The 518,132-nt window shown below is 43.4% G+C and overlaps 3 protein-coding genes across 14 annotated transcripts; 2 read left to right on the forward strand and 1 right to left on the reverse strand.

Annotated features, from left to right (window-relative positions):
* Positions 1-28,781: 28,781 nt before the first annotated feature.
* Positions 28,782-37,633, forward strand: ISL2 (ISL LIM homeobox 2). The gene is made up of 6 exons (XM_006126240.4): positions 28,782-28,914; positions 29,642-29,831; positions 30,323-30,585; positions 33,658-33,941; positions 34,929-35,096; positions 36,885-37,633. The coding sequence occupies exons 1-6, from the start codon at positions 28,857-28,859 to the stop codon at positions 36,999-37,001; spliced, it is 1,080 nt and encodes a 359-aa protein (XP_006126302.1). The 5' UTR covers positions 28,782-28,856; the 3' UTR covers positions 37,002-37,633.
* Positions 37,634-44,295: 6,662 nt separating this feature from the next.
* SCAPER (S-phase cyclin A associated protein in the ER) lies at positions 44,296-450,628 on the reverse strand. Of its 11 annotated transcripts, none has more exons than XM_075897364.1 (32): positions 450,471-450,626; positions 439,846-439,921; positions 419,343-419,460; positions 411,504-411,574; positions 401,528-401,722; positions 381,479-381,579; positions 380,241-380,357; positions 377,091-377,251; positions 364,291-364,553; positions 360,036-360,266; positions 356,783-356,953; positions 346,304-346,379; positions 346,001-346,118; positions 345,494-345,605; positions 339,537-339,677; positions 328,173-328,328; positions 312,002-312,144; positions 310,733-310,814; positions 308,530-308,682; positions 301,399-301,506; positions 268,866-269,002; positions 262,340-262,405; positions 238,587-238,713; positions 194,752-194,867; positions 154,905-155,028; positions 131,636-131,865; positions 121,046-121,201; positions 92,129-92,366; positions 88,143-88,292; positions 49,878-50,069; positions 47,170-47,221; positions 44,296-44,740 (listed from the first exon to the last, which is right to left on the reverse strand). In XM_075897364.1, the coding sequence occupies exons 1-32, from the start codon at positions 450,524-450,526 to the stop codon at positions 44,637-44,639; spliced, it is 4,341 nt and encodes a 1,446-aa protein (XP_075753479.1). In that variant the 5' UTR covers positions 450,527-450,626; the 3' UTR covers positions 44,296-44,636. The 11 variants fall into 11 exon arrangements, with proteins under 11 accessions (XP_075753479.1, XP_075753478.1, XP_075753484.1 ...); XM_075897363.1 differs by having other exon boundaries at positions 360,018-360,266; XM_075897369.1 differs by lacking the exon at positions 401,528-401,722 and adding an exon at positions 420,051-420,135 and having other exon boundaries at positions 360,018-360,266; positions 450,471-450,488.
* Positions 450,629-461,424: 10,796 nt separating this feature from the next.
* On the forward strand, positions 461,425-484,340 carry RCN2 (reticulocalbin 2). 2 transcript variants are annotated; one of them, XM_006126243.4, is made up of 7 exons: positions 461,425-461,775; positions 462,085-462,190; positions 464,389-464,585; positions 472,628-472,729; positions 476,255-476,351; positions 478,353-478,495; positions 483,489-484,340. In XM_006126243.4, the coding sequence occupies exons 1-7, from the start codon at positions 461,641-461,643 to the stop codon at positions 483,639-483,641; spliced, it is 933 nt and encodes a 310-aa protein (XP_006126305.1). In that variant the 5' UTR covers positions 461,425-461,640; the 3' UTR covers positions 483,642-484,340. The 2 variants fall into 2 exon arrangements, with proteins under 2 accessions (XP_006126305.1, XP_006126304.1); XM_006126242.3 differs by having other exon boundaries at positions 461,430-461,775; positions 472,616-472,729.
* Positions 484,341-518,132: the final 33,792 nt, after the last annotated feature.

Consider the following 518,132-nt stretch of genomic DNA (forward strand, 5'->3'; position numbering starts at 1 on the left):
TCCCTGGGCTACGTGTGTGAGGGATAGTGGGAGGGAGAAGGGGGGGGGAAGCGCTCGGGCCACCCCTAGGGCCGCCTGAGTTTTGCTGCAAGGATGGGACACCCCCCCCAGTCACTCTCCTGGTTCCATCCAGGAGATATCCCACACCATGGGGATCTGAGAGCCCAGACCACCTCTGCCAGATGTGCTCCCAGGCACTGTGTGGGGCTGCATCTCGCTCCCTGTCAAACACCAGTGATTAGCCCAAAGCCTCACAGGCTCCACCAGCAGGGAGTTCCACAGGTTAACACAACATAAATGCCCTCCCACCCTCCACATGGCCAGGATACAGACCGGTGGTTGCAATACATGGAGGAGGACCCTACTCCAGGGGCAGTCCTCTTTGCAAACATACAACACGGGGAACAGTGGGGGAACCGAGTGGGCACAAGCCACACTACTGTGGTGTCACCTGGGCTCAGGGGTGGAGGGCATGAGGTGTGGGAACAATGGCTGGGCTGCCTGACTGACCCATCCTTTCTTCTCTTCCCTGCAGCGGGACCAAGCACAAGCCGGGGACCGTCCAGTCTGGCAGCAGCGGCACCCCCAGCTGCCCAACCAAGGAGGCAGAGGCTCCGCCACCGGGACCAGCTCCTTCGGCACCACATGCAGGCCGTCGAGCGCATCGAGGCAGCCATCACTCGACATGTGGAGGCAGACCTGCAGTGGTGCCAGGAGTCCTGGGCCGCCTTCCAGGCCCAGTGCACCAGGATGGCTGACTCCATCACCACCCTCACCGCCCACATAGCCCATGCCATCCCTTACCCCATGCCCCCGCCATCCCTCCCCTAGCACTGCGCAGGCCCCCTCCTGCAATGCCCCCTCCTGCCGCTCCTGCAATAGCCCCTCCTGCCCACCTCCCCGTGCAGCCTGCCCCACTGCTGCCTGCCCCCCATGTCCAGGTCCGCCCCCGCAGGAGCGGTCGCAGGGGCCACCCCTCCGAGGAGTAGCTCCTCCCCCTCCTGGTTGAAGGTCTCCTCCCCCTCCCAGTTGAAGATCTCCTCCCCCTCTTCCCCTTGTAAATAAAAACAAGTTTTTCAGTTGAAAACAAAACTGTGTTGGTTATTGTGTTACTCGAGGTAACTTTAATAAATGATTTGAGATGCCAATTAGCCAACTAAATTTAAGAGGATTACAAAATGTGGACACCAAATGCCGTATCTATCACCAGTCATTCCTTTAATTAGTCATTGGTTTGTGGTGCATAAATAAATACTGACAATTTTAGGTAAAATTTAAACCATAACTACATTAACATAGATAACAAACAAGCAAGAAAGGTTAAAAGACGCATACAAAAGAATATGTACATAGTATAGATGCAGGGACGATTGTAGTGTTGCTGGCAACCTCAATCCTTTGGTCCTTCCGGGCCTCGGGAGAGGAACAGCCAGGAGATCCCTCGAAGACGACTGGAATCGGGTACACTGACTCGAGCCTTCCACACGAACCACGAATCCTCTTCCTGTTCTTCGGGATAGTTCGGACAGGTGATGGTGGCCTAAACCCTAGCCTAAACTAAAAGAAAAACCCTAGCTACGTCCGACGCACCCGATGAACATGCACGATGATGGCCTATATGCTTGGAACCGACACTGCCTGACGAACATTCACGACGACTATAGCTAATTTAACTAAACCTAACCCTGGACCCAATTTAAATTGGTAGGTGCAAGCCTTCCGCTTGACCTGACCTGACAGACAAGACTACCAAGGGAGTCTTAGTAACCAAACAAACAAGTATAACCAAGGTTGGTTTCTTCTATGCAGTACATTTACAATTGGGGGGAGGTAAGGAGAGGGGAGGGGGTAGGGGAGGGGTTGGGAGGGAGTTGTATGGGGAGACCGAAGCGACCCTACTATGGGGCTTGTGCGAACATGCCCGTCAGGTCCTCTCGGATGCACACCCCATCCTGGTGTGCCTGGCGGATGGCAGCTGTGTGGGGCTGTTCAAAGGTCTGTGCCTCAGCTGCCATCCATGCAGGGAGGAAGGCCTCCCCACTCCACTCCACAATGTTGTGGAGAACGCAGCATGTGGCCCATACCTCCGTTGCATTCCGCTCACCCATCTCCAGACGGGTGAGCAAACAACGGAAGCGGGTCGACAACAGAAGCCTTTATCGACCACTCCAGTAAACCTCATTCCACGAGGCATAGCGAAGCAGTCAACAAAGGCTTCCGTTATCGACCATGGAGCATCCAGACTACCCCGCTGTGCCGCCAAACAGCTGATCGGCACAGTGCGGTGGCTATTTTGATGTAAATGAAGCGGCGATTATTTAAATCGCCGCTTCATTTTCCTATGTCTAGTAAACTCATCTACATGGCTCCGTCGACATTTTCTACACAGATGGGGAATATATGGTGCTTGGGTCTGTGACGCCTCCGCCCCGGGTTCGGGGAAAAAGGGGGGGGTCCCCCTTTCCCTGACCGGTTTGACGCCAAACAAACTAGGTTTCCTAATCAAAGATCTTTAATTCCACTGTCCTCGCTGCGCCGCGCCGATCCCGCACAATGCGACCGTGGCCCCAATGACCACTCTTTCGGGAAAGGGTGAGAGGGAGGGGGTCCGGGCCCGCCCTCACTCCGGACCCCGACCCAGGGCCCTAAAGCCAGGACGCTCGTCCTAGCTAGTAACGGGGGGGGGTTGCGAACCCTAAACTCCCCCGCTCTCGGGTTCCGCGGCCCAGCCCTGGGTCACTTCTCCCTCTTTCCCCAAGTCCCTCTTCCCTCTTTGCTGGCCCCCGGGGTTTACCTCACCCAGGGGCGCCAGTAGCCACTTCCCTGCGGCCCTCCGGGGTTCTCTCGCTCGCCCTGTTCGCCTTCCCCCCCTTGGACGGGCGGCCAGGCGTTTAAATCTGCCGCCCGACGCCGGGGGGTGACGTCCCCCACGACGTCTTTTGTGCGCGCCGCCTGGCCCCATCGCGGGGATGACGTCAGGCCCCGCGCCGGGCTGGGTGGACGCCGCTCCCCCGGACGGCGTCGGCCGGCCGTCCCGAACCGCGCCTCGCGGCGGTCGGGGTAAGCCCGCGCTGCGGTCGGCTCCGGGAGTGGCGGGGCGGCCCCGCCACACACCTTCCCCCTCAAGTCCGGGTCTCTCCTTACCGGCCCGCCCTCCAATGTTTCATCTATTCGTGACAGGCAGTCCGCATTTCCATTTGCGGCGCCTGCCCGGTGTGTCACCTGGAACTGGTACAGTTGCAGGCTCAGGTACCACCTTAATACTCGCAGGTTGGTCTCCTTCATCGTCTGCATCCACTGAAGTGGCGCGTGATCCGTCACCACGGTAAATTTCCCCCCTACAAGAAAGTACCGCAGTGAATCAATTGCCCATTTCAAAGCCAGGGCCTCCTTCTCTATTGTCGCATACCCCTTCTCCCGAGGGAATAACTTGCGGCTCAAATATAAGATAGGATGACCCTCGCCCCCCTCCTCCTGGGTCAAGACAGCCCCCAATCCGGCCTCTGACGCGTCCGTCTGTAGTACGAAAGGTTTATCAAAGTTTGGTTGTGCCAGCACTGGCGCGCGTACCAACCGCCCTTTTAGTTCCTGGAAGGCTGTCTCACACTCCGGTGTCCATCTTACCCGGTCGGGTTGTCCTTTTCGGGTGAGATCTGTAAGAGGGGCAGCTATCGACGCAAAATTAGATATGAATCGTCTATAATACCCTGCCAAGCCGAGAAATTGTCTTACCCGTCTTTTCGTGGTGGGCGTGGGGTATTCACGCACGGCCTGAACTTTGTCTATCAGGGGCCTGAGCTTCCCCTTCCCCACTGTGTACCCTAGGTACGAGACCTCGGATTTCCCAAACTGACATTTTTTGGGGTTGGCTGTTAGACCTGCCTGTCGTATGGTTGCCAATATCGCTGTCAGGTGTTCCAGGTGTTCCTCCCAGGAATTACTGAACACGATGATGTCGTCGATATAGGCGGCGGCATAGTTCTGGTGATCTTTCAAGACGCGATTCATCAGCCTCTGAAAAGTCGCGGCTGCCCCATGTAGTCCGAACGGCATCTTCGTAAACTGGTATAAGCCGAAGGGGGTGGCGAACGCCGTCTTTACCTGTGCTTCTGCTGCCAAGGGGATCTGCCAGTAGCCTTTCGTCAGGTCTAATGTTGACAGATATACAGCCCCTCCTAGGCGGTCCAGCAGTTCGTCTATTCGAGGCATGGGATAGGCGTCGAAGCGGGATATGGCGTTCACTTTTCTAAAATCTATACAAAACCTAATGGACCCGTCGGGTTTGGGCACCAGGACAATGGGGCTCCGCCACTCGCTATGGGATTCCTGTATCACTCCCCATTCTAGCATAACTTGGAGCTCCTCTTTTACCGTACCCCACAATTTCCGGGTTACCTGTGCGGTGCTTGTGGTTCCGCGCCTCTGGCCGAAGGTACAGTCCATCATTGTGCAGTCCCGTTTGTAATGGCCCTCCTGGCCGCATTGGTAACACACCACTTTGGGCACACCCTCCGGTGGTGGAACCCCTGGTCTGGTCTCGGTCGCCCGGTCGACTCTCGGCTCCGTTGGGGGTCGGCTCCAGCGTGGTGCCAGCCTCCTCTCCTGTAGGGGTCCTAAGGGGCCTCTTTGACCCTCCCCGCTCCGTAGGGGTGCGGCTAGTTTCGCCGGGGGTGGCTCACCTTTTCTGGGCTCCCGTGGCGGCCCGCCAGCCAGCTTTCCCTCTATCCCCTCCGCGGCTAAGAAGTGCTCCATCAGAGTCACGGCTTCATCTAGGGTCTCGGGGAGATGACGCCGTACCCATAGCTGCCCTTCCGTGGGGAGTATCCGAATGTATTGTTCTAAGATGACCATGTCGGCCACCTGTGTCCCCGTCTTATTTTCGGGTTCAAGCCACCGCATCCCAGCCTCCTTCACCCTTTGTGCCACCGCCCTTGGTCGCTCCTGTGGGTCATACCTGGCCTCCCGAAACCTCCATCGGTGGGTCTCTGGGGTCACGCCTAACTGGTCGAGGACTGCTTCTTTTACTTTATAGTAGCACAAGGTGTCTCGTGCCGACATCCCGCGGTAGGCCAGCTGGGCGGGTCCTGACTGGTAGGGCGCCAACAAGGTCGCCCAATGTTCCTGTGGCCACCTGGCCGCGGTAGCCACCCGCTCGAATGTGACCAAGAAGGCCTCCGGGTCATCGTCCGGTCCCAGTTTTGTCAATCGTATGGGCAGCCGTGCTCCGCTCTCTTCGTCCGCTCCTGGCGTTCCGGCCATGGTTCCCATGGTCGCGCCCCGTGACTCCCGGGCCGCCTGCTCCTGACGTTCTTGCAACTGGTTCAGCAGCTGTTGCAGGGCCTGCATCTGCTGTTGCTGTTGCACCTTTTGCGTCTTGGTCCACCACTCTATGATCCGGTTGGGTTCCATCTCGTCTACGAGTCAAACCCCCGTTAATACCGCTTACCGTCCCCCCTAGGCCCCTGTGTCGGGGCCCTTACCCACATTCTCCACCACGTGTGACGCCTCCGCCCCGGGTTCGGGGAAAAAGTGGGGGGGTCCCCCTTTCCCTGACCGGTTTGACGCCAAACAAACTAGGTTTCCTAATCAAAGATCTTTAATTCCACTGTCCTCGCTGCGCCGCGCCAATCCCGCACAATGCGACCGTGGCCCCAATGACCACTCTTTCGGGAAAGGGTGAGAGGGAGGGGGTCCGGGCCCGCCCTCACTCCGGACCCCGACCCAGGGCCCTAAAGCCAGGACGCTCGTCCTAGCCAGTAATGGGGGGGGGGTTGCGAACCCTAAACTCCCCCGCTCTCGGGTTCCGCGGCCCAGCCCTGGGTCACTTCTCCCTCTTTCCCCAAGTCCCTCTTCCCTCCTTGCTGGCCCCCGGGGTTTACCTCACCCAGGGGCGCCAGTAGCCACTTCCCCGCGGCCCTCCGGGGTTCTCTCGCTCGCCCTGTTCGCCTTCCCCCCCTTAGACGGGCGGCCAGGCGTTTAAATCTGCCGCCCGACGCCGGGGGGTGACGTCCCCCGCGACGTCTTTTGTGCGCGCCGCCTGGCCCCGTCGCGGGGTTGACGTCAGGCCCCACGCCGGGCTGGGTGGACGCCGCTCCCTTGGGCGGCATCTGCCGGCCGTCCCGAACCGCGCCTCGCGGCGGTCGGGGTAAGCCCGCGCTGCGGTCGGCTCCGGGAGTGGCGGGGCGGCCCCGCCACAGGGTCCCAAACTGAAAAGTCTCTTTGTAGGCAAGTTCTGGAAGCCCCTCTAAGTTCCTATTGCCAAAACCAAGAAACTCAACATTCATATCATAGCACAGCCCATAGTAAAACTCTCTTTCATCTCATATAGTCTTACAGAAGAAAGAATAGAAAAAAAAAACTTTAGTTCAGCTGTCCATAGGTGCTGGAACAGGGAAGAAGAGACCAGACATCCAGGCTTTTTCCATACTCTAGGTCCTGCCAATTGTCTAAGTCATTTGACATTTCAAAGACCAGTCAAGTAACACCAGGCCAGAATAGTATCCCTGTTACAGAGGACAGATGTATAGCTCCTTTAGCCAATGCCCCTTCCTCACGTTCAGCATTATAGTCAAAAGCCACAAAGCCCATTTCTGTTTTGGAGAATGGCTCATTTGCTTGTAATGATTTATAGATTTTTTAATTTTTAAGGAGCTGAATGTATTTTACTCAGGATTATATTTCATTTAACAATATGAAAATGATTAAAGGAGAGTTCAGCAAAATATGGTGTGCATCCTTGCTGTGTCCCTGCTATATAAAAAACACATATGATATACAGCAATTCCAAAGTAAACGAGTCAATCTTCTTGCCACAAACTGCAAAGCTCATGTAAAAAATGGCTTTGTGCAGAGGTGCCCTTCAAGAGATAAAATCCTCCTTTCCCGGCTGCATCATGCCAGCAGAATCTAACTGCCACCAAGACTGCAGGCAGAGTTTCAGCACCTTCTGTGACAACTGTGCACTCACCCACCCAATGGATGAAAGGATTGGCCAGTACATCCATATAGACACAAATCCAATAGACACGGTCACGTCCCTCTCCAGCCTGTATGCTCTGCACCTCTCAGTGCACTACAGATTGAACCTCTGTAGTCCTGCACTTTTGGGACCTGACCGGTGCTAAACCAGAGAATTTGCCAGACCATGGGAGGTCAGTATTGTCTAGCAGCATTACCAACACTTCCAGTGCTTGCTGAGCTCTCAGAAGACATTTAGGGGTAAATTAGAGATAAACAACACCACAGAACACTGAGAGCCATGACTGGTGGCTGTACACTGGGGCGGGCAAGATATGACACATGGGCCAGATCTGGCCTGCCAAGCCTTTTAATCTGCGACCCACCCCTGTATCAGGGATCAGCACCACTCAAAGTGGCTGGCTGTGGGGTGGAGGCTAATTGGAACTGTGAGATTTTGCTGAGGGCAGGGCCAGTGCAGCACAATTTCTCAGCTCCCATTGGCCAGAAACCAGCCAATAGGATTAGCATGTGAGGCCTTCCGCCTTCCCCGCAGTGCAGAGAGCCACATGGAACAGAGCAGTCTAGGGTTGCTGGTAGGCAGGGAAGCCTGCCTGAGCGGGCTGCTGGCTGTGAGCTGCTAAGGTAAGTGCTTTCCATTGAGAGCCTGCCTCTGGCACCCCATTCCCTCCCATATTCCAACTCTCTCCTACACCCCTCACCCAGCCAGAATCCTCTCCTGCACCCATATCCCAGACCCTATACCCCAATGCCCTGCCCCAGGTCACCACTCAAACCCTCTGCATCTTCCTACCCTATCCCTGGTCACAACTCCCTTCCAGACACTGCACCTGCTCCTACATCATTCCCCCAAGCCAGAATCCTCTCCTCTACCCATCCCCTTCCCAGACCCTACACCCCAATCCCCTGCCCCAGGTCACAACCCTCTCCTTCATCCAAATTCCCTTTTTGACCCTAAACCCTTCTCCTGCACCCCAGTCCCTGACCCTAAGCTTCCTTCTGCACCCAGCCTCCATCCCAGACCCCAAACCCTTTCCGCAGAAAAGTGACCCAACTGTACCAGGTGAGGCTGTGATGGGGTAACACAGTTACAAAACAGGTTCCAGGTCAAAGATGGTGGAGTACTGCATTTTAAGTGGTCAGCAGATATTATTGAAATATTATTTGCTCAGTAAAATATACTATGCACAGATAAACCCAATCAAAGCTGAAATGTCCGGGAGTTACTCTACATGGAGTTACTCTATCATAGGGTTGCCAGGTTTCCGGTATTGGCCCGAGGGAGGAGGAGAGGAGTGGAGACTGGAAGGATTTAAAGGTACAGCCACTCTTTCTTTTAATGCGGGTTTTGTTTTGGTTTTTTTGCTCAACAAGCTTGATTCCCCCACTCTCTTTTTTTTTTTTTTTCTCAACCAATTTTTTACCCGCCATGTTCCATATTTTTGTGAAAGTATCTGGCAACCCTGCTTTGCCAGGACTGCATGACAAGTGCTTACTAGCTTAATCTAAAACCTATATTTCTTGACTTCCACATACTGCACCAACAACATTGTATCTTCACTCATTTTTAAATAGCTATTTCAGTGTTTGTAAGATGGTACCTGATCTATTTTCCTGTAATAAAACTTTCTATTTAACCACAGAATAGCTTCTGTTAGGCTATGTCTACATTGCCAGCTTTTGCCAGAGGAAAGTATGCAAATGAAGCGCTGAAAGGAAATGTCCACACTGCTTGTTTTTGCGCAAAACCTCCTTGCGCAAAAATGGCTCAAATATATTATGCAAATGAAGAGTGACAAAATGCTAATCAGCACTTCATTTGCATACTCTGTGCTAGCAAAAGCCAGCAGCATAGACAAAACCTTACAGAGCAGGACTTCTATTACAGATCAGGATTCTAAGTGCACAGGGCCAGATTGTGATCTTGGCTGTATTAGTGTAAACCCAACTTCCATTAAATTATTCTAGATTTACATCCACATAACTGACATCTGAAACAGGCCCACTGCCCTAATAAACAACATTAATGCATGAATCTACCTGAGTATGTCTACACTACCACCCTAGTTTGAACTAGGGTGGTAGTGTAGACATACTCTCAGATAGTAAGGACAATACAAAACTCTGCACTTTGTTCTAAGGGCTATGATGCTTCCCAATTATAATATTATAATAGGGTCCACAGAAATAGCAGGTAGTGTTTTGCTTTGTAAAATTTCCTAGTGACAAAAGGATTGATTTAAAAATATATTAAACAAAATATTTAAGGCTAAATTCTCCCATAAAAATGTGCATTGTAGATCTATTGAAAAATGTCTCTGAAATCCTGGAAAGACTAACAGCAACCTCTCCACAAAAGACAAAAATCAATGAATCCAGCAATACTAAGAGCTTACAGATTTGTAACACTGCAGGCTTTAAGACTCTGAAATCATCACATACATTGTCTTCCTTATTAATATTCTTCATATTCTCTAGCCATTTCACAACAATGCATATTTCCCCCCCCCCCAATATATGAGGGGTTTGCAGCATGTTATTGATTTATTCTAGAAATGCATCACCACCGTGATCTCTTTCAGACAAGTGCAAAACACTTCAGCTTTTCCACAGCCTAGGAAGTTCATCCTTCCACATGCCTTTCATAGCAGATGCCAAGAAATACCGCAGATCCTGCTGCAGGATGTGGCCATGTGTATTCAGATATTTTATATTGATGGACAGTTAACTTATGATTGTCAAGACAAATGATATTTGGGACAGTCATTATGGTGACACAGAACATCTCATTTCCTGGCCCTGGTGCATGGGCTATTGTATAGAGTGACCCTGTGATGAGGGCTAGAAAAGGCAAGGCTGGTGTAAACTGTGCCCAGCCAATCTTAACTGATCAGATTGTCCCTAGGGGGCTCTTACAGATGGCATAAATTAGAGTAGCCTCAGGCCCTTAGCTTTAAAGCTACTATAACTTAAACTAGGGGCTGGCTTGACTCATCAGCCAACCCCAGTATCAAGGGAGGTAGAAAGATGACTTAGACTGAGAGCCATCTTTGCCTCTCCTTCATGATTTCCATGATGCTAAGGAGCCAGCCCTCTAGGTTTCACATTCTGGAAAGAATTCACCTCAGAAAAATTGAAAAATGTCATCACCAGGCCTGTTTCTCTTCTCACACTTCTAACATTGTGGCTCCATGAAAATTGGTGTTAATCAAAAATAAGTGCAATTAATGTCAGGGATGAGGCAGCTTCCTCCCATCTCTTCAGAGAGTTGTGTCTTGCTTAAAAGGCACAACTGCCAAATATTGTTAGTTGCTTTGAAAAACATGTTTTCTGCATCCTAAGTAATCTAATAAAAGGAGCACAAATAAATTAGGTATATGGTAAAGATCCTCTTTGTGTACCCTTTGACTAAAAATGTTTTTAATTAATATATCCTTTACTCGTCAAAGCGTGGCATACCCTTTGGTAATCCTACTTTAACCACCACCATTCCCAAAATTAACTTTCATGGTATAGAAGCAGAAGGCATATTTTGTGGAATCAAGCTTTTACAAAAAACAATAGGCTTATAGTATTTATTTTTGTTCCTATTAACTAGACTATCAGGAAATTAACATTAGATCAGTTTGGGCAACATGGTTATCAGTCCAGATAACAGCTCAGAGTAAGTCAAACTGTTTCTTTCTATGCATCTGTTTAACAGCCTAAAGTATATTTTGATCAGCAAAGTGATTCTGTCAAACTCTAGGTCAGATTTCAAAGTAAAAGTTCCGCAGATCCAAAAAAAAAGAGAGCGAGAGAGACAGGCTTGATTTTATATTCTGTTTTTAATGTTAATTTAAAACCTCAATAGCACCTCAGATATATGTAATCCTCATCAAGCCAGTTTCAATAAAGATTACATCTTGATGCACAAAGGAAGTCTTCATCACTTATGGCTAGTGTTTTAGGCGCTTATAAAACTGTAATCAGGTAGGGATTATATCAGCATGATCCACATGAGCTGAATCATGACAAAAAGCTTTATTTTGTTTCATCTCCCACGTTATGGGTTCTGATAATGAAAGGATAAAACATAAAATACACAAGGACCAATGGAACTATGAATTCGGAATTCATTAACAGTAGAGAAATTATACATTTAGCAAGAAAAATGAATGGTTAATTAGTAGAAGATGTCCTGTGTATAGTGCATTGTTATCCAGGATTATTTCATTAGGACCTGCTGACCCAATTTCTTCATTGTAAAGGGAATTATATTTTTTCACATTGTGCAGTTAGATGTATACTGAAGATGGCTCAAACTTATTTAAATATAGTAGCTTAGTGAAAACATAACAAAAAAAACCTCTACTCCAATAACTGTATGACCCATGGGGGAAATTAAACTAGACTGGATACAAAGAGTATGTGTTAGAATTATGTATTTTACATTAATCAAAATTCTCAGTTCTGAGATCTGGAAACCAGTGAATAGATTCCCATGACTAAGGGGTTTAGTTTATTTTTTTTTAATAGCAACACCACTTATTCGTATGGGATGGGTCATCCTCAGTTTACTGTTTCTGCAGTGATGAGGAGCATAGCTGACTCGGAGATAAATTAAAGAGCTTCATTCAGGAGCTCTACCAAGAGTTGAAAGGATTCACCTACTAATCTGTCAAAATCCAATAATGTTAAAACAATCAGAATCTGCTTACCACTCTACTGACGAATTTAACAATTGAATAGACAGTATCTGCTATATGACATTACAGGGGATGAATAAAAAACAGAGCAAGAAATGCACCATGAAAGAAGAGAAAACGAGAGGAATAATAAGTTAACCAGAGTCACTAGAGAAGCTGATTGAGGATAATTTTTTCTATCATTTTAAATTATATTATCCCATTGCACGGAACAGATAATTCTGTTGTTGAATCGTGTCGTCACCAATCCTGAAAATACTTATGCGTGAGAGTATTCATATGTTCAAAGTTAATCCCATTGTGGCTCTACTCTATGTGTAAGGGCAATCATGTGCATGTTTGCCATGTCAAGGTGCAAATATGCCCATTTCTATATATTTCAAGTCTTTCATTTTTTTCTAATCTAGTTAATATTGATCCTTCCTCATTGGCATAATTTCTGCAGTACATGAATATTGAAAGAGAAAATAAATTAGACCTCTCTCTGTATATAGAGCCTGATGGTCCTCACTTGCACCACTGACTTACCCCTGTTTCACACCAGTGTAAGAATAAGTCTAATCCTGTCTGATAATTATATTATTTGATAGTAAAATATAATTATGATGATATTTATTATACCCTTTATAGCATCTTTCATCTGAGTATATCAGAGCAATTTATAATCTTAATTTAATTACCCTTACTACAGCCCTTTGAGTTTGGGAAGTATTATTTCTATTTTACATCTTGGGGAAACTGAGGCACAAAATGGCCACTTGTCCTGCCCAATCACAGAGGGCTGGGACTAGAATCCAAATTTCCAGAACCTGCTCTGATTAGGAAGTGCCATTAATAGGTAAATTGAAGAATGGTTGCAGTGTGGCATAGTAATGAAGCTCTAAATAATTATATTATTCTAGATAATGAGATAATATGGAAAAGAGAACATGTGATTTTTTTTCATAACTTATGTAAAGCAATCACTAATAGTAATAAAGAGCATGTTCCCCTTGAAGTCAGCAGTAAAATGGTGCAATGGGAGCAGAATCAAGACCTATTGTATTCTTTAAGGAGTACATGTGTTCATAAACTAAATGATCTAGCAGCAGCATTGCTAGAATTCAAACCTTTTTGGAAGTGAAGGCTTAAGTTAATTTTAAAAAGCAGATGGAATCTTCCTTGAAAATATTTGTGGTTCAGACTGTTTGCAAAGCAGTTTACTTAGGAATATTCAGGCTACAATGGACTGATAGAAAGACAACCATCTCTTCATGTCTGTAGTGATAAATCAATATTGTCAGCCTAGAATTTGACTGTATGCTACCATCATTTTGTATGCAGAGCCCCCAGGGAATTTAAAAGGAGTTGTATGTAAAATTCAATGGCAAAATACATTGCCATATTTTAACATATATCTGCTTTTTGTGCTTGTTAGATGGCTAGAGAAGAATCTGCATACCACTCACTATTTCCTATTCACTAATCCTGAATCTTTCCTTATAAACCACAAACATCAAGTCTATGTACATGATTGCCTCTTGAGAATTAGCCATGTTTGCTTCCAGTCAGCTTTCTCAAAGTGCTTTCAAAATGCAGCCTAGAAAATAATATTCCTATATGAATGCAGGCATCACAGTAATTCCCCTATTTCTTCAAAAGTTTCTAGTGATAGTCAATCCCTTCATTTTTGGATGTCCAATTTGCAACATTATAAACAGGCCTGATTTTCAGAAAGCCAGGTTTCAACCCTTCGAAGCATCAGGCCCTTTATGGTGTCTCAGGTTGTTACCAGAGAATTAGAGAAGCCAAAATCATGAGTAATTTTTTAATATATCTTTACATTTTTTTCTGTCCTATAATTAATGAGGTAAGTATCATCACATGCCACAGGTAGGTCTAACTATAAAACATTCTACTGATTAGAAATCTAAGAAGCTAGTCATTGGACTCAAAAGAAGAAAAATAACTCCACTTTTAACGCAAGAAGTCTGTGTCAGAGAAAGAAACAGCTCTCCTGGTTTCCAGGATCTGTTGTTAAATCAGTAGACCAATCCTATGTACTATGATAGCAACCATTTTGTATGGGTTGAGGGTGGGATATATTGTCTGCAATATATTTTGCCTTGAAATACAAAATGTGCCACCACCACCCCCCAGTTTCTCCTTTGTATTCTCAAGATCCTATAGTATGTCCATCATGTTAAATCCTGCAGACAAAGGCATAACAAAATCCAATAGTTGGAATTTAATTTAATGTACAATGCAAATAAGGTGTACATTTTTAATTAGAACAGCTTACCAAAGGATGTGGAGAATTCTCCATCACTCATCAAGATTGGGTGTCTGTCTAAAAGGTATACTCTAGCTCATCACAAGTTACTGGGCTTGTACAAAAATTACTGGGTAGAATTCAATGTTATTTGTTGTATAGGAGGCCAGACTAGGTGATTCTAGAAGTCTTTTCCAGTGGTGGATTCTCCTCACCAGAAGAAAAATAGGGAAAACTCCCTTTTCGATCTTACCAACAGTAATTCACAGCTATTGTGCAATACTTGTTTGCACGGTTACACATTCTACCTCAGCAGCACTCCCAAACTCTGAGGGTCTTGTAGGCCAAAGCAGGAAACTGAATGTAGCATTTCCACAGCGCAGAGGAATACAGGACATTAGGACAATGGGTTAACCACTGTTTAATTTCTTCGTATTTGTTTGAGTTATAGACATCCTATTCAATTGTCGACAAGACTTTTAAAAAAATATTGAATTGTAAAGGTTCTTGAAAATAAAAAATGAATAAGTACATTCTAAGGGAGAGTAGTTTTCCCAAGAGCTGTAAATAATTTTTTGTTCACAATCCTACCCAATCAAAAAAGCTACTTCATCAACTGATGTGGCAAAATCTGGTGCAAGCTGCATTTCTGTTATATCAGATCCAATTAACCATTTGGAGCAGACTAAAACATAACTAGATCAATCCAAAATCTGATTAATATCCAATCCATAATCACATTAATCACAATCTGTTCATAATTAGCCATCAGCTAATCCCATTGGACAGGAGGTGACATTCAGTATCCAATTATCTCATTAATTATCTATTTTCAGTATTGGACATTTTCTTGTGCTTAGGGACAATGTTTTTAAAGGGAAAAATGACAAAAGAACTGTACTTTGGTAAATAGTTGCTGAAAAGGCTGTAAGCAGATCCAAACTTATGAGTTTTACTGTTGTTGGGGTTTTTAGTGGGGGGGGGGTCTTGTGTTTTGTTTTGGTTGTTTTTGCATTTGCATATTGTTATAGTCCAGACATGGATCCTTGAGAGTTGTCATGTTTTTAAATAAAGTATGACTATCTTCTTGGGAAGAGGAATAAATAAGACATTTGAGTTATGTGAAGTTTATGAAGAAAATCATTTAAAGGTTTTTAATAGTAACATGATAACAATAGCTTTTTGCAATCCTAATTCTTATTACAGATGGCTCCTATCCTTTTTGTAACTTGAGTGAAATTGTCTTCCATCTGTTTTAATTTTAAAACGGACTTAATCTATGACTGACTCTGAAAGAATCAGCATTTACTACCTTTGCAATCTGCTGCAAAAGTCGTTGTTTCCTGTTTATAATGGGACTGATCCATCAAATTTATGACAAACAGAAAATTATTCCAAAAAATGTCTGAAAACATTATTAGCAAACCTAATGCCATACCCTGACATAACTGTAAGTATTCGGAAGTCTCACTGACATCAAGAGGAGATTTTTCTAAAAAACTGATTGAGGATTTGAGTCATGCATAGAAAAGTGATTCAAGAAACAGTAATTGTGAATACATAGGTTACATTGACTATTGGCAATCACACATTTCAGTGACTGGAAGTTAACTTAATTCTTCTGTGAAGAAATATATGCCCCAAAAGTCATAATTAATTTATCTGTCAAATGCAAGTGAGATCTCCAAGGCTAGTTGATTTCTCGGTCTCTTAGCATTTTTAGTGGAGAAATATTTTTAGATTTTTGAGCATGATTTACTAGAACTATTTTAGTTTAGGATTCATTATAAATCCTTTTTGCTGTAATTTTTACTAAACTTTGCATGAGGTATGATTACATACTAAAACTTGCCATTCAGGACCAAATTCTTCTGTCAGTTACACCTATTTAAATGCACAGTAACTCTATTTGGGATTCAATAGCGCAACTTCAGATTTACACCAGCATTACCGAAGTAAGAATTTGGCTTCAGACAAGAAAGATGGTTATTTAAAAACAAAACCTGCTTTATCCTTGTTTGTTTATATTTAAATTGAGGGAAGCGATTGTTTGAAAGCATACAAAGAATTGGTGGCATTGCCCTCAAAATTGAAAAATGATGCAAGAAAAAACTACTGCCCAATATATTGAATTCTTATTAGTGTTTCTGACAGTCTCCCACTGATGGTAGTTTTATTATTATTACTCTACTACATGTGCAAATACTGACTTACACAAGAACTCCTGCTTTTCTAGACCTGCTGATGGGCCTTTTCTACATTCTGGAGTTTCATCAATCATACTTTTCTATGCTGGCTAGCAAACTAATTTGCTCTCTGGTTCTTTTCTTCAGATCAGTAGATAGGCTTACCCATTTCATAACACTTTTGGGTTGGACTCTCAAGGTGAAACTCTGTCACTAGTGAAGTCAACAGCAAAATTCCCAGTCCCTTTGAGTGGATCCTGGATTTAACCCACAATGCATGGGCTCTTCTGTAGCATCTGGTTAAGTCAAAATGTCTCATTCTTTGCTTTATATTTGAGAACTAGAGTCCAGCCCTTTTTGCTCTGGACCTTCAATGTTTATAATTGCTAAGTTATGCCCATTGGAAAATACAGACACAATTATACATGCACAATGAAGGGGGTCTACATTAGATGTTACCGCTCAAGGGAGATCTTGGAGTCACTGTCGATAGTTCTTCAGAAACATCTACTCAATGTGCATCAGCAGTCAAAAAAAGCAAACAATGATAGAACCATTAGGAAAGGGTTAGATATTAAAACAAAAAAAATATTTACTCCCACAACTTGAATACTTCATGCAGTTCTGGCCACCCCATCTCAAAGAAAATCTATTACAAAATTAAAAAAAAGATTCAGAGAAGGCAAGAAAGTTATTAAGGTAATGGAATAAACCTTCCATATAAGGAGGGTTTTTAAAAGACAAACAATTCATCTTAGAAAGCGGATGACTAAGGGAGATATGATAGAGATATAGAAACACATGAATGGTGTAGAGAACGTGAATACAGATGTGCTATTTTCTTCTGCACATAAACAAGAACCAGGGGTTGCTTAATGTAATTAATAGGCATCAGAAACAAACAAGAGGAAGTACTTCTTCACATGATGCATAGTCAACCAGTGGAACTAGTTTCCAGGGTATTTTGTGAAGGCCAAAAGTTTAACAGAGTTCAAAAAAAGAACTAAATACATTCATGGAGGATATAGGTCCATCAAGGGCTATTAAACAACATAGCCAGGGATTCAGCCACATGCACTCAGTGTCCCTAAGCCTCTGATGCCAGATGGTGGATCTGGGCAATGGGATGGATCATTTGATAATTGCCCTGGTCCATTCATTCCCTTTGAAACATCTGCCCACTGGGCACCATCAGAGACAGGATACCTGGCTAGATGGACAATTGTTGTGACATAATCTCGTCATTCTCATGTTATTTCCGTAACTTAATAGGAAAAATTCACATGGATGAGGCAAATAGGTCTTTTTGGGGCCAGGTCTATCTAATTTCAAGTACCAAGCTGAAAGACAGAAGTAAACACAACAGAACAAGGAAAAAATAAATAGATTGTAAAACATTAGTTCAGTTTTTGTAGCCCATGAAGTTATTTGTAATACATGTATTTCTACTGCATTTTAATCTAGACAGTTGTGTGTCTTTAAAAAGAAGAAAAACAGGTAAACCCAGAGTTAGAACTAAAACACTCTCTTTCATTCACCTCCTTGTGTATGAGTAATGCAAGGATCTCCCAACAGCAGGTGATTTTTACAAGGTGCAAATCCAAGGAACAATGGAGTAAGATAAAGACTTGAAGCTGTCAACCCAGAATTTTCTTGCTAGTATACACTTAGATTAACACATTCCAAATAGACTTAAATTATCTAAAGAACAACTGCTCTCATTTCACCAGTGTAAATCTGGAGTCAGATGAGGAAGGAGTGGGTCACATGGCAAATAGCCTGTCTTCTAGAGCCTTAAAAATTCTGTATTGAGCAATCTGTTTCTTAAAACCAGTGGGATTACTGTATCCTGCTGTTACATATGTCTGTACATTTTTTTAATCTGGTCTTTTAAAATAATTTAATAAAGCTCTCCCTGAGGTTCATTTGAGAAGGTACCACACCTCTTTTTTGACCATAAGAAAGCTAACAAATCAGAGAGGGGAAAAGATGAGGGATACTAAGCCTTGTAAAACAATTTATGTATTTGCCCAATTTTACACACTGTCATTCCCATTTACTTCAAGAACTCAGAGTGTGTAAAAATATAAAAATATTTAAGCGTTAAAGACATATCCTGTAATGTGACTTTTTGTTAAGATATCACATCTTTCTACAGCTGAAGAAGATGGTTCATCATTTGCATGTGAAACTTTGTGAAGATATTTTCTACTTTAATTTCACTTGAGGAAAGAGGCAAGAATTAACCTGAAATCTGTTTGCAGAAAAGGTACAGATTTTTTTTACCAAGCACAAGCTTTATCCGATCTTTTGAGCTGTTAGTGTTCAACTATAAGGGAGACATAATCTCCACCATGCTACAGTCTTTGGGAATGTAAAGGTATTATTTTAGCCACTGAAGTGCTCTCCTATTTTTCCATTAAGTCAAGAGAAAAAACCCATGGAGACTAAAGAAGAAAACAAATAATAAAACATTGAATAAAAGGGATACAAAGTTCAAATAAAGTGTGTTCTTTAGTTCATACCCAGATCTCCAGGCATTTCATGAGAATCAGACAATGTCCCTAGCTTTGCATCAGCAAATATATGAGAAATAAAAGAACATTTGTTGAAACAAAAAATATGTATGGCTTTTGTATGGAAAACTATAGTGAGAAAACACTCCCTAAATATTAAATGGTCAACCCACCATACAATGCTGAGACTACAAGGGCAGGCTGGAGGGGTGTTTGTGCACCACATAGTGTGAAACACAGATTAATTATTACTATTTATTATTTTTATTATATTGGCATCTAAGAATCATGAACCAACACCCCTTTATGCTAGGGACTGTACAAACAGAACAAAGAGAAAGTTCCTGTCCCAAAGATCTTACAGTTCAAATGAGTTCTTTGAGGACTCCTGGAGAATCAGTGGATTGGAGGGGGGTGGTAACAGAAGCAGGCAAGGCCAGACTGGGGAATGGACAAACCCAGAAGATCCACTGTAATATATCCTTCGCCCCTACAGTAATGCCAATTCAGCCACCAGGAAATTTCTCCCCTTCAGGCCCAAAGCACAGGTTTTCAGTACATGTACAGCCACTCAAAATGGGTGTCTGGGCCCCCTGGACTTGGTTAAAAAAGAATAAGCGTTCAGTGTTGGCCTAACGGTCCCCACTGAAGTAAATGGTAAAATTCCTCATCGACTTCATTGGAAACAGAGCAAAGCCGGGGCTAAGACTTCCCAAAATCCTACCTTAATGTTCCATTAGGAGAGCAATACCCCAGCCTTGCTCTCCACCAATGACACAGTCATACAAGAAAACCCCCTGGAAGGCAAAGCAAAGTAGGCAAACTTCATGCCCAACCATGTATGCTTGCCTAGGCCATGACTTTCATGACAAAGACATGACTTTCAGGGATTTTGCCTTAACAATTCTTTGTAACTAATTGATTACAAACCCATAGACTTATCAGTGCAGTGCAGTGCAGTACAGGGAAGAGACCTGGGAGGTTCAATGGTTTTAAACTGGTAGTTGATTATTTGATAGTTGAGAAGATAATTTCAGACTATTAAATAATCAATGGAATGCAATTCCTATGACTTTTTGCATCTAGGTGTACAGCAACATGATTTCAAAATAACACTAATTATTTTGAAATAACTTAGTCCATGTCTAAACAGCAGGCAGTTATTTCGAAATAATGTTGAAATACTGTCAAGCTGGAGGGCTTCTTACTCTGACTCCTGTAACCTTCAATGTACAAGGAGAAAGGGAAGTCAGAGGAGGAATGCTCTATTTAAAAATAAGTGCCGTGTAGATGCTCCCAATTTTGAAATAAGCTACACAATTGACGTAGCTCAATTTGCATAGATTATTTCGAGTTAAGCTCTGTTGTGTAAACACAGCATTAGTCACATACACTTGTGACTCTGAAAGGGGGCAAGAACATGATAACCCATCTACCTTATCCATGTGGATCCCAGAGCAGCATTAACCCTTTGTATTTCTGCTGGGAATTCCATAGGAATGCTGCAGGGAGTGGCAGCCTGATTCCCTAAATCCTACCTTGATGAGGATTTCACTGAAGCTCTTGAACAAGTGTGGAGGAAACAGAAGTCATTACTGTTTTGTCTCTGATCCCTTCCCTCAGACAGCAATGAAATCATGCTGTGGTAATGTCCACTTTTTCTTCCCTCCAAGCAGCAAATTAGTGACACAATCCTTCAGAGATATAGTAAATTGGATAGGAGTTCTCCCTTAACACTCTCTGGGATTTGGACCCATGTAATCAGAGGCAGAACTGGGCTGTAACCAGGTTTCTAAGTTGTCCCAGATAAACACTGTGATGTAAGTCCCAGACTTGAAGCCTTGAGGCTGGAAAAACTGGCAGGGAAGTCAAAGGCATTTTACCTGTCTGGACTGGAGGATCAGGTATATATGTCTATACTGTAAAACTTATCAGAGACATACAACTAAGTAGTTCAGTGAAATTTTCAGAGGGACCTTAAAGTAATTAGTTGGTCAGCACTAATTTTAAAAGTTCACACAAGACATTTTTACTCTATAGCCTGTGTACATTGCACTTTCTTTCCTTTCATAAGTCAAATGGCTTGGTTTTAACTCAGCCATACCAAATCTTACATAAGGCAGGGAAATACTGTAGAGATAGAAGTAATTTTCCAGTTACTTGCCTTAGTTATTCCAACAGAAATGAAAGAAACTGATGCAATTCTAAATATTGCCAGTGTTAAGTACTCAGCATAACAACTGGGAATGACTTCTTGATGGCAATTTCACTATTGTCATTTGAAGCACTAGAATATTAGCAGTCAACTTTTTTAAAAAATTGCATTTGTTACTTACTTTGTCTTTGAAATCTCTTAAGCACTTTTAGATAATGGAAAGCACAGGTTGTTAACAATAATAAAAGTCCTGCCATCAATCATCAAACAACAGATAATTACATTCTGCATGCTGATAAATGTTATAGAAACCATCCACTAAATCTTTATTGCAGCTGAAATATAACTCTCTCTTTGGAAAAAAGTCCTGTTTCTGCCGGAATTTATCATGAAGAATAAACTTTTTTTCCTTGTTATCAGTGCAATTAGGAATTTTCTGCAAGATGTCAGATGGGTCACCTTATATTGAAAAAGATCAGCCTTTTCGAGACATTCTCTAGTTGTACTAGTTGTAAATCTTTCTTTCACGTACAGACAGAGGAAACTTTTCCAGAAATAACCCTCATGGAACAAATATTTCGGAGCCAACTTCTGCCAACCTCTCAAGCTTTTTTCAATATTCATCAAGCTAAAGTTTTCTCGTAATTTTCTGCCACCTGTGGTCTACTCTAGAAAGAAGGCTTAACTTGGTCAGGACCCAGCATACTAGAATTAAAGTGAGAGCAGCTCATTTGGGGAGACTGATTTGTTAAGGTCTACCTCTTAATTGTTTGTTAATAGGAGCAGTTTTCCTAGGAGCACCAAACAGGGAATAGGACCTGCTGTACAGACCAATGAAACAAAGAGGCTATGTCTACACTATGAGTTTTCTCTACAAAAAATATGCTAATGAGGGACTCATTTGCATGAGTAGCGATCTCATTTGCATATTTTCTGCAGATCCGTTTTTGCGCTTGGGTTTTCGTGCAAAAACAAGCAGTGTGAAGGTTTCCTTTTTGTGCAAAAACCCCTTTTCCCGCAAGATCCTTATGCCCCAAAAAAGGAGGTTTACTGATCTTGCAGGAAAAGCGGTTTTTGCACCAAAAGGAAACATCCACACTGCTTGTTTTTGCGCAAAAACCCAAGCGCAAAAATGGATCTGCAGAAAATATGCAAATGAGATCACTACTCATGCAAATGAGTCCCTAATTAGCATGTTTTTTGCAGAGAAAACTCCTAGTATAATATAGCCAGAATGTCCCAGCCCACAGATAAACTGGAAAAGACTGGCATTTAGCTAGCACACTCATCATGAAAAGTGAAATGTATCCTTCCAAAGCCAAGTTAGTTTTACTTCCCCACCTGTGGCAGTTGCTGTCTGAGGCACTGGAGGATTTTTGAGCAAGAAGTCTTTTGCAGAAGAGTTCTTGTGCAAAAACTTCTTGTGCAAAAGAGCATCCACACTGCATGGAATGGCCATCAGAGCACTTGTGCTTTTTCAGATAGGCTCAATGGCTATGTCTAGACTGGCATGATTTTCCAGAAATGCTTTTAATGGAAAAGTTTTCCATTAAAAGCATTTGTGGAAAAGAGCATCTAGATTGGCATGGATGCTTTTCCGCAAAAGCACTTTTTGCAGAAAAGCGGCCGTGGCCAATCTAGATGCGCTTTTGTGCAAAACAAATCTCAGCTGTCTACACTGGCCCTTTTGCGCAAAAGTTTTGCACAAAAGGGACTTTTGCCTGAACGGGAGCAGCATAGTATTTCTGCAAAAAGCACTGATTTCTTACAGTAGGAAGTCAGTGCTTTTGCGGAAATTCAAGCCGCCAGTGTTGACAACTGGCAAGTATTTACCGGAAAAGCGACTGATTTTCCGGAAAAACTGGCCAGTCTAGACACAGCCCATGAGTGTTTGCGAGTAACTTGCTTCCCTTGCCTCTCTCCTTGCCGATTCAAATTGGGAATGTGTCTATTGTAAATTGTCCTTCCATCAACACACAGTGAACTGGCCTATGGAGCAGGGACCCAGACCTATGTAGTTCCCCGGAGACCCAGTAGCGGACCCAGCTGCAATGGAACTAGCCTACACACGGGTGTGCGCAAAATCTGGGTGGGTGAATCTAGGGTGTTGGAGTCACTCCCCCAAAACCCACTTCGGACCCCCAAACTGAGAATCAAGCAGGGGAAATCCTGCTACTCCCTCCAACAAAATAACTCCCAGCAAAGCCGCTTCCATGGCTTCTCCAAACCCGCAGCAGCCCAGGACCTACCCGCAGCACCTGCTCGCTATCAGGTCATGGGGCGATGGACAGCACTGAAATTAACCTTCCCCTTCTTGCTAGGCTGGGACTAGTGTGCTGCTGGATAAAAGCCCGGCTGGGGCCTCCCCGGCTAGCACAAGCCTTAGCCACCAGAATGTGCCAGAACATCAGGGAAAGATGCACGATTCATCCACCCTGCTTAGATCAGCCTCTGCGAGCCTACGAGAAACAGGCAGGGATGGCCCCACCCAGGCTAGGACCGCTGAGCTTTCCTTTCGTGGCGGTGCAATTATTAGCTAGCTGGGAGAGCAAACCAGGGCATGAAACATGAGCAGACCCCTCCCCTGAATCCACTCCCTTCGGTTCCCTCAGCGGCTCGGAGTCCTCGAGGGCTAGCAAGCCCCTTTTCGGAAAGCAGCTCCATCGATTTCAGTGCGTCTGTTTGCTGCACAGACTCGGGCCCGGCGGGGGGCGGGGATGGAGGCGGAGTAGAGCTTCGCTTGGATGCGTTAATGCTTTTGTGGAAGTCCCTAAGGGGTTCCACCCTGCACTGAATCCCTCTCCGGAGGTACTGAGTGCATCGCGAACGAGCAAGTCACTTTACAGCGCAGAGATGCTGCTTGTGACGTGGCAATTTCACTACAGGGCTGCCTGGGGACTTGGTGAAACTGGAGAATCAACTTTTTGAAAGTGAAAAATCGCGGTTCTGTCGTGTGAGTCAGCCCAGATACAGCGGGTGCCGGCAGCGCAGTGACATCTGCGTTCAGCTCCGTGTCCACAGCTCGAGCCCCTGGTGGGACCAATATATCAGGCAAAGTGGCACTTGGTAATTCACTCCTCCCCAGCCGATTTGTGGTTTTAGTAAAGATCCTTCTGTCACGCCCTCTGTAAAGCATTACTCAGTAACTTCTGCCGGCGATTTCCCTGTGGAATAAAGAGTATGTCCCAAAGAAACAACTACCTCATTCATGTAAACAGGAAAAGAGACAGGGCAACAGCCGTAGTCATAGCCTGTCCCCTGTGCCTGATTTTCGATACTCTACCCTTACAAGAGAGCTGGGGGTTGGTAACAATGTGTTACACAGTCCGGGCAGGCTCTTTGTCCGGATTTGATTTTGAGCTGCCCTTTGGCTGGAAACATTTGTACGTAGGACAAGACAAAAAGTTAAAACGAATCGTTCGCTCCTTGAAGCGATCAGCTGAAAGGGCCAGAGTTTGCTTCGGGGAGCAGCCCGCCTATCGCGCCGTGAACTGTGCAAAAAATCCATCGCTTGCTTTGTGTTTCCCCCTACCCCTTGGAGAAGGGAGCCCATCTCGGAAGGTGTGGGGTGTGCAGAGGGCAGACTGTTGATCTGCTGACTTTCGATTCCAGTTTTCAGGTCTCCCTTCCCCGCTTTAAGGGTCCCCATTACAGACAAAGGTCTGCATCCCAAACAGGCGAAAGGATTATCACCAGGTGCTGGTAAATTCGAACCCCGGGGTCTTCTTCCAGCCAGAAATGTCAGATGGGCTCGTACGTTCCTGCTTGCACCTCGGAGCTTGCCTCTGTGATGGTTTTACTCCCCTGAGAAAGAGGATGTGGCACCCAGTGCTTTCAGCCAGGAGCCCTGAATTCTGACTGTCAGATGAGTCAGGCTCAAGTCACTTACTCTCTTCAGCTGCAAAATAGGAGCTTTCCTGCCTTCCAGAGGCGATCGTTAGGTTACAGGGTGCTGGAAATGTGCAACGTACCTTTCCATATGAACCCCGTCTGCAAAACCAAGACGAGGCCACTGCAGCAAGTGGGACTAACCCCTGAGTAAGAATTATCCCAGGAGTAAGACATTGCAATACTGGATCGCTCCTTATTGTTTCTCATGAATTTTGTGATTGTTTTTTGGCGTCTTAAACGCCCATCATGCCTGTGCCATATTCACAGCTGAATGCATTGACCCGGAATTATTAGGCTTATTATTAACTCGCCGCTGTTGTGTGACTTGCGTGACACGACGTTGGACTCCTGCAGCTCAAGGGGAAACTCCACCCGTCTCCAACTCCGATGTGTTACTAAGATGTGATTGCTCCTTACACTGGACAGGCGATTTACCTGCTGGCTGCTCTTCAGACTCTAGCAGATCCCTCGGCTTTGCCACCCTCTAGAGTCACACGCACAAGCCGGAGCGGGGTTGTTGTAGGAAGATTAAAATCCAGCGCATGATGTTCTTACCTGTGGTTCTGTGGGCTGCCTCTTGAGCTAAGATCAGCACCAAGCCAGCGGCCAGCGTTGTTACCTGCTTGATTTCACTCTAAGCCTAAGGGGGAAACCACACACACACCGCCGCCCCACTCCACCCCTGGGCTGGTTAGACCCCAAACTACTGGCCTCTTTCACTGACGCCCGGTACTTTGGCCCAAGTGTGAGATGTTGTTTTACATCAGATCTCCCTCCGAGCTGGGTTGGGGGGTTGACCACTCCTGACCTTCAGCGCGGCAGATTGTGTAACGAGGAATGTGAGGGGGGGGCTCGCTTCGCTCAAAAACTGCTCCTCGGTGCCGCTCTTCAAAGGCAGGAACCGGGCGGCGTGATTTGAAAGGGGTCCGCCTGACATTTGAAGGGAGAGATTAATGGCTGGGCGCGGATCACACTGGGCATCCCGACGCCTCACCGACAGAACGAAACCGCGTCTGTGTTGGGGAGCGATCGCAGCTAGTAGGCAACCACGCGCCTATTTGCTTCTCTGGTCAGTCAGCCCCGGCCAGTGCTTCCCAGGTGTTTGTCAAGAGCTGGGACCTTGAGGGACCTTGTGCCTTCCCCAGCCTGCCTAAGTCTCTCTCCTTTGGGGCTGCCTGGCTGCGCTTCACTCCTTTGCTCTGTGGCGCCTTTAGGGTAGATCTACACCACAGAGACGATTGAAGCTGTTGCTGTGCATCTTCCAGGGTTTGAATTAGCTGTTCTAGTGAAGACACCCTCATTCGAACTGAGAAGGGCACACCCTGATGTGGGTAGCTCTGCTCTCACAGGTATGGCTACACAGTAACCTTATTTTGGAATAACTGGTGCTATTTTGAAATAACAAAATATGTGTATACACAGGAAGCCACTACTTCAAAATAAGCTGGACTTCTTACTCCAACGCCTCTAACCCTCCTTTTATGAGGAGTAAGGGAACGCCAAAGGAGAATGTTCTTCCTTTGACTTCCTCCTGTGCAGACAGCCCAAAAGGTGAATCAAGCTCTATTTCAACTTCAGTTGGGAATCTTAATTCAACCTTATCCTGTAGTGTAGACCTACCCTATGTGGCCGCATTTGGGTACCGATTAGCCCAAGGTTTGTGCAGCCTGGGGTGGCTGAGACATGCCCAGCCCTGATGGAGTTAGGTGGCTCTGATCTATCTTCTGCTCCTGGAAGTAAGGGAGCAGGTTCTGCTCCTGGAGACTCTGGCGCTGGAAGTAAGGGAACCGGGAACTCTGCAGCATCCCTGGCTTCACGTGGTTTGCCCCATACGTTTGGTTCAACACCCACCCGCGCTATACAAATTACTCCAGCGCAGCGGCCCTGCCTGGAGATCGCGCTTGGGTTTGCCAGTTGGCATGATCGCAGCGCCACGAGTCCAGACCCCCGCTGGGCAGGAACAAACAGTGTTTCCAGGTGCAGTAGCTTGATTGGGATGTGCCACAGAAAGTACCCAGAGGCTTTCATCGCAGTTTTGGCAAGCTCCTTTCCTTGTCCACCCCCCTGCCCAAGCTTCAGGTCGCTCTCGCGGTCCCGTACAGGAGGGGAAACGTGCCCACAAACCCGCCAGCTAACTAGCCACGACATTCCTTAAGGTTGCCCCGCTGGCAGCCCAGTCCGTTTGGGGATGATGGCGGTGTTCGGGAGGGAGCGAGTTAAAAGGGACATTAACAATGAAAAGTCCCTGCTAGCAGATCACTTAAAGCAATACTCCCTGGCTCTGTGAGCGCCAGCCCTGAATTATTAATAGTATTTCATGTAACATCAATGTGCCTTCTTGAAGATTAGAGGTTTATTAAGCCTGGCGACAAGTTTTAACCCATTATCCATTCTCCCAGTAGAGGTCCTTCTATCCGAGTGAAATGCAGAACCCCGCTTTGGAAACCAGACCGCAGGGATTGGGTAAAGGGAGTTTAAACGTGAAAAGAAAACAGAAATGCACTGAAACGTCTACTGACTGATAAGTCTTATGAACTCCAAGATCACGGTAACAGGTTTCTGTGGGATGGTTCCCTCTCTTCCCACAAACAAATGGATACTTCGACTTGCAAATTCATCAGACAAAAAAGATTTTTAAGAATCCCCTTTTTAATATTTGTTTACCTTTTTCGTGCGAAGATTTTTCCAAGTTGCAGGTTAAAAAAGAAGGCAGAAATAATGGGGCTGTGAACTGTGGTTGTTCAGCCCTGTGATTATTTAAGCAGCTTTATAAAGGGCAAAGTCCCCCCCCCCCCACCCGCTTTCCTCTGGAGAGAAGATTTTAAAAGATCAAAAGAAAGCCACACGTTTGCAGCTGGTCACAGAAAGGGTTGATACATTCTGGTGATAGTTTGCCATCATGAATTGCTCAAGAGACACCGTGACTGAAAGCTGTAATACAGACTATAAACATTTCTCCAAGAAAAAATAATTCAATAGGCTTTTCAGTGCAATAATCTGCCCATAAAAAATATGCGCTAAATAGTGGCGCATAGCACTGTCTCCATCGGTATTTCTACAACTAATACAATTAAATAACTACATGTTAAAAAGGGAATGAAAAATCAGTCTTTCATTCAGAAATGTGTTATAAAAAGGGGAAGAGTAACGGATCAGTTCGGGTTAGCAACACTTTTCGTTAGTTTCTTATGATAATAATTGATTTGAGAAATAAACTAAATTTGAAATATTTTGTTGTGCAGAATGGTACGAAATTAGGTACGAAAATGGTGTAATGGTACGAAATGGTGTAATGTACCAATCTATTTAAAATATTTCTTCAGCTCCTGCCAGTTTCAAGATTAAGATCCCAGCTAAATTATGCCTTTCTTTTCTCTCCAATAAATACATTAATAAGGTTCAGCTATAGATGTCACATGTAGACGTGGGCACTTTTCTTGCACCTCCACATAAGTTTGAAGCGTAAATAAAGCATCTTGGCAAATAGGGACTAACAAGATATAAAAAACACAGTCTGGTTTTTGTTTCAGGGGCACCAGACTAACACGGCTACATTTCTACCACTATTTAACAAGATATAGTGACGCGTCACTGAAATACGCCCCAAGTAATTCGTGAGCTAAGATTTAACATACTTGAGGGAGTTTGTCTGAGTTAAGCGCAAGGCGACAAATACTTCATCACAGGGGGGGAGATTTTAGTAATTACCACGGAAGGAGAAAGTGTCCTTCGGAAAGGAGCGCGGGCTGGGGGCCTGTCTGCCCTTCCGCTCTCTCAGACAGGCAGTAATCATCTCTGGCTCGGAGAGCGCTGAGCTAGGAGGGCATCTCGGACCAGGTAAGCCGGGAGGGAACAGCTACTTCTCGCCACGGGGAAACCTGAATCAGAAAGAATCTTCGTGCGGCGCGCGGCGTTCCGCGTTCCATTGTTCACTCCCGGCCAATACGTTCGCTCCCTCTCCCTCGCTTCCAATCGCCTCTGGGGGTTGCTCCGGCGGCCTGGTGAAGTCACTGCTCCACCCCCTCCCTTCAGCCTTGGGCTGATGCGTGCTGACGTCATGCTGCGTATGGGACAGGGCAGTCTCCACTTTCTAACTCCTCCAGGCTGGAGGAGTTAGTTAGCAAACAGCAAGCGTTAGGCAGGCATCCTGCTCCTTCTGCATCATAACACGTTGCACACATCTCTTTCTGCATGGTGGATATTATTTTTCATTATCCTTTTCTGGGTGCTATGGGGGATCATTCAAAGAGTAAGTTGATCTTTGGTCTGAATAGTAATTTTAAATATTTTACTTGAAACGTTAAACTGGTTCTACAAGTGGTTTATTTACAGAGATAGTTTTAGAGAACATTCTTAAAATCATGCCTTTTTAAAAGCCAGGATTATTTTTGCTCTTTCGCAATCCATTGCCTTTTCTTATTTTTTAAATTAAAGCTATTTTATCTTGCTGTGTCATGCTTTCAGGCTGCAGAATTCGTTGTTTCTTTTTTATGTTTAAAGAATAAATATTTTCTTGGGGTTTGCTCTTTGCATGTCTGTTATTTTAATAGCTACAAATTAGTAATTAATTATTACTATATAAAATAAGAAAAATTAAAAGAGGGAAAAAGCCTAATTTTTTAAAAAGGTATAACAAATACAGATGAAATAATCAGCTGACAGAGTTCATCTGGTTTTCCATTGTGTTTTAATAAGTACCCGTTCTATATTTTCCAATCTTTATCATTGTAGTTACACCTACCAATTGCTCCTGTAAAATCTTGCAGTTCAGGTGACTGTAAAATTAACTATATGGAGAATAGCTGCTGCAGTTTATCAATTTCACCTTTTCTTTCTTTTCATTGCCTGAACATTACTAGAGAATGTCTCCTAATTACGAATGCCTCTGTGATTGCAGTCCTTCGAGACAGTTCTGATTAGAAATGATATGCCTCCAGTATACGTTCTAAATTTCCTCTGCTCATTTCTACTGGTAGAAAAGCCCGGAATTGCCATGTGTGTGGGCTGTGGGAGTCAGATCCATGACCAGTACATCCTGAAGGTCTCCCCGGACCTCGAGTGGCATGCAGCATGTCTCAAATGCGCTGAATGCAGCCAGTACTTGGATGAAACCTGCACTTGTTTTGTGAGAGATGGCAAGACATACTGTAAAAGGGATTATATCAGGTGATTCAAAAGCTCTTTATCCATTAAAAAAATTTTTCTTCGACCCATTTCTTAAGAGTTAATTTCAAAGAGCTCCCCATCTGTGAAATCGTATCTCCTCCGGCTTGCTAAAGGAGGGAGTCAGTACTTCTGTGATAATGACAAATGCTATTCCTGTTTATTCGGCTTCGGAGACAGGAAGTTATTAACAATTGATACAACCAATCATATTAATAAATAATAATAATAATAATTAATAATAAATCACCGCCTGTCGGCAAGCAATAAACAGGATTGATCTGCACACTCCCTAATGCCTGTTTTAGAACAATGTGGACAAGGCAAAATTTCTTATTGAGCCCGATCCCTCTTCTCGAATTGGATCAGACTTGTTAGGAAGAGAGCAGAGGGGACCCTCTGGGTTTCTCAGCCGGAGTGGTTAGTTCCTGGGGAGGGTGAGCTGGCAACAGTGGGGTGAGGGTCTAGCTTCATGGCCCTTTCTCTTCCTGCAGGTTATTCGGCATAAAGTGTGCGAAGTGCAAGGTGGGATTCAGCAGCAGTGATTTGGTGATGCGAGCCCGGGAAAATGTGTATCACATCGAATGTTTCCGCTGCTCAGTCTGCAGCCGCCAGCTTCTGCCCGGGGATGAGTTCTCTCTACGGGACCACGAGCTGCTCTGCCGGGCCGACCACAGCCTGCTGCTGGATAGGAGCTCGACTGACAGTCCGAGGAGCCCCGGCCATTTACAGAGCACCAGAGGCCTGCATCTATCAGGTAAGGAGCAACAGACCTGCCGGGCGCTGGGGGTGTGAGACCATCGCCTCGTCCCCGGGCCAAGCTGTCCCGCACTGTACAAACCTATGTAGCTGTGGCTGCGAGGTGGCTGCATTGAAAGGTGCATGGACAATTTTCTGTCTAATTCGGTCTCTGTCTGTTAACGCTGCGGAGACGTTTGCATCTTTAGTTGTCCCTCTGAAATGGCGGTAGAAAATACATCAGTTATCTCCTTCCACGGCCTGCTGAGGCCTATGGGCTTTGGCCAGAGACTCCGCAGTGCTGAGGTGCTTGCTCCCTCCTGGAATCGCCCCCCCTTCTCCATTTAGGCCTCTTTCTTCTGCGGCTGGGGAGTGGGAAGGACTGGATGTTACAGGCCACTAGCCAAGGCAATGTGAGCTTGTGTGCACACTCAGGAGAGGGAGACTGGGCGAGATGCCGGAGTGGCTGGGGAGGGAATGGAAGGAGCTGCAGGCTGGGAGAGCGTTATACAGTCCTGGCGGCTGAATATTGCTACCTGTAGCTGCAGCCAATCCCAGCCAGCGCCCCTGGGATGGACTGGGCCGCGAGGAAGGAAGGCAGCAGGGAAGGGGAGAGGGACTGGGACAGCCCTGGCTGCCCAGGAGAGAAGGAGGGAAAAGCTCGAGGAAGGTGGCAGAGCCTGCCGGCCACCCAGCTTGTTCTAGACACCAGAGAGACGCCAAGGGACAAAAGAAGCGACCCCCCTCCCCCTTTGCGGGCCGGGTAGGAGCCAAAGAGCGTTGGGCGAGGCTGGTCTCCAGCTGCCTGCAGTGCTCCAGGAGGCCCGGCAGGGAATTTCAGCCCCACAGGACTGGAGGCTCCAGAGATGGCTTGTCTGGGGCGGGGGAGGGGCGGAGTCGCTCACACAGCGACCTTCATCCTTCAGCGAGCGCCCAGGGGCGAGCCCTGCTCATCCCAGCGCCGGATGCTGGCGCTCTGGGCTCTGCACAGGAGGATAGCAAGACAGATCTGCAGAGTCTGGCCCAGTTCCAGCGCCGGTCCCGTAAGGGGCGGGAGAGCAAATAGGTGCAGGATTTGCAATGGGCGAGGATCCATCCCGGGCGCCCGGAGCGGCCTCAGCCACAGGCCGGGAAGGCTGGAACTGCGGGACAACTCCAGCAGCGGGACCGGCGCCGCCAGCGTAGCCCGGCCTGCAGCGCGGGAGGTGGGAGAGCTGGAGCCGGGGCTAGTCCCCAGTTACCTGCGCGCTCGGCCGCGGCCTGGGAGTGGGGAGAGGCATATTGCGCACAGCCGGTGCCTGGGCCGCTAGGTCGGTCGGTGGAGCGTTTCCAGGAAGGGTGAGATGAGATTGGACTCATCTGAAAACAAAATCACGTGAATTTAAAAAGTATCGAGCTGCAAAAAATAAAACCCAAACCAAGCCCCCCCACCAGCGCCAGGCAGAAGCGAGATTGTCCCTCTGCTCGGGAAGAGCGAACGGCAGCAAGGAAGCGAGCCCGGCCTGCAGGGAGGGAGCAGGGGTCCCGCGAGGAAGGGGGAAGACCTGGCTTCGATTGTCTATTTTGAGGTGTCTTTGTGCTGGCTGGCTAGGGTCTGCGCCTGTCCAGATTATCCGGCGCTAACGCCGCGGGCTCTGTCCTGACCCGTTGGCTTGGCGCTGCTAATGATGTTTTCGAATAAATGTGAACAATCAGCGCTAACTAGAGATGGCGACAAGCGGCGTTTCCCCTTTGGGGGGTGACTTTGCCGCCCGCGTTACCGAGAACGAGGGAGTGTTTGCGCGGACTCCTGCCCGTCAGCTGCGTTAGGAGGGCCCCGTTTGCACGGCCCTGAGCGGCACCACCCGCCTCTGAGGAACGCTGTTGCGATCCCACAGCTGCCAGGGTAAAAAAGAAGCGCGGAGATTAGCGGGGAGGGCGACAGTCGCTGGCTTGTTAGCACCCCGGCCCTCATGATCCGTCTCTGCTGCGCCACGGGGCGCTGCTCCGGCACGGCCGCTCGCCCCGGGATCTGCAGGGCTGTTGGACCCAAGAGCTTTAATTCGATTCCCCGGGCTCCCGCTTTCGGCACTGGGCCGCTTTGGGTGGCCGGGAGAGCGGGGCCGCCCTGACCAGATCCCTGGGCTGCGCTTGACACAAGACCGAAAGGTGAAATGTCCCTGACCAGGGCAAATGCCCGTTTTGGAATAACTCGTATTGGGGGAGGGGAAGGGGTTTATTTGCCGAGGCTGTGACCCTCCCCCCGGCTTTTCCCCACACGTCTTGCTCTAACGAGTGGCTCGGAGCAGCCCCTTTCTTGCCCCGGTCCTTCCTAGCCGGGCCCACGCGCTCCCCTCCTCGCCCCAGTTTAGTGGCTCGTAGGGTGATTTTTCTCCTGCCTGATTCCGGTCATCCGAAGAAGTGGGCTGTGCCCACGAAAGCTCACGGTCCCATCTGCATGTTCTTAGTCTCGAAAGTGCTACCAGCCCACTGGTTGTTTTTAAGTGTATTCTGCCCAGACTAACTCGGTTACTCCCTGAAGCTTCTCACTTGTGTGTGTTCGTCCTGCCTGCAATCCGCGGCCCAGGGCCCGTCTCTGGGGGGCGGCAGGCAGCAGCTTCCCCTACCGCCGCTAGGTTGCGAAGTCCCCTCTCTGACCCCCGGCATTCCCTCACAGCTGCCTGCCTCGCCGCGTGTCTGACTCGCGGCCGCACACCCGGCTGGGCAAGCAGGAACCCTTCCCCAGCAGCGTAGCTCGGATCGCTCCCTGCCTGCCGGGGCTGGAAGGAGGCCGCTACCCGGCGTCCGGGTGCTTTGGGAATGGAGGAGGTGCAGGCCGCACGGGTGCAGAGGCGCTGGGCCTGGCCCTGGCAAGCTAATCTGCCAGGCCATTAGTGTAGGGGCTAAACTGCAGCCCCAGCGGGGTCTCTAGCAGGGATCCCGGACCCCGGCGTTAATCCCGTGGAGGCTGCACTGCGGGAGACGGAGGGAAAGAGGGGGCTGCCCGGATTCTCTGGCCAGACATCCCTCCCAAGGCTGCTGGGGCGCCCTGGGAAATGGCTCAGGCCCCAGCACTAACTGGAATTGGTTGTTTCCCCTCTCCCCGCTGCAGACTCCGTGCCCGGCCGCCAGCCCTCTCTCCGGCCCCATGTGCACAAACAGACGGAGAAGACCACCCGCGTCCGGACGGTGCTGAACGAGAAGCAGCTGCATACGCTGCGGACCTGTTACGCGGCCAACCCGCGGCCTGACGCATTGATGAAGGAGCAGCTGGTGGAGATGACCGGCCTGAGCCCCCGAGTGATCCGAGTCTGGTTCCAGAACAAGCGCTGCAAGGACAAGAAGAAATCCATCCTGATGAAGCAGCTGCAGCAGCAGCAGCACAGCGACAAGACAGTAAGCTCGGGGCATCTCTCCACCCGCCCGGCAGGGCCCATTTTGCCCAAGGGAACGTCTTTCCCTGCAATCCCCAGGACCCCGGCCACGGCTTAGGCCATGGCTGCCCCCACCCCCTCACGTGGGAACAGCAGGGGATGAAATCTCTGCGGGGCGCGTGGTGGCACAGCCATGCAGTGTTGGTACAAGACACCCTGGGCTCCACGCTCCTCTGTGGCAAATGGGCTCCCACAGGCCCGGCATCAGATTTGTGTGTGGAGTGAAAAAGTCCGACCCAAACCCCTTTGCGCTGCCTGCGTGTCGCGGCAGCACGTGCAGGCCCCAGGAGCGAGACTGGCTGCAGCAGTGACAGGGACCAGTCGTTAGCCGAGAGAAATGCCCCAGTCAAGACAAGAGCAGGCGGGCCCGGCGCTCTCGCCCCGTTACAAACGCTCTTCCAGCGCGGATCGTCCCGGGGCGCACGGAGAGCGCTTCGCTTGGAAGTGCCGCTGCGAGGGGGCCCGCGCGTGTCCCCGGGGAGCGATTTTCTCCTGGCAGCGTGTCGCTCTCGGGCCCTTGCTCAAAACGATAAATCGCTCGCGCGGCGCACGAAGCCCCGGGGCTTCTGGCCTGTTGGGAAGCCGGAGCATTGGCCTGGCCCTTGCCCGGGGCCCGGGGCCAGCTCAGTTCTGTGGCTGCGGTGGCCGGGGGCAGCAGGGGCGCCCGGAAAGGCGCTGAGAACGGTCCCTGGCGGAGACGTGACTCTCGGTGTCTGGCGGCGGCCTGCCAGCTCCGCGCGGCCGCGCTGACCGGATCTGCTGGCGCTGCAGGTTTCACGCGGTCAGACGAAGGGGTCCCCGCACCTGGAGGGGCCGGGGCGCTGGGCGGTCTCCATGGGGAGGCCATCGGGGCCCCGCGCCGACTCCTGCGGCCCACGCAACTTCCCAGACCGCGCCCGGGGCCGCAGGGACCGCCCGGCTTGAGCTTTGTTGCGTGTCTCCCCTCCAGAGTCTGCAGGGCCTGACCGGGACCCCCCTGGTAGCCGGGAGCCCCATCCGTCATGACAGCGCGGTGCAAGGCAGCGCAGTGGAGGTCCAGACCTACCAGCCGCCCTGGAAAGCGCTCAGTGAATTCGCATTGCAGAGCGACCTGGACCAACCCGCCTTCCAGCAGCTGGTAAGAGCCCCTCGGCTCGGCCCGGCCCGGCTGCGGGAGCGGGGCCCCTCTGTATTGTTCCCCAATCCCCGATGTCCCCGCGGAGCGTCACCCCGGCCCCGTTTAGAAGTTAGGAGCCCAGCTGCCTCCGGGGACCCCGTGAGCAGATTTCTTGGAGGAGGCGGGAAGGGCCCCTGACAGTTGCCCCGTGCCCGCAGGTGGAATGGCTCAGGCGCTCTAGGGCGCCCTTCCATTTCCCTGGGCACGTTTCGATTGGAAGTAGGGGAAAGGGCTGTGTCCAGGGGAGCTCAGCCAGTGCCGTCTGCATGCAGGCGCTGTAATGGCCCACTCCGGGCAGGAGCGAGGATCCACGGGCAGGGCAGTGTCAATGCAAGGAAGCCAGGCGAACAGTAATGATAGAAACTGGATTCGAGACAGGGACGTATTCTCGGGGCGTGCCCGTTTCAACAGGTCCCCGCGCTCTTTAGCGAGGGAACAAGTGTCCGTATTAGCGCGCACAATAAACCAGCCAGTTCCATCGCACTTGCAAAAAGGAAGGGAGCGAAATTCTGCGGGACAAATCAGCTGGTGTTGTATAAATGGCCACTGCGGTAAATAGCTGCGAGAGGACCGATCCGGATATTCTGACTCATTCCTAGTTAGACACTGAGATTCTCTCTAGACAAGCAAAACTGGCTGTGAGTTGCCTGGAAATCTGGGAGGATTTCAGGATCCGGGCGCTCTGGTTTTTAACACTACCCGGGCTGTGCTGACTTTTCGCCGTGCTGGGAGGGGAATCAGGCTTAGCGAAAGACGCGGCTGAGGCCCCCCGTTAATGTGCTTCTCCGATGTGACTGTGATGTTTTAGAAGATAATCAAAAATTAATCCTGTGTTATGTTTCGCTAATATAATGGAAAAGTGAGCTAGGAGTGCTGCGTGAATAATTAAACCATCATTTACTCGCATTGGAAGAGCGAATTGATGAAATATGCTGCACATACATCATCCTGTGATGTATGGAGCCAGCACTGCGCAACTTCCACTGGACCACTGCCTAGTCTGAAATTAACTTCGAAAAGTCTAGCCGATTTCTTAATGGGCTCTTCCCGTGGCAAAGGAATCCCCGGGGGCTGCATTAGGACTGTGCGACTGGCACCAGCGTTTGAGTTGGGGGATCTTTTTACCCCTAGTGCCCACCGAGATTCCTCAGAGGAGGGACAGTCTCTCTCCGACGCCTGGGTTCTCATTAGCTCCCTTTGTCTATTTAGTTAAATATCCTTGTACTTACCCTTAGTGCAAATAAGGATCGTTGTACTAACGATGAGATTTATTTTGCCAGCACAAGGCCTGCCTGGCAGAGGGATGTTATGGTTTGAATTTGGGCAAGAGAAGGAATTTGGGCTCTGCACGTTGTGTCACTCACCTTGTGCTAGCCCCAGGCTGTAGGTGTCTATGGAAATACCCTCTAACAAAGCTGGAAAGGATGGAAGGTTTCTTTAGCCAGGGGGCATCCCTGCTTGGATAAGTCAAGACTAGGGTTACAAAGAGCGTTTTTAAACACGTGCGCAAGCCCTCGAGGAGGCAGGGCATGCTGTATTTTAACTGGGGCAGGTGACTCCTAGCTAGTTTTCAAACCCTGCCTTTCATCAGGTACTAGAATATTTTTAGCAGCACCCATTTAAAACGGGTTATTTAACACGATTTTTAGAACAGCTTTTCCCTGTCTAGTCAAGGCAAGGATTGGGGGATCTGAATTCTGCCCACCTGGCTTTCATCCATCGTCCGCTCCCTTTCCTTTCCCCTCCCAGGTATCCTTTTCCGAATCTGGCTCCTTGGGTAACTCTTCCGGCAGCGATGTGACCTCGTTATCTTCCCAGTTACCTGACACCCCCAACAGCATGGTGCCCAGTCCTGTGGAGACGTGAGACAAGCACGCCCAGCGGATTTGGACTTTCGCATGCTCCTGCTCCCTGCATGAGACAAGCCCCAGCCGCAGGCTGGCCCAGAGCTCCAAACAAAACTTTAAAAATATTATTTAAAAACAAACAAAAATATGTCTTGACTGCCAAAAAGCACCAAGATTCTAGCTGCCTTCACCAAACCGGAGAGAGCCCCCCTTCTTTTCTGTGGATTTTGTTTCCCTCCCCCAGAGCAAAACTGGATTTACTAAAACTAGCCCCACATTCCGTACGGTGTCATAGTAGTTTCCTTGTGAGCGGGAAAAAGACTGGTTGGAAGCCAGTTAAATCATCTCAGCTCGATGTTGTCTTTTGAGTAGCCCTCTCCATCCCAGGTCCTGCCCTACTCTGCATTATCCATGACTTGAGAGCCTTGTCCTTTTTTGCGGGGGTGGGGGCCGAGGAATCCCCCCAAGCCGCATGGTTGCTGGAAACCATACATACAGAAACGAGACTTTTATTGAAAATGTTAATTTATGGACGGAGGATAGATTGCTTGAGCCGTTAAAGAACAAAAGTAAGTTATTGTTATTTATTGTCAGAGCAGCAGTTAATAGTGGGGTTAATATTTTGATTTTAATAAAAATGGCCTAATTGAAGAGCTCTACATGGTGTGTGTATTGCGACCCAGGTGAAGCATAAAGAGAAACCCAGCGTCAACAATCCGCCGAAGTAATTCTAAGGGACCATCCTTAAAAATAAAATTACTTCGAAATTACCATCCGGATTCAAAATGGTCAAACTACAGCGTTGGTTGTAGTCTGCCAGGGGCGGTCCGAGGCTTAGTTTACACGAATACACGGAGCAGCTAAAGAGCCATGTTGCTACAGAGCAGCCAGGAATCGTGAGATCATAAAACTAGCCACGTTTATCGAACCGCATTGTTTACAATGGTTTTCGTAGCAACGTGTATTTTAAAAAATACTTTTGTTGGAGATCGTGGTTGATATAAGGAGCAGAAACCTTCCCCCCAAAAGAATGGGAGCGTATAATTAATTTATTCGATATGCCTTCCTGCCTCCTAGCACCGCCTGTCTGATCACACAGGTTATTTTTAAATTAGAAAATAAAATTGCCAGTTTCAATTGAACCACCTTTTCCAAATCCCAGTCCAAGCTTTCCTTCTGCGCAGCGCCGGGGACATGTTTGTTTTCTCTGCAGTAACGTGCAGGATCTGATCTCCCTCCGAGCAGCAGCATTGAAAGGCTGGGCAGGGCTGCTTGTGCGGCTGCTTCTCTTTGCAGCTTCTTGTTGCAGCTCACACGCTATTGCCAGCTGATGGGCGTGTCCCCACAAAGCTATTAAGGGTGGCCCCAGAACTGGAGCCGTTTTGCGCTCACGTGCGATCCTGCGTTCGCGTTTGCAGGCAGCCTTAATCTGCGTCCTCCCCCACGAGGCAGTGCCCGAGTGTGTCCGGGTTTGACCGGCTTTGGCGGCGCCGGGCTCCTTATTCCCGGGGAACGTGACGGGCCGGGCTGCCGGTAGCAGTCACCTGGCCTCCAGGTTCGCCTGGGGAGGTGCGATCATTGGGCAGCGGTTCCCCTCCCCCCCCCACGCTTCCTTTCAGGGTCTCTCCCTGGTTCATGCTGGGAGCGAGGCCGACGTTAGAGCCCGGGCGTGTGAAGCGCAGTTAACCCAAGAACCAGCAGGACGGTCCCAGCGCCTGCGCCCCTCCCGCAGCCTGGTGTGAAGGCGCAGCCAGCCCAGCGCTTCCCATTCACACCGGGACAGCACGTGGGGCTGGTTATTCCAGTCGCCTCGCCCGCCCGGGCCGATCCCGCTCAGCCCCGTCTTGCAGCCCTGGCCCTGGCCCTGGCCCAGGCGCATTTTCACTGCTCCGTGGGGCAGCGGGCGGCGCGGGAGGAAAGCGGCCGCTGGCGGGGGCCGGGAGCCTCCCGCTTCTGCGGCGAACGGGAGCGAGGGGTTGCAGCTAAAGCCGCCAGGGCAGCCAGGTGTGCGCGCGTCAGCGCACAGCCCCGGCCCTAGCGCGCACCACCCAGTGCCCCTCCGCCGGCCTGGCCCAGCGCCGCTGCCGGGGCCGTAGCCAGCACACCTCGGTTCTGCTCTGCAGCCGCGTAACTAACCGCCAGCGCTGCAGGTTAGGTTTCAGCGGCCGGGCTCGCACCTCGCTGCCGTCTGGGGAACAGGCTCTGCGCCCGGAGCCGCCTACAGCCCCTTGTCTCCCTGCCAAGCGGTGTCAGTGAGCAACCGGGCCGCTCGCGAGTGCCCGGTGCGTCCCCAAAGCGCTCTGCTAGCGGGCTAAGCGGCTGCAGAAGCAGACCCCTTGCACTAGGGGCGGCCAGGGGAGAAGTCCGGGGGACCCCTCCCAGGGACTCGCCGGGAGCCAGTGAGTAAAATCCTCAGCAGGGGCCCCGGGCTCACGGGACGCCGCTCAGATCTGTCCCAGCAGCCGGGGAGCCCCGCGAGAGGCCGCTTTGTCCTGGCTGTCCCCGGAGTGGATTTGCGATGTGATCAATCTAGCTGCATTTATTAATTCTCCTGTCTAGACAGAGGCAAAGGCCGGGCGGCTCCTTATCTGGGTCTGGCATCACCTGCAAGCGATACACTGAAGGAGCAGCAGCCACCCTCCCTTAAGGCGCTGCTTGCCCCCCCGAGAACCAGTCTGGCGTGTCCTGCGTTTATTTTCTTTGCAGACCCCAAGGCGAGGGCTTCTCTGGGGCGGGGAGGGGCCCCGTTTGCTGCAATGGCCCCTGGATAGGCCGTGCCCAGGTCAGCTGGTGTGACATTTCAAACTCCGCCGCCGGCCGGCCCTGGCGTGTGTGTCAAAGAGAAACTCACTGGGGAGCGCAGGAAACAGGCTGCAGACCCCGCATGTCCACCGGCCCTGGGGCCAGGCTGCGAGCTCGGCTTCTCAGCCACAGATATTTAACCCTTTGGTGCCAGTTCTCTCCCCCGCCGGGAACCTGCCCCCTTGCCCAGGCAGGGCTAGCAGAGCCTGTCTCCAGCCCGCAGGGCGGTCACAGGGCTGGTCTTTGAGCGAGGGGCAAAGCTGGACTTTGCTAGAGGCGTGTCTGTGTGTGTCCCCCAAGGAGCCTCGCGGGCCAGCGGGGGCTGCAGGCCCGGGGATTCCAGGAGGCGGAGGAGGGGCGAGGAGGATGCAAAGGGCCAGGAATCTGGTTTTCTTCTAGTTCCCGAGGCACTTTGCCTCTAATAAGCGCCCTTCTCCCGGGTAGGAAATGGGGCTGCAAACTGGAGATAGGAGTCTAGATCGGCGCGTTAATAAGGACCAGGCTCGCCGCCCAGCTGCCTGTCAGACAGAGCGCTTGGGGATCCCGCCTCACTAACCCAGGCCGGCTCAGCTCTCAGGAGGGGGCTGAGCGAGCCAGGCCTTCCCGGGGCACAGGCCTCACCCCCCACAGGGCGCCCCGAAACTCCGCCCTGTGGCTGTTCCTAGGGCGGGGCAGGCGGTGCTGCCCTCACGCTGAGCGCTGGAAATCGTAGCGCAAGGCAGCCGGGCAGGCCTTACCAGAGGGGAACTGAGGCAGCCGCCTCAGGGGCCAGACTGGGGGGGGGGGGCACCACCAGGACCCAGAGGATTGAGACTTTTCAAAGTTTTGGCCCAAGCGAGGGGACCTGGGGGCGTCATTTGAGCTCCCCCCCTCAGGTGCCAAAATGGTGTGGGCTGGGCCTCAAGGCAGTGGCCTCTCCCCGCCTGCGGCAGCCCCATACGCTGGGTCATTCCCGGCCTTCCTGGGCTCTGCCCGGGAGGCTGCAGGGCCCCACCGAGCTAGCTGCGGGAGGGCAGCAGGGGTCACGTTATTCACCCGGGACCCCGGAGGTGGCTGCGGCGGGGCTCGCTCCGGGCGGCCCGGGGTGGCAGCGGCCGGCCCCAGCTCCCGCAGCTGCAGGTTTGACGGGGGCGGGAGGATCGCTGGGCGCTTGGCGAACATGCCCCCCCCAGTGCGATCCAGGCCGGGCCACCAAGCGGGACCACCCGCGCTGCTGCAGCGCCTGGCCCCGGGGGTCTCGGGCGAGCCCGGCACCGGCGCACGCGGGAGCTGCCGGCTGCGGCGTGGGCAGAGCCGGGCACGTGCAGCTGCGGAGCGGGAGAGACTCGGGCGGGCGCTTTGCCCGGCGCAGACCGACCCCAGCTGCGCGGCCACCTCGGGGGGGCTGGAAGGCGCCGCGGGCAGGCCCAGCTGGCAGCGGGGAACGTGAGACCGCAGAGCGCCCGGCCCAGCCCCGCTGCCTCCCAGGGCTGCTGCCCCGGAGCCTGAAGCGGCCTCCGCGCCGGTCTGGAGACGGGTCCCGGGCCCCTCGCTGCGTGTTGCTGTCGGGGCGGCGCTGCCCAGGGACCCGCGGCAGGAAATCCCGGCGGACTCCCCCGCCCTGCCAGGGAGCCAGCAATGGGGCTGCGCCCGTCCCGGGAGATCCTGCTGCCGCAGGGCTCCTCTGCCCGGCGCGGCTCAGGGCTGCCCGCGGAGGGAGTCGTGTAAACCCGGGGCGGATCCTCCGTGGGAGCCTGACCCCCTACCGCCCGGGAGCTGCTGGGTCGCCGCTGTTTGGGGCTTGCAAACCCCCAGCAGCTGCAATCTCCCTACCCGGGATGGGGCCCGCCACGAGAAAGCAGGAAGACGCGACCTGTGACTAGCCCCCTCCCCGTCCTTTGGCGCTAACGCAGCTCCCGCCACCCCGCGGCCTCCCCTTGCCACCCCCACAAACGCGGGCTTGAAGTTTTATGTGAAAAGGACAAATGTCTCCACCATCTGGGGTCATCCGAGTCCTGGCACATTTATTAGACGCCGGGAATACGGTGATTTATGGACCAGTTGAAAATCCAGGCTGTGAATCACGTGCGGGGAGCACAGCAAGGTCTGGAGGAAATAGACAAGCGGCCCCCCCCAGGCCCAGGAGTCTGCGAAGGGCATCCCAGGGGAGCGGACCAGCGGCCGCAGCAGGTTAATGATAAGGGAGAGGGCTGCTCTGTGACAAAAACTCCATCACAGCTGGCCTGGCCATGGTTGGAAAATCTCCAGAGAGGAGGGCAGGCTGCAAGGGCCTGTGGCTGAGTAGAAATGGAAGCGGGGAGGGTTGGCAGAGAAGCAGCGATTGTACATGAAACCTCACTAGGCAAGTCTGCTAGCCCCAAAGCTTTGGTTTGTTTTAATTTTTGTCTTGTCTACACGGGGAAAACCCAGGATCTGGTCCCAGATCTTTGCCTAACTCACCAAAATATAGGGACGCTGGACATCTGAACTTAAAAAGGAAGGTCCCTCACACCAACCATTGGGCATAGGGTCCATTCAGTTACCTGCTTGTCATTGGTGCCTCCCAGCAGAGCCCCATGCCTGGCACCACAAACTGACACCTTGTGAAAGATATGGCCCAAACACCTCCATCACCACATAAGGGCTTGTTTTCTTTAGCCTGCCTTGCCTGCTGCTGACAAGGGGCTGCTTTCTACTGAATAAAGTATTTAAGCACCGACTACCCCATATTTCTGCCCCAGAAAAAAAAGTTTGAATGAATCCTTGGTGATCAAAGCTGCTTCAGTGATTCTTCTGGGACCTCTCTGCAAACCCTCTAAATCTACTTAATGGCTGCTGTATCCCAAACGCGTAGTGTTTCCAAGAACCACAGACTATTCCAGCCAGCAAGATGGCTATTTTAAATAGATTTAAAGACCTTAACAAAGAAACAGAAGGCAACCTATCTTAACCCCCCCCCACTCATTTGGAGCAATAATAATGAGAAAGTCAGGAGATAAAGTGCCCTCTTGTTTCCTCTTTATTAACACCAACAGCAAATTTCATATTTGCTGTCTTCCATTTCCCTTTTTCTGGGAATGTTTAATTCCAAATTTCCTTTTGGTTATGAAAATAGGAAACCTTGAAATATAGTGACATTGTGAACTGAGTGCCTTTCCAGCTGCAACTGATACTCTCATCCAGCCCTGCCAGCCGTTTGTGAGCAGCAGGAGTTTGTTAAACAACCACTACTGTGCTCAGAAACACTTGAAAAGAGAGGGTCTCACCAAGAGAGTTCACATGTGCTCTGTTTAGCAGTTAGGGAAGGGAACTGGGTTATTTCCTCCCTATTACCTCTTTACAGAGGGGACGTCTTACTATTAATTTGTATGATTATAACTGTATGGAGGCCTAGTCATGAATCAGGACTCTATTGTACTGGGCGCTGTTCAGTCACAGAACCAAAAACTGTCCCTGCCTCTAAGGAACTTGCAAGGGTTGTTTGAGGCTCAATAATGCTTGTGAGGTGTTTTGATATATTTGTTTTAGTAAAGTGTTGCAATGTTATAAATGTGCACAGGGCTTTATCACAATGACAGTGTTCTGTAAATTATCTATGGCAACAATTTTGATTTTTCAGATTCTTCTCTACACTGTCTCCTTTCTAATCAGACTAGTACTTTCCTTGCCCCATCGTTCATGTGATCATGAAGGCTTGCCCCACAGAATCTCTCTTGTGACTGTAAAGTGTAAATTGTGATGTTAAACACATTGACTTGTCAGAGATTGGTGCCTTAAAAGGATCAAATAATTTTACATGCACAAACCTCAATATTGAGGAAAAATGGGGGAAAAAGGGGGCTTGAGTGGGAGCCTGCAAAATCTATAATTCAGATTCTTTCTAAGTATGGTGGGGAGCTCTGCAACAGTATTCTTCAAGATGTTCACCCCAGCATTTGCAGATGAGTTTGGAGGCCTAGGGGCTGATTTAATACCATATTTGTTGAACATTCTATCACACAAATTTGTTAATTGCTTACAACATGGTGGCATTTATTTTATACCTTTTAAATGCATCTCTCAAAAGTTTCATTTTGAATAAGTTTATAATATCCATATTTTTCTTCTTATCTCATGTTGGTGCATGCCTGGTACATTCACCAGGATAAAGAAGTGATCTGAATCTTCACAGACTTTCATATTTTTGAGAAATAATTTTAGCTTAGCTAAATATGCAAAAAAAATTTCAACAGAAACTCGGTATTTTAATATTGCTTGACATAGCTTTATGAAAACTCACCATTAACAGTACCAAGATGCATCACAATTTTAAACAATTATTATGAAAGTCTAATTCAAACTTTGAACATGTTTGTGGCTTAAAATGTTGTTACAAATGACTATTTTAAATCATGAGAAAAGTGTAAATGAACTGTAAACTGAGTCAAATCAGGACAAACTCGTTAATATTTTGATTCATTCAAAAGATGCCTCATAAGATTTCTATTTCTGAGATTGTGTTGTTGATAGTATTTTGAATAAGTCACACTACAAACAGAATAAGTTATTTTATTACAAGGTATATAGAAGGTATCACTTTCTATATTTATAACCTAATTTCAGCAGTTTTACAGTGCAAGAAGTACACGTCACATAGTAGAAGCTAACAAAACCATGAAGTAGTATGTAAATGAAATAAACAATTTTCAAAATTAAAAATCAGAACTTTAAAGTATCTACAGTACTTAAGATATAAATAGTGTAAATTATATATATCCACAATGCAAGTATTTGGAATATCTATACGTTTCCAAAATAGTTTCTTAAAGTATGTAGTTAGCACAAATTGCTTAACATTAACATGTTAAATGTTTTAAACACGGAAACAAAACACTTATTTTTTCTCTTTTTTCAAGAAGAACTGTCGTGCTTCTTCCCAGGCTTGGCAAGGGAATCTGTTAGACAGCTCAAGATAATCTTGGGAAGTGAAGAATTTTTCTGCCAAAGAGAAAGCATAAAATTGTCATGTTAGTCTCTCTTTAATATGATCATGAAACAAGAATAAAGAAAACATGGGCAATTCAATTTGATTCACCTCTTTAACCATCTATAAACAAAGGCCTTAAAACAAGGAAACATAATTCTACACATTTATGGATGCATAACTTTTTGGGAGAAGGGAGCAGTTTTACCTCAGTGAAGTTAATTGCAGAACATTTGTGTCTATCTTTTCCATCTAAGCTCTGCTCTAGATATTAACTGGGCTGTATGAACTTTTGTGCTCCCTGTGTTCTGGGACCTCTCTGCGACCAAGTCAGTCCCTTTCACAAGTCACAGCAGCTATGAGGCTACTCTAATTTGTGACTGGCTGCCAATTACTGTACTTTAAAGAAGCTCCAGGAAGGTGATGAGAGCTGTTCACAGAAAGCTCATAGCAAGATCAGGAACTTTGGGATCTATCTTGCAAAATTTTACGAACGTGTATTTCTTCCATAAGTACTTGCCAGTGAAGTCAATGGGATTACTCATGAAAATAAAGGTTTGTAAGATCAGACTAAGTACTGTAAATGATCATAATTCAGCTTCATGATACAGTGGAATTTGGTTTTTCCACTGAATCAAGTAGAATGAAAGTCCACTGTTTATGTAATGGGACATTATCTTTGATGTTAATCAGGATTTTTAAAATCATTTTAATATTGTTAATCATACCACAGACTGTTATAATCTGAATTAGGTTAGAAGTGAAGCCACTTTCACATTGTATTTCTGTCTTTCATTTAGTTTGGACAATGAAAATAAAATAGTTTGTTTCACTTGCAGGTTCTATGTTATAATATCTGTGTCACAAACACTGCAGCAAAGTGTTTGTTTCAAATCAAACCCAAAGTGTTTTAATTGATATTAAAAGTATAACAAAACTGCTATAATATTTGATTTTGTAAACATTTTTTTAAAAACTCAAAGACTTAATTTTGTACCTAGGCTATCTGTCAGCATCCTGCTAAATATACCAATATGTTAACAGGTTACAACTGTGGATCACTTCTTGGTGGCTAAAATAATAATAAAAAAATACTATAGCATTCAGTACAGTGAATCCTTTTAAATAGCATGACCAGCTCTTGAGTTACCAACACATCTGAATCTCAAGCCAGTCTACTACTAATGGCTGTTTCAGGTGAATATCTTTCAAAATTTTAGCTTGCAATGGTTACTCATATCTCACATTCAAAAGATATTTGCAATTACAGGAAAACAATTCTGTAACTTTTTACAAACTGATAGGCCATGTCTACACTAGGGAAGTATTTTGAAATTACTAAATTTGACTTAACTCCCAATTTAACAAATTCAAACTAGCACGTCCACACTACAGGGAAGCCTAGAAATTAGTCCAAGGCAGGCTCCGTTAATGTGGACGTGTTACCTTGGACTTAGAGCCCCAAGGAGCACTGTGGAGTAATTAGCTGAATTACTATGGGGAGTAATTATTTTGAAATAGTGGCACTGGAGCATCTACTCTACTATTATTTCAAAATAACTATTTTGGAATTAGCATTACTCCTGATGAAAAGCAGGAGCATAGATTTCAAATTCTGTGGCCAGACATTTCAAAATAACAGGCTTGGTGGTGTGGACGCTTCACTTATAAATTCGACCTTGGGGGGGTTACTTCGAAATAAAGTCCTAGTGTAGACCAAGGCATAGAGTGTTTATGCATATAATCAGAGGAGAATATTTTACTCCTAGTTTATGGCCTTTGTCTGGAGTGGCTATTGCGGTGCATTGCTATGTACATGTGGTTCTGGTGACTTAAAACCCCTGACAAGAGAGCTATTAAAATGAGTAAATTGATGCATATGTGTACATGTTTCCAGGATATACTGTATGAGTATCTACACTCTGAAATTCTGATGCTACAAGCAGCACAACTACAAGTTACAAGTCATGTCAGTAAGAGCACATCTACACAGCAGGGCTAAAGCCGAAATAAGCCACTCAACTTGAGCTACATCAGTTGTGTGGCATAACTTGAAATAGCTTATTTCGGCTTTTGGTGCTGTCTACACAGCAGGAAATCCGAGAAAAAGCACTCTTCCTCCAACTTCCCTTACTCCTCATAAAATGCAGGTTACAGGAGTCAGAGTCATTTAGCTCGACAGTATTTTGATATTATGTCGAAATAACAGCTTGTAGTACAGACACGGACTATGTTATTTCGGAATGATTCTGAAATAACACTCCTGTGTACGTTTACCCTAGGGGAAGCTAAAAGAGTCTCTCTAAATCTGTGATGTCACATTGTTGTTTACTGCAATTTTTTATTGTGAGGGCAGATACCATGAACTGAACCACACCAAAATGAAAAAGCTTCTACATTTGTTATATAATCACGAATTTGGTAAATTTTGCTGGAGACATACCCCTTTGTTGAGAAGACTGGTTATCTGTTTGGCCTGAACTCTGTGTGAAATCCTACAAAACAAAACAATTTAATTTTCAGAATTAAAAAAGAGATGAGATACAACTTTTAATAGAAGAAAATAAAATACTTCTAATGAAACCTGTGAATGAATAAACTTAGATCTGTTTGTTATAAATAACAAAATACGGTTAAAATTTAAATGTTATTATATGCAGTTAATTTTAATAGCGTTTTCCAGAAAAATTGCCTCTTTGTGCAAGCAGAATCCCTTCTTATGAAATTAGAACCACTTTTTATCATTATGATTTTTAGTTTTAACAGAACTCTAGCTATTGCTTTATTTCTTTAAACAAAAGTCTTGTCTGATTTATATTTTCCACTTTTTATAGTATATCCTTAAGGGTTTCTTGAACTGTCAATATCATCTTGCTAATTTTTATTATCTCTGCCGATGGCAAGAGTCTGATCCTGATCTCATGGAAATCAAGTGCAGTTTTGCCACAGATGTGATTAACTCTGGAACATACAACAACTGACTGTACAATCGTTTCAGGGGGTAGCCGAGTTAGTGTGTACAGGATAAACTTAAAAAACAACAAATGGTCTGGTAGCACTTTATAGACTAACACCACATGTAGATGATATCATGAGCGTTTGTACAATAGTTGTAGATCGTAATAAATGTAGGTGCCCAATCCTGCATATCATGTGTCCTTTTTGTAGTTTTGTATCTGTCAAACATAGCTGATATTTTTGGTTCATGCTGATGTATTATCTGATATAAGAGCAATGATTTATCAAATCATATTTATTCTGTTAAACAATACTTTGATCTATTTTAATATATTACATCAAAACAACAAAAATAACTAGGATGATGTAGAGTGTGGAAATAATTCTTTTTCTGGGGTGATGTTAAATGTAGAATTGTAAAGTCTGATTTTCCTCTTGAGTTAGACTTATACACATTTCTAAATCACAACTATGTTTTAATGACACACATTTGTATATGTTGCTTAATATTTAAATAATTAGAAAGATTTTTTTTTGCATTTCCTAGCAAATTCTTTAATGTGGTGAGCAGATCGTACTGTCCGTACTCAGATAAAATTTCCATTAAAGCACATAGGAGATTTACTTGAGTAAGGACTCCAGTGTCTATCCACTGATGGCAGAACAGACATATAAATACAAATGTAAATCTATTATTTGCTTTATTGACCTCTGAAAATTCATTGACTCTTATAGTCCTTATTATTATGTGCTTTAAACATTTCAGGCCAGATTCTTAGCAGGTGCAAACTGTCATAGCTTCACTGAACTGTGACAATTTGTACCAACAGAGGCTCTGCCATTAGATTTTTAATTTTGATGCAAAAACATTTTCTAAAAATCCATAAGAAATCCATGTGCTTGTAAGCATTTGACTTCAAATATTCCTATGAAGGAATATGCAAATCAGGACAAACAGCACCTGAATTAATGTTTAATAAAGTAAAAATAACCTTTCTAAATTTATATATACTATGACTTGCTGATCAGAGATCATCACCAAATGCTAGTTTCACTCTTACAGTGAGGAAAATAACTTCAATTATCCAGATAAGGATTAGATTAGTGTCTGGAATGATCCCCCCCCCCCCTTTCTGGTTGAGGAAACTGCTTGTGTTTCTTAAGTTATGTCAAAGGCACCTAACGATATCATACTAGCATATTTTAATAATTGTTAAAATAAATCAGAATAAAAATGAATTATTTTATATGCATACATAATTAGTTGGCTACAAGATTAATACATTTTTCAATACAAAATTCTAGCGTTCTTTGTAACAAATATGCAAAAATTTTGAATGATGAAAATACAAAGTTACACTAAAAAGTGTGATGTTATCTGAACACTTTTAAATAATTATATAGCTTTCATGTCCTCTCCCCAAAACATATCCAGTCCAGATTTGGAAAAACTGAAAAGCATTCAAGAAAAGAAACAACTTAATTTTCTCCTTTCATTTGTTCATACATGAGCAGGTACGAACAACACTGCTTTGTCAACAATTATAACTTTCACTTGACTGCTACAGAATTCCATTCATTCAGTCAACATCAAAATATGCCTTTTAAATTAAAAATCAGAATATTCAATCTGCATGTACTTCTTAATTTGAAAATAGCTAATACAAATTTTTCATATTTACATTAAAATCTCATGAATAAAGTCTGGAATGTTGATTTACAAAGAGAATACAATACTGCAAATCCTTGTCCATGAGAGTAGTTTCAATTAACACAATGGTTTATTTACATGTACAAAGATTGCAAGATCAGGACCATAATATGTATTCTGGTATTTTTATTCGTGTATGTGCGTGTGCTCGCACTCAAACATGATTGTTAAGTTCTCTCTGCAAATCTGTTGTACACGGCTACATATCTATCTGTAACTAAATGCATTGTAAAATACAACACATGTACAATTTCGCTTTCATGGAAAGAATCTCATCCCATGTGTGACAGTGACAACCTAACTACTTTGAAACCTTTTAGTACAATAAGAAGCCTTGACTACAGAAATAATCAGTGGTTTGAGAAATAATTGGAGGATATCTTAAAATGCTTAAATGTTTAACGTAAACTAATTTCATATGCATAGAATACCAAAGTACTGTAGTCAGATCCTGTGTAATTACACATCACTGGAATAGCTACCTGAATGAACGTGGCAAGTAACACACAACTCATCTCCTGCTCCAGAATGATCTTGTTCTGAAGGTTATTGTAACAAGCAGCTATTAGCGTAGGGAAGAGCACTTTGATTAGGCAAGGATCACTAAAATACTGGAAAGGCAATTGGCATAGTTTTTGCAGCACTGTGGGGTGACGGCCAGATTGTACAATTACCTGAAAATACAAGAGTAACATAACATTAGAACATTTGAGATATCTACTCTTCCTTTTATATTAATTGGCAGGAATTTGGAAATTATAGCAACTAAAGAACATGGTTGAGACAAAAGTATTTAATGAACGTTAAAAAAAAGCTCAGAGGATTTAATAAATATAATTTCTGTAATGCAACTATTATTTCCATAACAGACAAGAAAGAAAGGAATATTTCATTATAAACATCCTTTTCCTGTATAACTAAAAGAAACAATTAAGCAAATAAAAACTGAAGTTGAAGACTACTATGCTATGCATCATTTAATAGTGCTGTAAGGGAGACAAGGAAATACTGCAAAAAGACTATAATTTACAAACACACACTTTTAAAATAATAAGCATGATTTTAGAAATATTATAAAGTGATCCCCAGTAACCCTTATGATGCATGTTCATCCTTTTCTAGAATTCTCTCTAGCAATTATAAAAGACTATGTTTCATCATAGATATCTGCTATGCATTCATCCAGGCCCTGAAAAGAAAAGGTGATTGTAAGTTGCACAGCAATGAGTCTCAGCAAGTATAGACTCAGAAAGATCCTCCCATCTGTATTTCTTATCTCAGTTTCTATCAGTGCCATTGACTCTAAAAGGAGAATTGTTTAGATAAATGGAACTGTTGTCATGAAGCAGGCTAGGTTTACAACTGTGTACATCTTAAGAAATAAAGCAATGCCATTAATGGTATCTTGCAGGGGAACCCTCCTAATTTACTCACTAGTCCTACAAAGACTTGATGATAAACTAAAAAATGTCAAAATCAGATCTGTTCTGAGTAACCCTGATTAGACAATTATACTATGAAAGAGTTGCTTGACCCAAACTTGGCTTTTCAGTATAAGAGGAAGCTCCTATAAGGTTAGGAACACTGTAAAACTTAAGGTCATGACTGTAAATTGTACTTGAAAAAACACAATTTTACTGGTACACACCCAGACAGGACTGCATTCAAATTAAAACCAGAAGGACAGAAAGAAGCAGCGGAGACCATAGGAACATAAATTACAGGGATTTACAAGTTTTCAAAGCACTTTTAACAATATGTTAAGAACACACTCTCAGTTGATAATGCAGTTTGGTTTAAGAACAAGATCAACAAATTAATAGTTCACATTTTTCAGTTCAATAGCCAAGAAGACTGAAAACCCTTCAGAGGATACAGATAGGAATGCCTTAATTCTCTTAAATCCTGCAAGAATAACCCCCCTGCCAAATGAGACAATTTAATATGTAGACATTTTCTTTTGAGGAAAATATTATTTACATTGTGAATAAAGTACCAGAATGAATCTATATTTAATGATCAACTACAAATTCTATAACCAAATTATCACCATTTTTGAATCCAAAAAAGTTGAATCTATTTTCAATCCAACCTGATTAAATATTTTCTATGCAACTCTGCATTTTTCGCTTTAAACTCTACTGCTGTAAGAGTCATTAATTTAAAAATGCCACCATAGGCTGGAATAACTGCAAATGATGCAATTCTTACTCAAGGATGACAGAATGTTTTGGCTTCCTGTTAATGGCTACTGTACATGACATCTGGGCAAGAAAAGTGATTTCCAGAACACTTCCATTCTCAATGCCCAATATCAATTCTAACTAGTTATTCAACGAATGCATGGATAGTTAGCATCCCTGTCCAAACATAACTCCATACTACATTCATAGAATTAATATTTAAACATCTTTTTCTTTTCAGTTTTAGGGTTGGGTAGGCATCACAAATAAATCCAGTGAGCTAATATACTAGAGGCACTGATTATTTTAGGTCTGGTATTTATCACATATGGAATCAATTTAATGATTTCAGTTCACTGTATTCATCATGGCTGATAAAACTGATATAAGTGGGAGTATGCACTCTAAGAAAATAACAAGAGAATTACCTTCTTACTGAAAAACAAAACAAAAGTATAGCTATTTCATTCAGTGAATGGAGTAAAAAAATTCAGCATTTGACTTATAATAGTGAAAGTGAAGAAAAATAAGAAATGCTTCCTTTTACTCTCCTTTATGATGGTTAAGTAGTCTTAAAATTTACATTCATTTCTCTCTCTCTTAAAATAATCAGATCTTCATTTGCCTCTCTTTTCTGAGGTATTCTTGCAAGATTTGTACGATCTGAGAAATGATGTAATAAGATGATGTAACCTGAGCTAGAATTCCCACAGTTCAGTGAGGAAAAGTGCTTATTTTTTCATTGTCTATCTGAACTGGTAATTCTCCTGTAACTTGCTTTTCTTGCCACTCTTACTTTAGCTGTTGAGCATACATTTGTTTGTCACATTTTCTAAAATCCCCAATTCAGCAGGCCTTCAGCAAAGCACTCAAGCATAGGATTTAAGCACATACCTGAAGTTAAGCATCTGCTTAAATACTTTCCTGAACTGAGGCCTAAATGTCAAATCAGTAAAAACTAACATTGCTTTGATGCCCATTTTTTTGACCAACTTAAGCCAGTGTATTATCTACAGCACTGCTAGTTAAAAAATTGCAAAATATTTTTATTCGTTCTGTTTTTTGTTGAAATTAAAAAATCATAAAGCTCTACTGCTTAATTTACTGCTGAACTTGTCTCAGAGAATTGCCATGAGAGATGCACCTGCTTACCTCAGGCTGTATTTTGGCCAAATACATAATTAGGAAAATAATCTGGTAAAGAAATGGGAAATGTTTACATAAATAGGCTGAGCCACTCATACAATGCATGCCGCTACCAAGAAAGAGAAAACAAATATCTGGAAAATACAGCTATGAAGTAACTATTTAAAGGATTTTACATTGTACTTTGTCTACAAGTGAAAGAACAGCAAAAACTCATCATGTAAAGATCAGTGAATACTGGTGAGGAGTTGTCAGCTACATGTTAGAGCTAAAGGCCACAGTATTGGACTCATATAAGTAACATGAAGCACACATTTAAGTGTTATCCTGTGTATGAAGAGACTTATTTATGTCCTTAATTTTAAGAAGATAGCTCCTAATTTTAGCATTTAAGTATCTTCCATCTTGTAGAGATGAAGATAACATTTTCATTTAAGCTGAAGCTTAGAACTTGCTGAGAACACAACTTTAAAATTGCACAAAATATATTAGTTATAACAATACATATACATAAGAAGCAATATTCTTTACTGGTTTATGTAGGATGATTTAATTAATGTTTATATCAAATCTTTGGTATGATAGCAGGTGCACCAGTTATGACTGTTATATACATAAGTCTGAAAAATAATTTGTATTCTAACATCCCTTTTCACTTATTCTTAACTTTCTGAAACACTCTCCTAAAAGACTGACATTATTCATGCTTGGTCTCTGCTTGAATTTTCAACCTTCCCAATCACTTACACTAATTTTAGTATTTAATTTGCATATATTAATACAAGAGAAAACTGGGCCTACTTCTAGGCAGAAGGCTAATGTGATGACCTTTTCCTATGTCCTCTTCTCTTGAGCAGGCTGTGTAGGGTTACCATACTTTTTAAAACGGAAAACCTTTAAAAGGAAAGGGACAACTTTCTTGCTATTGTCATCAGAGGCTGGGGATGCAGGAGGTCTGGCAGTTAGGGGTGGGATACTTGCCACGGGTGTGTGGGGGAATTTGGTACCTCGGTGGATGTGTCTGATTTGATGTATGCTTTTCATTGGGAGAAGGGTCACATTGAGTCTGGCCTTTGGGAGATGCCTACTTGTGTCTGTCCTTCACTATCCTACCAATTGATCTTTTAGCTTCTGTCCTGTGCCAACAGAACCTGATATCTCCAGTGACTTAGGCTGTGTCTAGACTGGCAAGTTTTTCTGCAAAAGCAATTGCTTTTGCGGAAAAACTTGCCAGCTATCTACACTGGCTGCTTGAATTTCCACAAGAACACTGACGATCTCATGTAAGAAATCAGTGCTTCTTGCGGAAATACTGTGCTGCTCCCGTTCGGGCAAAAGTCCTTTTGTGCAAAAGGGCCAGTGTAGACAGCTCAGATTTGTTTTGCGCAAAAAAGCCCTGATCGCAAAAATGGCGATCGGGGCTTTTTTGCACAAAAGCGCATCTAGTTTGGCCACGGATGCTTTTCCGCAAAAAGTGCTTTTGTGGAAAAGTGTCTGTGCCAATCTAGATGCTCTTTTCTGCAAATGATTTAACGGAAAAACTTTTCCATTAAAAGCATTTGCGGAAAATCATGCCAGTCTAGACATAGCCTTAATGTCAGGCATCCCTCCCTCACTGTCTGGTGAAGTGAACAGTTCCTGGGCCCTGGCTACACTTTGCACATGCTGTACTCCAGCAAAGAGCCATCCTGATTCTGAACTGATGCTTGTGAAGCTGATCGTTTGGGAGAGCACAACCCTCATTTCTGATACCTCTAGATGGTAGCCTATGCCACCTACCCTTAATGCTAGTCTTGTTATTTTATTCTAATTACATGTTAAATATAACCCAAGAGGGTAAAGAAAAAATTAACATATCATAGAATCATAGAATACTAGGACTGGAAGGGACCTTGAGAAGTCATCGAGTCCAGTCCCCTGCCCTCATGGAAGGACCAAATACTGTTTAGACCATCCCTGATAAATGTCTATCTAACCTACTCTTAAATATCTCCAGAGATGGAGATTCCACAACCTCCCTGGGCAATTTATTCCAGTGTTTGATCACCCTGACAGTTAGGAACTTTTTCCTAATGTCCAAACTAAACCTCTCTTGCTGCAGTTTAAGCCCATTGCTTCTTGTTCTATCCCCAGGGGCCAAGATGAACAAGTTTTCTCCCTCCTCCTTATGACACCCTTTTAGATATCTGAAAACTGCTATCATGTCCCCCCTCAATCTTCTCTTTTCTAAACTAAACAAACCTAATTTCTACAGCCTTCCCTCATAGGTCATGTTCTCTAGACCTTTAATCATCCTCGTTGCTCTTCTCTGGACCCTCTCCAATTTCTCCACATCTTTCTTGAAATGCGGTGCCCAGAACTGAATACAATACTCCTATTGAGGCCTAACCAGCACACAGTAGAGCGGAAGAATGACTTCTCGTGTCTTGCTCACAACACACCTGTTAAAGCATCCGAGAGTCATGTTTGCTTTCTTTGCAACAGCATCACACTGCTGACTCATATTCAACGTGTGGCCCACTATAATCCCTAGATCCCTTTCCACTGTACTCCTTCCCAGGCAGTCGCTTCCCATTCTGTATGTATGAAACTGATTGTTCCTTCCTAAATCCAGGTCATTTTGAATTATGATCCTATCCTCAAGATTAGTCGCAATCCCTCCCAGCTTGGTATCATCTGCAAACTTAATAAGCGTACTTTCTATACCAATATCTAAATCGTTGATGAAGATATTGAACAGAGCCGGTTCCAAAACAGACCCCTGCAGAACCGACTTGTTATGCCTTTCCAGCAGGATTGTGAACCATTAATAACTACTCTCTGGCTACGTCTAGACTGGCCATAAATTCCGGAAAAGGGATGCAAATCAGGTAAGTCAGCATAGGGAAATCCGCGGGGGATTTAAATATCCCCCGCGGATTTAAATAAACATGTCCGCCGCTTTTTTCCGGCTTGGGGAAAAGCCGGAAAAAAAGCATCTAGACTGGCGCGATCCTCCGGAATAAAGCCCTTTTCCGGAGGATCTCTTATTCCTACTTGAAAGTATGGTTATCCAGCCTCTGAGTATGGTTATCCAGCCAGTTATGCACCCAATTTATAGTAGCCCCATCTAAGCTGTAGTTACCTAGTTTATTGATAAGAATATCATGTGAGACCGTATCAAAGACCTTACTAAAGTCTAGGTATACCACATCCACCACTTCTCCCTTATCCACAAGACTTGTTATCCTATTAAAGAAAGCTATCAGATTGGTTTGACATGATTTATTCTTTACAAATCCATGCTGGCTGTTCACTACCACCTTGCCACTTTCCAAGTGTTTACAGATGATTTCCTTAATTACTTGCTCCATTATCAACCCTGGCACAGAAGTTAAACTAACTGGTCTGTAGTTTCCTGGGTTGTTCTTATTTCCCTTTTTATAGATGGGCACTATATTTGCCCTTTTCCAGTCCTCTGGAATCTCTCCTGTCTCCCATGATTTTCCAAAGATGATAGCTAGAGGCTCAGATACCTCCTCCTCGAGTATTCTAGGATGCATTTCATCAGGCCCTGGTGACTTGTGCAGGCATCTAACTTTTCTAGGTGATTTTTAACTTGTTCTTTTTTTATTTTACCTTCTAAAATTACCCCCTTTCCACTAGCATTCACTATGTTAGGCATTCCTACAGACTTCTCGGTAAAGACTGAAACAAAGAAGTCATTGAGCATCTCTGCCATTTCCAAGTTTCCTGTTTCTCGCTCTTCACTGACCAGTGGGCCTACCCTCTCCTTGGTCTTCCTCTTGCTTCTAATGTATTTATAAAAAGTTTTCTTGTTTCCCTTTATTCCCATAGCTATTTTGAGCTCATTCTGTGCCTTTGCCTTTCTAATCTTGCCCCTGCATTCCTGTGCTGTTTGCCTATATTCATCCTTTGTAATTTGTCCTACTTTCCATTTTTTTATGACTCCTTTTTTATTTTTAGATCATGCAAGATCTCATGATTAAGCCAAGGCAGTCTTTTGCCATATTTTCTACCTTTCTGACACATCGGAATAGCTTGCTTTTCGGCCTTTAACAATGTCCCTTTGAAAAACTGCCAAATCCCCTCAGTTGTTTTTCCCCTCAGTCTCGATTCCCATGGGACCTTACCTATCAGCTCTCTGAGCTTACCAAAATCTGCCTTCCTGAAATCCACTGTCTCTATTTCACTGTTCTCCCTTTTACCCTTCCTTAGAATTGTGAACTCTGTGATTTCATGATCACTTTCACCCAAGCTGCCTTCCACTTTCAAATTCTCAACTAGTTCCTCCCTATTTGTTAGGATCAAATCTAGAACAGCTTCCCCCCAGGTAGCTTTTTCAACCTTCTGAAATAAAAAGTTGTCTCCAGTGCAGTCCAAGAACTTATTGGATAGTCTGTGCCCCGCAGTGTTATTTTCCCAACATATATCTGGAGAGTTGAAGTCCCCCATCACCACCAAAACTTGGGCTTTGGATGATTTTGTTAGTTGTTTAAAAAGAGCCTCATCCACTTCTTCCACCTGGGTAGGTGGCCTGAAGTAGAATCCTAGCATGACATCACCTTTGTTTTTAATCCCTTTCAGCCTAACCCAGAGACTCTCAATATTCCATCTCCTATGCCCACCTCCACCTCACTCCAAGTGTGTTCATTTTTAATGTAGAAGGCAACACCTCCTCCCTTTTTTCCCTGTCTATTCTTCCTGAGCAAGCTGTACCCTTCTATACAAACATTCCAATCATGTGCATTATCCCACCAAGTTTCTGTGATGCCAACAATGTCATAATTGTACTTATTTATTAGCACTTCCAGTTCTTCCTGCTTATTTCCCATACTTCTCGCATTTGTATATGGGCATCTAAGATCCTGATTTGACCTTGCCTCCCAGTTTTGCCCTGACCCTCCTTTCTCTTTGCCATTGTAGCTCACGCTCCCTCCTATTTCCGACCCATCTCCCATCTCCTAGGTCCCCATGTCCACCTCTTTCCTGTGGGCTTTGCTCAACTGTCCCCGTCAAACCTAGTTTAAAGCCCTCCTCACTAGGTTAGCCATTCTGTGTCCAAATAGGGTCTTCCCCCTCCTAGAAATGTAGATGCCATCCCTGCTAAGCAGTCCTTCCTGGAATAGCATCTCATGGTCGAGGAAGCCAAAACCCTCCTGGCGACACCATCTTTGCAGCCAGGCATTTATCTCCAGGATGCACCTGTCTCTGCCCGGGCCCCTACCTTCGACAGGAAGGATCAAAGAGAATACCACCTGTGCTCCAAACTCCTTCACCCATACTCCCAGAGCCCTGTAGTCACTCTTGATCCGCTCAGTGTCACACCTCACAGTATCATTAGTGCCCACATGGATGAGTAGCATGGGGTAGTAGTCAGAGGGCCGGATAATCCTCGACAATGCCTCTGTAACATCTCAGATATGGGCCCCCGGCAGACAGCATACCTCCTGATGACATTTCAGGGCAACATATGGACTCCTTTGTCCCCCTCAGAAGAGAGTCTCTGACCACCACTACCCTACGTTTCCTATTCACAGTGGTGGCAGCAGACCTCCCAGCATTTAGGGTACGGGACTTCTCCTCCTCCGTGTAGGGGGTGATTGCTTATTTCCTGTATAAAGAAGAGCATAACGGTTTTCCAGTACCACGGTGGGAGGGTTCGGAGCAGGGGTGGAATAGCGCCTACTGCCAGAAGTAACCAGCTGCCACTGTCCACCCTGAGTCGTCTCCTCCTCCACCAGTGGTGTGTCCACAGTCCTGTGTACCGGGACAGCTACCTCATCAGTCTCCTCATGAACACGGTCCAGAAATTCCTCATGGATGTGGGTGTTCCTCAACCTAGCCACCTCCTCCTGTAGCTCTCCCACATGCTTCCTGAGAGATTCCACCAGCAGGCACCTTTCGCATTGGATGCTCTCCCCAGCCTGGATATCAATAAGTGGGAATTGCAAGCCACAGTCCTTGCAATAGATCACCATGCCACAGTGCAAATTTGGTGTGACACCAAGCACTATTCTAGTTAAACAGGATGCATTTCCAAATATTGTGCTAAAAAAAAAAATACAAGGAGGTCTAACACCACAGAACCAGTTAATTCACAGCAGAACCCAGTGGCCACAAGGTACACCTGATCTTTCTAAAACAGTGTGCATCTGGAATTTTGTTTCCTTTCTCTTACTCCCAACCCAGCCATCCTCAATGAGGCAGCCCCTGACTGAGAAGGAGAAATACATTCTCCTTGGGGGGGGGGGGGGGGGGGGGGAGGAAGGGAGAGCCCAGGCTAGTAGATTTTGTTTGCTCCAGTGGATGATAGGGGGGGCTGGAGCACCAGCATGGTCTCCCCAATGCTGGGGGAAGCCAGGCAAACTGGGGGCTGCATCTGGCTCCCAGGCCTTAGGTTCCCCACCCCTGTTACACAGAGAAGCTCTAGGATGGGGCTCTCTATTTTGGTCAGTTCCCAATGATACAAGGTTTGGTTTAATCAGTCTCTAAGTTCTTTTTGATCACACAAAGTAACATTGCAACTATGCACATATCTATGCAATTGGAGCCAGAGAAACTTTTTTCAAAGCAGTATTATGAAATTTTCATAGCAAATGAGATTCAGCTCTTTTGAGTGATGTAGACTAAGTTACCTTTCAAATCAGAAGACAAATTTCTTGAAGCATTTCAATTTTATAACAAAAACTGTACAAAGGATCCTCTCATTGTAACAGCCATACACTTAAGTGGCATACATATTCCATGACTGACAAAAATATATTTCTTATTAAACAAACAAAAACTTCACAGTCAAAGCTGCAAATCTACAGAATGAATGCATGTAAATACTGGGAAAACAGATGATATTAGATAACTTTGATTTGAAGACGGTGATTTATACACTAGATAAATTTACAAAATCATGTGCAGGTTTTAATTATTAATGCACACTACTCAACTGACATCTTCAAATACTAGTAACTTACACAGTTATTTTGAGAGAATTTATGTTTTTAACCTAACAACAAGGATTTTTGTAGACAATCCAAAATTCTTATTTCCAAATGGTGATGGCATACATTTTATGTATGCTTAGAGTTGGGGGAGGAAAAATATATATAGAGAGAAACAGAATAATGACTAATTGAATTTAAAATTTTGCAAAAAACATTTAGGTAGATTTAGAGAAGCTCAACTTCAGTTCTGATCACAGATAGCTCACATACTAAGTACTGTATACACATTTATTACAAGTACCAAAATAACAACGCAGACTCAATCCTAATCTCTTTTGCTCCTTATATACTGTAGAAATTGAATCTAGAATTACTGAAGAGTTGAAGTGTAGATTTTTAAAGGAGTATTTAGCTTATTCCTTATCTGGCTTCCACGTCTTTATGCATTTCAGTTTTGGAAAGGTATCATTCATACCAATTATTCTTGCCCATATCCATGACAAAAACAATGGAATTATCTTTCAAACCTAATTAATAGTCTGATCAGACGAAGTGACAAATTTTAATGTATTTATAAAGTCAAAACAAAATTTGGAAGTAAGTAATGAACATATTGAAACAAGTCAAATACTTGTTAAAATACATCTTTTGCAAGTCATCCCCAATAGTACAGATCTCACTGTTGTTTATTATTTGCTGAGTAATATCTGTATTTTCAGAGCAATATAAACCACAAATAAATCAACTGTCACTGTCCTAAAGCATTTGAATACTAATTAAAAATATTCACTCATGATGAATTATTTCTGCAAAGGGTGTTCTTCTGTTAAAAAAAATAGGTCACTATGACCATATCTACACTAAGTGGAAGTTCGACACTGCTGCAGTTGATTTTCTGGGGTTTGAATTATTGGGTCTAGTGAAGACCTGCTAATGTGAACTGAGAGGACACCACCATTGGTGCTGGAAGTCTTGCTCCTCATGAGGAGCAAAGGAAATTGAGGGGAGCACTTCCCGCTGTGTGGATGGCCTGAAAACATGATTTAAGATACATTGACTATAGCTACATAATTAATATAGCTGAAATGACATATCTTAAGTCTACTTTCCCCTTTAGTGTAGACCAGGCCCAAGTGCCATGTTTAAAGGGATGTGGTACAAACCTATCAACATGTCTTCCTTTATAGTAAGAGGAAAAAAAAAGCTTTCAAGACTAATCAAAAGAACAAACTCCCAAAAGCATTTGATTTTATTCAAGTTGTGTCCCCATCTATCAAAGAACTCATAAGAACATAAAAATGGTCATACTGGGTAAGGCCGATGGTCCATCTAGCACAGTATTCTGTCTTCTGGCAATGGCCAGTTCCAGGTTTTTCAGAGGGAATGTACATGCCTGTGCACAGTCCCAGCTTCTGAAGGTTAGAGGAATAAGGTTGTATCCTTGGCTAATAGGCCTCAATGGATCTATGATCCCAAACTTACCTAATTCTTTTTTAACTCAGTTTTAGTTCTACAGACTGTGTTGTGCAAAGAACTACTTCCTTGGGTTTGTTTTACACCAGCTGCCTGCTAGTTTCATTGCATGACCCCTGGTTCTTGTGTTATGAGAAGGGGTAAATTATAGTTCCCCATTCAATTTCTTCACTCCATTCATCATCTCTTTTCCTTAAAAAGAAGAGTCCCAGTTTGTTTCCTCTCATGTGGAAGCTCTAATACCTCTATCATTTCTGTTCCCCTTCTCTACCTTTTCTAATTCTTGGCTATATTTTTTGTGATGAAATGACCAGAACTTCAAATAGTGTTAAAAGTGTGAATGTACCATGGATTTATATGGCAGGATTATGACATTTTCTGCCCATTTCCTCACGGATCCTAACATTCTATTAGCTATTTGGACTGTAGCTGCACAAGAAGCCGATGACTTCAGAGAACTATTCATGATCGACTCCAAGGTCTCTTAAGTGGCAACAGTTAATTTAGCATGGATTTCTGCATGGATATTGCAATTATGTTTGGATTTACCAACACTGAATTTCATCTGCCATTTTGTTGCCCAATCACCCACTTTTGTAAGATTTGTAACTCTTCAGTCAGTTTTGACTTAACTATGTTGACTCATTTAGTATTGTATATAAAACTTGGTCACACCACTGTTCATCCAGTTTTCCAGATGATTTATGAGTATGTTGAACAGTACTCCAGTAACCCCAGTTACTCCAACTTGCCCCCATCCAGAGGCCCCCCCCCCGCCCTTCGTGTCTCTCCCCCTCCCATGTGATGGAGGAGGGTGTGGTTTTGTCCTCCTGCTGTGCTGGCTGTAGGACTCTCTGGAACTGCAGCAGTGAAAGGAGCAGAATGTGGGGTTGGCAGGCAGCTCCATGCTGGCAACTTCTCCAGTGTGCTTGTACCTCCCTCAGACTCTCTGTGCAACCGTCTCTCCAGGGGCCTGTACTGCCCCTGCTGGAGGACAGAGCGGGGATGGTACCAATATAGCTGCACTGGAGGAGCTGCCAGGGTGGGATGCTGGCTCCTGGGAGTGGCAGCTGCAGCTGGCAGCTCCTCCAGTGCAGCTGTACTGCCCCTAACCCCGACCTTTAGTGGGACAATACAGAGTCTAGGAGATGCAGCTGTGTGGAAGGGCTGGGGCAGGATTGGGGGGGTACAGAAGTGTTGGGCCCACATTCTTCTCCATTTGCCACTGCAGTTTCCTGCTCCCACCAGGCATCTGAGAAGGGGCACATGACCCTTCTTGTTCTTCCTATGCATCACCTTGTTCTCATTTTAGTATATTACCCTTTTTGAAGTTAAATGCCACGTTTTCCCCCTTACAAAGAAGTTAAATTCAGTTTGATATTACTTTATGGTTCAGCTCTTGGACTAGCTCCACCAGGACTAAATTAAAAAAGACAGTTACCTGTTCTGTAACTAGTGTTCTTTGAGATATGTTGCTTATATTCATTCAACATAGGTATGTGTGTGCCTGCCATATGCACTGGTGCTGGAAGTTTTTCCCTGAGCAGTAGCTGTAGGGGCTGAGGTCCCCAACACCCCCTGGAGTGCACACGCATGCCACATTATATAGGGCACCCCCAACGCCTCCCTCTTCGGTTCCTTCTTGCCAGAATATCGACAGGGGACGAAGGTGGGATGTCGAATGGACATGAGCAACACATCCCAAAGAACCCCAGTTACAGAAAAGGTAACTGTCTTTTCTCCTTCCAGTGCTTGCTCATATCCATTCAACTAGGTGACTGTAAGCAGTGTCTGTGGAGGTGGGTAGGAGAATACAGACTGCAATACAGCCCTGTCAAATGTGGCATCCTCCCTGGCCTGCTGCATAATGGCATAATGAGATGTGAACATATCGACCAACGACCATGTCGCCACCCTACAGATGTCCTGGATTGGGACATGTGCAAGGTAAGCTCACGAGGAAGCCTGAGCCCTGGTGGAGTGGGCCCTAATCAACTCCGGTGGCTGAGCCCCTGCCAACTTGTAGCACATGAGGATGTGGGAAATAATCCATTTGGATGGACACTAGAAGGAAATGGGAGAACTTCTCCCGTGTTCTGCATAGGCCACAAACAGCTGCATAGAGCTGTGAAAGGCATGTGTCCTCTCCAGATAAAAGGCCAATGTGTGGAGGAGCCTTTCCTCATTGTTCACATGAGGGTTGGAGTAGGAGACCAGCAGAAAATGTCCTTGTCCACGTAAAAGGCAGAGACCATGTTGGGGAGAAAGGGCAGATGAAGCCACAGCTGGACCTTATCCTTGAAGAACCAGGTATATAGCAGTTCCGCCATCAGTGCTCGGAGCTCTGACACTCGTCTACCTGAGGTGATGGCAATCAGGAAAGTAACCTTGAAGGAGAGCAGCCACTATGGGCACCTGTGAGCCATGTCAAGACCAGTTTCAGGTCTCATTGCGGGAGAGGGTCTCTGACCTGAGGGTACAGTCATTCCAGGCCCCTCAGGAACTGAAAGGTGACACCATCGAAGAACACTGAACAACCTTGCATGGGAGGGTGAAACACAGAAATGGCTATCAGGTGGACTTTAATGGTGGCCAAAGCAAGGCCTTGCTGCTTCTGGTGTAGCAAGTTGTCTAGGATTTACTGAAGGGAAGCTTCAGCTGGAACCACTCACTGCTGCTGTGCCCATAACTGAGACACGGGTCCACCTGGCAGCATCGGTGGACCGTGTTTAGGGCTTTCGACTTTCAAGGAGAACCTTCTGGATATCACCTGAACATGCTAGCTCCTGGGGGCTCAACCATGATGAACCATGTTGTTAAGTGAAGCAAGCAGAGGTTTGGGTGGAGCAAGTGTCCCTGGTCTTGGGAGAGCAGGTCCAGCTGGGGAGTGCAGGACACCAGGTTCATCAGGGCCCAGAAACAATGCTGGTAAAGCCATTCTGGTGTGACAAGGATGACCATCGCCTTATCCTCTTGACCTTCTGCAGGACCTTGCTGATGAAGGCAAATGGAGGAAAGGCGTAGAGGAGACCTTCCGACCACTCGTACTGGAATGTGTCTGGAAGACAGCCACATTTGAGGCCAAACTGGAAGCAGAACTAGCTGCACTTTGCATTGTCTCTCATTGCGAAGAGGTCCACTAGGGGAGATTCCCAATCATGGAAGATGGAGGTAGCCACCTCGGGCTGGAGAGTACACTCTTGGCGAGAGATGAACTCTTGCTGAAACAATCTGTGATCGTGTTTTGAATCCCTGGGAGATGATGGGCTTCCACCATGATGGCGTGCAGGATGCAAAACTCCTAGAGCCCCATAGCCTCTCTGCATAGCTCTGGAGACCAGGCTTCTAATTATTTGTTTTTGTAGTACATGGTGCCAATGGTATCTGTGAGGACGCACACCACCCTGCCCTTGAGGTGAGGGAGAAACACCTTGCATGCGTTCCTGATCACCCTTAGTTCTTTTATGTCTCTCTGGAGGAGACCGCATGCCTTGGGTGTGAAGGGTCCCCATGTGGGCTCCCCAAATGCAGTACGAAGTGTCAGCTCCCAGCTCCCTCAAGCTTGGTTGTGGATGATATGGGAGGCCTGACATGATCTGATTTGGATTTGTCCATTAGGCCAGAGTGGACAGGACCTGGGGAGGCACTGTCACCACCCTTTCCAGGGCGTGTTTCACTGGTACATATGCTGAAGCCAACCACAGTTGGAGGGGCCTCATTTTGAGCATGGCCAGGGGCACAACACATGTGCAGACCACCATATGTCCCAGGATTTGCAGACACACCTGCGCTGAGGTCTTGAGGACAAGTGTTAGCTGATTAATCAGGGTTGAAAGAGATGCAAATCTTTCTTGAGGGAGCAATGCAATGGCCCTAGTGGAGTCCAGAACTGCTCCTATGAATTCTATCCTCTGGGTAGGTACCAAGAGGGACTTTTTCTTGTTTATGAACAGACTGAGGTGACAGCATGCGTCCAGAAGTAGACAAACGTCACACTGGACTTTTTGCCTCGATGGGCCTTTGACGAGCCAGTCATCCAGATAAGGGTACACTTGAACACCTTGATGCCTCAGGTATGCCACCATCACCAACATGCACTTGATAAAAACACTGGAGGCCGTGGATAGGCCAAAGGGCAGGAAAACAAATTGGAAGTGGTTCCTTCCAATTACAAATCTCAGGAAGCGCTTGTGGCCCTCGAAGATGGCTATATGTAAGTACACATCATGGAAGCTGAAGATGGCATACTAGTCCCCAGGATCCAGTACAGGAATAATAGTGGCTAGGGACACCATACAGAACTTGAGGTGGACCAGGTACTTGGTGACACAGACCTCCAACCTGGAGACTGGGCTTGGTGCCTTTTGAAGCTTCTCAAGCCTATCCGCTGGCTGGTCACTTTTCTTTCCCGTTACCTTTGCGAGGGTACTTGTCTCTTGCCTAGCCGGGACTGTGGGTGACGAATGGTGCCAAGCTGTTGACGTCGGTGGTATGCTGTGCACCAAGGCACTGGGACCCAGTGCCGAGTCTGACTGCTAATCTTGCGGGACTCCATTAAGAGCACTTTGAGACAGATACTATGCTCTTTAATAGTTTTGGGGTGGAAGGTCCTGCAAATGTGACCCTTGTCCAAAATGTGTCCTTCCCCCAAGGCAATGGAGGCAGTCAGCATGTGGATTGCTCACTGGCATGGGCCTGTGACATGCTGCGCAGGCTTTGAAGTAGGGGAGCGGGGGCATTCCTGTCCCCCAGGAGGAGTCTTTCAATGGGCTGAAGATGAACAGTTCACAGCTATTTCACGGTTTGTTAATGGAGAACTTCAATGCAAAGGAAGTGCTTGCCACAGCCAAAGCCAGAGCACATTGTTCCAAGCACCTGTCACTGACTGTAAGAAGGAACTGAGGAGGGAGGGGCGCTCCAGATAGTGGACATGAGCAACATTCATGCATTATAGCAATACCCTCATTTAATATCAATCAAGAAGTTCATCCATCTTAGTATTTGTACTTTTAGCATTTGTATACAGGTACTATAAAATTTCTCAATATTTAGTTCTCTGTCTTCATGTGATCTAGCTGAATGGGACTCTCTTTCATTTAACTGATTCTCCTCAGTTCCAAGCTGTAGTTTATCAACTTGTATCCACTCCTTTGTACTAAGATACATACTATCCCCCTTAATAAATCCTCATCTGCACTCGCTAGCTTTCCTGTAGGACTTAGTTTAGAAACTTCTCTACAACTTTTTAAATTTTACATGCCAGCAATCTGATTTTGTTTTTGTGTACCTGGAGCCCATCCTTTCTGCAGTCTTTTCCTAATACACCTAAATCCTTCCTTCCAACACCTTAGTCTTATCCATGCATTGATACCCTGCAATCCTGCCTAACTGGCACTGCACGTGGACCTGGAAACATTTCAGAGAATGCTACCAGAGGTCCTGGACATTAGTGTCCTACCTAATATCCTAAATGTGGGCTCCAGTACCTCTTTTCTACCTTTCACTATGTCATTGGTACATATGTGTACCATGACTACTGGCTCCTCCCCAGAACTGCACAGAAGAGTATCTAAAGGTCTACAACCTTCACACCTGGCAGACAATTCACTATGTCAGTCTCCTGGTCATTGCAAATCTATCTATATTGCTAATAATGAAACCCTTATTATTATTTACAAAATTCAGGCAGAATGTGTAAGAGACAGGGATATTTTCTTTAGAAAGTATCTTACTAATAATAAGATAATAATAATATCTTACTCATAATTGGGGTGTGCACTCTCTCACGGGTATCTTTAGTGAGAGAGGTCGGGTATCTCAATGTGAGATAAACAATACTTCCTATCTACTATGCCACATACACATAGTCCCATTCATCTTGGCATATCTCTCAAATGACAATTCATTATTCCAGGTCCCTAAAATATAGGGCTTTGGTATTTTAACACAACTGGCCTTTGGAGGTGCAACCGAACTAATGCCACTTCCATACTGTGTCATGTGGGCTGTGATAATGGGTCAACCTAAAACCTGAAAAGGTAATTTCTTATTTTTATTTCTATTTGATTTGGAAGGCTTGTTGACAAAATGGCTACATTTATATATCTTAAACACGCTGGAAGCATATGTTCAAAGTATTGCAAAATGTGTTTGTGTGCTTGGGCATTTCCCACAGCAAACCCCATAGTTGAGTTTCTGTTCCAGTTTTCATTCTAACTCCTCTTTCCGTGTAACCTTTTTAGTTGGTCATTACTTTCCCCAAGAAAATTCCTTTTGGACTGAATTCTTTTATGCTTATTTTACTCCAAAGACAATTTATTTACAAATGTTTGGCTGTCCCTTTTTCAACTGTTTATGTGGGAAGAAAATATCCCTGTCTCTTACACATTCTGACTGAATTTTGCAGTGGTGTAACTAAAGCATGGTTTGGAACGTCAAACTTGGCTCTTCCTTTTATAATCCTCATTGGGGAGAGAAAAACAATCAAAGTTCCTAATTTTGGAAACACGTGTGCTTGATTTACTCAAGTGAGCAGTCCTACTGAAGTGACTGGAACTACTCATGAGTTTAAATTTGACCACATGTTTGTATCCACTCGGGGGATCCAAGTTAGAAACAAATAGTTTAATATTTTTAATATTGATCTAACACCAATGAAGCTAGAAGGAATTCATTCCAGGCTGCCTGGTTCCTAGTACTCTGGCTCTACCCTCTGACTCATTTTGCCACCCAAAAATCAAATACAAAAGAAAGTCAGAACATTCAAAAACTAAGGTTTTCACACCAATGTTAATTTGGCTGTGTTGTATAATTTTTTATCCCTAGTTCTTTTGTTAAATGTCTATGTTAACAAATTATGTCATGGTTTATGCTGCTAAGTGTATAAAACAAACATTCAAGACATGATTCTATGTAGAATAATCCAGTTTACATTGCTTAAGAAATCATAGGTTAAATATTCTACTGCCATCAGCAGCACAGCCACACTGAAGCCAGCGAAACTGCAACTATCTTGTCTCTTTCCCCAACAGAAGATGGTCCAATAAGAGACAGCATCCTACCCATCTTCTCTCTAGAATAACAATATGTAGTCATTTGACCAAATGCCTGGAAGTTTAGTCATCTGAGCAGACAAAAAAAACTGACAGAATTACTGTAATGTAAGGAAATGAGGTGGAAGAGAACATAAAAGAATGGCCTACTGCAGAAGGCTAAGAAGTGGTTTGGAAAGTTTTTACATCTAGCTTTTAAACTTACTCAGAGGGTACAGCTTTCTTTAGCATGATGGGAGAAAAACGTTCTGATGTTACGACATATTCCATGCATAGTCTGTATAAAATGTACTATTTATTTGAGAGAGATGGAACTAACTCTCCAGAAATGTATCTTTCTCAACAAAATTTTACTCCCTGTTAAATGAAGCATCAAAACTTTTACTTGACTGTGTTCTTCTGCCACAATGTATTTCCTGTTCAGAAACAACTCTCTTAGGACAGTTCAGGCTAAAAAGCTAATGGGTCTAAAGAGGCAACCAACTCACCATTTTCAGAATCTTATGTGAGTGCTGTTCCAAACCTCAACACATGTCCATGATAAACATTGAACCTTTATTATTGCATTGTGAATACGGAGACTATTACTATTTCCTATTTATTTATCATTTATATAAATGTCAATTTTGAATCTATATAAAGGAGTTATTTTACCAAATGGTAACTTAAATACACTGCAGCTATTCTTTTTAGTTTCACAGTACTCCATCAAACGGTTAAATGCTTGGGTTTTATGTCAGGTTATTTACAACTTTGTAAAAGAAATAAGTCTTTATATGAGCAGTTCAGTTTCTCTTCAAAGTTAGATCTGCATTATTTCTTTGAGACTATATAAACAAATCCCATACTGTTAGCATTTAATCAGCAGAATATGTCACCACTCAGGCTCTTCTTCTGTATTAAGGTCAAGCTCCTTTTTTCCATTTTGCTAACTCCACCATTGGCAAGGCTATAACCTCTAAACAAAGTATGTGGTAAATTTTTCTCTAACATTTATCATGGATCAGAGCAGTATTTCTATATTGAAAACAATACTCAGTACCATTCTGAGTATTGTTAAAAATGACCATTTTGTTTATCTGAAAATGTTTGTTTTCTTTAAATAAAAATGTATGTTTCCAAAAAGAATGGTAGCTTGGAAACAACAATAATTTTGCTGTGACCACATCACCAGCATTTTCTATTTTGGCTTTGCTTTAGGGTTTGATGGTCTAGCACGCTTATATAACTGAAGAGAGAATGTGGCCAAACACAATTTGTATAATAATTCCAAATCTTTCTATTGTTTACTACAAAGATTAGTTGCAAACAAAGCACCATATTTAGATATATTTTAGCTAGGTTTCTTGATATTATCAGTTTTGGTAAAAGTGAATATAAATTCAATATATTCCTAATTTAAAATTTTAATATAAGAAAAAATGTGTTATCCTGAAAGATTTATTAGAAGTTATTTAAGTAGTTGCTTTAATAACAAAAAATTATAATAGATAAAGAACTAAAAGCAGATGAAATTCAGTTCTGCATAGAAGTAACAGATTTTTCAGAAGACTAGCTGCATTGCAGCATAAAAAGGTAGGAGTTTGTAATACTCTCAATGGAAAACATTCATAGATGCTTTGAAGCTCTGGTGGAAGAGTTAGTTTGTGCCTGGGGCCAATGTGGTCTATTTTAAAGTAGATGTACTCTTTAAGGTGTTGTATGTGTACCATGAGAAAAGTAGTGCAACCTTTTAATGTGAACTATTTTCTGGCCTGAACTTACCTTACTACTGTACAGTGTAATCATACTTTTTTTTTTGTGAGCTTCAAAACAGTTAAATGACATTTCTGCTTAACATAACAAATATTACACAAAAATTTGCTAATCTTTTTGTATGTAGTGATTTCATGATCTCTGAAGTGAAACAGGCTCCCTTTCTAATTTTTCTTTTGTTTATACATCTTGTGTGAAATTTTAGTGTGATCAGATTCTGTTATGGTTCATAATCATTATTCAACATTCATGGTGAGCTATCTTAGTAATTTCAAAGTTTAATTATTACTCTTTCAATAAATACATACTTCCTGTGTCTCATTCACAACATAATCTTTTATTCCACTATCTGTTCAAATTAGCTCTGTGGTGAAAGCTAAAAAGAGGTTTAAAAGTTTGAGCTGGTTCATTCAGAGTTTTGTACACTGATAATAGTAATAGATAAGTATGGTCCTTTGCACATTATTTTCATTTCAGGGAGCTGTGAACAACTAGATATCTAACCAGTTGTAATGTCCTGACTCAGGAAATTACATAAGCATATGCCTAACTTTAAGTGTGTGAGAAGTCTCAGCTACTCATGTGCTTAAAGTATTTTCCTGAACTGGGGCCTGATAATTGTTTTTAAACTATGTCCTTCTGTCTTTATTAATTTGATATTTTGGTAGTGTCGGAACACTACTGGATTGCAGAGTTTAGATTAAACAGTTGGAAATTGTGTATAACATGTCACTGATTCTTTCAAATGTATTGAATTGGTTTGTGTGAATGGGAAATTCTGTCATGGTAGTCATTACTGTTCAGCTGTAGTATTGCTGCAGGTAAGGAACTGGATCTCATTTAAAAAAAAAAACCAAAACAAATGTGGGTGCTTGGTCAGTTGAAAAACAACACAACATCAGCTATCACTAAATATCAATTATGTGCCTAATAGTGTGGTTATTTATGTCTATTCAATTTCTTACTACCTACTCTGTAGTGTCAAGTGTTTGTATACTGGCTTGGTGGACATTAGAGGGTCTTTGAAGCATGCCTTGACATGTTGCTGAATTTGAGATAGGTTACATGACCTCAGGTTTTATTTTCTGCGTTAAAGGGAAGGTCTTTTAAGACTGCAGGAGAACTGTATAGCCCCTTTCTATTCAATGAGCCTGATTCACCACATTCTTGTGTAGTCATCTGGGGAAGAGGGCAGCTGCCCCAGGGCCCAGTGATTTAAAAAGGACTCAGGACTCCCGGCTACCACTGCTGCTACTGTGGTAGTGGCCGCAGCCCCGGCCTTTTAAATCTCTGTTAGAGACCTAAGCAGTGCGCTCCAGATGATGCTGAAGCGCTGGCAGGGGAGGCTAGCCTCTGCTTGACCCCTTCTGCCTGAAGTCTCATCCTTCTGGGGGTGTGGAGCCAACCCTCCCATCTTGCCCAGGGCCCTGCAAGTCTGTTGATTGTCTTATTTACACCTATATAAAGCGAGTAATAGGAAAGGTCTGGAATGCTACCATTTCCAGTATCTGTAACGAGAATAAATCTTACTAATGTGTAGTCTTTCAGCATTGCTCCTAGGAAACACACAAGTAGGCCTCACATATGTTGATGATGATTAGGAGAAATCTGTACTTGAAAGAATCCCTTGGAAATAAGATCTTATAGGTAACATAAATATTTAAGATAAGTCTGGATCAAAGGGTGATGCAATATTTAAATTCTAATCAAAAGTTGCCATTCACAGTTTGATTCTTCTCATTTATAGCACTGTAATTTAATTGACTAAAATGGAGCTAGTCTTGACAAACTAGTCAGAGGAAAATCAGAATCTTGGTTTTCAGGAATTAAATCTGATTATCAGAGGAAGGTTCGTCCATCAGAATTGAAGAGATTCTCTAGACAGTGTTTCCCAATCAGTGGGCAATATCCCCAGAGAATCATGTCAGTGGCAAGGCACTGAAAATATTATCACAATCTAAAGAAAAAAGAAAACAACAACAACAACAAAAACCCCACGCCTTGTTCTCCTACTCCCTACAGACCATTGCCATCCGAGGGTAAGTATTTTCATTCAACCTTTCAAAACAAACACAAATATATTATATAGCATTATCATTGCTATAGCCGAGATACTTTTTACTGATATTTTTATAGTAAGTGTGATGTGATTGTGAAAACATTTGACTTCAAACAATAGGTGACCAACCAGTAAAGGTTCAAAAATAGTGCTCTGTTATATTTTGGAGATAGATGGCAGAAAGAAAGCTTTAAGTTGAAAATGAGAAAACACACTTTTTTGCCATGAAAGGTATACTATCATTTGCCAATAACTAAGTTTAGTTACAGACTAGCAAAACTTTTCATAGTACTCACCTAGGTTAGATTATTTTCAACTTATATTTTAAATTAGGTTTGGCAGGATTTGATTTTTATATTAATATTTATTTTAAGCCTTTCCCCCTATATTTACTAATTAAAATATTCATGGTTGAAAAAATATTGAGGGTCAATACAATAATTATTTAATGATGGCAGACACTGAGGGTATGTCTAGACTGCATCCCTCTGTTGGCAGAGGGATGCAGATTAGGCAGGTCAACATTGCAAATGAAGTGGGGATTTAAACATCCCATGCTTAATTTGCATAAAAATTGCTGCTGTTTTTGCCGACTCAGCACTTTGTCAGCAAAAAGCAGCAGTCTAGAGGGGGATCTGTCGAGAAAGAAAGCCTATTTCGACAGATCTCTTATGCCTCCTGCAAGGAGGTTTACAGGAATGACTTTTTCCATGAGGCTGTTACAGGAGAGTTCCCTCGCACACTAGGCAAAACAGATGATGGCTCTCAGCAAGTGATTTAAAGATTTGCAGACTTCAGACTTTGTTTTAAATTTTTGTATGAAATTTAATTCTAATGAAAATAAGAGACTGATAGTCTTGGTTAGACTCATACACAGTAAAGGCAGACATCATGCAATTTTATTCAAACATCTCTGCCAAAGAACCTCCACCTTGACTGGCCAAACCCATAATATTTCAGGATTGGGTCTTGGCTGAGAAGAACCTACTTGTTAAGCAGAATCATGCCTAATTCTGTGGCGTTCTTTTTAATATGGACAAGCAGTGCTTTTTTTGTGATGGTACTGGCCGGTATGCAGTACAGGCACCTCCAGTCAGAGCTTACCTGGAAAGAATGGAGTGTACTGGCACCTCTGCATGCAAATGTTCGACAGTTGGCTGGGCCGTGTGTCTTAAAGGGGCAGCATGTCTTAAAAGGGCAATGCCAGCCCCACCCCGCCCTTTTTTTTCTCAACAGCTTTTCCCCCGCAGTACTGGCACCTTATTTTATTTTATTTTATTTTTACAAAAAAAGCACAGTGAACAAGTGTCCACTAGAGATTAAGATGAGGAAACCAAGATAATTTTCTGGCCTAAGATTACAATTAATTCTCCAGAGGCTAGTGGATTAATTCAGGGCTTTAAACAATTCTCTTTTTCTCCTTAGAATTTTGCCCAACTTGAAGGTTGTTATGGGCTACATGTTTAAGGCTGGAAAAAGTAGTACTTTTCACCATGTCAGGGACTAAGCTTATTCTGCAGATGATTCAAAAACACAGAAATCAGAAATCATTAATTAAATGTAATTGCGGTTCATCATCATAACATTTTTGCTCAGGTATGTCAATGTTTCACAAAGCACAGGATCCACACTTTTGTGTTTTATCAATGCAGTTAACTTACAAAACTGTTAAAGATTTTGCCTTCTTTGAATTGCCTAGGATCACTGTTATTTATTGCATTTTGAAAATTTTCATTCTCTTTGCGCCTTATTTCCCCAATTGTATATTGAGTGGAAAATCATTCTTATTGAAGGCCTTTGCCCATTTAAACTTCTCTTGGGTTATGTAAAACTTGCTGAGACACTGTATAAACTAAAACTGTGTTTTAATCTGTTCCATTTTAAGTCAGTGAGTATTATTACAAGTGGATTTTTTCTGGATTACAAGTTGAAATACTCTTAATGGTACATTTAATCAAGACTACAACACACCATATAATATGTGAACATGTTAAAGTATTCAAGAATATCTCTAATGATTTTATGGTTCCAATAGAAAAAAAAATATTTTTTAGTATAAGATTTTAAAAAATGTGGCTATTAATAGTCAAATTGGTATTTAAAGTCCTATGTTAAAAGAACTATTAACATGAAATCTACTTAGTTTGGGGCTTCATTTATTTAGTGAAGTTTCTGCTAATTACAAAAAAGAGCACCTATCCCATGTGGTGGTGACCTTGCTAAACTCTAAAAATACAATTCATTCCTAACGGTTAACAATCAACTCACAGAGAGCATTACTAGGACCCTAATAGTGCCCCACAGCCAGAGAGCAAGAGGCTCCCTAGTAGTCTTAGGCTAAGTCTACACTGGCAATTTATAGCACCATAACTTTCTGGTTCAGGGGTATGAACACTTTCTCTTCCCTCCCCCACTTGCGCAACAAGTTACATTGCTGTAAAGTGCCAGTGTGAACCAGACTACGACACACTGCCACAACTATGCTTTAAACTTTTAAGTGTAGACAAAGCCTCAGATGGCCTGAACACCTCTACTTCTTGTTGTTATAATCTGTATCTAAAAGCAGCCTGGACTGGACTGTCTGTTGGTGTCACCCAGGTGATGGAAGCCAGGGCGAGGTCACTGTGCTGTAAGCAGGCTGCTGATGTCAGGCTCTGAGATGTTACATGGCACAGAAGCACTCAGGGTTACAGGAGAGGCAGTCTGAATGAACCCACAATGCCAACTATCCCAGCAGCAATAACAGAAAATAAATAATCAACTTCACAAACAAAACCACTGGTGGAGTCTCCAACCTCTCTTTCCTACCCCCATCTCCAAACCTCCCTGTCAATTTCTTTGGTTTTATAATTCCATTATCTTATTGTTAAAAGTTTTGCTCTTTCCTTTTGTTGAAAGACTGACACAGATGACAGTGGGCACTGAGGCTATGTCTACACTATCAAGTTATTTTGAAATAAGTTATTCTGAAATAATAATGCCCAAAATAACTATTTTGAAATAAACTTATTCCTCTTCACAAGCAGCAGACATAACAAGCCTATTATTTCAAAATAACAGGCTTAGTAGGGCGTATCTAGACTACGCGGAACAGTTGAAAGAAGATATGCAAATTCCACGGGAATTTGCATATCTTCTTTGGATCGCACTTTTGAAAGTGAAAGTAATTAAGACACGGCTTTTTCAGCCAACCGCCCCTTTTGTCGAAAAGCGGCTTTTCCTCTAAAAAGGAGGTTTACGCGGCTTTTCGACAAGGGTGGGGTTCACTGGAAAAAGCTGCGTCTTTCTTACTTTCACTTCCGAAATTTGCATATCTTCTTTCGACCATTCCCTGTAGTCTAGATGAGCCCATAGTGTGGATGCTCACCTTCTTATTTTGAAATAAGGGGAATTATTTTGAAATAACTTCCCAGTATAGACATGCCTTGACAGACTACAGTGGAGAAAGAGTGAAAATTATACCCAAAGTGCTATCAAATGTACAAAAAAACCCATCTACACGAATTAATGCATTATTTTCTTTAAATTCTATTGATGAAATAATCTTTGATGTTATCTGTAACAAAAGCAGGGAAATTATTTTCAGATGTAATTGTGATTTTTACATTGACAAAGCCTTTTTAAACTATTTCTACAATAATTTAAAATAAAATTGCAAATCAACTCCTGGCTCAACTTGTGTGCTCCTAGCGTAAGAAACCAGGAGAAGGGAAAAGAGACTCAGAAGACTCTGAGAAGTCCTCTGTGGAATTTCCATTGCATTCTCTTGGTTTGGGAAGGAGTCTGAGATTTCATGAACATGCCAAAGTTGTGGCCTCCAAACCTCAAGAGACTTGGATTCTGAAAGGGAGGCAAGCTCAACTCTTTGGATGGTGGGGCACTCATGAGTAAGGAGTTATGTTGCAGCTCTCTAGAGTGACAGCTGCCCTGGTTGCCTGATTCAAGGGAAACAGACAATACGGTGCTTCTATCGGTAGCAACTAGCTGATACTTCTCTTACCAGCAGGAACTTCAGCTGTGCTCCTCTGGTAAAATACGGCCTTAGAGTTATTGCTCCCTAGTTAGTTCCATTCCTCTTCTCTCATTTGTGAAGTGGGTTTCCATTGGCTTAGGAAAGGGAGAGAGTAAGGTATACTGGCTTTGCACTCCCTTCCATGGTATAATGAGGCGGATGGCCCACTGCCTTGTGGGGTTGCCCTGGGTCACACCTCTCTAGGAAAGAGGAGAATTAGCCATGGGGGGGGGGGGAGAGTGATGCCTTGCTGGGACAACAGGGGTGGTGATGCTGAGAGAAAAGCTGACATGCACACACACCTCCTCTGATGGGGAAAAGTGCTAGCAAGTGACTCATCAGCAAGTAGCACATCTCTGAGGCTGGGGAGCGCCGACAAGCAGTCCCTTAGCCAGGGGAGCACCAACAAAGCAGTGTGTAAAGCTGTCCCTTAGCCAGGGGAGCACCAACAAAGCAGTGTGTAAAGCTGTCCCTTAGCCAGGGGAGCACCAACAAAGCAGTGTGTAACGCTGTCCCTTAGCCAAGGGAGCGCCAACAAAGCAGTGTGTAACGCTGTCCCTTAGCCAAGGGAGCGCCAACAAAGCAGTGTGTAGCACGCTCCCTTAGGCAGGGGAGTGCCAACAAAGCAGTGTGTAACGCTGTCCCTTAGGCAGGGGAGTGCCAACAAAGCAACGTGTAGCACGCTCCCTTAGGCAGGGGAGTGCCAACAAAGCAGCGTGTAGCACTGTCCCTTAGGCAAGGGAGCGCCAACAAAGCAGTGTGTAACGCTGTCCCTTAGGCAGGGGAGCGCCAACAAAGCAGTGTGTAACGCTGTCCCTTAGGCAGGGGAGTGCCAACAAAGCAGCGTGTAGCACGCTCCCTTAGGCAGGGGAGTGCCAACAAAGCAGCGTGTAGCACTGTCCCTTAGGCAAGGGAGTGCCAACAAAGCAGCGTGTAACGCTGTCCCTTAGGCAGGGGAGCGCCAACAAAGCAGTGTGTAGCACTGTCCCTTAGCCAGAGGAGTGCTGACAAACATTGGTCTTGAAACCTACAGTGTGAAGGCTGCCATCTGAGGGGAGGACTGGCAGGGGTATGGGAATGTAGGTCTCTTGACTCCACTGTGTTCTAGTCGACTTCGGTGGGCATCCTCAACACAACACACTGACCCTCTGGTTAAGCCTTCAAACTGTTAAGCTACCATGATCTTCATCAGCCAATCCTGCCTCCCCAGGGTTACTTCCTACCTGGGCTCCTCAGGTCTGTCCAGGTATTTGGCCCATCAGCTCTGGGTCCTCAGGCTCATCTGGGTATTTAGCCAGAGTATTGGAGTAAGATTTGTCTGCTGTGGACAACACCGCAGAGGCCAGTGCTGATTCTCGAGCAATTGTGTTGATGGCATAGTGCTTAGCAAAAGTCATGTCTGAAGACCATGTCTCTGTACTGCGAATATCTTGGATTGAGACTCCTTTGAGAAAAGCTAGAGAAGTGGACGTTGCTCTAGTGGAATGAGCCATAATAGGCGTTGATATGCACTTGTTCCGTAAAGTATAGCAAGTGGTAATACATTTCACGATTATTTTAGATTAAAAAAAAATTAATGGAGATTGCCTATCTCCTAGAACTGGAAGGGACCTTGAAAGGTCATCGAGTCCAGTCCCCTGCCTTCACAGCAGGGCCAAGTACCATCCCTGACAAATTTTTGCCCCAAATCCCTAAATGGCCTCCACAAGGATTGAACTCACAACCCTGGGTTTAGCAGGCCAATGCTCAAACCACTGAGCTATGCCTCCCCCCTGTGAAGACAATGGTTGGCCATTGGATTTTCTGTCAGAGCACAGGAAAAGCCGCTGGGATTGTTGAAAAGGGGGAGTCCAATCCAGATAAAAAGCAAGCGCCCTGCGGATGTCTAAGGTATGTAGACAGACTTCGTGAGTCATTGCACATGGTTTGGGGTAAAAAATTGAGAGTATTATAGGTTCGTTGATATGAAATTCCGAATTCACCTTCAGCAGAAATTTTGAGTGCGAGTGTAGTATTACCCCTTGGTTGATGAACAGGGTGTATGGAGGATCGGCCGAAAGAGCTGCCAATTCTCCAACTCATCTGGCTGACGTTATGGCTAGAAGGAATATCACCTTCATGGTGAGAGTCTGAATGTCACATGTGGCTAGAGACTCAAAGGGTTGATATGCGAGAGTGTTCAAAACAAACTCAAGATCCCACAGAGTAGGTGGTTTCCTGTGCGGAGGGTGTAAGTTCATTAATCCCTTCAGGAAACGTTTAGTCATCGGGTAAGACATAATTGAAAAGTCTCAATTGATTGTCTGAATGCAGAAATTGCCGAAAGAGGGACTTTAATAGATGAAAGACCCAGTTTAGAGCAGTGCAGATGGAGGGCATTGTCCAGAATGAAGTGAATTGGAGTGGACATTGCATCGAACCCGTTGGCTACACACCAAGAATGGAACTGATGCCACTTATGAAGGTAAGTCTTTCATGTGGAGTCACACCTGCTATGAAGTAATATATGTTTCACCTCTTGTGAACGAAGTGCTTCTGTGCTACAGAACCAGCTAGGAGCCATGCTGCAAGGTGCATTCAGTCAATTTGCGGTTGTGGCATGAACATCCCTGGCTGCATGAGCAGACCCGGTCGTTTGGGTAACGGATATGGTGGTAGCCGAGACATTTGCAGTAGAAGAGGGAGCCAGGTCTGTCTGGGCCAGAAGGGGGCTATTAGTATCACTGTGGCTCTGTCGTTGATTATCTTCTCCAGCACTCTTGGGAGAAGTGGAACAGGAAGGAAAACGTACAGAAGATGGTGGTGAGTCCAGCTGATCAGGAATGCATCCCTCAGAGATTTGGGGCCCTGACTGGCTGGGGCCCTGAACAGTATCTGGGACATTTGGTATTGTGATGCGTGGAATTGTCTTTGTCAGGTAGGTATGTTGCTATGAGAGTGATCTTGTGATTGATACATCAATTCCATAGCTTCGTGGCTTCTGCACACAGGGACCTTGATCGGACCCCTCCTTTTCGGTTGATGTAGCCCACCGTGGTCGTGTTGTCGGAGAAGACCTGAACCATCTGACCGCAGATTCTGGGAAGGAATGTTTTGCATGCATTGAACACCGCCCTGAGTTCCAGAAGATTGATGTGCTGCAGGGCTTCCTGAGTACTCCATTGGCCTTGAACAAATTCGCCCTTGCAGTGGGCTCCCCATCCTAGGAGAGAGGCATCCAAAGTAACTTGGACAGTGGGATGCGGATGGTGGAAAGGAACCCCAGAGAGCATGTTGGTCGGAGAATTCCACCACACGCGGGATCGTTTCACTGTCAATGGCAATGTTACTAGCCTGTATATGTCGCAATTGCCCGGACGATATATGGACGGCAGCCAATACTGCAGACATCTGAGGCGTAGTCTGGTGTGTTGCACTACATATGTTGCCACCGCCATGTGTCCCAAGAGTTGGAGGCAAGTAAGTATTGACAATCTTGGGATGAGGGACAGTGTCTGTGTGAGAGTTTGAATTCTGTGAAATCTTTCTGTAGGAATCGTAGAATCTAATCGTGCCCCAATGAACATGAGGGATTTTTGTGGTATGAGCAAAGACTTCGGAACGTCCAATACAAGGCCCACATCCGTGAATAAGTCTCGTGTGACCTGAGTGGCCGACAGTGCACTTTCGAACAAATGAGCCTTGATCAGGCAATCATCCAGGTATGGGAAGATCATGATGTCTTGATGATGAAGGTACGCTGCCACCACCGCAAGTGTCTTTGAAAACACTCTGGGTGCGGAGGAGAGGCCAAACGGAAGGACTTTGTATTGAAAGTGCTGCGTGTCTACGACGAACCTCAGAAAACATCTGTGCTGGGTGTATCATCACGTGGAAATATGCATCTTGTAGATCGAGGGACATGAACCAATCACCCTTGTTCAGGGCTGGAAATATAGAAGTTAGAGTCACCATCCTGAATTTCTGCTTCCTGAGGTACCGACTGAAATTGCGAAGGTCCAGGATCGGTTTCCATCCTCCTGATTTCTTCTTGGTGAGAAAATAGCGGGAGTAGAATCCTTTGTCCCAAAATTCATCGGGTACTGCCTCCACCGCATCAATTTCTATGAGACAGAGAACCTCTTGCATTAGGAGATTCTCGTGAGATGGGTCCCTGAAAAGGGACGGGGTTTGGAGGGGTGGTGGGGGGACGGGAAAGAAAAGTGATGGAGTATCCTGATGTTACCCAACTGTCTGTGGTGATGGTAAACCATCTGGGTTGGTACGGTCTCAGTCAATGATGGAATAAACTTCTGTGTTTCCGGGTCATACGTTAAAGGACCCTCAGTCCCTTGATCATACCATCAAACTTGCTGTCTGTTGTTCTGGGAATTAGGGTTTCGTCCGGTTTGAAGTCTTTGCTTTTGTTGACGTGGTCTGGGGCGTTGCTGTTGTTGTTGTGGGTGGTCTTGTTGTCTGAATCTTGGTGCCCCATACGAGAAGAGTTCTCTGTCTGAAGTAGGGAGTGTATCGTTTGCGACGATATGGAGGTGTATACATTCCTAACATTTTCTGAGTAGTTCTAGAGTCCTTGCCCGAATGCAGAACCTGGTCTGTTTTCTCTGCGAATAGACTCTGCCTGTCAAAAGGCAGGTCTTCTACCTTAGATTGTAAATTTTTAAGTATGGAGGCCATTTGTAGCCACGAAGAGTGTTTCAACCACTGATGTCGCTGTGACTCATGCCGCTGAATCGGCAATATCCAGGGAAATTTGTAAGGCCGTTGTTGAGGCCGTATAGCCTTTCTGGATAACTGATTTTGAAGAGCTGCCATTTCTCATCAGGCAAGTTCTCTAAAACTGCTACCATCTTCGAGTAATTATCGAAGGTATGGCTAGAAAGATGAGCCATATAGTTTGCCATTCTCAGTATAAGTGTGGCTGAAGAATAAACTTACCGTCCAAAAAGAGCTAAGCATTTAGATTCTTTATCAGCCACAGCATTCCTATGTTGTGGTGTCTTAGATTTTTGCTGGGCTGCGTCCACAACTAACGAGTTCGGTTGAGGGTGCATGAAGAGAAATTCCATCCCCTTCAGTGGAATGAAATATTTCTTGCCCGCCCTCTTATGAGTGGGCTGAGCGGACGCCGGTGCCTGCCATATATCATCAGCAATATCTATGATTGCTTCATCAAAGGGTAATGCCATCTTCGATTTTTGGGATTTTTGAAGATTCTTCAACAGTGTATGTTGTTTCTGTTGGACCTCCGCTACATGCATGTCTTGTGATTCTGCCACTCTTTTAAAGAGGTGTTGAAACTGACGAGTGTCATCTACTGGAGAAGAATTTCCAGGGAACACCGCATCATTTGGAGAGGAAAAAGCAACAGAATGGTCCACTGGGGATTGTTCCTGCTGTTGCTGTTTTGGTGTCACTAGTTGTGCTGACTCTAAGTGTACTTGAGGGCGAGGCACATTTCCAGCCGGTGTCGAAGGTCGAGTGGAAGCAGCCGGTGGTGTAGAGACCCTGGAGCTGGTGTGGGAACAATACCTATAGCGTCGTGGTGATCGGGAAGAAGAACGCCCAGAAGAGTACCGTCGCTCATTAGGATAGTCGCTATGGTGACGGTGATGATCACGATAATGAGACAATGAATATGCAGGTGAGTATCATCGTCTGTACTCGTGACAATATCGAGGTGAAGATAAGCGCGTAGTGACCTAGGTGAACGAGATCTGTATCTGGTGTACGAAGGTGATCGAGAATGTCTGCAGTAGCGACGTGGTGATGGTGAGTATTGATGATAGTGTCTTCTCAAGATATTGGTAACGTGAGAGTCATGCCTATGTGACTCGGAGAAAGTGGAAGAAGGTGATCTGGGCTGTGAATAAGGAGCTAAGTGCTCAGGGCTTGGTGAAAAGTGAAGCCTTGTGCTGGTTGAATGGTCAGCTCCTGCGGGCAGCAATGATTGATGCGACCTCTGGAGGGAGCCTTGGTGCTGCAGTGCAGGTGAATGAGCTGGGAGCTGGTACAGAGCAGCCCTGAAACACTAGCGCTTCAGTGCTTGTCAATTTCAGCTGAAGCCGGTGCCGGCAAAGAGCCTGCTGATACTGAGCTTGGTGCCAGTGATAGTGCCGGAGAGAAGGGGCACTGAAGATGTACCGGGGCAGCCGGTGCTGCGCTCGGTGCCGTAGCAGCTGGCACCAAGGTGGCTGGTGCCGCAGTCACTGGTGCCGAGATGGCTGGTGCCATGCTATCTGGCACAGAGAGAGACAGAGCTGGCACGGGCTGTATAGGTGCCGCATTAGCCGGTGCAGCGCTGATCGGAATCGACAGTGGCAAGGTTGGTTCTGCTGGTGCCGACTGTGACATTGGGACCACCTGGGCTGAAGCACCTGCAGCTGCGGGTGTGTGTGGGTGCCTGGGGATCGGCGCCAATGTCGATTCCAATCTGGGAGGCACCTCCATTGCCCGATATGTCCCCCTACTAGAGGTGGGACTAGGCTCAGAAACACTGTGGCTCTTCCCATGCCACTCGCCCTGCTGCTGTAGCCCGGTCGGTCTGTGACCCCTGCTCTTTGGGGTTTTCACTGCTGCCGGGGTACTTTGCTCTGAGTGAATATCCTGCGGCTGAAGCACCTTGCTGTAAAGAAGCAACTTCAGCCACATCTCGCGGTCCCGTCTCGCTTGGCCAGATAATTTCTGACAATGGAGGCATTTGTGGAGTACATGCCCCTCGCCCAGGCACTTGACACAGAATGAGTGTTCATCAGATGCTGGCATAGCTTTATGGCACTGAGAACACTTTTTGAAGCCAGAGGAAGCCGGCATTGTGAACTGAGGGAAAAACTTTTTTTTTTTTTTTTTTTGAAACAGAGGACTATTAAACAAACACTATCTAACTAAACTAACTTAACTACTAACTATTGGCTGACTGACTAACTATTTACAGAAATCTTTCTTAAACAGCTGAAGAGAAGGGAGGTGCTCTGTCTGTGACCGCTGAATTGTAAGGAGGAACTGGCGGAAAGCTGGACTCAGTGCAAGCTAACAATCAGTGCGAGCAGCACGTGCCCCACGCATGTGCGGTCCGGCTGGACCAGGGCTGACAACCCTCTGATCTGCGGCGCCGGGACGAGCCTGACACCTCAAGTGGAGCACCCATGGAGACATCACCGAAGAAGAAATCTCCTATACTGAAAAGTTCACTGTGTTTTTTCATGTTCAAATTACAGTTGGTGTTGAAGAAAAGGTTCTGCCAGTTTTGCATTATATTTGACACATTGAAAAAGTTATTGCTGTGTCCTCACAGGCAGATGACAATATTCAATGGAAATGAATCCTTCAGTATTGTATTCCTATTTTCAGATGGATTATTGTAAATCCAATGATATACATTATATATCAATTCACAATAAAATTGAAATGACTTTTCCCTGGAAAATAAATGGGGAGTTTATACCCAATGATCCAATAACAGCATGCTTCAGATTGATAAATTAGAGGTATAAGGTTCTGTATCCTATCTCTGATATAGTCATACGTATACAAAACTAATTTAAATAAATTGTTTGTGTGAATACCTGAAAGCAATAAAACCAGATTTATGACAGAGGCACAACTAGATGGATGAACAGTGTAACTTCTTTTGGTCTACAGTCTTTAATTTGCAGAGATTTTTCAAATTAAGAATATTCCCTAGCTACAATGAATATGCAAAGATTTTTATTCCCCAAACAGTAATGTGATGGAAGCCAAATCATCTGTCATTTGTGTTAATTTAATTATCAGGCTACATTCAATTATCCAATATAAAATGCAAATGAAGTAGATGATTAGTTGACAGCACATACCAATTATGTTTATTATAATAATTAAATCAGACAAAGTAGAAAAGGGAATGAAAATTTAATAAAATATGAGGGGATTTTTAATTAAACAACAAGAGTTTAATTAGAAACTCTAATCCTATAGTAAATAGATGATTGGCTTAATCAAAGATAGGGACATTCATTTTATTTTTACTATTATTTTGAGTGCATCTTTAGTACCATGGGGCCTGTTTTCTTAAGTTAATAGACTAAATGGTGACAAAGAGAACCAGTTTCACTGACCATACTTTATGCAAAGCAGATGCCTAATAAAGCAATCTCACACTAGCACATGATTATAGAATTCCTTGTCTTGTAAAAATGCAAGCTGTCTAACCCTACAGTAAATAAAAGTTCACGTGCTGATACAAAACAGACAGTGAAGTTTACTCTTGACTAATGATACTAAAACATTTAACATATTACAGGATTGTTTGCTTTAAAATTTTTTAGTTTCATAACCCATTCATTTCATTTTGTGATAGTAGTGACCTAGAAAAAAGCTGGAGGTTAAAACAGGATATGAAAAACAAATATTACTAATAAAATAAATATGGGCAATGTCAGAAAGTTGTAGAAATTTTAAAATAAATTGAGCTAGTCTGGGCCAAACAAAAGAGAATCCCTTTATCTGATCACTGCTTGCAGTGATTATTTGGCTACATGGACCAAAGCTTATTTTGTGGTGAGTACATTAATGATAACTGTAATGAGACTGTGACCATGTCTTTGTATGTGTGTTCACAGTGGCTATCATGATGGGGCACTAATCCTAACAACAGCTTCTGGGTGCTACTGACAGACAAATATTAAATAATAGTACGAAGAGAAAATAATTTCGTATCTTTTTGAGTTGCCATTCAGCTACAGGTAAAGAATTTTATAGTCTGACAATGAGAGCCAAAATGGCCATTAGTTTCAGTGGCATAGTGAGGGTGTTATGCGCCCGAGGGCAAAGACAAAATTTGCACCCCCCCGGGGGTGCAAACTAGTCTGACCCATTCCAACCCACCTGAGCCTGCAGCTGGCGCTGCTGGGGTCTGGTTTTCAGGTTCATGGGGCTGTGGGCTTTGCTGGTCAGACAACAAAATACAGCCCCCTGTGGAAGGTGAGTTGAGGTCGGCGTCTGAATGCATCCCGCCTTGTCAAAGGGAAAGTGGTGCCCTCAGATTCCTGTTTCCCAGACACAAAGTGCGGGGTTAATGTAGCATATTTCAAGGGGCCAGAAAAACCTGTGGCGAGCCTGTGAGCCACGGGACAGGCCCGGGGCACTGCCCTGAAAGAGCGCCTGCAGGCTGGCGTGTGAAACCAGACGCACCCATCAGGCCTGCCTGGAAACGTGGAGGGAACAGAAACAATAATTCCAATTTCCTGGGAATGAGCTCTTGCTCCCCGCTCCGAGCTGGAGAATGATTTAAAGCACCCAGGATTTTATTGACCTAAATCACCTGGGAATTTATTTTAAAACAAGCCACTAAAAAACTGTGGAAACCCCCATTGGCTCGAGGGTGCAGCTCTTCAGCTTTAGTCGTGCCCGAATCTTGTTTACTCCGCTGCTCGGATTAACAGGATTGAAACCAGCCCCGCAAAGGAACTTTCTGCTGCTGAAGGAAAATGAGAAGAGAAGTCCTGGAGGAACAGGGGCCTTTCTGAGCGTGCCAAGGCCAGCCTGGCTGGTCAGCCTGGTGCACAGCAATAGAAAACACACACAACTGAAGGGGTAGCGAGAGCCCGTCTGTAGCCCCAAACCCACCAGCCTGCAGGGCAAGGTTCCACTCCCGACCGCGGAGCGTTCAGCTAAACTTTTGGCAGTTACGTTGGCGCTCCCCTAGTGTGGTGCCCGGGGGCAACTGTCCCCTCTGTCCCCCCTCACCATGCCACTGATTAGTTCTGCATATCTCTAACAGAAATAAATAGCTTGAAGAATTGCCATCAAAGGTCTACTATGCTATACTGTCTCTATTTTAGCAATGACATAAAATTGTTTTATGTAGCTGAAGAAGTTATTTATTACTCCTCAAACTTAATCCAGTTTAGAGATAGATTGATGGCTCATGACTATCTACAAGTACAGATGCTGAAGATTTAAACAGACTGCAATTTACCAGCTGGGAATCATGTCCTCAAGACAAACGCATTTATGCACATACTTTATCTCTTGGCTACCTACTCACCATAACCATCTGCTAGGATGGCATGGTGCCTGCTCACAAGCTGGCAGACCTTTGCCCTAGGGCACAAATTTAAACAGCAAAAGGCACGACAGAGCACTACAACTGACATCTCTGGAAAGAAGTTCCTCTTCTGTGCATGTCCCTTTTCCAGCGGATCACATCTGTTTATACTTGTGTGCCAAAAAAATAATTTCTGAAGTGGAGAGAAAAGGAAGTTGGAGTTCACTGGCACTTCTGTATACCAACCAGACCAGTTAGATGGCAGTGGGACTCTGGGAAGCTCAGCAATACCACTCATCTCTCAAAATGAGCGCATTACAAAAATACCTGCAGGCAGTCTATGTGAATGAGCAGTGTATCTGCAGGACTTCTTGAATTCTGCTTCAGTGAAGTCTAAAACCTTGATTCAACTTCCAAAAGTTACTTAACATTAGCTCTGCAAAACACAGCACCATCCTGGGAGTCAGTTTCTTGAAGGACCAGTGCCAGGCAACTTTTAGATACTGAATTAGGATTTGGCTTCACACAGTAGCCAGGGTACACCAGTGATAGAAATGTAGCCGTGTTAGTCTGGGGTAGTTGAAGCAAAATGCAGGACAATGTAGCACTTTAAAGACTAACAAGATGGTTTATTAGATGATGAGCTCATCATCTAATAAACCATCTTGTTAGTCTTTAAAGTGCTACATTGTCCTGCATTTTGCTTCAGGGTACACCAGTTTTTCTGAAGCCATGGCCAAAACCATCAAAATTATATTTTATACTGTCAGCCCTAAGATGTTACAATGTTCGAATTGCTGTTGACAGCCCTACCATTATGGTTCAAAAGGTTTCCCCCCTTAAACTTATACTGACAAGTTGAAACATTCACTTACATCTGCTCTTCAATTTATGAAGGGGATAAAACATTTAGTTCTGAATAAAATAGTTTAATAGAAAAGGATACAGGAGAAACAGACATAAAAGAGTAATACTGCAAATGACAATGTAAAATACATTATATAACCAAATAATATCAAAGGATAATTCGACATAATACAACTTATATACACATATACACAGTCAAGCCCAAATATTGAAAAATAAATAGCAAAGGCAAAGTTCTGCTCTGATTTACACCATGGTAAACTCAGTCTAAACCAAGAATCTTGGATGAGCTGTAAGAAAGGGAAAAGTTTAATCCCAAATATCCTCAAAGTTTTGCATCATGATTATTTGTAAGCAATTCTTTTTAGTGTGGGAGTTCAAGGAGTTCATTATAACTGTGGGCACAGTGTCCAGAAAGTTGAAGGGAATTTGCAATGTACAAACAGGAAAGTAAAATGAATAGAAGAATGAAGAAAAAGGGATAAATTCTATTGTCAAATATGTATGCACAGCAAGATTCCTGGTAAGGTGCATGGTAGCATGGCCCCACAGCTGCTTAATGAGCCCTGCTCAGGGCTGCCATGCAAGGAGTTGCCTGGCTAAGAGAGGGGCACTTCTGCTGCTGCTGTACCTGAGGTGCTCCTCCCCCAGCTAGTCAGCTCAGTGCGCGACAGCCCTGAGCCCCTCATTAAGTAGCTGTGCAGGCCATACTATTGCGCAGCTTGGAGGGAAGATTGATGCACAGCTTTTATTGGCTTCCATAACATTTGAATTTGGTAGAATTCAAATATAGCATTTGGCCTTCTCTCTGGACAAATATTTATCCAATAGGAAACAAGATTAAAGGAAAATATATAAACATAAAATATAACACTCTTGTTGACACGTAAAACATACTTGTCAACAGTCCTGTTCTGGTAGCGTCCAGGTGCAACCATATGGTTGGTCAGTGCTATCAGTATCTCAAGTATAAGAGAACCAAAACCATACCAAATCAATAGCAAAAAGAATGATGTCCCTCTTCACATTCCCCATTTAGTCTGAATTTGGTAACAACTATTATCAGATATTTTTGTCCTAATACAAAATGTAGGCTCTTATCTTATAGATGCTTCGGTATATACATACATTTACACATTTGAGTTTCAGTAGCACTGCTCATGTCATTAAATTGTTTCAGGATCAGGGTCTAAACATGTGCACTATAATCCCAGTCAAATTTCTGACTTCCTTACCTGATTATCTGGGTGATTTACAGTAAAATACCCAACACAAACAATGACTTCATGTAGCAGTCCTTCACAGGTATGCTGAGAACAGTACCACAACAAAGAGCTGATAATATGACGGAAGGCAAGGGAAAGTCCTTCAGCACCTATAACAGACTGACAGAAAACATGAAATCATAACCTAGCAATATACTACAGGGACTAACTGAAACAAATGAGAGCTGAAATTACAAACTGCATACTTTTCAATGTTTTCAGGAAGTATTCAAGTAAGATTTTGGTTATTCTTTTGGTAGCATAATGGTGTTGGTAAAATAAGCCAAATGAACTCCTTCCTTTTCCTCCTCCTTTTTTCAGCAACTTATCAGTACAATGCTAATTAATATGATAAATGCCCCGGTAAATAAAACTAAATTTTAGTTTTAAGTGGTCAAAGAAAAATATGGGCTCTTCTCAGTTGGCATTATGTTAGCATTAAGTAGCCAATTTATTTAAATATGCAGAACATGTTCCGGGAAAACTTAATACTAATAATAATTCTCGGCAATAAGCAAAGGAAAACAAATCATTCCCTATTTTTGCAAAAGAGCAGAATACATTTCTCATTAATATCTTGTGTGTTCTAAACGGAAAAGAAGGATAAATAATAACTAATAACTTTTCCAAACAAACATTTTCAAAAGTTAGAAACATCCAAAAGACGACAACCATCAGCTGCAATTCTTTTTTGGGATACTTTGTGAAACTAGGCAAATTGCTGTAATGTGGAGATTCAGGAGAATTAGATTTTATCTGTGCAGCCTACAGCCTCTATTTAATAAACATGTCAAACAGACAGAGCGACATAAGGTCAAAGGGGAAAGCTGAAGCATAAGGAATGAGCATGACAGTCTACTAACTCTAATGAAAGAACAGTGCAGGCCTGTGGGAAAATATCTTTCATCTGAAAGTCTTCTTTATTTCATATCTTCTAGTCCGTGTGGTAGAGTTAGGATTTAACGTAAAAAAAATTCAGCCCAGAAAAATGAAATTTTTGTTTTAGAAAACTAGCAATGGATAGTTTCCATCTCCTTAGCTAATACCCCCAATAAGTAATAATACTTTCAAGTTCCAAAATATAATATAGTAACTAATTGCTACTTTATATAATATATCAATATGTTTTTATTCAATTAGTCATGTCCATGCACGCTGTGACCTAATGATCTGTGTTTAACCTTCCCTGATAACAACAGGCCAAGGGGTACACAAGTTTGTGTATAAAAGTTAAACTAATTTTTCAAAGAAACTGTGCTTCCTCTTTAGCCTGAATTAATAGTATTCCGTGTATTGTTTCTCACTATCATCTTTCAATTGTTTAGACTGTCAAGTTAGATGTACACACCCATGAGTCTGTGCTGATATTAATTCATATCGTGCCAGAAGTGGACCTCTTTTTTTAATCAGAAAACTGTTCTGTGATCTTACTATTACAGGAGGAAACTGTTCCTGAGAGCTAATAATTGTCACCAGCACATAAACTCTTGCCTGCCTTTTATTCTGCTATAGTTTCTAAGGGTCAGAAAGGACAATAATATGTTTCAGGTGTATGCTGCCTTTTTAATATTAACTAAAGAGTTAACAATAATAGATGGAGACACGCAGTTACTAAGAATGGAACACCGATTCTGTTATTCAAAACAATCCAATTCAGCAAAGCTGGTAAGCAAATGCTTTACTGAACTGAAGCCCACCTCAGATTCACATAGTCATTAATTGCTATACTTAATACAAATCAGTTCTACAGAGCACAAATGAACACGGTTATATCAAATGGAGGGCTTGTGATACAATGCAAGTTTGGTCATAGATGCTCAGATACAATGGTAATGAGTAGACAAACATAGCACTGGGTGTCTTTTTAATTAAAGTTAAATATTCTGATACAGGTTGGACCTCTCCAGTCCAGCACCCTTGGGACCTGACTGGTGCCGAACCAGAGAACTTGCTGATCCATGGCAGGTCAATATTGTCTAGCAGCATTACCAACACTTCCACTTCTTACTGGGCTCTTAGATGTTTGAGGGTAAATTAGAGTAAAATAACAGCACAGAACACTGAGAGCTAGGACTGGTGGCTGTAAATAAACTTTATGGGATCATGGGAAACTTGGGCACACCCATGGTAAGTGGACATCTGGCTAACAAATCATGCTGGACCACTGATGTTTCCAGACCAGAGAATTCTGGAGTAGAGAGGTTCAACCTGTATGACTTTAGGGAGCAAATATTTTTTTAAGTAGAGTGAAATCTTAGGTGTAGCCCTAAAGATGGTACAGAGTTCTATGTATTACAGCTCTGGTAATTTGTATCAGCTGAGGATCTGCCTCTTGATGCATAACCATAATGTCTGCACCAACTGATAACATGTTTCCAGCAGCAAGAACCACAGAACATAATGTAGAAGACAACTTCTTGAAGAATCATTTTATAAAATACAGAAACATGGGTCAACAAATTGTGAAAAATTTACATATGAGATACCATCTACTTTTTGGAAATTTGCCCCCAAAGACTGGTCTTGACTCTGCAACTGGATCCATGTGGATGAAGGAGTCTTCCCTCAGGTTATGTCTACACTTGCACCCTAGTTCAAACTAGGGATGCAAATGTAGGCGACCAAAATTGCTAACGAAGCGGGGATTTAAATATCTCACGCTTCATTAGCACGATCTCACCAGCGCGTTACTCTGCTCAACAGCTGTTTGAAAAGTGAAAGTGCGGGCTGTGACGCATTAGTTCGAACCAAGCCCCTTGGTTTGAACTAATGTTACTCAAAAAAAAAATGAGGAGTAATGTTAGTTCGAACCAAGGGCTTTGGTTCGAACTAATGCGCCCGGCGCGCACTTTCACTTTCAAAACAGCTGTTGAGTGGAGTAATGCGCCGTCGAGATCATGCTAATGAAGCGCGAGATATTTAAATCCCCACTTCATTAGCAATTTAGGTCACCTGCATTTGCATCCCTAGTTCGAACTAGGGTGCAAGTGTAGACGTACCCACATAGACCTTTTTGTTGGAACAGGGCTATTAGTTGTACTAAAACAAAAAATTAAGAAGTGGGTGTTGAGTGTGAATTATCCTGCATTCTTTACTAAGGCAAAACTCCTGCTGATTTCAGTGCAGTGCAGAAATGAGTCCAGGATGTACAATATGATTGGACAAATTATTCATTTTATATTGAATAATATACTGCATGAAATTGTTGTTAGCAAAAAAAAGTTTAACAAAATAATGTTAATTTCATCTCTCTAATAAAAACAACTTTTACCCTTTTATTTTTGGAATACTTTAATAGTATTTTTTCTTAAAATGGCAAAGTTATTTATTTGCATCATGCACTAATTGCCAGTCAAATTTTTTTTTTCCAAGAGAGATTTGGTCCCCACCTGCAAAACTTTAATGCTTTCTTTTCGTGAGGAATTTTAAAAAATAGTATTATTCTGGTTGAATTGCCCCATCTTAAATTCAAGTAAATGGCAAGTCACACTTAAACACAGTGTCATATAAGGATGGGGCCATCAACTCAAAGCACCTAAGCAGCTCACATTAACAGTTCTTACACAAGTAAGCTGTTTGTGGACGTTGGCACGGAAGGTTTGAAAGCTTGTAACATAGGAGATTAGATTTGATATGTAAAATACTGGTCACTCTCAAAATCAGTAGAACAAAAATAGTAATGTTATATATTCAGTTTAGTTTGCAAGTTCTGAATGTCTGTCTTATAATAAAAACGGATTATATTTATTATTTCTCATATTTAGGCAATGGAAGTAACATTAACAAATGGCAACTCTATGAATGGAGAAATGAGACCAAAAAGTATTTATTTCATTTGTGACTCTTCCTCAAGTTAATTTTAAATACAATTATATGCATTTGGCTAAATTTATAAAATACATACAACAATGTATGTTCTAATTTTAAGCACAAGCTAAAAAGACAAAAATTGTTACCTGAAAAGCTGGCAGATCAAGAACTGCAAAGCTATTGAAGAAGCATAAACTCTGAATAGCAACCTGGATTGTGTTCTCTGTATAACTCTCTTTGGGACTTGCTGTATTTGGGTCTGAGATTGTGCCATGGAAAAGAATACAGTACAGCATATGCAAGACTCCAACTAGATCTGTAGTCTGAAGAACTGTAGTTAGTCCGGTGGGATCCTGACGTGTATTGTCAAATATAGTCCAAGACCTGTCAAAGAAAAATTAAATCAGGGGTCTCAAACTCAATTTACCTTAGGGTCAGTGCCAGTACTGAAATCCTCCTAGTGGGACAGTGGGAACTCCCCTCCTCTGGCAAGGCTGCAGGGGTGTGTATCTCCACACATATCCCCCATGTGTTCCCTGGCCCCACTTGCTGGCCCTCACTCTTGCCCGACCCCCTCGTGCGTCCTCTTGGCCCCACCTACTGCCCCCAGAGAATGTATTCCCTCTTCTTCCCTGGGAGCCCATTCTGCCACCACTAGACTAGAATGGCTTCTGGCTGATAGTTCTGTACCATTGTTGGCACATCCCTGTAGCCCAGGAGAGTTGTGTGCAAAGCTGTCCTATCCATAGCATGCTTTGGTGCAGCCACTTGAGGTCCTACGCTTTGGGGGGGGCCTCATGGCGACTGCCAGACCAGTTCTATGAACAGAATAGCTTGTGGGGCCCTGGGTGGGCTAAGGCTGGCAGCAGCAGTCAGGCTCCCCAGTACTCACTGCAGCAGTGGGAGCCTCAGGGAAGCGGAGCTACACAGCAGCTTGCTCCACTCTGCTGCTATCTCCCAAGCCAGCCTGGACTGCCCTGGGAGATGGTGGTGGGGCAGAGCAGAGGCTGTTGGGGGTGCCCAGATTGTGGAATAGTTATAAAGAAGACTCAGTTAGTGCAGGGGACCCAACCTATGCTGCCAAATTGTGCCACGCTCACCGGTAATCCCCGAGGGCACATCCCTGGGGGACAGGGCTTGTGGCAAGGGGTGCGATAGGGCTGCAGGAACTATGGGTATGTCTACACTAGCCCCCTTGTTCGATCTAGGGAGGCTAATGAGGGCGATCAAAATTGCAAATGAAGTGCGGGATTTAAATATCCCATGCCTCATTAGCATGGTCCCGGCTGGTTGCCATTTCAGAAATTGACTAGCCCAAAGTAACTGCCCGCATCAATACGTGGAAGTGAAACGGGATTCCAAATTAAAGCCCTAAATTGAATTAGCTGTTATTCCTCCTGGAATGAGGTTTACCAGCTAATTCGATTTAAGGGCTTTAATTCGGAATCCCGTTTCACTGCCGTGTGTAGACCCGGGCAGTTACTTCGGGCTAGTCAACTTATAAAACGGCGACCATCCGGGAACCTGCTAATGAGACGCAGGATATTTAAATCCCGCGCTTCATTTGCAATTTCAGTCGCCCTCATTAGCCTCCCTAGATCGAACTAGGGGGCTAGTATAGACATACCCTTACATGCCAGCAGCCATGCACAGGTCGGTCTGTGAAACTGCTTGGGTCGCAGCTGGCCTGTGGGCCATGAATTTGCAATCCCTGCATTAAACTGTCTAAAATGAAAACTATCAGAAAGGCTAACATTTAAAATATGTCAAATAGAAGAAAACATGAACAAATCTGATGTCTGTAATATATCATGAAACTGTAGTATTTCTGCAAAATGTTTAACAATGTACACTCATTTATATATGAAGGCTCTCTAGATAACTGTTCACCTATCTCTATAATCTTTCTCCAAAGATTCCGAGCTCTGATCCACTCCTAGGTTCATGCTAACCAGTTGATACCAGGCAGGAACTCCATAGCTTGAAAGTTATGATAACTTGGAGCACTCATAGTAACTCCTTGCACACATCTAATACATATATTTAGTCTATACCCCATATTCTATTAACATAATTTGTTGGTTTCTTGTAAAGGGAAATCATGCCTTACTAATCTGCCAGAGTTCTTTGAGGGAGTCAACAAGCATATGGACAAGGGGGATCCAGGGTATATAGTGTACTTAGATTTCCAGAAAGCCTTTGACAAGGTCCCTCACCAAAGGCTCTTAAGTAAAGTGAGTTGTCAGGGGATAAAAGAGAAGTTCCTTTCATGCACTGATAACTGGTTAAAGATAGGAAACAAAGGGTAGGAATAAATGGTCATTTTTTAGAGGTAAACAGTGGTGTTCCCACATGGGATCCGTATAGGGACCAATCCTATTCAACATATTCATAAATAATTTGGAGAAAAAAGTAAACTGAGGTGGCAAAATTTGCAGATGATATTAAACTGCTCAATATAGTTAAGACCAAAGCAGAATGTGAAGAGCTTCAAAAGGATCTCATAAAACTAGATGATCGGGCAACAAAATGGCAGATGAATTTTAATATCGCTAAATGCAAAGTAGTACATATTGGAAAACACAATCCCAGGTATACATACAAAATAATGGGGACTAAATTAGCTATTACCTCTCACGAAAGAGATCTTGGAGTCATTGTGGATAGTTCTCTGAAAACATCCACTCAATGTGCAGCAACAGTCAAAATAGCAAGCAGAATATTAGGTGCCAATGGTTCTTTGTCTGTGTAGATAATGGTGTCAGTACTCTTCCGCTCTTATTGCCATTGTATAAATCCATGGTACGCCCCCATCTTGAATACAGGGTGTCCCCGCTTTAAGTAGCCCAGGTATACGTCAGTTCCGCATTAATGTTACTGACGCTTGTAGGAGCTGATGAGTTCTAAGTCTTCCCATTCCCTGTTCTTAAGTCGTGCAAAATAATTGCACAAATGGAAGTCAGCTGTGGGGAAAAAATTCCCCGCTTTAAGTCATTTCGCTATACATGCACATTTTTGGAATGTATCTTGGATGTATAGCGGGTATGCTCTGTATTGCGTACAAATGTGGTCATCTCATCTCAAAAAAGATATCTGGGCATTGGAAAAAGTTCAGAAAACAACAAGAAAATGATTAGGGGTTTGGAACGGCTGCTATATGAAGAGAGATTAAAAAGACTGGGACTTTTCAGCTTAGAAAAGAGGAGACTAAGATGAGATATAATAGAGGTCTTTAAAATCATGTGTGGAGAAAGTGAATAAGGAAAAGCTATTTACTTGTTTCCATAACATAAGAACTAGAACAAATGAAATTAAGAGGTAGCTGGTAACAAAAGGAAGTATTTCTTCACGCAATGCATAGTCAACCTGTGGAATTCCTTGCTAGAGGGCATTGTAAAGACCAGGGGTGTGTCTAGACTACATGCCTCCTTCGACGGAGGCATGTAGATTAGCCAGATCGGAAGAAGGAAATGAAGCCGCGATTATTTTAATCGCGGCTTCATTTAAATTTAAATGGCTGCCCCGATCTGCCGATCAGCTGTTTGTCGGCAGATCGGGGCAGTCTGGACGCGATGCCCCGACAAAGAAGCCTTTCTTCATCGGCACAGGTAAACCTGGTTTCACGAGGCTTACCTGTGCCGATGAAGAAAGGCTTCTTTGTCGGGGCATCGCGTCCAGACTGCCCCGATCTGCCGACAAACAGCTGATCGGCAGATCGGGGCAGCCATTTAAATTTAAATGAAGCCGCAATTATTTTAATCGCGGCTTCATTTCCCTCTTCCGATCTGGCTAATCTACATGCCTCCGTCGAAGGAGGCATGTAGTCTAGACACACCCCAGGACTTTAACAGGGTTCAAAAAAGATATTAGATAAATTCATGGAAGATAGGTCCATCAATGCTTATTAGCCAGGGTGGGCAGGGATGGTGTCTCTAGCTTCTGTTCATCAGAGGCTGACAATGGGTGACAGGGAAGGGATCACCTGATGATCCCTTGTTCTGTTCATTCCCTCTGGGGCATCTGGCATTGGCCACTATCAGAAGGCAGGATACTGGGCTAGCTAGATATTTGGTCTGATTCAGTATGGCCGTTCTATTTTTTTAAAAGCTTCTTTATGACAATGGCCGGGAGAGGTGGAGGAGTGTCCTAGGGACCATCACCAATTTAATGGGCAAAGACATGGTGGCTTGAACAACTGGAAATATGGACATATTAAATAGCAACAAGATACCAGTATCAAATGACATTCACCCTAAAGTTAAGAAGAATGAATTTTAAGAATTAAATAGATGAGCTCAGAACAAAAATATACAACCTCTTATTAAAATCAGCTACTATATTAGAAGACTACAGGGTAGCAAAAGCTACAGAAAAAGAATAAATAGTACACCTTGTGTAATGGAAAACCATACTTCTTCAATCTATGAGAATCTCTTGTGAATGCAAAAAACCTCCCAAACAAACCAACCAAAAAACCCCATGTTTAAAAGAAAGCTAACAGATTTAATAAATCTAAACTTTTAAAAAGCCTTTGACATAGCCCCTCATAAGAGTCTATTGAGGAAACTAAATAGTCTTGTGGTGAAAGTTTTGCTATGACAAACAGATAGAAAACAGAATAGGAATAAATGGTCAATTTTCAACAAGTGGTTAACACTGGGTTTCCTTACTGAAATCAGAACTGGTATTGTTTCATATACTTCCTAATAATATGGAAAAGGGCGTGAAACAGTAAAGTGATAAAATCTGCATGTGATACAAAATTATTTAGAATAGTCATTGTTATACCAAATTTGGAATGCAGCTTCCTCTTATCATAACTCAAAGCAAGGTCACGGTTTGGATATGCCAGGACAATGGGATGTTCCCAGAATGAGATTGTTTCTAATTAAATGGAAAGGGAGCAGTATGGTAGAAGGGACAGTTATACTGTAGAATGACCACAGGGGGGCAAGGGGCCAGGCATGGGGACCAGGACAGCTATAACCCCACTAGGTCAGCAGTGTGCAGGGGCTGATGAAATTGGGGATTTGTGGGGGGTTTAAAGGGCTTGCATGTTGAAGGGATAGCACTGTGTCCCTAGATATTACTGGTTTAATCAGGTGGGGGGGAGAAAAGGTGGAGGAGTTGCACTGTATGTAAGAGAGCAGTATGATTACTCAGAGCTCCAGGAGAAAAGCTGAGTTGGCTGATGTGGTTGCAGAGCCATTGGCCATTATCTTTGAAAACTTGTGATGACTGGGGGAGGTCCTGAACCTTTGTAAAAAGGCAAATGTAGCGCCAATCTTTAAAAAAGGGTAAAAGAACAATTCAGGGAACTACAGTCTGGTCAGCCTCACCTCAGTCTCTGGAAATACCATGGAGGGAATCCATCAGGAATCCATTTTGGAGCACGTGGAAGAGAAGAAGTGATCAGGAAAAGTCAACATGGATTCACCAAGGGCAAGTCATGCCTGACCAACCTGATTGCCTTCTATGACAAGTTAACTGGTTCTGTGGATATTGGGAAGGCAGTGGACGTGATGTCCCTTGATTTTAGCAAAGCTTTTGATACCATCTCCCACAGCACTCTTGCCAGCAAGTTAGGGAAGTGTGGATGGCTCAATGTCTAGTTGGTGGTCGGTATCAAGCTGAGTGCCCCAGGGTTTGGTTCTGCGGTCGGTTTTGTTCAACATCTTTATTAATGACCTGGATGAGGTGATGCAAGGGGGAGAGACAGATATCTTGCACTACGGACGGAATAATCCCAAGCACTGTTACAGGCTGGGGACTGATTAGCTAAGCAGCAGTTTGTCAGAAAAAGACCTGGGGATTATAGTGGATGAGAAGCTGGATATGAGTAAACTGTGTGCCCTCGTAGCCAAGAAAGCTAACAACATATTAGGTTGCATTAGGAAAAGCATTGCCAGCAGATCTAGAGAAGTCATTATTCCCCTTTATTCGTCACTAGTGAGACCATATCTGGAGTACTGTGTCCAATTCTGGGGCTCCCCCATTAAGAAAGGAATATAGACATACTGGAGAAGGTCTGACAGATGGCAACAAAAATGATTAGGGGGCTGAAGTACATGACTTATGAGGAGAAGCTGAGGGATTTGGGCTTATTTAGTTTACAGAAGTGTGTGTGTGTGTGGGGGAGGGGTTGACAGCCTTTAACTACTTGAAGGGAGGTTCCAAAGAGAGTGGAGAGAGGCTGTTCTCAGTGATGACAGTTGACAGAACAAGGAGCAATGGTCTCAAGTTGCAGTGGGGGAGGTTTAGGTTGGATATTAGGAAAAACTACTTTACTAGGAGTGTGGGGAAGCACTGGAATGGGTTACCTAGGGAGGGGGTGGAATCTCCATCTCTTTTTTAAGTTTCGGCTTGACAAAGCCCTGGCTGGGGTTGGTTCAGCTTTGGGCTGGGGTTGGACTTAATGACCTCCTGAGGTGTCTTCCAACCCTAGGATTCTATAATTCTAAGGAGTTTGTTGTTACAGGGAACAGCACAAAACTGGAGATCCCAGCAACCGGGATCCCAGCAACCAGATGACTGAGAGACCTAGCTGAGATGACACACCTGGTTCTGGCCAGTCAGAGGACATTGGGCTGTGATGAGAGAACCCTGGTGAACTGCCCATCTGGTTCCAGCCGGGGGGAACAAAGGTTAGAGGAGAGGACAGGAGAGGCAGAGAAGAGAGGGCTCCAGGCAACCCAGCTACTAGAAATGGGCCTCATCCTCCCTGATTGGATCCACTTCGTCATCTCCAGCCTGATTCTGGCCTGCATATTTATACCTGCCTCTCGAAATTTCCACTACATGCATCTGACCAAATGGGTCTTTGCCCATGAAAGCTTATGCTCCAACACTTCAGTTAGTCTATAAGGTGCCACAGGACTCCTCACCACTGTTTACCTGGACAAAAGACAAAGAACAGAGGAGAGGAGGAGCTGCTAGAGGGGAATATTGGAGCCTGGAGAAAGGTTTTTTTCCTGGACTGGGCAGAGTCAACAGGGAGAGCCCATATGGCTACAGGAGAGATTCAGGCTGAGGGAGGTCAGGTCTACAGTCCTGAGAGTTCCTTTGCTGTGGTCAATGCTCAATAAACCTTCCTGTTTTATGCTGGCTGAGTGTCACTGTGGTCTGGAGAACAAGACTGCACTATTCCCTCTGGGAGTGGACACTCCAGGAGTCCAGAGTGAGTGGATTCCCTGAGGGGACCCACAGCAGAAACATGTGAGCTGAAGGCCAGAGAGATGGGGTCCTAGGACACAGAGGGGATAACCCCCAAGGGAGAATGGACTTGCCAAGAAGGGGCTGTCACACTAGAGGGGGTTCCTCCTGGGTATTGTATGGCTCAATGTCAGCATGACCTGGGAGTCCATGACACAGGAGTAGAAAAAGAGTCAGCTGTACTTTAGAGAGAGTTTGCGTGCCTGTCTGTCTGTCCCCCAGATGGGGACATGATCCCCTCTCCTGACTGTGCCCCCAGCAACTGCAGCAACCATGGACAGGCGCTCCTCACTTGGTCCCAAGCTGCTCCAGTGAGAGAGGGCTGAGGTTGTCTTCTCTTCCCGGGGCAACTTCAACCCCAGTCCCACCCCAGAGCAATGATTTAAATGAAGAAAAACGTTTATTTGAGTTAAGGACCTGAGCAACTCAGGGTAAATCTTACAGGATGGAATACTGGAAATGGAACTTTTGACTAGGAAATGGGTTTCAGTTGCTAAACATTTTTTAGTTTGACCTTTGTGTATACATTTGCATATTTTATGGGGCAATGCTAGGTTTGGGTGGACAGCAGAAGTCAGGTACAGTGATAGTGAGTGATGATAGATTATATGGCTGGGTATAACTAGTTGGATTCCTGGTGTAAATAACAAGGCAAGATAAGGTCAACAGACGTGCTGGCCTCATCCCTTACCCTTGTTCTTTCTGTGTGATCTTCTGATTCCATGTTTCCTTCTCAAGTCCTTTGCACCACTCTACAAATTTCATTCATTTCCCTTCACCCCTTCCATGGTTCCTAGTCCCTTGAATTTCTCCTTTATTCCCGGTGGCATGATCAGTTCAGTGTACCTTCTCTCTTAGGCACATAAATCACCTCCTTACTCCTTTCTAAAAGAACTCATTCAAGACTAAGCAGCATTATTCCATGACAACCAGTCCATTTCCTGCCAATCCATTTCTCTCCTTTTTCATCACCTTCTTTTCCATCCTGCCTGCCCCCTTCACATTTTCTCCATCTATGACCCAAGTCAGTACCTTTTGAACTTCCATTTATAAATATTTTAAAATAATTTCAGACATTGCTCTGTACACATACACAAACAGCTCTTCATGAATGCATCTCAGGCTATAGCTGTACATGAAGGAAAGGTGGGGGGAAAACAAGAAAAAAAATCCCTGTAGCCTGTCCTGAAGAAAATACGGACTTTTTTTTTTACACTAGGGTTGCAATTATGAGCTGTGCTTTCAGTAGATGCAGCACACAGAGGCACAGCCTGGTGAGAAAAAAAAGACAAAGATGAGCACTCTGATTATTGGTTGATCAGGGACCAACATGAACCACAAATATGGAAACCTCCCGCACGCAGCTAATACAGTTCTGCAACCCAAATCTCTGTAGTTCTCTCTATAGCAGGCGTGGGCAAATTCGGGCCGGTGGCCAGAGCTGGTCTACAGGGTTAGTCCCTGGTGGGCCCACAACTCCATGTTTACCTGCGCCTCCACAGGTATCAGAGGATCGCAGACAATGCAAGTGTCGGGAATTGGCATCCTGCTCCATGACACTTCCCGCTGCTTATACAGGCTGCGAATTGTTTTTTGCTGCCAAACAGAGCTGCAATCCTCCAATACCTGCGGAGGCGCAGGTAAACATAGTGGCAGCAGTCCACCAGGGACTAACTCCGTGGGCTGCCATTACTTTATTGCCCACCCCTGCTCTACAGAGATTCTCCCCCAGCAACATAAGAGATTGCAAGGGGCATTTACAACCTCTGTATATTGCCACAACAGCATAGTGGGACTGTGGGAGGCAGAATCCCTCTCCAGAACATACAACTCCTTTTCTAATTGTTTGTAGCATGGAATGAGATGCGGCATGTGAAATTTCAGGACTGTTTAGGGTGTAGGTAGTCTGAACATTTGGTTTAAATGGAAAGAAACGCTGAATTGTAATATGAGCACAGAACAGATTTTGCTGATCAACAAGAGCAGGTTGCTTTACACCAACAGGCTGATTGACTCTCTTAAGAGTCTATCCAGCAGATTCTGGCCTTATAGGAGGCTGACCCTGGAAAGTTCAGTATAATACAGAAGCTAAATCTTTGTGTCAGTGGCTAGCACTTGTACTTTGAAACCTGTGATAAAGATTTCATAAAGGAGTTAATGCAAATGAGCTAGCCACCTCCTGCACCCTGCTAGTTCCAATTCTTAGGACAGCCTCTTTCCAATGGGAGCAGTGAAGCCTGTAGTAGTAGTCACTTGAACCTAGCTTTGGAATGATTTCCCAGTGTGGCACTGGGTAGGGAGAGGGACTGGTTTTGCTTTCCAGGTAAACTTGGAGTCAGAGGACCATTTTCTTCATTGCTCTAGCTGACTTCTGAAACTGCCAAAGAGGAAGCCTTGCTTAGTGCTTAATCCTTAAATATTATTTCTTAGCTGACTGAAGTCAAGTCAGCCAGGGAAGGAAATGTTATTCATCCTGTGCAGTAATAGTCTCTATGAGTGCTCCATCCGAGGGGCACACATGTCTCTTGTACCCTTATCTGCTGATTTCTACCATCACTGCTTGATTGGCTTGTACACACACCTTGTGGCACACCTATCAGGGTGCATGAGCAAACCACCTTAAGCTCCTTTTCTACTAAGGATGTTAACTAGTGGTTAATTGACTAGTTCAGTAGTTGATGGAACTTCCATCAACTACTCAACTAGTCGATAGGCCCTTCCGCATTCTTCCTTTGAAACGTACAAGAGCCCCTGCTGGGAGGAACTATGCGTGCAGCCTGGGGCCAGTGGGAAGCCCACTGACTCCGGGCTGCACACAGGTGCCAGCTTTGAAATGTACAAGAGTCCCCAGCTGACCTCGGGATCCATGCTGAGCTGCCACTTTGAAATGCTATGCAGAGCTGGGGTCAGCTGGAGACTCTCCAGATGATCCTGGGCTCCAGCACAGCATTTCCACAGAACTTGGGATCAGCTGGGAATTCCCCAGTTGACCCCAGGCTCCACGCGCAACACCCGCAGAGATAATCCCAGGATCAACTGTGTGGCTCTGCACGTGTGGAGCCTGGGGTCAGCTGTGGACTCCCCAGCTGATCTGGGGCTCCAGTGCAGCATTTCCCTAGAACCTGGTATCAGCTGGTTTCACGGAAATGCTGTGCTGGAACCTGGGATCAGATGGGGACTTCCCAGCTGACTCTGGGCTCCATGTGTGTAGTGCCACACAGCTGAGCCCGGGCTCAGCTGTGCAGGCTGCTGCTTACAAGTACACCCTCTCTCCCTCTTTGCTGCCTCTATTGGATAGAAGCAACAAGGGGGTGGGGGGAATCAACTAGTTGACTGACTATTCGATAAGCATTTGCTTATTGGATGGTTGACTAGTTTTTAACATCCCTATTCTCTACTCAGTCATTTTCTAGGTAACAAATGAAGAAGAGGGCAAGGAGAGTGGATGATGGCGCATCGAGAGGGACACAAACCTCAAAGAAATAGTTATTGTACAGGATGAGTACTTCAAGCAGTATCTCTATGCATGCTCCATTGGAGGGGACTTCCAAGTAGTATTCCTAGAAGAAGGAGGGAGTTTCAGAGCAGTATACAAAGATGAAGACAGAAGAGCAGAGGCAAATGCTGCATCAGATTTAATGGCATGGATCAGGGAGTAATGTTTTGAAAATGTATAGACTGAAGACCAATAGTGGCTCTAAATATCTTAGATACTGGGACATTCTTCAGAAATCCAGCAGATGTCACTTGTGATCTGGCTGAATGAGTGCCGTAATTGATAGTTATATTTGGCCAGGACTGTCTGATAGTTTGTGATCTGAAACTGCAGGCTTGTTGAGGAGTAAGGCTTTTGTTCAAAGAGATCCAAGTGCCTTTTGATCCCTGTCATAGGCAGATAATTGTTGAAAAGTTATTCCTATGCTGTTAATTCAGAGCATTCATCACAAGGGAATTAGGTGAAGGTGGGAAAATGAAAAGCAGTCACTAAGGGACATGTAGTACTTCTTGTCCACCCTATTTCACATTGCTGCACTAGTGGCTGTTGTCTGGGAGACTGTCTTAGAAAGCTAACAAGATGGTTTATTAGATGATGAACTTTTGTGGGCCGGACCCACTTCCTCAGATCAAATAGCGGAAGAAAATAGTCACAACCATATATACCAAAGGATACAATTTAAAAAAATGAACACATATGAAAAGGACAAATCAAATTTCAGAACAGAAGGGGGATGCGGGGGGGGAAGGTGAATGTCTGTGGGCTAATGATATTAGAGGTGATAATTGGGGAAGCTATCTTTGTAATGGGTAAGATAACTAGATCCTTTGTTTAAACTCAGATGTAGAGTGTTGAATTTTAGCATGAATAACAGTTCAGAGGATTCCCTTTCAAGTGCAGATTTGAAAGGTCTTTGTAGTAGGAAGCAGGTAGTTAAGTCGTTGAGACTGTGTCCTTTCTGGTTGAAATGGCAAGAAACTGTTTTTTCTTTGTGATCCTGTCTGATATCTGTTTTGTGGGCATTGATCCTTTGGCGAAGTGTCTGAGACATTTGTCCAATGTACATAGCGGATGGACACTTTCGGCACATGATAGCATAAATTATATTTCTGATAATGGTATCAGCAGAGTGAATATGTGGACAAATCTGGCAACGGGGTTTGTTGCAAGGGAAAGTACCAGGGTTGGTATTAGTGTGGTATGTCCTGTGGTTGTTGGTAAGAATCATCTTGAGGTTAGGTGGTTGTCTATAAGAGACTATGGGTCTGTCTCCCAGAGCCTCTTGGAGTTTAGTATCCTGTTCCAGTATAGGCTGTAGTTTATTGATAATGTGTTGGACAGGTTTAATTTGGGGGCTATAGGTGATGACAAGTGGTGTTCTATTGTTGGTTTTCTTGGGTCTGTCTTGAAGTAGATGGTTTCTAGGTATTCGTCTGGCTCTTTCAATTTGCTTTTTTATTTCTCTGGGTGGGTAAAGACCTTTCAAATCTGCACTTGAAAGGGAATCCTCTGAACTGTCATTCATGCTAAAATTCGACACTCTACATCTGAGTTTAAACAAAGGATCTAGTTATCTTACCCATTACAAAGATAGCTTCCCCAATTATCACTCTAATATCATTAGCCCACAGACATTCACCTTCCCCCCCCCCCATCCCCCTTCTGTTCTGAAATGTGATTTGTCCTTTTCATATGTGTTCATTTTTTAAATTGTATCCTTTGGTATATATGGTTGTGACTATTTTCTTCCACTACTTGATCTGAGGAAGTGGGTCTGGCCCACGAAAGCTCATCATCTAATAAACCATTTTGTTAGTCTTCAAAGTGCTACATAGTCCTGTATTTTGCTTCAGCTACACCAGACTAACACGGCTACATTTCTATTAGAAAGCTAAGAAAGCCTCATTAATAGGCAGTGCCACTCTGGAGTGTGTTGCTGACTGCAAAATATTTAGAATGTTTGATCTCATCCAGAAGGAGCTGCAATGTCAGCCACCCTTCTAACAAGGTCTTGAAATTGTCTGAAACCACTGGTGATGGAAGGAGGGGGAGGCATAACTGTTAGCAATGATGCAATGGGAATCTCAAGGATGATTTCTTCATTTGCTCTAACCTCTAGCTCCTCAAACATCTCTTCCTGCTGTGAAGAGTAGAGGGAGGATGTAAAACCCCCTATAGGATCCCTAAAGGATGGTACTGCTGATAGGCAGCCTGAGGTTCCAACATGGTAACTGTGGGGGGTCCACGAGGGACAAACAAGGATGGTCCTTGACCAGCCTTGAAGTTCTCCCTGTGTGAGAGCAGATTCTCAAAGGCATATGTAGGACAGTCCCTATCAGAAATCAAGGATACTGACTGGGAGCCCTTTTCTTCCTCTGCATCCTTCCATGCTGGGGTGGGGTGGATGGGGGAAGATACCAATGAGGTGGAATCAGAGACCTATATCTCAACTGCTTGGTACTTGACAGCAATGCGGACTAGATATCCAAGAGAGAGTTCCCTTGAGTATGTGAACTTCTGCAGTACCAGAAAGGACCCTGGTATATACACTGTAACTGGTTGCCATGGCTGGAGCCAATGGTACCAGTATTGATGAGTCTTTGTTAGATGCTGATGCTTTCTCTTGTCTTTCCCAGGCTCAGCTGCTTACACTGGCACCAATAGTTGGGCGCAGGTGCAAGGCACCAACAGCTGAATGGGATCCTTTGGTGCTGATAATGGGGCCAAGATTGATTGTACCCTGTGTTTTCTCTTTCTACTAGCAGAGGGTACAGGCGTCCTACTGGAGTTGTGTTTCCTCTCCTTCGAGCTCTGGGTCTTCATACACCTGCTGGTACTGGCAGAAAAGTGTACATGGCCTCAATGGTACCCTCAGAAAGGGAGGATCTTGATGGAGATCTGGACTTTTTTGGAGCTGGCTACTTAGATATAGTCTGTGCTCCTCTTTTTGGTAGTCTTCCCAGAGTGCTCCAAAGGCTTTCCTTTCTTAGGAGAAGCATGTCCTGAGGTTGATGGGGTACTGGATCTGTTCAGGGACAGATGTGTGGAGGGGTCATCTCCTGATCAGTCTCAGAGGGTGTTTGCAGGGAATGTTCCATAGCCAACACTTTGGGATTCATTTCCTTGTTCTTCTTAACCCTGGACTTAAGGATTAAATAAAAGGAGCACTTTGGGAGATGTAGGTGGAGACAGGACAATCCTTGCCTACAGACAACCCCCTAACCTGAAACCAATTCTTTCCAGCAATCCCTCAGCACACCTCCATCATACTCATCCAGGAACCCACCCCTGCAATCAACTCCAGTGCCAACTCTGCCCACACATCTATACAAACATCATCATCATAGGACCTACCCACATAAATTACTACCGCAGAGGCTCACATCCACTAATGTGATCTATGCCATCACTTGCCAGCAGTGCCCCACTGCCATGTATATTGACCAAACTGGACAGTTACTGGGGAACATTTTAACTTGCCTGGGCACTCACTAATAGGTCTAAGAGTGACAATACTTTTACAAAACAATTTCAAAAACCAGTTGGAGAGAGAAACTGAAGAACTCAGTTTCATTTACATATTTGACACCTGTAATAAAAGTCTGAACAAAGACCTGAACTGGATGGAGCACGGCATTCCACATCCTAACGACATAAAAAGCTAAGCACGGGATACTTACAGACCACTCTATTAGCCTCATTTAGCACAGACACTCAAATTGACAATATGCTTTTCCTTCTCTTTTCCATCCCTTCTCTTTTTCTGCTATGTATTTGTACCCTGGACCCCGCACTCCATTCATCTGAGTGGGTTGTGTCCACGAAAGCTCATGATACAGTCTACATTTTTTGTTGTCTCTAAGGTACCGCAGGACTATTAATTGTTTTTATTTTTAGAAACGAAGTAGTATACGTCTCTTGTGGAGGAAATGTTGGGAACTAGAGCATAGGAGTAAATCTTCTACCTTGTAGAAACACAACATCTGCATAGCTCTTTGGGTGGCTGAGAGAAGTCATGCTTTAGGTCAGGGGTGGGGAACCTAAGGCCCTGGGGCTGGATTGGCCCCCAGCTTACCTGGATCCAGCCCCTGAGGTTTGGGGGGTTCCCCCCTGAGGGCCATGTTAATAAGCATTTGGTTGCTTCTCACTTGTATGCAGCCCCCAACTGATTTTCCTGTGGGTCAGCAGCCCCCAAACCAAAAAAGTTCCCCATCCCTGTTTTAGGTGCTGGGTGAAGGCACAGCCTGCAGATTCATTGCTTGGAAAATTTTCTGTTCTTTGGGAGTGGAGGGAAGGGGGAAGAAGAGGGAAATGCCAAGGCCATTAATGTTATTCCAGCAGCCAGGTTGGAGCAGTTGTTTCAAATACGGTCTATGTTTTGCTATAAGAAAGATGTCTTCAAAGATTAACTGTTGGTCAAAGACTCTAATTTCAGTTGGAATTCTCTGTTTTTGGAAATTGTGTGGTGCCTTTTCTATTCCGGAAGGGAAGGACTAACATTCATGTTACAAGCATAATGGGGTTTATTTGTGTTATGCAATTAATTTTTATGTACTAGATTATTTAGTTACTTAGATATATTATTAACACTTAAGTCACTTAAATACTTTTCTTTCCTTCAAAGTATAATATATTTGCTTTCACTAATTAGCATTTCTTAATTTTAATGATAAGATTTAGGATTTTCTATGGTATAAAAATAGAAGAATAAAGATTAAATCTATTCATCACAACGATATAACCTAAAATTGAATTCTGAGTATGCTACTTTCAGAGTAATTTCTGGAACTATTTGTAATGAAAAGATTGATCAATTTTACCTGAGGTTAATATTAACTTATTTTAATCTCCCATCCCATTAATAATTCTAAACAAATCAATATGATAAAGCTTATTTAGCTGGATACAATTCTTTTGCAATCAATCAGAAATATATGTTAAAAGAAGTCAGATGTAAAAAACTCAAGCATTTTTTCAGCATTTTGCAACTATGCCACTGGACATAACAGTGAAAAACCCCCTCTGTCTGCTGTATTTGGCTTTAGAAAACTAATGTGGAACTAAAGGAACTGTTGGAAATGTTTATGTTTTATTTTGCCTGTATTGCAGATAATTTGTACACGAACAGGCCACTGGCTCCTGTTGGTTTTAACTGCCAATTATAATCACTTTAACTCTAAATGTTTACAATAAAAATATAAAAGACCATATTCATACCAGTTGTGAGCTTAAAATAGAAAAAAAGGATATGTGAAGAAGGAAAATAAAATAAGAACTTCTGTATATGCTGCTTCGAGTGATTTTGTTCAACCTAGTAGAACAGTGAATCTCTTACATAGAAGAAGTTTTCAAAAATCTTTTGATTCTCTTTCAAACATTGAGAAGTCTAATGGAAAACTCAATGGTAACTGTCAAGCAACAGAATAAAATTTTAAAAACCATATGGGCAGAATGTACAATTTTGCCATAGTTATTTTAGGTTTGAAGTAAGTACATATAACAGAAAGCACTTGAAAATGAGGGTTCTGCAAACACACACAACCTCTTTGAGGAAAGGTTATTTGTGCAAGTCATTTGTATCTTTCCCTTCCTACTCACTAAAATTACAATATCCACAATTTTTGCACTAATGGTTCCAATCATCAGTATCACATTTTGACAATTTAAGGTTGCATATCCTACACTGCTAGTTAAAATTAAAGTTCTGAATAAAAGTGTTGTTGAACTTCAGAAATAAAAATGCAAATAACTTCATGTCAGTTCCCACACAAAGGGCCAGATTCAGATTTTTTTACTCACACTGAAGAGCCCTTATTCTACAAGCAGTCCTATATTTGTGGGAAAAGGTACTTTTATTATGCTTGTTTTTACTCTCTGGTTTTGCCCTGGTATCTTTTTGTTTGAATGGCCTGTTTGAAGGAGATTCACTCTTTTTATGGGTCTGGAAGAATGGCTACCATAATGTAATAATTAAGGGCCAATCTCTTAGCTATAATTAGGATGAAAAATCAGGTGAGTATTTGAATTTTAGCCACAGTTCCTAAAATGGGTGCTTTTCTTTTTTAATTTAAGAAAAGCCAGGGTGTCTGCACTACTGTTATGAAAATCTGGTGCCCATTAGAGTTCAAACTCTCCCTTAAGGGGATCAATGAATAACCACAGAATTTAGATTACTGGAAGAGACGCTTATAAAAACTAAGGTAAACAATTAATTATGTTCATACTGCATACTACTTATGCTAATCTCATGATAATCTCTTTACAGGTTAACAACTATTGCCTTTAAAACAGATTATCTGTCAAAACTAACAAAAGTTACCTATAGAACCATAACAGGAATTATTATTAGGGAACAGAATACTCATATAGCAATAAAACAGGTGGGACCTCCCTGGTCCAGCACCCTGGGGACTTGACCAGTTCTGGATGCGGGATTTTGCAGGACCAGGGGAGGTCATTTCTGGAACCCTGCCACGGGTCCTCTGGCCTGCCTGCTGGCCACCCAGCTGGCTCCCCACCTCCTGCTGTCCCCACTGGGCAACTGACACAGTTCATAGAATCATGGAACCATAGAGTTGGAAGAGACCTCAGAAGGTCATCAAGTCCAGCCCCCTGCGCTAGGCAGGACCAATCCCAACTAAATCAACCTGGCCAGGGCTTTGTCAAGCCGAGACTTAAAACACCTCTAGGGATAGACACTCCACTACTTCCCTAGGTAACCCATTCCAGTGCTTCACCACCCTCCTAGGGAAATAGTTTTTCCTAATATCCAACCTGGACCTCTCTCAGCACAACTTGAGACCATTGCTCCTTGTTCTGACATCTGTCACTACTGAGAACAGCCTCTCTCCATTCTCTTTGGAACCTCCCTTCGGGAAGTTGAAGGCTGCTATCAAATCCCCCCTCACTCTTTGCTTCTGCAGACTAAATAGACCCAACGCCCTGAGCCTTTCCTCATAAGTCATATGCTCCAGCCCCCTAATCATTTTGGTTGCCCTCTGCTGGACCCTCTCCAATGTGTCCACATCCTTTTTGTAGTGGGGGGCCCAGAACTGGACACAATATTCCAGATCTGGCCTCACCAGAGCTGAATAAAGAGGAACAATCACATCTCTGGATCTGCTGGCAATGCTCCTCCTAATGCACCCTAATATGCCATTAGCCTTCTTGGCTACAAGGGCACACTGTTCACTCATCTCCAGCTTCTCATCCACTGTAACCCCCAGGTCCTTTTCTGCATAACTACTACTTAGCTGGTTGGTCCCCAGCCTGTAACTATGCTTGGGATTCTTCTGTCCCAAGTGCAGGACTCTACACTTGTCCTTGTTGAACCTCATCAGATTTCTTGTGGCCTAATCCTCCAATTTGTCTAAGTCACTCTGGACCCTATCTCTGCCCTCAAGCGTATCTACCTCTCCCCCTAGCTTAGTGTCATCTTCAAACTTGCTGAGGGTGCAATCCATCCCCTCATCCAGGTTATTAATAAAGATGTTGAACAAAACTGGTTCTAGAACTGAATCTTGAGGCACTCCGCTAGAAACCGACCACCATCCTGATATCGAGCCGCTGATCACTACCCGCTGGGCCCGGCCTTCTAGCCATCTTTCTATCCATCCTACCATCCATTTATCCCATCCACATTCCCTTATCTTGCTGGCAAGAATATTGCGGGAGTACATATCAAAAGCCTTGCTAAAGTCAAGGTATATCACATCCACTGACTTTCCCATGTCCACAGAGCCAGTTAGCTCATCATAGAAGCTAATGAGATTGGTCAGAAACAACTTGACTTTTGTGAATCCATGCTGTCTATTTCTGATAACTTTCCTCTCTTCCAAGTGCCTCAAAATGGACTCCTTAAGTATCCCTTCCATGATTTTTTCCAGGAACTGAGGTAAGACTGACCAGCCTATAGTTCCCTGGATCATCATTCTTCCCTTTTTTGAAGATGGGCACTACATTCGTCTTTTTCCAATCATCCGGCATCTCTCCTAATCTCCATGACTTTTCAAAGATAATGGCCAAAGGCTCCTCAATTACATCTGCCAACTCCATCAGTACCCTCGGATGCATTAATTCCAGACTCGTGGATTTGTGTATGTTTAGCTTTTCTAAATAGTTCCTAACTTGTTCTTTACCCACCAAGGGCTGTCCATCTTCATCCCATCTTGTGTCACTTAGCGCATTAGTCCAGCAGCCGACCCTGTCCGTGAATACAGAGGCAAAGGAAGCATTGAGTACTTCAGCTTTCCCCACATCATCTGTCACTAGGTTACCTCCTTCATCCAGTAGGGGCTCCACACCCTCTCTGATCACCACCTTCTTGCTAACATGCCTGTACAAACCTTTCTTGTTACCCTTCACATCTTTTGCCAGTTATGGCTCCAGGACCCGCAGAGCAGCTGTGTGCACCATGCTGGGACCCACAGGGCAGCCACATGCGCCATGCTGGGGCTCCAGTAAACATAGGGCAGTCACATACCAGGGCTCCGGGACCTGCTGGGTAGCCGTGCAGCACGGTTCCCAGCCCCAGTGACCTATCACGGCAGCCTCATGCTGGATCTCCCAACCCTGCTGGGCAGCCTTGCTACCACACACTGGGTGGCCCTGCCATCAGCTTGCTCTGTGTGGCCCACTGCCCTACCAGCCCTGCAGTGATCCATGCCACTGGCCCCTTCCACCTGGACTTTCTGGTCCTGCAACTTCCATGCCGGACCATGGATGCTGCTGGACCAGAGAATCCCGGTTAAGAGAGTTTCAACCTGTATTGCTATTACTGCTCTGTAGCACAGACATTTATAAAAAAAAAAGTATATTTAAACATTTTAACTGATCTACAAAGGAGTAATGAGTCTTTGTGGGAGATATATTTTAATGTTTGTAGTTACAGTATTCAAATGAAGAAATAACTTTCAGAAAGATCTGTGAGGAGGTAATCTGTCTTTTCATGTTAGGATGTACAGGTCAACAACATTTTTTAAATTAAAACAATAAATAAGCACAAAAAACTTCTATACATGCTATAATTAACATAATAAAGGTAGGCCTCACTTTATTATATGGTATGTAAAATCATGATTGCTTTTAGTCTCTTTACTTCTAAGTAAGCTTTAGTTATTTGCATGTAGTTTACATTACTTGCTGAATCTGCTCTGTCTTGGCAAAGGAGAGCAGAACAATCAGTACTCTAGCAAACTGCTTATATCCAATTTGCCATCCAGCTGCCAAAACAGACATTATCTTAATTACTGTAATAAAACTGAAAAACCAGCATACTTCCCTTGCCTTTCTGTGATCTGACATTTGCTATTTTCTTGGACAAAATTCTACATTTTTACCGTATACCACTGTTATAGCTTGTAATTCACAGTCTAGAATCATTAGACACTGACAAGGATCTAAACACTTCTGTTTTAAGATAAGATTCAATAGCAACAACATAACTGCTGTATTGATGTCACATTCTATTTTCATATTACATTAGCAAGGGAGTTGTAAATAGTTCTCACATCCAGCAATGACAAATATACTCTGTAAACTGATGTTCCAAGAAGCCTGATTTGAGAGAATTAGATTGCAATATTCTCCTTATGCAGAATCAAGTTTTATCCTTGGGTCTGTTTTATTATTAGTCTATTTTACAGTCCTTAAAAGAAGATTTGGATATAACTAGCCTTTATGGTGTACTTGATCTGACAAATTTCCTTCCTCCCCTTTACATAAGTTCTTCATTCAGGGTTCACAGAGAATTATTATTAATCAGCTAGCCCAAGACTAATTAATTTTTAACACTGGTCTTGATCTGACAAGTCCTTATGCAGTGAACAACATAGTATGACAACTTGTCACATTTCAGTATGAATGTAAGCAGAGACAACATTGTCACAAGTGAGCTTACGCATTAGCTATAGTCTTCTACAGAGAGCTACAGTTAAACTCAGTCTTATTCAAAGATACTCAGGATAAAAAAGGGAACTGAAGAATGCACATGCATGAAGGGAAACTGACATAAATGTGATCCTTAGCATGTTGATGAAGAACTTGACTCCATGTTTTCCTTCTAAGGCCTCACTCCTGCAGCCAGTATGGAATAAGATGACTCAGCACAGCAATGTTTTTATTAATGGTAGATCAGGTTTCCTTGTGCTCCCTACTCTTTTCATCATTCTCTGTCTTGTATTTACATGCATAATGTGTCACATCTGTGCAATAAATAGAGAGGTCGTGGAATCTCTATCATTGGAGATTTTTAAGAGCAGGTTAGATAAACACCTGTCAGGGATGGTCCAAATGGTGCTTACTCCTGCCATGAGGGCAGGGGACTGGATTTGATGTACTCTCAAGGCCCCTTCCAGTCCTATGATTCTATGATACACCTTAAATACTGCATTCAGATGTGGTTGCCCAATTTCAAAAAAGATATGTTGGAATTGTAAAAGGTTCAGAAAAAAGCAACCAAGAGGACTAGTGGTATGGAATAGCTGCTATATGAAGAGATATTAATAAGATTGGGATTTTTCTGCTTGGAAAACAGATGACTAAAGTGGGTTATGACAGAGATCTATAAAATCATGACTCGTGTAAAGAAACGAAATAGGGAAGTGTTATTTCATAGAATCATAGAACTGGAAGAGACCTCAGAAGGTCATCAAGTCCAGCCCCCTGCTCTAGGCAGGACCAATCCCAACTAAATCAACCCAGCCAGGGCTTTGTCAAGCCCAGACAAACACCTCTAGGGATAGACACTCCACTACTTCCCTAGGTAACCCATTCCAGTGCTTCACCATCCTCCTACTGAAATAGTTTTTCCTAATATCGAACCTGGACCTCTCCCACCACAACTTGAGACCATTGCTCCGTGTTCTGCCATCTGTCACTACTGAGAATAGTCTTTCTCCATCCTCTTTGGAACCTACCTTCAAGGAAGTTGAAGGCTGCTATCAAATCCCCCCTCACTCTTTGCTTCTGCAGACTGAACAGACCCAACTCCCTCATAACACAAGAATTAGGTATCACCAAATGACATTTATAGGCAGCAGGTATAAAAACAAACAAGAGGAAGTATTTTTTCACACAACACACAGTCAATCGGTGGAACTCCTTTCCAGATGATGTTGTGAATGTCAAGACTGTAACAGGTATGAAAAACAGCTAGATAAATTCATGGGGGAGAGGTCCATCAGTTGCTATTAGCAAGACATGGTGTCCTTAGCTTCTGTTTGCCAGAAGCTGAGAATGCATGACAGAGGATGGATCACTTGAGGTTTATCTGTTGTTTCTTCCCTCTGGGGGAACCATGCAATGGTCACTGTCAGATGACAGGGCACTGGGCTAGAGGGACCTTTGGTCTGATCCAGTATGGCCATTCTTATGATCTATAATTACAGTAAATGTTGGGAAGCAGGAACACCATTAGTGTTAAAACCTTTAAGAGGGGTACACATTGCTTGGTCCACAAGAACAGATCTATATAAAAGTAAAGCTGTTACTGGGTAAAAAAGAAGACTATTTAATCATTTGATTTGTTTTAAGTTTTTAAAACTAACTTGGCTTCAATTCTGCTTAAGGGCAGCTGGAGCAGTGAGAAAAGGTTACCTACTACATAATAATTAGAATGGCCAAAATTTTCAAATTCTAATATCTTGCGATAGAGTTCTAAATCTTTCACCATGATAATCAATAATCAATAGCTGCTTTTCAACTTCCAAGAATAAGGTACATTGAGCATGAATTTTCTAAACAGAATGCATAGAGTATCTTAAGAGCACATATAGTTTCAATGTACAATGTCCAATTTACCAAGAAAACTAATCTGCTATATTTTATTTAGGGCTGTTCAAAATAGCAGGGGAAAAAACTACTGTATTAAAATCTGTAATGGAAATAGAAGTATAAAAAAGCAGAATCTGTCAAAGATTCAGCTTTAGACAGGGTGTTGGACTCGACCTCCTGAGTAGAGATTTTAAATATCGGTTAATTGAATAGTCGATTAACCTCATGAATTCTTAACAGGTAGTCGACAATTCTATAGTCCCTGGGGGCAGGGCTGGCAGCCCGTGTGTTCTGGCCTCACTCCAGAGGAGCGAGCCCTCTGCCACTCTGCTACTGCCTCTGTATCAGAGACAGCAGAGTAGGGTGCCAAGTGGGAGCTGATCCGCAAGGGGAGCCAGTTTAAAAACCAACTTCCCTCATGGACCGTCTGCCTGTTACCCCGCGCTGCTACCTCTGATAAAGAGGAAGGAGTGTGGGGTGGTGGTAGCCCCTGTCTAGGTGAGTCTGAGTTCCCAGACCCAGAGTGAGCTAGAATTGAGCCAGGCTGCCTGCCCACCCAGCTCCTAATACATTTTAAATGCAGAGCTGTAGCAGAGGTAGATCCCAGACTCAGTGTGAGCCAGGACTGAGCCGGGCTGCTGGCCAGCCTGTTAAAAAATGTACTGGTGGGGAAGAGGGGGAGGGAAATGCGTGTAGTCTATAGCATTAACCTATAGCTTTTGCTTATCGGTTAATTGACTACACTATTACATCCCTACTTCTGCGGTCTCTTCCAAACTTATAATGCTATGATTCTCAAAACTGACAGCCCAAATTTACATTCAGAGACCCTCCCTGACCAAAGACACTTGTAGATGATACATATAATTGAATCTGGAGTTTTCTTGGTAATTTAAGTAATTTAAAAGCAACTGAAAGTGACTTTGCTGGAAGTCTCTGGACCACTGAAAACCTTCCTGATGTACCATTCTGTAACTTGATCAGTGAACTAATAACAGCATTTGGCCCTAACAAAGTTACTCAGACCTTTCTCTTCTAACATGCATAATACTCTCCTAAGCACGTAAATAAAAGCTGATATTAATTATTTGAACATCAAGTGGGTTCATGTAATATCATCAAATACTATATTATATCATGTTTAGGTTTTTGTACTACAAAATAACGCCATACACAAGTACACATTTACATATTGTACAAACCAATCTGAAATTACCCAAATATTGATAATATATCAAATATTCAAATATTATGTGTATTATGTATTTTGTAACGTATATTAAAAGTATAATAAAATAGTTAAAATGTTTACAACCATGAATGCTATAGTTATAGCTATATAAGGCTACATAATAATGGCCATGATAAAACCCTGCTTGGATAGAATAAAACTTATTGAAAAATATCATATTAATCTGAACCTTTCCATGCATGTTCCCATTACAAATACTGTATATTATTATGCTGGTTTTAGTCCACACACTATATTATTGCTCAAAATTAGCATGTGATTTCAATAACATTTGTTCATATGATCATTTAACATCATATTAGGCACTGCTATTTGAAAGTGGTTTAGATCTCATATAAAGTTTAGGCATTTTTTGCATCTGTAGACAAGTGACCCATAATCTGATACAGGATCAAAGCTCCATGGTCCTAAAGACCACAACTGATCTCTGCTAGAGTCTCTTCCTGTGGCAGGGAAAGCCTCCTGCTGCAGGGAGGTAACAGGACACTAAACATCTAAATATAACAGGGAAGGTGAGGAAGCATGGCTTGGGCAAGTAGAGAGCTGTGCAGGATATGTACTCGGGTACATAGTCACCCCGTCCAGGCACTGTTCCCTATAAGGTGGGTACCTGTTTGCCCACTCAGGAGAGATTAAAATGCCACCCAGTTGAGTAGCAGTGTGCTCATAGCTAGTTTTTGTTTCTACTGGAGGTGCACATTTGCACATGCCTTGCTGCATTTAGAAGTTTATTTCACACATGGATGGAAAAGATTAGAGGGAACATTGCCTTTAGGCATGTCTGTATTCTACGTACCCTAGCCATGTCTCCTTGTTATTTATACCTGTGTTATGAGGGCAACTGGTTTAAGACCTTTATACATCGCTGAAAAAAGCATGTAGTGTGGTGTAGACAAACCTATAGTATGACATGAAGACAGCAGCAGTGTCTCAGGTAAGACGTTCCCAACCCATTCCCATTTATTTCTATGGTGTAAGAGATCACGCCAAAATACCAAATTATCAGAACAAAACCCTCACATTTTAGAGGATTATTCATGTTTTTAACAGGTGATCTTTTATACATATAAACTGTAAACCGTGATATCACATCCACTGCAAAATTTAAATGAAAAAAAAAATCAAACATTTATTAACATTTGAAAGATAAGATCAATTTCAAAGGTGAATCATTTAAAATCCCTCTCATTATAATGTATGTTTATATATTATGTTCAGAATGGATTCCTTCATTTCAATAACTAAATACTTCTATGGTGCTAAAATTAAGAATATTCAAATTTATGTTATTAAATTAGAGTATCCTTAATTGTATCTAGCTATATGATGTCTATCTTGGAAATACAATCTGTAATCTTTGTTTTTATGTCCCAAAGTTGAACTTCTACTGTATATGAATCATACATTTCATCTAACATCTCCTGTTCTGATTCATATTAAATTATTTGAGATTCTTCTCTATTTATTATTGCTGTTATGACAACATGCCTTCAACTGATAATGTCCAGGTGTCCCACTGACCCCTGGCACTAGTGTCAGGTACAGAGGGGATAAGATTTATTTTTATTTTCAAAAGAGAAGGAAAATCATTGAACTGACATCAAGCTCCTGATACAGAACTGGAAGCCGTCTGCCTGGGTGTGACTTCTATCACATTTAAGAAAGTGTTTCATGGGACAATTGTCCAAATAAGTCCAAGGTGTACAGGATGTGAGGCCCTCTGTCATTGCAAGGTTTGCATACATTCTGGTAAATGTGAGTTTTTCAAAATGTCCTTGTAATGTAGACATGTCACCACTTCTTCTGAATCTAAGCAGTGTAGGTTTTGGTATTCTCGGGTTACCGATAGAGAAACTAAGGCAGAAAGACTTCAAGAAGACTGAAGAGAAAGTCAGTGCCAGAGCTGAGAATAGAAAGCCAGAGTCTCTGGCTCACTTTAGTTTTTATTCATTCAGACTCTGCCATGTCCCTGCTGTAGGTAGAAGCCACATAGGCTATTTCCCCCCACATTATAGAAGTCTTATTAGCAAGTTAAAATAGTTCCAGGGAAGATTAAACTTGTACAATTGTCAGCTTCACAGCAGATCATAGCTGATTTCCATGAACTTGGCTGAATTAAGGGTCATATATTATCTTGGATGAACTGCTCTTTATTTCTTCAGTGTGTAAGGCATACACGGGCTATTCTACCACTTCAGCTATATATTTTTCCTTGATAAACACACAGTTTCCATCTGTTGTAGTGACTATTAACTATATGCATTGGAGGAAAAATAATTATTACAATCTTATATAGAAGCTTCTGTTTTTCATGTTACAGTGCTTTTATGTCACTCTTGAACCAATTATAAGAGCTTTTCACACTAATATCTCAACTGTCAAAATCTCTTTCAACACTCTAGTGTAATTAGGACTGGATGTATTTATTCATTTTTACAATAATAACTGGAGATTAATTTAGACATATTATCATACTTTAATATGTGCCTATCTGAAGTATGCCTCTTGTTCATACTCATTCACATTTATCAAGACACTACTTCAGTATTTGCAGCAGTACTTAGGCATTAAAAGTAGTAGAAACAGAACAAGTAGGTTACACTGTTGAAGTCTTGTCACCACTTCTCCGGAATCTAAGCAGTGTTTGTGAATTACTCATAGAGATAGCTTCTGTGACATTGGTTTTATTGCATTGTACCAAGTTTAAAAGGTCAACAAATATGGGGTCCATTTCTATCGTGATATGCTGAACAGATACTACTGTGAGGCTACTAAAGAAGTTAGGTATAACACAATATGGCAGAATCACACCCATGGTTTATTTCTTTAATGAGAGTGGACTGGGAGAAGAAAAAAACATTTTCTTTAAACTACCATTCCTACAGGCCTCTATGTAACATTTGATCAAAGAAGGAAGGCTAGCAGATGATTAGAGATTGGGCCAAAAGAAATCTGATGAGGTTCAACAAGGACAAAGTGTACAGTCCTGCACTTGGGATGGAAGAATCCCAAGCATTGTTACAAGATGGGGACCGAATGGCCAAGTAGCAGTTCTGCAGAAAAGGACCTGGGGATTACAGTGGATGAGAAGCTGGATATGAGTCAACAGTGTGCCCTTGTAGCCAAGAAGGCTAATGGCATATTGGGGTGCATTAGGAGGAACATTGCCAGCAGATCCAAAGATGTCATTATTCCCCTTTATTCGGCTCTGGTGAGGCCACATCTAGAATATTGTGTCCAGTTCTGGGCCCCCCACTATAGAAAGGATATGGACGCGTTGGAGAGGGTCCAGCGGAGGGCAACCAAAATGATTAGGGGGATGGAGCGCATGACCTATGAGGAGAGACTGAAGGATTTGGGTTTGCAGAAAAGAAGAGTGAGGTGGGATTTGATAGCAGCCTTCAACTTCCTGAAGGGAGGTTCCAAAGAAAGGCTGTTCATAGTAGTGACAGATGTCAGAACAAGGAGCAATGGTCTCAAGTTACAGTGGGAGAGGTTTAGATTGGACATTAGAAAAAACTATTTCACTAGGAGGGTTTTCTAGGGAGGGGGTGGAATCTCCATTCCTAGAGGTTTTTAAGTTTTGGCTTGACAAAGCCCTGGCTGGGTTGATTTAGTTGGATTGGTCCTGCCTTGGGCAGGGGGCTGGACTTGATGACCTCCTGAAGTCTCTTCTAGCTCTATGATTCAACAACAGTGGTTAAAAATCTGAAAACAGATTCTACACATTCCCTTCTATGCTCAAGTCAGTCCTAGGCATCTGAACATGCTCTGTACATTCTGACATAAGCAACAGCATTGTCATCAAATGAAAACAGTAAAATCAGAAATGTTGGGATAGTTGTAGAAGCAGTGCTTATCTGCTCTGATGTTCTAGACCTGATACAAGGTACATATTTTCTTGAAAGAGTTTCCCCCTATTTTGAGCTAGATATTTTCTAATTAATTTTTCAAAGGCTATGTCTATTTTAGAAATTCCAAATAGCTTGTCACTTATTTTTGTGGCTAGAATAATTTTTCTTATAAGAGAAAGAGGAGTCTTTAGTATCTATTTGACTTTTGGCAATAGTGTGTTGAAAGTGCAAAATGACAACTTGGTGAGAGACTAGAAGACAAATTTCATTAAGTCTGCATGGTCTTTGTGGACTTATATTTGCAGCTGTTGGTTCTGGGACTCGTACTTATCAGAAATCACAACCACTTAGAGATCTGTTCCACAGTTTGTGTTTTACTAACTGGTGGTTTTTTCATCACTAATGTTACTTTTCCCTTTCAAGAATTAAGTTTCTCCTGCATCAATGTTGTTTTCTTTTCCTCTTCTTCCTTATCTAGGTTTGCATTCTATGGTTAACTTTTCCCTGTGTTATTAACAAAATAATTGCATGACACCAGTTAACAGGAATGTTTTTCAAATATTCTGCAATGATAAAGAAAAACAAGCATTTGCTCTTTTCATCATTCCCTTATAAATATTTAAATGTAACCTAAAATTTAGATGTCCAGTTTTTGGAGGTGTTTCACCAATTTATCTATTTCTATTTTAAAAATAAAATTCTTTATTAAAATGCTTCTGTAGAAAGATGCTAGGTATAGTCCAGACCCTTACAAATCTCCTCCTGTCCAGCAGGATGAATTCCACAGAAAGTGTTCCTATTTAAAAAAAAAAATCACTCCTTCTTGCAGGTGGAATTTTAAAGTACAGAGAATAAATTAGACCATTCAAAATAAACTATTTAACAGTTGAGCTTAGCTGCTAATAAAACAATACTGAAATCCTCAGGTTACTGATTACTTAAAATGACTAGTGATAAAACATTTTCTATGATGAATGAAGGAGATAAAGTTTGTGATTCTGCTAAATCACTTACTAATAGGATGGTTGCCTGTGACTGAATACAGTTGCACAGTAAAAATACGGACACACTGAACTTTTGATACCAGCATCTTTACCAACCCTGGTTAAACTAAAAGCAGTTCTACTTTGTAACTTTACTTATAATACAGGAGGCCTCCGACTTGTGACTGCCCGAGTTCCGACCCCCCTCACTTACAACCATTTTTGTAAGTGTGGAAGGAACTGGAAACCCCCAACTTACATCCTTGGCCTGCATTTTCAACGGCACACGGTGCCTATCGTAAATGCGGGTTCGAGTTACAATGCCCCGACTTGCAATGCTTCTCCCGGAACCAATCACATTGCAAGTCGGGGGCCTCCTGCATTCAGTGCCACATAAGGAGCATATGCTTGTGGCCACCAAGTTTGCTGCTTTTCAGATGCTTAAAGTAAAGGTGAAAGAGCAAATCAGATATGATAATAGCAAGAGTACTTACCTTCCACTGACAGCAAAACAGAGTTGACACATTCCATGTAATACTGCTGTAGCATTTTGCAGAAAAGTAGCTATTTTTGAATTGTCATCAACAGGACCTTGGACCGAGAGGAAACAGCAGCATAACTTGTCTATCAATCCTATATTCACTACATAACTAGAAGTGGAGGGGGAAAAAAAAACACCACTGCATTAAGATCTGGCACCCGGCCAGTTGTAATTATTTGTTTTTTTGTTTTGGTATTATCATTATCAGCATCAACTTGTACAAAAAAAGCATCTTTTGCATTCACAAATATACAAAAATAAACAGTAAAATAAAAAATAAAGTTGTTCAAGTTGCAATAATCTTACATTTGGCTCTCTCTAGCTATCAGAAGTTTCTGTTATGAGAATGGTTTATCTTAGGGTAACTTCTATTATATTTGAAAAGTAAAATGAATTAATATGTTTATTTTACAATACTCTTAGCAAGTCAGTGAAATTTTGCCATAGTTAAATGATTTATAATAATCTCTATATTTCTGCAGTAGTATAACTTTTTTTTTTTTAAACTAGAAGAGGAAAACTTCCCAGAACGCAATAAAAAATGAGAGGATGTTATCCAGATACAGTCTTATTACAACATGAACCGTAATGACTATTACCTATTCTCTTTTTTAATAGGCAACAATTTAACTGACTAAAATTTAACAATTATGTAACAGATTTCTACTGTAAGACTTTTTTATTGTGCTAGCTAAAACTCTGGTCCAAGCCCTATCATCTCATGCCTTGATTACTGCATCCTCATCATTTCTGGCTGCAGCTGCTGCTGTTTTGCCTCTTTCAACTCTAAAACGTTGCTCCCCAGCTATTATCAATCCACTCTGAAACCTTCTCCTCAAAAGTGGCAGGACTAGAAATTAGATTTTCTGCTAATGTTCACAAAGCTGACAGGTAGCTGCTGGAAACAATATGAGAAATTATGAATAAAATTACATTGTGTACAAAATAGGATGTCTCATTGCAGTATTAAAAGACCATTCAAAATCTTATTAAAAGAAGACTGAAGATTATTAGTAACACTCTCGTGGACTTAAGTATTAGATGTCTTGTAGATTTCTGATCTAAACGCTTCACCTGCACCATAAAAGTCATAAACATGCTTTCCAATATTGATAGGCAAATTATAGGAAGATAGCTAGGGTGTAAGTTGGGTAAAATGGATGGATTTGTAAAGAACAAATCATGTCAAATCAATCTGAAAGATTTCTTTGATAGGATAACGAGTCTTATGGATAAGGGAGAAGCAGTGGACGTAGTAAACCTAGACTTCAGCAAGGCACTTGATACAGTCTCACATGATTTTCTTATCAATAAACTAGACAAATACAACTTAGATGGGGCTACCATAAGGTGGGTGCATAACTGGCTGGATAACCATTCTCAAAGAGCAGTTATTAATGGTTCACAATCCTGATGGAAGGGCATAATAAGTGGGGTTCCACAGCGGTCTGTTTTGGGACCTGTTCTGTTTAGTATCTCCATCAACAATTTAGATATTGGCATAGAGAGTATGCTTATTAAGTTTGCAGATGATGCGAACCTGGGAGGGGTTGCAACTGCTTTGGAGGATAGGGTCATAATTCAAAATGATCTGGACAAGCTGGAGAAATGGTCTGAGGTAAACAAAATGAACTTTAATAAGGACAAATGCAAAGTACTCCACTTTGGAAGGAACAATCTGTGTCACATATACAGAATGTAAAGTGACTGTCTAGGGAAAAGTACTGCGGAAAAGGATCTAGGGGGTCATAGTGGACCACAAGCTAAACATGAGTCAACAGTGTGATGCTGTTGCAAAAAAAGCAAACATGATTCTGGGATGCATTAATAGGAGTGTTGTGAGCAAGACAAGAGAAGTCATTCTTCCGCTCTACTCTGCGTTGATTAGGTCACAATGAAATATTGTGTCCAGTTCCAGGCACCCCATTTCAAGAAAGATGTGGAGAAATTGGAGAAGGTCCAGAGAAGAGCAACAAGAATGATTAAAGGTCTAGAGAACCTGACCTATGAAGGAAGACTGAAAGAACTGGGCTTGTTTAGTTTGCAAAGGAGAAGACTGAGAAGGGACATGATAGTGATTTTCAGGTATCTAAAAGAGTGTTCCAAGGAGGAGGGAGAAAAATTGTTCTCCTTGGTCTCTGAGGATAGGACAAGAAGCAATGGGCTTAACCTGTAGCAAGGGAGATTTAGGTTGGACATTAGGAAAAAACTTCCTGTCAGGGTGGTTAAACACGGGAATAAGTTGCCTAGGGAGGTTGTGGAATCCCCATCTCTGGAGATATTTAAGAGCAGGTTAGATAGACATCTATCTGGGATGGTCTAGATGATACTAGGTCCTACTACAATAAACTTCCAATAATCCGGCACCTTTAGGACCCAGGGGGTGCTGGGTTATCAGATATGCTGGACTATCAGAAGGGGGGTCTATGAGGGGCTTGGGGTGGAGTGGGGGGGGATGTGCCCTTCGGTGCTGCGGGACCAACCCGACAGTACCCCAGCTGCTCTGCCCCGGGCTTCCCCGAGTCAGCCGCTGGTCAGTTTCAGCAGCGGCTGACTTGGGGACGCCTGGGGCAGAGCAGCTGGGGTGCTGCCGGGTTGGTCCCGCAGCGCCGAGGGGCGGCACTATAGGACCAACCTGGCAGTACCTCAGCTGCTCTGCCCCAGGCGTACCCTAGTCAGCCGCTGCTGAAACTGACCAGCTGCTGACTTGGGAAAGCCGGGGGCAGAGCAGCTCCAATTGTCCGGCTGCCCGGAGCACTTCCGGGTTCCAGATGGTGCCGGACAACTGGAGTTTTACTGTTTGAGGGCAGGGGACTGGACTCAATGACCTCTTGAGGTCCCTTCCAGTTCTAGTGTTCTATGATTTTTTATCTCTGAGGAACAGGGAGGGGGAAAGAGGATGAACAGGAGATGAACTGAAGCTAACAATGACAGTTTATCAAAGGCACACATTTTCTGGTCAATCCTGTGGAACCTTCAAAAGAATACATCTTCAAAAGAATACATGATAAAGTAGCCTGGAGTTGAAAGATTTTCATTAATAATATTAATGTATCTGTTTGTGGCTAATTTAAAAGATCTGCCCTCTTCTTTTTCCTAATCATACTATTCCTCTGCCACCAGACCTTTCAGTCCCCTATTAGAACCAGATCTCTTCAAGCGCCCAGGTGAAGAGCCTAGTCTGATTCTCATGCCTCTTAGTTCTGAGGCAGGGTAGCTGGGCCTGGAGGAGCGCGAGGGGGGGAGGGAAAGAGAGAGAGAGAGAGAGAGAGCGTGTGTGCGTGCGCATGTGAGAGAGAGAGAGAGTCTGGCTTCCTGCTCCCAGAAGGAACAGCCCAAGTGCTGCCTGGATCAGAGCATGTGGCGAGCGGGCTCTGGAGTGTGCCATGCAGCACTCTCACAGTGATTCTAAAGGGCTTGAGGATCGGGCTGCTGCTAGAGGAGCCCATGCCCTTTAGAATCACCAGGTTCTGGGGCAATTGCCCTCTTTCCCTCCCTACTCCCCATCAGTGGACCTGCTTTGAAGGTATGCCCATGCTTGGCCCAGTCGGTTTCAGATGTCAGTACAAAATATCAATAAGCAGACCTCCCTCAGTGTTCCCTCTCATTTTGTTCCACCACATGTGGAATAAATTTTGTTATATGCACTGAGGCATATGCAGGTGTGTACCACAAGTCGTAACACAAGCTGCTGACTATAGGTGCTCTGCTAATCAGCTGGGTGGCATCTGAATGTCTCCTGGGTGTCCGGCCAAGCCCTCAATTTACAGGGAGCACTGTGCCCATCCTTTCATTTCTTTATGAGAAGAAAACAATCCTGAAGTTTCATGCTCTTTGAAAACCCAATTGGGGAGAGAGCAAAGTTCCCTATTTGGGAAGAGAGCGAATTTATTGGGAAGATATCAGTGACCTCTAAAACTTAATTGTTTTAGGGGTCACTGGTATCAATGACAACTGTTTATTTTGCCTTCCTCTACAGCTGTCTTCTTAGATTTATTTCAGCCAACATTATACCAGATTTAAAGAGTTTTAAAATGCACCAAAAAAAAAAAAAAAAAGTAATTACTTAGCTCTACTATGTTGCCTGTGCCAGACTTTCGTACCACCATAATAAGTATTCTATTCTTGGATTGGCATAAAACGATTCTTTATGATTTTTGTACATTTAGGACATAACTATACGTGCAAAACTGATTTATAAACCAGCATTTTGAAAAGAAAAGTTAATTCCCTACTTTAGTTAAGACATTAAATTAACAAATAGTAAAAAATCAGAATGACAGAAATGCCAGATGGCAAGATTGTGTATTGTGAAGTTGTTATTCTGTGATGGTTAATTGCTAAAAAAAAGGAAAGCCAAAGACTCAGGATAAGAAATAAATGGAGCAGTTAGATTAACCATTTGAATTCTACATATATCATGTATATTCATTGGCCACGTATATTCATTCTGGCATGCCTTCATTACTTGTGGGAAACTTTAATAGCATAGTCTAATAGTACATCTGTGTTTTAAAGAGGCAGCATTACCCAATGAATGACACACAAAACAGGAAGTTAGAAAAAACTTGGAAAAGTTCATGTACAACAGGATGACCATAAAGAAAATATGGGCAGCTGAGAGATTGTCTGGGTTCAAGCAAAAGAGACTAGAAACTTGCTACACATATCTTCTCAAATAACTAATCTGTAGAAAATAACAAAACTAGAGTTGTAAAGAGAAAAATAGTAATGAGATATTTCAAGTACCTAGGATACACTAAATGAAGAACTACATTCAACTCAAAATACCGGAGTGATTTAGCTTATAAAATCTCTGTATAGAAACAACAAAAGTAAATACCAGTATAGATCATGTATAATCAACCTGTGGAATTCACTGTCTCAGAAGGTTAAACACTATGGCTGGATTTTATAAAGGGCTGGATAATTACATAATTATTAACATTATTTGTAGTAATGAGGGTTAACGTAACGGCAAACAATTCTCAACATTTAGCTGAAAGAAGATCTGCAGAAATCAGAACGAATTTGCTCCCTTATGTTAAGCACTGCACAAGAGACTAAGTGCATTTTTTATTTCTATTGATTTCTCTGCATCATGAGGGCATAACAATTTATTGCAGTAGATAAGATTTCTGATTAAACAGACCAATGATCTGATTTGACATGACAAATTCTATGTTCCTAAAAAGTAAAAGGAAAAAAAAGCAAACATTTACTGATTTCATTCTGAGTAACAAAGGAAAAATCACTGATGGAAAGATGATGAAACATGCCTTTAATAGTGATACAAGACATTAGGACTGAATTGAAACTAAAAGGGATCATTTTATATAATCTATAACGTATGCATAGCCGTGTGCAGGTGGTGTGCCGGGTGTACCCAGGCACACCCTAATGCCTTAAAAAAAAGTGGCTTTGCATTTTAATTTAATAGCATGATACGCTCTTTTAAGTAAAGTTTAGTTGTAATTTAAAAAAATAAGTTTAGTTAAGTTTTAGTTTCTTTATTCAATAAATGTTTGCCTTTAAAAAAAAATCCCTGGGTGCACACTAATGAAATGTGCTGCGCACGCCTATGAATGTATGTGTGTGTGCATATGTATGTAACACACACATGGTATGTTAAAGAACACCATTAAGGTTCCAGAGTCAAGTTCTAAAAAGTTTTAAAATGCCAGAATCCCCTAGGTGTGGTTCTTATACTCTTTGCTTTCCATTCAGGCAGTTTCCTCCCACTCTCTGTCTGCCCATCAGAAGAGGGGGCTATGAGCATACAGGAGAGACAAGTCCCTCTACTTTCTGTTCTGGTGCTTAGCTCTGGCACAGCCTGCAGCAGCCCAGAATGGGAACTATGGGGAAAGTCCCGCTCAACCCCTTGTTGTGTTTAATGCAGAGAGACTCTTCAGAGAATTCAACTATGAAGTTCTAACTAGCAACTACTGATCGGGGCAAATTACTATTTTTCAAAGACACATCCTTGATACCAAGATCACCCTCTGCCAAATTTCAAGTCTCGGCATCAAAGCCAGGGGCTGCATGGGGGACTTACTGAAGGAAAGATTGCCAGAATATTTTAACATGGTGAAAAAAACATTTCCCTCATTCCACTTTCTCAGAAATGGCTGAACCTTTTAAGCTTGAATTTTACAAAACAATTCAGGATGTGACAGATAACCTGGTATGGAAAATTTCAGTCCAAGGTTCAAGAATGGCATAGTAATAAGTAACTGGAAACAGGGCATTATGATGGGATGTGTCAGACAACTTTCATAATAATAAATGGTGTTACCAACTGTGTATAAAATATGGTTTGTGTATGTGTATTTATATTAACCCCCTTCACACACATGCTCAAATATATGCACAAATATGTACACCTGTGTATTTTAGTACATGGAATTATGAGGGGAAAAAAGGAAATTATTGAAATTAAATATTAAAAACTGAGGGAAAGGAATAAAAAAATCAAAAGGAGAGCACAGAAAGATTAATTATTGTGGACCCATATGTTATATGTGCCATCTCACAATAAATATACCAGGAGTTAAAAAGGTCAGTGGAGATGAAAAAAGAAGTGCCCAGAGTAATTAAGGGTAAGAAAGAGCTATATTATGAAGTATTATATAAAGAATGAGGTATAGAGAAAGTGTGCAAAAATACACATTGAAGTACAGTGTACTAAAACTGAAAAAAAATCAAAGAAGAGAATGAAATCAAAAGTGCAAATGAAGAAGTTAAGATAAATCATAATTTTTTCAAGTGCATAAGGAACAAGTGGACAGTGATGAGGACAGACAGACTCTGTGAGATAAAAAAGTAATTTTTTTAATTGAAGAGGTAAGACTTAGTGAAAAATCAGCCATGAGGCTAATCCTTTACAGAAAAGGTTAAAAAGACAAATGCTCAGAACAGACAAATTCCCAAATCAGAGTCTCAGCAGAGAGAGACCATGAAATTAGAAAATCTGTAGAGAGCTAAAATCAAGGACCACACAGGCTGTATTCTAAGAGAAAAAGAGATAGGCTACCTATTAGCAAATTGATCTGAAGCCTCTATGGATACTGGACTGGGGGGAAGCTAATATAACACTTAGATCTGAGAAGAGATTTATGAAGATGTAGAAAACTACAGACCTGAGGGAGATATAAATTAAACCAATAACCAGGGATGACCTACCAATATATCAAGAGTGTTATCGTTTAAACAGAGGCTAATCAATAATTAGCATAGATTTTGAAAAAGATGGTAATACCTGCCATACCTCATAGAATTAAAAAAGTAAAATGAAATTAAATAACGTCCATAGCTTACTTCAGTGAGATCCTGCCTGTCCTTGACTTCCATTAAAATCAGTGAGAATTGAGAGCGTTTGCCATCTGGCCAGGAATGGGCCCTAAAAAGGAGTTTTATACAGTAGCATACCAAAGACTAATCTGATAAAGTCAGACAGTTCACTAAGGGAGTGGCATGAGTAAGCAAGAAATTCCTTATATGTCAAAGAGAAGAAATTGGGAACAATGATTACCCAAGATGGAAGGAGGTAAGTAGCCGAGTGTAACAAAAATTAATACTAGGATTAATTAGGACTCTTTATTTAATAACTTAAAAGAAAGAACATACAACATGATGAAATTTTCTAATAATACTAAGTAAGAATGTGTGACTCGATAGAGAGAAGAAGGGTAGCATAAGGAACTTTCAAGAGTAAATGTAGATAAATATGAAATGAGTAAGGTAGAACAAAAAGGAAGAACAATATATTGCAACTGTGACGGTTATATATTCTGTATTAAAAGATATATATATATATTGCTTTTGCCAAGTAAAAGAAAGGCAAATTACGCAATATTTTAAAAAACAAAAGAAACACTATCAATCTCTAAGTCTTTTTAACGTTTTATCTGTGTAAACGGTTATATCCAGGGACTGTCTTTATGTTGTGGTTTGAATACAGTGCAGCACATTGTTGGGATTCAACAAATGTTATATAAAAATAATGTAAGGCTCCCTATACAGAATTGCTAACTATGGACTGTCTGGAGGACTTTTATCATAGAAAATTTTGATCATCTTTATTTAAGAAAAAAGGACAGAACGAATGAGTAACCAGCCAAATAATACAAGGACTCCCACTGACAAAGGAAACATGCTTATGCAAAGGCAGAATTTGGGCAATGCTAATCCAATACAATTAAACAAACTAGGATCCTGATCCTGTCAGGTGCGCACGGGCGGGTGGGCGGGAAGAAAGACAATATCACTGAGAAACACAAATTTCTACATGGAATAAAAGGCAAATGCTAAAAGTGTATAATGTAAAATTATTAGCAAATACCTTAATAAGATTTTTGTTCTGATTGGTATTCCTCTTGTCCAGATTTTACCAGAGTACCTTACTAACTAATAGTCCCTATTCAAATATGCAAAGTGGCCATACATATATCTTTTATATTCTCCATAAAAACTTTATCTGACTTTCTATACATCAGCTGCCTTTATTCTTGTAATGTGTTGACTCTCAGAAATTCCTGTAGGCTTATTCCCTGGTGTGCTGATCATGCCATTGATGCTCGCCTTCCAGCTCTCTGGGGCTCACCATTACTTTGTCGTGCTAGGACAGATCCTCTGGTTTCTCCCAGCCAAACCACAGAATTGGGAGTTATCACCCACCTGCAGAGCGGCATAGACACTGAGCCAGTTTAGCTCCAGGAGGCTTCAGCTTTGAGGGCTCAGCACCCAGGAAACCAATCCCCAAAATGGGACCACTTCCCCCCAAAATCTGTCTTAATCTGTGTAAAAGTTTTATACAGATAATAAGACTAACATCTATGACCACTCAAAGACTATGTGGTATGGGCTCATAAGGTCTGCCCACTTTATCAATGAAAGAGAGATATGCACAGTAGTTGCTCCCCTCTCCCCAGCTAACAATTATTTACATGGGGCTTAATAATAAACAAGTGTTTTTATTAAGTATAAAAGTAGGATCTAAGTCGTTGTGTGTATTCAGCAGCATGTTGTATGGATGTGACACATGGGTGATAATGAAAGATTTGAAGAGAAGGATATTGGCATTCGAGGGGAGTCGTTATAGAAAGATCCTGAGAATAGGATGGATGCAGAAGGTCACCAACGAGGAATTATATAGAAGATACAGCCAAAAGAGAACCTACTGCAGAAGTTTATACAGTGGAAGGTACAGCTATTCGGGCATATCTGCAGAATGAACAATGAGCGAAAACTCAAGACCTTAGTATTCGGCATAATGGATGGTCCGAATAGGAGAAGCAGACCCCACAGAGAATGGGTACATGATATAGTAGATTGGTGTGGAGCTAGTCCACAAAAACTAAGCCACTCTGCATTGGACAGGGAAAGATGGAAGGAGACAGTGAGGGAGGCATCGGACACCAAGGGGAGTTGAGCCCATGGTTGTTGTTGATGATGACGACAACGTGAAAATGGTCAGATCAAAGTAAATTATGAAATTAAAATGAACAAAAAACACTTAGCTAATTCTAATTCACTAAAACTTTTTACATTCAAATTCTTACCCTAAACAACTGTTCTTATCTCAGGTAAAAGCTTCAAGTCAGAGTTGATCTTTATTCTGACTTGGGTGTACAGCTTTTTCAAAGTTCTGTGTATTCTCTTGGGGTTGGCCAGGCAGTTTCAAAAGCCAGCTGAAGACAAATGACTGATGGTTTCCCATTGCTTAAATAGACTTTCACTCAGGGAAGGAACCTTTTGTTTGGCAACCTTGCATCCGCATGGAAAAATATACCAGGTTCAATTTGGATTCCAGTACCAGGTAGCATGGTCATATGTCTTTTGAGGAACAACCACGGTCTGAGCTTACTGGACAAACAAGACTATTTACAGGTCATTGGTTTAAGTACCGATTCATTAAGAACCAGAGCATCAGTAATGTCTTTCATTAGCACTACAGCACTATAGAACTTTTAGAACTATAAAGAGATTCATACTTCATATTTCTAACTTCACATACAAGAATAACATATGCACAAAAATAGCATATACACAATTCATCAGATTGTAATTTTAAAATTAATATGTTACACGAATGGTTTTACATAAAGCATATTTGAGTTATGCATATTTATAAGCCAATCTTCATAAAGCATGGGGAGCAGTGACAATTCTGTGTACATTTTACTTTCTTTTCTGTCAATAAGGAGATATTTTGAGGTTGGAGAGAGAGTTGGAAAATTTCTCCACATCACAGGAGAAAGCTGGACAATCACAAGGCTAAATTGTTCACATAGATAAACGCACAAATCTCTGTAGACTTCAGTGTACATGCATGTTTGAGGGCAGAATCTGTCCCACAGTTTTCTCCAAGAACGCTTTTGCATGAATAACCTATGAATGGTCTTCTGACCCACACCACTGTAGCCTTTGAGTGGTCATAGATGTTAGTCTTATTGAGTTAGGCTTGTTACCATTGCTAGATCTTTTTAATTTCCTTTTACTAAAACACACAAACAAAGTTTAAAGGCATTTAATCAGTTTTTACCTGATCAGGTCCTGAACCCTGCAGTTAAAGGCCTCAACTTTTGAGGGTTTGTTTTTCACTTCTTGTATTATTTTAGGTGCAGTGGGCTGATTGTTTACATCTGGTAGACTGGAGATCAGACACTCAAAGACCACAGCAATGATTCTGAGAATTCCAGTTGCCAAACCTTCAAATACTTGCTTATTTGCACTTCTTCCTAATATTGCATTATATTCATCTGGAACACACACCTATATAAAGAGAAACAATACATACATTTCAATAAAAATATGTAAAATTAAACTAGAGACTATTGTTCTCCAAAGAAAATATTTTTAATTAATGCATGCACTGAAACAATCATAAAAACCTGATGGTATACACAAACATGCATTAGAACAGGAGTGGGCAATAAGCAGCCTCTAAGCCAGACACAGTTCATGAGGGTTAGCTGCTAGTGGGCTTCTGGATGTTTTATTTACCTGTGTGTCTGCAGCTATGACCATCCACAGCTCTCATTGGTCACGATTTGCTGTTCCCGGACACCAGGAGGTATAGGAAGTGAAGTGGGTTGGACTACCACTTCCCACAGCTTCCACTGATGGAGTAACTGCAAACCACGGCCAACAGAAGCTGCAAGTGACTGTAGCTGTGGATGCGCAGGTAAATAAAGTGTCTGACAGCCCACCAGGCACTAAGCCTGGTGAACTGCATCTGGCCCATGGGCTACTATCACCCACCCCTGCATTAGAACTATAAATAATAACTGAGGAAACAAATATTCCAGCATTACAGATGAACAATACTGCATCTTTTATTAGGCAGATGATTATAAGATTATATTTTTCCATCTTCCATTTCTGGTGAACTCCATTTAAAACCTCTCACAATTACAATGCATGTAAAATGTCTGTGCACAATGTGTTGTAATGGGTAAAAATGAAGAAATTCCTAAAAAGAATTCAGTGTATACGATCCTAAAGAGAAACCTTACAGAAAATGAGTACTTAACTATATAAAGGTATCATTATTAAGGTCTCATGATGATTCTCTTCCAGAAAGAAAAATATTTTCAATTTAACTAATAAATGATAAAGTAAATAAACTAATTGGACGGCTCACTGACTCCTTGTTTTATCATGTGAAAAACTCAAATCTAATCTTTGGGTCTGATCATTTGCTTCTCAGGCTGCTTGAAGCTTGGAATGGTATAGAGGCATTACTCTTTTGTGCAAAGTGCAACTTTTGCTTCTCTGATGATCCATCTGCCTGATATTGCAAACATGAATGATCCTGTAGCACCTTAGAGGGTAACGTATTTTGGTTAGTCTCTAAGGGTAAGTCTACACTACCGTGTTATTTTGAATTATCTTATTTCAAAATAGTTATTTCGAAATATCTTATTTAAAAAAATAGCGTTTTGCTATTTCAAAATAGTGCATCCACGCTGATAGGACACTGAATTGCATTTAAGGCCAACTGGAACCACTTCTGGCAAGGCATCAGGTCAGGAGTTAGCCTCAGGCAGCAGCCACACACATGGTATCTGAGACCTGTGCTTAAAGGGACCCCCCCCCCCCGGACAGCCAGTTCTAGGGCAGACCCTCTCTCTGCCCTCAAGGGTATCTACTTCTCCCCCTAGCTTAGTGTCATCCGCAAACTTTTGATAGACTTTGTCTTGATGCGAAAACTGAATGTCCCCTACATATCTATTTTTGTTAATTTCTTGTCCCAGAAGAATTAAGAACCTAAAGAAAAACAGAATTGTTGTTCTTTCAGATCCACTCCAATCAGGTATGTATGCACGTACATGCACAATAGTTGGAAGATTTTTTCCCTTAGCAGTTAGCTGTAGGATCAGCCTGGGCACCCTCTGGAGTGGCGCCCTCATGGCACCCAATATATAGCTCTGCTAACCTGACCCTCCTCATTTCTTTCTTGGTGGCTACTCTGAAGTGGGGTAGGTATTGGACATGAACAACATATCTTGAAGAGCAACAGTTTCGAGACGGCAAATAACCTTTTTTTCTTCGAGTGTTTATTCATGTGCATTCCAGTTAGATGACTCACAAATCCATGTTCAAGAAGTGGGGTCAAAGTTTTGCACTGATTGGAGCATTGTCTGTACAAATGCTGCAATGTGTAATTGCATAATGTGCAGCAAAATTGTGTACAGAGGACCAGATTGCAGCTCTACAGATATCTTGAGTAGGGATGTGAGCCAGGAATGCTGTGGAAGAGGCCTGAGCCCTGATGTAGTGCACAGTGAATGGAGTGAAGGCAATCCTGTGAGGCTGTAGCATTCCGGGATTCAGGATACCATCCACAATGAGTTGCATTGAGCCAATACGGATTGGCCCTTCATTCTATCAGCTACCACTACAAACAGGTGCAGTTACTTCCTGAATTGCTTTGTTCCATCAATATAAAAAGCCAGTGCCCTATGTGAGTCGAGGGAGTGGTGTCTCTGTCTTTAGGCACTAGAGTTTGGGTTGGGGTAAAAAAACTGAAAAGATGTGGCTCCTGTGGAAATATGACACCATCTTTGGGAGAAAAGCCAGATGTGGTTGGAGTTGTACCTTGCCCTTATAGAAAACTATATGGGGGGCTTTGATGTTAGGGCCCGAAGCTCAGACATCCTCCTGGTGGGATTATTGCTAACAGGAATGCTACCTTGTATGAGAGGTAGAGTAGGGAGCACGAGGGCAACAGTTCAAATAGTGTTCCCATTAGTCTGGAGAGGACTAGACTGAGGTCCTGGGGGAAACCAGTTGGGAAACCCGAGGGTAAAGTCTGTCAAAGCCCTTTAAAAATAAGCTAACCATGGAGTTTGCCAACACAGAATGACCATGTGTGCCCGGATAGAGAGCTGACATGGTAGCTAAGTGGACTCTTATGGAGGAAACAAACAGACCTTGCTGTTTGAGGTGGAGAAGGTAGTCCAAAATCAAGGGCACGGAAGCAAGGGTTGGGGATGAGCTGTTCTGCGCTGACCATAGTGAGAATTTCTTCCACTTGGCAATACATGTGGCTTTTGTAGAGGGTTTCCTCCTGCCAGGGAGGACTTGTCTAACCTGGTCTTACCACTAAAGCTCTGATGGGTTCAGCAGTGGATATTCCACACTGTGAGATGCAATAACTCCAGGTTCGGGATGCTAGAAGGGATTGTGGTCCTGAGTTAAAAGGTCCAGGAAGAGTATGGTAGAGAGATCAGGGTTTCTATGGACATGTCCAGAGATGGTATCAGTACTGACATGGCCAACGTGGTGCGATCAACTAGGGATGTTAGCAAGTAGTTGACTAATTCGACTGCCTGATAAGCATAAGCTACTCAACTACTTGCTTCCCCCCGCCTTGCTACCTCTGTATGAGAAGCAGCAAGGGGGGGAACAGGAGCCAGTGCTGATGGGGTAGTGGGGGGAGAGAACAGGGGAGGCTGCTCTGGCATTAGCCCCTGTCCACGGACAGCCCTTGCCGCCATGAACCGGGGCTGCTGCTGGAGCAGCTTCTGTTCATGGCAGCTAGGGCTGGCTCCAGCAAGAGGCTGCTTCCAGGAGCAGCTCCAGTCTGTGGTCAGTTCTGGCTGCCGCAAATATGGGCTGCTGGACTCAGTGTGAGTCCTGGTTTGGGACGCTGTGCCTCTACATTTTAAATGTAGTAAGAGCCCAGTGGCTCCAGGAACTACCCCTGCTGCGGCTCTGCAGAGTAGTCTCTTATCGACTAACTGTGTAGTTGTTACAAATTGTATGGGTTTTTTTCCCTCCTCTTCCCCCCCACACTCCGCCCCGCCCCTGCAAGGAGTGTGTGCTGTGGCTGGCAGGTGGAAGCTGTGAGCTTCCAATCAAGGTTTGAAATCTAGAAGCCTCTGCTCATTGGTTGAGCCTTAATCGGGGGTGTAAGTCTACACTACACTGTTAATTTGAGTTATCTTAATTCAAAATAGTTAATTCCGATTAAGCTAATTCGAATTAACGCGTATACACAAAATGCAGTTCGAATTAGTGGACACTGATTCGGATTTAAAGTTGGCTGGAACCAGGTAAGGGGTAGGGCATCAGGTCAAGAGTGTCTTTGTGTGGCTGTTGCCTGAGGCTTGTGCTTAAAGGGACACACACACACCCACACACCCCTACCTGGGCAGCCGATTCCCAGGTCTCCCTGCTTGCTTGTCTGCCTCGCTGAGGGACAGCAAAGCATTCCTGTCTCGGAGTACTCTGGTTGCCCTCACTTGGGACACCATAGCACTCTGCAACATGGAGCCAGAGCTGCCCCTGGGCACTCTGGTGCTTCTCGTGAACATGTTGCTGCAAGCCTGGCTACACTTTCTGCAGGCTGCCATCCGGGAGGTCCATCAGGGGCTGTCAGTATCCAGGAGGCCCTGCGGCAGAGCTTCCACCCTGAGGAGCACTGAGAGCCTGGTCTGCCCCACTGGAGGCTTGTGTCTCCGTCCTTCCACTTACCCCTCCCCCCAACCCCGCTTCCTGATGTTAAATAAAATACACATATTTTCATGAACACAAACTCTCTTTATTTAACAAAACTGGTGGTGGGGGGGATGAAACTCTAGTGAGACTGGGGAAAGGAGGCGGGAGAGGGGAGGAGAGGGGGAAACCTGGGAGGACGGAGCTGGAAGGGGAAGAAGGGGAAGGGGAAGGGGAAGCTCAGGGTTGGGGGTCTCGCCAGACCACCTTGATTTTCATGCGAATCTGCTCCTGGGTTCGCATGTGGCCTTTGGTGAACAGGTTGGCAGGTATCCTGCCATAGACGGCCGTGTTCCTCCCTCTAGTATGGAGATGATGGACATTGGGGGAATCCCCCCCCCCAAACCTGAGTAAGGTCCACCCTGATCTCCACCCTGGACCAGGAAGGTGCCCGCCTTCTCTGGGTGCTGGCAGGCTTCTGGGAGCTGGCAGACTGCTCCTGGGGAGTGGTGGAGGGCTGGCTGCTAGTGGACTGCTGGCTCATGTTTTGGGGCCACTGGGGTAGGGGCAGTGACTGCTGGCTCTGGGTTGGCACGCTTGGAGCTGGCACAGGCACTGTGACCATAGTCTATCCCTTTAAGGACTCTCGGGAGGGCGGGGGAGGAAGAGGAGTGTTCTTTCTTGAGGCTGGAGTGGCCAGCAGGGCACCCTGGGAAGCTGGAGGCCCCCTATTTCGAAATTAGTGTCTACACAGCACTTATTTCAAATTAGCTAATTTGAGTTTGGTGTTACTCCTTGTAGAATGAGGTTTACCAAATTTGAATTAAGCACCCCGCTATTTCGAATTTAATTCAAAATAGCGGTTTGCCTGTGTAGACACTATTAAAGTTAATTCGAAATAATAGCTGTTATTTCAAATTAACTTTGATGTGTAGACATATCCGGGGAGGGGCTATCAGGCAGTCCAGGGCTTTATATAGCAGTGAATCAGCGACCAGGGAGCTTGCAAACAGGGGCTGATAACAGGGCGTTTGGAGAGGGTGTTGGGAAGGGGGAAGAGATACACTCGCCATTATTTAAAATCTTTTTACTACACTCCTGGCCTTCAAAGAGGCATTTAATAACATCTGAGGAATCTCTCAGAAGGAAGGCAGGTATGGATGGTAATAGGTCTGCTGTTGTTACCGGCACAGCATGTGCCATGTTTGTCTTCCTCCTGGAAGAAAGAAGGGATTTCATCTGCACTAAGTGCAAGCTGGTCGCCATTTTGGAAGAAAATATTAGAGGACTTGAGGCCCAAGTATCGACCCTATGTTCCATCAGAGAGGATGAAAACTTCCTCGATAGAAGGTAGCATTTAATCCTGCAGGCACAGCAGGCTGAAGAGCCAATGAGGGCAGTACAGGACAAGGAAGAGAACTGGCAGCATGTAACCTCTAGAAGAAGAAGGCAACCAACTCAGGTATCCCCCATTCCTGTTGAGGTAAGTAACCTCTTTCAGGCTCTCTCTACAGGCACTACAGTGGAGAATGCTTTGGCCATTGGGACCTCTCAGGGAAGAAATCAGAAGGGAACACCATCTACCGGAAGGCATAGGATGAGTAGTCCTAGGGATGAGGGTTCCACGACCACCACCCCCAAAAGAAGACGATGGGTGGTGGTGGTGGTCAGGGACTCCCTCCTAAGAGGGACTGAGTCATTCATCTGCCGTTCAGACCTGGAATCTCGAGAAGTGTGCTGCTTACCAGGAGTTCACATCCAAGATGTGACTGAGAGTCTTCCAAAAGTGATTAAACCTTTGGATCGCTACCCCTTCCTGCTTCTCCATGTACGGCCAAGAATGACCTTGAGCTGGCCACTGCAAATTATGTAGTGCTAGAAAGAAGGATCAAGGAATTTGAAGCGCAAGTGGCATTCTTGTCCATCCTCCCTGTTAAAGGAAAAGGTCTGGATAGGGATCGTCGAATTGACGAAGTAATTGCGTGGTTGAGCAGGTGATGTCAGAGAGAGGGCTTTGGTTTCTTCGAGCATGGGACTCTGTTCTAGGCACAAGGATTTTTAGGAAGAGATGGGATCCACCTAACCAAGAGAGGAAAGAGCATTTTCGCTGGCTGGCTTGAAAGCCTAGTGAGGAGGGCTTTAAACTAGGTACGTTGGGGGATGGTGACCAAAGCCCTGAGGTAAGTGAGGAAGTCAGATACCAGAAAGAAAAACAAAGAGGAACGAGCAACAAGGGAGGACCCCTGATTTGGATGGAGAAGGTAGGGTGATCAACTAGTTATCTAAGGTGTTTGTACAGAAATGCGAGAAGCCTGAGAAACAAACAGGAAGAATTAGAAGCTCTGGCCCAGTCAAAGAACTATGATTTAATTGGAATAACAGAGACTTGGTAGGATGACTCACATGACAGGAGCACTGGAAGAACAGGCAGGGGAGAAAAGGAGGAGGAGATGCACTGTATGTAAGAGAGCAGTATGATTTCTTGAAGCTTCAGTATTTAGAGGGAGAAAAGACTGTTGAGAGTCTTTGGGTTAAGTTTAGCGGTGGAAGCAACAGGGGTGATGTTGTGGTTGGTGTCTGCTATAGACCGCCGGATCATGTGGATGAGGTAGATGAGGCTTTCTTCAGACAACTGAGAAAAGCTTCCAGATCACAGGCCCTGGTTCCCATGGCGGACTTTAATCACCCTGACATTTGTTGGGAGACTAATACAGCGGTACACAGACAGTCCAGAAAGTATTTGGAGAATGTTGGGGATATCTTCCTGGTACAAGTGCTGAAGAAACTGACCAGAGGTCATGCGCAGCTTGACCTGCTGCTCACAAATGGGGAGGAATTAGTAGGGGAAGTAGAAATGGGTAACAACCTGGGAAGCAGTGATCATGAAATGGTAGATTTCAGGATCCTGAAAAAAGGAAGAAAGGAGAGTAGCAAAATACACACCCTGGACTTCAGAAAAGCAGACTTTGAGCCCCTCAGAGAACTGATGGGCAGGATTCCCTGGTATGCTTACATGAAGGGGAAAGGAGTCCAGGAGAGTTGGCAGTATTTTAAAGAAGCCTTATTAAAGACACAGGAAGAAACCGTCCCGATGCACAGCAAGAAAAACACGTATGGTAGGTGACCAGATTGGCTTAGGAAGCTTACAAGAATTGGAAACTTGGACAGATTACTAGGGAGGAGTATAAATATATTGCTCAAGAATGCAGAGGAATTATCAGGAAGGTGAAAGTGCAACTGGAATTGCAGCTAGCAAGGGATGTGAGGGTAACAAGAAAGGTTTCTACAGGCATGTTAGCAATAAGAAGGTGATCAGAGAGGATGTGGGGCCCTTACTGATTGAGAGAGGTAACCTCGTGATGGGTGATGAGGGAAAAGCTGAAGTTCTCAATGCTTTCTTTGACTCTGTCTTCACGGACAAGGTGGGCTCCCAGACAAATGCACTAGGGAACACAGCATGGGAAGGAGGTGGACAGCCCTTGGTGGGGAAAGAACAAGTTAGAAAAGCTAAACATACACTAATCCATGGGTCCGGATATTTAATGCATCCGAGAGAGATTCCGGCTAACTGGAAAAAGGCAAATGTAGTGCCCATCTTTAAAAAAGGGAAGAAGGGCAATCCAGGGAACTACAGGCCTGTCAGGCTTACCTCAGTCCCTGGAAAAATCATGGAGGGGATCCTCAAAGAATCCATTTTGAAGCACTTGGAAGAGGGGAAAATGATCAGGAAGAGTCAACAAAGAGCAAGTCATGCCTGACCAATCTGATTAGCTTCTATGATGAGGTAACTGGATCTGTGGATAGGGGAAAGTCAGTGGATGTGATGTACCTTGACTTTAGGAAAGCTGTTGATACAGTCTCCCACAATATTCTTGCCAGTAAGTTAAGGGAACACGGATTGGATAAATGGACTGCAAGTTCGCTAGAAAGCTGGCTAGACTGTCGGGCCCAACGGATAGCCATCAACGGCTTGATGTCAGATTGGTGGTCGGTTTCTAGCCGAGTGCCTCAAGGATCTGTTCTAGGACCAGTTTTGTTCAACATCTTTATTAATGACCTGGATGAGGGGATGGATTGCACCCTCACCAAGTTCGCAAATGACACTAAGCTAGGGGGAGAGGTAGATATGCTGGAGGGCAGGGATAGAGTCCAGAGTGACCAGGTCAGATTAAAGGATTGGGCCACAAGAAATCTGATGGTGTTCTAAAAAGACAAGTGTAGAGCCCTGCACTTGGGACAGAAGAATCCTAAGCATTGTTACAGGATGGGGACCGAACGGCCAAGTAGCAGTTCTGCAGAAAAGGACCTGGGGATTACAGTGGATGAGAAGCTGGATATGAGTCAACAGTGCGCCCTTGTAGCCAAGAGGGATAATGGCATATTAGGGTGCATTAGGAGGAGCATTGCCAGCAGATCCCATGAAGTGACTATTCCCCTGTATTTGGCTCTGGTGAGGCTACATCTGGAGTAGTGTGTCCAGTTCTGGGCCTCCCACTGTACAAAGTATGTGGACGCATTGGAGAGGGTCCAGCGGAGGATGACCAAAATGGGAAGGGGTCTGAAGTGCATGACATATGAGGAGAGACTGAGGGATTTGGGTTTGTTTAGTCTGCCGAAGAGAAGAGTGAGGGGGGATTTGATAGCAGCCTTCAACTTCCTTGAAGGGAGGTTCCAAAGAGGCTATTCACAGTAGTGACAGATGGCAGAATAAGGAACAATGGTCTGAAGTTACAGTGGGAGAGGTCCAGGTTGGATATTAAGAAAATGTATTTCACTAGGAGGGTGGTGAAGTACTGGAATGGGTTACCTAGGGAGGTGGTGGAATCTCCATCCCTAGAGGTGTTTAAGTCTCGGCTTGACAAAGCCCTGGCTGGATTGATTTAGTTGGGATTTGTCCTGCCTAGAGCAAGGGGCTGGACTTAATGACCTCCTGAGATCTCTTCTAGCTCTATGATTCTGGAAGAGGAACATCTCCTCGGTGGGGCCTGAGCTGCGGTTCTAGAAGGAGCTGAACTGCTGGCGCTTCCTTTGTGTTGTGTGGTAAATAGGTCCATTTGGGGAAAGATCTACCTTTGGATAATCAAATTCGCAACATCTGGGTATAAGGACCACTTGTGGCCATGAAACAACCTGCTGAGGTGGTCTACCATCTCATTCTGCACCCTTGGGAGGGAAGAAACTTGCAGAAGAATATAATGTTTTCACAAAAATTCTACATCAAGAGGTTCTCTCAGAACAGGGGAGAAGAACATGCATTTCTCTTTTTACTGATAGAAAATATTGCTGTTGTTTTGTCCATCATAAATATACATGAGCAAGCACTCAAAGAAAATGAAAAGGTTATTGACTGGAATGGAACTCAGAAACTAGTATCAGGAAAAAAAATTGAAATCAGGAGGCGTTATCAGCTAACTCTTTGGAAAACGATATTAGACGATCTGAGCAACAAAAGTAAGCCAGATAATGGGAAAAGAAATCCTGACCTCTGCTTCATTGTAACAGTTTCTATTGTCACAGATTAGGAAATATGTTCTAACAGAATCTTGAGGGAAGCGTTCTTGAAAAGCTCAGTTTGTGTGAGAACGTGGTTGGGATGAGAGACAAATTCATATTGAAGGGCTCAGCCATTTTCCATAAACTCAAAGTCATTTTAACATGACATGCTGGAATATCGTAAAGGGAGGAAATGGGCTAATGGTTTTAGAAGAGGAGCTGATGGTGACTAGAATGAGAAGGACAATTAGTCCCACATGTTCTCTGGTTAAATCTCAAATTATGAATGACATAAAACCAAATAGCAGGGCCCAAATTTGTGCTCTTGGAATGCCCTTCATATTTTCTCACTGCTAAGGATAAGAGGGAAAACATCTTTAATGCAACTGATAGTGTGGTAGCTCCCCCCAGGGCTTATGAATCAGTTCAAGCAAACCAAGAATCTTGTATCCTCCATTTTAGCCAAGGTGTTGCCTTTGTCTTGGTGAAGGGCAAATTAAGTATTTCACCCTCTATGCCACCTGGATGAGGCCTGAATTCGTCAATGACGAATACCTTCTGTTGATTGTAACAGAAGCCAACACATATGATGACATGTTAGAAACATAATATGTGATGCTGCTTGGAAAGTAGTAGACTCTCCTGAATCACAGCTGTGAAAGCTTATTTTTGCTAGACTCTGAGTAAAACTCCATCTGGAAGTATTTTACTTTAAAGATGGTAGCAATACATGGACAGATTTATTACATGTAAAATATGAAGGCTATAATCACACACACACACACACACACACACACACACACACACACACACAGAGAGAGAGAGAGAGAGAGAGAGAGAGAGAGAGAGAGAGAGAGAGAGAGAGAGAGAGAGCGCGCGAGCTGGGAGCAACTTCTCTGAAGCCAATGAGCCCATAACAGTTTATACCTGCTGAAGATCTGCCCCATTATGAGCACTGAAGGTTCCAGGATTTGGCAACTGATAGAAAAAAGCCCCAAGAAATGAAGAGAATATGAATGATTTCTCAGCTTTACTCACAGAATCTTGTCATTTTGGATACATGCATCAAAAAATACTAGCTGGGCTCACTGCTTTTAATGGTGCTGACATCTGCACAGCAGCATAGTTTGTTCTGTAGAAACAATTTAATGACAAAGAACTTGATTTTTTTCACCCTATAATTAATGATCAATACTGTTTGAAGATTTTTTTTCAATTGTATAATGCTGTAGAATTAATATATACTAGTGGATTCCTAAAATACAGTTGCTCCCACAGTTTAGCCCTGTACAGGTGTCTGGAGGGGATTTGGTAACACTTGGTTACAAAGAAAAACATGCACATTTCTTTATTATTCATTAGCTCTGAGCCTTGTGTTGGTACTTAAAACTCACTGTAATAGTCTGGTTCCTGGTGATGAGCCAAGTCAGCCAGTGAGAAGCTTCAGCTACTAATTCAAGTTTGATTGACAAAAATACTATGTTGCTCCAGTAATCTACACTGACTAAAATAATTCATGCCTAATGATTTTGATTCTTTACTAAATAAATACATTCTCTGCTGAAATTGATGGATTGCATTTTAAAATGTGTATATCAATTTAAATATAGCAGCCTTACACTATGAATACCAGGGTTTAAAATTACTAACGTATTTTCCATTGCTTGTGCAATGCAACCTTTTTCTTTTTTTGTATTAGCAGCTTTCCATTTGCTATAATGAATAGCACTTAAGACAGATGGCGTCTTGTATTTTCTCACAGTGTTATACATCTATGTTGTTGTATTTTCTAAATGCATGGCACTTAGTTACACACATCAAAGATTTTATGTTGATAGATATGTATTTCAATGGTGTTTTCTATAATAATTAGTAATAATTCCAAGATTTGGTTGATTTTTATAATTTATATATGGAATATGTGCATACAAGCTAATGTGTTAAGGCTGCTTGTTGATAATTATATAGACTTTGTATGTGGATAATTTATATTTTAAATAGTAGAATTATGGAAGCGTTATTTTATGGGTTTCAGATTCTAATTTTTATGTTATTTATGTATAGAGATGCAAGTTCAGAGTTAATGATGTGAGTCATACACTGAATTTGTACATTTATTTTTTTAATTTTCAAATACAATAGTCTTTTGAGGCTTTTAAGTGTTTAAATGACAAATATATATTTGTCATAAGGATTTAAAAAGGATGGGTCTGGTAACTGGCATGAAGCATTTTCAAGCAACTGATGATAAAAGGAAAATAAACTATTGCCTCATCCAATGGCATAGTGCTGTTTCAACAATTGTTATTGGAAAACAGCATTATTGCACATATTACACCAAATCCTGAATTCTCTACTCATTTTCCAATTAGTCCTTATACAGGCAGTCCCCGACTTACGCGGATCCGACTTATGTCGGATCCGCACTTACGAACGGGGCTTTCTCGCCCCGGAAGTCGGGGCGAGAAAGCCCCGTTTGTAAGCTGCTCCGTCTCCAGCAGACCAGGGGCACCGGGCGGGTTCCCGCACTTCTGAGGCTTTGCCAGAGCAAAGCCTCAGAGGCGCGGGGAACCGCCGCTGCTGCCGCTTCAATCTGGGTGCCTGTGGTCTGCTGGGGACCGTCCCCAGCAGACCACAGGCTCCCGGACTGAAGCCGCAGCCGCGGGGGGGTCCCGCGCCTCTGAGGCTTTGCCAGAGCAAAGCCTCAGAGGCGCGGGGAACCGCCGCTGCTGCCGCTTCAATCTGGGTGCCTGTGGTCTGCTGGAGTGTGCTCCCCCCCCCCCAGCAGACCAGGCTTTTGTTTTGGACTCTGGGGCAGAGCAGCTGGGGCGCTGCCGATTGGTCCTGCAGCGCCCGCTCTGGGCACTACTGGACCAACCCGGCAGCACCCCAGCTGCTCTGCCCCAGGTCCTGATTCAGCCGCTGCTGGTCAGTTTCAGCAGCGGCTGAATCAGGACGCCTGGGGCAGAGCAGATGGGGTGCTGCTAGGTTGGTCCAGTAGCACCCAGGAGCGGCGCTACTGGAGCAACCCAGCAGCACCCCAGCTGCTCTGCCCCAGGCGTCCCCAAGTCAGCTTCTGCTGAAACTGACCAGCGCTGACTACAGGAAGCCCCAGGCAGAGTTGCTCTGCCCCGGGCTTCCTGGAATCAGCTGCTGATCAGTTTCAGCAGCAGCTGACTTGGGGATGCCTGGGGTTCTTAAGTTGATTCTGTATGTAAGTCAGAACTGGCGGTCAGTTTCAGCAGTGTCTGAATCTGGACGCCAGTTCCGACTTACATACAGATTCAACTTAAGAACAAACCTACAGTCCCTATCTTGTACGTAACCCGGGGACTGCCTGTACATTAGTCCTAGGGCCAGAGTCTCGGTACTGATGCAATCAACTTGCACTATTCTGGCTACTTCAAGTCAGCTTAACTGTTCGACTGAGAAGTTACCATGTGTGGGGAAATCCTTTGCTGGGATAGCTTCCTCAACTGTAGCCTTCATTTAAACTTAATCCAGCAAGGTGCTGAGTCCTCTGGCTCTGATCCAGTAAAACACTTCACATGTAATAAATGCAACAAAGTATGTGGTTCTCAGTGTCTCATAACACCATGATGATAGTTGTATTTCAGCACTTCTACAACAAACAAACCCACAACAAGTATTCTGACTTATTTGTATATGTCCAACAGGAGAAAGAAACAAGAGCTTCCATTAAGCATCAAAGTGCAACTTCTTGTGCCCAATCTTGCTCTCATAGAATTCAGCAACAAAACTTTCATCAACCTCAAGTGGTATGGGAACAGATGTTCTGTTTTGGTCTGGCTATGTTTCTTTCTCAGCATCACATACTAGTTTCAACATTTGGCATTTCAAATTAAGAATTCACTTCTATATAAAATCAATTATATGTTACTTTGAATGCAATATTTATAAAATGTAATATGCACTCAATAGCCATTAGCATGAGGTAACATAAGAAAGTACATGTAAAATGTTCACAGACACACCTCAAATATTAGCATTTCCTTTGAGTTGCTTCTGTTGCCTGTAAAATTATTTCTGACAAGTAAGTCTAGACTATATTATTTTTCAAAAAAACTGCCCTTTTTTCTAAAAAACTTCACCTGCATCTACACTGCAATCGCGTTCTTTCAAAATTAAATCGAAAGAACACAGGTTTTTCTCGACATTGATAAACCTCAAATTACAAGGAAGAATGCCTTTTTCGAAAGAGCTCTTTCAAAAAAAAGCACGTGTGGTTGCAGAACAGGGACATTTTTCGAAAGGCGAGGCAATCAAAAAAAAAAGCATAGGTGCCATGGTGGCCATTCTGTGAATAGCAATCAGGGCTTTCTTTCAAGAGAGTGTCCATGCAGTCTGGATGCTCTCTTTCAAAAAAGCAGATTGCTTTTTCGATCTGGTTTTGAGATGTGGATGCTCTCTTTCGAAAGAAGCTTTTTCGAAAGAAGGTTGTAATCTAGACGTACCGACAGAGATGATGTCTTAATGTTGATAGCTTTTCCTCCATTGAAAGCTTGTCTACAAACTGAGTTGTTCAGAAACAGATGAATAACTTCATGTATCTTCATAATTTAGGAATTAGAGGGACTTGTTCAGTCCTGTGAGGGCAGGGGACTGGACTCAATGACCTTTTAAGGTCCCTTCCAGTTCTATGATTAGCTTGCCCCTAACACTCCTCTCCCTCCTTAGCTTTAAAAGGGATCACAGAAACTCAGGCCTGGATTTATACAAGACTTACATCTTGATGGGTCTTATATCCAGATTTTGTCAAATTGGGGAACTGTGATTTTAGGCAGGGCAGGAAACAACATTCTCTGCTCCGCAATCTCTGTAGCACTGATGGAGCTAGAAAGTACTTCATAACTAATGAATGAGATGAAATTTTACATTATTTTAAATACTCCCTTGAAGACTATGTTTTATATATATCTCAATGCATTACATTTCCTATATAAAGGGAATGAAGTACTAAGTATGTGCACAGAGACAAAGATTTAAAATAAATGTCTGCTCAACAGACCACCCGGAACTGTTCCCAAATGAAGAATGTTCAGTGTTATATTTCAAACTTTAATTTCTTTGTGTTATAGTCCAGATTCATTCATAAGATTTCAGCTTGAAGTAAACTTTTTTAGAGCCTGAGGGGCAGATCCTCATCTGATGTAAAATATTATAGCTCCACAGACTCACAATTTACATAAGACAAGGGTCTGTCCCAGAAAACTTGCAGTTTTTAATCACTCTTACAAAAGTCAGGAGCCCATAGATCCCAAAACAGACCAACTCTAAGTATTCACAAGATTATCTAAATATGGTGATATTTTGTGAGTGGATTTACTTATACAAATGCTTTCTAAGCAACTTGCCCACAGGGTTTCTGTATGATGGGGTGTTGCACACCTTGTGATGTTATCTCTGCTCTCTAAGTCACTTGTCTTTGTATTTTCATTCAATCAGTGGTGTTGCTGTGCTTTCTGCAGACATAAAGCCACTGGGCTTGCCTGAACAGACACATTTTGGAAAATGTGCACTTTTAAATAGTATTTGCAGTAAATACTAATGGCTCCTCATATGAACTGAACAATTAAGCTATGAAAATTGAGCTAATGCTCACCCCTAAGGTGGGTGGTCTTTGCAGGTCAGGGCTCAGGTCAATAGCAGGGTGGGTGTGGAGAAAGCTTGCATTATTGTTAACTGTACCTGGCCAAGGAATAAACAGAGCTCTTTAGCTTCTGGCATTTCCAATCCTTCAACCTTTAGACAAAAACAAAACACACTCTCTCTCTAAAAGAGAACAAGGGCTACCAATTTAACCAGAATATTAGGGCAGTGCCATTTGAAACACAGCAGAACATGTTGTGCCAGCATTTCCACTATAAACCCACTTTTCATTTGGCACTAAACTTGCATTCTAGGCTGAAATGTGACTTACAAGGTCTCCTCTCAAAAGCAAAATGATTCACAAATGTTGCAATAAAATATAAAAACGAACTCAAAACATTCAAAACAGGATTGCAAAGACACGAGTGGTGTCAGATGCTTTTTACATGCCAACACTGAAGCATCATCATCAACAATGGGATCAGCGCCCGTTGGTGTCCGATGCCTCCCTCACTATTTCCTTCCATCTTTCCCTGTACCTTCCACTGTATAACCTTCTGCAGTAGGTTCTCTTTTGGCTGTATCTTCCTATATAATTCCTCGTTAGTAACCTCCTGCATCCATCCTATTCTCAGTATCTTTCTATAACGACTCCTCTCTAATGCCAATATCTGTCTCTTTGAATCTTTCGGTATCACCCATGTCTCACATCCATACAATATGCTGCTAAATACACACGTTTTCAAGACACTCAGCTTCGTTACTAAACTAATCGCTTTACTTTTCCAGATCTTATCCATCACCTTCAAACTCGCTCTTGCTTTTGCTATTCTAGTTGCTATTTCCTTCTTACAGTCTAGATCAGTGTTTCGAGTAGTACGAGTACCCTTAGGGGTACTTGAGAGAAGTCTGGGGGGTAGCCCCATCAACACAACTGAAATTTGGAGAAAACTGAATTTTTGTTTTAAGTTTTACAGCGCTTTATTATTTTTGTACTTTTTGCACCCAAAAATTTAATCACTTGCCCACTACGATTAACTTGTTTAAACAAATGTGTTGTAATGGTAGAAAAAAAATTTGTGTATCTGAAAACTAGATAGTGGGGTTACTTATAATTTTTTTAAAGGGGGTACTTATTTTTTTCTTTAAAAAAGGATACTTTATAGTAATACTGGTCTAGATCATACATCATGTTGCTCCCCAAATACTTTATCTTCTCGACATTCTCTAGTTCGATCCCATCTACACTGATCTTCCTTCCTATTTCCTTATAAAAAAATATCATTCTTTGTTTTATCGATATTCATAATCAGTCCATACTGCTTCCCTTCCTCATTTAGCACCTGTACCATTCTCGCTAACTTCTCTTCATATTCCTTGATGATAATATCATGAACGAACCTCAAGTTGGATGGAATGGATAAGGCTAAATGGATAAGGCAGAATGGATAAGGCGAAATGGTTAGAGGAGCAATATGAAGATACAGAGAGGTATTACGGTGAGCGTAAGATCAGGGAGGCGTATAAAATTATTAGGAATATTAATAGGAAATAGCAGCCGAAGCGGATGGTGATCAAATACAAGACTGATAAGGTGCTCATGAACAAGGAGAAGGTTGTGCAGCGATGTATGAGATAGTTTACCAATCTGTACAAAGCACAGTTGGACCCGAGTGCCTCAGAGAGACTGACTGAAGAATTGAAAGATATCACCACCGAGCATTAAGAGCAAGACCGATATTCTGAAGGAGAAAGTAGAAAGAGATAACATGATCTTGCTAACTAGTTGACCATTCATTATCAGTGGTAAATAGGTCAATGGAGGGATGATAGGAGTTACTATAGAGAACTTTCTGGGTGTCTGGCTGGTGAGTCTTGCCCACATGCTCAGGGTTCAGCTGATCGCCATATTTGAGGTCAGGAAGGAATTCTCCTCCAGGGTAGATTGGCAGAGTCCCTGGAGGTTTTTCGCCTTCCTCTGTAGCATGTGGTACAGATCACAGCTGGAGGATTCTCTGCATCTTGGGGTCTGCAAACTATTTGAAGGCTTCAATATCTGAGATATAGGTGAGAGGATTATTCTAGGAGGGGGTGGGCATTGTGCAGGGGGTCAGACTTGATCATAATGGTCCCTTCTGAAATTAAACTCTCTGAGTCTATGAGTAAAGAGCAGTGAAACAATTGAAGAACAAGAAGAGCCCTGGAAATGATAAGATCATGGGAGCGATGATCAAATATGGTGCAGAAAGTATGATTCAGGAAATACATTGACTCTAATATAGCGTGGAAAGAAGGGAAGGAACCTAAGGAATGGACAAGATCTGTGTAAGTGACAATACATAAGAAAGAAAGCATGTTGGAGTGCAAGAATTACAGAACGATTGCCTTAACGAGTCATCTAGGTGCTGAACCCTGAAGCATGCCTTCTATTATATTAGAAACTGCTTGATATCTTAATTAAGTGGGTTTCCCCTACTTCTGCTTCTCTTTGGTGATGATCCTCAACCTACAACTGAAGGGGTGAAGCCAGAAAGGAGGCAGTTTTTTTAAATCACCTCTTGAACTTGGATGATTCTTTGGAGATCAGAAGTTCTGCAGCTGCTTTAGTTACCCTGAGGTGCAGAAGCTCTGCACTTGCCCTAGAGCAGGGTGTGACAGGGCGAACAGGCCCCGCACTGCAGGGCTGGGAGTAGCACAGGCCCAGCTGGCTGAGAGGGCCCCGCCCTTCCGGCCCTGCTGGGCATGCTCCCAGCAGAGGCCAGGTATAAAGGCAGAGAGAGCCCAGCAGGCAGGAGGACAGCTGGGGGAGGGAGGAGACCAAACCAAGCCAGTGTTTTTGCAGCCGCTGGGACCAGAGACGCTGCCAGTGCTGGACCCTGACACCAAGGGAAGCGGACCCCGATTCCAGGAGACCGGAACGTACCCACAACCCCAGCAGGTACTGCCTCAGAGGACAATGGGCCCCCGGGGAACCGGGGCGTGGTAGGAAGCAGCCCAGGCCAGGGGATACAAAGTTTGGCTCGGCGTGTATCGGCCGGATTCCCCGCCGAGCCGGCAGGAGCCACAGACCCTGCCTAAAGGGCCCTGGGCTGGGACCCGGTGGAGAGGGAGGGCCCGGGTCCCCCTACCACGCAGAGCCCCCCCCCCCCTTGGATAACCAGGCCTGGGGCCGGGAGAGGCTCCTCAGAGGGACTAGGCCTTGGATACCGTATATCCCCTGATAGAGCGGCCTGGACTTTGTGCTGAGACATTGGATACCGTAGATCCCCTGATAGAGGGGCCTGGACTTTTGGGGATTTTGGGGTGCGGTATGGGCCCGGACTGAGACCCAGGTCAGTATAAGGGGGTCAGCAGCCCCCGTCAGGGGCGTACACCGACAACCTGGTGGAGAATGTGGGTAGTGAACACCCCTGAACTGAAGGGATAACTGAATGCCTAGTAAACCAAGACAGGGGCTTAACGATAGCGGGATGGAACCCACAAAATTGCTGGAAGTACTGACAGAGAGACACCGGGAGCATCTGCGACAGCTGAGCAAGATGCTGCAGAAATGGGCTGCCAAAGAAATGGAGCACCAGCAGCAGCTGCTACAACGGCTGAGCACCGGTAGAGGAAGCAGGGACGCCAGGTCCGGCGAGAACCCCACGACGGCCCGCAGAGGAGGAGGAGACGGCGTGGCTGGGAGGTAGCAATGATTTTTTACGGGACCAGCGGGAGGACCCAACACTCAGCCGTGCCTGGGAGCAGGTCCAGGAGACGCGGGACGAGGAACCGGGGACCGCACCGAGGCAGCAGGGCCCCAGGTTTGAGGTACACAACGACCGGCTCTACCGGGTGGTCCGGAAGCCGCAGACCGAGAAGGAACTGGCGCAGCTCCTAGTCCCCACCAAGTATAGAAAGGGGGTGTTGCAGCTGGTTCATACGAATCCTTGGGCCGGACATCTGGGTCGGGAGAAGACACTACAGCGAGTGGCCCAGAGGTTTTTCTGGCTGGGGATCCATCGGGAGGTGCGCGAGTTCTGTGAGTCCTGCCCCGAGTGTCAGCACACCAACCCGGAGGGGGTCCCTAAAGCCCCCCTGGTGTCCCTGCCGGTGGAAGGCACCCCCTTTGAACGCACTGGGTTGGACCTGGTGGGGCCCCTCGAGAAAGCTCGGGGTGCCAGTACATCTTGGTAATAGTGGATTATGCGACCCGGTACCCTGAGGCTGTGCCACTGAGAAATACAACGGCCGCTACTATAGCGACAGAACTTCTCGTGAAATGTGGAGCAACGGTAGTTCGGACTAGGAAGCCTAGTCCAAACTACCTAGTCCGTGCCACGTGTAGCCGCACGGCATGGAGTCCGCACTAGCGGACATTTAAAAATGGCGGTGCCCGGCTTTATGCAAATGAAGCCCGGGAAATTCAAATCCCGGGCTTCATTTGCAACTCCAGTTGCCTACATTACCACCCTAGTTCGAACTAGAGTGGTAGTGTAGACATACCCTAATGTACCACAGAACTCCTCACTGTTTTTACAGATACAGACTAACATGGCTACCCCTCTGAAACAAAAGTAGGATTGGCACGGTACTAAAATTAGGAAGTGAAATGTGTTTGGTATCAGAATGAATCTTGTCACTAGTATTTAATGTATTGTGTAATTAGCCATGGAGTCTTGTGTTTTGGCTTGTTCAGCAGAAAGAAAACAATGTTGTGGTTGGCCAACACTATACATGCAACTTTCACAATATATAATTAACATCTCATACCTAGAATCCTTTTGGAAAAATCTGGTGAAAAACCATGAGCTGGCAATTAAAGAGAGTAAAATGTAAAGGTTGCTTTCAGGTATTCTTTGTCTGTCAGAGATCTTTTGAGAGTCGCTTTTTAAGTGTTCATTAACAGTCCTATGGCTTGTTGACTCTAACAGTGTCATTTAAATTATTTAAGGCATGTACATAATTTTTCAATTAACAAACTGCTTGGCTCAAGAAAATACATACACACAATTTATAAGTAGAAATTCTAGACTAAATATCTCATGATGAGCAGATCACTATGAATTAAAAATGAGTTTTCAAATAAAATATTTAATGATATCTGTATTTAAATGAAACATTGCAAAATTAAAAGTTCCTTGGTTAAATAGGCCTGCTGTTTAACTATTTTGCAAATCAAATTAAGGCTACAAATTAAGCAGACTTAAATTTTAGATATTTTTAGATTTAAAAACATGTTAGATTTGAACACGTGCACAACTAAAGCCCTGATAACTATTCCCTGAATGTCATCAATAGTGAATTGAAGCTGGAACAGTTAATGACAAAATACTAGCTGACCATCTGAAGTCCTTTTAGTTTAGTTCTTAAACACAGCTGACTACCAGTCTGAAACTAGGAGCTGCACCTCATGACCACCAATGAGGCAACCACCTGGGATGCTGAATTGGCCACAACCCAGGATATCTGAAAGGAGCATTAAGCTGCTATGGTACCTTCCTCCACCAGAGCCCCAAACTCTTGGGCCATCCCTTAGGACATGGAGTCTTTAAACTTGAGGAAGGAGTCCCACAGCTTAAAATGATAATGCCTCAAAAGAGCCTGGTGGTTTGCCATCCAGAACTAGAGGCTGGCAGTGGAATAAATTTTCCTTTCAAAAAGGTCCAGCCTCTTGGCCTCCTTATTCTTGGAGGAGGAACTGACCAGCTCCTGCTTGTCCTTTTTGTTGGCCATCAATAATAATACCAAAAAGCCCTGAGTGTGGGTATAAAATATTCAACCCCCTTGGCATGGATAAAATACTTCTTTTCAGCCTTCTTGGAAGTGGACGGGAGGGATGGTGGGGTTTGCCAGATGGCTTTGGAAATGTTTAGGACTGGGAGTACACTTGTGGAGGTGAATGTGGAGAGCGCATTGAACAATGCCATTTCTTCCGTTTTGAGGCTCAAGTTGAGGGCCATCTGGCGGAGCAGCACCTGATGCTCCCTGAAGTCATCTGGTCAGCTAGCCCAGGAAGGCTCCACCACTGCCTCATCCAAAGAGAAGGAGAATGACTAAATGCACAACCTGCATGATCAGGTGGTGGGCACCTGTCCCTCCATCATTGCATCCACTGGCGCATCTTGTACTGAGCCCAATCTGATAGGGTGACTGAGGACTGATCAGACTGTGACATCAATATAACGGGTATGTGCAAGGCATTGCAATGAAGCCATTGTGCAGGCCACTGGCCCTGCTGTCAGATTGGCATTGCCACAGTGGATACTCCTTCCAGAGCCTAGTCACAATGGTGACTTTCTGTGCCGGAGAAGTCCTCTTCCTCTGGTGACCAGTGCTGGTGGCTAACTGTCACTGTGGGTAACCAGTGCCTGGAATGGTCTGACTTGTGCCAGGAATAGGGGTGTGGAGCCAAGCTGTGGAGTATCCCCAAGGTCTCAATGACTGTGACCATTAGAGGGAAGACAATCATGCTAACAGTAAGACAATCAGCACCTACCTCTAGACACGGTCTGGGGCAAGGGCAGAGACTAGGAATGTGATGCCAGTGACCTGTAACAGCGAACCAGTGAGCTGGTTTGATGTGGAGACCAAAGGTGCGGAGACAAAGGGTTCTGGTTGGCTTCAGACTGGTGGTGTTCACTTGTCTTCGGGGAGACCTTTTCCTTATAGGGAACCTTAGCTGGGCCCATTGCTGCACATGGCACTGACTGTGATGGGAGTCAGTGGTGGACCCATTAGGAGAGTGGATCTCCCTGGGGGCAAATAAGCCCCTTGATGGCACTGGTGTGGGTGGGCGGCCCAAGCAAGGTCCTTTGCTCAGTGGCCCTTGAGCTGGTTTGCTTGGTGGCAGATCCCTCCTTAGACACTGGAGAAGGGGGATTGATGTCAGGACTGGTGCAGGGGGTATACTACACATTGAAGTCAAAGTATTGGGTATTGCATCAGGCTGGGCTGGCTCAGAGTCTGGATGAAGAGTGGCCTCCATGGAGGAGGGCCTTCAAGCACTGGAATGAAAGTTCTTACAGATGTGATACATCTCCTTAACATGGGCTAACCCCGGCACTTCAGACAGCTACTATGTTGGTCACTAACAGTCATGGGACAGTTGCAGTCAGAGCCAGAGACCAGGACCTGAACTGACCAAGTAGGATACTTAACAGCTACTAACTAAGTAATCTACTACAAACAAAACTATTTTCAGCTGGAACACAAGGTTCCAGGAGTAGGAGAAAAAACACTAATTCCAATCACCACAGGCAGCAAAAAAGAACTAAGAAGGCATAGGGCTGACGGCACCTGATGTAACAATGCATGAGCACCACAGCTGGTCCCACGGATATTGCAAACTCAAGTATCTAATGACCGAGCACGTGAGCATGCACACAACTAGAATGGAATCAAAATGAACAAGCACTCAAAGAAGAACATATTTTGCATGTTCACAGAATCAGCCAGCAATTTTTTCATTGTATACACAATTATAGTAGATACATAGTATCCAAACACACATGAGAAAGTAATAGCCCATCACTTTAATTTGTATTGGTGTATTCTGAGTGCAGTGGTAAGCTTGATGTGGTGCCAACTGAAAATTTGCTAAGTACTCTTTTTTAACTTTCCTAGCTAACAAACATATATAACATTTTCTATGGCAATTCTATTTCAGAAATTCATCTGACTGAGAATCCCATATTTTTCAGGTATTTTAATATACCGAATATTTTAGTAAACTGGCACTGAAGCAAACATATTAATTTCTAAATCAAGATAAAAATATTACATACCATTAACTGATGCAACAACAGGTCCATTAAAAAAGTGATCTTATTGCTAAAGAGAACATAGGTGCAGTTTTCTGTACAATTACTGCAGGTCAGGTTGTAAACATTTATGGCATTGCAGAGTGACCTAAAATAAAAAATGAAATGTCAACATACTTTTCTTCTTAAATATACTAATCTATAAAATCAAATATAAATATTATGCTGTGAGGAAGATCATCAGGCATATATTTAATTAACTTTTTGTACTCATGTTTAGAAAATACAAATCAGCATGAGGTAGGTTAAATAAATATTGACATGAATACAGAAGTTCTGAGTGAACCTATAGACATTCCAAATTCCATAATGTGTTGCCCGTGCTCTAGAACCAGAACTTCGACTTAAAACTAAATTGCATGCCTTTGAAATGAAAGTGTTTAACATGTGGTATTAAATGTCTGTGCAAATACACACACCTTCACATCCTTAAACAAACAATAATACAGACCTTTGATACTTTTTAATCAGTGGTATATTAGAAATATAGTAAATATAGTAGAAATATAGTTAATGAAAGAAAAAAGGAACTTCTGTACAGTATCAATAAAATTCTTATTTTTGCACAATTTGAAAATCTAATGTTTTTTTCTGGCTGAATTTACATGTCTCATGCAAGTCACATTGATCAGTTTGGTAGCAGAATATTCAGAAAGAAAGATATGTAAGCATTTCTTCCTGGTCAATTTATAACATTGTACTGGGATCAGCTTTAGAGAGGGTCTGGTTTGCAGGCCCGGCAAACCAAGGTGAACTGTACTGAACATAAGAACAGTTAACAAATTAGCTCCAAGGGGTATTTCTTGTGGATCACCTTGGGTGTTTCATAGATACTAGGCTGGCCCTGAAAGGTGCATGACGCACACATTTTTCAGAACACTGGCCTGTTCAGGAAGTTGCAAGCAGGCACTTTCTTCCCAGGCCAGAAGATCACTGTAAGGAAAGTGGAAATACCCATTGTGATCCTTAGAGACCCTGCCTTCCCCTTAATACTGTGGCTATTGAAGCCATACATGGGGAGCCTTGACATCAGCAATTAGCATTTCAATAACAGGCTGAGCAGGTGCAGAATGAGCTGTGGTGTCCAACAGTAGTTCTGAAGCTACTGCAATAGTGAACTAGCCACACTCAACTGGCCAAATAGCCACACGGGGTTATTGGCTAACGTATTGGACACCATGGCAGTAGTGTGTGCTTTTGGCTGTTTGAAGGCCCGCTGCTGATGACTCTACAGGAAGCTGGACTTGGTCGATGACAACAGGTCATGGGCACAGCACTGGAGTGGTGGTTTGCTTCTTGTTCCTTGTGGTAGGCATTTCAAAGCGTGTTCACTCTGATCCTGCACTGCAGTATGTCCTGTTCATGGCCCTTTTCAGTCATGCATCCTGAGATGTTCCTGTAGATATTATAATTCATATGGCTGGAGCACAGCTGAGCCTGGACTGCCTCCTCTCCCCAAATGCTGATAAGGTTCAACATCTCAGCATTGCTCTAAGCAGGGGATCTTCTGGTGCACAGTGCAGGCATGGCCAGCTGGAGAGATATGCTGAGAACACATCACATGTTACTGATCAAACAGGAAGGGGACTTTCAAATTTCAGGAAGAACACAAAGGGCAGGGCTGAGGGTTGATCACCTGAGAGCAGGACAATTGAGTTCAAACAGATGACCAGAGAGCCAAGAACAGGCACTGTGGGAACAGTGCCAGAGGCTAGTCATGACATAGTGCCACACCACGGTGTCCATACTGGCACTTCAGCACTGTATCCAGAGTGCAGCAAGCTCCACAGTTCATAGACTTTAAGGTCAGAAGGAACCGTTTTGATCATCTAGTCTGATCCCCTGCACAATGCAGGCCACAGAATCTCACCCACCCCTCCTAGAATAATCCTCTCACCTATATATCAGATATTAAAGTCCTTGAAACAATGGTTCAAAGACCCCAAGATGCAGAGAATCTTCCCGCTAGTGTCCTGTGCCCCGTGCCACAGAGGAAGGCGAAAAACCTCTAGGCCTCTGCCAATCTACCCTGGAGGAAAATTCCTTCCCGACCCCAAATATGGCGATCAGCTGAACCCTGAGCATGTGGGCAAGACTCACGAGCCAGACACCCAGAAAAAAGTTCTCTATAGCAAATCCTATCTTCCCACCATTGGTCTATTTACCACTGATAGTGAAAGGTCAATTAATTGCCAAGATCATGTTACCTCATCAAACCATCCCCTTCATAAACCCATCTAGCTTTATCTTGAAGCCAGATAGGTCTTTTGCCCCCACTACTTCCCTTGGATGGCTGTTCCAGAACTTTACTCCTCTGATGGTTAGAAACCTTCGCCTAATTTCAAGTCTAAACTTCCTAATAGCCAGCTTATATCCATTTGTTCTTGTGTCCACATTGGTATTGAGTTTAAATAATTCCTCTCCCTCCCTGGCATTTATTCCTCTAATATATTTAAAGAGAGCAATCATATCTCCCCTCAACCTTCTTTTGGTTAAGGTAAACAAGCCAAGTTCCTTGAGTCTCCTTTCATAAGACAGGTTTTCCATTCCTCGGATCATCCTAGTAGCCCTTCTTTGTACCTGTTCCAGTTTGAATTCATCCTTCTTAAACATGGAAGACCAGAACTGCACACGGTATTCCAAATAACGGCACTAACACCTCCTTATCCAGTTCTCGCAGAGCATACTAACTGTGGAACTAGCACACACTAAGTGCCTTGCCAGTGTGGACACCACAAAAGTTACAGCAGTGGGGGCTCATTTCCTGCACAGTAATTTGCCAGTATGGACTTGACCTTAAAGAGAGAAAGGTGGGTGAAGCAATATCTTTTACCAGTCTCTGCTGAGGAGACAGACAAGCTTTTAAACATATACAGAAACCATGAATCACTGGCACCCCCATTATGGGGACTGTAAATGTGGAGCATAACTACTTTAGCAATGATGGGAGCTACTCATAGGTATCCAGGAGGAATGGACAGTAGGTTTGGAATAGCAAAAGGGAGAGAGCCAATTCTGGAAAAACTGCGAAAGCAAAAAGTAATAAACAAACTGGGTGTAACATATAGTAGGCCTGGTTCTTCCCCATGTTGTACCCTGTGAAGTTATTCGTGCCGATGTAAAATGAATGCTTTATGTTGAGTCAGAACTTTCACAGGAACTGGTCCAAGGCATGGAACTCATTGCCACAGGAAATCAGCCTAAGGATTTTCTCACTTTCAAAATAATTTTTTTTCCCCCACAATATTTTCTTTGATTTAGCTTATTTTCCAAATTGTCTTTGGTTATAGACAAGCACACAGACACAAAACACACATACAACACAACTGACTTCATTAACTGTAAATTCATTAAATAAATGTGTCTTTCTTTTACGTTTTTATTTTTTCTTGAAACTTGGTGTGCATGGAGTAGGAAAATACTGAATGGAGAGAAAGCCAAAGGTCAGAGTCTTAATAATGTGTTTTTGTGCAATCTCCTATTAAATAAGATCTATTTATTACAGACATTGAGGAAGCCTGACTAGATATTTATTTATATTGTACTAGCAGACTTACATGGCATTGCTCAGATCCTTCAGGGCAGGGTGGTGTGAGGGATGCAGAACTCAAGGCCTGAGGGAGGGTGACGGGGAGTGCAGGAGGCTGGTGGTATGGGAAAGTAAGGGTTGGGGGATGAGTAGGGGCTCAGGAGGAGGGTCCCAAACATGGGGCATTTTCTTCCCACAATCCCCATCCAGGCACCAGAGGGCTTTTTTCTTTCCCCTCTCCCTCCGTGCTGTGGCCAAGGGCTGGGAAGGGGGAAAGGGTTTGGGGCAGGGAGGCTACTTACTCAGTGTGTGGGCAGGGAAGATGGTGGAGCCCCAGTCCTGCTGGCTACTCCCTTAGTGGGACGTCTGCCCTCAGTGGCCATTCTGAAGGATAACTATCCCCTGTGGGCTTGCTGCCCCAATGGCAACTCTCATATCAAGTCCCTCCTAACTGCTGCAGCCCCTCCCTTCAGATGTTATGGAAAACAGTTCTTTTTCTGCGGTTTCTGGTTGTCCTGGCATAACCAAACCCTGACCCTGCTTTTAGATAGGATAAGAGGAAGTGGCCTACCAAGTTTGGTGGCGCTAGCCCTTACAGTTTAGGAGGAATTCTTGAAAATCTCTCTCTTCTCTTTCCCTCCATCACTCTTGCAGCTGATCATCTAGCTCCAGAGGCATCATATACATCAATTTGAAATTCTTTCCCACATTTCCCAAGTCACTAAGGGTATGTCTACACATCAAAATTATTTCGGGATACAGAGGTATCCCGAAATAGGTACCCCATGTCTTCACAAGCCACCCATTTTTTCAAAATATTTTTCGAAATAACGGGCATGCTAGTTTGGTATCCCGGTAACCCTCATTCCACGAGAGTTAAGGGATGTCTCGAAATAGCACTTTATTTCAAAATTTGGTGCTGTGTAGACAGTACCAAATTTTGAAATAGCCTATTTCAAAATAAACTCGAAATAAGCTATGCAATTTGTGTAGTGCAAATTGCGTATCTTATTTCGAGTTTACAGTGCAGTGTAGACTCAGAATGCTCAGAAAACATTGTATTTATAGTAATTAATCATTACTTTGTGGGGCTCAATTGCTTTTCCACCAGATGAAAATGGACATTAATGGACTTCAACAGGAGTGCCATATAGCCTTCCTTGGATGACAAAGAAAGTGACAGCATATGACGCACTAATGATGGAGGAATGTAAAAACTTTAAGATATTACTGACTCTGTGATAGGAATGTAGACCATGATACAACCTTTAAAAATGGAACAATTACATTTTTGGGAGAACTTATTTATATGATAGATGATATTACAATTCCCTTCTTTTAGGCATGGAAATCCATATGATTATAATGCCCATTCAGTAATATTCTGACTATGACCATATTAGGAAAAACAATTTTGTGTATTATTTATATTATACAGTTATAAATTAATATGTTCACTCTGACTGGAAGGCATTTTTTCTGGAAATGAAGTTCAAGCACTATAAAATGCAATATCAAAAATCAGCTTATTGAGCTGCAATGTCATGCACTTTTCAATCTACACTGATAATTCCTGTGGAAAATTCAACTAGCATGCTTCTTATATATGAAGTTTAAAACCAAGCTCTCTTTTCCTAACATAGCTTTTCAAAGAGGTTTATATCCTTCATTTTGGCAGAAGGGTGAAAAGATATTCCTACAGTAGTTCTGAAATATGCTCTAGATCAGTGTTTCTCAACAACCAGTCCATGAACTGGAACTGCTCCCTGATATAGTTTAGGAAGGCAATGAGAGCTGATCCCTGGTATTAAAAAGGTTGAGAAATACTGCCCTAGATGACTTAGGTTTTTTTTTTTCAGCAAAGATAAGTCAATGTGTATTAATGAGACTATTACAGTTAGAAACAAAGGAGATCTGGCAACGTTTATTTTCACTATATAAAGAAGAAGATTTAGTTCTCACCTTCATGAAAACTCTTTCACCAAATGCCGTAAGGGAAAGATCAATTAATTCAAATATGAAAATATATTTTCCAAACCCTTGAAATTTGAAGTTAAGAGATTAACTTTGCATCTTGATAATTTATCTCAAAATGTTAAGAATTATGTAGTTCTCTTAGGGTGTGTCTAGACTACAGGGTTTTTTCTAAAAAAGTAGCCCTTTTTCGAAAAATCTTCACCTGCATCTAGACTGCAGCCATGTTCTTTCAAAAGTAAATCGAAAGAACACGGCAGTTTTTTCGATCACAGTAAACCTCATTCTATGAGGAATAATGCCTTTTTTTGAAAGTACTCTTTTGAAAAAAGGCGCTATTAAATGTAAACTGCTTTTTCGAAAGAGAGCGTCTAGACTCTCTTTCGAAAAAGTGACTCGCTTTTTCAAAAAATCTGCTTGTAGTCTAAACGCTCTCCTTCGAAAGAGACTTTTTTGAAAGTATCTTTCGCAACAGCCTCTTTCGAAAAAAGGCGTGTAGTCTAGATGTAGCCTCACTGAAATAGAGCTCAGAAGAGATGGCATATTTCATAATTCCAAAGAGCTGTCACTTAATATATATTTTAGTTTGTCCATCTGTTCAAGAGGTCCTCCTCAATAGTAAAAGCTAGGACCACCAATTCTGTACACAGGTTCCTCTTGTCATAACTTAAAGCAAAGTAAAGATTTGGTTGTGCCAGGAAAATAGGATGTGCCTAGAGTGGGACTGCTTCTCATAAAACCATAAAGAAAAGAGACAATATCAGCAAGCAGATTAAAGGGTCTTGTTGAGGGTGTGCCCCCTGTATGGGACTGCACAAGCCCCAAATCTCCCACCCCCCCAGACACCCTTTAGGGAGGGGTCTGTGTGTGTACGTGTGTGGAGGGGGTGAAGCTCCCTTCCTGCTGGATTTGTATGGTGACATTGCTGGCTGTTCTCCTTCATCAGGTAGCCAGGGGAAAGTGCACAGTTTGCTACACTCCTCACTCCAGCTGGGGAGCACAGGGGGCTGTGCAGTTTGTTATTGCTCCTTGGGTACGTCTAGACTACATGCCTCTGTCGCCAGAGGCATGTAGATTAGGCTACCCGACATAGTAAAATGAAGCAGCGATTTAAATAATCGCTGCTTCATTTAAATTTACATGGCTGCCGCGCTGAGCCGACAAACAGCTGATGAGCTGTTTGTCGGCTCAACGCGATAGTCTGGACGCGCGGGTGTCGACATCAAAGGTATTTGTCGACCACCCAGGTAAACCTCATCCCAGAAGACCTTTGATGTCGACACCCGCACATCCAGACTATCGCGCTGAGCCGACAAACAGCTGATCAGCTGTTTGTCGGCTCAGCGCGGCAGCCATGTAAATTTAAATGAAGCAGCGATTATTTAAATTGCTGCTTCATTTTACTATGTCGGGTAGCCTAATCTACATGCCTCTGGCGACAGAGGCATGTAGTCTAGACGTACCCCTTGACAGGGACAGGAAGGGAAAGAACCCTGGTACGAAACTACCCATACTTATACACACTCCCCTGCCCTGAGCCCCTCAAAGACCCAAGCAATTCTAGGTAAATGTGCTAGTTCTAGATAGATCTAACATGACAAATCCTTTGTCTTAGATGCAGAATAAATTAACCTGAAGTAATGTACCCTGGCTCTGAATTTCCCAAAGGAATCATATCCAGAAAAGTAGCTGAAGTTCCAAAGTTTCAAGTAATACCTTTGAAAATGTGGCATAAGCAAATGCATATCAAATTAATTTTCACAGTAAGGAGGGCTTTTTTAATTGATAACATAAGTTTAACTATAGACTGTTATGTTCAGAATGTATTTAGACATGTGCTTAAAGATTCAGTTATAGAATGTTTTAATTCAAAATTGGAAGTGTCAGCACTGAAGCAGGCCCCAGGTGGTTTGCGTTGTTAAATGGCAGATTAAAGTCAGCACAACTAATTTCCTTACTTTAATCTTATTAAGGGAACAACAGCTGTCAACTGTCACCATTTCTGAATAAGTCCTCTGAGAGAAGCACAGAATGCTCTGTGTATCAAGCAAGAACTTCATCTAACTATAATTTAAATTCACCAATTTGCAAATTTATTTTTAATGTTTTTATATTGGAAGATTTTATTACTCACATTTTTTAGAAAAGTAAGCATCAATAACGCTTCCAAAACTGTGTCAGGGTAATATTTTCCTGACACATAAAGCAGTTGTTTATTAACTACTGATGTTGTTATAAACTTTGTATCACAACACAAATCAGCTTTAAAGCTAAGTTAGACAGCACTTATACTCAAACCACATAATAAGTCTACTCTCTAATGTAAGGCTTTACTCTAAATTACAGTAAATCCAATTATAAATACACTCTTTATGATACACAAATTTTGGCTCCAGAAAAGAGTTCTATCCTGAACTTAGACCAAAATACACATATATACATTATATTATTTATTTTACATGAACATAAATAAATGTGGACAATGTTTATTTGTAATATATGGCTTCATATACAGAAGAGTTTAGAATTTATGGTTCTGATTCTCCTCTAAATTACACAAGTATCTTCAGTGGAGTTGCTTCTAATTTGCCCTAATGTAAATGAGTAGAGAATTGTGGCCTTTATCTAAAATTTTAATAGTGCAACACAAAATTAATTCATATTTGTGCTCTAGGATATGTGGGTAAAAAGTCATAATCTTTGCTCTCATAAATTCAAGGTACGACAAAGGTAAGTTATTACAAGATTTAAATAACCAGATTTACGGTTGTGCTACCACAATAGCCAACTGTAAAGTTTTATCAAAAACTGCTCTTTGACTAGATCATGGACAGTTGCTCGAGAGGTCTTTCCACTGTCCTGATAGGGAAAGAAAGTGTGGTATCTGACAAAAAAAGAGCAGAATGGAGATGGCAAATGGGTTAGTAGTTCAAGCGTGGAAACACATGTACATGCGTGCACACACACACACATAATGGCCAAACAGTGAACAGGGAAGAAAAAGACAAACAAGGTATGGATATAGGATGAAATGTAAAATTAAAAATCAACCAGGAAAATGCTGAATCATGAAGCTACAGTGCAATCTGTAGATTTTCAAGACTGCGTTAAGAAACTTGAGCTTCACTCACATGGTTTATATGTCATCAGAAAACTTCAAAGGAATTACATCTTCATAAATCACAGTTACCTGTTTATCGTTAATGCGATCTTAATTCACTGACACACTTTAAAGACTAACTACAACTAAAGTAGAGTGGAAGCCAACAGCAGGAGTCCTCCTCTATTTTTCCACTAGCTAAAGTTTAAGTTTCAGATATTATATGACAAATCACGTGTACAATTTACTCCCACAGTAATGTAGATTCCTGTATAAAGTTCAGAGGCCCTGACTTAATTAACTGAAAGAAATTGTTGCCACACTAAAATATATTCAAAACAATCCAAAAGAGCTCCATCTACACAGTTCATAAACTGATTCTTTAGAGCAGTGGTTCTTAATCTGGGGTGCAAGACAAGCAAGATTTTTATGATATATCTTAGTTTAATACTGACCTACTTCAACAATTTTTAATAAGGGGTGCGAGAACATATTTTGAGAACCAAAGGGGTGCAGGCTGCAGTAAGGTTAAGACCCACTGCTTTAAGCAATGTTGCTTTGTGCTGAGTACAGGCAGTCCCCGGGTTACATGGATCCGACTTACATCGGATCCCTACTTACAAACGGGGTGAGGCAACCCCACACTAGCTGCGCCCCTCCCCCCCCAGCAGACCGCCGAGACCCGCCGCGGTCCTGCCGCTCGTGTCCTCCGCAGCGAGAAAAGCTGCTCCGCGTCTCCCTGGTCTGCAGGACTGAGGGAAGTGAGGTGTGGGAGAATAAAATTGAGCTCTGGAGAAATGTTTGGCTAGAGTTTCCCCTACAATATGTACCAGTTCCGACTTACATACAAATTCAACTTAAGAACAAACCTACAGTCCCTATCTTGTACGTAACCCGGGGACTGCCTGTACTGTCAAAAGTGAAACCCATCACTGTTAGAAAGAGAGAGAAACAGTCATGAAATCCAACAGATGCTGCAGTCCTGATCTTGCAAGGAGGTCATTCTCTTCAGAGAACCCTTATACCCTGACAGTGTTGAATAAATATTTCTCTAGAAGGTGCAACCTGGCAGAAAAAGCTTGTTTTGGACCTCAGCTAACAAGCAATGTGGACAATACTGTAAAACTGAATAATCAGAGCACTTCACATCTGGAAATATTTATTAAGTAGAACAAAAACTGTAAAATGGGAGAGCACTCTATGGAAGTATTTTCAGTCTAGGGTAGTGGTTAATTCTTTCATTGCAAAATATTTTATATTATACTATAAGTGCTAACAAGTATATCCACCTATCTATAGAGTATTTTTACATACCACAGCTACACTCAGGCTGGCTTCCTATGATATTTATAATGAATGAATGATGAAAGAAGCAATATGGCAAGACACAAGGAAAAAGAAAAATGTTTTCCCTTTTCAATCTAGTTTTTAATAGTAACAAATGTCCCTCCTATCAGCCTCTAAATAACTGGCCTTTTTTATAATACGATGCGCACTTAGAGAACTAACTATCTAAGTCTCACAACACTATTCTGTCATACATAAATACTGCTTCACCTATTTGGAAAAGTACAGAAAAGTTAAGTGATTTGCCCATAAACAGTAAGCAAGACCATGGTGGAGGAAGGAATCCTGTTCTCTGCCTGGGTTCTGTTACTCATACAGAGTTTTTGCTGTGTAACTCCAATTTGATTTTCACAGAAGACACATAGATACAATATTACAAAACTGGGAATTTTAACTCAAGAATGCTAAATTATGGCTTTTTCTGCATTGAGAAAATTAAACTATAGTACCAGTCAGTTATGAAAATTACAAAAAGGTTTCTCTAAGAAATAATACACTTGGACACTAATTCTTAATACCTTAACACCAATAATAAAACCTATTATATCAAATTCTTTCTCCTCCCCTTTTGAGTCTTTTGTTCTTAAAAAATGACCTCCACACTAAATGGATCATCTGTCTTTTACAAATGCCACATCTTTCTTGCAGCACTTGCTATCCTGCTGGTCTCACTAGCAATCTGGGCAGTACAAAACAACAGGCATACGTGTTAAATCTTTTTATAATAAAGCTTTATCTTGTAGACATGGGATTAAATTCTGAGCTGCACCATGCTGCCAGGATTTTGGGGAAAGAGAGATGTGGATAATAGCCCGTGTAATCTCCTCACCTACTTCTAAATAGCTTAAACTCATCATAAAATAGCAGACAGATTCCTAACTTAAGATGAGCACAAATGGTTAAATCATACAATGTCACAAAAACTATTTCAGGTAAGTAAAGTGGCATCCTTATGCAAGGCCTATTTGATGGGGTAAGTCAATCAGATAATTAATACATGATAATGTTTAGTTTAATTTACTTCAACATGTTTTTACCTCTTGTTTATGTTAGTGCTAAACATAGGAGGACAATACCATTTCATTTGTCATTTTAAAAAGTCAACAGTTATATCCAAGACACAACATAACTAAGAAAAGTAAATTGCAAACTTCTTTCAATAAAACATAGAATCATAGAATAATAGGACTGGAAGGGACCTCAAGAGGTCATCGAGTCCAGCCCCCCGCCCTCAAGGCAGGACCAAGCTCCGTCTACACCATCCCTGACAGATGTCTATCCAACCTGTTCTTAAATATCTCCAGAGAGGGAGATTCCACCACCTCCCTTGGCAATTTATTCCAATATTTGACCACCCTGACAGTTAGGAATTTTTTCCTAATGTCCAATCTAAACCTCCCCTGCTGCACTTTAAGCCCATTACTCCTTGTCCTGTCCTCAGAAACCAAGAGGAACAAATTTTCTGCTTCCTCCTTGTGACACCCTTTTAGATATTTGAAAACCGCTATCATGTCCCCCCTTAATCTTCTTTTTTCCAAACTAAACAAGCCCAGTTCATGAAGCCTGGCTTCATAGGTCATGTTCTCTAAACCTTTAATCATTCTTGTCGCTCTTCTCTGTACCCTTTCCAATTTCTCCACATCTTTCTTGAAATGTGGCGCCCAGAACTGGACACAGTACTCCAGCTGAGGCCTAACTAGCACAGAGTAGAGCGGCAGAATGACTTCACGAGTTTTGCTTACAACACACCTGTTGATACAACCTAGAATCATATTTGCTTTTTTTGCAACAGCACCACACTGTTGACTCATATTCAACTTGTGGTCCACTATGACCCCTAGATCCCTTTCCGCCATGCTCCTTCCTAGACAGTCGCTTCCCATCTTGTATGTATGGAACTGATTGTTCCTTCCTAAGTGGAGCACTTTGCATTTCTCTTTATTAAACCTCATCCTGTTTACCTCTGACCATTTCTCTAACTTGCTAAGGTCATTTTGAATTATGTCCCTATCCTCCAAAGAAGTCGCAACCCCACCCAGTTTGGTATCATCTGCAAACTTAATAAGCGTACTCTCTATCCCAATATCTACATCATTGATGAAGATATTGAACAGTACGGGTCCCAAAACAGACCCTTGAGGAACTCCACTTGTTATCCCTTTCCAGCAGGATTTAGAACCGTTAACAACAACTCTCTGACTACGGTTATCCAGCCAATTATGCACCCACCTTATCGTGGCCCTATCTAAGTTATATTTGCCTAGTTTATCAATAAGAATATCATGCGAGACCGTATCAAATGCCTTACTAAAGTCTAGGTATATGACATCCACCGCTTCTCCCTTATCCACAAGGCTCGTTATCTTATCAAAGAAAGCTATCAGATTAGTTTGGCATGACTTGTTCTTCACAAACCCATGCTGGCTATTCCCTATCACTTTATTACCTTCCAAGTGTTTGCATATGATTTCCTTAATTACCTGCTCCATTATCTTCCCTGGGACAGACGTTAAACTGACCAGTCTGTAGTTTCCTGGGTTGTTCTTATTCCCCTTTTTATAGATGGGCACAATATTTGCCCTTTTCCAGTCTTCTGGAATCTCCCCTGTCTGCCATGATTTTTCAAAGATCATAGCAAAAGGCTCAGATACCTCCTCTATCAGCTCCTTGAGTATCCTGGGATGCATTTCATCAGGACCTGGTGACTTGCTGACATCTAACTTTCCTAAGTGATTTTTAACTTGTTCTTTGTGTATCCTATCTTCTAAACTTACCCTCTCTCTGCTTGTATTTACTACGTTAGGCACACCTCCAGACTTCTCGGTGAAGACCGAAACAAAGAAGTCATTGAGCATCTCCGCCATTTCCAAGTTCCCTGTTACTGCTTCTCCCTCCTCACTAAGCAGTGGGCCTACCCTGTCCTTGGTCTTCCTCTTGCTTTTAATGTATTTATAAAAGGTCTTCTTGTTTCCCTTTATGCCTGTAGCTAGTTTGATCTCATTTTGTGCCTTTGCCTTTCTAATCTTGCCCCTGCATTCCCGTGTTGCTTGCCTATATTCATCCTTTGTTAGTTGTCCTAGTTTCCATTTTTTACATGACTCCTTTTTTATTTTGAGATCATGCAAGATCTCCTTGTTAAGCCAAGCTGGTCTTTTGCCATATTTTCTATCTTTCCTACACAGCGGAATTGTTTGCTTTTGGGCCCTTAACAACGTCCCTTTGAAATACTTCCAACTCTCCTCAGTTGTTTTTCCCTTCAGTCTTGCTTCCCATGGGACCTTACCTACAAGTTCTCTGAGCTTATCAAAATCTGCCTTCCTGAAATCCATTACCTCAATTGTGCTGGTCTCCCTTCTACCTTTCCTTAAGATCATGAACTCTATTATTTCGTGATCACTGTCCCCTATACTGTCTTCCACTTTCAAGTTCTCAACTAGTTCCTCCCTATTTGTTAAAACCAAATCCAGAACAGCTTCTCCTCTGGTAGCTTTTTCAACCTTCTGAAACAGAAAGTTGTCTCCAATGCAGTCCAGAAACTTATTGGATAGCCTGTGCCTCGCTGTGTTAGTTTCCCAACATATGTCTGGATAGTTGAAGTCCCCCATCACCACCAAATCTTGGGCTTTGGATAGTTTTGTTAATTGTTTATAAAAGGCCTCATCCACCTCTTCCACCTGGCTAGGTGGCCTGTAGTAGACTCCTAGCATGATATCACCCTCGTTTTTTACCCCTTTTAGCTTAACCCAGAGACTCTCTACACAGCTATCTCCTACGTTCATCTCCACTTCAGTCCAAGTGTGTACATTTTTAATATACAAGGCAACCCCTCCTCTCTTTTTTCCCTGTCTGTCCTTCCTGAGCAAGACGTACCCTTCCATACCAACATTCCAATCATGCGTCCCATCCCACCAGGTTTCTGTACTACCAATGATATCATAATTGTATTTATTGGTTAGCAATTCCAGGTCTTCCTGCTTATTACCCATACTTCTCGCATTTGTATATAGGCATCTAAGATACTGATTTGATCTTGCCTCCCTGTTGTGCCCTGACCCTCCTTTCTCCTTGCCATTATAGGCCGTAGTCCCCCCCCATTTCCAACCCATCTCCCAGTCCCGCACATTCAGCACTTACCTGTGGGCTTTGCTCACCTGCCCCCGTCGAACCTAGTTTAAAGCCCTCCTCACAAGGTTAGCCAGTCTGTGTCCAAACAAGGCCTTCCCGCTCCTGGAAAGGTGAACTCCATCTCCGCCAAGCAGTCCTTCCTGGAAGAGCACCCCGTGATCAAGGAAGCTGAATCCCTCCTGGTGACACCATCGTCGCAGCCAGGCATTCACCTCCAGGATGCACCTCTCTCTGCCCGGGCCCCTACCTTTGACAGGAAGGATAGAAGAGAATACCACCTGCGCTCCAAACTCCTTCACTCGTACTCCCAAGATGATAAAGATGATTTATGTTTTATTTTTCATTTAAAGAATCAGCTACCATCAATGACTTCCTTTGGTTTTCAAAGATATTCAGCTAGAAATCTTCTCATCTTGAAAAAAAATCCCCAGTATTACTTCGTGAATAAGCAGGGTGGGTGGAAGGCATATAGCAGTGAGCCTGCCCACAAGAGGAGAAACATGTCTGCAGTTGATCCAGGGCTGTGGTTCTAGAAGGAGCAGAAGTGCTGGCACTTCCTGTTGTACTTCATGATGAATAGGTCCATTTGGGGAAAGTCCAAGTGCTGGAAGACTGATTTCACAATTTCTGGCTGCAGAGACCAGTTGTGGCCCTGAAACGACCTGCTGAGGCAGTCTGCCAGTTCATTCTGCATGAATGAAGGCATGAAGCTTGTAGGAGAATTGAATATTCTACACAGAAGTCCCAGAGCAGGAGGGCTTCTCAGCACGGGGAAGAGGAATGTGCACTGCTGTTTGTTGATAGGGAGCGACTCTGATGAAGGGCACTCCGTGACTGATAGTGACTACCAATGACTCCGTTCACTACAAACCTAGGGTTGCCAGGTGTCCGGTTTTGAACTGGACAGTCCAGTATTTGAGCATTCTGTTCGGGAAACAAATTAAGAAAATATAAATGAGAAAATATAAATGTTCGGTATTTTCTAAATAAGATGTAATGTAGATTGTGATGTAATGTTAAGCATGTCCGGTATTTTTGTTGAAACCATCTGGCAACTCTACACAAACCTCATGTATTTCCTGTGTGGCTGGGCAACTGCTATATGAAAATAAGCATCCCTTAAATCAAGGGCAGCATACCAATCTGCCAGATCCAATGACAGGATAATAGAGGCCAGGGAAACCATGTTGAACTTGCACTTCTCTATGGATTTCTTGAGTTCTTGCAAGTCTAGGATCAGTCTGAGCCCTCTTTTGGCTTTTAGTATTAGAAACCCTTTGCTCCTGTGGAACCTCCTGATAGTAGAGATGAAAAGGTAAGTTGAGGTGGGTCTATTGGCTAGTATGGCATTGCATCCAGGACCAGGCTTTCAAAAGGTAGTTTTTGGTCTGGAGAGGGCTTTGGGTGGACTGAGTTTTGGCTGGAGGGCTGACAAGGTCTCTTTCTGCCACTTCACTTTCTCCTTCTAAAGCTGTCCTGGTGCTCAGTTGTGGGAAACACTGCTGAAGCTGAGGTAGGAAGTGCCAATATTAGGTAGAGAGGGTATAAAGGCCCAGGGACCTCAGGGTAGTCCTGGAGTCTATTAAGCTATTGAGCCTCTAACTTTTTTCTGAGAACAGTGAGTCCTGAATCATCTGTTGGACCTTGTAGGGGAGGCCTGAGACTTGCAACCAGAACCCCCTACCCATGGCAATTCCAGTGGTCATCACCCTAGTAGCAGCATCAGCTGAGTTCAAAGCTGCTTGCAGTGATGCACTGGAGATAAATCTACCTTCTTCTATGAAAGCCAAAAACTCAGTCCTGAAGTCCAAGGATAGGAGCTCAATAAACTTGGCCATTGCTGAGAAGGTGTTCTATGCATACCTATTAACAATGGCAGGCTGGTTTGCAATGTATAATTGGCAAACTACTGGTTGATTAGATCTTTCAAACGAAGAGATCTAGGTGTTTAGCCTCACTATTCTTAAAAGAGGGTCCTTGCAGTGTTCATCTCTCCCTCTGATTAGCAGCATCACTACTAGAGAGTCAGGATGTGGGTGAGACCATAGGTACTCATACCCCTTGGAGGGGACATTATTGCGCTTTGCCATGAGCTGCAATGAAGCTGGTGTCTGCTGCTAGTTGTCGTCATGTCTGTTACAGTTTTAATAAGTGGCAGCGCAATCCTAGATGGACCCGATGATGCCAGAATGTCATTGACCACCTCTTCTCTGGATACCCAATCCCTGGGCTACTCTGTGCAATAGCTTCTGCACAATCCAAGGGTACTCTAGGGCAGGGGCCACAGATGAGCTTGACAGGGCCTCATCAGATGAGGAAGAGGATGATGTTGGCAACATAGGTGGTTATTTTCTCCTATCATCTCCAGTGGGTCAGAGCCCGGTGGAAAGGCAACATATAGAAGGCTGGGGTATTTGTGACAGTAGACAGAGCTACTGAAGTAACCCCGGACAAAATCTGAGTATCCGGACACTGAGAAGGACTGATGACAACATCGGTGTCGGTGCAGGCTGGAATCCAACCACTGCTCTTTAATGCATGCTGACCTGAAGGTTGCTGACACCATGGATGCTTCCCCAGAGCATGAAACTTGACTCCTGCCCTGACCCTGGTAAAAGGCTAGGGGGTCCAAAAGTGCCATTGCAGAGTCCTGCCGTAGTCCTCAGTGCCATATCTTTTGAGATCAGCACTGGAGCACTCTGGATGGATGAAGACAAACTAGGTATCAGGTCTGCAGTGCCTGGATCTGACTGTGGTCTCAGAGCTTCCCCCAAGAGTAAATTTCAGAGCCTCTGCTCCCTTTTTCTTAAGGTTCTAGGTCGGAACTCCTGACAAATCTTGCAGTAGTCCTCTTGATGACTCTTGTGCAGGAACTTCCAACAGGAAGAATGAGGCATGTGCTTGGTGCAGACTGGCAAGCCTTGAAACCTGTGGAATGAAGCGTGCCCCAGGAATAGCTCTGACAAGATGGGGAAACCCCACTAACAAACTTGTCTTGAAAATAACAACACCAACCAAACAACTGTAACTATGAACTAAATGCTCAGCTATGTACAACAGCTTGAGAAAATGTTCATCTGCTCGAGAGGCAAGAGACAAGCAAGGGGAAGTCTTAGCTTCCATCACTGTCAGTAAGAAGGAACTGAGCAGGGGGAGAGCTGGCAGGGCCCTATATTGGGTGCCATGATGGCGCCATTCCAGGGGGTGACCAGACTGACCCTTCAGGTATCTGCTACAGAAAAAAAAATCTTCCAACTATTGTGCACGTATGCACGCACACACCTAACTGGAAGGCACGTGAACCAGCAGTTGAAGAAGAACTATAAAGTCACCAAACGCAGCAAGGAGTCCTGTGGCACCTTATAGACTAACCAAAGAGTTGGAGTTGGACTAACCAACTTTCTCGGTGTCTGGCTGATGAGTCTTGCCCACATGCTCAGGGTTTAGCTGATCGCCATATTTGGGGTCGGGAAGGAATTTTCCTCCAGGGTAGATTGGCAGAGGCCTTGGAGGTTTTTCGCCTTCCTCTGTAGCATGGGGGTACAGATCACAGCTAGAGGATTCTCTCATCTTGGGGTCTTCAAAGTATTTGAAGGCTTCAATATCTGATATATAGGTGAGAGGATTATTCTAGGAGGGGTGGGTGAGATTTTGTGGCCTGCACTGTGCAGGGGGGCGGACTAGATGATCATAATGGTCCCTTCTGACCTTAAAGTCTATGAGTCTATGAGTCAAAGTAAGGCTTTGCCATTCTCTAGAAAAAAGCTTGACAAGTTGAAAAGTTATGGATTTCATAGAAACAGAGCTGGAAGAGACTTCAGGAGGTCATCAAGTCCGGCCCCCTGTGCAAGGCAGGACCAATCCCAACTAAATCAACCCATCTAGGGCTTTGTCAAACCAAGACTTAAAAACCTCTACGGATGGAGATTCCACCACCTCCCTAAGTAACCCATTCCAGTGCTTCACCACCCTCATAGTGAAATAGTTTTTCCTAATGTCCAACCTAGACCTCTCCCACTGTAACTTCAGACCATTTCTCCTTGTGCTGCCATCCGTCACTACTGTGAACAGACTTTCGCCATCCTCTTTGGAACCTCCCTTCAGGAAGTTGAAGGCTACTATCAAATCCTCCCTCACTCTTCTCTGTTAGCAGAGCCTTCAAAAGGGAGTATGGTTTGAAAAACAGTGGCATTAGTCAACATCAACAAGCACAAAACATGCACACCAGATATTTATACTGTCTGAAAAATTTGAATGTGGAAGAAAAAAATTAATGAATAAATGTAAAGGCAAGAATAATGTATACAATCTAATTTTTGTAGAGTGTGTAACAGCCCATAGGTTATGTCTGGCTATGTGTTTTTGCACAGCTATCACCCCAAATGCAGAGTACAGCACTCATGAGTATGATGTGGATTTGTGACACTTCATGGTGGATTTGGGTCTATAAAGGAATACGTGATGTAGTGTTGTCTTGTGTAAAGGATAAATGTTGGTGCAATGTTGTTCATATTATGAAAAGGGAAATTATACGAATAACTCCTAGCTCATTACTCCACAACATCCAAAGAAGAGAAGCAGCTCTAAGAATAAACTAAGTAGTACACTGGACTATTAACATCTCCAATGATTGAACTGCACCTTTAATGGGTTGGGGGACATTGTCCACCTTGCCACAGAAGGGGTGTAGTAGTACTTTATGGGCAGAGGGTGAGAGAGACTCAGAATCTGCTGTAAAAGGGTAGTGAGTCAGTGTTGTGATGCTGATTCATCCCCAGAGACTAGAAGGCCTGGGGAATTGATAAGGGATGAGGCCAGTGAAAGAAGCCCCTTTTCTCTGGAACAGGAAGAGCAGCATCCCCAATTGCCCTCCCTTTTCATGGAGGAAGAAAAATACCAGGTTAAGTCAGGACCTGCCATGGGCATCATAATAGTCACTTTTTTCCTGAGGGTGAGTGGTGAGAAGGAATTTTTCCCTCACCACCAGACAGGCCTAATGGAATGGGGCCACCCTGCAGTAGTTTAGAGCGGCTTTGTTATGGTGAGCAGGAAAAGGAGTTAGATAGTGGTGTTGCTTGCAACTCATTGCATAAGTGTGGGGCCAATGTGCAAAGCAGACCAATAGGGAAGGGATAGAGTGAGCCGACAAATGGCTTGTTAAAGACTTGGAGGTTATGGTTTTAAAGAGTTAAAGGAGGAGAGGGAAAAGTGTTTCAGGGCTCCTATGACTGATACGTCAGGGAGCCAAACTGCCTTCCTTATAACCCACCTTAATTCTCGTTTGATGGGGTAAGTAGTAAGGTCTCAGCAATGAGTTGCTGAAGGACCAGTATGGAGAAAATGGGGGACTGACAGAAGCCCCCAGGTAGATGTTGAAATGATCATGGTATTACCTACACTGTACACTTTTATCTGTGGAGTAGTTGTGGTCTTATTAAATCCTATCCAGTGTTGCCTGTCTTTCTTGCAGTACACCTGGACATTTACAAAAACATTTAAATTCAGCTCAAGAAAAGGTAATAGATTTTGAAGGAATACTACATGTTTCTGAATTGCAAATCTGAAAATTACAGTCTGATCAGCAAAGTGAGATCTATACTTGTGAATAAGGTAATTATGTGGTAGAAATGTTGCTGTCCTAATAGCAACAAAAGTTCTACTAAATTTACATCTTAACCTTCAGAATATTGTTATTTTTCAGATACTTAGTTAAATGAATGCTTAGGAAGATGTCCTCTGTGTCCGCAGTCTCCAAAGGCGAAATTCACTCCTGGGTAGACTATTTGTACTCAGAAGCAATTTAACATATAACAAATAGAAAGAGCAGTTATTTACCTTGTAACTCTTGTTCTTCGAGATGTGTTGCACATGTCCATTCCATGTAGCTGTGTGCGTGCTGCGTGCACGTCGGAAATTTTTCCCTTAGCAGTATCCGTTGGGCCAGCAGGGGAGCCCCCTGGAGAGGCACCTGTATACTGGCCAATATATAACCCTGCTCGCCCTCTACCCCCTCAGTTCCTTCTTACTCGACTACTCCGAGAAAGGTGACATGGGTGGGATTTGGAATGGACATGAGCAACACATCTCAAAGAACAACAGTTATAAGGTATGCAACTGTTCTTTCTTCTTCAAGTGCTTGCTCATGTCCATTCCATGTTGGTGACTCCAAAGCAGAACCCCCGGGAGGCGGGAATGGACTTCTAACCTTCAACCAAGTGCAGGACAGCCCTACCCAGGGCAGCATCCTCCCTTGCCTGGTGCACCAAAGCACAATGATTGGCAAAGGTGTGGACTGAACACCATGTGGCAGCCCTGGATGTCCAGGATGGGTACTTGGGCCACAAAAGGCATTGACGAGGCCTGGGCTCTAGTAGAGTGGTCCGTGAGGGGAGGGGCTGAAATCCCAACTAGCCCGTAGCACTCCCTGATACATGCTGTGACCTAAGAGGAGATTCTCTGTGTGGAGACCGGCTGACCCTTCAGCTGCTCTGCGATGGCGACAAAGAGCTGGGGCAATTTACAAAATGGCTTTGTCCTTTCCAAATAAAAGGCTAAAGCCCTAACATCTAGAGTGTGTAATGCCTGTTCTTTACTTGAGGCATGTGGCTTGGGGTAGAAGATGGGCAAGAAGATGTCCTGAGACACATGGAAGTTTGACACCACCTTAGGCAGAAAGGCGGAGTAAGGGCATAACCTAAACTTGTCTTTAAAGAATACTGTATATGGAGGGTCCACTGTGAGGGCCCTCAGTTCTGACACCCGTCTAGCTGACGTGATAGCCACCAGCAGGGACACCTTGTAGGACAGGTAGAGCAACGAACATGTTGCCAATGGCTCAAACGGAGGCCACATGAGTTTGGCCAGGACCAGATTAAGATCCTACTGGGGGACTGGCTGCTGAACATGAGGGTAAAGCCTGTCCAGGCCCTTCAGGAACCTGTTCACCATCAGGTCGGCAAAGACCGTTTTCCTCCCAACCCTTGGGTGAAAGGCAGAAGTAGCCATGGAGCCTCCACACCATCAGGTGCAGGGACCACAGGTCGGGGTGGTGATGTCTGTCACAATCCTGCGTGATTAGGTCAGGGACCAATGGGAACGCTACCGGCTTGTCGCACGATAGGCTCAGGAGGGTGGAGAACCAGTGTTGCCTGGGCCATGCCGGTGCAATAAGGATCAGAGACGCCCTCAACTGCTGTACCCGGAGGTGCACTCGGTGAATCAGCGGGAACAGGGGAAACGCGTACAGCAGACCCCCCCGGGCCAGGAGGTTAGCAGCGCATCCCTCGGAAGCCCCTGCCCAGGCTCATGAGGGAGCAGAACCCTGGGCACTTCTTGTTCTGATGTGTTGCAAACAGGTCCAGGTGGGGAAACCCCTACCTGCAGAAGATATCCAGGGTCACATCCCCCGAGGGCCCATTCACGAGCATAGAACGACTTGCTCAGGTGGTCGGCCAATATGTTCAGGAAGCCCGGGAGATAGGAGGCAACTGGGTGAATATCTGCTCTGATGCAGAGATCCCACAGGTGAAGGGCTTCCCGACACAGGTGAGGAGAGTGGGCCCCACCCTGCCTGTTGATGAATGCAACTGCCAATGTGTTGTCATACAGGATGAAAACCGAATTCCCCCTGAGCCGAGGGAGGAAGGCCAGACACATGAGGTGAACTGCTTGCAGCTTCCTGACATTTATGTGCAGGGAGAGATTACCTCGTGTCCACATGTGTCTGCAGGTCCCTGAAGTAGGCACCCCAACCGGTGTTCGATGTGTCCGTCACAAGTCACAGGGTTGGTAATGGCCTGGAGAATGGTACTCCGGCTCAAACCCTCTCCTCCTGGGTCTACCAGTCCAGAGAATGAAGGACGTCGGAGGTGGGGTGGGGGCGGAGAGGGACTGTCACCATTCTGTCCAACGCATGAAAGGAGGGGTTGTGAGCTTGAGCCAACCACATTTGCAGTGGATGCATGCAGAGCCTGGTATGCTGTACCACATAAGTGCACACAGCCATTAGGCCCAAGAGACGCATGCAAGTCCTGGCTGTTGTGAGCAGGAACCTCTGCATGTCCTGAACCGTTGACTTGATCATCACGAAGCGTGATCTGGGGAGGGAGGCCTTGGCCGTTGTTGAGTCCAGGTTAGTGCCCATGCACTCTACGACTGTAGAGGGCACCAGGGTTGACTTGGGCATATCCAGAAGCAGGCCCACTTCCTGAAAGAGCTCTTGGGCCAGGGTGATGTCAGCAGAGCGCCCCTGTAGGAGCCAATCCTCTAAGTACGGGAACACTTGGACTCCCTGTTTTCTGAGTGCAGCAGCTACGACTACCATGCACTTTGTGAAACCCTGGGTGCCGTACACAGCCCAAACAGGAGGGCCGTAAACTGAAAGTGGTTCCTGTTCACCGTGAAGCGAAGGAACCATCAGTGAGGAGGCACGATGGAGATGTGAAAGTATGCGTCCTTCAAATTGAGGGCAGTGTACCAGTTTCTGGGGGCTAGCAATGGGATTATGGATGCCAGAGTCACCATCCTGACTTTTAATAATATTAATATATACCATCTCATAGAACTGGAAGGGACCTTGAGAGGTCATTGAGTCCAGTCCCCTATCCTCACAGCAGGACCAAGTACCATCACTTTCTACTTAACAATGAAGGCGTTGAGACCCCGCAAATCCAGGATAGGACGAAACCTACTCCCCAATAACACCACCTCCTGCACTTGTTAGCTATGTAGCCTCCATGGCATCAGGGGGAACCGGCTCTTCCTGCAAGAGGAGCTGGAATACCTCTTCCTGCAAGAGAAGCTAGTGAGAGGGCTCCCTGAAAAGGGATGGGGTAGAGGATGGGAGGGAGGGGGAGAGCAGAAGAGGATAGAATACCCCCTTCTCACCGTTTCCAGGACCCAGCAGTCCAACGTGATAGATTCCCAGGCCTGGTGGAAAGGAAATAATCGGTCCTGAAAGGGGAGGGATGAGGCTGGTACACTGACCTTGGGCATACCTTCAAAACCCTTGATGGGGTCCTGCAAGTTTACTAGGGGGCCCTTGACCCTGTTCCAGGCTTGGCTTGGGACGGCACCTGCCATTCCTCCCATTGCTGTTTCTGTTTCGGCATGGGAAGTTAGGCCTCGTGCCCTGCTAGGGGCGTCTAGGGAATTTCCTCCCTGAGAAGGAGCACTGCTGGGTGGCCAGGGTGTGGATTCCCAAGGACTTTAGAGTGGTTTGGGTGTCCTTGAGACCATGCAGACTCTGATCATTCTGCTTGGAAAACAAGAGCTGCGGCGCATAACCAGTCCGGTAGCCATGGCCCATCTGGCTGCATCTGCCACATCGAGGGCAGCCTGGAGAGCGGCCCTTGATATTGCCCTGCCTTCCCCTGAGAGGGCTCTGTACGTAGACTGGGAGTCTCTGGGGAGCAGTTCCGTAAATCTATCCAGGGAGGTCCAGGTGTTATTATGCACAGCAAGATAGCAGAACCTGGGAAATTTTAGGCCTCCCAATGCGTAGGCGTTCCTGTCTAACAGGTCCATGTGCTTAGCATCCCTGTTTTTGGGGGTGGTGCCCGGCTGGCCAGGCCTCTCCCTTTGGTTTATGGCCTGAATGCCCAGGGGCCTGGGGGCAGATGGGAGAAAAGGTATTCGTTCCCTTCTTGGGATACAAAGTACCACTGCTCAGCTCTCTTATACATCAGTGGAATCAACGCCGGAATCTGCCAAAGGGTCTTCGATATTTTGGCTACTGTTCTATTGATAGGAAGAGCCACTCTGGTGGGGGCATCCGACTGCAAGATGTCCACAGTCAGGTTGGAATCCTCCGACACCCTTTCGGCCTGGACCCCCAAACTCTGGACCAGGCACCTAAAGAGGTCTTGGTGTGCCCTTGAATCTATGGAGGGCATGGAAGGCCTAGTCATCTAGGGCCTCATCAGGGCAGGATGATGATGACCCTTTAGCCCCATCTCAACAGGACCCTCAGCCTGTGAGGGATATTGGGAGGCCACTGATGATGGCACTGCGGTTGGCTGTCCCTCCCAACTCTCAGGCTCCAAGGGCCTAGGGGACGTCTGGCCCAGGGGAAGTGACTGCTCTGACGTGGGGGAATGGGTCAGAGGGGTTGCCAAGGGGGGGTCCCCTGGACCGAGAGAAGACCGATTCCGGCCTAGAGGGGACCACACCTAGGGTTTGGTGATAGGCTCATGGGGTCCAGAAGGGCCAATGAGGGGCCCCTGGGGCCTGAGAAGGCCAGGCATGTTGCATCATCAGTACTGGGACCAGGTGCATCCATTGCTGCTGGTAGGCAGAGGCACTATGGTGCCGCGACTGGTGGGAGTAGGACTGGTGCTATGACCTAGATCTGGACCCAGATCCCCTCGAGGACCAGACCAACTCCACCTCTGAGTCAGTGGAGTACCACTGACCAGGGTGGAGCAGAGGCAGACGCCGTCAGGGACCTTGCTGCAGCTGGGGTGTGCCGAGCCACTGACTCCAGTTTTTCCTGGTGCCAACGGGGAGGAGTAGGAGGCATGGTTAGGCCCGTGCCCGGGACCTGAACAATTCAGGCAGACATGGTGGTCGGTGCCGTGCTCGGTGCCGGGTGAGACCCGTGACTCAGTGTTGGGTCCGGTGCTGCAGGGCAGGCTGGGCTAGACACCGCAGAAGGTGCCAGCTCAGTAGGTGGTGTTGCGGTGGCCTGGGAAGAGGCCACAGAGCGGTGCCTCTTCGGGTCCGGTGACAGGACGGCTAGTGCCCTGAGCTCTGATCGGTGTCAACTGAGGTCCTGATCCTGTCCAGAAGCCGGTATCAGTGAAGAGGTAGGGGACAATTCAATAAGGTCCGTGGCCACCTCAAACACCTATGGAGTCGAGGGCTTCGGGAAGTCACACACCAGACTAGGGTCCTGGTGTGGGCTGGCTCTTCTGCCCAACCTCGATGGCCCGGGCTCCGCACCTGATGGTGCCATGTGCCCCACTCAAGGGCACATGAAGGGCACATGGAATGGGGGCGACCTGCCCCTGCTGGGTCTCCTCTTTTTCTGAGGCACCAGGGACTGGGGACGGTGCTGAGGTCTGCGCAGTGCCAGGGAGGCGCATGTGTGGCTTGACGGCTCCCACGCCGAGGCCGGTGCACTTTGCGTCGCTGGTGCCGGGTTCAATGCTGGTGCTGGTCGAAGAGCTGCCTCCATTAAGATAATCTTCAGGTGCGACTCGCACTCATGCTTTGTTCGCAGTTTAAACGCCTTGAAGGTCTTGCAGACCTCTGACAAGTGAGCCTCTCCCAGGCACTTAAGGCAGGCAGAGTGTGGGTCACCACAAGGCATAGGCCGCTGGCACCATTTGCAGGGTTTGAAGCCCTAGGGGCCAGGCATGCCCTGCTGCATGCGCCGGCTGCGCAGGGCAAGGACCGCACGGGCCCTTAGCACTACCAAACAGTACTTAGCACTAAGAAAACAGCACTCAGCAACTAATCAGGAACAGATACGGTCAAACTGATAAAACAGGAACAAAGAACTTGAGAATGAGTTAACTGCTAAAGGGCGCTTGCCAGTTAAGAGCAAGAGCACGTTGCAATGACCATCACGGGCAGTAAGAAGGAACCGAGGGGGTGGAGGGCCAGCAGGGGTATATACTGGCCAGTATACCAGTGCCACTCCAGGGGGCTCCCCTGCTGGCCCAATGGGTACTGCTAAGGGAAAAATTTCAAGCAACACATGCCTGGTGCACGCTCACACCTACATGGAATGGACATGAACAGACACTTGAAGAAGAACTATGTTTTCAATAAGGTGTCATAAAATCCCTTTTTACTGTGGTACAATCCCTTTTAAATGCATTCACATACTTTTACGATATATGGGGTCCACTAACTTGAGTAATTTTACTATTTTGTACCACATGAGCTCTAAAAATTGGAAGTAGAAGAGAAAAAAGGAGGGCTGAAGTGAAGTTCACAAGTAAGCACATACGCCTCAGTAAGTAAGACATACAGTTGGATAAACAGACTTTAGGTGTAATTTTAAATACAGATGCAAACAAACGTAATGAGTTGCATAATGGACTATGCATTGTATAAGATTTTCTATTAAGAAAAATAATTAAAATATCTTTCTACAATAAATACATTAGATTTGAAAAGATTGATCTTGATCACTTAGTATTTAGACAGTGAATAGAAAAAAAACCATCACAACACTTTCCATTCTTAAAAATACTATAATTTCACGTGCCACACACACATTTAATCACAACCTCTACAAAATAAAATCTCAAAAAAAGGGATTTCCTGACTTTCTACCAAGTGAACTATATTGATTCTGATATTGGCAACAGCTGATCTGGAATAGATATACCAAGTGAATGAATTACAGTCAAACATGAAATGCTGCCAATACATGTTTATTTTATATACTAAAATCCTAACATTAGCTTCATTGAAGGTATTCATAAACATGCAAGTTACTGCTCACAGATCTTTAAACAGAGACAGAAAAATAGCTGGTTTGATATTATATCTGTTTGAATTTCCATTCTAACTTTTTTTCTGAAGGGTTTATAAATCTGCCATTATAAATCTGCCATTGCATTAGGCTTGAAATTTGGCCAGATAAGTTCACAGACTCAATTATGTAATTTGTGATATGTAAAATTTGTTTCATTAGTCCATTTCCTTCATTTACAATGTAGTTGACAATTTCTGAAAGTTTTTGATGATGAATCAAAAACTTTCCAACTAAGAAACGCAGACAATATTTGTGTGTGTAACCTTGTGGAGTAAGCCCACCAGGTACATTATTTGCTATGCCTATTGGCCACAACCTCTTGGTACGTTGAACTTGCTGAGATATTTAACTTTAAAAGCAGTGTCTTATCACGTGTAGTATAGTATACACATAGCAGGGACACAATGTAAAATCTGACTGGATTTTCCTATTATTAATTTCAGAATAGCACATCTGAAACTTATGTTAATTTTAACTGAAATTAATCTATGTAGAACTGAACACTTATGACAAATTTGTAAATGGGACTGTACAGTAATGCCTCAGAGAAAGAAATATAAAATCACAGCAAAAGGCTTACCCTGCATTTGTTGGAAGGAACGTCAATGTTAAATTTAGAATGTCTATGCTCTGCAATAATTTTTATGTTTTGGTCGTACTGGTTATACTTTACATATCCTGGAGCTGGTCAATGCTGCTGTTTGGAAAAAAAACCCCAACTTCTTTTGCATGATTTTGGAATGTTACCACTTCTTTCAATTTTCATGAACATAAAAAAGTCAAAATAACTGATTGTTTCCTAAAACATAGATGTATACACCTGTGATGAGTCAGAAAAGTTGAAAAAGTGATTTTGCATTTGTATGGAACTATTTTAAAACACATCTTCTGTGTTAAGTAATAACTGAAACTTACTAGACTGTGTTCAGCATTTTCAAATACCTTTCAAAGAGTCAGGATTTGTACTGCTAATAAATTAAATACAAATCAAAGATGTTTCACATCATCAAAAGAATCGAGTATGTCACAGTAAAAATATTTACTATTTCTTGCACAATAATAAGTTGCTAAACTATGATTTTCCTCCACATGCTGCCATTTTTTGCCCATACAGTGCTATTCAGAAAGTGAAAAAAATTTAACTACATTTTGGAGAATATTTCCCAGCTGTAATGCATTCCCAACATTCAGACCTCACTAGTTAAAAAGTATTTTAAATATAAACAAACATATTTGAATTCAATACAATATTTATTGGCACATGGCTGACCAACATTAATTAACCAGTCTCAACTCAAGAAAGTTCTGCACTACGCATTCAAAGGTAATTTGGTACTCCACCAAATCAAAACTACATTGTTGATGTGTAAGAAGAAGTTACTCATCTTTGTGCAGTAACAATTGTTCTTCAAGATGTGTCCATGTGGGTGCTCCACTCATGGTGACTTCGGAGCAGTATCCCAGCGAGAACCATGATTCGGAATTACAGTTTATTAACTGGGGGGGAATACTGCTGCTGCCACCGATGAGTCTGAAGCCCAATGATGCAAGATTGCATAGTGTCTCATGAAAGTTTCGTTGGAGGACCATGCGGCCGCTCGTCAGATGTCCCGAAAGAGCACATGTCTTAAAAAAGCTGTAGTTGTGGCTACTGCTCTTGTGGAACGGATTTTAGGTTGGGCCAAGAGTGGTTTGTTCCATATGGAACAATAAGTGGTAATGCATGTCACTATTAATTTCGCAATGTGTTGGGAATAAAGTGATTGTCTCTTGGAACGGGATGCATGTGAGACAATGAGACGGTCTGTTCTGCAGAAACCCCGCATTCTATCTGTATAAAAAGCTAGTACCCTGCGTACGTCCAGGGTATGTAAAGCTGCCTCACACAATGAAGTATGTGGTTTTGGGCAAAAACAGGGAAGCACAATGGGCTCATTGATATGAGAGTCTGAGCATACTTTAGGAAGGAATGCTGGGTGAGACCTTAATGTGACTGCATCTCTTGTAAATGGCGGTGATGATATGAGGGCTTCAAGCTCACTCGCTCACTCTACATGCTGAAGTTAAGGCCAGTAAAAAGAGAGACTTGATTGTAAGCCGGTGCAGAGAAGCTGCAGTTAGTGGTTCGAATGGGGAGCGCATCAACGTAACCAGCACCAGATCGAGATTTCATGAAGGTGGTGGAGGTCTTTGCTGTGGGTTAAGATTTGTAAGCCCCATCAAGAACTGTTTTGTCATGGGGTGGGAAAACAAGGAAATTCCATCTATCATGTGATGAAAAGCCGTGATTACTGCTAAATGTACTTGTAGGGAGGCTAAAGATAGGCCCTCTTGCTGCAGGTGTAGTATATATGCAAGTATTTTATGCAACGGTGAAAGGTGTGGATTGACATCATTTCTAACACACCAGGCCTCAAATCAAGTCCACTTCGCTGAGTATGTGGCTCGTGCAGAGCTTTTCCTGCTCGCCATTAGTAAATGCTTGACTGGGTGGGAGCAGAAGTTCTCCGATGTCATGAACCACTTGTCACCCAAGTTGTAGAACCTCGGGTCTCGGATACTGTAGGGAGCTGTTCTGTTGGGTCACCAAGTTAGGGGGAACAGGCAGACGGCAGGGGGTCTTTACCGACAATTGATGTATGGAATACCATGGTTGGCGAGCCCATGCTGGAGCTACAAGGATCACGCGAGCCGCATCCATGGTAATTTTCTCTATGATCCTGGGTACAAGGACCACTGGAGAGAAGGCATAGAGTAGAGATGTTCCCCAACGAAGGAGAAAGGCATCTCCCATGGAATGATGACCTATTCCTGCCCTGGAGCAATATTTTGGACATTTGGCATTGCTTTGTGCGGCAAACAGATCTATTGTTGGAAAGCCCCAATGTCGAAAGATCCAATAAAGAATGTCAGTTTGGCTCTCCCATTCGTGATCATGGGGAAACTATCTGCCTAGTGATTCTGCAATGATGTTGTTTACACCAGGTAAGTACATCGCTATGAGGAACTTCTTGTTGCGGATACACCAATTCCACAAGTGAATTGCTTCCATGAAAAGAGATTGAGAATGGGCCCTGTCTTGTCTGTTGATTTAATACATGGTTGCGACATTGTCCGTGAGCACTCTGGTTGTTGTGCCCCTTATGTGCAATTTGAAATGTTTGCAAGCTCAGAATACTGCCCGTATTTTCGAGTATATTGATGTGCAGCAACATTTCTGCTCTGGACTGTCAGGTTGTCCATGTGGGCGCCCCAGCCCATAAGGGAGGCGTCGGTGGTTATTTGCCTTGATAGCTGGGGGTGATGAAAGGGAACACCCTGTAAAAAGTTTTGTGGTTTGGTCCACCATTGCAGGGACACCTTGACATGTGGTGGCAATACTACCAACTTGTGGACACTGTGCTTCGCTGGAATGTAAACTGAAGCCAGCCAGTGTTGGAGACATCTGAAATGTAACCTTGTGTGCTGAACCACGAGAGTGGCAGCTGCCATGTGTCCCATCAACTGTAAGCAGGTGCGTACTGGCATCATTGAAGGATGTATAATGGTGTTTATTAAGTCCTGTATTGACTGGAAGCGTTCTGCTGGTAAGTATACGTGAGCTGCCTTTGCACCAAGTTGCGCCTTTATAAAAATTAATTTCTGAGTTGGTTCCAGTGATGATTTTTGTATGTTTAGAACAAGATCGAGAGAATTGAATGCTCGGGTTGTTATTTTTACTGCCTTGCTCGCCTCTGTATGAGTGCGACCTCTGAGGAGACAATCGTCCAGGTCGGGAAAAACTGTCACTCCTGCTTTGTGCCTGTGAGCTGCCACAACTGCCAGAGTTTTGGAAATACCCTTGAAGCACATGCCAGGCCAAATGGAAGCACTTTATACTGGAAGTGTTCATCTGCTACTGTAAAGTGAAGAAACTGTGTGCCACATCTATTGTGATGTGGAAATAAGCATCCTGTAAGTTGAGGACTGTGAACCAATCTCCCTCATTCAGAGTTGGTATAATTGTAGCTAGGGTGACCATTTTGAAGCATTGTTTCTGGAGTTATCGGTTTAGGTTTCGTAGGTCCAATATAGGTCTCCATCCTCTGTTCTTCTTTGGAGTAAGAAAATATCGAGAATAGAACCCTTTTCTCTGGAATTCCTTGGGCACTCTCTCTATTGCTATGATGGTGAGTAAACAATGGACCTCTTGTTTCAACCGATCCTCGTGAGATGGGTCCCTGAAAAGGGACGGGGTGGGTGAGTGGTTGAGGGAAGTGAAATGAAAGGAATGGTAAGACCAGAAGCTACAATTTCCAACACCCATTTGTCTGTGGTGATCATGGACCAATGATGGTAATAGGGTCTTAGACGATGTTGGAAAAGAAGTGAGGTGGAAGTTTTGTTTGCATCCTCAACTACACCTTCAAATTTACTGTTTCGTAGATGCCTGATTGGAGGTATAGTTCGGCTGCTGTCGCCTGTGTTGAGGACGCTAACGGAATCGTTGATGGTCTTGGGTACAAGGTTGCTGCCTATGGAAGGAGAAGTCATATCGTCTTTGTAAGTATAACAACATCTTCGTCTGAACGAGACTAGCATGTGAAGTGCAGTTCGGGAATCCTTCCCTGAGTGCAGGACCTCATCTGTTTTGTTAGAGAAAAGTTTGTGCTTGTCAAAGGCAAGTCCTCAACCTTGTTCTGAAGTTCCTTGGGGACTGCTGCAGATGACAACCATGAAGACCTTCTCGTTGCCACACCTGTTGCAGTGGCTCTTGCAGCAGTGTCCACCACATCCATGGTAATCTCCAATACAGCTGTACATGCGGCGTACCCCTCTTGCACTATGGATTTTAGTAGTGGTCTTTCTGAGTCAGGGAGATGTTGTAGAAGGTCTGCCAACTCTGAATAATTGCCTAAATTGTGGTTGGAAAGGTGAGCAGAATAATTGGCAATACACAGTAGTAACATCGCTGATTAATACACTTTCCTTCCAAAGATATCTAGCTTCTTATCTTTTTCTGGAATGGTATTTCTATACTGTGGTAACTTTGACCTATGTTGCACCACATCTACCACCAGAGAGTTAAGTTGCGGGTGGTTAAACAGAAAGTACAAACCCTTAAAAGGGACAAAATACTTTTTATCCGCTTTTTTACTCGTTGGAGGAACAGATCCTGGGGTCTGCCATATTTCCTCCATGATTGCCTCATCAATGGGAAGTGTGATTCTATTGTGGTGTTTTGGGCATAGATTTTTTTAAGAGGCGGTGTTGTTTCATGAGAATATCCTCTAACTGCACCTCCTGACTATCTGCAACACAAATGAACAGATCCTGAAACTGTTTCAGGTCATCTGATGAGGAGACATCAGCTGGGATTACTGCCTCATCTAGAGAAGATGATGAGTGATCTGTTGACGAAGGACCCTGCTGAGGATTCTCTGGTTCAGACAACTGATGCTCCTCGGGCTCAGAATGTTCAAGCTGAATTGTTGGGCTCTTCGGAGGAGGAGGTGACGATTGAGTGCGTTGAGGGACTGACAAGTGAGAATCGGTAGATGAACAGCAGCATGTGTGTCTCTTGTAACGTTAGGAGGTCCGGTCATGATGAATGGGGTCGTAGTATCCCCTGTGGTAATGACCATGGCACTGCTCTGAGCGTGTTGGTGATGAATGCCTGAAAGAGAACACACTGCTATGCCTTGTATAGTAATGCCGTCTTGGTGACCAGATGGGTGATCGTGAATAACGTAACGAGTGCCTTGGAGATAAGGACTGTGAGAGATAGAGCCTCCTCTCTCTGTACCTTGGCTCTCTGTAGCAGGAACAGTCATCAGAAGAGACTGGGCTGCCTGTCCTATTGTAATGATGATGATGTGCTGACAGGGAGGGGGGTAGCCCAGGTGAGAAAGTTGGAGCCGGAGAACTAAACCTGAGTGCATAACTGCGTGTTCATAGGCTTCCCCTGGGGCCGCTGTGATGTTAGCCTGCAGCGGTGCTGGGTCATGCAGTACTGAGGTTGCTTGCTCTGGTGCTTGCAAGCTCCCCTGCTGCTTCAAAGTTGCCAGTGCTGGCAGCGCCAGTGCTGCTGGCACCGCAGCTGTTCCTGCTGCCAGTGCTGCAGGCTTTGCTACTATTCCTGCTGCTGGTGCTGATGTCCCCGGTGCTGGCGGAGCGGCTGTCAATTTGTGCGACCCCACTGTAGCCAGTGCCGACTGAGCTCTTGGTGCTGGTGGCAGCGGCTTTTTTCCCTTCATGTCTGGCAGATGCCGGTACCCTGCTCTGGCTGTGCCTGAGCCCTGTTTTGAGCCCCATCCGGTACTGAGAGCCATTGGCAGAGACTGGGTTGTGAAGAGCTTAGATTTCTTAGAGGCAGAAGCCTCAGTATCAGTGATGGGACGCTTGTGCCCAGCAGAGGCAGACAGCTCAGCCGGCTGTAAAGCCTTGTCCATTGACAGAAGTTTTAAGTCTGTCCCGATCTTTGCAGGCTCTGGTTGTCAGCTTGCAGCAATGCTGACAGCGCTGCAGTACGTGTGCTTCTCCCAAGCACCGTATACATGACTGATGCCCATCTGACACTGGCATGGGCTCTCAGCAGACCGCACACTTCTTAAAGCCTGGGGACCCAGTCATTTCTCAGAGACAGCGTCTACCGCTAAGTAAAAAAAAAATTATTATTTTTTTAAGTTTTTAGAGAACAGTGAACCAAAAACATGAACAAGAAAACGCAGAAGAAACTTGATGAGAACTATATACAGATCTGAGGTAAGGAGAACTCTGAGGGAGAGGTTGGAGCCCGTTCATGACCGAGGGTATGTGATATACCTTGACTTTAGCAAGGCTTTTGATACGGTCTCCCACAATATTCTTGCCAGCAAGTTAAGGGATTGTGGATTGGATAAATGGACAGTAAGATGGATAGAAAGATGGCTAGAAGGCCGGGCCCAGTGAGTAGTGATCAATGGCTCGATGTCAGGATGGCAGTCGGTTTCTAGCAGAGTGCCCCAAGGTTCGGTTCTAGGACCGGTTTTGTTCAATGTCTTTATTAATGACCCGGATGAGGGGATGGATTGCACCTTCAGCAAGTTTGCGGATGACACTAAGCTAGGGGGAGAGGTAGATACACTTAAGGGCAGAGATAGGGTCCAGAGTGACTTAGACAAATTGGAGATTGGGCCACAAGAAATCTGATGAGGTTCAACAAGGACAAGTGCAGAGTCCTGCACTTGGGACAGAAGAATCCCAAGCGTTGTTACAGGCTGCGGACGAACTAGCTAAGTAGTAGCTCTGCAGAAAAGGACCTGGGGGTTACAGTGGATGAAAAGCTGGAGATGAGTCAACACTGTGCCCTTGTAGCCAAGAAGGCTAATGGCACATTAGGTTGCTTTAAGAGGAGCATTGCCAGCAGATCCAGAAATGTCATTATTCCCCTTTATTCGGCTCTGGTGAGGCCACATCTGGAGTAGTGTGTCCAGTTCTGGGCCCCCCACTACAAAAAGGATGAGGACGCATTAGAGAGTGTCCAGAGGAGGGCAACCAAAATGATTAGGGGGCTGGAGCGCATGACCTATGAGGAGAGGCTGAGGGAGTTGGATCTGTTTAGTCTGCAGAAGCAAAGAGTGAGGGGGGATTTGATAGCAGCCTTCAACTTCCTGAAGGGAGGTTCCAAAGACAATGGAGAAAGGCTGTTCTCAGTAGTGACAGATGGCAGAACAAGGAGCAATGGTCTCAAGTTGTGGTGGGAAAGGTCTAGGTTGGATATTAGGAAAAACTATTTCCCTAGGAGGGTAGTGAAGCACTGGAATGGGTTACCTAGGGAAGTAGTGGAGTCTCCATCCCTAGAGGTGTTTAAAGTCTCGGCTTGACAAAGCCCTGGCCGGGTTGATTTAGTTGAGTTTGGTCCTGCCTAGTGCAAGGGGCTGGACTTGATGACCTTCTGAGGTCTCTTCTAGCTCTATGGTTCTATGATTCTATGCCTTCCATGGAGAAGGGTCTTTTTAAAAATGTCCATCATTTCCTCAAAATTGTCTGAAAGCATTATTAGTGATATTCTCAAGAGACCCAGATTTGTTACATTAACACTTTTTCATTTAGAAAAGGTTTCTATTACTTTATTTTCTTCAGATTAAGATATACCACACCCTGATGTCTGACAGACATTATTCATTTCAATAATGTGTTTCTAAAATTTGTTTCCTTTTAGTTATGCTAATGTTATGCTTTTATATCTATGGATGCTTACTATTGATTATAATTTATAATAACTTGAAAAGAACTATACTGAGTATGGGAGTAAAATTATTGTTACAGAGGTCTCTGCGAATCTGCTAGATTTATAAAACAAATAGAAAGGTTAACATTTATCTCTATATTCTGTAGATATTTGATTTGGGAATGTAGTTTAGAGAAAGTTAAAAGCTTATGTATTAATATAAAGTGTTACATAAGCAAAAAGTACTTTAAAATAGTAACTTTAGTGCTCACGAAGACAAGGAACCACAGGAACCAGACACAGGGTGGTTACTAAGAAGAGGGAAAAAAAAGTTTTGATGGTATCGTCTAAGATTTTTTTTGTTATATGAACATTACAGCTGAAGTTAGTTTTCATTTATCAGCACAGCAAGTTCCTTTCAAAACGAATATATTTTCTTACTGTCTAGCAAACTTTAAACAAATTTTCCTCAGTAATGTAAACACAATTTTCCCAAACTACCCCAAGAAAACCTTGCCAAAATGAGGTTTAAAAAAAAAGTCATTCTGTACAGTTAGGGATAAATTATGGCTACACAGTGTGAGAAAGGAGACAGGATTCTCACCTAGGCACATTTAATCACAGCTCCTGTGTTCTAGGAACAATTTACTGCAAAAGGAATCATCCCTACATTGGATGCAATGAAGCAGGCGAGATCTGCAAGAAGTAGTATGCTACATGCAACAAAGGAGTGTAGGAAATGTTTTCTCCCTTCCTCCCGGGACAAGCAGGGAAAACTAAGAGGCATTTAACCTCTGAGTGCACTTTTTCTAGAGATGCAATTCTGCCATACCACACTTTACAACAGAGATGAGTTAGCTCTCAAAGTACACAGGAAATCTATGAAGTATTGCTGTTTGTAGTAAGCTAAATGTGGCCGGTGGTGCTCCAACTGGGTTTTCTGAACACACAACGAAAACAGTTAACGAAAGACGACCTTGGGACCAATTCTCACACTAAAGCCTCTTTACTCTCCTCTGGAAGTATAGGAGGGTCTTAAAGTAGATACAAATTACAGAGAAAAGATTAGATAAAGGAGGGAATCATGCTACCAATGAATTTCTTCTAAGTTGTAGCCCATTCTGCTCATACCATTTTAGGGGCTTGGATGTGTTAACCTCAGCCTTTTATTTCTCACACACTATATCCTGCACTGTCAGTGAAGTTTGATAGATTTTCAGTAGCAATTTCAGACAGCAATATCAAGGAGCATCAAAGACATCAAACATGCCAAAGCTCTTGGGGTTGGTAGAATTCAAGCAGAGGTATGAGGCAAAATTCTGGCTAAGCAGCTAACAAAACCCTCAGATGTAATACGAGTGTGTGACGGACCCAGCAGGGTCTGCACGACGAGCGGGGGAAGGACCTCCCGCCCCCGAGCAGGAAGCGGCCGCCGCACGCGGCAGAAAGCCGCCTGGCGCTGCGCTGCGCTGCCGGCCCCGCCGTGGCAGAAAGTGGGGGCGGGCGGGTGCACGCCGGAGGGAAGCGGGGGAAGCCCCGGGCCACAGAAAGATGCCCGATCAGGGTGCCGCGATTCGCGTCCCGGGGCGGAGCCTCGGGCGCGCCCCGGCCGGGGCCGGACCGGAGATCCCCGGAGGAGGCGGGGCTTACGCCCCAGACGTCACCCGCCCATGACTATAACCGGGGCGAGGAGACGCTCAGGAGGGGGGGAGCGAGAGGGCAGCCATCCTGGCTTCCCGGCACCCCAAGCACCCAGCCCCTCCGGGCAACAAAGAAGGACGACGCAGGCAGCTGGCGACTTGCCCTGGGATGGGCACGGCGTCTGCGACGGGGTGAGTGATTCGACCTTGCGCCGGCCAGGGGGGCCGGCGACGCGGGAGTGGAAGGAGCCCGAGGCGGGACCGTTCTGGCGCCCGTGGGCAGGCGAGTTTCGGGCGGCTGCCCCGCCTGCCGGGGGGGAATCGCTGTAAAGCACCCACCCCACTTAAGGCCTCGGGCTGGGACCCGGTGGTGAGGGCGGGCCGGGGTCCCCCACTCCGCACACCCCCTGCCTCGGAGTAGGTCCCCGAGGCTGTAATAGCCTGGCACACTACCCCTCCCCGAGAGAGAACGAGAGGGAGAGACTGAGACAAGAGGGACGGCTCAAGAGCCCCGGCCGGGGGTCGCCCGGGAAGACACCGGGCCGGGTCCGCCGAACCCCCTTGGCCCATACGGGGCGAGGGGTGATCGCACCCGGCCCCGCACCCTTATGGACCCCGAATACAGGGCCAACTAGACTCCCGGAGGCGGTGGGTTTGCGGAGCCCCATCCCCCACTCCGCCGGCCCCATCCCGGGGTGCGGGGGAGTGACGGAGTGCGGAGCTCGCACCCTCAAAACCCACCAGAGAGTGAAAGAACAAGCGCCATAGGACTGGAAAGTCAATATCATTGTATTGCCAAAAAAAAGGTAATCTCATTGAGTGCACAAACTGAAGATGTGTTTATATTTCAATTAATTCTGAGGCAAAGTATTGGCTACACTTATTTTGCATGGAATGAAGAGAGTAGCATATGGAATATTATGAGAACAACAGATGGGGTTCCCTTCAAACAGATCATTATGCAACTAGAATTCACACTGACAAATCACCAACTCCCCCCCACAACCACTGTTTGTAGGGGAAAAAACCCTTCTTAATCAACTTTATTGACTTTAAGAAACTGTTTGATAATGTCCACAGAGAGATTCTAAGGAATTCTGTTAGAAACGTATGCTCAGTAAAATCTGACACAGGCCTGTGTGAGTGGTTTGATATTGTGAGGAGTTAGACAAGAACATGTGCAATGACTAATCCTCTTTGCATTAGCAACAGACTGGGTGAGTAAGCAGGCAACAAAAGATTTCGTGAATGATGTAAAATGTGTTAGCAGAGATGAGTTACATGATCCTTATTTTGCCAGTGATATTGATTTCCGAAGTATGCCATGGAATGGAATGACTGCCTTTGTATCATAGGTAGAATAGAAAGCAGCAAAAATTGAAAGCATAAATTGAACAGGAAGAAAAGCTCATTTTTCTGGAGAGTATAATGTCATGGGGAAGATCAAGAAAAGCAAATAATTTTGGACGGATCTGGTCTGACAGAAGTCTCCATACCATATTAAAGGTCAGATTATACCATGGAATTGTACTGAATATGCTATTATATGGAGCAGAGACTTCACTGATTACAGTGGCTAATAAAAAAAGGATGAAGGCTGACCATCACAGATGGCTGTGGAAGATATTACTCATTTCATGGAAAGACAAAATAAGAAATGAGAGACTCAAAGAACTCAAAAGAGCAGGCGATGTTACAAAATATTGTCAAAGAAAGCAAACTCTGGTCATTGGGATATGTACATCACATGGAAGATAGGAGACATGCTTAACAAGCACTGAACTGGATATCTGAGTGAAGAAAGGGAAAGCAAGGAAAGCAGACAGTGACAGAAGATACCATATATCCTGGAACAGGGTGGGGCAAAATATGGCCAATGGGCTGCATCCGGCCCACCAAGCCATTGGATCCAGCCAATGGATACAGCGGGGAGCTTCAAGCAGACTCCTCTGCCAGGCTGTTTGTGTTTCACAGCTGTGAGCCAGAGCAAGGGGCGGGAGGGGGAGGGAGGAGAGGGGGCGGTTTCAGGCACTGCCCCAACGCCCAGCACAATCCCATTGGCAAATAGGAGCTGCCTGTTTGAAGAACAGGCATCACAGGAAGCACCCTTCCCACCTCCCCTCAGGCCCTTATTCACAGATGCACGCCAGGCTGGATTACCCAATAGGCAGACTAAGCATGTGCTTAGGGCACCAGCAAAGCAGGGGCACACACACACAAAAAAAGATTTGACAGTATAGTATTGTTTTTATTTTGAATTACATAAGGGGGGGGCGGGGCACCATAATCTTTTCAATGCTTAGTGCCTCTAAAGGTCTTAATCTGGCCCTGGATGCACATGGCTCCTGCAGCCTGTGCGGGGCGGGGCGGGGAAGGCAGGGAGCCTGCCTCAGAAATATGCTGGGCTGTTGGCTGGGAGTCACCCAGGTAATTCTCCTGTCTCTGACAACTGAGCCCTTCCCTCCCTCCCTCCAACCTTCTGCCCATGTAAGCCAAAACCTCTGCCTCCTCCTGAACCCATACCCCCTCCCCAGACTCTTCACCATCCCCTAGCTCAGGTCACAACCCAAACCCTTGTACATCCCTTGCTGCACCATAGTCCCCTGCCCCAGGTCACAACCCAAACCCCTGCACTCCAATCCCTTGCCCTAGGTCACAACCTAAATCCTTGTACCCCCTCTTGTACCCCAGTCCTGTGCCCAAATCACAACTGCCTCCTTCATCCAAATGCCCTCCCAGACCCCACATGCCCTCCCTGTACTCCATTCCTTTATCCCAAGCTCTCCCTCTCCTACATTAATATCATGGAAGAGTGCAGCCCTTGACCACTTTCCAAAATCTTGGAGTGGCCCCCCATCAAAAATTACTGCCCATCCCTGTGATGGAATCACCCTGGGAAGAAGCACCACAATTAGCAAATCACTGTAATCAGTGGAGGAACCAGACTGCCCACGTGTCAGTTTCATAGGAGGAATCTAAGGTGATCTCTAGGAACAACTGTTTCCTTTTGGATCACGTTATGATCACAACACATAAAAGAACTTTTAAAAAACAACAAAATAGGGACCTTGTTAGTCTTAACGAAGACAGGTCTCCGCTGTTCCAGAATGAGCATGCATTCCTTATTCTGGAAAGGCAGGGAGATCATCTCTCAAAGAAACAGAGTGAAACACAGATTTAAAATTGGTCCTAGAGTTTTAAAACTGGTCCTAGGGCCAAATACTGTCTTCCATCAGGAACTTTAATGGCAAGATAGATTACAGCCCTCGTTTTTTAACTTCTACACCACAAAGAAGGAGCAGCAAGCAAGTAGATAAATAATAAAGTCAACGGGATTAGTGGAAAAGAACGATCCACATCAAGGATAGCATAATCTAGCTATGATTCAAAATGGCAATGGTAGCTCCATACATACTTCGGAGGAATCCGTGAAACTGCACTCAGATTCGTGGAAGAAATCATTACTTGAAGAATGTGTTCAAGAGCTGAGAGTCCTCCTGCAACCCGGAATGCTATCTGATCTGCCACGTTCTGGAGAAATACAAATAAAGAATAATAATTATCTGGGAGATTTACTGAAATTTTAAAAACATTTAGTTTAGTATTTAAAATTTAGTATTTAAAAGCCGTATCTGCTGTGTAACTGCCTTGATGTACACTTAGTAGATACAGTTTAATCAGATTCTTCACCTTTTTAATTAGTGCATTGATTCTTTCACTATAGAAACACAGAGCAGAATACCCCTTTGAAAAAACAGGAGTTAGTCATTTTAATATGTTTTTTTCCCTGATATTTCACTTTATCATAATACCACAGCTATTATGAGCTTTTTAAATAGATATGGATTCAAAGCTCAAACCTATTCCCACTGAAGTTAATGGTGAAGCGCTAACTGACTTCGATGGAAGCAAGATCAGGCCAATAATGAAGATTATTTTAACACGAGCCTCATTTAGCTGATATCTGAGGTGCAACATTGAAGGACACAGTCTAAAAATGAGGGACAAGTATGTATTTTATAACATTTTTTATTTTTTTCCCTATTTGAGATTAATTTCTGTGAGCATAAATAGGAATTACCCAAATGTATTTAGCTGATCCTTGGCCCAAAAAAGTCAATAGCAAAACTTCCATTAATTTTAATGGTGCAGGACCAATCCCACACATAACAAACCTAACAATTGTGGGACCCTCAACCTCTGTTCCCAATTTCCTCCTTTCTTCTCCACTTGTTTGTTGATTTCACGTGTGTCATGTATACAATTAGACTGTAAAAACTTCAATGTAAGGATCATATTCCCTTATGATTTATCTGTAAAGCACTCTGTGGATGCTGCATGGCCAGAACAGCCCCTTATGAACTATGGTAATAACAAATATTTTAATAGGAGTTCATAGCTCATATTTTTTCTTATCAATATTAGAAATCATATATAAACACCACAGTACAAAACAAGATTTAAGAGCATATAATTTTCTTTCAAGCAAGTTGAGACCTCTCAGGCAAACATTCACACAAGGGTAAGGCTGTACCCCTGTGGTCACCAACCTGTTGATCACGATCGACTGGTCAATTGCGGTGGCATGACCAGTCGATCATAAAGTGTTCCCTCCCCCCCATCCCTCCCCACCTTCAAGAAGGAGCCCGTGTTGGAGCTACAACCTCCTGCAAAAACGGAGGTAGTGTTGGCTTCCTGCGGCAGGGGGGTAGGGAGGAATCCTGTGGCTGCGCACCAGATCTGGCATCTCAGGAAGCATGCACGCTGCTCCTCCCCTCCCCAAAACAGGTGCTGCTCAACTGGTGGAGCAGTGGGATTAAGGCAGGCTTACTCTTGCCCTGACCCTGCACCACTCCTGAAAGCAGCTGGCATGTACAGCGATGGCTCCATGGAACCACGTGCTGCCCCTCATCTACAGGCACTGAGCATACAGTTTCTACTGGCCGCGGTTGCCAATTACTGATCAATGTGAGCTGCTGAAGTGATGTCTGCAGGTAAGGACAGTTCAGTAAAAACCTCAAACTAACACACCTTGCAATCAGTTAAAGAAGTAGCAACAACCCCTCCCCCCCCCCACATGTGTGTTGGGTCAGAAGATGAGAGGGAAGGACAGTGTGTGTTTGTGAGAATGACAGACACACACACAGTGTGTGAGAGTGACAGAGATTTGCATTGCCAAGACCCCTCCATCCCCCTTTCTCTGTGTGGAGACAGGGTACAGGAGTGGGGGGAGGAGGGACACCCTGACATCAGCACCCCCCTCATCTCCCTCCCACACCCTGCACAGCAAGCAGGAAGCTCCCAAGGGGCAGCTCCAAGGCAGAGAGCAGGAGTAGCAGGACAGTGGGGGAAGGGGCAACGGAAGTGCCAGTGCTTGATAGCTTCCTGAGCAAACCAGTCAGGATTACTTGTTGGAGGCTCCAAGATTTACCAGTAGGTCCCGAACTACTGGTTGGTGACTACTGTTGTAAGTCATGTGTTCGAGTCCCCTAAACATTTTTGTTGCCCTCTGTTGGACTTTCTCCAATGCGTCTGCATCCTTTCTGTAAAGGAGGGCGCAGAATTTGATGCAATACTCCAGATATGGCCTCCTCAGTGCCGAATAAATGGAAAAAACACTTCCCTAGATCTGCTGGAAATGCTTCTGCTAATGCACCCTAATATGCTATTAACCCTCTTGGACAGGAGGATACACTGTTGACTCATATCCAGCTTCTCATTCACTGAAATTCCCAGGTCCTTTTCTGTAGAACTGCTAGTTAGCCAATTGGTGCCCAGCCTGTAACAATGCTTGGGATTCTTCCGCTCCAAGTGCAGGACTCTACACTTGTCAGATTTCTTTTGGCCCAATCTTCCAAATTATATACGTCACTCTGGACCTGCCCCTACTCTTAGGTATATTTATCTCTCTGCCGAGCATACAGCCATCCATGAACTTGCTGAGGGTGTAATCCATCCCCTCATCAACATCTTTATTAATGACCTGGAACAAAATCAGCTCCAGAACTGACCCCTGGTACCTTCTACTTGAAAGGTGATACTAATATATACAACTCCAGCGACTTCAATTGCATAACTGGAGTCACTGCACCTTAATTCAACCTCCAGAGCCTACTCCACAGATGTAGGTTAACAGGAGCAAACGCTCCCATCAACTTCCCTTATTCCTTGTGAATTAAGGAGGGTCTTTACTAGACCCACTAAATTGAATTCTGGAAGAGTGTCTGCCGCAGTGTCAATCTTTCTGGTAGTGACAATGTGGCCTAAGTCACATCTTCCAACAGGGTGAGAGTCTGGATCACTCAGGTAAATGGAAATTTCCTCAAATGATTTTAATGAGAGCAGAACTGAATCCTATGGGAAGGTTCAAAGCATGTCTAAGCTACCACTTTCTATTGTGATTGAAAGCGTATGCTCAATTTTGTAATGCATTGTTACCAGGAAACCTCATACACAAAACAATCAACATGTTTGTATAGTAAGAAGGCGGCCTGAAATAAATCCATAAATCACAAGCCTAGTGTAAAGCTTAAAAGTTAGATGAAAGTAGTCATCTTTGTTAATATAAAGTAAAGTTGAGCTGTGAGCAAAAGACAGGCTTCGGCTCAGAGATACTGACATGAATAGGGCTGATGGAGAAACACACATCTAAAAAGTACAAGGCACAAGCCAGGCACCCAACACGTTCCAAACGGTGATACCAGAACACGTCATTAGGAAACATCTTGGTACCAACACACTCCCCATAGATAATAGGAACATGACCCAGAGCCGGGAAAGGGTTCAAGATGACAGCATGATCATAGAATCTTAGGGTTGGAAGAGCCCTCAGGAGGTCATCGAGTCCAATCTCCTGCTGAAACCAAGGCCAAACCCAACTAAATCATACCAGCCAGGGCTTTATCAAGCTGAGACTTAAAAACCTCTACGGATGGAGATTCCACCACCTCTTCTGCCATCTGTCACCACTGAAAACAGCCTCTCTCCACCCTCTTTGGAATCCCCCTTCAAGTAGTTGAAGGCTGCTATCAAATCGCCCTTCACTCTTCTCTTCTGCAGACTGAAGCATAGCGATGTTTTAATCAAACCACCACGTACAAGGTAATGGTTGGCACCCAAATATATCAGAAGGTCGCACCCTGAAATGTCAGGAATGATGTGGAACTTGTTTATACCTGTGTATACCATACAGGGACTGTTCTTCTCTGGCCAAGGGGGCAGTGGAGAGTCCAGCCACTGACTGAACTGGTCCCCTGAAATGGGCATATATGTGTTAGTGGTCTGGTAGAGTCTGCTAGATAATAGGAGCATGTTTTGTTGACAATAAACCTGGCCTGGCACCTTTGTACCTTATCTGATTTTGTGGCCCTTGTGGGTTTTCTTGGAGACTGCTGGCCTAGCTACCTGTGTAAAGCAAGAACAGCAAACACAGGGAACACATGCACAGCTGATTGGGTATCAACATTTGACAGAGCAAAATATCTGTCAGGACACCACACTAGTGATTTCTGATAACAGTACGTACAATACATTTTGAGAAATGTGTATGAGAATTCCTAGATATATTTGGTATACAAGCATCAGACAATACAGATGGAAAAGCCACCAACCTGTCAGTGTGGGACTGCTCCCTACAGTTCATTTGTTAGTGTTGCATCTACTCTATAGTTTTAAATGAGCTAAGCAATGCAGCTTTCACCACTTCTCTTTTCAGTTCCATTACTTCAAACTATATTCAATTTTATTATACCAAGTCTTTTCCCTCTTTCATGATTACACTATTCCTAAAATTTCTTTTGGTTTTTGTTTAGCAAACATATTTCATTCCAAATCTTTCCTTTTCCTTGTAATTTTTCCATACCAAATTTTCTTGCTTTTTCCAAATTCCTCCTACTTTCTCAAAGTCTATATATCAGGTAATGAAATGCCCAGAAATGCAAACCTTGTTTTGGGTTAGGTCATGTTAAAGCCAGAAAGAAAAGGACTATTACTGATGTATGTGGAAACAGGATGTCTTCATACATGTACTCTAAAATAGCACTGACTTTTTTTGATCTCTGTATCACATTGCAAACATATGTCCAATTTAATGTTTTCTCTTGTCTAGTTCTAGGTGATTTTTAGTATTGTTCTTCTAGTTACATCTCTCCTACTGTGTATCTGTGTTTTAGATTCTTATGATCAAAATATCAACTTGCATATTTGAAGAACTTCCTTTTTAGTCTATGTTTCTAATTTATTTTGTGTCCCTTTATATTCTTTCTCTGACCTCCACTGCGTTTGTAAATCCTCCCAATTCAGTATTTCTGAAACAAAAAAAATTAATATCCTATCTATTTTATCACACAGATCATCAATAAAAATTCAAGAACATTTTTGGTGCTTGGATATAAAGGTGATAAAGCCTTAAATTTAATCTTGTTGCTTTGTTTATCTTTTATATTCATCAGGATATTTAACTAAAACTATTGTGGTGAATGGAGGGATGTTATACAAAACGCTCTGGCTAACTGCAGATTTTCTGAAGAACTGTTCAAGACAGATTGGAATGGAGAAGTAGGACTTGAAGGGCTGACTACATACATATGGGAATAAGAACAGGGGAAGATTAACCTAAATTATTATGGTAGCATATTTGGGGTAAATACACGAACAAATTATTTATTCACAGCTCCTACTGAAGTAAAGGGACTTTAAAACCTGGTACTCAGTAATCTGGAATCCATTGTTGATTTCACTGATTTCTGGAATGCTCTTGGACAAACTTATCTTAAAGGATGTTTTCTAGATAAACAGGGTTACAGTAGTTAAAGCAAATTTCTAAGAGTCTTTCAACTATTTGTTGACACAGATTGCTAATGACTGAATTAACTGCTAATACTTGGCACATGTGTGTGTCATCCTAATAATTATGGTCCTACCAAATTCAAGGTCCATTATGGCTAATTTCATGGCCATAGGATATGAAAATTGGTAAATTTCACATTTTCAGCTGTTTAAACCAGAAATTTCACAGTGCTATAACCATGGGGTCCTGACCCACAAATATATGGGGTGGGGGGTGGGAGTCCACAAACCTGTTATAGGGGGTCATTGGCTTGCCATCCTTACTTCTGTGCTGTCCTCAGAGCTGGACTCAAAAAGGTCTTCCTCCCACTGACTGGGCAGGGGAAGGACAGGATCTGTCTCTCCCCCTTCTATGGTGGTGAGAGGGAGAGACCAGACTAGACCCACCCACCCACCCACGTGCCTATCCCATTGCAGGACATTGTCTGTGATGGGGCAGCAGCAGCCTGAGGTTCCTGCAGCTGGAGACTTCTGGAGCTGGATCGTTTCTTCTATGTGCTGCTGAGAGGGCCCTATCAAAGTGGGCTTTCTACCTCTGACTGGGCAGGGGAAGGACAGATGGTATTGCTCCTAGAAACAAGGAGACATACATTTCTTAGGGAAGGGCTTATCTCAAGGCCCTTGACGTGTTTTTCAGGCTGTGAAACTGGTACAGCTCTACTAATGACCAAGTCATAGCAAACTACCGTTCTACCTGAGAATCCCAGATTCAGGGACAGCTCTGGGGCTCTTGGTCTTGGGTCAATAGAGGTTATAGAAACCAAAAAGGTGCAGTCCTAGTCCATACAAGAAAAGTAGTATCACTGGTGAATTCTCCACAAATAATGTTCCAAGAGTGTATGTTGTATGCAACTAGATCCCTAATAATGAAAACTGTACCTGAATGAGTGATGAGAAAATAAGTGTGCCCCCACAAGGGAGGGCACCCTCAGCTACATACCATATACCCTGGCCTATAGTCGAAAGACGAGTTGTGCAAAAAGAAGAATAAAGGTATTAAAAAAGAAAAATATCAATGTTGTTAATCTCAGAAATATGAAATTCAAAAGATGACATTAATTTTCATACATCTAATATTATATTATCTTTTGATATGTCTATGTACTGATCTAACAAAATCTTTTTCAAAGCATGAAGGAAATCTGTTCTCTTGAAATTTTTCCCCATAAATGAACTCCTCCACAATGTGGCCCAAATTCATATTGTGCCCTCCAGTGCCATGTTAGAGCCTTCGCATTTGCAGAATTTTGTAGAATTTTAAAATACTGTACACAATTTTTTGTTTTGGTGAGGGATTGTTAGTATTTTGGTGCAGAATGCCCTCAGGAGTAAGTAATTTACCCTGGGTACCTGTTAAAACCCTATTTGGAAAGGGTATAAGATCTAGTACCAAATACTCTTTGCACTGTTGAAGAACAGCCTGGAATCCTTAAAATGCTTAGCTTCCAAAGTAGTTCTGCTTAGATATTGAACTGGGACCCATTCTATAAACTTGACTAGAAAACCTGGCCTTCTGAAAGGAATTACATATTTGGACTGATAAAAGTTATTCCCCAAACTAATCCATATAAAAGGATTAGTTTAGAAAATGTTAATCAGTGTGTTCCAGCTGGGCTTTGGAACAGCAGGTGAAACTATTTTGCTCCTTCTCTATATAGATTTGCATAAATAAGTGTAGAACATAATTAAACATCTGATTTCCAGGTGCAAAAGGATTTGGAGGTTTAAGAAAATTTGCAGAAAATCAAGGGCAAATGAACAGGTATCAAGCATGCAAAAGTAGCTATCATTGTAATATATACATTTCATAACAAAAAAGGCTTTATCAAAACTTGTTTTCTTAAGCAACCTAAGATTTAAACTAACCTTTAGAAAGTGTTAACTAGAGACATAATTTAGTTAATAGCAGCTGCAGTAACCAAAACCAATGCTGCATAAAAAAGGTCTTTTTTGCCCATTCACAAGTATTTATCATTTTGAAATGCAGTAGTCCTGTTTTAGAGAAAGCCAGCACACTTGACTGAAGAGATATGAAAAATTAATTTCTAATCTTTAGACCATTGTAAAGTTGTCATATAGAAAATACAGCAACTCTCTTCAATGTAACATCTCAAGCGTTATGCATCTGTTCAGAGGTATCCATGTAGGGATGGATAAGTAAACAAAGATAATTTGTTATTTTCTATATAGATTAGTCTGCAATTCTATGAAAGGATTTAATTATGAAAAATAAAATATTTAAACTAAAATTTCTTCTTTTTATAATTAGAGTGAATTGGATTTAATTAAAGAACCAAAATTAGGACAGTTCCCTGAAAAAAGAATATGTGTGGTTCACTGATTTTCCTACCTGTTACAACGCCTTAGTGGCTTTGAATTCCCCTTATCTTCTCTACTATGACTTGAGTGACAACTGACTAATAGGATTACAGGCTCCATTCCAATAATACAGCTCAGCTACATGCCAGCAAAAAATGACAGCCTAAACCTGAATTACATGGCCTCGGAATCCATCCAATTATTAACTAAAGTAACTATTATTACCTAACCTAATCAAAGGAGAAGCAGCTGTTAATCTTTGGTGGCCTTTAGTGTAGTAGCGGTCAGACTGGATGAACTGTATTTGTACTTGACTCTTCTACAGACAATAATTATGTCCTTTGTGATCAAGAAGGAAGGTCTTCCTAGCCTTTTAGACAGAGGCAGCAGATGGGGAACAACTACTTGCATGTTCATTAACAAAATAGGGTGGATTTTATCAAGGTTTAACATCTGCGGTAACTCCAGAAGCACCATTTACAGAATGACCCAAGTAGGTTTGGCAAATCTTCAATTTGAAAGTTTGCAACCTAACTAATCTAAAGTAGTTTAAATGATTTTTTTATCTACATTTTTTTCATTTTTACAGTTATTTTACAATTATTCAGATTCTGTAGCAATTTAACATTTTTGAAATTCAGGAAATGATGTACTGCAGGAAGTGAAAACTTGGACACAACACTACCTACACTGAAGTAAATGGAACTTTTAACCAATAGTAGTTTTAGAATTCTGCATACAGTATTTGAGAGCATTAGTGAGACCGATACTAGAACAAAGCCATCCAGTTGTGGTCCCACACTTTAGAAAAGGATGTTAGCAAATAGGAAAGGGTTCAGAAAGGGGCTACAAGAAAGAATTGAGAGAATCGAGGTCTGAAAAACCTGCCTTGCATTGAGAGACTAAAGCAGCTCAATCTATTTATTTTATAAGACAGGGTTAACAGGTGACTTCATCACAGTCTATAAATACTTAAATGGAAAAAAAATTTCTAGCAGGATTAAAATTAAACTCTCTTGTACACTTTGCGTTCTGTTACTGAGAGAATGCACTCAATCTGTACAACTCATTTTTGTGCTTATTAAATTGAAGCAAGAGTGGTCAGACTATTAAAGAAGAGTTTGTAATTAATTAGTAAAATATAGTTAAGCTCTATTTTAAGAAATATTTTCTTCTCTCTCATAGTAGAAATTCTATCTTAAAGTGCCAATGGCTTACAATACAATTCAAAGTCTCATTACAAAGAAACAAAGAAACAAAGAAACAAACAAACAAACCCACCCACCCACCCACCAAGAACAGAAACAGACAGCTGGATCCTAAGCTGGCTCCTTGTATTTATTTAAAAAAAAAAAATCTCTGATTACTTGGTCTTGAACTTTAGTGAAATCTGTGCACTTAAGAGAAAAAAAATCCCTTTTGATCACTGCTGTAGTACTGAAAGTTCGTATAGTGACCATATAAATATAAAAGTTCATATGGTAGAAAGTTTCCCAAAACATTTCTCTCAATAACAATTGGCATTTTGAGCTTACCAAGTACTCTGTTTTGTGAAACCAGTTTAACAACAACAGTTTGCCTTAATACAGTCCTTTCCACTCAAGAATCTCAAGTTCTTTTCAGGCATTAATCAATTAAGCCTCACCTTTGTGAGCAGGAAAGTATTATCTTAATTTTGATTGAAGAACTAAACAGAGAGGTTAGCACAAAAATGCAAAGTAGGATACAATAAAGTTAATGAGAACCGTGGACACACAGCACCTTTGAAAAAAGATAAATTATTTAGGTGTCTAAGAATTTTGGTTCCTAATTTTTGGCAATGAAATAGTAACATTTTGGCCTCAGTGTTTTATCTAAGAAAGGATCTGGCAAAGCCAGGAATAAAGCTCAAATCTGCTGATTCACACGTCTTACTTTTAGCCAAAAGTCCATTATTCCATTCTTAAAGCTCAATGTATGTAACTGTAAACCTGTTTTGATCTGGCATTGAGAAAAATCTTAACCTATGCTATTACCAAAAAAAATCAATGCTAGTCCAAAGGAAGCATCTCTAGTTTTGTTGTTCTACTTGTAAACAGTTTAAAACATTTTGACAAAACTAAAATGCATTTATAATATTAAAATTAAGCCAAAATGATGATGGGCTATTTGTTTATATTATGTACCCTACCTCCTGTCAATACAGTAAGTGTCACAAGCATCCTGCTGGGATAGTATGCACAACTAAGAGGAAGAAAGATGGGAATAAATTCTTCATGCAAGCTGAAAATTTGGCTGTTTCTGAAGCCTTGAAACCGAGGTAGCTCATGTGGTTTCTTTTTTTCATACTAGGCATGGGATAATTTCAGTGCATCTGTGAAGCAGAGGATCATCAGGCTTGCCCTGCTCCCCTCGTCACCTGGACCTGCCTCATTGTCAGGTTCTGACATATGACAAGGTGCTGGCAACATGCAGTGAGCCTTGTTTCATAATGTAAAAGGAATTCATACTCACTGTATAGGACCTCCAGTTCTTATCTTTGTGCTGCAGAAGCTATAGCAATCAAAACTACAGGTTTTCATGTTCAAAGTGTTTCACAATATCACGTAAATAATCTCCATGACAGCCTTTCATATTGTAGAATTGAGGCAAAGTGCCACAGATTTCACAATAGAGTACCACAGCTACCAAAAGAGTCAATATCAGAGCCATGTTTAGAGTCCAGGAATTCTTGGCTGCCATTCAGTGCTTCAGACACTAGTTACACTCTTCAAAGTATATTTTCAATTTGATTTGGGTTAGTTGTATTAGATTTAGTGGGCCAAATTCACCCAGAATTGGTGTTGCCAGACAATGACAGAGAGCCTACCTTTGGTGAGCAGTCTAGTGTGTTGGATTATAGTGCTGTAAGAGGCCTGAAACTAGCCAATCTGCTAAAAGGCCAGGAGTCAACAAGCACACCCCAAAAAATGTGTGGCACTGGTATGGAACAAGTGCAGTTGGTGATATGCTGAACATATTCTCCTATCAAATGCCCAGTTGTTAAATCTGCCTTGCTTGATGGAAATTCCAGGAGAAGCCAAGCAGCAGTCACCCCATCACTATTCCACTGGTGAATTTGCCACAGGGTGCAACAAAACAGCTGGGAAGAATTTGATCTAGACTTAAGCCCTTTTCAGAGCATGCAATTAGATACTCTATTGTTTGTAACTAGGTGGGAAGCTTTTGTGTATGCTGGAATTAGATGACACAGGTGCTCCAATGCCTACAACATTCATTCACATGTAGCACACATAAATACAAGTAGGTAGCCCTACGTTTACAGGCAAGGTTGGCATTTTTCAATTTTGACAGATAGCATAAAGAGAGGGAAGCGGGCTCTGTGTGTGTGGTATTCAGCGGAATAACTTACTGGACTAGTTAATAGCTTGTGTACTGACACTTTCGTGCTTACAAACAAGTTTGTGTTTTTTGAAGGATAACCCAGGGTTGTCCTCAGACAGTGTATCAGTTTTGATTGATTAATCGGAAAAACCTGCAGAACTTGTGGAAAAGGGGAAGACTATAGCCAATTTCCCCCCGCTCCCCCCCCCTTTTTGGACACACAATAGGAGCAGAAGGTTAAAAGGGGAGAAGGAATAAGTTGCAGAACAAGCCTAGGAAGAAATTAAATTAATTAACAGCAGTGTGCTTGTACCATAGGCATAAGAACCAGTTGTTTTAGTAGAATTGTATCCTAATATTAGGGCTCATTTTCTCACAGCCAAACAATTCACAGAAATTCTATCACTCTTGTGCATGATAATTTTGCTAATCTTCAGCTGCTTCCTGCAATGGTTGTGTGTCATCAGAGGGCACCCTCAAAAAGCAAAACAATAAACTACCACTTTATTGTCTTATTAAAAATGCATAAATTCATTTTAAAATCAAGTTAGCATATTTTTCCATTGCCTACATGCTTGACCAAGCCCTAAGTTTAAGTTCTCAAGTTTCTGTGATTCTCAAGTATAATTAAAGATTTGGCTAATGCTAGCAAGAAAAGCAATATAGTTCATGCAGGAAAAAGAGACACCCAAAGGCCTAAACTGCTAAAAAGAAATTTTGTTCACCTTTAAAACACGTTCATTTGCAAGTTGTACAAGACAACAGATCTGTTTAACAATTTTGGATCACAATTTTAAATTATTTAAAAAGCCATTTCAGTTCACATTTAAATCTGATTAATGAATTCTTATGTGACTGCTATACGATTAAAAGTATAAAACTTTGCAACATTGCTCAAAGTTGAACCCAAGGGCCTGATATGTAGCATTAAGTCCTAAAATGTGGACCACAGATTCCCTCTTCCTCCAAGCTGCAGAGTACGGGAAAAGCCAGTCAAGTAATTGCTGGTTTTTATTGCTGATGAATTCAGGCAAGATATTACTGTATGCCTATCAAGGATGACACAAATATAAATAAATATAATTATTGAGGGCAATTACTTTGCTACAATTGGGGTAATATTAGGTTGTTGATATTTTTAAAATGAGGTCTTTGGAATCAGTGCCAACTTTTTATGCTGACTGATGACAGATATTTCAGATTAAGGGTTCCCTTTATTAAGATCACCAAACTCCAAATCAGTGGTAGGATAAATATTATTTGCCAAAATATCAGCTCAGACAATTCCAAATTATTGGAATTCTCAGTCTGTGATGCTTTCAGAGTTTTTTTTGGAAGAACAGAAAAGCCATGCATACATTATGGCAAGCACAAGTTTAAAAAGACAAAGATCACTGGCAACTTGTTGCTGCTACAGGGTCCAGTCTAGTGGTCCTAACATTTGTAAACTGGGCCTGCAGGATTGAGCCCACAGTTGCTATCCTCAACGCTCTTGACCAGCTACTTGGGGAGTCTAAAGAGGCTGTGTGATCTGTAGCAAAAAGCAGGAAGATCAAGGTTCAAATTACAGCTAAGCCATTCATTCACTATGTGACCTTGCACAAATTCTTGACCTGCATCCGAGTCAGTCAGCACAGCTGTAAAATTGGCCTATACGCATTACAAAAAAAAAAAAAAAAAAAAAAAAAAAAGCTGCCTGTTGCATCTGAGCTGAGCTCTAAAATGTACACAGATTTTAAAAATTCAGCAGCAATAATATGATTTACTTATCTAAAGTTTCCATCTCTTGGTGAAATCATAATGAAAACAGAATTTGAACAGAAGAGAGCTGCTGTTACAGTCACAAATAAATAGTTATTGGTACAGAGTGGGTAGGTAGATTCTCCAGACCTGCTGAAGCCAGCTGAGTTCAGGCACAGTTGAGAGTGGCAGGCTGCAAGAAACTGCTCTGTCTCCTGATCCTTAGACACTTGATCCCAAAATAAATTAAAGTTGCAGGGCAGCAGTTTTAATTTATGACATGTCTGTCGAGAGATGGTGTAGCACTGTTGTATCATGCTTTCCCCATGCTACCCATTTCTGATCCCTTGAATGGTATTACTTGCTCCCTCATTACCTAAGGGAAAAGGGCACAAAGGAGAACTCTTTTGTGCAAGGGGAATTTCCCCTTGTTAACTCTGACTTCTTTAAAGCCACTCTGTACCATTTATGCAGTGCAGAATAGCCATAGTGAACCAGAGAATCAAACCCAGGGTTCTTCTAGTAGATTTTTAATTTCTTTATTAATTTAAATTATTTAGCACCTTTTTTAAATCTTGATTTTGCAACTGAAATTTGTATTTTTCTATGCTTCCAGTATAGATAAGAGATGCCCTGCAGCACATTCATAACCTGCAGCTTCCAAAGCTGATATGAGTCATTATCCTAGAAATGGAGGGGTGTGATAGCAATCTGCAAGAAGACAGATGCTTTGGACTTCAGAAAAGCATCCTCTGGGCCCCAGAAAAAAACTGAATGCACTTGTTTAGAGATTTGTCTGATGATCCCAAGATGACAATATGGCGTCTTGAAGAGATCCCTATTTGAAGCATCACCCTCCAGACCAGTGTTTCTTAAACTGTGTTCCACAGCACACCGGTAGTTGCCAGATGGCTGAACCAAAAATACTGAACACCCACCGCCCCTGCTCCCCCCCCCTGAAAAAACACACCAGGGAAAAAATTCTGTTGAGGAAAAAAAAAAAAGGGGGGGGGGGGGGGAGGCCAAAGTTGTTGAGAAAAAAAAAAGTTAGCGTTAGAATAGGAATAGGAACAGGGGAGTGGGTTGAGCACTAAGACCCAAGAAAGGCATTGCTTCCCCTTGGTCTTTAGGCTTTTTTGCCGGCGGCCATTTTGTGTTCTTGTTCAAGCCAGAACTTAGCTTCCCTGCGGAATCAAGTAAGCATGGGGTCTGGGGGTGGGGGGAGGAAGGCCGGGGGCTGGGCCCGGGCCCTAGGGTTGTCAGGTGTCCTGTATTTTCACCTCCTGGCCGGAAAAAAAAATATCAGAAAATACGGGACATTTTAGGTGTCCGGTATTTCCCTGAATCTTTTTTTACCGGACAAGAGGCGAAAATACTGGACTGTCCGGGTCAATACCGGACACCTACACACCGGTGTGCCACAGAGAACAACAGAAATGGCCCTGTCCTTAAAGGAGCAGGCAACCTTTTTTTTTTTTTTGTCAATAACTTTTAAAACAATAAAAAAAATATTTTTTGGTGTTCCTCAGTCTTAAAAAGTTTAAGAAACACTGCTCCAGACAGTGACTACTGTTTATACCAACAAGCAGAGAAGATGAAGAGTTTGTCTTGACTGAGATGCTCAGAGAGTGGCAATCACTATTAATATGATCTTTGTGAACATATTGCAAGCAGAAGTGCCAAAAGCAAGGTCATGTAGTGGAAAAAACAAAGGAGCTTGTGAAGTGTTGAATGGATATGGAAGTACACATTCTTGAAATTCACCGAAAGGCATAATGCACTTAGTGAGCTCTCCTGGATCTGAATATTAAGAATTTCTCCCTAAATGTAACTTTCCTTGTTCAAGGGCAGAAAAGGAACAGATACAATTTAGGCTGAAGATCTTCAGTCCTCTATGATACAATGACATAATATGGGTAGGTTTCTGTACAATGGAGGCATGGGTGAATTATTCCCATGTTAAACAAGCTGTAGATCTTTTGCAGGATAGACAGTTCATTTAAAGCTGTGGATGGAGAAAAGAAAGTATGCTGTAAGCAGGAGGAGCAGGGAAATTCAATTGAATAACCCAAGATGGTAATTCCAAGGCATGTGTGTCCATGGAGAAAATGGTCCTCAAAATAAGACTAAACCACAACTTTTCTAAAAGGCATACTGATTGGGACTGGCATGCCTTCTTTTCCAAATTGGGAAATAGAAGGATGCTCACATCAGCTGCATCCTGGCTGGCCTTATCTAGTTTCCCTAGGTAAAGTTAAGTATTCAGTGAATAGTGCCCAGATTACACAGATCCGGAAATGGAGTCTGTGCCCTAGGAAAGAATCAAATATTGTCTCTCACTATAGTGGAGCAAAGGAGAGAGTAAAAAGAAATATATAGGGCCCTATCAATTTCACAGCCAGGAAAAATGTGTTTCAGACCATGAAATAAGCCCTTCTGTATAAAATCTGATCTCCATGCTGCTGGGAGAACCTCTGCCCAGGGGATCCTAGCTGCAAGTCCCAACTAAGTTGGGCCGGGAGAGGACTTGCTCTCAGGGGGAGATCAGACGCATGCTGGAAGCTCCAGTCTTGGAGGCTCTTGCAGCTTAAGGAGACTTATGGAGTTGGGTCTGATATTCCCCTGCAACTGGGAGTGCCCCCGCCAGGTGTTCTTAGCTGTGAGACCTCTTGCAGTGGGGAGGGACAGGACTTGTCGTTCCTTGTTGAATGACAGCTCTGGGGGGCAGAGAAAGGAGGAGATCAGACTCATTTTCTTCTGGGTACCTTTTGGGTTGAGACCCTCGTGGTTATGCCATGAAATTTCAGATATAAGCAGCTGAAAACATGTACTTGATCAATTAAACTCTCTGGTAGTGCAACTGATCAAAATGAACTGCGAATTTGGCAGGGGCCTAATTATATCATAACAGAAATCCTACACAAAAGACAGGAAGGACAGGAGACGTATGAGCAAATTACACAGGGTTGAGTGTAATTATATTTAGCCTTGACAAATACTGAGGTTTAGCATACACACAAGAGTGATTCTTCATAAGGAATTACACATTTCTTTGCATCTACATGAAAGAAATAAAAGTCATAACATTTGAGTGACTGATCCTTATCCTTGTCTATTACAGCAGCCAGAGTGGCAAGGTCCATGATATGAATAAATATTTTCTGTCACTGCAAATATAGTGCATTTTCCTCTTTTGGATTTTATATTATTTGTAACAGTTATGATTAATGCATATCTTCCAAATCGATCATCTTCCCGAGGGATTATGAAATGGGAGATGAAGTTCTCCTTTGGGTGGTCCTTCCTGGGGACAACTGCTTGAATTATGTTTGTGATTTGAGATGTAGAAGGTGGTTTGTACTTGCTCTATCAGATCTCTCAGTCAAACAGGCTATCCTTTTTTGAATCCCAAGGAACAGAAATGGAGCAAGAGCTTGTACAGAGTTCTCATTTGAAAGATGAGGCAGCACTGGATTTCTCATGTTTCCTATACCTTTTTACCTGGAATAATTTTTCTTGGCCTCCCTTTTGTGTAGAGGACAGAGAATTTGCACTGGAAGAACTCCAAACTCAATATGCAATGAAATATTTTGTAGTCACCAAAAACACGTTTAGGAGCCAAGTGTTGATAGAGGTTTCAATATCACTTCCATTGTGTACTCAAAAATCTGCTTGTGTACTTTTTAAGAACTAAACCTTGCATGCATGATTTTTAATGGTCAAAAATGCACTTTCTAGTGTCTGAGCATGAATATAGGGGACTAGTGCATTTGAAAACTTGATTATATATATCCAAAACTAAATTTTAGAAATTATACTGAGATGTTATTAGGAAAACATGACCATTGCATAAGTGCTCTTTAACTAATGGTTAACACAGACTACCTGTGTCTCAAGATTTTTATGATGTCTCTATTATGTTATTTGAAAACTTTATATAAGTCATCATAATATGCGTACTGGATTATTGACACTTGAATTTTTGACACATCAATGGCATTACTTGTGTCAGTGGGGTAAAATTTTTACAGTTCTGACAACCTCCCATGCTTTTGGCAATATTATCATCACAAAAATGAAATAGCTTTGAGAGAAGTTAAGCACCAAAACAGATTTTCATCTCATTTACTTAACAAGCAATCTACTTGTGAACCTCTCAAAACATGGCAGAACAAAATCTAAACATATACTTTAGATAATGTGCAATAATATCAGTTTGGAACCATGTGTCTCATAGCAACAATCTCTCCTGATAAACAGGGTGAAAGTGAAGTTGCTCTGTTTTTACACTTGTGTACCTGAGTGAACAATTTGATCTACTGTGGCATACTTCTCAGTTCCTTCCAGAAATAACAATGGGATTATTCCTCCTTTATAATACCATATCACAGTTAGCAAGCCACATTCTGCTCTCTGCCACCCTCATAATGGAGTTAATGGGAGAGATATCCAGACAACTAGCAGAAGCTTCCAGATCACAGGCCCTGGTTCTCACAGGGGGCTTCAATCACCCTGATATTTGTTGGGAGACCAATACAGAAGTACACAGATAATCCAAAAAAGTTTTTGGAGAATGTTGGGGACAACTTCCTAGTACAGGTACTGAAGGAACCAACCGGGGGCCATGCTCAGCTTGACCTGCTGCTCAGAAACAAGGAGGAATTTGTAGGGGAAGTAGGTGTGGGTGACAAACACGGCATCCAAGATCATGAGATGGTTGAGTTCAGGATCCAGACCAAAGGAAGAAAGGAGAGCAGCAAAACACACACCCTGGATTTCAAAAAAAGCAGACTGAATCCCTCAGAGAAGTGATGGGCCCAATCCCCTGGGACACTAACATGAGAAGGAAACGAATCGAGGCGAGCTGGCTGTATTTTAAAAAGCCGTATTGAAGGCACAGGAACAAACCATCCCGATGCGCAGCAAGAAAAGCAAATATGGTAAGTGACCACTTTGGCCTATCTGTGAAATCTCTGGTGAACTTAAACACAAAAAGGAAGCTTACAAGAAGTGGAAACTTGGACAGATGACAAGGGAAGAGTATACATTCATTGCTTGAGCATGCATGGGTGTAATCAGGAAGGCCAAAGCACAACTGGAATTGCTGTCATCAAGGGATACGAAAGGTAACAAGAAAGGTTTCTACAGGGATGTTAGCAATAAGAGGGTGGGCAGAGAGGTGTGTGACCCTTACTGAATGGGGGAGGTAACCTGCTGACAGATGATGTGGAAAAAGTTGAAGTACTCAATGCTTTTTTTTTTGCCTCTGTCTTCTTAGACAAGATCAGCTCACAGCCCTCAGTGGAAAAATAACATGTTAAGAACTATTTAGAAAAGCTGGACATACACAAATACCTGGGGCTGGATCTAATGCATCTGAGGGTACTGAGGAAGATGGCTGTTGTGATTACGGAGACATTGGCCTTTATCTTTGAAAACTTGTAGTGAGCACGGGATGTCCCGAGCTATTAGAAAAAGGCAAATGCAGTGCCAGTCTTTAAAAAAGGAAAGAAGGCGATTCTGGGAACTATAGACTGGTCAGCCTCATCTCAGTCTCTAGAAAAATCATTGAGGAACCCATTTTGAAGAATCTGGAAGAGAGGAAAGTGTTTGGGAATAGTGAACATGGATTCACAATGGCAAAGTCATGCCTAATCAATCTGATTGCCGTCTATAAGGAAGTAATTGGCTCTGGGGATATGGGGAAGGGAGAGGACATGATATACTTGCATTTTCATACAGCTTTTGATATGGTCTTCTGCAGTATTCTTGCCAGCAAGTTAAAAACGTATGGATTCGATAAATAAACTGCAAGGTGGATAGAAAGCTGGCAAAATTATTGGGCTCAACTGGTAGTGATTAATGCTCAATGTCTGTGTGACGAGTTAACCCCTTCCTTCCTCCTGAGCAGATGCACGACGCTGCAGGAGGCCGGCCCTGCCCTCCCCCCTCCCCCGGTTGCTGCTGCAATAGAAGGAGGGGGAGGAAAGAGAAGCCGGTGAGGAGGCGGCGAGAGATGCTGGAACCGCGGCTGGGGCAGCAGGAGCAGCAGGAGAGTAAGGAGCCAGCACGGAGGCGGCGAGGGACGCCGGGATTGCAGTCGGAGCAGTAGTGGAGACAGGAGCCGAGGCAGAGGCGGCCAAGGACACCAGGACTGCAATGGAAGTGGCAGAAGAGTCCAAAAGCGCCCAGTCTGCGCCGAGGGAGGAAGCGGACACCGGGGAGGAGCCAGCTAACGCCACCAAACCCTGGGCCAATGGGGCAGGTGATGTGGACCCTACGAGCGAAGCAGGTAGGGGTTGCAGGGGCTATGGAGCCAGACCGGGGACCGCGAGCGTGGACCCACAACGGGGGCTTCCACCCGAGCAGGAGCGCGACTCAAAGGTACTGAGACTGAGAGGGGCTGCCTGGGGGAAAGGAGCACAAAGGAAGAGCATGTAGACCCTGTAGGAAGAAGGCCCAGGACAGGGCGTGGGGGGGGGGACCGGCAAGCAACCCCCTCCCCGGCCCCCGAGAGGGGGTGGTGAATAAAACGCTGTACGACTCACCGCTAGGGCGAGGACCGGCAGGCCTTACCCTGAGGGTCCTGGGGCTAGAGCTTGGGAGCAAGGGAGGGCCCGAGTTCCCTGACATATCCAAGAGACTGCAAATCAAGACTACTTGAGTAGACCCAAAGGGGAGTTTAGACCCTGGACCGAGGGGGACACCTGCTTGGGACCCAGACTGTGATTTCTAACAGGGCCTTGTAATGGCCCAGAGAGAGGAGGGACCTGTGCCTCGGGACCGGCCCAGGCATATGGGCGACTCTCCCTTTCTATGTGCGGGCCCAGAGTAAACTAGGGGTGGGGGCTCCGTGAACCTAACGAGAGCGGTCCCGACCCCACCCCCTTTTAATAGGGGATGGGGGGGGGGGGGAGGGAGAGACTCGCACGTAACAGTCTGGTTGGCAGTCAGTATCAAGTGGAATGCCCCAGGGGTCGGTTTTGGGATGTGTTTTGTTTAACATCTTTAATGACCTGGATGAGGGGATGGATTGCACCCTCAGCAAGTTTGCGGCTGACACTAAGCTGGGGGAGAGATAAGATATGCTGCAATATAGGGATATAGTCCAGAGTGACCTGGACAAATGGAAGGATTGGAACAAAAGAACTCTGATGAGGTTCCGTGAGGCCACATCTGGAGTACAGGCAGTCCCCGACTTACGTCGGATCCGCACTTACGAACGGGGCTTTCAGACCACAGGCACCGCGACTGAAGTGGCAGCAGCTGCGGTTCCCCGCGCCTCTGAGGCTTTGCCAGAGCAAAGCCTCAGAGGCGCGGCACCCCGCTGCCGCTGCCGCTGCGGCCCTGCTCCCCGTGTCCCTGGTCTGCTGGGGGGGGGGGCGCGGCTAGTGTGCCCCCCACCCCCAGCAGACCAGGCTTTTGTTTTGGACCCTGGAGCAGAGCAGCTGGGGCGCTGCCGATTGGTCCTGCAGCGCCGCTCTGGGCACTACTGGACCAACCCGGCAGCACCCCAGCTGCTCTGCCCCAGGTCCTGATTCAGCCGCTGCTGGTCAGTTTCAGCAGTGGCTGAATCAGGACGCCTGGGGCAGAGCAGCTGGGGTGCTGCTGGGTTGGTCCAGTAGCGCCGAGGAGCGGTGCTACTGGAGCAACCCAGCAGCACCCCAGCTGCTCTGCCCCAGGCGTCCCCAGGTCAGCCGCTGCTGAAACTGACCAGCGCTGACTACAGGAAGCCCGAGGCAGAGTTGCTCTGCCCCAGGCTTCCTGGAATCAGCCTCTGATCAGTTTCAGCAGCAGCTGACTTGGGGAAGCTTGGGGTTCTTAAGTTGAATCTGTATGTAAGTCAGAACTGGCGGTCAGTTTCATCAGCGGCTGAATCTGGACGCCAGTTCCGACTTACATACAGATTCAACTTAAGAACAAACCTACAGTCCCTATCTTGTACGTAACCCGGGGACTGCCTGTATTGCATCCAATTCTGGGCCTCCCATTACAGAATGGATGTGGACACACTAGAGAGAGTCCTGCTGAAGGCAACAAAATTATTAGGGGGCTGGAGCACATAACTTATGAGGAGAGGCTGAGGGATTTGGGCTTATTTAGTCTACAGAAGAGAAGAGTGAAGAGAGAATTTCATAGCAGCCTTTAACTACTTGAAGGAGGGTTCCAAAGAGGATGGAGAGAGGCTGTTTTCAGTGGTGACAGATAATAGAATGAGGAGGAATGGTCTCAAGTTGCAGAGGGGGAGGTCTAGGTTGGATATTAGGAAAAACTATTTCCCTAGGAGGTGGTGAACTGCTGGAATGGGTTACCTAGGGATATGGTGGAATATGCATCTCTGGAGGTTTTTAAGTCTCAGCTTGACAAAGCCCTGGTTAGAATGATTATTTGGGATTGGTTCTGCTTTTAGCAGCAGGTTGGACTCAATGACCTCCTAAGGTCTCTTCTAATCATATAGTTCTATGATTCTGTGAGCACATATATAGTGCCCTTGATTTTTATTATCTTGTCTTGTAACTCTATGATTCTATAACAGAGCAGAAATTGGCCCATTAATGGTTACTATACATGAGAGATTAAATATGCAGCATTAATGGGTTTGATCCCAAGTGTACTTTTCAAAATGAAGATACTTTTCAACTCAGTAAACAACCATGCTGCGTCTAGACTGGCATGATTTTGCACAAATACTTTTAACGGAAACGTTTTTCCATTAAAAGTATTTGCGCAAGAGAGCGTCTATACTGGCATGTGCCTTTGTGCAAAAGATTTGTTTTTGCGCAAAAGCATCCGTGCCACTGTAGATGCTCTCTTGCGCAAGAAAGCTCTGATGGCCATTTTAGCCATCAGGCTTTCTTGCACAAGAAATTAATGTTGCTGTCTACACTGGCCCTCTTGTGGAAGAATATTTGCGCAAGAGGGCTTATCCCTGAGTGGGAGCATCAGAGCGTTTGCGCAAGAACCACTGATTTTGTACATTACAAAGTCAGTGTTCTTGCACAAATACTTGCGTCCAGTGTAGACAGGCGGCAAAATCATGCAAGTCTAGACGCAGCCCCAAATTTCACTGAACTCTGCACTCGTCAGCCACTGGAATATTTCTTTATTTAGTATACTTCCTTACTATACTCTGTTGAGAAAAATCATTTTATCATAGTATTTCAAGCCTGTGAGTGGCACTGCTTGACAACTAGTGAACATTTTTCTAATAAAGAGCAGTTTTAGAGTTTTTCAGCTAGACTTTCTAAGAATCATGCAACCCATAACAGAACAAGAAGTTCTGATTTATTTGTTCTTGGATTAAGGACAAACTGAAAGTCCAATGTTAATTCTATTTTTTCCTCCTTACATCCAGCACTTCATCTCATTGCACCATACAGGTAGCCAAATTAAATTTTCATGAAAATATAAGCTTTTAGCATGTATTCATTAGTCCTATTAATCAATATGTTTTATAAATTGAAGTATAAGCTGTGCCTTTTAAAAAACTGATACTTAGACCTCTGAGCCCCAAGGAGGAATGCCAATTCTTACTGTTTTGAATGAGGTTTAGGTTTTATGCAAGAACAGTACAGCACCAGAAATATTTTTTTAACTCAACCAGATATGCCAGAGAACTTAATTAACACTTTCCTATTCTAAACATTTATTTAAGTAAAATATTTATAAATAAAACATATTTAAATAAAAAATGATTTTAATATGTGGGAATTGTATAAGTTATGCAAATATTGTTAGTTTTCATTAAAAATAGGAAACTCATGAAATTTACAGCAGCTACCTGAAATGCATCATAAAAATTTCTGGTTAACATGAAGCTCAAGGTAGCATCTTCTGATATATTATATCAAATGAGCAAAAAATAAAAAATATCAAAAAAAATCCATCTAAACATGATGTATTAAACATTATGCTACCAGATGAATAGCCAATTCATGATAAACATGTCTGGCTTTATGACTATCCATCACATTTTTTTTTAGAGCTTACATGACTGACTCTGGACTATGCATGCATTCATCCCACTGACTTCAATCCAAACACTAAAATTTGTAAAATGTAGTGTAAAAAAGTGCATAAAGTTTAGTACATGGTTAGGCCTTGGCAGGATCAGGGCCTGGGACTTTTCAGCTTAGAAAAGAGAGAGCTAAGGGGAGGAATATGATAAGGTCTATAAAATCATGACTGCTATGGCGAAAGTGAATAAAGAAGAGTTTACTTCTTCCTATAACACAAGAAATAGGGGTCACCAACTGAAATTAATAGGCAGCAGGTTTAAAACAAACAAAAGGAAGTACTTCTTCACACACACGACAATCAATTTGTGGTATTCCTTGCCAGAAGATGTTGTGAAGTCAAAGACTATAACAGGGTTCAAAAAAGAGCTAGATCAATTAATGGAGGATAGGTGCATCATTGGCTATTAGCCAGGACGGGCAGGAATGGTGTCCCTAGACACTATCAGAAGCTGGGAATGGGTGATGGGGAATGGGTCACGTAATGAATGTACGTGTATATATATCCGGTGTATTAAAAAGAAAAAAACATACCAATGCAGATAGCTCAATAGAAAATGTGTATAATTTGAAGGACACTGGCTGTTGAGCACAAACCATAGCTCTGATGGTCCGAAACTTATGCAAAGGGAGTACTCATATGAAGTCAATAAAGCATAAAGTTATTTACATAAAATTAAGGAGAGCATTTTAATATACAATTTATACACATGAATTCCTGTTTTAAATGTATCCTCACGCTTAACTTTAAAAACAAAATACCTTCTCAGAATTAAAATAATGTATTTAAAATGATCATCATTATAATCCAAGTTAATGATGTATATGCATCTCCCCTTTGAATTTTTTTTTTTTTTACTTTTGATGCCAATTCTTTCACTTTTAAGGATTCAAAGTATTTGTGCAGTGTTCCTGCTAGTACTGTCCTCTAGTGGAGAAACGAAAGATTTAAAAATGAAGCAAAACAAAAATAAAAACAATCTTCCTGCCCCCAACACAAGCTACAGCAGAGAGTCAAAATTTCAAGGATAAAAAGCATGAGAATGATTCTGTATCACAAAAATACCCATTGGATTTTGCTTTTCTACTGAACTTTTGTAGCACTATAGCATTTTTTAAAAACCGTAGTCAGGTAGAGAAAGAGATACTGTGGCACAGTGTAATATAGGCAGTCCCCGAGTTACGCGGATCCAACTTATGTTGGATCCGCAGTTACGAATGGGGCTTTTCTCGCCCCGGAGGACGGGAGCGGCGGGACGCCAAGATGAGCTGCGGTTCCGCCGCCCACGTTCTCCGGGGGGAGAAAAGCTGCTCCCCGTCTCCCTGGTCTGCTGGTCAGACCAGGGAGACGGGGAGCAAAGCCGCGGAGGACGCCCGCAGCGGGACAGCCCAGGCGCGCAGCGGTAGTTGCTCTGCCCCGGGCTTCCTGGAATCAGCCACTGATCAGTTTCAGCAGCAGCTGACTTGGGGACGCCTGGGGTTCTTAAGTTGAATCTGTATGTAAGTCAGAACTGGCATCCAGATTCAGCCACTGTTGAAACTGATCAGTTTCAGCAGCGGCTGAATCTGGACGCCAGTTCCGACTTACATATTCAACTTAAGAACAAACCTACAGTCCCTATCTTGTACGTAACCCGGGGATTGCCTGTATAGCGTGGCTATTATTAGTATACATTTCCATGCTTTGTACTGTCTCTAATAACTTTTTGCTAAATCTATCTTGAAATCCTACTGGCTTAATTGTGCAGCTGCCAATGGTCTAATATTCAGTACGGTTGTGCTGTTCAAGGAGGTTAAGAAATAAAGGAGGCTTTTCAGGTCCAAGCATGGTATGGAATGAAGCATTCTTTGTGAGAGTTGGAAGTGGGATCAAGCAAAGGTCTGGGGCATAGTCTGAGACCTGGGCAAATTCGCTAGACCAACAGTTCCCAACCTTTTCCATATTAAGACCTTGCTGAAGATCCCTCTAATTTAACAACATAGGAATAGCAGAGCACCTGCTGTTTGTGATCTGCTGATGTAGTCATTTTTCTGAGGACTGCAACCCCCAGGTTACAAATCCACACACTAGACAAATCACATGTGGGGATGCAGCTAAGGCCTATCAATGCTGACACAGCTAATGTTGGTGGCATGGCAGCAAAGGTGCTCTGCTATTTAATTGGAGGAACAGTATTCAATTCTTTATCCCTTCAATAAATCCATCTGTTGCTCTCCTGCTCCTGCAAAGGCCATATAAAATAATTTCATAATCTGGAAAAGTGGCTTCTCTGCTCTTCTAAAAAGGTTGTGCATTAGCTTCAGTAGTTAATACCATTGCAGTTTTGGGGATGGCATACACAATATTCTCTTCGACAGTTTCAGAATCACATACACCAGGGAGCAGATCTCCTGTCTTGGCAGAGCTACGTTCAATGCAAGACAGGAGAAGGCAGATGGGGGGAGGAGGGAGGGAGAAGAAGGGAAAGAGGGCTTTCTGCCATGTCTAGTTCTCTGATTCTGGAACCAATAGGGGACCACTCTGGCCTTTGTTGACATTTAGGTGCATCTGGCACTCCAAGGTTCCAAGCCCCATTCTGGCAGGTGTGGATCTCTAAAGTGCATCTCTCTGGAATGGAAGGCTGGGGCTGGGAAAAAGGTGTCAGAGTTGGCATGGGAGTTCCTTGCTGTCTCAGCAGTCCTCTTGTGTGCCAGGAATCCCTGCACAGATGTTTATCCTAGCTTCACAGACTCTTGGTTGTAAAATGCAAATGTGACTAATTCACAATAATACCCTCTTTCTTTTATTCTCATAACAATTATAATATATCACACTTGTCTCTTCAAGCTCTTTAGAAATATTAATTTTAAGCACCACAAATGGTTTAAAGTCTAATATATACTAAAATGATTGATTCTATGTAATGTTAGTTTTATTCTATACCTTACTTTTGCCATAGATTAATTTAATGAACAAGTATCGCATCTGTTTTTAATTTTACACGATTGCTTTTGCTTCTTGCCATTGTTGTGGCCAGGTCCATGACAAGAGAAAGCAAATGTCCAGTGAAACATATAGGTAGGCAACCTGCTGTACCCACAAAAAACTGTTTTATTAATCATCACGGTAGCAACCAGTCACTGCAGAACAGGCCAGTCAGTTGGTTACATTTTAATGTAAATACAGGATTTGATGCTGCACTGTTGAGGCCAACCATTTCTGACAGTCTCTGTAATGTGATAAACATTGTCTCTTTACAGTCCCCCTGTATTTGAAAGTTACAACAAACATTTTACCAGAATGTAAAAAACTGACATCATGACTGGTGCACCAATGGGCTACAAATGTACAGGCAGTCCCCGGGTTACGTACAAGATAGGGACTGTAGGTTTGTTCTTAAGTTGAATCTGTATGTAAGTCGGAACTGGCGTCCAGATTCAGCCGCTGATGAAACTGACCAGCGACTGACTACAGGAAGCCCGAGGCAGAGTCGCTCTGCCCCGGGCTTCCTGGAATCAGCCGCTGATCAGTTTCAACAGCAGCTGAATCTGGACGCCTGGGACAGAGCATCTGGGGCGCTGCCGGGTAGGTCCCCGCAGCGCCGTACCTCAGCTCTGTGGGGACCAACCCGACAGCACCCCAGCTGCTCTACCCCGGGTGTCCCCAAGTCAGCCGAGGAGCGGTGCTGCGGGACCAACCGGGCAGCGCCCCAGCTGCTCTACTCCAGGCGTCGCAAGAAAAGCCTGGTCTGTTGGGGGGAGGGGGCGCACTAGCTGCGCCCCCGCCCCCCACCAGCAGACCAGGGAGACGCGGGCGGCGGGACCGCCGAGACGCGTCACGGTCCTCCCGCATCCTCCGCGTCTCCCTGGTCTGCTGGGGGGAGCATCTGGGCGGTCCCGCCGCCCGCGTCCTCCAAGGCTTTGCTCCGCATCTCCCTGGTCTGCTGGGGGGGCTCCCCCAGCAGACCAGGGAGACGCGGAGCAGCTTTTCTCACCCTGGAGGACACGGGCAGCGGGACCGCGGCGTGTCTGGGCGGTCCCACCGCCCACGTCCTCTGGGGCGAGAAAAGCCCCGTTCGTAACTACGGATCCGACATAAGTCGGATCCGCGTAAGTCGTGGACTGCCTGTATCTAGTAATCAAGAAAACAAAAATGTTGTTTGACACTAAATAAACCATTGCTCACAACTGGGGAGCATAAAGGTCATAAATGTGCATCAATCTAGAAAAGTAATAGTGTAAAAGTGAAAAGTATAGACATAATACCCAGATTCAAAGAGTTCTGAAAATAAAAAGATAAATATTGTTAGGGCAATATTTTTTCTTTTCTGAAATCTGCTTCTTATATGGTGACTACATTAAACAGTACAAAATTATTTTTTTCTTCAGCTTAGTAAGGTCATTGAAAAATAGTTAACTAATTTTTTGTTGCAGTATATACAGTTCTTATTAATGATGTACAAAGAAGAAATAAGTATGGACTAAGTGGTTATACCATTCTCAAGTTTTAATATCAAGTTCACTATGGAACTAAGGGTATACTTATTTATTAGTAGTATTTTGATATGTAGGGAGCTCTGGGTAGAGGTAGTACCTTTGTTTTTCTGATAGCTGCACTCAATTTTTGAGTGGACGGAAGCACTGGTCCTCATCCATCTCCTAAATCTCTCACGTCTGGCTCCTAGTGCCACACCCCGGTAAACCGCTTCAGCTGGCGGGCTAAACGACCTGAGGGGGTGATGTTTACACTGCATCACTGGGCGAATGAACTCCCACGACGGAGTCACCGGCCAGGGCGGAAGGCTCTCGTTAGGACCCAACGGCCAAGTGTTCGGGACCAAGGCACGCCACTTCGTTATTGTGGATTGCGGCTGTGGCCTACCAGCTATGGTTTGAAATAGCAGGGAAGGTGGATCTCTTTAGCCCTGGAAGGCCGTCTGCCTAGGAGAAGGGAACTCTGATGTAAAACCTACGGCCCAAGGACCTCGCTGTCACCGTCCCAGCTTGCTAGGCCATGGCAGCTGAACCCTGGGTTTAAAGGGTGGAGCCAGTTCTGCGCACACTGCACTCCACTTGAAAACTCCTTTGCGCAGGCAAGAAGGAAATACTCACGTCTACTCCCCCCGGTCTCACTAAGTCCTGTAGCGATGGGAAAGGGGCAAACTCGGCAGGTGTAAGATGACACTGGCAGCCTCAGTCTCAATCCTGCACGCAGGCAGCTCAGGCGCTAGTGGTCGTCTGATGATGACCTGGAGACGACATCATCACTCGGCAGCATCCTGCGTGACCAAGCAGCCTTTTTTAGGGACAGCACTGCTTGTTCCACACGGAGAGGGGCCTAGAAAAGGTGGCCTAAACAAAGCTCATCTCCTTCTCCCCCAGTTGGCTTACCGCGGTCAACGGGCATCTCCATCTCCGCGGTCGAAGTATATCAAAGAATCAACGGCGCATCCCACTCGCCTTAAAAGGTGGGAAAGGACTTAAACTCGCATGCTGGAACATCAGAACCATGTTAGACTCAGCCGACAGCACTCGACCTGAGCGACGATCCGCTTTAATTGCACACGAACTCACTAGGCTGGATATTGACATCGCCGCACTCAGCGAAATCCGCTTTTCAGAGGAAGGAAGTCTAAGAGAGCAGGGCGCAGGCTACACCCTCTACTGGTCAGCGACAGAGAGACGCCTTTCAGGTGTCGGCTTCATGATCAGGGACTCCATCGCTGTCAAGCTTGCAAGCCTGCCAACCGGCCACTCTGACCGCATCATCTCAATGCATCTACCACTTCGTGACCAGCAACACGCCACACTGTTTAATGTGTATGTTCCAACTCTCCAGGCAGACCCTGCTGACAAAGACAAGTTTTATTCCAACCTACGCAGCCTTCTGCAGGATGTTCCAGCTGATGACAAGATTGTCATCCTGGGTGACTTCAACGCCAGAGTGGGCAGAGACTTGGAAACCTGGAAAGGCGTACTTGGAAGGCCTGGTGTGGGCAGCTGCTACGAAAATGGACGCTTGTTACTTGAACTCTGTGCGGAACAGCAGCTTTCCATTATCAACACTATCTTCCATCAGAAAGACAGTCTGAAGACAACCTGGATGCACCCTCAGACCTGGATGCACCCTCGGTCAAAATACTGGCATCTCATAGACTACATCTTAGTGCGCCAGCGTGATCTAAAAGATGTCTTTCACACTAGGGTAATGCCCAGCGCTGAGTATCACCCAGACCTCCGCCTTGTCCGCTGCAAACTCAGCTTCCACTTTGAGCCCAAACCAAGGAAAGGTGGCGCCCAGAGGAAGAAGCTCAAAGTCTGCAGCCTTCAGTCTGCCGCGGTCAAGGCGGTTTTCCAGGAGAGCCTACGATCCAGGCTAGAGGAACCAAGCTCCTAGAAGACTCGCCTCCGGCTCCAGAAGTGCTGTGGGATCATATCAAAACCGTTGTTCTGCAAACATCTGAAGATATCCTCGGATTCTCCACGAAGAAGAACAGGGATTGGTTCGATGAGAACTTAGAAGTCCAAGAGCTGCTGTCAAAGAAGAGGTCAGCACACCAGGCCCACCTGGCCCAACCATCCTGCCTGCACAAAAAAGCAGCCTTCCGCCTGGAATGCAGCACTTTCCAGTGCAAGCTTCGAGAGATTCAGAACGAGTGGTGGACCAACCTCGCAGTAAGAACTCAGCTTTGTGCTGATACTGGCGACTACAGGGGATTCTACGAAGCTCTAAAAGCGGTATATGGCCCTTTGTACCAAATCCTGAGCCCCTTGCGGAGTGCAGACGGGAAAGAACTGCTCACCGAAAAGGACTCTATCCTGAACCGCTGGTCTGAGCACTTTTACACCCTCTTCAATGCTAGCCGCTCAGTCCAAGAACCAGCGATTGACCGCATCCCACAACAACCAGTGAAAACTGAACTGGATGTGGCACCAACATTACAAGAGACTGAGGAAGCCATTGAACAGCTGAAGAGTGGTAAAGCTGCAGAAGTTGATGGCATCCCTCCTGAGGTATGGAAGAACAGAGGCCCAGCACTGTACACCAAACTCCATGAATTCTTCATCTGCTGCTGGGAGCAGGGTAAACTCCCTCATGACCTCAAGGACGCAGTCATCATCACCCTGTACAAGAACAAAGGGGAGAAGTCAGACTGTTCCAATTATCGCGGCATAACACTTCTGTCCGTCGCCGGCAAAATCCTCGCAAGAGTACTGCTGAATAGACTGGTACCCGCGATAGCAGAAGATCACCTCCCAGAGACACAGTGTGGCTTCAGAGCCAACCGGGGAACCACAGACATGGTGTTTGTCCTGAGGCAGATTCAGGAGAAGTGCCGGGAGCAAAACAAAGCGTTGTACATCACCTTTGTGGACCTGACAAAAGCGTGACACCGTGAGCAGGCAGGGATTTTGGAAAATCCTGGAAAAACTAGGCTGCCCACCGAAGTTCCTCACCATGATCATCCAGCTTCATGAAGACCAGCTTGGACAAGTCAGACATAGCAGCGACCTCTCGCAGCCTTTCCCTATTGCAAATGGCGTGAAACAAAGCTATGTTCTTGCTCCCACGCTGTTCACCATTTTGTTCAGCATGATGCTCCAGCAGATCACAGAGGACCTTGACGACGCTGATGGCGTATACATCCGTTTTCGTCTCGACGGGAGCGTGTTCAACCTGAGGCGTTTGCAGGCCCATACAAAGACCATGGAGAAACTGATCAGGGAGCTGCTGTTTGCTGACGATGCCGCCATCCTTGCTCACACAGAGGCAGCTATGCAGCTAATTATGTCTTGTTTCACAAAAACTGCTCAGATCTTCGGTCTTGAAGTTAGCCTGAAGAAGACTGAAGTTCTTCATCAGCCAGCACCCCACGAGGAGCACCATCCACCAAGCATCTTCATTGAACAAACAGAACTGAAAGTTGTCCACCAGTTCAGCTACTTGGGGTGCGTGATCTCGTCTGACGCCAAGATCGACAAAGAAGTCGATAACAGGCTGGCCAAGGCAAACAGTGCATTCGGCAGACTATACAAACGTGTCTGGAACAACAGCAACCTCAAAAGAGACACAAAGGTCAGCGTTTACAAAACTGTTGTGCTGACCACTCTCTTGCATGGCGCTGAGTCCTGGGTCACGTACCATCGTCACCTGAGTCTCCTCGAGTGTTTCCATCAGCGCTGCCTCCGCACAATCCTCAATATTTATTGGAGTGACTTCGTCGCCAACACTGAAGTCCTCGAGTTAGCGGAGGTCACCAGCATCGAGGCCATGGTCCTCAAGATACAGCTTCGCTGGGCAGGGCACATCGCCAGGATGGAGAACCACCGCCTACCCAAGATCGTGCTGTATGGGGAACTGTCCTCTGGCTACCGTGACATAGGGGCACCACGAAAGCGGTACAAAGACTCCCTGAAGAAGTCCCTCACTGCTTGTTGTATCGATCACCGTCAGTGGGCAACACAAGCAGCTGATCGCAACTCTTGGCGGCACACAGTCCACCAGGCCACCTCCTTCTTCGAAGATACCTGCAGGGCCTGTATGGAGGACAAAAGGAGAAGGAAGAAGAACCGTGACCCCTCAGAACCTATCCCGGATCAGACCTATATTTGCACCCGTTGTGGAAGGACCTGCCTGTCCCGCATAGGCCTCGTCAGCCACCAGCGTGCCTGCAGAAGACGTGGATTTCCTTCCTAGATATTCGTTCGCGAAGCCAAGCCATGATTTTGATAATCCCTAGAAATGTCATCTGATGTCAAGGCCCTATATCGCTAGGTATTGTATAAAGACACACTAAGAAAATGTCTCCAAGGCAATTAAAAAAACATCAATGCATACAATATATGTGGCACATTAAATTATTTTCTCTGATACGTTAATCAATGTTTCACATGTATCAGAATGTAGCCCTACACTGCAATATTTATTACCCTTCAGACAATGGAATTTCTATATTCTTCATTTTCTGCTAAACTGTGATATGAAATAAACAATCAATTTCTAGACAAACATATTTTGAATTTGCATGTAAAGTAACCCCAGATTTGATTACTCTCACCACAGATACTTTAACTATTTTTTATTTCAACTGAAAATAGCACCATCCAGGTAAGAGTTTCAAAAGTACCATGATTTAAGTGTTAGATGCGTTCAACTAGAGTTCTGCGTACTCAGCCTTACTGGTCATAGGCGATTTCCCTCTCTCCAGCAGCTTCTGTCTCTTATTTGGCCTGGAAAACGTGATCGGTGCTGAGAGTTTACTGCCCCAGCCTTAGGACCCCGGAGAGTAGTGATGCTGGGGAGTCTTGAAGGTCAAGTCTTTCAGTGATGCTGTGTTGTCCTCACCAAGAACAAAACCAGTTTCGGAGGCAGGCCCCGCTGCACCAGTTGAGGGTGTAGAACTGAGGAGTAGTTTAAGTCTAAGTTCCTCTTCGTACAAGGCCAGAAACCCTTACAGATCATGCACTTGTCTGTTTGATAGGCTTCTCTTAAGACTCATGAGGGTCTCCAGTTGGCATATCCTTCTGATAAGAAGCACAAGGTTTGAAGCCCTGGGACCAAGGTATGCCCTAGTCCCCAGGCAATGGGGGAGGAGGGACTGCTCTCCACTAAGTAATAGAAAAAGAAAACCCAACCTAATACATATCTACCTAATGACAACTATTTACAAGAATTAAGATGAAAGCTAGGGAAAACACTTGCCTGAGGCAAGAGAAAGAAAGCTCCAATGATGGTCACTGGGTGTACGTCTATACTGCAGTGTTTTTCTGGGATACATCCCGGAAAAACTCTGCTGTGTCCAGGGAATGTTTGTGCTCTTCCGCTTTTTTTTTTTTTGTGGATATGCAAACGTGCTCTTTCGGAAGCCCTATCTTCCTCATTCCATGAGGAAGAAGGGATCTTCTGAAGGAGGGGGATTTTCTGAAATTTGGCCCAATGTAGACGGGCCAAATTTTGGAAAAGCCTCTTCCAAAAAAAAAAAAAAAAAAAAAAAGCTGTAGTGTAGACCTAGCCTGGTGGTAAGAAGGAACTAAGCAAAGAGAGGGTCAGCAATGGACCATATACAGCACCATAATTGCACCACTCCAAGGAGCTCTATGGCTGAGCAGATAGTTTTCCCCTAGCAGTACCTTTCTGATGACTGTGCATCCCTGCTTAGAATCAACATGAATAATCACCTGGAGAAGAACTTTTTGTACTAGTCCAAGGAAGAACAGCATTAAGAAGAAAGTACACTTACTGAGACTTGGCACAACAGACTTTCAGAGATACGCTGAACTTTACGCTACAAGCTGGTAGAAGTCCTATCAGTCTTTAGGTTTAGAAACAGTCTGGGCTGGATGTAATATTTCCATAGTTTGTAAATCAATAACTGTGTCTGTCTAGTAGCACTCTTGTCATTTCAATCTAGAGGAAGTTAATTACTATTTCATTTTGTCATTTTCTCTATTTAAGAAATGCCAAATCAACTTTGCAGTGATTTATGATAATTTAAAAATTGTGTGTGATGAATGTGCAACTGGGGATACTACTGCTGGGTAACTTGGAGAATATTTTTTTCTGAATTTCAGGGAGATGGTAGCTGGAGAAGGGGCTTACGTGCTTAGTCAAAGTCACAAAAGGTTTGCATGGCTCTTGGAGTGCTGCAAGCAGGAAGAGGCCAATATGAACATAAGAGGTGCCAAGTGTAATTGCAGTTATCAGTTACCAAATGAACTACAAAATTATTTTTTCCTCAAAGTGCATCACAATACAATTCTGTATATACAATGGTTGTATATAAGGCAGCTTAATTTAAGCATATGAACTCAGCCTGGATTTCTTACACACTCAAAATCCCTTCTGCCTTTGATGAGAGACATATAGGATCAGGCCCTTAATGGCTAACCAGATTAAAATAAAAAGCTGTGTGGTGAGTCACATATTTTGGTTGAAGCGGTCTCAAACCTCAATTATATCTCAGTAGACTTTGGAATTTATTCTTTGGCATAAGCAAAACAGGTGATTTCAGGGGGCCCACAACAGAAGGAGAGTTTAAGCTTGATATAGTTTCTAAGACCTTGTGAAGGTGTGTGAGGTCCCATATCAGTGTTCGCTGAGGGCTACACAAAGCCTCAAGACAGACTTCTTTGTTATTGCCTTTATTAAGACTATTACTGTGCTTTTTCTTTTACATTAATACACACACACAGATGCCTATATATAATTTCTTCCCAGAGTTTGTCAGTCAGGATGTGAATTTGTATACAAATAGTGAATTGATTTCTGAGAATACTATGGGCTATATGGCCTGAGTGTTACAATTTGTTTATGTAGTGACAGATAACTTTACTCTCTTATGTGTTTTTCACTGGGCTGAAATGTTGGGACTTCAGTGATTTTTAGAACTTTTGAGGTTTTGTTCAATTTTACTTACAGAAGAGCACTGAAAATATCTGGTATAATGAGGCAACTGTCCTTTATGGTTAGACAGGTTGACCCTCCTAAATCTGGGACTCTCTAGTCTGGCAACATCTGTGGTCCACCAGGAACAGAGAGCCCTGGTGCCCGGAAATGCGAGCCAGTTGGGAGTCTGTGGTGGGAGAGCCCCACCATAGGGACTGGCGAGTCCTGTCCTAGAGAGCCCCAGCTGGGCTTGGCATAGCAGGGCAGCCGTGGAGCCCTAACTTGGTATGGCAGAAGTGGGGCAGCCACGGTGCCCAATCCATGGGAAGCCCTTGGTTGGGCATGGCAGAGATAGGGCAGCTGCTGAACCCCTGCTGGGAGTTCCGACCAAGTGTGGAAGCCTCAGAGCCCCGTCACCAGGAAGCACCAGCCAGGTAAGACAGAAGCCGGACCGGGGTGACTGCGGAGCTCCATCCCCAGAGAACCCCAGTTAGCTGGTAACTGGGCTGGAGTGGAGCCAGCAGGAGGGAGGAGCAGTGTCCTGGGAGGCTAGTGGTAGGGGACCTCCCCTGATCCATCAAATTCCCTCATTTGGGGCTGGTCAGGTCCTGAGAGTGCTGACGAGGGAGGTCCAACCTGTATCCAGTAAGTAATTTGTAAGTCATAAGTTTATTCTTTAATACCCTAAGTTTTGGTTTAAGTTTTGTTATTCATAGGTGAAGAAGGCGTATGCCCATACACATACAACCTGCATTTTCAGTAGAGCACTGTGTTTCACGTAAATGTAATGTACCTTTCAGTTTGTTCAGAAGTTCTGCATCATAAAAGTTAACTTCATATTAACAGGCTACAAAAATTACACTGTTTTTGTGCAAGCAGATTCACTTTATACTGAACTGAGTGATGTATATCTATTTTTGCTTTAGATACTGTCTTTACCTACTAGTGTTTTATAAAAACTGGATAAGGTTGTACTGGATATGGTTTAAAATGTGTTGGAATTTAATGAAGAGGGAAAAAAATTAAATGGTATAAATATATTCAAAATACAGGACTATGTAGCACTTTAAAGACTAACAAGATGGTTTATTAGATGATGAGCTTTCGTGGGTGGGTCTGGCCCACGAAAGCTCATCATCTAATAAACCATCTTGTTAGTCTTTAAAGTGCTACATAGTCCTGTATTTTGTTTCAGCTACACCAGACTAACATGGCTACATCTCTATCACTATTCTAAATATATTCAGACATTCTCCAGAGTGTTACAAAAACAGGAAAGATGCTTGCATTTTACTTATTTACTATTATTTACAATAATAGCAGCTGAAAATGTTATTTGTGTTAAAAAGCCTTTATTTCAGTGGTGATACTATATAAGACTATTTTTACCCCCAGTGTTGCTTTTTAAAGTGAAGAAAAACCATTTAAGAAGCTACCTGTTCGAATACTAACGCTCAAATAGAGCGCGGATTCCCTTGAAGACATATTTCTTTCAATCAATATGAACTGCTAGCAGAAGAAACATTCACTGTGAAAATTGTTTATACTATGCCTTTAATGGGCTTTGTGAGAACTATTTTATTTTACTATTTTTTATGTCGCTCCTTGTAGGCATGTAAGACTTTTAGTAAGTAGCAAGGAGCTATTGTAGTGAACTCTGTCCTCCCTTAGGGAAATTTTTTATCCAACCCAGGCCATTAACAGAGGTAAATCAATGTAACCAGCTCTCACACACTGACAGCTTGTGTGGTTCCCACTCCCTCACTCCTCCCCCTACACTGTGGTATATTTTTACACTCCCAGGGGAAATTCAATTAACAGTGTCAGGCTCCACCTCTCAATGACTGACACCATCAAGATTCTTTTCACCACCCACTGACGTGCAAGATGTGTCTGCTGATTTCTTGACTTGCAAGTTAACAAGAGAATTACAGCCTACTTCCATAAATGACTATATATGATTCATGTCATAAACATACAGACAGTTACCAAATCAATCTTTCATGACCCTATTGATTAGGATGCTTAGAAAAAATGAGACTTCACTGGTGGCAGGATAATGCCTGGGAAAAAGAAAAAAACTGAGGCCTTGCCTATTAATTCCACCAAATTTATCTTCCCTTTCCCCTTTCTCCACTGTAGAGCCTGGTAGCAACAAAATGTTATAAAGAATTAATAATTAATGTTTACTTGTACCTCATGTATCTTTTAAAATGCATTTTCAGGAAACACCTAATGAGAGACTGTATGCAATAAAATAAATAATTATTATTATTGTTACTATTATTCTACTTTTTATTTAAGAGCAAACACAGGCCACCCAACGCTAAGCCCCTTACAAAGACACAGCAATACTGTTGTATCTTTTATACTTGCAAGACAATGATCATCTCCCACTCTTTGAAATAAGTAACAGTAAATGGATTTTTCTTATGATACAAATTTGAATCTGAGAACATGGCACAAATTGGTTTAAGGAAACCACTAAGTTTGTTAAACAGCTCAAAGTAAACAGTAAAATACTAGAAGGAAGGAGGTGATTTAGAAATGTTAGTGAAGATTGACTGTGATACACAATGTAGATAAACATAACCTTAATAAGAAGATATATTTTTGCTTGGTGTTGATTATACTGGGCAGCAGCTGGCCTGGAGTCTGCAAGCTGTACAACAAGGTAAGATATTTCGTTTTATTTTGTATGACTATAGATATGAAACAAAGAAAACGGTCTCACAAGTGATATTTTCTAAGAGTTGGGAGAGAATATACAGAATACTCTATTGCTGGAAAATCTCTTGAACAATATTATCCAGAGGGAGCAGTAAACTGTAATAAGGGCATAAGATTCTGCGGATGCTTATTACTTATTATGCTTATTACTTTTTTTATTTAATCAATATTAAAAAGGCGTCATGCCATCATTAACAGAACAATAAAAACAAAGGCTTCCCCCATACATAAAACTAGTCAAAAAAGAACCACATTGCATAACAAAATCTCCCCATCACTTAGATTCCTCCACAAAAATCCCTACATCACACATATTCAACCTTATCCAAAAGGCCTATTCAGAAAAGACAAGCTTTGCAATCTGCCCTGAAAGTCAATGCATTTGTGTTGTTTCAGAGCAGGTTAGGGAGTGAATTCTGAAGTCCAGAGGCACTTCATAGGCTGCCCTATGAAGACAGATTAAGAAGACTGGGACTTTTCAGCTTAAAAAAAGAGGAGACTAATGAGGGAATATGGTAGAGGTCTTAAAGTCATGACTGGTGTGGAAAAAGTGAATAAGTTATTTACTTCTTCCAATAATACAAGAACTAGGGGTCACACCAAATGAAATTAATAGGTAGCAGATTTAAAACAAACAAAAGGAAGTACTTCTTCATGCAACACACAGTCAACCTGCGGAACTCCTTGCCAGATGATGTTGTGAAGGCCAGAACTTTAACAGGGTTCACAAAAGAGCTAGATGGTTATTGATATATGAAGTACAATTAAACATTAATTATTAATTTGGTTTGTCAGAGGCTGGGAACTGGTGACAAAGGTGGGATTGCTTGAGGATTCCCTGTTCTGTTCATTCCCTCTAGGGGTACCTAGCACTGGCCACTGTTGGAAGATAGGATACTGGGCTGGGTGGATCGTTGCTCTGACCCAGTATGGCTATTTTTACACTGTCATAATATTTTTCCTCATGCACTAACCTAAATTGGCTGGCTTGGTATTGCCTACGAATGCAAGAAATAGCCATTTTTATTTTAAAGTATTTATCAATATGGGGGGCAATTATGGCCAATTGTGGTGAATGTGGCTTTTTGTATGTGAATAAAACATGACTACATCCATTAACTTTTCCACAAAGCCAATGAACAGCATTCTGAGAATTACTACTGACACGGAGACCAGTTTCAACCAGTGTCTTGACTGCTGAAAGGCTCTGTATGTCATCCGATCCAGTGAGGCAACAAGTATCTGCAATCTGGTATATTTGTATAATTTTAAAGGATTGCTTTAAAACCAAGATTCACAGGAGCTGGCGTATTGCCATAAGGCTCTACTACAGCAAAAACATACAGCTGGCAGTGTCATGATGACGCTGCTGTATGTGCACACTCTTGTTCCAGCAACAGCAGAGAGAAAGCTGCTGCCAGAAAACATCAGAATCAATAATTTAAGAACACCACACATTTACTGAAATTGAATTAGCTTTCAGAATTCACTTCTTGGCCATCTGAAGTTTCTATTGCTGGTAGGGTAGATGGGATCCCAAGTGTCCCAACAATTGTTTTATGTATTATGCAAGGTCCAAATCTCAACACCACTTATTTATTCTCATGGATTTTTAAATGCATCACTTCCCAGCTACTCTTAATTACTACAGCTATGCAGAATACTTGCACAGGTTGTCATGATCATGAGGGTTAGCCAGCAGCCTGGGAACTAAGGGGTTAACTATACCTAACCCAGGTAGTGTTAGCCAACATGAATACAGGTAGGAATTTCAAACTGGGACAAAGGAATTTGGGGGTTTTCCCACGTCTGTCTCTGGGGCAGTTTCTCTCCAGCTACTGAGGGAGACAGATAGAATGTCTCCCTCCAAGAAAAGAACTCACTATCTGCAAGTAGGGTAAAGTTTAGATAAATCTGTTAGGCTTTGTTGTTTTATGGTTTGGGAAATGGGAACTGGTCTGTGCATTTAAAAATGGGTTTTGCTCTCCTTTGTAACTAAGCTCCTGGCCCATGGTAGGTTTCCCCTCCATGAGTATATTACTTTGTTACTTTTCCATCTAGTCATTATGCTTGAAACAGGAATATTGTGGTGATAATAAAAGTTCTTTCTCTTTTCTTTTTATTAACCTGGTATTGGTTCATTTTTGTGTCCTGGTTTGTACTTTAGGGGGTGAGATTTCCCAAGTGATCTCCCAAGTGATTTCCCTGATTTTCTTATCATCACTTGGGTGGTGGCAGCGGAGTTTTTATCTCCAAAATCTAGGTTGTAAAGATTTTGTGGGGAAGTTTTATTCCAAAGCCTGGAAAGATAAGGTTTGGGGTACTTTTGTGGGCCCCCACTTCTGCATTTATCGTGCCAGAGTGGGGAAGGGGCCTTGACACCAGTATATTAAAAAAAGCAGCAACAATGAGAAATTGTAAGGGAGGGTTCAGCAAGTCTGACTGGAATGAATTCAGAAGCGTTTGGACGGAACACATAAGGTTACTCTACGTTCTTAGTTGTGTGCAACAAAAACATTCTCTTAAGATATAAGAGGGAGTCAAGGTGACTACTCTGTCCAAGGAATGATGACCCAGTTTTTACATTTGGGCTAACCATGCCTCCAGAAGCCTCAGGTGCAGTCTGGCAAACTGTATTATGTACTGAGCAGTATTGAGAGAAGTTCTGGCCATGCTCGTTGGGAACACTAACAGACATGAATTAAAAAACAGCGAAGGTCTTGCAGCACCTTAATGAATTAATGACATGAATTAGTTTGCTCATGTTTACTAATCGAGCGTGAGGCAGCGACGCCATTGCGGCTATTGATTTTAGGTAGGTCCATACAAACTCTATCCTTTGAGACAGAGTCAAGACGGACTTCTCTACAGTGAGCACCAGGCCCAGACATACAAACATTAGTTGCACAAGGTTCACATGCCTCTCCATGTGGTCTCTTGAAGAGCTATTGATCAACCAGTTGTCCAAGTAGGGGTGCACCTGAATGCCCCTGCAGTGAAGGAATGCGGCCACGATTACCATATACTTTGTGAATACTTTGGACACCACTGACAGGCCAAAGAGCAGGACTGCAGACTAGCAGTGAGCTGAGCCTAGCAAAAACCAGCAAAATCTCCTATGGGGCATAATTATGGACATGTGGAAAAAAGCATCCTTCAAATCAGTATACCAGTCACCCAGATCCAGAGAGGGGATAATAGTGGCCAGAGAGATCATCAGAACCCTGAGCTTTTTCAAGCAGTGTTTGAGGCTTTGGAGGTTGAGAATGGGACACAGCCCACCCATGGAGTTTAGGAAAAGGAAGTAGTGGGAATAAAACCGCATGCCCTAATACTCTTGTGGAACCTCTTCCACTGCTCCTGGATGGAGGAGCAATTGAATCTCCTGATAAAGGAGTTGCTCATGAGAGGGGACCCGGAAGAGGGCCAGAGAAAGGGAGTGGGAAGGAGGGGTAGAAAAGAAGTGGAACTAATACCCCAGTTGCACCATAGCTGTAAGGTGGTAATTTGAATCTAGAGTAAAAATGGGATAAACGGTGCCCAAACATAGGAACTGGATCCATCATTAAAATTAGAGCACTGTGCTTGAATGCAGCTTCAGAAGCTTTTCCTGGTATCCTGGGATTGCTTTAAGGAGGACTGCCCCTGGTTATTATGATTATTATTCACATTAAGGAGCCATCGGCAGTTTTTATGGTTTCCCCTTCTGCTAAAGTCCTGCCTCCTGCCACATGACTGTATGAGGCCCAGCACTGGAGACAGTGCTGACTCCTGCCTCATGGAGTTCAGCAGCCTGATGTTAATTCAATCAAGTCCCTGGCCACTTCATAAATTTGGGGGGTGGACAACATGTCCACATCCCCTGCCTGGCTTATCTTGGCAGGGGAGTCCACTAGAATGGGATTTGTCAGAGCTGGTTGCTACACCAAAGTCAATGGTACTGGCTGGTCTTTGGACTCCAACAGGTTTCCAGGTGCAAGATGCATCCCTTTAGATTTTGTCGCCTCTGGAGTGGGCACTTCTGATGCTTACGAGGTACCAGCAAGGGTGATCAGTTCTGGGCGGCTGGTGCCAATGTCTTTGGCACCAGTGAATGGTGGTGATATGCACTTTTCGATCAAGAGTTCTTCTTTGGAACCACAAAGTTCCTCAGTGAGAACAATGCACTGTGCGCCAAGGCTGTTTGCTTCAACCCAGAGGCTTATGGCATGAATGAGGATGCAAAGAGGGCCCCATGAGGAGTTCCTTGAGTATAAATTTCTGTCTCTCCAAATTCTTGATCAAAATCCCTTGGAGATCTTGCACTTGTCTGCAAGGTGGGCCACTCCCAGGTATTTAAGACAAGAGTCTTATCTCTTTAGGCATAAACTTCTGGCACTTGACACAAGGTTTAAAGCTGTGGAGCCAAGGCTTGCCCCGGCCCTGGGGAAGTGAAAGAGAACAAAGTACTCCCTGCTAAGAACTATTTACACGGTGCTAACTAATAATTATCAAAAACTGACAAACTACTTGTACTATTTACATTAGAAAGCTGGGGTATGCTTGCTTGAAACAAAAGAGAAGGTAAGCTCTGATGACCGTCACTGTTGGTAAGAAGGAACTGAGCAGGGAAGGGTTGGCAGTGGACTATATACTTCACCATATGTGTGCCACTCTAGGGGTCTCTGCAGCTTGTGGCTTATGGAAAAAACAAAATGTTCACCTCTGCAGATTTCATGAATGGTACTGAAGGGTTTTCTTAATATCTTTATGCTGGATGTGTGTAAATGGCTGTATTCTACAAAATATTCTGAACATTGTGAATTCCATGGCCTATTTCTATATTACATTTTCTTTGATCTCAAGCCCCTGCCCCAGATCACAACTCCCTCCTTCACACAAACTCCTCTCCTGCAGCCCAGTCCCATGCCCCAAGCTCCCTTCTGCACCCAACCTCCATCCCAGACCCCTCACCCCTCTCCATAGAAGTGTGGCCCTTGACTACTTACCAAAATCTTGGAGTGGCCCATCATTAAAAATTATTGCCCACCCCTGTCCTAGTGCCTACTCAAAAGCCCTCTGATAACAATGGAAAGACACTTATTGACTTCAGTGTATTTTGGATAAAGCCCTAAAAGAAAATATAGGCAAATTATTTAATTGAGGAATGTACTATTTCAACCAGTGAAAAATTTCACTTCAAGTACAAAGAAAAAAAACTAACTAAACAGAGCTCTTCAAACTTCAGTTCTTTATAACATTTCTAAGAAGAAATGGGATATCTCCTCCTCAGCTTGCAAATATCAGTAGCAATATAAACTATTCTTCAGTTTCATTTTGACAGCAATAATAAAATAATTATTTTTTCCTTTTTACTGAAAACGATGGCTCAGTACTGTTTACCCAAGCAGTCTGTTCTGAGCAGCCTGAGCTACTATACTTTGCAATGTAGGAAGCATAACGTCATTCTAACCTTCTAATATGATGGGAAAGGAAACACATATGACAGCCATTCTTATGGTGATGTAATAATTGGTATGAACTGCCTCTCAAGAATTGGCAAGAGGTCAGAAAGTGAGAGAGGCTTAAAAGATACTAGCTGCTCTAAACTGATTGTTGTGAGTTTGAGAATTTCCATTCTAAGAAAGTAAAAAACCAAGTCCTCCAGTGAATCTGAAAGCTTACTATCAGAGTAGCATGGCCATTTGGAATATATACAAGTTAAAGGAATAAAACACGTTACATTTACAAGGCTAGATTTTCTTATTTATTTGGAACCTTCTGTGCCAGTCTGGTAGCATAAATAAGCAGAGAGCTGCTGAATCTTCCTAGCTAAGGATTCTCTGATGTAAATGAGTTGCAAATTGGAGGCTCTTAGGGCTGCCCAGGGAAGCAGAAGCAATATGCACTGTGCTCTAGGACACATTGGGTGGGGGAGGCACCATGGTGTAGCTGGCTCTGATGGCTAGCTGCCCCCCTTTGTTCTGAGGCCCCACCCTTCCGGGACCACAAAGTACCTCCCCCAACCTTGCCCAAGGGCCTGGCATAGCTGTCGGTTCCCCTTGATATCAACTTATAAATTTTGGCTGATTCAAAGTTACTTGTTCAGGTTAATAAGACTTGCAGCTGGATCCATACTTACATCTGGCAGTATTCTAAAATATCAGGAAAGGCAACTGGAAAAAATCCATGTCAAATCCATCTGTTTAAACTTTATTTACTTGTGGTAACAGCATTCACATGTCTAAAGTTACTGATAAACCACAGAAAGCTTATGTAATCCTGTTGCTATCCAAAATGAAAAACAATATTCAACTTCATATAATAACCAAAGAAAATCACTGTACTTATGCATCATGTGTACAGTGATGGTCTTTAATATATCTGTTAAAAAAGGGTGGGTACTTTCACAAAATTAAGAATGGGGACAAATGCACTCCCTGCATTTTGAGGTTTTATTGGAAAAATATGTTTAAGCAGCAAAAAATATTAGTTTTTATTTAAAGTCATATTTTCTTTTGCTACATGTTATTTTATGTTTAAAAGGTATGGGTTTTTATGAAGAGCAAAAAAGAAAATTTCTCATATTAAAAAAACTAACTATGAACATAGAAAATACCATATGGACTAAGGTGTATCTGGTCTCTCTCTGAGCATGGGCAGTATCTAATGAAACTGGGGAAGAAGCTGGAATCTCCAGAATGGTCAATTATGTAACAGCAAGCTCACAAGGAAAGTTTCTTCATAACCCCTTTCTGTTAAATACGCAACGCCCTGATGTAGGAATGTTTATATCTGCTATATTCACATACATACAAGTCTAGTAGTTTCTTGATGCCCATTAAGTTGGGCATACTATGATTTAATTATGAATTAGGTAGTAAATTATACCTCCTTTTCCAGAATACGAGAGATCTCTCCTAAAGTCCTGTCCAGAGCAGAAACCTTGTTGTTTGCCAATGAACTGCTGTCCTGTACTTGGAACTGCTTTAGAAGATCTTTTGCTAATCGCTGTAGCCTTCAACATTAAACAGAAGACAAAAATGAGTTAAAAGAGAGGGAAAAAAACTTACATTCAAGTAAAATTTCATCTTGTAAAGATTTCTAACAATACTTTAATTTGATTAAAACAATTAAGGAAAAATCTGCATACAGGTATTATTCATTCTGCAGTAGCATCCAAAATGTGCACCAAAGAGGAAGACAAAGCCTCATCCTAGCAAGCACATACCTACAAGGGGCTGATGAAAGAGGAAGGTAAGGGAGAAGTAAAGAGATTAGGGCAATCATAAACACTTATTAGTCACCTGTTCACTGCTTTTGTCTTTTTTATGGAAATGACAGTTTTGTTAGTCTTTAAGGTGCTACTAGACTGTTTCCAGGTTTAGTTCCAGCACCCTTTGTCTTCTCCTTTCAGCATTCAACTATCTCCCTGCACAAAAATGACTAAAGGACATAGAACAGTAGATGACTTAACTTGTTTCTTAAGAAATGGATTTTTAGGGAAGACCGAAATGAAGAGAGTGAAGTGACTTTACAGACCAGATCAGGAATGACATTCCATTCATCAGAGGTAAAAAAGAAAGTATGGTGGCAATTGTGGCATATATAGAGATAAGGTGGGCTAGAGCTGGTTTCATTGCCGGAGCAACATAAATGTGGGAGGATGACAGACGAAACAAATAGGGACAAGGAAGGAAGGTATGCAGGACCTTGAAGTTGATCACAAGAAGTCTGAATATGAATGGGGGAAGGAAACAAAATGATAGGAAAGGGAAGTTGATCTTAACTAGAACCAGAAGGGTGAAAAGGGAGACAGCATGTCTACAGTATCTATTAAGATAATTTGTAGTTAATTAACAATATTTTAAATGGCAGCAAGGACTAAGCAGGGAGAGCTCCAGTTTAATAGTGAAAGTTGATATTTTTTTATTTCTTTCACGGAAAAATAGCAAGTAAATAAATCTATAGAAAGACCTTAATGACTCAGAATCTAAAGAGTTAAAATGTCCAGTAAAAATAAAAATGATCATTAGGATTTCTTTGAGTCTAGGACTTCTTAGTATCTGGTCATCTGGACTCACTGACATTCAGCCAGAGGATTTTTCTGGGAAAGGAAATGTTTTAAGTCTAAACAAGACATTCTCTGCACTGCCATGTCCCCTGTGAAAAATTAAATTGAAAGAATTTCTTCCGTACTTACTAAACTGAGAACAGAAGTGGGAAAAAAAAAGAAAAAGTGTAGGACTTGGGACTGCAAATCTCATTAACTAAATACCTTGACTGAACAACATGAGCAGGTAAACAAATTAGTGAAAGACAGAATGTCCAAACTCAGAAAAACAAAAAAGATCTAGAAAGGTAAAAGGTCTAGAAGGCTGAGACCTACTTAATTTTCTGTGAAATCTGCAAGATTTCTGAATCTAAGTGAAAATCTATTTGAAAATAACTACTGTATTCCCATGAGGAAAAACCATACAAAATGAGAGAGAGAAGCCTCATAATCACAACTCTGTCTGATCAGAGAGCACAAGATAAAATTCTGCTTGTTGCATGTAGTATAAAAAGAGCAGAAATCAAATGGGAGTAAGATCAGACCTCAGCCATGGAGGCCAAAAGAAGAATTTGGTGGATAAAGATGATAAAGCTTCGCTTTTCCATATGGCAAATCTTAAAGCCTCTTTTGATGAGAAAGCATGTGTGTGTTTTATCTACATCTATATGTGGAACAGACATCAGTATGCAGAGTACTTATCATTACCTAAGACTCTGCGCTCAAGGCAAGCCAAGGACAAGGATTAGAAGGAAGTGAAAAAAGTCTTACTGAATGATCATAATATTAAACTGTCATCTCTGTTGACAAGTTTCCTAAGTTGGAAAGACCTTTTGTGTGCAATTGGCAAGGCAAAGTTTTCACACAATGTTATATTGTTACATATCAGTGAGTCTGTATAAATGCTTTAATTAAACATTATCAGCAATATTGAGAAACAAGAACATTATCTATGACCAGAGTAGATTTTGCTCTTTACTCAGTTATTTTCCCTGCGCCCAAATAAGGAGGGCACTGATTCACACTAATTTGTTTTGTCTGGAGTTATCTTTATTTACTGGAAATGTTGGTTAGTTTTAATGTTAGCCTGCATGTTTGGCAGTAGGAATTTTTCTTATCTGTTTTGGATTATATTGACTGACCTTTTTATAAGACTGAGCAAAAAATATGTGACTATTAACAAATACTTCTAAGTTAAATGTATGGTCTGAATAATGTTTATTGTATTTTTGGATGCCCATCCAATCTATGCCCTTGACCTCTATGGCTTACTGACGACTTATTTCCTCAATATTTTTCTTTAAATTCTGAAGTTGTAGATGTTATAGTATCTGAAAGATAGATTGTGGAAGGGCATATAATCGCAGAGCTATAATTGCTTTTGGAATATACAATATGATCTTTTACAAATATACATTTAATTAAGAGACTGTATAAACTGTGAATGTAATTATTCATATATCCTTGCTATTTTAATCTTCTATAATTTATATCCTCTATACTTTTTAAATAGGTTTTTGTAACTGTAATGTTCCTTGCTACATATCTATAGTTACATATATAAAAAGAGAGAGAGAGTGAGAGAGACAGACTCTTCCCAGCTCCACTCTCATCTTTCCTGCAATCTGGAGTTTAGGATCTCTGCAGGGTCAGTGATTATCCTTATTTCACACTGACCTGTAAAAACTCCCTTCCACAGAGAGAGAGGAGGCGTAATCTGGTCTATTTCAAGGAGACAGTATAGAACAGTACTCAGAAAGAACTTTTTTAGAAAGTCTTGTCTTAATGGCTTATGAACCAACGAGGCTGGTAATTAAGAGATAAGAATAATTTAGGGACATGCTGGATGGTACTTTGGGAACCCCATGAAGTTGAAGGAAGAAATGGGTGATTTCATGAATTAGATGGAGCTTTACCTTGGATCTAGCTCTATCATCCTTGCCAGAGATGACTAAAATCTTCAGGGTTCATAAAAGTAAGTAATTCTGAAGAACAATATTTTTTTTTAACTCTACAAGGTCCAGATTGTGTCAAATATTTAAAAAAAAAACAGTGAAAAACATTGCCTAACTCTGTTCCTCCATTTCAACACAGACCTATTTCAAAGTGTACATGCTGATTTCTAATCGCACTCAAGAAAAGATTTTATATATGAATTTTTATGTTCTGCTCCAGTGATTGGGGGTGCCCTGCACTTCCTCTGGAATACAGAGGGAGCCATTGACTGGAATGGGCTCACCCTTCGAAACAGGATAGCGAGCTACTACTGAAAAAAGGAGGAAAGAGAGTGAGGGAGCTGTTTCAGAAAGCAAGGAGTGAGAACAGAGTTCCCTCTCTTTCTAGCATAGTCAGGGAACAAATGAGAAGCTAGTTGTGGGCAAGCCAGGCTGTTATAGAAGTTGGTTGAAGGAGTATCTACCAGGGATGAAGGCCAAGTGTAGCAAGGATTGTCTCAGGAGTAGTGAGAGATACACCTGTAATCACAGTAAAAACCTGGGTAACAGAGCCATCAGTGGAACTGAATCTTGTGAGACGGTAACAGCCATTCACTGTTAAGTACATTCTGAGGTCTTTGTTACAGACATATTAGAATGAAGCCGAGACCTTTATTTCCAAACTAGAGAACTATTTTCCAGTTTGACAGTTTTGCTACCATTCTAAATCTTTTTTTATGGACTGCTCTGGCAAGTCAAAGTAGAATACATCTTATATTTATAGAAAAAAACAGTTCTGATTAATTATATTTGGTCAAAAACTCTACTTCCTATGAAATAGTTTTCTTTGGTGGATGAAAATAGTGAGGAAATAGCCTAAATTAGAGTAACAAAAATGATATTACAAAAAAGGGAAGAAACCCTTATTTACCTGTACTGTAGTTATTGTTCTTTGAGAAGTAGGCACAACCGTGTATTCTACTCAGGCAACACATACCGGCGATGCATGCCCCATGTGCTTGAGCTAGCAAGTTTTCTGAAGCCATACCTGTTGGTGCAGCACACATGCCCTTTGCCTTCTCATGGCTGCTCCTAAGGCTACATGAGAGCAGTGCCACTGCATCTTCCATCAATGCCTTTGCACCGAAATATGGTTGGCTCAAAATTCAGTGCAGAGGAATGGAAGAAGGGTCGTGGAATATGTGTGTGCAACCATATTTTGAAGAACAGTGGTTACAGTACAGGCAAATAACCAGATTTTCTTTGAGTGGCTACACATGTGTATTCCACTCAGGCATCTCAAAAGCAGCAATGGCACTAGATGGAGCTCCAAGCAGATTTTAAACAATGACTCAATATGCTTTCCCAAAGTTTATAGCACATCCTGAAGCTACTATCATGGCATCATGATGAGTGAATGTATGCACAACTGTCTCTTTGAAAAATATACCAAAGTTGCTTGACCTCTTGCTGAATGGGTCAATGGTCTTTGGTCAGGAGGAATGTTTGATAGCCTGTAAGTTGCTGTAATACAGAAATTAATCCATTTGGAAACTCTGCTGAAGCTGCCTGGCTTCACCATTCTATCATCATATAAACAAAAAGTACAGAAGTCTTGGTCCTATATTGACACAGGACCAGTGCTTGCCTGACATCCAAAATATGCAAATACTATTTGTCCATGTTTGAGCACCATTTTTTGAAGGAAAAAAAAAGGTATGAATATTTGCCTTATAAAAATGAAAATTTGAACTTTAGTTTATAATTAAGGAGCAGGCCACTAGGGGCTCAAATGGGGGTCCCATAAGTTAAAGACGACAGGTTCAGGTCCTACTGCTTAACTGGGTCTTTGACCTGGGGGTATGGCCTGTCCAGACCCTGAGGAACTGCCCCACCATGGGTTTTCTGAGGAAAGATGAATCTACCACTATCTCCTGGGTGAAATGTTGTGATGGCCACTAAGTGGACTCTGATGGGCTAGACGGCCAGGGCCTGATGCTTTATATGCAGGAGGTAGTCTAGAAGAGCATGAATAGGGTCTTGTTTCAGATGGATGCCCTACTGAGCAGTCCAAATGGAGAAACACTTTCACCTAGCCAGAAATGTTGCACAAGTAGAGGGTTTACATGACCCAAGAGGACATCATGGACCAGGTCCGAGCACTGCTGCTCAAGGTGAGTTAACCATGGAGCTTCCTGCAATGAGATGCAGGGGGACTTCAGACTGCAGTGCAATAGATGATTGTGGTCCTAAGTGATGAGATCTGGGAGCAGAGGCAATGCCAACAGCCCTTCCACTGACAAGTTCAGTAGTATGGTGAGCCAGTGCTGCCTGGGATCACCAAAATGAGACACACTTTGTTCTGCTGGACTTTGAGGAGCACCTTGTGTATGAGAGGAAAGGGTGGGAAGGGATATAAGAGGTGGCTTGAAGAGGACAGGTGCAATGTGTCCACTAGAGACGCATGTCTGTGATTTTGGAAGGAGCAAAACAGGTGGCATTCACATTTGCCATTTGTTGTGATGAGGTCCACGTGGGGATGACCACACCTGCAGAAGATAGACAAGGTGATATCTGCTCTGAGCGACCATTCATGGGTGCTGCACAAGTGGCTGAGGTGGTCCACTAGGCTGATCTGCACCCCTAGTAAGTATGACACTTGCAGGTGGATGTGATGGAATAAGTCCCACAGGTAAAGGGCTTCTTGGCACAGAGGAGAGGAGTAAGCACCACTGTCTGTTTATATAAAGCATTACTACACTGTTGTTTGTCAGCACCAAGCCATACCAATCCTGCAGCTGGGTCTGAAATGCTTGGCAGGTGAGGCACCCTGCATGAAGCTCCCTAATGTTACTGTGCAGCAAGAGTTTGGATCAGGACCATACCCCCTGTGTCTTTAGAGTGCTGAGGTGTGCCTCCTCACCCCATCTTTGAAGCACCACTGGGAGGGTAAGTGTGGGCTGGGGCTTGAGGAAGGGCACTCCAGCCTGGATCACCTGAGGCTGTAGCCACCAGGTCAGGAACTTGAAGAGAAGATCTGGGAAGATCACCAATCTGTTTCTCAAGTCTATATTGGGCTTGTAGACCCTTGCCAGCCAGAACTGCAACTGGCATAGATGTAGCTATTGCTTGGTGTGCTGAATGAACTACATAAGTATAGGCTGCCATGTGCCTTAGGAGTCACATTCAGGTCTGTGCCATAGTTGTGGAAAATTGCTGAAAGGAGGATATGAGGCCTGACAGATGCTGCGGTAGTCTAGTAGGGCCCTGATGAATTCTATCCTTTGACTCAAGACCTGGGGGGACTTGAGCTCATTTAAAAGAAGGCATAGGTTGATGAAGAGGGTTTTTGTTAGTGCAACATTACTCTGGATTCACTGGTTCATCCAGGGTTATCTAGGTGTAGGTAGACCTGAGCCCTGCTCTTCTGGAGGAAGACAGCGTTTTAAAAATGGTGTATTCAGATGCATTTTAAAAATGGTGTATTCAGAAACAAAGCGTTTCAATAGTTAGTTTCATTTACATTGTGAAAGCAAAAAGGCCATTAAAAATGTTTTTCCCCTTTGTATTTGAACTTGGGCTACTATTCTGTCAGAATAAGGTAGCAGACAAAGCAAGTGTAAAACTATGGAGAAAACATTCTACTTTGACAGAAAAATGGCCACTTTGCTGATTGGAAGACTATTTCACCACTACAGAAAGTAGTAATAATATTTTAAACAGTGAACTATGAAGTACCTAAACATATCTATAGAATACATGTATATCAGTGTCTTAATGAATTTAGCATATATTCAGCCTAATGCCAATAGTATTTATAAAAGCATAAGGAACATTCAGGGCTCGTCTACATTGGCCCCTTTTCCGAAAGGGGCATGTTAATTTCAGAGATCGTAATAGGGAAATCAGCGGGGGATTTAAATATCCCCCGCGGCATTTAAATAAAAATGTCCGCCGCTTTTTTCCGGCTTTTAGAAAAGCCGGAAAAGAGCGTCTACACTGGCCCCGATCCTCCGGAAAAAGCGCCCTTTTCCTGAGCATCTTATTCCTACTTCAAAGTAGGAATAAGATCCTCCAGAAAAGGGCGCTTTTTCCAGAGGATCGGGGCCAGTGTAGACGCTCTTTTCCGGCTTTTCTAAAAGCCGGAAAAAAGCGCCGGACATTTTTATTTAAATGCCGCGGGGGATATTTAAATCCCCCGCTGATTTCCCTATTACGATCTCTGAAATTAACATGCCCCTTTCGGAAAAGGGGCCAGTGTAGACATAGTCTCAGTGAACACAAGAGGTCTGTATTTAATCCAGAGGTAAATCAAAACTTTGATTTAGTTTAAACGTAGTTTCAAGAAAGAATGACAGAATTAGGGGGATTTTTCAGTAATAGGAGCTAAAAGTTATGTCCAATTCCAACCTCAGCGGAAGAAAAACTACTAGTAATGTATTCCCCTCAAGAAAGAGGCTTCCAGTGCAGAACTGGTCTCGCAGTCAGTGTCATAACTGCTATTTTGCAGTCCCCTCAATTGCCCTCTTAGAATCATGGGACTGGAAGAATAGTGATAGAAATGTAGCTGTGTTAGTCTGGTGTAGCTGAAACAAAAGACAGAACTATGTAGCACTTTAAAGACTAACAAGATGGTTTATTAGATGATGAGCTTTCGTGGGCCAGACCCACTTCCTCAGATCAAATAATGGAAGAAAATAGTCACAACCATATATACCAAAGGATACAATTTAAAAAAAAAACAAAAAAACAAAAAAAAACCCCACAGAGTCCAATCCCCAATCCCAACTAAATCGTCCCAGCCAGGGCTTTGTCAAGCCAGAATTTAAAATCCTCCAGGAATGGAGATTCAACCCCTTCTCTCTGTAACCATTCCAGTGCTTCACCACCCTCCAAGGCTGTGTCTACACAGCAGCGTTATTTTGGAATAACGTAGTTATTCTGAAATAACATAGTCTGCATTTCCACACAAGGAATTATTTTGACACAATGCTGAAATAGTGCTGAGTTGGATGACTGCTTACTCTAACTCCTGTAATCCTCATTGTATGAGGAGTAAGGGAAGTCAGTGGAAGAGTGCTCTCTCTTGAAATAACTGCTGTGTAGATGGTGCCAAAAGTTATTTCGACTTAAGCTACGCAAGTACAACATAGCTTATTGCGAATTTAGCCCTGTTACGCAGACATGCCCCTAAATGAAGTAGTTTTCATAATATCCAACCTAGACCTCCCCTCTCTGAAACTTGAGACCATTGCTCCTTGTTCTGCCATCTGTCACCACTGAGAACAGCCTGTCTTCTCTTTGGAACCTCCCTTCAGATGGTTGAAGGCTGCTATCAAATCTCCCCTCACTCTTCTCTTCTGTAGACAAAATAAGCTCAAATTCCTCAGATGTCCTCATAAACCATGTGCTCCAGTCCCCTAATAACTTTTGTTGCCCTCTGCTGGACTTTCTCCATTGCTTCCACATAAATTCTGTAATGGGGGCCTCAGAATTGGATGCAATACTACAGATACGGCCTCACCAGCACCGAATAAAGGGGAAGAATCACATTCCTAGATCTTCTGGCAATGCTCCTACTAACATGCTGTTAGCCTTCTTAGAAATAAGGACACACTGTTGACTCATATCCAGCTTCTCGTCTACTGTAATCCCTGGTCCTTTTCTGCAGAACTGCTGCTTAGCCAGTTGAATCCCAGCCTGAAACAGTGCTTGGGATTCTTCCGTCCCACTCTGCACTTGTTCTTATTAAATCATTAGATTTCTTTTGACCCAATCCTCCAGTTTGTCTAGGTCACTCTGGACACTATCCCTACCCTCCATCGTATCTACCTCTCGCCCTAGCTCAGTGTCATCTGCAAACTTGCTCAGGGTGCAATTCATTCCCTCATCCAGGTTATTAATAAAGATGTTGAACAAAATTGGCTCCACAGCTGACCCGGGGGCCGCTTGATACCGACTGCCAGCCAGACATTGAGCTGTTGATCATTACCCTTTGAGCCTGATAATCTAGCCAGCTTTCTATCCACCTTACAGTCCAATTATTCAATCCATACTTTTTTAACTTGCTGGAAAGAATGCTGTGGGAGGCTATAGAAAAAGCTTTGCTAAAGTTAAGGTATATCACAACCACCAGGTTCCCCATATCCACAGAGCCAGTTACTTTGTCATAGAAGGGAATCGGGTTGGTCAGGTATGACTTTTCCTTCGTGAATACATGCTGATTTTTCCTGATCACTTTCCTCTCTTCCAAGTGCTTCAAAATGGATTCCTTGAAGATCCCCTCTATGATTTTTCTGGGGCCTGGAGTTAGTCTGACTGGTCTGTTGTTCCCCAGATTCTCCCACTTCCCTTTTTTAAAGATGGGCACTACATTTGCCTTAGAATCATAGAATCATAGAATCATAGGACTGGAAGGGACCTCGAGAGGTCATCGAGTCCAGCCCCCTGCCCTCAAGGCAGGATCAAGCTCCGTCTACACCATCCCTGACAGATGTCTATCTAACCTGTTCTTAAATATCTCCAGAGAGGGAGATTCCACCACCTCCCTTGGCAATTTATTCCAATATTTGACCACCCTGACAGTTAGGAATTTTTTCCTAATGTCCAATCTAAACCTCCCCTGCTGCACTTTAAGCCCATTACTCCTTGTCCTGTCCTCAGAAACCAAGAGGAACAAATTTTCTCCTTCCTCCTTGTGACACCCTTTTAGATATTTGAAAGCCGCTATCATGTCCCCCCTTAATCTTCTTTTTTCCAAACTAAACAAGCCCAGTTCATGAAGCCTGGCTTCATAGGTCATGTTCTCTAAACCTTTAATCATTCTTGTCGCTCTTCTCTGCACCCTTTCCAATTTCTCCACATCTTTCTTGAAATGTGGCGCCCAGAACTGGACACAGTACTCCAGCTGAGGCCTAACTAGTGCAGAGTAGAGCGGCAGAATGACTTCACGAGTTTTGCTTACAACACACCTGTTGATACAACCTAGAATCATATTTGCTTTTTTTGCAACAGCATCACACTGTTGACTCATATTCAACTTGTGGTCCACTATGACCCCTAGATCCCTTTCCGCCATGCTCCTTCCTAGACAGTCGCTTCCCATCTTGTATGTATGGAACTGATTGTTCCTTCCTAAGTGGAGCACTTTGCATTTCTCTTTATTAAACCTCATCCTGTTTACCTCCGACCATTTCTCTAACTTGCTAAGGTCATTCTGAATTATGTCCCTATCCTCCAAAGAAGTCGCAACCCCACCCAGTTTGGTATCATCTGCAAACTTAATAAGCGTACTCTCTATCCCAATATCTACATCATTGATGAAGATATTGAACAGTATGGGTCCCAAAACAGACCCTTGAGGAACTCCACTTGTTATCCCTTTCCAGCAGGATTTAGAACCGTTAACAACCACTCTCTGACTACGGTTATCCAGCCAATTATGCACCCACCTTATCGTGGCCCTATCTAAGTTATATTTGCCTAGTTTATCAATAAGAATATCATGCGAGACTGTATCAAATGCCTTACTAAAGTCTAGGTATATGACATCCACCGCTTCTCCCTTATCCACAAGGCTCGTTATCTTATCAAAGAAAGCTATCAGATTAGTTTGGCATGACTTGTTCTTCACAAACCCATGCTGGCTATTCCCTATCACTTTATTACCTTCCAAGTGTTTGCATATGATTTCCTTAATTACCTGCTCCATTATCTTCCCTGGGACAGACGTTAAACTGACTGGTCTGTAGTTTCCTGGGTTGTTCTTATTCCCCTTTTTATAGATGGGCACAATATTTGCCCTTTTCCAGTCTTCTGGAATCTCCCCTGTCTGCCATGATTTTTCAAAGATCATAGCTAAAGGCTCAGATACCTCCTCTATCAGCTCCTTGAGTATCCTGGGATGCATTTCATCAGGACCTGGTGACTTGCTGACATCTAACTTTCCTAAGTGATTTTTAACTTGTTCTTTGTGTATCCTATCTTCTAAACTTACCCTCTCTCTGCTAGTATTCACTACGTTAGGCACACCTCCAGACTTCTCGGTGAAGACCGAAACAAAGAAGTCATTGAGCATCTCCGCCATTTCCAAGTTTCCTGTTACTGCTTCTCCCTCCTCACTAAGCAGTGGGCCTACCCTGTCCTTGGTCTTCCTCTTGCTTTTAATGTATTTATAAAAGGTCTTCTTGTTTCCCTTTATGCCTGTAGCTAATTTGATCTCATTTTGTGCCTTTGCCTTTCTAATCTTGCCCCTGCATTCCCGTGTTGCTTGCCTATATTCATCCTTTGTTAGTTGTCCTAGCTTCCATTTTTTATATGACTCCTTTTTTATTTTGAGATCATGCAAGATCTCCTTGTTAAGCCAAGCTGGTCTTTTGCCATATTTTCTATCTTTCCTACACAGCGGAATTGTTTGCTTTTGGGCCCTTAACAACGTCCCTTTGAAATACTTCCAACTCTCCTCAGTTGTTTTTCCCTTCAGTCTTGCTTCCCATGGGACCTTACCTACAAGTTCTCTGAGCTTATCAAAATCTGCCTTCCTGAAATCCATTACCTCAATTGTGCTGGTCTCCCTTCTACCTTTCCTTAAGATCATGAACTCTATTATTTCGTGATCACTGTCCCCTATACTGTCTTCCACTTTCAAGTTTTCAACTAGTTCCTCCCTATTTGTTAAAACCAAATCCAGAACAGCTTCTCCTCTGGTAGCTTTTTCAACCTTCTGAAACAGAAAGTTGTCTCCAATTGTTGCCTTGTTCCAATTGTCCAGGACCTGTCCCCTGATCACCACGAGTTTCTAATCACATCTGCCAACTCCCTTAGCACCCTTGGATGCATTAGATCTGGCCCCATGGATTTGTGTATATCAAGCTTTTAAAAATAGTTTTTACCCTGTTATTTCTCCACTGAGAACTGCCCCCCTCCTTCCCATACTGTGCTGCCCTGTGCAGCTGGCTGGGATCTGACCTTGTCCAAGAAGATAGAGGCAAAAAAAGCATTGAGTATTTAAGCTTTTCCCCCATGATCTGTCACTAGGCTACCTCCCTTATTCAGAAAGGGTCCCACACTTTCCCTGACTACCCTCTAACTTGCCTGCAGAAACATTTCTTGTTACATTCCACATCCCTTGCTAGAAGCAATTCCAATTGCGCTCTACACCTCTGCACGCTCGAGCAATGTATTTCTGCTCTTTCCTAGTCATCTTGTTCCACTTCTTGTAAGCTTCCTTTCTGCGTTTAAGCTCACCAGAGATTTCACTAGTTTCATAGGGTTAGTCTAACAAGAAAAACATAAACAACAAATAGTTTAGTAGCATTTAAAGTGCTACTTTAAGTGCTACTAAATTATTCGTTGTTTTTTAAGTTTTTCCAAAGATTTCACTGTTAAGCTAAGTTGGTCGCCTACCATATTTGCTTTTCTTCCTGAATATCAGGATGGTTTGTTCCTGAGCCTTCACTAAGGCTTCTTTAAAATGCAGAAAGTTCTCCTGGACTCCTTTCCCCCCTCATGTTAGTGTCCGAGGGGATCCTGCCCATCAGTTCCCTGAGGGAGTCAAAGTCCGTTTTTCTGACGTCCAGGATGTATATTCTACTGCTCTCCTTTCTTCCTTTGGTCAGGTTCCTAAAATCTACCATCTCATGATCACTGCTACTCAGGTTGCCACCCACATCTCCTTCCTTTACTAATTCATCCCTGTTTGTGAGCAACAGGTCAAGCTGTGCATGGCCCCTGGTTGGTTCCTTTAGCACTTGTACAAGGAAATTGTTCCCAACATTCTCCAAAAACTTGATAGCCTGAGTACTGCTGTATTGGTCTCCCAAGAGATGTCAGGGTGATTGAAGTCCCCTATAAGGACCAGGTCTGAGATCTGGAAGCTTCTGTTGTCTGAAGAACACCTCAACTATCTCATCCACCTGATCTGGTGGCCTATAGCAGACACCAACCACAACATCACCCTTGTTGCTCCCACCTCAAAACTTAACCCAAAGGTTCTCCAGTTTTATACTGAGACGCCAAGCAATTATACTGCTTTTTTACATACAGTGCAACTCCTCCACCTTTTTTCCTCCGCCTGTCCTTCCTGAACAGTTTATACCCTTCCATGACAGCGCTCCAATCATTTGAGTCAACCCACCAAGTCTCCATTCTTCCAATCAACTCATAGTTCTTTGACTGGGCCAGGACTTCCAATTCTTCCTGCTTGTTTCCCAGGCTTCCGGCAGTCATGTACAGACACCTAAGATAACTAGCTGATTGCTCTACCTCCTCAGTATGAATAGGTCCTCCTCAGTTTCACCTTCCTCAAATTTTTTCCTGGTATCCCACTTATCTCAGGGCTTAGATGACCCTCCCCCGTCAAACCTAGTTTAAAACCCTCCTCACTAGGTTTGCAAGCCTGCCTGCAAAGATGTTCTTCATTCTCTTCAGTAGGTGGACCCCTAATGAATGACACAAACTGCAGTGAGTACCGGTCCTGAGTATAACGTCCATGGAGGCAGGGGCACCTAAGACCCAGGGAGCTCTGCCTGATGTCTTATGAGGCCCTGGATCCTGCAGAGGACCATGCTGGGCTACAGGCTTTGCAGCTCTCACCATGTGGAGGTGAGCCTTACATGTTTGATCTGAGAAGGACCCATGCTCCAATGGAGACCTGGGTGGTGCTATGGCATGCTTCCTTTAAAGTGTGATCCTTTAATTACGTGTGCAGCTGGAACCAGTATTGACATAATGTACTGGGCTGCATGCAAAGACTCCAGCATTGATGGCACCCAGAGCTGTTCGACACTACTCACAGGGAGCAGGAGAGCAATAACATGAACTGTGCACCAAAGGGGCTTGAGAGGTCTGTGTGTTACAGCAGAAGAGTCTGCTGCAGACCTGCCCCTACCCTGCCTGGGCTTACACAGAGCCAGAGAATGGTGCCAGGAGGCCAAGGGCACTGGCAGAGTGCTATGCACTGACACGCTGGGACTCAGTGCAGAGTTCACGCATTGGAGCTAAGGTGGATTCCATTAGGAGAGCCTTAAGACAAATGTCCCTCTAGTTTTTCATGAGAGGTTAAATGATTTCCAAACACTACTATGTGCCTCTGCTAAGCACCACAGTAACACTGGGGGTCACTCACTGACATGCGCCAACTGAAACACAACTTGAAGCCTGGGTAAGGGGCCATGCCCTGACCCTATGCTAAGACCCTATAGGACCTACACTATCTCACTGACTGATAATAGTAAACTATCTAACTATAAGAATTATTTACACAGAAAACAGAGTCCATAAACTAGAATAGGGAGTAACATCTAATGCAGAGGCAAGCAAATTCATAAAAACATAAGAACAGCCATACTGTGTCAGACCACAGGATCATCTAGCCCAGTACCCTATTCTCCCACAATGCTCAATGCCAGGTGCCCTAGAGGGAATTAACAGAACAGGTAATCATCGAGTGATCCCTTCCGTCTGTCAAACAAAGGCTAGGGGCACTATTCCTACCAATCCTAGGTAATAAGCATTGACAGACCTATCCTCTATGAATATATCAAGTTCTTTTTTGAACCTTCCTAAAGTTCTGCTCTTCACAATACCCTCTAGCAAGGAGTTTCACAGATTGACTGTACATGGCATAAATAAATACTTCCTTTTGTTTGTTTTAAACCTGCTACCTATTAATTTCATTTGTTGTAGTTCTTATGTTATGTGAATAAGTAAACAGCTTTTCCTTATTCACTTTCCCCACACCAGTCATGATTTTAAAGACCTTTATCGTATCCCCTCTGTCTCCTCTTTTATAAGATGAAAAGTTAGCCTTTTCAATCTCTCCTTATATGGCAGCCATTCCGAACCCCTAATGATTTTGTTGCTATTTTTTGAACTTTTTTCAATGCCAACTTATTTTTTAAATGAGGTGACAACATCTGTACGCAGTATTCAAGATGGGTATACCAGGAATTTATAAACAGGCAATATGATCTGTCTTATTCTCTATCCCTTTTTAATCATAGAATCATAGAGCTGGAAGAGACCTCAGCAGGTTATTAAGTCCAGCCCCCTGCCCAAAGCAGGACTAATCCCAACTAAATCAACGCAGCCAGGGCTTTGTCAAGCCGGGACTTAAAAACCTCAAGGGATGGAGATTCCACCATCTCCCTAGGTAAACCATCCAAGTACTTCACCACCCTCCTAGGGAAATAGTTTTCCCTAATATCCAACCTAGACCGTCCCCACTATAACTTGAAACCATTGCTCCTTGTTCTGCCATCCATCACTACTGAGAACAGCCTCTCTCCATCCTCTTTGGAACCTCCCTTCAGGAAGTTGGAGGCTGCTATCAAATTCCCCCTCACTCTTCTTTTCTGACTAAACAAACCCAAATCCCTCAGTCTCTCCTTATAGATCATGTGCTCCAGCAGGGCTGGCCTTACCATGAGGCGAACTGAGGCGGCCACCTCAGGTGCCAGACTGTGTGGGGAGGCACCACTAGAACCCAGAGTGTAGAAAATTGTGCCTGCTGCTGGTGCATATGTATTCTCTCTGCTCTAGATGCACAGAGATGGTGGAGTGCCGTAAGAGGAACAGAACAGGAAGAAGGCAGAATTGAGACCTTTCAAAGTTTTGGCCCAAGCGAGAGGACATGGGGCATCATTTGAGCTCCCTGCCTCAGGTGCCAAAATATTGTGGGCCGGCCCTGTGCTCCAGCCCCCTGATCATTTTGGTCACCCTCCGCCGGACCCTCTCCAATGCGTGCATGTCCTTTCTACAGTGGGGGGCCCAGAACTGGACAAAATACTCCAGATGTGGCCTCACCAGAGCTGAATGAAGGGGAATAATCACTTCTCTAGACCTGCTGGCAATGCTGCTGGCCTCCTAATGCACCCTATTATGCCATTAGCCTTCTTGGCTACAAGGGCACACTGTTCACTCATCTCCAGCTTCTCATTCATTCTAATCCCCAGGTCCTTTTCTGCAGAACTGCTACTTAGCGAGTTGGTCCCCAGCCTGTAACAATGCTTGGGATTCTTCCGTCCCAAGAGCAGGACTCTACACTTGTCCTTGTTGAACCTCATCAGATTTCTTTTGGCCCAATCCTCTAATCTGTCTAGGTCACTCTGGACCCTATCCCTGCCCTCCACCGTATCTCTCTCTCCCCGGGTATGTCTATACTACAAAGTTAATTCGAACTAACAGACGTTAGTTCGAATTAACTTTGATAGGCACTACACATGCAAACCGCTAGTTCAAACTTAATTCGAACTAGCGGAGCGCTTAATTCGAACTAGGTAAACCTCATTCTACGAGGACTAACGCCTAGTTCTACTTAAGTAGTTTGAATTAAGGGCTGTGTAGCCACTTAATTCGAACTAGTGGGAGGCTAGCCCTCCCCAGCTTTCCCTGGTGGCCACTCTGGGCACCACCAGGGAAACTCTTCTGCCCCCCTCCCAGCCCCGGAGCCCTTAAAGGGGCACGGTCTGGCTACGGTGCCCGTGCCAGGTGCAAGCCTGCCAGCACCCAGCCAGCAGACCCTGCACCTGGCACGGCACGAGCCTGCCACCCGCTACCACCCAGCCCTCCGCCTCTTCCCGGGACCAGGCTGGCGGCTCCCAGTAGCCTGCCAGGGGCTGCAAGAGGCGGGCGCCCACCTGGTCTAGTGCGGAGATCATGGACCTCATCCACGACCTCTGCACTAGACACAGGAAAGTGGCCGTCTAGGGCAGGATAGCTGCCAGCCTGGCCACCCAGGAGCAGGTTTGCATGAAAATCAAGGTGGTCCAGTGAGACTCTCGACCCTGAGCCCTGAGCTTAGAACAGCCGTAGTGGGTCAGACCAAAGGTCCATCTAGCCCAGTAGCCTGTCTGCCGACAGCGGCCAACACCAGCTACCCCAGAGGGGATGGACCGAAGACAACGACCAAGCCATTTGTCTCGTGCCATCCATCTCCAGCCTTCCAAAGCAGAGGCCAGGGACACCATTTCTATCCCCTGGCTAATACTACTCCATGGACCCAGCCTCCATGAATGTATCTAACTTCTCTTTGTCATTAACTGTTATAGTTCTAGCCTTTACAGCCTCCTGGAGCAAGGAGTTCCACAGGTTGACTATTTGCTTTGTGAAGAACTTTCTGTTATTAGTTTGAAGCCTGCTACCCATTCATTTCATTTGGTGTCCTCTAGTCCTTCTATCATGGGAACTAATGAAGAACTTTTCTTTATGAACCCTCTCCACACCACTCGTGCTTTTATAGACCTCTCTCATATCCCCCCTCAGTCTCCTCTTTTCTAAGCTGAAAAGTCCCAGTCTTTTTAGCCTCTCTTCATATGGGACCTGTTCCAAAGCCCTGATCATTTTAGTTGCCCTCCCCTCTCCCACCCTCTCTCTTTTCCTCTCCCACCTCCTTTTCCCAGTCTCCCCAAGTTTTGTTCAATACAGAGAGTTTCTATTTTTGAACACACGTGTCCTTTATTTTGTACATCAGGGAGGGGTAAGTGGAAGGAGGTGAGGGAGGAATGGGGTACGAGCCCCCGACGGGGAGGACTGGGGTGGCTCTGCGGACTCCTTGGAGTGGAAGCTCTCCTGCAGCCCCCCAATTGACACCTCCCCCCCCCGGATGGCAGCCTGCAGCAAGTGCAGTCGGGCTGATGGCCGAGTGCTGTGATGTGCCGAATGTGGGCATTCAGGGCACTCCAAGCCAGGACTGCTTTGCTGTCCCTCATCGAGTTAGACAAGCGAGTGGGGAACCCTTGAGAACTGTCTGTCCGGGGTGGTGGTCGGGTCCCTTTAAGCACAGCCCTTGGCTAGCCTGAGACAGCAGCTCCACGCTCTAAGTCGTAATCTGATGCCCTGTCGGCACTGCTTCCGGCCATCCTTAACCTCGGTTCAGGGTCCACTCAATGTGGACATGTTAGTTCGAATTAGCAAAATGCTAATAATAGGATAGGATAATAGGATTCAGCCTAGGGATTTTTTATTATAGGACTCTGGGAACACCTGTTTTAGTTTGGAACATATTGAAATAGTTAAATTTGGTGGACCACATGTACCAGTCTTCTGTCCCCTACATTTCCATTTGTGTGCATAAATCTCATTAAGTGTTATTGTCACTAGTGTCAGTGTTCTATTACAAAACGGATGTAATATAATGTATTATATAGTAATCTCCCACTTCTACTATTCATTTATGGTTAACTCTCAACAATATGCATTGTGTCTACGTATCTTTGTATCCAAAAAACCACACACCAGTATACAGAAAACTTAGAATATCCAAATATTTCTGGCATTATATGCTAAAAATTGTTAATTTAGTAACCATTAAAATATTTTATTCATTTCTCCTCAGTCAAGTTCATGGGGCATATTTTTTGGGGGAAATATTTGCTATGAATATCTGAGCCTTTGAGAATGTTGTCAACATTCTAGAAGAATTTATAAAACTTTGCAGGCTTCCCAACAGACAGATTACACCAGGAATAGAATAATCCACCAGGATTAGGATTCCTGAAGAGTTTATATAAATTCTTCTGAAACGAGAAATATAAAAATAAAGAAGATAAACAAGAAAACAGGTGAAAGGAGACAAATCAGATCAAAAGAAGAAAACCACAGAAGTTTGTGCGGGGCAGGATTTGGTGAGTTCAATGCAGCAAAAAAAATCATTATATTTGGTTCAAGACAAAATTAAAAGAAAATTTCAGGTGAAAAATTAGAGGAGAGAAATTCAAATTCTGCTGTGGTAGAGCTCAACAAGATGATTGAGGGCACTTTGGTTTACCAGTGTTCTAATGAGACATGTGCACCCTGTTATTGACTGACAATCAGGCTTTATCTATGAGAATTTCCTAGCAGCTACACACAAGATGTACAAATCCAAGCTCATTAATCTGTCACAATACTTACACTGATTATTAAAAAACTGAAGTCAAAACAGAGCCATCTACCCAGGAAATTTAAGATGTGCCATCATAGATATACCTATTGATGGCCATCACTGATAAAATCACATGGAAAATGGGCACAATTTCTTTTATTATTATTATTATTAGCAGTATAAGGCAATTAATATCAGAAGCCTATAAACTAAATAAAGGAGAAAAAACAATGTGATTAAGAGGAAACTGCATCATTAGCAGCTGACTATTTTGTTAACAAAAAGTACCCAAAACTCTGAGTTGACTCTCTTTTCTAGTTGTTATTGGACTTGCTTAGATGAGATATATTTATGTATAACTTACTATACCAAACTAGGGAAATACAACCTAAATGGAGCTACTATAAAATGAATGCATAACTGACTGGAAAATTGTTCTCAGAGAATAGTTTTCAGTGGTTCACAGTAAAACCGGAAAGGCATATCAAATGAAGTCCTGCTCTGCTCAGTACCTTCATCAGTAGCATAGAGAATATACTTATAAAGTTTGCAAATATTATCAAGATGGGTAGCATTACAAGTGCTTTGGAAGACAGGACAATAAGCAATGCAAAGTACTCTTGATTTAAGGAACGGAAAGAACTCTTGATTTAAGGAATGGAAAACACCGTAATCTCTTGGGTCACTTTTTATATCACTTCTGAAAAGATACTCAGGGCTTGTAACATTCATTTGAGATTTTATATGGAAGGCCACAGCCTGGGCAAACCAAGCTTCTCAAGAAGTTGGTTGAGAGAACTACTACTGGAAACCAGTGATTCCATCGGCTAACTGTTACAGCTACTGCGCAAACCTCGCCCAGGAAAGCAGGAACATTCTCTTTCCCCTCCTTGCCAGTAGAGGAGGCTGCATATACTCAGATAGCAAAGAGATCTATAACAGGAAGGGAGCTAGGAGTTACAAGTTGTCAGAATCATCATCTGTGTGCAGGACTCAAGAGCAGCATAATGATTCTTGGCTAGGGGAACTTTAAGAAGAAATATCGGTGAACATCGTTGATTATGGATGGCACTGTAAAATAAACTTCAATAGTTGTCCAAACAATTTCAATTTTAAATTGTTTTCTAACTTTTCGACATTATAATGCTATTCTGAGTGCATGTTTGCTATTCATTCTTTCATGAAGCATTCTCCAAAACATGTCTGACTCTTAAACTCTTGTAAATTCACTGGTCTTACATATGATAGATAGGCCCACTGATCAGTGAGGAGGAAGAAACAGTAACAGGAAACTTGGAAATGGCAGAGATGCTTAATGACTTCTTTGTTTTGGTCTTCACTGAGAAGTCTGAAGGAACGCCTAACATAGTGAATGCTAGTGGGAAGGGGATAGATTTAGAAGATAAAATAAAAAAAGAACAAGTTAAAAATCACTTAGAAAAGTTAGATGCCTGCAAGTCACCAGGGCCTGATGAAATGCATCCTAAAATACTCAAGGAGCTGATAGAGGAGGTATCTGAGCCTCTTGCTATAATCTTTGGAAAATCATGGGAGCCAGGAGGGATTCCAGAAGACTGGAAAAGGGCAAATATAATGCCCATTTATAAAAAGGGAAATAAGAACAACCCAGGAAACTACAGACCAGTTAGTTTAACTTCTGAGCCAGGGAAGATAATGGAGCAGGTAATTAAGGAAATACTTGGAAGGTAGCAAGGTGACAGGGAACAGCCAGCAGGGATTTGTAAAGAACAAATCACGTCAAACCAATCTGACAGCTTTCTTTGATAGGATAATGAGTCTTGTGGATAAGGGAGAAGCGGTGGATGTGGTATACCTAGACTTTAGTAAGGCATTTGATATGGTCTCACATGATATTCTTATCAATAAACTAGGCAAATACAACTTAGATGGGGCTACTATAAGGTGGGTGCATAACTGGCTGGATATCTGTACTCAGAGATTAGTTATTAATGGTTCACAATCCTGCTGGAAAGGTATAACAAGTGGGGTTCTGCAGAGGTCTGTTTTGGAACAGGATCTGTTCAATATCTTCATCGACTATTTAGATATTGGCATAGAAAGTACACTTAAGTTTGCGGATGATACCAAGCTGGGAGGGGTTGCGACTGCTCTGGAGGATAGGGTCACAATTCAAAATGATCTGGACAAATTGGATAAAAGATCTGAGATAAACAGGATGAAGTTTAATAAAGACAAATGTAAAGTGCTCCACTTAGGAAGGAACAATCAGTTTCACACATACAGAATGGGAAGCGACTTTAGGAAGGAGTACAGCAGAAAGAGATTTAGGGATTATAGTGGACCACAAGCTGAATATGAGTCAGCAGTGTGATGCTGTTGCAAAAAAAAAAAAAGAAAACATGATTCTGGGATGTATTAACAGGTGTGTTGTGAGCAAGACGCGAGAAGTCATTCTTCTGCTCCACTCTGTGGTGGTTAGGACTCAGCTGGAGTACTGTGTCCCGTTCTGGGCACCGCATTTCAAGAAAGATATGGAGAAACTGGAGAGGGTCCAGAGAAGAGCAACAAGAATGATTAAAGGTCTAGAAAACATGACCTATGAAGAAAGGCTTAAAGAATTGGGTTTGTTTAGTTTAGAAAAGAGAAGACTAAGGGGGGACATGATAGCCGTTTTTCAGGTATCTAAAAGGGTGTCATAAGGAGAAGGGAGAAAACTTGTTCATCTTGGCCTCTAAGGATAGAACAAGAAGCAAGGGGCTTAAACTGCAGCAAGGGAGATTTAGGTTAGACATTAGGAAAAAATTCCTAACTGTCAGGGTAGTCAAACACTGGAATAAATTGCCCAGGGAGGTTGTGGAATCTCCATCTCTGGAGATATTTAAGAGTAGGTTAGATAAATGTCTATCAGGGATGGTCTAGACAGTATGTGGTCCTGCCATGAGGGCAGGGGACTGGACTCGACCTCTCGAGGTCCCTTCCAGTCCTAGTATTCTATTATTCTATGATTTTTAACTTAATTGAAATGAATTTTCTGGTCCTCAGCTTCCTAGATTTGCTTATCAATAAAATAGGTATACAGGCAGTCCCCGGGTTACGTACAAGATAGGGACTGTAGGTTTGTTCTTAAGTTGAATCTGTATGTAAGTCGGAACTGGCATCCAGATTCAGCCGCTGCTGAAACTGATCAGTTTCAACAGCGGCTGAATCTGGACGCCAGTTCTGACTTACATACAGATTCAACTTAAGAACCCCAGGCATCCCCAAGTCAGCTGCTGCTGAAACTGATCAGCGGCTGATTCCAGGAAGCCCAGGGCAGGGGCTTCCTGTAGTCAGCCACTGGTCAGTTTCAGCAGCGGCTGACTTGGGGACGCCTGGGGCAGAGCAGCTGGGGTGCTGCTGGGTTGGTCCAGTAGCACCGCCGCTCCTCGGCGCTACTGGACCAACCCAGCAGCACCCAAGCTGCTCTGTCCCAGGCGTCCTGATTCAGCCGCTGCTGAATCTGACCAGCAGTGGCTGAATCAGGACGCCTGGGGCAGAACAGCTGGGGTGCTGCCCGGTTGGTCCAGTAGCGCCCACAGCGGCGCTATGGGACCAACTGGCAGCGCCCCAGCTGCCATACCACAGGTGTCCGGAGCAAAGCCATGGAGCACGGGGGCAGCGGGACAGCCCAGACGCGCGGTGGCTGTCCTGCTGCCCTCGGGCTCCGTGGCTTTGCTCTGCTTTGCTCCCCGTCCCCCTGGTCTGCAGACCAGAGGGACGGGGAGCAAAGCCGCGGAACACACGGGCAGCGGACAGCCCAGACGCGTCTGGGCTGTCCGCTGCCCGTGTGCTCCGCGGCTTTGCTCTGCTTCCCCCCCCCCCCCCCGCAGACCAGGAGGATGGGGGGGGGGGCAAAGCAGAGCCAAGCCGCGGAGCCTGCGATCAGCTGACAGCCCGGACGCGTCTGGGCTGTCAGCTGGCCGGGCGCTCCGCGGCTTGGCTCTGCCTTGCCTCCCCCCCCCCGTCCCCTCCGTCCGTCCCCCTGGTCTGCAGACCAGGGGGAGGGAGGGGAGGCAAGGCAGAGCCAAGCCGCGGAGCGCCCGGCCAGCTGACAGCCCAGACGCGTCCGGGCTGTCAGCTGATCGCACGCTCCGCGGCTTGGCTCTGCTTTGCCCCCCCCCCCCCCATCCTCCTGGTCTGCAGAGGGGGAGGGGGGGCAAAGCAGAGCCAAGCCTCGGAGCGCGTGGGCAGTGGACAGCCCTGTCCGCTGCCCACGTGTTCCGCCGCTTTGCTTCCTCTCCCTGGTCTGCTGGAGACCAGGGAGAGGAACGTCCCCGTTCGTAACTGCGGATCCGACATAAGTCGGATCCGCGTAACTCGGGGACTGCCTGTATAAAGTATATACCTACAGAGACAATTGGCCAGACCATTACTCAGATGGTATACACTGGGGAAAGATCACTGAAGTCGTTGAGGATCTGGCCAGGATACAATGCTAATGACTAAATTCCTTGTGAAATAATTGAAAACTCATGCAAAAACTCTTTTCTCTCTTACAGGCATTATATTGTACTGTGGCTTTATTTGGGTCCCTGGAACCTAAAATGTTGGCTTCTGCTAACGTCTTTTCCTATTGTGTGGAGACAAGTGTTTTGTATCTTTTTTACTGAAGTGGTAATGGCACTGAATTTCTGTGTTAGGAACTGATCTGTAGGTTAAAAAGGACAATATAACCAAGTTTCAAATGGAAAGTTTACCACAATGGCCCTTACCAAAAAGTTTCTGAGGCATGCCTTCAAAAAACACAAACTGAAGTAAACAGTTAAATACTTACTTTGCTTTGTATGGTGATTCAGAGGTGGCATTTTTTGCTTCAATTAAACTTTCATATTCTTTAGCCCTGGGGGGAAAACATTCATTAACACTGATTATTCTTTAATTATTCAGTGTTTGAAAGCCAATTAGATAATTCTAACATTTAATTTATTCTACTTCATAACACCATACAAGTCATTGGGCATCTCTGAAAATCAAGTTTATTGTAAGGTTTTTTTGTACTGGTTTCTAAAAAACAGCCAGGGACTTGAAAAGTTATAGTTAATACTTTAACTTCACCGGTTGTGTACTTAAATTATTGTAAGCTAATTTTTAAAATCATAACAAGTGGAATGTGCAGCAATGGTGAGAGAAATATTATTTTTATCCTGAACATATCACTGCAGGAATAAATGAAAACATTACTAATTTTGATATGTCTAATGGATCAAAAGATAGCTTTATCACAAGTGTTAATATTCAAATTGTTAAATACATGAGGGTACACTAATGATGGTACTATAACAATAAGATGTACATCTCTAAAATAAATTGCTCTATGAATGTCCGCATTACTTTGGGAAATGTAAGCAGGGCTCAAAAGCATAAACCTGTGTAGACACTTAAATATATTCTTGTTTACAATGGCCACATGCCAAAGTAAAGGAAAGTTTGAGACAATACTTTTTTAATGCTGCTTAGTGTGGTTCCGACTGGTGATAGCCATCATCAGTTCATCAACCTAAGACAGGATTCATTAAAATTTAATATATTTGGTAAATCACATTTAAACACTATGATTATGCAGAAAATTTAAATTCTTACTTTTCATAGTTAGAACCCCATTGTGAAAGAAATATCAAACTGAGTAGGTAGAAAATTCAGCTTTGGATTCACCAGTAAAACCTCCACATTGATTTCATACTTAGAAAGAAAACGACAGCATATGCTGAAACTACTGTGGAGAGGCAGTGACAGCTGAGTTAGGGAAGGCTGCTACTCAGGACTGATGAGGTTTTATTTGTAACTCTGTCACTGACACAGTCTCTAACGTGGGGCAAATCATTCAGATTTTCAGAAAGAAAAATTAAGCTACTTCTTTAGGTGCCCAAATGGGAAATGAGTTGCATACTAGAATTGCTCTCCCTCTTCCCTCGCCAATACCACAAGAGGAAGGCTTCAATATGGACCCCTGCTAATGGTCATAACGAGAGTCTTGATTTCTATATTGACTGTTTCTGCAAATGTGCTCGAGCTGACATTATCAGCAAGCAACATCATATAACATATAACCTGAGCCATGCAGAAGGCAATGCTATACACAGCCTCAAAAACAATCCTATCATCATAATCAAAGAAACTGACAAAGCGGGTGCTGTAGTCATCATGAACAGAACAGATTATGAACAGGAGGCAACCAGACAACTCAACACCACCAGATTCTACAAGCCTCTCTCCTGTGACCCTACTAAGGAATACCAAAAAAACCCTGAAACAACTGCTTATGAAACTCCCTGATGCTGCTCACGACCAAATTTACACTAACACCCTCCCTAATCCCTAACTAGAAGCTTTCTATCTGCTACCCAAAAGACACAAAAGTGGAAATCCTGGACAACTCATCATCTCAAGCACTGGCACATTTACAACAGGATTATCTGACTATGTCGACTCCCTCCTCAGAATCTATGCTACCAGCACGCTGAGCTACCTCCACAACACCACTGACTTCCTGCAGAAACTTCAAAACATCAGTAATCTACCTGAAAATCCCATCTTGGCCACTATGGACATAGAAGCCCTTTAAACCAACATTCCACATGAAGACAGATTACAGGCCATCAGGAACATCATCCCCGATGATAGCAAAACACTCCTGATTACAGAGCTCTGCGACTTTGTACTCACCCATAACTACTTTCGATTCGGAGATAATTTGTATCTTCAAGTCAGCAGCACAGCCATGGGCACCTGTATGGCACCACAATATGCCAACATCTTTATGGCTGACCTTGAACAACATTTCCTCAGCTCCCACCCCCTAACATGCTTACTTTTCTTATGCTACATCGATGACATCTTCATCACATGGACCCACAGAAAAGACACTCTTGAAGAATTTCACAAGGATTTCAACAATTTCCACTCCATCATCAACCTCAGCCTGGACCAGTCCACACGGGAAATCCACTTCCTTGATACTACAGTACAATTAAATGATGGACAAATTTCCACCACCCTATACTGGAAACCTACCAACTGCTATACTTACCTTCATGCCTCCAGCTTCCATCCCAGACACATTTCTCAGTCCACTGCATACAGTCAAGCCCTAAGATATAACTGGATTTGCCCAGATTCCACAGACAGAGACAAACACCTACAGGATCTATATAGGGCATTCCTAAAACTGGAATACCCACCTGAAGAAGTGAAAAAACAGATTGGTAGAGCCAAAAAGTACCCAGACATGAACTACTTCAAAACAAACCCCAAAGGGAAAACAACAGAATTCCGCTTGTCATTACCACAACTTAAACCCCTTCAATGCATTATCCACAATCTACAACCTATCTTGGAAAATGATTCCTCACTCCCACAGGCCTTGGGGGAAAAGGCCTCACTTACAGACAACCCCCTAACCTGAAACAAATTCTTTCCAGTAACCATGCTACACAGCTACATCATAAGTATCCAGGAACTCAGCCCCGCAATCAGCCCTGATGCCAACTCTGCCAACATATCTACACAAGTGATTCATCACTGGAGCCAACAACATAAGCTACCAAATCAAAGACTCATTTAATTGCACACCCAGTAATTTGATCTATGCCATCAAATGCCAGCAATGCCCCACAGCTATATATAGCAGACAAATTGGACAGTCCCTACGGGAAAGAATCAATGGACACAAATCAGATACACATAAAGGGAACTTACAGAAACCTGTTGGAGAACACTTTAACTTACCTGGACACACATTAACCAAATTGCTGTTTTGTTACAGACCAACTCCACAAGCCAAATACACAGAGAGGCGTTGGAATTACAATTAAGTCAAAGTTTAATTCTCATGCTAATGGTTTAAATAGAGATACTGGATGGCTGGGACATTATCAACCAACCAACTAATGAAGGTACCAATGGTTTTTTATGTCTGGTTTTAATTGCTAACTAATGGTTCTTACCTGCCTCTTTTACCTATCTAGTCGTTAAGTGCTCATAGACTATCTGTTGTTTTCCAGTTCTTCCAGTCACATACATACTCAGCTTTCTCTTTGATTCTTATCTATACTCTGCTTCTTTCTGTCCCACCCCCTCCCATTTTTTTTCCTTCTTTCCCCCCTTCCCCCCCGCTTCCTTCTTCCCTCATTTATTTTGGTTCTGGACATCCAACACTCTGGTCATCTGAGGATCTGGGATGTGCCCACGAAAGCTCATGATACCATCAACATATTTTATTAGTCTTTAAGGTGCTACCAGACTATTTGTTGTTTTTTAAGTTTTTCCTGTTGTTTTGCATTTATCTACTGTGAATGTCATTTGTCCACTCATCTTGCTTCATTAAGTTCCTCTGAATTCTCCAGTCTTCCTAACCTGACTAACCAAAGTCATTTAGAGCAAATTTACACAACAAAAAAAGTTGTGGAGCAGCGAGTCTCAGAGCCCAGGTCAACTAATTCGAGCTATCTCTTCCAGTTGAAAAATAGCAGTGTTCATATGTTTGGGCCTGGACTCTGAAACCAGGTTTTAGAGCCTGGGCTCTGGCCTGAGCATCTACATTGCAAATTTTAGTCCCACAACTTGAGTCCCACAAACTTGAGTCAATTGACCTGGGGTCTGATACTCAGTGCTGTGTTTTTTTAAATTGGAGTTTAGATGTATCATTTGTGTCACCTGAAAGTTCTTCTACCTTGCAACAGTAAATGGCAAATAGTACTCCCCTTTCCAAATCATTAATATAGTATATTAAACATGACTAAAGTTTGTAAGAAACCTTGTGGCACCCCACTGATGAAAACTAACCAGTTAGTCTTATTTTTTTTTCTGTCTCTTATCCAGTACAAAGGCATTGTAACTTGAAGTATGGCCCAGAAAAATAAACCAAAAATTAATATTCACCTGAAATATGTACCACAACAATCTTCTGTGAAAGGAAGATTTTAAATGAATTATAAATTAGAAATCACAAAACATATTCTTTCATTAGTTTCTTCAGGTCTATTGTACTGTCCCATTTTATTATTTAGTTTTCACTGACCATTCATCTGATATGAAGACATTGAAACATTATTTAGATAGCATCACATACATCTGGGATAATTTACGTAGATATATATCAGCTGTTATTACAGCACCAGTTTAATGGCTTTGGGTTATAAATATTATTAGTAGACCAACAAAACTTTTACACAGAACTAATAAACCATTGATCACAATTTGCCCTTTCATTCACCTTTGATCTTGGTTGCTTTCATATTCTGGTTCTGATTTAAGATCTAGCATCTCATAAAAGCAGTGTACATGTTTGGGTTTCGACTCTGAAACCCAGTAAGTTGGAGGGTCTTTAGGTGTGGGTTAGTCAAAACTTCATTCAAATTTAAAAATTTACAATATGTATATAAAATAATTGATAAGTTTCCAAGCCTATGAGAAGTTTCCTATGACCATGCTGATATAAGGTATATAGATAACTCAACTTAAGGCTTCCTGGGAATTTTTAAATTACTTATTACTATCTCACTTTAATATTTTGGGGAGAGAGAGGGCTGGGTATAGTTAACATTTTTAAATCTACAGACCAGCTAAGATCTGAGCTGGTTTTGAATAGTGACCCAACTGTTTGGCGGTCTTAGAATTTGGATTATTGCTTGAAATAATGGTATGAAATAACTCATTTCATAACATAAGCTTCTGCTTCATCTGTTTTAATCATATAATCTAATAAAGTTGTCTTTGGTGTTTTGCATATGGGAAACCCTTCTACTCCACACCTACAATGAGATTTCATGAGAGCATCAAGGCAGTATTTATCAATATTACGATGACTTATTAAGGTGTCAGCCTATAAGCCTAAAAATAAAGCAAAAGCTGCACACTTAAAATGCAATATGCTGCCAAATACTACCAAATGCAGTATATGCAAAGTCTTTTTACTAAGGTTTTGTTTTTGCCTCTTATGGCTGTGCTTAAGAATTAATAGTTAAATGCTCAACACTAACAACTATATTTTCTTTTCAAAGTTAATGACCCTTGGCTACTCCTTGACATTAAAAATATGAGTATTAAATATCTTGCATTTCATATTTTTCTTTTTCTTTAGATTTTAAAGCATTCAATACATATTTCAATATTGTATTAAATGAAATCTATTAACCATACCACATTATTATTAGTGATGTAATTATAAATAATGCTTTTCTAATATGCCAATTCATGTGACACATGAAAATTCAATATGTATTAACAGGATGTGTCAGTTTTTGATGCCAACAACAAATTGGCTTGATCCTGAATTCCTGGCCCCGGGGGCAAATTTCTCACTTAAGTCGCTGGAACTTCTGAGAGTAAGGAATGCAAGACTGGACTAAATGAGTGCAGTAAATCAATAATATGAGTAACTCTCTACCTCTACCAATCAGGAACCCAAAAAGTAGAGTCTGACTTTTAAAACATGCACCTTATGAAACAGTAAATTCTAATTTGGTGGTCTTATAACCAATGACAATAAAAAAAACCTATCACACAAAAGAACAAAATGGAAAGGCAAGAATTTGAGGTGACAAAATGATGTCAGAGCAAGTAAATCTGCGCAAGATTCAAGTTATCATTATTGCATTGTAGTAATGTTAAACATTTTATTGAAATTATTGTTTTACTAAATTTATTCAAATAACTCCTTACCATAATTAAAAATAAGAAAGAAAAATACATTTGTGAATGCTATTCAAGTTAAGCTAACCTGAGCTAAAGACATTTCAGTTATCAGACACTATAGTTCATGATATAAAGATGCACTGCATATAATTTGATCTGCAGATGTCACTTTTTAGACTAATGATAAACTACAGGTCTGAAAACTCACTTTCCATTTTAAGATATTTCTAACTTTTTCTTGTTGTGACAGGCAACAAAATTGATTAAATCCAGCCATGGGATTTGACTCTACAGCAGGGTGGCGTCTATTTGTTGATTACTATTGATTTTCTTTGATACTTCATTTAAAAATCAATAGCTAAGAAGAAAAATAGGCATGGTTTACACATACTTAAACATACTATTGTATTCTGAAAGAGGCTACAGTTTTGGCAGGGCACTGGCATCCAATTATGAGAAAAGCTCTTAACAGGTGAAAGCAAGGGCTCCAGATCGATATTCAGTTTTCTTTCCCAATCAGAGAAGTGGCTATAAATTAGGCTCATCAGTGTTATTTTCAAGATATTTCTGAAGCAAATAACTTTACACTTTTTTCAGTGTTCCATAGCATTCCTGTTAAAGGACAAAAGATAAAGTTTACAGAAAAGCTATAAAAATATTAGCACTACCTGGAGTTCATCCGTGCCTTCAGCTTTTTGGCCTTTTTTTTAGTTTTTTGCTTCTCTTCCCCATCTTTTAAAGGTTCTACTGGAACAGAGCTTTCAATCACAATATCAACAATGTATTTCTTCAATGACAGGTGCTCCTGAAGAAGACATTGAAATAATATTCAATTTTCATTTTTACAGCAAGTGAAGGAACTAAGAATTCTATGTCAAAAGAACATCAATGATAAATATTTAACAAAAGGTCCAAAACAATTGATGTATATAAACTTTTGTTCATATCTTTTCCTTGTCATCTGTCCTTCTACAAACCAGTAGTATGACTGAATATTTCTGGAAACACTTTCTGATAATTACAAACTCAAGACATTCATACACACCCTTTGATCAGATCAAACTGAATGAATAAGTCATCATTAGCTCAAAAAAAGGCAAAAGCACACACTACTTAATCAAAAGTAGTTTTACAAAATTTAATACAAAGCCGATATGATATTGATGGTGCAAACACTTACAGAACACACAGTTCCACTTATTTACCCGGTCATAATTATATTATCTTCAATAGGACTTCTCACACACTTAAAATTAAGCATGTGCTTCACTGTTTACAGGATCAGAGCCTATATTCGGCAAAACCTGAATTTATTTCTTTTTTTGTCCTAGCTAACTAATAATGATGAGGGGACATTTAATCCATCAATGTTTCTGTGAACCACTGACAGAAAAGCTTGCTTTAAATTTCTTATAGCAAGTAGCGAAGGCTTGTTATATCATTCTTAAGCTACTAAAATATTATTTAATTATATTATGCTGGGTGGAAAGCCAATGAAGCTAAAAAACAAACAAAATAAAAGCAAAAGCAAAAAACAAAATAAAGCAATAAGATATGCTGCTCATAGCAAATCTTAACTACTAAGAAAGCACCCACAATGCATCTGTTTTGAATATCTGTTTATATATCACTAAAACAAGTAATGAGTAATTATGTAACCAATAAAACATTTCCATATACCTAAGGTGCATTTTGAGGTGAAAACAGAAGATTTAAGAACAGATTTAGCTGTAGAATAATTATTGGGGTTCCCAAAATATCCCAGGATATCTTGTGATAGCAAGCCTCTAGTATTGGAAAATACTTGGAGTGGGGCACCAATGGCACCAAAGTGCCTGTAAACCCTGCTCTGCTTACAAATCTGCCCCAAACTGACCAGGATTGGCCAGGATAGGGCATGTCCAGGCCAGCCAGAGAATGAGCTGAATGCATTATGCAGTTTCTCTAAGTGGGATTCTTCACAGGCAGTTAAAATGTAGCCATGTAACTAAAATGTACTATTTCAGTTTTTGTATAATATAATAAAAATCCTTATGCCAGGGGTTCTCAAGCTTTTTGGCCCGCATTCCACCCTGTTGAATACAGACCTTTCTGTGCACCACCAGTCAACTACCCATGATGACAACAATAGGTGGAGGTGCGAGGTATGGCTGGGAAACTGGGTGCAGGAGTGAGTTCAGGGTGGGGAGTCTAAGCGGGACGTAGGGTGCAAGAACTGGCTGAGGGGGGGTCTGGGAGTGAGGGAGGATGCAGGAAGGGGATAGTAGGTCTGCGTGAGATGTGGGGTGCAGGAGTGAGCTGAGAGTGGAGGTCTGCATGGGGAGTAGGGTGCAAGAGTGGGGTAGGATGTCTGTGCTGGTGTAGGGGTGGGAGGTTTGGACATGAGGATGGGGGGTGCTTACTGGCTCTAGGCCACCTGCTGCTCCCAGGCACTGACCTCTGCTGCTCCCATTGGCCATGATTCTGCCAGCGAGAGCAGCATGGAAAGTTTCAAGGTGAGTGGTTTCCTGCACTGTTGTTCCCCCAGCCAGGGGCAAGGGGAGCAGCAGCACATGGAGCTGCTTCTCCCCCGCCCAAGCCAGATCTGTTCTGCGAGACTCATGCCCTGAACCACAGCGTGAAGACGACATTGGTACTTCAACCTCACAGGGGCCAGGGACACAGGGCTGGAGCAACAGCATAAGCTCCCCATTGCAAGGGGGAACAAGACCCACACCCACCTACAAGACAGTTGGACCACACTTTGAGAACCACTACTGCATGTTATGTGCCTCATGTAATTTGCCAATCACTCTTTCTGACTAGCAGTGCCGTTGGTAGAGATGCATCTGCCAGGCTTCCTGTTTCTGTCAGTGATACCAAGGCAGAAACAAATCAGAACAGTCATAGTGACTAATTATGGTCACCATATGGCATAGGACTTGTTGATATAAACCAGCGATGAGCAACCTACACTAGGTTGACCGACTACCTAAGTATCAGTTCTGTAGAAAAGGACCTGGGGATTACAGTGGATGAGAAGCTGGATATGAGTCAACAGTGGGCCCTTGTAGCCAAGAAAGCTAATGACATATTAGGGTGCATTACGAGGAGCATTGCCAGCAGATCTAGAGAAGTGATTATTTCACTTTATTCGACTCTGGAGTATTTTGTCTAGTTCTGGGCCCCCCACTACAAAAAGGACGTGGACGCATTGGAGAGGGTCCAGCAGAGAATGACCAAAATGATTAGGGGGCTGGAGCACATGACCTACGAGGAGAGGCCGAGGGAGTTGGGTCTGTTTAGTCTGCAGATGAGAAGAGTGAGGGGGGATTTGATAGCAGCCTTCAACTTTCTGAAGGAAGGTTCCAAAGAGGATGGAGAAAGGCTGTTCACAGTAGTGACGGATGGCAGAACAAGCAGCAATGGTCTCAAGTTGCAGTGGGGGAGGTCCAGGTTGGATATTAGGAAAAACTATTTCCCTAGGAGGGTGGGGAAGCACTGGGATGTGTTCCCTAAGGAGGTGGTGGAATCTCCATCCCTAGAGGTTTTTAAGTCTCGGCTTGACAAAACCCTAGCTGGGTAGATTTAGTTGGGATTGGTCCAGCCTTGGGCAGGGCACTGGGCTTGACCTCCTGAGGTCTCTTCCAGCTCTATGATTCTATGATTGTAGTGAGTAGGCCACATAGCGGCCTTCCTTCATGTCAGTGGGCCCCAAGATTCGCTGGTTGGGTAGTTTTGCTAATTGCACTTGTGCACCTAAAATTCGCAGGTGTGCCCATGAAAACTTAGCAGCGCTTCGACTGGAAGCAGAGAGAGCGCATGGCTCTCGCAGTCAGTGATGTGCGCAATCAGCACATACTTCTCTTCATGTGCCCCTGCTCTACGTGCGTATCACTTTAGTTATACTGGTAGGAAAAAAATTATGTGGACAGAAGTCAGTAGAATCTGGCAACTCTGTGTATGTGCAAGAGTAAATAAAAATGTCTGATGGGCAACACACAGAACCCCAATGGCGGCATGCAGTTCTCGGGCCACAGGTTGCCCATCACTGATGTAAGCAATAAGGCAGAACTCTGATTTGTATAATTACAAATAGCTCTGTACTTTGTAGTGATAACATTTCGGTATGAATGAAGGACGTATGTGTTAATTAGATAACCTGGAAGATCGTTTCTAGGCTCAGATGCATCAAAAAGGGGAGAGCTGGAATCTCTGTGGTCACAAACTCCTGTCAGGATGAGAGCAGACTGACAAGCCTGAAGTTAGAAGCAAGCACTCCTAAGAAATCCCATCAAAACCGGGGGGGCAACACCCAGAAAAGTCACCAGTAGACTGATGTTAAACATCAATGAAAACAATCTCCAAATAAACTTATGTTGTATAGTGACTGATTACAACATGATGCAGCAAAATCCATAGACTTGCATGAGAAGGGATTTCTATAAGAGATGGAGTGCCTTGCAAGGTGCTGTCCACAGCCTCAGTGCATCGGAATTGCTACTGACAGAACCAAGCTCCCTCCTTGCATCCAATGTAGCTCATCACTAAGTCGGTCCAAGCCTCTGATTTGTAACTATAACATCAGTGGTGGCACAGAGTGCGTGTGTGCGTGCTTGCACACATGATGATTTCTGTATTATTCTTTTTACATTCTTGTATTCTCAATAAACATGGTGTATTGCCTTTGTTCTGAAAAGATCCCGCATGCTTCTAAGCATAAGAAAAGCTGCCCAGGGATGGTAATGGTAGAAACATTGATAACCGTCTTCCACAGGTCACTCTCAGTCAGTGAGGCACAGCTGCCACTGCTCCAACTAGAATGAATTAGCTCTTCATGTATTTAACCACACAATCAGCTGATCCGGCACAGTGCGACTCCCCCTCACCGGATGCCTTGCCCCCTCTCCTCCGGCCCCTCCCCAGCAAAGCGGCGGAGGGTTCGCCGCTCACCGCACCGTTCCCCACTGACTCCTCCTCGCTGGACGCCTTGTCCTCTCCTGTTTGCAGGCCGGCGGCTGAGTTTCCCCAGCTTGCCTGTCGCTAGCGGCTGCACGGGGCTCTCCCACCTCCCTGCAAAGTGGCAGAGAGTTTGCCGCTGGCCATGCCATTCCCCGGCAACGCTCCCTCGCCGGACACAGTGCAGGTCCCGGCAGACCCATCACAGGGGCATACTCCCAACCCAATCCCCCTCCCCTGTGCTCCCCTTCCCCAGAGCCAAACACCTCCCCTCCCTTCTGTAACCCAGTCCTCTTTCTCTCCTAACCGTATGTCCCGGTCCCAACAGACACCACTGCTTGAAACGCAATTCCCAGCTTTTCCATTATTTTCAATGGGAAAATTGACCCCGCATAACACGTTTTCACTTAACACGATCATTTTCTGAAACATATCTATAGTGTTAAATGAGGAATTACTGTATAATCATCATATATCCAGGAACAAAATTTTGGAAGGGATATAAACACTTCAGAGAATAAGCTAATCATTAGTTGATGGGGATTACAAAAATTTTTTCCTTAGGAGCAAGTTATGCCATTAGGCTCCAATTCCAAACTCACTGGGTTCATCTAGACCACACGGAACGGTCGAAAGAGGATATGCAAATTTGACCATTCTGCGTAGTCTAGATGAGCCTAAAAATATTAATGGGAGTCCTTCCATTGACTTCAATGGGCTCTGTCTATTTGCAAGGTTTTTCTTATGCTATTTTGCAAGCATCTTGCCCTGGCCACCATAAGAGAGAATATTTAGTCAAATGAACCAGAGGAGTGATTTCAATTTTAATTTCTTAATGTCCTACATTAAAATAAATTTCACTACATTTCATAATTGCATATTCAATTACATTAATATTTTTCATTATATTTGTGGCATTTTTACTTTTTTTTACTGAAACCCTTTTAAAACTTTTTATAAATGTATATTTAATTTAAAAAAACTTGCAAATACAGAAAATGATATACAGATAAGAAAAAGTAAAGAAAACAGTTTTTCCACGCATGATTTAATAAAAGTAATCCCAACTCCAAAATTTTTGGTACTGGGAGGGAGAGCAAAATTATTCCAAAAAGGTTAACATATAATAAAAATCAGCTTTTAAAATCCCTCAAAAACATACCCCATAAATACAAAGGAGCCAGTTATGGCTTTCCAACAAACCCCAGTTATGGGCAGTATGTAACTGTACTGCTCCAGGAGCTGACCTTAAGCAGATTCTGAATCACTAGCTGCTTCAAAGTTCCCCCTGCTCCAGAAGAGACATATACTGTGCCAGCCCAAGAGCTGTTACAGTAAGGAAATTATTTCAAAATAACTTATTTTGGAAATAACAACTCCCAAAATTCCCCAAGGAAAGCAGGAGCACAGATTTTGAAACAACCAGCCCAATATTTTAAAATAACAGGGTTGGTAGTTTAGATGCTCCACTTCTTATTTCAAACTAAAGGCAGTTATTTTGAAATAATTTTCTAGTGTAGACCAGGGCTAAATGTCCTCAGTCTGATTGGCATGTAAAAAGTGGAGGCAACATATACATGATAGGTGTAGGAAAGTAATGCTGTATCTTATGCCATTTTATTGTTATTTGCGTGTGCACAAGAGACCTCAAACTGAAAAATAATTCTTAACATTTCTATAGTTACTGTTAACCCACTTTTATTTCAACTAGTGACTCATTTCAACTGATTAAACTACTTAGCTTTTTTAAATCAAAACTTCTGCATTTATCTTCCATATTGAACAAGTCTTGTAGAAAAAAATAGTATTTGATCATGTAAATTAAATTATGGATCATAATGCAAATTTACAAGGGAGCCAAATTACGGTTATGCAGACAATAAAAACAAACTATCATTTCATAACTTTTAAAATGATGACTCTTTTAATGTAATTGCTGTATGTAATTTCCTAGGCATTTGAAAAAGAAAAAGGTAAAAAAAATTATCAGCAACATGTGATCCAATTATTGGTATAATTCTAAATCTACTTCTGCTTCCAAATGTGATTAAGATATATATTCATACCTTCCAGATGTCATTCAAAAGTATTTTTATTGCAACTAGTAGAAATCACAGATTTCCATATTGTATCTTAACTGCTTGGGATGATTAAATTTAATTTGAGCTAATGAGCCTGAGGCATGGAGGAACATGAAATTAACTAGATGCATTAATTTCAGTTGCTATATTCATTTGTAGTACATTCATTAGTATGTTTCTTGGATAGCACTGAACACATTGAAGGACAATATAAATGAGAAACTGCTCACTTATTATTATTAAACTTTGAAAATTATCAGGATCATAATCAGAAGAGGCCCTGTCTTTTTAAAAAATGTAATTAAAACTGAAAAAAATAAACATTTAAATTAATAAATAAAATCAACTAGAGGAAAAAAAATTCTGTGCCTAATTCTACAGCAATACAGACAGTATGTTCCAGAAAACAACTGATCATATTTTCTTTTACTTGTCCAGGAAAAATGTACGCCTCTTAAAAACTAAATTAATCTTTGTGACATTTCCTGGAAAAAAGGCTGCTTAATTTTTATAAAACATTACAGTACAATCTAGCCTAGCAAAATCAAAATAAGGCTTGAAGTTTCTATCTTAAATCATATGTATGCAAAGTGAATGTTAAACCAATACTATGGCTAAGAAATCAAGCCCACCAACCTCAGGAAATTCTAAAAAGTAAATAATACAATAATAAGTTGGTCATAGTGCACATCCTATATATATTAAGGATTTAACATTTAACAAAAGAAAAATTAATAAAACTCCTCAAACTCCTGGAGACATTTGGTCCAGAAGGGAAGCCACAGGAGTAAGCCCCTAGTAGTGTTCATCAAACTCTCACAACCACTGTCCTTCTAGTCAATACTTGACTGCTTCTGGTGAAAGGATAGGTGACTTAAGATCCTTCAGACTTTGCTAGAGCTCAGAAGGGATAAGCAACATATACACTGTTGAACCAAACCTGTGTGGTCACAAGTCTTATCAATGCTTTTCTATGCCCCAATGGCTTGTTGGTGTTATGTTTTTTTTTTAATTTTAAGAAAACTTGGTATAACACTTTTGTCTCATTGGACATTGAGACATCCAGTGCCTGGCACATATTAAAACAGGAGCCATAACAATTTTAGTGAGAAAAACTTAAATAACAAATATTCTAGTAGCACCTTAAAGACTAATAAACCATGTAGATGGTATCATGAGCTTTCATGGGTATAACTACTTCTTGAGATGATCTCTCAACTTTTAAAACTGTACTCTAGTATATTTCACTATTATCATTTTTTCTAATGATGCTATCTCACACAAATCACGCTGTGGCAAGACAACTATACCTTCTGTAATTCACGAGGTGTTTAAAATTATTTGAATAATTAAACTTTTTAACTTATGACTCTACAGGTGTGGAACTGATTCATGTGTTTATCAGATCTACAATCAATTTACTTATACCAGTCAAAGTGGCAGTATGAGCAAAATGAAGCTAATTCTCTGCTTTGAAACAGACACCATCTAAAATAAAAGAGCAGGCAATCTTCCTTCCGATATAAGATGAGAGTAAACCAGCTCTCTCCCCCCCCCTCCCCCGCCGCCACCCAATGACAGTTACAAACACTCTATCAGATTTCTGATAGGTGGGAATGATGAATGAGACAAAGCCTTGTATCGCCTTTGCAGGGTCCAATGTCTCTTTCCTGATCTAATCTTTTGCTTAATAGATGACTCAAACAGAACTACAGAGTTCAACAAGCTCATTCATTTATCATCTTGTGAGGGCCAAAAAAAGGTCTTAGCTGCCAATAGCACAACATGAGATAGCTACAAAACATGCTGTACAAATGAAATCAAGCACTTTAGCAGAGTATGTTTCTCAGAGTTCTCAACTTTCAATTGTGGCAGTTTGGATTAATATCAAACTTCATCCTCACAGCTCATTAAAATAAGACTAGAATAACAACACCTTGTGTCACAAATAACTGTCACTCGTTGAATGTGGAGATCAAAGTGTAGGATTATCACACTGGGCAGATATAGCACCCTTAGGTGTGAAACAAGTGCAGCTAATAGCTCAGATGGTATTAAATGGCAATTTTACTCTGTGAACTCAACAGTAGTTACATCGTGCTTCAGAACTATATAAGAATATTTACTCATGGGTCCTGCAAAGCTTGTAATATTTGTGTGAAATAATGTAATTTTTGAAGTCCACATAATTAGTAAATCATACCAATTTGCAATCCTGAGAACAATTATTCATGTAACTTTAGTTGTCCGAGCATTCCACTGAAGACAAGGGATGACAGAGAATATACACATTGCCACCCAACCAATTTATTTGCTAAGTACTGCACAGGACCTAATCTTCCATACATTTAGACTCATCAATATGTAAATATATCAATGTTTGAACGACTGAGCCCTATACAATACTATTTAGCAAGTAAATTGGACTAATCTTCCTAAAGTTTTATTTTGGTAACCAATATTTACATTATGGAGTTCCACAGTTTGATCTTTAATCAAGATAATATATTGTAATTGATCGGCATTTGATTTAATTCTTGCCAAAAACATTTCTTTAAATGAATGTTAGATATAAGAAGAGATACTCCTTACCTACCTCACAGGAGCATTGTGAGGATTATTAATATGTTTTCTACAGCAATACAAAGGTGTAAAGGACTATGTTGCTAATTCTGCAACTGAGAAACCACAAGTGCCCCAAAATCTCAGTGTAGCTATACACTTCCCACCTTTTGTTGAATCAAGACAGTATAAATTCTGTGATTATATTAACATATTTTCAAATGAAATCTGATGCTATTAAGACTGTTGTTCACATAACTAAATCTTTGAAGTTGATAGTTGTTTCATAATTTTAACAAGACTGATTTGACTGACCACACAGTCTCAAAAGCACCATGGCTATCTAGAAACAACTGCTATACATAAGCAAAAACAATTACCATTTCCTATTTTGGACCATACCTTTTCCCATATATTGAAACATTCCACAAAGATTATGGTGAGGTTCTGCCACCTTTGCACACACTGGCTACTATTTTATTCTGCAAGTAATCCTAAGGAATTACATCAACTCGCAAAGTGGCATACTAGTTAATCTTTGCGCAGAATCTGGACCGCATATAGCGTCTAGTATATCTAGCGGACACTATGATAGCCAGCCACAAAGTATGGCCACGAGGAGATATTTTATATTAACATATTTAAGGGCCTTCTAGATAACTTATACCTCCAGATCAGCAGCACAGCCATGGGTACACGCATGGCCCCACAGTATGCTAACGTCTTTATGGCTGACCTAGAACAACGTTTCCTCAACTCCCGTCCCCTTTTACCCCTTCTCTACTTACGCTACATCGATGACATCTTTATGATCCGGACGCATGGCCAAGAAACACTGGAGACATTCCACAGAGATTTCAACAACCTACACCCCACCATCAACCTCAGCCTGGACCATTCTACACGAGAGGTCCATTTCCTGGACACCACAGTACAAATCAACAATGGAAAATTACATACCACTCTCTACAGAAAACCCACTGACTCATACAGTTACCTACATGCTTCCAGCTCCCATCCAGAACACACCATATGATCCATCATCTATAGCCAAGCCCTTCGATACAACCGCATCTGCTCTAATCCCACTGGCAGAGACCAGAAACTTCAGGATCTCTACCAAGCATTTATAAACCTCAGCTACCCACCCGGAGAAATAAAAAAGTAAATTGAAAGAGCCAGACGAATACCTAGAAACCATCTACTTCAAGACAGACACAAGAAAACCAACAATAGAACACCACTTGTCATCACCTACAACCCCCAACTTAAACCTGTCCAACACATTATCAATAAACTACAGCCTATACTGGAACAGGATACTAAACTCCAAGAGGCTCTGGGAAACAGACCCATAGTCTCCTATAGACAACCACCTAACCTCAAGATGATTCTTACCAACAACCACAGGACATACCACACTAATACCAACCCTGGTACCTTCCCTTGCAACAAACCCCGTTGCCAGATTTGTCCACATATTCACTCTGCTGATTGGACCTAACCAAGTGAGTTATAAGATCAAGAACACATATTCCTGCGCATCCAGAAATATAATTTATGCTATCATGTGCTGAAAGTGTCCGTCTGCTATGTACATTGGACAAACGTCTCAGACACTTCGCCAAAGGATCAATGCCCACAAAACAGACATTAGACAGGATCACAAAGAAAAAACAGTTTCTTGCCATTTCAACCAGAAAAGACACTGTCTCAACGACTCAACTACCTGCATCCTTCTACAAAGACCTTTTAAATCTGCACTTGAAAGGGAATCCTCTGAACTGTCATTCATGCTAAAATTCAACACTTTACATCTGAGTCTAATCAAAGGATCTAGTTATCTTACCCATTACAAAGGTAGCTTCCCCAATTATCACCTCTAATATCATTAGCCCACAGACATTCACCTCCCCCCCCATCCCCCTTCTGTTCTGAAATGTGATTTGTCCTTTTCATATTTGTTCATTTTTTAAATTGTATCCTTTGGTATATATGGTTGTGACTATTTTCTTCCACTATTTGTTCTGAGGAAGTGGGTCTGGCCCACGAAAGCTCATCATCTAATAAACCATCTTGTTAGTCTTTAAAGTGCTACATAGTCCTGTATTTTGCTTCAGAGTAGAAGGAGGCGGCATAAATAGATAAGAGAGACCAACTGAGCCACAGAGAAAGAGTTTTAATCTCCTTCCCACTGTTCAGACATTCAATCACTGACAGTTTTGTAACTTTCCAAATGCAGCAAATGTGTCTTATCCTCAAACTGCATGAGAAACTGAATTGACAAAACCACTACTGCTAAACCAGAAGAGGTTAAGGTCACCCAAGAAATCACGTTCCTGCTAGATATCCCCATCTCTGATGCAAATGTGCCATATGAAACTGAACTTTTCAATGAATATCAGATCTAGTAGCTGATAAGGCCTTCCGCTCAATAGGCACTTCTTATAGGGGGCAGATATTCTTCTATTCATAAATCCCCTCTCCACAACTTTTTCTTTTATTTATGAAGTTATACTACAGTTATGACTAATGCTACTTGATGAAAGCACATGATTCTTTTAGAATCCAAACAATACAATTACAAAACTTCTCCATTAAAAAAAATGAAATACTTGAAAACGCTGAGAAACTATATTTTCCAAGTAGGATGCAGTTCAGATGAATTAAACTATGTAGTAACCCTTCTGATTCTTGTTCATTGATGTGAAATTCAACAGCTGGAGAATAACCCTGCCAATAAATGAGAGTAACACAAGCATTTATCCATAATTGGCAATGGCCAGTATCTAGAAAAACTGCTGATTAATACTGGGTATTGACCTACAGAAGACTGTCAAATGTATTGTGTCATAATAGCACTCCATTACTCCTGAGGTACTATTTGATGTAATAACCCAATCATCCTCGCCAAAAAAACTCAAATAAAAAAAATCTCAACCTGAAAACTGAAGAGAACATGTCCACACACAATACACAATATAGTCATTTTTGATATGCATTGATGGCTCTTAGTGGTGTTGAGTAGGTGTAGAAAGAATACCATATTTGTAAGCATTAACTAAGTCATCAGAAGTGAAAGTTCAGTTATATTGATTATACATGGAATTATTTCTAATACAAAAATCTAGCTTTTGAAAAAAAAAAGACAACATTAATGAGTAACATTGGAATGTAAAACAACACGAGGGAAGCAAAGTGTCCAAACTAAAATAGTAAAATAAAGCAAGGTCAGGATTATTACAGGTACAATATTCTCATAAAAATTTGAACAACCAGAGCTGATCTGAGTGAGAGTCCCAAGAGGAGTAAGAGATAATAAAATGTCATCTACTCGATGGCTGAGTCTAGGGATTCCAAGAATAGTTTAGTGCTGTTGAATAGCACGTGAAATAAGTTGCATCTGGAGTGGGCCTTCTGGACTGATTAATTACAGGATTAATAATTGAGGCTTCTCAAAGGAATTTGTGTGCCAAGAAAATAGAGGGAACTGAAGATTTCTCAGAAGAACCAGCCCAAAGGATGTACAGTCCTTGCCTTTTCTATCTGATCTTCCACTAGCTGGAGAAGATTATTTTATCTCCATGTGGTCCTAACTGTAACTAAAGCTAACCAGGAAAGTAAATCTTGCAAAAGCTGCCAAGTCAGGAACTGCTGGTAAAGAAAGACCAACTGGTACAGGCCAAGTAGCAAATGATAATGAGAAGCTATGTTAGCTGTGATTTGTGTGTCTAATTTTGCTGATCTAAATGCATCCTATATGAAGTAGAATTTGAATATATATGTAATGCTGGGCCTTTAACAAGCATAATTCTTTATACCTCTCCCCGATATTAACATAATCTTGATGTTATTTAAAAATCTCACTGTGAAAGTCAGTGTTTTAGAGATATTTTAAGTATTTAAATAAATAAAAATATACTGAACTATACCACACATAGCATTTATCTTCTGAATTAGAAAAGTGTCAGGAAGTGAAGGAAAATAGCAAATGCACTTAAAATTATTAGAAACAGCAGTAGAGGAAATAAGAATAATTTACTTTTTATTACCACTTCATCTTATTTTCATACTGAAGAATCAAGACATGCCAACACCCTCATCACATATTTTATTTAGGATGTCTTTCTTTTTCATTAAAATGTACACATTCAGTATAGCATTACTCAGGTATCTAGGACTAAAAAAGGAAGTGATGAGCGCAAAAAGAAATTATGGATACTCTTACTGCAAGTATATTTAGGGACAAATTCAGTGTAAGTCGGCACTGGGAGGTGTAAGACAAGCTGTCTATATTTAAGATGAAATTAATCCTTTAAGAGGTTTCTATGGAGAAGTTAAGGATGGCAGAAAAATTAAAGATGTAGTTTGCACCAGCATCCTAAAGGCATTCCACTGATATGAACTTCTTCACAGTCACTGTATTAAAAAATAAAAATATTAAAAAAACCTTTTTACTGTCCATTCTATACCTCCTGTTCAGCTACCACTGCAACGGTTCTTAGGTCCTGAAGCACGCATTTGGGCATGTAAACACACACAAACACAAGAATAGCAGCCACACATTCCTGCAATGGCAAATGCCGGCATATGGCTCTCCTAAATTTGGCTTATCATGTGTAAACTCTATTTAAATAGCTGTGTAACAAATTCTAAAGAACTGCAACTTACAACATTACACTGCATCAAAATTATATAAAGTTATGCACACACTGTTTATGCAGAAGAACAAAAAAATATATAGAAACACATATACAGTGTCCTAAAACACAGGACACCACATTTCATTAAAGTTGGGCCATATTACTATAACTTTATGGAAAAGGAGAAAGTGACACAAATTAATGTATGTATTTTAAAACAAACATTTTAAAATCACTTGATAAAAGTCACAGAGATCTAAGGATTGGGCCCACAAATAACTAACTTGAAAAATATTCATGGTAAGCCGGATAAGCCTATTACTTACATAGCAATGTATATTAAAACAGAACCATCAGTACGTAAAATATACTAATGACTTTAGAAAACCTGCAAAAAGGAAAAGGGTCATTGCGTAAAAGCTTCAAGGAAATGTGCTAACAAGTTCTGGATGCCACAGTATACAATCTGTAGCAGATGTTGGAAATCTGCGACCCAGGCATGATGGCTCTGAGGGTACGTCTAGACTACATGGCTCCGTCAACGGAGCCACGTAGTTTTGTTTGTTCGGCAAAGGGAAATGAAGCCGAGATTTAAATAATCGCGGCTTCATTTAAATTTAAATGGCTGCCCCGCTCTGCCGATCAGCTGTTTGTTGGCAGATCGGGGCAGTCTGGATGCTCCCCTGTCGACATGAAAGCCCTTTATTGACCTCCCCGGTAAACCTCATCCTACAAGGCATAACGTGGAGTTCGATAAAGGGCTTTCAGGTTGGCGCGGGAGAGTCCAGACTAGCGCGCTGAGCCAACAAACAGCTGATCAGCTGTTTGTCGGCTCAGCGTGGCAGACATTTAAATTTAAATGAAGCCGCGATTATTTAAATCGCGGCTTCGTTTCCTTTTGCCGATTAGCCTAATCTACATGGCTCCATCGATGGAGCCATGTAATTTAGACACACCCTGTAGCCAGACACGAACCCCATCTTGTCGTCCCCCCCAGAGAGCAAGAGAAAGGCAGTCAGCCTTTGATGCCCTGGGAACGCAGGTGTGCTGCCTGTCCCTGACTCTACCATAAACAGAAACCAGACAGTAAATGGGCTAGCTGACGACCCGGGGCCTCCCGTCGCCCTGATGGCTAGTACCAGTAATTGACACGCCTGCACTGTCCCAGGAGAGGAATCTTCACCCATCACATACCAGAGGTGCCCGTTGTCTGCATTTTCCCAGGTGTAAATTATGCTTTGCATCCTGCGTGGGAAACTCGGCATTCAAAGTCATTTTTCCTAATTGGCCACTTGAGACCAGGAAGAAGACTACGTGACCCAAGGGGTATAAAGAGGGGTTTAGTAGCCCGCCCCATTTGAGCTCCAATCATCTATACCTGCTGGCAGGTATTGATGGTCTCCCGAGGTCTGTGGGACGCCCAACCTCGCCCTACTTCTTCCCGAGGGATTGAGAGAAAGACGCTGGCCACGCCAAGTCTGGAACGCAGGGGTGAGAATGTATACCTGCTAGATGTCTATTTTGCATGCATTTAATAAGAGCTCAGAGAACCAAAAGGGTTTCATGGTACCTGTAAGTGACTTATTAGTGTAATTTCTGTCCTGTCCTTTGTAGTGACTGTGTTATCTGTAACACAGTAGTAGCATTTAACAACTAAGTTTATCCTGTAACAATAAAATAGTAACTGTTTAAGATTTAACCTGACTCCTTCAGTTGCTGTAACAGAACCAAGCACAATTTTTAAAAGAACTTCAGCCGGTCATAAGGGACAGATATAGGGAGAGCTTGGGCATTTTGGATCGTGACACTTCCAGGGGACAGATCCGTTGGGGCACCTCTCAGCCTCCCCAGGCTGCCCGCTGCGAAGGGATTTCTGTATCCTAGCAGCTAAAATCTGAGGTGTTATAAGCTCTCTCTGTAAACTTATTGGGGCGCCCGTCAACCTCCTCCAGGTTGCCCGCAGCAAGGGACCCCGGTCTCAGCAGTTGAAGTCTCGGGTGTATAACACACATGCACACACTGCCCTGACTGTCGGCTGACACACCCTAAAAGAGTTCTCTGACCCAGGATACCCAAAGTGATAAGTAGGCCTGTGGCACTCATTTAATGAAGTGGGTTTTACCCACAAAAGCTCATGATTCTATAAATTTGTCAGTCTTTAAGGGTATGTCTACACTACCCCCCTAGTTCAAACTGGGGGGGGTAATGGAGTCATACGGAGTTGCAAATGAAGCCCGGGATTTGAATTTCCCGGGCTTCATTTGCATGAAGCCGGCCGGCGCCATTTTTAAATTCTGGCTAGTTCGGACTGCGTGCCGCGTGTAGCCGCGCGGCACGCAGTCCGAACTAGCCAGCATTTAAAAATGGCGCTGGCCAGCTTCATGCAAATGAAGCCCGGGAAATTCAAATCCCGGGCTTCATTTGCAACTCCGTATGACTACATTACCCCCCCTAGTTCGAAGTAGGGGGGTAGTGTAGACATACCCTAAGATGCCAGAGGACTATTTGTTTTAAAAGTTATAGACTAACATGACTACCCCTCTGATATACAAAATAGCCCCCGTGATTAACAAATCTAAAGATGGTCACATCTTGACAGACAAATTACACATTATTATTATTATTATTATTAATATTCTAATAGTATTTAAAGAATTATTTAAAGATCTCTCAACACTTGATGTACTAATTGAGCTTGATCAAGAACAAAGCACTGAAGAGCAGGATAAGGATTTTGATTATCTCGTTATTGGAAAAGCAACTGGAAAAGACGGTATTCTGGCAGAGGTATTCAAATGTGAGAAACCGACTCTTTTACTACATCCTTCAATGCTGAAAGAAAGTAAAAGTTCCTCAGGGCATGTGTGAAAGTATAATTACTCTTTACAAAAGCAAAGGAGACAAGGGAGATTGTAACAGCTACAGAGGCATTTCAATTCCCAGCATTACTGGCAACCTATTTGGAGTGGTGCTTACACGGCTGCAAGTACTTGCTGAAAAGGTCTACCCAGAGACACAATGTGGATTTTGAGCAGAAATATCTATAGCAGGGGTTCCCAGACTTTTTGGCACAGGGACCAGTAAATCCATTCACGAGCTTTTGGAGGTCCGGTAACATTCATTTGCATATTTGCATATTCATTAAGCAAATGATGGATATTCAAATAAGTTGTTTCTGGTCTTCCCAAAGCCCCCAGTGCCAGCTTTAGCAAAGCTTTTGATATGGTCACCCACATATTCTTGCCAGCAAGTTAAGGGAATATGGATTGGATAAATGGACTGTAGGATGGATAGAAAGCTGGCTAGACCAGGATTTCCCAAACTTTTTACTTTACTTGGAACCCGTTTTTTTCCAGTTCTGTTTTTTGCAGACCAAAAATATAAATGCATATAAAAAAAGAATTAAAAATGAATAAATTTTCAGTGTTTCACCCAGCTGCATCCTCCACCCAGCCTGGGCCAGAGGTAGGGGGCCCCAGTGCCGCATGGACACTTCAGGAGGCGGGAGCAGGAGCAGATTGGGGGTAGGGTATCTGGCTAGGAGGGAGGGTGAAAGGAGGTGTAGGGTTGCCAAGTGTCCAGTTTTGTACCGGACAGTCAGGTATTTGAGGGTTCTGTCCGGGAAACAAATTGAGAAAATACTGGACATATAAAATGTCTGGTATTTTCTAATTAGGTAAGTTTTATTATTATTAGGTGTATCAACCATAACTGCAAACTGCCTGGCTGGTGGATGTGCTCATGCCCGCCCCACTTCTTCCGATCTCCCGCATCCAGCCCTGCTTCCAGCAGCCAGTTTCCCACCCCCGTCCCCCACCGATCTTCCCCGGCCAGCCCTGCTCCCCCCGACAACCCTCCTGACCAGCCCTACTTCCCTCCCAGTCAGCCAGTTCTGCCCCGCTTCTCCTCCTGATCTCCCTTGGCCAGCCCTGCTGCCCCTGTCCAGCCCTGCTTCTGGCGGCTGGTTCTCCAGTCCTCCTCCTCCTGATCTCCCCTGGCCACCCCTGTTTCTGCTGCCCGCCCACCTGCCTCGAACTCTGCCGGACAGCCCCACTGCCCCCAACCCTGCTTCCCGGTGGCCGGTTCTCTCCCCCCCCCCCCCGCCACACACACATACCTACTCCCAGCCCGCCCCGCCCCACCCCCCTCCTTCCAGCCACACTGAGGCTTGGTATTTTTTTTCCCATGGCCCAGTACTGGGCTGCATCCCAGAGTTTGGGAAACGCCGATCTATAGTGTATATGATATTCTCTCTGTTACCACAGGAGAAAAGTAGAGAACAAGATAAATCACGTTTTATTGCCTTTGTTGTCTAAAGCTTTTGATGCTTTTAGTAGATCCGGTCTGTACAAAGCAGTGCAAAAAACTGAATGCCCCCAAAGCTCCTCAGCATAATACAGTCTTTCCATGATGCAAAGCTAAGTGAAATGTGAAGGAAACTCCTATGAAGGTTTTGAGGTAGAAAGCAGAGAAAAACAAAGGTGTGTTCTGGCATCTACACTCTTTGGAATGTTCTTTTCAGTACTGTTGAGCTATGCATTTAAAAATGTAGAAGATATTTATTTTCATACACAATTTGATGGCAAGAAGTTCAACTTTGCTAGACTAAGCGAAGACTAAGGTACGAAAAGTTGCATTGAGAAAATTCCGTTACACTGATAACGCTGCCCTTCACAGTGAAGTTCATGTAATAGAGTTTGCACATCACTTTCAAGATGAATGCTGATTTTTTTCACTGACCATCAGTGCAAAAACCATAGTAATCATGGGACAAGGTACAGAATGCCAACCTTCCATTATACTCAGTGATACCAATTTCCAAACCATGGACTCATTTTGTTACCAAAGAGTTCCTCTTAACTAGAGCCTATCTTTGGATGAGGAGTTGAACAAAAATAATGGAAAAGCAGCCACCAAATGTGGTCCCTCACAAATAAGCATGGAAGAACAAGAAGTTTATGATGAAGACTAAGATCTTGATTTATAAATACTTCATAGCCAGCAGCCTCTTTTACAGCAGAGGACTTCATGTAGCAGGCAAGAAAAGAGACTCAATAGTTTTCATCTATGGTGCCTGAGATTCATTTAAGAATAACCTGGCAAGATAAAACCACCAATGAAGAAGTACTAATGAGGGTACAAATCTCCAGCCTGACAGCTATTATCAAGCACAACAATCTTCATGGGTTATGTCAAATGCACAGAATGCAAGATGGCAGACTTCTCTTATATATACTGTGAGTTAAAAGAAGGTCAAAGATAAAGAGAACACTCTAAACAAAGGTCTCTTTTCTTACAGTTTTTATGATAAGCAATCCCATTCTAGGGATATTCCATTTTCCTGGCACAACCAAATCCTTACCTTGTTTTCAGTTACAATAAGAGGAAACTGTATATCAAATGTGGTGGTCCTAGCTCTTACCATTTAGGAGGCATTCTTGAACAGACAGACAGACAAACTCTCTCAAGTATATAGTAGATTTACAACAATTTAACTAATTCTACTAATTATGTTACATGCCTGCTCTGCACAAGCTCTGAATATTTCTACCCACACTAAGGAAATTGCTTCAGTATGGAATTTATTTTCATATCTCAATAGTTTAAAAACTAACATTTATACTGTTCACGGTTTTTTAGAATTCATGCACTTGACAGCAAGTAAAAAATAATCCACAGAACTCAAACAGAAAAGATTTTGGTTTTTCTCACGCTGAGCAAGACTGACCTTCAGCAAGTCTCCACACTGCCCAGAACAAGCAGTGTTTCAGTGTTCATTCAAATTTTAAACAGCATCAGCCATTTAACATTCTTCTGACAATCAAACAATTTTTTAAAAATCCACATACTATGAAAACTAAATGCTTGCATAACATATTAATAGACTGGGATACCTTATAGTTTAAATTTTGTGACAATGACATGGACAAAATTTAATCATGTTTCAGTTCTTTCTGTGATCTCTCAAGCAACACTAGAGAAAGTCTATGGTCAAATTACAATTAAAAACAATAAAAGCTTTCTTTCTAGTCAGCTACCTATTACACTTAACAGGCTTAAAACAAAATGTGTCAAAGATCAAGAGTAAGTTATCTGAGGTGTCAAGTGCATAAGGTTAAAGGTGAAATTTTATTAGGTTAAAGGTGGTATAAATAAAATCTTATATGTCAAAGAAGAAGGGTCACAGACAAGGTGTATATAATATAAAGACATCACAGATGACAAGTAATAACTTTAAGTAGTGCAAGTGTGTTCACTATATATACCTTCATTGATTAAAACTGAAACTCAGAAGCTAGTGACTGAGAACATTACATTGCCTTATTTTTAACACGTTATTTACTTCTATATATTGTGCTGGAAACGTGCTTTCAAGTATGCTTGACCTAAACCTACATTATTAAATGCTTTATTTATTGGAGAGAGAAAGTTTAGCATTAATTGTGCATATCAAATGAAAAGAACACAACATTAATCTTAGTGAATGAAAAGGGTTTTATTCTGAGAGTACTTCCACAATTCATACAACTGTATAGTTTCATTATTGTGTACATAGAAGCAGATAACATGTAGGTATAAATCAAATTATTATGATAAGGTTATTAAAATGTCAATAAGCTGGTACTACACTAGTAGTAGTACTCTATGGTGGCTTTAGGTTAAAATTTTAGACAGGCACAGTAAGCCACAGCACTGCACATACATTCATTAATTAAGTGGGTCTCTGCATGCACCCACAAGCACTGCCCCTGCAGCTCCAATTGGCTGGTTTCTGGCCAATGAGAGCTGTGAGAATTGTGCTGAGGGCAGGGGCAGCGGCAGCACAGAGATACTCCCCTCATCCCAAGGGGTATGCCACACAGAAACACACACACTGGCCTCAGCAGCTGGCCGCTATGAGCAGTGTGTGGGACCACAGCCAGCAGAGAGCCTGGCTGAGGGTCCCATTGGGCTGTGGGTTGAATCCTAATGTTTCGTGGGCTGGATCTGGCCCACAGCCATATTTTGCCCACCTCTGTACAAGGAAGAACCAGCTGGAAGCGATCAAGCATCAATTTCACCAGATCCATATGCTCTCAGCTGTGGCTCTCATTTGTCTTACGTAATTCTGTATTAGTTTTAATAATGCCTTACTTCTAAGAGTCCAGGCTGTGCCGCCTCCTCATAAATCTCTCAGACAACATATGGTACTACAGTGAGGTAGAAAAGAGGACAGCGGTGAAGGAATCAGAGTTATCTTAGACTTGGAGCAACTAAAAGTTCCCAAGGAGCTGAAATCATGTAATGCAGCAGACTAGATTCAAAGGAGGTTTGAAAGGCATTAAATGTATCCATCTATATCAATATATGTAAGCTGTCAGCATTGGTGAAAAAAAGTCAGCAGAAAATACAATGTTCTACTTTTCAGGTCTTGGCAGTGGATGTCTTTAGTAGCATGCGACAAAGTTGAGAGAGAGAGCAAATTATGACATAATTTTGCAACACTGAAGAGTATGGTGTACCGAAAAAGAATTAAACATAAATATATATTTTACCTTAGAATACAAATGGAAGGTGAGTCCTTTGAAGAATTCCTAACAAAGCTGAAGCTAATGAGCCAGTTCTGCAGCTATGGATAGTTAACAGATTCAAATATAATGGATCAAATTGGAAATGGAACAAGAGGTCTAAAGCTGCAAGAGAGACTGTTGGAGGATATAAATCACACTTTGGATAAAGCAGTAAGGCTATCAGGCATTAGAAAATAAAAATAATGGAAGGAAAACAGAACACAACCACTTTGGATACAGTGAAGAGAGAAAAAAGCAGAAAGAACAAAAAACCACAGAGAAGCATGAAAAAAGCACAAGAGTACACAACGGCCATCTTCAAGGATTGACAAAATATGGACACAAACACTGACTTCAACAATGCTCAGCTTTCGCTTTCCACTACAATATTTGTCAGAGATACAGACATTTTTCTGAAGTATGCAACTAGGATTAACTACTGCAGAAGAGGAAGTAAAGCATGCATATGGCTGCAGTAATCCTGGAAGACAGCACAGACAGCAGCACAAAAGAGCACCTTTGTTAAGGAGCTTATCTGAAGAGGAAGGATCTAACCAATGGACACAATTTCCTTAGGCCTAGAAACTTAGTCTGAAATAACACTCCCAAGTTCAAATTTGTAAACGGTGCAGCCACACTACAAAGTCCGTTATTCTGAAATAAGGGGCTGCGGAATTAACACTCCGTACTTCAGCTTTTCATGAGGAAGAACACTAATTCCGAACTTGTAAGTCTGCAATAATGTTAGAGTGGACACTCCAGTACCACTAATTCTAACTAACTGGCATTCAGAGGCCTCTCACAACTGTCAGCTCTGGCCACACCAGGCATCTCCACTGCTCTCCTCCTCCCACAGAACTCTAAAAGTCCCGGAAACAGGAGAATGGCCCATCCCACGTGCCCAGCTTCAGAAGCCCTGTGCAAGCAAGGACAACAGCGAGACATGGGCGACTCCAATACTCCCTTGGATCCTCCAATGGCTGCTCCCATTGCCTCCACTGCCCAGGGATGCAGAAGAGCTCTGGCCTGGTCTGGTATAGAGATCCTGGACCTTATCAAGATGTGAGGGAAGGAGTACAACCTCCAAGATCTTTGCACCAAAAAGCAGAATGCAGACATCAACGGCAGGATTGTCGCCAGCCTGGCAAAGAAAGGCCACAGCAGGAACCTGGAGCAGAGCAAGCTTAAAAGATAAAAGGGCTGCACCAGGCCTACTAGAAGGCTAGGGAACAGAGTGGACAGTCTGGGGTGGCACTTCACACCTGGTGCTATTGTAAACACCTGTACATGTCACCTCAGGACAGGATGCAGAGATAAAATTTCTTGATACCTTAAATGACTGTTTCTTGGAACAGCTGATTCTGGAACCTACAAGGGGAGAGGCAATTCTTGATCTAGTTCTAAGTGGAGTGCAGGATCTGGTCCAAGAGGTAAACTGGACCATTCGGAAATAGTGACCATAATGTAATAAAATGTATAATCCCTGTGGTGGGAAAAACACCTCAGCAGCTCAACACTGGCATTTAATTTCAGAAAGGGGAACTACACAAAAATGAAGAGATTAAACAGAAATTAACAGGTACAGTGACAAGTGTAAAATCCCTGCAAGGTGCATGGAAACTTTTCAAAGGCCCCACTTAAATGTATACACCAAATTAAACAACACACCAAGAGAACCAAAAAAGTCCCACCGGGGCTTAACAAGCAAGTAAAAGAAGCAGTGAGAAAGAAAAAGGCATTATTTAAAAAGTGGAAGTTAAATCCTAGAGAGGAAATTAGAAAGGAACATAAACATTGTCAAATTAAGTGTAAAAATATCGTAAAAAAAGCCAAAAAGAAGTTTGAAGAACAGCTAGCCAAAAACTCAAAAAGTAATAGCAAAATGATTTTAAGTACATTAGAAGCAAGAAGGCTGATAAACAACCAGTGGGACCACTGGATGATTGAGATTCTAAAGGAACATTCAAAGATGATAAAGTTGTTATGGAGAAATTAGATGAATCTTTTGCTTCAGTCTTCACAACTGAGGATGTTAGGATATTCCCAAACCCGAGCTATTCTTTTTAGGTGACAAATCTGAGGAACTGCCCCAGATTGAGGCATCATTAGAGGAAGTTTGGGAACAAACTGATAAACTTAACAGTAACAAGTCACCAGGACCAGATGGCATTCACCCAAGAGTTCTGAAAGAACTCAAATGGGAAATTGTGTAACTATTAACTGTGATTTGTAACCCATCCTTTAAATCAGCTTGTGTACCTAATGACTGGAATATAGCTAATGTGATGCCAATATTTAAAAAGGGTTCTAGAGGTGATCCAGGCAATTACAGGCCGGTAAGACTAAGGTACTGCAGTACTGGGCAAATTAATTGAAACTATAGTAAAGAATAAAACTGTCAGACACATAGATGAACACAATTTTTTGAGGAAAAGTCAACATGGTTTATGTAAAGGGAAATCATGCCGTACCCATCAACTAGAGTTTTTTGAGTTAGTAAGCATACGGGCAAGGGGATTCAGTGGATATAGTGTACTTAGATTTCCAAAAAGCCTCTGACAAGGTCCCTCGCCAAAGGCTCTTAAGCAAAGTAAGCTGTCAGGGGATAAGAGGGAAGGCCCTCTCGTGGATTAATAAGTGGTTAAAAGCCAGGAAACAAAATGTAGAAATAAAAGATCAGTTTTCAGAATGGAGCCAGGTAACTAGTGCTGTCCCCCAAGGGTCCATACTGGAACCAATCCTATTCAACCTATTTATAAATTATTTGGAGAAAGGGGTAAACAGTGAGGTGGTAAAATTTTGCAGATGACACCAAACTGCTCAAGATAGACCAAAGCAGACCAAAGGGGGATGTGATAGAGGTCTATATAATCACTGGTGTGGAAAAAGTGAATAGGAAAAAATTATGTACTTGTTCCGATAACATAAAAACTAGGGGGTCACCAAACAAAAGGAAGTTTTTCTTCACACAGTACACAGTCAACCTGTGGCACTCCTTGCCAGAGGATGTTGTGAAAACCAGGACTTTAACAGGGTTCAAGAAAGAACTAGATAAATTCATGGAGGTTAGGTCCATCAATAGCTATTACCCAGGATGGGTTGGAATGGTGTCTCTAGCTTCTGTTTGACAGAGGATGGAAATGTAGGACAGGAGAGGGATCAGCTGACCTGTTCTGTTCACTCCCTCTGGGGCATCTGGCATGGCCACTGTTGGAAGACAGGATAATGTGCTAGATGGGCCTTTGCTCTGACCCAGTATCCCATTCTTATGCCATCTTGGGAGGGGGGCTTATCACCTTCCCTGCTATCATCATTGAGTCCAGCCAAGATATACCCAGTATCAGCCTGCAGAAGGGTGGGATGGTGGAGGAGGAGACCAGCGACATGGAGGAGGTGGCGGCGGCGGCCGCCAGCCAGGCAACGATACCCAAAACCCAGGAGCTGCTTCTCACCTTGGAGCACATTCCCCACCTCCACCCCTCCGATGTCTCCCAGGATTCCAACAACGTCAGCAATGGCACTTCTGGTGAGTTCTCTACCTTTCCCTATCTACAAGTGGGGTCAGATGACAGGTGAAAGGGGCTCTTGTGCACCTCTCTGGACCTACTTGGCGTGGGGGTCTCACAACAGCTTGTTCACATGTCTGCACATGGAGTGCCAGTATGGAGCACTCAGGTCCATGACGCTCTCACACAGGAACCCCTCAATCCTTCTCACAAGGTTCCTGGAAAGGCCTGCCTTATTCTGGTCCCCATGGTAGGCATCTTCCCACTCCAAGCCACCACTAAGTAGTCTGGGGTCATGGAACCACATGGCCCAGATTCATGCCCATACTCAAGTCAGCATTCACTCCCAATCAAGCACAGTGATGCAGAGAAAACTCATACTGTGAATGGGAACCTGCCAGGAGGAGGAAGAGGAGTGGAACCCATTAGTACTCTCTTCAGCAAGTGGTGTCTGCCACTCTCACACACCTCCCCCAAATCTCTGCCTCCAGCGGGCAGCAATAGAAGTTCTCTCTTTGTGGGACACTGCAAGTGCTGGATCTAGTGTGTGAGGGGGACAGAAGCAAGCTGAGCCACCCCGTTTCCTCTCTCCCTCCCCCCCCTCCCACCACGGTTCCTGGCCTGGCTAGCACTTTCCCATGCCTGCCTGTCCCTGGGCTGCATTGTTGCAATGCTCCCCTGGGATGTCTGTGCACCTGCGGGAAAGTGCCCACTTTATAGGTAACATATGATCTAGCTCTAAACACATCGCCATTGTCTGAACTGAGACCGTCAGTGTCGGCTCAGAGATTAGGGGTAGGCTTCATACAAAGTATCTCCTGTGATGACTGCCCTTGTAACTTCTACAGAGCTGGGACAGTTATGATCTCGGTATGTCCCCCACCACCCACAGCATCTACCCATCTGAGTGGGATCTACAGGTGGAAAAGAACCTGGGAGGAGCTCTTGAGGGAGTAGAGTCTCTGAACTAGGGACTGTAGACAGACCATCAAGGCAATGCCTGGAGCAGGCTGCCAAGAGAGAGGAGCTACGAGCTGACTAGGAGGAGTGGTGAGCTGACCAGGAAGAGTTAATGCACCAGCACATCGGCATATTCTCCAGCCTCACCTCAGTGATGGAGCGCATGGCGGCATTTATGGAGATGGCCACCAGGCAACTCCCGTTTGCCCAATGGCTTCCCCTGCAAGGGTACCCATAGCAACACGTGGTTGATGGCCGTGGCTACTTGCACAAGCACAGTTCTGACTGTGGATTTTCCCACCCCAAACTAGTTCTCGACTGAGCAGTAACTGCCCAGCATGGCAAGCTTCCAGAGGGCAATGGCTATGTGCTTTCTGCACGGAGGTGGTGGGTCTCAGTTGGGTTTAAGTTTATTAAACCAGGAGTACATAAGCTGAATTTAGTACATTCAAAATAATTTCCTAGTGCAGACATGGCCTTAGAGACTAATGGGATTCCAGTAGCCCACAAACTAGTGCTCGTGTAAATGTTTTGGATATTGTGGTAAAAGGTTAAAAAGTAACAGATTAAACAGGAAGCTTATAATGAGGAACTCATTTTTGTAAGTGCGGAAGGGGCTGAAAACCTCCGATTTATGTCCTCAGCCCACATTTACAATGGCACACAGCACCTATTGTAAATGAGGGTTTGAGTTACGACGCCCCCGACTTGCGACGCTTCCCCAGGAACTGATCACGTCAGAAGTCAGGGGCCTCCTGTACAAAGCAGAACTGTCTGTTGTGAATACCACATATTGTTTAGTGAAAACAGAATAGTAGTGTCCAGCATGTTAAAAGCGAACATGATTACATGTCTTGGGCACAGAGAAATGAAAACTCAGAGCCAGATTGGCTATTATTTAATCATGGGTATTTTTAGTAAAAGTCATGGCCAGGTCACAGGAGATAAACACAAACTCATAGCCCATAACCTGTCCATGAGTTATTCTATGAATCCCTGACTAAATCTTAACTTCAGCCTGGAGAGGATGTTGCTGAGGGGGAGGCCAGGGAGCCAAAGAGCAGTAGCTGCTCAGGCCACCCCTGAGGCTGCCCACCCGTTGCTGCTCTTGCCACCCCCGGGACTGTTATTTTAGCAATGCCCTGGCCTCCCTGACCAGCAGCCGGTGCGGCTGCCTTCCAGGATATCTACCAGACACTGTTCTGACAGCTTTCAGGACTAATGCTGGGAGCTCCATCTACCCCTAGAACTACTGCTCAGGCAGCCCTGAGTCCACCCAGATTGATGGCTTCTGCCACCTCCGTGACAGAAACAGAGCCCTAAAAATGAGATAGAGAAAACTGACAAAATGTGTGAAACATCAAAATGCAAATCTAACCTGTGGTGGGCATGAATTTTTTAAGAAGGGCTAGAAAATATGGATTTCAAGATGTAACATCAAGTCCCAGGTATCTTCAATCCAATAGTCTTGCAGAGAATGATGAGGAAATTCTTGTGACTTTTGAAAAAGGCCACTGACTCAGGTACACATTCATATTTGGACTAGGGAAGTTAAGTATCGGTTTATTGAATAGTCGAGTGACCTCAGGAATTCTTATCGGTTAGTCGACTATTCTATAGTCCCCTGGGGTGGGGCCAGCAGCAGCACGGAGTTCCAGGCGGAAGTTGTTTCATGAGGAGAGCCAGTTTAAAAACCAAGTCCTCTTGTGGACACCACAAGCTAATGTCCTTGTTCATACAATTTGCATAAGAATTAAACTTGTAAATGAAGTTAAATTCCAGATATCCAAAAAGGCAATAAACAAAAACCTGTTGGAGAACACTTTAATCTACCTGGACACTCATTAATGGATCTCCAAGTCACCATTTTGTTTCAGGCCAATTCCACGAGCCAAATACATAGAGAAGGATTGGAACTTAACTTCATTCACAAGTTTAATTCTAATGAAAATGGTATGAACAAGGACACTGACTGGCTCACACACTACCCTTCCACATCCTATGACTTAACCTATCAGCCAAACAATGGAGGTACTAATTGTTCTTATCAGCCTGTTGTAACTATCAAAACCATCTACTCACTCTTTTTATTTTTTTCTCCTTTCCCCCTCCTTTTTTTCCCGTCTCCCTTCCCCTCCCCTTCCCTTATTTATTCTTGGATCTGGACTTCTAATACTCCTGTCTGCTGAAGAAGTGGGTTGCGCCCACAAAAGCTCATGATACCATCTATATGTTTTGTTAATCTTTAAGGTGCTACTAGTCTATTTGTTGTTTTCGCATTTGGATGGTCACAGAATCATAGAGCTGGGAAGAGACCTTAGAAGGCCATCAAATCCACCCCCTGCCCAAAGCTGCAGAGAGATTGTCTGGCAGGAAGTTGACCACAAGACTCCTTAACTCACTAGTAATCCTCAATGGCAATGCTGATGTAAATGCATATAAGCAACACGAGACGTATAAACACAGGATGTATTATGACAGAGGGCCCTGTGTGTTCCAGCCTCTGAAGCCTAGAGGTGTAAATGCAAGTTCAGCGTGGTACACACAGAGCAGTAGCGATTTGTGAAGTCACCCCACAATCTTATTAAATACAGAACCCTGTACTTTTCAGAACAGGATACCTCTTCATTTGCAGCCTCTTCCTGATGAAGAGGGGGGTGAAGAGGCAGATACTTCACCAACAGCTACAGAGCAAAGCACTGAGAAAAATCACTGAAAATTTTTCAGATCAACAAATAGAGCAGTTTGCTGATTTAGCTTGTGCAAGAACTGCCTCATAGCAGAGCATCGGAAAGACTCACTGAGCACTGCTAATGAAGTTGAGTGTTATGGCAGTGTTTCTCAACCCCTCAGGGATACTAGAGAGAAGTCTGGGGAGTACGTCAACAACTGAAATTTTGAAAAAACTGAATTTTTGTTGTAAGTCTTGCAGCGCTTTATTATTTTTTACTTTTTACACCCAAAAATTTCATCGCCCACCTTGCTATGATTAAGTTGTTTAAACAAATGTGTTGCAATGGTAAAAAAAAAAAATGTTTGTGGGTCTGAAAACTGTAGGTACTGGGGGTACTTATAATTTTTTTTAAAAGGTACATTATAAAAAAAGGTTGAGAAACACTGTGTTATGGTACCTACAGGGAAATGGTTGGTACGTTTCTTATACTGATTGATTGCTTTTGCTAGAAAGGTATGTTAGAAATAAGCTCCGTGCCTTTAAGAAAAGAGCACATGCTAGAAAGAACAGGTTGGAAGTGAACAAGTGTTAGATACATGGCTAGAAGTACATCGTTCTCCTTTGTTTTATGTATCTCTGTATTAGTTCTAATAAAGTCTTAATTCCAAGGCCATGTCAACATGTGTATGCTGGAGCTGTACCTGGTGAAGAAGTTCTATGCCAACACGAGAAAGCTCTCCTTAAAAAACACCCCCAGGAGTTGCATGAACTTTGTTGGCAAGAGAAGCACTTCTGCAAACACACAATTGTGTGCACTAGTGTTTATGTCAGTATAACTTATGTCACTTGGAAGGGGTGGAGGAAAGCAGGAGGGAGGTGGAATATTCACACCCCTGAGTGACATCAGTTTTGCCACAAGTGATAATGCCACATAGTCTAAGAGTCCAGACTGCCTCCTCCTTATGACATGGGGAGGTGGACGTGGGGAGGTCGATAGATGTTGTATACCTTGACTTTAGCAAGGCTTTTGATACGGTCTCCCACAATATTCTTGCCAGCAAGTTAAGGGATTGTGGATTGGATAAATGGACGGTAAGATGGATAGAAAGATGGCTAGAAGGCTGGGCCCAGCGGGTAGTGATCAATGGCTCGATGTCAGGATGGCAGTCGGTTCCTAGTGGAGTGCCCCAAGGTTCGGTTCTGGGACCGGTTTTGTTCAATATCTTTATTAATGATCTGGATGGATTGCACCCTCAGCAAGTTTGCGGATGACACTAAGCTGGGGGGAGAGGTAGACACACTTAAGGGCAGAGATAGGGTACAGAGTGACTTAGACAAATTGGAGGATTGGGCCACAAGAAATATGATGAGGTTCAACAAAAACAAGTGTAGAGTCCTGCACTTGGGACGGAAGAATCCCAAGCATAGTTACAAGCTCGGGACCAACCAGTTAAGTAATAGTTCTGCAGAAAAGGACCTGGGGGTTACAGTGGATGAGAAGCTAGATATGAGTCAACAGTGTGCCCTTGTAGCCAAGAAGGCTAATGGCATATTAGGTTGCATTAAGAGGAGCATTGCCAGCAGATCCAGAGATGTCATCATTCCCCTTTATTCGGCTTTGGTGAGGCCGCATCTGGAGTATTGTGTCCAGTTCTGGGCCCCCCACTACAAAAAGGATGTGGACGCATTGGAGAGGGTCCAGCGGAGGGCAACCAAAATGATTAGGGGGCTGGAGCATATGACTTATGAGGAGAGGCTGAGGGACTTGGGTCTGTTTAGTCTGCAGAAGCGAAGAGTGAGGGGGGATTTGATAGCAGCCTTCAACTTCCTGAAGGGAGGTTCCAAAGAGGATGGAGAGAGGCTGTTCTCAGTAGTGACAGATGGCAGAACAAGGAGCAATGATATCAAGTTGTGGTGGGAGAGGGCCAGGTTGGATATTAGGAAAAACTATTTCACTAGGAGGGTGGTGAAGCAGTGGAATGGGTTACCTAGGGAAGTAGTGGAGTATCCATCCCTAGAGGTGTTTAAGTCTCGGCTTGACAAAGCCCTGGCCGGGTTGATTTAGTTGGAATTGGTCCTGCCTAGAGCAGGGGGCTGGACTTGATGACCTTCTGAGGTCTCTTCCAGTTCTATGATTCTATGAATCCACAAGACAACACAGTCGCTGTGCCCATGAGTGGATTTATGTCTCTCAGGCTATGTTTGCACTAGGAGTGTAAGCATATAGTCGATTAACCAATAAGCAAAACTTATAGGTTAATGCTAGAGAATACATGCATTTCCCCCCAATCCATTACCAGCAACCCAGCTCAGTCCCAGCTTGCACTGGGTACTGGGCATTCCCCCACTGCGGCTCTGCATTTAAAGTGTATTAGGAGTCAGGCAGGTAGCCCGGCTCAGTTCCAGCTTGGGCCAGGTCTGGCAGCTCAGACTCCTCCCTCCCGGATAGGGTCTGCCCGGAGACTCTAGAATAGTCAACTAACCGATAAGAATTCATGAGATTAATCCACTATTCTATTAACCAATATTTAAAATCCCTAGACTGCACTAGCACTTTGGTTGCTTCTGCTGCATTCACAGGTATCAACGATTGTCAAGTGTGCTTAACATATGTATTTGGGAAGGAAGTTATGTCTTTTTTCCTGTGGGTGCAGTTTCACCATGTTATGCATGCTTTTGTCATCTCAAAGTTAAATTATTGCAAGGGGCTGTCCTTCGTAAACTGCAGTTTTTGTAGAAATGGGTAGCTTACTTGTTCAATGTCTACTCATTACGCTGTGTATTGAGATAGCTGAGGTCATATGAGGCACTCATGCCAACAAATTCCCCCTCATAAATGGACAGCAAGGTTTAAAACAGTGTTTCTCAAATGGCAAACCGCAGCCAATGGGAACCACAAGGCTCCTTGGCTGTGGAGCCAGTAAGTAAAGAAACCGGAACAGCCTGGTAGCAGCTCTCTCGCAGTAGGTCCACAGACCACTCTGAAAAACATTAATTTTGTTTTTCATTGGAGAAGAGTCATGACTATTATGTTTAGAGTTCATAAAAATATTTGCTAATAAAATTAAAATTGAGTCGCCTATTCAACTGCCATTTTAGCACGAAGAACATTTTTACTGTTACAAAACACAAAATACACAAAATTTGTAACTAATCACAAATTAGTTATGGAAAGAGTAATGGAAGCTTTCTGAGTTTCTGATTCAAATTTACTATGTATGGTAATTATTCAATAAAATGAATAATGTTTGAAGATGAAATCCTACAAATTTAAAACTGTTCTTTTATGTCCCTTTTGTAAGCACATTAATAAAAAAATGTATTACATATATTTAATTTCTTGAACTTTCCTATACATGATAAACTTAAAAACAAGAAAAGGTCTGGTAGCACTTTATAGACTAACAAAACATGCAGATGGTATCATGTGCGAGTTTTGCAAAATGACTTTGCCCAGTCAACAACGGGCCTCACCTGCTAGTTCTAGATAAAGATGGCTTTGAATTTCATGTCCTTTCTTGATTTCCCACAGCCTGGATTTGAGATCTCAACAGGAGAGTTGTAAAGATAAATACACAAATGATCATGAGGTGCTCACGTACTATGGTGATAACGATCATGTAAGTATGACAGATAGAAGGATTGACCATAAATTTTCAGACATGCTACAATACCCACTTGTTTTTCAGGTGATTCTGGGAGGGAGAGGGTGATGGAAAGAAACATGACTGCAGGTGGCTAGGAGGTTGAAAAACTGCAAGAGTAATCTGGGAGAAAAATACACACTATTTTGCAGTGGGAAACAGGTTTTCATGTGTGCAATTAGCATGTGTGTGTGTGGTGGTATTTTTGCTGTTTTGCTTAAAATCTAGGATCCCTGGTGACATCCTGTTTTGCAGTTATACATAAATTGGGTTTTATAGTGTAAAAACATGTGGTGTAAGTAGAGTTTAGTGAGGTGCCAAAGAAATCAGTGATTTTAAAATTTTGTTCATTTAAAATTTTGAATTGGGGTAATGACCTCTCACCCTTTCAACCCATAGGATGAAAACCACTAGATTAGGAGGATAGAAAAAAATCCATAGTAGAAAACAAAATCAAGTTATTTTACATTCTTTCTTTTTTTTCTTTCACTTTTTTAAAATTGCTAACAATTGTATCTCTTATATTTGATACTTGATTTTTACTCTTTGTTCTGTCTTGTTCAAATCAGTCTTAGAATATTAAATTTCAGATGGCACTATAAACCAGAAGAATAGTAATATTAAAATCTTTTACAAAACATACCACTTCTTCATCTGAAAGCTCTCGTCCTTGGATGCTGCTATTTTCTCTCACTGCTTGTTGGTGTTTTTTCCCCTTAATATGGCTAAAAAGATACACCTCTGAGGAAATCTGGAATGAGAATTACTGGTGATTAATCATTTTACTCAACAAGGTATCTATAATATTTCTCAAATGTAACAAGGAAGTATGCTTAGGTTTTACCATTTGATTAAAACTGGAATCTATATTTATGATTTTTAAAGTTTCAATTACTTTTTTTTAAATGGTTCTTCGTTAAAAAAACACCGCTAATAACAATGCTGTAATCTGAGCTAAATAACTAATGCATACATGACGATGCTTAATAGATGTCAGACACTGTATTCCATTAGCACTGGTGTTTGGGCAGTACTGCATATGCACCCAGAGGTATGGTCGAACATGAAGGAATTCCACTATTATACGATTTTGGGGTTATCATACCAACAGTTTCCACCCCCACCCCATCCCCATACTGTTATAGTGGAAACTGGCACAATGGAGGGCCCAGGGTTCTTTATTTTTGCTTTAAGCAAGTTTAATTAAAAATGGTGTAAATGCCTGTGCACCATTTGAAATAATTCTAGGTTTGGACAGGAGCTGCAATACAGATGTCCTAGGAACAGCACAGAAGGTGAGAATACCAAGTTTGTCTGATGCAGATAAGGCCTAGAAATACAGTCTAGAGTTCAGCTAATAAGAGCAATAGTAATGTTTAGCACAGGGACTGCATTTTATTAAGCTGTCACAAGATCCAAGGTACAAGGAGTAAGAATTGTCTCTCTCTCTGATGCATAAACCAACCCAGGACATCCTTCAACTATCTCTGTGCTTACAACATGCTGTAGCCATGCTGGTCCTAGGTTATTACAAAGATAAGGTAGGTACGATAAGATCTTTAATTGGACCAAATTTTTCATGAAAGAGGCATGCTTTTGAGTCACATACAACTCCTGACCAGAAGAAAAGCACTGTGTAGGTCGAAAGCATGTCTTTTTCACTAACAGAAGTGAATAAAAAAATATTTTACCAATAAATAATAAAAGACTGGTCCAATAAAAGATATTATCTCACATAAGAAAATAAGAACGGCCATAATGAGTCAGACCAAAGGACCAATTAGCCCAGTATCTTGTCTGCTGACAGTGGCCAATACCATATGGGAGGGATCACAACAGGTAATCCTCATGTGATCCCTCCTCTGTCACCCACCTCCAGAGAAACAGAGGCTAGGGATACAGTTCCTACCCATTCTGGCTAATGACCATCAATGGACCTAACCTCTATGAATCTACCTAGCTCTTTTTTGAACCCTGTTAAAATTCTAGCCTTCAGCGCATCATCTGGCAAGGAGTTCCACAGGTTGGACTGTGAGCTGAGTGAAGAAAATCTCCCTTTCGTTTCTTTTAAACCTGCTGCCTATTAATTTACTTTGGTGACCCGTAGTTCTTATATTGTGGGAATAAGTAAATAACTTTTCCATATTCACTTTTTCCATACCACTCATGATTTTATAGACCTTTATCATATCCCCCCTTAGTCTCCTCTTTTCTAAGCTGAAAAGTCCCAGTCTTTTAAATCTCTCTTTATACAAGACCCATTCCAAACCCCTAAACATTTTTGTTGCCCTTTTCTGAACCTTTTCCAATGCCAGTATATCTTTTTTGAGCTGAGGCAATCACATCTGTATGCAGTATTCAAAATCACTTAGTTTGCGGAAATCTTTTTGAAGCTCTTTACAGTCTGCTTTGGTATTAACTATATTGAGAAGTTTGGTATCATCTGCAAATTTTGCCACTTCACTGTCTACCCCTTTCTCTAGATCATTTATAAATAAATTGAATCAGATGGGTCCCAGAACAGACCCTTGGGGGACCCCACTAGTTACCTCTTTCTACTCAGAAAACTTACCATTTATTCCTACCCTTTCTTTCCTGTCTTTTAACCAGTTATCAGTCCATGACAAGACCTTCCCTCTTATCCCATGACAACTTACTTTACTTAAAAGCCTTTGGTGAGGGACCTTGCCAAGGGTTTTCTTTAAATCTAAAAATACTATATCCACTGGATCCCCCTTGTCCACGTGTTTGTTGACCTTCTCAAAGAACTCTAGTAGATGAGTAAGGCATGAATACCCTTTATATCAGTGTTTCCCAATTTTTTTTGGCCACGGGACCCTTTCAAACTCAGAAAAATTTCAAGGAACCCACCAAGCCAGGTATTAAGTTTGTCGAGAAAAAAAAACAAAAAAAAACCACCCAAACACACACAGACTGCCAGTACACCACAATTGGTAGTAATAAGATGCTAAATACAGTCATGCGATCACCATTCATTTAAATTCAAGATATTGAATACACCATTCATTTATATTCAACAAAAATCATATTAAATATGTACAAAAAATAAAACTATCAAATAATATTAATTATATTCATAGTTTTCAATGCGAAGAGTGGTTTTTCTTCTTTTCTTGGCAAATTCTTTTTATATTTGGTTTAATACTAGAAAGTTGGATTCGCATATCTGGTACAGCATTCAGTCCATTTCTGTATTTCGTTTTCATTGCTGCATAGTTCAAGAACCCAGTTTCGCACAAGTATGTACTGGCAAAGGGTAACAGCTGACGAATTGCACGTCTTGATAAAGATGAATATTCTTGACTTTGACATAAGTCACTCCAAAATGTAATCAGAGAAACTTCTTTAAATTTTTGTATTAATTGGCCATCTGAAGCGATTTCAATTAGGTTTTCATAATCTTGTATAGAAAAAATGACTGGCTTTTCTGTTAAACTTAGTGGATTTCGAATCCAGTTATTGTTGTCATTGATGTTTGGAAAATACTTAATGATGTTTGTGTATAAATCGCGGAGATGATCTGCAATGTTGCTGCGAATATCTTCATCAAGTTTGTATCCATTTTCTTCAAGGAAATCATTCAGAGTTGGTAAACAATCCAAATCATTTCATCCTACAGATGAGATCCAAAACTGTAGCTTCCATGACAATGACAAAATTTTGTCTTTCGCATTAAAAATATTTACATTCTTTCCTTGCAGCGACAGATTTACTTCATTTAGTTTGGTAAAGATGTCTGCAAGATACGCAACTCTAGATAACCACAAAAAGTCTGTTAAACCATCAGACAGTTGGAATTTGTGATCCATCAGATTTGCGGAGAGCTCATGACGCAATTCAAATAATCTAACCAGCACTTTTCCTCGTGATAGCCACCTGACTTCTGTATGTAGAAGCAGGGCTGTGTGCTGACTACCCATATCTTCACACATAATTTTGAACAGTCTTGATTGTAATGGTCGAGTTTTTATATAATTAATCATCTGTACTGCTTCGTCCAACACATTTTTAAGAGCGGGAGAAATATTCTTAACTACCAGAGCGTGTCTGTGGAGAATGCAGTGACTGCTGGTGCAGTTTGGTGCTACATTTTTTATTCGTGTTACAGTGCCAGCCACTGTTCCTACCATTGCTTTGGCACCATCACTGCACTCATCAACTCATTTTTCCCAGCTTATTTGATGTGTTTTCATAAAGTTATTCACACAATTGAATATATTCTCACCAGTTGTATTGGTTTGCAAAATTCACATAAAAGTAAGTCTTCTTCAATAGAACTATTAAAATCGTAACGGACAAATATAAGCAGAACTGCAAGACCTGCAACGTCTAATTGTAATGCATATGCATCACATAAATGCAGCCGAAAAATAAGCTCCTTCTCGATGTCAGCTGCAAGATCGTGAATACGACGTGTGACAGTATTGTTTGATAGTGGCACAGCCTCAACTTTTTTACTAGACTCCTGATCCAACATACACATCACAATACCTTTTGCACAAGGTTTTATGAGTGATTCCCCAATAGCGTGTGCTTCTTCGGCAAGCGATATACGATAGCTTACTTTGTAAGATGCCTCTGTTGCATTTTCATTATCAGATTTGGCAATTTTTGACATGAAGAGTTTACTTTTTTCAAGCGATACAAGCTTTTGCTTAAAAAAACTAATGTCTTTATCTTTGTATTCTGGATGATTTGTTTCAAAATGTCTTCGCAATTTAGCAGGTACTATTAGATAATATTTTGTTGCACACTACACACTGGGCACCTGGAGCATCTTCATTTCCATTGCTTGTGAATCCAAATGTCAAATAGTCCTCACAATACTTGCGTTTCTTATTAGTCAGCTGAAATTTTTCATAATTAACTTGAGCTGCCTCAGTATTTTCCTTGCTGGTTTCAGTAAAAATATTGGAGTTTGAAGTACTCACTTTTCTCTTTAAAGTTCCTTCTTTTAACCAACGATCCATGGGGAATTTTGATATTAGATTGAATTCTTAAACTTAAAGTCACACACAGGAGCCACGTGTCCTCACAGTGTGTAGGATTTGTAGGGGATTTGTTCCGATCCTCACAGTGAGTAGGAGTTCCCGTGTTCCACTCACTGATAGTACTCCTCCCCCCTCCAAACACACACATGCTGCCTTTACCAAGGGACCTAGCAGCAGCAACAGCTGCTTGTCCCGCTTCTGCCCGATCAACCCAAGATCCCTCTCCCGCGTCCCCCGCTGCCTCTCTGCTTTTTCCGGTGGTAAAAGCAGAGCGGCAGCGGGGGACGCGGGAGAGGGATCTTGGGTTGATCGGGCAGAAGCGGGACAAGCAGCTGTTGCTGCTGCTAGGTCCGGTCGTAAAAGCAGAGCGGCAGCGGGGGACGTGGGAGAGTGATCTTGGGTTGATCGGGCAGAAGCGGGACAAGCAGCTGTTGCTGCTGCTAGGTCCGGTGGTAAAAGCAGAGCGGCATCGGGGGACGTGGGAGATGTCTGAAAGGGGAGCAGGGAAGGAGCCAGCGTCTTTGCGCGCCGGGCTCCTCTGTCTCTTTATAGGCGGGGGGAGGGGAGCGTTCAGGTTCTCGCGGAACCCTTACGTTCGCTTCGCGGAAGCCCAGGGTTCCGCGGAGCACCATTTGGGAAACACTGCTTTATATAAACCATGTTGACTTTTCCCCAACAAATTGTGTTCCTCTATGTGTCTGACAATTTTATTTTTTAATATAGTTTCAACTAATTTGCCCAGTACTGACCTTAGACTTACCAGTCTATAATTGCCTGTATCACCTCTAGAGCCCTTTTTAAATATTGGCATCACGTTAACTATCTTCCAATAATTAGGTACGGAAGCTGATTTAAAGGCTAGATTACAAACCACAGTTAATAGTTCCGCAATTTCCCATTTGAGTTCTTTCAGAACTTTTGGGCAAATGCCATCTGGTCTCAATGACTTGTTACTGTTAAGTTTATCAAGTTGTCCCAAAACCTCCTCTAATGACACCTCAATCTGGGACAATTCCTCAGATTTGTAATAAAAAAAGAATGGCTCAGGTTTGGAATCTACTCAATATCCTCAGCCATGAAAACTGAAGCAAAGAATTCATTTAGCTTTTCCGCTATGACTATCATATTTGAATGCTCCTTTAGCATCTCGATCGTCCAAAGGCTCCACTGGTTGTTTAGCCAGCTTCCTGCTTGTGATGTACTTAAAAAACATTTTACTATTACTTTTTGAGTTTTTGGCTAGCTGTTCTTTAAACTCCTTTTTGGCTTTTCTTACTGTATTTTTACACTTAATTTGACAAAGTTTATGCTCCTTTCTATTTTCATCACTAGGCTTTGACTTCCACTTTTTAAAAGATGTCTTTATCTGTCACTGCTTCTTTTACTTGGTTGTTAACCACGGTGGCACTTTTTTGGTTCTCTTACTGTGTTTTTTAATTTGGGGCATACATTTAAGTTGGGCCTCTATTATGGTGTCTTTGAAAAGTTTCCATGCAGCTGGCAGAGATTTTACTTTTGTCACTGTACCTGTTAATTTCTGTTTAACTAACTTCCTCATTTTTGTGTAGTTCCCTTTTCTGAAATTAAACACCACAGTGTTGGGCTGCTGAGGTGTTTTTCCCACCACAGGGATTATACATTTTATTATATTATGGTCACTATTCCCAAATGGTTCAGTTATATTTACCTCTTGAACCAGATTCTTCACTCCACTTAGAACTAAATCAAGAATAGTCTCTCCCCTTGTGGGTGCCAGAACCAGCTGCTCCAAGAAGCAATCATTTAAGGTATCAAGAAATTTCATCTCTGCATACCATCCTGAGGTGACGTATACCCAGTCCCTTAGCATTTCATAGTCACTATTATTGTCCTGGTTAGGTGGTTGATAATATATCCATAATGCTATTCTTATTATTGGAACATAGATTTAGTATCCATAGAGATTCTATGGAACATTTTAGCTCATTTAAAACTTTTACTTCATTTGATTCTACATTTTCGTTCATGTATAGTGGCCACTCCCCCACCACCATAATCTGTTCTGTCCTTCTGAAATATTTTGTACCTAAAATAGGCTGTCCCCCATTGATTAGCCTCATTTCACCAAGTTTTCATGATGCCTATTATATCAATATCCTCCTTTAAAACTGGGCACTCTATTTCACCCATTTCACTATTTAGACTTCTAGCATTTGTATAGAAGCACTTTAATAATTTGTCACTATTTATCTGGCTGCCAGTTCCTGATGTGTTAGACTCTTTTTCATTTTATTGTCTCATCTCATCCGTCCCATACTTCCATCCTCTCCTCCTGACTAGAACATAGAGCATCTCCATTAATAGAACCTCCCCTAATAGATGGATCAGACAGAGACATGTGCTCCTCCTCTTAATTGACTTCTTGGGTTGGTTATGAAGCCTCACTCAATGATAAGGAGTCCATAATACACAGAAAAACAAATAGCAATCAGCCCAAGTGAGGTAAAATCTCCTAACTCCCAATTTAGTGTACTGTGCCCTAGATTATATGCTCCTCTCTTCCTGTTTCTGGGACATTGCTAGACTTTGCAGTGCAAAGGAACAACAGTCAAATGAAACAGCAATATAAAATCTGCTACATTTCACAACTCTGGTCACAAAAGCAGACTAAGCAGGAGAGAGTATAGGGGCAGTGCTCCACTTATCATACATTTATGTCTGCAAATCACAACAAAATTGGTAGATCAAAACTTTAAATAGGCCATCACTTCAATCCAACTTACCAAGACATTGCATAATGAACACTGCTTTTTTCGTTCATATGGTGTAAGTTTGGGTGCATAGTCAGTATTAGCATGTCTCCCACTGCTTAATTCAGCTGCCTTTTCTTTCCTCTGTTCAATTTGTTCCATGTGTCTCCGAATGCTTTCATCATGCTAAATAAAACAACAAATGGTAGACAACATCAAATAAGTACTAGATGATGCAACGTTACATTGAAACTTAAGTATAATACCATCCAAAATGTCAAAAAGGATGTACCATATTGTAACACATCTTATTGATATAATTTAAAATATAACACTATGCTGTTATTTGTGTGGACTAATATCATTTGTAAATCTAGGGCCTTATTGTTGCATTCAGTATTTTGGGCTCATGTTGAATTTCATCCTCAGGAAGAACTCTGAGACAGACACCAATTCAACTTCCAGAATCATGCAGACATCACTGTATAATTGCATTTGTTCTCCTTATGGAGTGAAAGCAATATGGCATCAATTAAAATGGAATAATAATAATAATAAATAATTTATTTAGATTGCAGTACACTAGATCCTTTCAAACAACGTTTAGTTTATCAACCACAAAATGATGGCATAGGTGGCCAAAAGTCCTGTTTTTAAAGGGGCAGTCTCATATTTAAGCCCACTTGCAGGTGTCCCTACTTTTTTGTCCCATATTTTCTCTCTCTCTCTTCTCCCATCAGTACTGGTAGGTCCTATTGCTGGCTGGATACTTGCTCACCAGCTGCCTCCCTCACCAGTGGTGAGTGGGGGATGTCTAGTGGCTGAAAATGGGGGTGGAGGTGCAGGGCTGGTGGTCAGGAAAAACTGTAGTGTGTAGTGTTGGTCTCTGCCCCTGCTGGTCCATCAGTGCAGTCCCTGCTGCAGGCCTCCTCTTGGCCAGAAGGCCTCCCTCAACCTCCCACATCCTGATTCCAGCCAACACTGGTTGCTTGCTGCAGTGGCCAGTGAGAGGGAGCAGGCAGCGGTTAGTTATATGTCACCTCTGTTGCCCACCCATCGGCCCGTTACATGCTTCCTCTCTCACTGTCCTCTCCTTGCTGCACTCCTTCATCTCCCTCCAGCCCCACTGCTCCGCCATATCCCTCCGGTGGGTATGTCCCACTCCTGGCACTGTGCAGAAATCCAGACCCTGGTCAGATCATGCAGCTCACCAATAGCCTGGCTGGCCAGCTTCTTCCTTCCTTCATTGCCTCTGGCTGGGCTGGCACCCAGGGAAAACTAAAGACCCTCTGGCTGGGGCACTGGCCAGGAGAACTAAGCCCTCCATGTGCTAAAGCCTCACACAGTGGCGGGCATAAGGAAGCTTCTCTGACCCTCAACTAAGCACAGGAGTGGCAGGGAGGAAGGTATTTCCAGCTTGTTTGTGCTCTGACCCTGCAGGACCCCAGTGAGGGGAGCTTAGCACCCTATTCAAATGCTACCCCCCTGCCATAGGTCCTGCCCTCAGGGAATGGGAGACTGCTCTGTTCCCCAGGTACCCTTCCCAGCTAAGCCACCTCTCTGGCTGGGTTCCTGAAGCCCCTACAGTCAGGTTCCCTGGACCCTGGTTCTCAATGAAACCTTAGGGTTTAACCCCTTCCTGCCTGCATTGTAGCCAGGGGTCAGGAGCTGGCTGGCCTATGTAAACAGCCAGCAAGAGCTTGGATATATTAGCTGCCTTTCTATGGGCAAGAAGGGACAAGCTAGTGCAGGGTGGGGGTGAAAGGGGGGAGTGAAAAGATGACATCTGGAAAAACATGGGCCAGGTCATTCCTACCCCCACCCCCATTCAGCTGGAAGCAGCTCCCATCCTGACCTTCTCACATTCTGCAGAAAGGTTGCTGCTTGCCATGTTCTGGTGTGAACTCCGACAGAAATCTGGGGAGGGGGCCTTTGACCCTGCATGTCCCCCACATTTTGCCCTGAGAAGACATGGCATCAGGTACCAGGAGAAGTGGGTCAGTTCCCAGGCCCAGACAGCCATGGAGTGAGAACACAGTCACACGGAGAGCAAAATCAGACCCATCTTCACAGGCTAGATAAAAAATCTGAACTACAGTAGCAAAATGTGGGCTATAATATGGCTATATGGTAATGACTTTGCTAAGTAAAAATACTTAAGAAAATAATTTTGAGGAAATTCAATGTTAAACAAGAAATGCATTTTCAGTTAGGAAGAATAATTCTTGCTTTATACCTTCAACTGAATCTTCTTTTGTAACTCCTCCATTGCTTCTTGTTGAGCTGCAGTGAGAGCTGCCAGCCTCTCCTCTCGATCTCTACCAAAGAAGAACATGAATTATAATAAAAGTGGTAAAGGTATGAAATATACATTTATAGTTACAATATGTATTTGAGATGGAAAAAGAAAACCAGAGGTGTTAACCACCATTTAAGATAAAGGTAGCTCAGGAGGGAGACGATAGTAGTACAGAAGGAACTAGGTTAATTACTAAAAATAACAGAAACATTTAAATGTGATGGCCTCATAACAGCAGACACCTGAGACCTTGTCCAGATTCCAGACCCCCGTCCAGTTCAGAGCAGGTATAAGATGACATGGTGGTAAAAAACACTTAGGAATGTGATGTCCTATCTACACTAGTGATAGAGATGCAGCCGTGTTAGTCTGATCTAGCTGAAACAAAAGGCTGTTCTCAGTAGTGATGGATGGCAGAACAAGGAGCAATGGTCTCAAGTTACAGTGGGGGAGGTCTAGGTTTGATATTAGGAAAAACTATTTCACTAGGAGGGTGGTGAAGCACTGGAATGGGTTACCTAGAGAGGTGGTAGAATTTCCATTCCTAGAGGTTTTTACGTCTTGACATGACAAAGCCTTGGCTGGGATGATTTAGTTGGGATTGGTCTTGCTTTGGGCAGGAGGCTGGACACGATGACCTCCCAAAGTCTCTTCCAGACCTATGATTCTATTATTCTAACTTAAGCAGAAGGTGATTTTAACATGAAGAAAGTTTTTCATACATAGTATAATGATGGTTATAGGTTCAATAAGTCAAAATTCATATATGCATCCAACTCATATTTGGCCCAACAGAGATAGAGAGGTGAACAGCTGAAATGGCTATTGAATTAAAAACCTCTTTGTGGATTTTTGATTATGAACAGACCATAAAAAATAGGAAAAAGGCAATTTGTTGAAAGGTCTTGTTAGTAATAAAGTTTATGATATGGCAAATTTTAATACTATAATAAAATAATAATGTGTATAGTGTGCACTGCTAATTTACACAGCACTTTTTCCAACACAGAAAAAGGAATCTTCCAGAAAGGTCTCATAAGTAATATGATTCACCTGATCTGTCTATTCAAACACATTTATAAATGTAACTCTCTAAAAATACCAAAACCAAAGTCCCAAACCTGCACTATGATCTGTTCAGGAGCAACATTCTACTTATATGGATCACCATACAGCATTAGAGCCCAAGATAGTAAGGAGACTTACCTGGCCCTTTCCCGTGCTGCATCTTCCCGTGCTCTCTCTTTCTCCTGCCGTTGCTGCTCAATACGAGCTTCTTGTTCTTTTCTCTTCATCAGCAGCTCTTCAACCCGGGCCTGGCGTTCTGCTTCCAGAGCTCTTTTACGTTCCTAATAATAGAAAAATTATTTTCAGCATTTGACTTTTATTTAAAAATGAAAAATCGTAAGAAATTATACTTTATCATTAAATGCTCTAAGAACCAGATATGTACGGAGACGTGCCTTGAAATATGCACAAAAAGTTGCTCACAAATGTACACACATATAACCACTTAAATAATAATTTCAATGTGCAATTGTATACACATCTATGGGCATTAAGTGAGTATGCATTCTATTTACTCAATTCACTCAAAAAAAATCCTGACCAATTAACAGTAACATTTGGGCATATTCTACATTTCTTAGAGGTTGAATACTATATGCTATAAAAACAAAATATCCTCTCAAAGAACTCCAAAATCTTTGAGCATGATCCTAGAACCATTTTGCATGATATTGTTTAGTAGTGGATATATAACTAACTTAATTATTCCACGGACAGAGACAAACACCTACAGGATCTTTATAGAGCAGTGGTTCCCAAACTTTTCGGCATCCCGCCCCTTTCTGATTTTTGAGAAACCCTCAATGCCCCCCAATAGCAGCAAAACTTAGAAGAGAGGGAATTGAAAGGGGACAGGGGACTGGGTCGCCTCACACCCACCCTGAAATTTCTTCATGCCTCCCAGTTTGGGAACCCATGTTATAGAGCTTTCCTAAACTTGAAATACCCCCCGAAAAGTGAAAAAAACAGATTGACAAAGCCAAAAAAGCACCCAGACATGAACTACTTCAAGACAGACTCAATAGAGAAAACAGAATTCCACCTGTCATTACCTACAGTCCACAACTCAAACCCCTCCAATGCGTTATACACAATCTGCAACCCATCTTGGAAAATGTTCCTTCACTTTCAGAGGCCTTGGGGGAAAAGCCTATTCTCATTTACAGACAACCCCCGAACCTGAAACGAATTCTTTTCGATAACCATGCTATACAACCACATCATAAGCATCCAGGAACCCAGCCTTGTAATCAGCCGCGGTGCCAACTCTGCCCACATATCTATACAAGCGAATTCATCACTGGAGACAACAACATAAGCTACCAAATCAAAGACTCATTTAATTGCACATCCAGTAATTTCATCTATGTTATCAAATGCCAGCAATGCCCCACTGCTGTATATATTGAACAAACTGGACAGTCCCTATGGGAAAGAATCAATGGCCACAAATCGTAAAGGGAACGTACAGAAACCTGTTGGAGAACACTCCAATCTACCTAATCACTCTTTAAAAAGATTTCCAGGTGGCTGCCTTTTCACAAACCAATTCTATAAGCCAAATACACAGAGAGGTGTTGGAATTACAATTCATCCACAAATTCAATTCTCACACTGATGGCCACAATCGAGATAATGGATGGCTGGGACATTATGAACCTAACTTTCAATGAAGGTACCAACAGCTCTTTGTCTGGGTAGATTCTTTCGTAGGTACCCTTCCTATCTAATTGCTATCCTATGATCCTTATAGGCTTCTTTTAACTATCCAATCTTTAGGTGCTTATAGATTATCAGCTCTGCCTACCTGTTTTTCCCTTTGATATTTTCATACCCATATTCCTTGTTTCCCGCCCCCTTCTTTTTTTCCTCCCCTCCCTCTTTCCCTTCTCCCCTACTTATTTTGGGTCTGCACATCCTAAACTCAAAACTCCAGTCATCTGAAAAAGTGGGCTATGCCCACGAAAGCTCATGATACCATCTACATGTTCTGTTAGTCTATAAAGTGCTACCAGACCATTTATTGTTTTTGAAGTTTAACTTAATTACGGTTTGATTTTACACTAGTAAAAGTCAGGAAATTAAGAGTTATGACAACAGTAGCCATAACTTAGCCCCCCTTTTCAGATGTGAATACTGGAAGATTTACCCAGCATTGCGCAGGCCCTTAACTCAAATCATTGTTCTGGGGCAGGGTTGGTGATAAGAAATTCAGTATGCAGGATTCCTTGGGAGACGGAACAATCCCAGCCCCCTTTCAGAGAATCAACTTGGGGCCAGGTGAGAGGCATTTGTCCTTGACTGCTGCAGCTGCAATGGGCGCAGGCTTAATGATGTTATAGTTATTTTGGTCCGAAACTCTGGCCCCTTCCTGCCCCTCTACCCAGGGAGTCATTCTATAGTATAATTGTCCCTCCTACTAGATCCCTACCTTTCCATTTTATGAGAAACCACCGAATTCCAGGCATATCTCATTGTCCTGGCACAGCCAGATACTTACTTTGCTTTAAATTAAAATAAGAGGAAGTTGTATACCAATTTTGGTGGTTCTAGCATTTACTGTTTAAGAGTTCCTGAACAAATGGACTCACAGATGGGCACACAGACAAACACTCTCAAGTATATAGTAGGTTGTGTGTTGCTACATACGGTGATAGTTTTAATGATTTAATATACATGTGCAATGTGGCTGGGTTATGATTACTGTGGGAAAAAACGGTTACTTACCTTGTAACTATTGTTCTTCGAGATGTTTTGCTTATGTCCATTCCAGTAGGTGTGCGCGTGCTGCATGCACAGTCGTCGGAACATTTTTACCCTTAGCAGCACCCGTTTGGCCAGGTGGGGAGCCCCCTAGAGTGGCACCGGCATAGCCACGCATGTATACCCCTGCTGGCTCCAACCCCTCTCAGTTTCTTCTTGCCGGACACTCCGACAAAGGGAAGGCGGGGTGGATTGGAATAGACATAAGCAACACATCTTGAAGAACAACAGTTAAGAGGTAAGTAACAGTTTTTTCTTCTTCGAGTGCTTGCTTACGTCCCTTCCAGTTGGTGATTCCCAAGCCTAACTATGGAGATGGGGTCAGAAGTCTAGATAGTGAGAGATTGTAGCACAGCCATCCCCACAGCCGTGGCCTGCCAGGCCAGCTGTGAGATAGCGTAATGCATGGTGAACATGTGCCTGGACGACCACGTGGACGCCCTGCATATATCGAGGATTGGCACCTGGGCTAAGAACGCTGTGGACGACACCCAGGCCCTAGTGGAATGGGCAGTCACTTGAGGCACTGGTTTCCCTTTCAGCTCGTAACACGCTCTGATGTAAGCAGTGATCCACGAGGAGAGACATTACGCCGAGGCCGGCGAGCCCTTCATCCTCTCTGCTATTGAGACGAAGAGCTGCGTGGACATACGGAATGCTCTTGTCCTTTCTAAATAAAATGCCACTGCTTTCCTAACGTCCAATGTGTGTAGTGCCTGCTCCCTCCCATCCGCATGAGGTTTGGGGTAGAAAACCGGGAGATAGATTTCCTAGGACATATGGAACGGGGACACTAATTTGGGTAGGAAAGCTGGGTGAGGGCGGAGGGTCACCTTGTTCCTGGAGAACACTGAGGACAAGGCCTGCAACTCCAAGACTCTCCTAGCCAAGGTAATGGCCACCAGGAATGCCATCTTCCAGGATAGGTGAGACAGGGAACAGGTAGCAAGCAGCTCGAACAGGGCCCCCATGAGCCCGCGCAGTACTAGGTTTAAATCCCACTGGGGATGGGCTGCCTGGCCTGCGGGCATAGCCTGTCCAGGCCCTTCAAAAATCTCTTGACTATCGGTAGGGCGAATACCGAGCGCCCTCGCTCACACTGATGAAAGGCCGCAATGGCTGCCAGGTGTACTCTAACCAAGGAGGTAGACAGCCCCTGCTGCCTGAGCTCCAGCAGGTAGTCTAAGACACACTGTGTAGGGGCCACAAAGGGGTCCAGCTCCCGCTCCCCAGAAGCGAACCTCCGCCATTTAGCCTGATAGGTAGCCCTAATAGAAAGCTTCCTACTTTCCATCAGTACCCTTTTAACCGGGTCCAAGAAGAGGAGCTCCTCCCCACTTAGCCACTGATCTTCCATGCCCTGAGGTGCATGGAATGCAAGTCCGGGTGACAGAGGAGACCTTGCCCGATGTTCTGCGTGAGCAGGTCTGGGACCTGCGGGAGGAGGATGGGGTCCTCCGTCACAAGGCCCCGTAGGGTCGTGTACCAGTGCTGGCGGGGCCACGCCGGGGCAACAAGGATCAACGTTGCCCGTAACCGCCTGACCCATAAGAGGACCTCAGGAATAAGGGGCAAATGCGTATAGGAGGCTCTCGGGCCATCACCCTATCAGGGCGTCCCCCAGGGACTCGCTTCCCCTCCTCCTGTATGAGCAGAACCGGGGGCATTTCCTGCTGCTGCTCGAAGCAAGCAGGTTGAGAAGGAGAGCACCTCACCTCAGGAAGAGCGAGCTGACCATCTCCCCCTTGAGGGACCACTCGTGGGCTGCAAAAGCTCTGCTGAGCCGGTCCACCAGGGTGTTGTCCACTCCCAGCAGGTAGGTCACCTGCACGTATGTGTCGTGCGCCACACACAACTCCTAAAGGGCCATCGCCTCCTGGCACAGGGGAGAGGAGCGAGCACCACCCTGTCTGCTGATATAATACATAGCGGCCGTGTTGTCTACCTGGACCAACACACAGTTTCCGCAGAGGCGTGGGAGAATCGCCACACATGCGAACCGGACCACCCGCAACTCCCAGACATTGATATGCAACCTCTTCTCCGCCTCGGACCACATACCTTGAGTCATCAGGTCATCCAGATGGGCTCCCCAACCTGCTTCCGAGGCATCCGTGCCCAGCTGCATGGCGGGGAGAGGGAGAGGCACAAATGGTACCCCACTGCGCACCTCCTCCTCCTTCGTCCACCATTCCAATGTTAACAGGATCGCTGGCGGGACGGTGACCATCCTGTCCATGTGGTCCCAGACTAGAGCGGGCACAGTCTCAACCTGGCGTGCCGAAGCACATATGTACAGGCCACCATGTGCCCCAGGAGTTTCAGGCAACATCTCACTGTAGTCAAGGGGGCAGCCTGGAAGTCCTGAATCAACCCCTTGATGTTTAGGAACCTGGAGCCCAGGCATCTTGAAGGTCGAGGGCAGCAAACCAGTCTCCCTGATCGAGAGACGAGATAATGGAGGCTAGCATCATCATTCTGAACTTTTCCTTCCTTATGAAGGCGTTCAACCTCCTGAGGTCCAGTATGGGGCAAAGGCCCCCCCTTCGCTTTGGGAAAGAGGAAGTAGCGGGAGTAGAAACCCTTTCCCCCGAAGGCCACGGGAACCTCTTCCTGCCGGAGGAGGTGCTCATGAGAGGGGTCCGTGAAAAAGGGACTGGAAACTGGGGGACGGGGTAGGGAGGGAAAGAAACGGGACAGAATATCCCCTTGCCACCACCTCGAGGACCCACCGGTCTGACAAAATAGCCGCCCAAGCCTGGTAGAAAGGGAATAACCTGTCCACAAAGGGTCGATTTAGGGCCTCTACTGGATTGCCGTCCTTGTTTGCACTTTCAAATGCCCAACCTGGGGCCCTGGCACTTGTGCAAAGGCCCCTGGTTATCGGAGCCCGACTGGGAATGCCTCCTGGCGTTCCTGTTATTGCCATCCCAGGACCTATGCCTATTCTCGAACCTGGCCCCTTGACCAAACCTCCTCTAACATCAAGGGGCTAGGGGTCACCTCTGCGGGGCAGGGGTATGGAGGCCTAAGGACTTCAGAGTTTCCTGAGAATCCTTCAAACTATGGAGCCGACTGTCTGTCTGCTCCGAGAAGAGGCTCGGGCCCTCAAAGGGCAAGCCTTGCAGAGTAGTGTGCACCTCCGTGGGGATGCCGAAGACCTGAAGTCAGGAGCTTCAGCGCATGACTATGCCTGTAGCCATAGCTCGTGCTGCTGCATCCGCCACGTCAAGGGCTGTTTGCAGGGCTGACCTGGAGACTATCTTGCCCTCCTCAGTGAGGGCCACGAACTCCTGCTGGGCTTCCAGAGGCAAGCGCACCGTAAACTTATCCTCCGCCACCCAAGAGTTATAGGCATACCTGCTAAGCATGACCTGTTGACTGGCAATTCTCAATTGCAGGCCTGTAGTCGTATATGCCTTCCTGCCCAATAGGTCTAGCTCCTAGGGCTCTCTACTCTTTGGCGTGCGGCCTAGCTGTCCTTGCGCCTCTGTTACAGGCTGCTTGCACGACTGTTGAGCCCGGCGGCGGGTGGCAAAACAGATGTTCATAGCCAGCCTGAGGCACAAAATACTGCCTCTTGACCCCTTTCTGTGTAGGTAGCATGGACACCGGGGTTTGCCAGAGCGTCTTGGTGATTCTGGCCACCATTTTCTTTAGGGGGAGGGCAACGTTAGTTGGGCCATCTACAGTGATGATGTCCACGACAGGGTCCTGCTCCTCCTTGACCTCCTCTGCCTGGACCCCCAAATTCTGGGCCAGGCATCTCAGGAGGTCCTGGTGGGCTCACATGTCCATGGCCGGCATTGCCGGGGCTGGGTCACCCAAGCCCTCGTCAGGCAATGAGGACGACGAATCCCTTGTCTCCATTTGTACCTGGGGAAGCATGTCCCCTGAACCAGGCAGATGTTGCGGTAGTGCCTGGGCGACCATCTGGACCAGTGTAGGTGGCTGATGCGAGGGGGCTTTGATCCCCGCCACGCCCGAAAGGGAAGGTATGCTCTCCGACCTTGGGTCCCTAGCCAGCGGGGTCGCCGAAGGGGCCGCCCTGCGCCCAGAGCGAGAAAAGGGCGTCACCGACCCCGACCTCATTGACTCTGGCCCCTGAGCCCGGTGGTATGCCTAGGGGGTCCAGAAACGCCACTGCTGAGGGGGCTGCCACTAGGGAGGCCAGATCTGCACCTCCACAGGGCAATGAGACCGGTCCCCATGCTGGGAACTCGAGCCATGATGAGACCTCGAGCAGTGCCGAGGGCTGTACCTCCGCGGCCTACTGGAGCATTTGGAGGAGGCCCAGGAAGAGATGGACTCCACCTCTGACCCGGAGTAGTAGTCAGAAGCTGACCAGGGTGGTGCTGTCGATTGCTCCTGCCCCTCCTGGTGCATGTAGAGAGCCATCGCCGTTGGCTTGCCCTGGTGATACCGGCGGGGGCATGGTCTATGTCTCTGGTCCATGCAGCAATGGTGCCAGAGCTACGGCGGTGGGCCCGGCAGGGTTGACACTAACCCAAGCGGTGCCGGGGGTACCTGCTGCGCTGGTGCTGGCTAAGCCGATATTGGCATCAACAGGGGTGGTGCCACGGCCTGCGGTGCCAGGGGCTGTGGCACTGGATGGGGCGGCACCGAGACACTTGGTGCCGCTGTAGACTGTGCTGACTGTACATCTAGTCTGGGATGGGCTTGCGTACCACACGGTGCCGGTCCCAGGGACATCATGAGCTCAATCAGTTTCTGAGCCTCCAGGAATATCTCTGGTGTCAGCGGCAGATGGACCTCCTCCTCAGACAGGTCCGGGGACTCGGAGCTGCTCTCTCTGCGAGGGCTCGGCTCCTTATGGCTCTGCTCTGGTGCCGGAGGTCTCTGGCGCCCACTCCTCCGGCGGGTCTCCCCTCTACACGAGGAGGACCTGTCCCTGTGCACCTTCTTATGCGCACGCAGGGCCAGGGACTGGGACTGGTGCTGTGGTGCTGACCTGTGCTCCCGTGCCAAGGCGTGTTTCCCCTGGTGCCCAGCCTCCCGCACCAAGCCTGGTGCACTCTGCACCGACGCGGCCTCCAGTGCTTGGGGTTGGAGCGTAGACTCCATGAGCAACAGTTTCAGTCTCGAATCCCGCTCCCTCTTAGTTCAGGGCTCGAACAACTTGCAAATCTTGCAAGAATCAGCTAGATGACCCTCACCCAAACACTTTAGGCACTCGAAGAAGAACCGTAAATGATTATTCTAACTTGCACATGTATAATACTTCAATAAAATGGTGTGAATGCATTTAATTTCCTTCTTTTAAAAAAAGGTAAATAAGAAAAGTAATCACATTTGACTGTGACTGTACAACAAAAATGCAAACTGCCCTATGAAATATACAAAGTGCATTATGGGGCACTACAAAAAAGACTGATAGACCTGCTAGATCTCCTCTACTCAGCTCTTTAAGCAGGGGTGGGCAATAATTTTAGACAAACTTTTGAAATGTCCCTGGGCCACCCAGGAAAAGGGCAGTGCCTCAGGCAGAAAAGGTGGGGCCAGGACAATTCCATGCTTCCCTGCTCACAAACCCTGATGGCCCTGGGGGGTGGGGAAGAGCATGTTAAGCCTTTGCCTCCTACCCCTCCCAGAGAGAGCTGCCAGCTGCATTCCTTCTGGTGACTGTGCCGCTGGAGGAGAGGTGCACTCTCCCTGCCTCCAGGTTAATCAGGGCTTGGGGCGTGGGAAGAGCTCTCACAGTCTCTTGCTCCCTGTCCCAGCCCTGCAAGGGGCACGTGGCACTTAAGGCTCATCTAGACTCCTCTTCTTCTGAACTCGTTTTCGAAAGCAGAGCTTTCAAAAATGAAAGTAGTTTGGAAGTGGCTTTTTCGGTGAGTCCCCTCACCCCCACTTTTAAAAAAAGCTGCTTTTCCTCAAAAAATGAGGAAGAACAGCTCTTGCACAAGAGGGGGTTTCTGTGCAAAAAGGAGCTGTCTACACAGCTTCTTTTTGCGCAAAAGCGTCTTGCACAAAAGAGGCTGCTAATTAATTATGCAAATGAAGCACGGTGATATTCCACGCCACGCTTCATTTACATAAGCTTTTCCAGAAGAAGGCTACAATGTAGCCGTAGCCAAGGAGCTTGGCAAATTTTAGAAAACAAAACACACCTTTGACTTTTTAAATTTACTTTTGTCTCTGCACTTCTTTCACTGTGATTAGCCAGGCTGTATCCAAGGAGCTTCTGTTATCACAGGTGTTTCTCTTGCAATATGTTGAAGTTCAGTTTAGAAAAGTAACATTTTATGTCCTTGAAATTCCACGAGGATTTTTTTCTGTGCTCCTGCATTGAGCTATTTGAGTTAAAAAAAAATACCTCTGTCTTCTTATCCTACTTCAGGCCCCTTGATCTCTACTGGCTACAATACCTCCAGAGCTCACCCATACTCTGCCAGAATCCTGGGTCACTAAACACTCATGAAGCATTCCAAAAGAAAGCGTTTCCATGATGAACTTATGGCTGAAGTTTTGGACAGAGCCAACAAGCAGGTCAAGTACCAAATATAGAGGAACTTACAGCTAGAGGAAAGGTTTCAGGAGAGGCAAGAGGAAACTCTCAGACTGCACAGCTTGAGGAAAGGGTTTCAATACAAAGGAGCATGCACTTGCTTTGTAGCTCTCAGAACAGGAATGGCAGCTAAGGAAAGAGGACAGAACTTAGCAAAAAGAACAGTCTGAGTAGCTGATGCAAAATGCAGGACTATGTAGCACTTTAAAGACTAACAAGATGGTTTATTAGATGATGAGCTTTCGTGGGCCAGACCCACTTCCTCAGATCAAATAGTGGAAGAAAATAGTCACAACCCATATTTTCTTCCACTATTTGATCTGAGGAAATGGGTCTGGCCCACGAAAGCTCATCATCTAATAAACCATCTTGTTAGTCTTTAAAGTGCTACATAGTCCTGCATTTTGCATCAGCTACACCAGACTAACACGGCTACATTTCTATTACTATTCTGAGTAGCTGATATTCATAGCTGCAAGAGTACCAGTTTTTCTGCATCAACTACTCCACGACCTGAGCTCTTTGCACAGTATCCTATGATGCAGTCTAGAAACAGCTTGAAAAAATCCATGGCTGGATTGTCCATGCAGTTGAGTCCCATGAGTGGATGAGGTAACTTTGCTCCACGCAGCCCTCCATGCTCCCTCCTTTGCTTATGCACTTTGGATGGGGAGGGGAGGGGGGACTAGCTGAGTGTTAAGGTTCTGGTGTTACTAGTATTTCAGTGGTAATGACAGCTGGACTGTTTGGCAATGTTTATAAATAAAACTTATGTTATTTTATAAAGGAAATACATTGGTATCACTGTATCATATCACACAATGTGCATTTAAAATAATAAGTAAATAAGGGTATGTCTACACTACAAACTTAGTTCGAACTAATGGACGCTAAACTAGCGCTACACTATAGGCGCTACACTAGCGCTCCGTTAGTTTGAATTTAATTCGAACTAACAGAGCGCTTAGTTCGAACTAGCTAATCCTCATTCCACGAGGATTAAGCCTAGTTCGAACTTACTAGTTCGAATTAAGGGCTGTGTAGACCCTTAATTCGAACTAGTGGGAGGCTAGCCCTCCCCAGGTTTCCCTGGTGGCCACTCTGGCCAACACCAGGGAAACTCTATTGCCCCCCTCCCGGCCCCAGACCCCTTAAAGGGGCACGGGCTGGCTACGGTGCCCGTGCCAGGTGCAAGCCTGCCAGTACCCAGCCAACAGACCCTGCACCTGGCACGGCTTGAGCCACCCACCCGATGCCACCCAGTCCTCCCCCTCTTCCCGGGACCAGGCTGGCGGCTCCCGGGAGCTTGCCCGGGACCGCAAGAGGCGGGCACCCGCCTGGGCTAGTGCAGACATCGTGGACCTCGTCCACGATCTCCGCACTAGGCACAGAAAAGTGGCCGGCTAGGGCAGGAGAGCTGCCAGCCTGGCCACCCAGGAGCAGGTGTGCATGAAAATCAAGGGGGTCCACTGAGACCCCCGACCCTGAGCCCTGAGCTTACAATGGCCGTCCTGGGTCAGACCAAAGGTCCATCTAGCCCAGTAGCCTGTCTGCCGACAGCGGCCAACCCTAGGGACCCTGAAGGGGATGGACCGAAGACAGTGACCAAGCCATTTGTCTCGTGCCATCCCTCTACACCCTTCCACAAACCTTGGCCAGCGACACCACTCCTACCCCCTGGCTAATACCACTCCATGGACCCAACCTCCATGACTTGATCTCCCTTTAAACTCTGTTCTAGTTGTAGCCTTCACAGCCTCCTGCAGCAAGGAGTTCCACAGGTTGACTCTTTGCTTTGTGAAGAACAACTTTCTGTTACTAGTTTGAAGCCTGCTACCCATTCCTTTCCTTTGGTGTCCTCTAGTCCTTCTTTATGGGAACTCATGAAGAACTTTTCTGATTGCACCCTCTCCACCCAACTCCTGCTTTTAGAGACCTCTATCCTGTCCCCCCTCTGTCTCCTCTTTTCTAAGCTGAGAAGTCCCAGTCTCTTTAGCCTCTCTTCATATTGGACCTGTTCCCAACCCCTGATCATTTTAGCTGCCCTCCCCTCTCCCAGCCTCTCTCTTCCCCTCTCCCACCTCCTTTTCCCAGTCTCCCCCAGTTTTGTTCAATAAAGACAGATTCCATTTCTGAACACAATTGTCCTTTATTTTGTACATCAAGAAAAGGGGCTAGGAAAGAGTAAGTGGAAGGAGATGAGGGAGGAATGGGGTACAAGCCCCCGATGGGGAGGACTGGGCTGGCTCTGTGGGCTTCTGGGGGTGGAAGCTCTCCTGCAGCCCCCCAATTTCCCCTCTCCCCAGATGGCAGCCTGCGGCAAGTGCAGCCGGTCTGATGGCCGAGTGATGTGATGTGCCCAGTGTGGGTAGTCCGGGCACTCCAAGCCAGGACTGCTTTGCAAGCGGGGCACCCCTGAGAACTGTCTGTCTGGGGTGGGGGTCGGGACCCTTTAAACGCAGCCCTCGGCTAGCCTGAGACAGCATCTCCACACTCTAAGTCCTCCTCTGATGCCCTGCTGGCACTGCTTCCGGCCATCCTTAAGCCCAGTTCAGGGTCCACTTAATGTGGACATGCTAGTTCGAATTAGCAAAACGCTAATTCGAACTAGTTTTTTAGTCTAGATCCGTTAGTTCGAATTAGCGCTGTAGTGTAGACATACCCTAAGTGATTAGGGACAAAGAAATTTGTATAAAACTGTTATTCTTCAATACTGTTGTCTACATCAATCCATTCTGTCAATTAACTCCTCTTTTGATAAGTGGTCATGTCATTCACAAATCTATTACATGGCAATCAACCCTGTCACTGAAATATGAGTTTCTTCATTCCTGCTGTGAGGGCAGGGGACTGGACTTGACCTCTCAAGGTCCCTTCCCGTTCTATGAGATAGGTATCTCCATATATTGGATTTATTGGATTCATGCGAAATATCTGGATCTACTGCTGCTCATCCCAGGTGTGTATGTGGTCCTATCAGTTTGTGCTGGTGGCCCCTGCTCCAGAAGCACCAGTCTATGTAGAGGACATCAGTAGCTGTACTGCGTGTCATAAGCAGCATCAGCCAGTATAAGTTTGCCATGTCGCTTTCCTCTTCCTGCTCAATTATAAGTTCTGTCAGTCGCCTTTGGAGGATTAGAAAATGGCAAAGAAATTTCCACCAGCATCTCACAGAAGCTCTGTCCATTTTCAGACACAAGCATGAAAGCACAAGCAAGAGAAGTTCTTCAAAAGATGCTTCCTATGTGTTGCTGCCTGCATTCACTGGGAGCACAGAGACCAAAATGATTACTTGGCAGGATGTTCCAGTAAAGTGCAGGGTGGACAATCAAGTTTTTCCACAGTGCATGCAGACAAAGGATCACATTTCCAGAGCAACTAGCAAGGTTGGTTTGGCTTGGGTCTGCTTGCTGCAGTGTGGATGTTATAGCCCCAGGTTTGAGCCCTGGTTAGAAAGTTCTTAATACAGGATTAACAATGAGGGTACACACTCAAGCCCTGGTTTATCTATCCCAAGATCAGATGATTCACATCTCACCTACCCTGGCTTTATAATGCAGTTCAGACATACCCAAAGATAAGAAATGAACAAGTATGTCTATCAGACTTTGAATTAGGAGTCTGCATTACTAATCTCAAAAACATGCTAAATCTGAAGAGAATTTGAAATACAATGGAATATAATAGAATCAAGTATTAATAAGTGCAATACCGGGAAGGAGTGAATCTGTAGCAATTATGAACAGTGAACAGCTGGTCTGTGTCTGACTGGTCAGATTCTCTCATTTTACACTGTATTTCAATGTTGCAGACACCTAAACAAATGAAGTAATGCAACTAAATGCATTATTATTTTAAATAAAAGAATCACATGCTGTTTCCAGAAGCACAATTTTTATATTTTAATATTTTTATTAAAGTTATTTTGCTTAGTTATGTTCACGCCCTAAAGAACACAGAACAATAAGGTGAAGCACTGAAGATAAACAATCTGCATTATGCTAAGTTGGCTAATAAGCAGTGGCACTTAGAAGACCAGGTGGCATAACTGACAATAAGATATTTTACCATCTACGCCTGGTGAGTATGAATGTATGTTTCACATGCAAATCTTGGTATCCTCAATCATGCCATTAACACTTCAAGGTCAGACTATTGCAACAGGCTCTACAACTTTCACTGATTCAGAAGGTAGAACTGATTCATAAGGTGTCCTACCCTACAGTTAGAGTGTGTCTAGACTACATCCCTCTATCAGCAGAGGGATGTAAATGAAGCACTTCGAAAGTGCAAATGAAGCGGGGATTTAAATATCTCGCACTTCATTTGCATAATCACATAATGGCGCTCTTTCGAAAAAGTGCTATTTTGAAATTGAAACTGCAGTCTAGACATGGTTCTTTCAAAAACGGGGCGCTTTTTCAAAAGATCCTGTAACCCTCAGTGTGTCTGTCTTTAAGTCCATTTGTTCAAGAACGCCTTCTAATTGGTAAGAGCTTGAGCCCCTCAGTGTGATATGCAGCTTCCTCTTCTCCTAGCTTAAAGTCAGGTCAGGGCTCGGTTGAACAAAGACAATCAGAAAATCTGGGAAAAGGACTGGTTTTATAACATGCAAAGGGAGTGGATGCTGTTCCAAGGGACTTGATATGAGAGTGGCCACTAGGGGCAGCTGTATTGCAGTACCACCAAGGGAGTAGCCAGCAGGGCTATTCCCATCTTGCCTGCCAGCACACCAGTAAGTACCACCCCACCCAAAACCCTTCCCCCACACCCTTGGTCTGTGGTGCCAGCGGGTGGGAGGCCCTTGATCCACAGCCCTCGGGGTGTGAGCTGATGGGGGGAGAACAGGCCCCAGGCAGGCTTGGGGCGGGGAAAAACAGGCTGGATGGTGGTTTTGGGGAGGGGAAAAACAGGCCCCAGGCAGGCTGGGAGAGTTGCCTGGGTAGAGAATAGCCCCTGGGTGTGCTGGGGGAGGATTGACCTGCTGGGGGGAGGGAGGGAAACAGGCACTTGGCAGGTTGTGGGATTGCCTGGGGACTGAGACCTGCCTTTCCCCCACATCTCCAAGGCTCCGAAGGACCCAGGCAACACTGGGTAAGTCTGCTAGGGCACATCTACACCATACAGAAGACTGATGCTGCCGCAGTCAATCTTTCAGGGTTCAGTTTAGTGGGTGTAGTATAAACTTGCTAGATCCAACTCAAAGTGCACCCCCGTCAACGCTGGTACTCCTATTCCTCACAAGGAGTATGGGAAGCCAACGGGAGCATTTGCTCCCATCAGCCTCTCACTGTATAATGGTGCAAGAATGCAGTAATTTACATAGCTGGAGTTGCATATCTTACTTCAACCTTCCCATGTAGTGTACACCAGGCCCCAGTTAGTTATAAATTCAAATAAATAAATGCAAATGAAAAAATAGTGTGAAAAATATTTTAACTGATGAAGAGGTCAAAGAGTTGAGGAAATGGGATAAATTCTATTCATATCCCACTCAATATGCCCCTTTCTGCTAGTAGATAGTTCCTTTTTTTACATAAGAATGGCCATACTGAGTCAGACCAAAGGTCCATCTAGCCCAATATCCTGTCTGCCAACAGTGGCCAATACCAGATGCCCCAGAGGCAGGGCACATAAAAGGGAATACTCACGTGATGCCTCTCATCACCCACCTTCAGAGAATCAGAGGCTAGGGATACCATTCCGACCCATTCTGGCTAATAGCTTTTTTCTCTCCTGCTGGAGGCTCCACTTCTGCCCCTTCATTCTTCTGTAGAGAAGCCTCCCCTCTGTTACTACTTTTTTAGTCTTGTCTCATACTCTCTGTCCTCTTCTCCTCTCTGGTGACTCCCTTCTTATTCTTTGCCTTGGGCAAACTACACATGCACCACCCCTCTGAAAAGCTGGCTGCTGTGGTGGTGGTACATGGACTGTCTGGAGGGCTTCTTCTAACTGGGACACAGATGACAGCCTAGAACCCATGATGGAGGCAGGACTAGTGGCAGGTACCCAAAGGAGCAAAAGCAGGCAAAGATCACAGGAAAACAGCTGCAGGCACAAAGGAGTAGATCATCCCTTGAAGATAAGAAGAAAAGCTAGGGAGGTGATCTTCAAGGACAAGTTTTCTTCATGGATTTAACCAGTCTAACTGGGGTCTCTTTCACAGAGGGTGAGCCATATAATATTTGGGAACTCAGGTTTTTTTGAGTGATCAGTCCAAGTTCTATCAAGGCAGATGGGTAAGTATGTAGTTACCTTTGTCTCGGCATAACCCTTAAAGCTATCAGAGATGAAAAAATGAGAGCTCTGTTTCTCCAGAAAGAGACAGACTCCAGCTCATCACTGATACCTATCAACGGCACAGGATTATTAGTAAGCACCAAAGAAAGTGTGATTAAAGTTTCACATATGAAAGATACTTGTGGTGATCTCAGGCATGTATACAGAAGAAGAAGGAGTTTATATAACAGAAAAAGTTATGCTTTTGTTTGTAACACAGAAAGCAGTGCCAAAGAGCGGATATATGAGCCTAGAGAAATATAGCATTGGAAGGGTAGAGTCAAAAATACAGAATTCCAGGAACACACACATACATTTTCTGTGTGGCTTCAAGTAGCGCTATAAAATTGAAATATTTCTATTAGTATGCATATGAACACTATTTATCTACAGTTTTTGCATTGAATATCTTCATGATTTCATCATCAAGCCCTCAGTATTGCTAAAATATATTTGGTATTCCATTACAAGAAAGCCATTAAATTCTTATTAAAAACTGAAGACGTGAAGAGTCCCAACTAGCCAGTATTTATATAAACAGCCCTGTAACAGCTTTTAACAAGCACATTTTTCCTAGCTTCCTGAAGCATAATAAAGAAACTATCCATGGAAACTTGCTTTTTTGCAAGTTAGTGTAGCAGATTGTTATGATTATACAGTGTATAGCTAAGAGCAAATGTACTGGTTTTTTAGTGCATTTTTGCAACTATTTATTGCACTTGAAAAGTTAAACTATACCTGAACAGCTTCATCACGCGCTTGCTTTTCTTCCTGCCTCCTTTGGCGTTCTTCCTGTAATTCATTTAGTCGTTGTTCGTATTCTTTCAATTTGGACAACACATCATGACGTTTATTTTGGGCTTCTAAGGTGTTTATAAATGCAATTTCATTCACCTGCAATTAAACCAAAATGTACAAGAAATGTGAAGATTAAAGTAACATTTTCCACTTAATGCAGTGTATCCTAGGTATATTTCTAACTTTTGCAGATAAGAAGTTTACAGCACAGCGTACCCTTTTAGGTTTTTCATCAAAACCCTGGTTTTTCATAAACCTTTTCCTGTTTACACTCAATCTGGTGCTATCCTTTGTTAAGGACTCAGATAAACATGAGAAAAAATGGAAATATTTTTAAATAATTTACCTAGATTTCTCTACATATCAAGAACTACATTATAACCCTAATTCGGGAGCACCCATAGCATGGACCCCGGCAAGTGGAGGCGGAAGCTTCTCTACATGCTGCCACTGTCCCTTTCCCTCCCCAGTTGGGGGAATGGCAGTGAAGAGAAGTGTGCAGCCAGAGGCTTTGCCACACTGTTCTCCTAGCAACAGAGGGTGGTGCCTGGGAGGGTGGTGGGCGTAGAGCAGTGGTCTCCAACTTTTTTACTCCCAAGATCACTTTTAAATGACAGAACAAGTCAAGATCTACCGCCCCGCCCCTTCCTTAAAGCCCCGCCCTCGTTATTCTCCTCCTCTCCATCACTTGCTATCTCCAACCCATATACTGCTGCTTTTTTTCCCCAATTCTTCTGTAGGAAGAGGGTTTTCCAACATTTGGCGTGTCTAGTCTGGACCAAATGTCAGAAAAATCCCTTCTTTTGGAAGTCCCCTTATTCCTCATGGAAAGAGGAATATAGGGGTGACCGAAAGATCATGTTTGCTCTTCCACTTAATGAAGCGGAAGAACAAACGCATCCTTGGATGCAGAAGAGTTTTTCTGAGATATCTCCGGAATCCTGAAAAACTCCTGCAGTCTAGCAATACCATCGCTGGGTTGAGACAGGATGTGTACGCTTTGGGGTGGAATGAGCGATTTGGGTGTGGGAAGGAGTGAGAGTGCAAGCTCTGGGAGGAAATCTGGATGCAGAAGGAGGTGGATAAGGGGACACTGGCTCAGGGAGGGGGCTCCAGGCCGGGCAGTATTGGGGTCAGATGTAGGGTTAGGGTACTAAGCAAGCCACAGACTTCTGGATGTGAGGGTGCAGGAATTTGGGTTGAGGTATGTGAGGGGCAGGGGGTTCCAGTGTATGATAGGCTCAGATCTAGGGTCTGGGGGAAAGGGGAGTGCAGGGGTATGTCTAGACTATATGGCTCCGTTGACGGAGCCATGTAGATTAGGTTTCTAGACATAGGAAAATGAAGCGGGGATTTAAATAATTGCCGCTTCGTTTACATCAAAATGGCTGCCGCGCTTTGCCAAACAGCTGTTTAGCGGCACAGCGCGGTAGTCTGGACACTCCACGGTCGACAAGGGAAGCCCTTGTCGACTGCCCCATTATACCTTGTGGAATGAGGTTTACCAGGGCAGTCAACAAGGGCTTCCCTTGTCAACCGCGAAGCATCCAGACTACCGCGCTGTGCCGCCAAACAGCAGATTGGCACAGTGCGGCAGCCATTTTGATGTAAGTGAAGTGGCGATTATTTAAATCGCTGCTTCATTTTCCTATGTCTAGTAAACTAAGCTACATGGCTCTATCGACAGATATACCCCAGGAGTGTTATGATGCTGTGGCCAGATGGGGACTTGGCCCCAATTGAGGGTTTGTTGGCCATGCTTCATTTTCAAATAAAATACTATGTCAAACACAAAAAGTTTCTGCGTTGTCTTTATTTCTGAGAAGGGCAGGGAATCTGTTTTGAGTCGGGGTCACTGACCCACAGAAAAGTCAGTTGGGGCCACACAAGTGAGATGCAAAAAAACCCTCCTCCAAGCTTCACTAATGTGGCCCCAACTATGTTGGTGAGAGCAGGGGACATAGTACTGGGGAAGGGTGCTAGTGAGTGCTTCAGCAGGGGACAGGGTGCCAGTGGGACAGAGTTCTGCAGCTGGGGGCAGGGGAGAGGGAACAGGGTGCTGGGAAGGGAGAGGACAGGGTTCTGCAGCAGAGGACAGTGTGTCAGTGGGAACAGGTTTCTGCAGCTGGGGACAGGGTGCCGCTGGGGACAGAGTTCTGTGGCTGGGGGTGGGAAGAGGGAACAGGGGCCAGGCAGGGAAGAGGGAACAGGGGGCACAGGGGGCAGGAGGCTGAGGGGGGGCAGGGAGTCTCCTGCTCCCGCCTCCTTCTTGGATTCCCCACACCCCGAGGGAAGCTGGAGCGCGCCTCCTGTAGCGCGCCTGCCCCAGGGCTGCCCCCGCCCCCGCGGTGTGGGGAAACCCCCACGTGCGCACGTGCGCCGGGATCAACTCACCCCTCCTGTGGTGCAGGGAAGCCACCAGCGAATTTCTGGAACCCCCGGAAGTGGCGCAAAGCTGCAGGACTTCCGTCCACCCCATGGGAAGCCGGCACTACCTCCACTGTCGCTGGAGGTAGGTAGTGGGGCTTCTCAAGGGTGGGGGGGGGGCGAACGCCTCGCGATCAACTGGTCGATCGTGATCAACCGGTTGGTGACCATGGGTGTAGAGTGCCAGGTAAGCACACTTTCCTCCTTCCCCTTACTTCCTCCCTGACTCAGAAAAACTTTTAATTCACCAAACCCCATTTCACAGGGTTGCCAGATTAAAACAGAACCCCTACTGAGTATGAGTCCCTCATTTAGAAATGTATTTAAGCACATGCCTGTCTTACTAATAGTAGCTCTACTAAATTTAAAAGGACTGTTCACAAATTCAAGTAGAGCTACCAGGTGTCCAGTTTTCACCCGGACAGTTTAGTATTTTGGCCTTCCATCCAGTTTAAAAAAACCAAAACAAACAAACAGAAAAACCACAGAATCCCAGACATGTAAAATGTCCAATATTTTCTGTTTTCCTCGGATGGATGGCTGGAGGCGTCTGTGAGGGCGGGAGGAGCGAGGTAATTTAAAGGTAATTTGGCAACCCTAAATTTAAGTCTAAATTTAAAGCACCGTGCTGAATCTCTAATTATTTTTTAAAATTAAATTTACTTTAGACTGGAATACAAGCTGACTCTGGGTTACAAGCAGTCTCATATACTCAGTATAATTTTAGGTTTAGGTTTAAAAAACAAAAAAAAACATAGGCCCCTCCTTGCAAGTATTTGTTCTTGGGTTCACTTTGCACATGTGACTAGTTAGTAGGATTGGGCATGCAACCCTTCATCTCACAGCTACACCAACCAGGAGAATTGTTAAAAGTCCACAGAGAGAAAACATTACTTAGGCCCAGATCCTCTCCCTCACCCCTCCGCCGCCCATGCACACACATTCAGAATAAGCTCTAGGCATTTTGTTGACTAAGGCAAAAAACTTTTTTGGTACCCCATCTCTTCTAATCAGCTGACCAAAAAAAGGCTGGTCAATTAGCAGAGCAAATAATGAAGCTTTGCGGGGATGCAAGGATCAATATATCTAGTTGCAAGATCAGGCATGTAAGTAGTTAAAGCACAGCACATAGCTCTGCTTCTTTCTCAGTCACAGACTTGCAAGTCATTTAACTTGCAAGTACCTCGGTTCTTCTATCTGCAAAATGGGGATAGGAATAGCTACCTCACAAAAGTTTTATGAAGTTGAATTCATTGCCATTTGTAAAACATTAAAGAGACTTTTAGCTTGACAACATTATAAAAATATATCTTTATTCTTATTAGTTAGTTGAATGCTTCATTGTTTATGCTTACTTACTAAACCACAAGAGTTAATATTCCTTATAATTTTCATCTCAGTCTGAGGACAGAATACCGTATTCAAACAACAAAAGGATCACACATTGTTGCACACGTACACTGAACCCAATGAAAGCAGCACATTAAGCTGCTTGTTTATGATATGTGTAGGGGTACTAGGAGCAATTGCTCTGCTTAGAGCATGTTTTTGATTTTCACAGAAACTAACAGGGTTCTGCCAACTGATGCCTGGATGATTCCCTGACATTTTGGAATTGATCAGATATGGTGTTTAAAAGTTATATGTTGAGACAGACAGAAATGACAGCAAGTTGAAATGAGAGTCTTGTTTTCCCTCACACACTATTTTTTTTTAATAAGGTAGCTCAAAGAGCATAAAGAAAAAAAATGGGACAAGCTATCAAAAAAAAGTTTAATTTCTTCCCAATAATGAAATGTATTGAACTGTGGAAGTTTTCTCAAGGTAAGTTATAGAAGCTACATAATTGGGAAATTTAAAACAAGATTAAATAATGCACTAGCCAATATACACACATTCATGAAGTTAGGTATGTGCATGAGTGTTTGTAGAATTAGGGCCTCTATGACTCAATCAGTTTTTTCCACCTTTTACTTGGAAATTTTTATGTATTTACAGATTCATTAAATTCTAATGTTTACCTCACAAAATGCAATGTTTTAAAGTGTGAATAGACATATTTGTAATTAAGGAAAATATGTCAAGCTGAATAGTCTTTTTCTTTCATACCTGGTTATGCTCTCTTTCATAAATCTACAATTACTATTATATTGATCCAGAGAAGAACAATCCATAATGTTTTAATTCTACACTGGCTATTAATACTCATGAAAAAAACCCACGATGTACAGGACCAGTTTTGAAGTGCTTTTAAGATATTTTAATTTTTTACATTAAAAATGTGCCAAAAATTAAGCTTTGTATTCCCTGTTGTTTTTGATTTAGAGCTACACAGTTATTATTTTAAATTATCTGAAATAAGTGTACTTTTTAACCCTCTCTTTATACTCAAGAACTACTGGAAAGATTTTGGCAAATCTCTCTCTCTCTATATATATATACACACACACACACACACACCTCAACAAATGCACTCGCCCGCGGCGAGTAGATTTTGCTAGCTGGCGAGTGCAGAGGCGGACTGGCCCGGTGGGCCTTTGTAACGGGCTGGCTGAAGCCCGCACTACGGGAGGCGTGGCCCCATCCAATCTGCCAGCTGGCAGAGGAGCAGAGCACTGCTGGGGAGGGGGAACTGCGGCGATTCTCAGCGCCGGGCTGCGTGTGTGCAGCTGCGGCGCGAGGAGGCGGGGCGCCGGCAGACTCCAGGACACTGGCGTGACGTGGTCCTGCCAGCTCAGCACTGGCTGAGTGTCCCCAGCAGCTGACTGCGACGCGCGGCGAAGCGAGGCCCCACCCTACCGGCTCCAGCCATGCCACGGCCCCAGCCCCTCGCCGGCAAAAGACCGCTCGCTGCACCCGCCCCGCGCCCCATCTGGCTCCCACCGCCCATTCACCACACCACCCCTGCACCCCGGATCCCCTGCTCTCCCTCTGGCTCTGCGCAGCCCTTGCACCCTGCACCCCCTGATCCTTGCTCTCCCCGCCCCCCAGCTCTGTGCTGCCCATTCCCTGCACTGCCCCTAGACTCCGAATCCTCTACCCCTCCCATTCCCCGCGTCCCATTCCCTGTGCCTCCACCACACCCTGCTCCCCCCGATCCCTGCGTCCCTCTGCCTCTGTGACTCCTGTTCCCCGAGCCACCCCTGTCCCCCCTCCCACTGTTCCCTGCATCCCTCTGGCTTTGTGCTGTCCCTGCACCCTGTTTTCCCTGTGGGTTGGGAGTGAGGGGTGAAGAAGAAGAAAGGGGAAGGCACCAAGGGACAGGGGTGCAGGAGAGACAAATCCCACAGGGCCAAGTGCAGACACTGAGGGAAAGGGCAGGAGGGGAGGGTTCAGTGGGAGGGGGGAACCAGGGTGATGCTGGGTAAGAATAAGGGCACTGGGGGCTAGAGGGAGGAGGGGGAGGTGCTGGAAGAAAACTTGAAAGAAGGGGTGGGCATGAGGAAGGTGGGGATGGAGCAAGGCATGTGTGAGGGCACAGGGGCATGAGGGGAATGGGGGCAGAGGGTGCTGAGTGGGTGGCTATCAGGGAAAAGGAGGACAAAGGGGGCAGGGGCAGTGAGGGAAGGGGGAGGAACCAGGAGGGTGCAGGTGCCAGGAGATTCTGGGGGTGAAGCAGAAGGGCAGACACCTGCAGGGAAGGGACCAGCACCAGAGGAGAGAGGCAGGGAAGGTGTGTAGAGGGAGTTGTTAGGAGAGGGGACGAGGAGGGGTAGCTCACTTGATCAGAGTGGGGCTACTGGAGGAGTGGGCGTAGGGGGCGAGAAGGGCTGGTGAAGGGGGGCAGATCTCAGGAAGGCTGAGGGCAGTGAGAAGGGCAGGAGTCAGGATAGCAGAGGAGGGTGAGGGGTTGGGGGGCAGCAGGCACCAGGGTAGCTCATGAAGCAAGGGGAGGAGACACGGCAGCAGAGCGAAAAAGTAGAAGTTTATAAGATATTTATTAATAACTTGGGTGATATTAAGAACGTATTAGTAATTACTGTTCTTATTCTTATTAGGAATTTATGCCATTAAAGAAACCACTTTTTTGGGGGGCAGATGGCGAGTCCCTTTTTTGTCTGGCGAGTAGGGTTTTCCATAATTTGTCGAACCCTGTATATAATGTTTGCATTATAATGAACGTAGTGAACGTTTCAGAAAGTTATACACAACTGAGAACGGGGAAACCGTTATGTAACCTTAAATGTCTGTTTAGTCTGCAGAAGCGAAGAGTGAGGGGGGACTTGATAGCAGCCTTCAACTTCCTGAAGGGAGGTTCCAAAGAGGATGGAGAGAGGCTGTTCTCAGTAGTGACAGATGGCAGAACAAGGAGCAATGGTCTCAAGTTGTGGTGGGAGAGGTCCAGATTGGATATTAGGAAAAACTATTTTACTAGGAGGGTAGTGAAGCATTGGAATGGGTTACCTAGGGAAGTAGTGGAGTCTCCATCCCTAGAGGTGTTTAAGTCTCGGCTTGACAAAGCCCTGGCCGGGTTGATTTAGATGGGATTGGTCCTGCCTAGAGCGGAGGGCTGGACTTGACGACCTTCTGAGGTCTCTTCCAGTTCTGATTCTATGATAAGGGGATGGTTGGATGAAATAACATGATCTTGGTAACTAATTGACCATTCATTTCCAGTTGGAAATAGGTCAATGGAGGGATGATAGGAGTTGCTATAGGGAACTTTCTGGGTGTCTGGCTGGTGAGTCTTGCCCACATGCTCAGGGTTTAGCTGATCGCCATATTTGGGGTCAGGAAGGAATTTTCCTCCAGGGTAGATTGGCAGAGGCCCTGGAGGTTTTTCGCCTTCCTCTGTAGCATTGGGCACAGATCACAGCTGAAGGACTCTCTGCATGTTGGGGCCTTCAAAGTATTGGAAGGCTTCAATATCTGAGACATAGGTGAGAGGATTATTCTAAGAGGGGTGGGCGAGATTCTGTGGCCTGCACTGTGCAGGGGGTCAGACTAGATGATCATAATGGTCCCTTCTGACCTTAAAGTCTATGAGTCTATGAGTCTAAATGCAATTGATTTCAGAAGGAAAATTTTTGAGGAAAAAAAAAATCACAAAAAGTTATTAGCATTAAGAAAACAAATTAGAAAATACACTGAATACAAGAGAGACTACACTGTTGTACACAACCTATTATATTTGTGAGAATCCATAAAAGGATTGAGCAGATGTAAATCAGTGAATCTAATAAGAGACCAAACAAAACGTAGAGTTTCTGCTTTGTTTACTGACTAGAATACATTTACAGAATGGATTTTGCAGTTCAGTGAACAGCAAGCAGTGGGAATTCGGAAAACCAATTAGGCAGCAACAGTCATCATGGTCTTTTAACCATAATACACATCAGCTAGTATTCCTATAAACCCAATTAACCTTGATCTTCCACAACAAAAGAACCACAAGAGGCAGCAGATCTCACACATACAACACTTCAAACATCTGCTTAGTTGGGAATTATGTTAAATGTGATTTAGTTAATATTATTACAGAAGCCACACTGGTTTAATGAAATAATAATTAAGGTAAATGTGTTAAACTGAATTAGATGGTCCACAATCTATTGCAAACTAAGTGACAGAAACAGCCATTAAGTTAAACTGCTAAACCAATTTTGTCATAATAATGATAATTAACAAGTTTGAAAAGGTGCATCAATCATAGTTCAGATACAAGGCTTCACTACATACAAGACACAGCATTCCAATATTAAGAGGACACTTCTGTTTCAAAAAAGGAGTTTTAATATAAATTCTTTTAAGTTACTGAAGAATTGTTAGTAAACTAAAACTATCAGCAACTATCATGTTAGGCGTTTAGTCAAGAAAGCACTGATAAGTTTTAACTATTTTCCTAGAATAAATACATCATGCCAATACTTAGGGCTCATCTAGACTACGGGGAAGAATCGAAAGAGGATATGGAAATATGGAATTTGCATATCTTCTTTTGATCTCTTACGAAAGCAGAGCGTTTTCACTTCAACCGCCCCTTTTCGAAAAGCCGCTTTTCCTCAAAAAATTAGGTTTACGCATCTTTTCGAAAAACAGGCGGCGTTGCTGAAAAAAACGCATCTAGATTGCTCCGCTTTCGAAAGTAAGATCAGAAGAAGATATGCAAATTCCATGGGATTCCTCTTTCGAATATTCCTCGTAGTCTAGACATAGCCTTGGTCCTGCCATGAGTGACTGAACTAGATGACCTCTTGAGGGCCCTTCCAGTCCTATGATTCTATGAAAGTCTCTGGTTACATGTTTCTCCAGTAACTTAATATTATTAACTGCTTACTGATTTAAAAAGAAAAAAACAGGTACAAACATAATCATCTGTGTATTTAATATATAAAATTAAGATTCTCATCTACATTCTTGTTTCTTTGATGAGATATTTCACAGACCCAGGAGGTAAGTAAATTTTAAAGTGTGATAGATACATAGTGGGGCTGTCAATTATTTTCAGTGCACTCATTCACAATCACTTTACTCGTCTTTGGGATTCTAGTTATATCTAAATCCAGACCACTGGGAAGGAAGAGAGAGAGTTACTATGAACATCTGAAGAATATTGCAGGACTCCATTTAAAGGACCAGATTATCTCTTAGTCCTAGAGTGGGAGTGTAGCACAGAGAGCACACAATGAGCCATCCCCACCTTGCACATCCCATATTCCCAAAGGGTGGCAAGAGCACTACTTGCTCTTTATTCAAATTCCTTCTTAAAACAAAACACATTTCTTCCACAAGCTTCCCAACGATAGCTTCAGAGGGTAGCCAAGTTAGTCTGTAAAGAAAACAAACAAACAAATGGTCTGGTAGCACTTTATAGGCTAACAAAACATGTAGATGCCCACGAAAGCTCACGATACCATCTACATGTTTTGTTAGCCTATAAAGTGCTACCAGACCATTTCTTGTTTTTTTCCCCCAATGATAGTTCACCCATGAAGGTTATTTATCTCTCTATGTTTCAGGGGTGTAAGTGACCAGCGGACTAGTTACATCCCTTTAAGGGATGTAAGGGTATGTCTACACTACCCTCCTAATTCGAATTAGGAGGGTAATGTAGGCATACCGCAATTGCAAATGAAGCCCGGGATTTGAATTTCCCGGGCTTCATTTGCATAAGCGGGGCGCCGCCATTTCTAAATCCCCACTCGTTCGAACCCCGTGCAGCGCGGCTACACGGGGCACGAATTAGGTAGTTCGAACTAGGCTTCCTAGTTCGAACTACCGTTACTCCTCATTCCACAAACTAGCGGGGTAGTGTAGACATACCCTAAGTGACTAGTGTAAATTTATCGGACAATCGAGTAATGACTTGAATCGGACAATCGAGTAATGACTATTAGAGGCAACAAGTGGGGGAAGCAAGAGCCAGTGCTGGGGGAGCCAGCTTAAAAGCTGGTTCCCCACCTGCACCATTTCTGCAGGGAGCAGGGAAGGCAGAGGCATAGCGGGGAATTGGGCATGAGCCAGGAATCAGCTGATTCCTGGCTCGTGCCTAGTCCCAGATGCCACGCCTCTGCTTTTTAAATGTATTAAGAGATGGCTGGCTCTTAATGCATATAAAAGGCTGAAGCACAGCGAATGGAACCAGACGTGAGCTGGGAATCAGCTGTCCGGAAGCTAACCCTGCTGTGGCTCCGCAGTTTCCCCACTTATCAACTATTGAGTGGAAATTCCATCAACTAGTCAGTTAAACACAATTTAACATCCCTACGCTATATATAAAAAGAACCTTTTCCTGCGGGATGAAAGAATAACATCATCACATCACTTTGCATCTCACCTGCCTCCTCTGTCCTTCCCCCTCCCCTTTCCCCAGTACTCAGCTGCCACTCAGGGCTTGCAAGTCCATGGAGTGGCCCCCCGATGGCTGGGGGGAGAGCACAGGGCCTGGCAAGGGCTTAGAGTGGCCCCCTGGAGGTCAGGGGGGACAGCGTGGGGCCTCCAAAGCCTAAGAGCAGCCCCCCTCCCCGCTTGGTGGCTGGGAGGAGAGAGCTGGGCCTGTCATGGCCCGTGGGGGGAGGGGGGAGGGTTAGGGTTAGGTTGCACCTGGAGTAGAGGGTGAGAGAAAGGATCCAGGCGCAGCTGCAGGCAGGGAGGAGGAAGAGAAAAGGTCCAGGCTGGTGCATCAGGGGGGTGGGGAGGGAGAAAGGGCATAGGCTGGAATGGCCAGAGAGAGGAGGCAGGGAGGAAGTAAGTGTTTAGGGTGGCGGAGGATAGGAGGAGAAAGGGTCTAGCCTGGTGCAGCCCTGGAAGGGCGAAGTGGCCCAGGCTTGTGTGGGCAGGAGGGAGAAAGGGCCCGGGCTACTGTTGGCGGGGAGAGTCCGGGCTAAAAGAGGGGGAGAGGGGAGAGATGAGAAAGGGCCCAGGCTCTCACAGCCAGGGTAGGTAGAAGGGGCCCAGACTGACGCAGCTGGACGAAGGGGAAGGAGAAGGGCTCCAGGATGGCGCAGCGGAGGGGAGGAGAAAGGGTCCAGGTTTGCGCGGCCAGGGGAGGGAGAAGGGGCCTAGACTGGCACAGCTGGGAGAGGGAGAAGGGACTCGGGCTGGCACGGCTGGGGACAAGCGGGTGGGTACGGAGAAAGGGTCTCGGGTGGCATGGCTGGGGAAGGAGAGGAGAGAGAAGGAACCCGGGCTGATACGGCTGCAAAACAGCCCTTCCCAGCAGTTGAAGGGAAAGAGCCAGGGTTGCTTAACAGGCGAGAGTAACAAGCTAGTAGCGCAGCCCCCTAGTTTACACTTTAAGGAAAACTTTCACCATTCTGAGACTGAACCTTATCTGCTTGACTGACAATCGTATATTGAACCATACTGCATCTGTATGTCCTTCAGGGTAGAGCACTCTCAACAAATAATAAATGCTTTTTCATAGAGACAGCCTACCTTGGCTTCTTCTTCTTGTGCTTTTTTCACAATTGCTTGTAACTGCACTTCACGTTTAAATTCAGCATGGAGTAATTTTTCCTCCATCATCCGGCGTCTCTGGTCCAATAATTCTTCTTTCCATTTTCGAACATCTTTCTCCTACACACAGTGCATCAGTATCTTATTAACTAATATAATATGGCAATTAATGCCTACATTTTTCCCAGTATTTTCTACTTTGTAACCTTCATCTATAGTTGTGACAGTACAATGTTAAGCTATCCTCCAAAACCTTACAGGAATTGAGTAAAAAATGGCTAAAATTAAGAGAGTTCTTTAGATGTAGCTCAATACTTAGAGCAATTTCATAGAATCATAGAGCTGAAAGAGACCTCAGGAGGTCATCAAGTCCAGCTCCCTGCCCAAGGCAGGACCAATCCCAACGAACTCAACCCAGCCAGGGCTTTTGTCAAGCCACGACTTAAAAACCTCTAGGGATGAAGATTCCACCACCTCCCTAGGTAACCCATTCCAGTACTTCACTGCTCTCCTAGTGAAATAGTTTTTCCTAATATCCAACCTAGACCTTCCCACTGTAACTTGAGAAAATTGCTCCTTGTTCTGCCATCCGTCACTACTGTGAACAGCCTTTCTCCATCTTTTTTGGAACCTCCCTTCTGTAAGTTGGAGACTGCTATCAAATCCCCCCTCATGCTTCTCTTCTGCAGACTAAACAGACCCAAATCCCTCAGTCTCTCCTCACAGGTCATGAGCTCCAGCTCCCTAATCATTTTGGTTGCCCTTTGCTGGACCTTCTCCAATGCGGCCACATCCTTTCTATAGTGGGGGGCCAAGAACTGGACACAATATTCCAGATGTGGCCTCACCAGAGCCGAATAAAGAGGAATAATCACATCTCTGGATATGCTGGCAATGCTGCTGGCCGCCTAATGCACCCTATTATGCCATTAGCCTTCCTGGCTACAAGGGCACACTGTTGCCTCATATCCAGCTTCGCATCCACTCTAATCCCCAGGTCCTTTTCTGCAGAACTGCTACTTAGCCAGTCAGTGTCCAGCCTGTAAAAATGCTTGGGATTCTTCCGTCCCAAGTGCAGGATTCTACGCTTGTCCTTGTTGAAGATCATCAGATTTCTTTTGTCCCAATCCTCTACTCTGTCTAGGTCACTCTGGACCCTGTCCCTGCCCTCCACGGTATCTACCTCTCCCCCTAGCTTAGTGTCATCTGCAAACTTGCTGAGGGTGCAATTCATCCCCTCATAAGAACATAACATAAAAACATAAGAACGGCCGTACTGGGTCAGACCAAAGGTACATCTAGCCCAGTATCCTGTCTACCGACAGTGGCCAACACCAGGTGCCCCAGAAAGAGTGGACCGAAGACAACGATCAAGCGATTTGTCTCCTGCCATCCCTCTCCAGCCTCTGACAGACAGAGGCCAAGGACATAGTTTTATACAGGGGCAGTAAGATATTCTGGGTCTTATTTTCTATCCCTTTCCTAATAATTCCTAGCATCCTATTTGCCTTTTTGACCACCGCTGCACACTGTGTGGAAGTTTTCAGAGAACTGTCCACGATAACTCCAAGATCTCTTTCCTGATTTGTCGTAGCCAAATTAGCCCCCATCATACTGTACATATAGTTGGGGTTATTTTTCCAGATGTGCATTACTTTACACTTATCCACATTAAATTTCATTTGCCATTTTGTTGCCCAATCACTCAGTTTGGTGAGATCTTCTTGGAGTCCCTCACAGTCTGCTTCTGTCTTGACTATCCTAAACAGTTTGGTATCATCTGCAAACTTTACAACCTCACTGCTTACCCCTTTCTCCAGATCATTTATGAATAAGGTGAAAAGGATCAGTCCCAGGACTGACCCTTGGGTTACACCACTAGTTACCCCTCTCCAATCTGAAAATTTACCATTTATTCCTACGCTTTGCTTCCTGTCTTTTAACCAGTTCTCAATCCAAGAAAGGACCTTCCCTCTTATCCCATGGCCATGTAATTTACACAAGAGCCTTTGGTGAGGAACCTTGTCAAAGGCTTTCTGAAAATCTAAGTAAACTATATCTACCGTATCCCCCTTGTCCGCATGTTTGTTAACCCCTTCAAAGAACTCTAACAGATTAGTAAGACAGGATTTCCCTTTACAGAAACCATGTTGACTTTTGTCCAACAATTTATGTTCTTCTACATGCTTCACAATTTTATTCTTTACTATTGTTTCGACTAATTTGCCCGGTACTGAAGTTAGACTTACCGGTCTGTAATTGCCAGGATTGCCTCTAGAGCCCTTTTTAAATATTGGTGTCACGTTGGCTACCTTCCAGTCATTAGGTACGGAAGCCGATTTAAAGGATAGGTTACAAACCACAGATAATAGCTCAGCAATTTCCCATTTGAGTTCTTTTAGAACCCTTGGATGAATGCCATCCGGTCCCGGAGATTTGTTAACATTAAGTTTTTCTATTTGTTCCAAAACCTCCTCTAATGACACTTCAATCCGGGACAGTTCCTCAGATTCATCACCCACAAAGGATGGTGCAGTTTCAGGAATCTCCCCAACGTTCTCAGCCGTGAAGACTGAAGCAAAGAAATCATTTAGTTTCTCTGCAATGGCTTTATTGTCCTTGATTGCTCCTTTTATAGCTCGATCATCTAGGGGACCCACAGGTTTTTTGCAGGCTTCCTGCTTCTAATGTACTTAAAAACATTTTGTTATTTCTTTTTGAGTTTTTGGCTAGCTGTTCCTCAAAATCTTTTTTTGCTCTTCTTATTACATTTTTACACTTGATTTGACAGTGTTTATGTTCTTTTCTATTTATCTCACTAGGATTGGACTTCCACTTCTTAAAAGATACCTTTTTGTCCCTCACTGCTTCTTTTTCACGGTGGTTAAGCCACGGTGACTCTTTTTTTAGGTCTCTTGCTATGTTTTTTAATTTGGGGTATACATTTAAGTTGGGCCTCTATTATGGTGTCTTTAAAAAGTTTCCATGCAGCTTTCAGGGTCCACTAATAAAAATCCAGGTCATTAATAAAAATGTTGAACAAAACCAGTCCAAACAGATCTTTGGAGTACTCCGCTAGAAACTGACCACCAACCTGACATCGAGCCGTTGATCACTACCCATTAGGCCCGACAGTCTAGCCAGTTTTCTATCCATCTTACGGTCCATTTATTCAGTCCATATTCCCTTAACTTGCTGGCAGGAATATTGTGGGAGACTGTATCAAAAGCTTTGCTAAAGTCAAGGTATATCACAGCCACTGACTTTCCCATATTCACAGAGCCATTTACCTCATCATAGAAGCTAATCAGATTGCGCAGGCATGACTTGCCATTTGTGAATCCATGTTGACTATTCCTGATCACTTTCCCCTCTTCCAAGTGCCTCAAAATGGATTCCTTGAGGATACCCTCCATGATTTTTCTGGGGAACGAGGTAAGGCTGACTGGTCTGTAGTTCCCTGGATTTTCCTTCTACCCTTTTTTAAAGATGGGCACTACATTTGTCTTTTTCCAGTCTTCTGGGATCTCTCCCGATCTCCAAGAGTTTTCAAAGATAATGGCCAAAGGCTCCGCAATGACATCTGTCAACGCCAACCCTCGGATGTATTGAATCCAGACCCATAGATTTGTGTATGTTTAGCTTTTCTAAATAGTTCCTAACTTGTTCTTTCCCCACCATGGGCTACCTCCTTCCCATTCTGCATTGTCTAGTGCATTAGTCTGGTAGCTGATTTAGTCCACGAAGACAAAGGCAAAGAAAGCATTGAGTACTTCAGCTTTTCCCACATCATTTGTCACTAGGTTACCTCTCTCATCCAGTAAGGGCCCCACACCCTCTCTGATTGCCCTCTTATTGCTAACATACCTGTAGAAACCTTTCTTGTTACTCTTCACATCTCTTGCTAGTCGCAATTTCAATTGCGCTTTCGCCTTCCTGATTACTCCCCTTCTTCTTGAGCAATATATTTATACTCCTCCCTAGTCATCCGTTCAAGTTTCCACTTCTTGTAAGCTTCCTTTCTGTGTTTAAGCTCACCAGAATTTCCCTGGCGCCTACCATATTTGCTTTTCTTACTGCACATCGGGATTGTTTCTTCCTGTGCCTTCCAATAAGGCTTTTTTTAAAATACTGCCAGCTCTCCTGGACTTCTTTCCCCTTCATGTAAACATCCCAAGGAATCTTGCCCATCAGTTCTCTGAGGGAGTCAAAGTCTGTTCTTCTGAAGTCCAGGGTGTGTATTTTGCTACTCTCCTTTCTTCCTTTGGTCAGGATCCTGAAGTCTGCCATCTCATGATCTCTGCTTCCCAGGTTGTCACCAACCTCTACTTCACCTACTTGTTCCTCCCTGATTGTGAGCAGCAGGTCACGCTGCGCGTGGCCCCGGCTGGTTCCTTCAGCACTTGTACCAAGAAGTTATCCCCAACATTGTCCAACTTCTCTCAGTAAATCTCACAGCACTTAATGATTTGGTAATAACTCTCCATTTAATGATGTTAACACTATTTTACAAGTCCAGTGCAGTATTGTACACAGGATGACATACATTTTTGGCTTCAGGTAATATAACAACTCTAAGGGACAGGTAGAAGAACAGGCCCCTCTGATGAAGCCAATCCCTGGAAGCATCAGGAACTTCCGCAAAACAGCTTGGTGCAGTATGGAAGAGAGAGATCTCTGCACAGTCACTGGAATCTAGCAATATCAGAAGGCTGCTTTTTACAAACTTTTTACAAAGTATGGACATTGTTTTGTCTCTTGTGGTTGGTTGTTCACCCCAATCGCCTCTCATCTGTCTCCTGCACAAACCTATACCTACCAGTCACAGTGTCCCTGACCTCTCATTTGTCCTTTCTTCATTCCCTTTCTGTACCAATCTCTCTATAGCCCCACTGATGTCCCTCCTCCCTTTTACTCCTTATTTACCCATTCATTCCCCATCCCCTGTCTGGGTGCCAAAATGAATGAATGAATGAATGAATGAATGAATGAATGAATGAATGAACTAACAAGATGTGTGAACATCATAACCCTGATTGTAACTCACGTTCCTTCTGGATGTGGTATGCTGGCCCATGTAGTGGCACTTAGACACAGAAGCTATGTCTACACTATACTTCTTTTTCTGAAAAAGGTACGCAAATTGCACTCTGCCACATTTCTGAAAAACCTCCTCTTTCCGAAGAGCCCTTCTTCCTCATGAAACAAGATTTACAGGGCTTCCAAAAGAGCATGTCTACTCTTCCAAAAAACATTTCAGAAGAGCAGACGCATTCTCTGGACACTGCGGTGTTATCCCAGAAAAACTCAGTAGCACAGACATAGCCTTAAAAAAGGGAGAAACTGCTCACTTTTAACTCAAGCTGCTGAGGTTCATGTACTAAGCTCCAGGGTCCTACGTTCAGTTCCAGCTGTCAGCCTTACAGAATCAGTGATTTATATATTTTTCACCTGTTTCCTCCACTCTCTCCACCCTTTCTCTTTTGCTTCTCTTTTTATATTGCTAAGATTTTGGAGCAAAAGTCTATGTATTTGCACAACTTATAATACAATGGGCACCCAGACTACAATGAGACTTTGGGTAATATAACTAATATTAATATACAAGCCTCCTAGAAAGTCAGATCACTTTTGTGTTGCACTAAGATTCTGCTAACACAGACCCAAAAGACAAGAGCTAAATACCAGCACAGAACACGGAAAACCAGGACTGATGGTTGTTATCAAACTTTATGGGGTTGTGGGAAACTTGGCCATAACTAAGGTAAGCGGACATCCAGCTAACTCAAATCATGCCAGATCACGGATGTTGCCGCAACAGAGAATATCAGACTAGACAAGTTCAACCTGTAGTAGAATATGTTTTTGGACCAAGAGAACAAAAATAGTCTTCTAAATAAAAATACACTGGATCTTTTTAACTATAGAAAACTTACCCGTTCCATCAGTTTTTGAAGCTTTAGTGATTTCTCTTCACGTAACTTCTCTCTCAGCTGTTGAGCTTTCATCTGTTTCTCCTCATGTTTCTTTTTAGATTCTGCTATTGTTCTTTTAATATAAACATGATAAAATGACCCAATGAGACAAGGAACTGGGACTGACAACCCTACGAGCAACTCAGCTTTCTAAATATATTTAGGAAAGTATAAAAAGTAGTATACCTCTCAACTATAATGTATTTTATTTAATCTCATTTAGAGGTTTTTGATTAATGTGTTTAATATTATCTTTGTTCTGCTCTTTCAATTTCAGAACCTTTTAGCATTTAAACTAGAATACAGTACAAAAGTAACACACTTTATAACAATAAGCTATTATATAAGCTTTTTTCCCTCCACAAATCTCAAAGCACTTTATAAAGAAAATAGAATATTATCATAACTTTATGCAACGGTGAATCTACTTCTATTCTGGCAATTCAAGTTAGCTGAAAATGCCAAGACCTTTTGCGAGATGGTGAAGAGAGTTTCTCATGCATATGTATTCCATGGCCTGGTGGACGTGCAGGTTCTTCTTCCACTATATCACCCCATGAATTATTTTGTCGCCATGATTCACGAGCTGCACAGAAATGAATCATTTATATAATTTACACTATAATGTCCAACAAAATCCAAATAACATCTCTCTGAACTGCACAGTGATTTGGGATTCACTTTCATTCCAAATGTATAATTGAGTATGAAAAGAAAGTCTTTTTCATAAACTCTTACTTTGCACATTTAGATGAATACATAAATCTTTACCTTCATAATCTGCCAGGACATCATTCCAGTCCATAGATACACCACAGAAAGATATACTTCCACTGCCCATGCTAGCCTGAAATATCACAAAATGATCCATGAAATCAAAAAAAGCCTTTTACATCTCTTAAGACTGAAACTACCATAAAGTCTCACAACCTGTTTACTGAATCCTGAGTTTTATAATTATTACAGGTTTCACAGAAGTGTCCCAAATGCCTCAGTAGGCACTGGGGCTCCACCATGCTTTGTACTATATTAACATAATCCCTACCTTAAAAACCTTATAATCAAAAGTTCCAACCCTGCAAATATAAATGAATCATTTTACTCAGATGAGTAATCTCACTCATTCAACTAAATTCACTCACACATGTATTCGCAGGATTGGTCCTAGCATAATTAATCTTTGTTTTCACTTTTTGTTTTCACTTACTCAATGTGGCAAACAGTAGCAAAAAGAGAGTGTAAGTAGTACTTTACTTCATGAGTGGACAAACACATTTCAATGAAAACAATTCATGGAGTAAGATATTAGAAAATGAGACTAATATTAGCAAAACTGAACTTTTTGGCTATCAATGTTAATGATTCTTTGACAGTTTAAGGATAAAACAGATTGCAACAAGACAGGGAGAAATTTTCTTTAAGAACATAAGAACGACCATACTGGGTCAGACAAAAGGTTAATCTAGCCCACCAATATTTAATCTTCCAACAGTTGCCAATGCCAGGTGCCCCAGAGGGAGCGAAAAGAACAGGTAATCATCAAATGATCCATCCCCTTTAGTTGTTTAAGGCAACTAAAAAATTAAATGTGCTGATCATACCAAACATCTCCCTTCAATTTCCATTTCTGCTTTCTTTAAAAATAGCATAGGATCTTTCCAGATGAGGAAGTTACTCACTTCGTGCAGTAACGACATTTCTTCAAAGCGTGTGTCCCCGTAGGTGTTCCACTTCAGGTGTCTGGCCCGTCCCAGCACCGCAGGTCGGAGAATTGTCAGCCGTGGTTCGGCCAGAACGCACATGCGTGGCAGTGTGTGCTGTTCGCGCCCCTCACGAGTTTCTGCATGATCCAGATCCCACCAGTTCCTCCTAATCGGATCACTCCTGAAAGACACAAGAAGAGACTCCGAAGAGGGGAGGAGGGTGGGTCCTGGAGCACCTACAGGAACACACACCTCAAAGAAACGTCATTACTGCACAAAGTGAGTAACTTTCTCTTCTTTGGGTAGTGTCACCGTAGGTGCTCCACTTCAGATGAGTACAGAGAAGTAGTCTTGTCTACAGAGGTGGTATTGGAGTTAACATTTCCTTACTGTTGGATAGCACTGCAGAGGCTACCGCTGAGTCTCGAGAAATAGCATGAATGGCATAACGTTTAGCAAAGTCACATCTGAAGACCATGTCACTGTACAGCGAATGTCCTGCAAGAAACACTAGTGATGTTGCTGTTGCTCTAATAGAACGGGCTGTCACTGATTTAGGAATCGGCGTATTCCTCAACGTATAGCACTTTGTAGTACATTTCACTATTAATTTAGAAATGCGCTGTGATGAAAGTGCCCGGCCCGTGGTCCTTTTGTCTGAGCACAGGAGTTGTCGTTGCGATTGCCTGAAAGGACGGGTCCTTTTTAAGTAAAATGCCAGTGCCCTGCACACGTCTAGTGTATGCAACCAGACTTCGTGGGTCGAGGCATGCAGTTGGGGGTAGAATGTAGGGAGTATGATTGGTTCATTAATATGGAACTCCGAGTTCACCTTTGGTAGAAAATTAGGGTGAGATCCAAGTATTACTCCCTGATTCGTAAACAGAGTACATGGTGGGTTGGCCGGGAGGGACGCTAATTCCTCTACCTGTCAAGCCGATGTTATGGCTAGGAGGAAGGCCAGCTTCATAGGCATGTCACAGGTAGCTAAGAGTTCAAAGAGGGAGCGGGGGGAAAAGTAATGGTATCCAGCACAAGCTCTAGATCCCATAATGCGGGAGGTTTTCTGCGTGGGGGATGCAGGTTTGCTAGTCCTTTCAGGAAGCGTCTCGTCATTGGGTGAGCCATTAATGAGGATCCCTCTATGGATTGTGTAAACGCAGAGATTGCTGGGAGATGGACCTTAATTGAGGAAAGTGCTTACATCCCGCCTGGTGTAAGTGGAGTGCGTAGTACAAGATGCAATGGATCAGGGTGGACATTGCAATGCAGTAGTTGTCTAAGCACCACGAGTGGAAACGATGCCACTTATAGAGGTAAGTTCTGCGTGTGGAGTCGCGTCTGCTGCAGAGTAGTACTTGTTTCACAGATTCGGAACAAAGAATTTCTGTATCTTGGAACCAGTTAGGAACCATGCTCTAAGGTGTAGTCTGTCGATCTGGGCTTGCGCCATGGAGAGACCCGGTTGTGTAAGGAGATCGGGTTGCTTCAGTAATTGGTAAGGAGGTTTGGTGGAAATTTGCAGAAGCAGGGGAAGTTGCGTCTTTCTGGGCCAAAACGGTGCTATAAGTATCACTGTAGCTTTGTCACGGATTATCTTTTCTAACACTCTAGGGAGAAGTGGAACTGGGGGGAAAAGCAAAGAGGAGATGATGAGCCCAGTTCATCAGAAATGCATCCCCAAGAGAGTCCAGCCCCAGGCTTGCTCTGGAACAATACTTCAGGCATTTTGTGTTTTGATATGTCGCTAAGAGATCTATGGCGGGGCATCCCCACCGTTGGAATACAGATTGGATTACATTGTGATCGATCTCCCACTCATGTTGGGGAAAAAGACATCTGCTCAGTGCATCGGTGACTTATTGTGTCTGCCTGGGAGGTATGTACTCACGATGGTAATTCTGTGAGTTATACACCAGTTCCAGTCCCCCACAGTCTGCTTTCCTCACTGGGTGCATGGGGATTAGGAACATTCCGAACGGCAGGCTGCAACCATCTCACCAGGCAACAAAACACTGAGAAAGAGACCACCTCTTAAACTGGGATGTTGGAATGTCCGTACAATGTTGATGGGCCTCTCCAAAGACGTACGGGACATTGACGACCTACGAAAGACAGCAGTAATCAACAACGAACTTCTGAGGCTGAACGTAGACATCGCCGCCCTACAGGAAACACGACTGGCAGACTCAGGCATTCTGAAAGAAAAAGACTACACCTTCTACTGGCAGGGAAAGGCCCCAGACGAGCCCAGACAGCATGGCGTAGCTTTCGCGGTGAAAAATAGCCTACTGAGTATGGTAGAACCAGGCAGTAATGGCTCAGAACGACTCCTCACCCTTCGTCTCAACACCACCACAGGCCCTATCACCCTCGTCAGCGTATACGCCCCAACTCTGAACGCAACATTGGAAACTAAAGACCGGTTCTATGAGAACCTAACATCTGTCATCAACAGCATCCCCGACAAGGAACAACTCATCCTTCTGGGTGACTTCAATGCCAGAGTAGGTGCGGACAATGACTCATGGCCTTCGTGCCTCGGAAAATTTGGCGTCGGCAAAATGAACGAGAACGGCCAACGCCTGCTCGAGCTCTGCGCTTTCTACAACCTGTGCATCGCCAACTCATACTTCCAGACCAAGCCCCAGCATAAGGTCTCCTGGCGACATCCGCGCTCGAAACACTGGCACCAGTTGGACCTTATACTAGTTCGCCGCTCAGCTATCAATTGCGTCCTGCACGTACGCTCTTATCACAGCGCTGACTGCGACACAGACCACTCCTTAGTGTGCTGCAAGATCAGGCTGAACCCGAAGAGGTTTCATCGTTCAAGGAAACAAGGAAATCCTCGCATCGACGTCAGCAAGATGTCGCAGCCTGACCTGACGCAGAAATTCGCAGAAGCGCTTGAGAAGGAACTTGACGCCACACAGATAGAAGACTCTGCCATGGAAAAGTGGGAAACACTGCGGAACATAATGCACCGCACTGCCCTGGCAACCTTTGGAAAGAGGACCACAAAGACGCACGACTGGTTTGAAGCAAAGTCCTCTGTGATGATTCCAGTCATAGAAGCCAAGCGCGCCGCCCTGGCAGAATACAAGCAGTCACCAAGCCAGAGGAACTTACAAATTCTCAGGGCTACTAGGAGCAAGGCTCAACAGGTTGCCAGACACTGTGCGAACGAATATTGGCAGCAGCTCAGCAACGACATCCAGAAAGCAGCCATATCAGGGAACACAAGAGGCATGTACGACAGCATCAAGAAAGCGCTGGGCCCTACCCAGAGCAAAACAGCACCCCTCAAGTCATCTACTGGAGAAATAATCTCCGACAAGCAACAACAGTTGGGGAGATGGGTGGAACACTACTCCGACCTCTACTCCAGACGGAATACGGTGACCTCCGCAGCATTAGATGCCATTGAATGCCTGCCAACCATGGAAGAACTTGATGCAGAGCCAACAGTAGAAGAGCTCAGCAAGGCTGTTGATAAACTGGACTCAAGAAAAGCCCCCGGCAGCGATGGGATTCCTCCAGACCTGCTGAAACAGTGCAAGTGTTCCCTACTGCACCCTCTTCACAAAGTGCTCTGTCAGTGCTGGAAAGAAGGAGCCGTACCGCAGGATATGCGGGATGCTAAGATCGTCACCCTCTACAAGAATAAGGGTGAGAGAAGTGATTGTAACAACTACAGAGGCATCTCCCTTCTTAGCATCGTAGGCAAAGTATTTGCTAAGGTCATCTTGACCCGACTGCAGAAGCTGGCTGAACGTGTCTACCCGGAGTCACAGTGTGGTTTCCGCGCAGAACGGTCAACTGTAGACATGATTTTCTCCCTACGACAACTCCAGGAGAAGTGTAGAGAACAGCAGATGCCCCTGTACGTCTCCTTCATTGATCTCACCAAAGCCTTTGACCTGGTCAGCAGAGACGGACTCTTCAAAATCCTTCACAAGATCGGCTGCCCACCAAAACTGCACAGCTTGATTGAATCCTTCCACACAGACATGAAGGGAACAGTGCAGTTTAACGGCAGTTGCTCCGAGCCTTTCAGCATTAGCAGCGGCGTCAAGCAAGGCTGCGTTCTTGCCCCCACATTGTTTGGGATCTTCTTTGCCCTGCTCCTCAAGCATGCCTTCGGCTCAGCAACGGAAGGAATCTACCTCCGCACCAGATCGGACGGCAAGCTATTCAATCTCTCTCGCCTCAAAGCCAAGACGAAGATACGCGAGACGCTGATCAGGGACATGATATTTGCCGACGACGCAGCAGTCGTCACACATACCCAGGAAGAACTACAGTCGCTGATGAGCCGTTTTTCCATGGCCTGCAAAGACTTTGGGCTGACTATCAGTTTGAAAAAAACAAACGTCTTAAGCCAGGACACTGTCACTCCACCAGCCACCACAGTAGACGACTACCAGCTTGACGTCGTCCACCAGTTCACGTACTTGGGCTCCACCATCACCGATAATCTCTCCCTTGACGCTGAGCTCGACAAGAGGATCGGGAAGGCAGCCTCTACTTTAGCCCGCCTGACAACCCGAGTGTGGACCAACCCCAGGCTGACAACCGCAACAAAGATGGCAGTGTACAACGCCTGCGTTATCAGCACCCTGCTGTACGGGAGCGAGACGTGGACCACATACGCGAGACAAGAGCGGAGACTGAACGCCTTCCATCTACGAGGTCTGCGCCGCATCCTGGGCATTACCTGGCAAGACAAAGTCTCCAACCTCGAAGTTCTGACTCGAGCCGGCCTCCCCAGCATGTACACCATGCTCCGACAACGTCGCCTGCGTTGGCTTGGCCATGTACGCCGCATGGAGGACGGGAGGATCCCAAAGGACATCCTCTACGGGGAACTGGCATCTGGGAAGAGAACCACAGGGCGCCCGAACCTGCGATTTAAAGATGTCGTGAAGAGGGACATGAAAGCCATCGACATAAACACGCAGTCCTGGGAAGACCTCGCAGCAGACCGCCTGAAGTGGAAGGGCACCCTGACCACACAGCTCAAGTCAGGCGAAATGAACATGATGCGTGCATCAGAAGAAAAGCGAGCCCGCAGGAAGTTATGCAACAACAACAGCCAGGGAACCACCTACAGCTGCGACTTCTGCGGCAAAGAATGCCTGTCCCGGATTGGCCTTTTCAGCCACCAACGACGCTGTCCCCGACGCTGTCCCAGACAATCCGACACAAACCAAGACGAGAACTAGGATACGTCATCCATGGTCAACTGACCGACGGAGGCCAACAAAACACCAGTTCCATAGTTTTATGGCTTCCGCACATAGGGATCTGGATCGGGCTCCACCTTGACGGTTGATATAATAAACTGTGGTAGTATTATCGGTAAGTATTTGTGCTACCTGGCCCTGAATCTTTGGAAGGAACGCTCCACACGCACTGATGACTGCCCTGAGCTCCAGTAAGTTGATGTGCTGGTGGGATTCTTCTGCGTTCCACTGGCCTTGGGCAAATGCGCCCTCGCAATGAGCTCCCTAGCCCAGAAGAGACGCATCCGAGGTGACTTGAATGGTCGGCTGAGGGCGGTGAAATGGAACACCAGAGAGCATGTTGACGGGCAACATCCACCATGCCAGTGACTGCTTCACCAGTAATGGGACCTGTACCAGTCTGTGCATGTTGTGGTTGCCTGGGCGATACACTGAGGCCAGCCAGCGTTGTAAACATCTGAGACATAGTCTCGTGTAGTGTACTACATAAGTTGTGGAAGCCATGTGCCCCAACAGTTGTAAACAGGTGAGTATTGTTACCTTCGGGCTTATTGTAAGTGTTTAAGCAAGGCCCTGGCAGTTATAGAATCTAACTGTGCCCCAATGAACACGAGGGATCTTTGTGGTGTGAGTGTCAACACTGGCACATTTAACACAAGGCCCAGGTCTGCGCACAGTGCCCTTGTGAGTTCGGTGGCTCGGAGTGCTTAATCATATGAATGAGTCTTGATTAGGCAGTCGTCCAAGTATGGAAAAATCATGATGCCTTGATGATGAAGATACACGGCAACTACCGCTAGTGTCTTGGAAAAGACCCTCGGTGCTGATGATAGGCTGAACGGAAGTACCTTATAGTGGAAGTGTTGTGTGTCTATGACAAATCTCAGGAAGTGCCTGTGCGCTGGGTGGACTGTAATATGGAAATAGGCGTCCTGCAAATCGAGGGACATGAACCAATCCCTGGTGTTTAGAGCTGGGAGTATGGAAGCTAGGGTCACCATCTTGAATTTGTGTTTCCTGAGATACCTTTTCAGGTTTCGAAGGTCCAGGATGGATCTGTATCCCTGTGATTTCTTCTCAGTGAGAAAATGGCGAGAATAAAATCCTTTGCCCTGAAACTGTTCGGGAACCCTCTCCACCTCTCCTATCTCGATGAGTCAGACAACCTCTTGCATTAAGAGTGTATTGTGAGATGGGTCCCTGAAAAGGGACGGGGTGGAGGGGTAGTAGGAGGGAGGGAGAGAAGAGGTATCAAATACCCTGTTGATATTAGCTCCCGGACCCAACAGTCTGTGGTGATGGCAAACCACCTCTGTTGAAAGGGCCTCAGGCGATGGTGAAAAAGTTTCTGTGCTCCCGGGAAGTATGTGAGTGGGATGGTCCACAGTCCCTCAATAGGACCGTCAAACTTGCTGTCTGCTGTTCTGGGAGTTGGAACTCCTGTTGGTTTGTGGTCTGTGTTTTTGGGGACGGGGTCTGCCCCTTTGTTGTTGTTGTTCCTGTCGCCTATCTGGGCCCCATATAGGAAAAGGGCCTCTGCCTGTAGTATGGCGTGTAATGCTTATGACGGTAAGGAGGTGTGTACATCCCAAGAGTTCTTAAAAGTTGTCCTGGAATCCTTACCCGAGTGGAGCACCTGACCAGTTTTTTCTGCAAAAAGGCTCTGCCTATCGAATGGCAAGTCCTTCACTTTGCTCTGTAAGTCCTTAGGGACTGAGGCCAACTGTAGTCAGGATGACCTTCTCATGACCACCAATGTAGCTGTGGCTGCTGCGTCAGCTATGTCCAGGGAAAACTGTAAGGCCATTGTCGAGGCCACACAGCCCTCCTGGACTACTGATTTCAGCATTTGCCGTTTGTCCTCGGGCAGATGCTCCAAAGCCACAACTAACTTTGAATAATTGTCAAAGCTGTGATTGGATAGATGCACCACATAATTCGCCATCCTGAGAATGAGACTGACATAAGAATAAACTTTTCTTCCAAAGAGGTCCAGACGTTTGGCCTCTTTGTCTGCACCAGCATTTTTGTGCTGTGCCATTTTGGCCTTTTGTTGGCCTGCATCAACAACTAGAGAATTTGGTTGTGGGTGCACAAACAAAAATTCCATCCCCTTGGAGAGGACTAAATACTTTTTGCCAGATTTCTTATGCGTAGGCTGTGAAGACACAGGCATCTGCCAGATGTCATCGGCGATCTTTAATTTTTTCGTCCAATGGTAAAGCCATTTTAGGTTTCTGCGAACGATGCAAATTCTTAAGGAGGCGGTGCTGTTTCTGATGGACCTCCATGAGATGTAATTCTTGGGATTCCGCCACCCTTGTGAAAAGCTCATGAAACTGGTGGATGTTGTCGGTGGGAAAGGAATCCCCCGGGAAAACTGCATCATCCAATGATGAGGAGGATCTATCGAGTGGAGGTTCTGCTTGAGGTTGGGGTGCTCCAGTGTTGGTACTTGTGCTGGTTCCGGTTGTGCAGGAGGGATAGGTACATCTCCCGATGGTGTCGGTGAGTGAGTAGGATCGGCCAGTGGCGTTGGCAGTCTGTAATCACCGTGAGGTTGTGAGTAATGACAGCGCAGAGACCTGGAGGAGGAATGTTCTGAGGAATATCGGTGGCGGTAGCATTGCTGATAGTACCGATCATGGTAGCGATGCCTCGGGGAGTACCCTGGCGAATATGTTCTCCTGTAATCATATTAGTATCTGGAGTATGGCAATCTTGAAGGAGACGTAAGAGAATGAGATCTGTGAGCGATATAGGATGGTGAATGAGAGAATGTATGGTATCGCTGAGGCAAAGGTGAGAGCCCAGGCAAGTGTTTGCGGTGAGAGACGTGAGGAATTTGCGTCTCTTGATGTAGTGGCACTGAGAATACTGAAGCAGGTGACTGCGGATAAGGGGAAAAGATGGCCAGTTCCGGACTCAGGGAGGGCGTTCTTATCCTCCTTGACTTGTCTCTGGCCTTCTTGCGCACTGGAGATTGACTCACTTCGGAATGTGATCTGTGCTTAGTTGGCAGTGCATTGCGATAAGACGTGCTCAGTGCCATTGTACTCTGTGCGGATGGTGCTGACGATCCGCTGTGAGCCAGTGCTGGCGAGCATACTATTGCCCGTTCCGCTGGGACTGTTGTGAATGCAGTCAGTCTGACGCCGCCAGTGCCGGCGCAGTAGAGGGTGCCAGCGCGGTAGGAGGAGTTGGTGCCATTGGTGCCGGCGTGGATGGGAAACTCAGTACCGGGGCGGTCAGTGCCTGGGCGATCGGTGCCGATGTGGGCAGTTCCAGCCTGTGGTTTCCGTTTTACTGGAGCCGGGGCCGACTCAGGTCTTAAGAGTTGCAGCCATGGATACCGTCTCCCTATGATGGGAAGGGCTTGGCTCTGTGACGCAGCGGCTTGGCTTGTGCTGTTCAGCATGTCGAGGTAACCCTGCTCCCAAGGTACCTGGCTTATCGTCCATCCGTCCATACTCCTACATGATGTAGATGAGCGGGGGGATAACTTTCTACTGAGTTTCGGAGCCGTGGACTCTGCTGTTCCCTCCTGCTCCGGGTGGAAAGGCTGAAGCACCTTGTTGAAGAGAAACATTTTTAACAGCATTTCGCTGTCACGTCTGGCCCGGGCCATCAGTTTGGTGCAATGTGGGCATTTTTGGAGTATAGGACCCTCGCCCAGACATTTAATACAAGTTGAATGCCTGTTGGACTAATTAACACTAACTACTAAATAACTTTCTGACTAACTAGACTATGGCTAACGCTAAGAAAAACTATAAAACTTTTCTCTCTCTCTGACAGGAGGAGACAAGGCTCGCGCCGCCTGAGACTGTGAACAGTTAGGAGGAACTGGCGGGAGCCGGATCACACACAAGCTCAGGAGGGGCGTGAACAGCACGCACTGCCGCGCTTGTGCAGTCCAGCCAAACTACAGCTGACAATTCTCTGACCTGCGGCGCTGGGACGGGCCCGACACCTGAAGTGGGCCCCGACACCTACGGGGACACTATCCGAAGAAGAAAAAAAATACGTATTTGTTCTGCCAGTTAGTTGGCCAGGGTGAGTAATTAGCAACTAAAGTAATACAGAATACAAAAAGTAAAACACAGTAGGATTAAAAATACCTTAGGCAAATATCTGTAAATTCTTAAAGTTCTTAAATATATAAACAGTATTTTATATTTCTAATATAAATTAAACTGCAAAAAGCAAGTAAGAATGTGAAATTAAATTCTATGTTTATATTCCGATGACATCCAAAACAAGTAACAATTACTAATTTTAAGAGACTGAAAACTCACAGAAAAATCACTATCATTGTCAGTCTCGATGTTAATGTCATTATTTTCTTCTGCTTCAATCTCTCTAGTTAACTGTTCTTCTTCTGCAATGGCACTAGCTATTGCTTCTTCATTGGCCTTTTCCAGGCGATCTGCTAACTCTTCTTTTTTAGCAAGAACTTCTGCCATAGACTGTATAGAAAATCAGAAATTAAATCTGGACCAGAGTGTTAGAAATAAGTAATTTCCCACATATTAATCATGTTACATTTTATGTCAGTTTACCAATATTTTATATCACTTGTGCTACATTTAAAGGATACATTTAATGAATTAAAAAAACAGGCTAAAATGCTAGCAGTTTTAATCTAATTAATTAAAATGACCACAAGAAAATTTCTTAAGGTATGATATCATTATCATTACATTGTTTATCTACATTAACATCATACTACAAGAATATTACAAGATACTATTGGTCATTGAAAGTAACAAAGATGATTTACCATTATTGTCTGAGGGCATGAATACACTTGCACCCTCTTTCAAGAGAGGGATGCAAATGAAGACATTTGAAATTGCAAGTGAAGCAGGGATTTAAATATCCCGCGCTCCATTTGCATATTTGCGTTATGGTGCTATTTCAAAATAACAGACGCTGTTAAGATGTGGTTATTTCCAGAGAAAACCCTTCTATCGAAATAACTGGTAAACCTCATTATATGAGGAATAAGGGTTATTTCGAGAGAAGGGTTTTCTCTCAAAATAACCGTGTCTTAACAATGCAAATGGAGTACGGGATATTTAAATCCCGGCTTCATTTGCAATTTTGATTGTCTTCATTTGCATCCCTCTCTCGAAAGAGGGTGCAAGTGTAGACATGTCCTCCTGACTCTTCACAAATCCTTTGCTAGTGTCAAGGACTAAGCAAAGCGGATCCAGAAACAGTAATAGCCTAAATGAGTTCACATATCTTGCTAGACAACAAAGAAAGGCATGCAGACCCTACCTTCTATTCCTGAACATCTATACAGAATTCAGAAAATAAGTGAGAGTCTACGCAGATAATATCTTTGGAGAACTTTATTCTAGTTACTAGTCATGAATTCATTTAGTTCTTAATGACACTTCCTCAAATATCTACCACTATTAACACTGATTCAGCTCATATGCTGTTAGCAAAGTTGGAAGTGCTAATATATATGAAAGGATACTTTCTAATCAACAGAAAATTCCTTTATGAGCTGTAGATACAACTACCCTAAGACTCCAATGACTGCTAACACCAATGAAGGTGAACCAGTGTTAACTATGATGGCATATATTTTTGAAAATTTTCTTTACTACAGACACCTCCCTTTAGAAGTTACCTAGCACTAGATTAGTCCAATATAATGGAGAAATTCATCAGCCCCTCTGCCAAAGATAAGAAAATGGTGACTCCTTTTATTAGAAAACATTCTTGCATGTCATAGGCATTTTAATTACATTTATTTCATGCTACTAAATAACATTAGCACTCTGTTCTTGAAAATCCTCTTGCTGCAAAGTGACATCCATGTATGATGTTAACAGCATGAGAGATCAACAGTTTTTAGCTTGCTTTATAGACAAGAAAAAATTCTGTATGAACAATAAGCAATATGTTTGAATTGTACACCAGTGATGGGCAACCTATGGCCTGTGGGCCACGTGCACACATGGTTCTGTGTGTCCCCTGAAAAACATTTCGTTTACCATTAGCCACATGAAGAGTTGCCAGATTCCACCAGTTTCTGTTCACATAGGGCTTTTTTCCCTAATGGTATCGCTAAAGTGACATGCATGTAAAGCAAAGTGCATGCTGATTGTATATAACATTAACCCTGAGAGTCCTGCATGCCCTCTGCATCCTATCCATGTGTTGCTATAGTTTAATCGGCACATCCTGCAAATTCTAGGTATGAAAGCACAGTTAGCAAAACAACCCTTTCCCGGGAGAGCGCCTTGGTTATGACAATCTTGCAGCCCACTGAGATAGAGGGCCAATCATGCAGCCCACTCACTAGCCTAGGTTGTGCATTGCTGTTGTACACAGTAAAAATTATTATTTGCACTAAGACATATTTTTGAAGTACCAAATAGTTGAAAGAATCAGAAATATAATATTCATGCAGCTTACTCAAAGTCAGCAAAGAAAAAGTTATAAGGAAATATTTTATATTGTACAAGCTCACTAGTAAGAAATGGCCCCAAACAATATGAAGTCCTGTGGCACTCTGGAGACTAAGATTTATTAGGTCATAAGCTTTCATGGCTAAAACTCCATCAGATGAATTGGAGTGGAGTTGTGTGCGCATGCGCACAACAAAAGAAAAAGGTTATTTATGTAAATGAGGCTAATCAAGTCAGAGAGGAAGTACTTGTTCACAGCAGTTGATATGGAAATATGGATCTGAAAAGAGAGGAAATTGCCTTTGTAATTCATTAAAAAGTTAAGATCCTTATTCAATCCTAAATTGATAGTGTTGAATTTGCAAATGAATTCCAGTTCAGCTGTCACCCTTTGAAATTGGATTCTGAAATTCTTTTGTAGAAAAATCGCTACTTTTAAATCCATTATTGAATGTCCATACAGGTTAAAGTGTTCCCCTACACGTTTATGTGTGTTACCATTCATGATGTCTGATTTGTGTCCATTTATCCTTTGGTGTAGAAACTGTCCAGTTTGGCCAATATACATGGCAGAGGGGCATTTTTACCCACGAAACCTTATGCCCTAATAAATCTGTTAGGCTGTAAGGTGTTAGGCTGTAAGGACTCCTCATTTTTGTACTTACAGATTAACATGGCTACCCCAAGACTTTCCCCAAACAAATGTCAGCTATGCTTGCTAGCTGCATAAAAGAAGGGTTGGTTTGATTTTAATGGGGAAAGAAGTCTGATCAGTTCCATGTTTGTCTAATCAACAATAATGAAAGGAAGCAAAAAAAAAAAAATCATTGTAATCATGTATCTAGAAAGAACTGGAGTTGTGATCCTTGTAATCCAAACCAGTGCATTACTGTACATTTAGCCTTACTCAACCGTCTTACTGTAATTAATTTTTACTTGAATATGCTTGGAAATGTGTAAGACATTTTTTCTATACTATATACTTTTGATCATTTGTGAACTTTTCCACAAATTTTATAGCAGGCTAACATTATATCTTGTGCAATACAAAATGAGAAACCCCAAGACATGGTTTATTCAGAATTCTTGTAAATTGTCTTACCAATCGGGCAGCACTCACATTTGAAATGTCTGAGGGGTCCATTTCACTTTCTGTCTTTTTTTTTCCTTCTTGGTGCTGTTCTCTACTACCCAAGATCAGGAAGAGAGGGTCATCAATCTGTAGATTTTCTGAAGTATGTTCTGTGTCTATGACAACTGCAGGCATTTCAGAACGTGTTTGTAAGCAAGAGCTATCTTGTAAAACCATGTTGCCACTGTTTCTGGAATCTTCTAGTGTGTGTGCTGTGAACTAGTAAAAGACACATTTACAAAATAAGTCAGATGCAACACACTGATTTTCAAATACACAGCTTGAAAAAAACCTAATAAAATGCCACATTTAACCCGCATATAGTAGGTGATTTGACTAGTGATAGAAATAGTTAGAGTTGCCTAGCATTTCCTATACACTTATAAAACTTGCAGGGTGAAAGTGCCTGCCTGAAGCTGATTTTGTTTGTTTGTTTGTTTGTTTGTTTGTTTGTTTGTTTGGTTGGTTGGTTGGTTGGTTGGTTGGTTGGTTGGTTGGTTGGTTGGTTGGTTGGTTGTTGGAAGATTTCAGCTAAAGCAGCTCACCCATTTCCAAGGACAAGGGATAGGGAAAACACATTGTTTTATGGACATTAAAAAAAAAAAATCTTACAACCTTTGTTTTGAAAGGCTCTGAAAAATATCTCCATTTTTACATGCTCAGTACAGAATCTTGCCTCCTTTGATGCACAGGACAAGTGTATTCGGTCAATGAGTCTGTTGTCTGCAAAATACTTGCTTCCTTTGTTGAAGAAGCTGGAAGTAAATGCAGTAAATGAGGCAAGGAATTGCAGGAAGAGAAAGGATGGTCTCATGGTTAAAACTGTTAAATGCCATTCTAGGGAAGTAGATTCTATTTCTCCCTCTACCAAAGTTCTTATGGGATGTTGAGCAAGTCTCATAAGCCAAAATTTTCCACAGGTGACCAAAAATTCATTATTTTTTGAGCACCCAAATTGAAACACCTGAGGTCTTTTTTGCTGAAGTGCTGGGAACACACAACTGCAACTCTAAATTGCTCTGAACACACAAAGTGATATAAAATGTTAAGTTCTCTGAAATCCGAGCATAGGTAGCTCAAAGCCATGGAATTAATTCTAGCTTCCAAGTCTGTAAAAACAAAGATGTAGAGGAGGTGACTGAAAAAAAGACGACAAGGATAATATATGGAAATATAGTAGAACATTATTTTATTAAGGCCTATGATCTCCCCTCCCTTTCTCAATGCAGAGAGGAGTGAGTGAGAGTTCCCAAAGAAGCAAAATGCAGGGACTTGTGACCTCACCAAAGACAATGTGATTGTACTGCTGTATAACTAAAAAAGCAGAACTTGGCAGAAGGGATATAAGATCTATTCAGTGTTAATACCAGCATATAAATAAAAGCTGGAATGTGTTACGTGGGCCCTTTTCCTTCATAGAAGAAAACGGGAACATTGGTATAGTGGCAGATCTCCAGGCACTATCCCTTTCTCCTCCCACCTACTTCTTGCTTTGTCAAAAAAAATGGACACCAGAACTGAGGTGTACACAGAATGTGGATTCTTCAGATTCCTGCCATCCACCTCTTATGTAGAATGACAACACTGGTCCCTTTTCAAAAGGGAACACCCAAAATTGCAGAGGCAGGAACAGGTATGCTTCTTTATGTGCAACTCTGTTAAATCAGCAGGATTACATTGGTAAATATGTAAAATTTGGCCTCATTGTTAAATCAACCAATATGTATACTTTTAATAGTTATCATTCTAATGATTTAAATATCATGTATAAGATTTTGTTTATACTGGCATCAACATTATTTATATCACAGTCACTGTTGCTAATATTCTTATTCATAATATTTATATTAGCTTGACTGATGTTTACAGTGTAGTCATAACTGTATATGAAAAAATCAATAGTTACATGGCAAAATCAATAGTAATTATATGAAATAATGTTAAAAAAATACAAACATTCCCACTTCAGCAAAAGACATCAATACAACAATGGAGAAAACCGCCATATGTAGCTTTGTTACTAGGGTCTCCTAACAATAATATTTTAACCAAACAATATTGACCAGTAAATAATTCCCACCAATATTATGATTGTTATACATGATATAATTATATGCATGTCTTACAAAGCGCAATCCCTTTGACTGCATTTTAATATATATGCAACTAGGGTTTTATATAAGAGTCATACAATAGCGACGAGGAGTCCTGTGGCACCTTATAGACTAACTGAAGTGTAGGAGCATAAGCTTTCGTGGGCAAAGACCCACTTCATCAGATGCATGAGTGGGTCTTTGCCCACGAAAGCTTATGCTCCTACACTTCAGTTAGTCTATAAGGTGCCACAGGACTCCTCGTCGCTTTTGCAGATTCAGACTAACACGGCTACCAGTCATACAATAGTTCATTTTCATGAAAAGGATTAAATCATGGCCAGATTTTGCCCGGCCTTTGCAATGAGAGGAAGAAAGGGAGTCTCCATGTAGGGATGTTACTGAAACAGCAAAGGAATGGGAAAGCAACTAAAATTGCAATCCCATCACATTATTGCTAACACATATTTTTAGAGTACAAGAACTGTATCCCCCGTAGGATTTTAGTCACTACCAGAGGAAGTGGGGAGGGCCACAGTAAATTTCAAAAGCTATATCCCTTATATAATCTCTTCAACATAGGGTTGCCAGACGGTTTAACAAAAAATACTGAACCCCCTCCTCCCTCCCCCCCCCCCAAAAAAAAAAATCGGGAAAAAATTCTGTCAAGGGAAAAAAAGTGGGAGACCAAAGTTGTTGTTAAAAAAAAAAAAAGCCCCCCCTCCCCCCCCGAACAGAATCACGGAGGAAAAAAAAATTTAATTTTTTTTTTAAAAGAGGCTGCCCCTTTAAGATGGCCACCATCTTGGGCACCATTTTTAAAATCCCGCAGCTCCACCTGGTAAGTACATGGAAGCCGGGGGCCAGGGATGAGCTGGCAGGGGGCGGGGTCCGGGGCCATGGGGAGGGGTGCAGAAGCAGCTTTGCAAGTCACACTTTTGGGAGGCAAGAGCCACGGGATAGCCACGGCTGGTATTGAGGGAGGCATCACATGGCCAGCTCCTGGGTCTCTACTGGTCACGTGGGCCAGAGCAGCACGCACTCTGCTCCCACCCCAGCCTGGCACTCCCTAGCGTGGTGCCCGGCAAGTGCCCGGCACTCCCTAGCGTGGCGCCCGACAAGTGCCCTTTTCTGCCCCCCTTGACTACAACTCTGTTGCACTCCTCACTCTCCCCTCCCCCGCCAGATGCAGCAGGGGAAAATTGTCCCCACTGGGCTTCCATCCAAGGGAAACAGGAAATTTCCATGGTTTTTTACCGGACACAGCCCGCAAATACCGGACACCTGGCAACCCTACCTCAACATCATTCATCAGAGATGACAGCCACAGAGGCAAGATTAAGTTGTATCCCTCTAAAGCAGTGTTTCCCAATTTTATTTGGCCACAGATCTCTTTTCAGCTTGAAAGAATTTCAAGGAACCCCTAAGGTTGCCAGGATAAAATTTGTTGAGGGGGGGGAAAAAAGACCCACTGACTCCCGCTGCAAAAAGGCTCTGTTTCTTTAAGAGGAGGCGGGCAAGTGCCAAGTTGTCGCAGAACCCTTACTTTTGCTTCACGGAACCCTGAGGTTCCATGGAGCACCAATTGGGAAACACTGCTCTAAAGACGTTTGGAGACATACTCTACGTGCCAGAGAACTCCAGGACATATTGTAGCTCTGAACCATCCCCAAAACAGGCATGTGGCCTTGATGGCATAAGGAGTGTACGTAAGTGAATACAAATAATTTTTCTGATGTCTTTAGGTTTTTTTAAAAATATTTGGTAGTTTGAGCTAGAAGCTACTGTTAAAGCCAAATTTGATTTTATACTTTCAAAAACATTAAAACATTTTGGTTATTGGCACAATAAATGTGTCCAATCCTGCAGCCCTTATGGGTGAGCAGATCCACTGACTCCAGCTAAGCATTTCCACCTGATATTTTTCTAGACATTATAAAATATATAGTGCACCTCTATCGGATAAAAAACTCTTATCAGTCAGTTTATATCATCACCTTACTGTCATTCACAATGTAGTTTCTGCATATTAACCATAATAAAAGGGAATTAATATAAGTTCCAAACATAATAACTTTGATAATATTTCTATATAAATAAGAAAACTATTGCAATAATAAAGATATGAAGTGTTCCCAAATTATACTTACCTGAGTCTTGTCAGCAAGAGGATGCTCACTCAGATATAAAGAATCTTTCTGCAGAGGTTCTGTAGTTTTGGGTGCACTATCTCTATCGAATGAATTCTTCTGTTGACACTCTGATGGCCTGAAGCCTACATTTTCTTTGTCACTGTCATCTTTAGCTCTTAACAATTCTGCAGTTACAGGAGTTTTTGTTGCAACAGCTGTAGATCGAGATCGAATAGGCCTTCCACGCTGAACTGTTTCCCAGCCTTCTGCATCCTTCCGCTCTAAACAAAAAAGCAAAAACACCCAGCAAGAAATAATTTTATAAATACAATATTGCAGTCACAATTAGCAATTTTATTAACATTTGCCTAAACTATTCTTGCACAAAATAACATCTTTTCTCTTAAAAAATATATGGAACCTATTAGACACTGTACAAGATTAATTTTCCTTCCAAGGAGAACTATCAATTTAAAAATTATGGAACCAATCCTGCAAATTCCTTTGTCGATACTTTACTAGTGAGAATAGTTTCCCTGACTTCCGAGGGGCTACTTTCATGAGCAAGTTATTCATGAGCATAAGCGTTTGTACATTTTTGGGTATATACGCATACGTTTTAACAACAGGCGTTCTTACCTACGTTTCAGTTTACATTCTCAGGCCATGATCCTGCAGTCACAGCTTGGAACACAAGACTCTTGCAACCCTATAAACCCCAATGACTTGACTGGGCCTCAGTGAAAGTACAAGAATCTACCCATGCAAATACAATTGCAAGATTAAGGCCTTATGCTATTAAAAGTGAAAGTATTTTAAATATATAATTTAATATTTTTCTATGTATTCTGTTGGCTTACTTTTGTATTTTGCTCAGACTGGATGATAAAAATATACAATGTAGTGTCAATTTCCAGATAATATACCGTCAGAGTCTCATGAAATCACACAATGTTGGGAAGACTAAGTTGAAAACTGCAACATTTATTTAGAAGAGCAATTTTCATTGTGTTTTTTTTAATTTCATGGAAATGTTTCTATTGATTACTGATTTTATACATGCTCGTTTTATTAAAATATTATCATTTGGCACAGGTTTTATAGTGCTGGACGAATTAATGTTAAAGAATAAACTGCATTGATTGAATTATAATAATTGCGAAATAAAAATAACTCCATCATCCCCAGTTCAGAGATTCCTGACAAATTCAGTGCTGGGGGACATATGAAAGTTCTTTAATAGCCCTAAATATATGCAGGATGAGCCTTCTTTAGCCAAAATTTGTAGGATTTTTATAGTCCTGAGAAGAACATGCAACATTAGCATTATTTCTAACACTTTATCAGCCAATGCGTTCTTGCAAAGCTTATGAAAGACTCATTATTAAAGCTTTCCCCAATCCTTTTGCTTTCAAAAGTAAACTGAAGGAAATTTTTTGTACGACTTTGGACTCTTTAGCATATAAATATATTGGCAGATTGTTTGCACTCTAATGGACATTAATACATATTATCTATAAAATCTCTATGGGGAAAAGAAAATTTATTCCAGGAGAAGCTATTCTAAAAATAACCTTTTGTTCATTTTAAAATTAGCCTTTGTTCTCTGAATTTTGCCTTCTACTGCTACATTTAAGCAACAGAATATGTGGAAATGTACAAATAATTTTGGCTTAAAAAAAAATAAATCTAGAAAATAGATACATTTTGCACTTTTAGTAATCTGTTTTTGCTGGGCTCTGCATCATTTTCTAGTGATTGAGATTTACTTAATGTATTTGCTTAATTGTATGCATGCACAAAGATTCATGGATTGATGGGTCTATTCCTCTAGCTAAAAGTAAACACATCTGGGTGGTTAAAAAAAAAAAAAAAAAGACCACCACAAAAAAGGAATCCTAAACTGAACATAGATCTTTAATTTAAAATATATTAATAAAATTGATGCTTTTATAATGCTACTGTTTTAGAGAAAGCACAAATTAACAAAGGGCATGTCTACACAACAACATTATTTCAAAATAATAGAGTATGTGTCTACACAGCAAGCCCGTTAGTTTGAAATAATTTCAAAGTATCAGGCTTCTTATTCCGACTGAAGCTGAAGGAAGCATATCCCTGCTCTGATTTCCTGCGGTGTAGACAGCGCTTAAAGCCGAGATAAGCTACTTTGACTTCAGTGGCGCAATTAACATACCTGAAGTTGCGTATCTTAATTTGACTTTAGCCCGCAGTGTAGCTGTCCCCAGAGAATCTTAAAATGTAGCCCCTTAAAACAAGTACAGGCAGTCCCCGAATAACGCGGATCTGACTTACGAACGGGGCTTTTCTTGCCCCGGAGGACTGGAGCGGTGGGACGCTCAGATGCGCTGCAGTCCCGCCGCCCCTGTCCTCCAGGGCGAGAAAAGCCGCTCCACGTTTCCCTGGTCTGCTGGGGGGGGGAACCCCCCCAGCAGACCAGGGAGACGAGGAGCAAAGCCTTGGAGCACGCCCGCAGCGGGACAGCCCGGGCGCGCCTGGGCTTTCCCGCTGAGGGCGTGCTCCAAGGCTTTGCTCCCCGTCTCCCTGCTGACCAGGGAGACGGGGAGCAAAGCCTTGGAGCACGCCCGCAGCGGGACAGCCCGGGCGCACCTGGGCTGTCCCGCTGCGGGCGTGCTCCAAGGCTTTGCTCCCCCTCTCCCTGGTCAGCAGACCAGGGAGACTGAGTAAAGCCGTGGAGGACGCGGGCGGTCCCGCCACCCACGTCTCCCTGGTCTGCTGGGGGGGGGGGGGGGGTGCTGCTAGTGCCTCCCCTCCCCACCCAGCAGACCAGGCTTTTCTTGCCTACGCCTGGGGTAGAGCAGCTGGGGAGCTGCCGGGTTGGTCCCGCAGCGCCGCTCCTCAGCGCTAATGTACCAACCCGGCAGCACCCCTGCTGCTCTGCCCCAGGCGTCCTGATTCAGCCGCTGCTGGTCAGTTTCAGCAGTGGCTGAATCAGGACGCCTGGGGCAGAGCAGCTGGGGTGCTGCTGGGTTGCTCTAGTAGCACCGAGGAGCCACGCTACTGGAGCAACCCAGCAGCACCCCAGCTGCTCTGCCCCAGACGTCCCCAAGTCAGCCGCTGCTGAAACTGACCAGGGGCTGACTACAGGAAGCCCGAGGCCGAGTTGCTCTGTCCCGAGCTTCCTGGAATCAGCCGCTGATCAGTTTCAGCAGCAGCTGACTTGGGGACGCCTGGGTTTCTTAAGTTGAATCTGTATGTAAGTCAGAACTGGCATCCAGATTCAGCCGCTGTTGAAACTGATCAGTTTCAGCAGCGGCTGACACCAGTTCCGACTTACATACAGATTCAACTTAAGAACAAACCTACAGTTCCTATCTTGTACGTAACCCGGGGACTGCCTTTATGACAAAATAAATAAAAGATAAGCCTACTCTGTACGCTCTTGGATTTTAGTTTTCAGAATATTTCGTTTTCCACCTTTGTGAACACTATGATGAAACATTTTATTTTAAACGAAGAAAGAAAAAACACTTTTTCAAAAGCTTCCTTGTACAAAGAAACATTATTTAGAATTTAGAGTTAATCCATTAATAAGGGAGGCAACACAAACACTATTATCTAATAAAAAGATTGAAAAAATATAAGCAAATAGTAAGCAGAAGAGCATCTCAATATAATAAACTTAGGTTTTTTGCATTCCAAGGAATTAACAAAAGACAGTATTTGATAATGTAACTTATAAAATCATAATATAACCTATACACTTTGATAATATAACTTATAAAGGACTATTCCCCTAAAGAATGGAAAGGTCTGCAAGAAAGAATGTTTGTCTTGATAGAGAGCAAATCATAGAAATGAAACTGACAAAAGCCCCTCAATTGTGTGAGAGATGCAGCAGCTTTGTACAGTATATAATAGCATAGTATAATGTACATATAAATAACTTATGCTCTTTTACCCACGAAAGCTCATGATTCTATATATTTTTATTATTCTCTAAGGGCACGCCTATGCTACAGAGGAAGATCGAAGCTGCGCTTTCGATCTTCCAGGGTTCAAATTAGTGGGTCTAGTTAGGAGGGGTGCTCCAGTTGATGCTGGTAGTCTTGCTTTTACAAGAAGTAAGGGAAGTCAAAGGGAGAGAGTTCTCCCTTTGACTTCCCACAGTGTAGACAGCAGGAGGGAGACTGCCACCCATGGATTGGAGTGGCAGGGGGGACACAGGTCCACCTGCTCCACTTCATCCGGGGCCTAACAGCAGATCAGTCTGAGTCAGAAGGGATCCTGTCCACAAGACGCCGACTCACAGGCCCTGGTTCAGCCAAACTAAATTTAGCTGTCTCCTCTGGGGCACAACCCTTTAGGAGGATTATGCCTGACCAACCTGATTGGATTCTATGATGAGGCTCTGTGGGCATGGGGAAGTCGGTGGATGTGATATACCTTGACTTTAGCAAAGCTTTTGATACGGTCTCCCGTAGTATTCTTGCCAGCAAATTAAGGAAATATGGATTGGATAAACGGACTGTAAGGTGGATAGAAAAGTGGCTAGATCATTGAGCCCAACAGGTAGTGATCAACTGTCTGGTTGGCAGTCAGTTTCAAACAGAGTGCCTCAAGGGTTGGTTCTGGTGCAGATTTTGTTCAATATCTTTATTAATTACCGGGATCAGGTTGTGGATTGCACCCTCAGCAAGTCTGCAGAGGGCACTAAGCTTGGGGAGGAAGAGAGGTAAACATGCTAGATGGCTGGGATAAGATCCAGAGTGACCCAGGCAAATGGGAGGACTGGGCCAAAAGAAATCTGATGAGGTTCAACAAGGACAAATGCAGTGTCCTGCACTTGGAACGGAACGATCCCAAACACTGCTACAAGCTGGGGACTGACTTGCTAAGCTACAGTTCAACAGAAAAAGACCTACGGATTACAGTGGATGAGAAGCTGGATACGAGTCAACAGTGTGCCCTTGTAGCCAAGAAGGCTAATGGCATATTAGGGTGCATTAATAGAAGCATTGCCAGCAGATCTAGGGAAGTGATTATTCCTCTTTATTCAGCACTGGTGAGGCCACATCTGGAGTGTTGTGTCCAGTTCTGGGCACCCCACTATAGGAAGGATGGAGAGGGTCCAGCGGAGGGCAACCAAAAATGATTAGGAGCACATGACATATGAGGAGAGGCAGAGGGATTTGGGCTTATTTAGTCTGCAGAAGAGAAGAGTGAGTGGGAGTTCCAAAGAGGATGGAGAGAGGCTGTTTTCAGAAGTGACAGATGGCAGAACAAGGAGCAATGGTCTCAAGTTGCAGAGAGGGAGGTCTGGGTTAGATATTAGGAAAAATTATTTCACTAAGAAGTTCATGAATCACTGGAATGGGTTACCATGAGAGTTTGTGGAATCTCCATCCCTAGAGGTTTTTAAGTTATGGCTTAACAAAGCCCTGGATGGGATTATTTAGTTGGGGTTGGACCCTACTTTTAGCAGGGGGTTGGACTCAATGACCTCTTGAGGTCTCTTCCAACCCTATGGCTCTCTGATTCTCTGAGAACCTATAAAGTGCACTGGATTTATTATTAATAATCCAATGTATGCATTAAAAACTCAGTACTATCCCCAAAATCAAAGGCTGGGGCAAACATATGCATGATGCAAATTCCCAAGTAAAACCTTCACAAAACAAAGAGTATTTTTAGCTTTGGAATTCAAATATTTTGCGATTTAATCTTATGCCATCTATTATGTAAAAATGTATTGAAATAATAGGCCAGTACTACAGAACCGGAATTGTTTCACTCTTTTTGAAGCTCTTCAGCTGCAGGTGATGGCCTATAACATTTAGAATGGAATTATTCTGCAGCTCTTTAAACTTCTAATGATACTGCGAAGAAGGGACTTTCTTCATTTTAGTCTTAGGAAAAAGTTAACCCCCTGAAAATTTATACTTTCTGGATCATAAAATTCACTGAAGCCCCTTTAGCTCAAAAAGGGATATTTCAATCAAGAGTTTTAATGGCTATACTCTACCAGGAAATATATCTGTTGTTGAAAGTGATTATCAGCAACAGTTTAACTGCTAGTGTAACTTCGAAGTTCAAATCACTCTTTCAGAACTGGCAAAAACAAACTATTTTTATTAATTTGGTCTGGTGGAGGGAATCACAAACCTAGGTATATCTAATGTTCCATGGTTCTATCTTGTCTGTTGGTGGGGGGGGGAGGGGAAGCTGCTAATATTCTGTTTCCAAACAAGTTTTTCATCCAGTCAACAGGGCATCCACGCTTCTCATGGAACCGAGGACTCAATCCAGCGCCAATGTCAAGTCTATGCTGTTAAGCACCAAAATTGCTATTAGGAACCACATCTCTATCAAAGCCATCTCTTTAAAAGAGGGTCATCTGCTAAAACAATATTTCCTGTTGTTACCCTTGAGAATCTTTGTTGTTGGCTTTGGTACCTGTGTACATGCTACTCAACTGCGTTGCTGAAGACTTCAGTGATTGTCAACAGATATGGAGGGCAGTATGTTCCATGGAAACATACATTGAATGTATGGCAGTATGTTACATGGAAATCAAGTAGAAGAGCAGCACTAGCTGACCGTTCAATTGAAAAAACTTACTGCTGAGTGAAATAAACCCAGAAACTGATAATTGGAAAAAACTCCTTGAGCACACATTGAATGTCATTCTTTTTCTTTTTGAACGGGAATTGGTTTTGTTTGGTTCCAGTCAACATATCGGTAACCCTACAAATGGAAAATTTCTTGGTATACCTGAGCTTCTTAGCAAGTATGACCCACTTTTAACAGGCCACGTTAAGCGTGTTCATGACTCACAAGAAAGCTGAAAACACATGCAAGTCCATTATCTGTCTACCAGAATACAAAATGAGTTTATTGAGCTGTGTGGGACATTTGTGCAAACAATTCTTGAAGAGATATGACATGCAATCTACTTTTCAATTATTACTGATGCAACTCCAGACTGTTCTCATAAAGAACAGACACCCTTGATTGTTCAATATGTTAAAATTACAGGAAGTTCAAAGATTTCAATTGAAGTTTGATAATTTCACCCCAAAAATGGAAAAGAAATCACTACTCATGTATTAGAAATTCTGGAAGGCTACTAATTAATTATTTTCTAGTCTGCATAGGCCAAGCCTATGACAATGGATCCAATATGGCTGGGAAGAACAACTGAGTACAAGTAGTCCTTCTTGAGCAAAATCCAAACTGTATTTTCTCAAGTTGTGGCAACCACACAATAAATCTTGTTGACATTGATTGCGCTGGATCAATGCAAGGATGCAATCACATGCTTTGGTACAATCCAGCAATTATACAACCTCTTTAGCAGCTGTCCTCGAAAGTGGGAAATTCTTAAGCCTGTTTCCCTTCACAGCATGTCAACAACAAGATGGTCAGCACGAGTTGATGGCATTAAACTAGTTGCACAGCATTTGGACTCTGTGAGAAAGGCTTTAAGTGAGCCTGAATCTCTTACTCTCATAGCACAGGCTCACACTGAGCTGAAGTCAATTCAGAAGTATACATCCAAATTCGATTCTATTGTAATGTTGGCCATGTGGTTGAACCTGCTAAAACTGATCCACCAAACTAATCTTGTAATTCAAGCACACAATAGTACATTAGATGTTGACAGGGCTAACACTGAATGACTTGTTTTAATAAAGATATTCAAAAGATTCGTGATCAATTAAAGGTAATCCTTTTGGAGCAGAAATCAGTAGCACAGGCTATTGACATTTTATCTGAGTCTTCCAGTAATCACAGCCTAACATCTCAATCTAATGCAGAAAGGCACTATTGAGTTAATTTTTCTGTTGTTATTACTGCCTCCCTCAAATCTGGTCTTACGTGTCAATTTGAGTCACTGCAACAAATGTATACCCTTTTTGGATTCCTTTGGGAGTTCAGAGGACTAAGTGATGAAGATCTATATTCAGTGGCTGAACAGTTTCAACAAAGGTACAACAATGAAATTTCAAAAGATCTCTATGATGACAGCATCTTCCTGAAATGTACACATTCCACCAACTTTAAATCAGACTGCAAGCCACAAGAATTGCTTCAAGAAATATTCAATCTCGGTGTGTCAACTGTACTTCCTAATATCACAAGTGCATTATGTATTTTTGTCAATTTCCCTGCATCAGTGGCTACAGGTGAATGCACATTCTACTTATTAAAACAAGTAAAGAACTGTCATAGTTCTACAATGGGACAAGACTGTTTAAATGGGCTCGAAATGCTTAACATTAACAGTGATTAACAGCACATAAATTAGATTTTTCTTCAAGTAATTAGCAAGTTTGCATACATCAAAGCCAGAAAAGTATTCCTAAAATGAAGAGTTTTGCTTGCAGTCGAAACTCACAATTCAAGTTACATTTTTAACATACATGCTATTGGTATAATGACTTAACTGTTAATAAATAACTGTCTGAAGTGTTCATCTTCATATATTCTTTTGGTTTCAATATGACCTTGTAGATGAGAAGTTAGATACATCCAACGCCTGGGGCTGGACTGGGGCCTCTAAACTCAAAGTGGCCCAGGCCTCTGTTATTCTCTGAGAGGGCCTGGTCACTCCCTGGGATCAGGGAAGAGTACCTGGGGGCAGCTGGGAAAGGCTTCAAGAAGGTAAGCAGCAGTCACTCTCTGGGAACAAGAAGAGGGTTCTTAGAAGTGGTATAAGTGGAGAGAGGAAGAGAACCAGAATGTAGCAAAGCAGTCTAGGGAAGGAGCAGTGAAGCAGAGAGGAAGCCCAGAACTGCTGAGTGGAAGATCCTTGGACTGAATCCCAGAGGAGAGCGTGGGCCCAGGTTCCCCTACTAGCCATTGAGGGCTCGGCACAGAACTGAGGCACTGAATGGGAAGGCTGAACCCCAGCAAGGGGAATGCGGAAAGATCTAGCCAGAGGGCTAATTCACAAAGGAAACACACACGGTCTTGGAGCAACAGGAGCTGCAGACCAGAATCAGAATGATAGTGTGGATGGGGATGTCGGCCTCAAGAGCTAACACAAGAGTTACCAGGAGGAAATGTTAGCGCAGAAATGAGAGGTGCACCCCATGACACAAGGTGATAACATGCTGAGCTAAAGTTGGCAAATGGAAAAAAATCTGGTGAAGGGAATATTTCAACAAGTGCAGCACGTGTACTCAGTATGAGCTGGTGCCAGGAGTGGCCCGAGGCCAGATGTGGCAGCTGGCACCCCAGGCGGAAGGCGCGATCGGCACCCCCACCTTTACGGCCGTGACGTAATAATCGGGCATCCGAGTGCCCTGTGATGTCATCATCGGGTGCCCCAGGCCGGTGGCACCCTAGGCGACTGCCTAGTCTGCCTAGGCTCACAGGCCGACCCCGGCATGTTCTTTTTTGGCATTTTCTATTTAGGTAGTGTAACAAGTAGTAATATTTCCTAGTACTACTTCAGAACAAGTGCTGTCTGTAGCAGCATGGTACCCATATGCCACTTATGACACTACTATAGGAAGAGCCTGCAGTCCCTCAAGTTTCTTTTTAAGACTGCGTGTGATGAGTCATATCAGAGAGATCCACTTGAAACTGTCACCTGATGTATTGATCGTAACTCTGAGCCTGCTTATCTGCTCTCTGGGGCACCCCACCTCCCTGTCCTGCTAGGCCACATACTCTAATCCCCCCCCCCCCCCCACCGGAAAGGCTCAGATTTGTAGTAGAAGACCCCCTGCAGAATAACACAAACACTGATACCAGTCAGCTCTGGGAGGGCTCAGTGACAGAGATTTGTCAGCATCTAAGAGCACAGCCCGAGATGCAACCAAAACCCCAAATAAATTTGTCTTAGTCTGTATAAAAGCTTTACACAGAGGCTACGTCTACACTACAGGGTTTGTGTGCAAAAACAGCCGTTTTTGTGCAAAAACCCGCAGAATGTCCACACCTCAAGTGCATTTTTGCGCAAATAAATTTACAGTAAAATCAAAAGAACAGAGGGGTTTTTGTGGTGTAGGTATTCCTTTCTACAAGGAATAACTCCTTTTTGCGCAAGAATTCTTGCGCAAAAAGGTGTGTGGGGACAGGCAACAGGGAGTTTTTGCACAAAAAGAGCCAACTGAAAAAAGTACAGGTGTCTGGTGGCTATTCTGTGAATAGCAATCAGAGCTTTCTTTTGAGAGAGCGTCCATGCAGTTTGGACTCTCTCTTGCGCAAGAAGTTTTTGTAGAAGATCTCTTCCGCAAAAAGCTTCTTGCGCAAGAAGCCTGCAGTGTAGATGTAGCCAGAGAAAGCTCGTAAAGCTTGCCCCCTTTATCAACAAGAGAGATGCACAGCTGTTGATAATTATTCACACGGCGTTTGATAATAAACAAAAGGGATATTATTAAATATAAAAAGTATTATTTATGTGATTGCAAGTGAAAACAGACAGATCTAAGTAAGTTACTAAGCACAAATAAAATAATACATGCCAGCTAACCTAATACACTAGGGCTATGTCTACACAGCAGCGTTATTTCAGAATAATTGATATTATTCCAAAATAAAGAGCGTGTCTACACAGCAAGTCATTATTTTGAAAAAAATGGTGAGCAGGAGGACTTCTTACTCCGAATCCTGTAACCTTCATTTCACAAGGAAGTAAGGGAAGTAGAAGTTAGAGTGTTCTTCCTTTGACTTCCTGCTGAGTAGACAGAGCCAAATGTAGAATTAAGCTATTTCGACTTTAGCTAAGCAATTGACATAGCTGAAGTTGTGTAGCTTAATTCAACTTTTGCTCTGCCGTTTGGATGTGCCCAAAGAGAAGTGGTTACAAATCATATTTTTCACCCTAGTTCTTATTTCAGGTGTAGTTCTTCAAAAAGACAGAGCTGAACTTTTTCCTCTGACCTGAGCCTAGCAATATTTCTCCCACCCTCTTGTTTCAGTTCTTTTTTTTTTTTTCAGGTGTTCTTGTGTATCCTCTTAGGGTGACAAGGCAGTTTAAAAGCCATTGTTTATACACACCCTTCCCACCACTTAAATTGAATTTCTCCAGGGCTGCAATCCGTTGTTCAGTTCTTCTCTCCCCACCAGAAGAGTACAAAATTCAAGATGGATCCAGCCCTAGGTGACGAGAGCACTTTTCTTTGTGGGACCAACCTCAGTTTAGGCTTACCAAAAAACCAAGACCATTTACAGATCATTGCCTTGAGCACTGGGTACCACTAATAGGTCTTGCTAGAAAAGATTATTAGACAGTTGTACTCTTCATATTTCTAACTTCACACACAAGAAAGATACTTGTACACAAATAGAATATATCCATCCAGAAGATCACATGCTCTTTAATGATAGGTTACTTGCCCCATTTTGCATTTTAGGTTATGCATATTTATATTCAAAAACCTATTTCCATAAAAATATTGGGGCCCAGTGTCACAATTAGATAGCTCCTCCTCTTTGCTTACTCCTGGGTATAAATAAGACTTACTGCATAGTTCACATATGTCAAAAAAAGAACCAATGATATCTGTTGCTTCTCATTTTTCCTGTACATTTTATTTTTATATGAAAAAATCACATGCATCACTGAAATAAATCATATGTCATACTGGCAGTCCTGTCATTTAGTAACAGTGACTTCTCAGTTTTCCAAATAATACATGCATTGTAAAAAAACCCAAAACACTACAGACAAGAGGCAATTTTAAAATGTTGCTCAGGGCGAAAGACCAATAAAATAGCAGAACAGAATGAATGAGAGACAAGAAATTAGTAAGCTTTCAATTGTTCTTTTCTGACTATGAAACTGCTGTTACAAAACTGAATTAAATTAATTTGTAAGATATTCTGAGGTCAGAAACACATCTGACACTTTGTACATCACCATATTTGTAAAAATATGGAAATTTAAAGCTCTGTACATTGTGCATAATTACTAACAGTTTTAATATGTAAATACACTAAGTGCATGGCTTTCTTTTCTACTGATTTTTTAAAGATACTAAATATATTAGAATAAGGACTCTAAAGTCATGTTTTGGGGATATTGCTTCCACTGTCTCAATGCTCTGTTTGCATGAAGAAAACTGGGTCAATAAATTAAAAGACCAATGGGGAAAACAATCTTTGGAGAAAACCCTAAGGCCCAAGAATATCCTGGCAGAGAGAGAAAGTTCATAACACAAAGGTAAAGATGGGCTGTGAATTAAAAGCTTCTCCAAGGACACTCTTTAAACAAAGGGAAAGAAACTACAATCTAGTGTGGCAATCTACAGAGAAAGAACAAGCCATCCATTAGCACTTCTTTAGCATAGGTCTAGTGCACTAGTCTCTGTGGACACACATCTTTAAGCTCTCTTGGAAAATATCAAGGATTATTCTTGTGGGGTCGTTTGTACATTTCTGAACCTGAGAATCAAACCACATTTTGCTTTTTAGTTGTGATCCCTGATGTCCATGATGAAGTTTAGAAAACAAACCTCTGAAGGAGTTTTAAAGAAAGGTAAATACTAGTTTCAATAAACCAAAAGTTCAAGTCACATTTTTTTTTCCTATGAGTTGTCAGGTAGGTTACTTGTCAATGAAAAGTTATCAGTACTTGAAAACACAAGTTTTCCTCAACTTCAACTGCAGCATTGAAAAAGCAATATTGGTAGAGCCTACATTTTGATCATTAATTCAATTTTACTGTTATTTTATGTAAAGCTAAATTAGTGTAAAGTAATAACTGAGGTTGTGATTTTAAGAGGTATTTGTTATACAATAAATCATCTCATTTTGAACTTACTTATCAATATAAATGGGCTATAATAATTTTAGATAACAGCTCACTGAAAGACACTTGCCATTTCTCCGTGATGACTTCTGCACTGGTGTTGGCATGCAGATTTGTGTAGTTGCTTGCTCTAGAGTGGCACCTTTAGCTCCATGGTTAGCTTTCACCTTATCAGCCCAACTTACACCTGAAGAAGCCAGACGAGTGGCAGCAATTGACACAGATGGATTCCTGAGTAAAAATAAATAAATAAATCGTAGATATAATACATTTTGATAAAATAATGGGACGGTTTATTGGAGAATTTCTTACGTGGTCATTTCTTTTGTGTCTTGACATTACTGGCTCAGATTGATGGGTGGCTCCAAAACAAAAGCACCTTTTGGCAACCAAGAAAAAGCTCTCATTCTTGCCCCTATCTCTCTTTCTAAACTTATACAATTTCCAGAGCTGAAAATCTTCCTGATATTTTACTTGAGGAAAAAAATCCTCACAACTTTTCTGTCTGAACTAAAGGGCGGGTGATAATATCAGTGGAAACCAAGACACAGAAAGGAACTTACAACATTAAAAAAATATTCCTTTTGGATCCTAGCTGATCAACAGTACACATGAATTTGTACTGTTTTGCATTTTTAATTATACAAAATTTCAGAGAGGAGACACTAGTACACCTTCCAAAACCAGGACTCTCTGGTCTAGCTATGGACCATGGATGCTGCTGAACCAGAAAGCCCCTGTAACCTAGTGCCAGGAGGGCCAGAGCCAACAGCAGCAGGGCCAGGGCCAGAGCCAGAGCCTATGGTAGTGGGGCCGGGCCTGTGGTAGTGAGGCCTTGGCTCAGAGCCTGCAGCAGCAGAGTGGCCCAGCAGCCTAGCTGAGGCTGAAGCTGTTGGCCCAGCAGCCTGGCCAGGGCTGGGTCCTGCAAGCAGCAGGTGGGTAGCCCAGCAGACAGCCTGGCCATAGCCAGCAGTACAGGGGGGAGGGAAGAGGAGGGGCGGAGCGGACGGGGAGGAGCCCTCAGGCAAGGGGGCAGCTGGGGCGGAACTGGAGCCAAAAGCGCTGAGGGGCAGCAGACTGGGGGAGCCCATGACAGGGGGCTTCCCCTAGGTGGCAAAATGCCTTGTTCAGGACCCTCAACCAGCTCCCAAGGGTTCTGGATGAGGGAGGTCCAATCTGTAGTACAAAGGCCAAGAGTGAGACTGTTTACACTTCCTCCATACACAAACAACAGTGGAATTTTAATTCAACAAGATGCCGAAGTCTCAAACAAACCAAAAATTAAAAGGGAACTAGTAACTGAAGTGATTAGAGAACATAGATCCTAAATGTGGCATCCTTTGATGGAAAGACATCATGTGTTTGTAAAGCATGAAAAAAATGTTTGGGGAGCACCATATAACCAATTGCGCAATACCCTCAAAGAGGTCTCCCTGTTCTCTGCCCAAGATCTACATGCCTCATGTAGAAAGGGCTGTGAGCTTAGTCACGCATAGGCTGCTATGTTGTGTGCTTCTACTATAAATATAGAATACATACAAGTTCAGGGATCCATTATATTTTCTAAGCTTCCACTGTATATCTAACTAAAATAAATCCATGCTATTTTGAAGGTTTCTATTATCTATCAAAAATAAATTGTATATACTGGGGGCCATTCTTCCATCCTTTAGAACAGGGCTATTCAACTTTGGAAGCCCCAGGAGCCACAATGACCCGGATAGCATATGCCGAGGGCCTCAACTTAAGTGTGGTTGCATATACGTGCAAATATATATGCATATATATGGAAATTGTTTCTTTCACGCTGACTGGCGTGAATACAAAGATTTAAGGCAAGACTACCCTACACAAAGGCCCCATTTATGTCAGTTCTGCTGATATTAATAAAATGCAATATTTACCCAATTTCCACCCATATGACAGCACTTTTAATGAGCAATGACAGTCCAGGAATTTAACGACTAAAACACATCATCAACTGAAGATCATTACATTGACTCGCTATTGTGGAGCGTGTTCCCAGTGGAGGTCATGTTCAAAGGATACCACCCATGGGCTGCGTGTTGAGCCCCGCATAAACCCACACTGCACCGCGGGCTACATGTTGAGTAGCCCTGCTTTAGAAAGATCAAAGAGTCTGACTGACTAAATTCTGCTTTTCTATACAGACAGGATTGCAGTGATCTATATACATGAAAAGTTGTGCCACAACATTTCCACAGGTGTATCAAAAAAGTTCTCACAGCAGGATTGGGGCCTACATCAACAAACATCTCCTGAGATAACAGCTGAATTAGCTACAAATCTCTCTGTACAACAATAATCAAATTTCTCTATAAAGCAATAATCCACCCCCAGCAAAATCTCTTAGCTCCTATTGGCCAGAAACCAGGAAAGTCCCAATGGACTGGAGTTAAACATGCCCTGTAGAGGAATGGACTTACTGCATGGGCTTAAATTCTTTCCAAAACTTGGGCTTCAATGAAGATAACACTTATTTCAGAGGAGCATTAACTAATTTAAATGCAATTTTAGTGTACTTGCTCCACATATTGGTACTTAACAGAATAAGGGAGTTTGTATTTATATAATAAATATTTTCTGACTTTCAGGCTAATATAAATTTTGCTGCTCATCAAAAATTTAATTTTACATTCATTGTTAGTGATCAACATTAACTTCCTGCACACTCAGCTAGCCATACACAGGTGCACACACAGGCAATTTTAAAAAGTTAATTACATATACTTTGACCTTTGTTTTGTACAAGGAACTGGCTGGTAATCTTATTAAACAGTTAACATGAAATATATTGATTCGTTTTTATCATTGGAATGCCCAGGAACAAAATGTCTGAGTAAATAGAAGTTAAAAATTAGATCTTTTGGTAGCAGTGTTTTGTTTTGTTTTGAGTATTTTTCTCTCTCATGTTCACAGAGATCAACATTTGAGTTCAAATACAGATTGGCAAATGGCACCCCAAAGAACACATTAGCTGCAAAAAGAAAACCAGCTACCAGTTAGTCCTGAAACTTTTTAATACAGGATAGTGACAGAAATGTAGCTGTGTTAGTCTGGTGTAGCTGAAACAAAATACAGGACTATGTAGCACTTTAAAGACTAACAAGATGGTTTATTAGATGACGAGCTTTCGTGGGCCAGACCCACTTCCTCAGATCAAATAGACACCTTTTAATACAGGAGTTTGTTTTCATACCCAAAATTTAAACTTCTCCGAGCATTTGATGTTACACTGATTCTATCTGTTGATGGGCTTGGTATTACATGGCGTCCTGGAGACATCTTCTTTACTTCCCAGGCTAATGAAGTAGGTCTGAAAATTCAGGAGAGAAAGAATTAAGAATAAATCCTAGGCAGTGATTATAACATTTTAATGGATATTCCTAATGGATTCCTAAAAGAAAAAAAATCAGTGGATATTGGTGATATAGCAACAGTGGAAATTCTACCTGAACTAGCCTGCCATATGCACAGACAGTGGTTAAAATATATGTCAACTACCAATTAATGCAGAGTGAGTGAGTGAGTGAGACACACACACACACACACACACACACACACACACACACACACACACACACACACACACACACACACACACACAATAGGTAGGCAGTATTACCTAATGGAAAGAACAAAGAATTGGAACTAAGGTTACATCCCCAATTCTACCACCGACCCACTGAATGACCTTTGATAACTGACGACACCTTCCTAAGCCTCAGGTTCCTGATATGTGCAATGCGATAGTGATGTTAACCTCCTTTGTAAAGCACTTTTGAGATCTACTGATGAAAACTGCTATGGAAGAGCTAGGTATTATTGTTATTGATGGTATTGAAGCCTGGATTCTATGTTTTTTCTTCTCAGAAAATTACTTAAGAGATTTTGTAAGGTTGGGGGTACTGCTGAGAAGCACTGGATATTATGAAACTGTTGATAGAAAGCAGGAATTAGTTTTCCTTACGAAAACAGGAATCCAAATAAACAAACAGACTGCTTTTTTTGTAGCTAACAGGTAAAAATTGTGTCATCCCAATGAACTAGGATCCAAGGGTAAGCCTACGTTGCAATCTGAGATTTGATAGCAGTACAGACTGGCATAACTACTCTAGCTTTAATTTAGCTAGCATGGTCAAAAATGGTACAAGAGACATAGAAGCACAGAGTTGTGTGTGGGCTGAAGCACACCAGAGAACCTGGGTATTCTCTCTTTTGCTAGCCTGCAAATAAAAAAAAACTCAAAATACATTTTTTTTTTAAATACCATGATTTCACAAGCTTCATTCGTGATTTTTTTAAATGACTGAAGCTGGCAACATTGTTTGAGTGGGACTTCAGTGGTCCTCATTCTAGCCTTTTGCACAAGGGTGAATTTTGCCCGACAGAATATTAGGAAATACATTAAAAGAAAAGAAAAAAAATCTTGATTACCTGCTTTGAGCATCAGCCTTCTCTAGCTTTTCCTGTAGCTGTATCCAGTCAATCAATGCCTTGAAATCTCTTACGTAGTTATCTAGCATCATTAGAACCTCCTGAAAAACAACAATCTACATCAGGTATTTATATTTATGGGGTTTGGAGAAGCCAAAGAAATAGAGAATTCAGCAAAAACTTGACCAGACTATATGAATGTCAATCTATTATAGCTGAAGTGGCAACATTTGTGTTAGCAAAGGTTTTAACTGCTTTAAGTTGTCAATAACTTTCTGAAATGCATACTTTTGGGGCTGAAATTTACCAGTCTCAATCCCTGCTTGAACAGAGACCTTTTGAATGGCTTGATCAAAAATAATTCAGGCTTTAAGGATAAATAAAAATACTTTTCCTATTACAAATAATTCTTGTGAACTTATTTGAACATTTATGCAAACAAAACGGCCGAGGACAGAAAGCTGAAATCTGGCATGCGAGTCTCATTAAGAGCATCTCTAAATGCTCCAGTAAAATTTGATTTTGATTTGACGAGTTATTATCTTTTAAAAATCATATGCTGGATATATGCAGTACATTTTATATAGTTTTTTTAAATAAATTATGTCTTGCATAGGACAAACCATTGCATAAACATGAATGATTCATTTAGCTGTGTACGGGTTGGACCTTCCTGGTCCAGCACTCTCAGGACCTGACTGATCCCAGTTGAGGGATTGTTCCAGACTGGAGAGGTCACTTCTGGACCCCTTTCTACCAACACCCTCTGCCCTGCCCCCTCCATAGCCAGCTGAGCCACTGCCACCCATCCTGCCCCTGTAGCCCAGATGAGTTGCACACCAGCTCCTTGCCCTCCACAGCCCAGCTGAGACATGTTGCCAGACCAGAGAATTCTGGTTTTTAGAGGTGTAACGTGTAGTGTGCAAAGTGATAAGGTAGCTGCACATTTCGTAAAGTCAGCAGGAAGAGTTCACTCTAATGAATCCTAGGATCTCAGCAACTGTAAAGGAAAAAGCACCCAGCCTAGCTTTCCAGCCCACAGGAGAGAACCTTCTCTTCCACAGAATTCCTAAATTGTGGCACACCTCAGCATCAACAAAATTATAAATTATACCATAATTACAGAATATTGTTGGAGGAAAGGCCCATTAACTTATAAATAGAATATATTTAATATGAAGTTAGATCGAGGAAAAGCTGAGGGATTCGGGCTTATTTAGTCTGTAGAAGAGAAGAACGAGGGGGGATTTGATAGAAGTCTTCAACTTACTGAGGGAGGTTCCAAACAGGATGGAGAAAGGCTGTTCACAGTAGTGACGGATGGCAGAACAAGGAGCAATGGTCTCAAGTTACAGTGGGTGAAGTCTAGGTTGGATAATAGGAAAAGCTATTTCACTAGGAGGGTGGTGAAGTACTGGAATGGGTTACCTAGGGAGGTGGTGGAATCTCCATCCCTAGAGGTTTTTAAGTCTCGACTTGACAAAGCCCTGGTTGGGATGATTTAGTTGGGGTTGGCTCTGCTCGGGCAGGGGGCTGGACTTCATGACCTCCTGAGGCCTCTTCTAGCCCTATGATTCTATCATTCAAGATAAAAGCACAGAACCCGAGGGTGTAAACTTTACATTCTCTTTTCTCACAATAATTATACTTTAAGATTGTAAGCCACAGAATTGACATGCATGGCTTTGGAATAATTATATATTTAGTACAAACAACAACTAATAATTAGATTATACATCCTGTTTTTATGGATAAGTGATTCTATTATCTTATTTGGAAAGATACTGTCGAATTAAATATAATTGTTCAAGAATTTATCTATATTTCTTGATTCAAAATCAACTATTTCAGTTAGACAAAGTTAAAGCTGCATCCAAGACTACCTTTCATGATTTGAAGCCAGACTTACACAGTATTTTGGAATTCAATTGATAATGAATAATGTCTTGCAAGGTCTTATTAATATGATAGATCCTAGTTATACACACACACTGATAATAATTAACAATAAAATAACGTTTGACAGCTGCAAACTTATAACGTGAATGTAATATTTCTCACATCTAAAGAGGAGAATTAGTGATACAATAATCATGTAGACTGAGTAAAACTGAATTAAAAGTCTTTATTTTCTACTAGTAGCAAAAATATCATTATGCTTAACTTTGAAAATGATTCATAATACATACTGGTTTTCAGCTCATTCAAGCTTTGGAAGTCTGTTAAGTATGTCGTGATGCCCTTAAACACTTCAAATATCTATACATATAATCTAAATCAGACTTCCTTATTCTCTTCTCCTTAATTTAGACAAATGCAATTCAGCTCTGTACAGAAGAGCAGCACAAGGCCTATGGACCACTTAAGCACTCAAAATAGGACTTAAATGAGACATACATATTGTACAGGGATGATTTTCATCCATAATGAAGAGAAGAAAACTCACCAGCACTTATGAAAAAATGTTAATACTGAGATTTTAAATATACATAGAAACATGAAAGATAATTACAAACATATCAGTGGGACATATTCTAAAAGTGCCTTTATAGTAAATATTTACAAGTCTATAAAAAAATCAAACAGAATAATGTTGATATACAAATTATCTTTATCTTGAAGCGTCACAAAAACAAAACATTTTATTTATTTTTCTGCAAAGTACCTAGTAAGAAAAGTCTGCTACAAAAAACAAACAAATTGCATATTTTAACCAGGCATCTTCTCTCAATTCCACTAATAAAATTCTAGGTTTCTAACTGAGTTTAAATTAGTCATATTATCTTTCACCAAATGTTATTAACAGTAGGAGTTTAAGAAGGAAGATTATTTCAGAATCCTTTCTTTTAAAATGTCTGCTACTAAAATTCTCTGCTAAAAACTGAATCAATCCAAATAAGCTATATTTCTTAATCTAGATGGCACAAAGAAAATACAATAAATCGCTTAAACAACCCATTTTTAAGGAATCTTTAACTACACATTATCAGAAATGATCAGAGCAGTACCATGCAGCTGTAATCTGAGTCATGTTTTACGAACAAGGGAATACAAACAAGACAAGCAGCTGGAGCGGCCCCACATTCACTGATGCACATCTTTCTCCCTAAAGCTATGAAGGCCATTTTGTCAAGCAGGATGAAGCAGAACAAAAGTGGCTCTGAAAGCGCCGTTACAGGCATCCAGATAACTACATATAGATGTACAGCTAAAATTACCAATTAGTTTACCAATTGGCTGCAACGGATTCGATTGGTTTGTAATTAATTCTAGTTACTGGCGCATACAGCAGGATGGTTGGCGCCATCCCTTTGTCCTCCTGATACACAATACTACTGCACAGGGCCCTAGGGTCTTGGCTCTCTAGTTCACCTACAGTACTGAGTGTAGCAGATATACCCTCTGGTGCTGAAGCAATGGAAACTTGTACCACTTGAAAAGGTGCTGACAAAAAGGAACCTTTATGAAGTAGCATGCTGCTGCATGACAGTCAAGACAATTTTAAATCCCATTCTTTTTCAAGGTCAGGTGTAACTCAGAATTTTTTTTAAAGGGCCAATGCAAGCTAAGAAAACAGATTGGGGTTGAGGGGATGGCCTTAAAACCAATAGGAAATAATGTGAAACAGAAGAATTTCTGCAATATTACAATTCCTCTGTGCATCATTCTAATGACTTCTTCACATATTAATTATCTACCTTAGTGTATTTCCTTCCCCCAGCCCTGAATCATTAGCTTTATTTGAAATAACACCACATTATTTCAAATGTGTACACATTTTAATCTGAATTTCGTGTTCCTCCATTTGGAGCTCATAGTAAGCCTTTCCATGGATGTCCCCACCTTTCCTAAACACCTTTGGAGAAGCCTTACCATACTGCATTACAAAAACCAATGAATGTGTGCTCCTGCAATCTCATTGCCTGTATAACCACACTAGAGGATTTACCTGGCATTCCTGGGTCCTTAACTGAAATATTTGACTTCATTCAAATTATTGCTCTAGGGTAGAGCTGGGGATGAAGGGTTGAGTATGCAGACTGCCCTGGGGGACGGGGGAAAGAGGACAGCCCCAGTTCTCTTTCACTGCAGCAGCTTGGGTGAGAAACTCTATGCCTGCTGCAGCAGGAACATATGTGGGAGGGGTATATGTCCCATGAATGGGGGGGAGGAGTTCTTGACCAATCGGACTCACAGATGGACAGACAGATGCACATTTCTAGTATATATAGATTGTGGAATTTTTTAAACTGGAATTTAAACAAGATACATTTAACTAGAAAATTTACCTGGCATTCCTTGGGTTTTTCAGGGCATGGGGTTGGGGAAAACAGGAGTCAGGATTGGAGCATGAGAAGGCTCAGCGAGGATATGGGAGTGCAGGAATCAAGGCAGGGAGTTGATCGGAGTGAGGATCTCTGGACAGGGGTGTGTGTAGCCAGACAGGAACCCCCCCTGTAACATCCATTTTTGCTTGCCTCGAGCATACAGGGCACACAGAGCAGAAGGCCCAGGCTGTGTGACCGTGAATGGCTGTAAACAGAGATATGCCAATTGCTGACCAAGAGGCTGCCAAGGAGTGCCCTTGACTTAACCCTTATTGATACGAACACACAGCCATCCGCGGGGGGGGGGAGGAATCTCTCGCCCAGTTAAAAAAAAATGTCTAGTACTCACAATTTAGTTCTCTCTCTTGCAAGTGTAAATTAACTTGAAACTTGCTTGTAAGAACTGGTGCCACAAAACGGACCAGTACAATTTGGCATCTTAAGATAAGAAAGAGGATACGGGCCCCCAGGGGTATAAAGATGGGTCCAGCAGCACATTTATTCTGAGTGTCAATCTACCATCTATCTGCTGGTCGGGTTAGGTGTTTGACCTCCTGAGGTTCCAAGGGGACGCCCACCTCGTATTCGTCTTTCCTAGGAATTGAGAGGCCAGCCCTGGCTTGACCCGCTGGAGTCGAGAGGCACAGAAAGGGGTAAAAATTGTACCTGGATGTGGTCCTTTGTCTTAAGTGTACACATAGACTTAGCTCTTTAAAGATTAAGCTGTCACTTGGTACCATTATTTCTATTTTCTATCTTTATTTTCTTTGTAACCATTTTTAAAATCTGTATTTGCTAACAGTTAAGAAATAGAGCAATAGCCATTGTAACCATATGCTTTTATAAGTTTTTTTTTAATAAACCTGTAACTGTTTAAGTTTTTAACCTGACTCCTTCAGTTGCTGTAACAGAACCAAGCACAATTTTAAAAGAACTTCAGCCGGTCATAAGGGACAGGTATAGGAAGAGCTTGGGCATTTGGATCTGTGTCACTCCCGTTGGGGCACCTCTCAGTCTTTCCCAGGCTGCCCCCTGCGAAGGGATTTTTGCATCCTAGCAGCTAAAATCTGAGATGTAATAAGCTCTTCCTATAAAGGGGTGTCTGTTGGCCTGCTGGCTACCCTCTGCGACGGGACCCCGGTCCTAGCAATAAATACATGGACGTTAAACCTTTTCTCGGAAACACACACACACACACACACACACACACACACACACACACACACACACACACACACACACACACACAGGCCTGACCGTCGGCTGACAGGGTGGGAGGTGCAGGAGTCAGAGTAGTGGTTCAGAAGGTATGGGGGGGGGCACAGGGTAGGGTGTGGTGGTGCAGGACTTAGGGCAGGGTACTGGAAGGTAGGGGTGCTCAGAGTAGGAGGTGGGGGATGCAAGAGGCAGGGTACAGGGATAGGGTCGGTCAGCCTATGGCTGCTTCCCAGGGCTTGGATGCTTGCTGCTCTCCTGTGATCATTCTGGTGTATAACCGTCCCTGCTGTCAGAGCTCTCCCTTTTCCTGTGATGAGAAATAATTGGATTCTATGCACATTCCATGGTCCTGGCACAACGAAACCCTCATCTTGCTTTTAAGTTATGACAGGATATTTACATACCAAATTTGGTGGTCTTAGCTGTTACCTCTTAGGAGGAGTTCTTGAACAAACATACTCACAGAAGGACCACAGACAAACTCTCTCAAATATATAGTAGATTAAAGTATTTTTCTAGTGAACCTGAAAAAGCGACATAAGTTTCAACTGTGGGCAATTAACGAGGATAACCCTTGAATAAATATTGGACAAATCTCCAGACATTAGAACCTCTCAACCTATAATTCATACACACAAAAAGGGTTTCTCCTCACTTCTTAGCAATGGCTTAGTGGCAGAGCATGAAAAGATGTCTAATATTAGTAAGACCTCATTATTTTTACAAAATATCTACAGCAAATTTACTAATGCTCTCTTTTTCTGTCTGACTCCATGGAAATACATCTCTAGGGCCTCCACAGGGACTAGGTGTAGATAGCCAGCCCAGAGGAGGTCTACTGTCCAATCCATCATGCCTACTAAAAAGCAGAGATTACTAATATAATTAATGTCTCTTACTCAAGTCAGAAATAGCATACATGAGTTAATCCACTGCAGACTGCAACACATTTACACTGAAGGGATGACAGAGGGTGTGAAGACAGTGGAGTGTCAGCAACAGTAGGAGATACTATAGAAGTACAGCTCCTACTTATATATGAGCCGTAGACTAGTAGGTGTATAATTAGGTATGCTACAATGCGTGATGTCTTTTGCACACTGCTCACGATAAGGGCCAGAAGGCTGAGCTCTATGTTTTCTCACCATAGATGCTCAAGCTGGCACAAAAGTAAGCCAGAAACCCAGGGACATTTGGGAAAAACAGAGATGGCTAACGGGACATTTTTCATGTTCCCAACATGCCTAGCGCTACGTTGCACTTTCCCACAGGGCATAGTGAGTGAAAGTGACACAAGGCACTGTAGGATGCATACCCACAATGTTTTACTCTTTCTGTCAATGAGGCAGCTGCAGAAGTGGGCATGAGTTGTCGACAACGGGTACCAGAAAAACCAGTTTAGCGAGTTTCCAGTTTTGGTGACTTTTGTCTGTCGACAGCACTTTCATTACCAAAACTTATAAGTGTAGACATAGCTGTAGAAGATGTAGGGAAGAAATCCCTTTATTCTATCAAATAGAACTATCCTCAGTCAATGAAAAATTACAGCAAGATGAGAACATACAGTGGCCAAAAACTGTGTAGTAGGGGAGCAAATTAATATAATACATCAAAATCTGCAGAGTTCTCCAAATAATGTTGCTTCTGTAACTCCCAACTGTAGCAGTCTTGTTCTATGCACATAAGCCACTGAACTGTTAGTAGTTAAAGCTGCTGAGTGACTTGTGGCACTCTAGGACCCAAATATTCAGGATTCCATATCTGTTTTCAATTTCTTTCCTTGTCAAAGCATCCATTAAGCGACTGCAAACAGGAGGGGGGAGGGAGGGGATGAATTTGTCTCAGCAGAAGCAATAGGCCTTTAACCAATCTCACACTGATTTTACATCTATTCTATTTCACTGACTTCAACTGAATCACTCGTGGTTTATACTTAGGTAACAAAATAGAATTTGGCCCTCTATAGTCAGAGAATTTCAAGCATTGCTAGGCAACCTTCATTTCTCCTTAATGAACTAGCTCATCAGAACAGTACAGGAGATTAATCAGCAGAATCACAATCACAGGAGACCAGGGAGTGTTTAGTTAGAAACAGACTGAAGTGCTGCCCTACTGAATAGGGCAACTGATCTATATTCAGAGTCAGGAAAATAATACTTTACTCAGATATGAACTCCACATGGCAGCCTAATATATTTCAAGAACAGACACATTTCTACTAAAGGCCACAGGTCTCATAGAATACCCTCAATCTAACTGATATTGAAATTCCAGCCTGATCGTAAAAGGCCTATATTCAAACCATAATCTATTTGGAAAGCCTCTTAAATGAAATGTGGATTTCTCCATAGGAAAACAAAAACAAGGTCATTTTCCAAATAACGCTGAGCTTTTTCCAAACAATATTAAACCTATGAAACCTCATTTCAATGGTAAATGAAAAAACTTGTGAATAACACTGCACAAGAGTTACATATTTGCTAATATTAAAATTTCAGACCATCTTAGTAGGCTTTGTGGCGAATTGGGATAACAGACCACTTCGTAAATGGAACACTTACTAGGTGTGTGCTAGAATAACTAAATCCCCTTGATGGCTTGGTATATCTTTCTCAAGACTACTGCATTAGAAGAGGAGACAGGCAGGCATTTAAGAGACATTCTCTTCCTACCCATTGCAGAAGAAGATACCTGACACTGAATCTTGGTCCTCATTACATCTGGAACCAAACTATTTTACATTTGTTATACCGTGAAGTAAAACACTTCTTATTCATCTCTGTTAAGCACAACTCTGAAGAACTAATTAATCCTAGTTTTGGTATGTCAATTCTAGAGATAAACTACCTCCTAACAAGAAAGATGAGCTCAAGATTCTCCCAATTTTTTTTAGATAATATTTGGATGCCATATTATATCTGAGTCAATACAGATTACCTATTAACTGGATGCAAGAAAACCTTCACCACTAGCCTAATATATTTGTATGCCATCTTATTTTCTTAGTTTTCCAAACATTAATCAAGGAGGACAGAGTGGGATTGGGAATAAGAGAACAAAAGAAAAAAAAAGAAAATATTTCAAGCACTAATATTTGTACTGAGGGATGGCCTGGTGGGTGACATGGAACTGATAAATAGGTCTCTGGATTTCATTTCCAGTTGTGCCACTGACTCACTGTGTAATCATTCCTTCCATTCCCTTCCAGCTTAGGCAAGCTCAGAAAACACATTCACATCACATGCTTATATCTGCAAAATGTCACTCTAGGAGCAACATGAAACACAGCAAATTGCTTGGGACAAGCTAAATTTTGAACTTTCCCCCTGAGTCAAAGGAACAAAGTCTGGTGGACACATGTTAAGGGGGGGGAGGGTATCAGAGATGTAGCCCTGTTATTCTGAATCTGCATAAACAACGAGTTAAGGGTGAAGTTTAGTCAGTCAGACTAAATGCGCATGGGACCACCTCCAAATTTCAATGGAAAGGAATACAATCATGCATTATGGACTGGGGAGTGTGTCATGCCCTACAGAAGGTTAGGCTACTCTTCAGTCCGGCTAGAAAAAACTAGATAATAAAATAAAACACAGATACAAAATACACAGATTAGCAATATTTAACTTGAATGTGGAGGGACTTTAATATAGTTCATATTTTCATAATTTAACATTTCACCTTTGTTTCCTATTTGACCACTGGACAGTGGACAGACTAATTTAAACTTGACAAACACTGATTCTTTAGAGCTAGTTTAACCCATATGTCACTGTATACTTAAGCATGAAATATCAATACCTACATTTGTGGTTTCGAATACCTCAGCTTCAAGCCATTAGCAAGAGTTACTGAGATACTGCCTTAGGCACCATTCAAAACTGGGAGGAAACGTATACAATAGCTGATCTTCTTACACACATTTCAACTGTTTGCATTCTTACCACAATGCTTTTGTCTGCAATTTCAACCACAACCTGCCACCAGACCTCAGTCCCATTTGGAAGCATTAAACACTATCAACAGTGACAATGTAATCAATAACCAAGTACTTCAAATCATAAGATTGAATAAATGTCAACTGTAAAACTTCAAAACAAACAATTTTCAACATATCCTGGATTAATCTGAATGTGTTATACATTGGTAAGAGGGTCAGATATTATTTTTATAGGAGTATTAACCTTTTATTATAATTTGACCTTTGACACAATTAAAACTTTTATAACAGTGAATGATATATCTGCTTGATTTTTATCAGTATATGGAAAAAAGTAATAAAAACTTTCCCAGACTGAAATTGAAATATTTAAAATAATAAATTAAGATTATTTTAATAAAATCTATGTGAAAGCTTTTCTTAATGACTATTATTCATTTTCAAAGGACAATTGAAAAACAACAATTACCAGGTATTATATTTCTTTATTTAATATTATTTTTACAAAACATTGCTACAGCATTGTAAACATGCATTACACTTCACAAACAGCCATTGCTGGACCTATTTTTCACAAATTCTTTTTTGAACCCAAATACATTTTCGGCCTTCATAACATCCCCTGGCAATAAGTCCCACAGGTCAACTCTGCATTGTTTTAAGAAGTACTTCCTTATGATTGTTCAATTTACTAAGCTACTAGAATCCTTCGAGAGGTGAACAAGTATCTGGACAGGAGGGATGTAGTGGATATGGTGTGCTTAGATTTCCAGAAAACCTTTGACAAAGTCCCTCACCAAAGGCTCTTAAGCAAAGTAAATTGTCATGGGATTAGAGGGAAGGTCCTCTCATGGATTGATAACTGGTTAAAAGATAGGAAACAAAGGTTAGGAATAAATGGTCAGTTCTCAGAATGGAGAGAAGCAACTAATGGTGTTCCCCCAGGATCCACACTGGGACCAATCCTATTCAACATATTTATAAATGATCTGGAGAAAGGCAAAAATAATCCCAACTATACATATAAAATTATGGGGATTAATTTAGCCATAACCACTCAAGAGAGAGATCTTGTAGTCACTGGATAGATCTCTGAAAACATCCATTCAATGTGCAGCAGCAGTCAAAAAAAAGCAAATAGAATATTAGGAATCATTAAAAAGGGATAGAGAATAAATCCATGGCACATCCACATCTTGAATATTGTGTACAGAAGTGGTCGCCTCATCTCAAAAAAGACATATTGGCATTGGAAAAAGTTCTGAAAAGGGCAACAAAAATAATTAGGGGTTTGGAACAGGTGCCAGATAAAGAGAAATTAAAAAGATTAGGACTTTTCACTTTAGGAGAGAGGAAACTAATGGATAGAAGAAGGGTCTATAACAGGGATTCCCAAACTTTTTGACACGGGGACCAGTAAATCCATTCACGAACTTTTGGAGGACTGGTAATGTTCATTTGCATATTTGCATATTCATTAATCAAATGATGAATATTCAAATAAGTAGTTTCTGGTCCTCCAAAACCCCCCAGTGCCAGCTTTAGCAAAGCTTTTGATATGGTCACCCACAATATTCTTGCCAGCGAGTTAAGGAATATGGATTGGATAAATGGACTGTAAGACAGACAGAAAGCTGGTTAGACCAGGATTTCCCAAACATTTTACTTTAGTTGGAACCCTTTTTTTTTTTCCAGCACTGCTTTTTGCAGCCCAAAAATATAAACACATAAAAAACAAACTGAGAAAATACCAGACATATAACATGTCTGGTATTTTCTCAGTAGGTAAGTTGTATTATTACTAGATGTATCAGTTTGTAGTTTTGAACTGCCTGGCTGGTAAATGTGCTCAGGCTGCATGAGTGTGTCTACCAGCCAGCCAGTTTGCAACTATTCAAGGGGGGGGGGGGGGGGGGGGGACGGACAATAGAATCCCCGGGCCGGGTCAGTCCCACTCCCCGCAGGCTGATTCATTCCTCCCCCCTGCTGCGCCTCTGGCCAGCCTCACTTCCCCCAACCCTCTCCCGGGCAGCCAATTCTCACCCACTTCTCCTCCCAATCTCCCTTGGCCAGCCCAGCTGCCCACATCCAGCCCTCCTTCCGGCGGCCACTTCTCTTTCCCCTGCCCCCATCTTCCCCAGCCAGCTCCCTGTCCCCAACCTCGCACCCCCTCAGCAGCCCTGCTTCCACCGGCCTCCCAGTCTCCCCAGCCTGCCCCGATTCCCCCGTCCAGTACTGCTTCCAGTGGCCAGCTCTCCCCTCCTCCTCACCCCAGAATCCCCTGGCACCTGCACCTTCCTTTAGCCCTGCACCCTCCGGGTGCCTCCCCCTTCTCATACTGCCCCTGCCCCCTTTGCCCTCTTTTTCCCTAATACCCACCCTCTCACCTCTCTGCCCCATTCCCCTCCTGCCCCTCTGTGTCCTCACACATGACTTGCTCCATCCTGGCCTTCCTCATGCCCACCCCTTCTTTCAAGCCTTCTCCCAGCACTTCCTCCTCCAGCTCCCAATGCCCTTCCCCTCTCCTCTCTTCTCCCAGCATCACTCTGTCCCCCTCCCACTGACACCTCCCCTCCTGCCCTTTCCCTCATTGTCTGCAGTTGGCTCCCTGGCATTTGTATCTCTCTCCTGCACCCTGTGCCTTAGTGCCTTCCCCTTCCGCTACCGCTGCCGCCTCCTGGCCTCCATCCAAGCCCGTTCCCTACCTTCTGCCTTCCACATTGCGGGGCCAGAGGCCGTACTCAGGCCCCGGAGGCCGGCCCCGGAGGCAGTGTGCCCCAGCCACGTGCCTCCGAAGAGTTTTCAAATCCCGGGCCGTGATGTCACGTCATGCCCAGGCAACTTCCCCGCGCAACGCTGCACATAGGCAGCAGCAGGTGGTGAGGAGGAGCCGCGCACAGTGGGGACGCTCTGGGGGAGGGGTGGGAGGATGCGCGGGGGGAGGGGCCGGGCCTGCTCCAGGCAGAGCCGAGGGAGAGAGACAGCTCCACATATTGGTGGAGCAGGGCCCCCGGCTCTGTAACTCGCCGGCACTTCCGGGTTCGGGGTGTGGGGCCCGAATCGGCCTAAAGCCAGCCCTGCCGGCAGCCACCAGCCATGCTGAGGCCCGGTATTTTTTTCCGGTACCATAGTTTGGGAAACGTTGGTCTATAAAATCATGATCGTTATAGAAAAAGTGAATATGGAAAAGTTATTTACTTGTTCCCATAACATAAGAAGGGGACACTAAATGAAATGACTAGGTAGCAGGTTTTAAAACAAACAAAAGGAAGGTTTTTCATCATGCAGTGCACATTCAACCTGTGGAACTCCTTGCCAGAGGATGTGGTGAAGACCAGGATTTTAACAGGGTTCAAAAAAGAACTAGATAGATTCATGGAAATCAGGTCCATCAATACTTATTAGCAGGGCTCGACAAACAATACAATCTACTCGCCCGTGGCGAGTAGATTTCAGCTGTGCGCCCCATTCGTTCACGGCGCGCGCACGCACAATGCGGCTCTTGCACATGCGCAGTACAGGGCTGGCGAGCGGTTTTTGCCACCATATATCAAGCCCTGCTTATTAGCCAAGATGGATAGGAATGGTGTCCCTAACACCATTTGTCAGAAGCTGGATGGGTAATGGGCTGGATCACTTGATGATTGCCTGTTTTGTTCATTCTCTCTGGGGCATGTGGCATTGGCCACTGTCAGATACAGTATGGCTGTTCTTATGCTCTTATGTTTTTAACAAAATGGTGCAAATCTACCTTAAAAGTCCTATTTAGTGGACATACTGCAATAGCTCAGGTTCACAGAAGAGAAATGGTCTTAAAGAGATCACCTAATCCAGCCCTTTGTGCTGAGGCTAGGTATACCTGAGACTATTGATGACTGGTGTTTGTCTAACCAAATTTTTAAAACTTCCAGTGCTATGGATTCCACAATCTCCTTAGATAATCTATTCCAGAGTATAACTACCTTTATAATTTAGAATCATAGTGCTTGAAGAGACCTCAGAAGGTCATCAAGTCTAGCCCACTGCCCAAGGCAGGAACAATCCCAACTAAATCAACCCAGCCAGGGATTTTGTCAAGCCACAATTTAAAAACCTCTAGGGATGGAGATTCCACCACCTCCCTAGGTAACCCATTCCAGTGCTTCCCCACCCTCCTAGTGAAATAGTTTTTCCTAATATCCAACCAAGACCTCTCCCACTGTAACTTCAGACCATTGCTCCTTGTTCCGCCATCCATCACTACTGTGAACAGCCTTCAGGAAGTTGAAGGCTGTTATCAAATTCCCCCTCATTCTTCTCTTCTGCAGACTAAACAAACCCAAATCCCTCAGTCTCTCCTCATAGGTCATGTGCTCCAGCCCCCTCATTACATTTGCCTTTTTCCAACCATCAGGGATCTCTCCTGATAACTTGAAAGCTCTTCGTAATATCCAACCTGAATCTCCCTTGTTAAAATTATCCAATTACTTCTTGTGGACATGAAGAACAACTGATTTCCATCTTCTGTATTGACTACCTTTTACATATATGGAGACTGCTTTCATGACCATCCTCTCTCCCCAACCCTTTTTTTTCCTCTAGTTGACCTCACCTAGTGCTCCTGATCTTTCAGTGCCTACAGATAAAAACTCTTACAAAGGCAGCACTTCTTTTTCTGGTGACCGTCATCCAGATACTTCAAACAAGTGGGGATGAGGGTCTGTGAGGGTCAGTTTTTAGCATAAGGTTGCCACAAGCCTAGCAAGCTTTGAACCTCAGAGACTGAAGTATGTCCGATCCCAGGAAAGGGGAAGAAATTTGGTTTCAGTCTAAACTGTAAACTACCAACAATTAACTAACTAACATTAACTGTAACTGTAAGAACTATATACACAAACTACTACTAGGAGCATTTGCAAAGAGCAGGAGCAAAGTATTCCAGTTGCCATCAGCAAGTGGTAAGAAGGAACTGGAGGATTGTTGGGTCAGGAAGTCTATATATTGAGTACCATATTAACACCACTCCATGAGGCACCTACGCTTACCCAGCGTTTGCTTCTAGGCAAAAATCTTCCAGCTTCCAAGCATGAACATGCATAGACACCTGACTGAAATGCACATGAACAAGCACTCAAAGAAGAACTATGTTTACCCTGCTCCAGTTCTTCCATCCTTCAGGAGTTCTCCAAGGTAATTGTTAACAGCTCAAAGACAGCTTCTGCTACTTCCTTCAGTACCTTGAGGTGAATTTTGTCAGGCCCAGCTGACCTGAATGCCTCTAACTTTAGCCTGATCTTTTTTCAAGAGCCTTCCCTCTTGTTAATATTACTTGTGTTAAGCATCTGATCACAACTGGTGAAGACTGAAGTAAAGGTTGAACAGTACATGTTCAGAAAAAAAAACATATATGTGCTTAACCAAGTAAGCAAATCAGATTCAGAACAATATGGTCAGTCAAGCATGTAGAGGGTATATTATCTACCTGTAATTGTTCTCTGAAAGGTAGATTCTGTACTTGAACTAAAGCCCTGAGGTATCATACCTTCAGACAAGAGTCTTCCTTTTAAGCACTTTAAAATATGTTCCATTAAGCCTTTTGCCCTTGGGGAAACTGTCATGCACCAGAGAGTATATGAAGTGCCCCAACCATCAGTTCTTATTTACGTGAACCACAAGGAGGATCCTTCGCCTAGCACTACAAATGCTCACTGTTTTGCATGACTGAGAAGCAATTACTTGGGATCTTTCCTCTGTTTCTTAATTTTACTGTCACTTCTGTATTTTGAAGCTCCGAGGTGTTTAAGCTTAACTCTTGAATAGTCCGTTTTGTTTGCTTCTGCCAGCTTTTTATATTTTTCTATTGGAGAGCTACCTTTTATTTTTGTGTGTTATTTTGCCACAGTTTATGCAGAAAAGTGATGAACCCTGATGAACCACTGCTGTTTTATTGCCCCCCTCATTCTGGGATCTTGCAAAATGGAAGGGTCTCAAAGCCTGAGCTGCAGCTGTATCTAATCTCTATTATTTTCCAGCACTGCACTGTGCATAGTGAGAAGAGTCAAATGAGCTCAGCTCACTAAGTTATCAGTATCAGGAAGGTGTAATTCTATTAATTGTGTTGAAAATGAGAATATTTTTCCTTTACAAAGCCATCAGTTAAAAGATTGTGATGCAATACAACAAATGGAATAAAAAGAGCATGAAGAATGAAACTGCCACCCTCAACTCACACTGGGTTTTTCTTCCCTTCCCTTTATTATGTGGGTTGAAGATGCATTGTTAACTGTTACCCCTTTATGACTCAATTGGTTACCAAAGTTCAGGGACCTGTGGATTGTTTCAGTTAGGAGAAATTGATGACAGACACATATATTCTTTTTATTTACAAAGAATATAAGAAATCTTCTTTCAATGAACACAAGAAAAATCAAATAAGAATAGATACTTTCTTTGCTCACACCTCCATATTTCTTTCAGCCAATATTAAGTCCAAAAGTTCTCTCTCTCTGCATTTTCACGGGCCTTGCTACAAATGCTTCTGTGGCTGCATTCTCTCTAAGATTTCTCTATTTTCTCTCTCAGATACCCACATAAAACAGTTTCAATACAATCAATGCCCTGTAATATCAGTCCCCAGAGAAGTTCTTTGTGGGCCACAATATTAAATTTAAATTCAAGATTTCCCCATGTGCCTGTGTTTTAGATGGTTTTCCTACTGCTTCAGCTGCCTGGTTTCATAAGAGCATAAAAATTACTGGCAACTAACTTAAACAAAGATCGGTGGTTATGGCCATGTTCTCAAAGAGCTTTAACTCAACCTATAAGTTAGTCTTAAAATAATAATATTCTAGTTTCTGACAATTTACTTCACATATTATTTACAATTGAATTGGGACATTTAATAAATGAAGGCTAACTAATTGGCTTAGGCATGTTTGAAAACAACAAAATGGAAAACAGGAGGAAAAAATCAACTGCTCAGTTTACACAGAATAAAAAGAGGGAAGACAGATGACAAATCTCTTTTATTGGATCAACTTCTTTTGATGAAAGAGACAAGTTTTGAGCTACTGAGCTCTTCCTCATGTCTGCTCTGTGTATCTTGATAGTTTGTGTCTTTCACCAACAGAAGATGGTCAATAAAAATATTACCTCACCTATCTTGTGTGTCTAATATCTAGAGCCCTACAAAATTCAGTTCATTTTCATGAATTTCACAGTAAGGGGATTTTTATCTGAGGGCTTAAGCAAAACCTGGAACACACTCTAAATTATGTTAGTCTCCCTAGGTTGCCTGTAAGCCACAGTACTGTCTAAAATCACTACAGTGCTATGGGCTGAAGCACCATTCCTAAAATGACACCCTGCCCCCAGCACCTGGGCCTTGCAGGTTATTTCTACACAGCAATTAAAAGCATGCAGCTGGCCCACTGGGGCTAACCCTGATGAACCACTGCTGTTTTATTGCCCCCCTTGTTCTGGGATCTTGCAAAATAAGAGGGTCCCAAAGCCTGAGCTGCAGCTATATCTAACTAGTGTAGAGGATCCTTTGAAGACAGGTTTATGAGTCTCCACCACGTTTTCTGCACCAAGGAAAAGTCTATTTCAATTGAGTACAGGGTTTTTACACCACTCCAGACCTTTTAAATAGCAGAACAGGGCTGGAGAGTGGGACAGGCTCTCACCTGTGAAGTTATAAAACAAACAAAGGCCCTTTGCAATGCAAGGAACAACATGCCACAGCAAAAACAGGACAGGATGTTGCCAATGGGATAAAGTAGTCTCTAAAAATCAGAAATGGATACAAAGTTTTATTGTAAAACTTCCTGAATTATGTCATATATGGATCTATTGTAACGTACTATGCATTGTACATGAGAGTCACCATGGCTATCCATAAATTAAGGCATGCAGTGGCCCACTTACTACACAAGAACTGTTGACAAGGTCTCACACTAGTCCTTCATGCTCAACTTTGTTTGCATATCCAGTTCTAAGAGTAAGTCAAGAGCCTAATCCTCAATTACAAAGCCCTATGGGAGCTGACGCCAGCTACCTGAATGACTGCTTCTCTCTGCACCATGAAATTAAAGCTGCATTCAGCTAGAGCACTTTGGCTGACATATATTAAGGTATGCCTTGTAGGAGTGAGGGCAGAGCTGCAGGTGTGGAGAACCACAACTGTGAAACTAGTTTCTGGAAGAGACTTGCCTGTACCTAAATTTTACCACCAACCTTACACTGCACAAAATCCCTTTTAAAAATAAAGGAAAATGATGTATACACAAGCATGCTAAAGGTATACTGATCAGTGTCACATGCAAGTCCACATGCATATAGAATTTTACCGTAAATATATACCCTTTTCTTGCTTAAGATTAATGTTGCACATATAGTTAAGAAAAAGGAAAAGTAATACTTTTTCAAAACATTCTACTATTAGGCATACATCAAAAAATATATTATCAAAGTCTCTGCTTTATACTGTGCAAAAGGTATCTTTGGCATTTAGCTAATACAAGGGTGGACAGCATGCACTCCGCAAGCTGGATACGACCCACGGCCCACCGTGTCGCTCCCACATCCCCAGGCCAATTGAGACCTTGAGGTGGGGGAGTGTGCAAAGTTGTTTACTGTTCAAAGCAGCTGGTGACTGGCACAAAGTCTCCTTCCCCTACCAGGGGTGCGGAACACCTAGAGGGAAACGCCCCGTCCATCTAAGGTCCTGCCCCTTTGGGGGCAGAGCCAGTCCACAACCACCTCCAAAGTTTTTGCAGAGGGGCCACTTCACAAAGTATTGCCCATCACTGCACAGCACAATAAAACCAATGCAATCATGCAAAAAGAATCAGCTCAACAAATATAATTAATAATTGTTCACTGCAAGCAACAGTAACATTGTTTTCCATTTTTCCTACATTTCATCTTCAAAAAAACCTCAGTTAAAAGCTATATGAACAGATAATATTGTCTATTCAATGGTATCCCTGAAAAGAAAATTTCAAAAATCAACATGCTATAACAAAAACAACATACATAAAATCTCAACAGTCACTGGGTTGTATGAAGGTGGTGGTTTTGTGATGAAACAGACATTTCTTTATATGTGATGAAAATAATGTGGTTACTAAATGTTTGGCGGTGTAAGATTTAGGATTTCCATAAATATTCATTTCTGTGCTTTTAAGTATCTGGGGAGTTTTGCAGGCAAACAATGTGACAGGTAACTGCACTGCCATCACTTGCTATCCTTATCTGATTTTTTAAATGAAGATTCTGGTTTGAGACATATACATTATTTCCTTCTCAGCACAGACTGCGTGGTATGAATGGAATTCTAGGTGAGGTCTCAGCTCTTAAAGATGTGATAATATAGAAATAAACTTCTTTTCCTTCAGTCATAAAAGTTTTTAAATGGTAATCTGATTATATAACAGGGCAGATTGGTTTTCTTAAAAAGAAAAATTCATCAGAGAAATTTCCTGAGCAGGAAAACAGTTCACTAACAAAATGTTAAATTGTGTTAGACCAACTAACGGTTTTGGAAGCCTCCAGCTACTGTTTGGTTCTGAAACCTGTTTTCAATTACATATATTTGTATGCTAATCCCAAAGCTAATTTAGCCATCTCTGATTTCAACAGAAATGTAGATACACATGATAAGATGAAAGTTTTAAACTATATATATATATATACACACACACACACACACACACACACACACACACACACACACACACACACACATATCACAATGATTAGATAATGGCTTCCAGAATTTGCTGAACTTTCAGCTATGTTTAATGCAAAGAAAAAGATGAACCTTTATTATATTATTATATGTACTGTTCTGGCATCTCTTAATTCTTGTGATCATTTAACTCATTATAAAGAACTACAGTGTACAATGAACTCTTATTAAAAGGCAATAGTCTTCCTACCGAAGTGCTGGAAAGTCACCAACACTTTGTGTGTCTGTTTTACATCTTATTACAAACATAAGGTTATCTAAAATTAGAAAAAAAACACCTTACAATGACATCCCACCCAGACACTGTTTATAGTTGGCCATCAATTGCACTTTCTTACCACCAGAGAGTGAATTAGAAGAGTGATAACTATCTCTGTCGAAACAGAGTAATGTGTAATTAAGACATTAAACAGGAAACTGAAGAATGTGATAACAGGCCAAATCCCAACAGTGCCACCTACAGCAAAAAGTATAGCAGGCAAAAGGATATGACAGTTGCTAAAAAAAAAAAAATCACAGACTGAATAAGGCATTTTTAGGTTTTTATTTAAATATAAATTAATCTTACTGCAGTGTTAAAAGTCTAAGAAAAAGTTATATATTGCTATAAGTTTCATATCATTCCAAACCAGCCGGCATATAAGATGAAAGCAACTTTTTACTGGCAAAAATAAATGTTTTCAGCTTTCTTATCTAAGGCCCTCAATTAAAATCCAAATCATACAATAATTTGTTCTTAAGGTGCTGCTTCTTGCTTTTAGCTTATCTGTAATGAGAAGAATAGCAACAAGAGACACATTGCAAAAATTGGAAAAGGACACCAAAAAGAGTCTTACCTTGCATTCCACTACACTCTGATCCGATTCACAAGTAACATAGATTTCATCAACTGCCCGTCTCAGATTGTCAAAAAGAAATGCCCAATATCGAGCTCTCAGATCAACTTTTCGAGGTTGCCTTGTTTTTGTTGGGCTTTTGTCAAAGTTTTTATCCCCAGCAGCTGCTGTTATTTTACAGTCTACTGTAGTGCTCTGAAGAGATGAGATACAACATAAAAACACACACACACACACACACACACATATAAGTGTCGTAAGGGGTTGGGCTTCTGTATAAAATACTTTTTTCAACATATGTCAACACTTTCAAACAAGACATCCTTCATTGAGGCTTATGCCATATCCCTTTGACTGAGTTCTTCAAACAAGTTCTCACCTTAAACAAAAGGGGCAAGTTTCTAGAACACAGTTTCTGTTTCTCTGGCATATCTCACCCAATATTTACATCTGCACCATAGCAGAAGATATTCTGCTCTGTAATTAAATGGGAAAGTAGCATTTGCCCCATTATTTGTTCTGATAAGAATAACTTTCAAAAAAATGAAAGCACTATTGTGCTAATAACTATGCCAGGTACATTGTTAGCACACAAATATTATTTCAAACATACTGTATAAAATGTTTTGTCTCAAATTTGATTAAAATATGATAACTTGAGCATGCAAGTCTTAAGGCCAGTGAACACAGCAGTGACTAGCCTTGTAATCAATGTTTTATTGCTACCCTGTAGAAAAGAAGTCAGTAAGCACTAAGTTAGTTACAAAGAAAAGCTTTCATATGTTAAAAGATTCATGTCTTTGTTGGGTAAGTGACTTTCCATTCATCACATTCAACTATGACAAGGTAAATTTAAATCTAGTATATAAACTTTAATTTTGTTGCTCTTGCTTATGCCAGGTTTAAAGTTGTCTCTGTTGTTTTGATTCTAGAGTCATGATTTCAGCAGACTTATGCTGTGTCTAGACTACATCCCTCTGTCGGCAGAGGGATGTAAATGAGGCACTTCGAAAGTGCAAATGAAGCGGGGATTTAAATATTCTGCGCTTCATTTGCAAAATTGCGTTATGACGTGCTTTCGAACAAGCGCCATTTTGAAAGTAAAACCGCAGTCTAGTACTCTACAGGATCTTTCAAAAAAGCCTGCCAGTTTGAAAAGAACTGCATCTAGACCACAGTTTTAGTTTCGAAATGGCACTTATTTGGAAGAGTGCCATGACGCGATTGCAAATGAAGTGTGGGATATTTAAATCCCCGCTTCATCTGCGCTTTCGAAGTGTCTTATTTACATCCCTCTGCCGACAGAGGGATGTAGTCTAGACGTACCCCATAACACATGAGAGTCTATCCTCATTTTCAGTGAAAAGAAATGGGAGCATAAATGTATGGCTCTCTTCAAATTATTGAGGTATAACCACTATGTTAAATTTGATTACTCTGTTTTCTTTGGGTTCTAATCACTCCCAAATTCTTTGGTTCTAATCACTCCCAAATTTTCTTAATGACTTCTGGATCACAGAGGCTCTCATGTGCCATCTTAAAAACAATAATTGACAGCCTATAACAGCCTTACATATCTGCTGAGCTTGCAGGTTCAATTCATTCCTTTTCATAGTGTGGGATGTAAGTTTTTCTTTGGTTGACGGATATACTATAACTCAGTCATAGAAGACATTCAGAAGCAGTGGCGGGCAACCTATGGATTCCATGTGTAGCCCACAAGACTTTTTGTTTACCAAGGCCCATGCAAAGGGATGCCAGATTCTGCTGGTTTTCATCCACATAGTTTTTTTCCTACTGGTATTACAAAAGTGACATGCACTTAAAACAAGGGCATGTGAAGTGAGGTGTGTGCTGATTGCACTCAACATTGTGAAAGCCATGTACTCCTTGTGCATCCAATCAAAGTGCTGCTATGGTTCAATAGGCATACCCCCAAAATCTAGGCATGCAAGCTGAGCGTAGGTTGCCCCTCACTGTTCCAAAGAGATGAGAAGCACCTTTCCCTGGCTGATAACTCCAAAATGGAATTCAACCAGATTCAGGATACTGGGCTGATAAAGCCTAAGTTTCTCTCCCACAACAGCCAAGAAAAAGGAAGGAGTTCCTGTACTAGAAGCGTTTTGGGTATAGAGGTTCCTCACCAGCAACTAAGGATATAAAGCTATTTAAAATATTAACCAGTTAAACAATATGTTTAACCAGTAAACTGAACTGCTGCATGGCGCCACAGGCAGGGGGCCACTAGAATAGCCCCCCACCACTGGCGCACCGCGGGATGCTCTGGCCAGACAAAACTGAGCCCACCACACTGCACTGAAGGCAGGGGGCGGCTCCAGCCAGGGCCTGCCACACTGTGCCACAGGCTGCTCTGACCAAGCACTGGTTACCCTGGTAAACATGCTAATAAGGTGAATGCTTACCAGTTAACCCTTTACATCCCTACCAGCAACTGTGGTACGCATTCCAAAATAATCCAAAGTGATCCTCAATTACATGCAGTTTTACCATGTATCTATGAATGGGATTTGAGAACAAAACAGACCAAAGTCAAAATTGTCCCTAAATTTAGGTTTTGCAAAAATAATATGCAAGCCCAAATGTAAATATGAAATATTGCTCTGTAGCACGTAAAATCCAAATAATGCAGCACAACACTAGTTACTGTGTATGAAAACACAAATTTCTTAAAAAGTGATTACAAATCAATGAAACTGACATCTATTTTCATGGTCTAAATGGAGAGAAATACCAAAATTAAAACAAAAACAAAGAAAATTAGATTTTTTACCTTTAAACAACAAAAAGTCACTTCTAAGACTATTTCAAAGAAATGTAGGAATAGGGTCACTAATCTCCTTAAAAAGACACTGGCAAGATATTGAGAACTATAACATTACAGCTAGCCAAACACAAAACAAAAACAATGGAGAGCAGGGTTCTATAAATAAAAAGGCATTCATGCGTACTTTTTTTTATATGAAAAGACTGATGAGAGAAATATACACTTCCCTTAGTACTGCTAACACAAACACAACATTGTGCTAGTTACGGCATGAGGTCTGAAAACAAAACCAACTTTAAACTGAAAGTAAAACTGACCACCTTATTTCACTAACCAAACAAAAACATAAATGGAAAAATATTGTTTCAATTTTCTTTTAAATAATTCTGATCCTGAAGCATTCCTTTTTTATATATAAAGTAGCCCTAATAATTTTTTTTAAAGTACCCCCCAGTACCTACAGTTTTCAGACACACAAAATTTTTTCTACCGTTGCAACACATTTGTTTAAACAATTTAATCGTAGCCGGGTGGGCGATGAAATGTTTGGGTGTAAAAAGTACAAAAATAATAAAACGCTGTAAAACTTAACACAAAAATTCAGTTCTCCAAATTTCAGCAGTCCCTCACCCCCCACTCCCGAGACTTCTCTTGAGTACCCCTAAGGGTACTCATACCACTAGTTGAGAAACATGCTTTCAAACTTTCATTTTTGCATAGGGTTTCTGCAGCAGAGATCTCTAGAAAGTCTTGAGCAAGACACTAGTGCATTTCAGTGTTGCTTGGAGAACTCAATCTTTTCAAAGTCCAAATTCTATAAAACTTCATCTTTCTGCATGTCAGAAGGACTGAAATAATATAAATGAACCAGGATGCTTAAGGGATACATCAATGAAACACAGCAATGAAGATTTCTACAGTTTATGTCAGTTAAGGAAACAAAAAAGCTTATTGATTACTACTTTCATATTCCGAGATTAAACCCAATGAGATTTAAAACAGCCCTAGCTAGCTACTAAATCCTTGAAAAAACAGGGTTTATAATTAAAACAACTAATCTTAACTACAATACTGAGAACAGGATGCTATAATAATTGGCTTGTGTTCAAATCCTACTTCTTCTCAGTGAAAAGCTGAAAAACATTTTTCTCCTGTGCCAAAAGTTTGTTTCATGGCAGGAAATTTTGCATTCAACAGAGACAGAGCACCATTGTAGAAATGTCATCTAAGCCTACAGGCAATACAAGTTAAAATGCAAACTCTTCAGTAATTTTGGATGAAAGTCTCAATGTTATAAGTGGAAGGTAGATGGATTAGAGGCAAACTAGAAAAACATTTTTTACATTGGCATTTGTGTAAAAGATCCCAAGACTGTGCAAATATTAAGTGCACAGAGGATTTTCCTTGTTCTTCTCAGAAGATTCTTTGTGATTTGTAGTATTCCATCATAAACCCACTGGAATAAATTCAAAGCCACTTTCAACAAATTATGCTAGTTTTAAATTATATTTTTTTTCTTGGCATATTTGGAAAATGTATACATCAAATCATATTTTTATGTAAAAATGACACTTAAAAGTGGAACAGTAGGTGAGAGTCATTATAATATTTAAAGTACTGTATTCTAAGACTATAAGGGTGTGTCCAGACTACAGGGTTTTGTCGACAAAAGTGGACTTTTGTTGACAAAACTATAGAACTCAGCAGTTTTGTCGACGACTGTAAACCTCATTCTACGAGGAATAATGCCTTTTGTCGACAGAGTTCTGTCGACAGAAGGCATTATTTCATCTACACTGTCCTTTGCATCTACACTGTCATGTCGACAAAGCGGCTAGCTTTGTCGACAGAACTGGATGTAGTCTAGACGCTCTTTGTCAACAGAAGCTTTGTCGACAGTATCTGTCAACAACTTCTGTCGACAAAAGCCTGTAGTCTAGACATACCCTAAATGTCCCTACTTCTTTTCTAGAAGATTTTAATCTACAGGTCACATTTCATATGCTCCCATTATATATATAGTAGCCCAGTGTCTGTAATGCTGACGTACATGGCCACACCTCCAGCCGTGTACGTCAGCGCCCCACCCCCCTTCCCCTTCCGCCGTGGCGCTCTGCGCCACTCAGCTGGGCCCCGGCCAGAGGGGAAGGGGGGTGGGGCGCTGACGTACATGGCTGGGGGCGTGGCCGTATATGTCACCGCCCCCCCTTCCGCTCCCGCCGTGGCGCTGAGTGTTGTGCCCCTCAGCCAGGCCCCAGCAGAGGATGGAAAGGGGGGCGGTGACGTACATGGCCCCGCCCCCTGGCCATGTACGTCACTGCCCCCCCCCCCCCCCCTCACGGCAGCCCGGCTGAGCACGCAGCACTCAGCCAAGCGCCACGGCGGGAGGGAAAGGGAAGGGGAAGGGGGGCAGGGAGAGACGGAGGGGAGAGAGAGGCAGGAGGAGGAGAAGAGAAAGGGAGAGTGAGAGGCAGGAGAGGGAGAAGAGAAAGAAAGATGGAGAGAAGCAGGAGGCGGAGGAGAGCTGAGGGGGGGGGAGGCAGTAGGAGGAGAGAGAGAAAGAGAGAGACACACGGACTGAGAGCGCTCAGGAGAGAAGACCTGAAAATCCTGTCTTATGACGGGCTAATTGGCTAGTTACTTAATAACTACCAACCAGAAGTGAATTGCACAACTGTGTGAGGGCAGAACTTGCCAAACTGTTTACTGAAGATCAACTTTATTAAAACTCCTGGATCCTTTTATGGGTTGTCTCTGCATTCCAGTCTTGTCTTACTCTCAAATTGCTCCTGTTCTGTATGCACTGAAAAATACATTGGGGACTGGAAGGGTAGCTCAGTGGCTTGAGCATTGGCCTGGGTTGTGAGTTCAAGGGTTGTGAGTTCAATCCTTAAGTGGGCCATTTAGGGATCTGGGGCAAATCTGTCAGGAATGGTACTTGGTCCTGTTGTAAGGGCAGGAGACTGGACTCGATGACCTCTCAAGGTCCCTTTCAGTTCCATGAGATAGGTATATCTCCATATATTAACATTATATAATGTGTGGTAAATTTTATTTCATAACTATCAAGGAGCATACATTGCAATTAGGTTGACCATGATCTCAATGGCTGTACTCATTTTTTATCACAATAAAATTTACCAAAGTTGTTGTACATTTAGTTTTGCAAAGCAAAACAGTGCAAGAGAAACAAAGAGCAATAAGTAAAAGTGTGCACTTTAAGCCTATTCACTTGACCAAAAAAAGCAAATACTATACTGTGTATGACATAATATTCCATATGCTTTATGAAATATGCTTATTTATATGAATATTTCATAACTAAGATGTGCTTTATACAAGAGGGTTCATGTAAGATATCACTGAAAAGATTATGATTGCCCGAATAGGATTATCTCATTTACAGGCAGTCCCTAGGTTACGTACAAGATAGGGACTGTAGGTTTGTTCTTAAGTTGAATCTGTATGTAAGTCGGAACTGGCATCCAGATTCAGCCGCTGCTGAAACTGACCAGCGGCTGACTACAGGAAGCCCGAGGCAGAGTTGCTCTGCCCCGGGCTTCCTGGAATCAGCCGCTGATCAGTTTCAACAGGCTGAATCTGGACACCAGTTCTTACATACAGATTCAACTTAAGAACTTCAGGTGTCCCCAAGTCAGCTGCTGCTGAAACTGATCAGAGGCTGATTCCAGGCAGAGCAACTCTGCCTCGGGCTTCCTGTAGTCAGCGCTGGTCAGTTTCAGCAGCGGCTGACTTGGGGACGCCTGGGACAGAGCAGCTGGGGTGCTGCTGGGTTGCTCCAGTAGCACCGCTCCTCGGCGCTACTGGACCAACCCGGCAGCAACCAAGCTGCTCTGCCCCAGGCGTCCTGATTCAGCCGCTGCTGAAACTGACCAGCAACGGCTGAATCAGGACGCCTGGGGCAGCGCAGCTGGGGTGCTGCCAGGTTGGTCCAGTAGTGCCCAGAGCGGCACTTCGGGACCAACTGGCAGCACCCCAGCTGCTCTACCACAGGCATCCAGAGAAAAGCCTGGTCTGCTGGGGGGGGGGGGGGAGGGCGCTCTAGCTGCGCCCCCTCCGCCCCACCAGCAGACCAGGGAGACGCGGGCGGCAGACCGAGGCGGGCGGCGGACCGAGGCACACCGCGGTCCCGCCGCCCGGGTCCTCCGTGGCTTTGCTCCGCGTCCCCCTGGTCTGCTGGGGGGGAATCCCCCCCAGCAGACCAGGGAGACGCCGAGCAAAGCCGCGAAGTGCAGGGGCAGCGGGACAGCCCAGACGCGCCGCAGCTGTCCTGCTGCCCGTGTGCTCCGTGGCTTTGCTCCCCGTCTCCCTGGTCTGCTGGAGACCAGCAGACCAGGGAGATGGGGAGCAAAGCCGCGGAGCACACGGGCAGCAGAACAGCCGCGGCGCATCTGGGCTGTCCCACTGCCCGCGCGCTCCGCAGCTTTGCTCCCCGTCTCCCTGCTCTGCTTTTCTCGCCCCGGAGGACGCGGACGGCGGGACCACGGCGCATCTGGGCGTCCCGCCACTCCCGTCCTCCGGGGCAAGAAAAACCCTGTTCGTAACTGCGGATCCAACATAAGTTGGATCCGCGTAACTCAGGGACTGCCTGTATATGAATGCAGGGCTGGCCTTCAGGGTGGGCCATCAGAGCTCTCACCTTAGAATGGCCTGCCAAAGGGGGTGCCATGACCAGAATTGGATTCCCACCTGACCAAGAGGCAGGTGAGCAGGAGCACTGGGGGTAGGGAGACAGAGGCTGCAAGGGACAGCTGAATGACCAGCCAACTCCTCCAAAGCAAGAGCTCATTTCACCCAGGCAGCCACTGCTATTCCAGTCTCTGCACCCCTGCTCCTGCACCCATACCCCCTCCCAGACCCTGCACTCACTCCTCCAGATCACAGACCCCTCCTGGACTTTGCACCACAATCCCCTACCCACGGTCACAACCTAAATCTCCACATCCACTCCTGCACTCCTGTCTCAGGTCACAACCCTCTCCCAGACTCCGTATCCTCCTTCAACATCTCTCATTGAGGTCAGAATAGTCTCCTGCACACATATTCCCTCTCGGAACCTGCAACTCCTCCTGTACCCCAGTCTCCTGCCCCAGGTCACAACCCCCTCCTTCACCCAAACTCCCTCCCAGATCCCACACTCCCCTCCTGCACACCAGTTTACCTCAGGATCCCTTCTACACTCGACCTCCATCCCATATCCCACACCTCCTCTACTAATATCATGGAAAAGCATGGCACTTGACCACCTACCAAATTACTGTCCACCTCTAGGTTGAGGGCACAGCAGAGAGATGCAGGGAGCAGGAGTGAAGGGAGCACAGTAGCAGGGATAGGGGCACAGGAGGGAGGTGTAGAGGGAAGGGGTGAAGAGTGCAGGGAATAGGGGCAGAAATGGTGCAGAGCGTAGGAGCAAAAAGGGTGCAGTGCACAGGTTGAGGCACAGGAGGTGCAGGCATTAGGGCAGGGGTGGGCAAAGTGGCCGCCCTCTTGCTCTGCTGCCCCCAAGCCAATCAAGACCTGGGGACGGGGTAGCGTGCGAAGTCTCTTCTCTCCCGCCAAGGGCACACTCCAGCTAGAGAGAAACATGGCTATTTTAAAACAGCCACCACACATCCCTGGCAGGGCGAGGGCAGAGGGTGAGAGACTTTGCATGTCTCCCCAGCTCCAGGCCCTGATTGGCCTACGGGTGGAGGGAGCATGTGCAGTCTCCTCCCCCCCAGGAGCGCATGGTATCAGAGGGAACCACTGGGTGTTTTAGAACAGCCGGTGGCTCCCTCTAGCTGCCATGCACACCAGGCAGGTGACAAGAGACTTTGCCCGGCCCTCCCTCCCCCAAACCCTGAATGGCCTTGGGACAAGGGGAGCACGCAGTGTCTCCTCCGGCTGCGGCACTTACAGGAAACTGCCAGCTGTTTTAAAACAGCTAGCAAATCTCTCAGGGGGCAGGCAAATACTTGTAGACAGAACTGGCAAACATCTACCCTTATGCTTCAGTACTGCGATAACAGATGGAACCAGTGCATATTTCCTTTTATGTATCTTGATGTCAGATCTGAGGGTCTTCATCAAAGTCCATTTCTTAGGTTCCACTCACAATGCCGCGCCGCCGCCGCCGCGGCCCCTCTCCCCCCCCCCGGATCAGCTCAGGGAGGAAGTGTTTCTCTTGTGGTCAGACCTCAAAAAGGCATCTGCCCTTGCATCCATGAGAGAGCTCTCTTTTTTATGAGAAACCCTGGAAAAAATATCCTTGGTCTTAGAATTGAGAGCTTCACTCCAGGGCATGTGCTTGGAAGGGGATCAGTAGACTGCTATAGCCAAAATACAGTAGGCTGTCCCTGGCCTGGATTGGAGAGTAGCCTCATAGCCTTCTCCATCAGGTGCTTCCTTAAGCGAAACTCCCGGGCATCTCAAGTTCTGGGTGGGAAGGAGCAACAAATACTGCACTTTGTAGAAATATGTGCTTCACCCAGCAGTACAGATCAAATGATGTTCATCACTAATGAAGAAAGATCAACGACAGGAGGTGTAATTCTTGAATCCTAGGATTCTAGACATAGTCCCTGAGCCAGGAGACAGGTTCACCAACTGGGGAGAAAGAATACTATAGAATACTTTTTTTAAACTGCTAACTACAGATCTTGAGAATCTATGTATAAATATTTTCTACATAGATTATGCAACAAACTGAAGGGGAACATGATTCTGCATCAGGTCACATGGTGTTAAAAAGGAACTGGTGAGGTATCAATCTGCAATGCCTCTCATACCCTGGATCAGGATCATGAGCAGAGGACAATAGACACTGCTTTGAAGAACTTGCAGACTTGCGTGCCTCGTGTACATGTGTATCCACATATAAGATACACATTGGAACAACACATTGGAACATCACTTGAACAATTAAAGACAGTTTCATAATGCATACGCATATGGGAGCCAAAATAAGCTTCCATAGGCAACCTTAATTCTAGCATTTTCTGATTTCCATATACTTGACTTTGCAACATTAATCATGTTCTTTTAAGAGGTTTGTGTGTGTGTAATTTTTTTATACACACACATATATGCATGCACACAAACACATTATTGAGGAAATAGAATATACCATTTAATGGCATTTATATGCTGTAACTGAAATGTAAAAGAAACTGAAAAGTTCAACATATATACCTGTTTTGTAGTTTTGTGTGTTCCATGGGTCACTCTCTTAGATTTTCCACCTACTTGCCATTTAGACTTACCTGTAAGGCAAAATGTTATTTTAATAAGCAATAACTATTTTAGGAAGAATATTATATTCTAATGTATCCAAGCTGGTAGTGTGTTAAAAATCATGCACTACACTTATAAGACAGACAATGGGAACACTTAATGAATAAAAACTATTTGAAAAATTGCATGTACTGAATTTGACCTATTTCCATCAGTTCTAAAAGAAGAAAACAACAATTAAAAAGCTTGCAAATAAAAGCCCAAAAACACAGAAAGTAGAAGATTTTGGACACAAGTATGGACTGCTTTCTAAAGATGCTGAAAACCAGATCATCATCACTCGAAATTAAACATGCCATTTTTATACACATTTCAAATATGGTTAAAATTTTCAGGTAAAAAGTCAACAAATATTGGTGTTATTAACCAGTACTTGCACACCCCGATATAAGCCAATTGTCTAAGCGCCATTCTCCAAACAGTTCTTCAAGAAAAATAATTAATGGCTAAACTTTTTCTGTGTTTTTTTCTTGTAATAGAATTTAGATCAAAATAAGCACTCAGTAATGGGTTCGATCCAGTCTGCCAGGGTTAGCTTATGCCCCACTCCCCCTGCTCCTAATACTGCCATATTTACCTGCACCTCCACATGTATGGGAAATCACAGCTGTAGTTGGCTGCAAATTGCTGTTCCCAGACAATGGGAGCTCTGAGTACCAGTGCCTACAGAGGTGCAGGTAAATATAATAGCAGCAGCCCACCAGGAAGTAACCCTGGTGAACCGCCACCACTTTATTGCCCATCACTAGCTTACATGCTCCTTCCAACAGGTGAAGATTGACAGAAACCAAGCAGTCTTATGAGCCCTCTTTTTATATCATTTTTGATAACTTCGCAGGTTCTCATTAGATCATAAAACTAGCAAACGTTATAAACTACCACAGAGCAAACAATAAACTACAAAAGAATTTCTCAGAATGAGCATGTAGTTTCTTTATATTAACACAGTATTCTTAGATCTATTATTAGTGAGTAAGAAGTTTTGTTGATTGGAATGTTTTCATGGGGAATAGGCTTTTGGATTTAGAGGACAGGTCTGCTCAAATAAGAACTAATTTCAAAATCCATTTTTTAATATCTTTTTTTTTTCTTAATTTATTCCTCTGAGCTGATACTTTATTTTTACAAAAATACATAAAATGTAAAGCTACTGAGTCCTATTTTCAAAGTGAAAGAAATGGAAGAAAAACGCAAATTATGGTAAATGTACTTTCTGATAATAGGCATATGTTTGGAGAAAAATTCAGAAATTTTATTGAATTAATTTGTTTAATAAAAGATTGTTTAATAAAATAGAATCAAGCAAATAATGGACTGTACTTAATATTGGTCCTTCCTATACTTGGCTGGCAGCCACTCCTAGATTTTGGAACCAACTCCATCCATGTGTTTTAACAGATTTTTGGGGGTCAAATTCACAGACAGGGCCAACTACTTCTCACAGTTCCGGTGATATAGTGCAACTGGCTGAATGAGAAAAACTAGGCTTATTGCTACTTTACGTTACTAGTGAACCAGACCTTTCATTTTTAAACAAAAATCTACATTACCTCCTTTAGAATTTTTCCCAAACACTGTGTAAACCAAAGCTACAAACACAAATACATGTAAAAGATTCTGAACTCAACGTGAGCAGGTTTCAGAAATAAAAGAGATCTTGTGCATTAGCAAATAAGAGATTGTCCACAGAATACATATTACGATCTCTATTCACTGAAATCATCAAATTCCAGATAAGATGTATACCAGGTTTAAGAAGATTAAAATATTACCACAACTGAGGGCTCTCATCTGAAACTGTTTACATTCCCAGAAGGCAGAATGTGCATGTGTGTAAACAGCACAGAAAACTTCATCAATTTGGCACATCCATTTTGGCATTCTTAAAAATAGACTTATGGTGAAGGATAAAAAAAAAATCCCATCTCTTTAGAGGGCGCAAAAAAGGTGACTCGTGAGAAAAAAGTGGAAAATGTTTCAAGTCAGGTGCAGAGATTAAAGCAATTTCCAGGAAGGTTTGATGTGCAAGGGAATCACATAAAAAAGCATAAATCCTATGTCAACACTGGATTTTGGAAATTTAAGACAGGTAATATTTTCTGAAAGATTATTAAACAATTTTTTCAGTGTACTGGCCAAGCAAGTGCGCCTTTTCATCAGCCATGCATTCTTGCTTCACTACTATTTTCTACTGAACAAATATTTTTATGGCTAATATGTATTTATGAGACCTCCTACTCTGTAAGGATACATCTACACAGCAGAGCTAAAGTTGAATTAAGCTACACCACTTGAGCTACACCAATTGCGTAGCTTAAGTCGAACTAGCTTAATTCAGCTTTTGGCGCTGTCTGCACAGCAGGCAGTCGAAGGAAGAACACTCTTCCTTCAACTTCCCTTACTCCTTGTGAAATGAGGGTTACCATGAATTGGAGTAAGAAGTCCTCCAGCTTGACGTTATTTCGAAATAAAGGCTTGCAGCATAGACATGCTCTTTGTTATTTTGGAATAATGTCAGTTATTCCGAAATAATACTGCTGTGCAGACATCCTAACTGTAAAATATTAGATTGACTATGAGACTGATAATTGGGTATGAAGCCTTTTGCTTATGAAGTACTTATTCCATTTTAAACTAAAACAGTAGGGACCAATGATCATCATGTTAGTTATTAACGAACCATTGTAAAATAAATGAAGTAATGAAGTTCTGAGTTTTCAGTAAGTTTTAGATCTAGTAGGAAGAGATTGAGTCATTGTGTAGGGAAACAGTACATGTCATCAGAAAGGCAAAGTGCCAGTATTGCTAAAATAAACAGTTCAAAAATTTCAGAAGAATAGCCATGTTAGTCTGTAACAGAAAAAAAAATAAAAAACAGTAAGTAGTCCAGCAGCACCTTAGACACTAACAAAATATGTAGATGGTATCATGCGCTTTCATGAATATAGCCCATTTCTTCAGATGAATAGAGAAAAGGATCCAGACTTGCAAATAAATAGCAGAAAAAGAGGGGATGGGGACGGAAAGAGAAAGGAGGAAAATTGTCAATTCGAGAGTCTGTGCTAAATGAGGCTAACAGAGCGAAGCTAATATTTAACTTGCAATGTCATTAAGGTGTTGAATGTAGCACCCCATCCAAACAAGACCTTTGTTCAGACCTTGGTTCAAGGCATCAGATTTGTAAATGAAACCAAATTCTGCAGCGTTTCTCTCAAGCTGGTTTTTGAAATTACTTTGTAATGACACAGTCACTTTAAAACCCACTAGTGAGTGTCTGGGCAAGTTAAAATGTTCCCCAACAGGTTTCTTGTATGTTACCATTTCGAATATCTGATTTGTGTCACTATACCCTTGTCTTAGAGACCATCCAGTTTGGCTAATATACATGGCAGAAGAGCATTCCTGGCACTTACTGGTACAGATCACATTGGTGGATGTGCATTTATATGAGCCTCTGATGTGGTGGCTTATCTACATTTTTTTGTTAGTCTCTAACGTGCTGCAGGACTACTTACTGTTTTTAACTACATTAAAAAAAGACCTCTTTTACACTGACAATCTCAGGAACTATCATCTTACATCTTTTCTTAGTAAACTTCACTGAGAAAGGAATGCAATTCTGGCAATAGCCAGAGTCAGATTTCTCTGATATCTTTCAATAGGATACTAAGCAGCAGCACTAAAAAGACCACACTTGTCTCAAAAATCATCAGCGTGGCAGACAAAGACTGAGTATCCATTGTTTCATTTACATCTATTGTTGCCTTTGACACTGTTGACTATGAGGTTCTGTCGGTGAACCCTGGCAGGGATGGAAAAAAAACACTTGAGTAGTTTTGTTATTTCCTCTCTGAGTACACTCCGTGAACAGGGCTAGGGAACTGTTCATTTTTCTCCAGGTTTCTCATGTAGTGTCCTACAAAGTTCTATTCTGTCAACCATCCTCTTCCACATGTATGCAAGATATCGAGAGGAGATAGCACTACAAGCCAGACTTTTTCACTATGACACTATGCTGATACCACTCAGCTAAATTATTTCTTTTTCCACTAACCCCAGATCAGGGGTGTGCAATATTTTTTGGTGGGAGGCCATGCCAAGATTTTGGAAAGTGGCCACATTTTTCTGTAGAGGAGATGCAGGGTGTAGGATGGAGGTTAGGTGCACAAGGGTGCACAAGGTAAGGGACTGGAGTATAAGAGATGGCATGAGGACTAAGAGGGAGTTTCAGCAAAAGAGAGAGTTGTGACCTCAGTCAGTGGATTGGGGTGTAGGGTCAGGAAGGTAGTATGGGTGCAAGAGAGGATTCTGGCCCGGGAAAGGGGCTCTAAGAGGTGATGCAAAGTATGGAAGGGAATTGTGACCTGCAAGAAGGGTGTGAAGATTACAGTGGGTTTGGATGGTGACCTGGGGCAGAGGAATGGAGTGCAGAGTCTGCTTACACAGCCTCTCAGGAAAGATTCCAATGCCGCCCAGCTGATTAGTAGAGTGACCACAGCTAAGTTTGTGTTTCTCCTGGTGGTGCACATTTGTACATGCCTAGATGCACATACATTTTATTCCAGATATTGATGGAAAAGATTAGAGGGAACATTGGTTCAGACATACACATTCTTCCACCTGAATTATGGAAACATCCCTTTCTCATGAATGTGTTCACACTGTAAGACTCTTGAAATACAGAATCACAGAACCAGAAGGGACCTCAAGATGTCATCAAGTCCAGTCCCCTGTCCTCACAAGACAACCAAGCACTGTCTAGATCATCCCTGACAAGTATCTGTCCAACCTGCTCTTAAATATCTCCAGTGATGGAGATTCTACAATACCCCTAAGCAATTTATTCCAGTGTTTATCCACTGGACAGTTAGGAAGTTTTTTCCTAATGTCCAACCTAAAACTCCCTTGCTGCAATTTAAGCCCACTGCTTCTTGTCCTATCCTCAGAGGCCAAGGAGAACAATTTTTTTCCTCCCTCCTCCTTGTAACACCCTTTTAGATACTTGAAAACTGCTACCATGTCCCCTCTCAGTCTTCTCTTTTCTAAACTAAACAAGCCTAATTCTTTCAGTCTTCCCTCATATGTCATGTTTTTTAGACCTTTAATCATTTTTGTTGCTCTTCTCTGGACCTCCTCCAATTTCTTCACATCTTTCATGAAATGTGGTGCCCAGAACTAGACACAATACTCCAACTGAGGCCTAATCAGTGCCGAGTAGAGTGGAAGAAGGAATCCCAGAATCATGTCTGCTTTTTTGCAAGTGTCACACTGTTGACTCATGTTTAAATTGTCGTCCACTATGATCCCTACATCCCTTTCAGCAGCACTCCTTCCTAGACAATCACTTTTCCCATTCTGTATGTGTGAAACTGATCATTCCTTCCTGAGTGGAGTACTTTGCATTTGTCCTTATTAAACTTCAGCCTGTTTACCTCAGACCATTTCTCCACTTTGTCCAGATTTTTTTGAATTTTTACTCTATCCTCCAAAGCACTTGCAACTCCTCCCAGCTTGGTATCATCTGCAAACTTAATAAGCATACTCTCTATGCCATCATCTAAATCATTGATGAAGATACTGAACAGAACCCGTCTCAAAACAGACCCCTGCGGAACCCCACTTGTTATGCCCTTCCAGCATGACTGGAACCATTAATAACTACTCTGAGAATGGTTATCCAGCCAGTTATGCACCCACCTTATAGTAGCCCCATCTAGGTTGCATTTCCCTAATTTATTGATAAGAAAGTCATGCAAGACCATGTCAAATGCCTTACTAAAGTCTAGGTATACCATGTCCACAGCTTCTCCCTTACCCACAAGGCTTGATATCCTATCAAAGAAAGCTATCGGATCGGTTTGACATGATTTGTTCTTTACAAATCCATACTGGCTGTTACCTATTACCTTATTATCTTCCAGATGCTTCCAGATGAATTCCTTCATTACTTGTGCCATTATCTTCCCTGGCTCAGAAGTTAAACTGACTGGTCTTTAGTTTCATGGGTTGCTCTTATTTCCCTTTTTATGGATAGGCACTATATTTGCCCTTTTCAAGTTTTCTGGAATCTCTCCCAACTTCCATGATTTTTCAAAGATGACAGCTAAAGGCTGAGACACCTCTTCTAACAGCTCTGAGTATTCTAGGATGCATTTCATCAGGCTCTGGTGACTTGAAGACATTTAATTTTTCTAAGTAATTTTTAACTTGTTATTTTATTTTAACTTCTAAAACTACTCCATTTTCACTAGCACTCTCTATGTTAAGGATCTCGTCACCATCCAACTTGACAAAAACAGAAACAAAAAAGTGTTCCTTCTTATCAAGAATTATTTGTAACTCATTGCTGTCACAATGAAAGCAACCAGTTTATAGAAAACTCTAAAACTAGGCAGAAACCCTAGAGTTTGAGCTATGACACATTCTCTAATTTTTTTCCCTCGAATCTTCTGGAGTCTGGGAAGGGGGTTTTCAGGCAACAGCAGTGGAGACAAAAAGGTTTCTTGCCACTCCCCTATTTTTATTTTGGTTAGATATTTGAGCTTCTGAAGAGTGAGTGCAAGCTCCATTCTTGTCCCTCCTTCAGACCATAGGGATAGTCTCCTTTCCCTTCTTTACTCTTGAAATTCTCTTTCCTCCTTTGTAGATGTGATATAGATGTGATGGAATAAAATCATGTAAAATTTCTCTTTTCAGCCCTGTGTTTTACAACCCTTCCCCAGAACAGAAAGGACGTCTAATTTCCATATTTGCTGTGTAAACAAAGTAAAGCAGTATCGCTGAAGGTGATCTAACACTGGGATAGAAGGCTAGAGTCTCCCAATGAAAGGAAAGAGCCTTAATTTAGGTTCTTTCTTTCTTCTTATATTACACTGAACTTCTATAAGAAGGGAATCAGATAGTGAAATAAAACTGGTCCTTTTTCTGCAGTTTGATCCAGAGAGACAGAATAATCAGAAAGCCACCTCTTTACAATTAGCTATCATTCTATCTTGTCTTCCTATATATAACTAATATAAGAATTCACAGGTCACCAGAAAGCAGACAGCAAAAACAGATGCCATACTGATAATTCTGCTATATAAAAGTCTGGTAGAACGTACTTATACATTTCAGGCAAGAACTCCAGTAAATCAATATAGCTAGGATAAGGTTGTAGTAAAAAGATCAGAGGCTGAAAGTACAGAATCTCAAGCCTTTGAAATACTGGGCAAGTGTAACTCATGTTTATTTTGTTTTATAGTGGACTACAAGATTTATTCAAAATTGCTCGGTCCCTTAAAATTAATTTTTATCTTATGGAAAATAAAATGAAAACATACGTGCATCATCTAAATAATTGCTCTGGAGTGGGACTGGAGATGACAGGTTCAGTATGCAGGTTGCCTTAGGGAGAGAGGATTACCTTGGAGTCAGGTGAGAAGCTCCCCTCCATAGCCACTGCAGCTCCAGTGTTCACAGCCAGTAGAAAGGTGCATGTCCCCCGGCTAGAGCAGGTCCAGAGTCACCTATCCCCCGCACTCCCAAGCCAGAGTGAGGAATACAGCAAACTGTGTACTTTCCCCTCACTCCCTGATTAAGGGGAACAACCTGCAAATTTCCCGTATGAAGGGGGGGGGGAGGGGGAGTTCTCAAATTTAGGAGAGGATTTTTCAGTATAAACATTTTTACTTCAACCAACTTCTTTTTGGGTGGGAGAGTAGGGAAAGTTTGGGGGCAAGGAAGTTCAATACTTACTATCATCATCTTTACTTTCCAGCGGGACACTCCACGCAATAAGATTTCTTGCTGTACGACCCTCTTCTGCAACAATTTTCCTCACTTTGTCATGACTATTAGAGCGCTGGAAAGAAGCCTGAAAATGTGAAATAATGGAAAAAATGCATCATTTTATTGCAAGCTAATATATCTCACAGCATTAATGCTAAAATATGCAAGCGGGGTTTACAGTTGACATTCCTCACACAAGTATAAATATCAACTACAGGTTGGACCACACTGGGCCAGCACCTTTGGGACCTGAGCAGTCCCAGAAGAGGGAATTTGCTAGACCAGGGAAGGTTCCCTGTCACCAGTCCTCTCAGCCTACTGCCTCTCCAAACCGCTAGCTCCTTCGGTCCCACTGCCGGGCAAGCGACATGGCTGCCTCAGCACTGCTGCTCGGGCCCCACTGCCGGCATGGCAGCACATAGCTCTAGCCCCACTGCCGCAGCAGCAGACCAACTGCCAGCCAGTGCCATATGGACTTCCCCTGCAGGGCTGCCACCACCCAGCCCTACTGCCAGCCAGGCTGCTGCAGCTCTGGCCCCACTGCCAGGCCAGCATGTAGCCCCACTTGGGCTGCCATAGCACAACCCCGCTGCTGGGCCATCATGCTCAGGCTGCCCCTACCCTGCTGTTGCCGCTGGTCTGGTGAAGCCCAGTCCCTGCTACCATCAGCCTCACCTTTCACAGGGCTCTCAGCTGCTGGCCCTCCTGCCCCGGGACTCTCTTGTTCAGCAACATCAGCGCTCCTGTCAGACCATAGACTCTGCTGGACAAGAGAGTCCCAGTTTAGGGAGGTGCAATCTGTACTGTTTGTTGAGGTCTATGAGATGGGTATTATATTTTCACCACTTACTGCAACCTGTGTGGATGGTACGGATATTCTCATTCATTTCTGCAGAAAAGAGGCATGTGTCCTAGCTCTTACAGTATCTTCTAGCAGACTGTTTAATCACAATGTCAACTAGTGTCTAGTTCTCAGTTGGGGTTTATCTGCACCTGACTTTTTTTTAAACTTGATTAAATTAACTGCAAATGCCAGCAGAGTGTTTATTCCTTTCTGAGTGTGTTTCCTGTGTAAACATGCTACACTTGAATGTAGCTGCAGCTCGTAAACCTGGATAAAATGCACAAGGCAAATAACTAGCCCCATTTAAAAAAAAAACCAACCTAGTTGTAGAAATGGAATCAGTACAGATGACTGCAAATGCCACGTTTCATGAAGGGTCCTGGAGAAAGCAAGTCTGTAGAAGCCAGGCCAGCGTTCCCTGTAAGCTGAGCGCTTAGGTGGCCACCCAGGAAAGATTTAAATGCTGCCAGACTGATAAGCAGAGTGCTTACAGCACTCATAATGCATTTCTACTGGTAATGCACATCTGCACATGCCTTGGTGCGCATAACAAAATTTATTCTGTACTTGGATGGAAAAAATTCAGAGGAAGTTGTCCAGGACCCCACAAAACTTGTTGGAAACACCTCAGAATTGGTTATGGGAATGCAATACAACATTCAAACATCAATGATCTCACAAATCATGAGGGAAATGAATCACTATGGATTCAAAATCCTGGACATCAGTGAGAGAAAAACGACGAGGTGTGGACAAGAAGCACTTAAAGCAAGAGACACTGAGTGGGGGTAGACCTCATTATGACAGACTGTGGAAATATCACTCATCAGCTGAGCATACACCAGGGAACACAGACTGAACCAGAAGTGTCAATCACACAGTGCTATGCTCTGTCAGATGACACAGCTACCAGGATAAAGATTAGTTCTTCTATTGCCTCCTGAATGTGATTGACATAATATCAAAACATCATTTAATCCTTTTGATGGATGACCTTATAATACTATCTGAGGATGTGGAAACAGTAGATAGAAAAGAATGGGTTGGTAATCATCAATCAAAATGGCAAGAGACTTATTAAACCGTGATTGCTATCCAACCTCACTCTTGCAAGCACCCTGTTCCCTTCAAAAGACATACACAACGAAAGATGGAATTCAACAGATGGTAAAACAAAACACACACAAAAACAGATTGACAATGTATATATCCACTGAAGATTCAGGTTATATGTCCAAGATGCAAGGGCATATCAAGCAGCGGATATTAGCAGTGATCACAATCTCTGCATTGCTAAACTGAAAATAAAATTAAGGAAGATCGACTTTTAACCAGAAAGTGACACAAAATCAACAGTACAAAGTTGAAAATGCAAGACTACTGTGAGAAATTCCACCTTGAATCAAGGAACAGATTTGAAGCACTGCCAAGGACAAACGAAAGTGACACACAGACTGAACTTTAGGAAAAATGGGCAACACTCAAAGATAACAGGATTGAAGGTGCAGGAGTTACAGCTGGATATCAGCATAGACAGCAATAATTAGAAGAGCCAAGAGCCATAGTTTCTCAGCAAGGAAAGGAAAGCATTGAAAGGAAAACTAAGACCAATGAAAAACTGGAAAAAACAAAAAGAGGGCTACGAGAAAGCAGACCAAAAAAAGGGAAAACCAATGCAAGGAAAGATAAATGGAGATACAATGAAGATTTAGCAACTGAAGCAGAAACTGCTGCTCTGAAAGAAAACCATAGACGTTTACTAAATGGCTGAAATCCTTTGTGCAAATTACTAAATAAGAAATTGATCAGTCAAAAGCAAAGATGAAATAATGCTTACAATTAACAGAAAAATAGATGGGCAGAGTCCTTTACCTCACTTCCACTCACATCAACTAAATAAATTCTTGCCTCACAACCCAATGCAACTGGGTATTCCACAGGAAAAAGCCTGACGAGGGTTGCCAACGCTCATGGCAATGGCATTGGGTCAGGAAAATTGGCCAACCTTAGCTTAAGTAAGAAGGCAGACTTTATATTATGGCACTACTGATTAACAGACTGGGGCCCTCTGAGACAGGCATAACATGCAAGAGATGGCTTTTTAAGAGGCTCCACTGAGACTGAACTTCTTTAACAATAAGATGATGGAAAATAAAGGAGAATCTTAATTTTTGTACACTGTTGAAAAAAGTGTTACCAAAAACAAAACAAAAAAAAACACTAACGACAACTTACCAAACAAAATTAAATAATTGGGCTAGGAAATATGGAACATTGTTCTTTCATGATTTTATTTTTTGCATTATACTGAAATCACCTAACATTTAAAATAGGACTTCAAAAAAGTAATTACAATAAGTGAGGGTCAGAGTCCACATTAATAAGCTATCAAGAGAAATCTTACGCATTTTAGTCTAGCTAAAAAATCCTATAAAATTATACTTACAAATTAACAAATATTTACTTACAAATATGTAACTTATAAATATTTGTACTTTTACTCCTGCAGTATGCCAGTCATTTTTATTTAAAATTATTTCTATAATGTACTTCTACATCATTTTCTATCTGAGGATTTTAAACAACTTTAAGTAATACATTTAGCCTGGAAGTATCCCTTTAAGATACTGTGAGTTGATAGGCATCTCCATCAAGTAAGGAAGGGGTATAAAGCTCCAATCTTGAGTCCTTTTAAAACCTTCATTCTTATCAAAATGTGATAATATAAAGTAAACTGCATCACCTAGGATCACTATGGACATTTCCACAGCCCCCACTGTAATTTTCTGGTCTGGAAAGAAAGTCTCAGCATGCAGCTTGCTTGAACAGACCACTGTTCCTGAAGATGAGTGCATCATGCACCTTTCCAGACCACCCTATATTTATATCTGTGAAACACCCACGGTGATCCACAAGCATCGGAAGCACCACCGAGAAGTGCCCCTTATGACTGATGCACTCTGAAGCAAGGTGGAGTGGCACTACAATGGGAATGTGTGTGCCATTGGTCACCTCACCATAGTTTGGAAAGCCCATGTCAGGAAAGCCAGTCATTATGTCATCCACATTTCCCAGAGTCACAGCCCTATGCAGCAAAATGCAATTTATTTCCTTGCACACTTGCGAAGTGCTGCCCCAATGGTAGACTTCCCCACTACAAACTATTTGTAACTGAATGGTAGTAATCTGGAGTGGGTAGGTTCCACAAAGCAATGGCAACAAGCTTCTCCACAGAGAGAGCAGCTCTCATATAGGAGTCCTTGTGCTACAGTTCATTGGCCAGCTCAGCACACAGCTCCAGAAAGGTTGCTTTAAGCTAGGGATGTGAACGACTAGTCGACGGGCTAGTCAACTAGTTGCTTCCCCTTCCCCCCTGCTGCCTCTCTCAGAAAGAGGCAGTGGGGGAGAGGGGAAGAGACGGAGGAGTGCTTCAAAGCAGCAGCACAGAGTGGAGCCCAGGTTCAGATGGGGACTCCCTTACTGACCCCGGGCTCCATGTGGTGCTGCCTCTTTGAAATGCCGCATGAAGCCTGACGCCGGACTCCCCACAGCATTTCAAAGCAGCAGCACCGCACGGAGCCCAGGGTCAGCAAGCGAATCCTCAGCTGACCCCAGGCTATACGCGGCTCTAAGTGGGGAACTGCCCTGCTGGCCCTGTGCTCCCTGCAGCATTTTCGCCTTTGAAGCTAGGGCTGTTGCTACACTTCAAAGGAAGAGGCACCCTATCAACTAATTGAATAGTCGATGCAAACTGCATCGACTCTTCAATTAGTAAAAATTTAACATCCCTACTTTACACATGGGAAAGTTCTATACCCACTGATCTTCATCCCACAGCTGTATGACAATGCGATCCCACCACTCAGTGCTAGTTTCCCTAGCCCAAAAGTGACAATCTACTGTACACAACTGATCAGTGACAGCCCAATGCAATGCCAATTTGGTGCTGTCCCTGTCATTTACCTCGACTTCACCAGAGTCTTTGTCCTCTGCTATTAATTGCGTTAATAGCTCTGCTGCAATGCGTGATGTCCTAAGCATATTGAACACAATTTCTCACAGGAAATGATAGAGTTTGCAGCAAGGACTGTCATTCAAGTGGCGTGAAAGCCCAGGGAGGGCTGGGAAGCAAAGAGGTGGCTGATGGAACCTTTTTCACATTCCCAAAATGCATTGTACTACATTGCGCATTCCCACAGTGCATAGCAATTAAAAGCGATGCCAGACATGGTGGGATGCTTACCCACATTGCTTTGCTCTTTCTGTTGACAGAGGTGCTAAAAAGGTGGCCAGGAAACACTGACAATGGGTGGCAGAAAAACAGGTTTCAGTTTTGGTGACTTTTGCATGTTGACAATGCTTTTGTTGTTAAGTCTTCCCAGTGTAGACATAGCTGCTGCCTGAAAAACTCAGAAAACCCCATCTTAGTGCCACTTCAGGGAATGATCTATCTGCTGAAGAGGCAGGACACTTTACATGTGATTTCCTATAGCGTAGGACTAGGAGCATGTTACCTGCAACTATAGGTCAAAGTGTTAGAGGCACAAAGTGTCACAGGTGCACTGGGATGTACATATGCCCCACTGTGCGCTGTTACAGTTACATATTATCATGACTATTTCCAGGCTTGCCTCTACAAACACTTAAAGGGACACAAATAAACCCTAAGATAACTGCAATTGAAAGAAATAAAACAGATTCTCTTTTTTCAGATTGTTTACTTTGTTGAACTGACAGCACATTGTGTTTAGTCTTACTGTTTTGTTGCTAGGATGCTCCCTCTCGAACTCTGCAAGAGGGAGTTTACTGTTAATCGCAGTAGCAGAACTCAAATGGAAAGGCAGGAATTAACAGTCAGGTATGTACACACAAAGGGGGAGGGAAGTGCTGGCTTGAAAAATGTGGGGGTGATGTTCTTAAGCCCTTGCAAAAGACTTTTTCAAAGGTAAACAGGAGAGAAGAAAAGCTCCTGTAACAAGTTTAAAGTACATTTTAAAAATTCAAAACATATAACTTAGAGTGCTCTGGTCAAAAGTTAACTTAAAAGTTTAAATTACAATATGTAATCTGCTTGTGTGAGCAGATCCACTGAAGTCAACATAAGCATTCATGTAGTTAACTGTTTGCAGTCCGTGTTGAGAAAATGAACCAGAAAAAGTTAATAAATTCAATATTTTAAGCACTGATAGTACAGTTCAAAATGTTTCCTGTATTATGTTTATAACTTAAGACCTCCAATCTTGTAACCATTTCAGTCAATGAGCATTCTCTCCTTTAATAACCAAGTCTTTTAAAAATTACTGCTGACTGTACTTGATGAGCCACCATAGTTTAAACTGTTTAATCTACGCAGTATGAAATGCAATAAGTATGTGTGAAAAAAACCCTGCACATTATTTTGAATTTTTGTTCCAACAATATTTTAACCTAGGCTCCTATCATCCTCTTCAGTAGATTGTTTCAAAGCCACAGTGTGCCATCTAGTGCTACACAGAGAATTACTGTAAACCAGACTGAGTCCTTAACAAAAGAAGTACAATTAAAAAGTAACTGAGCTGCAAAGGAAAGCTAATATATGAAAAAGGAATGAGTTATTTAATGTTGTTCAAAAGGAACTCCAAGGAGGGCAAACTCAAAAATGGGGCCTATATTAAAATTGTTGCAATTCATCTTAGTTTAAAACTACAGGTTGAACCTCTCTAGTCTGACACCCTCGGGACCTGACCAGTGCCAAACCAGAGAATTTGCTGGACAACGGGAGGCCTAGAGAGTCTAGGGCATTACCAACACTTCCTCTGCTTATTGGACTCTTAGAAGACATTTAGGGGTACTTTAAAGCATAACAACACCACAGATCACTGAGAGCCAGATCTAGTGGTGGTGAACAAACTTTATGGAACAATGGGAAACTTGATCACACCTATGATAAATGGTGGCAAGATACGTTTTGTGGGCTGGATTTGGCCCACCAAGCCACTAGACCCGGCCCACAGGCACCCTGCCAGGACCCTCAGGAACATAGCTGCTGCAGTTTTAAACGCAGGACTGCTCCGTGAACTCCCTCCCCCAGCCCAATCCTCAGCTCCTATTGGCTAGCAATAACCAGCCAATAAGAACTGACCCTAGCAATCTCTCAGCTCCTATTGGCTAGAAACAGCCAGCCAACAGGAGCTGAGAGATTGGCCTGGAGGACAGGAGCAGCGCAAACCTCTCCCCACTCCTGGAACTGAGAGCCACATGGACGGAGCAGCCTGCAGTTTCACGCGGTCTGGGAACCCTGCCTGCCTTTGGGTGCTGCAGGACTGCTGGCTGGGAGATGCTTAGGTAAGCACCTCCCAGCCAGAACCTACCTCTGGCACCCTTACCCCAACTCCCTCCCCCAGGTCACCATCCAAACCCTCTGCATCCCCCTGCTCCAGGTCACAATTCCCTCTCAGACCCTGTATCCCCTTCTACACTCCTCCCCCAAGACAGAAACCTCTCCTGAACCTATTCTCTTTTCCTGACTCTATACTCCAACCACTTGCCCAGGTCATAACCCTCTCCTTCATTCAAACTCCCTCTCAGACCTCACACCATCTCCTGCACCCCAGTCCCTTACTCCATGCGCCTTTCTGCACCCATTCTCCATCCTAGACCCCACACCTCCTCCACAGAAAAGTGTGGCCCTTGACCACTTTCCAAAATCTTGGAGTGGCCTCCCCATCAAAAATTATTGCCCACTCCTGAACCAAAACCATTTCTGTACACAGATGCTGACATACCAGAGAATGCCAGACTAGAGAGGTTTAACCTGTACTTGTCAGGAAATGTTAAAAACAGACAATACCTGTGTCAGTCCAAAATAATATTTTAATTTTTTATTCTACTCCTGCTGAAGAACTTAAAATATGCTCAGAGGCTGGCTTACACTACTAATAGAGGAGTTTATAAACTATCAGCACAAGATGTATTAAGGAAAGATGCCCAAAGTTTGCCCAATCAAGCGACCTACAAGCTGGTCAGGAATGAGAGGGCCATAACAAATATGCATAAACATGACAGTCTGCTCTCTTTACACTCTCTAGGATGACAGTTTATGTCTTGTCAACACAAGCAAGAGGTACCAGTTTAACATGCATCTAATTTTAAATCATTGTAAACTGTTGCAAATATCTGTATGAACATTATTTCAGTATGAATTTAGTTCCATTTAAATTAAACCAATTTCTAACCGAATTCACCTTGCTGAAATAAGCCAAAATAAGACTATTCAAGAAGTCTTTTGTGCTGCTGTAACTACATCAATATAAAATCATGGCTTTAGTTAAAGCAGTGCACTTTCCTTTGTGAATATTCTCAAAATTGAGAAAAGTGGTGGGCTGTATTGCAGAACTTTGATCATATCCACATTCAGATTTACTCTGAAAAATTGTTGATTTGGGGTACTCCTACTTTTATAAGGAGTAACTCAATTTCTGACATTGCCTGGTCAAATTTACGGTACCATAGATGCAGCATTGGCACCTTAGCTTCCAGGAGACAACTCTGCTCCACTCTGACCACAGCTTGCACCTCTACTGCTCTGCAGGTAAACAGGTAAAGGCCCAAGAAAGTTTGAATTTAATTTCCCATGCGGCCAAAATTGCAAGCACACCTCAGAGCAGGCAACACACCTGAGCAGCACAGTGGCCATGACTTGCATGACTTCAAGTCCCAGGCGCTCTAGTTCCCAGGGGCGCAAAAGAGCACCAGTGTGGAGTGTGCAGGAGATCTTGGACCTCATTCTCTCCAAGTTCCGAATCAGCAAAAGAAATGGCGCTATCGATGCAAAGATTGCAAAGCCCGTTGTGGAGAAAGGATATTCCAGGGATCCCAAACAGTGCTGAGTTAAAATAAAGAAGCTGAAGCAGTCATACCACACAAAAAAGGAGGCTAACAGATGGTCTGGTGCATCACCGCAAACATGCCGCTTCTACAACCAACACCGACGAGGAGTCCTGTGGCACCTTATAGAGTAACAGATTTATTGGATGTCCCATGCATCTGACGAAGTGGGTCTTCGCCCACAAAACCTTATGCTCCAATAAATCTGTTAGTCTATCAGGTGCCACAGGACCCCTCGTCGCTTTTGCAGATTCACACTAACACAGCTACCCCTCTGATACTCGCAACCAACATGTTGGGGTGGAACCCAACCAACTTTCCAAGCCTGACTGTGGAATCTGGCCAAGACACTCCTGGCAGCAGCATGGAAGACAGTGTGATGGCAGAGAGGGAAAAGTAGAAGGAAGAGAACAGCCAGGTTGCAATCAGTGAGAGCCAAGAACTTTTTCTAATGTTGGAGTCAATCCCATCCTCCCAGAACGTCTCCCAGTCAAGTACTGATCCTGGAGTGGGCACTTCCGGTGAACTCACAATTTGTTTTTTTACTACAAGCTATGTTTAAGGAGCAGATGTGGTAGAGGAGAATGTTCTTGAAGGAGATGCAGGCAGAGAGGAAGGAGAGGATGGACGAGAGGCAGGAAAGGAAAGCATGCAGGGAGCTGCAAGCAAGCCAGCAGGAGAATCTGACTTCCTGGGGGCAGTGATGGAGTGCCTGGAGAAGAAACCCCCACAGGACTTCCTCCACCCTGTGCAAAATAACTCCCTTCCCCCATTTCCATAGGCTACACCTCAAGGGGCACCAGGACATGGGAGGAGAGGGGGGAAAGAGACTCAAAGGCAGCCTCACACTCTACCTCCAGGGCCTCAGGAGGCAAAAGACTGTCCTCCTCATGTTTCTGAGTTGTCCCCCCCCCCCACACACACACACACTTACTTTTTGGGTTCCCACCATGAAATTCTTTTCTGTCTCTGATGTCTTTCCTAATAAAAACACATAATCTCTGAACAACAGTATCTTTTATTGCTTGTACTGCAAGGGTGGGGTGGGAGATTAGAGGAACACACTGAATGTAGGGGCCCCTTGTTGAAAGTAATGTGCATGACTCTCAAAATGGCCATTCATAAAACAGTCTTTCAAAGCCTCTGATTTGCACTGCTCCACGTTGTGCTCTCCTTATTGCCCTGGTGTCTGGCGAGGCGCTCTGCCTCAGCCCCCACATTGCCAGATAACTTTCCCCCTTGCTCTCACAAAGATTATGGAGCACACAACAGGCTGCCATCACAAAGGGAATGTTGCGTCCAATCTAGTCAATAGACCAGAGCTACTCAATTTTGGAAGCCCCGGGGCCACAATGATACAATACATTCCAAGGGCTACAACTTAAGTGTGGTTGCATATGCATACAAATATATATGCAAATAACTTTTCATACTGATGGACATGAATACTAAGATAAGGCAAAACTACACAACACACAGGCCCCATTTGAGTCAGTTCTGCTGATGTTTATAAAATGCAATATTTACCCAATTTCCACCCATATGACAGCACTTTTAATGACCAATGACAGTCTAGAAATTTAACTACTAAAATGCATATCAACTGAAGACCATTATATTGACTTACCGTTGTGGAGCATGTTCCCAGTGGAGGCCATGTTCAAAGAATCCCACCTGTGGGCCATGTGGTGAGTAGCCCCGCAGTAGACTTCTAAATCTTCCCGTTAAACAACCAAAAAGGCATTCAACCACCATTCTGCATTTGCTCACCCTTTAATTGAACTGCTCCTTACTGTGGTCCATTAGCCAGAGGAGCAAGGGGTAGGCTGGGTTGCCAAGGATCACTATTGGCATTTTTACCTCTCTGATTCTAATTTTCTAGTCCGGGGGAAAGTTCTAGCATGCATCTTTCTGAAGAGGCAGGAGTTCCTAAAGATGCACACGTCATGCACCTTTCCTGACCATCCCACATAGATGTCAGTGAAATGGCCTTTGTTATCCAGTAGCATCTGCAGCACCATTGAGAAGTACCTCTTGAGGTTTATGTACTCCTTGGCAAGGTGGTCAGGGGCCAAGATGGGATGTGTGTTCCACTTATCGCCCAACTGCAGTTAGGGAACCCCATAACAACAGAGCCATCCACTATGGTATCCACGTTTCCCAGAGTAACAGCCCTCCAAAGCAGAATGGTATTGACCGCCTTGGCTACTCATTTAACAATATCCCTCCACTGTATACTTCCCCACTCCAAACTGATTCCCAACTTACTGGCAGCTGTCTGGCATTGTAAGCTTCCACAGGACAACTGCCATGCACTTCTCTATAGTCAGAGTAGGTCTCCCTTCGGGTGTCCTTGTACTTCAGGATGAGGGAAAGCCATTACCAAATTTCAAGAAAGTGGCCTTGGCCATTCAGAAGTTTTGCAGCCACTGCTGACCGTCCCATACCTGCAGTGCTATGTGGTCCCACCAGTCTGTGCTTGTCTCATGACACCAGAACCGGCATTTGATGGTTTTAATAGGACTGAAAGCTGGCTACAGTTCTATTCACTGAATGGAAGGGCTTGCCTGTACAGCAAGCTGATGTCACCCTGAGATGGAGAAGATTCCTCCTCTTCCTTGAGTGCCATGCGTATGCTCTCAAAATATGGTAGATATCAACATAACAATGTTTTGAGGCACAATGGGATCTGCGAAAGAGGCCATGCTTACAATGCTATGGTGTCTGCACAGGCAACACAGGGCCTAAAAAAGGACGCAAAAAGGCTGTTTCCCATTGACCTCAAACAAAGGGAGAGGGAGTAGATGAGCGCATTATGGGATGCTGACAACATGAACCCATAACCACCCGATGCACTGTTTTGGTCCCAGTGTGCATCAGGTCCCCGCGTGCATCCAGAATATAAAGTGGCAGAGGAACAGCTACCTACAATGCAGTGCTCTCAAAGTCAACAGCAGTCTGCCTAATGGGGATGCGCAACTTTGAACTATGTTGAATTCTTTCCGCAGTGAGGACATGGACCTTCGACTCTGCAAAATCGGGTGACCAGAAATTAACCATAATAGATTCCACCTCATCTCATAGTGTAGATCAGCGGTGGGCAATAATTTTTGTCCAGAGGCCACTTCAAAAAATTTGGAAATAACCCCACGCCATCCCAGAAGGGGCAGGCCTAAACAGGAAGGGGTAGGGCTCCCCGACCCCCGGACCATGATTGGTCAGTCTGGTTCTGGAGGCAGGGGAGCATGAGAAGCCTCCTCCAGCCCTGCGAGGAGCACATGGCACTTTGAAGTGCCTCGGGCTCCTTGCAGTGCCGAGGCAGGGCAAAGGAAGCTTCACGCAGCTCCCCCGCTCCCAGGCTCTGATTGGCCTGGGGGTGGGGGAGTGCGTGAAGCCTCCTCCACTCTCCTCCCCACCCTGTGAGCAGCGCGTGGCGTTTCAAAGTGCCATGTGCTCCTGGCAGGGTGGGAGGAGGCTTCACATGCTTCCCCACCCCTCGGCCAATTAGGGCCTGGGGAGCAGCAGGGCCGCTGCAGGCCCGATCCACCCACTTGGCTGGCTGGATCCGGCCCACAGAGGCCCTTTTGCCCAGCCCTGGTGTAGACATTGCCCTAGATAGAATGAAGTCATCATTCACCCTATAGTGAGGGCTATTCAGCTGATGTTAAAATCTAGAGCCCAAAGACCAGTACAGTTTTGAAATATGCATGTTTTATCCATTACTGAAACTTCTGGAGTTACAATAATCAGTTAACTAATATGAACTACTAGAAACCTCACTAACCCTTTACATATTAGGTCTGTGTTATTTTCTTGCATCTTTATTTCACTGCAAATAGCTAACATGCACTCAAGAATATTAGAGAGCCCTTTCACAGGGGTTCTTTACTTCATTAACATTTTCTGTATACATGTACTAATATTTCTCTGGTTGATTTCATCCATCTTACACTGTCTAGCAAATATTTAACCATGGCCTCAACTATGGTAAGGTAGACTAACATACCAAATTAATGGACTGCATGGAAGTCAGATATGCTGATCTGTTGGCGCAAGATAGTAGAGTAGGAGGTCACTAGTAAATTAAGGATACAAGTTGGACCAAGTATCTGATGAAGACAAAGGGAAATGCTTTATGGAATATCAGAGTGACAACACTGTAGATGATGGCAAAGGTAGCAAGAAATACTGAAGTCCTTTTCTGTTATTTCTTACTTGCATTTTAAAGTTGTGTGGTAGACAGGGGTGAAAGCAACTTAAATTTCTTACAAAATTTCTTTCCTAGCATAACTCCCCCACTCCTCCTGCCCCGCCCCCCGATATCCCCTAGGGAGGGTTGTGATAGGACAGTACCTGTAAAAAAATGTAAGTGTGGAATGGAATGCAGGGGGCTCAGGACAGTGTTGGGGTGTGTGCAGGTGAACTGAGGAGGCGGAGCTAGGCTTTGGGGGAGCTAAGGGCAAAGGGTGGGGGACACAGGAGTCAGGGTAGGGGGTCGGTGGCTCAGCAAGGAGTCAGAGAGCAGTAGTCAGGACAGGCGATTGGGAAGTATGGGAAGCTCAGGGTAGGTGTGGGGGTGCAGGAGTCAGGTCAAGAAGTCTGGGGGGTTCCTCAGGGCAGGTGGTTGGAGACGTGGGGGGACACTTAAGTTGAAAGTGCAGTGTGGTTGCCAGATCTTGGGACAGCAGAGACCACATTGCTCTGGCCGCCTGAGCTGGCCAGAAGCATGCTGCCCCAGCCGCCTGAGCACCCAGAGTTGGCCAAGGTGGTGGGAGCTGTAGCTGCCAGTTTCTTACCACTGCGTCCCAGTGCAGCTCACCAGCTTACTTTCACCTTTGGTGATGGAGGTGTGTCCTGATGCAACTTTAGCTATCAGTAAACACATTTTAATGAGTTAATACATATTGTTCTACTTTCAAATATTTAAACAGAAAAAAATAAACCTTAAACAGAAATAAAAGACCTGGTTATTGGTATGAGAAACAGAAACCGAAACACCGAGGCAGGGAAAGAGCAAAAACTGAATTGTATCTTCTCACTCTCCCCAGTCATGTACACACCCTGAAATTTTGCAGAGCAGTTAATACTCTCTTCAGTTAGGGACCAAGCATTTTTGGCAAGCTGCTCCCCTGACTTCTGCTAGAATTGAGGGTGCACAATATGCAAGAGAACAGATTCCTCACTATTAATGGTCTAGAGGATTTCCTGCAACAAGTCACGGATAAAAAACAGACCTGTGCAGTTGAGCTTTTTAAAACTGTACTGTTCTTCAGAATTGGAAAAAAATACTGCAAAAAGAGTTAGAATTGTAAACAGTGCCATTCTTATTGTTTGTAGAACTTTGGCAAATTACTGCATCACATTAAAAAGGTACTTAACATATTTGTTGAAAGTCTCTTGCTGAAAAAATTGTTCTTTAAAGTCTTTGAACAATAGACTCTGGCATATAGTAGAAATAACTGAATTTTCTATTAAAAATATCATTTCTTAGCATTCCCTCAAGACAAATATAAAAAAGTATCTAAAGAAACTGTCTCAGAAACTATTTTCCTAGTTACATATTCCCAGATAGTAATGCTAATAATGCTTTTTCTTCCCTCCCCATCCACAGTATCTGTTGGTTTCATGATGAAGAATTTATCTTCTGGGAGATCACACAGAGTTGTGAACTCCTTTTTAGTGATTTAATCCTATGCTATAAATCACTGAAGACGCTCATTTATGGTATATGTCAAACTGAGGAAGACCATAATAGAATTTAGCCAACAGACATTAACAGAAGTGCATGAAATTAAACAAAAAGATTAATTTATAGGTAGAGTTTAAATTTAAATCTTAGTTATACAGACTGAATCTCTCCAATATGGCATGATTTTAGTTAGCCAGATGTCTGTCCACTTTTCATGGGTATGGCCAAGTTTCCCGCAGTCCCATAAAGTTTAATGGCCACCAGCCCTGGCGCTCAGTGTTCTGTGCTGTTATTTAGCTCTAATTTACCCCTAAATGTCTTCTAAGAGCCTAGTAAGCAGTGGAAGTGCTGGTAATGCTGCTAGACAACACTGACTTCCCATGGTTCAGCAAATTTTCTGGCTCGGTACCTGTCAGGTCCCAAAAGTACCAGAAGAGAGAGGTTCAACTTGTATATCTTTATTTTATGGCAGACTAATTCATATATCTGATTCAAACCCATTTAAAAAATAGAATCTTTCTTTGAGCTATTTCTTGAAAATATTAGTTGAAAGCCAGTCTCAATTAATATAGTATTGTATCATTGCATCAGTTGCTTAACTTTAAAATGTCCATGTGTTGATAAAGTTGTACAACTCTTATAAGATCCAGATTTACCTAAATTTGCCAAATTAGCCCAGTAGAACTCATCTTAAAGTAAAATATCTTGTTCTTGATTTTACAAAGAGCATTTTGTTTTTTGCTTTAAGAAAAACATGGTTTTTTGCTTTGAGAAAAAAGAGCAGTATATTTTTAAATTGAGATGCAGCTACCCAATCTAAATTTCTAATTTTATGATCTCCAGATTACAGCTTACTACAATAAATATAATTTAAACTAATATTAGAGATAAAAGAACAAAACTTTTATGATTAACTTATTTTTTAAAGATAACAATAGCATAAAAAGGGTCGGATAAGAAACTCGCATTAGGTCTTCCTTTCAGTTACACATGTATTACCTTTTAAAAAATGTTTTATTTGATAAACTACTTTACCAACTACATCTTTACAGAATTAAATTTGACAATGAAGAACTAGACTTCGACAATTTCATAATTAACTGACATTGACATAATTCATGTTTTTATTTCCCCTTTATATTTCAAAAGCATTAGTTTACAAATTAGTTATGGTTACTTTGAGACTGCATACTAGGGATGTCAACAAGTAGGCAATTATACGATTAACCAATAATCCAAGGCTTATCGGTTAATCTTGTCGACTACTCGCATTCCCCCACCCCAAAGTTGGTGGGGGAAGCAGGAGCTGATGCTGGGGGGGGGGGGAGGCTTAAAAGCTGCCCCCCCCAAGCACCAGCTCCAGGGTGCCACTTCCCCTGCCATACTATCAGAAGCCGGGGGGCGGGGGGCGAAGGGGAGGACTGTCAGGAGAGGCTGTCACAAAGCAGCCGGGGGGGGGGGATGTCGAGCTCCCTATGGACAGAGGCTGCTCCACATCTCATGGAACAGTCTCTGTCTGCAGGAAGATCGGACCCCCGAGGACAGCGGCTGCTGCCAAACCAGACTCTGTCTGTGGCCAACCCAGGCTGCCACAGACAGAGGTTGCTTTGAGGCAGCTCCCCTCTCCCAGCAGCCTCTGTCAGCAGGGATCTTGCACCCTCAAAGACAGGGGCTGCTGCAGGTAGCAGCTCAGAGCTGCAGGCAGCCAGTCTGCTTGGAGAGCTGGTTTTTAAACTGGCTCCCTTCGTGGACCAGCTCTCACCTGCAACCCCGCATTGCTGCCTCTGATAGAGAAGGAGCAGCGTAGGTTAGCAGGAGGCTCCCTGAAAGTAGGGCCAGAAGTGCACTGGCTGTTGGCCCCGCCCCGAGGGCTATCAGATAGTTGTGTAAGTACAAAAATTTAATGCGCTTACACAACTACTCAATTACCCAATATCTAACATCCCTATGGCATACTACATCACTGCAAAATTTCACTAAGAAAAATATTTATATTGTTCTTGAAGATACATTAACTATGATTAAAACAGGCTGCTCAAAGATAGAGCATACATGCAGAAGTAGAATTTATATGCACATTGGTTTTCTATTATAATTAACTATGATAAACTTGTGACAAAAAAATTGCTAGAAGTTGTCACTCTTAGTTCTTAACAAAAATGTTATCCAATATTAACAAAATAAATCTTTGTGTAACTAATCAACTGAGCCAGGAATTGCCAGCTTGGTTCAACATTTGCTTTCCAATCCAGAGATCACTTAAAGCCAACAGGTAGTAAAGATGTTAGATACAGTGTAATTGAATAATCGCGTAACCTCATCAAATTCTAACAGTTACACAACTATTCGATAATCCCTAGGGGCAGGGCCAACAACCAGTGTGCTCCTAGCTCCCCTCCCAGGGAGCCTACGCAATCCAGCTCCCACCTGCTGCCTCATGCTGCTGTCTCTAATAGAGAGGCAGCAGTGCAGGGTGGCAGCAGCACCTGTCTCTGTGTGGGGGACTATACAAGCTCCCCAGTAACAGAGGCTGCACCAGCAACCCACAAAACAGGCTCTGTCCATGGGAAGCCCAAAGTTCTGAACTAATATAGTACAAATCAAACAACATACAATTTGTGACAAAACAGGCAAAATCTTACTAAGATTCAGATGTAACTACCAGCATTTTATAGTATAGTTTGATACTTTCAAAAATGCTTTTAATATGTAAAATTAAATAGAAAATAATTTTAAAGTTACAAAACCAAGAGTTCAAAAAAAATTAGGAAATGTCAAAATACGGTTTCCTACACAACCTTTTTTTATCCCCTTGTGAGGATACATTAAGATAGACCCATGGTGCCCAACACACTTGCCACATGTGGCTATTTGGCTGGTTGACTGTGGCTAGTTTGCTATAGCAGTAGCCACTGTAGTGACTACTGCTTCAGAACTGGTTTAACACCAGAGATAGACTTTAATTACATGATCACATATTGTATTTTTCAGAATACCATTCAATGCAAAGCAGGCATGGTGTTCACTGAATTCAAGATTTTTTATTCTCTTTGTATAATGCCACGCTCCAGCCCACTTTATCACACATCAGACAAACCCTGAAATGAATACATAATTCCTACATTTTTCATGGGCTTTTCTATGGGGCTCTCAAAGCACCTCAGTGCTTCAAAGACATTAATTAACATGTCTTCACAACACTGCTCTATCACAAGGTGGCATATTATCACCAATTTACAGATGGAGAAACATGACAGTTATTCAGGCCACAAATAACAAAAACTTAAAAGGAAACCTGTACAACATCTTCTAAATATTAGCCTGATCGCTTATTTTCATAACTTTGTTGTAATAAGCCTTAGGCGACGTCTACACTTGCAAGTTTTGGCGATGAAAGCGCTGTTGACAGGCAAAACTCACCAAAACTGAAAACTCGCCAAAAGGGTTTTTCTGGTACCCACTGTTGACAACTCATGGCCACATATGTAGCTCCCTCATCGCCAGAAAGATATGCATTCCACAGTACTTTGTGTCACCTTCACTCAGTAAGCCCTGTGGGAATACGCAACGGAGCACAAGGCATGTAGTGATGTGAAAACTGTCCCATTAGCCAACTCTTCTCTTCAGATGTGCTTGAGTATCCGTGGTGAGCATACACAAATTGCAGCCTTCTGGCCCTTATCATGAGCAGTGTGCAGAAGACATCATGCATTGCAGCAATACCTACTTATGGACCTGCTAGTAGGCAATGATGACTCTCTGTATTCGTATTCAGAGGACAATGAACTGGTATGTCATTAGGCTATGGCAGGCCCAGAGGATCATTGCTTTTAGGCTAGGAAAACCAACTGAGTGGTGGGATCACATTATCATGCGGGTATGGGATGAAGTGGCTACAGAATTTTCAGATGCACAAAGAAACCTTCCTTGAAGTGTGTGCTGAGCTAACCCCTGGCTGATACCCTTTATTAGGTCCATGGTTATTGTTGTTTAATAATCATCCACCGGCTCTCCTTTATCTTATAGGAACAGGGGTGTTAATTGCCCATTTCAGCTATCTTTCCCAGACATGAAGAAGAGTGGTGGTAAATTCAAAAGCTTGTCTTTTTCAGGAGCCAAAGTTGGTCCAATAAATATATATATATATAAACACCTCACATGCTTTTTCCTCTCTAATATCCTGGGATCATCATGGCTACAGCACTAAAAACACCCACTAATTTTGGATGCTGAATTTGAGATGCCTAGGGATTGATTTTTCTCTCTTAGCATTTGTATATCACCTTTGACAGTAAGTTCAAAGCACAGTTCCAGTCAATTTCAATTGCAGGGATATAATGTTTGGCCAAGTGACATGATATTTTCCCTATTTGCAGTCCCCAGCCCTATTCAATATACACTTTCCAAGTTCAAATTGCATGGCAACTTTAATTCCGGCATTTACTGGCTTAATTCTTGACTTTGCAACCTGAATGTTCCTTTAGTTTTTTTTTTTTTTTAAACTAAATTTTTAAAGATATTTAAAAAAAAAAAACAACATAAAAATCCATTATGTGTAATCATATTAACTCCTACGTGGTCATCAGTAGTGTTGGCACCTTTGATCCACAGCCCATACATCTGGATTGTGAGTTGAATAATTGGTAATGGTAGTCTGTTAGCCTTTATGAAGGTCAGTCACAGTGAGTTTGATATCTATTTGCTCCAGGAAAGGAATGCTAAAGTTCAAGAATCCTGGTTTCCATCCCACGTTCCACAGGGGAGGATGATATAGGAGCCAATTTTTTTTTAAATATATTAGTCTACCCTCTTCCCTCCGTAGGGATATTAACTGGCAAAGACAGTTTTATCCAGTACAAAAGTAATACGCTAATTGATGTGGAAATAAAGAGCAAAATTCCCATTCACTCCAAGAGGGCCAAATTTCACCCATAATTTTCATATTACATTACTGAAAGCCTGTCTGCAGCTTAAATGAATGTTTCAAATTTTAACAGATTTATACAGAATACTGAGACATAAAACGTGGACGTTCAGAAAAGAACACTGGATCACCAAAAATCCAGAGAACACCAATGTTTTCCAATTGGGCCCCTTCTTTTTCTGCATCTTAAGGTCAGACCCTCCCCCCCTACACACACACACACACACACTGATATTTACTTAGTGCAAAATACGATTCACTGTAGTGACCCTCACTCAGACATAAAAGGTATAGGTGCAATCCCTGCCAAAATTTATCAATACTGCTTCATTGGCCTGTGGCAAGAGCAAGTGTGGTATGCAAGATGCTCCCACTTCCTTCTAGGTCGGACATGCTGCTTCCTATTCTTTTACAGGGTGTGGGGGAAAAAATATTTTCCCTGCAAGAAATTCTGACTGTATAAGACTTTGATCTCATGCTTTAATCTCTGTAAACCTACTGTAAAGATAAAAATTGCATGGAAAGCATCCTACTTCAAAACCATAGACTAAATACTTTTATATAAGGTACATGACTGTCTCCCATATGAAAAATACTCATACCATATGAAATTATGTGTGTGATATATACACACATACATATAATAAAAACACACATATATGCATATCGTTTGGGGAAAATGTTTTATATACCAGTATGCAAATCAATAATTTATCATTAAAATATTTGTACTTCTTTTTAAATGGTTCTTCATCTTTTAAAAAAAATACAGTCACCTGAATGAGCTTCACAAGACACCCAAATTTAACCTAAATGAAAATGACAGTAGGGATATGGAAGTGTAACTGTGTAAACGGTTGACCAATGAGCCTGTGCTCATCAGTTAACATTCATGGTTACACGCTGGCTCCCGGTATGTGCAGCGAGCTGGTTTAAAAGCCAGCACACACCAACTTCTGAGGAGCTGACTGCCATCCCATGTGTAACTGCTGAAATTGTCAGCGGTTACACAGTAACTTAATTACACACATTTTAACATGCCTAATTACAATAATCATAAGCAAGGCTTCAAACAAACTACATAAAATCATATTTATTTCTGATAAGGAAAAATCTTACAACACTGTTAACTAGATGAATGACTTACCATCACGTTGTAACTCTCTGCTACATCAACAGCCTCACTTATCACATTTTTGGCTGACCCCATAGAGTTTTCATACCTGTGTTAAAATAAATGGAACCAGTCATTTACTTTAGTTTATGCCAAATATATTTTTAAAGCAATGTTTTAATTTTAATCCTAAACATCTTTAGATTAGTCAGAAAATGAAGTAGCATTTACAACATGCAATACCAGTTTAGATTCTATAGGTACACCTATCTTATTAAAAGTTTAAATTTGTTTTATTAAAAATAGCTAAAAATCCAGCAGAAAAATCAAAAGGTTATCAGAAGAAATACATAGCAAAATTTAAATCTTCATTTAGAAATAGCAGTAATGTGATACAGTATATGTAATTGGAAAAATATTGTGTTCTTAAAATAGCAAAGGAATATATACATGACGGAAATCTAAAACCTTTTTAGAGGAGGTAATATTGAAGTCCAGGACTTCCCAACTGCCTCATTAGAAGCTCCGCATCATGACTGGTGCGAAGAAAATAAATAAGGAAAAGTAATTTACTTGTTCCCATAACACAAGAACTAGAGGTCACCAAATCAAATAAATAGAAGATTTAAAACAAACAGAAGGAAGTATTTCTTCACACAATCAACCTGTAGAACTCCTTGTCAGAAAATGTTGTGAAGACTAGGACTTTAACAGGGTTCAGAAAAGAACTAGAAAAATTCATGGGAGAGAAGTCCATCAATGACTATTAATTAGCAGGGCTCGACAAATAGTACAATCTATTCGCCCATGGCGAGTAGACTGTAACCCGGAAGAGCCGGGTTTGGGCGATCTGCACATGCACAGAATGATCTACTCATGCGTAGATTGCCGGACAGCGCGGCTGGCAAGAAGGGCTCGCCGCGGTTTGGCAAGCCCTGACTATTAGCCAGGATGGGCAGGCACGCTGTCCCTAGCATCTGTTTGTCAGAAGCTGGGAATGGGCTACAAGAGGTGGATCACTTGATGATTCCCTGTTCCATTCATTCCCTTTGGGGGTCCTGGTATTGGCCACTGTCAGAAGACAGGGTACTGGACTAGATGGAGCTCTAGTCTGACCCAGTATGACCATTCTTATATTCTCTGAAGCATCTGGAATTGACCAATGTTAGAGACAGGATTCTAGATTAGATGGACCTTGCATGTGATCCAATGTGGCAATTCCTACGCATCACTGTTAAATGACAGTACTATTTTTAAGCTATAGTTGTGCCATTCTCCTGCTCTCAGACTGGTGCATTAAACATCTTGCACCCCATGTAGTATGTACACAGTACATACAATGATATATATTACTCAAATATTTCAAACTTTGGCAAGTCATGTAGGCTTTTAGAATAACCAACAGGTAACTAATATATTCTGTCTTTCATTTTACTCTCCATTATTTGGAATACATTTTTTAAACAGAAATCTAGTTTGCTTCCCCTCTACGAATTTTTTTTTAATTTGTCAAACACTGAAACAGCTTGCCTAGGATGAAGAACAGTGAAATTAGCATAGCTGTTTTTGTTCAAAAATCTAAACAATTGATTCGTCAAAATAAAATGTGCTTGTGCATTAACATTATTTAAGATGTCAGCACCAGAGATGTTAAAGTGAGTTTATTCTGGGAAATGTGTAAATACTGAAACTTTCAGCAGTTACGTGTTTACATACAGAGGGGGAGCCATCTCTCATGGAGCTGGTGTACACTAGGGATGTAATAGTATAGTCAATTAACTAGTTAACCGATAAGTAAAAGCAAAATGCTATAGACCAATGTTTTTTAAAGTGTTCCGCGAAATCACTTTGAGAAACACATTAACTGGCCGCCCTTGTATATTTATTTACTGTTGCCGCGGCCATGGAGCCTTGCAGCTCCCATTGGCTCCATTTTGTCCTGTGCAGCCAAGAGTAGCCGCAGGAAGTGGCGTGGGCCGGGATACTGTTTCCCACTGCTCCGCTTGTTTGCAAAGAGCACAACAGAGCCAATGAGAGCCACGAGGCTCCGTGGCGTCAGTAAATAAACAAACCAGGGTGGCCAGTTAATGTGTTTCTCAAAGTGATTTCGCAAAACACTTCCAGAAACACTGCTATAAATTATATGCATTTCCTCCCACCCCTTACCAGTAAACTTCTTAGCAGGCTAGCCAGCAGCCCAGCTCAGTCTCAGCTTGCACTGGGTCCTGGACCTACCCCAGCTGTGGCTCAGCATTTAAAGTGTATTAGGAGCCAGACAGGCAGGCAGCCCAGCTCAGTTGTAGCTCGTGCTGGGTCCAGAAGCTCAGACCCCTCCCCCCAGACAGGGGCTGCCCAGGGATTACAGAATAGTCGACTAACAGATAAGAATTCATGAGGTTAATCAACTATTCAATTAACCGATATTTAACATCCTCAGTGCATGAGGGGAGCAGAAGCAGCAGAGGTGGAGGGAGTGGGACAGGTGGCTCCACAGGAGCCGTGCCCAGAGGAAGCCAGTTTAAAAGCTGGTTCCCCTCACATACCTGCGTCAGCCAGCCTGATACAGAGGCAGCATTGGGGATGGGGAGGGCATGAATCATAGAACTGGAAGAGACCTCAGAAGGTCATCAAGTCCAGCCCCCTGCTCTAGGCAGGACCAATTCCAACTAAATCAACCCAGCCAGGGCTTTGTCAAGCCAAGACTTAAACACCTCTAGGGATGGAGACTCCACTACTTCCCTAGGTAACCCATTCCAGTGCTTCACCACCCTGCTAGTGAAATACTTTTTCCTAATATCCAACCTGGACCTCTCCCACCACAACTTGAGACCATTGCTCCTTGTTCTGCTATCTAACTACTGAGAACAGCCTCTCTCCAGCCTCTTTGGAACCTCCCTTCAGGAAGTTGAAGGCTGCTATCAAATCCCCCCTCACTCTTCGCTTCTGCAGACTAAACAGACCCAAGTCCCTCAGCCTCTCCTCATAAGTCATATGCTCCAGCCCCCTAATCATTTTGGTTGCCCTCCGCTGGACACTCTCCAATGCATCCACATCCTTTTTGTAGTGGGGAGCCCAGAACTGGACACAATACTCCAGATGTGGCCTCACCAAAGCCGAATAAAGGGGAATGATGACATCTCTGGATCTGCTGGCAATGCTCCTCTTAATGCAACCTAATATGCCATTAGCCTTCTTGGCTACAAGGGCACACTGTTGACTCATATCTAGCTTCTCATCCACTGTAACCCCCAGGTCCTTTTCTGCAGAACTACTATTTAACCGGTTGGTCCCAAGCTTGTAACTATGCTTGGGATTCTTCCGTCCCAAGTTCAGGACTCTACACTTGTCCTTGTTGAACCTCATCATATTTCTTGTGGCCCAATCCTCCAATTTGTCTAAGTCATTCTGTACCCTATCCCTGCCCTTAAGCGTATCTACCTCTCCCCCCGGCTTAGTGTCATCCGCAAACTTGCTGAGGGTGCAATCCATCCCCTCATCCAGATCATTAATAAAGATATTGAACAAAACCGCTCCTAGAACCGAAACATGGGGCACTCCGCTAGAAACCGACCGCCATCCTGACATCGAGCCATTGATCACTACCCGCTGGGCCCGGCCTTCTAGCCATCTTTCTATCCATCTTACCATCCATTTATCCAATCCACAATCCCTTAACTTGCTGGCAAGAATATTGTGGGAGACCGTATCAAAAGCCTTGCTAAAGTCAAGGTATATAACATCCACTGACTTCCCCACGTCCACAGAGCCAGTTACCTCATCATATAAGCTAATCAGATTGGTCAGGCACAACTTTCCCTTTGTGAATCCATGCTGACTATTCCTAATCACATTCCTCTCATCCAAGTGCCTCAATATGGATTCCTTAAGGATCCCTTCCATGATTTTTCCAGGAACCGAGGTAAGACTGACCGGCCTATAGTTCCCTGGATCATCCTTCTTCCCTTTTTTGAAGATGGGCACTACATTTGCCTTTTTCCAGTCATCCGGGATTTCTCCCGATCTCCACGACTTTTCAAAGATAATAGCCAAAGGCTCCACAATGACATTTGCCAACTCCCTCAGTACCCTCGGATGCACTAAGTCCGGACCCATGGATTTATGTACGTTTAGCTTTTCTAAATAGTTCCTAACCTGTTCTTTACCCACCGAGGGCTGACCATCTTCATCCCATCTTGCGTCACTTGGCGCAGAAGTCCAGGAGCCGACCTTGTCTGTGAATACAGAGGCAAGGAAAGCATTGAGTACTTCAGCTTTCCCCTCATCATCTGTCACTAGGTCACCTTTTTCATCCATTAGGGGCCGCACACCCTCTCTGATCACCTTCTTCTTGTTAACACGCCTGTAGAAATTTTCTTGTTATCCTTCACAACCTTAGCCAGACGCAATTCCATTTGTGCTTTCGCCTTCCTGATAACTCCCCAGCATTCTCGAGCTATACCTTTAAACTCCTCCCTGGTCATTTGTCCAAGTTTCCACTATTTGTAAGCTTCCTTTTTGTGCTTAAGTTCACAAAGGATTTCCCCTGTAAGCCAGTTCGGTCTCCTACCATGTTTGCCTCTCTTGCTACGTGTCGGGATGGTTTCTTTCTATGCCTTCAATACGGCTTCTTTAAAATACTGCCAGCTGTCCTGGACTCCTTTCCCCTTCATGTTAACAACCCAGGGGATTCTGCCCATCAGATCTCGGAGGGAGTCAAAATCTGCTTTTTTGAAGTCCAAGGTGTGTATTTTACTACTCTCTTCTTCCTTTGGTCAGGATCCTGAAATCTACCATCTCATGATCACTGCTTCCCAGGTTGTCACCCACCTCCACTTCCCCTATTAATTCCTCCCTGTCTGTGAGCAGAAGGTCAAGCTGCACACAGCCCCTGGTGGGATCCTTCAGCACCTGTGTCAAGAAGTTATCCCCAACATTCTCCAAAAACTTCCTGGATTGCCTGTGTACTGCCATATAGGTTTCCCAGCAGATGTCAGGGTGATTAAAGTCCCCCACGAGAACCAGGGCCTGCGATCTGGAAGCTTCGCTCAGTTGTCTGAAGAAAGCCTCATCTACCTCATCCACCTGATTCGGTGGCCTGTAGCAAACACCAACCACAACATCAATGCTGTTGTTCGCTCCTTTAAACTTAACCCATAGACTCTCAACGGGTTTTTCGCCCTCTTTATACTGGAGTTCAGAGCAATCGTAGTGCTCTCTTACATATAGTGCAACTCCTCCTCCTTTTCTCCCCTGCCTGTTGTTCCTGAACAGTCTGTACCCTTCCATGACAGCGCTCCAGTCATGCGAGTCATCCCACCAAGTCTCTGTTATCCCAATTAAATCATATTTCTTGGTCTGGGCCAGGGCCTCCAGTTCTTCCTGTTTGTTTCCCAGGCTTCTCGCATTAGTGTACAAACACTTCAGGTAACCAGTTGATCGTCCTATCTTCTCCATTCGAAACATGGGTCCTCCTTTCTTGCCCCTTCCTCTCTGCATTTCTTCCCGGTATCCAACTTTCCCACTCCCCTCAGGGTTTTGGTCACCGTCCCCCGACGAACCTAGTTTAAACCCTCCTCACTAGGTTTGCAAGCCAGCCCACGAAGATGCTCCTTCCTCGCTTCGTTAGGTGGATCCCATCTCTTCCTAACAATCCTTGCGCCCGGAACAGAGTCCCATGGTCGAAGAAACTAAAGCCCTCTCTGCGACACCATCTGCGCAACCACGCATTTATGTCCTCAATTCGACGATCCCTGCCCAGTCCTTTCTCTTCAACAGGGAGGATGGAGGAGAATACCACTTGCGCTCCAAGTTCTTGGATCCTTCTTCCTAGCGCTACATAATCCGCAGTAACACGCTCAAGATCATTCTTGGCCGTATCATTAGTTCCCAAGTGGAGAAGCAGGAAGGGGTAGCGATCCGAAGGTTTGATCAGCTTGGTAAGCCTCTCAGTGACATCCTGAATGTGAGCTCCCAGTAAGCAGCACACCTCTCGAGATTCCAGGTCCGGATGGCAGAGGGATGGCTCAGTCCCTCTTAGGAGGGAGTCCCCGACCACCGCCACCCGTCGTTTCCTTTTGGGGGTGGTGGCCGTGGAACCCCCATCCGTAGGACTACGCATCCCATGCCTTCCAGTAGATGGTGTTCCCTTCTGGTTTCTTCCTTGTGAGGTCCCTTCCAGAGCTTTCAGCACTGCAGAGCCCGTGGAGAGAGCTTGAAAGCAATTGCTTACTTCTATAGCATCGGGGGAGTCCCATGCTGGCCTTTTTCCCCTTCTAGAAGTTACATGCTGCCAGTTCTCTTCTTGGTCACGTACTGCCCTCTCTAGCTCTGCCTGCCGTGCTTGAAGGATTAAATGCTGCTTTCTATGAGGAAGTCTTCATCCTCTCTGATCAAGCGTAGGGTCAACACTTGGGCCTCCAGTCCTCTAATTTTTTCTTCCAAAATGTCGACCAGCTTGCACTTGGTGCAGATGAAATCCGTTCTTTCTTCCGGGAGGAAGACAAACATGGCACACTCTGTGCAGGTAACAACAGCAGACCCATCACCAACCATCGCTGCTGTCCTGGAAAAGGGATTTAAAAAGAAAGGCAAGAGATATCTCCCGCCCTTCCCCTTCCCAACTCCCTCTCAAAACTCCCTGTTAGCACTCACCTGTTCGCAAGCTCTTTGGTCGCTTGCCCACTGCCTTATAAAGCCCCTCCCCCTACCAAGGCTCAGCCAATCAGCAGAGGCTTCTAGAATTCAAACTTTAATTAGCAGCCAGTTTCCACCTGCCAATCACAGCCAATGACATCCACAATAAACTGGATCAACACGGAGAAATGTAAAACATGGCAAAACAAGGGATGAAAGTGGAGAAGGTATCCTCAACACTGTAAAGATTCAGAAAATTGTCTTTACACCTCAAAGTAAATTAGGCTCAAGATAATTTTAATTTCCCCACCTCCCACAATCAAATTAAAAGTATTTAAAGTAAATGAAATTTGGGCCTCAGAAATTTTTACAATAATCACTTTAAATTTTGGTGATCACATAAGGACAAGAGACCTTGATATCAAGAACTTTTAGTACAATAATTTCCAATCACTGACGTCTTTATCAGTATCTATTATGATGTAGTATCTATGTAGCTGTAAATCTTCTTGCTGTCCTCACCTGTTAAAAAGAAACTACCAATTTAGAACCTAATCAAAGTTTTAAGTAGTTTTCAATAACACACTTGCTCAAGTTCTTCCTGCTAATTTCTGACATTTTACAATCACATACAGGCAGTCCCCGGGTTACATGGATCCGACTTACATCGGATCCCTACTTACAAACGGGGTGAGGCAACCCCGCACTAGCTGCTTCCCCCCAGCAGACCAGGGAGACGCGAAGCTAGCGCCCCCCCACCCCAGCAGACCAGGGAGACGCGGAGCAGCTTTTCTCAGCAGACACCTCAGCTTGAGAATAAAGGACTGAGAGAAGTGAGGTGTGGGAGAATAAAACTGAGCTCTGGAGAAATGTTTGGCTAGAGTTTCCCCTACAATATGTACCAGTTCCGACTTACATACAAATTCAACTTAAGAACAAACCTACAGTCCCTATCTTGTACGTAACCCGGGGACTGCCCGTACTTCTCTCTGTGTGTAGCTCCTTCATTATCAGACAATCAGAAACAGGGCAAACTACTATAAGTAAAGTGCTGTTAAGTACATAAAGAAGCAAATCTCTTTCAGGTATAATACTCTAAGGTGTTCCTTGCAACTTTAGCAAGGGAATAAAAACAGAACCATTTATTTTAAATTGATAATTTAATTATCTGCTAGATCAATGGTGCCCACTATGCCAGAACTGGCGTTCACTGAACAGCCATAAAATGTAAGCTGATCATAAGTCTAGGACTTGGATCAAATCATAAATTATAGCAGCTGTTCTAAAGAGAAGACAACAAGGAGTGGGATAGCACTTTAAAGATTAACATTTATTAGGGTATTAGAGGCAATAATTTTTGACTGGGGGCTACTTCAGAAATTTTTTAAGTGGCCAATGCTGCCCTGGAAGGGGCAAGGCCTCAGGCGGAAGGAGTGGAGCCAGGATACTTCTGTGTTCCCCTCTGTGACGGCGCATTGGGGGTCCCCTGTCTCCTGCACCCTGAAATGGCACAAACAGACTGCACCAGTCAGTGGAATAGAGGAAGTTTATTGCCTCTCCAAGATACAGCACAGCACAGATGTAATCTGGTCACAGAGCTGGGCTAGGATGCCTCAGGCCCCCTTGAGATAGGGGAGACCGGGCCCCTAAACTCCAGCCCCTTTCCCTAGGCTATCTCCTCCATGCTCCCAGACCGCAACTCACTCACACTCTTCCAGCCCTGCCCCCCAGCCAGGGCAGCATTCCACCTCCCTTTGTTTCTCCCCATGGGGGGTAGTCTGGTTCAACCTGTATGGTACCTTTGCATAATAAGGTTTTCCCTGCTGGGTCTTGCTCCAGACAGCAGAGGTCACCACAGCCCAGCAAGTACCCCCACTACGTCACACCCTCCCCACAACCTGATTGGTCTGTGGATGAGGGAGCACATGAAGTCTTCACCCTGACCCTCCATCCCCCCAGAGAACCACCAGCTGTTCTGAAAAGCTGGCATTTCCCTCTAGGCACTCGTGCCCCTGGCATCTTGCCCCCTACCTCTAGGTCACTGAGGGCCTGGAAATGGGAAAACACACAAAATGTGACCCTGTCCGCCAATGGAGCACCACACTTAGAGTCACCCGTCAGCTGGGCAGCAGCTGGCAGTTGACTCTTAAGTGCTGAGCCCCTTGCAGGGTGGGAGACTTTGTGTGCTTCCCCACTCCCTCAGGCCAATCAAGCCTTGGGGGCAAGGGGAGCACATGAAGTTCCCTCCTGTCCTGCAAGGAACAAGTAGTGTGAGGAATTGGCCTGGAGGGAGCATGAAGTCTCTTGCTCCCTGCCCTCCAGCGGGCGGCACTTAAGAGTTAGCCACCAGGGTCGACTCTAAGTTCTGCGTGCTCCCCCGTCCCTAGGCCCCGATTGGCCTGGGGGCAGAGGAGCATCACGACCTTCGCAGGCCAGATCAACCCACTAGGCAGGCCCGATGCAGCCCACAGAGGCCCTTTTCCCCACTCCTGTATTAGAGTTTTTGAGCTACAACTTACTTCTTCAGATGCAGAAGAGAAAAAGAAACAAAGAGAGAAAGAGGAAAAAAGGTACAGAGTTGGGATGTGGCAAGTGCTAATTAAATCAGAATGCATAGAGCTAATCTCCAACAGTGGTGAGAAGGTGAGTGTACCTGAATGGGAAATTACTATTGTAATACAGCAGGCATGTCCAAAGTCCGGCCCGCGGGCCAATTGCGGCCCGTGTTCTGGTTTAATACGGCCCCACAGGTAATTTGGCAATATCTATCTTTTCTGGCCCCCAACGAATCCATATGTATTGAGATGAATACATTGTAAAATCTCAGTTAATGTCAGTTGGTCTAAATCAGTTGTAAATATATTTGGACACAACATGTATACTTGGTGTTATGTTCCTGTTCATATTTTTTTAACTTAAAAGTTGACAGACAACCTTTATTACCAATAATAACAATGTTCCTAACATATATTTCAGCTTCCTGGATTTTTTTTTCATCTGGCCTTCAGATATGAAAGGCAGAGTGATTTAACACCTGTTTAGATTTGTCATCCATGTGACGAAATGAAAAGTATGCCATTTGCAATAAACTTTGCATAAAATAGTTAATTTGCATTTAATTTTAATGGTTCAAAGAATGTCAGGCAAAATGGTCAGCCCTCACGCATGTTCACTTCATCAAATCTGGCCCTCTTTGAAAAAAGTTTGGACACCCCTATAATACGGGAACCACTCACTGTGTTTTTGTTAGTCTTAAATGTGCTACAGGCCCATTGTTGTTTTTTAAGTTAGGCTACTCCTCTGAGACTTTCGATGTGTTTGTTTAGACCTTGGTTCAGGGTGTGGAATTTGCATATGAATTCCAACTCAGCAGTTTCTCTCTGAAATTTTTTTGTCAGAGAATGACAACTTGCAAGTCCAAATGGCCAAGTAAGAATGGGGAGGGGGGCATTACTTGTCTAACACTGCTAAAGTCTTTTGATTAATAATCTGGTTCAGCTGCCCCGTGAACAAGACTAATCACATTTTACGGGGGGGGGGGGGGGGAGGGGGAGGGTCGCTATTTACATACTGCTTGCCAAGGACAGTTTGCGCAACCGGGTAAATTATTTTTCCCAAGCCCGAACAAGGGAGGGAAGCGCACGGTCAAGTGCTAGGCGAAGGGGTCCCACGCTCAGAGCAGATCTCTCTCCTCCACACTCAGGAGTCCCACATCACAGGCTCCCAGACATCGCAGGGCTTTGGGGGGGGTCCCCCTAGGTAGAGCTTATGGGGCCGCTTTCGGGAAAAGCCTCCTCTGGTTTCTATGTACCTGGGCCCCACAGCAGCCAGTGAGCGGCAGCCCCTCCCCGCAGCAGAGCCAGGCAAGTGTCAAGCTGCCTGTCGGACCCCGGCACTGGGAAGGGAGGCTGGTTCCCGTCCGCCCTGAGGGAGCGGGCCCGGCCAACTGCCATCTTGTCCCCCCAGGCTCAGCAGGTCGCCCCTCCCCTTCACTCCGCGGAGCGCAATAAGCGAGCCCCACTCACACTCTCCTCTTTGCTGCGCTGTCCCGCCTGCGCGCGTCCCGCCGAGCTGATGTCATCGCATCCCGCCAGTGGCCGGTGCAGTGTCGGGAACGGCCTCCCGTCAGACCTTGGCGGAGCAGGCCCGAGCCGCCTGCGCATGCCCAGTAGGAGCCAGCGAAGGCGCTGCCCTACCTTTGCCCGTAGTTCCTCTCCGCGGGGGGAGGGACCAAAGGGGAGGCATGGCCGGGCCTGCAGCCACAGGCACTCGAGCCCGGGAGGGGGAGTGAGGCGGCACTGGGGGCAGCAGTAGGGTTTAAGAACGGGCATGGACTCTGATGGAAGGGTGGCAGGGAGGAGGGGCCATCTGCTGTGATTGCCAGGACAGAGTGTGGGGTGTAAGGGAGCTTCCCTGGGCACTCTCAGGCCTGGCGAGTTCAGGACACAGTGTAGCCCAGTGCCCAGATAACTCCACTTCCGTCTGTGGGTTTAGCATTTCCTGCCTTCTACCTGCACAAAATCCAACAGCACCGCCAGGGCGGGCAAAAGAGGCAGCTCCGCTGGGGCCCAGCGATTTAAAAGGCTGTGGGGCTCCAGGTCACCATTGCCACTGCTGCTGTCCAGGCAGCATTGAAGGCTGGGTGGGGGAGAGACTAGCCTCCAGCCTTGCCCTTTCCACTTGATGGCTTGCTCCTACTGGGGGGCCGCAGCCAAACTTAAACACCTCTTCCCTATTCTGCCCTTGTCTTGCTCCTTCTCTGAGGTCCTGCTGGGGTGGGGGTTGAGGTGGGGAGGGGAGGGTGAGTGCTCTGGCTGGGGGTGCAGACTCTGGAGTGGGGCTTGGGATGATGTGTTTGGGGGTGCAGGAGAGTGCTCTGAGCTGGGATTGAAGGGGGATTGGGGCTGGGGCACAGGCAGGTGAGACTCCAGCTGAAGGTGTGGGCTCTGGGGTGGAGCTAGGGATGAGGAGTTTGGGGTGCAGGAAGATGCTTCAGCCTGGGATCGGAGGCTTTGGAGGGTGAGAGGGAGATAAGGGCGGAGGGAGGTTATTTCATGCATAATAATAAAATTTATTATGACTAGGGACAATGTAGATATCAGAGTGTCACACAGCTGCAGTGTAGTAGAATGGGAACACAAGAGTGAAAATAAAATACTGTTTTAAAGGCACTACTGTACGTCACTTTTGTTATCCTATTGCCACATATGTGTCCTCCACATTGCTACAGCTGTGAACAGCCATGTCTGTATGCTCCCACTCTGCAATGCCTGCACACAGCCTTGTGTCTTTCCTATGGCTATGCTCAGGCCACTCCCCCATTGCCATGCTTCAGTACACACACAGCTGTTATGTTCTCTGCTTTTGCTCTCATTTGTCACGTCTGCATTCCCTTTGTCATGTACTTCTTGTACACAGGAGGTTGCAAAGACATCTACTAGCAGATCAAGCTTCTGCACCCGATTTGGATGGACTACAAAGCTTCCATCATGAGAGAGATCCTATGAATGTTCTCTCTTTCAGACATTTGAATGCGTTGCCAGGTATCGCTGTGACCAGCTCAAGTAAGCTATATCACACACCATCTTACCTTGCGGTTCAACATTCTAATACAGTTTTAGCATTCCATTATGCCATTCAGCCATGCCTTCATACAGCCACATCTGTTCATTGCCCCCACTGACACATCTTAGCCCAACCATGCTATCATGGCCCCACACCCTCCCCTCACTACCACACCTGAACATTGTCTTTCACTACACCATTGTCATGACTGAGCGTTACCATATCAGCATACTTCCCTTCACGATGCCTCAGCACAGTCATAGCTGTATGTTACCCCTACTGTCACTGTCCCCAATACCCACTACAACAGAAAAACGTGTTTGTGTTCTTCCCCATTTCCCCTGCCACACCTAAAATGGCTGTATTCTGTATGCTGCCAAGCCTCAGTTTATCTACCTCTCTATACATTCCTCCTCGGTATCATGCCTGAGCATGTTATACCAGATGCTACTATTCTAATTTGATATGCTATTATCTGATATTAAATCAGAATGGTAGCATTTTTAACCAGTTCATCTAAGCTATACAAATGGCTATACTTAGGTAAAGCAATGGAAAATCAGGTCTGCAGTGTCTTAAGTTTCAAAAATTCTGTTGTATCCATTGTAATGGAAGATGTTATAAATTATTCATTATTATTGGCATAATTTAGAGTGACACTCAGAATGAAATGTAAATGATACTCAATACATTATCACCATTCTGAAATGTGTGTTCTTTGAACAATGTAAGACTATGCTCTTTATAATTGTTGCTCAGTTTGCATTATAGAAAATAAATGAAAAACATTGTTAGCTGAAAAGCAGCAAAATTAAAATGTACAGATGTCAGTTTTCTAGTAAAAAAAAAATCAGAACAAATAATTTTACCTGTTTGAAATTGTTAAGTAAACTGTTGGCTTTGTTGATGAACCTCTGCTACTATGCTGACAATTAAATAGAAACATATTAAAGTTTGCCAAGTCCTCAGAGAACAAAATAAGCTTTATTACTATAGTTCTTTGAAAGTGGTATAAAGAAAATCCAGACAAAATCTAAAAAAAAAAAAAATTTCTTTGTAATTAAAATAGCAGCTTCAAATAATGAAGCCATAGAGGGAAAATGTCACAATCCTACCTGATGGCATTGTTGAAGAAAGCAGAAAAATCAAAGATAATTAATATCAAAAATCTTACCTGCAATTAGCAAGTAGGTTCTGACATGGGTATTAAAATGATTATTAGGCAAACTAAGCAGTAACAATTTAGCAAACTTTGAGGGACTAGTCTCCTGTAAATCCTACTTTGAGGGCACAGATGCTTAATCAGAAAATTCCAGAAGTACAGAGGGCAAGAACTTTTTTCCCCAGATATTTCTAATTCTAAACTGATCAAGATTATGTGAGTCTTGACCCCAGCAGAATGACTTTGAATGTAATTGTAGAACTAATGAAAAATTATGAGAAAATCTTTGATACAGGCAAATTATCAAGAGAAGAAAATTATCTCCTGTATTTTCCTTCTTGGAAAGTGTTATTGCTGAATGCTGAGTTGTACTTTTTTGCCTAATGTATAACATAGTATATAATGTTTTTGTGTTCTGTCTGTTTTATTATCCGTATATCATATTTCCTCTTTTCCTACCTTTGGTCATCTCAATGCATATTGCAAATAAGCTTGAGTGTAATATATCTGCATTGAGTTAATATTATTTGGAAAATCTGTTATAATATTTGTGCCAATACATTTTATGGTACACACTTGGCAGTTCTTAAAAACACACTGCAAAGGTATTTTGCTTTGTTGCTGTCAGGTATTAGCAGTGGGTACAGCTCAACTGGTTTGAACACTGTTAGCTGAAAGTGCAAAGACAAATTATGGTCAACACAAGTAAAGAAACTGACCAAGTTTTAAATTGATTTTATAAATGTGATGTTAATAGTAGACTATCAGAAGTAAATATTGATGAGAAATTTAACATCTAAATTAGACTAAGATGTTAGATTTAAATTACTGCGATGGTTTATGAATGAGAAAAAATATTTAAATTTGACTAATTTATTAAAGTTCCTTGAAAAGGAAATGCACAGTAAATCTTGAGAACTCTTTTATTTCAGTTTCCCATTTTTTATTTTTAAAAATATCTCTATTCAGAAATTTGGACAACTTAATCATATTTTTGTTTTTTGTAGAAACAGCAAATTCAGAAATATACGAATTTTGAAAAGTAACAACGAATGTAATACTCCTTTCAATAAATTATATGAAGGGTTTTTTTTTATCAGTGCCTAAACAGGACAAATGATAATCTCAATTTGATTTTCAAAATGGACACAGTTTTAACTGTGTGATATGTAGTGTTTGTTGTACCCATTTTGGTCCCAGGATAATAGAGAGACGAAGTAGGTGAGGTTAAACCTTTTATTGCATCGACTTCTTTTTATGAGAGAGTTCACACAGAACTCTCTGGGAAATGTGCTCAGTGTGTCACACAGCTAAGTATAAAGTGAATTAGATCAGGGGTTCTCAAAATGGAGGTTATGACTCCTCAGGGGTTGAGAGACTATTATGGGGAGGACACAAGCCATCAAATACAGGTGATGGCTAGATCTACCCACCAAACATTAAGAGGTGGTCCACAGCTCAGGAAGTCTTTCTGCCTGCTGCAATCCCACACACTACTCAAAATGGCTGACTTCTAGAGTCAGCATGTCCCTGTGTCTCTGCACCCCATGATTGAAAATGGGTCTCCATGCATTGCTCCCATCCCCAGCACAATCCTTACAGCTCCCATTGGCCAGAAACCGGCCAAGAGGAGCCACAGGGGCAGCACTTGCTGGTACATGCAGCACGTGGAGACCCGCTGTCTCCCTCTCTCCAAAGGGCATGCTGTATAGAGACACACATGCTGGTCACTTTTAGCAGTGTATGGGGCTGCAGCAGCCAGGAAACCTGCCTGAGGGGTCCACTGGGTTGACGTCCAGGAGCTGCCTCAGGTAAACACCTCCTGGCCAGAGCTTGCACCTGGGACCCCACCCTTTCATGCACCTCAATCTCCTACCTAGACCTGGGTACGAGATAGGGTGCTGGAGTGGAGGTGCAGGGTCTGAGCAGGAAAGGGGTGATGGAGCGGATTTGTGTAGGGGGTCTGGACTGGAGGTAGGGTGCAGGAGTGGGCTGGAGATGGGGGTTCTGGGCAGGAGGGGGGTGCAGGGTCTGGGCAATAAGAGGGGCACTAACTTGGTGCAGCTCCCTGGGGATGCACATAGCTCTGTATCTCCTGCCACTCCCACTCACCACCCCTTGCTGCTCCTATTGGCCATAATTATGGCCAATCAGAGCAGTGGGGGAAAAGCCTCAGGCAGTGCTTTGCTGTGCTGCCATTTCCCCAACAGGGGGGAGAGGGAAGGGAGGAGCAGCAGTGCAAGGAGTGGCTTCCTCCAGCCCTTGTTTGTCTAACTCCAGCCCTCGAATCTCAGGGCTCCCCCCACCATCAGAGAGTCAGCACTGGTGCTCCAGCCCCTGTTTTAAGGGATCATTCATGATGGGGGGAGGAAAAAAAAGGCTGGGGAAGTTAAGTGGGTTATAGATTATCATATAACTCCATGTCTCTTTTTCAGTCTGAGTTTTACTATCTGGCAAAATTATGAATTTAAGCTCATCTTTTGAAGGTATTGTGCAGGTTTCCTTTGAGGATGAGGACTGAGAGGTCAGGCACAGAGTGACTGCTTTGAAAAGCGTTCACCCACAGGTGACAGTGTTTTTTCTCTTTTTATCATTTTCTGTATGAGTTTGAGAGCACAGTGACTGTTTCATTCTATCCACATAGTTGTTATTAGAGCATTTAATGCATTTTTCAGCGAGACATTATTAAAGGTACATGAGTAAATTATTCCATTGAAAAGAAAAGATAGGAAGTATGGCAAGAGACCCTCTTGTCTTAACCAGGAGATCTTGAATTATCTAAAAATCAAAAAAGGGTATTACAAAACAGGGAAACAAAATCAAATTACAACGACTGAATAAAAACAAATAATAGAAGTATGTAGAGGCAAAATTTGAGCTCATTTTGTGCTTTTCTAACAAGCTAGAAACCTAAAGAGTAATAAGAAGATATTACAAATACATTAGAAATAAAAGGAAGATCAAGGACATAGTTTGTTATTAAGTGAAGTCAGAAAAACAATAAGAACTGTGGAAATGGCAGATATGCTTAATTTCTTAATAACCTGAATTTCTTAATAACCTGACTGAATTAATCTCGTTATCTCTAGCCTTATTCTGGCCTGCATATTTATACCTGCCTCTGGAAATTTCTACTACATGCATCTGATGAAGTGGGTCTTTGCCCACAAAAGCTTATGCTCCGATACATCTGTTAGTCTATAAGGTACCACAGGACTCCTTGTCAATAATTTTTTTGTTTCCACCTTCACCAAGAGCATTGGTGGCAACTGAACATCTAACACAGTGAATGCAATTGAACAAATAAATTAAGGACTCCATTTGCAAACATCTAGAAGATAATAAATTGATAAGTAACAGTCAGTATGGATTTATTAAAAAAAAATCATGTCAAACCAACCTGATAGCTTCCTTTGACAGGATAATGCAACTTGTGGATAAGGGGGATGCAGTAGATGTTGTGTATCAATACCAATGGTTTGCAAACTTTTTGGCCCATGGACCGTCCCCAAACCTTTCTGTGGACCACCAGCTGGTAATGGAAACTCGCCGTTAATTATATAATTACACCTGAGCCATTTTGCTAGTGCTGTAGCTAGGGAAAACGGTTTAATTTAACCAGTAAGAAAGGAAATATTTACTGAAAGTTAAGCACTTTAACTTTCTCATATTAGTTTACCAAATTTAATTTTAAATAAAGTAAAATATGAATTTATGTTCAACACAAAAGGTTTCAACATTGTCTTTATGGCAGGAGTGGGGAACCTTTTTTGGGTCGGAAGCAACTAACTCACAGAACAATCAGTTGGGAATTAAGCAACAAAAAAAACCCCAAAAATCCCCAACCCTCACTGATGTGGCCCCCAACTGAGACACCTCACTCCCCTGGTACTACAGCCCCCGGGGCTATGTCTACACTGGTGTGATCTTGCGCCAGAGCTATGCAAATGAGGCTAAGCATGGAATATCACCGAGCCTCATTTGCATATATAATGAGCCACCATTTTTGCAGAAGAGGCTCTTGCGCAAGAAGGAGCTGTCTACACTGCCCCTTCTTGCACAAGAAAAACCCTCTTGCACAATGCCACCACGCTGATTATTTTCAGGAATAACAGCATTGTGCAAGAGGGTTTTTCTTGCGCAAGAAGGGGCCGTGTAGACAGTTCCTTCTTGTGCAAGAGCCTCTTCTGCAAAATGGCGGCTCATTAGGTATGCAAATGAGGCTCAGCGATATTCCATGCTTAGCCTCATTTGCATAGCTCTGGCGCAAGATCACGCCAGTGTAGACATAGCCATGGAGGGGGACAGGGAGGACTGAGGTTCAAGGCTTCCCAGAGGCCAGATTAACTCTTCTGGAGTTCCAGGGTTAGTGGATTTTATGGACCCCCTGGGTCTTGGGGGGCAACATGAGGAGTTCAGTGAGCAGGACAGAGCTGCCAATGAGTGGGATGAGGGTGCGGGATCTGGGCAGAAAGTGAGGTGCAGGAGGGGGTGAGGGTGCAAGGTCTGGGTGGTAGGTAGGGTACAGGAGTAGGGTGTCTGGCCAGGGGGAAGGGGCAGGAGCAGGCTGGAGGTAGGTCTCTGACCAGGAGAGAGAGTGCAGGAGCAGAGTGGGGATAGGGTGTCTAACCCCGGGGGAGGATGCAGGAGCAGAGTGGGAGTGCAGGATCTCAGACAAGGGATTGTACCGGGTTGCCTCACCTCGGGTCTCTCCCTGAACCAGCACCCCAGGGCTCCAGGCCCTACTCTGCAGACCCCGAGGCTGAATCACTGTCCCGCAGGCCTAGTCGCAGTTCCACGGGCCCTGAGGCCAAATCACTGTCTTGCAGGCCCAGCAGCCTAATCACAGTTCTGTAGCAAGGGATTGGGTAGGGGAGCCCAGACTCTCCCTCTCCTCCGAGCCCCAGCCCAGGGCCCTATCAGTGGTGGGTCTTGCAGGCTTAATGGCTTAAATGACTGCTTCTTGGAGCAACTAGTGCAGGAACCCACAAGGGGAGAGGCAATTCTCGATTTAGTCCTGAGTGGAGTGCAGGATCAGGTCCAAGATATAACCGTTACAGGACCGCTTGGGAATAGTGACCATAATATAATAACATTCAACATTCCTGTGGTTGGAAGAACACCTCAGCAGTCCAGCACCCTGGCATTTAATTTCAAAAAGGGGAATTACGCAAAAATGAGGAGGTTACTTAAACAGAAATTAAAAGGCACAGTGACTAGAGCCAAATCCCTGAAAGCTGCATGGAAACTTTTTAAAGACACCATAATAGAGGCCCAACTTAAATGTATACCCCAAATTAAAAAACATAGCAAGAGACCTAAAAAAGAGTCACCGTGGCTTAACCACCATGAAAAAGAAGCAGTGAGGGACAAAAAGGTATCTTTTAAGAAGTGGAAGTCCAATCCTAGTGAGATAAATAGAAAGGAACATAAACACTGTCAAATCAAGTGTAAACATGTAATAAGAAAAGCAAAAAAAGATTTTGAGGAACAGCTAGCCAAAAACTCAAAAAGAAATAACAAAATGTTTTTTTAGTACATTAGAAGCAGGAACCCTGCTAAAAAGCCTGTGGGTCCCCTAGATGATCGAGCTATAAAAGGAGCAATCAAGGACGATAAAGCCATTGTGGAAAAACTAAATGATTTCTTTGCTTCAGTCTTTACGGCTGAGGATGGTGGGGATATTCCTGAATCTGCACCGTCCTTTGTGGGTGATGAATCTGAGGAACTATCCCGGATTGAAGTGTCATTAGAGGAGGTTTTGGAACAAATAGAAAAACTTAATGTTAACAAATCTCCGGGACCGGATGGCATTCATCCAAGGGTTCTAAAAGAACTCAAATGGGAAATTGCTGAGCTATTATCTGTGGTTTGTAACCTATCCTTTAAATCGGCTTCCGTACCTAATGACTGGAAGGTAGCCAACGTGACACCAATATTTAAAAAGGGCTCTAGAGGCGATCCTGGCAATTACAGACCGGTAAGTCTAACTTCAGTACCGGGCAAATTAGTCAAAACAATAGTAAAGAATAAAATTGTGAAGCATGTAGAAGAACATAATTTGTTGGACAAAAGTCAACATGGTTTCTGTAAAGGGAAATCCTGTCTTACTAATCTATTAGAGTTCTTTGAAGGGGTTAACAAACATACGGACAAGGGGGATCCAGTAGATATAGTATACTTGGATTTTCAGAAAGCCTTTGACAAGGTCCCTCACCAAAGGCTCTTGTGTAAATTACATGGCCATGGGTTAAGAGGGAAGGTCCTTTCTTGGATTGAGAACTGGTTAAAAGACAGGAAACAAAGGGTAGGAATGAATGGTAAATTTTCAGATTGGAGAGGGGTAACTAGTGGTGTACCCCAAGGGTCAGTCCTGGGACCAATCCTTTTCAACTTATTCATAAATGATCTGGAAAAAGGGGTAAGCAGTGAGGTAGTAAAGTTTGCAGATGATACCAAACTATTTAGGATAGTCAAGACAGAAGCAGACTGTGAGGGACTCCAAGAAGATCTCACCAAACCGAGTGATTGGGCAACAAAATGGCAAATGAAATTTAATGTGGATAAGTGTAAAGTAATGTACATCGGGAAAAATAACCCCAACTATGTGTACAGTATGATGGGGGCTAATTTGGCTACGACAAATCAGGAAAGAGAGTCTGGAGTTATCGTGGACAGTTCTCTGAAAACTTCCACACAGTGTGCAGCGGTGGTCGATGAACATCTCAACACCACTAGGTGCTTTGAGATTGGATACAGTGTGTCCGAAGATGACTTATCAGGCCAATTCGGGCAGCAAATGTCCTGGAACATGTCGGACAGACAGGTGTAGGCATTGCAATCGTTGTGCTGGTAGCTTTGGACTTGCGCAGCACGCGCTTGTGTTGTGCTTCAGAGATGCGCCTTGTTTCGACAGCTTGGCATCCCTTGTGGATGAGACTGCGCCAGGCAGGGCGGTTGTGTGCCAGCGATTCCCAGGTGGTTGTATCAATTCCGAATGAATGAATGTTACCGGACCTCCAAAAGCTCGTGAATGGTTTTACTGGTCCCTGTGCCAAAAAGTTTAGGAACCCCTGGCATAAAGAGTATACTTCCAAGTTTGCAGATGATATCAGGCTAGGATGGGTTACTAGTAAGGATGTTAAGGACTCGTCGAGTTAACTAGCTGATTCACCCCCTTGCTGCCTCTGTCAGATAGAGGCAGCAAAGGCAGGGGGAAGAGAGGGTACTTCAAAGTGGCAGCGCTGTGTGGAGCCCTGGGTCACCTGGGGACTCCCTAGCTGGCTCCATGCGGCATTACTATGGAACCCGGAGTCAGCTGGGGGCTCCCCAGCTGTTCCCAGGCTCCAGCACCATATTTCAAAGCACTCAGAGCCTGGGGTTCTGTGGACATACCACTCAGAGCCTGGGATCAGCTGGGGAGTTCCCAATTGACTCCAGGTTCTGCAGAGTCCCGTCCTCCCCAGAAAGCCAGAAGGAGAGGTTGAGGAAAGATTTCTTTTGGAATGTGGTCCCCATTGATCATGGCTTGTAACTGTTTAATTATAACCCTTGTGTTCCAGTGTTGGGTAGTAGGTGACAACTACAGATGTGCAGTTGGAGGGGGTTTCTTCCTGTACCAAAGCAAGTAAGACATATGCCCTGGTCTTTATGTGCTTTTTATTGTGCCTTAACTATTGTTGTAGGTAGGGTGAAGCCTGGGTAGCAACCCATGCTCCAGTCCATAATTAGGTGCAATTGAAATATAAGTGTATAGCTTGTTTATCAGAGTGTTTAAACTATTTGGGATCCTTGGGAATACATAAGTGGCGAGGAGTCCGGTGGCACCTTATAGACTAACCAAAGTGTTGGAGCATAAGCTTTTGTGGGCAAAGACCCACTTCATCAGATGCATCTGACAAAGTGGGTCTTTGCCCACAAACTTATGCTCCAACACTTTGGTTAGTCTATAAGGTGCCACCGGACTCCTCGCCGCTCTTGCAAATTCAGACTAACACGGCTCCCATTGATATTGGGAATACATGGAACATAAAGATAGGAGATCCTTTGTTCCCCTTTGAAGAGATAGCGTACGTGCAGGAGCTGTTGTGGAAAGGAGGATGCGGAATGGCAGTGGCATGGACTCTGGAGGTCAGTGGGTAGAAGAGGGCACTTGGCGATCAGGGCTCCCGGCTCCCTAGTCCCCGCTCAGGATGGCGGTAGGGCTGAGCGGTTGGAGAGCCGTGCTTGGGCGGGACTCCCTCAGCGTGCGTGGGGGAGGCGGAACCAAGTCTCCCCGAGCCGGGCGGGGTCTGGGGTCGCTGGGCCCAGCCCCCCTCTCTCTGCAGCGGCTGCTGCCTGCCGGGGTGGGGCGCCGTGTCCCGCTCTGCTGTCGCGCCTCAGCCCAGCGAACCGCCAAGCAGGTTACCCCGCGCCAGCAGCCGCGGCGCCGCTCGCTCTCCTCCTCCTCCGGCGGAGCCGTGGGCGCGATGCGGCCGCTGCTGTGGCTGGGCCTGGTGCTCGGGGGGGTGCTGGGCGCGGCGTGCGGGGAGCCCGGCGACCAGCACTACGTGGACGGCGAGCACCGGGCCGACTACGACCGGGAGGCGCTGCTGGGAGGCCAGGTGAGCGGCCCGGGACCACCGCACACTCGCTCTGGTGCCGGGGGAGTTCCCTGCCCTTCGTGGCGCGTAGGGCGATGAGCCTGGGCGGGGAAGACACCCCGAGCTGCAGCGCGTCTCCCAGCGACACAGGCTGTGGACGCTGCCGAGGGACGAGTCCCCCTCCCGCCTTTAAACGAGGTCTGGTTGCTGTGTGACTTGTGTTTGGGTGGGAGGGGAGAGGTTTTGAATCTGCCCCTCCCTCCGCTCAGCAGCGGCAGGGCCGGGCCGGCTTTGTGTCAGTTTGCTCCGTTTGTTTTCCTCCTTCCAAAGGACGAAGCAGAGGAGTATGCCAAACTCAGCCCCGAGGAACAGCAGAAGAGACTGAAGGCCATCATAAAGAAAATTGACTTGGACTCGGATGGATTCCTTACCGATGGTATTGACTGCACATACACCCGGTGTCCTGGGCGGGGGACACTGGCATAGTGGGGAGGGGTTAAAAATAATGCAACTCGATACTTAAAATCTTGAGCTGCGGACAGCCGAACAAATGCAGCCAAGTAGTTGTGTCTTTGTCTGCTGAAAGACTCTTGTGTGACTGTTGCTGCTTATAGCTTTGTGAAGCCATTGTAGAGAGATAGGGTGTGTCTAGACTACAGAGTTTTGTCGACAAAAGTGGACTTTTGTTGACAAAACTATACCTGCGTCTACACTACCGCTGAGTTCTGTCGACATAACGTCGACAGAACTCAGCAGTTTTGTCGACGCTGGTAAACCTCATTTTACGAGGCATAACGCCTTCTGTCGACAGAGTTCTGTCGACAGAAGGTGTTGTTGCATGTAGGGTTGTATCTAGACTACAGGGTTTTGTCGACAAAGCAGCTTGCTTTGTTGACAGAACTGGATGTAGTCTAGACGCTCTTTGTCGACAGAAGCTTTGTCGACAGTATCTGTCGACAAAACTTCTGTCGACAAAACCCTGTAGTCTAGACGTACCCATAGTGACAAGTGATTGGTCAAATTCACTGCTCCTTTCCTATGGCTAAGCATTAAAGTTGATGGGTTGATTTTGCTCTGCTACTTACAAAAGCTAAAGAAGAGGGTGGTGGAGTTGTTAACATGAGAGAATGGCTCCATGTGTGGAGATGGAGGGACAGGTAGCTGAGATTCTGTCACATCAGAGCATTTTGATAGTGCGTTCACTTTCCTTTGCAGCAGTCAGAAGGGAGAAGCTGTTCATAATCAAACATACTACCTAGAGCAGGGGTGGGCAAAATCCGGCTCAGGAGCTGCATTCGGCCCGCAAAGCCTTTCCCTTGTCACTGTTTCTTTAGAGGTATGCGAGCTAACATTTTTAAAGGTGTCTGTCAGTTAGAACTAATAAGTTGGAGTCTAGGGCTCGAAGGAGATTTGGTATGGTTAACATTGGTGCTTTGACATTAGTGCTTAACTTTTCTGATCAATGGCAATAGGCTTTGTGTATACCGATGTCAGTGTTCTATGTCAAATGCTAGAAAATAAAGCCGCCTATAACTGGAGTTAGCCTGCATGTGTTTCTCACCCATGACCCAACAATGAGGATTTAAATGTTTGGTGGGCAATGCTGTTTTCACGCACTGTGTAAGACTTGGCATCTATGCATACTGAAAAGTTAATACCTTTTTTTTAAAAAGTGACTTTATCTGATTCCTGAAGTAATAGAAATTCTGCATTCACAACCTAATAAACAATTCTGTTGGTGCTATACAAGCCAAAAGAGACTTGATCTTATTCTCCTACTGGTTAACCAATTAAATGGAGGAGGCGGGAGCCGGTGCTTGCAGGGAGCTGTCTTTTTAGTAGTGGGAGGCAGCACATGGGTGGGAGAGGAGGTGGCTCCATGGGAACCAGCACACCTGGGGAGTTGGCTTAAAAGCCAGTTCCCTGCACATACTGGCTCCTGTCTTCCTCCACTTCCCAGTATTGCTGTATCAGAGACAGCAGTACGGGGGGCAGGCAGTTCTGTGGGAGCAGGGTCTCATGGGGAGCTCCCTGTGAGCACTGTTTCCCACTTTTCCTCCATGCTGCTGCCTCCTAGTGCAGGGCGGGGGTGGGGAGAGATGGTTCCATGGGAGCCGGCATGCATGGGGAACCAGCTTAAAAGTCAACTCCCTAGGTGTACCGGCTCCCCGCCCCCACGCTGCTGTCTTTGATACAGAGGCAGTGTGCAAGGGGATGGGCTGGGTGCATGTAACCGTGACCTGTCTGTTGATGGTGGCTCATCGGTTAACCATGTACACATTCACATCCCTAGGTTTTACATCCCTAGAAGACATTATGACGTTAATCAGTTTCTTCATTGATACCAGCAGTACCATGAAAGTGCTACTACTTTTATAATAGGATTTTAGTGCTGGTTTGTTCTCTCTCAGCTGGCTTGGACAACAGGAATATGCTACAACTAAAGCCCCAGTTACTTGATATATGTAATTATTTTAAAAAGTGAAAGTTTCCCCACTGTTTGAATGTGAAGAGGCCTTTGGTGTTGGTTATACCATTTAGGAATGCAGAAAATGTAATGTTTATTGTAATAAACTTTTTTAAATTAGAAAATCAAAAATAAGGATTTTATTGCATTATGTGGAATTTCCACAGATGAACTAAGTTCATGGATCCAGAAGTCTTTTAAGCATTATGTTACACAAGAGGCTAAACAACAGTTTGGTGAATATGATAAAGATGGTGATGGATTAGTATCTTGGGAGGAGTACAACATTCAAATGTATGATCGGCTAATTGACTTTGATGAGAATACTGTCCTGGCGGATCAAGAAGAAGAATCATTTCGACAGGTAAGATACTCAAGCATCATCTTTCACAAACCATTTGCAAGTGGTAGTGGTGTTGGATTCTTCAGTCATTTTATTCTATTATGTTTTTACCAGCAGGCTTATCCAGATTTGCCCGGGTCCATCGGGCAGGAGGCTTGTGGTGTGTGTGGGTGCGAGAATCAGCGCAGAGTCTTGGGGATCTGGGGGCAGGAGGGTGCAAGGTTGAGGGTTGAGAGGTGAGGAAGAGACTCAGGGAAGAGGTCCCATCTGGCATGGGCCTTTTCTCTCTTCCCAGCCCCCTCTACCCCAGGTGGTGGTGGGGGCTTTTCTCTCTCTTCCACCAAGCACTGTGGCCAATGGCTGGGAAGGTGGGGGGAGGGTTTGGAGTAGGAGGACTACTTATCCAGTGTGCTTGCAGGCAAGATGGCAGAGCCCCAGCTCTGGTGACCACTTGGTGGTACAGCTGCCCCTAGTGGACACTCTGTAGCATAGTTCTCCCTTGCGGGCTCGCTGTCTCCAGTGACCGCTCTTAGTATCATGTCCTTCTGAACAACTCCTCCCTTTCCATGTTATGGAAAACAATCCCTTTCTTGTGGCTTCCGGCTATCCTGATGCAACCAAACCTTGACCTTGCTTTAAATTAGGAGCAGAGGAAGCTGTGTACCAAAATTGGTGGTCCTAGCACTTACCATTTTAGGAGTTCTTGAAGAAACAGACTCACAGACAGATACATACTTCTAAAATATATAATAATGATATCTCAAGATCATCTTATCTAAAGAAGTGGGTTTTGCCCATGAACACTAATAACAATATATATTTGTTAGTCTCTAAGGTGCCACAGGACTACTCATTTTAAAAGTTACAGATTAACACAGATACCCCCCTGAGACTAATATAAATATATAGATAGCTAGATAAAGAGAGAGATTGATTCTTGTTAGCTCTGACTGTGTTTACTTAACATTTTTGCTTTCTGGAGTAGCTGAGTAGTTAACAGTTGATTAAAATATTGAAGTTCCTACCAACAAAATGACAGAACAAGCCACATTGAGAGTTGAGTGGAGTACACCTATATTGATAATGGAATCCATAGAATGCACACTTCATTTGGTCCCTCTCTCAACCATGTAGGATGGAAATATGTAGGATTACACCAGTGACCCATATGGTCGCTATCCTCTGTCTGATGGTGGCCAGTACCAGCTGCTTCAGAGGAACATACAAGCTATCCTTTAGGCTATGTCTAGACTACATCCCTCTTTCGAAAGAGGGATGTAAATTATACAGATCGAAATTGCAAATGAAGCTGAGATTTGAATTTCCTGCACTTCATTTGCATAATGGTGACCGCGCCTTCTTTCGAAAAACGATATTTCAAAAGTTAAACCCCTGCCTAGACGTGGTGCTTTAAAAAAAAAAAACAACCCTTTTTCAAAAGATCCTGTAAACATTTTTTGAGGAGTACAGGATCTTTCAAAAAAGGGGGTGTTTTTTTCGAAAGCACCGTGTCTAGATGTCAGTTTCACTTTTGAAATACCCTTTTTCGAAAGAATGCACGGCCACCATTATGCAAATGAAGCCCGGGAAATTCAAATCCCGGCTTCATTTGCAGTTTTGATCTGTTAATTTACATCCTTCTTTCAAAAGAGGTATGTAGTTTAGACATGCCCACAGTAAGCAATTATGCAATAAACCTGTTCATAGGACAAATTTCTTCCTCGTCCCCATTAAATTAAAGTTTAGGGCATAAAACAGATTATGAGTTCACATCCTTTTCTGAATTCTGCTGTTGTGAGAATACTAATCACTTCATTATATCTCCTTTTTCAGTGTGCTAAGGGGAAAAAATAAAAAAATATTATCAGAGGAAACCTTGTCCATGGCCCAGATATTATGACGGTGGGTGCTATAAATATGAATAATCCAGTTTATAAAGTATCAGAGGGGTAGCCGTGTTAGTCTGAATCTGCAAAAGCGACGAGGAGTCCTGTGGCACCTTATAGACTAACTGGAGTGTAGGAGCATAAGCTTTTGTGGGCAAAGACCCACTTTGTCAGATGCATGCATCTGATGAAGTGGGTCTTTGCCCACGAAAGCTTATGCTCCTACACTCCAGTTAGTCTATAAGGGTATGTCTACACTACCCCGCTAGTTCGAACTAGCGGGGTAATGTAGGCATACCGCACTTGCAAATGAAGCCCGGGATTTGAATTTCCCGGACTTCATTTGCATAAGCCGGCCAGCGCCATTTTTAAATGCCGGCTTGTTCGAACCCCGTGCCGCGCGGCTACACGCGGCACAGGCTAGATAGTTCGAACTAGCAAGCCATTCCGCACCATCTGTACACCTCGTTCCACGAAGCATACAGATAGTTCGAACTAGCAAGCCATTCCGCACCATCTGTATGCTTCGTGGAACGAGGTGTACAGATGGTGCGGAATGGCTTGCTAGTTCGAACTATCTAGCCTGTGCCGCGTGTAGCCGCGCGGCACGGGGTTCGAACAAGCCGGCATTTAAAAATGGCGCTGGCCGGCTTATGCAAATGAAGCCCGGGAAATTCAAATCCTGGGCTTCATTTGCAAGTGCGGTATGCCTACATTACCACCCTAGTTCGAACTAGGGTGGTAGTATAGACATACCCTCAGGTGCCACAGGACTCCTCGTCGCTTTTCCAGTTTATAAAATTATAGCTATATGTTTCATTTTTTATCCTGTAAACTTTTTAAAAAGATAATGGCAATAGGATAAATATCACATGAAAAATGCTATGCTATGTGTTTCTTTTACTTTGACAGTTCTATAGCTGTTTGTCAAAGTTGCTGACCTTATCCTGAAGCAAGATTCTTTAATGATAATTTTAATACTGTTCTATCAAAATGACTAAATCTGTTGCATTTTTAATTGACTTAACAGAGAATTGCTCATTATTTCTTCAGTCTAGTAAAGTACTTAAAACTTGTTTAAAGTATTTTCCTGAATCAGGCTTATACCACCTATTGCATTGCTAAATTCTGACAGAGGGTAGATCTGTAGCATCCTTCAACCAGTTCATTTAATCATAAAACTGCTGTAAACAGTGTTGGGAATCCTAGTACAGAATGGCTGCTGACACTGTTTATTGTAATCTGATAATTGGTCTTGCTCCCTGAAAGGTTAGATAACATGGCGCTGAAAAGTAGCAGTGGCTAAAACCTGGTGTACACTACACTTTATACTGTGGCTGGGAAATCTAAAAATTCCCTTGTGTGCGTAATCCTTTAGACAACAAGACCTTTCCAGGCCACATCTTTTATCCATTTCTCTCTACATTTGCTCATCCAAACCTAGCCTGTGAATCTTTCCTGTCTCATTCTCCACATTCAGTTTATGTTTTTGCTGCATCAGTTTCCTGGAAAAATATCTACTCCTTGCTCTGTCTTTCATGGCTTCCCACTTCCTTATAAATACAGCTCAAAATCTACTTCTACAACGAATACATTTCAATTGGTCCCCCAAAGTTTTTTGATCACTATTTAGTTCCTTTACAATGCTCATTATGTACTTAATCCCTCTGTTCTTTATTTGTAATGCAGTAATACTTAGAGGCCAACTGAGAATGTGCAAATAGAATAAGACAAATGGTTTGGGAAAGAGACATAACTTAGGAACAGAGTGATGGTTTGCAAATGTCATGTTATTACATTCTATTTTGTGTGTATTAATTTTTTTTACAAGTAAGGTTTTAGTTAGAAGATGATTGGCTAAATTAGAGGTTGGCAAAAGGCTGCCAGCGGAAGCCACCTTGTCGGAGCTCTTAGGCAGAGAACAGCCCGCACTTTAAAAAGTCAGCTGTTCTCCATTCCAGTTGGCTGGGGAGAGAGGGAAAGGTGTAGAGGGAAGTGAAGGTGAAAGATTAGGAGGAGGGAACAAGAGTTGATTGCTTTAATAGCCAATAATCATCAGGGAGGAATTGTCCAGAGTCAGAAAGTAGTTCTTTGATCAGTGTCTCACATCATGTTGGAATTACTTCTGTATTTGTTGTCCTCTGAATCTGAGGGTGACTCCACCCAAGAGTTTTTCTCTTTTCCCCAAACTGCCAGGACAGAAGAAAAGTGCAAGGTCATGTGGTGCTTGATGCTTAAGAAGGAGTGGTTCTGGTTTCAGGCTGTCTTATGAGGAAAAGAATTAGCCCTATCAAAGCAAAATGTTGCTTTGGTTGCCACAACTGCTTTTCTTAAGTCTAATCATGTGAAGATGCTTCCATAGTCTGTAGGGCCATACATTGTGAAATAATTATAAGGTTGACACTTTCATATAGTTTAGTTCTTGTATCAGACCTTCATGAAAAATCAGATTCCTAGCTTACTGTCAGGTGTACCAACTGAAGGTATGATCTTGTCATTTTCTCCTAAACTGAAAGTTGGATGAGACATCTCCTCAGATAACCTTCAGTGTTAGAAGGAACTGGGTGTGTATAGGTACAGTAAACTTCCGATAATCCGGCACCTTTAGGACCCAGGGGGTGCCGGATTATCAGATATGCTGGAGTACCGGAAGCGGGGCTATGAGGAGTCTGGGGTGGGGTGGGGGGGTCAACGAACTGCACAGCGTGGGAGTGGGCAGCGCTGCAGGACCAACCCAGCAGAACCCCAGCTTCTCTGCCCCCGGCTTGCCCAAGACAGCCACTGGCCAGTTTCAGCAGAGGCTGACTTGGGGAAGCCGGGGGCAGAGCAGCTCCAATTGTCCGGCTGGCTGGAGCACTTCTGGGCTCCAGTTGGTGCCGGACTATCAGGAGTGCCGGACTACTGGATGCCGGACAATTGGAGTTTAGCTGTATTGTCTTTGTGGCTCGCATTACTTGAGGTAATTTAAAAATCCTTTGGTAGTATTCCAGAGGTTGTTAGCTCCAGTGTTGCAACAAATTCCAACTCCTTTCTATCTGATATTTTCTTACCTAAATTCAACCACCTCTGAAGTAAAAAACTGAGTGCAAATTCGTTAATGTTGGAAATACTATGCTGTTTAGGAAAAGGATTAAGGAACAAGTCCTCCATTTAAAACTGAGGGGCTATGTCTACACTGGCATGATTTTGCGCAAGAACTCTTTTGTGGAAGAGTTCTTGTGCAAAAACTCTTCCAAAAGAGAGTGTTTACACTAGTATGTGCCTTTGCGCAAGAGATGTGCTTTTGCTTAAGAGCATCCATGCCAGGGTAGACGTTCTCTTGTGCAAGAAAACTCTGACGGCCATTTTAACCATAGGGCTTTCTTGCGCAATAAATTCATGTTGCATGTCTACACTGGCCTCTTGTGCAAGAGCAGTTGCAAAAGAGGGCTTATTCCTGAGTGGGAGCATCAGAGTTCTTGTGCAAGAAGCACTGATTTCATACATTAAAACGTCAGTGTTCTTGTGCAAAAACTCGCGGCCAGTATAGACAGGCAGCAAGTTTTGGCGCAAAAGCAGTTGCTTTTGCATAAGATCGCACCAATGTAGACACAGCCAGGGGCTACGTCTACACTGGCCCCTTTTCCGAAAGGGGCATGCTAATTTTAAACTCTTCGTAATAGGGAAATCCGCGGGGGATTTAAATATCCCCCGCGGGATTTAAATAAAGATGTCCGCCGCTTTTTTCCGGCTTGTAGAAAAGCCGGAAAAGAGCGTCTAGACTGGCCCGATCCTCCAGAATAAAGCCCTATTCCGGAGGATCTCTTATTCCTACTTCGAAGTAGGAATAAGAGATCCTCCGGAATAGGGCTTTATTCCGGAGGATCGGGCCAGTCTAGACGCTCTTTTCCGGCTTTTCTACAAGCCGGAAAAAAGCGGCGGACATCTTTATTTAAATCCCGCGGGGGATATTTAAATCCCCTGCGGATTTCCCTATTACGAAGTTTAAAATTAGCATGCCCCTTTCGGAAAAGGGGCCAGTGTAGACGTAGCCAGGGAGTTTAGGTAATTTGTGAAATGTAAATTTAGGTGATTATATTCATAATATGTCCTCTAAGCACATAATCTGGTATGTAGTATTCTTAACTGTGTGCAGCAGATTTTTAAATTGTGGTAATTTGTAAGCATGGTTTGTTTTAAATATTAACTTCCAGTTTCTGCATTTGAGAGCATCTTCCTGATAATAAGACAAGTCTTTCCTCAAACACTCAATGCTAAATTATCAATGCTCTGTACCTGCCTAAATTCTTTATACCTGAAATCAGTTTTGTTTAGGTACTCCATTAATTCTGGCATTCAAAAGGTATTTGTTCTGCATTTTGAAATTTAGCAAGTTTGTCATGTTATTTCTGAAGTATCTAACATTCTAGCTGGCTTAGCTTTTCAGGATTAGGTTTGAACCAGTAGTTGTTAGTAATGGTTGACTTCAGCTGATGCAATGAAATCTACTGACCCCTCTACTGCCCCTCCCCCGATCATTACTTACAGACTTTGGAAGTGGATGGAGCCTGTCCCCCTTGCACATGCAGGGACTGGCTGTCACTGGCCGTGCAGCAGTGCAGAAAGGACTTTGAAGCCTCATGACAGTGGAGCTGCAGAAGGCTGGTGATACTTGATGTGGCTCTGGAGAGGCAGAATGGGAAGGGAACCCCCCCTAGGAAGGTCTATGGGGAGGAGAAAGAGGATGAGCCCCTAGGGAAAGCCACCCTGCTGCTGAATAGCTCTGTCCCCATGCAGCTGGGGACTCATCTTCCTTGCAGCCTGAGCCTAGGGTCTCTGCTCTTTCTTGCCTGCCTTGCACCTGCCCTGCAAAGATCAAGAGCATTGCCCTATCCCCACTCCACCCCCCAAGTTCTGCTTTGATATCCCTCTCTAATATTTTGTTTGTTCTTGGTTTCCCACTAATCTCCATCCTTTTTACCATTCAAGTGCAATATGTTTTAAATGTTTACTATGATTTGAAAAAACTTAAACAATGAATAGTCAGGTAGCACCTTAAAGACTAACAAAACATGTGGATGTTATCATGAGATTCGCGGGCAAAACCCACTTCTTCAGATGACTGGAGTATTAAAAGTCCAGATCCAAGAATAAATAAGGGAAGGGGGGGGGGGAGGAGGAGGAAGGAGATTTTAAAAAAGGAGAAATTCACTGGGATATAATTGAGGAATTAATATATCCTCTTCTTTAATAAGCATTATTATATTTAATGTGTTTGTGACTTCTCATAACTTGCTTATGCCTATATACTCTGATTATTAATCTGAAATTATAATTAAGTCATTGTACCTGTATAACAACACCTTTTATTCTGGGATTAGAAAAATATTTTACAAGCATTGATTAATCTTCAAACTCACTTGAATGAATTATTTACAAACATTCTGAGCTTTTTCTTACTATATTTGCCACAGTTAAAAAAATTTGCAATTGTGGTTGGTTTGTTTTTGCATTTTATTGAGAACAAAGTAAGGAAATGTGAAAGGTTCTCATAATAACCCACCCGCATGTACTGCATGTTAATTTTTTAAAATAAAAGCATACTCTAATCACACTTAGTTCCGATTAGGGAATTCAGTCTTTCCATTTGAACTATGTGCAGAAGCAATGTTCCTTATTCTTCTTTGCATTAAATAAGCCGTATACCTCTGACAAATAAAGGCACTTTACATTTATGCCTTCCTTAAGATTTCATTACATTGCCAGAGCAATGTAAAGGGCCCTGGTGTAAATGAGAATCAGATGCATAGGATAAAAAGTTTTAAAGAGGAAGTTCTGTTATGTCATGTTTGCCATAATTATTGTACTACCCACAGTAGTTTGGGGCTCAATTTATGCAGCTAACCGTGATCTGGATTAGTGCTTGGGATTGCACTAATGGGAATCGAAAAGTATTAAGTTTCCATGTATGTACTAGTTGTAATAAATTACCTTAAATGAAGAGCACTGCTCTTTTACTTCTGCATGAGCATTGTTAGTGTAGACCTAACAGGTTCTGTTATGCCCATATATGAAACAAGGTAATACTGCATTTTCTAGATGTAAGCCAGTTATTGTAGTGTCCATTCTTTTGCTTCATTATTAAATGATCTAATCAGGTCTGTTTTCAGAAAAAAATTTTTAAAGCTTCATTTAAAGGACAAGAAGCGGTTTGACAAAGCCAATAGAGATGACATTCCTGGTCTGAATCTGAATGAATTTATTGCTTTCGAACATCCCGAAGAAGCTGAGTATATGACGGTAAGACACAGGGAAAATCATTTGAGCTAAAGATCTGCACCTTTTAATGGTTATCTTTAGCCTAATGAACCTTGGAAAACTTGCTTGTGGACAATTACTATTCTTTTCTCTTTAAGAACATAAACATATTATGTGTCACATTTTTAGTCCTCAGTCTTGGGGTTCAGGAGTCTACCCAGTAATGTAGTGGAGATGCTTTAAATTGTCAAACAAGAGCTGGATTTAGATGAGTCTCCCTTTAGGTTGAGAGTAGTTCAGTAGAGTGTTGTGTTTATAATGGAGGAGTCATGTCTATGTCTAGATTTGGAAAAAACATCATCAGAAAGATGTAGATTTTAAAATAGAACCTTTGGCATGAGAGAGGATTAAGTGAAGGAATATTTCAAACTCCAAAAGGATGGAAAGTCACTTTTCTGACCATAGATAAGCCTTCAAGTTTGATGCTAGCTTAGGTAAGAGGGCATAATTGTTGTTGTTTTTTAAATGAGTGGTAGCAAAAACTGTTTCCACTTGCACTGTGATATGCATCTGCCAGGCTGTGAAAAAATTTTACCGTATTTTCCGGCGTATAAGGCGACTGGGAGTATAAGAAGACCCCCTAATTTTTTAGTTAAAAGATAGGGTTTCGTTTTATACCCCAGCGCCCCTCCGCCTCCTTTGCTCCTGGTGTCCCTGGTCTGCTGGAGACGGTCCCCAGCAGACCAGAGGCACCGGGAGCAAAGCCGCAGCAGCTTTGCAAAGCCTCGGGGGAAGCCGGCGGCGGGGCATCCCTGGCGCGCCTGGGATGTATACCTGGCGTACAAGACGACCCCCGATTTTTGGGGGATATTTTTAACATCAAAAGTCGTCTTGTACGCCGGAATATACGGTAGTCACTTTTCTAAAGATATGCTTCATCCACTTCAATATAGCTGTCCCAATTTAATCTTATAGGCACAACGAATCTTTAAATTAAGGCCTGCTAGTGTGTACACTCTATGTATTTATTGTGAAATTCAGTTATTTGAATTTGTAAATCAATTTAATGATCAGCTCCACTAACACTAGCAGACTGGAGGTCAACATAGCATCTGGGGTGGCATCAGAGAATCAAAATACAGGTCTGTCCCAACGATTCTAAACATAGATTAACAAGTAGTAAATTAATTTCATTCCGTTGTATTAGCTGGATTTAGTTGACCAGGCCTGAATGAAAATGTGTGAGATTTTCTAAAGCTTCAGGGGTAGCCAAGTTAGTCTGTACAGGATAAACTTTAAAAACAACAAATCGTCTGTTAGCACTTTAAAGACTAACACAATTTTCTAGTCTGGTAAAACAATTTTAGATTAGAAGTGAGCTCTTAATTTCATGATGACAAATGCATTTAAGTAGCTTATATGTTTGATGCTTTTGTTTAAAAATTACTTAGATAATTTAAGTTAATTTTGATTTACTTTTAAAGAAATCCTGTGAACTTGAAATCTCATCAGTTTCAAACACTTTCAAGTTTCAGCTGCTATACAAGCCTCTGTATCTCCATGCTAACTTCTGTGGTTTCACAACCATTTTTCTGTTTGTTTTTTTTTAAATATTTTCCTTTTCTTTTAGTTCTGTATGAAAGATCTATACAAACAGCAAAACTGGCTATGTATATGTAATGAAGAGCATTTTGAATAAAGTGAAAAAAAATCCTAATCTTTTGTTACGAGTAATTTTAGGTGGTTATAAAGATAGATGAATCATTTTTACTCATAAGTATGATTAAATGAGTGTTTCTTTTTACAATTCTATAATTTTTAACCAAAATATGCTGAGGATTTTGTTTGATCTTTCTTGCCAAGAAATTGACAAGAAATAGCTTCTTTCCTTTAATACTGTGGTCCCCAACATGGCGCCCGCGGGGGCATTTGTCTGCGCTCGCCAAGTGCTCAGGGCTGGCCTGGCCCCGGGCACGTGGCGCATGCGCGGTGCCGGAGCCGGCCCCGGGCGCGTGGCGCACGGTGAGGGCCGGCACCGGGGGCGCCGCAGATTGACCCCCCCCGCGGCGCATGGGGGAGGGGGGGAGAGAGCGCCAGCGCCGGGCGCGCGGCGCTTGGGGAAGGGGGGGGGAGAGCGCCAGTGCTGGCCCCGGACGCGTGGCACTTGGGGGAGAGAGCGCCAGCGCCGGCCCCGGGAATGCGGCTATGGGGGGGGGGGCCCCGCTCGGGGGGGGCCCCGCCCCCGGGCGCCCGGCGGGTGAACGGCCACGCCCCCTGGCGCCCGGCAACCCCAAATGGTTGGGGACCACTGCTTTAATAGAACCTGAAGCAAAATGCAGGACAATGTAGCACTTTAAAGACTAACAAGATGGTTTATTAGATGATGAGCTTTCGTGGGCCAGACCCACTTCCTCAGATCAAATAGTGGAAGAAAGTAGTCACAACCATATATACCAAAGGATACAATTAAAAAAATGAACAAATATGAAAAGGACAAATCACATTGCAGAACAGAAGGGGGATGCGGGGGGGGGGGGGGGGGGAGGGGGAGGAAGGATGGTAAGTGTCTGTGAATTGCCGATATTAAAGGTAGGGAGAGTGGGATGTTTGTGAGTTAATGGTATTACAGGTGATAATTGGGGAAACTGTCTTGGTAATGGGTGAGATAATTCAAATTCTTGTTAAGTCCTTGTTGGCAAGTGTCGAATTTTAACATGAATGAGAGTTCAGAGGATTCCCTTTCAAGTCCCCCCCCCCCCCCCCCCCGCATCCCCCTTCTGTTCTGCAATATGATTTGTCCTTTTCATATTTGTTCATTTTTTTAATTGTATCCTTTGGTATATATGGTTGTGACTACTTTCTTCCACTATTTGATCTGAGGAAGTGGGTCTGGCCCACGAAAGCTCATCATCTAATAAACCATCTTGTTAGTCTTTAAAGTGCTACATTGTCCTGCATTTTGCTTCAACTACCCCAGACTAACACGGCTACATTTCTATCACTATTAATAGAACCTGTAATGTTTAGTGCTTTGCTCCTGTAGAGCCACCAGAGGGAGCTCAGAAAGCAAAATCAGTTTGTATGACATGACTGATACTGGTGAACAAACAAGGCATGGCAAAACTAGACAAGCAGGCCTGTTAATGGGGAAAACCTTTTTTATTATCAAAAGATATTTACTGAATTGAAAGCAATAGAGAAAAGTGATTCATTTTCAAATAGGTGACAGTATCTCTCTTAAATTTATATTTCATATAAATATTTGTATTGTCTTGAATTCAGTTCCAGGATTTCAAATCCAATGTCCCCTTTAGTTTTGATTTCAGTATAATGTGAGTGCATTAAATGTCAAATAACATGCAGTCTGGACTTATTTCCTCCAGGACTGGGACTTGTCGCTGTTTTAATTGTACAGTATTCTGCACAGAGAAATTTGTCAGAAACCAATAAGTGATTAGAATATGGGATACATTCTTTTAGTTCTATAGAATGTTATATTGCTGTTTTTCTTAATGTTAAAATTTTAATAACTAATGTTTCTTTCACATATACATATGCACACAAAAGGAATTCGTTATTCAGGAGGCTTTAGAAGAACATGATAAAAACAGTGATGGATTTGTGAGTCTGGAAGAGTTCCTTGGTGACTACCGAAGAGATCCAAGTAAGTAAAAGGGGGGGGGGGGAGATAAACAGAAGCTTCTTTGTACTGTCTCTGGGTAGGTGCTGGTTTGTTTTTTAAACTTCTAACGAGAGAACAACCTTAAGGCTCTGGGCACAGTTGACACTTATTTAAAAAACACAGTGCAAACAACTTAAGTCTTATCAAGAATACACCATCTTAGCTTCTTTTCCTCTCATTTTTATATGCATTTTGTAGCGGTTAGTATACTGTCTGTTTCCCGGTAATAGCCATTTTCTCTTGCCATTGTTGCAGACATTGTAGTAAAACTAGGCTGCAGCATTATTAATGGAACATATTGGGGAGTTTGTCCAACAGTAACTGAAGGTCAACCTTCCTTCCATAACTGGTACCACCGGAAGAGGGCTGCCACAATGTTCCACTGCTGCAGGGACTTCTTTACAAGCTTTAATGGTGTAGGGAAAAGAGTGTATCCTCACTTTTCCAGATATTAGACTTCTCATCTGCTTTCTCCAGTTGATGCCCTCCCCTAATCCATTTTGGTTTATTGGTAAGCCAAACTTACATTTAATATGTACCTGAACTGGCCATCTGCCAAGATGAAACAATATGAACATTTTACCCACCAGATTTCAGAACTGCTATGAGGAAAATGGGGAAAACCCCATGCCAATCTGGCTGTGAGGGAAATTCCTTCCCATCCTTTATAAGACAACTAGCATGATGCTTACAGTGAAGTCCAGAAACACCAGACCTATTCTAATCCCACTGGGGTGGGGAAGGTGAGAAATGTTGTTCTTAGGTAAAAAGCAGCACCTGCAGGGGAGAAACAGCTTCTGCTATTTAGGTGTAGTGACTAGTGAATCCAGTCAGTCAGCTAGGAATATCCTTCTCCCTCACCTTTCTCTTGCTTACACTCCTTTCCCAAGCCTTTGAGGAAAGAGGAGGGGAGTGTTTGGAATCCTTAAAAAGGGCTTCATTTTCTTGCTGTCCCAGGCGCAGCCTCCCCATTTCTGAAGCTGTTAGGCGAGGGAAGCATTTCTGATGCTTCTGCTCTGCATCAGGGAGGAGAAAAACAATTAAAAAGTGGTTACAAACCCACAGATTATGAGGGGTGACTCAGCAGCAGCTATTGGCACCGGGAATTACTTTGACCTTGTTTTTTAAAACTGGCTAGTTTTCAAGCAAAACTTGAAAACTGCCAAAATGATTGATGACAACTATGTAGGCAAACGTTGATCATTTCAGAATTATACCCTGCCCCATATGAAGAGTCCATTTGTGCAGCATCAAGTTGTGATGCAAGTTTGACTTCAACAGCAGAGGCTGCTGAACTCAAACAAGAGCTTGCTTGCATACAGGCATCCTTTTTAATGAGGAACAAGAAAAGAAACCTCACCCATGCCTTATGTACAGTGGAAACATATCTATTTCTGATTTGATTTTTTTCCGTCTTCTGTATGTAAACTACTTTTGATTATTTTCATAAGGTTCAGGATGCCTTGATCTGTCAGCTAATGCTTCAATTTTAACTTTTATTACCAGGGAAAAATTGTGTGACAAATGCTTGCTTTTTTTAATAAATGTATTGAAGAGGCAGAGAAATGTGTAAAGTAACTGACACTCTCTAAATTGCCAAATACTCAAAGTAAAACACTTTTCTCCTATTTAAGTTAGATTAATTTAAGCAATATTACAATTTTAAATAAAACACTTGTCTCAGTGTGATGATTGGGTTAATTATATCCTTTGTTACATTCCTTGACTCATAAGTTTGCAATCTGGCTTAATGTTCCATTAATGTAAGTTTCTGGTTTTAAGTCTGTTTACAGCTGCCAGAAACCTGAGAAGTTTTGTTGGTTTAATTCAATGAGAATGATGTGTAATGCTTTCTTTAGTGAAATTTATTTTTGAAGTTGACATTATCTAAAACCTAATCAATTTTTGCATTAGAAAAGTGGTGAAAACAACAGTCTCAAAGATACTAAATGGTCTTACATTTAAAAAATACTTTTTATTTAGCTGCAAATGAAGATCCAGAATGGATACTTGTCGAGAAGGATCGATTTATGAATGATTATGACAAAGATAATGATGGAAAACTCAACCCTCAAGAATTGCTGACTTGGGTAGTACCTAATAATCAGGGTATTGCACAAGAGGAGGTGAGGTTTTTTTAGACTTAATGCAACTTCTTGAAAATATTGCAGTACTGTGCAAAATGACCAAATATACGCTGAGTTAATTTAGTCTATTATACAAAAAACCAGTAGATTTTATATCTTAGTAATTGAAGAGTATTACCTAATAATGCTTTTCATAGAGTTATAGTGCTGCAGATGGAGTACCTGTGAATAGCGCCCTGCAAATCGTGGATATCTGCTTTATATCCGTGGGTATCGGATGCTCATTTTTGCACATACAGATGCATATGCAGATACAAATTTTGTATCTGTGACAGGGCTTTATCTATGAACTATATAAATGCTAGTAAGAGTATAAAATTAATACAGTAGTATTCCTAAAAAATACATACTAAATCTGACTTTAAGGAAGATAATTTTTTTCAGAATAATAGATGGGTAATATGGTGTCCACTAGTGACATGTGGCTATTTGGCTGGTTGCGTGTGGCTAGTTGGCTTGAACAATATGGGTATTTGGCCAGTTGAGTGTGGTTAGTTTGCTTCAGAACTGGTACGACACAACGGATCCAGCAGGATAAGTAGCTAGTATTTGTGTCTTGGGTAATAGAAACCTATGTACATACAAAACAGAATCTCAATATATCATAATCCGTGGCCCATAATACAAATTTAAAATTACTCCTGATTCAGCTGATTTATTAATGTTATATGGAATTTAAATAGATTCTTCTTCTAGATGCTTTTCCTTCCTCTTATGTGTGTGGGTTTTTTTGTTTTTTGTTTCCCTCCCCCCCTCTGCATACAACTGAAGCATTTGGTGTCCCAAAATCAAAAGGTTTGTTTTGGTACATGGTTCTCACTGTTGCTGAATACTGTGACTATGAAGAAAGCCACTGTCACTATTCCTTTTCTCTCTAAGTTCAATTATCCAAATGGTCCTTCTTCTGACACATCCGACCATATGACATTTCAGATTGAAAGAAAAAAAGGATTTCTCCCTCACATTTAGATCGTCACTTTTGTTGTTGCCTTAGAGGCAGACAGGACATTTGGTATCAGAAAGCCTACTGCATTCTTGGAGTTGGAGAGCATGGTTACTGAAGTCACCTTTTAACATCTTTGTTGTATTGTCACCAGGAAAAATAACTTGGTCAGGAGCCCAGTATTGGCTCTCAAAGTATCATTTTGGTTTTTTTTTTAAATGTTTGTTTGGTTTTGTTTAATTTGCAAAATGGTTGAAATAACATTTCTGCAAAGATGCAAGTCTAATCAGTCTTTACCAGCAGGAATGCCATTATCCTGATACTACTTGCACAAATCTGATTTTTCAGGATGCTCTCTTTTTTGTTCAAGTATCATATTATTCTCTTGCAACTTTTCAGTAATTCTTTGCTCATCTGTTTGATTTTTTTTTTAAGATGATAGCTTAATCTTGTAGGAGGCAATAGCAGTTTTCATACTGTATCCTAGCAAGGATTTCAGTATGCTTTTTTTTTTTTTTTTTTGTAGCATGGTACACCTTCTTTTCCAGTACCAAGGGGAGCTTATCGAGAGCAAGGGTGGGCAAAAGAGCCTCCGCAGGCCAGATCCGACCTCCCAAGCGGGTTTATCCAGCCTGCAAAGGTCCTGCAGCTCCCCTGGCTCACAGCTAATCAGGGCCTAGGGATGGGGGAGCGCGCAGCACTTAGAGTCAACTGCCAAGGTTGACTCCTATGTGCTGCACACCAGAGGGCAGGGAGTGAGAGACTTTGTGCTCCTTCCCGCCCCCAGGCCAATTGGAGTTCTGGGGGTGGGGGAAGGTGTGCAAAGTCTCCTCCCACCCTGCTCCTGCCCTGTAAATAGTGTGTGGCGTTTAGAAGTGCCACATGCTCCTTGAAGGATGGGGGCAGGGCAGGAGGAGACTTCACATGCTCCCCTTGACCCCAAGTCATGATTGGTCTGGGGCGGGGACAGCACGTGAAGACTCCTCCCACTGCCCGGGGCACAGGCGCATAGAGAGAATTGCCAGCTGTTCAAAAAAGCTGCGGTTCTCTTGGGGGTGCAGAAGCAAAGACTTCATGTGCTCCCCCACCCACAGACCAATCAAGGTCTGTGGGTGGGGAAGATGGAATTGTCTTGGCCCCACTTTTCCACCTGAAGGTCCCACCGCTTCCAGGGCAGCCCTGGGGGCACTTCAGAAAATTCTGATGTGACCTCCTGATCAAAAGTTATTGCCCACCTCTGATCTAGAGCCTTTACGTTAAAGAGAAAGTGACATCGAATGTGGCATTGAATGCAGTTTGAAAGTTGTTCTGCAGTAGCATTTTGATACTTGCAAGTGATTTGTATGTTGCTTGACTTCTAAGTTACCCATATCCAATGCATCCCCTTAAACTAACAACTCAAGCTTTTGCTTTGGTAGTGTGCTAGTTTTCATGCCTGCAGAGTATCATTCATTTTTTTGAATGACTTTTTATTATTTTTCTTTCTTAAATCCTTTATGATGATGTATTTGCAAAATAACGTTTTTTTTGGTGGACACAAACCAATAAAACCAAGGATAGTGCTGTGCGTATAGTAAGTAGTATAACACACATAGCATGAAAGTGGTTTAATATGTCAACACCTTCACTACAGTACCTAATAAAATAATAGATACTTTCACTCTGGACATGTAAGAGTGGAGACTAATGTGTTAGGTGTTAAATGTTTGTTTTTGAGATACATAATGTAATGTGTTTTGCTTTTAAGCAGAACTTAATTGTCTTAAGTGAGACCTACTCAAATCTCATTGCAAGGCTATGCCTTTTCAACATTTTTATCTTGCTTATTTTTTACTTATTCACTTGAATAATATAAGAGTGAGGTTTAAGATTAACTGTCTGCAAATTATCTGCTGAGCATATGGTTGTTTGTCTTTAATCTGTCTACCTCAAATACTTCTGAAAATCAAGATTTTGCTTTGGCCTTGTGCGTGCGGGAAAAGTAACATTATCCAAGGTTGAAACTCATGTGTACACACATCCCTGAGACAGATATAGTTTTATGTGAACTATTATTTCCCCATTTCCAAGGCTGAAGGTAAAAATATTTTCCAATTTTTTGGAAAGTGGTTTATGTCTTTGAATCTGTCTGTTGAATCTGGTTAGATGATTTTTTTAGTTGATTGTAAATAGATAAAAATATCCAGCTGCAGCTACGTACTTCAGATATTTTGAACTAGCCATTTTTAAATGTTGAAGACATATTTGACTAAGTTGTTTAATGGCTTGGATAAGAAAGTTAACGAGGTCATCATTAAAGCAGAAAGTATGCAAGTGTAGCCAGCAAATTAGTGCTATCCAAGGCAGGAAAAATGGAGTATCCACACTTCGACCTTTTGTAGCTGAGAGTAACTACTGTGCATCCAGTGTGGATCAGGCACAGAGGGGGACATTTGACAAATGCTGATCAGTGGATTATATATATTTACTTCCTCTGCAAGTTCATTACAGCCGCTCCCCGAGTTGCGAACGGTCGAGTTATGACCGTTCGCACTTACAACCAAAGCTCCCATGGAGCGGTCGTAAAGGCGGTCCCCGAGTTACGAACGTGATCCGCGCTTACGAACAGTGCGGTCGCGTGTAACTCAGTAGGGTTTGAGTTACGAACTGTTCGAGTTACGAACCAAGTGTTGGTCCGTAACTTGTTCGTAACTCGGAGAGTGGCTGTACAAGTATCAGATGAGCTCAAATCCTGGATGAGGTCCTGCTTATGCCTTCTTAATCAACACACCGGTGACCTCCAAAGGTCAAAATAAAGTTGCCTGTAGGCTGGGTTGAGCACTGTGGCTGCAGATGTAACAGACTCATTCTCTGGATCTGATAGAAAGGGGAATGTGGAACATACATTGACCAGGAGAATAAAACCAAAAACCTTGTTCTTTCAGTAAGATTCTTCATTATCTTTTGCTGCGTGTGGAGCAAATGTTTTAATGTTTTCTTCTGCTTAATCCTGTTATTGGTAAGTTCTTGTAGAATTGAGACACACTAGACACTCAGCTTGCAGCTTTTTTATGTCAAATTACAGGTCTGTCAGCCTTCTTTTCCAGCTTTACAAGCTTTAATCTAATCATGCTTGCCTTCAATAAATAGTGGTCACTACCTCTGTCTGCTCCTCTAAAAACTCTGGCATCTATCGTAAATGAAGAGCTGGAAAGGGTGGATTGATTCAGATCTCTTGGAAGCATGATTAAGCCAGGATGGTATAAGCTTTAAGGAAATAAGGATTGGCAAAGCAAACGTAGCCTTCAATAAACTCAGGAACATTTGGAAATGTAATACCATATTCTTACATACAAAACTAAGCATCTATTCAGCCATTGTAGCTATAGCAACCTACTGCAGTAAAACCTGTCAACTTAAAACATGCTCAGAAGTTAGATGCATTTCATCATAAGTGCTTGCGGAGAATATTAGGAGTAAGCTGTGAGGAAAGAAAAATGAACATGAGGTCAGAAAAATGGCTAAAGCAAGGTCTCTATCGCCAAAAAATTTGTAAAAGAAGACATCGGTGGCTAGGGCATGGGTTACAAATAGATCGTAATCAGCTACCAATTATGGCTCTCAGTTAGAAGCCAGAAAATCCAGCAAGGAAGAGTGGTAGATTTTAGGATGATTTGGAACCTTACAATTACCAACAGTAGAAAAATTAATTTTGAAATGGGAGGATTTAGGTCACTTGACAGTCATGGAGAATATGCGTAGCCCAGTATGCTGAAAAGCACGGGATGGACTCAGGTCTAAGGTAAGATACTTAGTATTACGAGAAGAAATGTCAAAAAACAAACTTGTATTCTAAATATACAGTTTTAACTAGTGAGGGGGGAAATGATAGTGCCTTAAACACATAAAAGGAGTAGTTTTTTGGTTCAAAGGTGACAGATATTTTTGTATTATAAGAGTCCTTTTAATGCTAATGGCAAGAATTGAACGAAACAGTGTTAAATATTCTGCTGACTGGACAAAATACATTGTGTTTCATTTATTTTAAAGGCTCTTCATCTGATAGAAGAAATGGATTTGAATGACGATAAAAAGCTTTCTGAGGCAGAGATTCTTGAGAACCAGGATTTGTTCCTTACAAGTGAAGCAACAGATTATGGCAGGCAGCTCCATGATGAGAGTTTCTATCATCAAGAACTTTAGTTTATTCATTTGTAATCTTGCTGCCTCTGTGTTCCTAAATCAGTTTTCCTTTAGAGTACTGAAATTTATAAGCTACATTAAGTTTTATTTTATGTGATTATAATATACTAGTGTTTGTAAGTGTTTTACATTCTAAATTTAATTACTTAAGTACTTTTTGCAAGTTTCTGTGGACCTTTTCAATCTTCAAAACTAATTGAAATATTTAGCATTCCTTGAGTTGCTGCTTTGGTATCTGGAAAAGTAAAAACATTTTAAAATCTGTATGTTTAGTACTGTATTGTAAAATGAGTTGTACTACCATACGGACTCGAAGAGTGTGAATGTTACTGAAAAAAGACAAAGTATGCATGATTAAGCAATAGTTACTAATCATTTATATAAGTAGTTAATGTTTTCAGAAGTTGAAGGGGTGGAGGAAGTAGCAATGTTTTAGGTTCACTATCAAACATTTTATTTAAAACCCTTGGAGGAACATTCAGAAAGATTAATACCTCAATTGTTCAAAAGGTTTCTGCTTATTTTTAAATGATTTCTATAGCAGTTAATTGTATGATAAAAACCTTATATTTTTGCATCTGTACAGATAGTAATTATTTTTAATGTATTAGTTTACATCATTAGAGGTATGTATGATATTTCAGTGTCAGAATCCACTTCATTTATCAGATTAAAACAATTAAATGCACCATCTTTCTATTTTTTTTTCTAAACTTCGTCTTTATATTTGATTACCTCATAGACTCATAGACTTTAAGGTCAGAAGGGACCATTATGATCATCTAGTCTGACCCCCTGCACAGTGCAGGCCACAGAATCTCACCCACCCCCTCCTAGAATAATCCTCTCAGCTATATCTCAGATATTGAAGCCTTCAAATACTTTGAAGACCCCAAGATGCAGAGAATCCTCCAGCTGTGATCTGTGCCCCATGCTACAGAGGAAGGCGAAAAACCTCCAGGGCCTCTGCCAATCTACCCTGGAGGAAAATTCCTTCCCGACCCCAAATATGGCGATCAGCTAAACACTGAGCATGTGGGCATGCCTAAAGGAATCACTGTCACATATTTATTAAGGGATAATAAGAAAGGTGCCCCATCTAATAAGACATCACAATTTATCCATTAACAGTATTATCAATGAAAACTGGTATTCCTATGTTTGCTGTATATCAAGTGATGCTAAGTTCCTTTTTTCTGTGCCAATTAAGAAAATTGTGATATAGTAAACTAATCACATATCTTTCATTTTATCTTCAACATAATGGAACTTTACCTATGAAATCAGGTAGCATCCTCAGCCTTTGTATGTCATCTGAACTTGACAAGATTCAAGGAGAGCTAAACATGCATTTGACATTTTTCTGAATAAAACCTGGAATTATGGAATGAGACAGTGGGTTTTTTATGGAATATTGGGCTGAAATAAACTTGGAAGAAACCAATGATTCATATCACTAATATTTTTAGACTAATCTAATATCTTATTTTGGTGGGGTAAAATACCCCATCAATGGCATTAGAAAAGTGAGCAACCTCATATTAAATGATAATCTGAAACTGAGGCTGGAGGTTAAGTATTGGAAAAGTTAAAAGCCTATAAAAATTGAGGGATGAAAGTCAATACATTTGTCCCCTTACAAATTTGTATTTTCTAAATAAATTTATACCCTTCCCCCTCCATTTTTATGCTTCATGTGTTAAAGGAAATGTATATAGAAACTACAAGGAAAAACTCAATCATCCTTATATACATTTTTTCTTGGAAATATGAACTCTGCTGACGAGTTATGTGGTCACACCTTTTTACTTCTCTTTAAATAAAGCTTGAGTTGTAGAGGGTTTTTATGTGTAACCACTCAGATGTGTTTTTGTTTGGCTAAACGTACATGCTTATCTGAAAATGTTAATAATAATGATCAATATATATTTTGGAACACAGAATAGTATGATCTATTTCATTGATGTCACAATCTGAGTTGATTTATGTAGCACATACACTTTTCAGTATATTAATTTGAGACAGCAAAGTGTAATGGTTCAAAAACACCCTTGTTTTCTCAAAGACTGAAACAATAGTCTTGTTTTAATTTAAACTATGATTTAGTTTAAGAGCTACATGCGGTTGTTAACTTTGCATATTGAAAATCCCCATGTTTTATTTGGGGGCAGAAATAAAGAAGATTTCCAAGAGAAGTTCTTTGTTTGTTTTTGTTTTTTCTTTTTAAGAACTGGACCGTTCTTTTTCATAAAGTAAAGTCAGCAACAGAATGAAAACAGCCATTTGGATCATAGCAGAACTAGGCACCTTAAATTGCTTGAAGTCATTTATTTTTTTCTGTGCATATTTAATACACCCTTCTTACAAACATATTATTCTGTTGCACTTTCCTAGTGTGTTCTTTCCTCATAACCCTTCTTTGTTATTGAGTAAAAGCGTGCATTGTTTTGTCTTGACGGTTTTGCTTGTCAGTAATATTAATGATTCTTCCAATAACCCATGACACTCTGAAGAGTGGTTTCAACATGTGTTCCCTTGATTTGCTAACTTTGTTAACGAAGCAAATGTGTAAGAATAAAATGGATATTAACATAGTGTTGATGACACTTAACAAAACACTTAAATTCTCAGGACTTAAATTCACCAAAATAGTAACAGTTTTGAAAGTTTCCCACTGATTATTTGTTCACATATTCCTTCAAACAATGGTGTAAATTTGATCACTAAAACATGTTAACTTACAGCTCAGTAGAGCATTTTACATCTAAGTGGATACGTTGTGTAATAGTTTTAGATAAAAATCAAGTTATTAAGTTAGGAAATAGTATGTAATACTCATTGCCTATGTCAAGCTGCAGATGTAGCAGCAGTTCATCGGGAATGGTAAGAACTAAATCATACACACAAACATAATAACACATTTTATTAAACTGAATGTTTCACATTTGCATTTGCAGCACTCTCCTGAGTTGCTGGCTGCTGTTTAAGTGTCCTTAAGCACTTTTTAATACATTTTCAAGTTTTATTAATTCTAACAGACAAGTCCTCAGAATACTAAATGTACTTCCTACAACTAGCTCTCATCTTCCTCAGTCCCACTAATTTTGCTTCAGATCTGTTCTAAGTTATCAAAAATGCTAAAACTGACTGCTTAGAGTGCACTTAATTTTGGAGTAAGCCCCTTTGAAAATGAATATAGGATGTGGTTCTTTTGGGAAAGCTGAGTTATGCTGAAGTAAAATAGGGTATGTCTACACTAGCTCGGTAGTTCGAGCTAGGTAGGCAAATGAGGGCAATCGGAGTTGCAAATGAAGCCCGGGATTTAAATTCCACGAGGAGTAACGGTAGTTCAAATTAGAGATCCTAATTTGAACTACCTACTCCATGCCGCGTGTAGCCGCAGGCACGGAGTTCGAACTAAGGGGCATTTAAAAATGGCAGGGCCCGGGCTTCATTTGCAACTATTTAAATCCCGGGCTTCATTTGCAACTCCGGTTGCCCTCATTTGCCTACTACCTAGCTCGAACTACCGAGCTAGTGTAGACATACCCATAGGGACTAGAGTTACAACATAACCATTATGGTCTGTGGCCCTGACGTTCCAAAATAAGAAGCACGTATTATATCTACTGTATATTTTAGAGAGTTTGTGCCTCTGTATGTCTGCCTGTCTGTCTGTCCAAGATCTCCTAAATAAGAGCTAGGATCCACAAATTTGCTATGCAGTTTGCTCTTCTCGTAACTTAAAGCATGGTTAGAGTTTGGTTTGGATGTTCCTGGACTCCAAGGCTGTATCTACATTGGCACCCTTTTCCGGAAAAGGGATGCTAATGAGACACTTCAGAATTGCAAGTGCCGCAGGGGATTTAAATATCCCCTGCGGCATTTGCATGAACATGGCTGCCGCTTTTTTCCGGCTCGGGGCTTTGCCGGAGAAAAGCACCAGTCTAGACGGGATCTTTCGGAAAATAAAGCCTTTTCTGGAAGATCCCTTATTCCTCTTAAAATCAGGAATAAGGGATCTTCCGGAAAAGGCTTTATTTTCCGAAAGATCCCGTCTAGACTGGTGCTTTTCTCCGGCAAAGCCCCGAGCTGGAAAAAAGCGGCAGCCATGTTCATGCAAATGCCACGGGGGATATTTAAATCCCCCGCTGCATTTGCAATTCCGACTTGTCTCATTAGCATCCCTTTTCCGGAAAAGGGTGCCAATGTAGACACAGCCCAATTGTTTCTCATGAAACAGAAAGAGAGGGGTCTGAAGCACAGACAGCTATGCTCTGCAATGACCACAGGAGAGCAGCAAGGACAGGGGACAGCTATACTGCAGAGTGATCACAGAGGGACGGCTGCATCTATAAAAGAGGGCCCAGTTGCAGCTGGAGCTCTGCATGTTGTAGGCCACTGGCCACAGCAAATGACCCCTCTGCCTCAAAACTGCAGCCCTACCCATTTTCCCCTCCATCCCAGCATGGGACACCCTGATGGTCAGTGGCCCTGCTGCCATGCCTCCCCTCCCCCGCCCCAGGGAGCAGCAACTGACCAGAGCTGGGCAGCGCAGCCTCTTCAACCAACCCACCCCGTTAGCAAGGAGCTACCGCCAGAGCAGTGCAGCCCCAACCAGCTTCAGGGCTGTGCTGAGCCTATACACACCCCTTACCCCCTGCCCTAATTTCTAACCCCCCCCTGCCCTCACCACCCAACACCTTGCCCTGACTCCTGCACCCTGCACATCCCCAGCCTCCTGCCCTGAGCCCTCCATACCCCCACATCCAGGCCTGAAGGACAAGTCTTCTAGTGTAATATAAAATAAGAAAATGACACTCAGTGGCAACTACAGATTTCTCTTACTGCAGCTTTCTGTATTATATACTTGGGTGATAGATCCTAAACCTAGTTAAGTAATTATGAAAGCCATAAGGATTAACTAAGCAAAACTTTTTTTTTCTAGTAACATCCAACATAGCAAACAGCTTGGGCGTTTACTTGATAAATCACACTTATAGTAAAAGGCATAGAGAGTTGTTTTTCAGACATCCACATTGTTTTCTCCTAGTAAATGGTTTTTCTTATGGTGTTTCATTCTTGCAAAAAGGTTCTTTGCATAGTCTTCTTACACCTCTTACACTTGATACATTTTCCATTTATACCCAGGGAATGAATATCTTCAAAATATTCCCTAAGAGGTTCTCTTTTACGCCTACAAGCCATGACAGTTTTTCTGTGGCAAAAGTCTGGGGGAATATAGGAAGCTCGGTGTGTGTGCTGAATAGTGTTTTCCCTTTTTCTTTCTAATCCATTCCTCTGTTCCTTTCTATGCTGCCTCTGTCCTTTCCTATATACTGTTTCTCTGTCTTTAGACCAGTGGTCTCCAACATTTTAAAGCATGAGCTCACTTCTAAACGCAATCCAGGATCCACCTCAAACCCAAACACCCTTGCCCCACCTCCTTCCCACCCCTTCTCCAAGGCCCCACCCCTGCTCACTCCATTCTCCCCCATCCTCACTTTTATCAGGCTGGGGCCAGAGGGTTCGGGTGCGGGGGAGGGAATGCAGATGCTGATCTTGGACTGAAGGATTTGGAATACGGGAGGGGTTCTGAGCTGAGCTTGGTGCAGGGAGTTGAGGTGCAGGAGGGGGTTCAGGGTGCTGGCTCTGGGAGGGAGATTGGGTGCAGGGGGACTCAGGGCTAGGGCAATGGTTGGGGTGCAGGAGAGATTCAGGATTGGGGTCAAGGTTTGGAATGCTGGCTCCAGCTGGGCACTGCTTACCACAGGTGGCTTTCGGTTGGTGGTGCAGGGGACTAAGGCAGACTCACCCCTGCCCTGGCCCTGCACCAAACAGGCAGCAAACTCTCTCCATCCCTGTCCCCCCCTCTGCTCTATGGAGATGGGGTACAGGGTGGAGGGAGGGGCACCCTGACAGCACCCCCTCCTCTTCTTCCTGTGCCCTACACAGCAAGCAAGAGGCTCCAGAGGCTGGGGGGCAGCTCCAAGGCAGAGTCCAGGAGCAGCACCACAGTGCTGAGAGGGGCAGATGAAGCACCTGCATTTGACAGCCTCTTGGCCAAACCTGTCAGGATCACCTGTGAAAGGCTCTACCAGTAGATCCTGATTGACTGGTTGGTCACCACTGTTTTAGACACTGTCTTAACTAACTGCCATGTTTGGCCCAGGTCACCACACATAAGCACAGACTAAAAATGATCCTATCCAATTTCTGTACATGTCAGTGGGCTGAGAAACAGAAATTGAAAGCCCAGAACTTTCAAGGAGCAAGAGCTTGCACAGAGTAGAGTCATTCATTTTTATGAGAAGTGTAGGTATAGCATATTTATGATAAGATTTACTTCTAACTTAGTTTTAAATGAGAAATTTAGTATTTGTAAAAAATAAAAAAAATAAATAAAAAAAATCCAATTGATATAAACAAATCTGATTTTTTTAAATAATTGATTTTTATTCATCCTGGAACACAAGGAATGTAAAAGCGATTTAATTACTGTGATGACTCAGGCTGTATGTCGACTTAATTTAGAGTTGCATAATTTTGTAGATGAAAGTAAACGCCGGGACTTACTGGTGTGCCCTGCAGGGTAGACACTGCGGTAGCTCAGCTTAGGGTAAGCTGATTCCAGTTATGCAACATGCATAGCTAGATGGTGTAACCTTAAGCTGATCTGCCTGTTCTAGTATAGGCCAGGCCAAAGTGAATTAAACTAAAATGAATTAAAGGCTCCCTTAACTCTGAATGAGTGTGTCCATATAGGTGTTTAATGCAGTTTAAGTAATCACCCTTTGAATTAATGCAGATCATCTTTCCCAAGTATTGCCACGTAGACAAGCCCTGTGCCTACATCTCCCAGGAATTGCTTTGTACAGAGATCATTCCTGGGACAAACCTGCAATGAGAAACCTGCAAAGATTCCAGCTCCAGTGACTAAATCACTTGGTAAAATGCAATGAACAGGAAAAATGTCTCTGCTTTTTCTGAAATCCTTCCGTTCATCAGCTCAAAGCTCTAGCAACTCCTCTCAACATTCTGAACCTCTGAATGAAAGCTATATTTACAAATGTATCAGGAGAGGAGTGTACAGGGAATATAACATGACTGCAACTGAAAGAGCATTCTTTTTATGGAGCTAAGGGTTGTGAAATCTGACCTAGTTTGCCAAAGCACAGAGCAGCATGTACCTTTTAAACACACCAAAACAACACACTCCAATGCACTCACAATTCTTCTGGGGAAATGATGAGAAACAGAATAAACGACACATGACAGATATGATACATATCACTTAATACAATTGTGATAGGTAGCAGTGCTCAGATGCTAAGGAGAAGATGATGGAGGAAGAAACACAGAATAGAACAAAAGAGCTAAATAGTCTTTAACTGTATTGAGTTTTACCTAATAAAATGGTATGACAAACACACGTATCACAATTGTGATATTTAGGATGGAGGCCCATATCTGGGAAAACTGTATTTTCAGAGGGTGAGAAATCTGCATTTTATTAAAATATAAAAAATTGAAGGTGACAAAATTAATCTTCAAAGAGTTTATTTAAAGAGACAAAAATTATATTTAAAAAGTTTTAAAGTAGTTAGAAATATCTCTACCACTATTAAGGCGGAATGAGACAAGGAAGAGTAACATTAATGGAAAAACCGGACCTAATTACTTAAACAGTTGAAGTATGATTCAATATGATCAACATTTCTAGTATTCATAGTTTGCAAAAAGAACAGTAGTTGGAGCCCAAATACTACAAATACTTTTGTCATATGATGGTGAAAACAACTGTTACTTTTTCTAGTGCTCCATATATTTAAGGGCGTGTTTACATAACAAAATGTCACTGTGAATCAAACAAGTGAAAAAATTTAATTAACTGATTTGTTCTGAGACAAAACAGCTAATCAGTGTCTAAAGTGTGATTTGTTTAAATTATTATGCTTTTATCTGAACTTCAAGAAAACAGTTCTCTAAATATAGACAAAGATTACAAATAATAAGCAATATCTGTAATCATTTACCTTAAAAAAAATAAAAGCATACTGTTTTGGTTTTCCCTGCTTTTTAATCCAAATACTTTACAATGTAATTTGCTGCATTCCTAGGCTGTGTCTAGACTGCAGGGTTTTTTTGAAAAAAATAGCCTTTTTTCGAAAAAACTTCCCCTGCGTTTAGACTACAGCCGCGTTCTTTTGAAATTAAATCGAAAGAACAGGGCTTTTCTTTCAACAGCGGTACTCCTCATTTCGTGAGGAATAATGCTCTTTCGAAAAAAGGCGCTATGTAATACAAACTGTGCTTTTTTGGAAGAGAGCATCCAGACTGCCTATGTGCTCTCTTTCAAAAAAGCAGCTTGCTTTTTCAAAAGTACTGATTGTAGTCTAGATGCTCTTTCGAAAGAGGCTTGCAGTCTAGACGTAGCCCTACAGTTTTGATGTTCTACTTAGAAAGGAAAAGACTCATAGACTTTAAGGTCAGGAGGGACCATTATGACCATTTAGTCTGACCCCCTGCACAATGCAGGCCACAGACTCTCACCCACCCACTCCTGGAATAATCCTCTCACCTATATCTCAGATGTTGAAGTCCTCAAATGATTTAAAGCCGTGGTCCCCAACACAGTGCCCGCGGGCGCTATGGCGCCCGCGGGGGCATTTGTCTGCACCCGCCAAGTGCTCAGGGCTGGCCTGGCCCCGGGCACGTGGCACATGCAGATTGACCCCCCGCGGCGCATGGGGGAGAGGTAGGAGAGAGCGCCAGCGCCGGCCCCGGGCGCACGGCGCTTGGGGAAGGGGGGGGGGAGAGCGCCAGCGCCGGCCCCAGGCGCGCGGCGCTTGGGGGAGAGGGGGGGAGAGAGCGCCAGCGCCGGCCCCGGGAATGCGGCTATGGGGGGGGGGCCCGCTCGGGGGGGCCCCGCCCCCCGGGCGCCCGGCAGGCAAACGGCCACGCCTCCTGGCGCCCAGCAACCCCAAATGGTTGGGGACCACTGATTTAAAGACTCCAAGATGCAGAGAATCTTCCAGCAAATGATCTGTGCCCCATGCTACAGAGGAAGGCGAAAAACCTTCAGGGCCTCAGCCAATCTAACCTGGAGGAAAATTCCTTCCCTACCCCAAATATGGTGATCAGCTGAACCCTGAACATGTGGGCAAAAAACTAGGCATTAAAAAATCCTAGCCCCTTAAGTTAATTCATTTGTTAGAATATTTATGTTTACGTAAAAATGCCAAAGTAACCTGAGTTAATATATATAATAGTTTAGTTTGTGCATTTTCCATAGCATCCACAGGAAAACTCTTATGTAGGAAGTATACTTTACGTTTCCAAAAATTCCTGTTGAGTGTCCAAAGATGATTCTAGTTACCACTTTTAGCAGAGAATCAACTCCTGGGTATTTATATTTTTCAGTCACTAGATACAGTACTTTTTAAAATTAGCAATTGATAAGAGAGATGAACTAAATGAGATTAATAAATAAGGTTGCAATATAGTTAATCCATGTTAGCTTTCTTACCATGCATATGGGACAAGCTTTCTTACCATGCATCTGGGACAATATGCATGCTATATTGTAGCTAATGCTGTGTAATAAGACTAATCTTATAACAAACTGAATTATAGCCAATGTGATGTAACATACAGGAAAAAAGAAACTCCCAAATCAGCCTTTTCTCAAAGCAGAGAAAATGTTTCCTCACAAATGATTGATTGATTGATTGATTGATTGATTGATAAATATGAGTTCTGCAGTGAAAACTTCCAGTGGAATCAGGGTAACTCATAATGATATGGGGTCCAATAGTAATAGTAGTAGTAGTGGCTGCTGTTTTCTTCTAAGGGAAATGGGATTCTACTTCTACCATATACACCGTAGAGAATTCTTCTTACAGTAGCAATAAATAGATTGCTGATTGGTTTATTAGCCATGAAGGTTGATCCAATGGTTAGCATGGGACTCAAGAGACCTTGAGTCAATATCCTGCTCTTCCAGACTTCCTGTGTGATCTTGGACAGGCCTCTTAGGCGCTGTCTGAAATCCCTTACAACAGCACAGCTGTACTGATGCAGCTGTGCCACCGTAAGCTCTTGCATGTAGCCACTCTATGTGATGGACAGCAATGGACAACCTAGGCTAGTGAGTGGGTCACATGAGTGGCCCTCCTTCATCTCAGTAGGCTGCACGATTGTAACACGATTGTTCCCGGATAGGGTTGATTTGCTAACTTCGCTTGCGTACCTAAAATGTGCGGGGTGTGCCAACTGATTGGATGCAGAGGGAGCACATGGCTCTTATGGTCAATGTTGTGTACAATCAGCATGCTCCTCAGTTCACATGCCCTTGATTTCGTATGTCACTTTAGTAATATCGGTAGGAAAAAACTACACACATGGAAACCTGTGGAATCTGCATCTGAGCTACAGTAAACAAAATGTCTCGGAAGCCACACATAGAACTCTGATGTGCCTCAACTTACATATTCTTACAGATTTACTGAGACCTTGTGCAGTGAGGTTAGTGGGAATTATAGGAACGTGGTGCCCTTTAAGATTTGTCCCATTAAGAATGGGCCACATTCTTATTAAGTATTTGTAATGAGAGATTTTACTCAATGCAGTAAAAAGTCACTAGAAACAGCATATCATGTTTCATGTAGAGATGCTAACAGCCTGTTAAATAGAGAGATCCAATGATTATATTACTGTATAATGTTTCTCCAAATAAAAGCTCCCTGTGGTAATTATTTTTATTTGTCTTTGAGCTCAACCTGATCAAACTGCATAAACAAATAGTTTTAAAAAATGGGCCAGATTTTCAAATGGCATAAACGGATATAACTTGATTGGAGTGAAAGAAGTTATGCTGATTTCCACCAGCAGATGATCTGGCTCAATATGTGCTTTTAACTATTTATATTTTGTTTAAGAATAATGATGACCTGAGGAAGTGCAGCTCTCTGCCACCTAAGGACAACGTGCCTGAGAAAATTCTGTGATCTTTTCTTTCCTATAGCTGTTGGTGAAAAAACAGGAACATTCTAGGAAAGTTTCACACACTTCTTAGAATATATACCAGTAGCAGTTGATCTTTTGTGAACTGAGCACCTTGGAAATCCTCCCTGGATGAATCTGTGCCGTTGGAAGTTTTTAAGTATGAAAGTAAACCAGTTGTTAGACTCATAGAATCATAGAGCTGGAAGAGACCTCAGGAGGTCATCAAATCCAGCACCCTGCCCAAGGCAGAACCAATCCCAACTAAATCAACCCAGGCAGGGCTTTGTCAAGATGAGACTTAAAAACCTCTAGGGACGGAGAGTCTACCATCTCCCTAGGTAACCCATTCCAGTACTTCACCACCCTCCTAGTGAAATAGTTTTTCCTAATATCCAACCTAGACCTCTCCCATTGTAGTGTTCTAACTACACTTGAAGGAGTAGCTAGGTCCACTGATGAGTTTATAGCTTTATCTGCACTTAAGAGTCCTCTCCTCAGACAGTACAGGCAGTCCCCGAGTTAGGCGGATCCGACTTATGTCGGATCCGCAGTTACGAACGGGGCCCTCTCCCTGGTCTCCAGCAGACCAGGGAGAGGAAGCAAAGCGGCGCAGCACGCGGGCAGCAGAGAGCCCAGACGCGTGTCTGGGCTGTCTGCTGCCCGCGTGTTCCGCCGCTTTGCTCCCCGTCCCCCTGGTCTGCAGACCAGGGGGACGGGGAGCAAAGCAGAGCAAAGCCCCAGAGCCCGAGGGCAGCAGGACAGCCACGGCACGTCTGGGCTGTCCCGCTGCCCCCGTGCTCCGCGGCTTTGCTCCAGACGCCTGTGGTACAGCAGCTGGGGCGCTGCCGGTTGGTCCTGTAGCGCCGCTCTGGGTGCTACTGGACCAACCCGGCAGCACCCTAGCTGCTCTGCCCCAGGCGTCCTGATTCAACCACTGTTGGTCAGTTTCAGCAGCGGCTGAATCAGGACGCCTGGGGCAGAGCAGCTTGGGTGCTGCTGGGTTGGTCCAGTAGCGCCGAGGAGCGGCGGCGCTACTGGACCAACCCAGTAGCACCCCAGCTGCTCTGCCCCAGGCATCCCCAAGTCAGCCGCTGCTGAAACTGACCAGTGGCTGACTACAGGAAGCCCTTGCCCCGGGCTTCCTGGAATCAGCCGCTGATCAGTTTCAGCAGCAGCTGACTTGGGGATGCCTGGGGATCTTAAATTGAATCTGTATGTAAGTCAGAAGTGGCATCCAGATTCAGCTGCTGTTGAAACTGATCAGTTTCAGCAGCGGCTGAATCTGGACGCTAGTTCCGACTTACATACAGATTCAACTTAAGAACAAACCTACAGTCCCTATCTTGTACGTAACCCGGGGACTGCCTGTATATGAGGTGGAGTCAGGAAAGAAAAATCTAATTTATCTATAACTAGAAGATTTACCTGGTGTTGCTCAGGTCCTTAACTCAATCCATTTTTGTTTTTTGAAAAATAAAATGAAAATGTACTTGCTTCATTTAAATCATTGTTCTTGGGTGAAGTTGGGATGAGGGGTTCTGTATGGAGGTTGCCCCAAGGAAGAAAGAACTATCCCAGTCTTCTCTCACCACAGCAGCTTGGGACTAGGGAGAAGCATCTCTCCATGGCTGCTGGAGCTCCAGCAGGCACATCTGGAAGAAGGGTGCATGTCCCTTGCCTGGGACAGATCCTGGTTCATCTCCCCCCTGTGCTCCACAGCCAGGGTACATCTAGACTACACTCCTTTTTCGAAAGAGGCTTTTCCGAAAGATACTTTCAAAAAAGAGCGTCTAGACTACAACCAGTACTTTCGAAAAAGCAAGCTGCTTTTTTGAAAGAGAGCACTCAGGCAGACTTGATGCTCTGTCAAAAAAGCACAGTTGGCATTACATTGCGCCTTTTTTCGAAAGAGCACTTTCAAAAAAAGATGTTATTCCTCATAAAATGAGGTTTTCCGTGGTCAAAAAAACTGCCGCGTTCTTTCGATTGACTTTTGAAAGAATGCGACAACAGTCTGGACACAGGGGAAGTTTAAAAAAAAAGGCCACTTTTTTTCGAAAAAACCCTGTAGTCTAGACACTCCCCAAGAGTGAGGAATGCAGCAAACTGGGCATTTCCCTCTTGCTCCCTAACAAAGGGAAACAGCCAGCAATGTTTCCATGCAAATTGAGGGAGGCTATGTCTGGACTGCAAAGAAAAGTCGGAAAAGAATAGGCAAATTGCGAACTGCAATTTGTGTCTCTTTTTCCGCTTTTTTTTTTTCGGAAGAGGCTTTTCTGAAATTTGGCCCATCTACATGGGAAATACCTCCTCTTTTTGGAACATCTCTTCTTCCTCATGAGGATTACAGGGATGGAAAAAGAATGGGTCCACTTTTTTGGAAATTGTTCCAAAAAAGTGGACGTGTTCCTTGGACACGGCATAGCTTTTCTGGGATACCTCTAGGATACCTCCAGTCTGCAGTGTAGACATAGTGGCTGTGTCTAGACTGGCAAGTTTTTCCGCAAAAGCGTCCGTACCAATCTAGACACTCTTTTCCGCAAATGCTTTTAACGGAAAAACTTTTAAAAGCATTTGAGGAAAATCATGCCAGTCTAGATGTAGCCAGCTAGAGAGAGGGAAGCTTCAGGGATAAAGGCATTTGAAGCTCAGCAACAAATCACTCCTGCACAGAAATAGAGCAGCACTCTATAGTACACTCTGTGGTCATGAAAAAGGTTAAAGAGGAGTCACTAATACATATGCTGCATCTAGACTGGCAAGTTTTTCCGCAAAAGCAGTTGCTTTTGCGGAAAAACTTGCCAGCTGTCTACACTGGCCGCTTTGAATTTGCGCAAGAACACTGACGATCTAATGTAAGATTGTCAGTATTCTTCCGCAAATACAATGACTCTCCCATTCGGAAAAAAGCCCTCTTGCACAAATGCTTTTGCGCAAGAGGGCCAGTGTAGACAGCTGAGAACCATTTTGCGCAAAAAAGCCCTGATGGCGAAAATGGCGATCGGGGCTTTCTTGCGCAAAATTGCGTCTAGATTGGCACGGACGCTTTTTCGCAAAAAGTGCTTTTGCGCAAAAGCATCCGTGCCAATCTAGACACTATTTTCCACAAATGCTTTTAATGGAAAAACTTTTCCGTTAAAAGCATTTGCGGAAAACCATGCCAGTCTAGACGTAGCCATGGATGATAAGTAGAAAGGAAATGGATTGTTCCTGCTCTATTGGAGACCTAGAGATAAAACTTTAGTAGATTGTAGTGGTGAGGACAAATGACTGGCACATAAACTGTGTGATACCAAGCGCTGATGTAATCTTTTGAAGTTATTTCTACTGTTAACAAGAGGATTCTTGCCATTTGTGGAAATAAAATACTTCTAAAGAAGCTTTGTGTCAACTCTCTGCTCTTTGTAGGGTAGCCATACATCCCACGTGTGCTGTGATCTTACAAGGGGAATAATAGATGGTGGAGGGGTAAACTGAAGAAATATATGGAAGCTTCAGGAACCAATGCCGGTGTTTCAGTAAAATGTCTCTTACCTCCAAAGGCATGTTTACACTGCTGCTTAGGGGTGGGGGCGTGGAGGGTGATTCCCCGCTTAGGCAGATGTACATGCACTAGCTCTGCTGGAGCCAGCCGCAGGAGGCAGTTCAGGCTAGCTGCCAGAGCACTGACCTAGGATCTTTAATTCATGTTGACCCATGTCACAGCAGTCACACAGCTATTGCTTTCTACTTTGATCAGAGCTAACATTGCACCCATCTGCTGGAGCTGGGAATTACACCTGTTAGCTGCCATGCAGAGGTACTCCAAATCAGTAGCAAACTGATGCCTCTCTATTAGATAAAGGACACTGATTGCTGGAGGTGACATATTTTGACGACTTGTGATCAAATAAAGATTTTTCACAAGATTTAGGCGTGTCATTGCAAACTCCGAATATAGAACCATAGAATCCTAGGGCCTGAAGAGACCTCAAGTCCAGCCCCCTGCCCAAAGCAGGATCAACCACAATTAAAGCATCCCAGCTAGGACTTTATCAAGCTGGGACTTAAAAACCTCTAGGGATGGAGATTCCACCCCCTCCCTATGCAATCTCACCAGCTTCCTAAGGAACAGTTACCTTTGTACATTTCTCTATAGTTTCAATCAGAGAAGATATTTTTAACTTTTTATCCTAATCCACTGGTTACATTTTCTGGGAACTATTAAACAATTGCCACGTTACCTCCAAGGTGAGTGCATTTCCATGGCAGAGATTCACTCTCTGTATGTAGTTTTTACATCAATTAAAATTTGTAAAACATTAAAAGGTCTCATTGCAGAGTGCAAGATATTCAAAGACTCCTGCTTAGGAAATTAGCCTTGTGAAATCTGTGTATGTTGCCTACTTAGCTAGCTCTTACATAGTGGCACTGCGTTTCACTGAATGTAATGGCCGATGGCCGATAGGGATAAACCACCACCACGACTTTGTCATTAGAACGTGCAAAGGGTAGCAGTGAGGGAGCTGGAATGCACTTACAGACACAGAAAGCTTTCTGTTTTCTCTACTGCAAGCCATGGAGCGCTCATCTCTACCACGTCTACAAAGAACCACCAGAAGTTGTCACATCGGTCAGTGCTGGTGGTTAGAGCACTTATCCAATGTTATAGTAGAACAAGACTCCATCATCAAGTTAGACTGCAAGCTAGCTGTCTGTGTTCAAATTATTTCAGCCACTTTATTTCCCATGAAACAAACCAGTATGTCATCCACTATGTGAATATTATGAATGGTCCAACTACCAGCATTGGTTATCAGTGAAAGACAAGAACTTTGGCCTTTAGCATTAAGACTTAACAAGAAAATAAAATAACTTTTGGATATCTACTAGCCAAATAAATCTGTAACACTAAAAGGACAAGGAAGTTTCATTTCTAAGAGAATGGTAGATTTCCTACGAACAGCCTTTTATGAGAAGATCACAGGGGGAAGAAGTGAGGTACAGGGGACAGAGCACAGGACTAGGACTAAGGATATGTGGGTTCTGTCATTGACCTGTTCAGTAACCCTGGCCCAGTCATTTCACCTCTCTGTTTCTGCTCTCGCCCTTTATCTATTTACAGTGTATCTATTTGCAGCTGGGGTTGTCTCTTAGAGTACATTAGAGCAGCACCAAACACACTAGGGCCCCTATTTCAGCTGGGTACTGAAATAATAATTTGGGGCGAAATACTAAATGGGACAATTTTAATACAGGACAGAATCCATTTATAAATTTCTCAATGGTAAGCAGAACTAATAGCTCTGCTGAGAGCACACTTCAAATATCACACTTGTCCCAACTTGCCATGAAGTCAATGGAAAAACTGACACTGACTTCAGTGGGACCTAAGTCAGGTAGGAAAAGAAAATACAAATATTACTGATAAATGCATTGCTTTGTGTGCAGGGATGAGCAAGTCTTTTAACTTTCTAACATTTCCATCATTACAGGAAAATACATGGTTCTACTGAATAGAGACCTGGATGGTAGATGGGAGCTTAGTTTTTATTCCTGGTTCTGACACTGGGGAAAGTAATGTCTTTCTGTGTCTCACATTCCCCCTTAGTAACATGGGGTATGTCTCCACTACCACCCTAGTTCGAACTAGGGTGGTTAATGTAGTCATATGGAGTTGCAAGTGAAGCCTGGGATTTGAATTTCCCAGGCTTCATTTGCATAAAGCCGGGCGGCGCCATTTTTAAATGTCCGCTAGTGCGGACTCCGTGCCGCGCGGCTACACGCGGCACGGACTAGGTAGTTCAGACTAGGCTTCCTATTCCAAACTACCATTACTCCTCGTTTCACGTTACTCCTAGTTTCACGAGGAGTAACAGTAGTTCAGACTAGGAAGCCTAGTCCGAACTACCTAGTCCGTGCCATGTGTAGCCGCGCGGCACGGAGTCCGCACTAGCAGACATTTAAAAATGGCGCCGCCCGGCTTTATGCGAATCAGGCCCGGGAAATTCAAATCCCGGGCTTTATCTGCAACTCTGTATGACTACATTAACCACCCTAGTTCGAACTAGGGTGGTAGTGTAGACATACCCATGGAGATTACAAGGTTGTGATCCTTGGTAAAGCACTTTGAAATCTACAGGGTTATGTCTACACTACAAAGTTAATTCGAAATAACAGCCGTTAGTTCGAATTAACTTTGATAGGCGCTACACTAGCGCTCCGCTAGTTCGAACTTAATTCAAACTAGCAGAGCGCTTAATTCGAACTAGGTAAACCTCATTGTACGAGGACTAACGCCTAGTTCGAATTAAGTAGTTCGAATTAAGGTCTGTGTAGCCACTTTATTCGAACTAGTGGGAGGCTAGCCCTCCCCAGCTTTCCCTGGTGGCCACTCTGGACACAACCAGGGAAACTCTATGCCCCCCTCTCTGCCCCAGACCCCTTAAAGGGTCACAGTCTGGCTATGGTGCCCGTGCCAGGTACAAGTCTGCCAGCACCCAGCCAGCAGACCCGGCACCTGGCACGGCACGAGCCAGCCACCCGCTGCCACCCAGCCCTCTGCCTCTTCCCGGGACCAGGCTGGCGGCTCCCAGGAGCCTGCCCGGGGCCGCAAGAGGCGGGCGCCTGCCTGGTCTAGTGCAGAGATCGTGGACCTCATCCAGGTTTGAGGGGAGGCCTCCAACGTCCAGGACCTCCTCACTAGGCACAGGAAAGTGGCCGTCTAGGGCAGGATAGCTGCCAGCCTGGCCACCAAAGGCCACGTGCAAACCCAGGGGCAGGTTTGCATGAAAATCAAGGTGGTCCAGTGAGACCCCTGACCCTGAGCCCTGAGCTTAGAACATAAGAATGGCCGTACTGGGTCAGACCAAAGGTCCATCTAGCCCAGTAGCCGGTCTGCCCACAGCAGCCAACACCAGCTACCCCAGAGGGGATGGACCGAAGACAATGACCAAGCCATTTGTCTCGTGCCATCCATCTCCAGCCTTCCACAAACAGAGGCCAGGGACACTGTTCCTACCCCCTGGCTAATAGCACTCCATGGACCCAACCTCCATGACTTTATCTAACTTCTCTTTAAACTCTGTTATAGTCCTAGCCTTCACAGCCTCCTGTGGCAAGGAGTTCCACATGTTGACTATTTGCTTTGTGAAGAAGAACTTTCTTTTATTAGTTTGAAGCCTGCTACCCATTCATTTCATTTGGTGTCCTCTAGTCCTTCTATTAAGGGAATTGATGAAGAACTTTTCTTTATGCACCCTCTCCACACCACTCATGATTTTATAGACCTCTATCATATCCCCCCCTCAGTCTCCTCTTTTCTAAGCTGAACAGTCCCAGTCTCTTTAGCCTCTCTTCATATGGGGCCTGTTCCAAACCCCTGATCATTTTAGTTGCCCTTTTCGGAACCCTTTCCAAGGCCAAAATATCTTTTCTGGGGTGAGGAGATCACATCTGTACACTGTACTGAAGATATGGCGTACCATAGTTTGATACCTCCCCTCCTCCTTCTTCCCCTGGCTTCCCCGTTCCAGCTCCTTCCTCCCAGGTTTCCCCCTCCCCTGTCCCACCCTCTCTCTTCCCCTCTTCCATCTCCTTTTCCCAGTCTCCCCAGAGGTTAATCGCTCCTTCCCCCCAGTTTTGTTAAATAAAGAGAGTTTCTATTTTTGAACACACGTGTCCTTTATTTTTTACATCAGGAAGGGGGGCTAAGGAGGGGTAAGTGGAAGGAGGTGAGGGAGGAATGGGGTATGAGCCCCTGATGGGGAGGAGTGGAGTGGCTCTGCGGGCTCCTCGGGGTGGAAGCTCTCCTGCAGCCCCCCTATTGACCTCCCCGGATGGCAGGCTGCGGCAAGTGCAGCCGGGCTGATGGCCGAGTGCTGTGATGTGCCGAGTGTGGGCACTCAGGGCACTCCAAGTCAGGACTGCTTTGCTGTCCCTCATCGAGGTAGACAAGCAAGTGGGGAACCCTGAAAACTGTCTGTCCGGGGTGGGGGTCGGGACCCTTTAAGCACAGCCCTCGGCTAGCCTGAGACAGCAGCTCCACGCTCTAAGTTCTAACCTGATGCCCTGCCGGCACTGCTTCCGGCCAGCCTTAACTTTGGTTCAGTGTGGACATGCTAAATGCTAAATGCTAATTCGACCTAGTTTTTAGGTCTAGATGCACTAGTTCGAAATAGCTTAGTTCGAATTAACTAATTCGAGTTAAGTTAGTTCGAATTAGTGCTGTAGTGTACACATACCCCAGGTGAATAGTGCTATGCAAGAGCTAAATGTCATCAAGAATTCAGTATGGGTTTCACTTTCATGAATATTTGGGGTTCTCAGATTGGTTTACATTTTAAATATGAATTAAATTAAAGCAAAACACCAATTAAAGAGAAGTTCTATATTATAAACAGTGGATTTGTGTCAAGGCAATTGAATAAGACCCCTTTAAAATATATATATTTTAACTTTCCTCCTTGTGATTCATGCTGCAGAGTTTTGGAAACACTGAATCCCAACTTTGCTGGTTTACATTTAGCTTTCAGCCAGCAGCAAGAGCTGAACTTTAAAAGAGGTCTAACAAATCACTCAGAGGCCTGCTGGCTGCAGTTGATGTTACCATAGGAACTGAGATTGGCTTGTCACAGAGGATAAGGTGGTGTAAAATAATTGTAAATCGACAGAACTAAGGATAGTTATAAAGCTTCTCATTGAAAATCTGACATCCATTTCTATGAAAATAAAAATGGCAGCTTCCAGATAGCCAGCAGAACGCTTGGAAGTTTTAGCTGTGATTTCCCACATGGAGATAAAATTATGCTTCACTATTATCAGTGTGTATAGATTTAAGGACCCAATAGACTGCTAGAGTTTGTATTGTTTTAATTTTAAACATTAATATAAGGTTGTTCCTTAGCTATCATCATGAAAGGTGCTTTATATCTGAGAGAGATAGTTTCCTACTATTTTCCATTTCACATGCACAGTGATTTTGAGGAGTGGTAATTTATCCAAGGAAACTTGACATGTACATTAACTAGATACCCACATAGTCTGAAATATTACCATCTAATTATGTTCCTCTTTTTATAATTTCCATCTATAGAGCCCCCCCACCCAACATCTATCTAGAAGAGAAAGTATATTGTCTGCATTATCAGAGAACTATAAATCATTAACATATCAGTGAAAAGTGTCATGTTGGAAGCACTGTATGTGTAGGAATATTTTAAAGTTGAGACCAAATTAAAAAAAAACTAGCTCCATATCATTATAATGTGCAGAACCAAACTGTGATCAGAACCATCCTAAATTCAAGGATTTGAAATCTGAACCCTCCTAGCTTTTAGGACTCAAATCTGTATTCAACCCACCACAAACATAACCCTGCATTATGAAGTGCAGGTTGGACCTCCTTGGTCAGCATCGTCAGACCCTGAGCAGTCCCGAACCAGAGAATTTGTTGGACCAGGGGAGGTCTCCTGCCACCAGTCTCCAAGCCTATCACCCGCTGCTGGCAGGCTGCCCCAGCAGGCAACCCTGCCTCCCCCTCCCCCAGTCTGTCTGGGATGCTTGCCCAGCTACAGCTGGCTCCCTGGGTGGCATAGGCTCCAGCTTCTACTGAGGGGCTCTGGTTCCATGCAGCTGGGGGCAGCCATGGAGCTGAAGCTCCAACCCCAGCCCTGCGCAGCCCCAGCCCCAGCCCCAGCCCTGTGCCCTGGGGGCAGCCACGGGCTCCATCTCCAGTCCCGCTCTCCTGAGGTTTGCCGCGGGGTCTCTGACGCCGCACTGCCATGGGGCTTCAGCCTCAGCCCTGCACTCCCAGGGTCCATGCTTTCCACAGCCAGGCTCCTGACCCTGTTGTCCATCCTGCCTGGCCCTTCTGCCTTTAGGCTCCTGGGCTCTCTGGTCCAGGAGCATCCATGGTCCTGCTGGACCAGGGATGTTACCAGACAGAGAGTGCCTGATTTTGTAGGTACAACCTGTAGTAACTTAGGGTGTTTCTAGACTACATGCCTCCGTTGACGGAGGCATGTAGATTAGCCAGATCGGCAGAGGGAAATGAAGCCGCGATTAAAATAATCGCGGCTTCATTTAATTTTAAATGGCTGCCCCGCTCTGCCGATCAGCTGTCTGTCGGCAGATCGGGGCAGTCTGGACGCGCCACGCCGACAAAGAAGCCTTTCTTGATCGGCACAGGTAAACCTGGTTTCACGAGGCATACCTGTGCCGATCAAAAAAGGCTTCTTTGTCGGCGCAGCGCGTCCAGACTGCCCCGATCTGCCAACAAACAGCTGATCGGCAGAGTGGGGCAGCCATTTAAATTTAAATGAAGCCGTGATTATTTTAATCGCGGCTTCATTTCCCTCTGCCGATCTGGCTAATCTACATGCCTCCGTCGACGGAGGCATGTAGTCTAGACGTACCCTTACTGTTAGTACAAATGGCCACAATTGCACCTCTCAGCAACGAGCTCTTCATAATGGTCTTGAAAGTAACTATGAGACTGCTCGCCCCAACTACATTCCAATGAGAGTTATGACGGCTTCTCAGACAGAAGAGACTAGTTTACAGACCATCCAAGCTATCTTTTCTTCTAGTTTCTGTTTCTTGAATCTTTTCTTATTAACAGGCCCTGGACTCAGAGTCCCTACATCACAGGGAGCAAGAAATGTAATAGGACATACTGGATCTTCTCAGGACATACTGGATCTTCTCAGGCAACAAACTCAAATGCTGAAGCCCATGATTGACCTATAAATCCCAAAATAGCAAACTATATTCTCTTTGTAGGCCTTGGAGAATTCTATGGTCACTGCTCCCTACACCAACCTCACTCTCTGCGCTCCTCCATATTTACTGTTTCTGCCAATTATATATCTTCCCTTACTGACCTAATTATCTCATTAGCCCAGTCATGGCCCCCATGTTTCAATAATCTCCACTGTAACAGACTGTCTACAATTAAGCCTCTTATCTTCACTGTTACACAATTACATAAGAGACCAGGGTGCTATGACTAGAACTTTGTCATTAAAAGGGTAGATAAATTGTTCTCTTTATCCACTGAGAACAGGCGAAGAAGCAGTGGACTAAAACTGCAGCACAGGAAATTTAGATTAGACATCTGAAAAAACTTCCTAACTGTCAAGAGTAGTAAAGCACTGGAACAAATCACTTAAGGAGGTTGTTGAATCTTTGTAATTGGAGGTTAGACAAACACCTGTCAGGGATGATCCAGATAATAAATGTACCGCAAGCATCACAGAGCTGCAAGCCAAAGTTCTAGGTTCAACAGAATAGAAACCAGTAGGCAAAGACACTAATACTTAATGTAGATTTGTGATGGATTGGAGGGATAATATTCTTTTCTGGACATTCCAGTCATTCAGTTAATTACAGTTTTTTCACGATGGTTAACTCTTGAAACCTAATCCTAATTGTTTTGCCTGTAAGTGCTAAAAACATAGAGAGCGGGTTCAAGAGAGTCTCCAAGAATGCTAGGCAGGCCCGGCCAAAGAGTTCGCAGGGTCCAAGGCTGCATTTTGTGGTTGGCTGACCCACACAGCTGCGTGGCTCCCAATCAGGGCAAGGAGTGAGCCGTGCTCGCCTTGCCCAAAAGCCGGACCTGATGCTAGGGAAGCAGGAAGTGAGTTGGCAAGAAGCCAGGAGGGCCAGTGGAAACAGAGTGTGGATGTTTAAATTGAAAGCATGACTTTCCTGTTCCTTTCTTTGTGTGACCAGAGCAGAGCTGGACAGACATGAATTAAACCAGAGAGCCAGGCATGGAGGAGTCAGTGACATCCATGCTTAGGAAAAGACTAAACCTTGAAACTTCAGGTATGTCAGTAGAATAGAGAATGTTTAGTCAGATGTGATTAGGTTACTTTCTTTATTTTTTGGTTTGTTGGACTTCTTTTTGCTGAGCACATGTAATTCCCCCCCCTTACATTGTAACTTTCCAAATTGAATCCCAGGGAAGCAATTCTCTGTGTTTTAATCCCTTTTTATCCCTTTTAGTTGCTCTGTAACACCTATCGACCAAGTAATGTTTCTCCAAGTTTGTTTTTTTATGTTTTGTTATTAAAAAGTATCCTTATAAGCCCATGATCTGATTCCAGTGTCCTAGAGCAGGGGCTAAGATGCTGGCAGGATGTGAGATACTTTGTTTATCAAAGCATCTGCAGGCATGGAGCCTCACAGCTCCCATTAGTTGTGGTTTGATTAATAGTCTCAGATGCTCATATGACAATGGCCTGTTGGTTTTCCAACACCAAAACAATTCAACACGGATCAGTATTAATCCAGTGTCATGCACTTCCAGAGTGTGATTGCCATTTGCTTCTCCACTGTCAATGTAGCTCTATAAAGGCTAAAACCATAGATAGCTTGGTTTCATAAATTGGAAAAATTTCCATGCTCAGAACTTGCTCTCTTGTCAGAGAGCACAAGTCATTAATATCCCATAAAACTTTACAAAAATGCCCCCCAAAGCATTGTACTGGTTGGCAGTGCATGGCCCACAGGAATGCACTGTACTTTGTATCAATGCAAGCACACATAAGTGAGCATGTGCAGCTCTGATGCAAGGTAAGTATACATGGGCTTGAGCAACATACAAATTATGGCAACTGTACATTGACCTAAATTGCATTAACTGTAGTTTGTAGCACAGACATGACCAAACTAATCACTTAACCTCCCTCTTTGAATCTCATTTTACTCTGTTAACATAATATAATGCTTCCCTCCTGCACTGGGTGCCATGGCCTTTAATTCATTGTATGTCAGAAAAGAACATTGAGCTCATCAGACAAAAAGTATAAAGAAGAGCAAAGCACTAAAAATTGTGTTGGTGGGGAGAGGAATTAGTATGGCATGAGTCAACTGTATTTCCAAACTTTATTCCCAGGTAAGGGAGTAGACATAGTATGTGGGGTTATGACAAAATGATTTCAACACACTCCAGTAAGAATAATATCCATATACTTAATTTTTTTATAGTTTAAGCAAAATATAATGTAAGAAAATCCAAGGACCACATTCTTCAAGCAGACATTAATTAAAAGTATCCTGTACTAAATCATTGATATTTACTTACAAAAGGTTTTACTCTTAAAATGAGGTCAGCTAAAAACAACTATTCTCAAATGCATAAACTGCTATTTTCACACTTGCACACATACAGATAGAATTTGGGACTTTCATTCTATTCATTAATAGTTTCCCTCTAGAGTTCACAATAGGTGAACTTTTCACAGGACAGCTTTTAAACATATAAACCAGGTGAAAGCGATCATGAAATTATAGAGTTCACAATTCTAAGGAAGGGTAGAAGGGAGAACAGCAAAATAAAGACAATGGATTTCAAGAAGGCGGATTTTGGTAAGCTCAGAGAGCTGATAGGTAAGGTCCCATGGGAATCGAGACTGAGGGGAAAAACAACTGAGGAGAGTTGGCAGTTTTTCAAAGGGACATTGTTAAGGGCCCAAAAGTAAGCTATTCCGCTGCATCGGAAAGATAGAAAATATGGCAAAAGACCGCCTTGGCTTAACCACGAGATCTTGCATGATCTACAAATAAAAAAGGAGTCATATAAAAAATGGAAAGTAGGACAAATTACAAAGAATGAATATAGGCAAACGACACAGGAATGCAGGGGCAAGATTAGAAAGGCAAAGGCACAAAATGAGCTCAAACTAGCTACGGGAATAAAGGGAAACAAGAAGACTTTTTATAAATACATTAGAAGCAAGAGGAAGACCAAGGATGGGGTAGGCCCACTGGTCAGTGAGGAGGGAGAAACAGTAACAGGAATTTTGGAAATGGCAGAGATGCTTAATGACTTCTTTGTTTCGGTCTTCACTGAGAAGTCTGAAGGTAAGTGAATGCTAGCGGGAAGGGGGGAGGTTTAGAAGATAAAATAAAAAAAGAACAAGTTAAAAATCACCTAGAAAAGTTAGATGCCTGCAAGTCACCAGGGACTAATGAAATGCATCCTAGAATACTCGGGGAGCTGATAGAGGAAGTATCTGAGCCGCTAGCTATCATCTTTGGAAAATCATGGGAGACAGGAGACATTCCAAAAGGCTGGAAAAGGGCGAATATAGTGCCCATATATAAAAAGGAAAATAAGAACAACCCAGGAAACTACAGACCAGTTAGTTTAACTTCTGTGCCAGGGAAGATAATGGAGCAATTAAGGAAACCATCTGTAAACACTTGGAAGGTGGCAAGGTGATAGGGAACAGCCAGCAGGGATTTGTAAAGAATAAATCATGTCAGGCCAATCTGATAGCTTTTTTTGATAGGATAACGAGTCTTGTGGGTAAGGGAGAAGCGGTGGATGTGGTATACCTAGACTTTAGTAAGGCATTTGATACCGTCTCGCATGATATTCTTATCAATAAACTAGGCAAATAGAACTTAGATGGGGCTACTATAAGGTGGGTGCATAACTGGCTGGATAACCGTTCTCAGAGAGTAGTTATTAATGGTTCACAATCCTGCTGGAAAGGCATAACAAGTGGGGTTCCACAGGGGTCTGTTTTGGGACCGGCCCTGTTCAATATCTTCATCTACAGTTTAGATATTGGCTTAGAAAGTACGCTTATTAAGTTTGCAGATGATACCAAGCTGGGAGGGGTTGCGACTGCTCTGGAGGATAGGGTCATAATTCAAAATGACCTGGACAAATTAGAGAAATGGTCTGAGGTAAACAGGATGAAGTTTAATAAAGACAAATGTAAAGTGCTCCACTTAGGAAGGAACAATCAGTTTCACACATACAGAATTGGAAGCGACTGTCTAGGAAGGAGTACGGCAGAAAGGGATCTAGGGGTTATAGTGGACCACAAGCTGAATATGAGTCAGCAGTGTGATGCTGTTACAAAAAAAGCAAACATGATTCTGGGATGCATGAACAGGTATGTTATGAGCAAGACACGAGAAGTCATTCTTCTGCTCTGCTCTGTGCTGGTTAGGCCTCAGTTGGAGTATTGTGTCCAGTTCTGGACTGCATTTCAAGAAAGATGGAGAAATTGGAGAGGGTCCAGAGAAGAGCAACAAGAATGATTAATGGTCTAGAGAACATGACCTATGAAGGGGGCTGAAAGAATTGGGTTTGTTTAGTTTAGAAAAGAGAAGATTGAGGGGGGGACATGATAGCTGTTTTCAGGTATCTAAAAGGATGTCATAAGGAGGAGGGAGAAAACTTGTTCATCTTGGCCTCTGAGGATAGAACAAGAAGCAATGGGCTTAAACTGCAGCAAGGGATGTTTAGGTTGGACATTAGGAAAAAGTTCCTAACTGTCAAGGTAGTTAAACACTGGAATAAATTGCCCAGGGAGGTTATGGAATCCCCATCTCTGGAGATATTTAAGAGCAGGTTAGATAAATGTCTATCAGGGATGGTCTAGACAGTATTTGGTCCTGCCATGAGGGAAGGGGACTGGACTCAATGACCTCTCAAGGTCCCTTCCAGTCCTAGTATTCTGTGATTCTATGATTTTCTGTTTACTTTACCAGAGTTATGAAAATACTCTGAAATGCAATGTACATGGTAAATGTGACTGAATGAAGGGGGAAAAAGCCAGAATGAATGATGAAGTACAATAAATGTAATACACTCTCATCCTCATAATTAACTCAATTCATTTGGAAGGAATTCTATATGTGATTACCCTGAGGTTAGTATTGGTGACATTTCTGACTAATTGAAAATGTCTCATGAATTATTAGTTTTATAGATACCATTGTCCCTGGTGCTGAGCAGGTACTGGTAAGAGGAAGACAGTTATTTTCTTGGTGTAATTTGTTTATTTGCAAAATATATGAAAGTCCTGTTTACTTGGAAAGAAAAGGTAACTGCATCCTGAGGACTGGTCTACACTATAAACTCAGGTTGGCATAACTAAATTGCTAAGAGATGTAAAAAATCCATCCCCCCTGAGCAGCATAAACAAACCTTAAGTCCCCATGTAGACAGCACTGGGTCAATGGTAAAATTCTTCTGTCAAACCAGCTATTGCCTCTTAGGGAGGTGGATTATTTACACTGACAGGAACATCTCTCCTGTTGGCATAGCTAGTGTGCACTGAAGTGCTAAAGCAGCACAGCTATGCTGCTGTAGCATTTAAGTGTACACCAGCCCTTACTTTGATTCGGGTTGTATATAACATTATATTCAGTGGCATTTCTATTTACCATGTGTCTTCTAATGCATTTTCCCTCATTAAGTGCTTCAGGACAAACTTCCTACTGTGATAGGGCAGGTGAAAGGGCTGGATGGAAGGGGAGAGAAGCAGCTCTCTGTCATTCCCAGTCCCTGCTGTTACCATGAAAAAAGGGACAGAGCTATGAAACATGCTGATGAAGCATGCTGATATGAGTTAAAAATAATAGTGCAGAATGAGTTAAAATGTTTTGCAGCAATAGAATGTCTTCAGATCCTGCCTAGCAGCACATGTACACACGTGCTATACGGAGATCTCGCTGGTGGTCAGCAGGCAGAAAACAAGGGGCATTTGGAAAATCATATATTCACTACTGTTGATGGTGCAATTGTTACCATGAAAGATCCATTGGTGGTATGATTCTGACTTGTTTTTAAAAGATATTTTATTCCCCAACGTGTAGGTAGCTTATTGCTCCTCCACTATTACTTCTTATCCCTCTTCAGAGAAAATGCCAAGTAGAAATGTGTTGTCTCTTTCATATATTTAAAGATGTTAAATGGATACTAGGGGATAAGTTTGAATTAAGATACACAACTTCAGCTACGTTAATTGCATAGCTTAAGTTGAAGTATCTTAAGTTGAATTTTGGTGCTTTCCACGCAACGGGAAGTCGAAGGGAGCACACTCTCCCCCGGCTTCCCTTACTCCCCCGGCTTTCCCTTACTCCAGCATCAAGGAGCGTGCCCTCTCAGTTCGAATTAGCATGTCTTCACTAGACCCACTAATTTGAACTCTGGAAAATCAATTGATTAGCTTTGGCCCCAAGGAGCTTGAGAATTCTGGGGCTGCATCTGCACTAGCAGAGTTAATCAACGACACCTGCTAGTCTCCTGAGATTAGAAGCCTGCTCTCAATTCTCTTTTCAGCAGCTATAAATAATTATTCGTACAAGGCAAGTTCCTTGGAAGTAGAGTGTATAAACCGTTTAACGTAATGTATTTCAGCACTTCTTTGTGCAGTTTTCAAGAGCCTCGGGCTAGCAAGTTATTTATCCTCAATACACAGCAGCCTGTGACGGGGTGAAGAAACCCCGCACAGCCCCGAACTGGTCCGTGGAGGCAGGTGGCGACTGGCCGACCTCCCCTCCGGCAGAGGAAGCAGCGGCGGCAGCCAGAACACGCAGGGCAGTTGGCGGGGCGATAGATGCTAGCGCAGGCACCCCCGAAGCGAACCCCAGGAGTGCCGGCGCATGCGCAGTAAGAGGCAGGTTGGGAGAGACCCGTGGGGGTGGGGGAGGAACGCCCAGCAGGGAGGGCGCTAGCACGGGCATCTCAGAAGGGAACCCGGGGGACGCCAGCACAGGCGCACTGGAGAGCAGGTCGGGGAAGGCCTGCGAAGGAGGCGGCGGAGCAAACACAGCAGAGGCTGGTGCAGGCGCAGGAGGACCGGAGAGGGGATGGTGGGTGGTCTACAAAAGAGGGCAGACCACCCCGACCAGAGGAGGAACGGAAGGCAGACGGGAGAGGGGTCACTGGGCCAAGGAGAAGGGCCAAAGGAGTGAGCGGGGGTGAGGAAGCAGCCCAGGGTGGGCGCTCATCTGTGGGCTCATGAGTTGAGGCGCTGAGACCCATCAGCCAGGTGGGGGAAAGTGGACATCCCCCACCTTAGGGCTCTGGGCTGGGGCCTGGAGAGGGGGTGGGCCCAGGCCCCCCTCATACCCTGCTCTGGGGTGAACGTACGGACCATAAACCTTACAAGTTCCTTGACCGGAAAGGATGGCTTAGGGGGTCTGGGAAGAAGGGGAAGGGGGGCCGGACATTTTGTAGAGGTCACCCCTTCACACAGCCTCAGTCCAAATATCCATGTACACTACAGATCACACAAATTTAGATGAGAAGCTAAAGAGTCTAACAACAACTTAAGAAAGCCATTAATTGTAAATGGCAGTGAAATGCATCTGTTCTCTCCTTGCACAGCAAAGCCTATGGCTGTGTCTACATTGGCACCCCTTTCCGGAAAAGGGATGCTAATGTAGACTTTGGAATAGGCAAATCCGCGGGGGATTTAAATATCCCCCGCGGCATTTGCATTAACATGGCTGCCGCTTTTTTCCAGCTTGAATATAAGCCGGAGAAAAGCGCCAGTCTAGACGTGATTCTCCGGAAAATAAAGCCTTTTCCGGAGGATCTCTTATTCCTACTTTCAAGGAAGCTGGAGCTGGCTCCTGCATTAGGAAAGCAGGATAAGGGACCTCTGAAGGTACAGAGGTGGGGAGAGGGCACGTGTCTGGAGATGGTATGGTTGTGGCCTCAAGTCCCACCCACCCTGCAAGCAGCCAGACAGCCCCAGGGATGGAGCCCTGGGGTTAAGGCAGGCTTACTCCTGCCCTGGCCCTGCACCACTCCTGAAAGCAGCTGGCATGTACAGCAGTGGCTCCAGGCGCTGCCCCCCATCTACAGGCACCAACCCCACAGCCCTCACTGTTCTCCATTACTGAGCTGCAGGACCAATGGTCTGCAGACAAGGACGCATGTGGAGACCCCTTGCTCTGACCTTCTCAGGGGCTGCAGGGACACACCAGCCACCTTCAGGAGCCCAATTGCCTACGGAATAATGACTCCAGCTATGACAGGTTCAGCATTTTAGAATTCACTACAAATAATTAAATTTAAGCATCAGAGAGAAATGAAAGTTATGAAATGCACAGACCAGTCACAAACCAAAACTAACACACTCTTCAAGCAGTAAAAGTAGTAACAAACACCCATGTATGTGCTAGCTCAGGACATGAGAGGGAAAGACAGTGTGTGTTTGTGAGAAGCAGAGAGACACATACAGGCTTTGTCTACACTATGGCTTTTGCCAGAAGAGGCAATGCAAATGAAGTGCTGATTAGCATTTTGTCACACTTTATTTGCATAATCCAGGCATGTCCAAAGTCCGGCCCGCGGGCCAAATGCGGTCCGCGGTCGGATTTAATACGGCCCCCCGCTTCTCCCAGCTCCCCGGTGCTTTTTTTAACTGGCGCGCTCAACGCGCCGCTTCGGGCCGCCGCCGCTGCCGCCGCCGCCGCCACGGTCCCAAACCCTGCCCCTGCACTCCGCTTTGGGGCTGAGAGTGCAGGGACAGCCCCCGCTTCCTCCCCCTCTCCTGGCTCCCCGGCACTCCTCTGACTGACGCCGCTTCCGGCCGCTCTGCCGCCGTCCATGGCGGCCGCTGCGGTCCTAAAGTCCACCATGTAGGGCACGTCCACAGCCCTGCTCCCCCGCTTGGCTACGGGTTCGCCCTGCCCCCGGGCCGCCGTGAGGCCAGCGTGCCCTGCACTCTCCACCCGCCTCTGACCCTGCAAGCCCTCTACCTTGGGGCTGAGAGTGCAGGGACGGACTCCGCAGCTGCTGAGATCAGGGACGGACTCCGCAGCTGCTCAAGCTCAGTATCTGCGATTGGCCCTGCGCACTGTCAGCTTCCTGGCGGGCTCAGGCACGTGGAGCTCATCATTAGAGACTTCGCCACAAACAGCCACAAAGGCAAGAGAATTCTTGTTGGGCAGTGTATTAGTGCAGTGTATTACTTGGGCAGTGTATTAAACCTCTGGCACTGCGCTCACATGATCCCTTCCCCTTCTGGTCAATTTTAAAAAATGGCGACTGTAAATAAGAGAAGGAAAGTTGACAGTGAGGGCCGCCGCTTCCAGGACAGGTGGAAAGTGGAATATTTCTTCACTGAAATAGAGAATCACTGTGTTTGTCTGATATGCCAAGAGACTGTGGCTGTTTATAAGGAATTTAATGTCAAGAGACACTACCAGTCGAGACATAGCACATACGATAAGCTTACAGGGCACGACCGCAGTGAAAAGTTGAAGCAACTTGAAGCTGTTTTAATGTCACAACAGAAATTTTTCATAAGAGCCCGTGAGTCAAATGAAAATGCCACAAGGGCGAGCTATGAGGTGGCAACGTTAATTGCTAAAAATTGCAAATCTTTTGCTGAGGGTGACTTTATCAAAGAATGCGTTATGAAAATGGTTGAGAATATCTGTCCCGAGAAGAAGCAAGAGTTTGCCAACATTTGCCTGGCTCGTAACACTGTAGCACGGAGAATTGAGGAGATTTCATCAGATATTAAGAGACAGTTGACATCCAAAGGAGTGGATTTTGACTTCTTTTCAATAGCCTGTGATGAAAGCACGGACCTATCTGACACAGCTCAGTTGCTGATTTTTATGAGAGGGGTGGACGATGAAATGAATGTGACTGAAGAGCTACTTGACCTCCAGAGCCTTACGGACCAAACAAGAGGAAAAGATTTATTTGTTTCTGTTAGTTCCGCCATAGATGACATGAAACTGCCTTGGAACAAAGTTACTGGGATTATTACTGATGGGGCACCTGCCATGGTTGGTGAACGAAGTGGATTATCAACCCTAATCTGTAACAAGGTGATCGAAGAAGGAGGCAAAGCTATTAAACTCCATTGTATCATTCATCAGCAAGTTCTCTGTGCTAAACATCTCAAATATGATCATGTTATGAAACCGGTGCTAAAGACTATTAATTTTATTCGCTCTAAAGCCCTGTGCCACCGCCAGTTTAAACAGTTTCTACTGGACATCCAGGCTGAATACGAAGATGTTTTATATCACAACGATGTAAGATGGCTCAGTCGGGGGTCTGCACTGCAGCGTTTCTACTCTCTCAGAAAGGAAATCGGAGAATTCTTGGAAACAAAGGGACAACCAATGCGAGAACTATCTGATCCTATTTGGCTGGCTGATTTGGGGTTTCTAGTTGACATAACAAAGCATCTGAATGTACTGAACACGAGTCTTCAGGGGAAAGATGCAGCGGTGAACCAGCTTTATTCACACCTCAAAGCCTTTGGGACAAAGCTGCAACTTTTCATAAGGCAGTTGTCACAAACACAGCCCAATACCATACATTTTTCAGCGTTGCAGGAAATAATGAACAGTTTTCCACAGGACAATATCAGTGCGCAAACGAGCAGGTATGCAGCAGACATTGCATCTCTGGCTGGGGAGTTTAAACGGCGCTTTCAGGACTTTGCAGCTATTGAAAAGGAGATCAGCCTTTTCTCCACTCCATTCTCTGTTGACCCCGATGATGCTCCTGATCAGCTGCAGCTCGAGCTCATTGAGCTGCATTGTGACAGCGAGTTACGCAGTCGTCACCAACAGCTCTCTCTTGTGAACTTTTACCGCCAACTGGATAAGAGCCGGTTTCAAGAGATTCGAACATTGGCTAAGAAAATGCTGAGCTTGTTTGGCTCAACATATATATGTGAGAAGACATTCTCTGCTATGAACTGTAACAAGAACCGCGTGAGGACAAGACTAAGTGACTCTCACCTGCGTGACATTTTGCGCATCAAAACCACTGCCTTTGAACCAGACCTAGCCTATGTACTGCAGTCCAGATCTCAGTTTCACCCTTCACATTAGTGTAGGCAAGTTTTTTTTTCAATTGAGATGAATACATTGTAAAATCTCAGTTAATGTCAGTTGGTCTAAATCAGTTATAAATATATTTGGACACAACATGTATAGTTGGTGTTATGTCGTTTGCCGTTTGCAATAAACTTTGCATAAAATAGTTAATTTGCATTTAATTTTAATGGTTCAAAGAATGTCAGGCAAAATGGTCGGCCCTCACGCATGTTCACTTCATCAAATCTGGCCCTCTTTGAAAAAAGTTTGGACACCCCTGGCATAATCTATTTCGAGCCATTTTTGCGTCAGGGTTTTTTGTGCAAAAACAAGCAGTGTGGCCGTGGCCGTTTTCCTCAGAAACCCCTTTTTGCGCAAGATCTTTATGCCTCTCCCTGTAGACAAAGCCACAGTGTGTGAGAGTGACAGATTTGCATTGCCAAGCTCCCTCCATCTCCTTCTCTCTGTGTGGAGACAGGGTACAGGAGTGGGGGGATGAGGGACACAGCACCCCCTCTCTTCGCTCCCACACCCTGCCCAACAAGCAGGAGGCTCCAGGGACCAGTTCCAAGGCAGAGAGCAGGAGCAGTATGACAGTAGGTGGAGGGGCAGTTGAAGTACCAGACCTTGATAGCTTCCTGGCCAAACCAGTCAGGATCACCTGTCAGAGGTTCCAAGATCTACTGGTAGATCCCGATCTAATGGTTGGTGACCACTGCGTTAGGGCTTGACTGTGCAAGATGCTGAGTATTCGTGCTTAAACCCTTTCTTTGGATTGGGGCCAGCAAGCAGGACCATCTCCCAGCCTTGAAGTGAAGCATTTGCTCAGCGGGCTGTGTTAGATCAAGACCATCATACTCAGCTCCTTGCACAACTGATCCCTTAGTCTTCTCCTTGCCACTCGTGGTTCTGTGCTTCTTTCATGCTACTCACACTGACCAGTCTCCCACGCCTCGCTCACCAAATGCCTTCCCTCTTCTGAAATCCTGCTACCTGCCCAAACCTTTCCTTCCTTGTTCTCTTCACCAACCCTCTGCTCATTGACCCATTTTCCTGTGACTAGCCTTTCAGATTGTGAACTTCTGGGGAGTGAGGGGACATGTCTATTTTATGTTACATTTGCATCACTACACACATATCCAGTTACAATAATTGCAGACCAAGTTCTTCAATCTCATCACTGGCAGCAGACATTTATACCCCTTGGGAGGCCCAGAAATGTCAAGAGGTCTCTCTGTGGCCCACATGTCTACCTGTGTGTGCATATCAGGCTGCAGGATCAGGGGCAATGTTTGCAAAGTGCTTTGAGATCCTTCAAAGAAAGAGACCTGTTTTAAGTGCTATTTCAAGATTTAAAAATTTATTGAGTTCATCTTGGGCATTTGAAATTAACATATAGTGGGCCAGGTTTGGAAGTGGGTAGTGTAGTATGCTGCTGGGAAAACAAGACTTCCAGAACTCTGTATAAGCTATTCCCTCCCCTCACACTCAAAAGATTTCTTGTTCAAACTCCAGTCAGAAGTTTAAAATAGAAAACCCCTTAAAAATTTGAAAGGGACTGACACAAATTGATTGACGATAAAGAAAAAAGCACAGACAAGTCAGTTTAAAAAAAAAAAAGAAAAGAAAAACACCGCCTTAGTACAAATTATTTTCAGCCCTATAAAAATAGCTGTCAGCCAATTTAGCTTTTTGGTTTAAACACCACATTTCAGTCTTCCAAGGGGGAGGTGTTCTGTCCACTGGTGGATATCTGCTCCTCAAAGTGGTTAACAACTTCAGACCTCTGAGTTGATAAGTTATTAAGTCTAACCTCTCAGTCATTCCTCACATTTTAGAGTTTGACGTTTACTTCTAGACCGTACGTATTCAGATGCTTAGGCCTTGTCTACA

The sequence above is a fragment of the Pelodiscus sinensis genome, chromosome 14, assembly GCF_049634645.1.
Source record: "Pelodiscus sinensis isolate JC-2024 chromosome 14, ASM4963464v1, whole genome shotgun sequence".
In the NCBI taxonomy this organism is placed as follows: domain Eukaryota; kingdom Metazoa; phylum Chordata; order Testudines; family Trionychidae; genus Pelodiscus; species Pelodiscus sinensis.

Bases quoted from the DNA above. Each gene is read 5' to 3' on its own strand.
- ISL2 (XM_006126240.4), top strand. From the start codon at position 28,857: ATGGTGGATATTATTTTTCATTATCCTTTTCTGGGTGCTATGGGGGAT. The intron at 28,915-29,641 runs GTAAGTTGATCT...TTCTACTGGTAG, and splicing joins TATGGGGGATCATTCAAAGA to AAAAGCCCGGAATTGCCATG. The intron at 33,942-34,928 runs GTAAGCTCGGGG...TCTCCCCTCCAG, and splicing joins AGCAGCACAGCGACAAGACA to AGTCTGCAGGGCCTGACCGG.
- SCAPER (XM_075897363.1), bottom strand. From the start codon at position 450,526: ATGACATCAGCTCGGCGGGACGCGCGCAGGCGGGACAGCGCAGCAAAG. The intron at 308,683-310,732 runs GTATAAAGCAAG...TGTTTTATTTAG, and splicing joins AAAAGAAGATTCAGTTGAAG to CATGATGAAAGCATTCGGAG. The intron at 44,741-47,169 runs GTATGTCTCCAG...TCTCTTTGGCAG, and splicing joins CCAGTCTTCTCAACAAAGGG to AAAAATTCTTCACTTCCCAA.
- RCN2 (XM_006126242.3), top strand. From the start codon at position 461,641: ATGCGGCCGCTGCTGTGGCTGGGCCTGGTGCTCGGGGGGGTGCTGGGC. The intron at 461,776-462,084 runs GTGAGCGGCCCG...CTCCTTCCAAAG, and splicing joins AGGCGCTGCTGGGAGGCCAG to GACGAAGCAGAGGAGTATGC. The intron at 476,352-478,352 runs GTAAGTAAAAGG...CTTTTTATTTAG, and splicing joins TGACTACCGAAGAGATCCAA to CTGCAAATGAAGATCCAGAA.